The following is a 491,394-nucleotide window of genomic DNA, read 5'->3' on the forward strand; positions in this document are numbered from 1 at the left end:
ATTTTTATTTTTTTCAGAGCTTTTATTTTAAAGGAAGGATGAGAGATTCCTCAGAATGCAAAGCCTATAAGGGGGGAGGTGGTACCCAGGAGTCAGAGTCCAGTCATCCTCTTCTGACCTGGAGATGCTGGATTTTTAAAAAAAATTCTTTAAAGAAGATGAGGTAAATTAAAGAAGATGAGGTTCTTTTTTAAAGATATTCAGAATCTGACCTTCAAACACTGAACAGGACAGGGACCATGTCATTTATGACTTTGTATTCCAGTATCTCGTATGATATCTGACCCATAGCAGGGCCTTGGTGAGTACCCACTGAATGAATGAAATGCACCTCTCTGGCCCAGAGAGTATATCCACATAGTCCATAAACATGTATTTGGAATGTCTTCTCTGTGCCAGCACTGGAGCCATATCAACAAGTAAGACAGAACACAAAGTTAAGTAAAAAGCAAAATAATGACAGAGAGGAAGAAATGCTATGAAAACAAAGTGAGTGGTAGAGAATGATGGGGGCAGTATAGTCAGTGAAGATCATCTTAGGAGGCATCAGCCACAAGGTCTGGGGGAAATAGTGTTCTAGCCTGAGACAGTGCCAGGTCTCTGAGGCAGGGATTAGTTCGGCATATTCGGAATAGAAAGGAAGTCAGTGTGGCTAGAGTATGGTGAAGGAGACAAAAGTGGTGGGAAATAAAGTTGGAGAGGTAGTGTGAGGCCTACCGGATCACATTGAATGAATATAACACCTCAAAAGCTATGGTTTCAACTATGGATTTTGTTTTTATGCCATGAGAGGCAACAAGGTCTGGCTTATGTTTCAAAATGATTACTCTGGTCATTATGTCAGCAGACTGTATGGGGATGGCAATGGAAGTTGGCAATGGAGACAGAGAAAGTGTGTGGATTTGGAATTATATTCTAGAAGTAGATCTGATACGCAATTTCTTCGATTGGATATAGGGGAGTGAGGGGAAGGAGTCAAGGATACTCCTAGGTTTTGAGCTTGAGCAACTGAACAGATGAGATGAAAACTGGAGGACGATAAGCTTGGAGGAGAACTTAAGACTTTTCTTTGGCTATTAAACATGAGTGGTCTATCAGATATATGGGTAGAGATATCAATAGTCAAATGGAGATTCAAGTCTGAAGCTCAAGGGAGAGGTCAGAGCTGGAGATTATAAATTGAGAATCATCAGTATATCAATCATACTTTAGGCTACGGACTAAAAGAAAATGCCTAGTGTAGACGGAAAAGGAAAGAGGTCCTGGGACTGAGTCTTGGAGCCCTCTGCCCTGAGACAGAACTGTCCAGCAAAGCCCTTCCTAAATTCCTGACCCATACAAACCATGAGAAGTTTACAAGGTTGGAGGAAGCTAAGATCCACATTGGGAAAAAGAACTTACATAAATTATCAGAATTCGGGGATACCTGGGTGGCTCAGCAGTTAAAGTGCCTGCCTTCGGCCCAGGGCATGATTCTGGAGTCCTGGGATTGAATCCCACATCAGGCTCCCTGTATGGAGCCTGCTTCTCCCTCTGCCTGTGTCTCTCATGAATAAGTAAATAAAATCTTAAAAAAAAAAAGAGAGAATTCTGAGAAGGTGGCCTAAATGTACATCTCTGTTGCCCTGATATCCATATACAACTTTAATCCAATTACTAACCATCTCCCCAGAATGGGATAGGTTTGATATAAGAAATTAGATGCTTAGAAAACCATTGGAGAGGCTGGAGGTACTTGGTTGGGCCTCCACAAATGTCTCTAGGAACTATATATGACAGAAGAGCTATAGTTTGAGGCTTTCATTGTAACCTTGCTGAAAGTAAGAAGCTTCCATTGTCAATGAACCTACATCTCAGCCTGTGAAGCTGGATAATGGATGCTGGAACACTGATGTAGGACGATCTCATAGTTCCATGACTTTTCTTTTTTTTTTTTTAAATTTTTATTTATTTATGATAGTCACAGAGAGAGAGAGAGAGAGAGAGAGGCAGAGACATAGGCAGAGGGAGAAACAGGCTCCATGCACCGGGAGCCCGACGTGGGATTCGATCCCGGGTCTCCAGGATCGCGCCCTGGGCCAAAGGCAGGCGCCAAACCGCTGCGCCACCCAGGGATCCCCTCCATGACTTTTCTTGATAGTAACAATAGTCAAAAGCCATAGGGATATGGTCTTCGCTGCATTTGTCTTCCAAATCTTATGACATGATTGGCAGATTGGATTTGTATCCATATTGTAGCCAACCAGAAAATGTGTAGGGCAGAAACTAGCACAGGGCTGATTTTCACAGGGTCAGTGAAGTATGGACACAGGTAGCGTAGGGAAGCAAGATAATTCATAAACTTAAGGAATGTAGAAGTAGTATTTGGGAGACAAAATGATCATGACACCTCAATTCAAGTTACAACTGTCTTTGGGTGACTTAATGTGCCTTAAGTTGCCTTAGGATACTTAGGGTCAGAACAGCTGGTCACTGCAGGACTTAACTACCTCCTATATTCCAATTAATGGTGAACACTGCTAATCTATAATGACTTGCTATTCCTTGGGCCCATATGTGGCCTTAGAGTCTTCAACTCAGCTCCACAGAAATTCATCGGTTGTTTGAAGTTGGTCCTCAGAGAGAGATATAACCTATTTAGTAGCGTGCTTATTATGACTTGTTGGGAGATAGTGGATTTCTAGCTACAGCTATAGTTAGTAACCACGAAAAACAAAAGATCCTAGTAAAAGCAGGTTGGATATAATCCACCAGTGGGTCAGATTTGTTAATCAGTATAGTCTAACTGGCAGGGTGGTCTACAAGAATGAATTGGCCAGTTAGCTCCATTAAGATTACTTAGCCTCGGTGCTTCTATCTATTTTGTGAATCCATATTGTTGATGGTCTGAAAAAGCTCAGATTTTAACATACAAAAAAGGCATAAAGAAAGCAAATATAATGGTATTGATGAAGTGGTGTTAAAAACTTTTTCACTTAGACTACGTATAATATAGAGTTGAGGGGCGCCTAGGTGGCTCAGTTAGTTAAGCATCTGACTCTTGATTTCGGCTCAGGTTGTGATCTCAGGGTAATGGGATTGAGTCTTGAGTTGGGTTCCATTCTGGGCATGCAATCTGATTGAGATTCTCTCTCTCCTCCTCCCCCTTTGCCCACTGCTTTCTCTCTCTCTCTTAAAAACAAAAACCAAAATACAAACAAAACAAAAAAGCAGAGTTGAGCTGAAAGTACAATAAATTAAATGAAAAATTCATGAGAAAATCAACATCAGTTTCAAAGTGGTAGAACGAATCAATGAACTTGCAGATAGATCAACAGAAATATCCAATCTGAAGGAAAGAGAAAAAAATGGAAGAATAATGAATAGAGCCTCAGAGACCTGTGGATACATCAAGCATACTAAACAAATATACATGGGGAATCTCAGGAGAGAAAGGAGTAGAAAAAAAAATACTTGAAGAAACAATGTCTGAAAACTCTCTATATTTGATTAAAGAAAAAAACATTAATCCATATAGCCAAAAGTCTCAAATACCAAGAGACCTACACCCAGATACATCATAGTCAAATTGTTGAAAGATAAAAAGATAGGAGCACCTCGGTGGCTCAGTTGGTTAAGTGTTCAACCCTTGGTTTCAGCTCAGGTTGTCATCTCATGGGTTAGACTGAGCCCCATGTCGGGATCCACATTCAGTGGGGAGTCTGCTTGAGGATTCTTTCTCTCTGCCCTTCCACCTGCTTGTGCTGTCTCTCTAAAATAAATAAATAAATAACTTTTTTTAAAAAAGGAAAGATAAAGACAGGAACCCTTTAAAGTAACAAGAGAGTGGGACGCCTGGGTGGCTCAGCGGTTGAGCATCTGCCTTTGGCTCAGGGCGTGATCCTGGAGTCCTGGGATCAAGTCCCATATCCAGCTCCCGGCATGGAGCCTGCTTCTCCCTTTGCCTGTGTCTCTGCCTCTCTCTCTGTGTCTCTCATGAATAAATAAAAAAATTTTAAAAATAACATATTTATTGATACATAATTCCTATACCATAAAATTCACCCTTGTGAAATATACAATTGTAGTTTTTAGTATATTCACAGAATTGTGCAATCACCACCACTGTCTAATTGTAGAACATTTTCATCACCCCAGAAAGAAACCATATACCCACTACTAGTTACCTCTTGCAACTACTTATCCCCTTTCTGTTTCTATAGATGTGCCTATTCTGGATGTTTTGTATAAATTGAATTGTATAATATGTGGCCTTTTGTGACTAGCTTCTGTCATTTAGCATAATATTTGAAGGATAGTTTTGCTGGACATGGAGCGGTTGGTTGACAGTTTTGATCTTCTCACTATTTTGGATATGTTATTCCACTGCCCTCTGGTCTTCATTGTTACAGATGAAAAGTTAAGTCATTAATCAAATTATTTCTCTATACATGATGAGTCATTTTTCTCTTGCTACTTTATTTTTTTTTTAAGATTTTATTTATTTATTCATGAGAGACACAGGGAGAGAGAGGCAGAGACACAGGCAAAGGGAGAAGCAGGCTCCATGCAGGGAGCTGGATATGGGACTTGATCCCAGGACTCCAGGATCATGCCCTGAGCCAAAGGCAGATGCTCAACTGCTGAGCCACCCAGGCATCCCACTCTCTTGTTACTTTAAAGAGTTCCTGTCTTCATCTTTCTTAAAAAAAAAAAAAAAAAAAAAAAAGCAATTGATTGATTGATTGATTGATTGATTTTAGAGAGACAGCACAAGCAGGTGGAGGGGCAGAGAGAGAGAATCCTCAAGCAGACTCCCTACTGAATGTGGATCCCGACACGGGGCTCAATCTCACAACCCATGAGATGACAAAAAGATATTATTTTAAAAAATTATTAAGACTAAAAGCAAAATAAAGACATTCCCAGATAAAGACTGAGAGAATTCACTGCTAGCAGGTTTGGTTTGCAAGAAATAGTAAAGGAAGCCCTTTTGTGTTTTTTTTTTTTTTTTTTAAGTTTTATTTATTTATGATAGTCACAGAGAGAGAGAGAGGCAGAGACACAGGCAGAGGGAGAAGCAGGCTCCATGCACCAGGAGCCCGATGTGGGATTCGATCCCGGGTCTCCAGGATCGCGCCCTGAGCCAAAGGCAGGTGCCAAACCGCTGCGCCACCCAGGGATCCCAAGGAAGCCCTTTTGGCCAAAAGGAAGTGGTAGTAAGTATAACTTGAATCCAGAGGAAGAAAAAAAGAACATCAGAAATGGTAAATATGTGGGTTAATATAAAAGATATTATAAATATTGTTTTCCTAATTACTTCTGTTAACTTCTTTAAAAGACATATTGTATAGGGGTGCCTGGGTAGCACAGTCAGTTGGGCACCTGATCTCGGTTTTGGCTTAGGTTGTGAGCTCAGGGTTGTGACAGTGAGACTTGCATATAACTCCATACTCAGCAGTGGAGTCTGCTTGAGATTCTCTCCTCATCTCCCTCTGCCCCTCCCCATTGCCTGCCCCTCCAAATAAATAAATAAATAAATAAATAAATCTTTTTAAAAAGGACATACTGGGTGGCCCAGGTGGCTCAGCAGTTTAGCGCCGCCTTCAGCCCAGGGTGTGATCCTGGAGACCTGGGATCGAGTCCCATGTCAGGCTTCCTGCATGGAGCCTGCTTCTGCTTCTCCCTCTGCCTGTGTCTCTGCCTCTCTCTCTCTGTTTCTCTCTCTCTTTTTTTTTTTAATTATTTTTTTTGTTCATTTTATGATAGTCACACAGAGAGAGAAAGAGAGGCAGAGACACAGGCAGAGGGAGAAGCAGGCTCCATGCACCGGGAGCCCGATGTGGGATTCGATCCCGGGTCTCCAGGATCGCGCCCTGGGCCAAAGGCAGGCGCCAAACCACTGCGCCACCCAGGGATCCCTCTCTCTGTTTCTCTTACGAATAAATAAGTAAAATCTTAAAAAAAAAGAAAAAAGGACATATTGTATAAATCAATAATTATGACACTGAATAATTAGGCTTATAACATATCAATGTAATATATATGACAATAATAGTACAAAGGAGGGGGAGGAATGGACCACTATTAGAAGAATGTTTTTATATTTTATCAGAATTAAGTTAGTATTAATTTGAAGTAGACTGTGATGAGTTAAGATGCATCCTGTAGTCCCTTGGGTACTAAGAAAATAAAATTAAAAAGTAAAATAAAAAAAAAGTATAAAAAATATTAACAGAAATTAAAATGGTCCACTAAAAAATACTTAAAAGAAGTCAGTAAAGGAGAAAGGGAAGAACAAAATGTAAAGGAGAGAAAAAAAAAAAATGTAAAGGAGATAAACAGCAAAGTAGAAAATGTAAATCTAGCCATATCAATAATGAAATTAAATGTGAATAGTCTAAAGAGCCCACTCAAAAGGCAGAGACTGTCAAAGGATAAAAAAGCAAGATCTAGGGCAGCCCAGGTGGCTCAGCGGTTTAGCGCCGCCTTCAGTCCAGGGCCTGATCCTGGGGTCCCAGGATCGAGTCCCACGTCAGGCTCCCTGCATGGAGCCTGCTTCTCCCTCTGCCTATGTCTCTGCCTTTCTCTCTCTGTGTCTTTCATGAATAAATAAATAAAATCTTAAAAAAAAAATTTAAAAACGTAAGATCAGGATCCCTGGGTGGCGCAGCGGTTTGGCGCCTGCCTTTGGCCCAGGGCGTGATCCTGGAGACCCAGGATCGAATCCTACGTCGGGCTCCCGGTGCATGGAGCCTGCTTCTCTCTCTGCCTATATCTCTGCCTCTCTCTCTCTCTCTGTGTGACTATCATAAATAAATAAAAATTAAAAAAAAAATAAAAATAAGAAAAAATAAAAAAGCAAGATCTATACAATGGGGATTCTATTTAGCAACAAAAAGTAATTAAGTACTAATACACAGTACGACTTGGCTGAACCTCAAAAACATGTTGAGAAGCCAAATGCAAAAGGCTACATATTGTATGATTTTGTTTATATGAAATGTTCAGAATAGGTAAATTTATAGAGTACAGTGGTTGCCTAGGGCAGAAGGTAAGAGTGGAGGTTTAATGTAAAGAAGCACAAAGGGGGATCCCTGGGTGGCGCAGCGGTTTGGCGCCTGCCTTTGGCCCAGGGCGCGATCCTGGAGACCTGGGATCGAATCCCATGTCAGGCTCCCGGTGCATGGAGCCTGCTTCTCCCTCTGCCTGTGTCTCTGCCTCTCTCTCTCTCTCTCTGTGTGTGACTATCATAAATAAATAAAAATTAAAAAAAAAAAAAAAGAAGCACAAAGGAATTAACTGGAGTGATGGAAATATTCTAAAACGCAATTCTGTACTTTTACTTAAAAAATCATTGCATTGTGCAGTTACAATGGGTGAATTTTATGGTATATAAATTATCAATAAAAGTTGCTAAGAGAGGGGATCCCTGGGTGGCTCAGTGGTTTGGCGCCTGCCTTTGGCCCAGGGCGCGATCCTGGAGTCCCGGGATCGAGTCCCACATCGAGCTCCCGGCATGGAGCCTGCTTCTCCCTCTCTGTCTCTCTCTCTCATAAATAAATAAATGTTAAAAAAAAAAAAAGTTGCTAAGAGAAAAACAAAACAAAGAGGAGTAGAACTTGGGGTTACAGGTATCTACTTAGGCCTCATATAATTATTGGAAAGTGAGGAGAGTAGGAAAAATGAGCTGGGTCCTAAGTGACACTGTACATTCATAGACACATAAGCAATTCACTTTTTAGAGCACAGCTGCTGTGTTCTCTGCTTCAAGATCAAGCGATCCCTTCTTATCCCTCAAGGACAAAGGTCACTCCCTCTTTGTGCACAACCAATTCTTATACATTCTTCTTCACTGCACCCATTACATTAAGCTGAAACTGTTTTGGTGTCTGCTTCCTGGACTAGAACTATAAAATCCCTTCAGGACAAGGACAGTATCTTCCTCATCTCTGTAGCTCTGATGCCCAGCCATCCTGGGTACTGAGCAGGTATCAATGAATGTTTGTCAAATTAGTGAAAGGAAAATTGGGGTGTGTTTGGGGGAGGATTTGTATCAAACAAGTTTGAAATTATGAGGCAGAAAGAGGGCCCATATTAATTTAGGAGTCAGACTAGACTAGTTTTTAAATTGGAGAAGCATACAAAAGGGCATAGGTCTGTGTACCACCCCAAATGTAAACATACCTTCCTTGGATGTGGCCAAAATTCCATTTTATTCCAGGGTAATCAGTTCACAAGCAATACATTAAACTTTCCAAGATTAGTCTGCTCACCAAGTAAACAAATTATCTGATTTCCCTATAGATTACTTGACAGGATTAGCACAGGCCAAACAGTTCTTGTACTTCTGGCTAAGAGTTAAGCAGCTAACTGCTAAGGACTATGAAAGAGGTCACACAACCAAGTCAGGCCAGCTTTTACCATCCTCCTCTATCTCCACTTTACCCAGTGCCAGGTCAAATGCAGAGCAAGCTGGGAAGCTTTCAGCCCAGAAGTGGCCTCTCCTGTATCCTGTTCTCCACAACTTTGGCACAAGCATGGGATACAAAGAAGCTGGAGCCAAAGTATACTCTGGCCAGTTTCTCAGTCTCCCGGCCCTCACCTCATAAAAAGGACCCAGGCAGTAGAGACCAGACACCTAGAAACAGGGGTAAATCAGGTTCAAGACACCAAGGCCAGGAGGAACATAGGGTTAAGAAGACCTTCTGGACGGGCAGCCCGGGTGGCTCAGCGGTTTAGCGCCGCCTGCAGCCCAAGGTGTGATCCTGGAGACCTGGGATCGAGTCCCACGTCGGGGTCCCTGCGTGGAGCCTGCTTCTCTCTCTACCCCTCTCTCTCTGTGTCTCTCATGAATAAATAAATCTTAAAAAAAAAAATCTTAAATGTTTAAAAAAAAAAAAAGAAAACCTTCTGGAGTCCTTGGCAGTGTGGGGTATGAGAGAAAGGATGCAAAGGAGGCAAGGGACATAGGGGTGGGGGAACCTGTGGACTGGGACGATGGAGTCTGTGAGAAATGGTGGGGGGCTAGTAGTCTGGCGGGGAAGGCTCCGTGGGTCTCCGAGAAGGGATGGATAGGAATGAAAGTCGTTTAAGAAGAGTTGAAGAAGAGCTGCGCTCTGGTGGGTGAGAATGGAGGGACCGGAGTACGAGAGGGGCCTTGACCATTTAAGCCCGCAGACCTCATTCCTGTGGTGCTGCGGCCTCAATTTTCGGGGTGCCTGGCCCATGGTACCCAGGCCCTGCTGGGGTGCACGAGTCCAGGAGTCCCGGGGCGCGTCACGCAAGGGGGCGGGCCGGGCGCCAGGGGGTGTGACCGGAGACCCGGGGGCTGTCCGTGCTCCCGCCCCGCGCTCCCGCCCCTCCCCGTGAAATGAGCGGGCGGTTGGACTCGCTGCCTCTGAGGTCCCCGGACTCACCTTCCTCCCTCCCCACTGGTTGGGCCCCGGACACTGCTTCCCAGAGGCGGCGCGCCCTCTCGCGGTCGAAGCGCAGCCCGTCCGGTTCCCGTCCTTCTCGTTCCTCGGAGCTGTTGTATGGCCGGGCCCCTCCACTGTCCGCGGCCTCTACGGTGCCCAACCCGCGATACTCCATCTTTCCAGCAAGCCCTAACCGGCCGATAGTCACTCATAAACCTTGGTCTCGCGAGATGTGGGACGTTGCCCGGCCAACAAATCTCGCGAGGTTTGGGCTCTGCGGACCGCCTTGCGGTAGGGGGCCCACACGCTTCTCTTTGGTCGCTGCTGGGGGTTCTCGGAGTGTGTGCTGTGGAATTGAAAGTCAGTCTCTGGTTTAACAGCAGCCCCCTCCCTCTGGTACAGGTTCGTGCAGTCTTTTTTTTTTTTTTTTAATTTATGATAGGCACACAGTGAGAGAGAGAGGCAGAGACATAGGCAGAGGGAGAAGCAGGCTCCATGCAGTGGGAGCCTGACATGGGATTCGATCCCGCGTCCCCAGGATCGCGCCCTGGGCCAAAGGCAGGCGCCAAACCGCTGCGCCACCCAGGGATCCCAGGTTCGTGCAGTCTTAAGCCAAAGGTTTTCACCTTGCTCACTGTCAGCCTTCAACACTTCTCATTTCATTCTCTTGAAGACCCTTGTTATGTGGGAACATTTTCTCCGTTTTACTTAGGGAAACTGGGGCCCAGAACCTAGAAATAGTCGACTCAACAGTTTGCTACCAGGATGTGGTAGAGCCAGGACTCCATCTGCATGATTGGTTTACTGCTGATAATAAATAATACCATTTGAGTTTCAAGTTCTAACTCCCAGAGCAGACCTCCCCCTTAAACTCTCCCAATGTGACTGTCAGATCCAAAATTTCATCTTCCATCCCCACAACTCCTCCTCCCCGAGTCTTGGGGAGCCATCATCTCTTGCCAAGGTTATTGTAGCGTCTTCACTGGTCCTTTCCCTTGCCCTTCAGGTATTCGAAGCACAGCAGCCCCAGCAATCCTCTTAAAACAAGCCGCATCATGATACCCTGATGCTCCTATTCTTCAACAGTTTACCATCTCGCTCTTGGTAAAAGCCAAAGTCTTAGTCTAGCCAAAGGGCTCTATACAGTCCAACTCCCCTAACCTCCCTGTCTCATCCTTTATTGTGTTACTCTCCAACACCTTCATTATTGTGCCAGTTACCATGACCTGGAATGCATTTCCCCCGTATATCCTCAGGGCTCAGCCTCTCATTTCATTCTCTGATTACCCTATCTAAAATTTAACACCTCCACACATATTTCATGTCCTTCTTTCCTGCTTTATTATTTTTTCCTTCTTAACACTTAACATTATCAGATATAGTATGTTTTTACTTTTTAACCTTGTTTTTTCTTTGTTTCCCCACTAGTAGTCATACCCCAAGAAAGAGATTTTTGTCTATTTTGTTCTCAGTTGAATCCCCAGCATCTTGAAATAGAACCTGGGCTCTCATAGGTACATACAAAATATTTGTTGAATGAATGAAAATGAAACTTTTAATATAATTATCATATTTCAACTTCATTTATTCAAATGCTTATTGAGAGTTTACTATGAGTTAGATGTTATCTTGGGCATTGGAATACAGTTGTGGACAGGGAAGCTCTAGTATAGTGTTTTTTTTTTTTTTTTTCTAGTGGAGGAGAGTGTAATAAGTCAACAGATAGTAATAAGTGCTAAGGAGAAAATAAAACAGGAATATATATTGGGTGAATGATGTGGAAGGAATATTACTCACTGAATAATAAAGCTTCTGAATAAATGACATTTTATCTAAGACTGGATTGATGAGAAGTGGAAAGTCATGCAAAGAGCTGGGGAAGAATGTTTCAGGAAGAGGGAACAGCAGGTCCAAAGGACCTGCGGCAGGGGTGAGCTTGCTCTGCTGGAAGAACAGGAAAAAGGACTGTGTGTCTGGAGCCCAATGAACTAGGGGGAGGTGGTTATCAGAGAAGGCAAAAGAGAGAAACTGAGATGTTTCTTGCCTGAGATCACCCAGCTCACCAGTGGGGTTTACTTATTTATACTATAAATATTGTGCATCAGCTCTGTGTCAGACCTCATGCCTGACTCATCTATTACAATGCAATAGATGGTTGGTTGATAATTGTGTAGTGTTATAGTTTACAAAGCACCTTTAACATTTAATCCCCAGGGTAGTTCTCCTATGAAGGATTCTTTCTTATTCGACAATAAAGAAACAGACTGGGAGAGGTAAGGGTTTTATCAGGGTCACACAGCTAGTTAATATTAGAGCTTATGCTTGAACACCAGTCCTCAGGCTGCAAATCTGTGTCCTTTTGCCAATACCAGATGACTAGCCTAAAAAACAATGACTATACATTACTTATTTATCTCATAGAAAGTTTCTAGTTGCCCACATTTCCATAGCAGAGTTATTCAGCTAGAAATCCAAAGGTATGAAGGACATTTTTGTAAAATTCCCAGAATTCAAGCATGTATATTTGACAAAATGGAGCAAAAAATAGTCCCTTTCCCCTCATTCTCAATCTGATTAGATGCTCAAAACAATTTAGATTTATTCTCTAGTGAACACTACCATGAGGCTTTCTACTTCTCAGCTCTGTGAACACATCTCTAGTTGTTAGAAGTGACCATAAATTAAGTTTTACTAACAGGATGTGTACAAACATTATTTGACTCAGAATCTGAAATTGGTCTGAACAGCAGGGTTTGTTCTTGAGGAAAACAGTGACAAAGCTATGCTGACGTTGGCTGGGGGAAGGAGGGTGATGATGACATCCACCCCCCCATCTTTGCTGCAATCCTAGTCCATGGCTCAGGATGGGTCATTTTATAGTATCTTCAAGGCTGCAGGGAAGCATTGTCTTCAGGACTTGCCAAATTTTAAATCAGTGACTTTCCAAGAACAGATTGAAGATGTAGGGATGTTTGTTGATTACTGGTTTGGGATTTCCAGATGGTTTTTAGAAGGGAAAGGAGGAGAATTAGATTCAAGTAGAGCTTTCCAACTTTTTCCATGTCACAGCCCACTTAGAAAATGAGCATATCTGTATGGCAAATTAGACTAAACAGATAAGGCAGCTTTTCTCATTACCCCACTGGTGGTCCTGGGACTCCCAACTATTCCAGGCCCTGCTGAGCTCCCCCTTGGGACAGGAGGGGTGGATGTTCAGAGCCATGTGAGGTACAATGGATGGCCATGATGTCTTGTACTCTGACAATGTCTGAGCCAGCAGGATTGGGATTAATTCCAATAATCTCTGAGATATAAACAGGCCATCAGTTAAAGCCATGAGATACTCAGCTTGATATCAACAGCTCCATTCTGCAGTCTTGACCTATGCAATATTAGGTAAATCATTTAATATTTGTAAATTAGCTTTTTCATCTGTAAAATGAGGAAATGACATCTGCTTTAAAGGTGGTTGTAAAGATAAACCAAAATAATTTCCATAAACTACTTACCACATTGCCTAGCACAAAATAAATGGTAGCTGTTATCAGTCTATTCTGAAAACTATATTTTTCTGATAATTTTACAAACTAATATTAGGTTCTAGTCTCCATCTCCATGAACCTAAACCCTACTTTTCTAGATCTAGAGTTTTAGATCCCATAATTTTTAGAACCTATTTCAATTAATTGTGCATTTGACTATGGATCAGAGTGAATTAGTTTATTTTTTAATTTTAATTTTTAAAAAAGATTTTATTTAGTTGACAGAGAGAGAGAGAGAGAGAGAGAGAGAGAGTACAAGCAGGGGGAGTGGCAGGGAGAGGGATCAGCAGGCTCCCCGCTGAGCTGAGATCCTGAGGTGGGGCTGGATCTCAGACCCTGGGATCATGACCTGAGCCAAAGGCTTAACTGACTGAGCCAGCCAGGCGCCCCTAGGGTGGCTTTAAATGATACAGTGAAGCTCTGTCATCTCTACTGACAGATTGCTAAGAAATTGATATAGATCTTCAACTGGCATAGTAATATCAAATCAACAGACTTTATTTTGGGCCTACTATATACTATGTCAGTATTTGTGTCCATTTGAACTACTGTAACAAAATACCATAGCCCAAATGGCTTAAATATCAGTTTATTTCTCGCAGTTCTGGAGGCTTGAAGGTCCAAGATCAATGTCCTGGCAGATCTGGTGTCTGGTGGGAGCTGTCTTCCTGATTTATAGATAGCCATCTTCTCCCTCTATCCTAACGTGGCAGAAGGGGTGAGAGAGTTCCCTAGGGTCTCTTTCATAAAGGCACCCAATCAGTTCCCAAAGCCCTACCTCCTAATAGCATCACATTGGGGGTTAGGACTTCAACATCTTAATTTTTGGAGAACATAAGGTGCCTATTACATCCAGGCACTGTACTATACTCCCTTACCAACAATACTTAATGTTTTCCTATTGCTCATAGGAGAAAGTTAAAATGTCCTACTGTGGAATAAGAGGCCCATTGTAAAGTCTGACTCCTTCCTTCTCCACTCCCTCCTCCTCCTCCTTTTTCTTCTTCTTCTTCATTTTATTTATTTATTTGAGAGAGAGAAAGAGCACAAGCAGGGGGAGGGGAGGGTCAGAGGAGGAGTGGAAGGAACAGAAGGAGAGGGGCAGGGGAGAGGGAAAAGCAGACTCCCTACTGATCAGGGAGCTGGACATAGGGCTTGATCCCAGGACCCTGAGATCATGACCGGAGTTAAGGGGAGATACTTAACTGACAGAGCCACCTAGTGCCCTATCCATTCCCTTCTTCTGATACTCTCGCAAGCACCTTGTGTTCCAGCCATACTGAGAGCTTTTCAGCCTTGTGGGTTGTTTCCTGGCTGGGGCATCCTTTCATAGCTCTGCTCTTTGCCTGTGCATGTACTGTTCATACTGCATTTTTTAAAAAAAGATTTATTTATTTATTCATGATAGACATAGAGAGAGAGAGAGAGAGGCAGAGACACAGGCAGAGGGAGAAGCAGGCTCCATGCGGGGAGCCCGTCGCAGGACTCCAGGATCACGCCCCGGGCCAAAGGCAGGCGCCAAACCGCTGAGCCACCCAGGGATCCCTCTTCATACTGCATTTAATGCCCTTACACTATCTTGTCTTGTACACTTGATATACTTTGTTGATTTTGCTTTGTATTTTTTGGCTGTAATGTATCATAACCATAAGTGCAGCTGTATACTGAATCCTATGAGTCCTTGAGTCAGTCATCAAACCTGGGTGATCATGGGGATCCCTGACACACCTACTAAATGAAATTCTCCTTAACTTTTCCTCTTCTTCTAGGAAGAAGTAACCAACTCCTTTCTCTGTGCTTCTATAACACTTTCTACTGCTTTTTCCTTATTTAAAAAAATTTAAATCATCATATTTAATGCATATACATTAGATATAACTTATAAAGAGTAATAGTATAATGAAACTCATGAATTCATCATCCAGTCTGACTAGAACATTATCACTGCTCCTATTCTTTTTTTTTTTTTTTTTTTAGGATTTATTTATTTATTTATTTATTTGAGAGAGAGGGTAAGAGCACATGCATGTGAGCAGGGGTGGATTGGGAGTGGGAAGGGGCAGAGAGTCTTAAGCAAATGCCAGCTGAGCATGGGGCTTAATATGTGACTTGATCTCATGACCCTTAGATGATGACTTGAGCCAAAACCAAGAATTGGACCTTTAATAGACAGTGCCACTCAGGCACCCCATATCACCCCATGCATTCTTTTTTTTTTTTTTTTTTAAGGTTTATTTGTTTTAGAGAGAAGGAGAGAGTGGGGGGTGGGGCAGAGGGAGAGAATCTTCAAGCAGACTCTGTTGAGTGTGGATCTGGACGTGGAGCCTGATCTCATGACCCATGAGATCATGACCCAAGCTGAAACTGAGTCAGACACCTAACTGAGAGTCACCCAGGCACCTTGCCTAACCCTGACTCTGATTTTTGTTTTTTTTTTAAGATTTGTTTATCTTAGAGACAGAGCATGTATGAGTTAGGGGAAGGGTAGAGGCAGAGGGAGAGAACCCTCAAGCATACTCAAGATCCTGAGATCATGACCTGAGCTGAAATCAAGAGTCAGATGCTCAACCAAGTGAGCCACCCAGGTTCCCCTCACCCTACCTATTTTTTTTTAAGATTAGATTGATTTATTTATTTGAGAGAGAGAGAGAGCATGAGAGAGTGCATGAGAAGGGGGAGAGGTAGAGAGAGAAGCAGATCCCGTGAGATCATGACCTGAGCCTAAGGCAGATGCTTAATTGACCAAGCCACCCAGTTGCCCCATCACCCCACCTATTCTTTTTTTTTTTTTTTTTAATTTTTTATTTATTTATGATAGTCACACAGAGAGAAAGAGGGAGGCAGAGACACAGGCAGAGGGAGAAGCAGGCTCCATGCACCAGGAGCCTGACGTGGGATTCGATCCCGGGTCTCCAGGATCGCGCCCTGGGCCAAAGGCAGGCGCCAAACCGCTGCGCCACCCAGGGATCCCTCCCCCACCTATTCTTAACCACTATTCTGAATTTTCTGTTTTTAATTGCTCTGCTTTAAAAAGTTATGTATATGCTTAAACAACATATTAATTTTGCTTACATTTGATCTTCACAACATGGTATCATACTACTTGTATTTTTTCTGTGACTTCCCTTTTTCCCTCGACATTGTTTCTTTAAAATTTTTTAATTAATTAATTAATTAATTAATTAATTAATTTGACAGAGAGAAAGAGCATGATAGAGTGGGGGGAGAGGCAGAGGGAAGGGAGAAGCAGGCTCCCCGCTGAGCAGGGAACCCAATGCAGGGCTTGATCCCAGGATCCCGGCATCATGACCTGAGGTGAAGGTAGACACTTAACTGACTAACCCTAGGTGCCCCTCAACATTAAGTTTCTAATATCCATGTTGTTGCAAGTAAGTATAGTTTATTAATTTTTAAAAAGGATTGTATTTATTTATTCATGAGAGACACGGAGAGAGAGAGGCAGAGACACAGGCAGAGGGAGAAGCAGGCCCCATGCAGGGAGCCCGATGCAGGACCTGATCCCGGGACCCCAGGATCACACCCTGAGCTGAAAGCAGATGTTCAACCACTGAGCCACTCAGGCGTCCTATAATTTTTTTTTTTTTAAGTAGGCTCTACACTCAACCTAGGGCTTGAACTCACAACCCTGAGATTAAGAATCACTTGCTCCACTGACTGAGCTGGCCTGGCACCCCTAGTTCATTCATTTTTCATTGTGGGATAATATTCTGTTATGTGAGTATACCATAATTGATTTATCTGTTCTGTTGATGGACATTTGAAATGTTTCAATTTTTGCTATTATGAACAAGGTTACTATTAACATTTTTAAAAAGATTTTTAATTTTTCTAAGTAACCTCTACACCCAGTGTAGGGCTCAAACTCACAACCCCAAGAGTTGCATGCTCTACCAACCAAGATACCAGGTACCCCAACATTTTTATATTTAACTCCTGGTGCATTTGGACAGCAGTTTCTTAGAATATATACCTAAGAATTGAATTGCTAGTTGATAGGGTTTATGAATGTTGTACTTTACAAGCTAATGCCAAATTGTTTTCTCAAGTGGTTGTATCAATTTATATTCTCATCAGCAAAGTATAAGAGTTCCTATTGATTTTCATTCTCTCCACTTCGTACTGTCAGACTTCTTTATCTTTTGCCAATCTAGTGGGTGTAAATGCTATTAGCTGTGTGGTAGGTCTTTTTATTCTATTTTTTTATCTCTTTCCTTTTTTTAACTCATCAAACATTTTTTTTTAATTTTTATTTTTTCAAACATTTTTTAAAAGATCTTATTTAGGGATCCCTGGGTGGCGCAGCGGTTTGGCGCCTGCCTTTGGCCCAGGGCGCGATCCTGGAGACCCGGGATCGAATCCCACGTCAGGCTCCTGGTGCATGGAGCCTGCTTCTCCCTCTGCCTAGTCTCTGCCTCTCTCTCTCTCTCTCTCTCTCTGTGACTATCATAAATAAAAAATAAAAAAAAAAGATCTTATTTATTCATGAGAGACAGAGAGGGAGAGAGGCAGAGACATAGGCAGAGGGAGAAGCAGGCTCCATGTAGGGAACCTGATGTGGGACTCGATCTCGGAACCCCAAGATCACGCCCTTAGCAGAAGGCAGATGCCCAACTGCTGAGCCAGCCAGGTGTCTCTGATTTACTTTTTTTTACTGAGGTATAACTTACATGGAATAAAGGATACAAGTACAAATATTGAATAAATTTTTATATATAAATACACCTGTGTAATCACTACCCATATTAAGATGTAGACCATTTCAAGTCCCAGAATGCTCACTATACTTCTTTTCAGCCAAAGGGAATCATCCTGAATACTATTGTTACAGATTCATTTTGTCCAATCTTGAACCTTGTATAAATGAGTTGCTCATTTCCAAATATTTGGGGTTTTCTAGATTTCTTATTGTTAATTTCTGATTTAATCCATTGTGATCACAGAACATATTCTGTAAGACTTCAGGCTTTTGAAAACATTTTTTAGAAGAACTTATTTGGGATCCCTGGGTGGCGCAGTGGTTTAGCGCCTGCCTTTGGCCCAGGGCGTGATTCTGGAAATTGGGGATCGAATCCCACGTTGGGCTCCCGGTGCATGGAGCCTGCTTCTCCCTCTGCCTGTGTCTCTGCCTCTCTTTCTGTGTGTGTGACTATCATAAATAAATAAAAATTAAAAAAAATAAAAGATTTTATTTATGTATTCATGGCAGAGAGAGAGAGAAGTAGGCTCCATGCAGGGAACCGAACATGGGACTCAATCCCAGGTCTCCAGGATCACACCCCAAGCTGAAGGTGGCGCTAAACCGCTGAGCCACCGGGGCTGCGCAGTCTTTCAAGATCTTAAGATTTGTTTTATAGCTCAGTGTATGGTCTTTTTGGTGACTATTCCATTTGTATTTGAAAAGAATGTGTAGGGACACCTGGATGGCCCAGCGGTTGAGTGTATCTGCCTTTGGCTTGGGGCGTGATCCCTGGGTGCCAGGATCTAGTCCCACATCGGGCTCCCTGCAGGAAGCCTGTTTCTCCCTCTGCCTATGTCTCTGTCTCTCTCTCTCTGTCTTTCATAAATAAATACATAAAATCTTTAAAAAAGAAAAGAATGTGTATTTTGCAGTTGTGTGTAGCATTATATAAATATTCAATTATGTCGGGCAGCCCTGGTGGCTCAGCGGTTTGGTGCCCTCTTCAGCCCAGGGCCTGATCCTGAAGACCTGGGATTGAGTCCCGCGTCGGGCTCCCTGCATGGAGCCTGCTTCTCCCTCTGCCTGTGTCTCTACCTCTCTCTCTCTGCCTCTCTCTCTCTCTGTGTCTCTCATGAATAAATAAATAAATAAATCTTAAAAAAAAAAAAAGATATAGACTATCTGAATACAGCATCAACCACGTTGACAATTTAATTTTTTAAAAAGATTTTATTTATTTATTCATGAGAGACAGAGAGAGAGAGACTTAGGCAGGGGGAGAAGCAGGCTCCCTGCAAGGAGCCTGAGCAAGGAGCCTGATGTGGGACCAGATCCCAGGATCACGCCCTCAGGCGAAAGCAGAGGCTCAACCGCTGAGCCACTCATCCCTGAGGATCCCCAGATAGTCTATATCTTTACTGAAATTTTTTTAGTTCTATCGATTATTGAGGTGGGGTGCATGTGTTCAAATCTCCAACTGTGACTGAATTCCTCTACTTCACTTTTTGGTCTGTTGGGGTTTTTTTGCTTCATTTATTTTATTTCTGCTTTTTTTACTTTTTTTTTTACTTTTTTTTTTTTTTAAAGATTTTTATTTATTTATTCATGATAGTCACAGAGAGAGAGAGAGAGGCAGAGACACAGGCAGAGGGAGAAGCAGGCTCCATGCACCGGGGGCCCGATGTGGGATTCGATCCCGAGTCTCCAGGATCGCGCCCTGGGCCAAAGGCAGGCGCCAAACCGCTGCGCCACCCAGGGATCCCATTTATTTTATTTCTGAATATATAATAGGAACGTCATAAAAAAGTAAAAAACATAAAAAAGAGTCTAACTATAAAAGTTAGACTCTTATCAGTGTGGAATGCTCTTCCTTATCTCTAGTAATACTTAAAGTCTACTTTTTTTTTTTTTAATTACAGGCTTATTTATTTATTCGGGGGGCGGGGGGCAGAGACACAGGCAGAAGGAGAAGCAGGCGCCATGCAGGGAGCCTGACGTGGGACTCGATCCCAGGTCCCCAGGATCACACCCCGGGCTGCAGGCGGCGCTAAACCGCTGCACCACCGGGGCTGCCCTCTAAAGTCTACTTTATCTGATATTAATTTAGCTTAGCTAGCTCTTTTCTGTTTGTATTTACATAGTACATATTTTTCTATCCTGTTGCTATGTGTTCTTTTAACCTTGATGACATTATATTTATTTATTTATTTTTATTTTTATTTTTATTTTTTTTTATTTTTATTTTTTTTATTTATGACAGTCACAGAGAGAGAGAGAGAGAGAGGCAGAGACACAGGCAGAGGGAGAAGCAGGCTCCATGCACCGGGAGCCCGATGTGGGATTCGATCCCGGGCCTCCAGGATCGCGCCCTGGGCCAAAGGCAGGCGCCAAACCGCTGCGCCACCCAGGGATCCCGATGACATTATATTTAAAATGCATCTCTGTGAATAGCATATAGTTGAATTTTTAAAGCCCAGTATGACAAAATAAAATAAAATAAAATAAACAACAAAAAATCCAGTATGACAGTCCTTTCCTTTTATTTATGAGTGTCTAGTCTATTTCTGTTTACTGATATAGTGAGTTTATTTTTTACCATTTTGCTGTTTTCTGTTCACTCCATCTATTCTTTGTTCCTTTATTCTCTTCTTTTTTTGCCTTCTCTTGGATTGGATAATACATTTTATCATTCTATTTTTTTATCCTTTATTTTTTATTATTTAACTATTCAGATATTTGATCATTATTTGATTATTCTTTCAGTGGTTGTTCTAGAGGTTATAATATAACCTTAACTCATCATGGTCTTCATGATGAGTTAACTCATCATGACTTAACTCATCATCCTTAACTCATCATGGTCTACCCTAAAATTAGTTTTTTTCCACACTTTCTGAAAAATGCTAGCACTTTAAAATTGTTTAACACTTTCTGCATACTGTGTTTTGTTGTCCTATATTTTATTTCAATGTATTGTTTTAAATCCCACAAGACATTATTTTTGTTTTAAATTGTCAGTGTGTTTACCAATTTAGTCACCCTTTTAGATATTCTTCATTCTGTTTTGTAGTCCCATGTCTCCATCTGGCTCATTTTCCTTCACCTAAGATTCCATTAGTATTTCTTGTAGTGTTGGTCTGCTCATGATGAATTCTCTCAGTTTTTGATTGTCAAAACATGCCCTGTTTTGCCTTCATTTAAATTTTTTTTAATAGTAATCTTACATTTTTAACACTTTACAATTGAGAACATTTTAAAAAAGATTTTATTTATTTATTCATGAGAGCCAGAGAAAGAGAGAGAGGCAGAGACATAGGCAGAGGGAGAAGTTGGTTCCCTGCAGGGAGCCCGATGCAGGACTTGATCCCCAGACCTGGGATCACACCCTGAGCCAAAGGCAGACACTCAACCACTGAGCCACCCAGGCATCCCTTATTAAAAATTTTTAATAATGCTGGTGGGGCACTGGGGGTAGCTTAATTGGTTAAGCATCTGTCTTCAGCTCAGGTCATGATCCCAGCCAGGGTCCTGGGATCCAGCCCCAAGTCAGGCTCCCTGCTCAGTGGGGAGTCTGCTTCTCCCTCTCCCTCTGCCCCTACCCCTGCTTGTGTGCTCTCTCTCTTTCTCATAAATAAATAAATAAATAAATAAATAAATAAATAAATAAAATATTAAAACAAAATAAAATGCTGGCAAGATATACATAGCATAGGGAACCCTGGGTGGCGCAGTGGTTTGGCGCCTGCCTTTGGCCTAGGGCGGGATCCTGGAGACCCGGGATCGAATCCCACGTCAGGCTCCCGGTGCATGGAGCCTGCTTATGTCTCTGCCTCTCTCTCTCTCTCTCTCTCTCTCTCTCTCTCTGTGTGTGTGACTATCATAAAAAAAAAAAAAGATATACATAGCATAAAATTTATCAATTTAACCATTATTAAGTGTTCAGTGGCATTCAGTAATTTATATTATTGTACAAAATTACCATCACTATCACCATCATCCACTGTCTCTAGAACTTTTTCATCATCTTAAACTGAAACTCTACCCATTAAAAAAAATTTTTTTTTTAAAGATTTTATTTATTTATTCATGAGAGACACACAGAGAGAGAGAGAGAGACAGAGACACAGGCAGAGGGAGAAGCAGGCTCCATTCAGGGAGCCTGACATGGGACTCGATCCCGGGAACCCAGGATCACGCCCTGGGCCGAAGGCAGGCGCCAAACCGCCGAGTCACCCAGGGATCCCCTCTGTACCCATTTAATGGTAACTCTCCATTACCCACTCCCTTAGCCCTTGATAACTACTATTCTATTTTCTGTCTATATGACTTTAATTATTCTAGGTATTTCATGTAAGTCGAATCATATATTTGTCCTTCTGTGTTTGGCTTATTGAACTTAACATAATGTTTTTAAGGTTCATCCATGGTACATCAGAATTTCCTTCTTAATGCTGAATAAAATTCCATTCGTGTGTGTATATATATATGTGTATATGTGTATATATAATGTATATGTATACCACATTTTGTTTACCATTCATTCATCATTCAATGGATACTTTTGGCTTTTGTGAATAATGCTATTATGAACATTGGTGTTCATATCTGTTTGAATCTCTGCTTTCACTCCTTTTGGATATGTACCTAGAAGTAGAATTGCTGAACCATATGTAAATTTGATGTTTAACTCTTTGAGGAACTGTCATACTTTTTTATATTTTATAGCAGCTCTACCATTTTACATTCCCACCAGCGATGCATGAGGGTTACAGTTTTCCCACATTTTTGCCAACGCCTGTTTATTTTCCATTTTCTTTTTTTCAGGTTCTTCACCATTCTTTTTTTTTAAGATTTATTTATTTAAGATTTTATTTATTTATTCATGAGAGATACACAGAGAGAGGCAGAGACACAGGCAGAGGGAGAAGCAGGCTCCCCATGGGGAGCCTGATCCCAGGACCCTGGGATTATACCCTGAGCCAAAGGCAGATGCTCAACCACTGAGGCACCCAGGTGCCCCAAGATTTATTTATTTATTTGAGAGAGAGAGAGCACATGTGCATGTGTGCCTGGATGTGAGTTGGGCGAGAGACAAAGGGCAAAGGAGAGATGGGGAGACAGGGAGAGCGAGAGCGAGAGAGTTAGGCAGACTCCCCACTGAGCATGGAGCCTGATGTGGGCTCCATTCATAACTTTAAGATCATGATCTGAGCTGAAATCAAGAGTTAGACACTTGACCAACTGAACCATTCAGGTGCTCCTCTCACCATCCTTTATATACTTCTTTGCTTTCTGGAAGAACAAGATACTCCAGGCTCATTTCACACTTTACCTGCCTCAGCCATATGATGGAATGGAATCAGTCATTTTTCCAAAGTCATTTTTCCTGGAGCATTTTAGTGCTATTTAGTGCTATTCCAACGGTATTTAGAAACCATAGATTAGGCACTAGGTATGCTTATCATCACTGGGGTGGTGCTGCTCTTTGCCCTTCTCAGTAGACATACTATGGCATCCCATTGTGGATCACCTTTTCTTACCCTGTTCAGGCTCTTGACATGCCCAAATAGGTTATACCTCCATGGATGAAGCTTTCTTACCTCATTTAGTCTCTGACTCCCTAAACTGTGCTGACCTCCAATATGGACAACCTCCTTACACCGCACAGGCTATAATACTCCATGTTAGGTGGCTGCTCTGCAGGATGTTCTTTTTATCCCACTTGGATTCTACTCCCCACCCTGGCAACTCTCCTCCATAAATGTTCTCCTTACCCTTGGGGCTCCATTATTATGCTCTGAGCCACTGGCTCTTCCCATCCCAGGTACAAACGCCTATATTTTTTGTACCACCTTATTGCTTTAGAACTTAATTTTCTTTTTTCTTTCTTTTTTTTTTTTTTAGAACTTAATTTTCAAGAAAGGAGGGGAAAAGAAGTGGAGGGAATAGAAGAAGGCAAAGGGAAAAGGAATTACTATTCTTTTTGAACCTAGGATTTTTATGACTCTGGCTATTTTTTTTTTAATTTATTACTTATAGTCACACACAGAGAGAGAGAGAGAGAGAGAGAGAGGCAGAGACACAGGCAGAGGGAGAAACAGGTTCCATGTACCGGAAGCCCAACGTGGAATTCGATCCCGGGTCTCCAGGATCGCGCCCTGGGCCAAAGGCAGGCACCAAACCGCTGCGCCACCCAGGGATCCCTGACTCTGGCTATTGATTGATCTTTCATTCCAATAGTTTTTCTTTAAAGTTTGGCCCTTTTGATATTCTATAAATCTTTATTGATATTCTATGAATCTTTGATATTTGATATTCATAAATCTTTGATATTTGATATTCTATAAATCTTTATTGATATATAAATCTTTGATATTTGATATTCTGTAAATCTTTGATATTTGATATTCTATAAATCTTTTTGATATTCTATAAATCTTTGCTTTCTGGCACAAATAAGATAGCCTAGGCTCACCTTACACTTTCCATATACCAGACTTTGATTCAGCCATTCCTCTAAAGAACCTTGTGTTGTTTGTTCATTTTTAGTGGGGAATGATAATTAGACATTACAATCTGGATGATAGAAAACCCTTGTTAATGGAGAGACATTGCTTCTAGTCCATTTTGGTGGATAGCATTTAAAGATACATATTAAAATAATTAGTTAAAAAAAATAAAATAAAATAATTAGTTCATGTTTGTATTTTTCCATTCAGGTTTAACATTAGGGTGTTTTCATTTCATTTCCTTGATTTCAAAATTATACATATAAATGTCTTTCACTGAAAATCTTGATTCCTGGGTGGCTCAGTGGTTGAGTGTCTGCCTTTGGCTCGGGTTGTGATCCTAGGGTCCTGGGACTGAGTCCCACATCAGGCTCCCCATGGGGAGCCTGCTTCACCCTCTGCCTTTGTCTCTGCTTTTCTCTGTGTCTCTTATGAATGAATGAATGAATGAATGAATAAATAAATATTAAAAAAAGAAAAAGAAAATCTTGATTCCTAATTTCATTAACATAATTATTTCTTTGCTTTAAACTAAAATATAAAAAAAGTCAAAATGTTAAATCTGAAATTACTACAAATAATAAAAGAGCAGAGGGAAGTTTAAAATTTCTTTATAGATCTTTTTGTTCTTTCATTGTGTCCCACTTAGGATGTGCAGTCAAAAATACTGTTTTCTAAAGTCCTTGAAGTATATCTGGGACTTCTTTATGTGGCAACCAATTTGATACTCAGTTTAGTTAACTTATTTCTATTTATTTTCAACTTAGGGAATTTTTTAAAAAAGATTTTATTTATATTTTATTTTATTTTATTTTATTTTATTTTTTTATTTATCATTTAAAAAAAAAAAAAGATTTCATTTATCCCGACAGGGAGCCTGATGAGGTACTTGATTCCAGGATCCTGGGATCATGACCTGAGCCAAAGGTAGGTGTTCAACCACTGAGCCACCCAGGTGCCCCTCAACTTAAGGGATTTTTAAAAATTTTTGTTTTTGTTTTTTTTTTAGCTAGGTGAAGCTTATACACAATCCAGAGGTTATTTTAAAATAGGATTATTTGCTCTTTTTTAAGAGAGGGAGAGAGGGGGAAGGGTCAGCAAGAGAAGGGTGAGAGAGAATCTTAAGCAGGCTCCATGCCCAATGTGGAGCCTGATGTGGGGCTCCATCTCACAACCCTGATGTTGTGACCTGAGCTGAAATCAAGAGTAGGATGCTTAACTACTGAGCCACCCAGGCACCCCCTTTTTTATTGAATTCTTTATATATTTTGGATATTATGAGACCCTGGTTTCAATTCTTTTGGACCTATACCAAGGAATGGACTTGCTGGATTATCTGCTAATTTTGTTTCTTTCAGAGGGACTACCAACCTGTTTTTCACAGTGCTACACCATTTTACATTCCCACTAGCAATGTAATAGAGTTCCAATTTCTCTACATCCTGGACAATACTTGTTATTTTCCATTTTTTAAATAACAATCATCCTAATGTATGTGAAGTGGTATCTCATTGTGATTTTGGTGTGACTAATAATGTTGGACATCTTTTAATATCCATATTAGACCTTTGTATATCATCTTTGGAGAAATGTCTATTCAAGACCTTTGCTTTTGTTTTTTTTTTAATTTTTTTTATTTATTTATGATAATCACACAGGGGAGAGAGAGAGAGGGGGGGGGGCAGAGACACAGGCAGAGGGAGAAGCAGGCTCCATGCACCAGGAGCCTGACGTGGGATTCGATCCTGGGTCTCCAGGATCGTGCCCTGGGCCAAAGGAGGCGCCAAACCGCTGCGCCACCCAGGGATCCCCAAGACCTTTGCTTTTGAATTGGGTTGTGTTTTGTTGTTGTTGAGATTCAAAGTTTTAAAAAATATTCTAGACATTAATCCCTTATTGGATATATGGCTTGCAAGAATTGTCTCCCATTCTGTGGGGTGTCTTTTCATTCTCTTGATAGTGTCCTTTGATGCACAAAAGTTTTAAATTTTGGAGTCAGTTTATTTTTTGTTTCCTATGCTTTTGGTGTCATATTCAAGATATCATTGACAAATCTAAGGTCATGAAGATTTACTTTCATGTTTTCTTCTAAGAATTTTTATAGTTTTAGCTCTTCAATTGTTTTTGAGGTAAGTTTTGTATGCTGTGTGAAGTAAGGTCCAACTTCATTCTCTTTCTTGTGGTTATCCAGTTGTCCTACCACCATTTATTGAAAATACTATTCTTCCCTATTGGATGGTCTTGGGATGATCCAATTTTGGTTGCAAGATTGTTGGATTGAAATCATTAGATCAAAAAAAAAAAAAAAGAAATCATTAGATCATAGTAGTTGATTTTATTTCTAGACTCTCAATTCTATTCCATTGATCTGTATGTCTATCCTTTGCCCAGTACCACACTGTGTTGGTTATCATTGCTTTATAATAAGTTTTAAAATAGGGAAGTGTATTGTTTTGGCTGTTCTGCTTCTCTTGCAATTATATACGAATTTTAGCAGTAGTTTGTCAATTTCTATGAAGAAGTCCACTGGGGTTCTGATAGAGATAGTGTTGAATTGGTAGATCAGTTTGGGGGTATTTTCATATTAACAGTGTTAAGTCTTCTGATTGTGCCCATTGGGCACAATCCCACAATAATTGGGATGTTTTCCCAATTATTTAGATCCTCTTCAATTTCTTTCAACAATGTTTTGTAGTTTTCAGAATACGTTCCATATGTCTTTTTATTAAAGTCACACTAAGTATTTTATTCCTTTATGATGCCATTGTAAGTGGAACTGTTTTCTGTTTCTTTTTTTTTTCAAGTTTTATTTATTTAAGTAATCTCCACACCCAACATGGGGCTCAAACTCATGGTTCCCAGATCTGGAGTCACACATTCTACTGACCGAGCCATCCATCCATCCTGGAATTTGTCTTAATTTTCAGATTGCTCATTACAAGTTTATAGAAATATAATTTAGTTTTGTTTATTGATCTTGTGTTCTGTAGCCTTACTGAACTCAATTACTAGTTCTAATAGTCTTTTTTTTTAAAGATTTTATTTATTTATTCATGAGAGACATAGAGAGAGGCAGAGACAAAAGCAGAGGGAGAAGCAGGCTTCATGCAGGGAGCCTGATTCAGGACTCGATCCTGAGATTCCAGGATCACGCCTTGGACTGAAGGCGGCGCTAAACCGCTGAGCCATCCGGGCTGCCCTCTGCTATCCTTTGCATGAGAACTACACCATTGGCTCTCTTGATGCTTTTGGTCTTGAAATGGAACTAGGGCCATTAGCTTTCCTAGGTTTCTAGGTTGCTGACTTACCCCTTAAGAACTTGGGAGTTGTCTGCCTTTTTAATTTTGTGGACCAATTCCTTAAAATGACTTGACTAATACAGCAACTCTGAGTACTGGTCCCTTCAACCCTCCAGGACTTATTGTTATTCGCTTGTTTATTTGTTTAGTGATTGGCTGGATTACTTTAAAGTCTATTTCCCAGCCCCCCATATCAGTGTTAAGCCTCTGATGTTGTACCTCAGGGAGACATAGCTTTTGATTTTTTATTTTTAGGATGACAGTGACTTTGGTAGGACTCTATTATTCATCTCTTTTCTTGATCCTACCCAGTTAAAGTTTCCTAATTGCCAGCGGATTGCTGTGTTTTCAACAATGCACTGGGGCATAAATTACTCTGTGAATTTATCCAATCAAATCTGGGTCCTTTGAAATAATAGTTCCTGAGGTCAGCATTTATTTATTCTGACTCCAGTCAGAATGCTCCTCCCAGCTGTATTATTCCTTGGCTCTTTCCTGTGGACTAGCTGGCCTGTAATTTATCTTGCATCTTGATTCTTCTCCCAAATAACTTTTACTACAGCCACTGTGTTTCTTATGGGCACTGTTAGGCTTGAATTTGTCCAAGCTTTGTTTTAAATGACTTTAAACTCCCAAGTTCAGTTACTTTGGGAAGAGAGTAGGAGCTACCTGTTCTCTCCTCCTCCCTGCTTTTTCCTGGAAGCAAAATCTAAGCTAGGGCTCTGGAGCTGCAGAAAATGGGACCAGTGACAAGCTTCTCTCTGAGTGATACTCCTACTCTAGGGCCTGAGGACTTGGTTTTCAGACCTGAGGATCTCTTAGCCTGTCTATCCTTTTTTTTTTTTTTAATTTTTATTTATTTATGATAGTCACACAGAAAGAGAGAGAGAGAGGCAGAGACACAAGCAGGCTCCATGCACCGGGAGCCCGACGTGGGACTCGATCCCGGGTCTCCAGGATCGTGCCCTGGGCCAAAGGCAGGCACCAAACCGCTGCACCACCCAGGGATCCCTAGCTTGTCTATCCTGATATGGAACCATTACTGAAAAACCCAAGTTCTGCTGCCTGTAGTTCAAAAAGCCAATACTCAAGAAATGAGTTTTTTGTTTCCCTTTTCAAGTTTTTATTTAGATTCTAGTTAATTAACATATAGTTTCAGGAGTAGAATTTAGTGATTCATCATTTACATAAAACACTGGTTATATTTATCACATACATATAGCACTGGTGCTTTTTTTTTTTTTTGTATTTTTTTATTGGAGTTTGATTTGTCAACATATAGCATAACACCCAAGCACTGGTGCTTGTCATAATAAGTGCTCTTCTTAATACCCATCACCCATTTAGCCCATCCCCCACTCACTTCCCTCCTTGATCCCTCAGATTGTTCTCTCTCATTAAGAGTCTCTTATGGTGGGGCAACTCAGGCAGCTCAGGTGGCTCAGCGGTTTAGCGCTGCCTTCAGCCCAGGGCTTGATTTTGGAGACCCAGGATCAAGTCCCACATCAGGCTCCCTGCATGGAGCCTGCTCCTCTCTCTTTGTCTCTCTTGAATAAGTAAATAAAATCTTAAAAAAAAAACAAAGTCTCTTATGGTTTGCTTCCCTCTCTCTTTTTTACCCCCTTCCCCTATGTTCATCTGTTTTGTTTCTTAAATTCCATGTATGAGTGAAAGCATATGGTATTTGTCTGACTTATTTTGCTTAGCATAATATACTCTAGCTCCACCCATGTCATTGCAAATGGCAAGATTTCATTCTTTTTGTTGGTTGAGTAATAGTCATTGTATGTATATCCCACATCTTCTTTATCCATTCATCAGTTAATGGACATTTGTGCTCTCTCCATAGTTTGGCTACTATTGATAATGCTGCTGTAAACATCAGGGTGCATGTACCCCTTCAAATCTGTATTTTTGTGTCCTTTGGGTAAATACCTAGTACTGTAGTTGCTGGATCATAGGGTATCAATGAAATTATTTTGAAAAAGGGAGAGAACCTGTTACATTGTGTATGAGGATTGAGGGGTTCTAGTCCCTGGCTTCTGGCCACGGTCACCCCTCCCATGTACATGGATACATGGATTTCATTAAATAATAAAAATATTTTTTTAAAAAAGATTTCAACTCCAGATTATCTACTTGTTACAAATTGTCTCTTTGACATCTACATACACATTGTCTGTTAGTTGTCAGCATTGTGTATGAATCTCTTGGGATTCTACTGTTTTTAGCTTATCCTTATTTGGTACGGTTCTTGCCATATTCCTATGAGGTCCTCTTGTTGATATTCCCTGTGGGAATGTAATAACTGTTATTATATTGCTCTAATATGGCCTGTTTCAATTTAGCCTCTCTCCCATGGGTGAGCATTTGGATTGTTTCTAGTTTTTAGCAAGTATACTGTTTGGCTATAATCATCCTTGTTCAAGTGTGTGCTTCTCTCTTTTGAGTCTTCTCCATAAGATGTATTCCCCAATGTGGTATTACTCAGGTTGGGAGTATGATCATTTTTATGATTCTTGACAGCTATTGCCAAATTTCTCTCTGGAAAGATTACACCTGTTTCCAGTGCATTCACAATGAAGAAATATACTTATTTTCTCACAGTCTTTTTTTTTTTTTTTTCTCACAGTCTTGATACCATTGAGTTTTGTCTGCTTTGTTTTTGCTAATTTAACAAATATGCTGTGGAACTTTTATTTTGTACTTCTTTAATTGTTCATGATGCTCTACATTTATTTATTTATTTATTTATTTTAAGATTTGTTTACTAAAAAAAGAGATTTATTTGTTTACTTTAGAGAGAGAGTGAGAGAGAGGGCATGAGCAGGGGGAGGGGCAGAGGGAGAGAGAAAACTTTAGGCAAACTCCCGGTCAAGCCCGGACCTGATGGACCTCCACCTGACAGATGAGGAGCTCTATCTCACAATGCTGAGATCATGACCTGAGCCAAAGGCAGATGGTTAACTGACTGAGCCACCCAGGCGCCCCTTTGTACATTTCTTAAAAACAAAGACATTTTAATATAGAATCACAGTATAGTTATCATTGTAAAAAAATCACATTGACACAATAGTATTATTTAATCTATAGACTGTATTTATTTATTTATTTAAAAAAATTTTTTTAAAAAATTTATTTATTCATGATGATAGAGAGAGGCAGAGACACAGGAAGGAGAAGTAGACTCAATGCCGGGAGCCCGACGCGGGATTCAATCCCGAACTCCAGGATCACACCCTGGGCCAAAGGCAGGCACTAAACCGCTGAGCCACTCAGGGATCCCTATAGACTGTATTTAAATGTCACTAATGATCCCAATAATTTCCTTTATAAAAGCAGAGGAGAATTCTAGATCATATGTTTCATTCAATTTTTATGTCTCTTTAGTTTCCTTTAATCTGGATGAATTCCTCATTTGTTGTCTTTCATGCCATTGTCCCTCAGTTTGGGTTTGTTTCAGTTTCTCTATGTATGTATTTTGGCAGCAATAGCACAGGCATATCAGATTGTACATGATATTGATGTGTCTCATTACTAGTGATGATAACTCTGATTACTTGATTAGGTGGTGCCTGCCAGTTTTCTCCACTGTAAAGTTACTATTTTTCCCTTTGTAATTAATTATGATTTTGTGAGGACATTCTTTGAGATTACATAAACATATTGTTGGTTATCAACCTTGTATCCACTAGCTTTAGTATTCACATGTGACAGTGCCTTAATTGTTACTCTGTTGGTTGTCAAATGGTGGTTTTCTAATTCCTTCATTCCTTCTACATTTATTAATTGACATTCTACCTAATGGAAGAGCTGTCCCTTTTCCCTTATTTATGTATTTATATCAATATAGACTCAAGAATTATTTTATTTAATGAGCTACAGTCCATGACTATCATTATTTATTTTGATTTTTTATATTGTTCCATATTGACCCTAGAAACTGCTTCAAGTTGGTCCTATATGTTTGACATGTTTTCATCTTTCTTTGAGCATTTCTTTACTTTCTTGCACAGATGATCAGACTCCTCTTGTTCTTTCTCTGGAGTTAGCCAATTTTTTGAGGAGTCCTAGTTCTGTATAGTAGAGAATGGTTTTAAAAACCGAGATCTGCGATCTAGGTGTTCTCATTCCTATCGGGGTGTCATTGCTTCTAGATATTCCTAGTATATAGACTTGGGATATATAATACACATATATACGTGTGTGTGTGTGTGTGTGTGTGTGGTTGTGTATTATGCATCTGTATGCATTTGTTTTTTTCTTTTTCAGTGTAAATTTCCCCTCTCTCTTCAGTGTGGTTATGTTATTCAATTGCAATAGTTTGATATTTCTATTTGTATTCCATTTAGAGTTTTCTCCCCATCCTTGTTGATTTTATTTTTTAGGAAATGTTAAGAAGGTTCTAAAACTAGAAATACAATAAAGGTTTTAACTTATTTTGACCTTAAAAAACAAAAGAGCCAGGGCACCTGAGTGACTCAGTCAGTTAAACATCTGCCTTCAGCTCAGATCATGATCTCTGGGTCCTGGGATGGAGCCCTGCATTGAACTCCCTGCTCAGTAGGGAGTCTGCTCCTCCCACTGCCCCTCCTCCTGCTTGTGCTCTCCCTCTCAAATAAATAAGTAAAATCTTTAAACAAAACAAAAAACAGCTATTTTACCAGAAACGTGAGTTTATTTGGGAATAGCAGTGGAATTATAATTCAGGATAAGCAAACTATGGTGAGTGGTAGGCAAGCCCTGAGAACAGAGGAGAAGGGCTTGCTTTTTTGGGGGAAAAGAAGCTGTTTTGCTGAGTTCTCATTGGCTAGGCTATTGCTGGGCAAGGAGAAATTCTTCCTGCTTCCTGCTGGCATATGCAAAGTAAACTTCTTCCAGTTGAGGAATACAAGGTATGCTTCTTATTGTGAGTGTTAACCTGGGTGAGAGCTCTCCCCTCAAGACCTCTCAACTTCATTTTATTTTTATTTTTAAAAAGATTTTATTTATTTATTCATGAGAGACACACAGAGAGAGGCAGAGACTTAGGCAGAGGGAGAAGCAGGCTAACTGCAGGGAGCCTGGTATGGGGCTCAATCCCAGGACCCCGGGATCATGACCTGAGCTGAAGGTAGATGCTCAACCACCACCAAACCACCCAGGTGCCCCTCAATTTCATTTTAGATTATTTTTCCTTTATTTATTTTCACACATGGATGTCTCCCTTCCTTACATTTCTACCCCATTCCAATGGCTACCCCCCATTATTCTTTCCACTTTGTGTCTGTCCACTCCCAGTATGTAATTAGTACATAGTTTCTAAGTTGCCCCTTGTGTGTATATGTGTGGTTTTGTTTGTTTTGCTGCTGCATATTACCTCTGCATAATATTCCATTAATTGGATGTTCCATTCTCCTATGAATGGACATTGGGTTATTTCCAGTATTTTTTATTTTATTATTATTATTATTATTTTTAAAAGAGTTTATTTATTTACTCATGAGAGACACAGAGAGAGGCAGAGACACAGGCAGGGGGAGAAGCAGGCTCCACACAGGAAGCCCGACGTGGGACTTGATCCCCAGTCTCTGGGATCCTGCCCTGGGCTGAAGGCAGCACTTAACCGTTGAGCCACCAGGGCTGCCCTTTTTATTTTATTATTAAAAATGTTTTCTTATTTTTCACTTAAGTAGGCTTCTTGCCCAATGTAGGGCTTGAATTCATGACCCTGAGATCAAGAGTTGTACACTCTACCAACTGAACCAGCCAGGTGTCCTTATTTCCAGTATTTTTATTTTTATATTTTTAAATATTTTATTTATTTATTCATTAGAGACACAGAGAGGCAGAGACATAGGCAGAGGGGGAAGTAGGCTCCCTGTGGGGAGCCCAAAGCGGGACTTGATCCCGGGAGCTGGGATCAATCTGAACCAAAGGCAGATGCTCAACCACTGAGCCACCCAGGTATCCCTATTTCCAATATTTTAAAATCACCAATGAATAATCTTTTTTTAAAAAAGGTTTATTTATTTGAGAGAACATGCATGCAAGAGAGAATGAGGCAGAGCAAGAGAGCAGAAGCAGGGGAAACTGCAGAGAGAAAGGGAGAAGTAGGTTCATTAGGGAACCTGACACAGGGCTTGGTCCCAGGACCCTGGGATCATGACCTAAGGGCAGATACTTACTGACTAAGCCACTTAGGTGGCTCACCAATGAATAATCTTATGTATGTATATTTTTGTATTATTGAAGGCATATGTCTCTCTTAGTTTGATTCATAATATCTAGAAAAATCCAGATTCACAGAGATGAGTATTTGTTAATTAACAGTTTTAAAAATGATTTATTTATTTATTTTTTAGAGCATGCATGAATGAGGGCAGGAGCAGAGGGAGAGGGAGAGTAGTAGACTCCCTGCTGAGTGGCAAGCCTGATGTGGATCTGGATCCCAGGACCCCAATACCAAGACCTGAAATCAAGGGTTGGCTGTTTGGCTGAGCCACCCAGGTGCCCCAATTATCACAGTGTCAAAATAGGTTGCTTGCAATCTGAAGTTCTTCAATTAAATTGATTTGGAAACTTTTTAAAAAGAGAAGTAAATTTTTATTTCAAAATGGAATCAAGAACACTATTCTAATGGTGTATATTCCTTACAAATATAGATTAAAAAGCACCCAAATCCTATAATAAATGCAAAGACCAAAAAAAGAAAAAAGAATAGAAAAAAAGAAAAATCTCACTCCATGACTAACATCAATAATGTAGATTTATAGGGATGCCTGAGTGGCTCAGTGGTTGAGCATCTGCCTTTGGCCCAGGGCATGATCTTGGAGTCCCGGGATCGAGTCCCACATTGGGGTCCCTGCATGGAGCCTGCTTCTCTCTCTGCCTGTGTCTCTGCCTCTCTTTCTCTGTGTTTCTCATGAATAAATAAAAAACTAAAATCTTAAAAAAAAAATGTAGATTTATACCTGAAACTCACCTAGCACTTTCTTGGTTGCTGTGCACATGGGCTGTGTTACTGTTCTTTTGTTGCAGTTTTACATTAGTAGACATATATAGCTCTATATTTAAAAAAATGTGAAAAAAGGCTTCCTAGTTATTGTGGTTTGAGGATGTTTATAAATAATACTTCTGTCTCCTGCCCAAGACTGGAACAAGTTAGGGACGCCTGGGTGGCTCAGCAGTTGAGCATCTTCCTTCAGCTCAGGGCATGATCCTGAGATCTAGGATCAAGTTCCACATTGGGCTCCTGCAGGGAGCCTGCTTCTCCCTCTGCCTATGTCTCTGCCTTTCTCTCTGTCTCTCATAAATAAATAAAATCTTAAAAAAAAAAACAAAAACAAACCAAGATTGGAACCAGTTAAAAGATTAGTGTGTTAACCAAGTAAGCTTTCTTATACTTCAACCCTGAATTGAACGGGCTTCTCTTAAAGTAGGCACATCTAAACAGTCTTGGCTTTTTTTTTTTTTTTAATTTTTATTTATTTATGATAGTCACACAGAGAGAGAGAGAGAGAGAGAGAGAGAGGCAGAGACACAGGCAGAGGGAGAAGCAGGCTCCATGCACTGGGAGCCCGACGTGGGATTCGATCCCTGGTCTCCAGGATCGCGCCCTGGGCCAAAGGCAGGCGCTAAACCACTGCGCCACCCAGGGATCCCGTCTTGGCTTTTTATAGAGGGGGGAGGGGTGGAGGGCGAGGGGGAGAGAGAGAGAGACTCTTAAGCAGGATCCCCACCAAGCAAGGAGCCCTATGCAGGTCTCAATCTCACAAACCTGAGATCATGACTTGAGCCAAAATCAAGAGTCAGACACTGGGGATCCCTGAGTGGCTCAGTGGTTTGGCGCCTGCCTTTGGCCCAGGGCGCGATCCTGGAGTCCTGGAATCGAGTCCCATGTCAGGCTCCCGGCATGGAGCCTGCTTCTCCCTCCTCCTGTGTCTCTGCCTTTCTCTCTCTCTCTCTCTCACACATAAATAAATATTAAAAAAAAAAAAAAAAAGAGACACTTAACTGAGCCACCCAGGGACCCAGTCTTGGCTTTTCTTTGAGTAGATGGGTAAGGTTAGGGGTGGTATAAATACTATAAAAGTTACAGTAGAGAAGAGCAGAGAATGTGTGCTTTGTGCTTCATGCAGGTAGGCATATCTGGGAGATACTGAGGGAAGGGTTGAAAAAGTTCCTTCTCTGAAGCCTACCAGATATATAAGTTAGCCCTACTCTGGGAGGAATGAGTGAGGAGGTAGAGAAGAATCAGGATTATTACATTAGTGCTCCCACGTGGAACATAAGGAGTTTTAAACAAATGATTTTCCCAATATTAACAAATGACTCACTTTAAAAATGACAAGAGGGATCCCTGGGTGGCGCAGCGGTTTGGCGCCTGCCTTTGGCCCAGGGGGTGATCCTGGAGACCTGGGATCGAATCCCACATCGGGCTCCCAGTGCATCGAGCCTGCTTCTCCCTCTGCCTGTGTCTCTGCGCCTCTCTCTTTGTGTGACTATCATAAATAAATAAAAATGAAAAAAAAATTTTTTTTTAAATGACAAGAAATGGGGCAGCCTGTTTAGCGCCACCTGCAGCCTGGGGTGTGATCCTGGAAACCTGGGATCGAGTTCCATGTTGGGCTCCCTGCATGGAGCCTGCTTCTCCCTCTGCCCATGTCTCTGCCTCTCTCTCTCTCTCTCTCTGTGTCTCTATTAATAAATAAATAAAATCTTCAAAAAAAAAAAAGACAAGAAATTCCATGCAGAAATGGCAAGAGAAGCTTCAGAAAGAGAAATCAGCACAGAAACATTAAGTAACTTGGATGTAGCAATTACTAAAAGTTCTCTAGTGATTACTTTGTTTGCTTTAAAATACATAGTTTATTCATTTTTTAAAAAAAGATTTTATTTGTTTATTCATGAGAGACAGACAGAGAGAGGCAGAGACTTAGGCAGAGGGAGAAGCAGGCTCCATGCAGGGAGCCTGATGTGGGACTCTATCCCGGGTCTCCAGGACCCACGCCCTGGGCTGAAGGCGGTGCTAAACTGCTGAGCCACCCAGGCTGCCCAAGTTTATTCATTTTTAATTACACAGTAGTTCTAAAAATAAAATCAGGACAGTAAGCTTCTCTTTGTCTGATTCTAATTTTAGACCACTCTCTTTTCAGAAGTATCCTATATTTCCTTTATTGTGTATCCATGTATCCTCCTAGGCCTCTGAAAATACTTCTACATGTATCTGTTACTTAAAAAAATGTGATATTATTTCTATAAGAGTTTGTGTTCACATAAGTGGAATCATGCTGAGCATATCATTCGTGCTTCTCTACTATGTGCTAGGCATACTTCTAAGTACTGGGGATATAGCAGTGCACAGAATAAAGTCCCTATTCTCATTGAGCTCGCATCATCCTGCAACTTGCTTTTTACAGTTAATATCATGTTTTTTTTTAATCTTTTTTATTATTTTTTAATATCATGTTTTAACATGTATCCATGGTGGCAAATGTAGATTTAATTCATTTCTTTCTTTTGCTGTTATTCTATTGTATGAATATACTATATATCATTTCCTTACTGATCAGACTTTCAGATTTATACCAATTAGAATGTAGTTTACTGCAAGTAACAAGTAACAAAGCATGACTCATATTGATATAAATATTAAGGACATTTATTACTTCACATTACAGAAAATTGAGAAGTTGTTTTTTTAATATTTTAATTTTTAAATATTTGAGAGAGAATGAGGGAAAGCATGAGCAGGGGGAGGGATGGAGTGCAAGCAAATTCCCCATTGATCACAGAGCCTAATGTGGGACTTAATTCCAGGACTTGATGACCTGAGCTGAAGTCAGACAAATAACTGACTGAGCCACGCAGGTACCCTAGAAAGTCCAGAAGTTGAATGGTTTCCAGGTCTGTATGGTCAGGGCTCTCACCCTATTATTTTCTATTTTTTCCTCTTCTAAGCTGTGTATTACTTATCTGTTGTTATGTGACAAATTACCCCAAAACTTAAATAAACATAAGTTTTGTGGGTTAGCTGTTCAGGTACGGCTTAGCCAGGTGGTGCCTTTGACTTAAGGTCTCTTATGAGATTGTAGTTAAACTGTCACCTTGTCGGGGTGGGGGTGGGGGTGGAATTCTATCCCATACATGGGTCTCTCCACATGACTGCCTCCTGAGATGGCATTTGGAGTTTCCCAAAGTGAACAAATACAGAGGGTGAGAATGCCCAGGAAGGAAACCACAGTCATTTTATAACCTAGTTCTGAAAATGCATCACATCACTTCTGCCTCATTATATCTTTTAAAAAGTAAGTATTGCCTACCCTCAAGAGTTTGAATCCCAGGAGATGAGATGGTTGAAGGCCATTTTAGAAGCTGCTTATCAATGGCTGGTTACAAGATGGCTGCCAACAACAATTGAATCAGCATTCTTCTCTGATGTAAGCTTCAAAAGGACCTTTCTGGCCCTGCATTGAAACCTTTTATCTCTTTCCCAATTCAATTCATGTATTGAATGTTTGCTTTTGGCGCATCTCTTTGTTACTTGCTGGATCATGTCTTCAGAAAGTTCACAAGTCTTATAACAGCAATAGATACATACAGAAATAACTCCAGTATACTATGGGTGATCAAATGTCCCACCAGCTGAGGAAGCAAGCAAGAGAAATATACTGTGGTTGAGACATCAGGGACTGGAATTGGGTCTTCTCAACCGGTATGTTCACTCTCATTCGAGAGATTAGCAAGAAGCAGCAGTTGGCCAGGGCTGCCCTTGGGTGTCCCATAGTGGGGCACTCAGGGCATTCCTTTTCCAATGTCCCCTTTTCTGGCAATAACTACCTTGGTTTCATCCCAGATTGCCAATTCCCTATCAATTTTCTGGTCTTCTGGGGCTCCTAGGGTCATCTGGAGCTGGTGGATGAATTAAGGTAGCCAAAAGCTTTGTCTTTTGGTCAATTTCTTATCTCTATTAGCTTCCTCTGCCTTGTCCCTATTATAGACCTCAAAGGCCTCTTCCACCAAGGTGGACTGTGGAGCCTGAGGGCTGGCCTCTAACTTTTGTAATTTTCTCCTAACGTCTGGAGCAGATTGGGTAATAAAATGCATGACAAGCAATGCGTTTCCCTCTGCAGACTCCAGGTCTGTGTTAGAATAGTGGGCAGTCTTCACAGAAGACAACAAGATCTAACCGGGTGACAAATTCGACTGGCACAGTGATAATCCCACACACCTCCTCTCTCCACAGACAGGGACAGAGGGAAGAAGAACCAAGAAGTTTTTGTTTTTGTTTTTATTTATTTTTTTTTACCAAGAAATTTTAAAGAGGGTAACAAAATAGAGAGTCTTCCAGTTGAAAGTGGGCAGTGGGCAGAGAGGAGGGAGCTGGAAGAGGAGAGGGCAAAGAGAGAGATGGGGAGAAAGAAACCAAGCAAGGGCCAGTGAAGGGAGGCACTCTGTCCACTGCCCATTGGGTGATCAGGCCAAAGGAGTAAGTTTTTTTTTTTTTTTTTAATTTTATTTATTCACGATAGACACACCCACAGAGAGAGAGAGAGAGAGAGAGAGAGGCAGAGACACAGGCAGAGAGAGAAGCAGGCTCCATGCAGGGAGTCCAATGTGGGACCCAGGATCATGTCCTGGGCCAAAGGCAGCACCAAACTGCTGGGCCACCGGGACTGCCCAGGAGTCAGCTTTTTTTTTTTTTTTTTTAATTTATTTATTCATGATAGAGGCGGGGGGGGGGGGGGGATGGGCAGAGACACAGGAGGAGGGAGAAGCAGGCTCCAAGTCGGGAGCCCGACTCCAGGATTGCGCCCTGGGACAAAGGCAGGTGCCAAACCGCTGAGCCACCCAGGGATCCCCGGGGAGTCAGCTTTTTTAACCCATTCCTTATGAGTCTCTATTCAGACAACTTGGAACTAGGGAATGAGAGGAGAAAGAAAAAAGAAAGTTTTCTGTTGGCTATCAGATTTCCAGCTATTAGATTATACTCTGTGAGGGTTATACCTCCACCACTCTTATTAGTCCCTGGTTAGTGAGTGCCTGTTTGACCAAGATCTGTGTGGTGTGAAATGAGCCTTTCCTACCTCTGCTGATTAGTCACTGACCAGAGGGAGCATGTTCTCACAGGATGAAAGCTCTAACTTTCTTTAGCCATTCCATTAGTAGAGTATAAGAAAGAGAGTGAAGAACATGGAAAAGAAGAGGGAGGCTAATGAAGGAGGTAAGGAAATTGGGAAGTAAGGGCAAAGGGAAAAACATTACCTGAATGAGAGTACTGGGAACCCCCCTGGGGTGCTGGAGGCTGACTTACCTAGCACAGTGACACTGAAGCAAAGGATTAATGGCTGATGTCAGCTATGAAGAGGTTTGCATCCAGTTGTCCATATGGGTCCCAGACACCCTTCTGGAGTCCTGGGGGAGTTGCCAAAAAAGTGTGATACTAACCAGTAAGGAGACTTAGGTGGGAAAAGGGTGACAACATATAAGCATGTAGTGGTGTGGAATTTTTTAAAAAGATTTTATTTATTTATTAGAGAGCACAAATGGGGGAGATTTACCCTCCTTATTCCTCATCTTCTGAAACTGCTTCCTGCTGAGTGGGGGCTGTTGTCCTTATCCCAACCTGGGGGTGTAAAAATCTCTTGTTGACTATTGATTTTTTTTAAAAAAGATTTTATTTATTTATTCATGAGAAACAGAGAGAGACAGAAACACAGACAGAGGGGGAAGCAGGTGCTTCACAGCGAGGCTGATGTGGGACTCAATCCCCAGATCTGGGATTACGCCATGAGCCGAAGGCAGATGCTCAACCATTGTGCCACCCAGGCATCCGACTATTCTGACTTATAGGGATTCAGGTCTGCCACCAATGGGTTAAGCTGGCCTCCCTGGGCCACCATGAACTTGACCTGAAACTCCTGGAGTCTGGAAGACATAAACTTTACTAATAAGTTAGACAGGAGCTAAAAGTAAGTAGAAGTAGGATGGCCATTAATGGTCCTAGAAAAGGTAAGAACCAAGAAAGACTGGGGAGGGCACTTTAGATCATTGACCATATATTATTAACCATTAGATCTGTTCCTTGGTTGTAGTGATGTAGCCAGGATGCTTGCTTATAAATATTTCTTATATTTGATTCAATATTTCCCGAGTTCTTTACATAGGTATAATAGGTTATGTTAATATGGCACAGCCTCCTCCTTGTTTGGCCAGGATGTAATCTAAGGCTAACCTGTTGTTAAGAACAACATTTGCTGGAGAAACCAGGGATTCTTTTTTTTTTTTTTTTTTTTTAAAGATTTTATTTATTTATTCATGATAGTCACAGAGAGAGAGAGGCAGAGACACAGGCAGAGGGAGAAGCAGGCTCCATGCACCGGGAGCCCGACGTGGGATTCGATCCCGGGTCTCCAGGATCGCGCCCTGGGCCACAGGCAGGCGCCAAACCGCTGCGCCACCCAGGGATCCCGAAACCAGGGATTCTTAAAAGCCCTGAAATGCTTCTCTATTTGTAGACAATTAATCCAAGGCCAAAATGAGATTTCTTTTTTTTTTTTTTTTAAAGATTTTATTTATTTATTCATGAGAATACACAGAGAGGAGAGAGAGAGAGAGGCAGAGACACAGGCAGAGGGAGAAGCAGGCTCCATGCAGGGAGCCTGATGTGGGACTTGATCCTGGGTCTCTAGGATCACGCCCTGGGCTGTAGGCGGCGCTAAACCGCTGAGCCACTGGGGCTGCCCCAAAATGAGATTTCTTAAAGTCACTTCATGGTACGCGAAGCCTTCCCAAGAGTATACCAGCTCTATAGTGGCTCCAATTCCCACAAGGATTAGACCTATAGCATGCCCTGGGCAGTTATGTTGTAGTGGGTGTATAGTTATTATTCTGCCTGGGGTTATACCATCTATGGCACATTCTCCCTGGTGGTGGATGTTAGTAACACATGGGTAGTAGGCTGCCACCAGTTGTGGCTTATATATACCATTTGAGGGAGTTTTGGAAGTTCAGTGTGGCTGACTTCCACATTAAAAAAAAAGAAAACCTGGGGGTGCCAGGGTGGCACAGTAGGTTTAGCGTCCAACTCTTGCTTTCAGCTCAGGTCATGACTGCATGAAATTGAGCCCTGCATCAGGCTCTGCGCTCAGTGTGGAGTCTGCTTAAGACTCTCTCCCCCGCTTTCTTTACCCCTCCCCCCAAAATAAATAAATATTTTTAAAAAAGGTAACCTCCTGGTATACATGCTTTGGTAGGAATGCTGGAATTAAACCACTTCTAGAGTTCATTTTTGGGGAGTTCATTTGAATGAGTACAGTTGGGGGATAAGAGTCCACCTGATAGAAGGGTGAAATCTTTTAATTTTGCTTTATTAGGCCTAGGTCATTGGTAAAGGGACAGAGGCCACTGGTTGTTTGGTATAGTGACATTATAGACAATAGTTTGATATTCCTGGGCCATGCATGATGTAGACTGAACTGGCAAACAGTTAAGTTTACCATAGGAGTTATATAGATACACAGGTAAATTCCATTTTCTTTCTTTTCTTTCTTTTTCTTTCTTTCTTTCTTTCTTTCTTCTTCTTTCTTTCTTTCTTTCTTTCTTTCTTTCTTTCTTTCTTTCTTTCTTTTTCTTTCTTTCTTTCTTCCTTCCTTCCTTCCTTTCTGATTTTATTTATTCATGAGAGGCACAAAGAGAGAGAGAGAGGCAGAGACACAGGCAGACGGAGAAGCAGGCTCCATGCAGGGAGTCCGATTTGGGACTTGATCCTGGGACCCTGGGATCATGCCTTGAGCCAAAGGCAGATGCTCATCCGCTGAGCCACCCAGGCATCCCTCTTTGTTTTTAAAGCTCTTATTTATTTGAGAGACCGAGAGAAAGCACGTGTGTGCAAGTGTGTGCATGATGGGGGAGGGGCATAGGGAGAGGAAGAAGAAAGTTCCCTGCTAGCAGGGAACCCATCTTCGTACCCTGGGATCATGACCTGAGCTTAAGGCAGATGCTTAACTGACTGAGCCACCCAGGTACCCCTAAGTTCCATTTTCTATTATGCAAACGTTGAGGAGTCAAATAACTTAAACTGATGAGAGAGAGAAAAAGGAGAGGTTAAAAGACTGCCCACTAGGAAAAATGATTGGGAACTGTGGACTAGATGGTAGATGCCTATAGCAGATCCAGCAGTTACAAAGATTATTACCTGAAGTTATGAGTCTAGAGTCCTTACCATTGACTCCTGGTCAGGTTGGCTGGAAAGATGAATAGAATCAACAGGAGGAATATTTTGGTAATAGAGGCTTTCCTTTTTGATTCAACAGGGGCAGAGAAGGTGCTTCTCTGGTGGGGTGGGAGTGGGGTTGAGCAAAGTGGTAGAGGGTGAGCAGAATTATGTCCACAAAGATTGTAGGAGTCCAGGTCACCACATTATTTATCTGTCATTAATTCATCTTCTAGAATTGATATTTAAAGATTTTTATTTATTTGAGAGAAAGAGCGAGAAAGCAGAAGAGGAGCAGAAGAAAAGGGACAAGCAGACTTGGTACTGAGCTCAGAGCCAGGACCCTGAGGTCATGACCTGAGCCAAAACTAAGAGTCAGAGGCTTAACTGACTGAGCCACCCAAGTGGCCCTTGAATATATATTTAAAGTCTTCTATAGTCTCATAGGAGTAGGATGACTTCAGGTCTTCTGGATGGTCCTGTGGATATTTAGGAGAGAGGACTTTCAATCTGGAAAGATGTGCTCAGTTAGGGACTCCTTTGTAGTTGACGCTTTTGAAATGGCTAGGATCGCTTGGTAAGGAACCTTCCATTTAGGCAACCATTGGTGCTCTGGGGAATTTCCCTTACAAGTTCTAGGAAGGACCTGAACTCCAGGGTTAACCTGTGGAGGAGTCTCCTCCTCTCTGCCTCATCCTTGGCTGGTAGTATTTTGTCTGCGAAGTCTTTGATTGCTTTATGTACCTGACCTAGGTGAGTAATATACATTGTAAGTGTGGAGGCTGAGAAAATTAAGGCCATTCCACCTCAAGTTTATCATTAGCACAAGTATAGCCATCTCAGGCCCCTGTGAATAAGAGCTTAACTTTACAGGAAAAACAGCAGAACACTCCTGACAGAGAGTCCCATATCAGAATGAGAACAGAGCTTAATGCCCTTGACAGAAAGTCCCATATCAGAATGGAAACAGAGCCCAGAACGCCCTTGACAGAGACAGAAAGTCCTGTATTGGAATGAAAATAGAGCTTAAGAAATTCCTCCACCCCTTCTGAAAATCCCCTAGACCAGCCCATAAAAACCCAGCTGTAACCCCCTTCGGGGTCCAAGTCCCTGCTCCGCTGTGTCAGGTATACTTGGACCCAAGCTCGAGCTTGTTAATAAACCCTCATGTACTTGCATCGGTGTCGGCTCCTTGGTGGTTTTCTCGGATTCACAATCTTGGGCACAACAGTAAGCTCTGGTTCACTTCTCCATCTAACAGTAGGAGTAGGCTAATCTGAGGTTCATGAGTCTCATGAAATGAGACAGCAGGGACTGTACTCATATCCCCTCAACCCTCACTGCAAAATCCAGCATTCCCTGGCTCTCCATAAAAAGAAAAGCTAAATCTCTATACCTCCTGAGTACTATCTTGCAGGAATGTGGAAACAAGATATTTATGGAAAGGAGGGACTCAAGACTGGTGAAGACTGGATCAAACCAATTTGTGCCAAGATAGTCACCAATGCTAACCTTTCACTGCCTTTTTCCCTCATTATAACACTAAGGGTGGAGATATCACGTGCTAATTAGACAGGTGAGACATGAAGAAGCATGACCCTTAAGTACTCAGGTGTCAAGAATTCTCCACCTCTACATGCTTAAATGTCACCCTTTTCCCACCTAAACCTCTTTAAAGCTCTCCCAGACCTCTCTTCAGGGAGCTAGCCTGAAAACTCTTTCCTTTGTGCTGTCTTCCTTGTGCTGAGCATAAGCCTCAATAAAGCCTTGCTTGGAACTCCTGTTTGACCTCTTGTCAATTTCTGTCATTTAGCCAGCCCAACAGCCCTTTTCAGCATCAGTGTTACAGCAGGCAAAGGAAAAAATGGATCAGTTGGAGGTGACTTGGGAGGATTAGAAAAGGTCATCCCAGAATTAAATGTCACAGAAAATGTTAAGAATACTGTAATTAGTGCTTGCTTCTGCAGCACATCCACTAAGAACTAATGTAACTAGTTCCACGACCAAATTGTTAATGTTTTGTATGTTATATTTAGGTTTATTTTTTATTTTATTTAAAAAATATTTATATTTTAAAATATTTAAATATAATTACTTTATATTTAATAAATATTTAAAAAAGTATTTTAAAAAAATTATTTACTTGAGAGGGAGAGAGAAAGCAAGCAAGAGTAGAGCAGGGGGGAGGGGCAGAGGGAAAGGATGAAGTAGACTCTGCACTGAGCAGGGAGCCCAAGGTTGGGCTTAGTCCCAGGACCAGGGGACTACGACTTGAGCAGAAGGTAGACTCTTAACCCTTCACTGACTGAGCCACCCAAGCACCCCAGGTTTCTTCTTTTTAAAAAAAAGAAATCATGACAAATCTATCTGAAGTCCTGTTTATCCATTCTGACTTTTACCCCTCCCCCCTTTCCTGCCTTTATCATGGTGCATATCCATATATCCATCTACTTCATTTTCTATACTTAACATTTTCCATTATCTGTATATACTGCGATTGTGTTAAATTTACACGTCACTTCACACTGCACATATTTACTGGCATATTGCTCTTTATAACTCTTAAGAGCTATCAAATGTTGATATGTATAGGACTCATTCATTAGTTTAATTTGTTGTAACATCACAGGAACGTATCACGTTGTCTACTATGCTTAGTGCACATTTCCGTTGTTTACATTTTTGACAAGGAAGCAGGCTCAAACATGAATTTTTCTTCTTGTGAATACCTGTAGGAATTTCTTTTTCTATTCTTCTAGACATAAAGTTGCCGGGTTATAAAACGCACATTTAAAATTTCACCAAAAGTGGTTGTTCTAATTTTATACTGCCAACTGACATCTCCAAGAGTTTACCTTCCTCAGATTCCCTCCCTTCCCGAAAATGGCCAGTTCGTAACATTTTCGATCAGGACATAGTTTTCAAGTGGTCACACGAACAGACCATTTCAGTATAACTCTACAGGCCAGGGGAGGCTTCATATGGCAGAGGAGACTCTGAAAGGGCTCACCGCAGCCTTCCGCCGCCCTACCGTTACTCCTCGGTTCTCCACAGCTCGCTAACGTACACCGAAGGAGCACGCTGCGCTGCGCGTGCGCGGGGAGGGCCCCACACGGCGCTGGAGGAGCAAGTCCGACCCCCAGCGACCGCGCGCCAGCCCTCGCTCAGTGGTACGGCCAGGCCGCGGCCTCCCCCCGCAGCGCGGGTTGGTTGCGTCTCGGGACGCCGGCGCACGCTCGCACACCCGCCCCGCCAGCGCGACTCCTCCCGGCGGCGCCTCAGCTTCGCGCCAGCCCGCCCCCCGCTCCTGACGTGCTCCGGACGCTCGCGACCCGCAGGGCCCGGGAGGAGGGGCTCGGCAGTGGGGAGCCGGCCGGTCGGTGAGTACCTGCCGCCTCCGCTCACCCCCAGCCCGTCCTCTTCCCGCCTGCATTCTTTTCTCAGGGGGCCTCCTCACCCGCAGGGGCTCTGACGCGGGGTAGAGCCCTATCGGCGGCGGAAGCCAGCGTCTCCGGACGCCGGGGTGGGCCTCCGGGCCGTCGGGGTGGCTCTTCAGGATGTTGGGTGGGCGTCCCCGGACGCCGGGGTGGCCCTTCGGGACGCCTCAGGAAGCTGGCAGGGGCCTCCCGACGCGGGAGAGGGGCCCTTTGGGACACAGGGGTGGCCCCGGGGAACCTCGCTGGGCGCCTTCTGACGTCGTAGTGGGCGTCAGCCCCCAGTGCCAGGCCTGCCCCCTTCTCTCGGGGGTGGGGCCTCTATCTTCCCAGGAGCTCCTTCGTTTTTCCGCGTCCGCGGGTGGGTTCGGTCCCCGCCCGCGCCTCGTGCGTTCCTTCCTCACGCTGGACACCTCGGGAGGGGCTGCGTCCTCCCCGTTTCCCCCCACGGGCTCCGCAGCCCGGGCCTTTCCCGGAGGAGGGGCCCGTGGTCCTCACGCCCCCTCCTCCACGGCCAGTCTACTGTTTTGCTGGAGAGTGATGCTTTCTTCTGTTATTTGCCCAGAAAAAAGTATTTTCCTTCGAAATCCATATTATATGCTGCTTTCCCCTCCAACAGAACTGATGGGTCCTTCTGAACGATGACAGTGTTTCAAGCCTGTTACACGTACGCGTTTATTTAATCTTAAGGACACTTTCATGAGGTACTCAGTTCAGAGGTGAGGTAACTGAGGATGGAAGACCTAGCTCGTAAGTGGTAGTAGAGCTATTTTGAATCCAGGCGGCCTGACTCTAATGTTCTTGTATTTAGTCAGCTATGTTATACTGAGATATAAGTAATATCCAGGGAAAAGTGAAAGTTTTATGCTTCTGTCTTAATTTTTTCCTATCGGGAGGCAGTGCCTTGTAGATGAATCAAAGAATGTGTTTTTGGTATCAGGTATATTGAGCTGCAATTCACCACATGGCCATTTACTAACCTAGTAGGAACTTACCAGTTGTTTGATTTTTTTTCAATTGTTTGATTTTGAATAAATTTACAAACGTAAAATAGTGATAAAATTGTAAAGATCATGATCAATGATTAAAAATAGTAAAAAATTGCGATAACACATGGAGTGATTGGGAGGATAACCTTTAGAATGCATGTGAGGTACCTAGAATATTGTCCGAGGACCCAATAAATGACTAATTTAATTACTCAAAATGTGTGTGTGTGTGTGTGTGTGTGTTTAAAGATTTATTTATTTATTCTTGAGGGCCACACAGAGAGAGGCAGAAACATAGGAAGAGGGAGGAGAAGCAGGCTCCATGCAGGGAGCCTGTCCCGGTATTCCAGGATGACGCCCTGAGCCAAAGGCAGATGCTCAACCGCTGAGCCTGAGCCACCCAGGCGTCCCTCAAAATGTGTTGTTACACACTTGTCCTGAGGCTGAGTATAAAGTGGGAAATAAAGAATCATGAGTGTGCTTGTGTATGTGAATGCATTTGCCTTTTTAATTTTATGTACTGACGTATTATTGGTGCAAGAAGGTCGTTTTATTAAAATATGAGGGCAGGAAGAGCTGTCTCATTTACCTATTGTTAAATCAAGGAAACAAGCTCTTGAAATCAGGTGATAAAGCTTGGTACCATTTCTTGAGTAGTGACTTAATCAATAACTTATGGTGAGTCATTAATAAAGACTTTTTGTTAAGGTCCCTATGTCTCCAAGCTTTCAAAGTGATTTTGACATGTTTGGTAGGTAGAATGTCAAGATTTTAAGTTGAGTGATTTTAAGTGATCTTCAGATCAAGATAAAGATGATAGATATTGCTGAAAGAAAATGACAAGTAGGGATCCCTGGGTGGCTCAGCGGTTTAGCGCCTGCCTTTGGCCCAGGGCGCGATCCTGGAGACTCGGGATCGAATCCCACGTCGGGCTCCCTGCATGGAGCCTGCTTCTCCCTCTGCCTGTGTCTCTGCCTCTCTCTCTCCCTCTGCGTGACTATCATAAATAAAAAATAAATAAAAAATTAAAAAAAAAAAGAAAATGACAAGTAATATCCCAAGTTGGGTATTTTCAAGGACTACCAAAAATTCTACCTGTGAAATAAATCTCATCATTCTGTCACCTTTCCTGCTTGTGCATTCTTTTAGAGACATTTTGTTCCTGTCACTGTTAAGATGAGGCTGTTGCCCTCTAGACTCTATTTTTCCTTCATAGTTGTAATTCATTCTTTAGCGTTGGTTCAAGTAATTGAAGATAAGCCGTTATTTTAGTGAGTTCTTCAGTTTTAAGGGTAGCAACTTAAATAGTAGCTAAACTGTATGCTGGTTTGCTTGTTTAAATTGGCCAAGCAGTGCCTTGTTTTTACTTTTATTAGAGTTACTGTGGAACTGTGTGGCTAAATTTCAGGAAGCACTGAATTTTGGAGTCTGTAATCTGTGGAGGGGCCTCTACTTAATGCTTCTTGTCAATCCCTTATCTGCTTAATTCTTTCAAAACCCCTTTTAAGACTGCTGGGGGTTTTGTGCTACAGAGAAGAGTAGGGTTTTTACTTATTTATGTATCTTTAAGAAGTTACATATATTTGGTAGTATAGCTACTCTTGCTATCAGATTTGAGCATTTTGGTTTAAATAACTCTAGCGTACAGAAAACATTTAATGAGATGAAAACTTCCATACAAAATTTTTTTCTAGGGCACTGTGATTCCTTCAGAATTCCCTCAAACTAATTCCGACATCTGTCTTACCTATGCTATTCAACCTATAATAATTTTATCCATCTGTGCCTTTACGTAGTATTGTATATTTGAGAGCATGAATTGGGGGTGGAGGGAGGCCGACTTCCCACTGAGCAGGGAGCCCAATGCAGGGCTCAGTCTCAAGGACTGAAATCATGACTTGAGCTGAAGGCAGTCACTTAACTGACTGAACCCTCCATGTACCCTCATTCAACAAATATAATTTATGTGTGCATACCATGCATCAGGCAGCAGTTTTAGTTAGAAGAGGTGTAAAGATTAAGTCACGAAGTATTGTAGTCAGGAGACAGAATTGTAAGTGGCTCCTTTGTGACTTTGGATAAGTTACTTTTCTGAACTTATGCTTCCTAGTAACAATTACATATACTTCTTAGGTTTTTGTGAAGATTAATTAGAAATGTTTTGGGATCCTTGAATTGTCATGTGAATTTTAGGATCAGCTTGTTAATTTACATACACAGCCAACTAGAATTTTATTAGGTATTGAATTGAATCCATATATCAATTTAAGGAGTAGTAGTACCATCTGAAGTCTTTTGATACTTGGGTTGTTTTTCTTTTATTTAGATCCCTCTAATTTCTTTAAAAAATGTTTTGTAGTTTTTAGGGTATAAGTTTTGCATGTCTGGGGATCCCTGGGTGGCTCAGCGGTTTGGCACCTGCCTTTGGCCCAGGGCGTGATCCTGAAGTCCCGGGATCGAGTCCCGCGTCGGGCTCCCGGCATGGAGCCTGCTTCTCCCTCCTCCTGTGTCTCTGCCTCTCTCTCTATGTCTATCATAAATAAATAAATCTTAAAAAAAAAAAAAAGTTTTGCATGTCTTCTGTTAAAGTTATGCCTATTTTAGTCTTTATGATGCTCTTGTAAATGGAATTGTTTTCTTAATTTTATTTTCAAATTGCTCATTGCAAATGTATAGAAATACAGTTTTGTTTTGATTTTGTATCCTGCAGCCTTGCTGAACTTGTGTATTCTGATAGTTTTTTTTAAGTGGAGTCCTTCAAATTTTTTATGTACAAGATCATTGCATCTAAATGATGATAAAACTAAATATGGTTTTACTTCTCCCCGTTTCCAATCTAGATGCCTTTTTTTTTTTTTTTTTTCCTCTCTCTCTTTTTGCCTCATTGCTCTGGCTAGAGCCTCCACTATAATGTTGAATAGAGGTGCTAAGAGTGGACATACTTGTTTTGTACCTGATTTAAGGGGAAAGCTTTCAGTCTTACATTATTAAGTATGATATTAACCATGTTTTTTTTTTATTTTTTTAATTTTTTTAAATTTATTTATGATAGAGAGAGAGGCACAGAGACACAGGCAGAGGGAGAAGCAGGCTCCATGCACTGGAAGCCCGATGTGGGATTCGATCCCGGGTCTCCAGGATCGCGCCCTGGGCCAAAGGCAGGCGCCAAACCGCTGTGCCACCCAGGGATCCCAACCATGGGTTTTTGATAGATACTTTATCAGGTTGAGGAAGTTCTCTCCTATTTCTAGTTTGTTTAGTATGTTTAGTATTTTTATCATTAAGGGTGTTGAGTTTTGTTAGATGCTCTTTCTGTGTATATTAAGATAATCATGTAGTTTTTGTCCTTTATTATATTGATATGGTATAATACATTGAGTTTCAGCTCTTTTTTTTTTTTTAATTTTTTTTTTTTTATTTATTTATGATAGTCACAGAGAGAGAGAGAGAGAGGCAGAGACATAGGCAGAGGGAGAAACAGGCTCCATGCACCGGGAGCCCGATGTGGGATTCGATCCTGGGTCTCCAGGATCGCGCCCTGGGCCAAAGGCAGGCGCTAAACCGCTGCGCCACCCAGGGATCCCCTGAGTTTCAGATCTTAAACCAACCTTGCCTTCTCTTGATACTTCTTAGTCATGGTATATAATTCTTTTTATATAATATTGGATTTGGTGTGTTAGTATTTTATTGATTTTTGCATCTATATTTATTATTTATTTATTTATTTATTTATGAATGATAGTCACAGAGAGAGAGAGAGAGAGAGAGAGACACAGGCAGAGGGAGAAGCAGGCTCCATGCACCGGGAGCCCGACGTGGGATTCGATCCCAGGTCTCCGGGATCGCGCCCTGGGCCAAAGGCAGGCGCCAAACCGCTGCGCCACCCAGGGATCCCTGCATCTATATTTATAACAGATATATTTGTTTCTGGTTTCTTTTTCTTTTTTCTTAAAGATTTTATTTTATTTATTTTTTATTTTTTTTTAAATTTTTATTTACTTATGATAGTCACACACACAGAGAGAGAGAGGCAGAGACACAGGCAGAGGGAGAAGCAGGCTCCATGCACCGGGAGCCCGATGTGGGACTGGATCCCGGGTCTCCAGGATCGCTCCCTGGGCCAAAGGCAGGCGCCAAACTGCTCCGCCACCCAGGGATCCCCAAGATTTTATTTTTAATACTCTCTAAACCCAACATAGGGCTCAAACTCATAACTCTGAGACTAAGTGTAACATTGCTCCATCGACTAAGCCAGTCAGGCACTCCTGGTTTCTTGTTTTCTCTTATTGTCTTTGGTCAGATAGAATGAGTTGGGAAGTGTTCCACCACTTTTTTGGGGAAGAGTTTGTGAAAGATTGTTACTTCTTTAAAAATTCAGTACAGTTTCACAGCAAATCAGAAATGATAGGACTAGATTTGAGCTGAAAGGCCTAGGTGCATTTGTATATCTTTTAAACTTTTGCTAATTGAGTTTGAAAGCCCAAGAGAGGTGTCAAATTGTGACCTGAGTGTCAGTCAGCTGTCCTCACATCCCCCTGGCACTCAGCTGTGCACACCTGCACATGCCACACACATGACCTACAGACCAGCTGTGCTCCAGAGTAGATATCTACCTGGTGAAGGAGGGGAGCACCCCCCCAAGGAAAAAAAAACTTCGCAATGGCATTGCGAAGTTACAAAGTAGGGAGAGGAGATTGAGTATAGCATAGTGGTAAATACTTTTATTAAGTGAGAGGAATAGAAGGAAGATGAAGGAAATGAGTGATCAGATCTAGGAGAAAACTAAATTGAGCAGTGTCACAGACATTAAGTTAGATTATCGTAAAGAAAGGATTTGCCAAGATGTTTAGTAGAACGGAAGCTGAAGAGAGGCATATGGATTTGTGGCAAGGAGATCTTTGATGATCTTAAAGGGAGAGCAGATTCTGATTACATAACAAATGAGAGAAGAGGCCAATAAATGGACATGGACGGTGGATATGGAATGTGTTCTTTTTTTTTTTTTTTTTTTAATTTAAAGATTTTATTTATTCATTCATGAGAGACACAGGCAGAGGGAAAAGCAGACTTCCTGCAGGGAGCCTGATGCGAGACTCCATCCCAGTATCCCGGCATCATGCCCTGAGCCAAAGGCAGGTGCTCAACCCCTGAGCCACCCAGCTGCCCCTGGAATGTGTTCTTTATTTTATTATTATTATTTTTTTGTTCTTTAAAGCTAATGTCAAAACTTCAAATTATCTCCAGAGTTTTCAAGATTAAAGAAAAACAAAAGTAGTGTTTACACATGGTTCAAAATTCAAATAGAGAAAATGTTTTTCCTCATCTATCTCTCATTCTCTTTCATACTTTTGGCAATTTCTTGTGTATCATTCCAGATGAATTTTAAAACAGGGCTGGGTGTGTTTTTTAATTTACACAAGTAAAATAACACTAAACATGCTGTTCTGCCTTTTTAAAAAATTATTTATTTATTTATTAGAGGGCAAAAGCAGGGGGAGCAGCAGAGGAGAGGGAGAAGCAGACTTCCTGTTGAGCAGGGAGCCGGATGCAGGACCCTGGGATCCTGACCTTCATGAGCTGAAGGCAGATGCTTTAAAGGACTGAGCTTTAATGGACTAAGCCACCCAGGTGACCTTGCCTTTTGTTTTAAATTAATGATTGCTTTGGAAATTTATAGTGTGTGTCAATGTATAGAAATCTGAGTAAAAAATTTGATGATAATGCAGAGGAGAGAACTTTTATTGGTGATAGGGTTAAGGGAAGTTATTTTTAGGCTCAAGATGTTGTGTTAATGTTTGTAGCAAGGGAATAGAGTGGATCTAGAAGGAATTTAAATACATGAAGGCTTGGGAGACGCTTACTGGGGGAAAGGCTTGAAGACAGAAGTCCCTTAGAAGGATCAGTGAAAAATCAGGTGGTTTTGTTTTGTGAATCTCTCCAGGAATCTTACTTGGTAGCTGGGGCAAGAAGTACACAGCAAGTATTTTCCCAGGGTTAGGGGCTTTAGGGATTCCACCGTAATGACTGACTTATGGGAATGGGACCTACGGTAAGGAGCAAATTATGAGAGGTAAAATTGTGATTCCTGTTTCCAGTGTTGAGTACAATTCTGACTGATAATAGGTATCCTTAATGTAAATCCCACTTTTTTACATTTTAAAGTAGGTAATACTTAGAAAAATTATTTAACTTTTTAAAGTTACTTGAGTGAACTACCTACCAAAGGTTTTCAAGTGTTTTTTAGTTCACAAAAAATTTTTCCTAAAAATTATTTTTGAACTGGAGATGAGAGTTGAAAATGGATTAATTTCTGTTTTTGATGGCCTGAAAAATTTATCCATGCTGATTTTTAAAAATCTGCACAAAAGGTATTATACTATTTTTCTTTTATTTTACACTTACTAGTGCAAAAATCTTGGAGATTCTTCCATGAGATTCTGTGCAATTGACTCTTGAACAACACAGAAATTAGGCATATTGACATCCTGCACGGTTGAAAATCTGCACAACTCTTGACTTCCCAAAAATGTAATTACTAAGAGCCTGCTGTTGATTGGAAGCCTTACTGATAACATAAACAGCCAATTAAACATAACATATTTTGTATGCTATGTGTATTATATACTGTATTCCCTCAATAAGATAAGGTGGCCATAAGAAAATGTATGAAGAGGCGCCTGAGTGGGTCAGTCTGTTAAGCGTTTGCCGTGGGCTCAGGTCATGATCCATGCTGTATCCATGATTGAGACCCAGGATAGGCTCCTTGCTTAGTGGAGAGTTTGCCTCTCCCTCTGCCTCTCCCCCTGCTCAAGTTCTCTCTCTAGCTCTCTCAAATAAATAAGGAAAAATTCTAAAAGAATGTATTAAGAAAATAATTAAAAATACATTTACAGAGTACCTGGATGACTCAGTTAAGTGTCCTACTCTTGATTTCAGCTCAGGTCAGGATCTCAGGGTTCTGGGATTGAGCTCCAAGTTGGGCTCCCTGCCCAGTGGGGAGTCTGGTTGTCTCCCTCTCCCTCTCCCTCTGCCTCTGCGTGCATGTGTGTGCATGCTGTCTTTCTTAAATAAATCTTTAAAAAGATTTATGGTACTGTACTGTAATAGACTCATATAAGTGGACCTGCACATTTCAAACCCATGTTCAAAGGTCAACTATATATGTCTTTGTTCTTTTTTTTAAATTGTAGCAAAATATACATAATTTACCAAATACATGAAATTTTACAAAAATATATACAAAATTTACCATTTTAACCATTTTAAGTATACAATTCATTGGTATAGGCACATTCACATTGTTGTTCAGCCATCAGCACCATCCATTTCCACAACTTTTTTCATCTTCCTAAACTGAAACTCTGTACCCTTTATTTTTTATTTTTATTTTTAAAAGAGTTTATTTATTTATTCATGACAGACAGACACACACACACACACACAAACACACACACACAGAGAGAGAAAGAGAGAGGGGCAGAGATACAGGCAGAGGGAGAAGCAGGCCCCATGCAGGGAGCCTGATGTGGGACTTGATCCCCCGTCTCCAGGATCACGCCCTGGGCTGAATGCAGGCGCTAAACCGCTGAGCCACCCGGGGATCCCAACTCTGTACCCTTTAAACGGGAACTACACGTTGCTCCTTTCCCTCAGCCTGTGGTAGCCACCATTCTGCTTTCTGTTCTATGAATTTGACTACTTTAGGTATCTCATGTGAGGGGAATCATACAGTATTTGTCCATTTGTGTCTGGCCTATTTCACTTAGCATAATATCTTCAAAGTTTATCCATTGGATATACAGCTACATCATTTACCATTCCTCCTAAGCAGTGTACAAGGGTTCCAGTTTCTCCACATCCTCTCCAATACTTGCTATTTTCTGTATTCTGGATAGTAGCCATCCTAAGGAGTGTGAGGTGGTATCTTGTGGTTTTGGTTTGCAGTTCTTTAGTGATTAGTGATGTTGAGCATCTTTTCATGTGCTTATTGACCATTTGAATAGTGATGTTGAGCATCTTTTCATATGCTTATTTATCATTTGAATATCTTTGGAGAAATGTCTATTCAAATCCTTTGCCCATATTTTAATTGGGTTGTTTTTTTTTGTTCTTTTTATAGTCTTGATATTAACCACTTACCAGATGAACAGTTTGCAGATTTTTCCCCCCATTTTGTGGGTTTTTTCACTTTGTTGATAGTATCCTCTCATGCATAAGATTTAAAAATTTTGACATAGTCACTTCTTTTGGTTGTTGCCTGTTCTTTCAGTGTCATATCCAAGAAATCATTGCAAAATCCAATGCTAATTTACTTTTTTCTTTGGAAATTTAATGTCCTTAAGTTCATGAGATTAAGTCATTGTTCTCAACTATATTTACTACTAATGTTGGAGAATCAGTAACTCTTTTCAAATATAATAAAGAATTAAGATGGCTACATGGTAAAGGCTGCAGAAAGAGCAGATGTGTTTGCAATAGAATTAAAAGGGATAGACTTAGAATTTTGGAGTTAATGCAGTTAGATATTTCTTCAGAAATATTCAGTCAACAGAGTTCTGATATTATCAAGCTTTTATTGTCACAGGTGATAAAATAAAAATGGTTTGTATTTATAATTTTAATCATGAAGATGATGGAAGTCTGCTTTCACTTTGCTATTTTTGTTTAAAGATTTTTTTTAGCTTTTTCGCAACGGGTTTGCCGCCAGAACACAGGTGTCGTGAAAACCACCGCTAAACCTAAACCAAAATGGGAAAGGAGAAGACTCACATCAACATCGTCGTCATTGGACACGTAGATTCGGGCAAGTCTACCACTACTGGCCATCTGATCTACAAATGTGGTGGGATCGACAAAAGAACTATCGAAAAATTTGAGAAGGAGGCTGCTGAGATGGGAAAAGGCTCCTTCAAGTATGCCTGGGTCTTGGATAAACTGAAAGCTGAACGTGAACGTGGTATCACCATTGATATCTCCCTGTGGAAATTCGAGACCAGCAAGTATTACGTGACCATCATTGATGCCCCAGGACACAGAGACTTTATCAAAAACATGATTACAGGCACATCTCAGGCTGACTGTGCTGTCCTGATTGTTGCTGCTGGTGTTGGTGAATTTGAAGCAGGTATCTCCAAGAATGGGCAGACCCGTGAGCATGCCCTTCTGGCTTACACACTGGGTGTAAAACAACTAATTGTTGGTGTTAACAAAATGGATTCCACTGAACCACCCTACAGCCAGAAGAGATACGAGGAAATCGTTAAAGAAGTCAGCACCTACATTAAGAAAATTGGCTACAACCCCGACACAGTAGCATTTGTGCCAATTTCTGGTTGGAATGGTGACAACATGCTGGAGCCAAGTGCTAACATGCCTTGGTTCAAGGGATGGAAAGTCACCCGTAAAGATGGGAATGCCAGCGGAACCACACTGCTTGAAGCCCTGGATTGCATTCTGCCACCAACTCGTCCAACTGATAAGCCCTTGCGTCTGCCTCTCCAAGACGTCTACAAAATTGGTGGTATTGGTACTGTCCCAGTGGGTCGAGTGGAGACTGGTGTTCTTAAGCCTGGTATGGTGGTCACCTTTGCTCCAGTCAATGTTACAACTGAAGTAAAGTCTGTTGAAATGCACCATGAAGCTTTGAGTGAGGCTCTTCCTGGGGACAATGTGGGCTTCAATGTCAAGAACGTATCTGTCAAAGATGTTCGTCGTGGCAATGTGGCTGGTGACAGCAAAAATGACCCACCAATGGAAGCAGCTGGCTTCACAGCTCAGGTGATTATCCTGAACCATCCAGGCCAAATCAGTGCTGGATATGCACCTGTGCTGGATTGTCACACAGCTCACATTGCTTGCAAGTTTGCTGAGCTGAAGGAAAAGATAGATCGTCGTTCTGGAAAGAAGCTGGAAGATGGTCCCAAGTTCTTGAAATCTGGGGATGCTGCCATTGTTGATATGGTTCCTGGCAAACCTATGTGTGTTGAGAGCTTCTCTGACTATCCTCCTCTGGGCCGTTTTGCTGTTCGTGACATGAGACAGACGGTTGCTGTGGGTGTCATCAAAGCAGTGGACAAGAAGGCAGCTGGAGCTGGCAAAGTCACCAAGTCTGCCCAGAAAGCTCAGAAGGCTAAATGAATATTATCCCTAATACCTGCCACCCCAGTCTTAATCAGTGGTGGAAGAACGGTCTCAGAACTGTTTGTGTCAATTGGCCATTTAAGTTTAATAGTAAAAGACTGGTTAATGATAACAATGCATCGTAAAACCTTCAGAAGGAAAGGAGAATGTTTTGTGGACCATTTGTTTTTTTTTTTTTTTTTTTTTTTGTGCGTGTGTGGCAGTTTTAAGTTATTAGTTTTTAAAATCAGTACTTTTTAATGGAAACAACTTGACCAAAAATCCGTCACAGAATTTTGAGACCCATTAAAACAAAAGTTTAATGAGAAAAAAAAAAAAAATAAAGATTTTTTTTATTTATTAGAGAGAGAACCCAAGTGGGGGTGGGGGAAGGGCAAAAGGAAAGGGACAAGCAGACTCCCCATCGAGCAGGGAACCCAATGTGGGGTTTGATCCCAGAACCTTGGGATCATGACCTGAACCAAAGGCAGCTTGCTTGACTGACTCAGCCACCCAGGCATTTGTTGTTGTTGTTGTTGTTAGTTCAGGAAATATTTTGACACCTCAATAAAAAAGCTTTTCCAGTTAACTTATGTTAGAAATCTTTTCGAAATTAAAAATGCAGAATCCATTGAGATGAGAAACAAGGGATTCTGTAGAGGTTAATTGTAGCTTTACCACTCTACCAGAGTTGCATCTAAGCCTGTTTTTGTGTCTACTACTTTTTAATTTTAAAATGGACATTTAGCTTTTATCTGTATATATTTTTATCTGAATATATTTCAGATCCCTGAATAACAGGCACACTGTATTTGTCTTTTTCCTATCTTCTGTGCTTTTCCAAATCCAGTTTGTTTCTTCATACACTCATTTGGTCATTAAAGCATTTAATCATTTATTAAGTAACATTTATTGAAAGCTAAGCTCTGAGTTAAGTATTGGAATTCAGACGTGAATAAGAAACAGTTTCTGCCTCTGTAACTTTACAGTTTCCTAAGGAAATAAGATAGTAACCATCATTAAAACACAGTATAATCCTTCGGCATTCAGCTCAAGTTCCACCTGTAGCAAGGCCTTTCTCAACTTAACCCAACCTTGCTGACCTTGGCGCCATCTCTTTGTGGTTTATTGCCTTTGTTGTTTGTGTTATATAATTAGAGATAGCTGTTTCATAACAGTGGAATTAAATATACAAGCTATCATGAAAATAGTCTTATCTTTTTGCCTTCCATTCTCTCTTAGCTGTTTAATGTGTTCTATTTTATTTATATAGCTGATTTGTTTAGGCAGCCAAAAGTCAATCTTTTCATTAGATTTCATTTGTATTGCCTTTGTACAGCACAGTGTCATGTTTCTGTTGAACAAAAGCTTAGTTTCCCTACTAATTCTCAAGTTGCAAGGGGGGCCTAGGTGGCTCATTTGGCTAAGTGTCCAACTCTCGATTTCAGCTCAGGTAATGATTTGGGCTTGTGGGATTGGACCCTGAGTTGGGCTCTGTGTCCAGTAAGGAACCTGCTTGAGATTCTCTTCCTTTCCCTCTGCCCCTACCCCTGCTTGTGCAAGCACAGGGCATGCATACGCTCTTTTTCTCTCAAATCTTTAAAAAAAATAAAGTTGCAGTCTTTGTAAGAGGTTGTAATTTTCATTTAGAGGAGAGGAAAAATAAATGGGTAAGTGAAGGAAGAACAGAATAACAATTTTGAAATAGAAAAGTGAGTATTTCTAAGATGGTATTATAACAAATGGAGTAGATATACTTACGACAATAGGCTTTATATGGTCATGATTAATCATCTTCACATTTTTCTTATTCTAGAATGTTGTAATTTCAGCCAAAAGTTTAGGCTTTAGGGACGCCTGGGTGGCTCAGAGGTTTAGCACCTGCCTTCGGCCCAGGCCATGATCCTGGAGAGCCGGGATAGAGTCCCACATCGGGCTCCCTGCATGGAGCCTGCTTCTCCCTCTGCCTGTGTCTCTGCCTCTCTGTGTCTCTCATGAATAAATAAATAAAATCTTAAAAAAAAATAAAAAGTTTAGGCTTTATTTATTTATTTATTTTTAAAGTTTAGGCTTTAATTTTCGTAGATTTACTATGTAAAACAGGTAAGGACACCTGGAGAGAGTGTTTGATATATTTTGATGGGTCTTGTTTTTTTATCCATTCAGCCACTCTCAGACTTCCAATTAGAGAATTTAGCCTTTTTGCATTTAAAGTAATTATCGGTAGCTATGTACTTCTTGCCTTTTTTTGTGTGTGTGCCATTTTGTTAGTTTTTTTTCTGGCTGCTTTGTAATTCCTCTGTTCCTCCTTTTCTTGCTACCTTCTTTTGTGATTTGATGATTTTCTATTGTAATATACAAAGTTCTGTAGGACTGTCAGCATAAGGCCCAGTGGCCCCCAGAGGCAGGTGATCTGGGAGTATCCCCTGGGAAGCAGCTTTAAAAACTGGAGTGTCAGACAAGGGTACAAACTCCTTTCTGGGAGATATTAGCAAGCTTGACTGAAGTAGAGGGAGGTGCAAAGATGGTGCCTGCTAGCCTCTGTCTTTGGAATACTTCAGTAGTCACTTATGAAGTATGTTAAATTAGATGCCTTGCCTCTCATGCTTGCTTTAAGATAAGCAAATAAGCCTTTTTCACAGAAAGTCTGAGTGCTTTTCACTTGGCTGCTTTTGTACTGAGCCCTGGGGTACGTTAATTTGCATGTGTCAGCTTTTTGAGAGCTGCTTTTCAATTCTTTTTAGTTTTGGGAGGCTTGTTAATGCAAGCTCTGTTGGCTTTCAAAGGTAGATGTTTAGGGGGCTTATCTCTCAGGTGCAAGTCTTTTTTTTTTTTAAGATTTTATTTATTCATGATAGACACAGAGACACACACAGAGAGAGAGTCAGAGACACAGGCAGAGGGAGAAGCAGGCTCCCTGCAGGGAGCCCGATATGAGACTTGATCCCAGGACTCCATGATCACGCCCTGGGCTGAAGGCAGGTGCTTAACCACTGAGCAACCCAGAGATCCCCTCCCCCCCTTTTTTAGATTTTATTTATTCATGAGAGACAGAGAGAGAGGCAGAGACACAGAGGGAGAAGCAGGCTCCTTGCAGGGAGCCCAATGCAGGACTCGATCCCAGAACTCTGGGATCATGCTGCAAGCTAAAGGCAGATACTCACCACTGAGCCACCACTGAGCCAGGCATCTCAGGTGCAAGTCTTAAAAGTTGTGGTGTGAGATATGGGGTTCGGCCCTCTCTCCTCCAGGAAAAGCTCTTGGGTTGAGTTCCCTCCCTATTGTGGGTTGTTGTGCATGGGGTGGGGTTTATAATGAGATTCTCTCTTAACCTTACCTATTTGCTTTGTTGTGGTTTCCCTCTCATTTGTGAATGGGTTTCCCTGCCAGGTTTTAGGTTTATTTCAGAATTTGTTCATATATATTTGTAGATTGGGTGTATCCACAGGAGGAGGTTAATTCAGGATCTTCCAGTGTCACCTTGAACTGAACTGTCTTTTCAGCAATATTTTTAAGTTTCCATTTGCAAGTCTTGCACTTATTTTGTTAAATTTATTCCTAAGAATTTTATTATTTTTGATGCTATTAGAATAAAATTTTATTTTTTTTACTTTTGCAAGATTTTACTTTATTTTTCAGAGAGAGAGAGAGAGAGAGAGAGAGAGAAAGCACGTGCATGAGTGGGGAAGGCAGAGGGAGAGAAAGAATCTTAAGGGCAGCCCAGGTGGCTCAGCGGTTTAATTTTGCCTTCAGCCCCGGGTGTGATCCTGGAGACCTAGGATTGAATCCCACATCGGGCTCCCTGCATGGAGCCTGCTTCTCCCTCTGCCTGTGTCTCTGCCTGTCTCTCTCTCTCTGTGTCTCTCATGAATAAATAAATAAAACCTTTAAGATACATATTTAAAAAATAAAAAGAATCTTAAGCAGGCTCCATGCCCATTGGAGAGCCTGACACAGTGCTTCATCTAACAACCTTGAGATCATCACCTGAACTGAAATCAAGATTCAGATGCTTAACAGACTGAGCTACCCAGGCGGCCCTGAAGGTTTTATTTTTTAAGTAATCTCTACACCCAACATGGGTCTTGAACTCAAGTACTCAGACCATGAGTCACAAGCTCTACCAGCTGAGCCAGCCAGGTGTTCCTAGAAATGGATTTTTTTAAAAAAAGATTTTGTTTATTTATTCATGAGAGACAGAGAGAGAGAGAGAGAGAGAGAGAGAGAGAATGGCAGAGACATAGGCAGAGGGAGGAGCAGGCTAGGCTCCTTGTAGGGAGCCTGACGCGGGACTCGATCCCAGATCCCGGATCCCGGAATCATGCCCTGAGCCAAAGGCAGACACTCTTCTGCTGAGCCACCCAGGTGTCCCTAGAAATGGAATTTTAAAAATTTCCTTTTAGGATTGTTTATTGCTAGTGGATAACAATACAGTTGATTTTTGTATATTCATTGCATGCTGCAGTCTTTCTTAACTTCATTATAGAGTTTTTTCAGTGGAGTTCTTAGTGTTTTTTACTTTTATTTTTAAAGATTTATGTATTTATTTTGGAGAGTGAGAAAGAGCTTGAGCAGGGGGAGGGGAAGGGGCAGGAGAGAAAGAATCCCCAAGTGGACTCCTCGCTAAGTGTGGAGTCTGATGCAGAGCTGGATCCTAGGACACCTGAGACCATGATCCCAGCTGAAATTAGGAGTCAGATGCTTAACCAACTGAGGCACCCAGGTGCCCCAGCTCTTAGTATTTTTTATTTTTTATTTTATTTATTTATTTATTTTTTTTTTCTTAGTATTTTTTACATACAAGTTCAGCTCATCTGCAAGTGGTGATAGTTTAACTTCTTTCTTTCCAATTTGGATGTCTTTTATTTCCTCTTGCATAATTGACTTGCCTGGAACCCCCAAGATTGTGTTCATCCTGTCTTTTCCTGTCTGAAGGAGAAAGCATTCAGTCTTTTAGCTTTAAGTATGCTATTAACTGTGGGATTTTTTTTTTAAGATGTCCTTTATCAAGTTGAGGCATTGTTGAAAAAAATTTTTTTAATGTAAATCCTAATATGTAGTCAAGAGAGCCAATTATATGGGACACCTGGTCCAGTTGGTTGAGCGTCTGACTCTTGGTTTCAGCTCAGGTTATGCTCTCATGGATCATGAGATTGAGCCCCACGTTGGGCTCTGTGCTTAGTGGGGAGTTCGCTTGAAGATTTTCTCCCTTTGCCCCTTCCCCTACTCTCATTTGCAAGTGTGTATGCACTTGCAATACAAAGAGAGAGAGAAAGGTAGATAGATTTTATTTATTTATTTGAGAGAGTGCGCTCATGCACAAGCAGGGGGAGTGACAGAGGGAGAGGGGGAAGCAGGCTCCCTACTGAGCAGGGAGCCCAATGTGGGGCTTATCCCAGGACCCTAGTAACATGACCTGAGCTGAAGGAAGATGCTTAACTGATAGAGCCACCCAGGTGCCCCCCGCCTTTTTAAAGATTTATTGATTTATTTGAGAGAGCAGATACAATTGTTTTAATAGAAAAATTAAAGTTTTAATGAGTAGTAGAAATGATCAGAAGTCATTTTACTTCTTTTAAATGAAAACCATTTTCTGTTACATGACTAAATTTACAAATAGCATTTGGAAAACTTAAACTTTAAGTGTATTACTTACCCTGTGTTTCAGACAAAAGAATGCCACGGAGAAAGAAAAAAGTTAAAGAAGCCTCTGAAGCTCAGAATCTGGAGAAGAAAGATGCAGAAACTGCCAGTTCTGTCAGTCTGAAGAGGAAACGTAGACTTGAAGATGCATTCATTGTGATATCTGATAGTGATGGAGAGGTCAGTATTCTGAAGGGTGGAGCTCTAGGTCTCAAACTAGGCCTTCTCCATGGTTGGTTTAATTTGCAACTTTAATGCCAACTTGCCAGAGCATGCAGTTTTTTACTCAGCTTCATTTTGATATGTAAATGGAATTAAGAATTACTTAATCATATTGTTTGGCTGAGGATGGATCATAGTTCCTCAGTTTTGTAATATTTTAACCCAAGGTGATATTTTTAAACTATTAAAATAATATAAATCAAATGTAAATGTTAATTTTCATGTGTCTAGAAAGTGAGAGGAAGAGAATGTGAATGTTAAGTCTCTAAATATACTCTGTCCAGTGTGGTAGCAATGAGCTACCTGTAGCTATTTAAATTTGAATTGATTAAAGTTAAATAAATACATTCTTCTGTTGGACTGTCACATTTCCAGTAGTCAAAGCCACATGAGGTATTAGACGGCACAGCTGAAGAACATTTCCCTCATTATGGAAAGCTTCGTTGGACAATGCTGCTTTAGCTCTTAACGTCTCTTCTTTGTTCTATTTGTTTATTAGAGATTTCACCCAGGAAAAGATTTTGTATAAATGATTTTTTTTAAATGATTCTTTTTTAAGAAAGATATAAAGGTATGAAGAAGAAAACAAAACAATCCATCAATATCACTCGAATAACCTATCTTAATATTTACAAAAATGAAATAGTTAAACACAGAATCGTTAAATTTTATATACATACATGTTAGAACAAAGTAAAAACAGTTCAAAACTGTTTGAAAACAAAATAGTATATAAGGTATATAGTGTAAGTATGAAGGTATATATGAAGATGTATATCTCAGTCATTGTACATTTATTTTTTATTTTTATTATTTTTAAAAGATTTTATTTATTCATGAGAGACACACAGAGAGAGAGGCAGAGACACAGGCAGAGAGAGAAACAGGCTCCACGCAGGGAGCTCTATGTGGGACTCGATCCCGGGACTCCAGGACCATGCCCTGGGCCAAAGGCAGGCACTAAACTGCTGAGCCATCCAGGGATCCCCCTCATTGTACATTTAATAAAAGGCAATAATTTCTTCTGTATTCTTCCCCCCCCCCCCAATTCTTTTTTTAAAGATTTTATTTATTCATGAGAGACACAGAGGCAGAGAGGCATAGGCAGAGGGAGAAGCAGGCTCTCCGGGGGAGCCTGATTTGGGACTTAATCCCAGGACTCCGGGATCATGCTCTGAGCCAAAGGCAGACGCTCAACCACTGAGCCACCCAGCCGTCTACCCCCCCTCCAAAGTTTTTTATGCATATATCACCAATAGAATCTTTTACAGGAAAGGAATCATGCTACATATGCTGTTTCACTTTTTCACTTATTATTTCCTACAGATCTTTTTATAACACATATAGATCTAGCTCTATTTTATTTTATTATTTTAAAAATTTTATTTATTCATGAGAGACACAGAGAGAGAAAGGCAGAGACACAGGCAGAGAGAGAGAAGCAGGCTCCATGCAGGAAGCCCGATGTGGGACTCGATCCTAGGACTCCAGGATCATGCCCTGAGCCGAAGGGAGGCACTCAACCACTCAGGTGTCCCAGTCTAGCTCAGTTTAAAAAAAATTGTCAATATGTCGTGCAGGAGATTCCTTAAAATATAAATCATAAATTTTTTTTAAGCCCCTATCATCTGTTTCACCCATCCTCCCCACTGCCCACCCACCTCTTCTCTGGTAATCATCAGTTCTCTTTAGTTAAGAGTCTGTTTCTTGGTTTATCTCTCTTTTTTTTCTCCCTTGCTGATTTGTTTTATTTTTGAATTCCACCTATGAGTGAAATCATGTGGTATTTGTCTTTCTCCTAATTTCACTTACCATTATACTCTTTAGCTCTATCCATGTCATTGCAAATGGTAAGATTTCATTCTTTTTTGTGGCTGAATAATATTCCATTGTATCTATCTATATATATATCACATCTCCTTTTCCATTTATCTGTTAGTGAACAATTGGCCTGCTTCCATAATTTGGCTGTTGTAAATAATGCTGCTATAAACATAGAGGTGCATATATTCCTTTGAACTAGTGTGTTTGTATTTTGTGAATACCCAGTAGCATGATTACTGGATTGTAGGGTAGTTCTATTTTTAACTTTCTGAGGAACTTGAATATTGTTTTCCACAGTGTCTGCACCAGTTTGCATTCCTACCAATAATATGAGGGTTCCTTTTTTCCCACATCCTTGCCAACATTTGTTGTTTCTTGTGTTTTTGATACAAGCCATTCTGACAGGTGTTAGGTGATGATATTTTATTGTAGTTTTGATTTGCATTTTCCTGATAAGTGATGTTTGAGCATCTTATTTGTCACTTGGTGCTCTGGATGTCATCTTCGAGAAATGTCTGTTCATGTCTTCTCCACATTTTTTAATTTGATAATTTCGTTTTTGGGTTTTGAGCTATATCATTTCTTTATATATTTTGGAGACCTAACCCTTTATCAGATATGTCATTTGCAAATATCTTCTTTCATTCAGTAGGTTGCCTTTTAGTTTATTGATCGTTATTTTTTAATTTATTTTCTGTGGAGAAGCTTTTTTTTTTTTTTTAAGATTTATTGATTTGTTTGAGAGTGAGAGCAGGAGTGCATTAATGGAGGAAGGGGCAAGAGGGAGAGAATATCCAAACAGACCCCACTGAGTGCAGAGCTGGCCTGGGGCTTGATCCCATGAGCCGTGAGATCAGGACCCCAGCTGAAACCACGAGGCATATGCCTAACTGACTGAGCCACCTAGACACCTCTGTGCAGAAGCTTTTTATTTTGATGTAGTCCCAATAGTTTATTTTTGCTTTTATTTTCCTTGCTTTAGGAGACATATCTAGAAAACTGTTGCTATGGCCAGTGTCAGAGAAATTACTGTCTGTGCTCTCTGCTAGGATTTTATGGTCTCAGGTCTCCCATTTAGGTCTTTAATCTATTTTGAGTTTACTTTTGTCTGTAGTGTAAGAAAGTGGTCCAGTTTCATTCTTTTGCATGTAGCTGACCAGTTTTCTTAACACCATTTGTTTAAAGAGACTTTTCCCACTGTATAGTCTTTTCTTTTTTGTCAAAGATTAATTGATTGTATATTTGTGGATTTATTTCTGGATTTTCTATTCTTTTCCATTGATCTTTGTGTCTATTTTACTGCCAGGACCATACTGTTTTGATCAGTACAGCTGTGTAATATAACTTGAAGTCTAGAATTATGATACCTACGGTTTTGTTTTTCAAGATTGCTTTGGCTACTCAGAATCTTTTGTGGTTCCATACAGATTTTAGGATTGTTTCAGTTCTGTGAAAAATGCTGTTGGTGTTTTGATTGGGATTGCTTTAAATATGTAGATTGCTTTGGGCAGTATTGACATTTTAACAATGTTTGTTTTTCCAATCCATGAGTGTGGAATGTCTTTCCATTTCTTTGTATCATCTTTAATTTTTTTTATCAGTGTTTTATAGTTTTTAGAGTACAGGTCTTCCACCTCAGTGGTTAAGCTTATTCCTTTTTTTTTTTTTTTAATATTTTATTTATTTATTCATGGGAGACACAGAGAGGCAGAGACACAGGCAGAGGGAAAAGCAGGCTCCACACAGGGAGCCTGATGTGGGACTTGATCCCGGGACTCCAGGATCACACCCTGGGCCAAAGGCAGGCGCTAAACTGCTGAGCCACCTAGGGATCCCCGTTAAGTTTATTCCTAGATATTTTATTGTTTTTGGTGCGATTGTGAATGGGACCCTTTTTTTGCTTTTTACGATTTTATTTATGTGAGAGAGAGAGATCACGACCAGGGGAGAAGGACAGAGGGAGAAGCAGACTCCATGCTGAGCAGGGAGCCCAGTGCAGAACAAGATTCCAGGACCTTGGGATAATGACCTGAGCCAAAGGCAGATACTCAGTAGACTGAGCCACCCAGGTGCCAGGGACTGTTCTTTTTTTAATTTTTATTTTATTTTATTTTAATTTTTTTAAATATTTTTTTTCTTTATTTATTTATGATAGTCACAGAGAGAGAGAGAGAGAGAGGCAGAGACACAGGCAGAGGGAGAAGCAGGCTCCATGCACCGGGAGCCCGACGTGGGATTCGATCCCGGGTCTCCAGGATCGCACCCTGGGCCAAAGGCAGGCGCCAAACCGCTGCGCCACCCAGGGATCCCCCTGTTCTTTTTTTTAAAAGATTTATTTATTTATTTATTTATTTATTCATTCATTCATTCATTTTTGTTTGTTTGTTTGTTTGTTTATTTATTTATTTATTTATTTATTTATTTATGATAGACCTAGAGAGAGAGAGGCAGAGACATAGGAGGAGGGAGAAGCAGGCTCCATGTCGGGAGCCCGACGTGGGACTCAATCCCAGGACTCCAGGATCGCGCCCTGGGCCAAAGGCAGGCACTAAACCGCTGAGCCACCCAGGGATCCCCTAGGGACTGTTCTTAATTTCAATTTCTACTGCTTCATTATTAGTGGATAGGAATGCAGCATACTCCTGTACATTATTTGTAACCCTCAACTTTGCTGAATTCATTTATCAGTTTGAGTAGCTTTTTGGTGGAGTCTTTAGGGTTTTCCTTCTTTTTTTTTTTTTTTTTTAAGATTTTATTTATTTATTCATGAGAGACACGGAGAGGTGGAGACAGGCAGAGGGAGAAGCAGGCTCCCTGTGGGGAGCCTGATGTGGGACTCAATCCCAGAACCCTGAGATCACAACCTGAGCCAAAGGCAGATGCTCAACCACTGAGGCACCCAGGTGCGCCTAGGGTTTTCTATATACAGTCTCATGTCTTATATATAGTGAAAATTGTACTTCCTTACTGATTTGGCCTTTTATTTCTTTTCAATGTCTGATTGCTGTAGTGAGTACTTTCAGTACTGTGTTGAATAAAAGTGGTGAGAGTGGACATCTTTATCTTGTTCCTGACCTTAAAAGCTCAGTGTTTTCCCACTGAGTGTGATGTTAGCTGTGGGTTTTTCATGTAAGGACTTTATTACGTTGAGGAATGTTCCCTCTAGACCTCCTTATTGAGAGTTTTTATCATGACTAGATGTTCTTCGTCAAATGCTTTTTCTGTATTTGTTGAAATAATCATATGGTTTTATATTTATATAAAATGTAAATCATAGTTTTAAAAAATAATATGAACACCTGTATTCACTACTTTAGAAGTCCTCTTGGCAGGATGACCCTAATTGCATCCCTTTCCACCCATCAAGAGGTAAACCATTGTATTTTAGTTCTCTGTGCTTTTCTTTACAGTTCTACCACATTTATGTACATATATCAAAACAGTATATGTAGGGGTGTTTGGATGGCTCAGTCTGGTAAGCATCTGCTTTTGGCTCAGGTCATGACCTCGGGGCCCTGGAATGGGGCTCCCAGTTCAGCAGAGAGTCTACTTGTCCGTCTTGCTCTGCCCCTCCCTGCTGCATGTGCATTCTCTCCCTTAAATAAATAAATAAAATCTTTAAAAAACCTCCAGTACATGTATATTAAAAAAGTCTCAGTGGTTACATGCTTTTACCAACATTTTTCAGTAATTATTTCTCCAAAGATTTGAAGTTTTACCTTTATTGTAAACTAAAATCTTGTCTATAAGTGCGTTTGGTTTTGAATTTTCTATTTTGTTCCATTGGCCCATCACAGATTTTTGACATAGTTGTTCCGTTGATTACCTCGGGTTTTTTCGGTAGACATTTATATCAGCTAATAATGATCATTTTCTCCTTTCCTTTCTAGTATTTATACCTTTCTTTGTTGTTGGTTTTATTGCAGTGAATCTGGCTTCCAGAGTGTTGATTGATTTCAGTGATTGAGTACATCTTCATATTGACTTGAAATTAATTGTAAACTATTCAGATATTTTGCTGTTTGTTTCATATTTCTTTTCTTTAATGTTACAAAAACATAAAATTTTTTTTTTAATTTTTATTTATTTATGATAGCCACACACACACACACACACACACACACAGAGAGAGAGAGAGAGAGGCAGAGATACAGGCAGAGGGAGAAGCAGGCTCCATGCACTGGGAGCCCAACGTGGGATTCGATCCCGGGTCTCCAGGATCGCGCCCCGGGCCAAAGGCAGGCGCTAAACCGCTGCGCCACCCAGGGTTCCCACAAAAACATTTTTTAATTGCTTCTTTAATGTTAGTGTTTTTAGGAATTGATATTTAATTAGATGCCATTTCATTATCTAACAAGATATATTTTTTTTCTGTAATCACTTAATATTATATATTAATCTATTTTCTAGTTTTGGCACATCTTTGCAGTCTGGAGTAAATCTCACTTGATCATGATATATTACCATAATATTGTATTTGCTTTTTCAATATATTATTTAGGAGTTTTACATCTGTATTACTAGTGGCATTGATTTTGTATAGTTGCCTTTTTTTTGTATGGTCCTCATTAGATTTTAGTATCATATTTAAGCTATCAAATAAGAAAATTTTTCAAAAAAAAAAAAAGAAAAAAATTTCACTTTTTATTGTCCTACCACAGTCTATATATAGTAAAAGCATTGTCTTTAAGATTCTTAAAGGTTACTAGAAGTTGCCCATAAAACTGGGCTACCAATTAGTTTTTAACAAATACCTTACTGTGTTGGTATTTTTAGAATACATCCCAAAATAATAAAAAGTCTTTTTAAAAAATGCACACAAATAAAGGTTGGAGGTTTTAAACTGTTAGTTTGATTTCTTTATTGGATAGAGGGACAGTTTAGGTCATCTGTTTTTTTCTTGAGTAAACTTTGGTAGTTTGTCTTTCAAGAATTTATATGTTTCTCAGTTGTTGAGTTCATGTGCATGGAGTTTTTATAATGTTCCCTTATTATCCTTTTCATGTTTTAGTGTCTGTATGGTTACCCTCCTTCATTCCTGATATTTTTATTTTTCTTTGTCAATCTGGTTAGAAGTTTGTTTTATTGCTCTTATAAAGAACCAGTTTTTGGTTTTCCTTTAGCATGAAGAACCTTCTTTACCATTTCTTTTAAAGCAAGTCTGTTGATGCCAAATTGTCTTAGTTTCTTGTTTCATCATTATTCCTTTTTTTTTTTTTTAAGATTTATTTATTTATTTATGAGAGAGAGAGAGAGAGAGAGGCAGAGACACAGGCAGAGGGAGAAGCAGGCTCCATGTTGGGAGCCCGATGCGGGACTCGATCCTGGGACTCCAGGATCGCGCCCTGGGCCAAAGGCAGGTGCCAAACTGCTGAGCCACTTAGGGATCCCCCTCATCATTATTCCTAAGGGATGTTTTTGTTGGATATAGAATTCTAGGTTGACATTCTTTATGTTAGATTTAGCCATTATTTCTTCAAGTATGTTTTCCACACCATATCCTTTCTCCTGTTTTTCAGGGGCTCAGAGAACACAAATTTTATAGTTTCTGATATTGGCCTTTAGGTTCCTGAGACTCTGTTTAGTATTATTATAATTTTTAAAAGATTTTATTTACTTAAGAGAGAGAGCACACAAGCAGAGACGAGGGGCAGAGGGAGAAGCAGATTCTCTGCTGACCAGGAAGCCCACTGTGGGGCTCTACCCCAGAACCCTGGGCTTATGACATGAGCCAAAGGCAGATGCTTAACTGACTGAGCCACTCAGGCACTTCTCTGTTTATTATTTATTTTATTATTTTTCTGTCTTTTGTTTAGATTGCATGACATGTAGCTTCAAGTTCTATGATTCTTGTGTCTGTCATCTCCATTCAGCTCTTTTTTTTAAAGATTTTATTTTAGTTTTTTATTTTTATTTTTTAAAGATTTTATTTATTTATTCATAGAGACACAGAGAGAGAGAGAGAGAGGCAGAGGCACAGGCAGAGGGAGAAGCAGGCTCCATGCAGGGAGCCTGACGTGGGACTCGATCCAGGGTCCCCAGGATCAAACCCCAGGCTGCAGGCGGCGCTAAACCGCTGGGCCACCGGGGCTGCCCTAAAGATTTTATTCTTAAGTTTTCTCTACCCCCAACGTGAGGCTCAAACTCACAACCTCGAGATCAAGAGTTGCATACGTCTTTGACTGAGCCAGCCAGGCACTTCTCCACTCACCTCTTGAGCCCATTCAATGGATATTTTATTTTGGTTATTGTATTATAAAATATCTATTTAGTGCCTTTTTTATAGCTTCTTTTTATCTGTTGAGATTTCCCGTCTTTCCATTTGTTTCAAGAGTGTTTGCCCTAACACAGGCAAACATCCTTTTGTTTGAACATCTTTTCACATGCATATTTTCCATGTGTAAGTGTGTTTTTGTGAAATGTTTAGATCTTCTTTTTTTTTTTTTTTTTAATTTTTATTATGATAGTCACACACAGAGAGAGAGAGAGAGAGAGAGAGAGAGGCAGAGACATAGGCAGAGGGAGAAGCAGGCTCCAGGCACCGGGAGCCCGATGTGGGATTCGATCCCGGGTCTCCAGGATCACGCCCTGGGCCAAAGGCAGGCGCCAAACCGCTGCGCCACCCAGGGATCCCTTCTATCTGTTTTTGAATGGGGTTGGTTGTTTTCTTATTATTAAGTTTTGAGACTTCTTTATATATTCTAGCTACAAGTCCTTTATTAGATATATGCTTTTCAAATATTTTCTCAAAATTCATGGCTTGTCTTTTCATTCTAACAATATTTTGAATACCAGATGTTGTTAATTGTAATGATGTCTATTTATCAATTTGTTCTTTTACAGATTATGTTTTTAGTGGTTTATGTAAGAAACTGCTTAACCAAAGTTCACAAAGATTGTTTCTTACAATTTATTTTAGAAGTCTTATCATGTTAGTTGTTATATTTAGGTCTGTAATCTATTTTGAGTTAACTTTTATATAGAATGTAGGCTAGCCCCATGTTCATTTTTTTTCTGCTTCATATTCAATATTTTGAGCACTATAGGTTGGAAAGGCTATTATTTCTTTACCATTGCACCTGTGTTAAAAACCAGTCAGGTTTATATATGTGAATTTACTTCCTGACTTTATTCCACTGATCTTTTGTTTGTCTTAAGTCAGTCTATCATGTTGTTTTGATTACTATAACTCTTTGAAACCAAGTAGTGTCAGTCCTCTTTGATCTTTTTTTGGCTATTCTAGTTCCTTTGCTTTTCTTTTCTTTGCTTGTCTTTTCTTTTCTTTGCTTGTCTTTTCTTTTCTCTTTTCTTTTCTTTTCTTTTCCTTTTCTTTTCTTTTCTTTTTTTTCTTTCTTCTTTTCTTCCTTGCCTTCCCTTGCCTTCCCTTGTCTTCCCTTTCCCTTTCCCTTTCCCTTTCCCTTTCCCTTTCCCTTTCCCTTTCCCTCCTTTCCTTTCCCTTTCCCTCCTTCCCTTTCCCTTTCCCTCCTTCCCTTTTTCTTTCTTTCTCTCTTTCTTTCTTTCTTTCTTTCTTTCTTTCTTTCTTTCTTTCTTTCTTTCTTTCTTTCTTCTTTCTTTCTTTCTTTCTTTCTTTCTTTCTTTCTTTCTTTCTTTCTTTCTTTCTCTTTTCTTTTTTCTTTTCTTTTCTTTTCTTTTTTCTTCTTTTCTTTCTTTTCTTTTCTTTCCTTTCTTTTCTTTCATTGAGACAGAGTGCACACACAAGTTGTGGCATCAGGCAAAGGGAGAGGGAGAACAGGCTCCCCATTGAGCAGAGAGCCCAACAAAGAGCTTGATCCCAGGATTCTGTGATCATGACCCAAGCCAAAGGCAGTCACTTAACTGACTGGGCGACCCAGGCACCCCAGTTCCTTTGCATTTCTATATGTATTTTGAAATCAGTTTGCCAATTGTACAGAAATTTTGTTGGGAATTTGATTGGAATGGTGTTGAATTTATAGATCAATTTGAGGGATAATTGATATCTTAATATGGAGACTTCTTGTCAATGAATAAGGTATATTTTTCCATTTCTTTAGGGTCATCTGTAATTTATCTCAGCAATATTTTGTAGTTTTCAGTATATAGATCTTTCACATCTTTTGTCAGATTTAACCTTACATATTTGATGGTTTTTTTTTATGCTTTTGTAAATGGAATTCTTTCAAAATCTCAGTTATTTTTACTAGAATATATGCATAGAATTGATTTTTTAAGTATTTTTTTTTTTTGTTTATTCATTTTAGACAGAGAGAAAGCCTGAGCATGAGTTGGGGAGGAGGGGCAGAGGGAGAGGGAGAAGCACACTCCCTGCTAATCAAGGGCTGGATCCCAGGACCCTGAGATCATGACTTGAGCCACTCAGGTGCCCCTGCATAGAATTGATTTTTTTATTTTTCTTGTATTCTGCAACCTTGATAAACTTGCTCTATTTTTTTGTTGTTGTTGTTGATTCCATCAAATTTTATACACAAACGGTCATGTTTATTTTTTTATTTTTTATTTTTAAATTTTTATTTATTTATGATAGTCACACAGAGAGAAAGAGAGGCAGAGACACAGGCAGAGGGAGAAGCAGGCTCCATGCACCGGGAGCCCGACGTGGGCTTCGATCCTGGGTCTCCAGGATCGCGCCCTGGGCCAAAGGCAGGAGCCAAACCGCTGCGCCACCCAGGGATCCCCCCGTTTCTGAGAGTTTTGATCAGGAATGAATACTGAGTTCTGTCAAATGCATTTTATTTCTGTATTGAGATGAACTTAAAATTTTCCTTTTTTAATTCATTAGTATTGTCAGTTACATTTATTTTTTTTTAAAAGATTTTATTTATTCATTCATGAGAGACACAGAGAGAGAGGCAGAGGCACAGGCAGAGGGAGGAGAAGCAGGCTCAAGGCAGGGAGCCTGATGCGGGAATTGATCCTGGGACTCCAGGATCACGCCCCGGGCTAAAGGCAGGCGCTAAACCACTGTACCACCCAGGGATCCCTTACATTGATCTTTCAATGTTAAAAGTAATTCGGCATTCTTGGGACAAATTCCACTTGCTCATGATGTATTATCCTTTCATAATTTGTTTTGATTTGCTAAGATTTTACTTAGGATTTCTGCACCTGTGTTTATGAGGATTATTGATTTGTAATTTTCTCATATCTTTGTCTGGTTTTGATGTCAGGGTGATTTTGGCTTTATAGAATGAGTTGAGAAATATATCATCTTTAGTTTTTTGGAAAAGAGATTCAGTAGAATTGGCATTATTTCTAACTTAAATGTTCAATAGAATTTATCAGTAACGTCATCTGGGCTTGAAGTTTTGTTTGTGGGAAGGATTTTAACTACAATTTCAATTTTATTATTACATATAAGGCTATTCAAGTTTCTTGAGTGAGCTTTAATTGTATCTTTCAGGGAATTTGTCCATTTCAGTTGCATTGCTGTTATAAAATTGTTTTTAATATTAGTGTTACTTTTAAAAAATTTGTAGAATGTATAGTGACAAAACCTCTCATTTCTGATGTAATTTCTTATATTTCATCCTGATCAGTCTGGTTTTATTGCTTTTCCCTTCATTGATTTTCTGTTTTTTCATTGATTTCTACTTTGGTCTTTATTATTTCCTTTCTTTGGCTAATTTAAATTTTTTCTGAGTTTATTTTCTTAATGTGGAAGGTAAGGTCATTGATTGGAGACGTTTATTCTTTTCTAATACAGGTGTTTAATGTTATAATTTCCCATTAAGAACTAAAGCACGCTACAGATTCTTACATGTGTTTTCGTTTTCATTGAATTCAAAATTCTTTCTAATTTCCTGTTTGTTTCTTTTTTTGATCTGTGGGTTATTTAGAAGTGTGTTACTTAGTTTCCAAATACTTGGAAATCTTTCTAGAGATTTTTTTTGTTATTGATTTCTAATTTAATTCTTTTGGGCATATATACTTTGTATGATTTGAATCTTTTGACAAATTGATTGAAACTTGTTTTGTGTCCCACAGTATCATTTATCTTGGTAAATATTTTTTGAGTATTTGAGAAGAATGTGTATTTTAGGTGGTTTCTTTCTATAAATGTCAATCTAATCAAGTTGATTGATAGTGTTGTCAATCTACTACATCCTTATTGATTTTCTGCAAGTATTACAACTATTTTGACAGAGGTACTAAATAAAGGCTTTGACTATAGTCGTGGATTTGTCTCTTTCTCAGTACTGTCAGTTTTTGTTTCATGTATTTTGAAGTTTTATTAATAGTTGTGTGCACATTCAAGAATTTTATCTCTTGATAACTAGGCCTTTATCATTATGAAATAATTTATTACTGGTAGTATTTGCTCTGATATATACTTATTAGGACATTTATATAGCTATTCCAGTTTTCTTCTCTTTTTTTATTGCTAGTTAAATTTAATCAAAATAAGCTTATATGTTAATATTTATAAATTCCCTCAAGACATAGGTCCTAGGTCTTAGGAAAACCAAAACATCGAAATATTAAAAAAAAATCAAATTTTCATTTACAGATAAGAATTAGTTAACCATGAGGTTAAAACATAGTACATAGGGGCAGCCCCGGTGGCTCAGCTGTTTAGCGTGGCCTTCACCCTGGGGCCGGATCCTGGAGACCCCGGATCGAGTCCCAGGTCAGGCTCCATGCGGAGCCTTCTTCTCCCTCTGCCTGTGTTTCTGCCTCTCTCTCCCTCTCTATCATGAATAAATAAATAAAATCTTAAAAAAAAAATAATACATGTCACATGCAAATACTTTTTTTGTGGATCTTAACAAATCACAGCCATAAAATTTTAACTATCTTGTATTAAGTCAGTCCCCATATATTTAGTTTCAAAACATGAGAAGTGTCTTTTATTTCATTTATTTACTTATTTATTTAAAAGATTTTTCATTTATTTGTTCATGAGAGACACACACAAAGAGAGAGAGGCAGAGACACAGGGAGAGGGAGAAGCAGGCTCCTTGCAGGGAGCCAGATGTGGGACTTGATCCCAGAACTCTGGGGTCATGCCCTGGGCCTAAGAAGATGCTCAATTGCTGAACCACCCAGGCATCCCCAGAAGTGGCTTTTAGGTATCTAAAATTACCAAGTGAAATCACTGAATTCTACTCCTGAAGCCAGTATTGCATTGTATGTTAACTAAAATTTTTAAAAATGCTCAAAAAATAGAAAATTACCAAATGAACTGATATTTGAAATAATATATATATATTTTTTCTGAAATAATATTTTTAGATGCTGTCCTTTAGTTAGTTTTCCCGCAATTGTTAACATTGGTTCATCCTGATTTAGTTCATGTTTGTTAATATACATTCTACCAAAGTGCTAGCACTTTTTCTGCTGCCTTGAAGAAATGAATGTGTACATTCTTTGTAGTACTGTCACATATGATCTAGAAATGAGAATAAAATTAACTTTTAATGTAACCATGTTTTCAAATAGATTTTTTTAATGTGGTATTTACTTAGATTCACTATGTAAGCATCACAGATTGATTTCTTTTCTCCAATTAAGAAAATGCTTCTTCCGTGATTTCCTTAATGGGTTTGATTTCAGAAAAAAGGAAACTTAGTTGAGAAATTTCTTGGGGTGCCTGGGTAGTGCAGCCGGTTTTGCTCCCAACTCTTGGTTTAAGCTCAAGTCATGATCTCAGTGTAGTGAGATCAAGCCCTACATCAGGCTCCATGCTCAGTGTAGAGTCAGCTTAGGGCTCTTCCCTCTCTCTTTGTTACTCCTGCCTGCACTCTCACATGTGTGCTCTCCCCCTCTCTCAAATAAATACATCTTAAAAAAAAAAAGTTGAGACATTTCTCAAAAACCAACTTTTACCATGTTGTTTTAAATTTTATCTACTAGTGCTTATAGGGATCTCAGATGATTCATTTCAAGAGGGTTTATAACCCTAAACCAGACTGATTCCTATATATAACCATTCTGCAGAAAGGAAAGTCATGTGATTTTACTGAATTCCGAGGTACAAAACTAAATTATTTTCAAATTTTATACCTTTTTTAAAAAAATTTATTTATTCATGAGAGACATATTGAGAGAGGCAGAGACATAGGCAGAGGGAGAAGCAGGCTCTGTGCAGGGAGCCCTATGTGGGACTCTATCCTGGGACTCCAGGATCATGCCCTGAGCCAAAGGCAGACACTCAACCGTTGAGACACCCAGGCATCCCACAAGTTTTATACTTTGTGCACTTGTCACCTCAACTTAGTTGAGTGACTGGTTGTATTACACAGAAACTCAGCCATAAAGACTACATACACATTGTTACAGACAAGCAAGATAATGTAATACAATGTAGAGTAGAAGATTAAAACGAATTTTGATGGGCAGCCCTAGTGGCTCAGCGGTTTAGCGAGAAATTGAGTGAAAGGACATAATGAGTCCTTCATAATGAGTGAAAAGGTCCACTGAGTCCATATGAGTCCACTTATAATGAGTGAAAGGACAGTGTGTAAATACAAGATTTTTAAAAAATGTGCACAAACCCCGCAATACTTGGGGAAAGGTTTATACAAATAGTTTTTATTATTATTTTTTATTTTTATTATTATTTAAAATTTTTTTTAAAGATTATTTATTTATTTATTCATAGAGACAGAGAGAGAGAGAGAGAGAGAGAGAGGCAGAGACACAGGCAGAGGGAGAAGCAGGCACCATGCTGAGAGCCTGACATGGGACTCCATCCAGGGTCTCCAGGATCACGCCCTGGGCTGCAGGTGGCGCTAAACTGCTGCGCCACCGGGGCTGCCCTATTTTTTATTTTTAAAAGATTTTATTTACTTATTCCTGAGAGGCACAGAGAGAGAGAGGCAGAGACACAGGCAGAGGGAGAAGCATGCTCCATGCAGAGAGCCTGATGTGGGACTCGATACTGGGTCTCTAGGATCATGCCCTGAGGCGAAGGCAGAGCTTAACCTCTGAGCCACCCAGGTGTCACTATACAAATAGTTTGTTAAATGAAAGTTTTTTGTGGCAATTACACATTAACATATACAAACTAATTGAAAATATACCACAACCATAATTCTGGAAAGGCAATTTATCATTTTCTAGATGGAGTTTCCCCATATTTACTGTATGATATGGCTTTTAATACTGCACAAGTATAAATAACAATGATTAATTACTTTAAACCAAGTAAAGCCATTTTCTTCCTCAAAATGATTTTCCTTTTAAAGATTTATTTACTTATTTGAGAAAACATGGTGGGTAGGGGCAGGGGGAGAGAAAGAATCTCAAGCTGACTCCTCTGAATGTGGAGCCCGACTCTGTCCTACCACCTGGATATAATGACCTGAGCCAAAACCAGGAGTCAGATGCTTAACCAACTGCACCACCCAGGTGTCCTTCAAAATAAGTTTAAAACCTCAAAACCTAGGTCTATAAAATTTTAAAACTTTTCAGTAGTCTCAGTATTTCAAATGGGAACCATTACAAACATCTCAAGTGATCTTTCCCTATTCTCTTATTTTAAATCTAATTGTATCGTTATTTACATTTAAAGTGCATTTCTTATAGTTAACATATATGGTTAAATCTTGCTTTATTATTCAGTCTGACCATCATTGCCTTTAATTTTGTTGTATAGACCATTCACATTTTATGTGATTATTGATATGGTTAGATTTGATTCTGTCATCTTGCCATTTGTTTTCAATTTGTTTCATCAGTTCTTTGTGTCCTTTTTTTGACTCTTTTGGGGTCGTCTTCTGGATTTATCATTTTATTTCCCTTTTTGACTTGCCAGTTATAACTCTTTGTTATTTTAATGTTTTTTTTGTTATTTTAATGTTCTATTTAGAGGTTTTAATATGCATATTTTGCCTATCATAGTCTAACCTTATGATGTTATACTACTTCATGTATAATGTGAGCTTCTTGTGATAGTTTACTTTTACTACTCTGCCCTGAACTTTATCTTACTGTTGTCATGCATTTTACTTGTGTATGTATTGTAAACTCCATAATACATTGTTATTATTTCCCTTAAGCAATCAGTTGTGTTTTGAAGATCAATGTATTTTCCATTTTTGGTGCTCTTCAATCTTTTATGTAACTTTATATCTGTGGTATTACCATAATCACACAGATAAACCATCATGTTTATCTGTGTGATTGGGCTGCTGTAAGAAAATATGATAGACTAAGTGGCTTAAACAACATAAATTTATTTCCTTACAGTTTTGGAGACTGGAAGTCCAAGATCAAGGTACCAAGGGTCATTGTCTGGTCAGGACCCTCTTCTTGGGTTTTAGATGGCTACCTTCTCACTGTTTACTTATATGGCTTGTGCTCTCTGGATGCACTGGTCGAAAGAGAGTAAGTTCTTTGGGGTCTCTTATAAGAGCACTAAAATCATAACCTCATATAACCATAATTACCTCCCAAAGGAGGCAACTGTAAATACCAATATATTGGGGATTAAGATTTCAATATATGGATTTTGATGGAGGTGGAGGAATACATGTGGCTCATTAAATTCGAATCCTAATTAGAATTAAATAAATGTAAAATTTAGCTACTCAGTCCCATGAGGCATGATGACACAATCCAGTCCATTGCAGTGTTCCTGTTGCCTCAAGGACTTTCAACATTTCTTGTGAGTAGGTCTCTGGTGATGAATTCTTTCAGTGTTAGTATATCTGAAAAGTCAGTTTCATCTTTTAAATTTTTAATAACAGGGATCCCTGAGTGGCTCAGTGGTTTAGCGCCTGCCTTCGGTCCAGGGCATGGTCCTGGAGTCCTGGGATCGAGTCCCACATGGGGCTCCCTGCATAGAGTCGGCTTCTTCTTCTGCCTATGTCTCTGCCTCTCTCTCTCTGTGTGTCTCTCTCATGAAAATAAATTTTTTTAAAGATTTAATTAATTTATATTTTTTAAGATTTAATTTATTTATTCATGAGAGACACACACACACACACAGAGGCAGAGAGAGAAGCAGGCTCCATGCAAGGAGCCCGATGTGGGACTTGATCCCTGGACTCCAGGATCACGCCCTGGGCCGAAGGCAGGTGCTAAACCGCTGAGCCACCCAGGGATGTCCCTAAAAAAATAAAATTTTGATAACATTTTTAGTTTGGAATAATTTAGATTTGTAAAGGTGTCAAAAAAGTAGTATAGAGATTTCTTTGTAACGTTCACTCCCTTTCTCCTAATGTTAACATCTCATGTAACCATGGTATGTTTGTTGGAACTGAAACATTAGCATTGCCACATAAATATATTTTTTTAAAGTAGGCTCCATGCCCAGCACAGAGTCCAATGTGGGCTTGAACCCATGACCTTGAGATCAAGACCTGAACTGAGACCAAGAGTCAGTCACCCAACCGTGAGCCAACCAGGCACCCCTTTGGTACAACTAGTAACTAAGCTCCGTTCTTCATTCAGATTTCACCAGTTTTTCCACTACTACCCTTTTTAATTTTTATATTCTTGGATCTAATCCGAGATACTTTATTATATTTAGTAGCCCTCATTTTTGAAAGATTTCCCTGGATATAGAAATTTAGGTTGATAACCATGTTCTTTCTTTCTTTCTTTTTTTAAAGATTTTATTAATTTATTCATGAGAGACACAGAGAGAGACAGAGACACAGGCAGAGACAGAAGCAGGCTCCTCGCAGGGAGCCCGATGTGAGACTTGATCCTGGGACCCCAGGATCACGCCCTGAGCCAAAGACGCCCAACCGCTGAGCCACCCAGGCATCCTGGTTGATAACCATTTTCTTTCAGAATTTAAGAAAATTCTGCCTGACGGTCTTCTTGCATGTATTGTCGCTAACAAGAAATCTGATTAATTCCTGTTTTTCCCATCTGCACGTAACATGTCTTTTTTCCTCTGGATGGTTTTAAGGTTTTTTTCTCTATCTCTGGTTTTAAGCAATTTGAGTATGATGCGCTTTTTAAAATTTATGATGATGTTTCTTTTTTTTTTTTTTAATTTTTTACTTATTTATGATAGTCACAGAGAGAGAGAGAGGCAGAGACATAGGCAGAGGGAGAAGCAGGCTCCATGCACCGGGAGCCTGATGTGGGATTCGATCCCGGGTCTCCAGGATCGCGCCCTGGGCCAAAGGCAGGCGCCAAACCACTGCGCCACCCAGGGATCCCTATGATGATGTTTCTTGTGCCTGTGCTTCCTAGAACTTCTTGGATCTACAGGTTTATAGGCTTTGTCAAGTTTGGAATTTTTTCAGTCATTAATTCCTCAAAAATTTTTTGTCCCTTGCCCTCTACAGGGACCGTAGCTGCCTGTGTATGAGGCCACTTAAAATAGTCCCATAGTTCACTGATACTTTTTTTTTCATTTTTTTGTGTGTCACATTTCAAGTACTCAATAGCCACTGGCTACCATATCTGACCCCACAGATAAAGAACATTTGTGTCATGTGGACACCTCCTTTGGCTAGCACTGCTCCTTTAAGAGATAACCAGGGACTAATCCTATCATGCCTTAGGTCTGTTTACTTTAGACACCATGAGAATCCCAAGCCTCCCATGACATCTCTCATCACCTAGATTCTCATCCCCACATGACTGTCATGTGGGGGGACTTCTGTAAGCTGACTTGATCTTCCCTCCTACTCTCAAAATGACTTTTCCCCTTGGAACTCGTGTCAGTGATCAATAAAACCCCTGATGTTTTCAGCCTCCTATGTGAAAGCTTCCATCATCCTCTTTACTCCCGTTGAAAGATGGTTGTCCTCGGAAGATCTTGTTCTCTTTGTAGTTTCTTAGTTTGTTTGTTTCTTTCTTTCTTTCTTTCTTTCTTTCTTTCTTTCTTTCTTTCTTTCTTTCTTTCTTTCTTCCTTCCTTCTTTTCTTTCTTTCTTTCTTTCTTTCTTTCTTTCTTTCTTTCTTTCTTTCTTTCTTTCTTTAGAATTATTTATTTATTATTTATGAGAGAGAGAGAGAGAGAGAAAGAGAAAGAAAGAGAGTCAGAGACACGGGAGGAGGGAGAAGCAGGCTCCATGCCGGGAGCCGGACGTGGGACTCGATCCTGGGACTCCAGGATCGTGCCCTGGGCCAAAGGCAGGCGCCAAACTGCTGAACCACCCAGGGATCCCCCTCTTTGTAGCTTCTTAAGGACAGGCGGTTTCTTCTTCCTTATACCACAGTACTGCTGACCTGGAGATGGGGTAAATAGCCTCTCATTTGTTTCCAGACTACTAGAAAAACCTAGTTTGAAACACAAACCATTGTGCTAGCCCTGCTACCCTACCCCTGAAGTAGTCATCTGCTATCCTCCTGGTCACCTGCCCCTCACCAGCCACCCCACTTCCTGGCCATTCGCTAAAAGTTTTAACATACCACTTACTGTCTTATCTCTTCACCACTCCTGCCATCATTCTTGGTGACTTTAATATCTACATATTAGACTGAAGCAGATGAAGTTGCAGTTTTCGTAGGTTCAACCTAGGGTGTGATCTGTCCAGTGCGCTGTCCTCTCAGTTCCTTGACCTTTTGGCCATCAACTCCCATGGATCGTATCATCTCAGCCTTTCTTAAGTGGGATTCTGTGAGAGAAGTAGGCCTAATGCCCAAGACAATCCGTTGTACGTAATGAATTAACCTGCCCCTTGCATCTCAAGTGGTACCAGTTACGTACCATCCTTGGCAGAAGTAAGGAAACAGCCAATTCATTTTCTGTGTTCTCTGGTTCTTCAACCCTGGTTGTGCCTGTCAGTAGTAACTGTGCCGCTTCTGAGATCTCATTTTCAGATGTACCATTCTCTGATCACCACCACCTATCTTTTCCAACTCAGTCCTCTAATGTCCTAACTCCAATAATCCTTCAGCCCCACTGGGACATCTAATTCCAGACTATCCCCTTTCCATTGTCCATTATCCTGTCATGGTCTCACTTCTTAGTGAACTTAGATTTCACGGTTATCATATAACAAGTCCCTTGAATATTTCTAAATTCTATTGTACTCCCTGGCAAAACCCAGTATTGGTTAAATTCAATCTTCTAGCTATTTATTACGGTCCTCACCTAAGCAACACAACAATGCTGACTGGGCTCACAGTATTTAAGGCTGTAGACCTCCAGTGGTCCCTCAGTACTGCCCAGCAGTCATCATATGTTTTCATAGTCAGTTTATTCTTCTACTCTCCCCTCTGGGAGAGTCTATTTTATGTCTCTTCTGCTATCCTCAAACCTCTGGTATTCATCCTGACTCTGGTGTCACCATTTTTTTTTGTTTTCATACAACTTTATTGAGCTGTGATTTACATATTATGTAATTCACTAACCTAAAGTATAATTCAATAGTTTTTAGTATATTCATAGTTGTGCAACTATCACTACTATCAATTTTATAGTATTTTTGATAACTGAAGAAACCTGTTCCCATTAGCAGTCATTCTCCATTTCTCTGCTAACCTCCAGCCCTAGGCAACCACTGATCTACTTCTGTCTCTGAGGGTTTGACCATTCTGGGCCTGTTATATAAATGGAATCATTCCATGTTTGTCTTTTGTGATTGATTCTTTCTCTTAAATGTATTAAAGTTCACCCATGTATAGCTTGTGTCAGTGCTTCATTCCTTTTTTTTTTCTTTCTACATCAGCTACATCATTTTACACTTCCACAATGTACTCGGATTCCAATTTCTCCACACCCTTGACAACACTTGTTATTTTCTTTTTTTTTTTTTTTTTTTTTTTGTGTGTGTGTGTCTGTTTTTTTAAAGATTTTATTCATTTACTTGAGAGAGGGAGAGTGGGAGCACAAGAGAGAGATTGCATGAATGGGGGTAGGAGGGGCTGAAGGACACTGAGAAGCAGGCTCCCAACTAAGCAGGGAGTCTGATGCTGGGCTTGATCCTAGAGCTCTGGGATCACTCCCTGAGGCTAAGGCAAACACTTAACTGCTGAGCCACCCAGGAGCCCCTCATTGTGGTTTTGATTTGCATTTTCCTAATGCCTCACGATCTGGATCATCTCTTTATTTGCTTGTTCACCATTTGTATATCCATCTTGGAGAAATGACTAAGTTCTTTGCCCATTTGTTAATTGCAAGTCTTTTTGTTGTTTGATGGTAAGTGTTCTCTTTCTATTGTGCTTATTAAATCCTTGTCATATTTATGATTTGCAAATAGTTTTTTCCAGTTATTTAGTTGTCTTTTTCATTCTGTTGATGATATTCTTAAGATGACAAAAGTTTAAAGTTTGATAAAGTCCAGTTTATTTCTTTTGATTTGTCTTTGTACTTTTGCTATAATATCTAAGACTCTTGTGAAACGCAGAGTCATGAAGATTGATCTCTTACATTAGGTTTTTGATCCATTTTGAGGTAATTTTTATATATAGTATAGAGATAGATATGTGTGTACCCATGCATGTATGTGTTTATGGTGTTAAAATATACATAACAAAATTTAATATTTTAACCATTTTTAGGTGCATAGTTGCACTAGATATATTCACATTTTTGGTTAATTGTAGGATTTCATAATTCATCTTTTTTTCATTTGTGAGAGCATGAACGAGATTGAGAGTGAGCATACATGAACAGGGTGTGGGGGAGAGGCCAAGGGAGAAGCCGACTCCCCATTGAGCAGGGAGCCCCATGCTGGATCCCAGGACCCTGAGATTATGACCTGAGTCCAGGATCCTAAGATCATGATCTGAGCCGGAGGCAGCTGCTTAACCAACTGAACCACCGAGGCACCCCCTCCCTTAAAAAAAGATTTTATTTTCTTATTTTAGAGAGAGAAAGAGCTGTCGGGTGCATAAGAGCATGGGGAGGGGAAGGGGCTGAGGTACAGGGACAAGCAGACTCCCCACTGAGCAGGGAGCTGGATGTGGGGCTCCAAGACCTTGGGATCCTGATCTAAGAAGAAGGCATACGCTCAACAGACTGAGCCACGTAGGTGCCCATTTGTAGGATTTCTTTATGTATGTGGATATTAACCCCTTATCAGGTACCTGATTTGCACAAATTTTCTCCTATTCTGCACGTTGCTTTTTTACTGTTAATAGTGTCCTTGTTGCACAGGAGTTTTAAATTTTATTATAGTCCAGTTTATCTATTTTGTTGTTGTTGTTGCTTGTGCTTTTAGTGTCATATTCAAGAAATCCTTTCCAAATCCAGTGTCATGAAGTTTCCTCCCTATATTTTCTTCTGAGAGTTTTAAAATTGCAGCTTTTACCTTTCAGTCTTCGATCCACTTTGTGTTAGTTTTTGTATATCATTTAAGATAACGGTCCAGCCTTCTTCATTTGCATGTGGCTGTTTAGTTTTTCTAGCGTCATATGTTGATGTTTTAATTCATGTTTTTAATTTTGATTGAGTTTCATGTATAGCACACAATCTGGTTTATTTTTATGCAAACTGACATCTTTTAAACTAGTGTGGTTAGAACCATTAATATATTTTTTAAGGATTTTATTTATTCATGAGAGACACCCAGAGAGAGGCAGCGACATAGGCAGAGGGAGAAGCAGACTCCCCGCCAGGAGCCAGATGTGGGACTTGATCCCAAGACCCGGGATCAGGCCCCCAGTGAAGGCAGATGCTCAACCACTGAGCCGCCCAGGTGTCCGTAGAACCATTAATATTTAATAAATTTATTGAGGTACTTCAAAATTTACTGTCTTTCAAAAAAATAAAATTTACTATCTTTCAGATTTTTTTGCATTGATTTTTAGTTTTCTCTCTAACCTTGATTTAATTTTTGCATATGTAGAATACTTACTCTATTGAAAAAGTCAATCTGCAGAGAAAGGTATACTTAAATTATATTGCTTCTCTATCCTGTACTGCCTATTCCATATCTATCTTCCTTGTTGGCAGTTTTATTTCTTGTTTTTCTTGTTGATGTTGCTTTAAAGGAAAATTAAGCCAACACGTTTTCTTAATTCTGCTTTTTTATATGTGAAATGTAGTATGCCTATTTGCATTTTGTTCTTTTTTCTGAATAATATATCCTGTAAGTCATTTTTTTCATACTTCTCATTTACTTACTTACATTTCTTCAATGACCATCATTAATTACTTGAATCTGTTTTCCTTTGAAGATGTAGTGATTTATTTTTCTTTTTTGAGATGATTTTGTCTGTCTTTACTTTCCTGAGTTTTACCAACCTTGACTTCATTTGTTCTTTTTTTTTTTGTCTGTTTATGGTTTAAGTTTTTAGTTTTGATTCTAAATTTTTCTTAATCTCTTGATGCTTCTTTGTAGTCTGTTGGCAGGTTGCATTAATTTTCTTTTCTACAGTGGTATTTGGGGGGGTGGGTAATGTTCATAAACCAAAATGTTTTTATTTGCCTTTTTGTTTATAGCTACTTAGTTTGGAATTTATTTTTTACTTCTATCATTTACTGAGTATATGTCCTAGTTTAAAAGTTCTCCTTTTGTCTCTTTAGTATAATTTCTTTTATGGATGATGATGTTCATGTTAATGAGTGTTAGGTGGGAAGGATAGATTGACATGTCTGGTTTGTTTGCTTGCTTTTTCACCTTTAGGAGCCTTTATTTTTGTTTTTCCTCTCCTTTCTTTCCTTTATTTTTTTTTTCTTTCTTTCCTTTAATGAACCTGAAGGATACCACTTCTGTTTATCTTCCTCTCTTCTTTTTTCTTTTTTTTTTTAAGATTTTATTTATTTATTCATGAGAGACAAAGAGAGAGAGAGGCAGAGACACAGGTAGAGGGAGAAGCAGGCTTCCTGCAGGGAGCCTGACTTGGGACTCTATCCCAGGACTGCGGGATCACGCCCTGGGCCGAAGGCAGACACTCAACCGCTGAGCCACCGAGGGATCCCATCTTCCTCTCTTGTAATAACACTGCATCTCTGTGGTTACAACTTTGGGCTACTTTCACTTAAAAATTTTTCTCCCAAGTTTCTGTAAAATGCTGCTTTGTTTTGTTTTACTTGTTTTGCTTTAGTATGTTGCATTTGAGAAGTACGTCTTATTTTCCTTTTTCTGTAAGTGATTATGCCTTTTTGTTGGTCTGAATGCTTTAAGAGTGTTCTTTATCTTTTTTTTTTTTTTTTAAATTTTTATTTATTCATGATAGGCACACAGTGAGAGAGAGAGGCAGAGACACAGGCAGAGGGAGAAGCAGGCTCCATGCACCGGGAGCCTGACGTGGGATTCGATCCCGGATCTCCAGGATCGCGCCCTGGGCCAAAGGCAGGCGCCAAACCGCTGCGCCACCCAGGGATCCCTGAGTGTTCTTTATCTTTAAGGTACAATAGTAGGTTTAATACTATAAGTCTGAAAAATAATTGTTCAGGGTCTATTTTCCCAGATAAATGGTGGGTACTTTTAATATATAGATTCAGGTCTTCTTTTTTCTTTGATTATAGTTTTCTTTAATTATTTTATTTATTTATTTATTTTACAGAGAGCACGCAGACGATGCCTGAGCCAGGGGTGGGGCAAAAGGGAAGAGAGAGGGACAAGCAGACACCTTGTTGAGAGTATGGAGCCCCATGTGGAGCTCTAGATCATGACCCGGAGCCAAAATGAGGAGTTGAATGGTTGACCTTAACCAGTTGAGCCACCCAAATGCCCCTTTGATGATAGTTTTATTATTTTATTTTATTTTATTTTATTTTATTTTATTTTATTTTATTTTATTTTATTTATTTTTTTAAAAGATTTTATTTATTCATGAGAGACACAGAGAGAGAGAGAGAGGTCGAGACACAGGCAGAGGGGGAAGCAGGCTCCATGCAGGGAGCCCGATGTGAGACTCAATCCCAGGTCTCCTGGATCACACCCCGGGACAAAGGTGGTGCTAAACCGCTCAGCCCCCCGGGCTGCCCAGTAGTTTTAATGTTAGTTTGTTTCACTGTTGTTTTCTTCTTCAGAGATCCTAGTTATACATTTATTAGATCAGCTTTGCTTATATCCTATTTCAGCCACTTTCTATTAGATCATTTTTATTCCTTTCTTTTTTTTAATTAATTTTTATTTATTTATGATAGTCACACACACACACACACACACACACACACAGAGAGAGAGAGAGAGAGAGAGAGAGGCAGAGACACAGGCAGAGGGAGAAGCAGGCTCCATGCACCAGGAGCCCGACATGGGAATTGATCCAGGGTCTCCTGGATCAGGCCCTGGGCCAAAGGCAGGCGCCAAACCACTGCGCCACCCAGGGATCCCCATTTTTATTCCTTTCTATATTTCATTTTTTGTTATGTTGAATTTTTTTTTTTTTTTTTTTTTTTTTTACTTTCTTCAGTGCCCTTACTAAACTTTGAGTGAGGTATGGTTGGTGTTTTTTTTAATTCTCTTCAGTCTATAGAACTGTTAATTTACCCAGTTTTTCTTTTCTTTCGCCACCCAGTGGCCACAGGGTGTCTCTTTTATGTTTATTTACTTCTCTTCTATGATTGATGTTTTCTTGGGATTGATATAAGTTTAGTGGATATTCCCTATTCATACTAGGATGGGACTTTTTCTTTCTTGGGGTGAGTTTGCCTGTTCAGAATTGGTGTTTATTTTTTGCTTGCGAGTATTTTGAAATTTGGAGGTATGCTGAAAATACAGGTTACATGCAATTTTATTTATCTCATGGCGGGGGGTTGTGTAGAAAATATGGAAATGGATTAGCCTTACTATTTTGCTATTATTAGCTTCCTATTAATAGTAAATAGCCTTACTATTTTAATTACTTAGAAATATTTTTATATGTGTATTTAAAATTAAAGTCTTTTTTTTTTTTTTTTTAAAGATTTTATTTATTTATTCATGATAGACACAGAGAGAGAGAGGCAGAGACACAGGCAGAGGGAGAAGCAGGCTCCATGCACCGGGAGCCTGACGTGGGATTCAATCCTGGGTCTCCAGGATCGTGCCCTGGGCCAAAGGCAGGCGCCAAACCGCTGCGCCACCCAGGGATCCCAAAATTAAAGTCTTTTTGAGAGAAAGCATAGATCTGAGGGTGGGGAGGGGCAGAGGAAGAGAGAGAATCTTAAGCAGGCTCCACGCTGAACCATTGTGAGTCTTGATCTCAGGACCCTGACATGACCTGAGCCAAATCAAGAGTCAGATGCTTAATTGACTGAGCCACCCAGGTGCCCTGAAAGTTGTTCTTTTAGATGGAAGCATGGTATTCTGAATGGATCATAATGTATTTTAGTGTGTCCTTATTCATGATTAGTTAGGTCTGTGCACTTCACACAATCTGTGATGCAAGACTAGCTGCTGCTTAAAATTTCCAATCTCTTGGGATGCCTTGGTGGCTCAGTTGTTTGGGTGTCTGACTCTTGATTTCAGCTTAGGTCATGATTTCAGGGTGATGAGATTGAGCCCCGCATTGGGCTCTGCACTTACTGTGGAGTCTACTTGAGATTCTCTCCCTCTGCCCCTCTTCCCACTTGTTCTCTCTCTTTCTCTAAATAAATAAATTAATTAATTAAAAAAATATTAAAAAAAAATTTCCAGTCTGTCACAGACTGATACATTTTAAAATACAATAAAAGAGGATTGTTAGAAAATGAAATTTAAAAAAGATAAAATAAGAGCCTGTTTCTTTCGTTGTTATGTATAACAGACAGGTTTCATTTCAATAAATATAATCAGAACAAACATAGGAGAAAAAAAACAAAATTGGTACATGTTCCTTGGAATTGTGTTTATAAGCAATTTAATATAGAGAATGCCTATTTTACTGATAAATTTTTGTCATTCCACAGTTGTAACTAACCAAAGTTATATGTGAAAGTGAACTCTGTATTAAACATCTATATAGGGGATGCCTGGGTGGCTCAGTAGTTGAGCGCCTGTCTTCCGCCCAGGGTGTGATTCTGGAGTCCTGGGATCGAGTCTCACATCAGGCTCCCTGCATGGAGCCTGCTTCCCCCTCTGCCTGTGTCTTTGCCTCCCTCTGTGTCTCTGCCTCTCTCTCTCTCTCTCTCTCTGTGTCTCATGAATAAATAAATAAAAATCTTTTTTTTTTAAATTTTTTAAAAAAATTTTTATTTATTTATGATAGTCACACAGAGAGAGAGAGAGAGGCAGAGACACAGGCAGAGGGAGAAACAGGCTCCATGCACCGGGAGCCCGATGTGTGGGATTCGATCCCGGGTCTCCAGGATCGCGCCCTGGGCCAAAGGCAGGCGCCAAACCGCTGCGCCACCCAGGGATCCCAATAAATAAAAATCTTAAAGAAAGGATATATATAGGCTTTAAAAAAAATTTTTTTTAAAGATTTTATTTATTTTTTCATGAGACACAGGCAGAGGGAGGAGCAGGCTCCATGCAGGGAGCCCGACGTGGGACTCGATCCCAGAACTCCAGGATCACATCCCAGGCTGAAGGCAGGCTCTAAACCCCTGAGCCACCTGGGCTGCCCTATTTATATCCTTTCTTAAAATTTTTTTTTTAAATTTATTTATGATAGGCACACAGTGAGAGAGAGAGAGGCAGAGACACAGGCAGAGGGAGAAGCAGGCTCCATGCACCGGGAGCCCGATGTGGGATTCGATCCCAGGTCTCCAGGATCGCGCCCTGGGCCAAAGGCAGGCGCCAAACCACTGCGCCACCCAGGGATCCCCTATTTATATCCTTTCAATGAACACTGTGTATATCCATATTTAAAGTTCTTATTTTGACAGATGAGCTTTCTTCTTGCTTAACAACTTACTATTCTAGTTTGGGTTGATTATGATGATGCTAATGTCACAGGGGATATTGTATATCTGAAGCCTGTGTTTTTTTGTTTTGTTTTGTTTTAAAGATTTTATTTATTCATGAGAGACAGAGGCAGACACACAGGCAGAGAGAGAAGCAGGTTTCATGCAGGGAGCCTGATGCAGAACCCAGTCCCAGGACTCCAGGATCATGCCCTGGGCTGAAGGCAGATGTTTAACCACTGAGCCACCCGCGTGTCCCTAAAGCCTGTGGTTTTAAAAAGATAAAATTCAGTGTGAAGAAATCAGTTTTATGTTAAGGAACAGGAAGAATTTTTTAGCAGTTGTAGTAAGATCGTAGTATTTTTAATTTTTATTCAAAATGAGCTTGAAAATGCTACATTTCAAAAATCATCTTTGATCCTCTGATTAGCCAGTTCCAGCAGTTTTGTTTACTGAAACATTATAGATACATTTCAGTTATCTTCTTATTACTATTATTATTTTTAAATTCCATTATAGTTAATCTACAGTACTATATTAGTTTCAGGTATATAATATAGTGATTTAGCAATTTGATACATTACTCAGTGCTTATCATGATATCTTAATTTCCTTTACCTGTTTCACCCATCCCTTCATTCACCTCCTCTCTGGTAACCATTAGTTTGTTCTCTATAGGTAAGAGTCTGTTCTTTGGTGTCTCTTTTTTTTTCTTTATTTTGTTTCTTAAATTCCACATATGAGGGAAACTATGGTATTTGCCTTTTCTGACTGACTTATTTCATTTAGCGTTTTACTTTCTAGATCTGTCCATGTTGTTGCAAATGGGAAGATTTCATTCTTTTTTTATGACTCAGTAATATTCCATTGTTTATATATTACCACATCTTCTTTATCCATTCATTGATTGATGGCTACTTGGGCTGTTTCCATAATTATGTTTTAGTTATCTTTTTGATGAAAGAAATGGAATTCAGAACATGAATTAGATCTTTTTTGAAGTAACATAATATTTGAAAAATTCTAACTTTTTAAGGTTTTGGATGATAATGTTATGCAGATGTGAAATATTAAACTTATCAGCCATTTCCCTGATGTTCGTTGTAAAATTGTAGAGCATAATCACAATCTGTAGAATCTCTGTTCTTCCAGTAATGTAATTTTCATTTCTATCCTTTCATCTTACATGTCATAGAAATTCTGTCCTTTGCATGGAATCAAGTTCATTGAAAATACTGAAAATATCAGAAAAATAAGCAAGTCTTTCTACTTATGTTGCTTATGATACATTTACATATCACATAATAAAGGAGAATGTTCTTGAGTTGAATGCATTAGCCTTAGTCTTATGTAACTTAACATTTCTACTATATATAGTATTTTGTTTGACATTTTTTTGGTAATAGAAACTGCATTGAGTAACACTGTGGCACAAGCTTCTTAAATCTAGGTTGTTTTTCCCATAGTTAATTCTGGCTACATGTAACTTAAAGTTTAATCCTTTATGGTTTGGTACAGTTAAAAATTTAGTTCACATTGGTTGACAGTGAAACAGAATTTTGTATCATCCACTTAATCACATATTTCTTAAAATAATTGCTGTGTTGCTAATATCTGTGCATTTAAGAAGCTGCAGTGAAAAGAATGTTGTTGGCTTTGTTTTACTAATTGTTCTTCCATATCATGATCTCTTTACTGAATATGTTGAGCTATGTTGTTGAAATATGGTACTTGGGACGCCTGGATGGCTCAGTAGTTAAGCATCTGCCTTTGGCTCAGGGCCTGATCCTGGAGTCCCAGGATCAAGTCCCACATCGGGCTCCCTGCATGGAGCCTGCTTCTTCCTCTGCCTATATCTCTGCCTCGTGCTCTCTCTCTGTGTCTCTCATGAATAAATAAATAAAACCTTAAAAAAAAAAAAGAAATATGGTACTTGAGCTACCTGTTTGCCTCATATTCCCCTAGCATTTCCAAGCAGGCAGCTTTGAGTCTTCTACTGATTTCTTGACAGTTTTATATACAGACTCTCCCTGAGTTTTGAAAGTTTGACTATGATTTTTTGACTTTATGATGGTGTGAAGTGATACACATTCAGTAGAAACTGAACTTTGAATTTTGATCTTTTTATGGGATAGCAGTACATGATATGATATACTCTTGTGATAGTGAGCACTGGCAGTGAGCCACAGATTCCAGTCAGCCACACAACCATGAGGGTAAATAACTGATCCATTTACACCCTATCTGTACCCATCCACGCCTTCTGTTTTTCACTCTCAGTACAGTATTCAGTAAATTACATGAAGTAGTCAACACTTAATTATAAATATGGTCTTTTTTTAAAATCATTTTTTTAAAGATTTTATTTATTAGAGATACATAGAGAGAGAGGCCAAGACAGGCAGAGGGAGAAGCAGGCTCCATGCAGGGAGCCCAACATGGGATTCGTTCCCGGGTCTCCAGGATTACTACGCCTGCCCTGGGCTGAAGGCGGCGCTAAACCCCTGAGCCACCCGGGCTGCCCTAAAAATGGTCTTGTATTAGGTGATTTTGCCCAACTGAAACCATGTTTAAGGTAGTGTTCTGGCCTTTGTTTAAGGTAGGTTAGGCTTAAACTATGATGTTTGGTACAGTAGGTGTATTAAATGCATCTTTTTTTTTTTTTTTTTTTTTGCATCTTCGATTTATATTATTTTCAGCTTTTAGTGACTGGTCCTTCTGCAAATGACTAGTCTTCAGTTTTCACCCCGGAAGTCCACTTATTGTGTGCTTAGATGTTGTGGCAATGTTAAATTGCTGTAAAAGTTTCTGAATGCTTATTCTCGGTTTCTATGTTTATTTTATTTTAAATATTTTATTTATTTGAGAGAGAGCATGCAGGCAGGGGGAGTGGCAGAGGGAGATGGAGAAGCAGGCTCCCCATGGAGCAGGGAGCCTGATGTGGAGCTGGATCCTAGAACCTGGGGATCATGAACTGAGCTGAATGCAGACACCTAACTGACTGAGGCACTGCTCTGTGTTTTTTTTTTGTTGTTGTTATTGCAGTAACAAGCAGCATGCTGATTTCCACTCATCTGTAGGTCATATTTTCAGTGGCAATGATTCAGGTTTTACAATGACAAAATGTTCTACTTCAGAGCATTATTGTACACACATCTTTGTGCTTGTGTGTGAGTGTATCTGTAGAATAAATTCCTAGAAGTGTATTGCTGGACAAAGATTGTGTACATGAATGATTTCTGAGGTTATTGAAATTTGCCCACTAGACATATTGCATCCGTTTTATCCTGTCAGTGGTATGAGAGTATCTTTTTCCCTACATAAAGTGTTTTGTAAAGCATTTTATTTTTACTATTAATAAAGGTTTTAAAAAGTATATAATTATTTTGATTTACATGTTCAAAGAGAAGTTGAGTCTCTTGCCATGTACTTCGGAGCCCCTTCTGTATTTTTCTCTATGGGCTATCTCATCATGCCCTTTGCTTATTTAAGGAGGTTAAATACTGGTCTTTTCATTGATTTGTAAGAGATCTTTATATATAGTCCTTTTTTCTGATAATTATATTACATAGTTTTCCCTAGTTCTGTTGCTTTTTAAGTACTGATTTAAAATAAATGAGGGGCACCTGGGTGGCTCAGTGATTGAGCATCTGCCTTTTGACTCAGGTCATGATCCCAGGGTCCTGGGATTGAGTCCAATGTCCTGTGTTTCTGCCTCTCTCTGTGTCTCTCATGAATAAATAAATAAAATCTTAAACAAAAATAAATGAATACACACTGACTTTAAACATACCTATTAATTTTTTAAAAAGGATTTCTTTATTAGAGAGAGAGAGAGAGCATGGTGGGCAGGGGCAGGGGTAGAGGGAGAGACAGTCTTAAGTAGAGCATGGAGCCTGATGCAGGAGCCTGATGCTGGGCTCGACCTCATGACCCTGAGATCATGACCTGTGCTGAAACCATGACCTGTTGCTTAACTGACTGTGCCATCCAGGTGTCCCTGTGGTTCCTAATTTTTAAATTCTTGAATCAAGCTTTCTCTGAACTTGAGTGCTTGCTTACTAGTATTGTGCAGATGGCCAATTTTTACATGAATTTCCATGTGACAGATGATAATCTCAATATATTATACATTTGAATTTTTATGATTTTTATTCCAGATCTACATGTTTTCTTTTTTGATGTTTTTCTGATGTTTTTCTGATGTTTTCTGTGAAATTTACAGTACTCACTGATTCTGCAGAAGCTCAGTGATCTCTATTAGTTATGGAAGAGGTAGAAAGATTACTTTTAATAGTAGCTGCCCTAATGGTATTTCTTGTTTTGCAACAGGAACCAAAGGAGGAGAATGGATTGCAGAAAATGAAGACAAAACAGTCGAATAGAACAAAGTGTTTGGCTAAAAGAAAAATTGCACGTATGTTTTTATTTTTGTGTTGAGAGTGCTTTAAAATTGCAGCATAGAATTGACAATAGTTTCTTCATTAGGAAGAGAGATCTCTGAGTAAGGATGTATGTGGTTCCTATTTGTTTTGGATTTCATTAAAGTTTTAGAATTTACCATTACCTACAGCTTATACAGTTGACTTATTATGGGCAGAGAGTTGAAATTAAAAATGTGAACTTCATAGTTAGGGACACTTGGATTTTGAATCCTTGCTTCAGCCCTTATATAGACTTTAGGCAAGTTAGTGCTTTCAGCCTACCTCTGTTTTCTTATCGATGAAATACAAATACAACACTTAGTGGCTCAAATAATGGTACCTACTATAATGGTACAATTTTCATCATGTTAAAAAACAATATTTAGCTGAGTAAATTTGAATCTAATTGGCTTTATTAAATGATTCATGAATCGGGCAATATTCCATCTAGTAAAACCATTTTTAAAAATTATTTATTTATTTATTCATGAGCAACACAGAGACAGAGAGAGAGGCAGAGGGAGAAGCAGGCTCCATGCAGGGAGCCCAACGTGGGACTTGATCCCGGGTCTCCAGGATCATGCCCCGGGCTGCAGGCTGCGCCACCGGGGCTGCCCTATTCCATCTAGTAAATAGAAGGGTGCTCCTGAGGAATTGTCCAAAATGGAAGGTTTTTATAGAAAGGCGGGTTGGGCAAGAAAATTATTAGTAAGAAAAGAGAAAGGATTGTTTTAGGCAAGGTCATCTTCCCTTGCTGGGAAGGATAGGGGTCATATTAGGTGGATTACCTCATCTTCCTTTGGGAAATGGAGAGTTATATGATTATCTCATTGGTGCTTAATCAGAAAATTTCTGGTTCATAGTTAAGACTTACATTTCTAGGAGAAGTTGAAACTCTAGTTAGGGTAGGTAGTAAGCCCCGGTTTGGTGACATGTCCTCATCTAAGTAACACTATTTGGGCCTGTGATTTTCCTTTTCTTTTTTTTTTTTTTTTAAAGATTTTATTTTTTTCATGAGAGACACAGTGAGAGAGAGAGGCAGAGACACAGGCAGAGGGAGAAGCCGGCTCCATGCAGGGAACCTGACATGGGACTCAATCCAGGGTCTCCAGGATCATACCCTAGGCTGAAGGTGGCACTAAACCGCTGAGCCACCCGGACTGCCCTCCTTTTAATGTTTATTACATTTATAAGGGAAAAAACTCCTCTGTGTATCTTCTCTGTTCTTAATACTTAATTCTGGTCATTACATGTGTTGGGTGTTTTTTCCCCACACCAAGCAGTTTTCCAGTTTTCAGTCAGACACTGATATCTCAATTTAAGCAATTCTGATATTGTCTACCTAGAGATAGTATCAGATCCCATAGGACTACCTTTACTTTTGATGACAACTGCAAGTCTGGGTCATTGCTTTGTGCATCTGACTGACTGGCTATAAAGAGGTTTAATGACCCTCTCCTTGGGTTTGATTAATTTGTTAGAATGGCCACAGAATTCAGGGAAATTTACTTACTAGATGACTGGTTTATTATAAAGGATACAACTTAGGAACAAGCAGGTCAAAGAGATGTATACAGGGGGAAGGGCTGCAGAGCTTATATGCCTTCTCTAGCTGTGTCACCTTTCCAGTATTTCCATCAACCTAGAAACTTTCCAAACCTTGTAGTTCACAGATACTTACAGAAGCTTCCTTATGCAGGCGTGCGTGATTAAATCATTGGCCATTAGTGATTGATTCAACCTCCAGCCAGCCCCTCCCTCCATTCACTCAAGGTAGGGGAGATAAGGATGGAAGTTCCAACCATCTAAACCCACGGTTGGTTGGTTCCCGCATCCTTAGGGGTTTTCCAAAAGTAAGTGCATTAATGTGACTCAGGTATGGTTGAAAAGGGATTGTTAAAAATAAGAAAAGTTACCTTTATTGTTCTTTTCACTTAGGAAATTGGAAGGGGTTTAGGAGTTCTGTGTGAGGGAACAAAGATCAAATATTTATTTATTAGTATAAGTCAACAATAGCACAAAAATTTTGTTGTAGGTTTACTTTTTTGATTTTGTACTCAATTGTGAAGTTACTTATTTTTTTTGGCATTTTAATGTGAAGTGTTCAAGCATTTCAGTGAACTTTAAAAAAATATAACTAGCTGAAATTTTTTTTTAAGATTTTATTTATTTATTCATGAGAGACACGGGGCGGGGGGAGAGACACACACACAGACAGACAGAGAGGCAGAGACACAGTCAGAGGGAAAAGCAGGTTCCATGCAGGGAGCCTGATGTGGGACTCTATCCCGGGACTCCAGGATCAGGCCTTGGGCTGAAGGTGGCGCTTTAACCACTGAGCCACCCGGGCTGCCCACTCGCTGAAATTATTACAAAAGTTGGTTGAAGATAAACAAGGCTTTATTTCACTATTAATTTGAATTTCAGTAATTTAAGGTAGAATTCTTGCCTTAAAAAATTAACCACAAACAGTTCTTTGTTGTGAAATCATTGCATTATGTCTAGAGGTACCTGTCAGGTTAGATCTGTCAAATGTATGCAAGTTACTTTCAGTATTGAAAATTGTTAAAATGAAAAAAAAAGAAAATTGTTGATACAGGGCAGCCAGGGTGGCTCAGCGGTTTAGCGCCGCCTTCAGCTCAGGGCCTGATCCTGGAGACCTGGGATCGAGTCCCACGTCGGGCTCCCTGCATGGAGCCTGCTTCTCCCTCTGCCTGTGTCTCTGCCTCTCTCTCTCTCTCTCTGTGTCTCTCATGAATAAATAAATAATATCTTAAAAAAAAAAGAAAGAAAATTGTTGATACAATTTTTTTGAGATGTAATTTTGTCAATTGATAGTTAAGTTTATGTCATCATTGGTGGACTCTTTATCGTTGTATGGTTATTCTGGATCTTTATAATCAGATTGGGTTTTACTTTTTTATTTAGTTGTGTCATGCTTTTTTTACCTGGTCTGACAATCCTTTTTATCTTTTTTATGTATTCTGACAACTTTTGTTTTTTATAATTACATTTAATGTAATTATTAATGATACTGAATTGAAATTTACCATTTTGAAAGTGTTTGTTCCAACTGTTCTTTGTCTTTTTTTCTTCCTTTTTTGTCCTTTTTTGTATTTGTATTATTTTGTATTTGTATTATTTTTGAGTATTATTTTGATTCCATTTTGTTTTTGCTATTGACATATTTACATCTCTTTTAAAACATTTACTAGTTGCCTTAGTCTATAGGACACACAATTAATCACCTTCAAATAATGTTATATTGTTTCGTGTGTAGTGTAGACTGTGTAAAGGTATATTCCCTATTTTGTCTACCCTACTTTGTGTTATTTTTGCCATACATTTTCGTTTTGCATTTGCATATAATTGATACTATTTTCCTTTAGACGGTTAAATATCCATTAGAGCAATGGAAATAAAAAATAAAGAATTCCAAAAATAAATAAATAAATAAATAAATAAATAAATAAATAAATAAATAAATAATTCCATGCTTTATTTGTGTGATCTCAAGGACTGTTCATTTCTTTGTGTAGATCCTGGTTTCCAGGCTCATCTGCTCTCTGTTGGAAAGCTTCCTTTAGGGCATCCCAGGTGGCTCAGTGGTTTAGTGCCCCCAGGGCGTGATCCTGGAGACCTGGGATCAAGTCCCACATCAGGCTCCCTGCATGGAGCCTGCTTCTCCCTCTGCCTGTGTCTGTGCCCCTCTCTCTGTGTGTCTCATGAGTAAATAAATAAAATCTTAAAAAAAAAAAAAGGAAAGCTTCCTTTATCACTTTTGTAATATAGATTGGTTGCCAATTAATCCTCTGTTTTTGTTTGTCTGAGAAAGTCTTTATTGCTCCCATTTTTATGGCAACAATTTTATTGAGATATAACTCATATATAGTACAATTCATTGATCATACATACCTTTATTATTTAAAATATATAATGGGTTTTAGTATTAAGAGTTGTGCAACTGTTGCCACAGCAACCACTAATTTACTTTCTGTCCCTCTAGATTTGCCTATTCTGGACATTCCCTGTAAATAAAATCATATAACATATATCTTTTGTGACTAGCTTCTTTGACCTAGCTTAATGTTTTCACATTCATCCATGTTTTGGCATCATAGTACTTAATTCCTTTATTACTAAGTAATATTCCATTATATTGCTGTGCCATATTTTGTTCAGTCATTTATCACTTGATGGACATTTAGATTGTTTCTACTCTGGCTCATAAGACCAGAATTGCTGTGAACATTTCCGTGCAAGTTTTTGTGTGGACATATGTTTTCATTTCTCTTGGGTTTATGCCTAGGAGTAGAATTCCTAGGTCATATGGAAACTCAGTATTTAATTATTTGAGAAGCTTCCACAGTTTCCTAAAGTGGCTCCCCGTTTTACATATCCACCACCATCGTATAAAGGTTCCAGTTCCTTCACATCCTTGCCAACACTTTTTTCTTTTTCTTTTTTTTTTTTTTTTTACAGTATAGACATTCTAATTCATTCTAATGGGTATGAAATTATATCTCATTGTGGTTTTGATTTACATTTCTCTAATGACTAATGATGTTGGCCATCTTTTTGCATGTATATTGGCCATTTGTATGGTGTTTTTTTTTGTATGTTTTTTTTGGAAAAGTTGATTCATATCCTTTGCTCATTAAATTGTTTTATTATAAAATTCACAAAAAACCTGCTATGTTAGCCATTTAAAATTTTTTTTATCATGAAAGAGGTGTTGAATTTTGGTATTTTTTTTTCTGTGTCTATTGATATGATCATTTGGGTTTCATGTTTTACTTTGTTGATGTGGTATATTAATTGATTTTCTTATGTTAAACTAGCCTTGCATTCCTGGGATAATTCTACTTTGTCATAGTGTAGAATACTTTCTATATGTTGCAGGATTTGTTTTGATAGTGTTATATTGAGGATTTTTGCATCTACATTCATAAGAGATACTGATCTGTAGTTTCCTGGTTATGTCTTTATCTGGATTTGGTATTAGGCTAAAATTGGCCTCAGGGAATGAGTTGCACATTGTTTCCTCCATTAATTTTTGGAAGAGTTGGTATTAATTTTTCTTTAACTGTTTGACAGAATTCACCAGTGAAGCCATCTGGGTCTAGGCCTTTCTTTGTGGTTAGGTTTTGTTTTGTTTTTTTTTTTTAAAGATTTATTTATTTATTCATTCAGAGAGAGCGACGAGAGAGGCAGAGACACAGGCAGAGGGAGAAGCAGGCTCCATGCAGGGAGCCCCATGTGGGACTCGATCCTGGGTCTCCAGGATCACACCCCGGGCTGCAGGCGGCGATAAACCGCTGCGCCACCAGGGCTACCCCTGTGGTTAGGTTTTGATTACTGATTCAATCTCTTACCTGTCGTATTCTATTCAGATTTTCTTTTCTTGAGTCAGTTTTGGTAGTTTGTGTCATTTTAGGAATTTGTGTGTTTCATCTAAGTTAGTGAATCAAGTGGCATATAGTTTTTCATAGATTCCATTATAGTACTTTTTATTTTTGTAATGTCTCCATGGACATTCCTACTTTTAGTTGTCTGAATCTTTTTCCTCCCCCTGCTTAATCTAAGTCATAGTTTGTCAATTAGCAACCTAGTTTTTAAAATAAAATTTCCTGTTTTTCTATTGATTTCTTCTTTCCTTCCTTCCTTCCTCCCTCCCTCCCTCCCTCCCTCCCTCCCTCCCTCCCTTCCTTCCTTCCTTCCTTCCTTCCTTCTGCTTTCTTTAGGTTTAGGTGGCTCTTTTCTTCCTGTGTCTTAAGGTGGAAGTTTAGGTTTGATTCAAGATCTTTCTCTCTCTTTTTTTTTCCATTTGTTTTTATTTAAGTTTGATTTGCCAACATACACTATAAAACCCAGTGCTCACCCCATCAAGTGCCCTCCTTAGTGCCCATCACCCAGTTACCCCAACCCCCTGCCCACCTCTCCTTCTGCCCTTTGTTTCCCAGAGTTAGGAGTCTCTCATGATTTGTCTCCCTCTCCAATTTTTTCCACTCAGTTCTCCTCCTTCCTTTATAATCCCTTTCACTATTTCTTATATTCCCTGTAGGAGTGAAACCAAATTATGATTGTCTTTTCTGATTGACTTATTTCACTGAGCATAATACCCTCAAGTTCCATTCACATCAAAGGAAATGGTGGGTATTTGTCCTTTCTGATGGCTGAGTAATATTCCATTGTATATATATACCACATCTTCTTTACCTATTCATCTGTTGAAGGGCATTGTGGGTTCTTCCTCAGTTTGGTTATTGTGGACATTGCTGCTATGAACATTGGGGTGCAGGTGTCCCGGCCTTTCACTACATCTGTATCTTTGGGGTAGATACCCAGTAGTGTAATTCCTGGGTTGTGGGTTGTAGCGTAGCTCCATTTTTAACTCTTTGAGGAACCTTCACACTGTTTTCTAGAGTGGCTGTACCAGTTCACTTTCCCACCAACAGTGCAAGAGGGTTCCCCTTTCTCCACATTCTTCAACATTTGTTGTTACCTGTCTTGTTAATTTTCACCATTCTTGCTGGTGTGAGGTGGTACCTCATTGTGGTTTTGATTTGTATTTCCCTGATGCCAAGGGATGTGGAGCATTTTCTCATGTGCGTGTTGGCCATGTGTACGTCTTCTTTGGTGAAATCTCTGTTCATGTCTTTTGCCCATTTCATGATTGGATTGTTTGTTTCTTTGCTGTTGAGTTTAATAAGTTCTTTATAGATCTTGGATATTAGCCCTTTATCTGATATGTCATTTGCAAATACCTTCTCCCATTCTATAGGTTGTCTTTTAGTTTTGTTGACTGTTTCTTTGCTATGCAGAAGCTTTTTATTCTGATTAAGTCCCAACAGTTCATTTTTGCTTTTGTTTCCCTTGCCTTCATAGAGGTATCTTGCAAGAAGTTGCTGTGGCCAAGTTCAAAAAGGGTGTTTGCCTGTGTTCTCCTCTAGGATTTTGATGGATTCTTGTCTCACATTTAGATCTTTCATCCATTTTGAATGTATCTTTGTGTATTGTGTAAGAGAATGGTCTAGTTTCATTCTTCTACATGTGGCTGTCCAATTTTCCCAGCACCATTTATTGAAGAGACTGTCCTTTTTCCAGTGGATAGTCTTTCCTGCTTTGTTGAATATTGGTTGATCATAATGTTGAGGGTCCACTTCTGGATTCTCTATTCTGTTCCATTGATCTGTGTGTCTTTTTGTGCTAGTACCATACTGTCTTGAGGATCACAGCTTTGTAATACAGCTTGAAATCCGGCATTGTGATGCCCCCCGCATTGATTTTCTCTTTCAGTATTCCTCTGGCTATTCGGGGTCTTTTCTGATTCCACACAAATCTTAAGATTATTTGTTCCAACTCTGTGAAGAAAGTCCATGGTATTTTGATAGGGATTGCATTGAATGTGTAAATTGCCCTGGATAGCATAGACATTTTCACAATATATATTCCTCCAATCCATGAGCATGGAATGTTTTTCCATCTCTTTGTGTCTTCCTCAATTTCTTTCAGAAGTGTTCTGTAGTTTTTTTAGGTATAGATTCATTACCTCTTTGGTTAGGTTTATTCCTAGGTACCTTATGCTTTTGGGTGCAATGGTAGATGGGATTGATTCTTTAATTTCTCTTTCTTCAGTCTCATTGTGTATAGAAATGCCACTGATTTCTGTGAATTGACTTTGTATCCGGCCACATTGGTGAATTGCTGTATGAGTTCTAGCAGTCTTAGGGTGGAGTCTTTTGGGTTTTCTTTATACGGTATCATGTCATCTGCAAAGAGGGAGAGTTGGACTTCTTTTTTTTTTTTTTTTCTTTGAAATATTTAATTTATTTAATCATGAGAGACACAGAGAGGCAGAGACATAGGCAGAAGGAGAAGGAGGCTCCTTGCAAGGAGCCTGATGTGGGACTCGATCCCAGGACCCTGGGATTTTACCCTAAGCTGAAGGCAGATTCTCAACTACTGAGCCACCCAGGTGTCCTGAATCTTCTTCATTTTTTAAAAATATTCCCCTTATTATAGAGTTCTGGTTTGACAGTTTTTTCTTTTAGCATTTTCAGTCTGTCACTCCATTGTCTTCTGGCTGCAGAATTTTTAATGAGAAGATGATGATAATTCTAACTTTATTCTTCTGTTTGTAACCTGTCTTTATTGGTGACTGTCTTCAATATATATATATATTTTAATTACCAGTTTGAATATAATGTTTAGGTGTGGATTTTTTTGGGTGGGGTAAATGGAATATATATATATATATATACTCACACATATATATATGTATCAAGAATTAATCAAGGGTTGGATGCTTAACTAACTGAGCCACCCAGGCTCTTCATGGTCTTTATTATGTTGAAGTATTTCCTCTCTAAATCTACTTTGTTGTGAGTTTTTATCATGAATGATGTTGAATTTTGTCAGGAGCATTTTCTTTTAAGATGATCATGATTTTTATCCTACATATACACACACACATATATATGTACATATTTTTTTAAAGATTTTATTTATTCATGAGAGATAGAGAGGCAGAGACATAGGTGGAAGGAGAAGTAGGCTCTTCGCAGGGAACCCTATGTGGAGCTTAGTTCCTGGACTGGGATCACTCCCTGAGCAGAAGGCAGATGCTTAACTGCTGAGCCACCCATGCGTCCCAAATACATGTATTTTTAATAATCTTTTTGTATCTGTGATTTGTAGTCTTTTATTAGCTTTTGAAAATTCCCAATTTTGTTTTATTAAGACTTTAGTTTTTTAGTTTTCGGTTCAGAGCAAAATTGAGTGAAGAAACTGATTTTCCGTTTACCCCCTTACCTCATACGTGTAGAGCTGCCTCTGGCAGAGTGGAACATTTGTTATAGTCGATGAACATTCAGTGACATAATCACCCTAAGTCCATAGTTTATATTGAGGTTCACATTTGGTGTTATCATTTGGTGTTACCATTTGGTGTTACCATTCTGTGGGTTTTAACAAATACATAATGACATGTATCCATCATTATGGTATCATACATTTTCACTGTCCTAAAAATTTTTTGTGCCCTCCCTATTCATCCCCTTGCTAATCTCTTACAACCACCGGTATTTCTATTAGATGTATATAATATCTCATTGTTGTTTTAAGTTTCATTTCCCTGATGATATATGATGTGTAATATCTTTTCATAAGCTTATTTGCTATCTGTATATCTTTTTGGTGAAGGTCTTTCTTCTACTTAATACGTCTATTCAGGGCTAGAAAGTTCCCTTTCAGCACTGCTTTTGCTGAATCCCACAAATTTTGATAAGCTGTGTTTTTATTTTTTCCACTTGCAATTTCTTGGATCCATGTGTTATCTAGAAGTGTGTTGTTTAATCTCCATGAGTTTTTGGATTTTCTCGTTACCTTTTTGTTACTGATTTCTAGATTAATTTAATTGTAGTATGAGAGTAGACATTGCCTAATTTTTATTTAAAATTTTTAAGGTGTATTTTATGTGTCTTGACAGACCACATTTGGTGACAGACCACAATGTTTTATGTGAGCTTGGTATTGGTTGGAATAACCTATGGATGTCAGTTACATCCATTTGATTGATGTTGTTAAGTCCAGTTATACCCTTACTGCTTGCTTTTCTGCCTGCTGGATCAGTCTATTTCTGATAGAGATGTTGAAGTTTTAAAATATGATAGTGGATTCATGTATTTCTCCTTGTAGCTCTATAAGTTTTTGCTTTACATAATGGCATTTACATGTTAAGGATTGCTATGTCTTCTTGGAAAAATGACCTCTTGGGCAGCCCAGGTGGCTCAGCAGTTTAGCGCTGCCTTTGGCCCAGGGTCAGATCCTGGAAACTTGGGATCGAGTCCCACATTGGGCTCCCTGCATGGAGCCTGCTTCTCCCTCTGCCTCTCTCTCTCTCTCTCTCTCTCTCTCTCTCTCTGTGTCTCTCATGAATGGATAAATAAAATCTTAAAAAAAAAAGAGGGGCACAAGAAAATTGACCTCTTTATTATCATGTAATGCCCTTCTTTATACCTGTTAACTTTCCTTGCTCTGAAATTGGCTCTTTCTGAAATTAATGTAGTTACTCCTACTCTTTCTTTTTTTTATTTATTTATTATTATTTTAAAAAAGTTTTTATTTATTCATGAAAGAGAGAGAGACGCGGAGACATAGGCAGAGGGAGAAGCAGGCTCCCTGCAGGGAGCCCAATGCGGAACTTGATCCCTGGAACCAGAATCACATCCCCAGCCAAAGGCAGATGTTCAACCACTGAGCCACCCAGGTGTCCCTCTTTTTTTTTTTTTTTTTTCTATTTTTTAAAGATATATTTGTTTTTGAGAGTGTGTGTGTGTTCTGTGCATGATTGCAGAAGGATCAGATGAAGATAGAGAATCTCAAGTGGACTCCCTGCTTAGAACCATCTAAGGGCTCTGTCCCATGACCTCGAGATCATGACCGGAGCCAAAATTAAGAGTAGGATGCTTAACTGTCTGAGTCACCCAGGTGCCCCTCTCCATCTTTCTTTTGATTAGTGTTATTGTGATATATTTGTCCATTTACTTTTTTAAAAAAAAAGATTTTATTTATTTGAGAGAGAGGATGAGAGAGAGCAGGGAGAGGGGCAGGCTGAGAGGGAGGGAGAAGTGGGGCTTCACTGAGTGGGAAGCCAGAAGTGGGGTTTGATCCTAGGACACTGGGTTCATGACCTGAGCTGAAGGCAGATACTTGACCAACTGAGCCATCCAGGCACCCCCATTTACTTTTGTTTTCCATATATGGTCTTCATTATGCTTTTTAAAAGATTTATTTAGAGAGAGCATGCAAGTGGGGGGAGGGTGAGAATCTCAGACATACTCCTTGCTGAATGCAGAACCTGATGTGGGGCTGGATCCCAGGCCCTGATATCATGACCTGAGCCAAAATCAGGAGTTGGATGCTTAACTAACTGAGCCACCCAGGTGCCTCATGGTCTTTATTATGTTGAGGTATTTGCCCTCTAAATCTACTTTGTTGTGAGCTTTTATCATGAATGATGTTCAATTTTGTCAGGTGCATTTTCTTTTAAGATGATGATTTTTATCCTTCATTTTATTGTTTTGTTTATTGAAGTATAATTAACATATAATGTTCTGTTAGTTTTAAGTGTACAGCATATTGATCCAGCAATTCTTTTTTGTTCAACAATTTTTTTTTTGTGAATCTTAAATTATTATTATTTCTTCGTGTCGCTTACACCCAAGGTTGGGGCAGAGGAGAGGGGGGAAGAGGAGAGGGGGGAATCTCCTCTCCTCCTAATTGTTCAACAATTCTTTACATTACTCAGTGCTTACCACAATAAAGGTGGTCACCATCTGTTACTATACAACATTATTATTGACTATATTCCCTATACTGTACCATCTTTTTAAATCTGTATTTGCCTTTATATTTGTTTATTTTTAAAGATTTTATTTATTCATGACACACAGAGAGAGGCAGAGACACAGGCAGAGGGAGAAGCAGGCTCCCCGCAAGGAGCCTGATGTGAGACTTGATCTCAGACCCTGGGATCACGCCCCAAGCCAAAGGCAGATGCCCAATTGCTGAGCCACCCAGGTGCCCCTGCCTTTTATGTTTTTTTTTTTTTTTTTTTAAAGATTTTATTTATTTATTTATTCATGATAGTCACACAGAGAGAGACAGAGAGGCAGAGACACAGGCAGAGGGAGAAGCAGGCTCCATGCAGGGAGCCCGAAGTGGGATTCGATCCCAAGTCTCCAGGATCGCGCCCCGGGCCAAAGGCAGGCTCCAAACCGCTGCGCCACCCAGGGATCCCGCCTTTTATGGTTTTAACTGAGTATCTTATGTGATTACATTCTCTCTTTTTTTAATATTTATTTCAGTTAGAATTCTTTTTTTTTTTTTTTTACAATTTTTAGCGATTGCCCTAGAGTTTGCAATATACATTTACAACTAATCCAAATCCATTCTCAAATAGCACTGTAATTCATAAGTATTATGTGTACTTTATAATAAGAAAATAATGCTAATTCCTCTCATTTCTTATATCGTTGTCATTTCACAAATGCAGACACCTGTATAAAAATAAGATACACAAACATACACAAACAGATACATTGTTAGTATTAGTTTTTTGAACAGTTTTCTGTTAAATTAAGAATAAGAAAAATAGGGATGCCTGGGTGGCTCAGTGGTTGACCATCTGCCTTCAGCTCAGGTTGTGATCCCAGTCGAGTCCCGCATAGGGTTCCCTGCAGGGAGCCTGCTTCTCCCTCTGCCTGTGTCTCTGCCTCTCTCTGTGTGTCTCTCATGAATGAATAAATAAAATCTTCAAAAAATAAGAAAAATAAGTTTTTATTCTACCTTCGTGTATTCCTTTTTTATTTTTAAAAATATTCCATTTATTTATGTATGTATGTATGTATGTATGTGTTCATGAGAGACCCAGAGAGAGAGGCAGAGACACAGGCAGAGGGAGAAGGAGGCTTCCTGAAGCGCAGCCCAATGGGAGACTCAACATATCCCTTAAGTATTCCTTCTTTAATATTCTTCCTTTATTTATGTATATCTGAGTTTCTGACCTGTGTCTAAGGAACTTCTTTCAACATTTCTTGCAAAGCAGGTCTATTGGCAACAAATTGCCTTAGTTTTTGTTTAAGAAAGTCTATTTCTCCTTCAATTTTGAAGAATAATTCACAGGGTAAAGAATTCTGTATTGGTAGATTTTTTTCTTTCAATACTAAGTATTTCACTCTCTTTTTGCTTGCATCATTTTTGAGAAGTCAGATGTAATTCTTATCTTTATTTCTGTATAGTTAAGGTATCCCCACCACCATCACTTCTTTTAGGATTTTTCCTTTATCTTAGATTTTCTGTAGTTTGAAAATGGTATGTCTTTAAGTGTAAGGTGGGTTTTCGTTTTTTTGTTGAGCTTTCTGGACCTGTGTTTTGGTACCTGACATTAATTTGGGAAGATTTTGAGTCCTTTACTGTTTTGCATGTTTCTTTTTCTCCTTTCTTTTTTCTTTATGGTAGGTAGTTGTATTATGTGTTTGTTACTTCTTTTGTGATTGTCGCATAGTTCTTGGATATTCTGTTTTATTCTTTTCAGTCTCTGTTTTCTTTTTAGTTTTGGAGGTTTCTTTGATATATACTCAGTTGTGTCTAGTTTACTAATAAGCCCAACAAAGGCATTCTTCAATTTTGTTTTAGTGTTTTTGATCTCTAGCATTTCTTGGTTCTTTCGGATTCCCATCTCTATTTGTATTGTCCATCTGTCCGTGCATGTTCTCTACTTTATCCATGAGAGCCCTTAGCATATTAATCATAGTTGTTTTATTTATTTATTTAAAATAAATTATTTTAAAAATTTAAATTAGTTTTTTTTTTCTTTTTAGAGAGGGTGGGCAGGAAAGACAGAGGAAAAGGGAGAGAGAGAATCTCAAGCAAACTCCACGCCTAGCACAAAGCCTCTACATAGGGCTTGAGCTCACAACCCTGAGACCATGACCTGAGCTGAAATCAAGAGTTGGACACTTAACTGACTAAGCCACCCAGGCACCTCTAATCATAGTTGTTTTAAATTTCTAGTCTGAGAATTCCAATATCTCTGCCGTGTCTGGTTCTGATGCTTACTTTGTCTCTTCAAAGACAAAACAAAGACAAAACCCCTCTTTTGTGGTTTTTTTTTTTTTCTTTTAGAATGCCTTGTTAATTTTTGCTTGAGAACTGGACATGATGTACATAGAAAGAAACTGTTATACATAGGTTTTTGGTAATTAATATGTTAGTAAGGTATGAGGGTAGGGAATGTATTTTGCAGTTCTGTTGTTAGGTGTCAGTCATTTAGTGTCTGTGTCTATGGGCTGTGAACTTCACAAGTGTTTCTCAGTGCCCCCCCCCCTTTAATGCCCCCTGCTCTTCCTCTATGTGGGACAGGGTGGCTAGAGAAGTTTGGAATTTGGTATTTCCCCTTTTTCAGATCAGTTCAGTACTGATAATACCCTGTCAGTGTAGGCTTCGATGACCTATTTTGACCTAGGGCATACCTTCTTAAAAAGAACCAAGTGTTTTGGCATATTTCAAAATAGTTCCTTTTCCCTCCCTCTGTGGTAGTCAAGTGGAAATTTATTTATTTATTGTGAGAACCTAGTTGTGCTCTTGAAAAGAAAACTTAACAAAAATGTGGGGGTTTGCTGTTACTGAGTTTCTGTGGAGTTTTTAATGCTCAGACTTATATGCACTGAGCCTCCACTAATTTGTCAGTTTATTGTTTTTTTACCCTGACAGTGGCAGCTTCTGCTTTTGAATCTCTGCTCTGATACACCATTACTCCCTGTATTCTCCTGTTGATCTCTTTGTCTTGGTGCAGTAGTTTGCCCTGTATCCTCCCTTTTTTGTGGATTGAAAAAGAGTTGTTGATTTTTTTTAGTCTCTTCAGCTTTTTACTTCTCATTAGGACAGAGTGGCAACTTCCAAGTTGTAGAATCAGAAATTGGTTGTATCGTCCCCATTATGTTTTCATTTGGGCATTATTCAGTTTATCATTTTTATGTTTTTGTGATTAGCATTTTGATAACAACATCTGAGTTTCTTGAGTTAACATGCTATAATTTACTTAACCATTGCCTTTTTTTTTTTTTTTTTTTGAAGGCATTTAAGTCAGTGTTCCTTTAGATGATAGTATAGTGGACATCTTTTTGTGTATAGCATTGCTCTTCAGTGACTGCCTAGGGTTAATTCCCAAAAGTGGTATCACTTTGTCTGAGAATGCACATATATAAGGGTTATGACATGGTGCCTTTCAAATATGTTTTACAAATTTATACTGTAACTGGCAACATACAGATATATTAGCTTTACTGCAGTTGCAGAGCTCTATCTGATTTGGAAAAGCAAGTTCTTAGGAAAAGATTTGGGTGGGAAAATAATTTATCTTGTTTGTTTTTTTGTTTTATGAAATGTTCCCTTTCGGCCATTTCAAATACCCCCAGATTATACGGATTCTCTTGGTGGGTACGATCTAATTTTGTGATCTAATTTGTTAACAGCCTGTTTATACATCTCAGTGGGAGGCTAACCTGAATGCTGGGAGACGTTAATCGTCATAAATTATGATCAGCATAATCAGTCTCACAAATTGTGTGCTACTGTGTGTTTAGCTCAGCAGAATCATTTAATAAGCTGAGCAGGTCAATTCAGTTGAAGATTCTAAGGTTGACACTTGCTGTTATTTTCCTTTAAGGTACATGATCCGGGGAAAAGCTCTTTTTCCTTTTCTACTAATGGTTGGGTTCTTATATAGCAGAGAGATCAAGTAAAATGAATCTTAATCAACAGTGATGTTTTGGACTTTAGTCTCCGATCATGGTTGATATATGAAAATAAGAGACAATAGTAGTGAATGACAGTAACTAATTCTGATTATGGTTTAAATTAAATATGTAATGGTGGCTTTGTCAAGTTATATGATTATATGCTATGAGTAATATATACATAAAAGAATCTGAATTGGATTTCTTTAAATAATACATAATGACAATATGTAATTTAATTATTAATTAATAGTAATTAATAATTTTGGATATTTGTATGTGCCAAGCACTATTCTCTCTTACATGTATTAAATTAATCCTCTTAACAGCTGTAAATATTTTTACATCAAGTTTATATATGTGGGGCAGCCCCGGTGGCGCAGCGGTTTAGCACCACCTGCAGCCCAGGGCGTGATCCTGGAGGCCCTGGATCGAGTTCCACGTCAGGCTCTCTGTATGATGCCTGCTTCTCCCTCTGCCTGTGTCTCTGCCTCTCTCTCTCTGTCTCTATGAATGAATAAATAAAAAAATCTTAAAAAAAAAAAAAGTTTATATATGTGTGACCCAAAACAAGCATTATAGAATCATGGTATTTACATGAGAATCCCTAAAGTGAAGAGTATAATTCATCTACATGTATGTTCATAGCAGATTAAAAGAAGCAAAGTAAAAAGGGAGAGGGAGATTATCAAAGACCACCACTATTATCCAGCTATGCAAGATAATTAACCTGCTGAAGTCTAGACAACTAAAGAAGCAAAAATCAAGATTTAAACCTAGGAAGACTGCTTCTAGAGCTTCCTACTTGTGTGTCAGAAAAACAGAAGCACATTGTGTTACTACATTAATTTTTGTTCTAATGGTGGAGCAAGAGGGAAGAGTCTGGAGAATGTCAGTTAATGTAGCAAAGCTTCATCTCTCCAGAACTTTTAGGCAATAGGGTATTTTGAGAAGCAGAGAATTAAAAAGAACTCAGATTTATGTCTTTTGCATTATATGGTTCTTGGTTCTCTTAAATTGAACATAAAAGATGTAATCAATTTTTTTTATGATTTAGTGACTTCGATAGGAATGTCTATTTCACTTTAGCTATTTTAGTGGTGTGTAGTACTATCTCATTTTATTGTTTGACAAAAATTATTAATTTGAGAGAGAGTGTGACAGAACATGAACAAGGGGAGGGGCAGAGGGAGAGGGAGAAGCAGACCACTTACCAAGCATGGAGTCTGACGCTGGGCTTGATCCTAGAACCCTGAGCTCACAACTGGAGTTGAAGTCAGATGCTTAACTGCTTAACTGACTGAACCACCCAGGTGCCTGTCCTATCTCTCTCTTTTTTTTTTTTTTTAAAGATTTTATTTATTTTTTCATGAGAGACACACAGAGAGGCAGAGACACAGGCAGAGGAAGAAGCAGGCTCCTTACAGGGAGCCTGATGCAGGACTCGATCCCAGGACCCTGGAATCCTGCCTTGAGCCAAAGGCAGACGCTCAGTCACTGAGTCACGCAGGCATCCCCCTACTATCTCATTTTAATTTGCATTTTCCTCTTGACTAATGGTCTTTTCATGTGCTTATTGGTCATTCTGATATTTTCTTCTGTGAAGGATCTGTTTAGATCTCTTGCTCATTATTTTAAAAATTAGATTGCTTGTTTTCTTATTAACTTGTAGGAATTCTTTATCAGTTTTGGATATTAGTCTTTTGTCAGATTACTTATATGTACGTATGTATATTGTAAATATGTGCCATTTTGTGGCTTACCTTTTTCTTAAGATTTAAATTTTGATGACGTCCATTTTTTTTGTTTGTTTTATGTTTTTTTCTTTCTAGGTCTTGTCCAAGAAATCTTGGACTACCTTAAGATTATAAAGATTTTCACTTATGTTTTCTTCTAGAATTTTTATAGTTTTAGCTCTTTTTTTTTTTTAAGATTTTATTTATTTATTCATGAGAGACACAGAGAGAGGCAAAGACATAGGCAGAGGGAGAAGCAGGCTCTATGCAGGGAGCCCAACGTGGAACTTGATCCCGGGTCTCCAGGATCACACCTTGGGCTGAAGGTGGTGCTAAACCGCTGAGCCACCTGGCTGCCCAGTTTTAGCTTTTATATTTAGATGTGTGATTCATTTTGAGTTAGTTTCTATATATAGTATGAGATAAGGGTTGAAGATAAGTTTTTTCATGGATATCTAGTTGTAGCACTATTTGTTGAAAAGCTTGTCCTTGTTGAAAATCCATTATGGATCTATTTCTGATTTTTCTGTTACATTTCATTAAACAAGCTTGTTGAGATTTTGATTGGGATTGTGTTGATTCTATAAATCAATTTGGGTAGAATTGATGTCTTATTTTCTGAATTAGTTTGGTATTAATTTTTTCTTTATTGTTTGATAGAATTCACCAGTGATGAATGTCAGATAGTTTTGGGATTTTCTTTAAGGAAAAGTTTTATAATAACAAATTCAATTTCCTTAATAGAGATAAGACTATTCAGACTTTGTGTTTCTTCTTGTGTCATTTTTCATAATTAGTATAGTTTCAGTAATTTTGTTTCAGCAAAATCAATGTTTCAATCTTTTTGTTGTTCCTCAAAGGATCCTTTTTAGACATTTTTTTCCTAACCACCTGTGCCCATGAAATTTTAATACCACAGATAATGCTGTAGATCCCATTTATGCACTGATTGTGTATCTGTGTGTGTTTTGTTTTGTTGTTGTTTTTTTAAGTAGACTCCATGCTCAGTGTGGAGCCCTGTGCAGGGGGCTTGAGCTTATAACTCTGAGATCGAGACCTGAACTGAAATCCAGACTCAAACACAACCAACTAAGCCACCCAGGCACCCTTGTATATCTTTCTTTTATACATAAAGAGAGTTATGATTTTCTGACCTCCAAGAACCAATTTTTGTCCATTTGGAGATGAGGTCATCCCTTTTGAGAATGCATGATCCAAGTTGTCAGATTTGTTGATACATAATTGTCCACAGTATTCCCTTATTATTCTTTTCATGACTGTAGAATCTGTAGTATATATCCCTTGTGTTATTCATGATATTGTTAATTTGTGTTTTCTCTTTTTTCCTTAATCTAGTTAGATTTTTATAAATTTTAATTTTTTCATAGAACCAATTTTTTTGCTTCTTTAATTTTTTTCTTTTATATGCCATCTTCTTTTTGTTGATTTCTGTTCTTTAATTTTTTTCTTTTATATGGCATCTTCTTTTTGTTAATTTCCGTTCTTCGTATTTATTTCTCTTTGCTTTGGGTTAATTTCACTCTTCATTTTCTAGCTTCTTTAAGTGTGAAGCTTGCATCATTTTAAACTTTTTTTTTTTTTTTTTAAGATTTATTTGTTAGAGCAGGGGAAGAAGAGAGGGAGAGGGAGAGAATCTTAAGCAGACTGCATGCTAAGCTCAAGCTCAATGTAAAGCTCAGTCCCAGGCCCTGAGATCATGACCTGAGCTGAAATCAGGAGTTGGCTGCTCAACTGACTGAGCTACTCAGATGGTCCCTAAACTTTTTTCTTTTCTAATATGATCATGAAAACCTGTGTCAGTTACATCCCACAAATTTTGATGTTTTCATTCTCATTAAGGTCATTTCATATATAGTAGAGTCCTTTTTTTATATTTGGGATTCAGTTTTTTAGGATCCTCCATTCTTAACGATTTTATTTTACTTTAAACAAATATTTCAGCTTTGTGCAGTGGCATTATTGCAGCCAATGGGGTTTATCCGAGGCGTGATTATTGCTAATTAAAAAAATGTTTAGGGCAGCCCGGTGGCTCAGCGGTTTAGCACCGCCTTCAGCCCAGGGCCTGATCCTGGAGTCCCAGGATCGACTCCCACATCAGGCTCCCTGCATGGAGCCTGCTTCTCCCTCTGCCTGTGTCTCTGCCTCTCTCTCTCATTCTGTCTCTTATGAATGAATAAATAAATAAAATCCTAAAAAATACTTAAAAAAAAAAATGTTTAGGGCACCTGGGTGGCTCAGTGGTTGAGTGTCTGCCTTTGGCTTAGGCCATGATCCTGTGTCCTGGGATCAAGTCCCATATCGGGCTCCCCATGGGGAGCCTGCTTTTCCCTGTCTATGTCTCTGCCTGCACCCCCCACCCCGCCCCGCGTGTGTCTCTCATAAATAAATAAATAAAATCTTTTAAAAAATTTAATGTTTACTCAGTTGTGTACGTCAAAGAGATACAAAAAGATATAGTTTAAAAAATGTCACTCTTTCCCTTAGCCCTTCTACCTTGTTCCCAACCCATCTGTATGTAACCACTTTGGATTAGATTCTAATTTATCCTTGTGTCACTCTACAAACATAAACAGGTATATAAAATATTTTCTTCTTTAATACACAAAAAAGTAGCATACTGTTTATAACTCTTGTATGCTTTTTTCTACTTAACATTATTTCTTTGAAGTTGTTCTGTTCCTGGTCCATAGATAGTTTCTGTCTTTTTTTTTTTTAATTATATGTATGCATATCAGAGTTTATTCAGGAAGTGTCCTGTGTTAGTCATTAAGTAGATTCCAGTGTTTTGCAAATTTAAACAGTGTTGCAATGAAAGATGTAATGCATATTTACTTTTTTTTAATTGGAAGTATAACACTAGAATGAATTGATAGAATTGGGAATGCTGGATCACATGTGTAGTTTGTTAGATATCAAAATCTCTCCATAGGTGTTACACAAAATGGTGATATTCTAATTCTGTCATTTGTTTTACATTTATTAGTTGGAATAATTCTTTATTTTTTTTTATAAGTTTTGAACTTTTTTTTTTTTTTAAGATTTTATTTATTTATTCATGAGAGACACAGAGAGAGAGAGAGAGAGAGAGAGAGAGAGGCAGAGACACAGGCAGAGGGAGAAGCAGGCTCCATGCAGGGAGCCCGACGTGGGACTCAGTCCTGGGTCTCCAGGATCAGGTCCTGGGCCGAAGGCGGCACTAAACCACTGAGCCACCCGGGCTGTCCTGGAATAATTCTTTAAAGAGAAACTTCTCTTCACCTATTTGGTTACCCTGTAATGTAAGCTTTTATTGGAAGAGTGGAATACAAGCTTGATTCTTTTTTATTTACCTGTTCATCCACCAAATACCATATGATTTCACTCATATGTGGAATTTAAGAAAGGAAACAAATGAACATGTAGGAACGGGGAAAAGAAAAAAAGGAGAGAAGGGAAAAAAGCCGTAAGAGACTCAACAATGGAGAACAAACTGAAGGTTGATGGAGGAAAGTGGGTAGGGGTTGAGCTGGATGGGTGATGGATATTATGGAGGGTACTTGTTATGATAAGCACTGGGTGTTGTATGTAAATGATCAATTGCTGAATTCTCCAGAAACTAATATTGCACTGTATGTTAATTACCTAAAATTTAAATTAAAAAAAAAACTTGAAAAAACAAAAAACAAAATAATTGATCCACTAGCATTCTTAAACAGTGACCAGTTAGTTGTGTTTTTTTTTTTGTTTTGAAGATTTTATTTTTAAGTAATCTCTACACACAATGTAGGGCTTGAAGTCACAACCCCAAGATTAAGAGTTGCATGTTCCACCAACTGAGCCCAACAGGCACCCCACAACGGTGGTTTATTTTAAGTGCCCTTTTGAATTCATAGATTTAAGCGTATTTGATGTCTTAATACATTGCATTTATTATTATTACTGATATTTCAGTTTGCTCAATTTTTGGTTGGTTAGAACTTTTTAAGGTTGGCTACTAAGTTCTTTTGATACGACTCGTAGTGTCTGATAGATACTTTACTCACAACAAATATTCTGGCTCATCTTCTACATTTATTTCATGCTTCAGACTTGGAATCAGCTGTTGTACTTTTGTATCAGCCATGGTACCTTTCTCCAAGGTACCCCCCTTGCTTTTTTTTTTTTTTTAAGATATTTTTATTCATTTATGACAGACACAGAGAGAGAGGCAGAGACACAGGCAGAGGGAGAAGCAGGCTCCATTCAGGGAGCCCGACGTGGGACTTGATCCCAGGTCTCCAGGATCACACCCTGGGCCAAAGGCGGCGCTAAACCACTGGGCCACCGGGGCTGCCCCCCAGTTGCTTTTAATGAGAAATAGTGTTTGGAAATCACATTCGGGACACTAAGGATGTTCTTTTTTTGCTGGGCAAATCCAAGGATTCTGAAGAGTAAAATTCTTCTGGTTAAGTGTTGAGTACAAAGTGATGTGATATGTAGCAAAAAGCCCTGGAATGGGAGGCATTTCCTTTATTCATTTATCATCAAGTATTTATTGAGTATCTGTCAGGTGCCAGGCACTCTTTTATACACTGGATATACAGCAGTGAACAAAACAGGCAAAAACTATGCCTTTATGGGAGTTTATAATCTAGTTAACCCAGGATACTTACTGAAAGAACGGTTACTTATCTTGGCCAACACCTTACCTTTTGGGTCTTTCCTCATTTATAAGATTATAAAATTGTACTAAATGGTCTGTAGTGTTTTCACTTGAAAAGTTTAATAATTTGTTTCTTGCTTCTACACTTATTCAGTGGTTGTGGTGTTCCTCTCCTCTCTTTTTCTTATCCTCTTACAGAAATGACAGAAGAGGAACAGTTTGCTCTGGCTCTCAAAATGAGTGAGCAGGAAGCTAGGGAGATGAACAGCCAGGAGGAGGAAGAAGAGGAACTCTTGAGGAAGGCCATTGCAGAAAGCCTGAATGTAAATATGCTATGTTGAAAAAGTTTGTGAGGATTGATTAGCTATATATATATTTTTTTACTTCTGCAATATTACAATTGCATTAGGAACTAGCTGTAGTAATTCGTAGGGTTTTCAACTAACAGATATTTCCCATAATAATTTTTAAAGTGCTTGTCAAATTGCTGGTGAACCCAATTTGAAGTGTTTTGTTAATTTCATACGAAAGAGTTTTCTTCCACCTCACAGATTTTCAGTACATGGTTTAAGAGAGCTATAGTAATTGGCAACTTCTGAAAAGAGTTATCAAGTCCCGAGAGCAACCAAAAGGGAGCAAGATAAGGTGCTTATCTCCCCTGTTCTGGTGGGGAGCAAAGGCAATGAGCAACTAGAGGTGGGTTTTGGAAAAAAGAATGAGCAGTTTAAAATTTTTTCAGATAATGTTAAATTGTGATTTGAAAATATGTGTAGTTGAAATTATTTTAAATGTAAAGGATATTTTCCAGTGTCAGGTCCTGAGCCATCCTTTATGTCATTCATGTCTCTGTATTAGAAAAGGATTTAGTATAGTGATCTAGTATAGCATTTTGCACATAGTAGGCATTTGGTACACATTGTGGAACTCATTGAATTGAGCATCTACGTTTTGGAAAGGAGAATCTCGTAGGGGACAGTGGCCTCCCTGTTTTGTCCTTCCTGTGACCCTTCATGTATAGCTATCTTAATAATAAACCTGGTCTGGTGTGGGATCACTTGTTTCAGAGTTGCCGACCTTCTGATGCTTCTGCTACCAGATCTCGACCTCTGGCCACTGGACCATCTTCACAGTCCCACCAAGAGAAAACAACAGACTCTGGGACCACTGAAGGCATGTCTCCCTGTTCTGACTCCTTCCACTCATCAAGTATAACTATATCACAGGGACCTCATGATGAGAGTAGATATACAGAAATGCCCCACATCCCTTTGATGGTTTTAAAGAGGTTAAATCTGAAAGTAGTTGAGATCTAACTAATATCCAGCATGCTTATATCTCCAAGGAAAAGTCAACATTTGGTTAAACACAAAGAAGAGCCTTTTACCCACATTATGTAATTCTTGGTAAGTGATAACTTACCAAGCCCTCTTAATAAAGAACAGTTTGTCCTTAGCCCTACTTTTTCTCAAATACCTACAGGCATATGGCAGCTGGTACCTCCATCACTGTTTAAAGGCTCACATATCAGTCAGGGAAACGAGGCTGAGGAAAGAGAGGAGCCTTGGGACCACACTGAAAACACTGAAGAGGAGCCGGTCTTTGGCAGCTCAGGAAGCTGGGATCAGTCAAGCCAGCCAGTGTTTGAGAATGAGAATGTTAAATGTTTTGACAGATGTACTGGCCACTTGGCTAAGCACACACAGTGTGAGAAGCCACAGGAAAGTACTGGGAGGGGTTGTGCTTTTCACAGAGCTGCCCAGGGTAGGGGGGACATGTCTAGGCACTGTCTGCCTACCCCAGGAGATACCAGAGGTCTCCAGGATGTTGGGGGCACTGTGCACTACTTCTGGGGTATTCCATTCTGCCCTGCTGGAGTAGACCCTAACCAATATACCAAGGTCATTCTCTGCCAGTTGGAGGTTTATCAAAAGAGCCTAAAAATGGCTCAGAGGCAGCTCTTTAAAAAAAAAGGGTTTGGGGAACCAGTGTTACCTAGACCTCCTTCTCTGATCCAGAATGAATGTGGCCAAGGAGATCAGGCTAGTGAAAAAAATGAAGTCATCTCAGAAGATATGGGAGATGAAGACAAAGAGGAGAGGCAGGAGTCTAGGGCATCTGTCTGGCACTCAAAAACCAAGGATTTCCAAGAAAGCCCAATTAAAAGCTTGAAAGAGAAACTTTTGTTGGAGGAAGAACCAACAACCAGTCATGGTCAGGTAAGGGTCAGTGATGCTGTGATTAAGGATGATTTATTCACAGTTTAAACAAGGATTATTATAGCTATTTGTTCTTTTTGTGGTCTTCTTTCTGATTTTTAAAGTAACATGTGCTCGCTATGGAAAATTAGGAAAGTACAGAAGAGTGTAAAGAAGAAAAATTATCCATAATCTCAGCACCAAGAGGCAATCATCATTATTTCTATGCATTTGAAAATATTTTTTCTTTTAAATTTTTCAACAAAATGAAGACTCTTCTGTATAAGCTGTTTCTTTTTCCCACTTAATAGTTTGTTAGATCTTTTTAGATCTTTTCCTATTTATTAAGTATACTTGAAAACATTATTCTCTCACATGGATGTACCATAATTTATTTTTTTGCGTTTTAAAAATTTTATTATTTCTACAAAGTTTTTGAGTAGGCAGGTAGTAATATTCATATGACCAAGAATTCAGAAAGATGTCAATGAAAAATCTGTCTCCTATCCCCTTCCTAAGCCAACCAGGACCTTCCTTGAAGTCAGCTTGTATTATTGGTTTCTAATGTATCCTTCTGAAGTATTTTATGTGGTACAAGCAAATGTGTATACATCCTCTTTTCTTCACCTTTTTTTTTTTTTACACAAATGGTAGCATAGTCTACACGTTACTCTGTACATTGCTTTTTTTCACTGAAATATTTCTGAGTTCATTTCATAACATACATACATAAAGAATTCCTTCCTTTTTTGGATATGTAATACACCATGTACGGATGAGTTTATTTTATCCAGTGCCCCTATTGGTGGACTTTTAGGTTTCTGATATTTTACTATTATAAATAGTATTACTATTTATATTATAAATACTATTACTATAAATAGTAATAAATAAACAGTAATTATAGTAATAGTATTTATAATAATCAAAGTACTCATTACTCTTGTATGAAGATGTTTTATCCACATGGGAGATATTTGTACAATTTCTTGTAGATGTGATTGGTGGCTCAAAGGATATATGCATTTATAATTTTGTTAGCTATTGCTAAATTGCCTTCCATAGAGGTTGTATAAATTTACACTCACAACAGTGTATAAGTACTAGCTTCCCCATACCTATACCAAATCAGTACTATCAGGACTTTCTGATCTTTGCCAAATCTGAGGAATGAAAAACACTCTCAATACAGTCTTAATTTGCACTTCTCTTATTGTGTGTGCAGTTGAAACCCATTATATTTCCTTCTCTCTCTGTTTAGGTCATATGGGCATTTTTCTTTCTTTCTTTTTTTTTTAAATACGTTTTTAAAAGGTTTTATGTATTTATTTGACCAAGGGAAAGGGAGGGAGAGAGTGCACAAGTAGGGGAAGAGGCAGAGGGAGAGGGAGAAGCAAACTCCCCGCTGAGCAGGGAGCCTGATACAGGGCTTGATCCCATGACTCCAGGATCATAACCTGAGCTGACAGCAGACAGTTAACCCCTGAGCCTAACCCAGGCACCCTGCATTTTACTTTTTTGACAATCTTTTTCTTAGTGGTTTGTAGGTACCCTTTATATATTAGGGGAAGCGGCCCTTTTTATATGAAGAGTAGATAGATTTCCAGTTTATTTTTTCCCCCCGCATGATAGTATATTTCTGTATTTTGCTTGTAGTGGTTTTCTGTAACTTACCAAAAACAGTTCTGTTTGGGGAACATTTAGGTTGCCTTTTTAGTTTTTTTTTCCCTGACATATCTAGATGGTATTATATATCAAAGCTTATAATTTATTTTCTCTGGGTATTATAAAAGCTATTCTATAATTACAAACTGTGTAAACTGTAAGTTTAAAGAGTATTCTATTTTATGACTTGCTGTTCTTTGTACTGGGCTCTGAGTTTTTGTGTTTGTTTTGCTGTTATTCTATTTTTTTCTCTTACGATAAGAGTGCAAGAAATGGTAGCTATGAGAAATATTATAGCATAGAGAGCATGGATTTGGAGTTTGAATTTTGACTTTTGTGTATGTCTTTGAGCAAACCATTTAAAAAACCATTTAAAAAACCAAAAGCAAACCATTGAATCTCAGTTTTTACATCTGTAAAATGGGAATTGCAATTCATGTCTTAGAATAGTTTTAATGCTTAAAGTGAACTGTGTAAAATGTCTAGTATGATACTTAGGAGATTACTCAATAAAGGGTAATTCTCTCTAAGGGATCAGAAGGCCATTCATTGAGGATACCTATGGGAATCGTTCCTCAACAGCTTTATTCATCTACATTCTGGAAAAATTGCTTATATAGGAAGAAAAAGCATTTTTCTTAACAAATCTTCTGGTGACTTGCCTCTTTTCCAGAGGAAAGTTAGGTTGTGCTTTTGATAACATGTTTTATTTGTTTGTTCTTTGTAACTCATAGATACTTCCCCTTAAGAGAATAAATTAACTCTAAAGAATGAACAGATATTTCTTATATTTGCTGACTGATTTATTGTCACATTGTTAGTTTAAACATCCCGGGGGCCAGAGTTGTAGAGCATAGACTTGTGTCAAGTTCCAAAGCAGTGCCTTTGGAATAGTCTGCAAGTGTTCAGAAACTAATGGCTGGCTACACTATATTTGGTATTACTGATTGGTACTGTTTGGCCACAACCAATCAAATCAAGCTAGTTCAAATAAAAAGGGGACTTTATCATAGGGAAACAGGGTAATAATTCTAAATAGAAGGGTAACCAAGTACAGGGTCTAGAATATCATCTAATTTTTCTATATCTCATTGCTATATTGTATTTGCTTCATATTTCTCCCTTGCATATTGGCTTCCTTTGCTTCTCTTTCACAATGGTAGGTGGAAGATAACTGATCCTATAGCTCCCAGACTTAAATATAGGTTATAAGAGATTTATTCTCTCTCAATTCCAATTTCAAATTTCTGGGAAAGGACTTAACCTTGAGATTAGTAGCCTTCACCAGCTCAATTGACTTGTGTCCTAAAGTGGGGTCTGTGTCAAATTGTACAAAGGAGACCAGGCAGACAACCTAGTAAGTATCCAGTAGAGTCATTGTCATTAACATTAATTTTAGAAATCAGTTAGAACTATTGAAAAATGTTAAAAAGTTTAAAGTTGGAAGCATTCACAATCCTATTATATAGTGATATATTCTTTCATCTTTCTATATTATATCTTTGTATTTTTAAGTTAATATTATGTAAACATTTTCTTATGATGTTAAAATTATTTATAGATTTCAATTTTAATGACTACACAATATTCTTATGAATTTATCATAATATTTTTTTTAATTTATTTTTTATTGGTGTTCAATTTACTAACATACAGAATAACCCCCAGTCCCCGTCACCCATTCACTCCCACCCCCCGCCCTATCATAATATTTTAACCCTTTTCCTATTGTTAGATATTTTGATTGTGATAAAAACCTTTTTTTTAAAACAGTTTTTTTTTTTAAATTTTTTTTTTTTAATTTATTTATGATAGTCACAGAGAGAGAGAGAGAGAGGCAGAGACATAGGCAGAGGGAGAAGCAGGCTCCATGCACCGGGAGCCTGACGTGTGATTCGATTCTGGGTCTCCAGGATCGCGCCCTGGGCCAAAGGCAGGCGCTAAACCACTGTGCCACCCAGGGATCCCACACATCTTTTTTAAATAAAACTTTGTTTTATTTAAAATTGATGTCCTTAGGGGCACCTGACTGACTCAGTTGGTGGAATGTGCAACTCTTGATCCTCAGGGTTGTGAGTTCAGGCCCCATGTTGGGTATAGAGATTACTTAAAAATGAAATCTTAAAAAAAATAATAAAATTAGTGTTCTTAGAGATAGGGAACAAGAAAAATTCTGGGTTAAAGAGCTTTGAACATAAAAAAAAAAAAGACTTGCTATTTATTGCCAAATTGCATTTTGAAAAGGTTGCTCAGATGTGTACTCCTTCTTTAGCAATGTGTGAGAATGCCTAATTTGTTGCAGTCTTGCCAACACAGAATAATATCTTTAAAAAACAAAACAAACTTACTAATTTTATAGGCAAATATCGAAAGTCTGCAGTTGTAATTTCACCACTTATCTTGGTCTTTTGCTTTCAGGAACTGTGGGTAGAAAGAATTTATGTGTTTATTAAACATTTTCTATTGATTATGACTGCTGGAGCTGCCCTTATGTGAGACTCCTTGGATGATAGAGATAGCAAAAGGTTCCCAGAGCTAGGGACTTAGAAAAACATTTACTTTGGGGCAAATCATTTTTAGTATATACGAAGGTTATAAAAGCTTTAAAATCAGATAACTAGTTTCTTGCATCTTGGAAACAACAGAGAGGTTGTTAATGAAGATGGAGAGGTCATCTTGATGGCCGTATAGCAGGGAAGTGAGTAGAAGTATATTGATGTAGTCATTACTTTTCAGGGTCTGATCCTCAATTTTTCAGTCCAGATACTGGAATTTGTTTTACAGAATGGTCAGAGTGTGTTGGAGGAGGGGCGGGTGGTGAGAACGGTCTTTGACTAGTCAAACTTCAAGCTGATATATACACCAAATAACAGTTGGTTAATTTGTAATGGAAGAGAGACATTTTTGGGGACCAGAACATTCAGGTCCACCATCTACTACTGTACCTCTTTCTAGGATGAAGGTACTTAAAGGCCTGAAAATAGTAACCAGAAAATGATAGTATTAAGGGATGATTTAACTAGTTTATGGAAAGACCAATAAGCTACTAGTACCTGATAATAGAGGATATTTCTCTGGTGACCAGATGATGTGTCTGTTTATTTTTTACTTCCCAGGACTGCTTGATTCTGAATCTATGGATTTTTCTTTTTTAGATTCTGTACAGACTATCATAACCTTTTCATTAACATGTTATTTCTTTAGGCAGAATGAGGTGTCTTGATTAGGCCATAGCTTCCTTAGTTAAAGTTATATTCGTATCATGCTTCCTTGTTCACCTTGATTAGATTTGGGTATTCTAATCAAAATTTGTTTCCTTGTTTTGGCTACGTTATTTTCATATTCTGGAAGAACCTCACTTTACCCCTATGTTCAGATTGCTGTCATTGAGGTGTAAGTTTAGAAATTAAAAATGATTTATTGAGATGAAGACATTATTGAGATTCTATGTTGAAATGGTTGTAAGAAGAATATTTGATTAAACATAACGGTAGTGATTAGATCATGGATTTTGGAGTCAGATCCCAGCTCCACTTTTTTTTTTTTTTTTTTTTTTTTTTCCAGCTCCACTTTTGATCAGCTCTTTAATTTTGGGCAAATTGTTTAACCTGTCAAAGTTTCACTTTCCTCATTTCCAAAAAAACTTAATAGTTACTGCCTCAAGAAGCTTTTGTGAGGATTAGAGGAAATAATGCATTGTAAAGTGATTTGCATAATAGGCTTGGCACTTAATAGGTATACAGTAATTTAAGAAAATAACACTAAGAAAGGTAAAGATATGCTTTAGCCTAAGGTAGAGATGAAGGGATCTTATAATTCACTATTGCCTTGACTGCTTCTGAAGCCAAAGTTTAGTCAAGTATAGTCATTCTAAAATGGTAAAAATCTATTAAATGGACACTAGGTGTCAGTATCTACTTTTTTTTTTAATGTTTCAGGAATGAAATTGTTTTGTCACCACTGAGTTCAAATAGGTGATGTATTTATTGCTGTTGTATTTTAGTCCTTCTGACAGTTTTGTTCATCCCTCATTTTTTATAATGACTACATTCCTGATCATTGTACAGCTTTCTCTTCCCATTGAAGGTGCATCTCAGCTATTTGTTTTTTATAGTATATTTTATCATTTGCCTAAGTGGTAAAGAGGTACTTGTTTAGGTTATTTTTATCCCATTAGGAGACCCTGAAAACTTCAGCCAGTAGCTTTATATTTATTGGAAGAAGCCTCATAGCTCAGGCACTCCTTCAGAAGTTTCTCTAAGGCAACAGTAACTGCTCTTCTGTTCTCTTCTGTGCACCTACATTTAATGAGTTGCCATTTGCACCAACTACTATGAATCATGGAAAATAATCTTTTAAAAATTTTATATTTCTTAAAAGATATCTCATAGCCAGATACTAAAACCATAGTGGTAGATTTGTAGCAAAAGGAATCTTTATAACCTTCCCTTTGGGATGTTCTGTATTATGGCTTGGTTGTGCTAAGAGAGACTTCTTTCACAGACTGCAGTGTATTTCCCAATCAAATATTTCCATTGAAAATTGAGCTTTTCTTTATATTTCTTCCTTCCACAACAAAACTTTATTGCATTTTTGAAATCATAATTCATTTGACTCACTAATTAATATTTATGTGTCTTGCATTTAATAGAGTATATCACATATATTGTCTTTAAAAATTCTCACAATAATAGTCTGTGAGGCAGTCATTAATAACTTTTAAGATGAGGAAACAGATTTGAGATGTGACACCCTAGATTACAGAGTTAATGGATGATCTACCTGTGATATAAATCTCAGTCTCCTGACTCCACAGAAGATGGTCTTTTTTACTGAAACTTACTTAAAATGTTTTATTCTTATTGCAAATTACTGAGTGATGATGTTGAGCAATTAATTTTTTTTTTTAAAGAGGAGAAACCAGTTCATCTGTGCCTGTATATTTAGGATGTTATATTTCCTTGCAGTCTTCCCAAGGGCTGTTTGTTGAAGAAACTTCTGAAGAAGGAAACTCTGTACCTGCTTCACAAAGGTAAGATCATAAGTTGTTATGTCAGAATTCTCTAATGGTGCCAGAGTAAGAGAGATGAACCACATGAGTGACACTGTACAGGGATAGCTTGTTAGGGATCTTTTCGCTCCTATATAAGCACAGACTAAGAAAAACCATTATCTTCCAGTTCTCAAATATGTATCTCATAGAAGCCTGGAATATTAGAGTGGTATAGATTAACCATCTTGGCACATATCCCATTTATACCATTCCTTTTTTTTTTTTTAAGAAAAGATTTTATTTATTTATTTATTTATGATTTTATTTATTCATGAGAGACACAGAGAAGGAGAGAGAGAGAGGCAGAGACACAGGCAGAGGGAGAAGCAGGCTCCATGCAGGGAGCCCAATGTGGGACTCGATCCAGGGTCTCCAGGATTACGCCCTGGGCTGAAGGCGGCGCTAAACCACTGAGCCACTTGAGCTACCCAAGATTTCATTTATTTATTTGACAGAGCACACAAGTGGTGGGTGAGGGACAAAGGCAGAGGGAGAAGCAGGCTTCTTGCTGAGCAGGGAGCCTGTGGTGGGGCTCGATTCCAGGACCCATAGATCATGACCTGAGCTGAAGGCAGACGCTTAAACCAACTGAGCCACCCAGGTGCCCCACGTTTGTACCATTCCTGAAAGTTTATATCTTGCTACTCTTTTTTCTTTTTTAAAAGATTTTATTTATTTATTCATGAGAGAGAGAGAGAGAGGCAGAGACACAGGCAGAGAGCGATACAGGCTCCATGCAGGGAGCCCCACGCGGTACTCGATCCCGGGACTCCAGGATTGTGCCCTAGGCCAAAGGCAGGTGCCAAACCGCTGAGTTACCCAGGGATCCCCTATCTTGCTACTCTTAACCTAGCTATTTTTTTTTTTTTTAAGATTTTATTTATTTATTCATGAGAGATAGAGAGGCAGACACACAGGCAGAGGGAGAAGCAGGCTCCATGCAGGGAGCCTGACGTGGGACTCAATCCCGGGCCTCCAGGATCGTGTGCTGGGCTGAAGGCGGCGCTAAACTGCTGAGCCACCCGGGCTGCCCCTTAACCTAGCTTTCTAGGCCAATCTGAAGGCTCTAGACTAATTTCTTTACAGTTCTTCTAGTTTTCCTGTCCCCTTTCTTTATTCCCTCTGCTTATGCATATTTTATCTTCATGTCCAAATTATATATACCTTTTTCTTTTTCTAAATCTTTATTTATTTATTTTTTTAATCTACGATAGTCACACACAGAGAGAGAGAGAGGCAGAGACACAGGCAGAGGGAGAAGCAGGCTCCATGCACCGGGAGCCTGACGTGGGATTCGATCCCAGGTCTCCAGGATCGCACCCTGGGCCAAAGGCAGGCGCCAAACCGCTGCGCCACCCAGGGATCCCTGTATATACCTTTTAAATCTACTCTTAAGACTTGTGTTTTTTATTATTCATACTATCCAAAAAGGTCACAAAGAACATGGGTCACCCTCACTCCTTGTCCTATGCCACTTTTAATCTGATTGTATCTCATTTTTTCCTTAAATTGTATTTGCATTACCTCTTCAATTATTCTTGCTCATTGATTGATGAGGTTACCTTCTTAAGTCTTCTCACTTAATAATATGTTGTGGTTGATTGATTACAAACTGCACTGTCAGCTGGATCAGGTTTTTAGTTAATTTTCCCTTTTATCTGGTAGTTGACCTTTGGAGATTACTTAAGAGCTTAATTTTGTGTTGAGTGACCTCCACCTCTTCTACGGAAGTTGAGGTCCAATTACCACTTGCAGTAGTTTGGTGGTGCTTCTTAGGCTTGGTTAAGTTAATAGTACTAGATGTTTCTTCCTGTATTGAAGAATATGGTTTTGGTTTGATTCTCCTGCTGTTAAATGATTTTGGAAGTGGTTTTAACTGGAGTAGGCCTTTTGCTTCCTCCAGACCCCTCTGCTTTGTTGTGGTGAGCCTTGTGCAGAGCAGATGTAAGTTTTAATAAATGATTATATGCTTTGTCACCAGGAGAGAGTTGGAATTGCAGGCAATGTGGTTTGACTTCAAATTGATTAGCCCATTTTATAAATGTCAGCAAATTGTTTTGTGATGGACCCTTTGAATAGAGCCCTAATGTTACATGCATTGTAAACTGTGTCTGGCTTGGATTTACAACAAATGTTATGAGATGTTTTATTTAGAGAAATCACTTGTGGTTTCCTATTAGGATTTAGTTATTTATCATGAATCGGTAATGGTTAGTCTCTCTTCTCTGTGGTTCTTGGTTGATGTGAGGTTTTATGTTTTTAAGCATCCTCTTGCATATTTGATCAAACTCTAGTCATAAAGCTCTCTGAAGCATGAGGGTGGGTAGCTTAGATGCTCAGATCTCTCAGCCATGTGTTCCTGTGTCAGGAAGAGATTGTACTCCATGAACAGGCAGGGTAAACTAGAAGATTGGCTGATGGAAGCGATTCATAATTATGTTACTCTCAGAAGAGATATTTAACTTGTATGGGCAAGTTTTGCTCTAGGGCAGTTTGGAATTTTATCTTTTTGTTGTTTGGAAAGCCACATCTTGAGATAAAGAGGAAATTTAACTGCAAGGTAAGAGAAAACCCAGTGCACTGTCAAGAGAATCTCCATATCTTCTGAGTTTACAAATCTCTAACCTTCAGAAGGCTGAGATGGAGGCTATAAAACATTCTTGACTTTTTTTTTCCCCCTAAAGATTTATTTATTTGAGAGAGGGAAAGTAAGCATATGTGAGCAGTTGGGCGGGGAGAGGGGCAGAGGGAAAGAATCTTCAAGCAGAGACTCCTCGCTGAGCAGGGAACCCAATGTGGGGGCTCCGTCCCACAACCCATGAGAATGACTTGAGCAGAAACCAAGAGGCAGAGGCCTAACTTACTGATCCATTTGGCACCCTCCTGTTGACATTCTTATATGGGAGTGGAGTTTTTATCTTCTAGGGTATTCACAGATAGTCCTTACTCTTCAACTTTTCTTTGTAAAGACTCCAAAAGGAGGTCCTTTTGGTTTAGTGATTTTACTGGAACCAAAACTGTAAGCGTATTTATTTTCCCGATTTCTGGCCTGGAGTTTTTCACTACCGATTCCTTGCTTCCCTGTTGTGTTTTTGTGGTATTGGACAGCAGGTATTGCATTACCTATGGCCTTGTAAATGACTCACCATTGCTTTTGGCCTGTGTTCTGATTTATTTTACTGGGATTCACTTGGGGTTTGGTTCTTTTTCAGCATTGCTGCTTTGACCAGTAAGAGAAGCTCAGTCCTTATGCCAGAGAGTTCTGCAGAGGAAATCACTGTGTGTCCTGGTAAGCACCCCACTGATCTTACTGAGTTTCTGATCCCTAGCTATTTGCCTTATTAATTTTTCTGGTTTTTCCAACCTATTCTCAGGAGGTTTATATATGATTGATGTATGTGTGTGTATCTCCTCCACATATATACATGTACACATACATATATATACACAGTTTTTAAATGGACATTGGCTCTGATTCTCAATCTTTTCTCAGAGATATTTTAGTTTGAAATTAATATACTCTTTGTCTCCTTGTTTGCTTATTACCAGCCTCATTAGAGATGGTAGCAAAGCATCAGGAATAGCACGTAACTGTACATTCAGAGGGAAGAGGACTCTATTTTGGCTTATGGGTTCTCCAGATTAGCCTGTCTTCAAATCTTCCTGTCATTAAGCAGATTTTTCTGAGAGCCTTTTACTAGTTTTACATTGCCATTCACTCTTTATAGCAGAGGGAGTCCAGAAATTGAATTTTGTACACAGTTCTGTTGTTGACTTATTTTTAATCTCAGGTAAGACATTTAACCTGATTAAGTATTATACTTTGCTTTTTGTTAATTGTAGAGATGAAAAGACATGTATACCTTAGTATGGGTATCGGAGATGTTCATTTAGAGCTGCACATGAATAGATTTTGACATACAAAATAATTTGTTTTAATTACACCAAACTTTTTTATTAAAAAAATTTTTTTGCTAATGATATTTTATGTATTATTTATTTATGGATTTATTTATTGGAGGGGGAAAGGAGCAGAGGGAAAGAATCTCAAGCAGATTCCCCCACTGAATGTGGAGCCCAATGCAGGGATGTGGGGCTTGCCCTGGTGCTTGACATGGTACTTGACTTTTAGAGTTCAATCCCACAACCCAGGCTGAGATCAGGAGTTGATGCTTAACCTGCTGAGCCACCCTGGTACTTCTCTGAGTTGCTGGTGCTCCTATTTTTAATAGAACTATTGCTGATACTCAATGTTACCTTAGTTTCAGGCATACAGCACAGTGATTTGACATATGTTATGCTATGTTCACCACAAGCATAGCTACCATTTATCATTCTACAAGTCTTTTACAGTACTCTAGACTGTATTTCCTTTGCTCTACCTTTTATCCTTGTGATTTACTCATTCCATAACTGGAAGCCTGTATTTTCCACTCCTCTTCACCCATTTTGCCCATCCCCTCCACCTTGATAACAAAATAATTTTCTTTTTTAAAAAGATTTTATATATATATTTATTTGAGAGAGAGCATGAAGGGGAGGAGCAGAGGGAGAGGGAGAAGCAAATTCCACACTGAGTGGAGAGCCTGATGCGGGGCTCAATCTCACAACCCTGAGATCATGACCTGAGCCAAAATCAGACTCTTAACCAACTGAGCCACCCAAATGCCCCACACAAAATAATTTTATTTTTTTAAAGAGTTTATTTATTTGAGAGAGAGTGCACTAGCAGTGGGGAGGAGGGGCAGAGAAGGGGAAAGGCTGTTCACTGAGCAATGCTCAATGCTGGAGTAGGTCCCAGGACCCTGAGATCATGACCTGAGCTGAAGGCATGCTTAATAGACTGAGCCACCCAGGTGCCCCGCACAAAATAATTTTAAATGAACTAAGATACATTGTCTAAGTCTTGAGTTGAATCATTATGTAAAATGAAGAATTATTTTGTGATTTTTTTAAAAAGATTTTATTTATTTATTCATAAGAGACACAGAGGGAGAGAGACAGAGACATAGGCAGAAGAGGTTCCATGCAGGGAGCCCGATGTGGGACTCGATCCTTGAACTCCAGGATCATGCCCTGAGCCAAAGAAGATGCTCAACCACTGAGCCACCCAGACGTCCCTATTTTGTGATTTAAGCCACTACTTTTTAAGGAATTAGTTTTAGCTTATGTTTTCTTTTTTGCTTTCCTTAAAAGTGGGGTCCATTATATGTATCAGTAACCTCATTCATATGAAATTGGGGGGCTCCTGTCAATGTTTAAACTCTTTAGGCAGTAAGTGTTGAACTCATGCTACCATAAGTCATGCCTAATTTTTCCTTAAGTCTCATATAACCTGTCAGGGTGAGAAAGACACATAGTTTTCTTATTTTGATTTCTTTCAACTTTTTTCTATGGAGACTTAATAAACTTAGTGTACACATTCTAGGAAAGACCTATAAACATTTATAAACATTTGGCAGCATCATAAAGGCCTTTCTTTACTTATTTTTAAGTTTAATTATGTTGCTTTTTATTGAAAGTGATTTCTTAATTTGTATAAAATGTATTTGGATTACTGCCTAATGATACTAAGAGACTCCACTACCAAGTGCTCTGATTTTAGCAGGAGCACTCAAGAATGCTGTGCTATCTTTGTGAAAAGAAAATTTTGTCCCCATCTTGGATTGTGACTTATGCCATCTTGTTAGGAAGTCACTCAGTCTGTTTGGGATGATGGCCTGTGATGTTGCCCAGGGATCTTGCAAGGAGGAACCTGTAAATACAATAATTTTGAAAGTCCTAGTTAATGAGAGGGGGAAAAAGCAGACCCTTCAGGACTAAGGTTAGGTAACTTTTATGATCATAACTTGCTGTCATTAGCTTGCTTATTAAGTCCCAACTGTTTGCTGACAAAAACCACTTCTAAATGAGATTGTAAAAGATCTCTGTAACATTACTATTCCTTTTGCTAAAAAATATAACTACTTTTCCATGGAGCCAGACTCTTGAATCTCTTTGTAAATATATACTATATAATTTAGAAAATCTAAATTTTCCAGAAAATTTGAATTCTCTGTGTGTTCTAAATGGGTGAAATGCAGATTGAATGTAGTAGTCCATCTATTTTGTCTTACATTTCTGAAAGTTCCAGGGATCTGATACTCAAAATTATAACATCTTTTTAGAGTTACTTTGTTGAAGAAGGAGGATTATAGCCTTATGCCCACATGGTGTGTGCTCCTAGCACTGTTTTGTGTTTTTTTTTTTTTTTAAGATTTTATTTATGTGTGTGAGAGCATGAGCAGAGGGAGCTCAGCGTGGAGCTCTATCCCAGGACACCAAGATCATGACCTGAGCCAAAGGCACACTTAACCGACTGAGCCACCCAGGTGCCCGCATTGTTTATTTCTAAGGAGCTAACGCTCTCTTTTCTTCATAGTTAACTATTTCAACTATTCACAGAAAACTTAAAGACTTATTATTGTAGTAGTGCAAACAACAAGTGGCTCTTATTTTCTAACAGACCAAATAAATGTCTTTTTTGGTAGTATCTCTCAGGGATACTTGACAAAGAAGGTTTTTTTTTTTTTAATTGGTTTTATTAAATGATTCATGAATTGAGGAGCATCTTATGTAGCAAGTAGAGCGGATTCCTGAGAAAGAAGACTCTGAAGTTTATGCACTGTTAGCCTTTTTCCACCAAGGTGGTAGAATCTGTGTGTGTGCATGTGTGTATTCATTTTTCAAAAAAAATTATAAAATATTAAAATAGAATTAACAGTAGAAATGTATTTAATCTCTCTTTGATGTTGAGAAGATACCTCAGTATCTTATAGGTACTTTATTTGCCCAACATAGGCCATTCATTGTATTTGTGAAGCGCAGAAGTATCAGATGTATGGTGTGTACAGTGTAGATAAGAGAGAACTTACTGGATTTATATTCCTAGTTTCTTTTCCAGATTTGTTGTCCTTTTTTGACATAGTTTTTGTCCTTTTTTTTTTTTTTTTTAGATTTATTTATTTTAGAGAGAAAGTGAGCATGAGTGGGAGAGGCAGAGGGAGAAGGAGAGAGAATCACAGCAGACTGCCTGTGGGACTTGATCCCATGACCCTGAGGTCATAATCTGAGCTGAAACAAAGAGTTGGTGTCTTAACTGACTACACCATCCAGACATCCCTGTTCGTTTGTTATATTAAGTGATAGGTATTTAGACCAGAAGTTGGCAGACTTTTTCTATAAAAGACTATGTAGATATATTAGGTTTTGTGAACTAAACCACTCAACTCTGCCGTTGAAACTATTCAGCACTGCCTTTTAGCACAAAGCAACCATAGAATAAAGAGAAAAACAAGTTTGACTATGTTCTAATAAAACTTTATTTACAAAAATAAATGAGCTATAGTTTGCTGACTCCTAACTAGACTATGAGGGACACCATCTTACATCTCCATATTGCTTGTAGCCTGTATGGTGCCTGGAATTTGTTCATAAATATTTGTTGAGTTCATGTTGAATGAATAGATGCAGCCTAAAGAATATATTAAAGAAAGGTATATCTTTGTCTAGGATGTATTTTCTATTTATTCTGGTTTTTTGTCTTCTCTAATCATCCCTTTAACTTTGGAACTCACATTAGCATGTTTTTGTTTTCTGTCAAAATAAATATACTTTAAAACCAGAACTATGCGGAAAAGAAGCCTAATGGATTAACTGATGAATGGATAAACAAATTGTGGTATGTCCATACAGTGGAATGCTACTTCTCAGCAGTGAAAAGGAATGAACTACTGACATGTAACAACATGGTTGCTTTTCAAACACATTATACTAAGTGAAAGAAGTCAGACATAAAAGATGGCACACTATATATATGATTTCATTTATGTGACATTTTAGAAAAGAGAACATAATATAGATTGGTTATTGCAAGGAGCCAGACATTGGGGAACTGCAGAGGGGTACGTAAGAATTTTTTGGGGTGCTTAGAAATGTTTTATATCTTCTTTTTTTTTTTTTTTTTTTTTTTAAGAGTGGAAGAGGGGATTGGGAGTAGGGACAGAGGGAGATGGAGAGAGAGAATCTTAAAAGCAGGCTCCACGCCCAGCATTAAGCTGATGCAGTGCTTGATCTCAGGACCCTGGGATCACGACCTGAGCTGAAATCAGGAGTCAGTCGGTTAAGTGACTGAGCCACCCAGACACCCTATACATGCTATCATTTATACCATACAATCACCACAGTCAAGATGAAACATTTTTGGGGCGCTGAGGTGGTGTAGTTGGTTAAACATTGAGTTTTGATTTCAACTCAGATCCTTATCTCTGGGTTATGAGATCGAGCCCTGGGTTGGGCTCACTCGTCACTAGGGAGTCTGCTTGAGATTATTTCTCTCCCTCTCTGTGTGCCCCTATATCCCACTCTCTCTATCTTCTTTCTCTCTGAAATAAATCTTTAAAAAAAATACCATATATAAATTATATACATTTGCCCAAACTCATCAAACTATGTACTGAAAATTGGGTGAATTCTGTAGTATATAAATTATGCCTCACTAAAGCTTTAAGAAGAAACAAACTAGATCTGTATTTTTTTTTTTTTTAGATCTGTATTACCACTGTAGTATTAACATTAAACACTAAGCTTTAGGAGAAACAAGTGTTTTGTTTTGTTTTTTTTTAAACTATGAAAATACAAAATGAAACTTAATGACTTTTTAACCTTTTAAATTACAGAGACACAGCTAAGTTCTGAAACATTTGACCTTGAAAGAGAAGTCTCTCCAAGTAGCAGAGAGATCCTGGATGAAGTAAGAATAATAATGGCAGATAAGGAGGTAAATATTCTCTATAGTTTTTCTTAGTGTTTTCTTTCTGCTGATAATCCTCTCTCTGATGCAACATTGACCTTGGCTGAAAAGATTTAGGTGACAGAAGGTTGTAGTTTTGGGGACACTTATGTCAGAGAGGGATTCTTACAGTTAAGTTCAGTTCAGCACTGTTTCTAAAAATAGGAGTAGTTACCATTTCTTGATTCTTACTGTGCTTTATTATTTCTGTTATAGATTAGGGAAACAGAGGCTTAGGTTGTTTGAGTCATTCATTCATATTCAAAATGCTAATAATGGTAGTACTAGAATTTGAACATGGATTGATCTCTGAAGTCTGGGATATTTTCTGTTATATTACTGATAAGTAACAGAAATGAACAATTTTGGAGAAAGTCACTATATTTATATTATACAAACTTTCAGCCCTAATTTCTACATATGATCAGAAATGCGAAGTTAAGATAGTAGCATGAAAAAATAAGCAGATTTTTATTTGCTGTATTACCTTTCCTAACAACATATAGAGGTGGTTGATACAAGTTCATACTTCTGATTACGATTTTCAATGTATATCTATCATATTGAGTCTGAAAAAACAGTTTACTAAGAATTTTATAAAAGAATTCAGAATCTTTAAAATTAGTTGTTCTGAAAAGCAGCTTGAGAATTTAACACATTTTTCTATGGAAATAAATATTGGTATGCCATCTTACCCAGAGCATTAAAAATAAAGTCTTAATTCTCTTATTTTTATACTCTAGGTTTTTTTAAAACAGTTTTTAAAATAGAAGGTAGATCCCTTTCCTAGTCTCTGCATTGCAGGTAACTGGGTAGAAATTCTGGTTTCATGAATCATGCATGCTGCATAGTTCCCTGGAACCTGATCTGTCACCACTGACAGACCAAGAGTCCCTGATGCCAGTGGTGGTAAGGAAGATGGTGACACTCTCTGCAACAGTGATTGAGGACAGATTCTGCTAGATAATGTCAAAATGATTTCCCAAGGTGGGACCAAAGCCTTCTAAGTGGGGATGGGGAACAGAGTGTTATTAACATAGTCATCTTAACTACAGAAGAAGCCCCACAAGCTTTGCGTAGTGGCAGTACTATAGCCAATGAGGTTTATCCGAGGTGCGATTATTGCTAATAGAAGAAGCCCTACAATCCTTTTGTTAATCAAGGCTGATTTCTTACCCATCCATGATTGCAAAGGAGACGGTTCTTTGGGGCAAAGAGCATGAACCCTATTTAGAATTTATAGTGTATATGTCTGCACCACTACACATCACATGGATGGAATTGTATGGCCCTTTTCACATTGAATGTCCTCTTTTCAGTGTTACTGTTTGCTTGTATCTGTGGATATCTGTAAATAGTCTTAGAATTGTTTCCATTAAAAGATGATAGAGATACTGAAGTTTTTAAGTCATTAAATAATCACTTTCTAGCTACAAGTCACTTATTAGAAAGGTAGAATCTGAACATTTTACAACACAAAGATTGTATCATAATGGGTGTTGACTCTTGATCTTGAAATCTATGTATAAGCTCATTTGTCCTAAAATTTCTTATTTATTGGAAGGTGATATAGTGTAGTGCAAGGACCTTGAGCATTGGAATTAGAAGAATCCCAACCCCCTCACTTAATTTTATGACCTTGGGCAAATTAATTGTTTTATTCACTTCATATATTTGACACATATTATAGTTTGTATACTGTGTACCAGTTGTTCATTTTAGACTCTTGAGGCACGAAGATCAACAACAAAAAAGTTCCTGCCCTCAAAAGTTCTTGGTACGGGAGGAGACAGACACGTAGAAAATTATAATGTGGTCTGACAAGTAAAATGATAGAAAGATCCCTAGGGCATTAAGGGAGTATAGAAGAGGAATGCTTTTCTGAATTTCAGTTTTTCATATGTAAAATGGAGATAAAAAATAACTTATTTAATGGATTGCTTTGAAGATTAAATTAGATAAAGAATATGAAACACATAGAGATTTGGCACAAGTATGCATGTGGTTATTATTTTACTGCTTTGTAATGTATTGTGGCTGCTCAATGATATTAGCTTACTAATGACAGAGAATGTTCAACAGTATTTGAGTTATTTAGAATAGCATGGCAGAACTATAATCCTTCTTGATTTGATATCCTGCAGTGGTCCGATTCCTTTGGAAATAATATTTTCTGAATATCTTGCCTGAGATAATCCCTTAGTTAGAGATCTTCTTTTCCAGAAAAGTTAATAGAAGTTATTCAGAATCAAACAGTTGGCTTAGTCAGTTGGTTAAATAAACTGTTTGAGCCCTAAGGAAAGAGAGGAAAGATCTAAAGAGCTTTCTAATCTACACATAAACTGACTGGGGGAGGAACTGAGGGCTGGTGATTGGTAGGGCATACTTTTATTTTCAGCTGGTTCATTTCTTGAGGTGAGGTTTCTTTTGAGGCCAGAAGGTAAGGACTAACTGTTAAGAGATCAGGATTCAGTGTCCAAGTACCTCTTTTGAGAAATGACTATATAGTATTTTAAAAGAAGTAGAATCAGCTCTTCAGAGACTGAATCCGTGACTTCACGGTTCTAATAAAAGCTGCTTCGCTTATATTTTTTCCTCTTGAAGGTCCTCTATTGTAGTTAATATTTAAATAGAACTTTTAAATGGTGCTGAAAAAGATCTTAACTTTATATAAAAATTTTCAGAAACCTCTGGGTTTTCTGTGAATGTAATTGGAAATGGTCTTGTATTCACAATAAGACAATAATAGACTACTCCCTCTTTAATACGTTAAAAGTGAAGGCACGTTCTGTGCATTTTGTAGAGCTGGTGATAAATACAAAGGAATATAGTGCTGGGTGTGAGCATCAGTGACATTCATGTCCTATAACGTTTCTGTGCTTAGTGAACTCTAGAATACTAAGTAACTGCTCAATTGCCATTAACTTTCAGTAACTCAAGACTACTTGCAAATTTTAGGATATATTAATTTTTCTCCCCTCTGTTCAAATGGCTTTGTATGCACAAGACAACTTTTCTTTGTAAGATTTATGAACAGAAGAACCTGGGTTTGTGGGAAGCTGAGTGACTAAACTTGGAATAAGTAACACCTAGAACTTCCAGACACACTTGGCTTTCTCCACCTTCTAGAGAAGAAGAATAGAACCAGATAATATCCCATTATCTGTCAGGGTCAGCAACAAAGTAGAGGGATGCTTTTTTGCTTTTGCTGCAGTGTGGTAGAATAGAAATACTGAAGTTTTGATGCCACAAAAGCCTGAGTTCAAGACTGGATTGTCTACTTACTAACTTTGTGATCAGCAGGTTACTTTACCTTTCAAATAAACGTCAGTTTCCTCTTCTGTAATACTAGAGCTAGTGATCCCTCTGACAGTTTTTTGTTGTGAGCAATGGATATGAAAAATGCTTTGGCCAAGCGTGGTATGGAAAATGAACTCAATCACTGTTAGTTCCTATTTCAACTTTCTTTTTCTTACCCCCCTTTCAGAGTATGTCTTTTTAAATAAAAGGCAGGTGAGTTGAAAACATTTTCTGGCAGTTGTAGAAACTGTTCTACTTGGTATTTAAATAGCCTGTTTCCCTTTGTTGGATCACATTCACAAGCAGTAGATTTTAGGGATGGCCTAAATCAAAGAAACTCCAGTTGCCTCAGAGCTCAGATTATCTACCCATTCCAGTTTTGGTCTTGTTTTGATCTTGTACCAGAACCGAATTTATTTTTTCCCCATAGTAAGGCATAACAACAGATCAGGTGTTCCTTGCTCTTAAATGGAAGCAGGGCTATGCAGGACAGTTTCACATTGATTGGTTAGGACATGCTGTCCTTTGAAGCAAGTGTTAGGCAGTAGTAAGTGCTGCAGTGCTCATACATACTGTTGAATTAATCATTGCAGAGTTCTTGGCTCTGACCTGTAAAGGTAAAATAAAACTGCCTCTTAGACATTGGAAACTATAGGAAAAATGGTGATTATAAAACAGAGGAGTAAGAGAGAAGATGTTAAGAATGGCTTCAGCAGAATTGTCTTAAGGACTTTTAAATATTTGGGCCTTAAATATTTGGGCCTTAAAAAAAAAAAAAAAAATTTGGGCCTTAGTTTTGTTCTATTTCCTCTCTTAATCCAAAAGTCACAAATAAAACAGAAGATACAGTATGTCTTACTGGTCTAAGCTGAGGCCCTAGGTCTTAAATTTTAATTGTGCTACTTTTGCTTAGAACTCTTGTGTTTCCTAACTCCTTGTGTTTGAAATCACTTGTAGTGCTCACAGTTCTTTTATATGATTTATACGAAAAAGTTTCTTTGACATGCTGTTGAAATGTAGATTGTTTGAAACACAGCAGACACAGCATACTGACCTAAGAGCTTGGTAGAGAAGAATGCCCTCAGATTTTGAAGCCAAATAGTCCTTGATTTGAATTTCAGCTGTGCCTCTTATTTGTTTGCTAACTTTGGGCAAGTTGCTTTACTGTTTTGAACAGTGCTTTCTTCTTGTGTAAGTAAGGTTATGTTAATATTTTGTCATATTACTATGAGGATTAAATGAGTATTACATGCAGAGTGTTTAGCGTATACTACATAGGTTCTAAATAAGTATAAACTATATTAGTGTATCTCCTTATCTTCAGACATGAATTTGGCAAACTGATACTGTCTTTTTGTTTTGTTTTGTTTTGTTTTGTTTTGTTTTATTTATTTATTTATTTATTTATTTATTTATTTATTTATTTATTAAATAGAGTATGAGCATACATTGAGGGTGAAGCAGGGCCAGGCTGGGCAGAGGGAGAGAGAGCATCTTAAGCAGGCTCCATGCCCAGCGCAGAGCCTGATGTGGGGCTCAGTGTCACAACCATGAGATCATGACCTGAGCCAAAGATCAAGAGTTGGAGGTTTAACCTATTGAGCTACTCAGACACCTCAGTTTTGTCTCTGAAAGTAAATGAAATATGGGATGGAATTTCTTGCAGTTCTTTGAGGGAAAAGGTATTTTATAAAGTAAAGGTATTACAGTTACCATTTATTATTTTCTTCAGGTTGATAACAGGGGAAATGCTGAGAAGGAAATACCCATTTCTACAGTCTCATCCAGTACCCAGGTGTCCTGCCCACTATGTGACCAAGGCTTCCCACCCACAAAGATTGAGCGACATGCCATGTACTGCAATGGGCTGATAGGGCAAGACACAGGTAAAACTTACCTGGATTTATCAAACTCTTTTCTTTGCATGGTTGTTTTGTAATCCTGTACAATGGATGCAGTACAGGAAAAAGAGACCACTCTCCCTCAAAGTTAAAGTTGTTGGGTTTATTTGTTTTTTGTTTTTGTTTTTTTTTTCTTTCTCCTATCTACTTAATTCTCCAGTACTTTTCGTGTTCTTTATTACTTTGGCAGGTATGCTATTTTGTTGCACATACTCAGGAGAAAGGGAGAGGGAAAAATCTTTCATCTTTTAATGTTTCAACTTATTCTTTGGTGTATTGTAAACCAAAACTGTACCTTGCATTTCATCTTATATAGTCAGATATTGAGACTCCTATGGAGTTTGAGGAACTAAGTTCTAGCGTTGCCTGTTTTTTCGAAATTAAAGTATAGTTAACACAGTGTTGTAAGAGTTGCCCATTTTTTATTCAAATTAAGTCGTTGGTGGGGTTTTGTGTGTAGGAATTCTACCTAAAAACTGCAGCTAAAATATATCCCTAATTTCATTTCATATTCTATATGTCTCTGTTGCATCACCCAGGAACTACTGGTTACCTCTTGAAAAGAACATCAAAAACCTTGGTTTTGGTGCAATATGAGTTATTGATCAAGAGAATCTGCTTGTTCATCACAGCCCTTGAATTACCACCTCCAATCTTGCCTTTCTGTATGTGGCTTTACCCTCCAAGAATACTAGTAATCAGCTCAGCTCTCTGTGGTCCAATATGCTGATTATAACCATACCTTAGATGATTGGAAGTGTTGCATTTCTCAGTCCTATTTGATTCTCATAACTTAGAAGTATTTATTCTGAAATTGTATAATTGTGAAAATTTTATAAGTTAATATTTCTAGGAGAGAAAGGCATATGTTATTTAATTTTTCTGAAGTAATATACTTTTTATTTATTATATAACTTAGTACCTAAGCTTATAATTTAAATAAACATTGATTTTTCTGATTATAAAGTAGTACATGTTCATTATAATAATAATTGCTTATATTTATTGAGTACTTAAAATGAGTCAGAGACTACTTACATAAATGGGACCATGCTATAGTATATATATGATCTACAACTTGCCTTTTTTTTATAGCGGTAAATTTAAATCTTTCCATGTGCAGATATATTTTTTACATAGTTGAGATCTTACTATCTGCAAAATTTTTTACTTTGCTTTTTCTACTAATAGCATAAAATTTCTCCCATGTCACTAAAGTTAATGTGTAAAAATATTTTTAATGCTTACATACTATTCTGTAATCTGAATTGCTTCCACTGAGCTGTTATGTATTTAGTATGTTTCAGGTTACCATATTATACTTATATGTCATTGGGCCTTTTTTTTTTAAAGATTTTATTTATATATTTCTAAGAGACACATAGAGGCAAAGACATAGGCAGAGAGCCCAATGCAGGACTCAATCCCAGGACTCCAGGATCACCACCTGAGCTGAAGGCAGACGCTCAACCACTGAGCCACCCAGGTGCCGCTGTCATTGAGTCTTTTATTCCTAAAGTTGTTGTATTTTGGGGTTATTTCCCAAGGATACATATATGACTAGTTTGGGTGATAGTAAAAAAAAGTTGGGCTTTGGAGTCTAGTCAGTTTAAGGTTGAATCCCATCTTTGTCACTTACCAATGTGTGGTTTCATGCTAGTTTCCTAGCTTCCCTTTATGCACCTTGCCAATTAATAGTAATGACCTTATTTGATTTTCGTGAGGTCAAATAAGATATTTTAAGGAAAGTGCATAGCACCATGCCTTAGCACACAGTAAACACTTAAGGACTTTTAGCGGCTGTTACTATTCCCAGTAGTAGAATTACTGGGTCATAGATTTTGTCATCATTTTTAAGCATCATTTTAATAACATGGTTACCTTTTAAATACAATGAAAGTTGAAGACCTAAATCTGGTCTTCATCTCCTTTTAGTAGAAGAACACTGAAGGACTAGAGTTCTAGATGCAATTTTAATTTAACATAGTTCTTTTTTTTTTTTTTTTTAACATAGTTCTTTAGTCTTATTTTTTAGCAGAGAATTCCAGTGACTGAAAGAATTCTGGGGCTGGCCATTTGATGACCAGAGAAGGAAGAAACTATCTTGTCTATCTCACCAAACATCCTTTACCCAGCTGGAATTAGTTATCAGAGTCAATAACTTACTTAGCATTAAGGTCCCAAAATAAATGAATTTGAGAAGCTGAATGTACCTTGAGCTCTAGGAAAGATAACCTTCTTCTGGTCAGAGTTATTAGGTAAGGGGTAGTATAAAGTAGCTCCTACTGATACCTCTGAGACCAAACTCTCATAGTTTGTGGTTAAATAGCAGGTTTTGGTATTCATTACTGTCCAAAGACATCTTTCAGTTATATAATACTTGTCCTGTTCTTCCTTACTAGAGTATGGTGGGGGCAACTCACAGCCCCAAATACCTGCTATTGAAATTGATTCAGGCTTGTTTCTGAGTATTCTGACACCAAATGCAGACTTCTACCACCAGAACCAGGTGTTCTCATTGAGCTTGTTAAGAAGCTAACACCATCAGGTCGGCAAAGGAGACTGAAACTTGCACTGTCATTCAGGGAAAGCCTTTCAGGTTCTCTATTCCACTGGCTCAAGGGTCAGTGACCCTGTCTAATGCTGCTCAATGGGATTTACACTCTGGTCTTCAGGACTCTTTCAGACATAGATATATGTATGTTTTCTGATAGAATTGGGAGCCTGGGGCAGCCTGGGTGGCTCAGTAGTTTAGCATTGCCTTCGGCCCAGGGTGTAATCCTGGAGACCCGGGATTGAGTCCCGCATCAGGCTCCCTACATGGAACCTGCTTCTCCCTCTGCCTGTGTCTCTGCCTCTCTCCTTGCGTCTCTCATGAAGAAATAAAAAAAATTTTTTTTTAAAAAGAAAAAAAAGAATTGGGAGCCTGTATATTCTTGGTGCTATATATCTTGGTGCTCTGATCCAGATGTCTCCGACCTCCATGCAAAGATGTCTGATATATCCTGAATGACAGTAGCACTTTCTTATTCTTTTTTTTAAAGATTTATTTTAGAGAGTGGGTGCTCACCTGAGGTGGAGGGAGGGGTGGCGGGAGAGAATCCTCAAGCAGACTCTGCAATGAGCATGAAGCCTGATTCAGGGCTTGACCTCATGCCCCATGAGATCACAATCTAAGCCAAAACCAAGTCTGATGCCCAACTGACTGAGTCTCCTAGGCGCCCCAACACTTTCTTTTTCATAGGGAAATTTGTTTTAAAAATTAGTTCAGGAGTGTAATAAAGACAAATCTAGAATACTATGAATTTCAACACCCACTTGTCTACCTAGAGTGAGAAATTTGATTCCCTTCTATCACCTCTTGCCTTCCTCCTTAACTTTAATTCATCCAGATACTTACTGAACATTTTTTTTTCTCAATGGTGCTAGATCTTATTTGTGTTACTAAAGAAGTTTAAGACAGAATTTCTGCCATTAAGAAGCTTGTTGTCTCACGGAGGAGATAAACATTAACCTAAGAAATTAATTACAAGATGACACAAAGTCAATGATAATGTACCAAATGAATGGTTCTGACAGTAAGTACAATAGAAAAAAGAAGAGCTGCAGTGAAGAGGGGTGATGCCTAAGAGAGAGTGGGTTTAGCCTGAGCTGGGAAGGCTGGATAGGTTTGGATAAACCCATGGGAAAATTGGGGGTCCCTTATCCTTCTATAGGTTAGATAAAATAGGAAGCAAGGGAAACAGACACTAAACAACAGCTTCCACTTAATCTTCCTTAGTAGTGTTAACTTGCTAACCTAAATTGCACTATGACCCTATAAAAGAATTTGGATTAGAGAATCCCTGTTGGAACTTTGTCCCAATCTTTACTTTATTCCTGTATCCTTTGAACAGAGTATGGGGCTATACGTGGGGTGAGAAAGTAGTTAGAGGATTTATGCAAAGTACCTACTAGCCTAGTAGTGTGTATGATGTGTCTGGCATATCACAGGTCCTTAATAAGTTTGCTGTCTTTATTTTTCACCAGCTTCCCAGCCCCTGTCTTTCTTGCAGATATAGTAGTGATTGTTCTGGTTCCTCTCACATTTTATGACTGGAATCAGAGGCCAAGCCCTCAGCCCAGTTTTTGGTAAAAGGAAGGTTCTTCTGCTATGGAGGAGAGAGAGTTACTTTTGAAAATACATGACCTAGACTAGGAGACTTAGCCCAATGCCTAAGGAGGTGGAATAAGAGGGAGGACTTGTCTCTCTCAAGTATCCAGCTCTCCCCTCCTTCCTATTTCCCCCAAATCTGATCTTAGGCATGCTTGGCTTGGCTGTGTAAAAGAAATAGTAATTAGAGTCATTTACATGAAGTGTCTACCACTTATGCCTAGTTACGGTGCAGCACAATAACAATTATACATATCATTAAATATGTGTTTGATTAACTTTGCTCTACGTTTTATTTGATTATAATACTACATTCTGGGTAAGTTGGCTCAGTCTGCTCAGTTTGTTGCTCAATGATATGGCTATCTACAATATGGAAAATTAGAGGGAGTGTTCTTTAAAGGCATTGTTTGAGGGGAGATTTGTATTGGCTTTCTGGAAAATGTGTTTGAGACCACTTTTATTTAAACAGGAAGAATGAAGATCTCCATTTACTCATTCAGTAAATGTTTAATAAATAACTGCTACATACCAAATACAGTAAACAGAATATACAAAGTTCCTTTTCTCATGGAGTTTATATTCTAGCAGTGGGATAAATAAACATACAATATGTTAAGTGGTGATAAGTATTTTGGAGAAGAAAAGAAAGCAGAGGAAGAGGAGAATAGGGAGGTCAGTAGGTAGCAGTTTAGAATAATAGGTGGTCAGGGAAGGTCCCATTGAGAAGGTGACATCTGAGCAGAGACCTAAAGGAAGTAAGAGATTTCAAGGTGGAGAGAAGAGAATGTTACAGGCACAGGGAACACTAAGTGCAAAGATATTTGGTTATGAACAGGCTTGGTGTATATGAGGAATGATAAGCCTGTGTGTCTGGAATGAAGTAAGTAAAGGAAAGATAATGAGATTAGAGAGAGAAAAGGGAAGGGGACAAGTGGGCAGATCACATAGGGTTCTTAGGCCATAGTAAGGATTTTAGCTTTTACTCTGAGCAAACCATTGGAGGGATTTGATCAAAGAATGAATTAATATTTGAGCAAAGGATCATTCTGGCATATGGATAGGTTGTTGCGGTGGGGGACAAGAGTAGAAACTGGGACAACAGCCAACATTTTATGTTTGGCAGTATGATAGAGTGGGAGCAACATGGGCTTTGGAACTATATAGATCTGAATTTAAATTTCAGCTGTAATAATTGTCAGCTGGATAATTGACAAATGACCTTACCTTTTTGAGGATCAGATGCCTTGTTTGTAAAATTAGTCTGAGATCATTAGGATTATCATGAGAATCAGAGACACTTTATGAAGTACCTAGCATATAATAAATGTTCAATAAATGGTAGCTGTTGTTATTATTGAATATTATTCCTGCTGGTGTAGTCTCTCTGAAGTCTGTTGGTGTGCTGGTACATAAAGGATAAGCCGTCAGTCAGATAGAGCTAAGGGAAAGATGATAGGCAAGGTAATGGTAAGGTGGTAAGAATAAGCTAGTGAAAAATAGATTGTAGGAGAATTAGGGAAGCTGAAGGTATTAACTATGTATGCTTGGGTCTAGATGCAGGGATGTGGCTTAGAGTCAGGATACTGTCAAGAGTGGATATCATCTGGAAAAAAAAATAGTGGATAAGTGGGCGAAAGGAGGTGAGAATCCTTGGTATAGACTTGCCTGAGAGCTAACAGAGAAGGACTGAGGCCTAGAATAGGCTTAGACGGGTGACTCAGCAAAAATCGTAAGACCTGAACATCTCTAATGAAAACAATTTTTTAATTAGATCGTTTGACTTTTTCTGTTCCATATAACTGAATTTACCTACCTGAATGCAGTTTGTGCCCCACTTAGACTTACTAGTGTTTATATGGCTTTTGTGGTACATAGGAAGATTAGATTAACTGTATCGCTATTGGGATGCCTGGGTGGCTCAGTGATTGGGCATCTGCTTTCGGCTCTCAGGGTGTAATCCCGGAGTCCTGGGATCGAGTCCCATATCAGGCTCCTTACATGGAGCCTGCTTCCCCTGTCTCTGCCTGTGTCTCTGCCTCTCTCTGTCTCTCATGAATAAATAAATAAAATCTTTAAAGAAAAAAACTGTGTCGCTATTGACACATAACTACTAAGGTGTTAACAATTGGGAAAAAGCATAGGTTTAGTAAAAATAACATGGATTTTAGAGGCAGACTGGCCTGGGAAGATACACAAATCTAAATAAACTGAGATTATAATGCAGTCAGGCAGAAAAGGCATGCACATAAATAATGCAAGGTTAGAATTACTAGTGGACATACAGTCTGTTGTGTTTCAGAGGAAATGTGACTAGAGATTGAGATGGAAGGGCATTAATGTAAAGGAACAGTAAGCAAAATCACATAAATAGAAAAATATGAGCAGTATACAGGAAAGAAGTTTCAATGTGGTTATAGTATGGGCAGTATGAAAGGAAATACATGGTAGGCAACTGTAGAATGACAAATTAACTTGAAATATGTCGGTTAATAAGGGGCAGAGATTTTTTTCAACTGTAAAAGAATTTTTTGTGTGTTTACTTCACTATAGTATATAGGACTGTTTGGGATGCAAGTGTTGGAAATCTAATTTAAGTAACCTTAAGCAAAAAACAAGTTAGTTTGCATGGAAATTGGGAAATCTAGTGTAGGTTTCAGACACAGCTGGATCTAGGAGTTCAGATGGTGTCTCTCCTTCATCTTTTGACTCCACTTATCTGTATTCAATAAACAAGTCTTTTCAAGGGCAAACAAGATGTCTCTCTGCAGCTATAGATTTTTAGCCTTTAGTGGAAGGAAGGAGTTCTTTCTCCTGAAACTATAAGTCATTCTAGAGAAAGACTTTTGATTAGGCTTTATTTGATTTAAGTGTCCATCCGTGGTTTAGTCACTATAACCAAGTAGATGACTGTGCATTGTTTAAAAGTCAGAATAAGTAACAGAAAACCCTATTAATATCTGTTAGAAAATTCTGTAAGTCATAGTAACAGGAAACTCCATTAACAATGGGTTTAATATGTAGGGTTTCTTTTTCTCGCATAACAAGGTATCTAGAGTGAGGCAGTGGCTCAGTGATGTAATGAGAACTTGGGCTTTTCTCTTTTGGCTTTGCAATCCTTGTAGCTTCTTGGCTCATGGTTTTAAGGTGGCTTTTTTTTTTTTTTAATTTCTAGACTTCATATCTGTGTTCCAGGCAGGATGCAGGGGCTAGAGGGGCAGGGCTATAGATTTTGACTCTTGCAGTCCAATATCCCTATATTAGAATCTAATATTCCTATAATCTTGTGGAATTGAGTTTATTCCAAATTGTGGTGGAATTAGGTCAGTTTTAAATTTACTGACCTTGTTCATGTCTTTTATATGTGTTTGTATGTCTTTATGTGAATAAAATTATACTGTCTTTGAAGTCCTTGATTAATTTGCTTTGTACAGTGATTCAACTTAACAAAAATCATTGTGTTCTACTAAATTATTGAAGCATTGCACTAGGTACTGGGGGTACTCAAGAGTTTGCAAAGGGATATGAGAGAGCTGACTGGGATCTCAGATTTATACTCAGGGAATTTACAGTCCAGTGTGGCAGGCAGACCTGGGCATAATTAAGTATGATACAAATCAGTTGAAGTAGTAAAATAGAGGCACTAACCACTCATAAAGGTAGAAGGGATTATTTCTGGTTGGCAAGAAAAAGTAGATTCTTACTTAAGTGTTCCCCTAATATTAGGCATGGGATTTTTACCCTTTTTTTTTTTTTTTCCTGATAAAGATAAGCATTTAAAATAGCATGAGCCTTGGGGTGCCTGGCTGGCTTAGTCAGTGGACTATATGGCTCTTGATCTTGGAGTTATGAGTTGAAGCCCCATGTTGGATAGAGAGATTACTTTAAAAATTTAAGTTTTGGGTAGCCCCAGTGGCCCAGCGGTTTAGCTCTGCCTTCAGCCCAGGGCGTGATCCTGGAGACCCGGGATCGAGTCCCACATCGGGCTCCCTGCATGGAGCCTGCTTCTCCCTCTGCATGTGTCTCTGCCTCTCTCTCTCTCTCTCTGTCTCTCATGAATAAATAAATAAAAATCTTAAAAAAAAATAAGTTTTTCTTTTTTTAAAAAAGATTTTATTTATTTATTTGAGAGAGAGAGATGGCAAGAGAAACACAAGCAGGGGGTGGGAGAGAGAGAAGGCTGAGCAGGCAGCCTGCTTCGGGTCTGGATCCCTGGACCCCAAGATCATGACCTGAGCTGAAGGCAGATGCTTAAATGACTGAGCCACCAAGGTGCCCCTGAAATAAAATCTTGATAAAGAAAACAAGCAGCCAGTGGCATAAGCCTTATAATATATAAATTGTGAATTTCTGTTTAGAGTTATTTCTTTAAGTTAGGATTACTAAAGTGGAATTACTGGATTATATCTATAACATTTTAAGATTGCTTTTTAGAAAGGTTTTAGTGATTAAAATTCTCACCACTAGCATATGAGACTGTTCTTTTCATAACTCTATTCCAAAAAGTAAGGAATTTTTTTCTTTCTTACAGATCTTGGCATATTTGATAGGTAAACAATGGCATTTCACTGTACTTTATATTTCTTTGATTAATAGTAAATTGAAATTTTTTCTTTTTTTAAAAAGCCAACTTGTCTTTTTTCTTTGAAGAATTGTTCTCTCAACTTTGCCCAAGTATTTTTGGGGTTCTTTTTCTTATCAGTTTCTATAAGTTCTTTATAAATTATCTGCCTTCTGCTTCCAAGGTGCTTTCCAGGTTTTTTTTCTACCTATCCATCAGTTTTTACCAAGTTTCCAGATTTATTCAGCCTGAGACAGCAACCTCTTTGTGTGAATACTGTCAAAGCTTTTATTTCCTGAAGAAGAATGCTGATTTTGTAGAAAGATCTAATTGGCATGAATAGAAGTGGCGCTGATAAGGAGAAAAGAGATTGGAATTCATGCAGAATTAAGGGAGGTGGGCATCAAAAGAGAAAGGATAAAGAATTTATTGTTATAGATGATGGTAGGAGGAAGCTAAGAGGTAGGAGAAGGTGGTGATGGCCTGGTACAGGAATCAGTAGGGGCCAGATGCTGAAAGTGGTATACTATTTAGTAGATTCCTCTTTAATAACTTGTTTCCAAGTTTGGAACTGTTTGGCATTTTCTGGAATGGCCACCATCTTATTTGAATGCCTACTGACATAAACTGGATGAACTCAGGCCAGTATTTTTACCCCAGACTTCTTAAGTTGCACTGCATGTAACCCTTCTCATGTATTAATAATGTAGCAGCAGTGTGCCTCTTCCCTCCCCTTCCCTCCCTTTCCCTCCCCTCATATCCCTTCCCATTCCCTCCCCTTGCATTTTAGTTGTCTTCTGACAACTTTCGTTCAACATTTCTATGGAACATTTCCTTATATCAGCTCTACTGTGATATAGTAAAAAAGTTGCTATATGATTTGGCATATGAAATAGCAGTCTGACTGCAGTCTGTGTCTGCTTGAGTTCTCAGTGCCTTCATTCTTCTCATCTTATCCCTTTTAACATGGACTTTGTCTTTGCGTCAGTTACACCTACTCATTTTTGCCTCCCTGCTGAAAAGCCAGACCTCAGGATCTAGCAGTTTTCTTCTGCCAAATGTGCTTATTTTTTCCTTCAAAAATAAAATAGCTTCTGAAAGAAATTGAGGAAGACACAAAGAGATGGAAAAATATTCCATGCTCATGGATTGGCAGAATTAATATTGTGAAAATGTCAATGTTACCCAGGGCAATATACACGTTTAATGCAATCCCTATCAAAATACCATGGACTTTCTTCAGAGAGTTAGAACAAATTATTTTAAGATTTGTGTGGAATCAGAAAAGACCCCGAATAGCCAGGGGAATTTTAAAAAAGAAAACCATATCTGGGGGCATCACAATGCCAGATTTCAGGTTGTACTACAAAGCTGTGGTCATCAAGACAGTGTGGTACTGGCACAAAAACAGACGCATAGATCAGTGGAACAGAATAGAGAATCCAGAAGTGGACCCTCAACTTTATGGTCAACTAATATTCGATAAAGGAGGAAAGACTATCCATTGGAAGAAAGACAGTCTCTTCAATAAATGGTGCTGGGAAAATTGGACATCCACATGCAGAAGAATGAAACTAGACCACTCTCTTTCACCATACACAAAGATAAACTCAAAATGGATGAAAGATCTAAATGTGAGACAAGATTCCATCAAAATCCTAGAGAAGAACACAGGCAACACCCTTTTTGAACTCGGCCATAGTAACTTCTTGCAAGATACATCCACGAAGGCAAAAGAAACAAAAGCAAAAATGAACTATTGGGACTTCATCAAGATAAGAAGCTTTTGCACAGCAAAGGATACAGTCAACAAAACTAAAAGACAACCTACAGAATGGGAGAAGATATTTGCAAATGACATATCAGATAAAGGGCTAGTTTCCAAGATCTATAAAGAACTTATTAAACTCAACACCAAAGAAACAAACAATCCAATCATGAAATGGGCAAAAGACATGAACAGAAATCTCACAGAGGAAGACATAGACATGGCCAACATGCATATGAGAAAATGCTCTGCATCACTTGCCATCAGGGAAATACAAATCAAAACCACAATGAGATACCACCTCACACCAGTGAGAATGGGGCAAATTAACAAGGCAGGAAACAACAAATGTTGGAGAGGATGCGGAGAAAAGGGAACCCTGTTACACTGCTGGTGGGAATGTGAACTGGTGCAGCCACTCTGGAAAACTGTGTGGAGGTTCCTCAAAGAGTTAAAAATAGACCTGCCCTACGACCCAGCAATTGCACTGTTGGGGATTTACCCCAAAGATACAAATGCAATGAAATGCCGGGACACCTGCACCCCGATGTTTATAGCAGCAATGGCCACGATAGCCAAACTGTGGAAGGAGCCTCGGTGTCCAACGAAAGATGAAAGGATAAAGAAGATGTGGTTTATGTATACAATGGAATATTACTCAGCTATTAGAAATGACAAATACCCACCATTTGCTTCAACGTGGATGGAACTGGAGGGTATTATGCTGAGTGAAGTCAGTCGGTGAAGGACAAACATTATATGTTCTCATTCATTTGGGGAATATAAATAATAGTGAAAGGGAATATAAGGGAAGGGAGAAGAAACGTGTGGGAAATATCAGAAAGGGAGACAGAACGTAAAGACTGCTAACTCTGGGAAACTAACTAGGGGTGGTGGAAGGGGAGAAGGGCGGGGGGTGGGAGTGAATGGGTGACGGGCACTGGGGGTTATTCTGTATGTTAGTAAATTGAACACCAATAAAAAATAAATTAAAAACAAAAACAAAAACAAAAATAAAATAGCTCTTATTATCACTTGAGTTAATACCCAAAGTATTATGTGTTGAAGGAGTACTATCAGCTAAAAACCAGTTCTCTCACTTCATGATCTGGTCACACGTTTTAATTCAGGCATCTAGAGCATTTTAAGAAAGAAGAAAGTTCAAGGGATTAATATTAGATTAGTCTTCTCCCTTAGAACTGTCTTAGAGCCACAGGCAGAACTTTAGTTACCTTAGAAGATAAGTATTACTGTTATCTTCATTTTACTCACAAAGACACTGGCATCAGAGAGGTTTAGTACTTGTCCAGCATCAGATAGTTTATAAGCAGTAGAGCCAGGGCCCAAGCCCAGGTCAGCCTGATTCCAGGCCTAGCATTCTTCAATGCTACAGGTTCTTTTTTTTTTTTTTTTAAGATAGATTGATTGATTGATTGATTGATTGATTTATGATAGACATAGAGAGAGAGAGAGAGGCAGAGACACAGGAGGAGGAAGAAGCAGGCTCCATGCCGGGAGCCTGATGCGGAACTCGATCGTGGGACCCAAGGATCGCACTTTGGGCCAAAGACAGGCGCCAAACCGCTGAGCCACCCAGGGATCCGCAATGCTACAGGTTCTTATCTGCCTTCCCATGTATGGAAATGGGAATACACACAGGAAAGTTTGAGGAGACTATGGAAGCCTCAGTCAGTTTTAGGAAGGCAGAGTATTAGAATCCTCAGTCCCTGAATGCCAACGTGAAGTCTAATCTCATCAGAATTGACCTTGTCAGCTTTTCAATTACCTGGAAAAAAGTTTGATGGATTCAGACTGTTTCCTAGTGTACAGAGTTGATATCACCTAAGTCACCTCTGTAAAAGCGTGTGTGTAAAGTGAAAGGATCAGATGAACTGTCAAAATTACTTCTGGTAGTGGCCTTGGAAATCATTCATTCACAGACTGACTTGTTACTAAGGAGTCTAAGGGCATAATAAAAAGGAAACACTTGATAGCAAGATACTATTTTTCCATTAAGTAAATTAAAAAGATTTAATTTACCAAGTCTTTACAGATCATACCTAATATCAACCAATAAGGGCTACCATTTGTGACTACCTGCTATATATCAGGAACTGTGCTTTTAGGGTATAGTTTAATTCTTACAACAATCTTTTGAAACATATTATTCTACTTTTATAGAAGAGGAAACTGAGGCTTGACAGGAAAATAATTTCCCCAGTATCACATACCTAGAAAGTGGCAGGAGCCAGGCTGCACAGTCAGCTTTATTATTATTATTTTTTTTTCACAATCAGCCTTAATTTAAAAACTACTCGAGGGATCCCTGGGTGGCGCAGCGGTTTAGTGCCTGCCTTTGACCCAGGGCGCGATCCTGGAGACCCGGGATTGAATCCCACGTCGGGCTCCCGGTGCATGGAGCCTGCTTCTCCCTCTGCCTATGTCTCTGCCTCTCTCTCTCTCTCTCTGTGTGACTATCATAAATAAATTAAAAAAAAAAAAAAAAAAAAAACTACTCGAAAGAATTATCCAGAAATGTTCAGATTTTAAAAAACAAAAACAAGTTTCAGAATACTAAATTTAATATGATAGTCAATATATTGTTCTAAGAATTTGTTAAAACTGTTTATTTCTATAAGAACTAATGATAATATAATTTTGAGAATAAATCGTTCTTAAAGGAGATACTTGGAGGCCGAGGATGGGATTGGGAAGACGCACACAGTTAGATGATCAGTTTTGAGAATAGTGTAGTTTTTGAGTTGGATGATTGGTTTGGATATATATTCTTTTGTATATATTATAAAGATTTTAAAGAGCTTATATGCTTCTATTACACTTCTTGTCATTTATTTCACTTCTACAGGAACCTTGATAAAGCAGCCACTGTTAAAATTCAGAAAAGTTTAGAGTTTTTTCTCCATATGAAACACACTTAGTATTACTTTGATTTAATCTCTGATGACAGTGTGTGATAACGATATAATTGCCATTAATGATTGTTTAGGGAGAAGCCTCTTGGATTTTTTTCTAGGTTCTTTGTATCTGTGCTACCTTTCATATCAGTTTTTTCAAAAGGTAATGACCAGTTTAGTTTTGACTATTGCCTTGTAAAAAGACTTTGTGTATGTGTTTGTTTTAAATACAAACAAAATTCAAACATAACATTGAGAGGATAATAGTAACTTTGAACCCCAGTGTGCCACCTGTTCATTAACGCATGGTCACTGCTGTTTTATCTATAATCCATCCATAACCTCTTCTCCTCAGATTATTTCAAATCAGATCCCAGATACCATTTCATTATATTACTAAGTATCCCTGAAAGAAAATCTGTTTATTTTTTAAATTTTATTTTTAAAAAGAATTTGTTTATTTGAGAGAGAGAGAGAGAGAGCACTAGAGAGGAGTAGAGTGAGAGAATTTTCAAGCAGACTCCCTGCTGAGCTCGGTCGGAGCCCAGTGCAGGGCTGGATCTCACAACTCATGAGATTTGTGATCTGAACTAAAACCAAGAGTCAGATGCTCAATCAACTGAGCCACCCAGCATCCCAAGATCTCTTTAAAAGAAAAAGTGATCTATTATACTGTTCTACTTAAAAAATTAATATCAAATAACTGGTAATTATTTGAAATCAGGATCCAACAAAGTTTACACATTGTAGAGTTTTTGATACTAATATACTAGGCTCTTTTATTTACAGGAGAGTCACACCTGCAAAGTGTTCCTTTTTAAGACTTAAACACTTGTGATTTATACTTACATAAGTTTAGTATTGTAATTAACAGTAATTGTGTTATAGTTGTTTTTATTCCCTCCCTAGAATCTTAACAGTGCAATGCAGGTAGACCCTCTGAAAATGTATTCTTTTAAAGCCAAAGTTGACAAACTTTTCTTAAAGGGACAGATAGCAAATATTTTAGGCTTTGCAGGCCATATGATCTCTGTCATAACTACTCATATCTCTGCCACAGCTACACAACTGTGCTATTAGAGCACAAAAGCAGCCAGAGACAGTATGTAAATGAATTAGGGCTATGTTCCAGTAAAAGTTTAGTTCTAAAAACAGGTGGTCAGTCCATAATTTGCCTATCCCTGTTCTATAGCACTGGTTTTTCAGAATGTGTTCAGTCTGGTTCTGTGGAGGTATGGAAAGGGCATGGCAGCCAGGACTAGTATTGGTGTAACAGTCTACGACTTCATTACCCACCTCATCTAGAACTTTGCTTTTACGGATTTTTATATATTGGGTTTCAAATGAGATTTTGAAATCCTAAAAACAGGATTCTCTCGTTTAGGGAAAAAAAAAAAGTTTTGGGCAGCGGGTGGCTCAGCGGTTTAGCGCCACTTCAGCCCAGGGCATGATCCTAGAGACCCGGGATCGAGTCCCACGTCAGGCTCCCTGCATGGAGCCTGCTTCTCCCTCTGCCTGTGTCTCTGCCTCTCTCTCTGTCTCTGTGTCTCTCATGAATAAATAAATAAAATCTTTTAAAAAAAAGTTTTAGGGCAGTCCTGGTGGCGCAGTGGTTTAATGCTGCCTGCAGCCTGGGGTGTGATCCTGGAGACTCAGGATCGAGTCCCATGTCGGGCTCCCTGCGTGGAGCCCGCTTCTCCCTCTGCCTGTGTCTCTGCCTCTCTCTCTCTCTGTGTTTCTCATGAATAAATAAATAAATAAAATCTTTTTTAAAAATTTAAAAAAATAAAATAAAAAGTTTTAAGTTCATGGGTGTATAACACATTCCTAGTCTTTATAACAGTGACTCCTATTACTATTGTTTTGTGTTAGGTACTATGTATGCACTTACATATTTATACTTATCCTTATCTCATCTGATCTTTGTAGCAACTTTAAAATTAAATCCGGGATCCCTGGGTGGCGCAGCGGTTTGGCGCCTGCCTTTGGCCCAGGGCGCGATCCTGGAGACCCGGGATCGAATCCCACATCGGGCTCCCGGTGCATGGAGCCTGCTTCTCCCTCTGCCTGTGTCTCTGCCTCTCTCTCTCTCACTGTGTGCCTATCATAAAAAAAAAAAAAAAAAAAAAAAAATTAAAAAAAAAATAAAAAATAAAATTAAATCCTTGGGATCCCTGGGTGGCGCAGCGGTTTGGCGCCTGCCTTTGGCCCAGGGCGCGATCCTGGAGACCCAGGATCGAATCCCACGTCGGGCTCCCGGTGCATGGAGTCTGCTTCTCCCTCTGCCTATGTCTCTGCCTCTCTCTCTCTCTCTCTCTTTCTCTCTCAGATGTCTCTCTCTATGTCTCAGTCTCTCTATCATAAATAAAAAATTAAATTAAATTAAATTCTTCATCCCCAAGGAGAAGTTAAGTAACTTTGTTAAAATCACTAAGCTAGTAAATTGGATTGTTTGACCACCCCTTTTTTAAGATCTATTTATTTACTTGAGTGGGGTGGGGCAGAGGAAGGGAGAAAATGCGAAGCAGACTCCCTGCTGAGCACAGAACCTGACTCAGGGCTTGATCCCATGACCCTGAGCCAACTGAGCCACCTAGGCACTTTGTCTCTTAATAGATAAACAGTTTTTTTAAGTTATAAAGTGGTATACGTGCTCACTGAAAAAAAAAAAAAAAAAGGCAACAGAGAAATAATTACATTAGGTTGTTTAAATTTTTCGTCGTTAAAAATAGTGCTTTGGTAAGATATCTTTGTCTTGTGATCTCATTTAAATTCAGATGATTTCCTCAGAATAGATTCCCAAAGTATAATTCATGGATCAGTAGTGTGAATTATTTTAAAATTCTAGATATACATTGTCAAGTTGTTTAAATAAAAATTCCAATGTTAAAGAAAAAATTAGCTATAAATATTATACATAAGTGCTAGTGAGAACTAGACAGTGACTTTTTCTAAGACCTCTAAATTATTCAATACCTCATAGATTGAGGAATTTTGTTCATGAAAATATAATGGTGGTAGACCCTTTATATTTCTATATATCAAGTAGGAATTGTGTGGTTTAAAGATTTTTCCCAGTGTTTACTCTGCCTTTAGCCTCAGGATGTGGGGGCACTACTAAGAATATTTTTATATGAGTACTTTTGTCTTTTTATGGATAGATAATTGAGCAAACTATGCTGACACTTCAGATGCAGGGCCTAACTATAGCAGTGCTGAAGGTTAGGGTCAGGAGCTCAACATTCAAGTGTACCTCTTGAGAAAGCAAGCTTATCTCTAAACTTGAAAGGAAATTACTACAACTTGAATAGGACAAAGAGCCTCTGGTTTCTCTGAAAGAAAGAGGACAAATTGGTATTGTGGTACTGGCTTTGGAGTCTAACAGACTTTAAGACCTACCTATTCAGGACCAAGTATTTACAGAATTGAAGCCTTTGAGTCTTTATTTTGATCATCTATAAATTGGACCCAGTGATGCCTGCCTGTTTAGAGTTGTTTATACTTAGGAAGTGTCAACATAATCATTAGGGTTTCTGAATTAGAAACTATCTTTAGTAGAATAAGATTATCAAGTCTAGTACCTGAGAGAACAACAAGAATTTATTTATTGAATGGAATGAGGTAGATAGGGCTTTTCTGTTTCAAGAGTTATTTTAGATCAGGCTGAAGAGACATTTTTATCTAAGTTATAAAAGTATTCAATTGTTCTTAAAGCAAAGAAAACACTCCAGCAAACTAGTGAATAAGAAACTACTTTGCCAAATTGTATATATGTTTATAATGAATATCAATTTTATGTCAGGAATGTAGAATACTGAAGTGAATAAGAGACAGTCTGATAGGGGAGATAAGTAGTTAAAGCAGTTATTTAGAGTGTTGTATGAGAAGTGTTAGATGCACATAGGGCCCTGTTTAAGTGTAGAGATTGAGGCCTTCTTGGATCAGGGAAGGCTTCCTGAGTACTGCCACTGGTAATGCTGGACCTGAGTTATTAGAGCAGAATGGAAAATTGGAGAGATTGAGGCTAGAAAGAGGAAGACAAATAACAAAGGAGTGTCAGTGGAAGTGGACAGATTTGAGAATCTTAAAGAATCAATCATACTTTGTGCCTGGGGATCAGGATGAGAGAAAGTACCTTTGATTTAGGTTTCTGGGTAAGTCCACTGTAGGATGCTCAACTTAGAGAGTCCCCTTGAGTAATTTAGAAGACGACTGTATTATTTATACTATATTATTTGTCTTCCTTTACTGACAACCCCAATCAACAATTTCATATAGCACCTGTTATAACTGAGGTACTGTTATACAAGCTGAGAATACAATACTGAACCAAAAAGAAATGTGTGCTCTCATGAAGCTTACATTCTCATGGAGAGAACAAATAAATAAAAACATAAGGAAAAATAAGGCAAGAAATAGAGAATAGAGAATGACCAGGGCAGAGAAGGCAGTGAAGGGGCAGGGAGGAGCTCTTAAATGAATAGAACAAGAAGACCTTCTTGAAGTTATATTTGAATAGTGTCATTCCAGGTAAAGGAAATAACTATAAAGGCCCTAAAGCAAGAGTGTGTGTGACATGTTTCTTAGAGCAGCAGGGAAGCCACAGTGAGTACAGTGGCATGAGTAACACGGGAAAAGAGAGATCAGATCAGTGGTAAGATCATCTGGGTTTTTGTACTTTATTCTAAATATGGTGAAATGCTGTAGAACAGTTGAGAGCAAGAGAGTGATGTAATCCACTGCTGTGTGAAGTATAGTCTGTAAAGGGCCAGGAGCAAAAGTCAAAGTGAACAGACTAAGCAGGAGGCACTTGCAGTATTCCAGGCAGGATCTGATGTTTCCTTGGATCATAGTGATAGCTGTGAGGTAGAGAAGTTGCCAAATTTGGGTCGTATGTTGAAGACTAAATCTACAGGACTTTTTGGAGTATAACAGAAAGAGAAAACTCAGGTGATTCCATGGTTTTTACCTTAGGCAACTGGTTTAATAATGACTCCATTTTTTGAGATTGGGAAGTTCAAGGGATCCAAAATAGCCAAAATAGTCCTGAAAAAGAACAAAGTTGAAGGTTCACACTTCCTAATTATATAATTACCAATCAAGATAGTATGGCATTGCCATAAGGATAGTTATATATAGATCAATGGAATAGAATTGAAAGTCCAGAATTAAAACTGTACATTTATAGCTAACCAGGTTTGGACAGGCTATCAGGATAATTCAGTAGGGGGAAAATAGTCTATTCAGCAAATGGTGCTAAAAGAACTAAATGTCTAAAAGAAAAAAAAAATCGACTCCTACTTAACACTATATACAAAAAATAGATCAAAGACCTAAATTTAAGTACTAAAACTCTTAGGAGTAAATCTTCACGACCTTAGATTTAGCAATGGATTCGTAGATATGAACACCAAAGTATAAGCAATATAAGACAAATAGAGGGATCCCTGAGTGGCGCAGCGGTTTGGCGCCTGCCTTTGGCCCGGGGCGCGATCCTGGAGACCCAGGATTGAATCCCACGTTGGGCTCCCAGTGCATGGAGCCTGCTTCTCCCTCTGCCTGTGTCTCTGCCATTCTCTCTCTCTCTATCTGTGTGACTATCGTAGATTTAAAAAAAAAAAAAAAAAAAAAAAAGACAAATAGATAAATTAGACTCTCAAAATTTAAAACTGCTGTGCATCAAAGAACGCTTTCAAGAAAGTTAAAATATACAGAATGGGAGAAAATATTTGCAGATTGTATGTCTGTTAAGGGTCTGGATTCTAGAATATATAAGGAACTCTTAGCAATCAACAACAAAAAGACAACCCAATTAAAACAAAGGATTTGAGTAGACATTTCTCCAAAGAAGATACACAAATGACCAAAAGCTCATGAAGAAAATGATCAACATCATTAGTTATTAGAGAAATCCAAGTCAAAAGAACGAAATGCTTCATACCCACTAGAATGGCTATTTAAAACAAAAATAACAAATGTTGGCAAGAATGTGGAAAAATGGGGATGCCTGGGTGGCTTGGTGTGGCCTTCGTCTCAGGGTGTGATACCAGAGTCCTGGGATAAAGTCCCACATTGGGCTCCCCCAAGAAGCAGGCCCCCATGGGGAGCCTGATACTGGACTCAGTCTCAGGACTCCAGGACCATGCCCTGAGCAGAAGACAGACGCTTAACCACTGAGCCACCAGGTCCCCCAACAAATAAAATCTTAAACAAAAAAATGTGGAAAAATGGAAACCCCTCCAGTACATTTTCTGTGGGAATATAAAACGTTGCAGCCATGGTCAGGGTAAAAAGGAATGAATTACTGATAATATGCTACAAAATAGATGAACCTTGGACATATGTTAAGTGAAAGAAGCCAGTCACAAAAGACCAAACATGGTATGATTCCATTTATATAACAGGCCCAGAATGGTCAAACCCTCAGAGACAGAAGTAGATCAGTGGTTGCCTAGGGCTGGAGGTTAGCAGAGAAATGGAGAATGACTGCTAATGGGAACAGGTTTCTTCAGTTATCAAAAATACTATAAAATTGATAGTAGTGATAGTTGCACAACTATGAATATACTAAAAACTATTGAATTATACTTTAGGTTAGTGAATTACATAATATGTAAATCACAGCTCAATAAAGTTGTATGAAAACAAAAAAAAATGGTGACACCAGAGTCAGGATGAATACCAGAGGTTTGAGGATAGCAGAAGAGACATAAAATAGACTCTCCCAGAGGGGAGAGTAGAAGAATAAACTGACTATGAAAACATATGATGACTGCTGGGCAGTACTGAGGGACCACTGGAGGTCTACAGCCTTAAATACTGTGAGCCCAGTCAGCATTGTTGTGTTGCTTAGGTGAGGACCGTAATAAATAGCTAGAAGATTGAATTTAACCAATACTGGGTTTTGCCAGGGAGTACAATAGAATTTAGAAATATTCAAGGGACTTGTTATATGATAACCGTGAAATCTAAGTTCACTAAGAAGTGAGACCATGACAGGATAATGGACAATGGAAAGGGGATAGTCTGGAATTAGATGTCCCAGTGGGGCTGAAGGATTATTGGAGTTAGGACATTAGAGGACTGAGTTGGAAAAGATAGGTGGTGGTGATCAGAGAATGGTACATCTGAAAATGAGATCTCAGAAGCGGCACAGTTACTACTGACAGGCACAACCAGGGTTGAAGAACCAGAGAACACAGAAAATGAATTGGCTGTTTCCTTACTTCTGCCAAGGATGGTACGTAACTGGTACCACTTGAGATGCAAGGGGCAGGTTAATTCATTACGTACAACGGATTGTCTTGGGCATTAGGCCTACTTCTCTCACAGAATCCCACTTAAGAAAGGCTGAGATGATACGATCCATGGGAGTTGATGGCCAAAAGGTCAAGGAACTGAGAGGACAGCGCACTGGACAGATCACACCCTAGGTTGAACCTACGAAAACTGCAACTTCATCTGCTTCAGTCTAATATGTAGATATTAAAGTCACCAAGAATGATGGCAGGAGTGGTGAAGAGATAAGACAGTAAGTGGTATGTTAAAACTTTTAGCGAATGGCCAGGAAGTGGAGTGGCTGGTGAGGGGCAGGTGACCAGGAGGATAGCAGATGACTACTTCAGGGGTAGGGTAGCAGGGCTAGCACAATGGTTTGCTTTTCAAACTAGGTTTTTCTAGTAGTCTGGAAACAAATGAGAGGCTATTTACCCTATCTCCAGGTCAGCAGTACTGTGGTATAAGGAAGAAGAAACCGCCTGTCCTTAAGAAGCTACAAAGAGGGGGATCCCTGGGTGGTTCGGCAGTTTGGCGCCTGCCTTTGGCCCAGGGCACGATCCTGGAGTCCCGGGATCGAGTCCCACGTCCGGCTCCTGGCATGGAGCCTGCTTCTCCCTCCTCCTGTGTCTCTGCCTCTCTTTCTCTCTCTCTCAGCTCTCTCTCTCTCTCTCTCTCTCTCATAAATAATAAATAAATAATTCTGAAAGAAGAAAGAAAGAAAGAAAGAAAGAAAGAAAGAAAGAAAGAAAGAAAGAAAGAAAGAAAGAAAGAAAGAAAGAAACTACAAAGAGAACAAGATCTTCCGAGGACAACCATCTTTCAACGGGAGTAAAGAGGATGATGGAAGCTTTCACATAGGAGGCTGAAAACATCAGGGGTTTTATTGATCACTGACACGAGTTCCAAGGGGAAAAGTCATTTTGAGAGTAGGAGGGAAGATCAAGTCAGCTTACAGAAGTCCCCCCACATGACAGTCATGTGGGGATGAGAATCTAGGTGATGAGAGATGTCATGGGAGGCTTGGGATTCTCATGGTGTCTAAAGTAAACAGACCTAAGGCATGATAGGATTAGTCCCTGGTTATCTCTTAAAGGAGCAGTGCTAGCCAAAGGAGGTGTCCACATGACACAAATGTTCTTTATCTGTGGGGTCAGGTATGGTAGCCAGTGGCTATTGAGTACTTGAAATGTGACACACAAAAAAATGAAAAAAAAAGTATCAGTGAACTATGGGACTATTTTAAGTGGCCTCATACACAGGCAGCTACGGTCCCTGTAGAGGGCAAGGGACAAAAAATTTTTGAGGAATTAATGACTGAAAAAATTCCAAACTTGACAAAGCCTATAAACCTGTAGATCCAAGAAGTTCTAGGAAGCACAGGCACAAGAAACATCATCATAAATTTTAAAAAGCGCATCATACTCAAATTGCTTAAAACCAGAGATAGAGAAAAAAACCTTAAAACCATCCAGAGGAAAAAAGACATGTTATGTGCAGATGGGAAAAACAGGAATTAATCAGATTTCTTGGTAGCGACAATACACGCAAGAAGACCATCAGGCAGAATTTTCTTAAATTCTGAAAGAAAATGGTTATCAACCGGGATGCCTGGGTGGCTCAGTGGTTGGGCGTCTGCCTTTGGCTCAGGGCGTGATCCTGTGGTCCCAGGATCAAGTCCCACATCGGGCTCCCTGCAAGGAGCCTGCTTCTGTCTCTGCCTGTGTCTCTGTCTCTCTCTGTGTCTCTCATGAATAAATTAATAAAATCTTTTAAAAAAAAAAAAAAGAAAGAAAGAAAGAACATGGTTATCAACCTAAATTTCTATACCCAGGGAGATCTTTCAAAAATGAGGGCTACTAAATATAATAAAGTATCTCGGATTAGATCCAAGAATATAAAATTTAAAGGGGGTAGTAGTGGAAAAACTGGTGAAATCTGAATGAAGAACGGAGCTTAGTTACTAGTTGTACCAAAGGGGTGCCTGGTTGGCTCACGGTTGGGTGACTGACTCTTGGTCTCAGTTCAGGTCTTGATCTCAAGGTCATGGGTTCAAGCCCACATTGGACTCTGTGCTGGGCATGGAGCCTACTTTAAAAAAATATATTTATGTGGCAATGCTAATGTTTCAGTTCCAACAAACATACCATGGTTACATGAGATGTTAACATTAGGAGAAAGGGAGTGAACGTTACAAAGAAATCTCTATACTACTATTCTGACACCTTTACAAATCTAAATTATTCCAAACTAAAAATGTTATTAAAATTTTATTTTTTTAGGGACATCCCTGGGTGGCTCAGTGGTTTAGTGCCTGCCTTTGGCCCAGGGCATGATCCTGGAGTCCAGGGATGAAGTCCCGCATCGGGCTCCTTGCATGGAGCCTGCTTCTCTCTCTGCCTCTCTCTCTCTCTCTGTGTCTCTCATGAATAAATAAATTAAATCTTAAAAAAAAATAAATTAATTAAATCTTTAAAAAATTTATTTTCATGAGAGAGACACACAGAGAGAGAGGTAGAGACACAGGCAGAGGGAGAAGCCGACTCTATGCAGGGAGCCCCATGTGGGACTCGATCCTGGGACTCCAGGACCACGCCCTGGACCGAAGGCAGGCGCTAAACCACTGAGCCACTCAGGGATCCCTGTTATTAAAAATTTAAAAGATGAAACAGACTTTTCAGATATACTAACACTGAAAGAATTCATCACCAGAGACCTACTCACAAGAAATGTTGAAAGTCCTTGAGGCAACAGGAACACTGCAATGGGCTGGATTGTGTCATCATGCCTCATGGGACTGAGTAGCTAAATTTTACATTTATTTAATTCTGATTAGGATTCGAATTTAAATAACTACATGTCTCAAAAAATGGTAGATAGGGACGCCTGAGTGGCTCAGTGTTTGGGTGCCTGCCTTTAGCTCAGGAGGTGATCCCAGAGACCCAGAATTGAGTCCCACATCGGGCTCCCTGCATGGAGCCTGCTTCTCCCTCTTCCTGTGTCTCTCTTTCTCTCTCTGTGTCTCATGAATAAATAAATCAAATCTTTTAAAAAGGAAAAGGAAATGGTAGACAATTCTAATGATGGCCTTTATGTTGGGACTAGTGTTTTGGGGGAGGCTGATAACAATGAGACAGGCACCACGCAGGTGGAACAAGCCTTCGGTTCTACCTCTAACTTCCCACTTATGAAATGGTAGGCGGAGGATGGTTGGTCTTAGCAGGACCATACGCAATTCTGTGGCTTCCTATTTTTTCTACTGAGGTGGTTTTGAGTTTGTGGGTGACCGAGTCGACTGTCATTCTATCAAATCTCTTCTTTGTGTGTATAATTTCTACTCTCCTCAAGGAGCCATCATCTCTAATGTTTACAATTCTAGGCTGCATGTTTTTATTTTTTAAAGAGTTTGTTTATTTGGAGGAGAGAGAGAGTGGGCATGCACATGGGGACCTGGGAAGGACAGAAGGAGAGGGACAGGATAGGCAGAGTCCCTGCTGAGCAGGGAGCCAGACTTGGGGCTCGATCTCATCAGGCCCCTGAGATTATGACATGAGCCCAAGGCAGATACTTAAAGGACTGAGCCACCCAGACACCCCACATATCTTTAGTTTTGATTGCTTATCGTCTTTGATTTGGAAACAGTATAGAAACAAAAGTTTACTCAGTATTGATAATTGTTCTGTAAGGCTTTGTTTGTTTACTTGACCATTCTGTTTGTACAAATTAGTATGAGAACTAAAGATTAAGACCTAACATAGGGATCCCTGGGTGGCGCAGCGGTTTGGCGCCTGCCTTTGGCCCAGGGCGCGATCCTGGAGACCCGGGATCGAATCCCACATCGGGCTCCCGGTGCATGGAGCCTGCTTCTCCCTCTGCCTGTGTCTCTGCCTCTCTCTCTCTCTGTGACTATCATGAATAAATAAATAAAATCTTTAAAAAAAAAAAAAAAAAAATAAGACCTAACATAAATTATAGATAAGGTGGTAGGCACTGGTTCTAAGAGTAGTCCTAAAGCTTTGGATAAAACTAAGAAATCTGGAATATAATGGGAATTATATAATAACAACAGATGTTTGCTGAGGGCTTTTTGTGGGCTAGAGACTATTACAATTTATTTGGGTTATTTGTTCTTTACAAAAACCAATGAGGGTAGATGCTCTTCTCTCATTTTGTAGATAAGTCAGCTGATACTCAGGTTAAGTAACTTGCCCAAGGCAAACACAGCTAGTGTTTGCTAGTAGAACCCCAACTAGTAGAATCCCAACTTGGACAACTCTAAAGTCAGTGCACTTTATTCTGCTAGGTGTTGCTGCTGCTTTTTTATATTAATAGTGCTAAGCCCAGTCACAAGCACAGCTCCTTAGGATGTTTTCCATCCAGTGTTACATAAAGGCCTAAGTTAATGGTTTTAGGTTTATATGTGGCCCTCTCAGCTTTCAGTGATATCTCTCCTTTCTATTCTATCCCTCCTACCTGGTAGTTGTCCTCAGACTCCCTTGTTCCTTTTGAAATCTTTGGCAGTTGTTACCAGTAGTTAGGTTTTGGACTTAAGTTTCATATTGAAATTTCTTCTGCAGCTATTTGAAACAGCGGTTTTCAGCCCTCAAAAACTCTAGTGTGTAGCAGGCTCCTTTAAAGCAACATATACCTTCATGCTCCTTGGTAGGGACGATAGGTTTCAAAGGGAAAATGTAGCTGTAGGGTCCAGTCCAGTTCACTCTCTGATCATAACACTTTTTTTTTATCATAACACTTAATAAAAGAATTAGCATATAGTTTTTAGCCATCTGCCAAATCTCTACCCTCAGATTCTTTTCCACTTGCCCACTCATTTACCATTTTCTTTTCTCATTCTTTATCCTCTTATTTTCCAGGAAAGGCAGCCTGCTCTTGTAAAACAACATATGCTGCTTTATTTTATTTTTTATGATTTTATTTTTAAGTAATCTCTGTATACAACCCTGAGATTAAGAGTTGCATGCTCTATCGACTAAGGTAGCCAGGTTTCTCAACATATGCTTTTGTAAAATTAGATTTGTGTTGTGTTCCTGGTGCCACGTTTCTTTGTTGTTGCTGTTGTTTTAGCTTTCTGATCTTAATCAGGTTATTTATTATTTCATCAGCTATAAAATACAGATAATCATATGCCTTGTGGTAAAAGATTAGAAATTATGTTTATAAAGTCACTGGCACAGAAAATGCCCTCATAAAACAAGAACTTTTTTGAATCCATTGCTGTGATTTAATTTGGCAAATATTTATTAGCATCTTATCAATTCTGTACTCTGCTGAGGATGCTGAAGAAACAAAACCCAGAATCTCTGAATTCAGAAAGTTACATGGTATAGAAGGAAGACTGACATATAAATAAGTAACAACAGAAATCTGCTATGTGCAATAGAGGCATATATATATATAAGTGCTAGAAGCAATTAATTCTTTTTCTAGCCTTGCTTTTGTGGAGTGCTTTCCAAGTATTTCTTTTTGGAAAAATACTTGGTAGTCAAGATGGACAAATGGAAAGAGAGGGAGAAAAACAACCCTTAAAGGTTTCTGTAATCTGTGAGGTGCTATTCTTTTGAGAATTGATTTCAGTGAGACACTTGATAAGATCTCTCATAAAGTCCTTCTACATAAGATGGAGAAATGTGGACTGGCTGTTAGAATAGGAGGTGGATTTGAAGGTGGTTATACAACTATGTCCAGGATGTTTTTCTCCTACAATACTTTCTTTTTATTTATAAATCTCTGGGTTGGAAAGAACCTTGGAAATAGATAATGTACTTTAATTTGTACCTAAGACCGCTCTATAATCTGGTCTCTTTTTTTCTTTTTTAATTTTTAATTTGACAGTATAGAAAAGTATATAGTGCAAAAAGTATGCCTCCGTCCTGTTGGATTCCCCAAGAGTCCCTGTCATCTTCCCCAGAGACAAACACTATTTATATATTGTTGCTTGTGAGGGGTAAGGGGGGGAGGAGTTGTGTGTGTATATGATCTTGTTTTATCATGCATATCTTTTAAAACCTTGTGTTAATAGTTACTTGAGTGTATATACTTTCTCCCTTAGTAACTTGTAAGCTCCTTGAGAGCAAGGACCCTATCACATGATTTCTTGTATATCCTCCAAATCACTTGCACATTGAAGATTCTCAATAAATATTTGCTTGATTAAGTAGTTAAAGGAAATTTGGACGACAGCGAAGAAGATGGTCATATCTAGTAAAATGCCACAGGTTTCTGTCCTTGGCTTTATCATTTATTATAATGATAATAATTTTCCTCAGTGACTTGGATGAAGATGTAGAAAGCATTCATGTCATAAATGCAAATGACACAAAGCTGGAAAAGAGAGCTGATAACATCAGATGACAGAATCAAGACTGCAGATGATCTCAACAAATTAGAATGTTCAGCTGAAAAGAACAGGGATAAATATAAAGTCTTGAGTTTAAGGGGGGAAAATTAACCAACAACTTAGTTACCCAAGTATAGAATTAGGAGACTTGTCTTGATAATATTTTATTTGAAGATAATTTGGGAGGGTAGGGGATAGATCTTTTTTTTTAAATATTTGTTTGTTTGTTTGTTTGTTTATTTATTTATGATAGAGAGAGAGAGAGAGAGAGAGAGAGGAAGAGGGAGAAGCAGGCTACACGCCAGGAGCCTGACACAGGATTCGATCCTGGGACTCCAGGATCGTGCCTCGGGCCAAAGCAGGCACCAAACCACTGAGCCATCCAGGGATCCCTAGGGGATGGATCTTAATTGCCTTTAAGATCAATTTAAGATTGTCAGTAAAGCAAATACAGCGTTGGCTGAATTAGAATATGAGTCTTGGGGTTAGTTTGTGGTTCTTGTGTTCTCTTTAATGGTCAGACTGCTTGTTAAGTGGTCCATTTTGGGGTTCCACACATGTAGAGAGAGACTGACAAATTGGGGTGTATGTAAAGGAGATCAACTAGGAATATAAAACTTGGGTATAGGAAATCAGGCTGATCTATCCTGGGTTCTACCACTTAACCAATTGTGATAGCTTAGCAAAGTCAATTTCCCTGAGTTTGTTTCTATACTTTAAAGTAGGGTAAATAAATAAATAAATAAATAAATAAATAAATAAAATAGGGCAGAATATAATACCAATTTTGAGGATGGTTATGAGGATTAGAATTAACCTAGGCAATCAAAAGTTTCTTCAGTTTGAACACCAATAAAAAATAAATTTATTATTAAAAAAAAAAAGTTTCTTCAGTCATTAGAGATTAGATTAATGTCTAGATATAGTCCCTGCTTTGAAGGAGGTTCATTTCAGTGGGGCAGACAACTAAGTAAATCCAAGATTGTAATCTAGCTTGTTCAGCATTCAGAGAGCTGATTTATGGAAAAGCAGGTAAACTTACTCATATAGCTCCCAGTAAATAAAGATTGAGTTGGATTGTTATGTAGCAATAGAATGAGTTTTTCCCTAGGAGAAAGTGAATTCCCCTCAGTGAATGGATATAATCAAGTTGTGGATATATGATTACTTACTGAAGATGCTATAGAAGGCATTTTTTTATGAGTAGGTTGGACTAGAAAGGTAGGCAAACTATGGACGGCTGACCAAATCTAGCCAGATATCTGTTTTTGTCAAGTTTATTGGAACATACCACACCCAGTTATTTGTGTGTTGTCTGTGGCTGCCTTCCTACTACAGTGTAGAGTTAAGTAGTGTGACAGATCATATGGCCTGCCAAGTCTGAAGTATTTACTGTTTGGCCCTTTACAGAAAAAGTTGACTCCTGGACTAGATCAATGCTTCACAACCCAAATTATTTTGTGAACTGATAACCTTCCTAAATTCTCTGGCATGGGGATTTCAAGTCGAGAGGGAAGAAGGCAAGATTTGAAGTGAGATGGTTATAGTTTTTCTTGTTACTGCAAGGAATGAAGAATAGAAAACAGTTGATTAACCTCCATGATCTCTTAAGAGACCATGACTTTATAAACAGATGCCTTTTGATGTGAGACAAAGTGTTGGTATGCCACCTGGGCTAAAGTTGTTTATGCCACTGGAACTGGGAGGTGGTCCTAGTGTAGTGTGAAAAACTGCTTGCGTTAACCATTGTGTACTCGTTTCCTCTCATAATTGGAACACTTTCTAGAGTAAAGATTGGAGCTATTATGGGTACTCAGATAGATGTAGCTATCGTTACTGTATATCATAGGACACCTCATTGGAATGTGTCACACCAGACAGAATTTTGATTGGAAAAGTGTAAAGGGATTGGGTGCTGCTAGTTGGGGTGCTATGCAAAACCTTATGTGGACTAGAATTTTTTTTATTAAAAAATATTTTTAAAAGAGTCTATTTATTTTAGAGAGAGAGAGCACGTAAGCATGAGCAGAGGAGCGGGCCGGGCAAAGAGGGAGGGACAAGCAGACTCTGCGCTGAGCACGGAGCCCTTTTGGCTCCATGTCACAACCCTGAGATCATGACCTGAGCTGAAACCAAGAGTCAGACACTTGACTGGGCCACCCAGGCGCCCCTAGACTAGATCTTTAAATCTCTTGGCAAATAGGAGATAAAAAGATCTCATTAGGGGATAAAAAGATCCCACAGCCCATCTTGTGGCTGGCAGTTTTAGTGCATACATTACAGGTGTTATTCTCTTTGCTAGAAAGGCAGAGGTTTCCCACACACTCCACTTTTTCCAGTGGAATAGGATTTTAAACTTTGCTTCTTCCCATACATTTTGTCTTTTATATTCAGAGTCTACTACCAACTAATAGTTTTATTTCTTTCCCTTCCTTAATTCCTTCCTCCCTCCCTCCCCCTCCTCTCTCTTCCTTCCTCCCCCTCCCTCCCTCCCTTCTTTCCTCTCTCCCTCCTTCCCTTTGTCTTCCCCCCCATCCTCCCTCTCTCCCTCCCTCCCTCCCTTCCTTCCTTTCTTCCTCCTTTTCTTCCTGGCTCTCTCTCTCTCTCTCTTCCCCCTCACCTTCCCTTTCTTTCCCTCCTCCTTTTGTTGAAAGTGTTGACTCGGAGACAAAAAGAGGCCAAGAGCAAGAGTGACAGTGGGACAGCTGCCCAGACTTCCCTAGACATTGACAAGTAAGTAAGTATGCTGTGTTGTCAGAGCACTTTTAACATAGTATTGTTTGGACTAAATAAAAAGATCTATTCCTCTCTTACCCTGGGTTTCTTTGGCCTTCCAATCACTTCATTACTTTGGTGTCTGAAGTTATTTTTCTTATTCCCAGTTTATGTCAGTGCAGGTAGCCTCTGTATTTTTTTTAATTACCCTAAAAAAGTCTTGCCACTAATTCCATTTGCTCTTAGCTTTCTGTTTTCTTTGAATTTGTGTATTTATGTTTGGTACTTTTGGGAAGCGGTGAGCTATTTTGCAATGTAATGGTACAGAAGTTTAGTTGCAAAAGGTTCGACAGTATAGTGACTTCCTTGGGTTGTGAGTTGCAGCTTGACTAAGAAAGTACATTCTAAGGAGTAGTTCAGTATAAGTGATACCTCCTGAAAGTAAAGACATTACCAGCAATACATTAAAGCAGTTAGTCATTAGGCAGAAATGTCTATCTTTGAAATATAGATTTTAGACCTGAAATTGCAAGTCTGCTTTCCCTAATCCAGTTGAGCAGAGCTGATCATTTGTTCCCTTTGGATTCTTGTCATATCGACATTCCTCTAGGATTGTATTCATCCCACCATATTGCAGTAATTTTTTTTTTCCTTTTTGATATTTCTGTCTCGCTGGGTAGGCTGTGAATTATTTGAAGGCAGATATTTGCCTTCATTCATGTTTATATCCTCAGCGTCTAATAAAATGCCTTTGAGACAGCAGTAACAGTAATAGCTGTTTGTCGAACACCTAATGTTATGTGCTACTGTGCTAAGTGTTTGATTTACTTAGTAACTCTCACAATAGCTGATAAGATACTTTTTTAAAAATAGATAACCAGTTATTTATAATTTCCCTTCAAATTCTTTAAGATCGTGGCCAGAATTGGCAAAGACTACCTGACTCAAAAACCTAGGCTCCTTCCATAGTGCTGCTGTCTCTCAGCAGAGAGGATTAATATATGGTTTTTGTATTAATTCATAAATCTTGTTTTTTATTGTTTTTTTTTAATTCATAAATTTTGAAAAGTACACTCGTCTAGCTTTTCTCATTAGGCAGTTTTGTTCTGTTTTCAAAGACCCCCAGAGAAAGTTTTCCTTAGAGCTAATTCAGCTCTCTCTTGCTGTGTAGTAACTGAATAGTTATGGCCAGAAGGAGAAGTCTAAAGTAGCAAGCTTTGGAAAGTTGTCTTTAGCTTCTTAAAACTAAGATGATCTTAAGAGTCAAGCAGATCTGACTTCTGATAATTATTAGCTATAGGACTTTAGGAGAATAGTACCTTCTCAATAGGGCCATTAATTGAGAAAATGTGTTTAAAAGGGCTTTGTACCAGTTCTTTTTTTTTTTTTTGTACCAGTTCTTTTTACAGAGAAAATACTTAATGAATGTTCATTTTCTTCCTTTGTCCCCAGTGTTTCCATTTTCACTGATGCTCAATAAACCTTACTTCAAGGACACAGTTTCCTCTCTTTATACAGATTCTGCTGTTATAAAAAAGATAAAAATAACTATGTATATGAAGTTATGCAAAAGTCTCTGGCAAAACCACATGGTTTTGGTAACTTCCTAGTTGATGTTGCAGGTTGTAGAATTAAGGAAGTCAGCATACAGACTTGATTTACTAATCAGACAAGTTCATCCACCCTGGCAAAAATGTCATCTTGATTTAATGCTCTTGGTGTTCCTTTTTCTGTCTAAATTTTAACTTCCCTTTGAAAAAACTATTACACTTAATTTCAAAAGAGTTTGACAGAATATTTTATGTCTGAAGAGCAATCACCATTGTTTGAGATAGTTAGAAGAGCTGAGTTCATTACCATCTCACTGCTGCAACAGCAGGGTACAGAGAAACAGTCAGGGAAAACCGCTAATCACTCAGTCCTTTTGATTAGCATCGGGTTAGTTTTATTGGTGATCCTGCTGAGTGAATCTGCATTGGTTGACATGTCTTTTCCACAGAATAACGTAGAAACACAGTTGACAGGATAACATAAAAACACAATTTGAGACATATACAGGAGCCCAGGGGCAAAAGCAAATCTTAAAACTGCTCTTTTTTCTTTTGATTGGCTAGGAATGAGAAGTGTTATCTCTGTAAATCCCTGGTCCCATTCAGAGAGTACCAGAGTCATGTAGAGTCCTGTCTCCAGCTTGCAAGGGGTGACCAAGGAGCTGGACCTGAAGAGAGTGGGAAGTTATGCTCAGCTATAGAGGAAAAGCAACAGCATCAGCTGAGGAACCCAAAGGTATGTATGGAATGTTTTAGGAAATTCTCCAAAGTTCTTTCATATGCTTTTTTTTCTTCCTCCTTCCTTTTTTGCCTATCTAGAAATAAGATTTCATTTTAAAATTATATTTTCTTTTAATTAAAAGAAAATAAATGCTCACTGTAGGAAACATAGAAGTTAAAAAAAAAGTATAAAAAAAGTATAAAGAATTGGGAAGTTATCACCCATAATTCAGCTACTCAGAGATAACAACTTTTAGTATTTTGGCCTATTTTCTTTTTTCCCTATGCATTTTTAATGTAGTTGAGAACGTGTGTGTGTGTGTGTGTGTGTGTGTGTGTGTGTGTGTGTGTGTGTTGGTATAAACTTAACATTGTAGCATAAACACATTCCTAGGTTTATTTTCAAACTATTTTTAAAACTTACTCTTAATGTTTGTATTGCACAGAAGTCACTAAACCATTCTTATATTATTGGACATTCACATTCTTTCCAATTCTCTTTATTATAAGATTGTATTTGAACATTAATCTGTGTACCACTATTTCTTAGAATAGATTTCCTGAAGTGCAACTCATAGGGGAATACATATAAACATTTTGAAATCTGTTGAAACATACCACCAAATTCCTTTCTAGAAAGGATATCCAATCATATCCTCACTGCCAGGAACATATTTGAGATCAACTCTGTTTAGTACCTGTGTGTTTGGTCTTAGGAAGCTGTGAGATTTGGCCCCTGGGCACTGGGAAGATGAATGTGCTTTCTGGGCTTTGCAATTAGAGATCAGAAAGAGCAAGTGTTGGTTTAGAGATGAAAAATAAAGCAGCAGCTCCATATTGCTTACTGACAGCAATCACTGCACACGAAGGTAGAAAAGCCATTATCTGTCATGACAGAAGAAAGGGACCCCTGTACGAATGGGGTGATTTCGAGGTAGTGATTTGGAGTTGGGGCTTATAGATAAGTGCCTGTATCATAGAGCCAGTTTATTCTTCTGGCATCACTACCTCTAGAAGCTACCTTGAAACTGTTATTTTCTATTTTAAATCTCTCCAAATCCATCATAAGTCAAAGGCTACTGTTCTTTAATATAATCTTAGTGGGATAATTTGCCTTGACTCTGGTTACCCATTCTTGGTATGAAGATAAATTCTGTTCATCATCACAGTTTGTGTTTTTACATGTATACCCTCATTTGTTAGAAAGCATAAGACTTTCCCAGATCTATGTCCTACATTTCTTCTCTCCTGGAGACAGATGTGATCTGGGCTAAGGAAGTTATATTTTAGATTCTCTGTCGTGAGATAATCCTTTCATCTGTTTTTCTCTGTCATAGGAAAAAAACCACAGTGAAGGCCGACTCCTCAGTCTCTTGGAGCAGTCTGAACACAAGACTGCAGGTGAAGACCCCAGGACCAGTTTCGTGAGCTTATGTCGAAGGCCTTCTAATGAAAATAATGACTGCCAACTCACTGTTTGTTGGAGTTATGTGGGTGTACATTTGACCCATTGGCCAGACTTTGAGACTCAGTCTAGGTTATATCTCCCTAAAGATGATGAGGACATACCCTGTCTTACTCATCATGTGTTTCATTTCAGGCTTTATAGAGCCTGAACTTTCAGAACTTCCTGTAAAGGGGGAATTTTTTTTCCAAATCACAGGGGAATGACATAAACCCTGAGTATCTTATAAGGGAACAGGCTTAAAAACCAGACATGCAGACATTTCTTCCTCCTCCTAATGCTTTGTGCATCATTGGTTACTTTTAGTTTAGTGTCCCAACCTACACTCCTGGGAGATTGTAAAAAGTAACTCTGTTTCTCTGTGCCTAGTATTTAGGAAGCAGTAGAGTGGATTGGTTAGCAGCATTGCATAAAGTTAAAATAATACTGACTTCATAGATTTTAAGAATTATATATAGTAAAGTTCCAAATATATTCCCTGGCATAAATAGGCTCTTGATAAATGTTAGGTGCTATTATTACTGTTGTTATTAGTTGCTGTTGTTAAAATTCACTAGATACAGATGGAAGAGGAGCTTTTACTTACGCCTGGTGAGATTTGCTTACCTTCTAGTTCTGATAGTTCATTGCCACTAAGCAAATCTGTTTTGCCTTCTGATGACTATAAAAAGGCAGCCTCTCCCTGCTGCCTCTAGATCAGCATGTTGCAAATCTCTGCAGGTGGCAGATTTCCCTTGGCAGCTCCTTGTTCCGCAAGTCCAGATTTGAAGTAGATTATTCAGAGGTTGTTCATTCAGAAGTGTTCACCTTATACTTTTGACACAACTGAGCCTGTTAGATGCTAATGCTCACATTTTATGGGGATGGGGATCTGAGCTACCTGTATAAGACTGATGAAAAAACAGCACCCAGAACACAGGAAGCATATGAGCAGAGAGAAGTGGTATGATTACAACACTGTTAACAACATTATTTTTTTTTCTCTCTCTTCTTACAGATGCAGAAATAAAGACCAAGTCTTCAGAAACAGGCTTCAGGTGAATTAGGGCATACGTTGAAGTATGGCTGTCAGCAGTTCTAGAAAAGTACAGACCAGGTCCTGGGTTCTGTGTATAGTGGATATTAAGCTAGAAATCACCACGGAACTGTGTGACTTCTCTTATGATACCCCACCCCCCAATATATCTGGGCTAAGAATTGGATGGCTAGTTCAGTTTCATGGTGTTAAAACAGGCAGAATCAGAGTTGTGACTTATTCTTGCCTCCTAACCCTGGTTTTCCAACCTAGATTTCAAGATGTTTGGGAATTTGGCAAAAAAATAATTTTAAAAAAGTTTGGGAATTTGGGTATGAATTCTCATTCTCTCACTATCTGTTGTGTGGCTTTGGGTATATAATTTACCCAATGTCCTTATCTTTGAAAGGGGAATGATAGTGCTCATCTGGTTGGATTATTACAAAGATTATATAAAATAATGATGTGTAAAAGCCCTTGTACAATGCATGACACAAAACTTAGTGCTTTTTAGTAGGTGTATCCTGAATTCTGGATTTTTCCCCCTTCTCTCTAGGATGCCCTCACCAGGGATGGAAGAGGCAGGCTGCAGCAAAGAGATGCAGAGTTCCCTTGCACATCTCGACTTAAATGAGTCTCCCATCAAGTCTTTTGTTTCCATTTCAGAAGCCACAGATTGCTTAGTGGACTTTAAAAAGCAACTTAACGTTCGGCAAGGTAGTCGGACACGGACCAAAGCAGGCAGAGGAAGAAGGAGAAAACCCTGAATTTCTAGGGTCCAGACACCGACAAAACCATTAGCAATAGGGGTGGGCCGTGTCATTAAGTCTTAGTGGCTTCTGTTTCATTGTTGAACAAGTTTTTTGGCCCTGCAGTTTTCACCACCAGCACCAACTCAGCATTCTTGTTTTGATGTTTTCTATAAGCTATACAGACAATTGTGTATAGTATTCTGTTTTATAACAGCCTGGATTCACTTATAGTTAAAAGAAAATTTAAATATATTTATGTTTGTATGAAATCTTATTTCAATAAGATGGAGATCTTCCCTTTTTTCCTCTGTGTTGCAGGGCTTGGGATGGGAATATTTAAATTGTGGAGCCAGTTCTGAGACTCCTAAATTACATGTTTCCTAATTAATTCCATTACTGTTTTTTGACATACTGCCTATATTCATTGAGTGTATAGTGCACAATTCTGAGCACTGCATGGTTACTCCCTTGACCTTTTCTGATATCATTGTGGAAGGTGCCAAGACATCAAATCCTGCTTCTTATTTTACTATCCCTACCATTCAGCGACCTGTCACTTCATCTTGCTGCCTCACATAGTTAAGAGTTCTCAGCTGGAGCATAGGACCTTTGAGGGATATCTCTGGCCATTCTTACAAGGAGTTTGTAAGTGAATGCTCTTATTATTTCCTATGCAATTATTTTTCCTCCTAGATTAACCAGTGGCAATACCAAGCATATTCATCTATTAAAACCAAGATTAGTTCTTTGCTGTCAAAGGTCATAGGAGCAATAGGAAATAACTTCTATTTCAGTATATTTGTAGAGGAGTGCACATTCTTGACCACATTGCCCAGGAGCTTTCAGTGTAGAACAGAGATGTGGTCTGTCTGCAGCATACTTACAGACTCCAAAGATGAGAGGATGTCAAATGGCAGAAGCAACTACCTGAGGGAGATGACCAAACAGGATTCTAAGAAAGCTAGCGTTGGCTCAAGATGATTTGAAGATATAATAAGAGACTGTGGGAGGTGGCTACTGAGCACGAAAGGATCCTGGGACAGGATAAATAGGGGCACCACTCAGACTAACTTCTGATTCATCAAGTTCAAAGTTACCTTTTTCTTGATTATAAGATGAAAATGAGGTGTGTGTTAGACTTGGGGGTTCAGAGATAGCTAGGGTGGAAGGTACAGCATAAGCTTTTAAGGTACTGTTTCTTACCTATGCCATTGCACACAAGCTCTTTGAGTTAAAAGAAGGCAGAATGGCAGGCACACTATTTCTTCCATGTTTTGGTGCTGGATGGCACTGACCTTTTGACCAGCATCACGTAAATAACAGGTATTATTTTTTGAGGAACTACTGTGGTTTAGATAATGTATGTACCTTCATTTAATCCTCACAGCAACTCTGTGAGGTAGGTAGTATCCTCCCTAATTTTCAGGTGAGGAAACAAAGGCTCAGAGGAATAAATAAAGCCACTTTTTTGTCCATGGCAGTGAGATCACAGTGCTCCTCATATTCAGTCCTAAAGAAAATGCTTTGACTCTAGTGTTTTCCTTCTAACAAAAAGTAGTTTATTAGTTCTGTCCCATCAACTTAATTCTCACTAATCTCTCTCATTAAATGGCAATTTATTGGAGGTAGAACATTATAAATGGGATAGTATGTTTATCTCTGCCTGAAGAGGAAAAAAAGGGGAAAGGCTGATTCTAGAAAGCTAATTTTTTAGCTTAAAATTGCACAGTCTCCCTAGAACATGTGTCAGTGGCAAATTGTTGGAGGAGAGTATGGGTCAACAGCACCAGGACCAATAGGCTTTCTTGTTAGCTAGTGGGGAGTCAGGGGGAAACAGCTTTCTCCAGTGCCCTCTGCTGCCATACCCCTTTGCCCCCTCCTCCCACTCCAGTGTCCCTATCTTTGGTAAAGGCTGCTTGTTGGCTTTTTGTTTTATTCTCCATGTGTCAGTGGTCCTGTAGGAGAGGCATTAGTGAGACAAGTCAGTGGAAAGAGTATCACATCAGACTGAATCTGACCCCTGCTTCTGATACAGGTTAACCCCTCTGAGACTTAGTTTCCTTGTCCATAAAATGGGAAAATCATACTTAACGGGGTTCTAAGATAATGGGTATAAATTCACAGTATCTGTCTCATGAAGAAGATGAATAAGTGGCAGCAGTTATTAATGTGATGCCAGTTTTGTATGTCATAAGTTGTGTTAGGGTGAGAGATGATAAAGCCAGAGAGGGATGGGATGCAGATGCAAGAGGAGACGGTTCATGTAGTGAGCGCTTAACTTCGTTAGCTTCATCAACTACTAGCCTTCCACAACAAGCTTGAGTCCTTGGGAATTTAGAGCTCACCTACAACCTCTAGGTTTTGGGTTGTTTTGTTTTTGTTTCTTCTGAAAGATGGCGAGCAGATGATCTGCTGGTATTACCAACTCTTGTTGGAGAGCTGGAAGTCTCCATGAACTTCATAAGCTATTACCATAAATTGGGAAAGAGGAGTTATTTGTGTTAGGCATTGTGGTTGTGTAATTTCCTTTCATCCTTACAACAGCCCTCTAGCAGAGGCTGTGCCTTGCCCATTTCCCCTGGGCACTCACCATTCTATTACATACTCACAATGTCCTATTGCAAGAACTTTCCACTCGCTGCCTTAGCATGTCTCTAGACTTGTGTGTGGCACAGGCTGGGAAAGCTAGGACTTAAGCCCCTGAGGCAGTCCTCAGCTAGTGAAAAATGGAAGTTGGAGGATAAATACTTGAGCCTCACCTTAGTTGGGTACATTCCCCACTAGAGTTCCCAGAGTTCCTCTGTGGGATTGAGCCTCTGTAGCTCCCAGCAGCAACTTAATTATGGTATATGTTCTGTTGGTTTCCTTTTATTCCTACCTAATTTCCATCTCTGTTGTCAGTGGTTTCTGGATCAGGGCTGGGACTAGGGTGAGGGACCCTCACCACATAAGGGCAGAGTTGGCACTTATGTGATGGTATGAGGGCCTTTTTACATTTTGTAGATAGGCACTCATAAGCATCACCCTAATTCTAGCCTGGCTGGGATTGCTTCCCAGTTAAGGTATTTGCACTCAAATTAGGTCTGCCTCTGGGGAAACCCAAACTAAGGCAAATCCTATGGAGAAATTAGTCTCCGTGTTTTATCCTTGGAAAACTGAGGCCCAGAGAATTGAAGAGATTTGCCTAATGTCATACAGCTGGTAAATGGGATGGGATTTGAACCCAGGTCTGCCTGACACTAGAGCTGATGCTCTCTGTACTTCACTACACTACCTCCTGCATCTCACTTGAGTGCCAAAACTCAACGGAAATTTTAAGTTTGGATGGACTCATTCTCACCTGTGAGGCAGAATAGCTTTAGCCTTAAGTTGATTTAGTAGATAGAAATTGGGCTGAGGGGAAGGCAGTAAGTGGGTGGTAGTACCATTGGGAAGATAGAAGAATATATAAACCCAGAGTGGAAAGGCTGCTAAAGCCATATGCACCAGGAAGGAAGAGGTTACTTATTTCCTCTCAGTTTCTAAAGCCCTGGACTGGGGCACCTGGGTGGCTCAGTGGCTGAGCATCTGCCTTCAGCTCAGGTCGTGATCCCGGGGTCCTGGGATCGAGTCCCATATCAAGCTCCTTGCAGGGAGCCTGCTTCTCCCTCTACCTATGTCTCTGTGCCTCTCTCTCTCTCTCTCTCTCTTTCTCTCGTTCTCTCTCTTTCACCAATAAATAAAATCTTAAAAAAAAAAAAAAAAAAAAAAGCCCTGGACTATTGAAGTTATAGCTCTTTGATTTAACAAAAATTAACTGATATCTATTACATGTTAGGTCTAAATCCTGGGCCCTGGGGCTCAAAGGATGAGAAAAAGAAACATTCTCTGGAAGCACAGTACAGCGGGAAAAGACAAACATAAACAGAGGATTTTTTTTCTTTCTTTTTTTAAGTAGGCTCCATACCCAGCATGAAGTCTAACTTGGGGCTTGAACTCACAGCCCTGAGATCAAGACCTGAACTGAGATCAAGAGTTGGATGCTCAACTGAGCTATCCACGTGCCTCTAAACAGATGATTTTAATATACTTGTCAATGAAATGATATAAGCCCATCTGAGACACTGGGATCAATAGACCACACTCAGCTGGGGTCAGGGCTAAGAGGAGCTCATCAGGAAAGGCTCCACAGCATTGGTAGGGACTGAAATATACTTTAGAGGATAAGGAAAAATTAGGTGAAAAGGCTAGACAGGGCAAAGGGGGAGGTTATTCCAGATAGATCAGCATGAATAAAGACTAAACAAGAAGCAGCTTGATGGGTGTAGGAGATCTGCAAGGCACACCTGGCATAAAAGGATGTGGGGGGGGACAGTGGGGAACTTATAAGCCTGTGTGCTTGGCTCCTGGGCACTATCTGCTGTGAGAAGCAAGCCTGTGAACAGCTGAGTAGGGAGAGCCTGGCACCTAGCCCAACACTGGCTGCAACCCACCTTACTCTGACCTGACCACCAATTCTCATTCCTTAGTTCCTTCTGGACAGCTGGAGATTGGTACTAAGGGGCTATGAGGGAGGCTTGTTAGGAGGTGTCCTTCTTGTTGGTCAGTGGCCAGTGTCCCTATCTTTGGTAAGGGACAAGGGTAAGTTCTCTGAAGAGAACTGTTGGCCACTGCTATGCCTCTGCTACAGCCAGGGCTGTCACAGGTGCTTACAGATCTCAGGCCCAAGGCATTTCTACCCTCCACAGGCCCAGACACAGACCTTCCCTGACACTCTGCCTAGGGTGCTGGGACCCCTGCTCCTGGAGAAATAGATACAGGACTTCAAGAAACATGGATGAAGAATCCTGGCGTTACTTGTCAGGGACATATCCTTACCCTGGCCCGGACGACTGTGGACTCTGGCTGTCAGCATGAATCACATTCAGTTCCATATTCTCTCCCAACTAGACAAAGCTGAGAGAGACAAGCCCCAGGCTAGGCAGGATGTTATGTTATGGGTGATGGCCACTCTGTCCTCCTTATTCCCACCCCAGTTTTCCTGTCTTTCAGAGCCTATATGTCTGATTGATACCCAGTGAAATGTGCAGCAGGGCTGATAATCTGGTGTGTTTTCAGGCCCAGTCATGCCAAAACTAATACAAGAGCCACCAACCCTGGTCTCCATCCTGGTATATGGAACCATGTTCTGCCTATAGATAATGGTAGGGTTAACTGCTAATGAGATAGCCCAAAGTTTAAAAATATCTGCTCACCAATTTCCTGGAAATTAAAATTGGTGTAGTATGTCTTGTCTCCTATCATGGTGAGTGTCTTAGGCTGTTCAGATTTCTATAACAAAGTACCACAGATTGAGTGGTTTATAAAAAACAAATTTCTCACAGTCTGCATGCTGGAAGACTTTGATCAAAGTGCCAGCATGGTTGGGTGAGAGCTCTTTTCCAGGTTTCAGACTCCCAACTTCTTGTATCCTCTCATGGCAGAAGGGGCAAGGTTGATCTATGGGGCCTTTTTTATGAGGGCACTGATCCCATTTATTAGGGCTCTCCCCTTATGACCTAATCACTTTTCAAAGGCCCCATCTAAAGTCTTCACCTTGGGCATTAGGTTTTCAACATAAGAATTTGGGGAGGGGGTATAGATATTCAGACCATAGAAGTGGTCATAGTGACACCCCAAGGTTCTAGGCATTCAAGAAGACTAGTTTGGGGAAAACCAGCATATGGCCAACAACTCTACTGTAACCTGAGATTCCCCTTCCCCTTCTTGTAGAGAAGACCTAAAGTATGAACCTACTCCCCATTCACCCCCACTGGGCCTACCATCTCAAGGCTAGACTCCACAGTCTGGCTGTCACCTCCCCCATCATATATCCCCACCTACATGTATCTTCTTTAGGTCTTCAGAGCTGAACTCCTTACCGTGAAGACTGGACTCTTGGAGCCCTTGTGCTCCATGATTTTGTACATGCTCTTCTCTTTGTTAAGGATCACTTCTGCCAGCATACTGCTATTCTTCCTTCAAAGCTCAGCTCTTCAGATTGCCCTGCCCACTCTAGGGCAGAGTTAATCTCTTCTTCTTGTGCACCACATTGCTTCTTGCGCATTAGTACTTCAACATTTTGGGGAAATTGTCTATTGTACTGTATATCTCTCATGCTAGGCTTCTCCATCTTTCCAGAGGTGAGCCACCACCTCAAAACTCAGACTCTGAGTATTTGTAAAGTGGATGGAGCTCTAAGCATTACAGAGAGGATGTCCTAGGGTCCTTGACCTGGTTCAGGGCTCCAGCTTCCTGCAGTCATCTTGCTTAAGTTTGCACCATAGCCTGCCTGCCCTGTGCTTCTCTTAGGGCAGACTCAGAAGGAAGTGCACCTTCCTGAATTAACTGTTGTCTAGTTAGTAGTGTCCAAGAAAGAGGGTGGGACATTACAACTCGGGTGACCCATTTTATTTTTGGATGCAAACCAGGTCAGTGGAATGCCTCACACTGAGAGAGAAGAGCTCACGCCTAAGGAAAGTAACCAACTACTTCTCCCAGGTAAGACCCTCCTCTAATTCCTGCTTACTTTGGCCCCAGCCCCTCACCTCCATCTCTTCAGCTTGGCCCACGCTAGTGGAGTAGAGGCTGGAATGACTATGCCAGCTGTTCCTTGATGATAACTCCCATCCTTGGCAGGGGGCCCTGGGATCTTTTTCAGAAGGATGGCTCACCTCATGTATCTGATGCAGCTGAGTTAAGCTAAGAGCCCAACTGTTACTCAAACCTGTGCAGACCCTGGCTGGATTCTGGGAATCTAGTGATGTGGGAGACATGTTTCTCCCCACCAGGCTCAGCTCAAAGAGGCAGACATGAGAACATTTACTGTGAGCATAAATACTGAGGTTTCTTGGGGGAAGCTTCATAGTCTCTGGCATGTAGAAGTAGTGAATAGATGATAGAAGAGTGAATGAATAAGAGTAAATGAATAAAGAATGATTGAGTTAGCTGGGCCTCAAAAGGAGAGTGAAAGCTTACTCTGTGTGTAGTCATTGGCCCTTCCTACAATTTTAATTGCTTCAGTTACTCTATTTTTCCCTTGAAACAGACCCATAACATATGTGAAGTTAACATTCCTGTTTGATAGATTTGGAAATTAGGCGTGTGTGACTTCGAGAAAATTTGTTGGAAACTGATTTCTTAATTCTCTGATTAAGGACCTTCCCCCCAAATTTTTCAAAGCTCTATTAGCACCTACTTATGTGAAACCCTGTGCTGGGGTGAAGATGCAGATGACTCAGACCCAGTGGTTCCAAACTTGAGGAACACCATAAACAAAGGCTGGACAGCAAGAGACAGGGCAAAACTTGTAGTCAGTGTGGCTAGAGTATGAGGGGGAGTAGCAAGAGAGGAAGCTTAGGGTCTACAGTGCTGTGAAAAAAGAGTTTCAGACCTTTTTTTTTTTTTTTTTTCTGCAATGGGAGATATCACAATGTGAAGGTTTACCTCCTTTCTTAGGGGAGATAGGGCTGGGGAATGGCATGATAAAATCTATTTTTGCACATTCTGGTGATGTGTTGGAGTTGGTAGGGCAGGGAGGTGGACAGTATCAGATAGGAGGTTGTTGGAATAATCAGATGGGAAGAAGTTTTAGGGCAGTGGTAGTGGGAACCAGAGGGGTGATATATAGGAGAGCTCTTTCTGTTCTTAGCTTTTTCAGCCTGAGACCTGATTGCATAGAGGAAGTGAGGGTCAGAGAAGTAGACAGGTAGACAGGCACCTGAATAGCTGTGTGAGTGAGCAACTTCTATGCCTCCAGCCAGGGTGGAGGACAGGAAAAGTTTCGTGGGGGAAGAGTGAAGGAGAAAATAAATGTGGCTTTGACTGTGGAGTTTGAGGAACCTCTCCAGCATATAGAGAGTGATGTCTAAGAGACCATTAGAGTTTGGGATTTGGCTCAGGACGGGATTTGGGAGCCCTGACACAGAGGTTTTAATCAAACCTTGAAGATGATAGATAAGGCAACATGGAGAAGTGTGCTATGGCCAGAAGCAGGGGTGGAGTGGGGCATGTTTAAGAGGAGAGGAGAAAGTTATGAAGATTATGAGAAACTCAGGAAGGAGGCCCAAGAAAGACTGGCTGTCAAAGCCAAGAGATGAGAATTTTGCAATGAAGAGAATGCTCATGGCTTTGCCTGCTTGATAGAGGGTGGGGTTAGGGTGGGGACTAAGGAAAAGGCTGGGGTGGGGCAGTCAGAAGCTCATAGATGACCATAAGGAGGATAAATTCATGGGCATGAAGGTGGGGAGGGGTTGCAGGGGTGAGAAAGTATCTTTCCTGAAGTCTTGCTGTTATAGGAAGAGAAGTAGACTGGTTCAGTGGACAGATGCCTTCTGCCTATCTTGAGGCCTTCCCTGAAAGGTACCTGAATCAGTGAAGGCCCCCTTGGGAACTTCTTGGAACAGCAATATCACCTCTAGTTTGAATTAGCAAAATAACCAAACATTTCTATAGTCCTTTACAGTATGCAAAGGATTGCCAGAACTATAAACTCCTTTAATCCTCATAGGAACTGAATTTTTGTTCTGTTATAGAGGAGGAAATTGAGGCTTATAGAGTTTTGATTTGGATTCAACTAAATAAATCTGAAGGCATACTCTGTGCAAGGTTCTTTTGCTCTCATTATTTCATTCGCCCCACACAGCTCTTCAAAATATGTTGGTCCCCATTTGGCAGATGAAGAAAATTAGGCCTCCACATTGGAGACCTGGTACTAAGTGCTTTTTGGAGAGCTGGGTCCTTGACTCTGAGCACAGAGGTCTTTATATTCTGTATCACTATACCTTCCAAAACCCACATTGTGTTGCACCTTACATTTCCCAAAGCATTCTTCGAGTCTTAATTCATTTAATTCTCACAACAACCTTGTAAAGATAGATATTTCCTCCCAGATGAAGAGACTGAAATTAAAAGAAGTCATAAATGACCTGTCTGAAGTTATGGCACTAGTGGAACCCTCTCTGAAGTGCAGATCCATCCCTGTCCACTTCTCTCTTCAGGATGAAACTTGTACACCTTAGCTTGGTATAAAGGCTATCCGTAGTCCAGCCTGCCTGCTTTTCTAACAGTTCTTTGGCCCCTTCTTACCTCACACCCTTTGTTCCAAACCTCTAGAACATCCCTGAACTCCCAAGCACAGTCGCAGGTCCATCTCTATTATTGTCCATGTCAACTGTACTGTGATTGTTGGTAAGGCTGTGAGATCCCTCAGGGCAAGGCCTACATTGCTTTGTACTCCAACATTTGTCATAGTAGGCATCAGGAACTGGTGAAGGAATGACAGAACGAATAAATGACATTGGGATTAGAAATCAGCCTTCCCAGTGCTCTGTTAATACATGTGCTTCTGGAAAATGGGGGTCTTCTGATTGATTACTAAAGGATCATTGATGGTTAGAGGTTCTGAGTTCTGCCTACAGCTTTCTTCCTGGTTCCCTTCTGAAGGAAGAAAGTTAAGGGCCACAGCCTCTGCAGGCCTGTAGACTATGTGGTTCACTTGGGCTGTCCCTTTCTTCCTACAGGTGGCCACCCTCCAATGTGGAACCACATGGACTCCATTGGGCCAATAGGGTTGCCGCACAGGGAAGGAGTCCCTGGCTGCTCCCAGGAGGGCTTGCCCTACCCCTCAAACAGCTCTGAGCTGGTAAGTTTGGCCTATTCAAGGCTGTCAAGAGCAGGATCAGTTGAAGATGCCATGGGCTTTCAGCCATGCAACCCTTTCTAGTTCACCAAGCCTTTCATTTTTTAAAAAAAAAATTATTAATTTATCCATGAGAGATGCAGAGAGAGAGAAGCAGGCTCTATGCAAGGAGCCCAACGTGGGACTCGATCCTGGGACTCCAGGATCATGCCCTGAGCTGAAGACAAAGACGCTCAACTGCTGAGCCACCCAGGTGTCCCTCACTAAGCCTTTCAGATCTGATCTAGTAGCTCTCTCCTTTGTGGCCCCACACAACAGCAAGGTGAAGATTATCTTCTCATTTTATAGCTGAGGAAAAGGAGGCATAGAGAGGTGAACCGATTTGAGTTTTAACTCATGACAGGAGACTGAGCTGAGGTATTTCAGTTCCAAAGGTATTACTTTTGCGACCTTGCTACACAGGTGCTGTCCCTACCCTGAATGGGTTGACATAGTCTAGAAAGGACCCTCTTGGGGTTTTCTGGTAGAAAGCTGTATTCTTTTTTTTCTAAATTTTTATTTATTTATGATAGTCACAGAAAGAGAGAGAGAGAGAGGCAGAGACATAGGCAGAGGGAGAAGCAGTCTCCATGCACCCGATCAGCCCGACGTGGGACTCGATCCCGGGTCTCCAGGATCGCGCCCTGGGCCAAAGGCAGGCGCCAAACCACTGCGCCACCCAGGGATCCCGAAAGCTGTATTCTTAAGGCTTCCACTATTTCCACTATTTCTCTAGTCACTCCTGCACATCTCCCTCCCTTCAATATAGCCACTGCAATCAGGCACACAGAGATGATTTCAATGCTGAACTCAACTTGGAGGTTATTCTGCATCATAGTTCATATGCCTCAGGTTAGCTCAGACTGTTTCTCTTTTCTGTCATCTTGACTAAGATTTAGAAACTCTTGCATATCACACCATCAAGCAGGAAACACTTGTGTAAGTCTGTTTCCTCATCAGTAAAATGGAGGAAAATAAAGTCTAATCCTTCCACCCCCTGGAGGATTAAGTGAGCTAATGGAGATAAAGGACCTACACAGAGGAGGCATCTATGAAAGAGTTCTTGAATTGTTCCCTGCTGTTTCTTTAGTTTTCCAGCTTGTTCTGACATCTTCTGGACTTGGCTTGCTGCCCAAACTGTGGGGGAATCACCCCTCACTGCATTTCATTCTCCCACTTCACTCTTGTCCAGTTTCTGCCCCAGATCCTGCTGTAAACATTTCTTTTGCATGTAACTCACGGCTGGGCCACAGAAGTGAGAAATGACATGGCCCCTGACACTGGGGACTCAGAGGGCTTCTGAGTATTATTATTTTCTCAGTCCTATTCCAGGACTACACAACCAGGAAAAGTGGCAGGGCAAGGACTCAGATGTAAGTTTTCTCATCCTATGGGGTTTCTTTACTGCAACCTTCATCAGCTTTGGGTTCATTTCAGGTGAAATTCCATTCATGTGGAAACACCTCTTCAGCCAGATCTGGGTTCAAATCCCATTCTATCCCTTAATAGCTGCTTGATTATGCAGATGACTGTCTCTCTCTGAGCCTCAGTTTCCTTATTTATAGCATAACATAGGAATAACCCTTCCTGGTGTGCATGGCTGCTAGAAGCATCTCCTATAATGTAAACATGGAACTGAACATTTGACACTCCAGTTAGGATCATTTGCTTCCTTAGGGATCTATTTTCCACTCTATTTCTAAAGCAGAGGTGAAACTGAGTCATCCCCATGTCCCTCACTGAATAGCCTCTTCTCCCTGGCTCCCCCTGCTTCTCTATTCAGATGTCTGAGTGGTTACTTTACAGATATGGGTCCAGTATGGGGCAGTGGATCATAGGAATGGAATTCCTGTGGGACAGGCAATGAGGACCTAGGAAAGGCTAAGCCCAGGAGAATAGAGTCTCAGGTTGGGACTCCAGCAAACCCAGGGAGGTTGCTGGCATCTCTTTGAAGGTCAGGCCAGAGGGTCCTCTGGGAGCGTTTCCACATAGAAGTAGAGTGCTGGGACTCCTTTTAGCTCCCCTACAATGGGCTACTGGTGGAGAAGAACCTGGGATGTCCCATCCTCTGCTTTCTGCCTGCCTACCTCTCCTATCATTCTGATTCACCCCTGGCTCAGCCTTCTCTCAAATCCATCCCCTTACTCTGAAGAAAATCCCTTTATTCTCTTCCCCAGATCTTCAAATGGCTTGTTCCCTTCCTCAGGGAGAACTTTTTGGACCAATATCCAAAAATACCTCTTCCTCCCCTTGGTCAGTCTCAAACTTCTATTCCTGCCTTAAAAAAAAAAGTTAACATTATGACCAGAATCATATTATATGTTTATTTGCTTCCTTTCTGCCTCTATGCTGAAATCTGAGCTCCACAAGAACAGAACTCAGCTTGTTATGCAACATATAGTGCTTAGAATAGTGTTGGGCCCCTAGTCGGGGCTCAATATCTGCAGGAAGGATGGTTGACTAATGGGAGGACTGTCCTCCATGGTGTGGCCTCCAAGTTCTCCGATGCTGAATTTACTTAGGCTCCAGAGTCAAGTGGATTGGGAAAGGGAAGTGCCTAAACTTGAAATTTATTCACACATTTGTTCACTCTTTTGCTCATTCGATGAGTGACAACTCACTGAGCAGCTCACCTCTGGGAAATGGGCAGCTAGAGTAAATCAGTGGTATGACAGGAGAGAAGTCTCCCTAAACCCTGAATACCAAGAAGTGGAAGGGGCAGGGGACATAGGGATCTGATAAGGAGCTGCCAGAAAATGAAGTAGGAGGAGGGAGGTGGGTGAGTCTCCCCTTCAGGAAGGCGCCTTCTGAGAATGTGGGAACTAAGTATGGGCTGTATGCAGCAAGAGAGCCGAGGTGTGTAAAGAGGTGAAGAGTGGGGTTGGGTAGGTGCTGGGGAGACCAGTAAGGCTCAGAGAAGGCTCAGGCAAGGCTCTAGTCAGCCCCTGGGAAAGCCAAGGGAGGTGCTGGTCTGGACTGGTAAAGGGAGGAGCAGGCTGGGTAAGGCAATCCTGGTTGGAGTCAGAAAATTTGGTTGGCAATGGGACTCTTGCCCGGATATTAGCCTGTTTCTCCCCAGGTGTTGGAGTGTCTACAGCAGTTCAAGGTGACGGGGACACAGCTGCAGCAGATCCAAGCCAGCCTCCTGGACTCTATGGAGCAGGCACTGGGGGGTCAGGCCAGCCCTGCCTCTGCTGTCCGGATGCTGCCCACATACGTGGGGTCCATCCCACATGGCACTGGTGGGTGACATAGACTAAGATGGATGGCCAGGCCCAGGGAGAGAGTTCTGATCTCGGGGAGGGAACAGTTTCTTATCCCTCTTTCCATTAAGGTTCCCAATTCTAATGAGATGTTGCAGTCCTTGGGGGTGTCTCTGGGAGGCAGAGGGCTTGGTCTCACCAGCTGCATGTCCTTCTGTGCCCTGTTTGCCCCAGAGCAAGGAGATTTTGTGGTGCTGGAGCTGGGGGCCACAGGGGCCTCACTGCGTGTTCTGTGGGTGACCCTGATGGGCACTGGGGGGCATAGGATGGAGCCCCGGAGCCAGGAGTTTGTGATCCCCCCAGAGGTGATGCTGGGTCCTGGTCAGCAGGTGAGAGCTCACTGTCTAGTCTCTGGGAACTGGCTGGGTGGCTGGGGCTCTGGTGGGCAGAGCTGAGCCCCTAATCTCTCCCACAGCTCTTTGACTTTGCTGCCCACTGCCTGTCTGAATTCCTGGATGCACTCCCCGTGGGAAAACAAGGTCTACAACTTGGGTTCAGCTTCTCCTTCCCTTGTCACCAGACAGGCCTGGACAGGGTGAGACAGAGTGGGCATGGGGACAGTGGGTGGAGCTGCAGCTCCATGAAGTCTATTGAAGGAGTGACCCAGCTTTTCTGCCCCCAGAGCACCCTTATTTCCTGGACCAAAGGTTTTAGGTGCAGTGGTGTGGAAGGCCACGATGTGGTCCAGTTGCTGCGAGATGCCATCAAGAGGCATGGGGTGAGTGGAGGCAGGGGTAATGGGAGGGTGGCTTGTGTGGCCTGGGCCTGGGCCCAGCACACATAGGCTGTGCCTGGGCCTGCTTTCCTTTTCTATTTATATCCTTTATCCAGTTTAACCCTGGGGCAAATGTTGCTACCACTCCCATTTCGTAGGTAAGGAGACTGAGGCTAAGAAAAGTCAAATAAATTTTTGGGACCATAAGGCAAAATAAAGATGAAAAGGCTTGACCCTGTCTTCAAGGACCTCACAGTCTAGTAGGAAAGCATTCTGACAGAGGATTGTCCCTGTCAGGAAGGTGGTTTCAATGACTCCGGTAGCACTGGGAAGGGCACATCAGGACTTGGGCAGGGGTTTTAAGGAGGAGTTTGCCAAGTATATAAGTTGGGACTGGGGTGGAAGGTCTATTTTCTGAGAAGGATATATGCAAAAACTTGGATGGCTGAGAAAAGTGAATCTGGATCCATCTGGACTAACTAGTGATGCTAGTGGAGGTAAGTCAGGGTCAAGAGGGGATGGCTTGGGAAGCTAGGTACCTACAGTGTAGTCTTCAAGGTACCATGCTTGCTCACAATCATCTTGGTCCTGTGGGGACCACTGGTGTTCTGGAGGTGATAACTGACTTTGGGAGCCTCTGAGAGCCCCAGGGCCTAAGTAGAGGGTGGAAGAGACAAGAGGGAGTGTGGGATGGAAGGAAAATCCTCTACAGGGTGGGAGGACCTAGAGTATATGTGTGGGCATGAGCACACATGTGTTTCATGGACTCTGAGCACCTCCATCAAAGCCAAGGCCTTAGTCTTGCCCATCTCCCAGGTTCCCCGCTCTGCCCACCTAGGTCAGCCATGACCTCTGCCCTCTCCATTGTCCAGGCCTACAACATCGATGTGGTTGCTGTGGTGAATGACACAGTGGGCACCATGATGGGCTGCGAGCCAGGGGTTGGGCCGTGTGAGGTCGGGCTTGTTGTAGGTGAGCCATGGGCTATTTGTGATGATGGGGGGGAGGGGGCACAGCTACCTGATGGTCAGATCCTGATGAATTCATCCCTGCCAGACACTGGCACCAATGCATGTTACATGGAGGAGGCAAGGCATGTGGCAGTGCTGGACGAGGACCGGGGCCGTGTCTGCGTCAGCGTTGAGTGGGGCTCCTTCGGTGATGATGGGGTCCTGGGACCAATGCTGACCATCTTTGATCATGCTTTGGATCGAGAGTCCCTGAATCCTGGTGCCCAGAGGTGGCCTGACCTTCTTCTCTAGGCCCTATCACTCTTCTCCCTTCCTTGCTGTTGTCCCTGAACTCAGGCCCCTCCCTCTTGCTTGTTCATAGCGTTTCCAGGTTGCATCCTTGGGGGGTGCTGGCCAGGCTCAGAGAAGGAAGGGCTCAAGATCCTAGAACCCAGAGTTTTCAGCCCTTAGCCCTCTCTTATTCCTGATAGATACTTAAGCCAGAAGGGGCAGCAGGGTCTGGATAAATACCCACCTATCTCCAGGGAGGCCATTGGCTTCTGGAACCTATAGTCTGGGGGATCCTAAAGAAAATGACTCTTCTTTTGGGGCCTTTGGAGTTGGGGCCAGGTGGCCTAAGGGCTTAATTAAAGAAAGCTCTGTCCAGCCATTCTTCCCTACCTGTAGGTTTGAGAAGATGATTGGGGGCTTGTACCTGGGTGAGCTGGTGAGGCTTGTGTTGGTTCACCTGGCCCAGCGAGGGGTCCTCTTTGGTGGCTGCACCTCCCCTGCCCTGCTGAGCCGAGGTAGCATCCTCCTGGAGCACGTGGCTGAGATGGAGGAGTAAGTAAGGAAAGCCAGTGAGCTTAGACAAGGGGCTTCTTGGCTTGGGAGAGGGGAGGATGCTCTGTCGCCCAGGTAGCCATGGGGCTGGGGGAGGGCAGGGAGCTTTGGGGCTACTTGAGTCCCACAGCAGTACTCTGTGTCCCTCCAGCCCCTGGGCTGGGGCAGCCCGTGTGCATGCTCTCCTGCAGGACTTGGGCCTGAACGTGGGGGCCTCAGATGTTGAGCTTGTGCAGTATGTATGTGCAGCTGTGTTTACTCGGGCTGCCCGGCTCTGTGCTGCCGCCCTGGCTGCTGTTCTCTCTCGCCTCCAGCACAGCCGGGAGCAGCAGATACTTCAGATTGCTGTGGCCACCGGAGGCCGAGTATTTGAGCAACACCCCAGGTACTGGAAATACACACAATCCTGTGTGAGCAGGTAGCAAGAATGTGTGTGTGTTTTCCATACAGACCCAGAGGGCACTCTGGTTCCATGGTTGCAAGGCAGTGGGTACCAGTGGCATCCTAGCAGAGTAAGGTCAGGTGGGGACTAAGGGAGGCCAGAAAAAGAAGAGAGAAAAGATGCTTCTCTTTGGATGTGCAAGGGAAGGGGACTCTGGGGGCCCCAGGAACACTGGAGACACTGGGCATACGGTTGGTGTACAGATGGATTAGAACTGAAGGGATTTGAAACAATGAGGCCCAGGGTTTCAGCTAGCCCTGGGGTTCAGGGTCAGGTGCCAAGCCAGGTAATGTCAGCTTTGTGTCTGTTTGCATAGTTTTCTCAGCATCCTGCAGGAGACTGTAATGCTCCTAACCCCCGAATGTGATGTCTCCTTCATTCCCTCTGTGGATGGGGGTGGCCGGGGCGTGGCAATGGTGACTGCTGTGGCTGCCCGCCTGGCTGCTCACCGGCACCTGCTGGAAGAGACCCTGGCACCTTTCCAATTGAACCATGAACAGCTGGCAGCAGTGCAGGCACAGATGCGGGAGGCCATGGTCAAGGGGCTCCGAGGGGAGGCATCATCCCTCCGCATGTTGCCCACTTATGTCCGGGCCACGCCTGATGGCAGTGGTAAGGAGCTGGGCTGAGTGTGGGGCTGGGATATGGGAGGTCACAGTGTGTGCTTTGTCCTGGCACTGAGGATCTCTGTCACACAGAGCGTGGGGACTTCCTGGCCCTGGACCTGGGGGGCACCAACTTCCGGGTTCTCCTGGTGCGTGTGACTGCAGAAGGTGTGAAGATCACCAACCAGATCTATTCCATCCCAGAGAATGTGGCCCAGGGCTCTGGACAGCAGGTACCCGCAGCTTGGACCTGGTGTCAGGGGCAGGGAAGGGCCAGGATTGGACCACCCCCTGACTTGCCCTACACTTCAGCTCTTTGATCACATCGTGGACTGCATTGTGGACTTCCAGCAGAAGCAGGGCCTGAGTGGGCAGAGCCTTCCGCTGGGTTTCACCTTCTCCTTCCCATGCAGGCAGCTTGGCCTTGATCAGGTGAGGGAGGGAAGGCCAGGAAAAACCATCCATAAGGGCTTTTCACTCTCATACCCTTCATGGAATGGGCAGGAGGCTGGGAAGAGGGCTTCAAGTATCCTGGGCTGGGGATGCAGGTGGGTAGAAGCACGACTGGGCTGAGCCAGCCTAGCCTCAGTTTCACAGACATGTGTGCAGAAGGGAGTGTGGTAAAGTGGCCTGGAATCCAGGGCTGTAAAGAAGCCTGAGATGGAAAAGATTATAGATACCTATGGGGGCTGCCAATGGGCAGAAAATGGAGCCAGGTTAGGTCTAGGCACTTGAGAGCAATGTAGGCCCAGAGTAGTGCTGATGAGGGAACACACTGACTGTCTACCCCACAGCCCTGGTATACTGAGCTAGGGAACCTATGGGGATCAGAATTAGTTCCTGTCTCTCGAAGGGGCTTAGTTGCTTGGTTTCTTTGCCCTATTTCCCCTTCCAGACCTTGCTGTGTCTCTCTCATGCCTGGCTTGGTCTTGGGTGCCTGACTGGAATAGCAGAGCAGCAGGCACAGATCTAGACACAACACCCTCTAAGCATAAACCTCTATGTCCTTCAACAAGAATGCTAGACTTCTCAGTGCACACATCTGATGCTTATCATGGAGACGGCTCCTCCCATACTCTGGTCCAAGCTCCCAGGAGTTTCCTCCTCAACACCCCCAACTTCTGCCAAAAAGCCTCCTGTGAGGAGCTTGCTGCTCCTAAAGTTGCTCACTATGTTCTTCCTGAAAAACTGTCTTCTCTTCTCCACCCAGCCTTTGTGTAGTTTTCAGCTCTGCTCCAGCTCTGACCTCTCTCAGACACATGCCTCTGTACTTGGCTTTCTTTTACACAGTGGCCCTTGGGAATCGGACATGTGGCAGTGTCTCTCTACTGGTCTGCTCCACTCTAGGCTAAGCATGCTGACCCCATTTGATTATTCCTTGTAAGATTGTGAGAAGCAGGAGGGACTCACTGCAAAATCAGGTGTGCAAAAAGAAACACGGTTCTGTTCATTTTCTAGAACTGAACTTAATTTCTGTATTGAGCCCACATTCTTTTTTTTTGGTGGGGGGATGATTAACTTCATGATAATCAGTTTAGGGACTTCTTTCCCCAGGCAGGGGCCCTTCTCAGTTGCACGGCATCCTTTGCTGTGTACATGCAGACACTCAAGGAAGTCAGGAGATGCCTAGGCCTCAACTGTGTGGACTCAGCCACTTCCTCACTTGGTTCTTGACACCTCCTTGACAACTCACCATCCCTTCCATGGGCAAGGAGGACAGAGACCTCCTCTGCCCTCAGATCGCTCAAATCTCTTGTGTCTCCTCCCTTCCCACACAGGGGCATAGCCCAAGCAGAGGCATAGGATACCTTTCTCAGGAAACTAAAATCTAAAACCTGGTTCTGAGGTACCCCCAGCTCCCCTTCCCCAGACCAGGGGTCTTTCTTTGTTCTGGGAGCAGGGAAGTGTTGCTGCTACTTATGATCTGGACTCCCCCACATTAACCCTCTTTCTTATTTGTCATCTCACTCTTTGGTTTCTGTTTTTGAGACAATGCGCACAGAGCACTCTGGCTGTGGTTATATAGGGAAAGGGATAAAAGGCAATATTGTTGGGGGAAGTGTCAGTTAATACCTTTAGAATCTTCTGCCCCAAAGATTTTCCTTTTATTAAAAAAAAAAAAAGATTTATTTCTTTTAGAGAGTACAGGGGGGAAGGGGAGAGGGAGAGGGGGAGAGAGAGAGAGAGAGAATCCTAAGCAGACTCCTTACTGAGCGTGGAGCCTGACACAGGGCTAGATCCTATGACCCCAAGATTATGACCTCAGTCGAAATCAAGAGTTGGACCCTCAACTGACTGAACCACCCAGGTGCCCGCTAAAGATTCTCATACCTGCTCTGCATGCTCCTACTTTGGGCAGAGCTGTCATTTTCTAACAGCAGGAAAATAATTCCCCCTGCCCACTCCCTCAGAGGAAGCACACTTAGAATAGTCCTAGACTAGAGAGCCCATTGCTAAATTCACAATTTAAGACCCATTTCTCACAATAAAGGCCTATCTGTCTTGTCTCCTCCCATCCTGTCTAGGTGTCTGGGTTCTGGCTTTTTTCCATTTGTCCTTCACTCATATTTGGAACACACAAATGAATCTCCTATGGACAAGGGTCTGTCCCTAATTCCTCAATTTCCTTGCTCTCAAGTGACTCTTGCTAGTTCTTTCTAAAGGAGCAGAGTTTTTTGTCATTTGGACTTTAGAGCCTTCTCTTTCCTCCCCCTTCTCATACACAACACTCATTTTACCAGCTCTGTTCATTTCTAACCCAATTATGAAGGACCATTCCTTCTGGGCAGCCGTCTTAAAACGTCCAGACTCTCAGACCATCTGAGCATTCTGGCACTAATAATAGAAGACACAGGTCATATGGTTATTAATAGGTTTCTTTACACTGGAAGGCTCCTGGAGAGTTAGGAGGGGGCAGAATGAGCATGGAATCCTGCTTGGCAAGCAGGGATATCGTATGCTTTGATGGGTTACGAAAGGGTGAGTGAGATTCCAAGGGACCTTCACCTTCCTGCCCCACCTTTGTCCTACCCCAGGGCATCCTCCTAAATTGGACAAAGGGTTTCAGTGCGTCAGATTGTGAGGGTCAAGACATTGTGTGTCTGCTTCGGGAAGCCATTGGGCGAAGACAGGTGAGGAGTCTGTCTCCAGGGGTGCTTTGGGGATGTGGCAAGACTTGAAGGGAGCAAAGGGTCTCCTTCCTGACCTGGGGGGTGGAGTGGGTGGCTCTCTGCAGTAGAGACCTTTGGGTCCAGTGCTTGTTGCCATGACAACCACGTTACCCAGCAACTAGCAGCATCCTTTTGTGTGCAGGCAGTGGAGCTGAATGTGGTTGCCATTGTGAATGACACGGTGGGGACCATGATGTCCTGTGGCTATGAGGATCCCCGTTGTGAGGTCGGCCTCATCGTTGGTGAGGAGGGCCCTGTTCTTTTGTGCTCCTACTGCCTCATGTTAATTCATTGCCCCCTATTGATTCCTCAGGTTGGAAGTTCCTCTGGCCTTGGGAATGTGGCATCATTCCTGCCTGACTCAACTAGGCCCTGCAATACTCATTTGGGCTGGGTGTCTGAACTTTGGTTGTTTAGCCCAGCTCAGCTACTGATTCAGTCACTTAAGCTTTCTGAGCCTTAGTTTGCCCTTCTATTAAATGAATGTGAGTTTTGTAGTCATACAGATTTGGGTGGAAATACTAGCTTTGCCACTTCCATCTGTATGATCTCGATCAAGTCACCAGAGCCTCAGTTTCCTTCTAAGACAGAGATAATAGTAATGCTTGTCTCCAGAATCATGAGGGTGAGAGGTGAGGAAAAAAAGTGTGGCACAGTGCCTGGCTCATGGTACATACTCAGTGCTTGGAACTAGGTAGAGGCTGAGAAGGGGTAGAGGACAAAGAGTGAGCTGTGAGGGTCCTTCAGGTAGTCCTTGAACTTTATTAAGCATTTCTCCTCTGGCTAGAAGGGACAGGAAGACTATACATAAAGACAGGATACATACCCATTTTCTCAAAACTGACCATTTAGTGGGGATTAAGCCCAGAACGGCATGTGACAGTCAGGGAGAGCTGAATCTGACTCTATACAACAGGGTGACAAGGCCAAGATCAAAGGAAGTGGTCCTAACATGAATGGAACTGGAAAACAGAATTTGTCTAGGCAGGGGAGGAGGGTTCTCACAGCTCTTTGGGCATCAGTCTCCTAGGACAGGAGATATGTGGGAGCCTCCTTTTGAAACTGGGAGCTTCTTGAACATAGAGCCTAGAATGGGGAGATGCTCAGGAGAGGTGTGTCTAGATTGCTGTGTGAATAAACTAGTCAGAGGAAGTCCAGGTGGGGCTGATTAGGAGACCACCTGCCTAGAGCTGACAGTATGTTGGGAAGAGGAAGGGGATGTCTTTACCCAGGTATGCCTTCTGCCTAGAACACCTTTCCTTCCTGTGCTTCCTGGCTTCAAGGTCAAATCCAAACATCATTTTCCCTCTGTAGCTTTTCCTGACCCTCTAGGCAAGAAGTCTCAGCTGTGCTCAAGTTTCCCATGATGCTCTTCTTTGCAACTTCTATTGGGTACATACAGGCATTATCAGAGTTAGCTCCTTATTGCCCAACGTCTGGCCACTGTGGGGCTCCTTATGGCTGATTCCTATGTCCCCAGCTTCCGGCCCAGAACCTGCTAATTTGACTAAGAATCTGGAAAGGTAGCCCACGGAGCTTGGGTCTCTCAACTGCAGACAGTGGGGGAGCTCTCACATATCTCCCAGGGGTGTTCTGGGGTAACATGGAAGATACCATGATGGTGGTCCTGGTAGGGAAAGTAGCAGAGGCCTAAAGGGTTTGATGCTGCCAGGGTCTGCAGAAGGAATGTCAGGAAGGCAGGCAGACCAGGACATAGGACAGGTTGTGACTAAGGGGAAATGGAGAGGTAAGAAATGAGCCCAGATTTTGCCATCTCAGTCTGGGGAGGGCATTGGGGGAGGGGGGTTCTTATCTATGTCAGTAAATGGCTTCCACCCTGTCTGTCTTCTCTCTAGGGACTGGCACCAATGCCTGTTACATGGAAGAGCTTCGGAATGTGGCAGCTGTAGCTGGGGACTCAGGGCAGATGTGCATCAATATGGAGTGGGGTGCCTTTGGGGATGATGGGTCTCTGGGCTTACTTAGAACCTGCTTTGATGCAAGTGTGGACCAGGCATCCATCAACCCTGGCAAGCAGAGGTATGGGCAGGACTGGGTAGGGGCAGCTGGTGGTGGCTGATAGTCACTATTATGGTAGCAGGTAGATTCTCCTGACCTTTGTGCTTTCATCCAGTTTTGAGAAGATGATCAGTGGCATGTACCTGGGAGAGATTGTCCGCCACATTCTTTTGCATTTGACCAGCCTTGGAGTTCTTTTCCGGGGCCAGCAGACCCAGCGCCTTCAGACCAGGGACATCTTCAAGACCAAGTTTCTCTCTGAGATTGAAAGGTGCCTAAGGCCTTATTGCCTCCTTCTACCTCCCAAAGAAATCTATCACTTTGGGTAAAATGCTAGTTGGTGGGAGGTCCATTCTGGAGGATGGAGAAGTCATAAGGTGGGAAAGCTAATGCTGGACCCTGGCTCTCTGTGCTCTATTCCTTCCTGTCCCCAGTGACAGTCTAGCTCTGAGGCAGGTCCGAGCCATCCTGGAAGATCTGGGGCTGTCCCTGACTTCAGATGATGCCCTGATGGTCCTGGAGGTGTGCCAAGCTGTGTCCCAGCGGGCTGCCCAGCTCTGTGGGGCAGGTGTGGCTGCTGTGGTGGAGAAGATCCGTGAGAACCGGGGCCTAGAAGAGCTGACTGTGTCCATAGGGGTGGATGGGACCCTCTATAAGCTACACCCCCAGTAAGTCTGGGTGCTGGGATGGGCAGGGGGGAATGGTCCAGTGGGGTCTGGCTGGCAGGAGCTCACCTCAGCCCCTCCCCCTCACAGCTTCTCCAGCCTGGTGGCAGCCACCGTGAGGGAGCTGGCCCCTCGCTGTGTGGTCACCTTCCTGCAGTCAGAAGATGGGTCCGGCAAAGGTGCAGCCCTGGTCACTGCTGTTGCCTGCCGCCTTGCCCAGATGGCCCGTGTTTGAAGAAGTCTCCAGGAACTACTCTTATTGGACCAGGGCCCAGGTTCCACCTATCCTCAGCCACCCAGGACTCCCAGAATAGCTCAAGTGTGGCCCTTCTGCGGCCGCTAGCCTTGACCTCTGGCTTTCCCAGAGAGAAGGAGCACTCGGGTTAGCAATATATATATATAATTTATTTACATTCACGTCCGCTAAAATCCCTACGCGCCCCGGCGGCCGGGCAAGGCTGTGTACATAAGGCCATGTGTAAGTGCACGAATGCACTTAAGACAGAGTCAGGGCACGAGCTTCACACAACAGGTCCCGCATGGGGGAACTGGCCAGCCCCAGAAACGGGCATATCACGGCACGCACACTTGCCATTGTCCAGCCCGGGACTCCCATTGCATATTCACATGCCCTGTTGGGCAGGGCTCCTCCAGGCTAGGGGCAGGGGGAGGATCAGGGAGGAGCCATTGGGTGTCCCTGGGTGGATGGGAGAAGGGCAGCATGTGAGAGGCAGATGTGGATTGACACTGGGTGTGAGAGACGTGAGTGGCCTCCAGGTGTACAGCATGAGATGTGTGTATGTGTGTGTGTGAGCTGGGAGTATGTGAGATGAGCACACGAGACATGCATAGGCACATGCCTGTGTGGTGGTTGTGTGCCTGAATCCAGGGGCCACCCCTTGTCCAGCTGTGGCCCTTGGTCTCACAGGCTTGGAGCCAGGCCCCTCAGATGCACCCCTACCTGGCAGGCACAGAAATGTTTGCATAAGGTCCAGCTCAGGCAGGAGCTCTGGCGGCCATGTCCCAAGCCCAGCGTGTGCGTGCATGCCCGTGTGTATGCGGCCTCCTGGCCAGGGGCAGGAGGAGAGGTAGCATCACAAGCACATACACACACACAGATGGGCTGGGCCTGGCTTGGGCTCTAGGCACTGCCCACCTCTGGGGCAGGGTCAGAGCAGGTGGCAGTCCCAGCAGGCCTTGGAGGGGTGGAAGTGTGGGCAAGGTCTGAAGGGCCAGTGTTAAGGGACAGTGTCTGCCAGGAGGGGGCCTGTCCACACAGTTCCCCCTGAGTGTGGGGGAAGGGCCCCATCTGGCCTCTACCCGTCCCTGGCGGGTGCCAAAGCTGGTGAGAGTGTAGGCATTGTAGGCCTGGCTGGCCTTAGCACTCTGCCTCTGACACCGTGAAGAGGCCAGCGTCTGGCTGGCCCAGTCCGGCTACTGCTGCAGCCAGCTGGCTGAGGTTGCCATTGGGGAAGTGCCGCGCCTCCCACAGGTTGAGAATCATGGCTGTGGGGCTGGGCTTGGAGGCAAAGAAGCTGAGATGGCTGTGGAAGGGAGGGGACAGGAGCCAGTCAGCAGCCCTGCCTCACCCCAGGTTGCACCCTTCTGCCTCTCAGCCCACCCAAGGACAGGACCTCCCCTCAGCTAAGCGTACTGGACGCATTGGCTGCTGGTAGATGAGGTGCAAGCCCCAGAGAGCTTCCTATCCACCCTACCCGACCCACTGCACCAGGATGGACTGCAGGGGGGGGGCCTTCACAGCCCCTCCCTGCTCATCTCCTACCCACCTGTCCAGGTGGAGTTTCTGGGCCAGAGTCCGCCAGTCGGCACCCCGGCTACAGGGCGGGTCGAGGCTGGTAATGATCTTTTGCCGAATGAGGAAGGGGATCTTGAAGGCACTGGGGCCCACTAGGGCTGGGACCCCCCCTTCACTCTCCAGAGCCAGCAGCTCAGCAAATCTTGTGTCCTGGAGGTGGGGAGGTGTGGAGGCGCCTGTTAGAACTTTCATGGCCCAGGCCCACTGCCACCTCCTGCTGGGGGAGCACCCAAACCATCTCAGGGCATGGGGGTAGCACAGCCACTGTTTCCCAGGCACCCCTGGTATGCCAGTGCCCTGCTCACTAGAGCTTAGAGGGTCTCAAGGCTCAGAGGTATGGTGACCTGCCCAAAGGCACATGGCCAGTGAGCAGAGGAGCTGTCTAGCCTCATTCTCCTCTCTTCCCATCATCCCTCCCCAAGTCACCCCTACTGACCATTCAGAGAACTCACTGTATTCCACTCACTGCCTTTGTCCTCCCCACTCAGTTCCCACTGCCAGAAGCCCCCTTTCCCTCACTGCTGTCTCTTACTCATTCTTCTAGGTACTGTACAAAGTTCCTCCTCCTTAGCCCCAGGGCCCCCAGGCGGCTTTCTCTCTCCCTGCTGCTGCTCCTACATCCTCTTCAATCTCCAACCCAAGTCAGATTGTGATTGCATCTGTCTGTCTGCATCTGCATCTCTCTCCCTGAAGACTTGGAGGAAGCAGCTAAGCAGTTTCTAGGAGGAGGTGGGGTTGGGCTTGGGGGCCAGATAAGCCAGGATAGGCCAGGTATGGGGCGGGGGGTGGGGATGGGGGGGTGGGGGGAGGGGTTGGCACATTTCTGCAGTGCCGATGCCCCCTTCTGCCCACCTTGGTGATGTTGAAGTTGATATTGAAACTCTGCCCATCGCCTTCTACTTGCCACACCCACACCTTGCAGGCCAGGTCACTGGTGCTGGGGCTGACTCGCTCCAAGGTGAAGGCGCAGTGCAGGTACTGCTGCGTGCCATTCCAGATATGATAAAAGGGGATCTCCTGAGGGGATGGGCGGAGAGGCTGCATCAGGTGTGCTCAGCGTTAGGGGTGCCCCCTCCAGGCACCCTGAGCGCCCTCACCTGGTAGCTGACGAGGAGCTTGCTCTTCCATAGGGAGCTGGGCACATCATGGATGGACAAACGCAGGTTGTGGTAACTGTCCTTGAAGTGCAGGACTCGAGGCTCCTGGATCAGCTGTCCCCCCAGCTGCTTCTCCAGCTGTACCACCTCCTGCAGTGCAATCCAGGCAGTCAGCTAATCCCTGGGGCCGGAGCACCCTTCCCCATGTCACCCTCTTCCAGAAGGGGGTGGTGAGCCCTCAATGCTGAGGGGAGGGGGACGGTGGCATGTGGCCTCCCTGTGGCAGGATGGGGGCGAGTGATACCTTGAGTGCGTCATGGGTGTCGTGTAGGCAGTAGACTCTGATGTTGTACTCAAGGGAGGTGCAGGCCATGGGGGCAAACAGAAGCAGCTTGAGGCGCTTGGTTGCGGCTACGCTGAGGGCCTCTCCCACCAGGGCAAAGCGACCCAGTTGTTCAGTGAAGACATAGCAGGCGCCAGCCTCCAGCTGGCAGTAGTAGAGGTGGGAGGGCGCTTCCTCACCCAGGTGCAGCACATCCTGTGGGCAGGGCCCGATGGGTCAGCTCCTGGCCAACAACTCTGAGGAGTGGCCAGGCTGGGGAGAGGGTGGCTCTCAAAGGCCAGGTGGGAACCCCAGGCTCCACTCTGAATCCCCCAGTGCTCAGGTGGGTGGCCTGGGGCTGTTCCTCCTCACCTCCCAGCTGCCCTCACAGGACTGCTTTTTGAGGCGCAGGCTCCAGCTCTCTGGGCAGGGCTCCCCACAGTGGTCCATGGCGAGGATGACTGGCCTGGTGAGCAGGACTCCAGGGGGCCCGCAGCTAACGATGGGACTCAGCAGGGTCTGACAGCCAGCTAGGGGCAACCTCAAGTGGGGAAATATAGGTGGGGAGGGAAAGGCATCAGTGGGCTGTCCTGGGAGCTGGCTGGGGCAGGGTAGTGGCATCCCATGGTCAGGGCCCCAGAGCTGGGTGGAGCTTTATGGGTAGTTTTCCCTACCCTCCCAAGTTGGACCGTAGATGGGCTGGGGTGTCATGGTGACCTGCCCAGCCCCAGCAACAGGGCCCACGCCCACACCTCACGTCCTCTGGCTTGTGCAGCGTGAGGTAGATCTCGTAGATCTTTCCTCGGGGTATGGCATCTGGGGGGATGAGGAGGCTGATCCCTGTGACAGAGTAGGAGGGTTGAGGTTTATCAGTGCTGCAAAGATACAAAACACTCCCTTCTGCCAGCCCCTGCAGGAGCCTTCCTTTGAAGACTGTGCCAGCCTGGACAAGGGGACAGAGGTGCCACAGGGACTGCCAGGCTGTCCATCTACCTACACAGGCATGAAGCTGAGTTCTGGTGGTCCCAAGAGAGGCTGAGGGAGCTCAGGTGAAAAAGCATGCCTCGTTGGCCTGGGCACAGAAAACTATGGAACAAAAAGGTGCCAGGTATGCTATACCTACCTGACCTGTCACCCAAAAGGCACTGGGTAAGACCAGGGCACTCCCTGCTTAAAACTTTCCCTGACTCCAGCATAAGGCCCAGCTTCCTGGCCTGGCATTTAAGGCCCTCACCTCTGGCCCCCACTGCCTTTCCAGCAGCTTTTTCAGCCCAGAGTGTACTGTACACTTGACCATTCTGAAGCTACTCTCCTGAGCATACCTCTGCCTGGGTGCCCTACCCTCCTGCTCTGCTCAAGTTTTCCTTCTCTCCATTGGCCCTGCTCATCTTTGGGGATTGCCATTCTCAGCCACCATGACTCTGCTCCTGGTTGTTGCTCTGGTTGTTAGTTGTGGTTGTTACCTTGCTGGGTTGGGTAGACCTCCCTGGTTTGGGAGCCATTGCACACATGTCCTCTTGTCTGGTGGGTTCACCTCTGTCCCAATGTCTTGCAGGCAGCATCAGAAATGACTGCTTAGTGAGGAGTGGTTCAAGGGGGGAGGACGAGGGACAAGGGCTGCAGAGTTCCTCTGGGAATGGCAAGGAGTGATCCTGTTCCACCTTCCTGCTCTTTTAGGACAGGGGTGCCTACATTAGGAGGGACTTCAGGGGGCACGTGACTGGGGAGAGGAAGGAATTCTATGACCAAGTCCAAAAGCTTATGTTTATGCTCTGGCATGAACCCTGAGGTGGGTTGGTTGGAATATCACTACTTCCCAGAAACTGACGCCCAGGAGAGGGAAGCCATTGATGGCATATTTACAGCTACTGCTCCCTTCACCAGCTCTATGCTGCCTCCTGGTACTGGCTGCCAGTGTTGGTGACAGTCCCAGAGATCCATGTGTGTGAATGCTCTCTGTGGCAGAGGTATACATACTTACACATTCAGTGGAAGCTAATGTCTGGTACTCAGGGCAGTGAGGAAAAACTAGGGGACCTGCTCTCCTAAGGCACTCAGCTTGGTGGGTAGAAAGACAAGTGGATGGTAGTAAAGGGTGCTGGCGGAGAGCAGGGAGGAGTGGCAGCCCCCCTGCTCCAGAGGGAATGAAAGGCTGATGGTCCCTGAGTGCCCACTGTGCGCCTGTCCTTTCTGAGCTTAACTTGGACCATCTCACCTCATCATCCTAGCAACCCTGTGAGGAGGACCTGAGGCCCAGAGAGGGAGAGCTGCCAGGCCAAGACCTGAATGAGAAGTAGTAGATAAGTCAGTGAATGGGGGCAGAGAGACCCATGTATGCAAAGGGAAGTCATAGTGTGCTTGAAGTGCTGAGAGCCCACCGAGACTGCCATGTGCAGGGAAAGAGTGCATAGAAGGGTATGGCACCTGGATGGGAGGGAACAGACAGGTCACTGTGGCCCTGTCCCACGGGCTTTGGGGCATGGGGAGCCCCGAAAAGGGTTCAAGAAGGGGAAGGACATGATTAAGTCTGGCTTCACTGGGTGAATGCTTGTTGCCTTGAACCAGATGAGAGGTAGGTATGATTGCCTGAGCCAAAAAGGTGGTGGGAAAGAGAACTAGGAGGATGCAGGAACATTTGAGGAGGAAGAATGATGGGATTGGTGTGTGACTGACTAAAGCTGTTGTAGAGAGCAAGTGATAAAGAGTTAGGAGGTCAAGGTGACCTCCAGTTTCTGGCTTGAACAACTTGACTCCGCTGTCCCTGAGGTGAGGAAAGCCAGGAAACAGGAGGTTCTGGGGGAGGGTGGGAGACAGTGCTGTTTTAGGCACCACAGGAATCTGAGGTGCTGTGAGACATCCAGATGGAGCTGCCCAGGAGGCAGCTGGGTGTATGATTCTGTCGCCCAGGAGAAATGTGGCTGGGGATGGAGGAGTGGGAGTTATCTGCACAGACATGGCGATTAAAGCCATGGAGTAGGCGAGAGTGCTCTGCAAGAGGGTGCCAGGCAGGAGCTCTGAGGAACACCTACATTAAGGGAAGAAGCACCAGGAGCAGCTGGAGAGGGGCAAGAAAATCAAGGGCATGTGGGGTCACCTGATCTGAGGGAATAGAGAATTTCAGAGTGAGAACGTCTTCCTCAGAAGATGACTATGGAAGGGGTCTATGGATTCCCTGTCATGGACCCTGTCAGTAGGGTTTCCATGAGGTGGTAGGTGGATGGCCTCCTGTCTAGGCATTTGTCCTTTGCCACGTCTCCACTAGTTGGCCAGCTCCTTGGGGCTGGCACCTGTCCTACCTCTGGGCTCAGGGCCCAACAGAGTCTGGCACACACAGGCTGGCTGACCGCATAAATGAATGGACAGTAGTCCTGTGCCGAAAGGTAACAGAAGGGAGACACTCTGACCTCTGTGCTGGCCCCACTGCCAGCCATGACTGGATTCTCTCCAAAACCCTATCCCCTTTCCTTGCTGGCCTGGCTCAGCACTCGGGGTGAGGCTGAGCAGCACAGGACAAACATCAGAGCTGTCTTGTCCTCCCCTAGGAGGGACACAAAAGCTAATTTTGCCTCTTAGAGCTCCCCAGGGCACTCTGGGGTCCTTCCCACCTGTATTAGGGATCATCAGCCGGCCCCCGAGGAAGTTGAAGGTCCCATAGGTCATGTTGCTGGTGCCGCGGGGAAGGGAGCGGAAGTAGTTCTGAGTAGAGAGGCGGGAAACGAAGTCCTCGGCCTCAGAGGTGGGCGAGCTGTGGTGCAGTGTGTGGCGCCCACCACTCAGTGGGCTGAGCAGGTGCCCATTGGCGAGCTGGAACTTGGGGCTTGTCCCGTCCTGCCGGGGACACAGACTGCCCTGGCAGGTGGTGGTGGTGGTGCTGAGGTCTGGCTGGATGGTGAGCAGATGGGGATTGTCTGCAAGGGTAAAGATAGACTCAGGGGGTGGCACTGAGGTGACCTGTTGGGTAATTCTTGGTGTGGGGGCCTGGCAGGGATGCTAGGAGTGAGGGGACACCTCACCTGCTTTGCTGGGCTTGATGCTGACGGGTTGGAAGCCTGAGGTGAGGATGGACGAATCAGCCACATCTGAGTCTAGCCCTTCCTTCTTTCGGCAATAAACAAGGATGAGGACAAGCAGCAGCAGGAGGAGGCATACAGCCACAGCAATGAGGCCCACATAGAGGGCCACATCCTCAGGCCTGGAAGCAGCTGCGGGAAAGAGCGCGGCCTTGGGAGGGGCAGGGTGCAGGAGGCCAGGAAGGAGAGGTCAGCAGTCTACACCCCAGGAGGATGAGGCGCTCACTCCTTGGGCATCAGCACTAGCGGGGCTTCGGATGCTGGTGGCAGGGAGCATGGAGTCAGCATGTGCGCATCTCAGCCCTGCATCTGCCACCACCTTGCTGTGTCACTCTGGGCAAATCACATCTCTCACTGCTCGTTCAGTCTGAGAGGTTGCTGCTACTGGAGGATGGAAGAGGGGAAGATACACTTCCCCAGACAGCCCTATTGAGCTGCTAGGCTGCATCTATTCTTCTGGGGCCCAGGGCAGCTGGGACTGGGAGGCAGCTCCTGGGATCTCCAAAGTAGGGGTTCTGCTTCCTGGGGGTGGAGGGGCCTGCTAATCTGGTTCCTAGCCATGTCCCTGGGCCAGAATCACTATGGGGGTGATTGCTCGGAGGAAGCTATATTGATTTTAGAAGGGCTTTATGTAATGGGAGAAATGTCCATCAGAAAGGAATTGACACAGATAATTAGGTTTTTAATTGAAAGAATGGGGGAGGGTGTGTTCTAGAGAAAAAAATCCAACAGAGATCTTTAATTGTTAGTTATGGCCTTGTAATTAACAGGCCTCACAAGACTGGCATCCCCACAGGACTTTTGTGTGCACTTCGGGGACTCCGTGGAGGTGAAGCTGCAGAGAGGAGGGGGATCCAGGCATCTGGAGTACATGGGAAAGGTTCACATGTATGCATGTTTCAGCAGAGGTGAGAGAGATATTAGGGTATACATGGGCACAAGTGTGGGTATGTTAGGGATGCGGAGTTCCTGAAGGTCCTAAATTTTGGAGACAGGGTACAGCCTGTGGCAGGGGACTGACTCCCTTAGCCATCACCTCCTGGGGCTGGTCAGGGCCAAAACTGGCAAAATCCAGAGGACTCCTGGGGCAGAGAGGACTCACTGTGCACACAGAGATCGCTGGTGCAATTTCGGGTATCCAGGTCAGTGCCCCGGCACTCCTCGCCTCCATTGCGGGGTGCTGGGTCAGAACACTCACGACTCCGCCAGTGGGTGCAGTCGAGCCCACAGGCCGACCACTTGCTCCATGGGCTCCAGCTGCCATCCACTAGACGAGAGACAGACAGGAACAGAGAGGAGATGGTGCAGTCAGCCCGAGCAGCAGCCTAGGTAGTTTGCCAGTGCGGCCCTGCTGGGCATCCAGACCTAGGTGCAATGCTGTGTGGTAAGGAGCACACCCTCTGGTGTCCAGCTGGCCTAAATGATGCATGCTAATGACGGGATGCTGGGCCTGCTTTGTTCTATCCACACTATGGGGCCGTCCGGGCCCTGGGGCAACAAGGGTGCTTGGTCACACATGACGCTGTGATTCCAGACATAGGTGGTTCTGTAGCCTCAGGCAGTGCCCTGCCCCTGACCCACTCTGTCTATACCTGTCCTAATTGTGCCTCAGACTCTCTGACTCAACCCCTCTACCAAAGCCTCGCCTGGACATAGACCAAACCCTGCCCCCAATCACATTAAACCCCATCCCAGCTTTGGACTGAGCCTAGCCCTGTGTGTGGGCGGGTGGGATGGAGCCATGGGGGGCAGGCTGGTGGGCACAATGGAGCCAGGGCACGGAGATGGCGTGGTGAGGAGCGATGTGGGAGGCAGCGGCCGCTGGTACCTGGGCACAGGGTGGCGCAGGCTGTTTTCTGGACATTCTGCCCCTCACAGAAGGCACCCCCGTTGAGAGGCGCCGGGTTGGTGCAGCTCCGGCTCCGTTTCTGCCAGCCGCGCCCACAGCTGGCGCTGCAGACGGACCACTCGGTCCACGTCGACCACCCACCGTTCACTGGCCGGACAGAGAAGGACTGGGGTCAGGGAGCGGGGGCTTCCTCAGATACGCTGGCCCAGGGGCCAGGGGGCAGGAGGGCAGAGGGGCCGTAAGCTGGAAATGGGCAGGCTGTGGCTGTGCTGGTAAAGAAGCCCTGGAGGGGAGCCTATGCTGGCCCCCAGGGCCTGACAGTACCTGTGCCACAGCCCCTTCTCCCAGCAGGCTCGGCAAGCGCTGGGGGCAGCCAGCCCTCGTGGCAGCTCCCATGCTCCTTCAGCCCAGACCCCAGTTTTTCATGAAGGCAACTCCTGCACCCGCCCCCTCTGTCTGCTCCTAGGGTGCCTGGAACACTCTACTTTCCACACCTGGGACTCAGGAGCATGGGCCGTGGCCTGTCACCTTTCCTAGACTCCCATCCTGTGCCCTCATCTCCGTCTGCACAATGTCCCTTGCCCACAGGTAACCCGACGGATGGTTTAGGCGCAGAGGACCACCAACCTGTCCCACCTCTCTGTCCAGATACACCCCTCAGCTCCCGGACAGCCACAGCAAGCCCTCTCCCTGTCCTTCCCAGTGAGGCCACAACCTGGTCCACTGGGTCCTGGCTCCATGGGGAGCCACCCACACATCGTCGACCCATCTCCCTATGCCTGGGAGCCCTTCTGCCCCACCAGCACTGGGGCCCACCGTAGACGATGACAGCAGCTGAGGCGCTGCGGCGACGCGCTACGATGTTCTTGGCCACGCAGGTGTAGTTGGCCGTGTCGGCCAGGCGGGCCTGTCGCACCACCAGGCTGTGCTCCCTTGTGATGTACACATTGGGGTCCAGGGACGGGTCCACCAGGTCCTCGTTCCGGAGCCACTCCACCTGGGGGAGGGAGCCATGCCACTGCACTGCCCACCCAGCTGGCCCTACCTGGGGGTGTCAGGGCAGGCAAGACCCAAGACCTGGGAGCCCTACCCACCTGTGGAGCAGGTACCAGAGCCCCTCTCACCTCAGCCGGGGGGATGCCCTCCGGTGGACGGCAGGGCAGCACGATGCCCTGCTCCAGGGATACCTCCTTGGCCAGCGGCTCCTGCTCGAAGTTCTTGCGCAAATCTGGGAGAAGAGCAAGAGTGTCCTCTGGCCTGAGTGGTTCATGCTGGCTCAGCCCAGCTGGCCCTGTCCCCTGGTCCCACAGGGGCCACAGCACATGGCAAGAGAAAGTGCCAAGTGACTAGGAGGACATGGGAGTGCCTTGGCAGTGTGCAGAGGTATTTTTCTCCACCCATCAGGCAGGACGTGAAGTTTTCTTGACCAGACCCTTATCCCTGGTGATACCCTCCGGCCACCCCTGACCAAGTGCCAGGTCCTAGACTCACAGGCAATGCGGATGTAGGCCTTCTGACTCTTGGTGGTGCCTGAGGAGCTCCACGCCACACACTGACACCAGTACTCCTCCAGCCCAAACACCTTCTCCACCTGCTGCCTCGAGACATTGATACGGACCTCCATGGCGGGCAGCCCTGTGGGGCAGGAGGGGTGGGTAGCCAGGGTTCTGGTTGCGCCAAGCCTCACACGGTTCCTGCCACCCAGATGTGTGTGTGTATGTATATATGTGTGTGTGGGGGGGGTGTCCCTGGATCCTGAGGGCAATCCTTAGCCTGGAAGGAACTATGGGGGAGCCCCAGGGAGCACTCCATTTATAGCTCCTGAAGGCTAGGAGCCAGTCCTTAGCACTTCCATTCATTATACTTTGTTACCCAAGGCCTATTTCACCAGAGTCACAGAAATGTCTCTAAATGGGCTTCCCATCGTTTCAGAGACAACAGGCACAGAGGAGCTTTGGGCTTACAGGATCTGGCCTTTAAGGACCCAAAGCAGAAAGGATGAGGCAGATAGGATAGCCCTATGGCCTTTGTGGATTAGAAAAAGGTGAGGAAGGAGCTGGGTCACCTACCTGGGGGTTAGCAGGTAGATCCTGATGGGATATTATAATAACAGCTATTAACAATATAATTACAGCCATTATGTAGTATGATAATAGACCCCTGGGGTTTAGCCCCGTTTCCCACATGCTGGCTCTTTTTCTTCAATCTAGGCTTGCTATTGCCCCCACTCTATGGATAAGGAAACAGAGGCTTAAGAGAGGCGGTGATTTGCTGTAGCCCCCCCAGGGGCTGTCTGAATTTGTGTGTGTTCAGGGTTCACCCTGCCCATTTCACAGGAGAAACACTGGTCGGGGTGAGGGGGGCAGTCTGCAGAGGTGAAGCTGGCCAGTGATGGGTCTCTGAAGCTCTCTCTACGCTGACTGGACTGGGCTGCGGGGTTCCCTCTCAAGGACAGACTCAGCTCCCCTAACCCTCTGCCACACCTGGACCCAGGTAATGGTGCATCAGGGAGTCCAGATCCTTCAAGGACCCAGAGGGCAAGATATCGGCCTTCTTCCAGGCCCCTGGCCCTTGGCCAAAACCAGTGTCCCCAGGAGTGAGAAAAGACGGTTTCCAATTTCTCCTTCTCCTGACCCCAATTTCCCTCGGGTCATTGGTTTATCAGAAAGAGGGAGAGAGGCCGGGCAACCAATGTGTTTCCATTGTTAACAGAGAAATTCAATTAGGGCTGCATTGCAAGAGGAGCAGCAGCTCAGCTGAGTAGGCAGGCCAGGAGGCTGTTTTTCCTCTTAACTTCTTTAACATGTTTTTCCTGGACTCCTGCCCAGACCCCTCCTCACAAGTTTCTCCGGTTCCCACACTGGGTCCCCAGATTTTTCTCACTTGCCCCTGCCCCTGGCAAGTTCTCACAGGAGATTTGGAGGTGGGAGGCAGTGTCTACCTCTGGCTGAGGTCATCGTGGCTGAGATCCTTCTGTTCTGGGCACTGCCTGTCGCCACTTTTCTCGAAGGTGAAGAAATGCGCATTCTCTGGGTGAGGGCTGAGAACTGAGGGTCCCTCATAGGGTCTCTGTACAGGAGAAGGTCCCAAGTACACAGAGTCTAGGCGCATGATGTGGGGTGGTGACAGGGTCCTCCAGCTCTAAGCCTGGGGTTAGTGATGAGAGGCTTTCAGAACATTCTGAACTCAGTACTTTTCCTGAGTGGACAGGTCTACGGATGGATGGACTGCTTCATCCCCTGTGGTTGTGGTGGGAGCTCAGGCAACTCAGTTTGGGGAGAACAGCACTAAATTTAAGTATTCCTATTTCTTTCTCCCCATCTCCTCCCCTCTCTGTCCTGCCACTGCCACCCCCTCATCTCCTTCCTGCTGCCATGAATAAGGGCCAAGTTTGTCCACGATGTCCCAGATCCAGGCAGTGCCCTGGAGGCCCACATGCTCTAGGAGGGTGGTGGACCCAGGGGGAGACCCAGATTCTGCCCTGATGATCCTTGATGTGAAGACTGCCTTCCTCCCTGCAGGTCAGTGAGCAGATGACAGGGGAGAAAGGAGGCAGGATCCCAGCTGGCCCTGGGGTGTGTGTGAGTGTGAGTGGGTGTGTAAATGCTGTGGGCACTTGGGAAGGCCCCAGTGAGGGCACTCTGAATACTGCGGGGAGATGGAGGGTTAGCGGGGTGGAGGGTGGGGGTCTGAGGCCAAGCTGGGGCTTAGGTTCTCACTTTCTCACCAATCTGCTTCTAATAACCAGTTTGTTTAACACACAGTAAATTACACTCCCAGGCGGGACTCCAAGGCTTGGTTTCATAGATTTTGGGCTTTTATAGCATCAGCAGGTTTGGGTTTGAATGGGTTTTCAGGCTTTGGTTCCTCTTCCTGGCCTTCTGAATGGGGAATGGGGACAAGTGAGGGGAAGACAGAGGTAATGTCTTCTGGGGTGTCCACCCACCTACCCACACAGAAATGAGTGGGGCTGCAGATCTGTGCTGACCTAGGACTCCACCATACCTGATTGACAACAATTTCTGGGTCAAGGTCTTTGGTCCAAGTATCCGCATGGTGCCAGCGCCCACTGCGGTGCCATCTGTTGGTGAGCAAGGGAAGCCTATTTCTTCTCAAAGCACCCAATGGCTTTGGGTTGAAAAATCAACAAGATCAATACAAATTCAGATATGGGCGCCATAGGAGGCTTGAATTGGTATGCTCAGGGTAGGAGAGGGCCCCAGTGATTATGGATATGGCTATGTCCCCATGAGCTCTGCTCTGGCCTGGTTTGAAGAGAGCAAGGCCAGAAGAGTCCGCTGGGGAGTGGGAAGTGTTGGTTCTTGGCGTGTGTGGCTCAACCTATGACTGCTATGCAGGTACTGACCTGGGCCTCAGCCAATCCATGGATTCTAGACCTCCCAATGGCAGGGGACAAGGAGAGACATGTGGGGAAGCCTGGAAGATGAGGCTGCGAGCAGCAGGAGGCTGGCCTAAAGACTCTTAAGAGGTTCTAGACAGGCCCTCAATGTTGTGGAAGGGCAGGGCTCTTCTCACCTGTCCTCTCCCTGGGGGCTCTGCCACAGCAGTGGAAGGCCTCATCATGCCTGGAAGTGGTGCTGGGCCCTGGGTATGGGGTGGGAAGAGAGGGCAGGCCTGGAGCTGGGCTCATACAGGGTGCATGAGGTCTCATGGCTTCCCCCACCAACCTGCAAGGTGACCCTCCTCTCCCCCATTTTGCAGATGAGGAAACTGAGGCCTGGGGCAGGGGAGGCCAACACTCCCAACAGGCCCTAAAGCTGCAGGGGCAGGGAGGCTTCTAGTAACTCTGCTGGGGTCCTAAGGTGGGAGATCATCTTGGGGGCCACCGTAGGCCTGGCACATAGCAGGTCCTCAGTTAAGCTCTGAGGACTGCAAGAAAGAAGCCACAAGCAGCAGCTTTGTGTAGGCCAGGGCCCTGCAGGGCTCAGGGGCCTGGGCAGGAATCCCGAACTGGGGGATTGACACCTGGCGGGAAGGAGACCAGCCCCTGCTGACTCTGGTAGGGGAGAGTCAGGTGTGACTTCTAGGGACCCGAATGTTTGGTTGGAACCCTTTTGGGGCCCTAGATGAGTCAGAGCCATCTGTAACATGACATCCTGGCTCTGGGCACTTAAGTTCCCCGCTGCCTAAACGCATGGCTCCTTTGCTCACATCCTGGTTATTGTGAGAGCTTCCAAGTTCCCCCAGGCAGGGCCCCTTCCTCAATTTCCTTCTGCCCAGCACCAACCTCCCACAGTTCTGGTGTGGTCAATCACCCTATATCCTGCTGCCTGCTGCCTCCCCGGGCCACTTCTGCCCATACCCAGTCTTGGCAGGCTGGCTTGCCATTTCTGCATTTACATCTTCTGGTCCTTTGGCCTAGGAAATGCTCAATTCAGGAGGTTTTAAGACTCGTCCTTGGAAATGACTCCCCCTCTGGAATCTTTCCTGGGCTACCCAGACCCTCCTACTTGGCAGCTTCAGCCACCCCTCTGGGTCTGGGGTCTCCTGCCTGCCTTGACATGAGCTTGTCCTGGGCATGGCCTGCCTGTCCTCGTCTGTACCACTGCTCTGGCCTCACCCTGGTGACTGTGCCCCTATAAGGTGTGTGCTGTGTGTCTCGGGACTCACCCTGAGGGCTCCTTGTGCATGGAGGTTTCACAACGCCAAGGTGAAGGAAGAGGAAATAAAATTAATTGGGGTTCTTGAGGAGGAAGAGAGGCTGTAGTTAGCACCACCAGGCCTACTCTTGGGGAGTACTGGGACCCAAACGAGGGCTCTTTGCGTACATCTCCACGAGGGCTCTTTGCGTACATCCCCATTGCCTACCTGCAGCCTAAGGCCAGGGTTGGGGCAGAGAATGGGGCATGCCATGGAAAGGGCACTTCTGAATCCACCTGCTGTCCCTGGAGCCTCTCCTTCCACGTCTCAGTTCAGTCTCATTGGTTTCCTCTCCTCAGTGTCTCTGGTTCTGCCTCTTTCATCAGTCCCCTCACCTCCCTCCCCATGGGTCCTGAGTGTCACCCATTGCTCCCACCATGTTACTCGGCAATTTGAAATCCCATGGGACTGTGACCTCACTCCAGAACCTGATGGGTGAGTCTTCCAGATGGCACCACCATTCCCTGGGCACATCTCCTATCTTCCCTGCTGACCCTGACCAGAATGCCTACCTTTCTTTCTCCAAACCTTTGCTCATGCTGAGCCCCTTCCCTGGAATGCTGTTCCTCTCCTGTCTATTTCTCATAACCCCTTCATTTCCATTTCACCTCCCCTGAGGGACCTCAGTCCTACTTTCCTCTTGCTGCTACCGGGCCCAGGACTCACTGAGAGGTCACTGTGCCGCCCACCTCTCTGTAAGGACTGGGGCTCTCTGAGGGTGGGGGCTGTGTCGCCAGAATGAAACTGCTTAGGGAACGTGTGAGTGAATGAACGGGGGCACACAGATCAAACAATCACAGAGTATGAGGTCTGTGAGCTCTTCCATCATCTGGGACCGACTCTTTCCAAACTCCCTTTCTTGGCTGGCACCTCTCACCAGGCTGCCCATGGCCCAGCCCAGGCTCAGATGCAGTGGTGGGAATCTGCCCTTCCAACCATAGCATCCTAGGGCATTTGTAGGGGGCTTCCCTTTTACTCCCACTGACACCAAATGTTGAGGTCTGATGAGGGTGGGGGCCCCTGGGGGAAGACCTCGGTGTACATACAAGGGGTCCTAGGTGTGGGAGTCCTGCCTCTTCTGGGGAGCTGGGGTGGTGGGCATAGCAGCCAGAGGCAACTGCAAGCCCCTCTCTGGGTTTCCGTTTTCTTTGAGGCTGAGACTCTTTTCCCCTTCACCTGGCCCTATTGGGCCACCCAGCCTGGCCTCACCGCTGCTGTCGTCCGTGCTGCGCTCTATCACGTGGTCCACCTGGCGTACCCACTCCCCGTTGCACTTGAAGAAGATCTGTGTGGCAGGCAAGGCCTTGCATACCAGCAGCACCGGCTTGTTCTTGACGATGTACACATCCTCCGGTTCCACCAGGAAGTGGGGAAGCAGGTCTGGGTTGGCGCCGGGTACTGGGTTGGCCACCGTGGCACTCTGCTGGGCACCTGCAGCAGGGACAGAGAGGGAGGGTGAGCCGGGGTCTCTGCCAGGCTTTCAGGGCCCTTGGGAATTATGTGCCCATTCAGGGGCTGGGCCTGGGCCACAGGAAGGCAGCTGGTAGGGCCGATGGGAGGCACATGAGCCCAGGCTGCCACTTCTAGCCCAGCAATCTAGGCTACTGAATGCTCCCCTGAGCCTCACTGTCCCCTCTGTGAAATGGGGGAAGCCCACTCACTTCTGAAGACTATGGAGAGGTGAAATGAGACAAGGTGGGAGTCCTAGCACTTAGGGAGCCCTCCACAACAGCAGCAATTAGGGCTCATCGTCACTCAGAAGTTCAGAGGCCTGGAGAGGCAGCCAGCCCACTGTCCTTAGGTCCAGAGAATGCTGCAGAGAGGGAGAGGACCCCAGCAGGGCAGGTGGACAGGGTCCCTTCCTTCTGTGCCTGTTTCTGGGACCACTTCTGGGTTCCTCTCCATTCCTGGGCCCTGGAAGTAGGAGGTGCTCAGAAAGTAGCAAGTGAATGAAAGAGGGAAAGGGGCTGCTGTGAGGGAGAACATGGGGGCCGGGTGCTGGTGGCAGTGCTCCAGGAGAGGCCCAGGGGAGGGCGGGGTGGGGGTGGAGCCTGGGCCATGGGGGGTTGGGCAGCAGGGTGGGAGCCAGGAGTGTGTCTGGGAGCCCCAGGCACCTAAGCCAGGTCCCACCTCTTTAAGAAGACTTGACTATGAGCTTCTTTCTAATTTTAACTGAAAACCACAACCATCCCACAAATCATTTGTTGCTAATGACACAGGTAATTGGCTCTGAGGCTTTGGTGGAGGTAACCACCACTCCCCCCACCGCCCCCAAGCAGTGTGACAGCCTGTTGGACCAGCAGGCCCCTGGGACGGTGGAGGAGGATGAGTTGGGAGGGAGTGGCAGGATGGAGGGGGTACCCTCAGCCTCCAGCTGCCCATCAAACAGGCCCCCAACTGCCTGGCTTCCCTCCGGGCCATGTGATTTCCCTACAACCCACTCTTACAATCAGCAGTGGCCTCTGGGCCTAACGAGGGAAGAACTAAGGCCTCAGAGATCAACTCTGCTCCTTGCTAGTGGTGACCTTGGGTGAATTAGCCATTTTGTCATCTGTGACACCGGGGTTCTGTCTGCCCCTCGGGAAGGTCTGGAGGAGCCTCACACGGTCGGCCTCTTGGGTTCTCTACCATCTACTCTTCTGAGGGGTAGTCCAGAACCCACAGAGGGCTTCTAACTGAAGAAGGCCTGGCTCCCTCCCTGCCCAGAGGGATCCACACTGCCCTTTCCTTGCACAGGGCCTCTTTCCAAGGTGGGAGTCTCCCTCTCCACCCCAAGACTGTGATTTTGGGGAGGGGATCTGTGCCTGGTCCTCTAGGTGTCCTGGGCAGGCTTAGGTGGACCGGGAATGCTGGCCGAGGGGCTGTAACCTGGGGTGACTTCAGGCACGCCACTCCCATCCTGAGCCTGTCTCCCTGCCTGCTAGAGGCAGCACCCATCTTCAGGCTGCTGTGAGGATGAGATGGGAAAAGGCACTGTGCGTGGGGCTCGGCACATGCTGGCTGCTGCCAGGGCCTAGTGGTTTTGCATTTCCAATGGTAAAGGGGTTCCTCTCCCTCAGCTCAGCAGCCCTCATGGCACTGTCTCTGTGGTTGAGGGCTGATGAGGAAACTGAGGCATAGAGCCACAGATGCCTTGCCCTCAGAATGGGGGTGGGGAGTGATGCCTTGTGTGGGAGGGACATGGGGAGGTGGAGGGCGTTTGTGACTCAGCACGACAGCATCTGCAGCAAGGCCATCCTGCCTACACGCTGCCCCCCATGGCCTCTCTCTCCCCAGTTTGTGTCTCCCTCTTGTGAAGCACTTTCCTGCGGCTCCAAGATGAAAGTCAGCCTACCTAGGAACCACACTCCTAGTTGGGAAGAAAAAGCTCACCTTTCTCCATCCTGCCAATCAGATACACCTCTGGGGCTCTGCCGGTGCCCTCCAGGGTCTGTCTGAGGCTGGGGCAGGGGAGGAGCCACCTGGACGCCTCACAGATGGGAAGTGAGGTTCCAGGGCAACGTCACTTACCTCAGACCCCCTGGCTTGGACCCTGGACTCACAAAGTGCCTGGGGTCCACCTCATGACTTCTGTTATACTGGCTCTTCACTGTCACCTGGCAGCTACTCGCCACTCGGGCAGGGCAGGGCAGAGCAGGGCACGGCAGAGCAGGGCAGGGCTGGGTCAGGCTCAGGCCTCCTAAGATTTAGACTGTGACTGGGAGTGTGGCCTGGAGTGGGGAGCTGGCAGGCCCAGTGGCCTCTCTGACACAGTATCTCCACAGACGCGGCGGGGGATGCCCAGGAGGCCAGAGCTTGATCCCTGAGCCAGGAGGGGGCTGGGAAGCAGGGGTCACATGCTCCAGCAGGGGATGGGGTCCCCTAGTGGCAGGATCCGGGCTTCCCTGTGCCTCACCTTGTGGAGGCTCCATGCTCGCTGGTGCCTGATTGGGGCTCAGGGCTGTGTGGGCAGGGGTCCTGGCCAGGGAGGCGGACAGTGAGTGGCCCTGTAGCCTCCCCGTCGACCGTGGCACTGAGCACTGCTCACGTCAGCTGCCCGCTGAACCTAGCACAATCCCTCATGTCTGCATTTAACTGCTAATGAAAAATAAATGTACTGTGACCAATAAGGGACATGGCTCACTTCTCCAGGGCCTCCGTCACGCCACACTGGTGAGGCCTCCCTCTTCACCCTGAGGGGAGGCATTTACTGGGTGGACCCAGGGGGCACCCTCAAGGTTTCAGCTACACCCTCTATCAAGGACACTCTAAGGCCACAAGTAGAGGTAAATTCAGGCCCCACTGGATGTCCTCTTGGAGCTACTAGAAGCTTCCCAGTGGCCAGAGCTGGCTTCTCCTCCTCTGGCCCTGGAGCCCACCATGTGATCTCCATCCTGTGGTCAGCATCTGTGATTTGCCTGACCCTGCACTGCCCCACTTAGGCCTCCTGCCTGAACTAAGCCAGAGCATGAGCCTCGGGGCTTTCGCCCTCCATATCACAGGCCACTAGAGTGAGCATTGTTCTCTTTGACATGACCTATACTTGTCTAAAAAAAGAGGACACCAAACAGTGCATGCTCAGGGCCAAAGGATCTATGACCCTTTCCACAGGGCACAAGCTCTCTAGTTTGCCACAGCCCCTACCACTCCCTATTGCCCCACCCAGGCCTGCCTCCTCTAGTTTCTCTTGTGTGCCTGGCTCCTGTGGGTGTTTCAGGAGGGGGCCAACTGCTTTTGGCTGGCATCTCTGAGTCTTCTGTTCTGGCATGGACAACTCTCCAGCCTTCCTGTGCAGAAATACCTATTGATCCCTCCTAGGCACCACACCTACCACCTCTAGGTCTCTGCCCACAGTCTTTGTCTCAAACACCCTTCCTCCCTCCTCTGTCAGCACTTTTCTACCTTCTCCTCAGGGCCCAGCTCTACTGGCACTTCCTCTGGAAAGAGGGGTCCCCCAACTCACTCTCCCAGTGTTTTGCCCTCTCTGCATCCTGTTCTCACTGGTGCTGTAGCTCTTACCAAGGAGAAACAAGTGGGCAGCTAAGGCCTTTGTCTTCAGCCAGCCTATCCATCCCTGGTCCCTGCCACTCAGCTCAAGGCTGCTTAGTGCAGGCATTAGCAACTGGGGACTCAGAGTGGAGTGCCTACTGCTGCTTCCCTTGGGGCTGCTGAGGCAATGAACGTGGAAGGATTGCTCTGCCAGGACGGACACCCAGGGTCTCTTCCAGGACAGACATCTAGGGGCTGCAGGAAAGCTGGCAGGTACAGGTCCCATTGACTATTTAGCCCTGGCATGCTCTGAGCCCCAGCCTTCAGTTCCCCAGAGGCTCTGTTCACCATGCGCCAGCCAAGGCTCTCCCACTTGCAAAGGACGTGGCCCAGCTGCCCCATTGGAAATCAGTTAGAAAGCTTTTTTCACTTACTGGCAGATTCCCAATGGGCTCTTGGTCACCTGCATACAGCTCAGGCCCTGAAGCACAAACCCCACTTCTACTGAACCCTGGGGCTGGCAGGCTGGCTCCCACTTGTCTCGGGAGGGCACTGGCTGCCCAAGTCAGCCCCAGCTGACACCCCTGCTCTGGCTGCCCCATTAAAGGTGGGAGCAATATCCCAAGCAGTCCCCATCACCAGGATCTCCTGGACAATGAATGATGAGGGAGAAGGGCCTGGGAGGCCTGGGAGACCACACGGGTTCATCTTTGTGTATGTGGAGGGGTGTGGGGGCTTGGCAAGAGCTGAGCCTGGGACAGACTCCCTCCCCTCCCACAGTGCTCCTATGACCTAAAATGTATTCATTCATTCATTCATTCATTCATTCATTCATTCATTCATTCAACAAATACTTCTGGATGGCCACAACTGTTCTGGGATACAGTGAGCAACATAAACAGCCCCTGCTCTCCAAGTTCGAGAAACAAAACAAAATAGAGGATTCCAGATGTTGCTGAGGGTTATGAAGTAGGTATAAGGGGTGCTATTTCAGAAAGGGTGTGGGTGCAAGGGCTCTAGAGAGGAGGAGGGCTCAGGGCAGATCTCTCTGCAGAGGTGACATCTCAGTGGAGCCCTGAATGCCAAAGCCAGACGGAAAAGTGTTTTAGGAAAAGAGAAGAGCAGAGGTGTCAGGCAGAGAAGACCCAAGCTTGTGTGAGGCCTGTGAGGAGGTCGGCATGGCCAGAGAGAGAGGGGGGGGGGCCTAACCTGGGGCCTTTAGGGTCTAGTAAGCAGTTGGGATTTTACTGTAATGGCAATGGGGGCCTCTGGAGAGCTGTGTGCCAGGGAATGATGAAATCTTCCTGCATGAACAGGTGGAGGAAGGCAGGAGTGGGCAGTTGGGAGGTGGACGAGGGAGCATCCAGTGGAGTGGACCTCATGGTAATACTGTCCCATGAGGTCCATGTGGGAAATCCCACCCAGCCTTCAAGTTTCAGCAAACATGCCACTTTGTCTGGGATGCCTTCCTGGATCCACACTCTTTGCCACTTGCCCAAATGCTCACCCTGTCCCCTGAGCCTCCCTTCAGGGTACATTCAAAATAGTCTGCACATTTGTACTTGCTTTGGGCAGGAGCCCAGGATACTGATGGTGTATTTGTTGAGTGATTGAATGACTACCCCTTCTTTTTCCTTGAATTTCAGCAGATCTGCCAAGAGTAGCTACTTCACTCTTGTCCTGTAGGGAGACCCAGAGGTTGTATAGAGTGGCCCGTAGGTGGAGCTGTGGGCAGGGAGAGGGCTCCTGATGGCCACATGCCACTCAGGCTGAGCCCCTCTGTCTCACTTGCAGCCTGGAATGACAAGAACATGCCCCTGTAACTCCGAGGCCCAGGGTGGGTGTGAAAGTGCTTTCAAATGTTTTATTTTTAAAAGCACCACGAAAATATGAGGTGTGATTAATCAGGCTATTAATGAACTCGTATTTTCTGAGCAAAGACTCAGTCTCAGGAGTGGGATAGGAGGGTTGGGGGCAGGGTGTCATCTGACCTCATTCAGCTGGAAGATATGAATGCTGCTTCCCAAATGCAGCCTTTCCCCTGCTGCCACCTGCTCCTTTCAGCCTTCCAACAGTCCTGGTGATCAGAGCCACAAGTGCCTGCTTTGTCCACTCTGAGAAATATTCTGGATTGGAAATGGGGTAGAGGAGGGAGCTGGGGCTTGGCAGCTTTCTCTTTCTGCAGCCTGAACTTTCTCTGGCAGTTCACCCAGCTTTGAGCCCTCTGACCCCTGGGCACTTATGTTTCCAGACTGCCTTACCTGGAGATTTGCATTTGGTAGGTCCCCCTGGGGCCTGGATATCCCAGTTTCATAGGCCCCAGGGGGAGAGAAGAGAGCACCCCAGGCTAATGCACCATGCCTTTCACCTGGCAGTGGAGGTCCTGTTGGTCCAGGGTTTGAGCTGCCACCTGGCCTTGCCTCTAGGGCCTCCCTCCAAGTGTGCCATGTGGGGTGGCACCTTGACTATTTGTAGTTTCCCAGGCTCTGCCTCCCTGACCTTCTGGCTAAGGGTATCTGGATTTCTACAGAAGATGCTCCCCCTTGCGACCCCATTCAGGCCATATGCTCATTCAGTCCAGGTGGGCTGGGCCCCTATGTGGCCCCAGAAGTGGGCATCTGACACTGACCGATTTCTGGATGGACAGGTCACCCCATGTGAACAGATGGAACTCTGGGTTTGGGTTGGGCTGGTGGGAAGAGAACCTCTCTGTCTTCTGGGCCAGTTCGGAAGGCCTTGTAGGTCCATCCGCCCTGGGTGATTTCTATTTATCCTTCGAGGCCTGCTCAAGTACCACCTCCCCTGGGAAGTTTCCCTGACCCTAGCCAGAGCAGGCCACACCTCCTCTGAGCTCCCAACTGAATCTGCCCAATGCCTCAAACCTCATATTGTCACCATTCATGAGTCTGTCTCCCCACTGTCAGCATCCTGAAGGCCAGGACCGAATCCCTTTGCACATTCCAACCCAGAGCCTGACCAGGATGTGACACATAGCAAGTGCCCAACAGGTGTTTGCTGAATGCAGGGTGAACATCATTCCCTTGAATGGGACCAGAGCCCAGAAAGGAGGGCTGGAAGTAGGGACACACACTCAAATCTGATGGGAAGCCAGCTCTGCTTGCCCTCCAATCAATCAATCAATCAATCAAGCGATCAAAGCAATCAATGGGAAAGGAACTTGATTTCTGAAGCACCTGTGCTGGACCCCAGGGAGGCAGAGCACCTGTTCAGGGTCCAGGTAAGCCAGATGAGTCAGAAAGCCAGGGCTACAATGGCTGGGGGCTTGGGGTGCAGACATACAAGGGAACAGTGAGTTCTGCTCTCCTGCCCATTTGCACCTTCAAGGCCTGAGACTGCTTCATGATTACTCTTTTTTAAACACAAGCAATTCTATGATAAGGGAGCTTCACCGAGAGGCTCTGATAAGCAGGAATGAAACTGCATTGGCTGTCAGAAATGCAGAGACAGCTGCAGGTGGTGGTGAGAATGGGGGAATGTGGCCCAGAAGCCCTGAGATCACAGACCTAGGAGCTGAACCAAGAACCCCGAGGTTCTAGGCAGCAGCTTGGACACATGGACCTGGCTGAAGGTAACAACAGGGGCGCCAGGGAACCAGAGCAAGTTGGGGTATGTGCTTCAGACTTCCTCCGAATCCAACATGCAAAAAAATCCCTGTGCTGCCTATCGGCTGCTTCTGGAGCTAGTCTGGCTGTTGCAGACCCCCCTCCCCCGCCGCTGCTGTTTCATAAGCCTCGGTTTTCCCCTCTGGGGCACATGCTGACCGTGCACTGGGCTGCGGTGGGTGAGTACTGCCACCCTGCCTGGGGTCTGGAGGTGCCTACCAAAGCCTCTCTTCTCTCCCTTCTCTGCCCTTTGGCCCATCCCTCAGTCATTAGTCTCCCTGGCTGCTGCTTGTCGCTCCCAATAGCAAGGACTTCCTGGAGGGCAGGGGCAGGTCTGAGGCCAGGCTCTTCTGCCCCAGTGTTCCCCGGGTCAGTGAACGAGGGAGGACACAGCTGCAGTGTCTCCTGCTCAAGAGTGCACGAGGTGGAAATAACTGGGTGGGGGTCTGGTACCCTAAGCCCCTCCCTCTCTCTTTCTCTCTCTCTCTCTCTCACACACACACACACACACACACACACACACTCACATGTGCCCAGCACTCTAGTTTCCATGACAATGCATGTGTGAAATGCAGCAGCCACCTTCCCAAGATCGGAGGAAAGTCACCCTCTTCCCCAGTGGGCTCCAGGGGCCTGGTCACAAGGACAGACACAGACGCCATGAGGAGGACATGCAAACAGGCTGAACTGCAGAGAACAAAGCAGGTAGGGGTGGGGGATGGGGCCACTTCACTGGCTCAGAGGACACTCTCACCTAATGCAGCCAGGCCATACTGCCCATGGCTGCTGCAGACTAGGCTTATCATTTGGGAACTGTACTCAGGTGCTTTCTGCTGGCCCCTCATTTTACAGACAGGGAGTGGAAGCTCAGGACTTGCATAAGGTAATCCAGCCAAAAAGGGCTGAATGGGTTCTTGACACCTCCCAGCCCAGACCAGGCACAGGGCAAGGGTTCTGGGCATTTACTGGACTAGAGTCTAGCCCTACACAGTTTACTGTCCTCTGCTCACTCTGTGTTCATGCTGACCCTCTCTGTTTCTCAAACCCTCCAAAGCTTATCTCACGACAGGGCCTTTGCACTTGCTCTTTCTTCTGCCTGCACCATGTTGCCCCTTGCTCTTGCACGGGAGATCTCAGCTACACTCCAAGCTCCTCCTAGCTTCCCATCTTTTTCCAGGCTGTTTTTGTCATAGCACTCACCACTACCTGAAGTCATCTTGTTTGGAAACTTGTTTGCTTGCTACTAACCACATCCCCTTCTCTGAAATGTTTCATGACAGTGGGGACCACACTTGTCAGTGGACCACACTTGTCAGTGGGGAAACTTGTTTGCTTGCTACTAACCACATCCCCTTCTCTGAAATGTTTCATGACAGTGGGGACCACACTTGTCAGTGGACCACACTTGTCAGTGGGGACCACACTTGACAGTGGGGACCACACTTGTCAGGTTCACTGCTGTGGTCCCAGAACCCAGCCCTGGGCCTGGCACATAGTAGGTGCTTGATAAACATGTGCTGAGTTCAGGAACACACAAACTTGGGTCTTCCAACTCTACTTGGTGCCCACAGTGTCACACCGCTGTCATCACTAAAGGTCCCCAAACCCACCAGGGAAGGAGACTTAGACACTAGTGGTATGCCAAGGGGGGGGTTGTGCGGTGATGGGGGGACAGGTCCCAGGGGCCTCTTCCTAGTGTCCCATCCTGCCACAGGGCCTTACTCTGGGCCAGAGAAATAGTTAATAAAGCTGAGGCCTAAATAAGCATTTGATTAACAAACGATAAAATAGCTATTGTGTCCCTGAATTAAGCTGTAATTGTGGCTGATAATTGGCTGGTTAGAATTTAATAAGCTGCAATTAAATAGAATGGAATCCAGGGTAATTATGTGGTCACACAGCCCAGAGAGAACTAGGGAAGGAAGGCTTTCTCCTACTATGGCATCTTCTGCTGGGGTAGAATGTGTGTGAGTGTGCATGTGTGCGTGTGTGTGTGTGTGTGTGTGTGTGCACGTGTATGGTGGGCCTCCTCCACCTTTCACCTGGCAGAGGTGGGCAGTGGACGCTAGCTCAGCCTCCTCACTGTTACTCAGCAGGAGGTCAACCTGCAAGCTCTGAGCCCTGCCAGGGCCAATGGCAGTCCTGACTGAAAGAGACCTATCAGGCACTGTCCCGGGCAAGCAGGAGGCTGCTGGAGGGAGACCAGGAGGACCCTGGGAAGGTGGGCCAAGTGTGGGGGTACCTGTCTTCCTAAGGAGGAAGCTGGGGCTCAGAGAGGGGAAGGACTTGCTCAAGGTCACTCAGCCATCTGTGGCCAGGCTGGGTCAGATTCTCACATTGTCCATGGATCAAGGGCCACTCCAACTGGCCAGCAGGCTGATGGATGTGCCTGCCCTTCCCCTCCCAAACTGCCCCTTGCCAAGTATCCCCCCCCGCCGCCGGGCTAAGCTATGACTGGTGCAATTATTGCACACATGCACCCTTAAAACAAGGTGCCCCCACCCCCCTCCCCTCTCCTTGGCCTGCCTGCCCACCCACCAACACCCCCTGCCAGAGGCCTTGGTGACTGCAGAGCTCCCGTGCATCAGCCCCCCATGCCCAGTCCCAGTCCTAGGCCAGGTGATGCCCCCAGCAAGTCCAAAGGATGATGAACAGCATCGCTGACGCGCCATTTACGACCCCATCAGCATTTTTACAATGTTGCTGGCAATTAATTTAATTAAAGACCCTGGTCCCAGATAGGGTGGCATTTCATATCTCACTGGTTTAATGCCAGCCTGGCCAGAGTGGAAGCCAGGGGTGCTGCGGGAGCAGCTGCATCACTCCCTCGCCTGGCTTGGCTCAGTGTGTTTGGGACAGGGCAGAGTGGCCTCAGCCCCGGGACAGAGCTCAGGGACCAGAGGGCGCTGCATGGTGAAGGGCCCCAGCCAGTGGGAGATACTGCCCATGACCACAGCCAGCAAACACCCACCCACGTACACGGGCACATGCACACACACGCACTCACTCACACATGCACACATACACAGCTTTAGCATAACATGGACTTTCTTATTTAACCCTCACAGTAATTCTAGGAGGCAAAGAGCTATTTTAAATCTCCAACTTCCAGGCAATGAAACCAAGGCAAGAGAGGTGAAATAAGTAGTGAGTGATGGATTCCTACCCAGGCCAGATGGCTACAGTGCCCTAAGCTTTTAACTAAATACGTGCTAGATGCAATGCACCAGCCACTGTACTAGGCACAGGCCACACAGCAGTGCCCAAGACACTCAAGTTCTTGCCCCATGGAGTGTCCAGTGGTAATAGTCCCGCCAAGGAAGTCTGGGCACACAGCGTTCCAGAATCATACTCTCTGTGCCTAGTGCTCTGGCATTCATGGGCGCATCCACACCAAGCCGTACACACACACCACCACCACCACCAACAACAACACTGCCTACTGTCCTTTGGGCTAAATCTGGCTGGGGTGGCCAACACCCTCACCAGGAGGGTCACCCTGCGGCTGCAGGTCATCAGCCATCCTGTGACCCCATTCTCAGCAGATGAGCCCACCTGGACTTCTCTTCATACAGGGACCCACAGGAAAATCCAGTCCAGATCCAGCTCCTACCAGCAGCAGCAGTCCCGAGGTCTGAACCCTAGCTCCTCCTCTGTTCCCCACCCATGTGGCTTGCCCAGCTGTGCCCTGCCCTCTCCTGAGGTGTCTGCTCCCATGGCCTCCCATCTAGGGTCCCCAGCCCCCCTTACTGCTGAGCTCTACTTTCCCTGCCTCTGGATGTCTCCCAGAACCTCATACCAGGCACGTCCCAAGTTGGGCTCATGTTCCCCAAACCTCCCGCTCCCAGGGACTTTTCTGTCAGCAGGGCTCCCCCAAAAAGCCTCAGGGGAAGTCTCAGAGTCACCAGGCCCTCTTGCTCCCTGACCACTATTCTGGCCCCCTGAGTGCCACCCCAACCTCTCTCCCACTCACTTCCTTCTCCTTCCTCTCTTATTTTATGGCTACCCAGCTCCTCAGCCCTCCAAACCTAAAGCCCAAAACATGCCTTCCCATGACCATCTCCTGGCTTTGGTGCCATCCTCAACTATATCACCACAGTGCTATTTCTAGAAAGAAAATCTCATCCCACACTTCAAACCACTGAAATGGTTCCCACTGACCACAGGTCAGTTCTCCATAACCCCACCCTACCCAATGCAGCAGCCTCATCCTGGGTGCCAGCCCACACCCTGCAGCCAGTGTATCCACTAATCCCCTCACTGCACCCCTCAACCCTTCCCCTCTAACTTTCCCCTGCACCTGCAGGGCACCCCACTCACTCCCAATGTCCATCAGCCCTGTCAATTCACAATTCAAGGCATCTCTTGATGCCTCCCCAACTCCTCTCTATTCAGGAGATGCATGGCTTGCTCCTCTGGCTTCCTGGCTGAGAGACCATTACTGACGTAGGCTGGTTGTGCAATGGCTGCCTCTTCCATCAGACCGTGTACCCTGAACTGCACGAAGCAGGTGTGAGCCACCTCTTGTCAGTGGCGCCCGCCTCAAGGACTGGCCAGCTGGAGGGCAGTAATTGTGGCTAAGTAAAAGCATTCCCCTGACTTATGGAAAGCTCTTGGCTGGGTACTGTGTCACTTCTATCCCTGCCAGCTATTGGCCCAGGGCACATACTTGCTGAAGGCAGGGGACAGAGACCCTAGTTGGGCGTCAGAAGATTGGGTCTCCAATCCTCACTCTGCCTCTATAAGGCTCTGTGGCCTTGGGCAAGTCACTGCCCTCTCTGAGCCTCAGGAGGGTCATGAGTGGCAGACTCAGGTATCTTCAGGGGCTGGGCGGGGGCCAGAAATGGAGAGTAGAGATGCCTGTCCAAGAGGTCAGCCCAGCCTGGCCAACTGCTGCTGCACAGGCAGGCTGGCCAAGGGGCACTGGATTTTTTTCATTGAAGAGAAGTTGGAAACCCATTTCTATGTGAAATGTCCTGTTTTAAAATGTTGATAACTAATTTAAACATTGAAACACCTTGTGGGCCAAGCAAGTTGGAAGGCCAAAGCCAGACTGGACAATGCCCAAGGCCTCCTCCTACTTTTCAGAGCTAAGAAACTGAGGTCTGGGCAAGGTGAGGGCCCCCCGGTCACTGCTCTACCCTACTGGTCCCCTCCTCCTCTCTGACTCTTCCAGCTGAAGAGTTGCCAGCACCCTGTCATCCCGTCTTTTCCCCAGGACCTCTCCTTATCAAGGCCTCTTGAAGGAAGTCCTCTGGGGTCTGGGCAGAGGCTGCACGAGTCATCTGTTCACCACCCCGGATGGCTGGGACTTGTCAGCACGAGCATCCACCCTCCACTGAGGCAGAGCAGGCGCTACCTCTCTGGAAGAGGCTGAGGGCTGGAAAAAGGGCTGAGAGCCACTCCCTGCTCAGGAAAGCAGTGGAGTCAGGAGAAGGAGCTGATGGAGGGTTAGGGGCTGTCCTGCCCCATTTGTCTTGGGTCTGGTCCTCAGATTCTGACCCCCAGAGAGCCAGAGAAGGCTGCCGAAGACAGAGGCACAGATAGGACAGGGGTGGGCACCCACAGAGAAAATGCCCTGCAATGACCCCACTCAAATTCTGGGTGGGAGTCGGGGAGAGGGAGGGTGGTAGGAGCCCAGGCCTGGCTGTGAACTTCCAGCAGGGAAGGCGATGTCTGGCTACACCCATCATACCCCTGACGAGGCAGTAATGAGCCCTCACCCCATTTTAATTACATGCTGTCCAAATAATTACCAGTTTGTTTATTTTACTTAATGGCAGCCATACTTTTTTCTCCTAATATTGATTTCATGTTTTCCTGGTTTGTTCATTATCTTTCCTACCCCTTTAATGGGCTCCGAGGTCTGGGGGTGGCGGGGGAGGTGGGGACTAGAGGAAGGTAGGGGAGAGGGTGTGAGGGAACATGGAGGAAGGATAGGCAGGTGGCCTGAGCCTTGCTGTGCAGCCTGAGGCAAGGCACTGTCCTCTCTGAGCCTTGAGTCCCAGAACCCCAGATCCCTGCACACTCTCTCATCCTTGATGCAATCCGGGTAGAGCATTTAAAAATGAAAGACAGGAAGGAAAGAGCAGCCAGGGAGAGAGAAGCTGGCCTCCTCTCTCCCCTAAAGGGATGGGCAACCTCAGACAAGCGGGGGAGGGTTGGGGTTGGGTGGAGCTATGCTAATGTCAGAATGAGGTGGGGAGGAGGTGCTCCTGGAAACCAGCCTGAAGGAGGCTGCAGTGTGGAGGTTGCTGGTCAGTGGGGTCATGGAGGGGCTGGTGGACACCTTCCTCAACCTTGAGTCTTCCGGGTCTGGCTGGGAAGGGAGCAAGAGTCTCCACCCTCATGAAGCCCAGCTCCTCCTGGGCCTGACCTTGGTCCTTGGCCTCCACCTCACCTCTCTGCTATAGCCATGGAAACATGGGTTATGCTATGATGTCATCTGGGCTGTGGAAGAGCGGTTCATTTCTCTGATTTGGGGGGAGGGGGTAATAAGGAGAAATAGGGGCAAAGGGGGAGGAGAGGGCCAGGGCCTCTGTAGATGAAGATTTAGAGCCTCTTGAAGGGGTCATTAGCTCTTAATAAATCACTAATAATTGCATGAATATTTAAATCTTAATAAAAAAAACACAGTGGGCCCAGTGAGTCTCCCTGTGTGGGTATTTATTGCTCTTGGGCTGAAATATATAAAAGTTGATATCGGTCTGATTGAACTGCTGTTATCGCCACAGCTAAATGGGTAATTGGGAGTGAGAGACGCTATCTGCGGATATAAATTACATACAGTAAACCGAGGGCATTAACTGAGGGTTTATTATCAATTATCTCTGTGCTTGTTCCCCTTAAAACGAACTTTAAGTATATTAATGAGAAATTTACAGATCTTAATGAATTAAGGGAAGCTAAAGGCTGCTGAGGGCCTCCCACCTCGGCTCCTGTTCCCTGGTGGAGGCCCCCCACCCAAGGGAGGCCCCGGAAGAGGACCCATGGGTCAGCATGCTGAGCTGCACACAGCAGCTCTCCTGCTTGGACCAGCTGGGACAGTGAGCCCCTGAGGTGTGCAGTGCCCCTCTACCAACCCCCATCCCAGAGAAAGGGGCTGGGAGGGAATGGGGGGGTTTCATGGAAGCATCCTTTCAGCCAGCAAAGACCCAGCAGGGCCTGGTCCTGCTGTCACGTGCATACAGTCGACTACAGCCCAACCTCAGATAGGTGTGGACAAGGCAGACGTCCATGTGCCCCCCCCCCCCACCGAACGGAATGGGAGTGCTGCCATTTGAGCTGCACAAATGGGGCATGATGGAGTGGGGGGCCGGGAGGGGATGCGAGACTGCTGGAGATGCAGCGGAGGTAGGAGTGGGGTGCTCCAATGGAAGCTCCAGGTGGGCAGAGTGCTTGTGTAGCGTCTGTATCCACCCTGCTTCCCAGCATGTCCACCCCTGCTGAGATGCTCCCAGCCCACAGGCCCGCTGGCTTCCAGGTCAGCACGACCCCCTTCTGGGCCAACTCACCACCAGCAGCCTTGGCTCCCTCTGGGGCCTCCACACCAGGACTGTGCCTACTCTCCCTGGCATCCTCAGCCTCTCCTGCCAGGCTCTGGGTGATGGCCTGAATTTACCATGGAGGGCAAAACTGAGGCCCCCCTCTCAGGAGCTCACGCACTTATGGAAGACGGACATCGGCCAGGTGTCACAGCAGTATGTCTGTCCAAGATTATAACCTATAGTCAAAGTTCTGTCAGAGAAGCACTGGCTTGAGAACACACAACTGGAGGCCTGATCTGAGGCATCCAAGAAGGCTTCCTGGAGGCAGAGTCACTGAGCTGTGTAAAATGTCTTGAAGGCCCGTGTCTCCAAGGATGTTCAAATCTCCATCAAGGACAAGGAAAACACTTGTTTAACTCTTTCCCCCTCTCCAGCCTAGGTCCCTCTCTCTCTTACCCTCTAGGGCCTACTTCTGTCCTCCGCCCTGTTGCTGACTCAGCGGGTTCGGCTTTCACCTCCACCTCTCCACTGAAACTTTCTCTCACTTGCCAGGGACTCCTCTGTCTGATTCAGGAGCTCCTCCTGGCCACCTTCAGGGCTCCGCTGAGGCTCCTCCCTTCCTCCTGTCCCTCTGATCTGCTTTCTCCTTGTTCCTGGAGCATGCTGGGCTTCAACAAGGGCCTTAGCCAGATGACTCCAAAATCCCCATGGCAGGACCTCCTCTCAGCCATCCTGTGTGGCCACTCCCATGAGGCCAGCTTCCCACACACACAGCACTGTCACTACCCCAGCCAAAAAGTTGCTGGCTCTGCCTCTCCCACCCCTTTCTCTCCTGTCCCTTCAGATGTCCCAGGCCATTGCCCTGCTCCCCATAACCATCTAACACCCAGCCCCTCACCCATCCTAGCATTCTAAGATCAGTCCTGCTTCAGAGCCACTGTATCTGCTCTTCCCTCTGCCCTCACTGCCCACAGATGTGGTAGCTCGCCCTCACTGTCCAGATCTTGGCTCAGGGTACCTCAGAGAGGCTCTCCCCGAGTGCCGCATCTCAAACAGGACCCCCGGCACTCTCTGATGGGTTCCCTGTTTGTTTTTTGTTTTGTTTTTTTTTTTTAATTAATTTATTTATTTATGATAAGCACACAGTGAGAGAGAGAGAGAGAGAGAGGCAGAGACATAGGCAGAGGGAGAAGCAGGCTCCATGCACCGGGAGCCGGACATGGGAATCGATCCCGGGTCTCCAGGATCGCGCCCTGGGCCAAAGGCAGGCGCCAAACCACTGCGCCACCCAGGGATCCCATGGGTTCCCTGTTTGAATTGTCTGTCTGCCTGGAACCAGAAGGGCGGCTCACGGAGGAATAGTCTGGCTGTCTCATTCACCCAGGACAGGCCCTGAACACTGCTGCTCTCACTACATGTTTCTGAGTGAAGCGGGAAGTAGTTTGTGCCAGGCTGTGCTGCGGAGGGCTCCTGGGGGGCTCACCCTCCGGCAGGGGCGGGGGAGGGTCAGTAGGCACAGAATGCAGTGCATGCGCCCCGCTGCAGGGATGAGGGCAGGGGATGCACTTGCCTTGGAGAAAAAAAAGCAGGGGCTCGGAAGTAGCAGTGGGGAAGGGAGTTCTAGGCTGGGGGAATAGCAGAAGTAGAGTCTGAGGCAGGATGTATGTGGCGGCAGCACAGGTTTGATTAGAAAAGGTTTGAATCTGTGCCAGGACAGTCAACGTGGGGAAGCAGGGCGATGGGATCAGAGTGCCCTCGAGACGGCTCTGTTGTGCAAGTACACGGGGAGTGGAGGCTGTCTGCGCACAGCAGAGGGAGCAGCCTGACCTGGCACAGGCCACCAGAGTCCAGGAACCGATGTGAAATGCATGTGAGGGGGCGGGGGTTGGCGGGGTTGGCGGGCAGGGTGAGGAGATGACCCCGTCTGGGCCTGGAGGGAGGGAGCAGGGCACAGATGACTGTCATTTCCTGCCTAGTTGAGTGGATAGATGGTCATGCAGCCAGGCATAAACAACTGGAAAAGCCCACTGCTCCTGCTCGGGGGAGGGCAAGACCAGCGCTCTCTGGCAAGCTGAGACAACCATCGACCCACCCCGTGGTATACCCATGTACCCATGTGTGTAGCAACTGCCACCTGTTAAGCACTGGCTGGGCAGTCCGTGGCCTGATGAGCCCTGAGGGCCCCTGAGTACAGCCAGGCAGTCGTGGAGACTCGCTGAGCCTCAGCTCTGTACCACCTCTACCTTCCAAATGGAACAACAGGAGGTCAGGTGGCCTTTCAGAAGCTGCAACTGTGGCCCAGTCTGGGGCCATACCAGGCCCCTACTCCCTGAGCCACGATTGGCTACATTTTTTAGGGGTAACACAGTTCACCCAAGTCCCTCTGGCCCCTCTCTCACTGGCCTGCTAGAACCGGCAGGCACCCACATTTGGCTCCATCTGGCCTCTGCTCCCACCTCTGTGGGTGGAAATAACCCTCCACTAGACAGGAACAAGAAAAGCCCAGGAGAACAGAGTGGGGCTGGGCAGTGGTGCAGACAGTGGCCCACAACCCCCTGGGACACTGTGTTTGCCCCATACCCTACCCAGAGAACCCTAGTGCCCTGTGGGATCCATCCTGGTCCGTCTCAAGGACCTGACAAAGCCTGGGACCTCCAAGATGTCTGCTGAGACACTTTCATCAGCGTGGACCTGAGTTTGGTTATAGCTTTTATTTAAAAAGTGCCTTTACTCCCCCAAACACAGCCCCACTTGCTTAAGCCTCTCCAGCCTTCCACCGCATCTCCACGCCTCGCCTGAGCCCCTTTCCCTCCCTGCTGCCTCCTGCCTCTGTAAATAATCCTCTGTGCCTATAATTAGCCCCAAGAAGAATAATTCATAACAAACTTTATTTCTCATGGCATCTTTCTTGCTAACGTGTCGCTGAGTGCCTCACAGGATCAGCAGGAGGGAAACCAGACTCCGGAAACAGCCAAGCGCCTTCCCCAGGCGTGCTCCCCATAAGCACAGAGTGGGTGGGGTGGGCCAAGACTCCCCGTGGTGTCCTCCCCTGCCAGCCTAAGCAGGAGGGTGGGTGCTGATGCGAGGCCATGTGGGTCTGGGACGTGAACCACTAATCCAGAGACTCTTCCATGGGTAATCACGATCAGAAAAGGAATAATAATGATAATAATGGCAGCTAGCACTCACATAGTGTTTACTGTGGCCCAGGCTCTGCTTTTTAAAAATCAGGGTTGTCTGGGGCCCCCAGGGGGCTCAGTCGGTTAAGCCTCTAACTGGTTTCAGCTCAGGGTCAGGGGATTGAGCCTCTGGCTCAGCACTCAGTGCTGAGTCTGCTTGAGAGTTCTGCCTCTCCCTTAGTCCCTCCCCCTGCTCTTTCTCTCTCAAATAAATAAAATCTTAAAAAATAAAATAAAATCAGATTTTTTTTTACATGTATAAAACTCACCCCCTTTAAATCTACATTCTGATTTGGTTTGACAAGGGTATCCAACCACCACAATCAAGACCGAAAGAACTTCTGTGCCCCCTGACAGCGTTCCCTGCAGCCCCTCTACTAATAATCCCTTCTCCCAACCCCAGCAACCACTGAGCTGCCTTCTGTCACTATAGGTTTGCCTTTTCTAGTATGTCACAGAAATGGAATTATACAGTCTGCAGCCTTTTGTGCCCAGCTTCTTTCACTTAGCACAATGCTTGAGGTTCTTCGATGCTGCTTCAATCAGTAGTTGGTTCCTTTTTATTGCTGAGCAGTATTCCATTATATAAATGTACCACAGCTTGTTTACCGGTTCTCCAATGCTATTTCTAGATATTGGTGATTACATTGCTGCTGTGAACGTTCACACATAGGCCTTTAGTGGACAGGTCTTCGTTTCTCTTCGGAGTAGGATTGCAAGAGCATATGGTAAACTTGTGTTTAACTTGACTGGAAATTCTTTATGTACCATATAGAGTCACACAGAACATGTCACTTAATTCTCTCAACAACTTCATGAGGTAGGTACTACCATTATTCACATAATAATGAGGTTCAGAGAGGTGAAGTAACTTGCCCAAGGTCCCATCTCTACGAGTGGCAGAGCTAGCAGCCTGGCCCAGGATGTGTGTCCTAAGGCCCTGGATGTGCTGCTTCTCACAGCATTCCTGGGTTTAGCCGTGGGTGAGGCTTGGGTTAGGGGGCAGAACTCTGACCTAGCAGTGTGCCCCATACAAGTCCCTTAGACTCTGGCACATCCCTGTCTGCAAAGAGCACCCACAATTGTATCACTAAGAAGCTCTGTGTCTTGAAGAAAATAAATTGGAGCAGACATTTGGTGTCCCCTACAACTTTAGCTTTGTGATCATTACCATGCTGTCTGACCTCAGGACCAAGTTTGGTGGAAGAGGAAAGAATACTCCCACTACCTGTTGAGGCTTTCACCACACAACCAAGTCACACTGCATGCATTCAATGCCTAGTCATTCATCCCCCTCTGCTATAGACTATTTGTGGCCCTCCCTCATTCATATGTTGAAATCCTAATCCCCAATGGTATTAGGAGATGGGCCTTTGGAAGGTGACTAGGTCATTAGTGTGAAGCCCTCATGGATGGGATTGATTAGTGCCTTCATAAAAGAGACCCAGAGAGCCAGCTACTCCTTCTGCCATGTGAGGACACAGGGAGAAGACGGCCATCTATGAACCAGGTAGTAGGCCCTCACGGAACACTGACTCTGCCAGTGCCTTCGTCTTGGACTTTTCAGCCTCCAGAACTGTGAGATATATTTCTGTTTATAAACCATGCCATCTGTGGTATTTGTTGTTATAGCATCCTGAATGGACTGAGACACCTTCTGTCTTGTGGATGGACTTTTCCAGTGAGGAAACCCATGCCCAAATATCCAGAATGCAGGAATCAGAGACCAGCAGCCTTCACCACCTTGGCCACTTAAGGACTGGGGACATCGATGAGGAGGGTGAGATTGGGGGAAGAAGGAAGCTCTTACTAACCCCACCACCACCTGTCTTTTGGCAAGGCTGTCAATGTGGGGGCACCTGGACAGGTCTTCCTGTCATCTGATCCCATTTGTCCCACTGCAGAACAAGATTTCTCTGCAGTTGGCCTGGATGTAATATATCCCCTTGTTTAGTGATTTAGAAGATGGTTATCAGGAAGGTCTGGGGCCAGGTTGGGGAGAAGCCTCCCTCTTGTCCTGCCCACCAGCTCCTTCACAGGGAATCCCTACTTGTCTCTCACTTGAGCCCTTGGCCCTCAGAGGTCTGCTCCAGATCAGTGGCTCCTGGACAGGGTGAGGGTCCCTATCAAACAGAAAGAGATGAAGAGATGCGGTCTGCCCCTGGCAGGGCATAACTGGTTATTAAAACAAGAGCTTGAAAGGGAAAAGTGCTGATGTGAGTGTTACCTCACTGAGGAAAGCTGTAAGGCATGGTGGTGGGAATGAATAATGGCTCTGGTCCCTCCCCAGACTCACAGCCCAACTCCTGTCACCGCCCCACCTCATATCTGCCTGTGTTCCTTCCCCTCTCCCTCTGCACTCAACTCCAGTCTTCTCTCCCTTGGCCGGCAGGTTCCTCACTTTCCCCACCAACTCCACGCTCCCCACACTGGCCAATGCGGAGAGGAGAGGCCTGAAGGAAGTGAACATTCTGAGGACAAAGAGGAGGTAGTGAAACCACAATAGGAAAAAGAACCCAGGGTGCTGCCTGGATCCTAGTGTCTGATCCTAGTCTGATCCTTCCTCAAGTGCCTCCACTTTCAGGCTAGGCAACCTTCTCACTCACATGGGCCTTCCTGTCACATTTAGACTGGCACTGCCAGGACAGCTTCAGAGGCAAGACTACCCAGACTGAGTAAGCCCAAGCTTTTATTGGGCGTGATAGCAAGGGACAGCCCATGCCATGTGGACATGGCCATCAGGGACAGCCCTGGGCCTGCACAGCCAGCCAGTCCTCCTGGCCTGTCTGTGGAGCAGCGATGCTGTTATTCCATCCCACCGAGCCAATGTGACAGCGGCCATCCATCACCCAGTCCCATCTAGCACATGTGCGCTGGGATGCATGTCCACTCCGCTCACTGCCTGCAGATCAGGGAATGGTGAGAAGACAGAAGGGAGAAGCGAGCTAAGCGCAGTGAGGGATCCGAGGAGGAAGACATGACTTCCTGACAGGAGTTATGGGAGTGGTGTTAGGAAGGCAGTAGCATTTGAGAAAGGCCTTGAAGGTGGCACAGGGTATCAGCAGGTGAGATGATGGGAGCAGCAGGTACAAAATCAGGGAAGCAGCAAAGAAAATAAAGTGCTCAGTGACTGGACACTTGCTGACTCCTCCCCAGCTTCCATCTCTCCTATTGTTCCAAACCACTTCTTTGGGGATCCGCTTACTATTCTACATTCAGCTGTGTGTGTTGGGTAGAAATGACTCCCCCATGAGCTCCAGAAGTGGGCCCCGATTGGCTTAAACCAACTGTGTTTCCTGTCCTGGATTTGGTGATTGGTTTGGGAGAGGCATGGGAGCCAGTCAATGAATGATGTGGGGGTTGGGCTGCTACACTCATTTGGTTACCAAGACAAGGAAAGTATGGAGTTGCTGGGGGGCTGCCCTGAGGAAGCCAACGATGTAGCCAATGCCACAGAAGGCAGAGCAGAGAAACGGAGAGAGTAGTTGCAGAGTGACGCTTTAAGCCAGTGAATCAAGCTGTGCCCAAAGTCAGCCATACCTTTGGGCTTTTCAGTTACAAGAGTCAATAACATCCATTTGCTGTTTAAATCTGTTTGAGTTGAATTTTCTGTCATACTGCAACCAAAAGATGCTTAGCTGAGAATCCAGTTTGGCTGGAGTGTAGGAGACATGAGAAGAGAGGCACGAAGATAGGACTGGCAAGATGGAGCAGCAACATTTTACCAGGGGCTTGAATGACAGGTTGGGGAACTATTTATTTCCTCAGGCACTGGGGAACCATGGAAGGTTTTTTAGCAGAGGCATGACTGGATGGCACTGGCTTCCTAGAATCCTAAAATACCATCTGAATTGGGCCTCACCAGTCCTTACTCCCTACCTCCCCAGCTCCCTCCAGAAGTTAAGCAGCAGAATCAGGTTAGTAAGAAGGCATAATCTGTTGACCTTCCATGGGCATGCAGGGCCACCTCACCTGAAGCAAGCTCTGGGAACATCAGTGGAAGTCTATGGGGCAGGAGCCCATGGCGACGGGGACCACCTGAGAGAGCTAGCAGAGGTAGGCAGCGCAGCAGCCCCAAGAGGGGGCCTCCGACCATGTGAGCTGGCCGCGGTGCGGAAAGCTCACGCCACCTGAGGAGCAACTATCAGTGGTGCTAGAAGAGTGCCCACAACCAGCTACACAGCCCATCCATGGTGACTTGGAGGGCTCAGAGCATCAAAGAACCAGGGTGGGGGAGCAGACTCCATAACCCTGCCTCCCCATGCTAATCCCCGTCCCCTAATACCTTCTGCATGAGACAGATAACCTGGCCCAGACCCAAGCAGGCCTGTTTCCTGATGGTAACCTTGTCCCCACCATAGGTATCAGCCCATCCTCTGGTGCCCAAGCTCTCCAGGGTTGTGGGTTCCTGAAGGGCTTGCACGACAGCCTTCATTCAGTCAGCCTCTGCTGGGGACCCTGCAAGAGGCAGCCAAGCAGAGATGGGCCCTGGGCAGGCAGCCGGAGAGAGAGGCTGCATGCCAACAGCATTAACTGGAGGGCCTGGCAGGAGCTTCCAGTCCTCACTGGCTCATGGGCACTGCCAAGCAAGGTACCTATGCTAGAAGACAGTACACAGAGAGAGGGGGTGTGGCTACTCTATGATGACAGGTGAGATGGAAGGGGCAAGATAGAGCACAGGTCAACACTGCGAAGGTGGAAATTGGAGAGCGGGGATAGGGAACAGCAATGGGGGATGAGGGGCTGGGGAGAAAGTAAAGTTTCTGAACAGATGGGGATTGGAGAGTGAGGAGTTACTGTCATCAGGGACAAATATAGCACCCCCACACACATACACACACCTACAGAGACAGGACTACTAGGTTGTTAGGTCTGGCCCAGGCATTTGGCTCTGGCAGGACTTCCTCTCTGACATCATCCTCACAGGGTGGAGGCCTCCCAACATTCTAATTTTGCCTAAGAACCACTCTGACTCTGCCATCCATGAACGTATCTAAACCTTTCTGGAAGCAATTTATATTTTCAGCCTGTATCACCTCTAGGGGAAATGATTTTCAAAGTTTATTCCCTGCTGAGCGCAGCAGGATTTCCTGTTATTGGTTTTAAACGTACCTCTCTTGAGCTTTGGTGGGGTCCAGGAGTGGGGAGGGATTCGTTCTTCCAGGCTAGGATTTAGTGAAGGAGCCTGTGTTCCTCCTCTATACCCTCCCTTCCTGATGTTATAGATTTCTACCATGTGCCCATGTAGCTTCTCTCTATACCCTGAAGTTGTCCCAGGTGGGCTAGTCTGATTTTATCTGACAGTTCCCTTCTCATGACAACTCTCTTGATAACAATCACTCATGGCTGCACTGAACTTTAGAATTACCCATACATTGTCATCTGTGGGAGATCTCAGTCTCTCTCACACTCCTGTGAGGCAGGCCCCAGGGATCATTACTTCCATTTCACAGATATACAAACTGAGGGTAAAGGAAGGGAAATGAATTAATCAGATCACCTAAGTCTGTAATAAAACCCACGTTCCCCCAATCTTGGGTGGGTGGTTCTCCTGAGGAGGCATGACCACTAGTACGTCAGAATGTTGGATGCAGGTACCCTTTATTCATGTGTGAAGAGAAGGGAACATTTATGGTTTGTTTCAAACTCCCTTCCCAACCATGTCCAGCCTTCTATTGCCTTTCTGGGTCCCTCTTTATGAAAGAAACTTCAAATACCCTCCCCCAGACACCATGCACATTATTTTCTCCAAACTAAAACTTGCTGGCCATTCTCTGCCCAGCCCACTGCCTTTCAAGATAAGATTTTCCTAGAGCTTATCCCTCACCAGCTTGGCATTTTATTACCACCCAGGAGAGTTTAGATTTAACTGCAAACTTGGTGATTTCACTGTACACATTCTTTTCCAGATCTTTTATTTAAATGTTAAAAAAAAAAAAAAAGATTAGCTCCAATTCTTGGCTGAGCTCACATCTTACACTTCTCTATCCAGAACACTGTTTATTAATTCAGATCTTTTGTTTCCTTTCTTTGTCAGCTCCTTATCAATGATAAAACAGTTGCTTCAAATTACAGATGAATCCATTTTTAAGATATATTTTCACATGGGATCCACACCCCAGAACACTTAGGATAGAGTCAGAGGGCACAAACACACACACACACACACACACGCACACACATCTGTTATCAAAGCATCCATTTATACTCCTGCTGGTGCCTTTATACCAATGTTCAGGTATACAAGTGTTTACTCACACACCCACTGCTTCCCTCCACACTCACTCATATACCTACATGTTGAGAAGGAACTTGGCATTGCCCTTTGAGAAGCCCAGTGGTTTCATATGTTTGACAGGAGGGAAGGGGATGGAGCCAGGCAGGAAAATGCCAGCACACGAGAGAAATGGATCAGAGACTCTGGAGCATCTGGAACTGTTGGGAGGGGATCAGGGAATTTCCTGAAATTTGGACTAGGGTAGTTAGAGAATCCTGGATGAGGACCTCTCTCAGCCGTGGGTAAGAGGCCTAGCTAGCTGCCCAGTTGCCACACAGCAGACTGGGCAGGCAGCCTCTGTTCACACTTAGAAAACAGGCAAGCCTAGCAAGTGACCCTGAGCCCCCAGGGTCCAGGCATCCCTGCTTTCCAAGCATATAGTGAGGTCACCTTCACCTATAGGCACATATTTCCTCGGGCATATCAATACTAGGTATACAAAGCCAGCCCCTGGCCAGAGGCCCCATTTCCAGCCTCATCAAATGTTACCCCACCAAGACACCCTAAGACCACCTCTCTTCCTGGCCGTGCTGCTTGCAGCAAGTAGGGGTTGTCCACAGAGCCACGCAGGGACCCAGAGTTTCCAAATGCTTTCATGAAAGTAGCTGCCGCCTGAAATCCCAAGGGGATGATGACTCCCAGCCCAGAGAGTCATATGAAAACCAGCCATGGCCCAGAGCATGCTTATCACCTTCCTGCATTCCATGCTGCCTTGGGGCTGCCACACTGGTATGTTTTCTCCAGGCACCTGGCATGGGGTGGGTTCAGCTTACTAGCTACTCTGGCCCAGCCACAGGGGACAGACTACATGGAGGCTGTCTCCACAGGAGCCCTCGCAGTACACAGGAGGCCCCTCAGAGAACTGGGAGGGAGGTGGGAAAAACACTCACAGACTGAATTATAATCTGGGACACTGTTCTCCAGCACCTGGGGATGGCTTCCCCCTTGGGGGGCAACATGGGGGCTCAGACTCCCAAAGAGATGCAAGCAGAAGGTGAAAGGGAAGGGGGGAAGGCACATACACCACTGGATAGATATGTCTCTGAGCAAGCTGGGCCCTGATCCTTAGTGCATCTGTCCTGCTGCTTGGGAGTTCTGAAATCAGATTCCTCTTGCTCTTTTTCGCCCTCTCCTCAAATTTTTCTTTCCCTCAGAGTCCTCAGAGAAGAAGGCTCCATAGAAAGATCTTTAAATGAATGGCCCCTCCCGGGCCCTGGGGAATATATTAGAGTTCTGAAGCGATAGCCAAAATGGTGAAAGTAAGCCAGAGAAGACAGGGAGATGTATTGGGCAGGCTGGGCCGCTAATGCCAACCATGCATCTCGGCAGGGCCGGGGAGCTGCAAGCCACTTTTCACAGGCAGACAGGCCAGGGACTGAGAGGAGGAGAGAGGACGGGGGGCCCCCATCGCAGCTCCTTCTTTGTTCTCTGCACTCTTGACAGCGTGCAATTATTTCATTTCTTCATTTGCTCACTGGCTCGTTGCCCATCTCCTCCACTAGAACATCAGCTCCAGGAAGGTGCCACCATACTTCCCAGCATCTCCAAGGTCCAGCTCAGAGCCTGGTACAGAAATGGCGCTCGACAAACATTTGTTGAGGACATGAGTTAAGGAATGTATGAATGAGTGGGTGGGTGAGTGAATGAAGTAATGAGCGAAGCCATCCATGCAGACTCCCAGCCTGCATCCAATCCTGTTGGGGAGACATGGCCAGGCTCCTAGGTTGCTCAGAGAAAGCCTCACCCCAGTCCCTGGCAATGGCCTAAAGATTCTCTTCCCTACTTGGACTTGGCCTCAGCCCCAGATATTTCTGCTATGCCCTGGGACTTAGCCAATTACCTGCACGCTCTAGGCGAGAGTGGCCACCACACATACCAGACCCACACTTGGCACTGGCTCTTCATGGCTTTAGGACTATCCTGGCCACAGCCAGGGCGCAGGCCTTGTCAGCCCTCATCTGGATCATTCTGATTCTGAACTTTGCTCTCTCAGCCATTGATCCTTCTAAAACCCACGTGTGTCCTGATTTGAAATCTTCAGCAGCTGCCCACTATCTCTGGAATGACTTGTAACTCCTTGGTGTGGCATCAGGGGCCTTGCATAATGTGGACTCAACTTCTCTTCATAGCCTCAACTTCAGCCACTGTTACCATGGCAACAGCAAGGCCAGCAGCTAACAGGTCCTCAGTTCTCACCATACATCTTGCCCTAAACCACTTGCTGTGGCACGGGCTTATTTGATGCCCTCATCCTATAGGACAGGTAAGCAATGTCCCCAGTTTATAGATAAGTGAGGTGTAACTAGAGCAGCTAAGTGATTTCCTCCAGGTTGAACAGCAATAACAGCAACAAGAATTATTATTAGAGCTAAAATGTATTGGCCGGGAACTCTACTCCTGGCACTGTCCCAAGCACTTCACAACTGTTACTCCATCTCTTCTTCAGACTAGCCCTCCCTCTGAAGTCAGATGGACAGCCGCTTGACTTCTCCATGCCTCAGTTTCCAGATCTGTAAAATGGGGAGCATAATGACAGCATTTCCTCAAAATCTCTGTTGTGAGGCTTCAATGAGCAAATGTGTGAAAGTGCTTAAAACAGGGGATGGTGGGGGATCCCTGGGTGGCTCAGCGGTTTAGCGCCTGCCTTTGGCCCAGGGCGCGATCCTGGAGTCCCGGGATCGAGTCCCACATCGGGCTCCCTGCCTGGAGCCTGCTTCTCCCTCCTCCTATGTCTCTGCCTCTCTCTCTCTCTATGTCTATCATAAATAAATAAATAAATAAATAAATAAATAAATAAATCTTTAAAAAAAAAAAAAACGGGATGGGGGAGGTGGGGTTCCCCAAGCAGGGGCTTTGGGAAATGCAGGCACAGCAGTAAGGTTGAATTGGTTGAGGGCAGGAGGACAGAGGAGGCTCTCTGTCAGAAGGCAGTGGCCTGCAGTCAGGCTCTAAGAAGTGGAGGGAGGCAGAGGAGCAGGAGACAGGTTCGAGGTGGCATGGCTGATGGGGAAGACCAGCTCCGGGCAATGCTGGAATCCAAGATGGTGCCCAGGGCAATGGCCCTGTGTAGCTGGAGGATGAGGGTGGTGGCCACAGCAGTGTTGTGGGGAGAGGGCCTACTTAGGGAGACAGGCCTCAATTCCAGCTCTAGCCCAACATTGGCATGTCTTTCACAAAGCATAAGGAGGGGTCAATCCAAAGTTCACCCTGCAGGGAATGGAGCCTCCAGGATGCTCCTGTGTAGGTGCTGGCATGTCACCCCTGGCATGGGGGACCTGGCCTTAGGAGCAAGAGAGAGGGGTCCTGGGGGGCTCTACACCAGCTGACTGGAGTTGCCAGCTGCAGTCCCATAAATCGTGCCCTGGCCCAGGCTGGCAGTCCATTAACATGAAAGATTTTATCGCGCTTTACAACCTCCCTGTCTTGTACGGCGACAGCAGGTAATTAAAACAATAATTGTTTTCTGATGTTGCTTCTGCTGAACGATAAAAGCTTCCAGTTATTTTCCTTTCACTGGGGTAAGGTTGGGGGAGGAGTCTTATCTGAGGGTATGGGGGGAGGGTGCAGGGCCACACAAGTTTAGGAGGTATGGAAGGGTGAGGAAGGGCTGCCTGTGTAGCCATTGTGGGGAGAGGCCAGCAGGAGCCTGATTCTCACTTGGCAAATCTCTGAGCACCTCATATCACATACACGCTAGTACAGAAGCAGATTCTTGCCACACAAGTGCCCCCTGCAGGCACATTCTTCATGCCCAGACCTTGGCTGCCCTGTGGGCTGCTCTGGGAAGGCCATCCTGTTTGAGAGCCCCTGGGAGTGGAAAAGAGGGCTGGCAGCAGCTGGGACCTCGAGGACCCCATCTGTCCAAAGCCCTTGAGAACCCCTTACAGCAGCTTCCATCCATCCAGAGAGGGAGGCACAGAGAGGTTCTAGAGTGGGAGTTATGACAAAGAGTTGGGGGGCGGGTTGGAGGCCTATAAGTACAGCTCCAATGCTAATGAACTTGTACTTCCCAGGTGCCCAGAGTCTGGCACACCAAAGGTGGCGTGCCCGGGAAGGGCTGGGTTTCCTCAAGTCACAGAGAGCTTGATTCAAGGATGATAGGATGTGCAGTATGGTGAGGTGTCTTCTGCCCCATTCTGTAGCCATCTGTCTATCCATCCAACCATCCATCCATCCCTCCATCCATCCATCCATCCATCCAACAAATACTGAGCTTTTATTTAGTGCCAGGCTTGTTCTAGGCATAGGGGAGATATAGCAGGGAGCAGGCCAAAGTGCCTCAAGAAGCTTGCGCACCATTGTTGGGGGTGTGGAGAGGGTAGCAAATAAACAAGTAAACAAGTCAATAAAGAAGGTCATCTCTGATGTTGCAAAGTGCTATGAAGAAGCTAAGACAGAAGAAGCTAAGCAGCCACTTGGGGCCAGGGGGCCAAAGGGAGCCTTTCTGACGAGGGGACTTTCAGTGAGGCTTGAATAACACGGAGAAGAGTGAGAAGATAGTAGGGGCTGAGGCTTCTGGGTCCCCGTACCTTCAAGGGACCCTCGGACCTCACGGTCCCCACGCCCTGTCCTGCAACACGCCCACTCCCTGCCACCTCCAGCCCCGCACCCGGGAAGCCTGTGGCGGGCACCGATAGGCGCAGGGGGATGACTGGCGTGAGCTCTGCCTGTGCTGGTGCCCGGAGCGACGGTGCCGCACCTGAGGGCTCCCCCGCCCCCGCCCCCGCCGGCCCCCAGGCCTGCAGGAGATCATCCTGATGCTTTAAAACAAATACTTCTTAATCACTAAAAATTGAAATGATTTCACGTGAAAATGTTAATGTATTCGGAATCACAGCCGAGCACCGCGTCTGACAAATTAGCACCCCGCCCGCCGCATTGTTTGTAGCTACATTTATCCTGGTGATGAGACACACGAAACAGAGCAGAGGGGTGGCGAGGGCAGCTCCCAGCTGGGGGTGCGCACGGAGAAAGAGGGAGGGGCAGCCCCAACCTCAACAGCCTCCCTGACCCACTGCCTGTGGCAGGATCGCGTGTCCCCCAGCTGCCCCGGTCCCCTCGGCCTGCCCTGTGATGCCGGTTTGGACCCTGAGACCGGGCGCGGGGCAGGGCTGGTTGGCCTGGTGGCAGGCTCCACACAGACTCAGGCATTAGCAAAGCAGGAGCACCAGGAGAGGAGAAAAAACAATTTCTGCAAGGATTTAATGAATCAGAAATAAGCATTAGGATATGGAGAGACTGGAACCCTCGTGAATTGCTGGTGGGAACATAAATGGTGCAGTTGCTGAGGAAAACGATTTGGTGTTGCCTCAAAAAAATTAAACCTGGAATTACCATACAACCCAGCAATTCCACTCCTAGGTATCTACCGAAGAGAACTGAAAGGTAAACAAATACACGGGAGTGTTCAAAGCAGCATTATTCACCATAGCCAAGAGGTGGAAACAACCCAAATGGATGATAACAGAGAAACAAAATGTGGTCTACCCATACAATGGAGTATTATTCGGCCAAAAAAAGGAATGATGTACCTTATACATGTGACAGCACAGATGAACCTGGAAAACATTATGCTAAGTGAAAGAAGCCAGACACAAAAGGCCACATGCCGTACAGTTCCATTTACATGAAAAGTACCCGGAACAGGCAAAGGCACAGGGACTGGCAGCAGGCTGGTGTTTGCCAAGGGCTGGAGGCTGGGGGATGGGAAGTGACTGCTAATGGGGTATCCTTTGGGGTGAAGAAAATCTTTTGGAACTATGCGGAGCTGATGGTTGTAAAACATTGTTAATGTACTAAACGCCACTAAGTTGCGTACTTCAAAATGGTTAATTCTATGTTACGTGAGTTTCACTCCAAGTAAAAAATATGTGTATATATGTACTTATCTTAAGTACTTGAAAAGAGAATGAATCTCAACCTCACTGGACTTCCTTCGGCACATATTACAGGTTGGCTATTTGGTCTGGGAAGGTGGTAGGAGCAAGCAGGCGATGAGACTGGAGAATAGCGCTGAAGTGGCCTGTCCTACCTTCCCTTCCCACCCTCCTAGCTCCCTGCCCTCTCTCCACCCCTGCCTAACGATCAACTGCAGGACAGTCCAGGCCTGGGTCATTCTGGATCACAGGCTCCATTTCATGACAAGGCAGCGGAGCACATCTGTCCCAGGGCCCACACTGGGACCCAGGCCTCCTGACCCCTAGACTATGGCAGCATCTAGCCACCCCAGACCTGGGCTCTCTTGTGCCACACCCCTAGCCATCTTCCTGACCCCTGTTGGCCTCATCAGATCTGCTTCAGCAATTTTGTGCCTTTCTGGTAGACAAGGGGGCACACAGCATGAATGAACACAGAACTGTCATTATGCTTTCTCTTCATCTAATTCCACACGTCCCTGTGCCCAGACCACAGCAGACCCCTTAGTAACCAGGTTCATTCCCACCCAAGGCCACTGCACCCACGGCTGGCCCTGGCTGTCATTCAGGTCTCAGCTCACATGTCACCTCCTCCGAGACATCTGACTATCCAGTCTAACCAGCACCTGACATGCCTGTGTGAGCTCCCCCATGGTCAATGTGGCCTCTCTGCCTGCCTTCCAACTCCTGAAGAACATTCCTCATTATCTGAATTTGCTCATTTATGGTCATCTCCTCCCACTAGAATGTGAGGCAGAGACAGTTCCTGCCTTCCTCACTGCGTGTTTATGGTGCAGAACACCTGGCCTGGCACACAGGAGGTGCTCCATCCATGTTCACCTAGTGACTGTTGCGCCCCCACCTTCACCTTGCCCTGTCCCCCAGTCCAGCCTCTCCATTTCCCTCCAAAGCTCACTGGGGCCCTGGGCCTTCTGCCCCACTCCTTTCCACAGATGGCACGCAGAGGGCCCGGGGCTGCCACCTGGCTCTGCAATATGACTCTGGGCGGTCACTTCACCTGAGTCCACCTGCAGGGAGCTTCTGTGAAAGTGCTTTGCAAACACCTCTCTGCAACCAAGCTGGCCCTGCCCGGCTCCCTTTGCTCAGGTGTCTCCTCTGAAGAGCCCACCAGAACCTGAGCCTTTTCTGATTCTAATTCCAGGCACCCCAACGCTACAATTTCTGAGTGTCCTCTGAGTCCTGGCATCCTGCCTTCCCCCAGACACCAGAGAAGTAACGCTGGTTCTATGCTTTCAGGCAGAGGTCCCAGGAAGCTCCAGGCCTCACCTGCACGCACCTTCCCCACCCACAGCCTTCCTTGCAGCTGCCTCCCAGCCCTGCTCCAAAGTTGAAACTCTCCTGGCTTCCTCAGAAACTCCTCCCAAATTTTCCTTTCCTATGCCAATGGCAGCGGTCCCCAATCCCTCCTTAGGATGGGATCTGAGCTCAGGGTGCCCATGGCTGGCTCCTTATGAACAGGCCTTTCATCTCCACTTCTCCCCTCTCAGTGCATCTCAAAGTGCCAGTCCTGCCTTGCCAGGGGTCTGTGAGACATCCCCACCTGATCTGCTGTGGCCTTAAAGGAAACAGGTGAAATGCAAGGCCCCAGCCACAGGCTCTCGAGCTGGAAGGGAGGGAAGGGGAAGGAACGTGCCCACGAAGGCCCTCAATCCTGCCAAATGCCAAGATTGTGTATGGGGTGGAGAATGCAGCCTTGCGTGCCAAGGGGGCAGCGTGGTCCCCGCTGCTCCCACCCAGGAAAATGGGTTTGGTCCCATCCATCGGATTTTTCCTGGGAAGCCAGAAATATGGATTTGTGTGTGTGTGAATTCTCTATATTTTAGAATGTCGTATCTGCCGCCTGGTGGTTGAGCGCCCTGCACATTGCCACCTTTGGGTGGGTGCCTTGCCAACAGCATCATGTTTTTCTCCTGTGCCAGGCCCTTTTCAGGTACCAATATCCAACCTCCACTGGCATAAGCCTAAAACAGGAAGTTCTTGGCTCACGGGCCAGAAAGGCTGTTGGACAGCTTATGGGACTGATATAAAGGTACAGAGACCCGAGCCTCCAGGGCTTTGGGGCCACCAGGACAACCTTCCCTTTCACCCTCTGATTTCCCTATATATTAGCTTCACTCCCCTCGAGGGGCAGACTCTCTCTGCACAATGGGGAAGCAGCTGTCACTGGCCTAGCACGCCCACCTGCATCCTCACAGCTGCCAATCCCAGAGGTAGAGAAGGCAACCTCTCCACCTTCAAGTGGGACAAGCCATGAGAAGAATCCTGACCAGTCATGCCGCCCCTCGGAACCAATCACAGCACCCAGGACTTTGCCCGGGACTGGCAGTCCCAATAGGACGGCATGGCGATGGGGAGGAGGTCAGCTAAGGAAGGGCAGAGGTGCCGTGCCTGTGAGAAATGTGTTTAATACTCAAAAGTACAGGCACCAGGGAGGCTACAACATCTCATGAGATGGGGTCAACCTGCCAGAAAGCCCAGTTCCCAAAGGGCAAGAAACTTCTCAAGGACAATGAGTAAGGGTGGGGCTGAGAGTAGAGTCCAAGTCAGCTCTGGAGCTCCAGTCTTTGCCCTTCACCACAGAGCCTTACTGAGGCCACCTGCCTCCCATCCCTGGTCTCCTTGGGAGGCCTCAATAGGGCCGGTTTCAACACCAACCCCCACCCCCACCCCCCGCAACCCCATAGGGAGCTCACTGCCTGCTAAGACTACCTGTGTCACCACCTGTTAGGAAGGTCTTTCTCAGCCTCTTGCATCTTCCCTCTGCTGGTCCCAACCCTACCTTCTGGGGCTACACAGAATCCATTACACGGAGGGGAAAATCCATTTTCCCCTCCTGCCTTCAGTGCCTTAAATTAACTAGCACAACCCCATCAGCACCCACACCTCTGAGGACTTCTCCCTTAGGACATGACTTTAAGTCTGTTGCTTGGGACACCCGGATGGCTCGACGGTTGAGCATCTGCCTTCGGCTCAGGGCGTGATCCCGGGTCGGGGATCAAGTCCCACATCAGACTCCTCACATGGAGCCTGCTTCTCCCTCTGCCTGTGTCTCTGCCTCTCTCTCTGTCATGAATAAATAAGTAAAATCTTAAAAAAAAAAAAAAAGTCTGTTGCTCACTCACTGGCCAGAGGCAGTTTCTGTTGCTTATGGCCAGAGTGCCCAGACTGATGGCCATGCTCTGGATAGGGCCTGGCACGTAGAGTTCCCACTTGGAGGCCACAGTACTGTGGAGCCTTCTTGCTCTTTTGGCTTCTCTCCCATCCATTACACAGCTCCCAGTCCATTTTCTCTTTCTGACATCACTTCCCCTGGCTCAAAAGCTCCTGAATCACGTTTGCCTCTTTCCTGGCCCTTGCACCCCACATGTAACAGCCAGAGGCTCCTCCTTTCAAATGGCTCCCACATCTGTCTCTTTTACTCCATCCCTGCTGCTTGCTCCCTGGGAAGGGGGACCTCATCATTTCTTGCCTGGATGACCACCACAGCCTCCTGACTGGTCTCCTTGCCTCCAGCCTCTCCCTGCTCCCATCTATCCTCCATGCGCTGCCAGATTAATCTTCCTTAAACACCACTCACCTCCTGTCACCCCCGAGCTCAACAATGTAGCCAGCCTATTGCTTGCTGGTCTCCCACAGGCACTGTCTGCTCCAGCTGGGCTCCCGTGTACACATACTGGCACAGGGGAATGCCTGTGTCCTCCCCCATTCCTTTACTGTCTGGCCCAATCCCACCACATGCCAAGGTCCCAAGTGAAGTCCCTTCCTTCTGGCCTCAGGGCCCCTGGAACTCAGGGGCAGAAGATGGGGGGAGCCAGGAACAAGCCCTGCAGCCACAGTCCATCCAGTCTGCAGGCCAGCAGTAGGTTACCCCTGTCAGGCCCATCTAGGCTCTCAAATGTCACTGTGGCCCGTCACCTCTCTGCTCTGCTCATCCTTAGGCCTCCAGGCCATCATCAGGCCTACCTGTCCAAGTCACTGGGGGATGAGTCATCCTTCACTGCGGCAACCTTCCTTCTCAAACCCTTCCCCGAAAGCGTGTACCCCAGAATAAGCACCTTCCCACCATTCTAGACCTGTGGGGTCTTGCGCCTGAGGCTCTCTGCCAGCACTGGCAACCAGGGACCTGGTGCTCCCCTCCCCCCACATTCAGGGGTGTGGTCATAGAGGGATGCCCAAAGTGGGCCTGCGTACTGCCCTCCACATAGGACAGGCTGCAACCCCCACCTACGGAGCACTCACTGAGGGCCTGGCTTGGGGCTACATTGTTCCACGAATACCTCATTTACTCTTTGCAGCCTTATGAGGCAGGAACCTTTCATTATGTATATTTTCTGGATGAGGAAACTCAGGCACAGAGAGCCGAAGAAGTCACCTACCTAAGGTCACCTAGTTTAAGATTCAAGGCCACACCGTCACTTGCAGAACCCTAGCTCTTTTAGCACTAGAGCCTCAGTAACCCTCACGCTCAGCCACCAAAGAGCCAGCCTGGTGTCCAGTAGGAGCAGCAGCCCCTTGAAGCCTGGGGAGATCAATGGGTCCTACAGGCAGAGGCCCAAAGAGCCTATGTCACTCCCTTCCTTGGGGTGATCAGGGAATAGCAGTGGACTAGAGCCAGTTCACCTTTGCTAAAGAGAGCACATCACTGGGGCGCATGGATGGCTCAATCAGTGAAGCGTTCAACTCTTGATTTTGGCTCAAGTCATGATCTCAGGTTCTTGGGATCCAGCCCCAAGTCAGGCTCCCCACTCAGTGGGGAGTCTGCTTCTCTCCTTCTCCCTGTCTGCTCCTCCCCTGCTCACGAGCACACACATGCTCTCTCTCTAAAATAAATAAATCTAAAAAAAGAGAGAGAGAGAGAGAGAGAGAGCCATCATTAAAATTTCTAGAATTTTGCAAGCCAGTTGACATCACATTGATATCTTAAAATAGGCCATAGTGGGAGTATTTACACCCTGGAAATTGGCAAATCAGCCCCCACCCCCACCCCGCCAGCTATCCCAGAGTGCCAAGTGTTAAACATTTAGCAGCATATAACTGCTGGGGAGGGAATGCTGACCATCCTCAGAATGGCATCCTGGCTTTTGGGTGGTGGGCTTCAGGAGATTCACACCAAGACAGGCCCCCCAGTCGAGCCCAGGGATCTCAAAGGAAAGGGGTCTTGAGAGGAATGGGTCTCAAAAATGGACCTCTGGCTGTGTGATCCCAAAGGATCTGGAGAAAGAAGGTCTCTAGAACAGTGTCAGAGAAGCTCTGAGACACCTGGTAGGCTCAGATTCTGATCACACATGACCAACATGGAAAGATGGCCTTGATCCAAGTATAAAACCACTACCAAGAGCCATGGAGTAGAGAGGCATGCAGGGAAGGCTGAGATCAGATCCAGCTGAGGCTTGTGGGAAATGCCAAAGTCACCTGGTACAGGAAGAAGAGCATGAAAGGGCAGGCCTGCTGACTGGGGTGTTCAGTGAAGCCGGCCTTCCCACCAACCCCCCATCCCACCCATTTTGCAGCTGAGGACACTGAAGTGGAGGAACAAACTCTAGTAAGAAGGCACTGAAGATCAGGGCACTTGGGTGGTTCAGTGGTTGAATGTCTGCCTTTGGCTCAGGATTGAGTCCCACATCAGGCTCCCTGCGGGGAAGCCTCTTCTCCCTCTGCCTGTGTGTCTGCCTCTCTGTTTCTCTCATGAATAAAGTCTTCAAAAAAAAAAAAGAAAGAAAGAAAGGCAAGCAAGCAAGCACTGAAATCAAGAGAAGGCACAATCAGAGAGGCCGAGTGGTTGTTGTGAATGAGTGTGGGTCTTTTGGGCCAGACAGAACCCACCCCAGGTGCTGGCAGGGGGACCTCATGCTGACTTCTGAGGAAGTGGGAGTGGGAGCGGTTATGGGGAAGGAGATGCATGAGCTCCAGTTTAGTTTTCAGAAGAGGAGGCAAGTTGGTTTTGGTGAATGAATCAGGGTTAAGTGCAAGCAATAAAATTGATTCTCACAAATTTAAGCGAAAAAGGGAAAGTACTGGCGAGAAATTGGGTTGTTGAGAGAAGGGACAAGAGGCTTAAAAAGCAGGCCACGAAGTGAGAAAGGAAACAGGCTAGGGAAATGACTCACATTCTCATTGGGCCCTGCTGTTGAGATTAGCCTCCCCTCCCAAATCCCCATTAAGGCTGTATACAAAAAGGGAGAGATCATAGGGTCCTAATGGGACCAGGAATGGAAGCCGGACAAATCAAAAGCCAACAAATGTCCACTGAAGGGGCCACAGCCTGGTGACCCAATGCAAACCAGGCATGATTCCAGTGGAGCTTTTCTGTCAGCTACAGATGACCCTGGAAAGTAGGGACACACAGAGACATTCTGCGACTCCCACAGACCCTTCCCTCCAGATCAGCTTCTCTCATTATAGAGTTACTGTTCTGGTAGATCAGGGCCAGACTGGAAACAGTGTGTCTGGATTTCAGCCTGATAAAATATCTCAGGATCTGCAAATGGAGATACATGAACTAGATAACAGCACATTTAAGGAAATGCAAAACCTGTTGAATGGCCCACATTGTTTTCTAACACCCCTGATTAAATAGCTAAGGTGGATCCAAACTCAGGTCTTTAGCTTTGAGCCTTAAGCTGTGTCCTTGGTGCTCTTCAGCATTTTTATTAAATACTTGGGTAACCTGTATTGATGGCACACTGGCTAAATCTGAGACCAATGTGCCCCTCTCCTCAGTGGACAAGCTGGACAGTGGCATAGGTGGCTTGGGCCCAAGCTAAACTGCATAACTACAACCATTGGTAGCGGGGACTGGCTCACATGGCATAGCACCTGAGTAGGCCGAGTGAGGAAGGAGCAGGACATTTGTTGGATGGCTGAGGGAAGCCATGCTCTCTCCTTCCCCCTGGACTGGGCCTGCAAGAATGTAGCCCTGGCAAGTTGTGGCAGCCACCTTGGGACTGTGAAGAGAGAGGCTGTCGGAGAATGGTGCCAACACCCAAAGAGCAGAGGTGAGGCATGGATCCAGGTCACATGGGTCTTCCTAGATCCAACCATGCCTGAAGCTAGCCTACTCCCAGTCTGTGGGACCCAGGAAATCTAACAAAAATCCCCTACCCCTGGACAAGCAGAGCAGGACTAACTCCATTTTGTGCTACACCTGCCATCTCATGTAAAATCCCCCACATGACCTGCCTATTGTTTAAGGCACTCCCTCACCCTAGTTTAGCTATTAAGCACATCCTTACCAGAAACCAGCACACATAGGAATGCGGGACCTCTGACCTTTAACCGCCAAGGAATGAAAACCCCTCTTTTGCCCGCCAAACCTGCGCACCAATTCTAACTAGAATAATAGGCTAGTTCAAATGGTCACTATAGGGTGAATCGTAATTCAATTGGCCACCTGCGTGTGGACCGACATAACTGTGCACCTTTCTACGTATGTTACAATCTCATTGGCCACGGACCCCTAACACTACTATGCTTCTTAGTCTCGGGGTCCAAGTCTCTGCTCGGCTGCATCGTATACTTGGGCCCAGGCTCGAGCTTGTGATTAAACCCTCATGTGATTACATCGGTGTCGGCTCCTCGGCGGTTTCTCGGATTTGCAATCTTGGGCACAACAAGTGTTTCAGTTACATGTGCCAATAAATCCCCTTTTTTCGTTTAAGTCACTTTGGATGAGGTTTCCCAATATTTGCAACAGATACATTTAGTATCCTGTGCTAGTTCATGCCAGGGCATTGTATTACAGTGGGAGGAGCTGAGGCTGACATCCAGAGGCAGGTAACAAGAGAAGGGGCTTGGAACCATGCTACATGAGGAACAGCTGAGAGGACTGGAAGTGCCTGGCCTGGAAAGAGCAGATGGGGCCAGGTAGGGGCCATCTTAACTGAAAAAGGGTGAAGCCATCCAGTGTGACCCCAGAAGGATGAGCCAGGAGCCATTTGGGGGAGCTTACTGGGAAGGATTCCTCCTCATTCTCAGAAAGTGGCTTTGAGTGGTTCCAGCCACCTGAAGATGTAAGGTCTGGGGCAAGTTTGAAAGCCAACACCCAGGGGTTTTTATATTCAAAATTCTGTGGTCTGGGCAGCCTTGCCTAGGTGGGGTCAGGAGGCAGGATACAGAGGGGACAATGAGCTTGGAGAGATGATGGGATTAGCCCAAGAGAACACAGAGAATCAAGGTCCTCTGACTTTCTTCCATAGTCTTTCATGTCCATGAGGGCACCTGACAGTAAATGCCAGTGTTCTGCTACCCATGGTGTTGGGGGCGGGGGGGTGGGGGGGGTGTCGGTAAGGGGGTCAGGCTAAGCAGTAACAAGGTGGTTCCAGCCTTGCTACATCTCCGAGCCTCAGCGTCCTCATCTAATAAATGGGACTAACTTCACCTATCTTGTGGGTTGTCCTGAGGTTCTGATCAGATGATGCAGGCAGAGCCCAGCATGGGCCATGATTACTACCATCACTAAGTTAATTAAGAATAAACAGTGTAGCAGTCTATAGCCGCTGAAGGCTCCTCCTCGCCCGCGCCAGGCTTCTCTCCTCCCAGAAGCAGGATGTTCTGGAATGAAAGACCGGCCTCGGAACTCCCGGCTGCAGGAAAACGTACCCTCCCGCATCCGTAAAATGGGACCGCGGGCAGCGGCGCCCTCGAAGCCCCAGCCCCCGGCCTCCGGGCGGTGCTCCGCCGCGGCGCTCTCCTCCCCGGCAGCGGGCAGCCGGGCGCTCAGCCTCCGCCGGGGACTTGTCAACAGGCTCCGAACAAAGAGCCGCTAATCCTGCGGGCGGCGGCGGGCGGGGGATCCCGGCCCTGCCCGGCCCTGCCCCGCGCCGCGCCGCCTTCACGGGCCCCGGCGGGCGAGCCGGCTCACCGCCAACCCCTGGGCCGGGCTCCCACTGGCTCGGCGCTAGGGCCCCGCGGGGCTAACGTGCCCAGGGCCGGGGCCCGCCTCTAGCTGGGGCCCCCGCCGCGGCAAGCTGCCCGCAGGCTCCCCGAACCACCGGCCGCGGAGCGAGGAGGCGTTTTGGAAGCAGGGCAGGCTCTCCTCCCGCGGGGACGCTAAGGAGCACTCCTACCTGCCCCTGCCCGCTCCTGGCTCCTGGCATCCTTTATTGGGGAGCAGAGAGAGGGTTGGAAAGATGCGGAGGAGGGGCACAGCAGCCCCTCAACTCCATCTGTTCTCGGCCTCAGGAGGGGGAGGGTCTCCCTCCAGGTGTCCTCCCTGCGGGCTCTCTGCAGGATGTTCTGGGGTGGGGCAGTGGGCGGGTGGGGTCCCACGTGCCCTCCAGGCTGGGCGGCGGAATACAGGTCAGAGATGGGATCCAGGGTCAGAGATCCCTACCCAAGGGCCCTGCACTTGTAGCTCGGCTTGTAGCCTGGCTGTGACTGACTCCCCTCCCCAAATCTCAGCCACATATTTGCCTGGAGCTCAAGGTGACCCTGAGCCTTCCAGATGGACAGAGCTCTGACACCCAGGTGTGGGGAGGGTCCTAGCTCTGGGGGACTCACCCATGGGGCAATGGCCCTTGGTGCTCTCTTCAGGAGCCCCTCCCCCATCTAAGTGGGACCTAAAACCTGCTCCTTTGTGGCCTGCCCTGAGGATAAGCAGCTGCCACTCAGGCCTCTCCAGATTTCCGAGTCTCTCCCTCTTCCCCATCTCAAACAGGGCTGGGATGGGCTTGTCTACAACTACACCTGGAGACGGGAAGGAGGGGGTGGGGGTGGGGCAAAAGAGACAGAAAACACACCCGCCAAAAGGCAAGCTTCCCCTCAGGCTCTGCCCTCCCACCTGGGCCCCCAGCTGCACCCTCTTCTGCATAGATGGTACCAAGGACTCCGCCCAAGTGAGGACAAAACAGTGCCCTCTGCCATATCCATCATGGTCAATTGCTCACATTTATTGAGTCCTACTGTGTGCCAGGACTGTGACACACAATGACATACATTTGTCCACCTAATCCACACAACAACCCTGTGCACCAGGTCCTTTCATCACTCTATTTTACAGACAAGAAAACTGAAGTACAGGGAAAAGCTTGACGGCCAGCTTGATGGCCAGATACCCAAGGGTGGGGTACAGGGAGTGCCAAGGGCACAAAGTTTAAGGAGGCTGATTCTGCACTTGCACAACTTAATTTCTGCACCCTGAGCACCTCCCTGGCCTCACCCTAGTCCAAGTCCTGGTCCGAACCCAGACTCTGGAACTTGCTGGCTCAACCATTCCATCACCTCCTCAACGTGCCTAGGGTTCTGGCTCCGAAGGGCCAAACACTGCTGTGCCATCTGACATCAGTGCCTAGGAAGAGGGTGGGCCTCAGGCACTGGCACACTGATCTTCTGGGGGTCCTAAGAAGAACCTGGTTTTGCCATTGTGAGTGTTTACCAGCTAAAGCAGGGCCTTATTTCCTGACTCAGGTGCTGGAACTCACAATTCCCTCTGCTTCACAGCCACCTTCAGCCCTGCCACAGCTGCCACCTGGCTCCAAGCAATGCAAGCAGCTACCGCTGGGGTGGTTGGGGGCTTCGGTGGGTGCTGGTCAGGTGTAAGTGGTTTCTGGGGGAACCTGCTGCTGAGTGCACAGTTCACTCCAGGCTCCCAAGGCACCTCCCTGAGCACTAGCCTCTGCTCCAATAGAGTCATCAAGTCCAATGCTTAGTCTACAAAGAGGCAGATAGCCCAGAGAGGTTAAGTGTCTTGTCCAAGATCACAAAGCAATCAAATGACAGAGCTGGGACTAGAATTTAGTCCCATCCAGGGCCCCCACTGCTTTTGCTGCCATGTTCTGACATCAGAGCTGATCATCAGCACATGGTTCCAGGACAAGCTGAACCCAAATCATCATCTTCGTAGAACCCCAAACAGAGTTCTTCACACACTAGAGGATTTGGTGTCTGAGTCAGCCCCAAGTCTCTGCAGGGGTGATATGTGTACAGATTGGAAGGGCAAAGAAAGGGGGCTCTTATTTCTGGGCTTGGGCCCCGATCACCTCAAGACTAGCTCTGTCCTAACTCATGCCTACAATGCCAGCAAAAATGCAGAAAGAGATAAACAGCCACAGCTGTCTGCTCCATGTTGAGCTCCATCCTGAGGCACTCTATTTTACCCATCATCTCATTACTATGACCTCAGGAAACAGAAACAACCCCATTAAAGATGTGGGAATGGGCTGGGGAATAAAAGTTACCTAAGGTCAGGTGGCTTAGACTGAAACCCAGGCACATTTGTCTTCAAAGCCCCTGCCCTTTCTACACTACCTGACAGGAAGAGGAGGTTAAGGCTCTCCAGAAGGTAGGAGGACCTGTCAATGCCATTCCTGTGGGAGCAGACAAGAGGAGTGAAGGGAAATTGGTCACAAGAAGCTGAGTTGCCATTTGGGTGATGATGGTTGGGGCTCAGGCACTAGACTTTCCTGGTGCTTGGCCTCAGGAACCAAAAGTCCCAATAGGTTCTGCACAGAGCAGCCCGAGTCTTGGTGTCAAATCCATTCCTGAGGATAGGGATGGGGCCCAAGAAAGAGGCTACTGGGACAGACTGTCAGGGACAGGATGGGCAATCATGGCTCCATGCCGCTCAACCCCACCTTCCAAGGGCTTGAGTCTACAGGGCTGGGGCCCAGAATAACATTATTTGCATGAGAAGACCCTCATCTGGGAACATCTATGCCTGGGACAGGTGGGGATGAGCAGGGAGGTTCCTGCTCAGTAGACCTGGGCACACAACCTGTATGAAGAACCCACAGACATGTATGATCACGTGAGTTGGTTTGCCATCTGTGTGAGGGCCCAAGGCACAGCCAGCCCATGGTGGGGCTTTAACTTGCTCATTCCTACCTTGGACAAGAGCCATTTCCAGCCTCCCCAGAGTGAAGCAGTCTGTGTTCAGGGACAGGGATGGGGACGGCTGCCAAGGGGAGCAGAGTCAACTTCTCTGCCCTCCCTAGCCGTAGCAGCTCTCCCTACCACGCCATAGAGCCCAAACACAAGTGGAGGGAAAAAAGAGGAAAAAAATGAGCACTTGACTGATCATGACCTGGAGCACATTAGGGACCAAGAACAGGGTCACAGTGCTGCAGACAGAGGCAATACTCATAGGAAGCACCGGCACGAGCGAATAGGTAGACATCTCAGGCCAGAAGCCTCTGGCAGTTGCCCAGGCCCCATATGCCTCTCCAGGGCTGAGGAATCTGTCCTGTAGGCCACTCAAAGCTCATGTGCCATGGTCCCTACATGGGCCCTGGGAGGAGTTGGGGAGGCCTCTTGGAGGGAGCAGGATTGAAGCTGGGAGCTGAGATAAGCACAACAGTTGAGACTGGCAGCAGCGGGGGGCTTGGCCTAGGTCTGGACACAGCAGAAGGTGTTGGCTACAGGGTGGGGAGTGTGGCTGGCAGGGCCGGGGGCACCAGTGTCTGCAAGGCAAGGGAGCTATGGTGCAGAAGCCAGAGCTCGTCTGGGGGTGTGGATGCCCAGCCCACCAGCAGTTAAAGCCAAGTCCCAGTGGAACAGCCTACTCATGCGTGGTTATGCAGGTGTTTCCCTAAGTGTCCCCAGGCTCAGGGTTGGACTCTACCTTTAGGCACTGGGGAGCCACAGGCTTTCTAGGGAGGTTCCAGCCAGGATACCAGGGACATTAATCAAAGCAGAGGAACCCCAGAGAGAGGATAAGTGGGGGTGGCCACTGCACTGGTCCAGGTGGGAAAGGTGAGGGAGAAAGGAGCTGGGGGACAGGAGTGGTGACAAAGGAAGACAGGGACATGAGCAATGTCACAAGTAGCACAGAGCTGGAGGACTCGGTGACAGATTAGACATGAAGCGTGAAGGAGAAGAGAGAGGCTGGGAGAGACTGCAGGTTTCCAGCCCCAGGCTGGAGGACTAGGGGGAGGGGGCAGGCGAGGAAGGGTGGCAGGAGAGGGCTGGCTTGGATAGAGCAGACTCAGGTGTACATGCATGTGAACAAATGTGCTCCCCGGCAGCAGCCAAACCCAACACTGTGGCCTCTATGTGGAGAAGGGTTCCCCCCACCCCCACCCCAGGCTGGAGGCTGTTCCTGCCTTTGAGACTATGTGGCTTGACCCTGCATGTCTGGAGACCAGGGAGCACCAGGCAGGACGAAGGTATGTAACACAGGAGAGACTCCTGGCCCCTGGCTGAGGCCAAAGTTGACTGCTTGAAGGAACCTGCCAGTGGCTCGTAGTTGGGGGTTTGCTACCTGGATCAATGCCCGTCCTCAGCTCCCCCCCAACACGGAGAAAGGGAAACAGGCGGGCCAGAGGAGCAGCCCTCTCCTGGGGATACCTGGGGGGCCCTGAAGTAGAGCCCACCCCATCCCCAAGTCAAAATGAGAGCGGGCTATCTCTTAGCCCTAGAGAATTAAGACACCCTCCTCCTAACCAGCTGCCCTAGTCTGGGGGTGAGGGGTGGACAGGGGAGTCCAGGCCCAGCTCTGAGGATGGGGGAGGGCCCCGAGGAAGAGACCACCAGGGCAGATTGCTAGGGTCAGGATGGATAATACCAAAGCTCAGTGCCCATTAGCACCACCTTCCAGAAAAGCCAGCTCCTCATGGGCCCCTCCCCCCAGGAGTGCAGATATCTGTGTGACAGGGCAACCAACAGGTGTGAGGGGCTCACCAGGGTGGGGAGACAGGGGTGTGACAGGTGAGAGTGGGGTCCCTGTGTGCAGGGACCCATAGGGGGTGAGTGTGCTAAAGGGACGGGCTTTTGTGTGAGGCGCTGACAGAGGGTGGGCTCTTGGCCTGGGGAGCAGGACACGGCAATCCCACTGCCCCTGGCGCCCCTTGTCACCCAACTGGCCGTCCCTCCTTCAGCCACTCACACACATATTTTTCACTGGCTGCTGTTGCTGAGGAGATGATGGGTGGTGTGGGAGGAGGTGTGGGAGAAGCTGGGGTCATCTCAGGGCCAGGCTGCCTGGGCATGTGTGCCCAGAGCCTCTGGCAGACAGCAGTAAGGGGCCCCAGATAAGAAGAATGGCCCCTGCCTGTCCTTCAAAGGCTCCTCCCACAGGCCTGGGAGCTGATGCCCAGAGGCAGCCTCTGCTCCAGGGTAGCTCTGCGGCACTGGTGCCCACCTGCCAGCTCCCTGGGCAACCTTGGACCAGACCCCAACAGGTGCCCCACCAGCCAGGGAGGCAGTTCCCCTACTTTATGACCTTCCAAGGAATCCATGTAACACCCCCCAGGTTGTGGCACCCAGACTCATCAGTACCCATCACTCCCTTATCCACACATGCTCACCTGTGCAACTGCTCACAACCAACACACACGTGCAGCAGGCCGGCTGTCACACAAGCTCATCTGGCCACACACATACCGATGCTGCACACACTGCCAGCCCCCATCGCAGCCAGGGCACACATGCCAACCCACAGCCCTCACACGTGCTCAATGTGGGCAACATGCAGATATGACCACACAGCCGATTCAGTAAACATTGCCTGGGTACCTACTTGGTATCTGGCAACACCTCTCCTGTGTGAGGAGCATGAACACCCCCAGCTCACCATGATCGGCTGTCCAACCCTACACCCCCTGAAGGTTGCACACAGAACCCTAACATGGCTATGTGTGCATTGTGAACACACACCCAGCAGCAGTGCAGCCTCCCAGCTCAGTCAGGATTAAAAAGGGAGGTTATGGGGCAGAAGGGCTTGTTAAAGTGAGGGTTTGGGGGGGACGATGGGATGTTGGAAAACAGGGTAGAGTAGAGGGAGGACTGAGCGGGCAGAGTGAGGAGGGCAGCTAAGCAGAATGGGTGCAGGATGCGCTACGCAGAGACCCTTTAAAGAAACAGCCATCAGCCTCAATCATCAGGCTGGTCTCAGCTCTCACTCATAGATCTCCAATCAGTCTGGCTTTGCATCTCAGGAACCCCAACGCTCCCTTCTGACCTCTAGGATTAACAATGGCCTGGCCATGCTGGGAGGCATCCCCCAGGTTCTCTGGGTAGCAAGAATCAAGAATTGTTGAGGTGAACCCCATGCCCCCTTAATCACACAAATGACCCCCCATCCCAATACACACATAAGCTCAGCTCTGTTAAGTGAATGGATGCAGCCAGGAGAGATCAGGACGCCCTAACAACTCAGCCTAGGTGTAAGCTCAGGGAGAGCAGACAAAGGATGCAGGGGAACTCCCCCCACCCCAAGGGAGGTGGGCTGAGAGCCTAGTTACCAAGCAGGTTAGGGTGGCCAACGGGACATGAAGGGAGGAGGAAGGGCGGTGCAATGAAAGGGAGAAGGGAAAGCAGCGGCGGTGCCACCTTACACAACTCTGGCCCCCCCACGCACTAAGGAAGCTGGGAGCCACGGCCCTGGCCAGGGGCCACGGGCCCTTGATTGTGCGGCTTGCAGGGGCCGGGGTCGGCTGTATGCGTCTCCACGCCTGTGTGTGCCTGTGCGAGCGTGTGGCGGGGACAGGGGAGGACACTGTGTTCTGGACGTGGGCAGAGGCCAGGTGCCCAGTGGGAATCGTGAGTAGCTGTTTGGGTCCGCTGCTACCGGTAAGAGGTATCTTAAACCCCCTCCTCATTTTCCTGGGCACTGGAATGTGGTCAAAATCCGCTAATCTGTGACCCTCAAAGTCAGGCTCCCCGGGCGTCGATCCAAACCCTCGATTCTGCTCTGGGGCCGGGCAACCTGCAAACTTCCCCCGCCCGGAGGCGTGGAGCGTTTACACTCCCCAGCCCCGCGCGCTGACAGCTGCTCCAGCGCTTGGCAGAACCCAGGCTTCCGGGGAAGCGCGCGGGGAAGCTAAGCAGCAGCGAGGGGCCGCCCCCGCGTCCCGCCTCGCAAAGTTTGGCCTCGGGGGGCTCCAGCCGGGTCCGGCAGAGCGGGTCAGGGACCCCCGGGGCGGCGAGCGTTCGCGCGCACAGTCCCCCGCAAACCTCCCCAGAGCGCGCGCGTGACTCACCCGAGCGGTGGAGCCAGGAGGCGAGGGCTATGCCCAGGAGCGCTGGCCACAGGCCGGGCCGGACGGCCATGGCCGCGGGCGGGCGGGGGCCCCACAGGCGGGAGGGCGGCTTTCAGCGCCTCAGCCCAGAGCCCGGCCCGGGGCGCCGCCGGGGCCCATGCCAGCGGACTGCGCTGCCTCGGGGCGGCCGGCTGCGGGGCGCGCGCGGCGCGTGGCTCCCCTGGGCACCGGAGCACGGCAATGCAGCCGGGGCGGAGCGCAGCGCCAGCCGCGCCGCGCACCGAGCCAGCCGCCGCGCGGAGCCCGCAGCCGGGGAGCGGGCCGGCGGGAGCCTCAAAACCCGGACTGGAGCACTGGAGCGGGGCGGCGGCAGGGCGGGGCGGGAGAGGGGAAGGAGGGGCCGGGCCGCCCCACGCCGCGCGCGCGGGCCACCCCCAGCGCAGGGGATCCCTCCCGGCGTGGCCCGAGGCTCCCCCGGGGAGGGGGTTGGGGCGGTGGGCGGGGAGGCCTCCCACCGCCCCGCGCGGTCTCCAGGGACAGGGTCTGGAGTCCGAAACCCGGAGCGGATCGGTGCTCCGGATCCGGGCTCTCCCAGGCCTGCCAGCCTGCGCACAGGTGGCCCGGGAGGGGCCCAGGGCTGCGGCGACCCCGGCGCGGCGCCAGCCTGCAGAGAACGGCCTGGGGCAGGGGGGCCTGGGCAGGTTCGGCTGCAGTCCTGTCCTCTCCCCCACCCCGCCCCACTCCCCGCCTCCCGGCAGTGCTCAGAGGCAGTCGGCGTGCTGCGGTACGCCACGGCCCGCGGCGTGGACGGGGAGCTGCGGGAGAGCGCCCGGACCCAGGTCCTCAGGCACCGGCGCTCGGCAGGCCAGACTCGGGGCCACCCGCAGTCCCAACCGTGTAGCCTGGTGGACCCCGGTGTGACCCAAGGTTTCTCTAACCCCGTGGCGCCGTTCGCACAAGGAAAACAACCCCAGGGCACAGCGCCTCAGACTGGGCGGGCGGTGTTTGCGCGCTGAGCGCGCAGGGCCAGAGCCGTGGGCGTGAAGGACTGAGCCGGGCTCTGCAAGCTGTGGAGACCAGGGGTAGGGGCTAGGCGCCTCCACCTCCCCGCTCTGTGACCTTGGGCGCATCACGTTGTCTCCGGGAGCCTCCAGCAATGACCGCTGCTGGAGTCTCCAGCTCCCCACCCCCATTCCCCTAATCTGGTTAAAGTAAACACAGAGTTGCCTTGAAGGAGAAAGGAAATGGCAAACGCATAACGTATACACAGGGCGAATGGTCAGAAAAAGAGGGGGTCCTACTCTGGGTCTGAAGAAGGATGAGAAGGGTGAGGGCAGGGTCACAAACTAAACCACCTACAGGGACCAGTTGATAATATAAATTGGTGCTGCACGCTGGGTGATATAATAATGGTCTACGCTTCCACAAAGAGATAAGAGCTCTCTTATATTTCTTGAAACCACGAGGCCCTCTCTTGGTCTGTCGTTTGTTTCTCACTTTTGATAGAGAAGGGTTATGAAAAAATGTTTTGCTTTTCTCTTACTTTTCTCTTTCTTGTATAAGAAACATCAGCCAATGTCCAGATACAAATTAATGGACCCTGGGTGTCAGTGCCAAGGAGGCAATGGCAGCATTGGAGACTAGGCATAGGATCCCATTGCAAGGCATAGCTGGCTCTTCTCCTCCAGGTGCCAACTGGTGTCGAATTGGAGCCCAGTGTGTCCAGAGCTTCCAAATTTTCGAAAGAAGCCACTGTATGTGAAATCTTGGGGTTTAAAGATATTAACTAAAATTAATTAATTAATTAATTTGTTTGTTTGTTTGTTTGTTTTTACACCTCACGTGAGCCCAGATGAAAATGTCCACAAATGTCCAACAGCCTCCAGGTTTTGAACTCTGCTTTGGTGATTGTGTGTATGTATGTATGTTGTGTCTATCTGGTCTACCCAACTGGAGTGTGTGTGTGTGTGTGTGTGTGTGTGTGTGTGTGCATGCCCAGGCTACTCCCTCTGACAGTATGCCTCACTGTGCTCCCACGGAAGAGGTGGGTAGGAGAGGTGAAACCTTAGCAGGTCCATTATTTACGGTACCTGGTATAAGAGAGATGGCTAGAAGCTGGGGTTTCTAGCCATGGGCACTGAAGAGGACAAGGAAGTACTGGGATTGGGTCTGGGATGTAAGATGATATCATAATGGTCTGTGCTGGACTCCGCTATGTCCTTGCCTACATTTATAATTTGATCCTCGCGTGCCATCTTGTTAAATAAACATCATCATAACCATTATACAGATAAGGTAACTAAGATTTAGAGAGAAGAAGTGCCTTATGCCCAGGCCAACCATACTCAATGGTTGCAGGGCTAGCTAGGGATGGTTCTAGGGGGCTTTGACTTCAATGCCCATGCTCCTTATATTTCCTCTTTCTGCAGTTTCTGCTCTGGGACTAAAATTTGGGAATATAGTTTGGGGAACAAGAAAGGAAAGGGTCTCTTCACTTCATTTGGTTCCTGCGTTTACTTTGCTGACCTTCTTTCTTCAACCAGAGTAGAATGGTCTGTGTAGTAGTCAGGATAGACTAGGTTATATCATAGTAATGAACAGTTCCCAAATCTCAGTGGCTTCAATCAACAAAGGTTTATTTCGCATTTGTTCATCAAGGACACAGGCTGACAAAACAGCCACTCTCTGAAATATCATTTGTCAGTAAAGCAGAGGAAAAGAGAGCACTAGAGGTACATCCACCAGCTGTCAATGGCTGAGCCCTGAAATGACACATCCCTTCCACTGACAATTCGTTGGCCATAGCTGACCTTATGGCGCCATCCAAAAGGGCCAAGAAGTGTAATTCTCCTCCATACCAGCAGCTGAAATATGAAGAAAGCAGCATTAAGGATGACCACTGCCTTCAAACCAGCATGATTTGGCCCCTGCCTACCTCTGTGACTCTGCTTAGGCCCTAGCCATGGTGGCTTCCTTTCTGTTTCTCCAGCAGCCAAGCTCATCCCCACCTCTGGACTTTCCCATTTGCTTTTCTTCCTGGGATACTCTGTCTGCAGATCTTCACATGGCTGGTTCCTTTTGGTCACTCAGGCCTCAGCTCAGCTGTCCCCTTCCACTCGGTACTCAGGGCATGTCAGGAAAAGGAGCAGGGATGCCCTTGCAAAGATAAAGAGTAAATGTCTCACCTGAATTCTGCTTAAGAATCCAGACTGGAGGGCTGCCAGGAAGTGCTTGTCTCAGGCTCAAAGGTAGATGGTCAGATAGGAGGGCTTCTAACATCTTTAATCTTCCTTGCTTTTGAGTCCCAGACTCAGAGGGAGGGAGAGGCCAGACCCTGGACCTTCCAACAAGTGTCTGTGGCCCCCTTGCTATATCCCAGTGACCATGCTTGAATTTCACCTCCAACTGCTCGGCCAGCTAGGAATTTCACCTTGGAATCTGCCCCTCAATAGATTCACCTTCTGGAGCCTAATCAAACCTATCCCCTCCATGTTTATTTCTGTTATTCAGAAGACTCTTACTCCTTTTTTTTTTTTTTTAACTTCAGAAGACAAAGTCTGGGTCTGTCCTGAATTTTCTCTATTCATTCATTCATTCATTCATTCATTCATTCATTCATGAGAGACACACACAGAGAGAGGCAGAGACACAGGCAGAGGGAGAAGCAGGCTCCATGCAGGGAGCCTGATGTGGGATTTGATCCCGGGTCCCCAGGATCACATTCTGGGCTGAAGGCAGGTGTTAAACTGCTGAGCCACCCAGGCATCCCTGAATTTTCTCTCTTTAGATCAAATCATTCTGCTTCTGCTACTGACATAGCAATAGAGTGCTGGGGCCCTGTCCTTGCCACCCTGGCCCCCTACTCCAAGTGCTCTCTCTGAAGGCTGCTCCTCTGATGGCATCCCTTGAAAGGAATTGGCACATCTCCTGCCCACATGGTCTGATGCATTAGCAAGGTCCCAATCAGCTGCTGATGCCCACTGGATGGGGGGATCTCTGAGCCCACGGTGAGGCCATCCCTGACTTGGAGATGTGCCAGAACCTCTTGTGATGCTGGTTAATATGCACATCTTCAGGCTCTGCCCCATCCTGATTCTGATTCAATATGTCTGGCGAAGTGTCTAGGAATCTGTGCTTTTACCCCCATTCCACCCCCTACCAGCTATTTCTACTGGTGCCAGTGGTCTAAAGACTGCGATTTGAGAAACATTGCCCTATGTCTTTGCCACAGGTGCTGCCAACAGCTGGATGTTCCCTATCTACCCTTGGGACACTGGCTTTCTGAATTTAAGGACAGAGACTTCAATTCATCCCAATTCTATCCCATTGTATTACATCTAATCCCTCTTTCCTATATGGAGCCCTCTCAGGATGTGGAAGCTGTTGGCCAGGGTACTATTTTCTTCAGCTTCTTTTTATTCCTAGATGAGATTGGGAAGCCATATATACTTTCAACCAAGTCTTAATAAACAGGTGGCTGAGGGCAGGACCAAGGAGAGCGCCTGACGGCTTTCCCCACTCCAGACTACGTGGTAAGTTGCACTAGGGCAATAAGTCAATATCTCTTTCATCTCTCAGGACACCTCTAACCACACCGTCCTTCAGCTCACACCTCACTGCTCCACCCACAAAATAAACAGAAAGACCCTGCAGAGTCCCGGATTACTGAGCCTCCAGCTTTGTCCTAATCTACCAGCTCAATAACTAAAACAAGAAATTAGTTCAGCAGGCTGGACTTGCTCTTGGTGACCACACATTGGCTTTGATAGGCCCTGCCTTGATCCAAGGATCCATATTTACTCACTGCTCAGCATCCAGCTTCCATCTTCTGGAAGCAGAGGCATCACCCTTCCCCACCATCAATGTATGAGATGCATGTGGGGCTACCCTACCCCAGTTCCAGAGGATAGCACATACTTCAGACCTAACCATTCAGTATCCACTGTTCTTTGAACCACAGGGATTCACTGAGGGATTGGTATATGAACCCAGGCTGCCTCTTTTCTGGGATTTTTGTTAGAACTAAGGAAATAATTTCTTTTCTTGCTGAACTTGGAGCAGAAAAGAGGAGATCCTGGAACTGCCACTGTGTGAGGAGCACATGCCTTGAGACTGAAGCCTGGGCAGGAAAAGCAGAGCCTGGAGAAGAGAGAGACACTGTATATTGGTTCATCATTCAAGCGCCCTGGGTCCAGATGCTCCTGAAGCTGCCAGATATACCCCGGACTTTTCAGTTACATGAACCAATAGATTCCCCCTTTTGTTGTTTAAGCCTATTTGGGTTTCTGCTATTTGTACTTTAAAAACTGATATGGATCATCTTTTGTAAAAACAACAACAACAACAACAACAAATATTTACTTGAGAGAGAGTGAGAGAGAGCATGAGCAGGGGGAGAGGGAGAAGCAGGCTCCTTGCTGAGCAGAGAGCCCAATGCAGGGCTTGATCCCAGGACCCTGGAACCATGACCTGAGCCGAAGACAGATGCTCAACCAACTGAGCCACCCAGGCATCCCCAGAATCACCTTTTACAAAAATCTGTTCTAGAGCCCTGCCCAAGATGGAACAAGCATTTTTTATTGCCCACTGTTTGCAAGATTTAATGTCACTCCACTGGGGAAATTGAGTCTGTGGGTGAAGACATAGATTTAAGTTAGGGTGAAAGCCAGGTCATAAGACAAGTGAAGAATGTGTGGGGGTTAAAAGGGCAAGAGAACTAGAAACAAGCTTCTTCAGAGGACCCTCAGCAATATCCGGACCAGTCCCTTCCTCACACAGAACCCCAACACTGAATCCAACATACACACACATACACACACACACACACACAGTATGCCAGCACCCACTCAGTCTGCTTCTAACTCAGATGCACTTCCCTTACCCAAATCACACACATGTGCAACTGAAAACAATCAATAAAAACATTTCCCCCCAAAATACTTACATACATGTAAAAACACTTCCACATATCCCCCACTTCCTTCATACACAGCCTATTGCATTCCCCGTGCTGCCCTGTGCTACTGAAAACTTTGTGCCTGGACTTCCCCAGTGCTGAGCATAGGAATGGAGATCGCCTTGCCATGGCACCTCCAGCGCCCAACATTTCTTGTGATCTCACCTTGTGCCCAGCATAGGACTAAGATCCTTAACTGCTTTATCTTTTTCAATTCTCACAACTCTTTATGAAGCAGATGTTATTATCATCCACATTATATAGATAAAAAAACTAAGGCACAGAGAGGGAATGTAAAGTGCCTAAAGCCACTCAGCTTGTAAGAGATGGGACAGGATTTAAACCTAGACGATGCCCCAGAAAAGTTTGCTGAGTGAAAGAATGTTCAGTTTAACAAATGGCTTTATTAGAGACACATGTACATATGATGTATGTGCTATCACAGACACATAGCACACAAACTCAGAAACACATGTAGAGAAACATACACACCCAGGGACAACCTTTCCAGCTTCATGAGCTCCATGGCATCCTAGATTCTGAGGGGCTACATAGCCCCCATTTCTGGTTTCCCTACTGGGCACTCTTAGACAGGCTTGGTGGTGAGACATTCCCTGCTAAGGGGCCCGTTGAAAAGGAGGGGGTGGGGAATCAACAGGAAGGGGCAGGAGGAGCTGAGGAGGAGGAAGAGGAGGAGGAGGAGGAGGGGATTGGACCAAGCGGAAGCCTGGCACTGTGCCCTCTGCAGATGACCTGATGAGCATTTTGCAGAGTTAATTTCATTAGCGTCTCTGGGAGATGAACAATTAGCAAGATGCTCTGATGCCTTTAAAAGCTTAAGAGAGGGAGAAGGATGCCTTCTTGGCTTCCCCATCAAACCACAGTGCCCCTCCTCCTCACTCTTTCTCCATGCTCCCTCCATCATGCTCCCTCCACCTCTTACCCACTGTCATCCCATCTTCCCCTCTCCTGCCATCATACCTTCACAGTGTCATTTGTACTACTACCCCCCCCCCACTCCTCAGCCACCATGACTGCCCCTCCCTTCCTTTTCCAGGCTCCCATCTGCCCCTTGCCAGCCCTTTGCTGGACCACCGCCCACAGTGCATCAATTGGTCCCCTGTGCTCTGATCACTCAGACATCCAGGGCTGGGGCTGGGCACTGGTCCAGGCCTCCAAAGTGGCACAGCTATTCTTTGGCACCCACAAAGGGCAGGGCCACGTAGGTGGTCTCTGGTTTTGATTGATTTTGCTACCAGGTCCTTGGCAACTCCCAGACAGGTTTCCAACCCTTGATAGCTTGGAACTCCCATCCCAGTTACAGGGCTGGTCTGGTGGGCAGGGCTGAAGTAACTGCCTCCTCTCCCGGGGCTTGGCATATTGAATACCCAGGACTAGGGGAAGTTGGGGCTCCCAGAAGGGGGGCCCAGATTAGTGTGGGGGGCATCTGTAGCTCTATTGAACAGATGGAAAATGGGACTCCAGACACCTTGGATCGGTGTTTGTTCCAGACTCCAGCTGCATGATCCTCATCTTGGGGACACATTCCTCATTTTGCCTTACTTAAGTCTTAAGTCTGTGGGCTGAGTTCTGGCCCAGCTGCCAGCCCCCTCCAGCCTCTTTTGGGGAACCCTGGGACAGTCTGATATTGGAAGGTATTGCTGGCTGGATCTCTTCCTTTGTGGGTTGAGATTCCAAGTTCTCTAGGGTTAGGAAGGGTCTCCAAACAGACCTCCTCTCAGACTAGATGGTCCCTGATGGTTCTAAACTCCCTTCCATTCCATTCTTAGTCCTCAGTCAGGGCATCAGAATCCCTGGGAGCTTACCAAAACCTGGATTCCCAGACTCTTTCCCCAGCCTACTACAGGATCTCTAGCCCTTGAGACTGGGAACCATGGCACACAGCATCAGGGGGTCACAGACCTCTAGAGCCAGAAACTCTTGCTCTATATCATGCTTAGGTGGCAGTATGACCCCCATGGGGTGGAAATTTTCCTTTGGGAGTGGTGGTAGGTGAAAAAAATGGGCTCATTCTCTATATAAAGCACAGATCTATATGTGATACATAAAGAGATATATGGTGTATCTGTAGTATACAATTCAGAGAGGGTGCGAGTCAGAATAGTGTCTACAAAGGCTCTTTATGGGGGTTATAGTGAAAAATAAGTTGAGAGACAGCTCACCACTGAAGGATCCTAAGAAACATAAGAGCATGACACACGCCTCACACTCCACACCTGGACATATACACACACACCCCGGGGTGTATATACACACACATACATGCGCACACATAAATGCATCAAAAATCTTCTCTCACACATATGCAAATACACATGCTCCTGTCTTCACCCTCCCACACAGACATCAGGAGACTCCAATAACACTGCATTAGTGAAGAGAAGACTAGGTTAGGATTTTAATAAGCTTGCAAATAAGTATATAAAAACCCTCTTACCAGAACTTCTATGCTTCTTATTAATGTGATATCTCTGGCCTCACACTTCTTGAGAACAGAGAAGCCATGTGGTCCTCTTCATGAATGTAGGTGTGTTTCTGAGATGGTGCATGTTCTGTTCATGGCTGTGAAGGAGAATGTGTGTGGTGTGCTAAATGTGGGGTGCTGTGGATGACAGGTCAGTAAGGAGAGTGTGTGTGCGTGTGTGTGCACATGCATGTGAAAATACTTTGGAATTATTAGCCAGACACAGTCAACTTACAGAGAATTCAGTCTCTAAATTCTCTCTGTTCATCATTGTATTACTTACCTTTGCTAATACAGTGCATAATCCATAAATATCCTCTGAATAAGTGAATGAATACATGAATGCAATTTTACAAGGCATCTTGACCTCTATCCTCTTCATGAAGCCTCATGTCTTAGTTATCACTTTGCTCATTTTACAGATGACAAAACCCCGGCTTGGAAAATTGAAGGTAGCACCTGTGCCATCACCATCCAGTAAGTGATAGATGAACACAAATCTTGTCTCCAGGCTATCCTGCAGATGCTTGGGAGACCCAAGTGGGGTGGCCCAGTCTGACTTCTCTGTCTTATCTCACCTAGGGTCACTTGCAGGAAGGCTGTGGAAGACGGACCGTGTTGGAATCCCACATCCACAGCAAGGCCATCCTAACAATCCCCATCCCCTTTTCCCACCCCTCCTCTCTGGTGCCACCAGACCCCAGGCCCTCAGAGCCCACTGCCCCAGTCCCTTGAGGGCCAGCTAAAGCTAGTGCTGAGCAGATGGGCAATGTTCGCCCAGTGTGGGAGTTGTGACTCAGTCCCTTGGGGGTTGGTACATACTGTGTGCCAAGGTTAATTAAACTTGTAATTAGAAGGAGAGATGCTTAATCTATCTGGTTAATAAAATAACCCCCCTTGCATGAGTGTGTGGACACTGTCACTTGGCCACTGGAAGCAGAGATGCTGCAGCTCTGGTATTTTGGGATCAGTCCAGCAGAATTGTTCCGCACTCCCTCTGGGCATTGGCTTCCCACCCTCTCTGCTCCTCAAGTCCCGGAACAGATTCCTGGGTCTGCTGCAGCTACCTCAGAGTACGATCTTGAAGTCTCAGGTCTAGGAAGGCAGCCAGGGGTGCCCAGCCCCAGGAAGCCTCAAAGGTGAGCAGCAACATCTGCAGAGAGCACCACTAAGACAGGGTGCCTAGGATGGTGGCCCGGCTCATCTCCTAGGTCAGCCAGGACCCTCTTGTGTTCTTTTGTGTCCTTTGTGCCACTTCCTTTAAGAGTTAGGTCTGATCCTCACAGTCCAAATTACATCCTTGGTGAAGATCTTTAAAAATTAATTTTTAATTTTGCATATAAAACACAAATACCTTATTATTGTAAATTTTTTTTTAAAAAGACTACAAATCACCTTGGCCCAAATCTCAGAGATTTTTTTTTCTAAGTTGGAAACCACTGGTGAACATTTGGTGTGTGGCCTTCTGGGCCTTTCTCTGCATGTATACAGGTATGTCTGTTTATGCAACTAAACATAGTTTCGTTTGATTTTTTTAAAAAATATTTTATTTATTTATTCATGAGAGACACAGAGAGAGAGATAGGCAGAGACATAGGCAGAGGGAGAAGCAGCCTCCATGTAGGGAACCTAACATGGGACTTGATCCCAGGTCTCCAGGATCACATCCTGGGCCAAAGGCAGCGCTAAATCACTGAACCACCCGGGCTGCCCCTGATTTTTGACTTTTTACAATATGGTATCTTGCTGTATGCTTCCTTCTGCAGTGTGCTCCCTCCCCCTAAAACAGTGATGTGGAGACTTGATGTTTTCTTCAAGCAGATTTCATGGAGATGGAATTTTCCAGATAGAGAGAGGAACCTCCCTTGTTCTCAGGACCTTATGTTAAGAATGGCCTAGGATTTACATCAAGGCATCCCTTGAATGTGGGCTCTCAGCCCAGTGGGTCTACCTTGCTTCCCCACAGGTCCATTGCCCTGTCTGCCCACTATTCTCCTGGAGCCTTTTCTCCTCAGTGATTGGAATGAGCCAGTCACAGCAGTGCACCTACCCTCCCTCAGTCTCTGCTGCTGAGACACCAGGGCAGCTCCCAGAAGGTTGTCTGTGTGTAAGGCCACTGTAGACTCACATGCCAACCCACAGACCCCCCAGCTCAGGAGCAGAGTATTCAAATAAATAGAGCACCTCCCATTTCTCATATCCCAGAATAGCTCTGGAGGGGCAGGACCTTGGTGACACCTCTCCCTGGCTGCTGATGTGAGGACAAAGGTGCCCACTCACCTGCATGGCTTGCCAGGCAAAAAGGGGTAGCCAATCTCTCTCCTAGTTCCTGGTAACAGTGACAGGCAGCCCCAGCTGATGGGCACAGCAGGCAGCCAGCAAGAGTGGAGGTGTGCTCATGCAGGGGAAAAGGTTTTATTAACCTCTTAATACTCAGTTTAATGGACTTCGAAGTCAAATGAATTCAGTGACTAGAGCAGGTGGCATTGAGGCTACAGTGCATGATTTGGTGTGAAGTGAGGAGTCTGGAGGGTCTTTAGCTACCAGATCTCCAAGTCAGTTCCTAGTCTAAAAGGGGCAACTGTACATACTTTTTTTTAAGAGCAAGAAACAAGTTAGAGGGTGAGGACAAGACCAGGCAGGGCATGGGCTCGGCCCACTCTCCATCCACCCATCCACTCATCTACCCACCAACCCACCCATCCATCCATCCGTCCATCCATCCATCCATCTATCCATCCATCCATCCACCCACTCACACATCTATCTACCCACAGACTTACCCATCATCCCAACACCATCCACCATCCATTGACCATACATCCATCCACATATTCATTTTCAACAAGTATTTATTGACCTCTAATCTATGCCAGGCCCTGTACTGTGTGTAGGTACTGTTTCCTTGGATCTGATTATGCCAGTGGGGGTGTCAGGCAGGAGAGCAACTGGCAGTAAATAACCAAACCAACCAACAAGATAATTCCAGCTGAAGAATATAAAATAGGTGAGAAAGAGTGAAGGAGAGATGTGGTGGACATCAATACAAAAGTGTGGCCAGGAGATGTCTCTGAGAGGTGATGTTTCAGCTGAGACCTGAAGGATGAGAAGTGGCAGCCATTTGGAGATCTGGGGGAAAAGTGTTTTAGGCAGAGGGAATAGCAAAGTATCTAAAAGGAAATAAGCTTGGTGTGTTTGCATAAGCAAAGGGAAGACAGTGTGGCTGGGCATGTGGAAGTGGTGGGAAAGTATAAGGGGGGATGGCACCTGAGAGGTAGGCAGGGACCAGATCATAAGGGCCCTTGACACAGAGGAAGAGAATCTAAGAAAGCCAGTGGAGGGTTTAGGCAGGGGAGTGACATAATGTGATCTGCATTTTAAATTCATTCTGCTGGCTCCTTTGTATTGATGACTTGAAGGTGGGGGAGGAGGTGGTGGCCAATGGTTTCTAGGCCTCTTTCAGTTTAAAAATCCTGTCATTTCCCTGCACCTCTTCTATTCTAAACTGTTAAGGATAATCTCTCACATCTGAAAGGTATTTCACCATTTACAAATCATCGCCACAGAACAGTTCTGTGTAACCCTCACAGCAGCCCTATTCAGCATTTCGCAGGGGAGCTAGCTCCTGTGAACCCCTGCAAGGCAGCCCCAGAATGGAGCCTCCTGGAACCTGAGGCCCTAGAATGCTGCCCTGCCATAGCAGCTGCAAGGGGAAGGAGACCACTGTTGGTCTTGCTGTGAACTTTCATTATGTGCTAGCCAGGGTCCCAGACCCTCTTCTGGTAGTTGCACCGCCATTTTCCTTTGGAGAACCTCTACTGCCACCACTCACAGTCTTCATGGTTCTGATGAAGCCAATCCCACCTGTGGCTCCAGGAGTTTCCTAGTCTCCTGACTTCCATCAAGGTTGGTTCAGGTTGGGCTTCCAATTTATATGAGAATCAATCTTCAGACTTAAGCTGGGGTTTATATAGAAGTTCCCTTTCAGGTGGGGTTGGTCATCTGTGAGTGTGAGGGCCTGGAATGACTGATGGCCACCCATTGATGACAGCCTATGTAAGAAGTAAGGAAGAAGCCCTACAGAAAAGAGCTAACAAGGAGACAAGGAGAGGGACTCATTTTGTTGGAGCATCCTGATCCAGCTAAGCCTGAAGCCAAATCCCCCATCTAGAAGACTTTTTAATTATAAGAACCCTTTTGAGTTTGATTAAGTTTGAGGTGGATTTCTGACCCTTGAAGCCAAATGAGTCCTCATTATGCACATTTTAACAACGCTTGAAGGTTTATAAAAATACTCTTACATATGGGGCTTGGCTCACTCTTAGAGCAACTCTTGGAGGTGAGTGTTATATTTATCCCATAGAGGAGGACAGTGAGGCTTAAAGCTAAGGTGTGTTGCCAGATATAGGGCTAGTACAGATCCAAGTCTTTAGTCATTTCTAGTCCTGGAGGGTGAGTAGAAGGCTACCATGCATAGGCCTCTACCAAGAGCTTCATTTCAGTCATGAGCCAGATCTCTGTTCACTCTTCCTTTGTCTGCCACAGAGCAGGACCCACTTTTTCTGGCTTTTCTTTCCTGACCACTGCCCTCTTTGGCCTGCAGTCCTTGTAAGCTTGCTGGCCATGACCCCTGTCTTCTGCCATTTCAAGTAGGCAACGTGCTTTGAGGAATGTTACAGGGAGAAGCTACGGTATGACCCACCAATTGCACTATTAGGTATTTATCCAAAGGATGCAAATATGTGACCTGAAAGGGCACCTGCACCCCAATGTTAATAGCAGCAATGTCTACAATAGCCAAACTATGGAAAGAGGACAAATGTCCATTGACAGAGGAATGGATAAAGAAGATGTGATCTATATATACACAATGGAATATTACTCAGCCATCAAAAAGATAAAGTCTTAACATTTGTAATGATGTGGATGGATACATGATCAACACTTGAGCCACAACTACTTCATCTATAAATGGGGTTAGTAATACACCAGCTCCAGGTGATGAACATTCAATGAGGTAAACTGAGCAAAACCCATGGTAAAATAAGCACTGGCATCATGCGCTCCTTGGAGGTCTCTGTGGTCCTCACCCCTTGAAATTGTGCCTGTCTTCCAACTGCATTCCCCTCTGTTCAGTTTCTTGGATGTGAGCTCCCCATTCTGGGGACACTTGGCCTTTTCCTCTGTGATTCACTCATTTCACTGAGGGAATATTTATTAAATGCCTACTGTGTTTCAGGTTCTGCTCCAGATAATGGGAAACAGCAGTGAATAAGACAAGAGTACGATGTCTTTTATACATTCTATAGGGCAGACATAATCTAAAAATATACAGAGGAAATATTTTCACATAGGGCTCTATGCTACATAGTAAGCAAATGAGCAAAACCCAGGGAGATGTGATAATACTCAGAGGAAGGAGAAGGACACTAACTGGGATACTGTAAGGCCATCTGAGACCTAAATTACAAGAATGCAACTAAGGCAAGAACTGGCGGCTAGAGTGTCCCACGAAGAGAGCACAGCAAGCGCAAAGGCCCTGAGGTGGGGCCAGGTTGAAGGAACAATAAGGCTGGTGTGGATGGAGAGCAGTAAGTGAGGAACAAGTAGGACATGAGATTGGAGTGGTAGGCAGGGCTGCCCCTGACCCTGGTGCCCTTGTAAGCCATGGGTAGTATTTGAACTTTATTACATGTGCAATGGGAAGCCATAGGATGGGGGAGAGAATCAGGGGAGGGACAGATTTGATACTCATTCTGGAAGGAGTAGTCTGGCAGCTGTGAGGGGATATATGGCAGGGGCAAAGAAGAAGCAAGACTGCCAGCTCAAGCCCCTGCCTAGTCCACACCCTGCTGGAGCTAGTGCCCCCAGCCCAGCTGACCTCCAGCAATCAGATGGTGTCAGAAGCCCCTGAGCTCTCTGCTCATCTGCAGGTACTGGTGAACAGCTTTGAGCACCCAGGGAAAGATGTACTTGACAAACTTGAGCAGGTACTAGGGTTTCTCCATCAATGTCCTCAGTTCTCCTTGATGCCTCATCCCCAGTGATCATCCCCCACCATACCTGCTCCTGCAATTGAAATGGTCTGTCTGTAGTTTCCTATTACCATCACTAACAAAGGCGAACCTCCTCAGACCCCAAGTAATTTGCATAAGAGAAGACTCCTTCCCTTTATTGCCAGAGACTATTTGGCTCCTTAGTAGCATCTTAGAATTTGGAGGGTCCAGGGGCACCTGGGTGGCTCAGTCAGTTGGGTGTCCAACTCATGGTCTCAGCTAGGGTCTTGATCTCAGGGCTGTGAATTTAGGCCCTGCATTGGGTTCCATGCCCAATTTAAAAAAATTTTTTTTGGAGGGTCCTGCACCCCCCTCCTCTCACTCTGGTGAGGATTAGAATGTGTGCATGCACAAGCACTATGCCAGTGAGCCTTGTGTGAGAGCTGATGACCAAGGGCAGCAGGCAGGGAGAGGTTCTCGTGGAGCAGAGAGGCCTCAGGCTATGGGAATCCAGCCACTACTACCTGTCCATTCCCATCAGGAGAGCCATTGGCCACACAGGCTATTTCATCTGTGTTTATTTGTCTATCTGCCTGTGTCTTGCTCTATCTTCTGATGTGTCTGTCTCAGCCATCAGATGCCCCCTCAGCCGGAGCTGGTATTTCTGAAGTCAAACAACCCAAATCTTTCTCCTGGAGGCTGGATGTGCATGCTCTCAGGCCATGGGGCCTCACTGCCTCTCTGGGAGTACGTCCACATCCCGTGAGAAAGAGCAACACAACTTCTCGGGCTGCACAGTACTTTACAGTTTGCATTTCTCTGTCCCACGCATATGTTTAATTATATCCTTGTCTTGTTCCCGAAGGATTCAAGGCACTAGTCCTATGTTTGCTCTTTGCAGTGACACTGCAGGGTGGGCAGGCACCAACCTAGTCTATTGGCAGCCAAGGAAACTGAGGTTTAGAGGGGCTTTGTCAAGGTCATGGAGCTAGTGAGCATTAGGGGCAGGGCTGGGACTCAAGCTTCTGGCGTGGGTTGGATTGCTATTGCAGGAAGTTTCCGGAGCTCTCCCACTCCCACTCCCGGAGGTTTGGAGCTTGCTCTGACTGGGGGTGTCCTGGGCCACATGCTCTGTTATGGGCTCAGTGGGTAGAGCTGGACACTTCTTGGCTCTTTCAGGCCACTGGTCCAAGCCTCAGTTCTTCTGTCTGGAGTTGGGGGGAAGGCTCTGGGGAGCAGTGAGTTGGGGAATCCCACGAGAAGTGGGGGAGGGGAAGGAGATTGAGAGTCTGGGTTGTGGGTAGGGGGCAGGCCCAGTGGCAAGGGCTGCTATGGATGCCCCGGCCTATGCCCCTCTCTGCAGCCTGGCCACCGGGGGCTGAGGGCTGGGGAGGCCTGGAGGGGACTGAAGGGGGCTGGTGGGGGCGTGGTGGGGAGAGATGGGGGTGCCCAGCTGACAGCAGGTGACAGGATGACTCGGAGCCCAAGGCTGCTGCTGCAACAAAGGAAGGGAGCGAGGGGGATAGCAAGGCTTGGCAACAGCTCTCGCAGCTGCTCTGGGTTTGAAGCTGAGCCACTTTGCTGGCTCCAGCACAGCACGAACAGGTGGCAGCAAGATTGGCACAGCCAGGAAAATCCATCTTGCGGAGGCCAGCGTGCAGCAGAGCGGGAGAGGAGCAGCCAGACGGAGGGGGAGGATGGAGAAGTGGAGGGGGTGGGGCTGCAGGGAAGGGACCCTCCACTACCCTCCATCGGCCTGGCCACCTCTGGGAACCGCCATGAGTGTCTACATGTGTCCACACAGGCACCTCTGCACACCCAAGCCAAGGTGCTCAAGACCCCTCAAGGACCCTCAGGGCCCATAGGCTGGCCAGGTCTCCTACCCCAAGGGCTCATGGGACACCTGCCTGTCCTTTTTGTCCTGCTGCCCATACCTTCCAGCCAGCCCACCTCTTTATCTAGTGCCAGCTGGCATAGGGGACACCTGCGTGCCTGGGGTAGATGGAGGCACCTGAGCCTCCCAGGTGGCCTCCCAATTCTAGGAGTGGCGAGTCAAGTTTTCCTGCCTACTTTCTTGCTCTGTCAGGATGGGGAGCCCCCAGCACATACTGTCTGACGATTTGGCTGGGAACAGGCTCACTCCACAGTGCCCTGACTCATGACTACGGGCTCCACCAGAATCTCATGAATTCTGCTTGAGTGACGTTTGCCACTCAGCAATTGCAAGGTGCTACATGGTGCTACCTAAACACCTGGTTGATGCCCAGATAAACCAGGCGGCTTTGGTGTTCACTCAGTCTCCATTCAGTAGATGACTGTGAGGGTCTGCTCTGGGCTGTGCACCACTCCAGATATGGAGGACACAGCAGGAAAGAGGACAGACAGGTCTGGGGTTCACAGCACTCACACGGTAGAGCGACAAGTCAAACAAACAAATGAGGTGATTTTAGATAATGATAGATTATGTAGAAATAAATAGAGTGAAGTCGAAAAGAATTGGAAAGGTGGTTTTTAAGCTGAAGGGGACAGGGAGGGCTTCTCTGATGAGGTGGTATTTGGGCTAAGACCTGAATGAGGAACTGGTCATTAAAAGGGTGAAGAGTGTTCTCAGCAGAGGGAGTTGCATGTACAAAGGCCCTTGGGAAGAACGACATTGGCTTGTTTGAGGGACAGAAGGAAGACCAGTGATACTGGGGGCAGATAGGGCCTGGAGCATGCAAGACCTGAAGGGCAGAGAGGGCAGTTAAGCTTCTTAAACCCACATGGGATGGAAAGTGTTTGGAGGAGAGATCCATCTGCTGGCTGTGGGTAGGACAGGATGGAGAGGCGGAGTGGGGAGGGAGGCATTGGGAGACCAGGCAAGGGTGGCTGCTGTTGGCTGAGTGAGAGGAGGGTGCTGGACTGGAGTAGAGGCAGGGAGGGGGTGAGAAGCAGCTGCATTTGGGTGTGTTTTAGAGATCGAGCCTACGAGACCACTCTAGAGTTAGATAAAGAAGAGGAAGAATTAAAGATATGTTTGAGGTTGAGCTGGGTGGAGGGGGCATTCCCTAGGCGGGGGAGGACTGGGGACTCCCTGGTAGTAAGGGAGGAGACACAGAGAACATTCCTTCTCCTCTTTTAAAAGTACAACCCAAAGGGGATCCCTACACTTTGCGTGCCTGGAGCCGTGTGTGCCCCTGGCCCTCGTCCCCACCTGAGAGCTGAGTATCTGTCTTTACTCCATGGACACATCCCCTCAGACCCCAGCTCTGCCATGCATTCTGAGCTAGTCCGATCCCTTCTCGAAGATGGACGGCACTTTACAAACTCCATATGCTCAGTTTTCTTTTATTATTTTAATTTCTAAATACTTGGGAAGGGTTCCAGCATTGGCTTCTGCTGTGATTCTGGTGCCAGCAAACACACTTTGCTCTCTCCCCCTCCTCCTCATCCCTTCCTTCATCCAAACCACAGAGCTTTCTTCCAACCTGGAGGAGAACTGGCATTCAGAGAGGGAAGTTCAGCCAGCACGTGGGTGCCCTGTGGGTCTGGTCAACATTAAATTGACCCCAGAGGCACTGGGGGATGACAGGCCGGGCCCAGCCTTGGGGGCAGGAGCCCAGGTTATAGGTCAAGTCACAGGTTTCTAAAGATGCTTTCAAAGAGGCCAGGGGACCAAATGGGAATGGCGGGCTTGCCCACACTGCCCAGTCCATGCGGCCACCCCTCAGGATCTCTCCCTTGCCCAAGTCCCATGGGGGCTGACTACCCTCCTCCTCCTGTACTAAACTCTTCAGCACCCACTTCCTCCAGCAGCTGGCTTGCTTTCTGTCTCTCAGACAACTGTCAGGGACTTTGCTTTGCTCTTCCTTCTGCCTGGAGTGCTCTCCCCTCAAATCTTTACAAAGCACACCCCTTCTCATCCCAGTGTTGTCTCTTCTGCAAAACCCTCCCCGGATACCCAGTTTGAGTTGGCTCCCCTGGACACACTTCGTGGTCCTTGTCAGGCTGAAATCTCGTGTGTTGCTTTGATGACACTTTCCCATAGGATCAGGACCTTATCTGTCTTTGTTTCATTTGCTGCTGCACCTCCAGTAACTGGAACAGTGCCTGGTGTGGAGTAATAAATTCTTGTTGAATGAGTGCATGGTTTTCCTGCCCATGTCCTCCTGCCAGAGCCCATTTGTGGAAGGAGATGGGGTGGGTATTCTGGGTAATGCAGAGTTAGGTATACAGAGGAGCAGGACAATTATTGACCTGCTACACTTGCCAAGAGCAAAACAAGGGACCATTCAATATGGTACCCCCATTTTGTTCACAAGAAAAGGAAAGCTCAAAAAAATAAAGGAACCTGCCCAGAAGCAGGCAGCTTGTAAATTGGGGAGCACGGTTCAGATTCCCGGCTTTCCTAACCACCAGGCTGCAGATGGACCACAGATAAATGGCCAATTTTCAACAAAGTGGAATAATAAAGTGCACTTAGCACCCCGCACTATTATTGACCATAAATCAATTTGGCACTTTGATGACTCAGGAGGGGATGATTTCAGAGCCCCTCGGAGCTCTGTCGCATTGGGTCCTGATCTCCTGTGTGAGGCCACTCCTGTGCATGGTGTGCGGCCAGGGTAAACCTGCAGTGACCCTGTGCTGTGCCCTGGGGGTTGCTTTCCAGGCTACACCTTCTATCCCTGCAGACTTTCCTTCACTTTTTCTTACTGAAGAAAGGAGGACAAGGCATCGATGTGGGGGTTCCTGGGGCATGTCATTGTGACCAATAGGAGTCTCCAAAACCAGCCTCATCCAGGAGGGGATGGCAGCACAGTTGGGTCCTTATGGTTCTTTTACCTGCAGTGCTCCTTCCCTGGGTGCCTGCAAAGCCATGGCCCCACCTTCTCCAAGCCTGCACTCACTGCCAGGTTTGTGATGAAGCTTGACCAGGCTGGTCTGCCAGGCAGACCACACACGGCGATGCCTGGCATCCTGTCCTTGCTCTGCATTCATGTGGGTCACCCACGACCATCTAATATGCCATGTATTTTGTTTATCTTGTTCATGTCTTACCTCCCACCTGCCCCATTAAACTGTAAGCTCTGTGAGGCCAGGGTTTTGCCCACTCGGTAACCTACTGTATCCCAGCATGTGCCACCTGGTAGGCCGTCCGTGTTTGTGCAACGTATATTCTCCCAACTTTGGTCATTTTCATCCCACCTTCACAATTATAGTCATAGCCGTGTCCCACTTGTTCTATCTAATATTTTCCTCCCAACCATCCCCCTTTAAAAAACTTACAGAAATGAAATGTAAAAGAAAGCTTTTTATCACTGCCATAAATGGAAAGCCAATATCACTTGCCATAAATAGAAGACAACTGTTAAAATAAATGCCACGAAAACAAAACAGTGAGAGGGAATTTGAGCAAGAGCCTGTTGCCTGCAGAATGCAATAGGCTGAGGCCTACTCTCTCCCCCTCTCTCTCTATCACTGAGAGGACAGGTCAACAGGTGCTAGAGAGGCATTAAAGACAGGCCAGCACCAAACCGAGACTCTGTCCCTATGGGAAGTTTTAGAGAGAATTGCATGGGGAGCAACTTTTTCACCATCCGAGTGAGACAGCTGGCTTGGTGCCATGCTCAGAAACCCCTAAAAATCCCTACCTGCCATGGTCCTTGTCCCAAATTTTGGGGGACAGAAAATCAGGACTCAATAGGGCCACGTAGGATTGCTCCCTGAATGTACCTGGTGCCAGGGGCTATGCTAGCCCCTAGGGAGTCTTTGTGTAAATTTGGAAAAGCTGGGGATGCCTGGGGGACTCAGTGGTTGAGTGTCTGTCTTCGGCTCAGGTTGTGATCCCGGGGTCCTGGGATCAAGTCCCATAGTGGGCTTCCCACATGGAGCTTGCTTCTCCCTCTGCCTGTGTCTCTGCTTCTCTCTGTTTCTCATGAATAAATAAATAAATAAATAAATAAATAAATAAATAAATAAATAAATAAAATCTTAAAATTTTTTTTTAGAAAAGCTTGTCCCCAGTGAAGGTGGTACCATGCCTTTGTGGACAGAGAAAATGACCCTGTCTCCTGGGCCCTGCCTTCCTGCATTGTCTCCCCCAGGCTTCCAGGGCTCGTTGGTCTGGATCTCTACCTTGGCACTGCTTGTGCCCCAGTGAGCTCTGTTTGAGCCTGTCTTCCTTGCCTGACTGGCAGCTCCCTGCTGCAGGGACTGTTCTGTTTGGACATGTATCTCCCATAGCTGGGCAGTGCCCTGCATATGACTGGCTTTCAAGAAACATTTGTGGACTTAAATGGAATTGGTGGGATCCCTGGGTGGCGCAGCAGTTTAGCGCCTGCCTTTGGCCCAGGGCGCGATCCTGGAGACCTGGGATCAAATCCCACGTCGGGCTCCCGGTGCATGGAGCCTGCTTCTCCCTCTTCCTGTGTCTCTGCCTCTCTCTCTCTCTCTCTCTCTCGCTCTCTCTCTCTGTGACTATCATAAATAAATAAAAATTTTTAAAAAAAAGGAATTGGTGATTAATCAAACACAAAATAGCCAACATTTTCTCCTGTCCAGACAAATAATACCAAAAAATTCATCTACTCTCTCAGCTGTGGCTTTTTTTCTGAAGTTTTCCCAGCACCAGGTGGGTGGGTGGATATTCCGATTTCCCACATCCTTTGGAAGAATTTCGTCTTCCTGACTCCCAAGCTCTCCTTCCTGATCTTTTCTTAGTCTAGTCCAGCTGGTAGAGAGTTGAGTTGCAGTTAGAACGTTTTATGTTTGCAAGTGACAGGAAAACTCAGGTCTGGTTGGTTACGTCATAGGGGAGTTTATTGAGCTATATGGTTTTAAAGTCTGGAGGTAGTGTTAGCATCAGGTGAGGCTTGGTCCAGCAATTCCAAAGATGTCATCAGAGAACTTGCTTCTCTCCATCTCTCTTGTCTGACTTCTTGAGAGTGTCACCCTCCCCACAGAGTCTCCTCCACCCCCACCTTGTGCAGCTCCAGATTATCCCTTCCTGGTAGCAACATAGTTGCAGTCTTTCTCATCTTATATCATGTCCTTCAGGGGAAGAGTGAAGATTTCTTCAGGCTTGCTTTCCCAGAAACACTAGAAATATCCTTGAGTCTCATTGACTCTATTTCCTTACCTGACCATTTCTGGACCAATAGCTACAATTAGGAGGAGGGGATGTGCTGGGTGGCCAATCAGGTGGCCTGCTCCTAAAGGTGGGTGTGAATCAGCTCACCAATCCTAGGCTGAGATATGGGAGGGGTGGTCCTAAGGGGTTTGGAGGATGATTTCCAGAAGGAAGAAGGGATGGATTCTGGGGACAAACCACAGATGTCCTCAGCATAGGGGAGGTAAGCCAAGCAAGCCAGCCACTATGGGGCTTGTTGGACATTTATAACAGCTTCTCTTCCTTCCCAGAATACAGTTAGGTGGGACTACAGGTTGGGGCCAATCTCAGAATCCAGATACTGCCGGTTTCAGAAAGGACAAGAGTAACCGCGTGAAACACACTCCAGACCCCACATGAAGTCATAGCAGGTTAGGGCTGGAAAAACCATCAGCTCAGGGCTCTGAACTTGAATCCACAGACAGGAACCTCTGAAATCACTTACCAAATCTGTGAGGTCCCGTGTGTGCAGTTTTCTCGGCAGAGGATCCACAACTTAATGAAGTCTCTTAGGGGTCTGCAGCCTGAAGGACGTTTGCTGAGGTGGGCAGCTGCATGCTCAAGTTAGAGCAAGAGCCAGAGCAAGGCTTCAAAAGGGAACCTGGATCTCCCAGTTCCCCACCCCTCTGGGTGGTGCATGGCTAGGCCTGACGGGGGTGACAGGCTACTCCTGGTCTTGGGAGGACCTGTGGCATCTTAGAGGTCGTCTCATGGCTCAACAGGACCTGGGCTTCCCCACAACTCACAGAGGAAGCGGGAAGATCATCCCGAGTGACAGTGTGGCTCAGGAAGAAAGCCTGGGGGGAAGTCACTCAGCCAGATGATACAGCTATGGTGGGCTGGGATTTGAACCCAGGTCGGTCTGAAGCCAAAGGTGGAACATTTTCCCACCCTCCCCTCCTTTATTCTCTATGAGCCACAGGGCAAAATCTTGCACTGTTTAACTGAGGGGCCTGGGACCTCTACAAGGCTGGCTGACCACCATTCGATTTAGATTGTTCCTTGCAAGCCTGTCAAGGAGGTGCCAGACGGCATGGCTTGGCTGGGCTGGCTTGGCCCAGCCTCACTGCTCCTCTTGCCCTCCCAGCCTGCTGCCCCCAAGTCACCTCCAGCACAGGGGTCACCGGCCCCGCAGCCCGTGGCAGGGCCAGGCTGCCCTCAGGTCTGGCTCGGGCAGGGGGGTTCGGGGGCCTTCCCGCTCCAGTGTGTGAAGCCACTGCCACCACACACTGCTCCAAGCGCCTTCCAAAGCCATAAAGCAGCAGAGAAAAATGAGGGCCGGTGAGGAAACGAGCCACGGAGGAAATTAACTCTCACCCAGGGAGCTGCGCGGCTTTCTGCTGACAGAGAGGGCCGGCTAGCTCATAAAACTGAACACTTAAACTCTCCTCTTTACAATAATTACAGCATCTCGAACGCCTCTTCCCCCTGCCCTGGCTGGCCTAGGCCTGCTCTGCTAGGGGCGCCAAGAAGGCCTGAGGGCAGCTGGGCCTCCAGAGGCGAAGGATGGATGGAGCCAGTGTGGCCGCCAGAGCCTGGGTCCCCTATGGGCCACCGAAGAGCTGAAGTGGGTGAGAGCTGGATGGGACCCCCGTCACTTGACCCATGAGGAACCTCCGGGCCCAGAGAGGGTTTGTGACTAAGTGAGGGTCACCCAGCCAGATATAGGTGGGAAGGACTAATGCAGTGAGACCCGTTTCCAATAAATTGCTTCCTTAATTCCACAGACATTTCCTGAAGCCCATCTGTGGGCCAGACTCCATGCCAGAGCTCAGCGAGAACACCAAGGGTTGGGATCCCTGGGGGGCTCGCAGTTTAGTGCCTGCCTTCGGCCCAGGGCATGATCCTGGAGTCTCAGGATCGAATCCCACATGGGGCTCCCTGCATGGAGCCTGCTTCTCCCTCTGCCTGTGTCTCTGCCTCTCTCTCTCTCTGTCTCTCATGAATAAATAAAATCTTTAAAAGGAAAGAAAAAAAAAAAAAAACCCACACCAAGGGCCCGCCCGTAGCCTCAGTTAGAACAGGAGCCCCTGTTCTGCCCCCGCCCCGTCCACTCCCACACCACATCCAGCTCTCAGAACGACACCCTCCTCTAACTCTAGGAAGCCATTCAGGTGGACTTGAGAGCAGTAGCTCTGATGCCCTCTGCTAGAAGCAGCCTCCTTACCCCCTGGCCATCTGGAGCAACCCGAGAAAGACACTGACTAGAAGCTACCTGGCAGCAGAGATCCTCAGGAGCGAAGGGCATGCCCGCCAGCTAGGGCAGTGTCAGACCCCAAGCTGGGGAGGACAGGGCTGCTCCCCAGCTGCAAACTGCTCTCTGGGCCCTTGACCCCAGCTCTGTGTAGCTCTACCCCGCCTTCAGGGCTGCCTGGCTGCTCTGCTACAGAGGACCCCTGCCATCTGTGACTCTACACCTGCTTCCCAGCCGGCTCTACACTGCCCCCTACTCCTGCCCTGTTCCTCACTCAGACTCCTCGCTCTGCAACAGCCTTCCTCTCCTGCTTGGCACACAGCCCTCTGCTGTACTTCCAATGCTCCCCCACCTTCCCCCTCCTTGAGTGAAGGACAGCTGTTGTTTTTTCCTGCAGGCTACGTCCCCCTCTGCGTGACTGCCTCTCCCCCTTGCTCAATCCTTGAGGTCCGGAAGGAGCTGATCACGGGGAGGGGGCAGAGTGGGGCCTGTCCCAGGCCGGGCCAGCAGCACACCTCCAGGGTAGTGGAGAGATAAACAGGGAGACCAAAGTCTAATCAAGGCCAATCCTGGGACTGTGGGGAGCGGTCCTCTTTCTGCTGAGACTGCTGAGCTGAGAGTGTAAACCTCCTGCTGCCCAAGTAATTGACGGTGAAGCCAATGCAGTGGAAGTGTTGAAAGATGGGGACTTACAGCTTCCTGAGGACCTGTTGAGTACCTGGATACAGCTGTGCCTGAAATGATAGGAGTCAGGAAATAATCTTATTTATAAATATTAATAATAATTAGATTACATAATGATATAATTATATTTAAAATTATATATTATATAGTAATTACTATTGCTGTTATTGTTGTGGTGTGTATATTGTGAGTAATACCTTTATTATTGCTATTTTGCTTCAGCTGGTCTGAATTGCGTTTCTGTCACTTGTAACTGAAAAACTCTGAGTAAGAAGGCAAGACCCCCTGTTTAAGGACCCAGCTAACACTGTAATGGCCTCTCCCCAGTTCCTTGCGAGAGAGAGCGAGCCGTCTCAGAACCTGCCTGGGCCTCAATCCTTGGCTCTGTTACTCTTTCTGCAAGAGAAAGGCTGGGTCTTCTTGGTTTGTTCAACCACTGCCGCCTTACTCTGGAGACAACTGCATTAAGCAGAAGGGCCCAGCTGCTCCTGCCCAGGCTCCTGAAGGTCCATATCATGACTTTTCCCCAGACCCTGGCGTCCAAAAAGGTGAGCAAGAACACAGCCAATTTAGCTAGCCAATTTATGCTTGCTACCAGTGGTGAATCATCGTATCTGTAGATTTGTCAGCACATACGTTCTTGTGTTAGAAAGCACATTGTGCTATTGAAAATGAAAAAAGAAATTAGGAATGAACATATGGTGGCCTCTGTTCTGCCGACCAGCTCAATACCCACCCTCCTTTACAGTCACTCTGCCTGGATACTTTTTTCCTCTGGAACCACCCCTCTCAGGAGATGGCCAAGTCTTGTCCACCCAAAGCCTGCCATCCCTGACATAATGATGTCAGGGTGGACACATGATGCTGAACAAGACAAGAGGACTCCATTCTGGGTCATTTATTACATCCATGAAAAATGAAGTCCTGGGCAGCCTGGGTGGCTCAGCGGTTTAGTGCCGCCTTCAGCCCAGGTCGTGATCCTGGAGATCCAGAATCGAGTCCCACGTCGGGCTCCCTGCATGGAGCCTGCTTCTCCCTCTGCCTGTATCTCTGCCCCTCTCTCTCTCTCTCTCTCTCTCTCTCTGTCTCATGAATTAATAAATAAAATCTTAAAAAAAAAAAAAGAAAAAGAAAAATGAAGTCCCCTCTTTCCTCTTGGGTAGTCAGTCTATAGAAAACAAATCTGGAGCTGCTGGGGACCATTTTAGAGAAAGAGGCGAAAAAAAAGAAAGCCAATGCAGGGGAGACAAACCTGGGCTGGGGGAGAGGAGCAGAATCCTAATGACAGTGTTTTTATGCCTGGATCCAGCCATGCCTGATGCTGCAGCTTATACCCTTAGACTTCCCTGTTGCCTCATTTTTTTGAGCTGGTTTGAGATGGGTTTCTGACTCTTGCAAACAAAAAACTGCAGGTGAATATAGAAAGTTTTCCAAAGAAATCATTTTAAGGAAATAACAATGACAACATTTTATAAGATGCCAAAGTCATGTATGATCAGTATAGATGAGGCCAATAACAGGATAAATGGACTATGAGGGGAGACTGGCCTCTCTGTGCAAGCCAGGCTCTGAGTAGCTCTGTAAATAGAATGGTGCTTTTCTCTTGCACCTTTGGTGTATATGGTGACTCTCAAGTGATGGGATAGCTTCCAGCAGCTTCAGTTGCCAGGTGGCTCTTTGTAACCTTTTGGACTAGCTCAGGTTTTCCCTCCTTTTCCTGTCAAAGAGAAAAACAGGAGACTCCGTTAATTAGCAGGGTCCTGAAGGCTGGCTGCATGCCCCACCTCCAGGCCCAGAGAGAAGGGGGGTGGGGGCTCCAGGCAGAGCAGAGACATCAATCCGTTCCCACATGAGTACTGCTCCTGGAGGGGTCTCCTAGTACAGCTATACAGGGTCCTGTAGACCGTGATGGGAGTGCCCTCTGGCCAGAGCGCTCAACATGGAGACCCTGCCCACTCCCAAATACTAGGCTGGCAAGAATTCTAACTGGAAAACACATTACCCAAGAAAACAATTGCTCTCAGGCTCCAAGTTGTCAATACATTGCTTCTGGAATCCTATTTAGTTCCACTTCTCCTCTTTGCACAAAGAAAAGAAGACATAGATGACTTTGAAAAATTCTCCGGGATCCCTGGGTGGCTCAGTGGTTTAGTGCCTGCCTTCGGGCCCAGGGCATGATCCTGGAGTCCCGGGATCAAGTCCCACATCGGGCTCCCTGTGTGGAGCCTGCTTCTCCCTCTGCCTGTGTCTCTGCCTCTCTCTTCCTGTGTGTCTCATGAATAAATAAATAAAATCTTAAAAAAAAATTCTCCATAGAAGTTGCCAGAGGTCCTTACCTTCTAAATCCTCTCTGTCTGTGTCTATTTCCTCCCTTCACCACTGAGAGCAGGTGCCAATCTCTGCACACAGTAGCTCACTGCCAACAGAAGTGCTGGCCTTGATTCTTAATGCTTCCTGGGCCATGATCCCCATCTACCTTTCTGGAGCTAGGTCCTCCTATTCTAGGCACTCGGGCTCCTTGCTGTTGCTGAAGCACATCCTGTTTTGCTAGTGCTGCTCTGTCCTGGGAATGCCCCCGTGGGCCTAATAACCACCATTTATTGTGCTTCTAACACATGCCAACCGCCTCGCTCCTCATTCAGCCTTGGAGCTGTTCATATCACCGCCCTTTCTAGGGACAGGCAAACAAGCTCTTGGAAAGGTCAGGTGAGTCATCTCTGCTTGCATATTATGGGGAGAGGGTCAAGAATCCAAACTTCCCGTGTCTGGCTGAAAACCCTCTCCTGGGTTTTGAGCATTGCCATTTCCCATTCCTACCTGTGCAGACTCTGCAAATGCCACATCAAACACCCTCCTTCCTGAAGTGTTCCCTCAACCTCCCCATAGAAATCAACTGACACCTTCTTTGATGATCATGCCCTCTGTTATCAGGCAGGTTTCTGGCAGGAAACAGAGGGCACTCTGCTAGGACTCTGAGACAAATTTAATGAGGGCTTCATTTACAGAGGTGCAGACAACATTAGAATAAAAGCCACCATGGGTGTGAAAGCATGAGGGACAAGTCACATGGGAAACGACTGCCACCCCAGCAGAGGGGGGCGGGAGAGGAAAGGAGCATTTTGACCAGAGCTGGGGAGAGCTGCTGCAGGGAGAAGGGCCATCTGTAGTCACTTGGGATACAGACTCCATCAGAAGCAGGGAGAGAGGAAGGGAAGAGATACAACTCTTTCTCTTTCCACCATCCAGTGTCTCTTGGATGTACTCAACTGTGAGCCCAAGGTCCAGGGAGCCTGGGTGTGCAGCCATGAGAGCATCAGCCTCCCACACACGCAGCTGAGAGAAGGGGGCAGAGTGAGTGGGAGTCAGATGAGACTCACTGGGCTAAAATCAGGATGTCAGATGGCTGTATCCTTTCTGGAGCCTCTAGGGGAGACTCTGTTTCCTTGCCTTTACCAGCTTCTAGAGTCTGCCTGCATTCCTTAGCTCATGGTCCCTTCTTCGACCTCAAAGCCAGCAGTGGTGCCAGCCTCCTGTTGCCATCCCTCTGGTTCTCATCCTCTGTCCCCTCGCTCTCCCATTTAAGGCCCCTGTGATTACTCTGGGCCCACCCAGAGAATTCAGGATACTCTTTTTTTAAGGTCAGTTGATTAACAACCTTAATTCCATCTACAACCTTAATTGTCTCTGCCATGTAACCTAAGATATTCCGGGGTTCTGGGGATTAGGCTGTGGACATATTTGGGGAGCCATTATTCTGCCTACCAGAGGTGCCAAACAGAAAACAGTTGGCCTGCCTGCTGTATATGCTGATTACCTCCGGGAAGTTGGTTTATTTCCTCTACTGGTGGAGATATCTGGAGGATAGGACAGTTTGGGTTACCTATTGCATGTAACAACCCACTCCAAGACTCAGTGGCTGAAAGCAACACTTATTTATCATCGTTCATGCATCTGGGGGTCAGCTTGGGTTCAGTTGAGCAATTGGCTGCTGGTCACCTCTGTGTCTCACTGGGCATCCATGTAGGCTGGGGTGGGCTCTGCTTCATATGTTTCTCATACCTTTGGACCAGCAAGCCAACAGAGTAGGTCTTTCCCAGGCAGTGACAAAGATGCACAGCAAAACAGGGAAGAAACACAGGGCACCTTCTGAGCTGTCACTTCTACCCACCTGCCATTGGCCAAGGCAAGTCTCATGCTGAGGGGTGAGGAGATGAATTCAGCTCTCAGGGAGCCTATTGCTGGAGGCAGAGAGAAGAAAGAAATGAGGGTACAATCCAACCCATTCCAGGACCACGTCTTTATCATATTTGCTCTCACACCATCCAGAACATTTTTTTTTATCAGCTTGGATCCGCATGCAAATATATAAAGTGAATGAATGAATGAATGAGCTCCCATAGGTAGGACACATTTGTCCAGGCTTAGTGTCACTCACGGTGGTGGAGGTAGGCTGAAGAGCACAGCTGGCAGAGCCCTTGTCTGGTGAGGATTTTGCAGTGTGGGAGGGGGAGAGGGCACCAGGAGCTGAATCCCTCGTGGGCCAGGGGGCAGGTAGTATGGCTCCTGAAGGGCTGTGGAATGCCCAGGAGGGTGTGATTCCTGCAGGTGAGCCGTCTCTGGCACCTCTGTTCCTTTGCTGGTTTTCTCCCTTCCCCTGAACCCCTATCTATGGGACAGGCTGGGGCTGAGCTCACAGTACTCAAGGTCACAACCAGGGTGGGCCCTGCCCCCAAGATGCTTATGGTCTCCTGAGGACCCAGAATGCAACAAGTGAGAGCAAGAGGGTTGCAGAGTTTGCATGATGGAGCATGGAAAGAGTGCCCCAGGAGCACTGAGTACCTCCAGGTGGCCTCCAGGCTGAGCCTGGAAGACCAGTCCCAGCTCCGTGGACAGACAAGTAGAGAGGAGGCTTCAGGGATGGGCACCGATGGCGTGGACAAGCACATGGTTCCTGCGGGGGCTAATCTGGCAACTACACAAGTTCAGGACTGCCGGACAATGTGTATGAGCTGTGGGGAGGCATTGAGAGTGAGTGACAGATGAGGAAGGGGCTGGTTTTACACCAGACAAACGATATGGAGTTATCCCGGAAGACTTCTTCTGTAAGGGACCAGAGAGCAATATTTCAGGCTTTGCAGACCACAGTCCTATTGCAACTTCTCAACACTGCCACTGTAGCAGGAAAGCAGCCACAGTCAATATGTAAATAAACGGGCATGTTTGTGTTCCAATACACTTATTTATAAAGACAGGCATAGACCAGACCTGGCCAGTGTCTGTACTTCGTCAATCCCTGCTCTACACAAGAAGTCACAAACTGGAAACCTCCAGGACAATCCCGCAGATTGTCATTTTGTTTTGTATCGTTCAGCCAACATTAAAGGAGGAAGTGATTTCACATAAAAATCTAAATCAAGATGCCCAGGTTCCTTAAAAGTCTGAAGCTCCAGACGCCAAACACCCAGGCTTTCAACCCTGCATGGTAGTAACCGACTGGAGTCTCCTTCCACCAGCTCGTGGTCTCTCCAGCTTGTGAGTCTCCACCACTCCCTATGGCCCCCTACTTGCCTTTCCCCCTGCTGCGCTAATGTTTTGTTTGTTCCCTGGATCCCCTTCCCCTTTGCATTAGTTCCCTAGGGCTGCCCAGTAACAAAGTACAATAAACTAGGTGGCCTAAGTGACAGAGATGTATCGTCTCACAGCTCTAGAGGCCAGAAGGCCAAGATCAAGGCATTGGCAAGTGGGTTCCTTCTGAGGGCTGTGAGGTCTGTTCCATGCTACTCTCCTTGCATCTGGTAGCCTCAGGCATTCTTGTACATGTCATTCTCCCCTTGTCTTCCCATTGGCTGCCCTCTATGCGTGTCTGTGTCCAAACTTCCCCTTTTTATAAGGACCCCAGTTATATTGGATTAGGGCCCACCCTAAGGGACTCACTGTAACTTGATTACCTCTGTAAAGACTTTACTGCCAAATAAGTCACACTATGAGGGTTCCAAACATATTTTTATGGGAGAGACACAATCTACCCACCCATTCCTTCACGGCCTTAATATTTCCTGGCTGCCCCTGCCATTAGCTGTGAAAACCCAGAAAAGTGTTCTTGGAACATTTGGTACTGCCTTTACAAAGATTTTACAGGTTAATGGCATGGCCAATGCCTTTAGAGGGGGCAAGGCTTAGACTAAAAGATCAGGTGATGTGGTTGGATATGCAGGTCCCCGGGCCAGATGGGACCAGAGGAGGTGGTGAAGGTCAGGAGGGAGCTGGGAGATGAAACCCATGCGGCTTGGTGAGAGCCTGGAGAAGGAGAGAGGACGGCTAATGTCCAGGTTTTAGATTTGAGAGAACAAGTGGGCAGTTGCGCTTTTGCTGAAGGAGGGAGTGGATTTGGTTTTTTTTAGATTTTATTTATTTATTTATTCATGAGAGATACACAGAGAGAGGCAGAGACACAGGCAGAGGGAGAAGCAGGCTCCCTGCAGGGAGCCCGATGAGGAACTCGATCCCAGGACCCCGGGATCACACCCGAGGGAGCAGATTTCAGTGGAGGTTTTGTCCGGGTGAAAACCGTAGGCTGAGAGGGGGAGAAGACAGAACTGTGCTCATAGACTTCCCAGTGGAAGAGAACGAGGCCAGGCCAACAGAAAGAGGCAGAGGAAGTTCAGGAGGCAGGCGGGGACACATGGCAGGGAGAATGGATTGGAGCACCTCAGAGGATTGCAGTCTGCCAGGTCTCAAGGGTCTTCAGGGACCACAGAGCCCAGGGCAGACTGATTCCTTGGTCCCGATTTTTTTTCTTTAAGATTTTATTTATTTATTCATGAGAGAAACAGAGAGAGAGAGAGAGAGAGGCAGAGACACAGGCAGAGGGAGAAGCAGGCTCCAAGCAGGAGCCTGACGTGGGACTCAACCCCAGGTCTCCAGGATCATGCCCTGGGCCGAAGGCAGGCATTAAACCACTGAGCCACCCAGGGATCCCCCCTTGGTCCCGATTTTTAAACCTTTCTCATGGGACTTTGCGGTCTTTCTGTATAGAAGCTGACTGTCCTCCTGCTCTTTAAATTTGGGTTCAGCCATCAGGACGAGCTTTGGGACGTAAGCAAAGGTGCCCCGTTCTGGCCTTCAGGGGCCTTGCCATGTTTCTCCTTTTCTTCTTGGGTCTCTGCCATCACCACTTGAAGGTATGACCTGTGCCTATCTCACTGGTCCAAAGGAGTTGAGAAATCGGTGGAGCAGAGGTAGACCCAGCCAGCCACCTGGTGGAGCCTAGGCTGGATCAGCCGACGTCCAGACAACCACAAACACAGGAATCAAATAATGCTTATCACTCCAAAGTTATGGTTGTTTGTTACTTAGCAATAGCTGACTGAGATACAGTCAAATTGCTCCATTTTGCAGATAAGGAAACTGAGCTTTCAGGAAGGTGAGAGATTTGCCCAGTGGTATATAAATAATAAACTAATTCTTGGCCTGGAATTCTTTTTTTCTACTCCATTGCAGTGACTGTCACCTGGTTTCTGGTTTGTTCATTCATCCATTCAATAAGTGTGTTACTAGAAATACCTAGATAACTTTTTTCTTAGCCCTAAAAGAGCTCTATGTGGGCTTTTTGAGCTAGATTCCAAACAAGTCACAATAAATGTTGTAAGTGAGGCCCTAGACATGTGCTCAGGCACCCAGAAAGGCACCTAACCCAGCTAGAGAAAATCACGACAAGCTTCCTGGAGGAGGAGGTATCTGAGTCGTAAAAATGAGGCAAGCAGAGGAAGGAAAGGGTTGACATAAGCCTAGTAAGAGCTAAGGCACAGCCTGGAGCTGTGTGTATGGTGATGGCCCAGGTAATGGAGGGCAATAGCAGGAGAACTTCAAATTCCCTAGAGCTATTCAAGTCATTTCAGGTGAGGCAGGGACTGGCAGGAGCTGGAGCTGGAGATGAATAGTGAGGCCCACATCTGGGCCTTTATCCCAAGGGCTCAAACCCTTTCACCAGCAGGTGTTTGGAGGCCATTGCGAGTGTGGTTTCCGACCAGGCAACTCATTCCCTGGGCTTTGGTGTGTACCGCCCTAACATGAGGAAGCCAACCAGATGGCCTTTAGGGGCCTCTCCTGCTCTAAAACCATTGTGGGGGACTGCCTGGAGGTGGGCATACCATGGAGGAGACTATTGGTCCTGGCAGCCGATCCAGGCCAAGAGCTGAGGAGTGAGGGCCCCCTCTGCCTGTGGGATGGAGTTTGGGTAGCATGTCCAGGAACCAGGCAATCCTTCTCTCCACTTTGGTAAGGAGCAGGGAACTCTGCCCTGAGCCAAAGGCTGGTCTGGTAACAGGAAGAACAAGGACAAATTGAACATTCAACATCCGGTATAGGAAAATCCCGATGGAGGCGGTGACTTTTCTGTTTCACCTCCTCTTCTCTTCATAGAGGGAACATGGGAGTTGGGATTAATCACTGGCAGGAGGGGAGAGGGCCTTCAGGTGACCATCCAAGCTCAAAGAGCCACATCCTCCTGCTCTGCCTCGAGCCCCCAGCAGAGGCCACCTGGAGGAAAGACAGACACCTAATACAAGAACCCACTATTTAACAGAAGAGGGCCAATTCAGCCAGGCTGGCAAGAAAATTTCAGGTAATTGATGTTATTTTCCCATTGACTATGTTCTGCTAGAAAAGATTTTGGTTACAGGGTGTAATCAAATCACACTTAAGAATTCTACTAAAAGATTACTTTTATAATGAGAAAAAGGAATCTGTGGCATACCCTCCTCAGAGGGCAATTTGGCAATACCTATGAAAATGGGAAGTGTGCACATTCTCACATGTAGCAATTCCACTTGTGGGAATGGTTCCAACAGGTATTCGCACACGCGTACACACATGTGTGGGAAAAGATGCTCTTCTTGGCATTGCTTATGGTGGTGGAAGATTGGGAGCAACCTCAGTGTCATCAGTAAGGGATGGGGGAGACCAATCAACAGTACATCCATACAAAGGAATACTAGGTGAACTTAGATACGACCATGGAAGTTGTCTATGAGAAAGATATTGGAACAAACTTTAAGTGAAAAAAAGCAAGAGGAATGACACTGAGCAGGATATGCTTATGTGTGTGGAAATGAGGAGGAGACATAGAAATAGGAGGAAGAACTCCCATGGCTGCTATAACAAATGTCACAGACTTGCAGGCGTTAAATGTTAAGATTTTTTTCTCTCACCATCCTGGAAGCCGGAAGTCTGAAATCCAGGTATCAGCAGGACCATGCTCCCTCCTGAATCTTTAGGGGAGAATCCATTCATTGCCTCTCACAGCTTCCGGTGACTACTAGCATTTCTCGGCTCATGGCTCCATCACTCCAGTCTCTGTCTCCAGGGTCACATTGACATGTTGCCTCCTCCTCTTCCCTACATCTATTTTCTAAAGATGCTCACACTGGTTTTAGGGCCCACCTGGCTAATCCAGGATAATTTCCTCGTCTCCAGATCCTTACTTAATTATATCTGTAAATACCTTTATTTATTTATTTTTCCAAATAAGGTCACATTCACAGGTACCAGGGATTAGGGCATGGGCATATTTTTGGGGGGAGGGGGTCCACCACTCAACCTACTTCAGATTTCAGTTCACTGGGAGAGTGGACGGCTCTTGGAAGGGAGACTAAGAGACAAGTCCGGGTGAGTGGAGACTTGCTTTTCACGGCAATGCTTTCTATAGGCTGCAGACTTCTTTCCCATGAGCATGTGTTACCTATTTTTACAAACCTCAAACAAGAAATCATCCAACTCTTTGAGGACCTCAAAAAGGTCTTTGGCACACATCATCTCATCAGAACACCTACTGCCCTTACTCAAGGCCCTGACCAGAGTGTCCAGCTCACCAGGGCACGGGTTGGCCTTAAACATCTTTAGAGGGTTCCACAGCTGAACCCATTCCAGCTGTCAGGAAGGCCCTGCTTATGCGGTTTGAAATCCATATTCAAATGAAAAATTGGTACCTTTCAGTTTCGCTAAGAATGTGACCCAAGATGCTCATAAACAAGTTCACACTTAGGTTCCTAGTAGTGAAAACTTAGTTTCTAGTGTTGCCTATACCACAGAAATAGTCCCCACTGTCAAAAGGACAATTCTTCAAGCAAGGGCCAGAAGATCCTTCAATGCCATGAGGGTCCAGGCTATGATATGTGGTGGGGTGGGGTGGAACTTGTTTTCCAGAGCATCTTAGTGGATTGCTTGTAGGCAGATGCACTTTGCTTGCACATTAAACATGTTGGAATTATCTCCATGGTTCAAGAAATAGTGTCTCCCCCATCTTTTCTCCCTCTTTTTTTTTTTTAAAGATTTTTATTTATTATTTATTCATGATAGAGAGAGAGAGAGAGAGAGAGGCAGAAGGAGAAGCAGGCTCCATGCAGGGAGCCCGACGTGGGACTCGATCCCGGGACTCCAGGATTGCGCCCTGGGCCAAAGGCAGGCACCAAACCGCTGAGCCACCCAGGGACCCCCTCTCCCTCTTGATCTATGTTTTGTTTGCCTACTTTCAGTGAAGAGGAGCATTGAGAAGTATATTCCTTTCTTCTTTAATCTCCAAATAGAAAAATCAACTGGGCAAACTTGATGACAATGGCAATTGACACTTGGCCTCAGAGTGAAGAGATCTTGGGGGATGGTGGAGACTGTGACAAAAAGGTCAGAGCTCTAAGGGATGGCTTATACCCAGCCCCAGTCTAGCACTGCTGGCCCAGGTATGCCAGGGCTTTAGGCTTTTCAGGAGAAACTGAATATCCAAATTTTTATGTAAACTCTCCCAATACTTTAATGTAGGAAACTGACAAATTTTTGTAACTGCTGTGTAGGCCAAATAAAACATACTTACGTCAGATTTAGCCCGGAGCTCTCGCTTTAGAACCTCTGCCCTAATCCATTAGCACTTTAAGTTCTGACCAGCCTCAAGCTATGTCTTTACTTCTCTTACATTCAGGCAAATCCTTATACCTTTTTTTTTTTTTTTTTTTTTCATTTTTCTCGGTTCTTAGCTTCATGTGGTAGAAACAAAACAGTCCATGACAGTGCACTGGGATAGGGCATGACATCCCAGGGAAATACAGGCAGAAAAATGGGCTCCCTGCTTATTTGGGAAAAGGGGTGGCCTGTCCAGCCCAGGCTGGAAGGGGGCAGTGTCTGCTCCCTGGCTAATCGCCTGGTTGTTTTGGACATTTGCTTGTGTAGACTGTTCTGTTCTCAACCTAATGATGCCATTTTTAGTGACTCATTAGGATCCTCATTAAGAGTTGTTAGCACATCAAAACAGTGTTGGTGAGGGCTGGCAGAGGGCGGCTTCCTGGACATTAGCAGTTGTCTGAATTTCCCTGGCAGCAGGGAAGGGACAAAATGGCAGTAAATGGATTCCGAAATGCTATCAGTTCAGAGGGTGCTGTTTCTGCAGCAAGCACTTAGTGAGCACCTACTGTGTATATGGCATGGGCATACAGTGGCTTTCCCTGGTCCAAGAATGAGATGGGAAGTGGCAACTCCTACCCTTCCCCCAGCACAGCCCATCTCATTATACCGACCCTTCTACTCCATGGACATGTTGACCTGTGCCTGCCTCAGGGCCTTTTCACTTGCTGTGCCCTCTGCTTGGCATGCTATTCCCAAGTCTCAGCCCCAAATATCCCCTTTCTGGAGAGAGTTTCTTTGACTTCCTGTCTGCTGTTGCAAATCCTTGCCAATCACTCTCCAACCCTTTGACCTATTTTATTCAAAATATGGTCCTTATCACCAGTAGAAATGATGGTATTTATTTGCTTACTGGCTTATTGTCTGTGTCCCCTCCCTGTAGAGGGTCAGCTCCATGAAGACAGGGACCTGTTTTACTGGGTTCCTGGCTCCCACAAGAAGCCTGGCACATAGTAGGTAATCAATTAATATTTGATTAACAATTGGAAATGATGAGGAAGACACAACCTCTCAGCCCAGGGTCGCAAATGACCTGGCATACCCTGTAGATTCCCCTACCCTGCCCAATGTGCATCTCCGAGGTCTAAATCTTGTGGCTTTATTAAAGAAATCTGAGATCAGGCTGAAGGAAAGATAACGCATGAATTCCTTCAGTTCATAACTCTCCTCAGCAAAGGATACCTGTGCGGGAGCACCAGCCCAGCCCTGCCTCTCCCCGTCTCCGGTCAGCTTCCGGGGTGGGCCTCAGGTGCCTGCAGCAGCAGGCAAAGATCAGGCTGCGCCAATAGATTATTTCTCTGAGTAATTAAGACGGAATTAAAAATTAATTCTTTCCTTCAGCCTGATTGCATTTCAAGGGATAAACTGAGTGTTATGGCTTTTGTGCACTTTTTTCTCCCTAAATTAAATTGGATCTTGTTTTTAGAGGTGGGGGAAGTGAGAATGCTGGGATTGATCCAGCAGCTCAAAAATCTCTGGAGAAGAAACCAGGTGATTCTGCCTTGAGAATGGATGAACTTGAAGGCATGGCTGCTCTGAGCACCTTGGTGGACTTGGCTCCCTGGGGAGCAACTTGAGTTCATGCTGGGGACCCAGCAATTCTGATCTGCTCTTGTCACTGTAATGCGGGAAGTCAAGCTGCCTCGTCTACTCCCCACAGGGGAATGAGCTGAATCAGACCCAGACTTCAAGCTGGCTCTGCCACTTACTGGTGGCAGCTATCTCAGCCACATTCCTCTTCTCTCTCAGCCCAACTCTCATGTCTGTGAAATGGGTGTAAAGAGCCTATTTCTCAGGGGCATTGGGAGCATTATATGGTAAGTAGATTAGCCCAGTGGTATGGGTACTTGATAAATGTATATAGGCTACAGGAGGAGTTTCCCTTGTTCCTTTTTATTTTTATTTTAAAGATTTATTTATTTATTTGGGAGAGAGAGAGAGAGAGCAAGAGTGAGCACGGGGGGAGGGGCAGAAGGTGAGAGAGAGAGAGACTACCAAGCAGATTCCCCATTGAGCACAGAGCCCACCACAGAGCTCATTCTCACTACCCCAAGATCATGACCTGAGCTAAAATCAAGAGCTAGATGCTCAACTGACTGAGCCACCCGAGTGCCCCTCCCTTATTTCTTTTACGCTGCATTCATTCATTCACCAGGGTAATACATTCCCATGATTCAAAAGTCAAAATGTAGAAAAGGGTGTACTGTGAGAATCTCCCGCACACCACTGTTCCCAGGGCAGCAGCTCCTTTCTACAAAGGCAACCAGTGTTATCTGTGTCTTGTCTAACCTTTTAGACATATTTTATGCACCCATGAGAAAATATGCTCACATTGCCCCTCCCCTTCTTGTTACACAAATGGCAGTATAATACATATATCCTTTGGCCCTTTGTTTTGTTTTACTTTGTGTTTTTCTCCCCAGCTTAACAATATATTTTGGAGAGTATTCAACACTGGTGCATAACATGGTTCCTTTTATTTATATATTTATTTATTTATTTATTATTATTTTTTATTTATTTTTTCTTTTTTTCATAACATGGTTCCTTAGTCATTTCTTTTTTTTTTTAAACATTTTTAAAAATTATTATTTATTTATGATAGTCATACAGAGAGAGAGAGGCAGAGACACAGGCAGAGGGAGAAGCAGGCTCCATGCACCGGGAGCCCGATGTGGGATTCGATCCCGGGTCTCCAGGATCGCGCCCTGGGCCAAAGGCAGGCGCCAAACCGCTGCGCCACCCAGGGATCCCTCCTTAGTCATTTCTACATCTGGATTGTTCTCCATTGCATAGATGTTCCATGGTGTATTGAACCAGTCCCCTGCTGATGGACATTCATATTGCTTCCAGTCTCTTGCTATTCCAAACAATTTTTTATTAAATAATTTTGAACAGAAGTCATTTTTTTCATACACATATATATCTCTAAAATAAATTAGTGGAAGTGAAATTGCTGGTCAGAGGGAACAGATTCACAATTGTTAAAAATTAAAAAAAGATCTGTGTATGGGAGAGGGAATACATAAAATAAGAACTGCAGAATATTTGTAAAAGTTGAAGCTGATCAGCACATGGGAATTCATTATATGATTCTTTCTACTTTTATGCATACTTAAAAATGTCCATAATAAGAAACTGTAAAGATATGGGGCTGAAGTTCTGACAAAGAGCTTGGAAGTTCTCTCTCCCATCCACACAAAGGAAAGGCTGAGCAAACTGAAAATCAACAACTTTTCTTACACCCAGAAGAGAACTGAGGTGATGGAGCAAATTGCCATTCCCAAAATTGTGACTTATAATTAAATAAGTTGTGACACAACTTATCAGATCAGAAACCTACCAACAGACATCTTTGGGAGAGCCAGTCTTGGTAGGGAAATGTAGATTATAATCGATGAATTGCTGGAGGCTCAGTGTAGACAATGTTCAGAGTTAAAAACTCATGGGGGAACGAACCACTTTTGGGGAGTTCCCCATGGTTTTGTGAGTATTTCCTCCAGGAATGCTACCAAGTTCTCAGAGTGAAGATTAGAACATCCTCTCTATCTTCTGGTAGGGGAAAGAGGGAAAGTAGCCATTTTGAAATATACCAGAACATTCTGTTCCTCTTAATGTCCACATGCCCTTAAGAGGAACTATTTTGCCAGAACTTGAATGACCTGGTGGGAGAGAAATACCCAACTCTAGCCCCGTCTGACTTTCAGTGTCAAGGGAAGAAAATACTCAACTGCAACCCAATGTAGCCTTCTTGTTCCACCTGAGATGGAATTGAGGAAGGGGTGGTGGTGGTGGAGAAGTGAGAAATACTTGGCAAAGGTCACAAGCTCACTAAAAGTCAGAACTAATCATAGAGCTACAGAATGCTTCCCCTCATCCCGCACCTTATCACCACATCACTAAAGGCCTATTTACCACAGTTCCTTTTATTCAGTACATCATGTACAGCTTTCTATAAAGGCAAAAAAATTACAAGGCATCCTTAAAGGCAAAAGAACACAGTTTGAAGAGACAGAACTGTATCAGACCAGATTTAGATATGGCAGAGATGTTGGAATGATCAGATTGGGAATTTTTAAAAAAGATTTTATTTATTTATTTGAGAGAGCAAGAGAGCGTGCATGAGTAGGGGGAGGGGCAAAGGGAGAGGGACAGAGAATCTCAAGCAGACTCCATGCTGAGCACGGAGCCCAATGAGGGGCAGGATCTCATGACTCTAACATCATGACCTGAATCAAAATCAAAAGTCAGATACTCAGCTGACTGAGCCACCCAGGTATCCCAGATTGAGAATTTAAAATAACCATGATTAACATGTTAAGGGCTCTAGGGGCATCTGGCTGGCTCTGTTGGTAGAGTGTGCAACTCTTGGGATCATAATTTCAAGACCCACGTTGGGTGTAGACATCACTTTAAAAAATAAAAATAGGGGATCCCTGGGTGGCACAGCGGTTTGGTGCCTGCCTTTTGGCCCAGGGCGCGATCCTGGAGACCCGGGATCGAATCCCACATCGGGCTCCCGGTGCATGGAGCCTGCTTCTCCCTCTGCCTATGTCTCTGCCTCTCTCTCTCTCTCTCTCTCTCTCTCTCTGTGACTATCATAAATAAATTTTTAAAAAATGTAAAAAATAAAAATAAAAAATAAAACTATTTAAAAAATATTTAAACATGCTAAGGGCTTTAATAGAAAAAGTAGACAATGTTCAAGGACAGAGTATCTTTCTGTATCCTAAAGAGGTGACTCTTGGTGGGCCCCTAGATTGTTTCAGGTTGGGCACTTGTGGCCAGAGGAATGAAACCATGTGATTAGAGGGTTGGAACTTTCAGGCCCATCCCTAGATCTCCAGGGAGAGGAGAGGGACTAGGGATCGAGTTAGTCACCAATGGCCAGTGATTTAATTAATTGTGCCTACCTGATGGAACCTCCATAAAAACTCTAAACAACAGGGTTCAGAGAGTTTCCAAGCTGGTGAATACATCTGTGTGCTAGACAGTGACACATCTCAACTCCATGGGGACAGAAACTCCTGCATTCAGGACCCTTCTAGACCCACCCTATGTGCCTCTTCATCTGGTTGTTCATTTATATCTTTTTATAATAACTTCATAATGAAGTGGTAAATGTAAGTTATTGTTTTCAAGGGAGCCATTTCAGAAAATTATTGAACCTTATGCTGTGCCATGGGAAAAACTAACTTTGCAGCCAAGTCAGACAGAAGTGTAGATACTGTGAGGACCCATTACTTTGAACTGGCATGGGAAATGGGCAGCCTTCTAGAACTGAGACTTTAACCTGTGGAGTCTGATGCTAACTCCAGAGTGTTAGTGTCAGAATTGAATTAAATTGTAAGACAACCAGTTGGTATCCAGACAGTTAGAAAATTGGTTGGTATGGGCAAAAAACTCCCATACATTTGGTATCAGAAGTATTGTGACTAGAGAAACAGCTGAGGCATGAATAAAGGTTTCTCCAAAGAAGATACACAAATAGCCAATAAATACATAAACAAAGCTCAACATCATTAGTCATTATGGAAATGCAAGTCAAAACCACAGTGATATATTACCTGATACCCAACAGGATACCTACTAGCAAAAACAAAAACCAAAAACCAAAACAAACCAGAAAACCCACCCACAAAACAGAAAATAATAATTGTTGGTAGGGACGTGGAGAAATTGAAACCCTTGCACACTGTTGGAGGGAGGATAAAATGGTGCAACTGCTACGAAAAACAGGATGGCAGTTGCTAATTTTTGTAGTAGTTATTTTAATGTGGTTTTAATTAACATTTCTGAGACGACTAAAGAAGGTAAACACTCCTTCATGTGTTTATAGACCAATTCCATATTTCCTGTTGTGAAATGCCTGTTCAAGTATTTTGCCTATTTTTCTACTGTCTTTTTTCTTTTACTTGATGTGTTGGAATTGCTCCCATGAGCTAGGTAGAAGTTCTTTACCAGTAATATATCAGAAAATATGTTCTTCCCCTCTGTGACTGGACTTCCCACTGTCCTAATAGTGTCTTTTGATGAACAGACATCTTTTGATTTTATTTTTTAAAAATTGTTTTAAATATTTATTTATTTATTTGAGAGAGAGAGAGAGTGAGCACAAGCAGGAGGAGCAGAGGAAGACGGAGAGAATCTCAAGCAGAGTCCGTGCTGAGTGCCAAGCCCGGCATGGGGCTCAATCTTACCACCCAGAGGTCATGATCTGAGCTGAAACCAAAAGTTGGATGCTTAACCAACTGCAACCCCTAGGCACCTCCCAAAAGTACTTGATTTTAATGTAGTCTAATTTATCAATATTTTCCTTGATGCTAATGCCATTATGCCCCATTCAACAAATATTTGCCTTCCTCAAAGTCACAAAGATCTTCTCCAATGTTCTTTGAGCAGCTTTATTATTTCACTTTTCATATGGTGTGGGATAAGAGATAACATTGATTTTTTTTCCATATGGCTATCCAATTGACACTGCACCATTTACTTCACAAAAGACTATCTTTTTCTTACTACGCCATGATGTCAACTTCATAAGAAATCAAATTTCCATATATTTGTGTGTATCTGTTTCTGAATTTTATTCTGTCTCGTTGGTGTATTTGTCTACTTATGTACTGATACTACACTTTCTTAATGATTGTAGCCTTATATTAAATTTTAAAGATCTTGTTTATTTATTTATTTATTTATTTATTTATTTATTTATTTATTTATTTAAGAGAGCAGAGCCAGGGAAAGAGAGCATGAGGTGCAGAGGGAAAGGGAGAAGCAGGCTCCCCACTGAGCAGGGAGCCCGATGTGGGGTTGGATCCTAGGACCCTGAGACCATGACCTGAGCCAAAGGCAGACATTTAACCAACTGAGCCACCCAGGTGCCCCTTAAATTTTAATATCTGATAGTGCAAGTCCTCCACCTTACTTTTCTTCTGCAAGATTGTCTTGGCTACTATTCACCTTTTGCATTTCTATGTAAAATTTAGAACTAGCCTGTCAATTTCCACACACAAAAAAGTGTTTTATCTCTGATTGCCTTTAAGATTTTCTCTGTCTTTGATTTTCAGTAGTTTTACACCTATATAGTGTGGTTTTCCTAACTTCTTGAATCTATGGCATGTTCTCTTTCATGTTTTCCCAGAAAATTCCTAGTCATTATCTTTTCAAATACCTACTCTTTTTTTCAATCTTCGCTTTCCTCTTCTTCCTAGATTCTAAATAGTTATTACATGACTCATATGTCCTTCATGTTATTTTCTGTATTATTTTTTTCACACTTCAGTCTGGGATACTTCATCTTACAGTTCCACAATCTTCCCTTCAGCAGTGTCTAAGTCCAATTATTTAGTTCTTGCTTTTAGTTGTTCCATTTTAAAATTATTTTTTCCATTTTATGTAGCTATATTGGATCATAATTGATGAATAAAGGTCTGTACATATTTAGAATATGCACTTTGATCAGTGAAGTGCATACACCTGTGAAGCCATTACCATAATGAATATAATGAGAGTATCCATCACCCCAAAAGTTTCTTCATGCCCTTAACTTATCCCTCCCTTTGCCCTTTCCTTTGGGCAATAACTGATCTGCTTTTTATCAATATAGATTAATTTGCATTTTCTAGACTTTTGTATAAATGGAATCATATAATATGAGTTTATTTTTGGTAGGGCTTGTTTTTAACTCCGCATAATTATTTTGAGATTCATCCACGTTATTGCATCAATATGCATCAATTATGTTATATTAATAGTTCATTCTTTTAATGCTGATAAGTATTCTATTATATGGATATCCTACAGTATACTTATCTATTGCTTGATGATTTTGGATTTTGGACCTTTGGATTTTTACAGTTGTTGGCTATTGCAAATAAAATTATTACAAACATTAATGTACAAGTCTTTATGTGTACACACGCTTTCCTTTCTTTGGACAAATGCCTTGTAGTAGAATGGCTGGATTTTATGGTAGCTGTGTGTTTAAATTCTTGAGAAGGTGACAAATTATTACCCAAAATAAGTATACCAATTTATATACCCACCAACAGTGTATGAAAGCTCCAGTTGCTCCAGACCCTTATCAGTGTTTTTTATTTTAATCATTGTAGTGGCTGTATAGTAGAATCTCATTGTGATTTTAATTTGTACTTCCTTAATGACTAGTGTTTTTGAGTATCTTTTCATGTGCTTATTTGACAACCAAATATCTTCAGTGGCAAAGTGTCTGAATAAATACTTGCCCATTTTAAAAATTGAGTTTGTCTTCTTGTTGTCTTGTTACTGAGTGGTAATAGTTTTTAATGTATTCTAGATATAATTCCTTTTTAGATATATGTTTTGCAAATATTTTTTCCTTTTAATGTTCTTACACTATCTTTTCCTCCCACATTTAACAGTTTTATTAAAGTATAATTCACATATCATACAATTCGCCCATTATAAGTGTACAGATTAATGATTTTTGGTAAATAGTACAACTGTTGAACTATCACCACAATCCTGTTTTAGAACAATTCTACTAACCACATAAGTTCCCTTGTGCCTATTTACAGTCACTCCTTACTCCCAACATGGGCCTCAGACAATTACTGATATGTTTACTTTATCTATAGTTCTGCCTTTTCTAGAAATTTCAAGTAAATAAAAACATACAAATCATATTCTTTTCAGTCTGGCTTCTCTCACTTGGTAAAATATTTTTGAGGTTCATCTATCTTGTTTCATTTATCAGTAACTCATTTCTTTTTGTTGCTAAGTAGTATTTATTGTATGATTCATAATTCGATGGACATTTGGATTGTTTCCAATTTTTGGCTATTATGAATAATGTTGCTATGATTATCACAAGCAAGTGTTTGTATAGACCTATTTTTTCTTTTAGGATTAGAATTGCTGGGTCATACAGCACTGTCAAACAGAATAGTGTCTTTTGAAGAGTAAATATTTTTAACTTAGATGAAATTCAATTTATTGATTTTTCTTTTATAGTTCATTTTTGTGAAATATTTAAGAGATTCTTACCAAACCTAAGATCACTAATATTTTCTTTTAGAGCTTCATAGGTTTAGTTTTTATATTTAGATCTGTGATCTATTTCAAGTTAATTTCTGTATGTGATGTGAGGTAAGGGTCAAGGTTCTCATTTTTCTTTTTGCATATGGTTATCCAAGTGTTCCCATAACATTTCTTTTTTCTTTTCTTTTTTTTTTTTTAGTTAGGCTCCACACCCAGCATGGAGCCCAATGCAGGGCTTGAACTCATAACCCTGAGCTCAAGATCCCAGTTGAGATCAAGAGTCAGACACTTACCAAATTAAACCATCCAGGCACCCCACCAGCAAAATTTCTTAAAAATAATATCCCTTCCTCATTAGTTGCCTTGGTATCTTTGTCAAATATCAATTGGTGTGGTCTACTACTGGACTCACTTTTCTTCACTATTGATCTACATTAATACTACACTATCTTGACTACTATAGCTTTATAGTAAGTCTTGAAATAGGTAGTGTAAGTTTCCCCAACTTACTCTTCTTTCTCAAAATGTTTGACTGTTCCAGATCATTTGTATTTCCATATAAATTTCATCATCAACTTGTCAAGTTCTACAAAAAAAAAAAAAAAAAAAAATCCTGCATTGGACTTATAGATTAGTTTGGGGAGAATTGACATCTTAGCCACATTATTATGTGATCCATGAACACATATATTTCTCTATTTATATCTCCTTTAATCTCTCAGCAATGTCTTGAGTTTTACATGTGCAGACCTTGCACATCTTTTGTCAAATTTATCGTCTCCTTTTATCATTTTTAGAATTTCCATTTGATTATTTTTTGATAGTTTCCTGTTCTCTGCTAAAATTCTTCTTGTCATCTGATTTGTTGACTATAGTAACTATAGTTTTTTTTTCTTTATCCTACCCCCACCCCAGTAACTATAGTTATTTTATAGTCTAGCCCTTATGCCTAAAATACCTGGATCCCTGTCATATGTTTCTAATGTGTTGTTTTTTTCTTGATTTTTGTCTCATTCTTGTACTTCTACATTTTGGTTTTTCATTGAATATCAGACATAGTAGATGAACATGGAAAAGATAATCCGAGGTTCTGAATGTTACTTTTTTCAGGAGAATTTACTTTTACTTTTGCCTAAGTTAGGAGCACCAATCATCTCATGTTGCATTTACCCAGTTAGGAATTAAGATGATTTGACATGGGTCTGCCATCACTGAAAGAGAGCTGGTTTAGTTCTGGGACACTTACTCCTGGTGTATAGTCCTTCGGGTCTCAAATGAAAGCCTGGGCTGTTTACTAGGGTCTTAATTTTATTTATTTATTTATTTATTTATTTATTTATTTATTTATTTATGATAGTCACAGAGAGGGTGAGAGAGAGGCAGAGACACAGGCAGAGGGAGAAGCAGGCTCCATGCACCGGGAGCCCAACGTGGGATTCGATTCCGGGTCTCCAGGATCGCGCCCTGGGCCAAAGGCAGGCGCCAAACCGCTGCGCCACCCAGGGACCCCTACTAGGGTCTTTACATCTTTTTTTTTCTTTTTTTTAAACCATGTATAACATAAAATTTACCATCTTAACCATTTTTTATGTACACTTCAGTGGCATTGAATACACTTATATTGTTCTATGCAACCATAACCACGATCTATCTCCAGAACTCTTTCCATCTTACAAAATTGAAGCTCTATACCCATTAAACAATGACTACCTGTTCCCACACCACCCCCCACTCAACCCCAGCCCCTGGGAATCACCATTCTACTTTCTATCTTTAGGAATTTGTCTGCCCTAGGTATCTCATACAAATGGAATCATACAATATCAATCTTTTTGTAACTGGCTTATTTCACTTAACATAATGTCTTCAAGGTTCATCAATGTTGTAGCATGTGTTAGAATTATATATACACCACATTTTGTGTATCCATTCTGTCAGTGGACACTTAGGTTGATTCCTCTTTTGGGCTATTGTGAATAAGCTGCTGTGGACATGCGTGTGCAAATACGATCCTTGCTTAAGAGAACTGCACTCCAATTTTTGTCTCTCCAACCCTGTGAAGTTGCCAGAAGCTCTTTTCAGCCTCTCAGTTCCTGCTTTAGAATACAGAAAATGCCGCAAGAGGTAAAGCACTGCCAGATATCAGGCTCCCCTCTCTGAGTTTTCCTTCTCTCTGGGAACTTGGAGCCTTAATAGCTCTCCAGTATCTTCAAACAGTGATTTTTGTACAATTTCATCTAGTTTTCCTAACTATTCTCAGTAGAATGATTGGTCTAATACAAGCTAGTCTATCATAGCTTGAAGCAGATGTGTCAATATAATTTTAATTTGCATCTCTCTTATTATGCATGAGGTTGAGCATCTTTTCTGATATTTAAATATTGTTTGTATTTTCTTTGAAATCCTTTCCCATTTTTTTTTTCTTTCCCATTTTTCTACTGGGTCTTTCTTTCTTTCTTTTTATTGATTTGTGGGCATTTGTTTCCATGTCTGGAAATTTAAGCTTTGATTTAGAAAAAACTTTTTTTAAAGATTTTACTTGCTTATTCATGAGAGACACAGAGATAGAGAGAGAGAGAGAGAGGCAGAGACACAGTCAGAGAGAGAAGCAGGCTCCATGCAGGGAGCCCGACGGGCAACTCAATCCCAGGTCTCCAGGATCAGGCCCTGGACTGAAGGCGGCGCTAAACCACTGAGCCACCCAGGCTGCCCAAGAAAAAACTTTTTTTTTTTTTAATTTTTATTTATTTATGATAGTCACAGAGAGAGAGAGAGAGAGAGAGAGGCAGAGACATAGGCAGAGGGAGAAGCAGGCTCCATGCACCGGGAGCCCGACGTGGGATTCGATCCCGGGTCTCCAGGATCGCACCCTGGGCCAAAGGCAGGCGCTAAACCGCTGCACCACCTAGGGATCCCTCAAGAAAAAACTTTTGAAGCCAGTTCTAACTTACTATATAATCAAGTCACTTTCACCTCTGGGACTTGGTTTATTCCTCTTTGAAATGGGTGAAAGAGCTGGACTTCACCATATGATCTGTTTCTTTTTGATCTATCATTCATGGCTTGATCATCTCCTGTAAAGATGAGACAAAAAATCTGGAGAGGAGGTTATTGAGACCAAAAAAAAAAAAAAAAAAAAAAAAAACCCCACAAGAAACAAAAAACCAACAACAAAGAAAAATCCTTTTCACATCTTACCTCACATTCCACTGTGAATTTGTACCCACTGCATTTCTGGCTTCAGAAATGTTGATTACTGTTAACGGGAGGTAGATGCAGGGACCCCACCTGTGTGGGGATGCAGGGAAGCCTCCCTGTGTGCTTCCCAGGGCCGCAGCAATGTAGCACAAAGCCACTATTCCCACACCTCCATTTGCGTGAGTTTTGTGACATCTGTGTACCACATGCACTATTATTTACTTACATGTTTCCTTAAATTGACTCACTTGTTTTAATCTAAATACCTTTTCCCTCCTCTTGAAAATAATGTGTGAAATCACAGGTTTGCTGCTTGAGGATATTTTTTCTGATATAGATTAACACAAACAAATAACAATTATCATTGAAAGCATTTTTTGTGTGCCCTCTAGACTCTTGGTGAGCAGCCCTAGGTGAGGATCCCTGGTCTGGTGGCCAAGCATGCCATGTGGAGCCAGAACACCCAGAGCCTCCACCTACTAGCCTGGAAACTTTGCCCAAGAATTATTCAAACGTTACTCATTATTATCAGTATATTGCCAACTGATTCCGGCACACAGAAGCAGAACTTTTCTTACTCTGTGGCTGTGGGTTGTTTTTGTGCTGAAATATTTGCAGCCTTTGATGAAAGGTGGTCTCAGCCGGCCTTTTAGACAGAAGGCAGCTTGCTGCAGCTACCACCTGAGGTCTCCAGAAAATGTTCTTCTTTCAGAGGCTGTGCTCTTGCAATGTGGAGCCTTTCTCCTTCTTCTTCTAAGGTCGGTTATTGCTTTTAGCCTAGAGCAATGGCAAGACTCAGAGAGCAGAAATACAGCAGGAGCCCTAAAATAAATTATAAAGTTCAAAACGGAACGCACCTCAAGTGAGCTCTGAGTGAAAAATAGGTAACGCTTTAGTGCTGTTTTCATAAAAGAAACCATCAGACCAATATATCACTGGGTCTTTTTAACTGTGGCATCTGAATAGATTTAATTCTGATTTTCGATGTGACCAGTGCAGCTCCAATATTTGAGCAGTTGTATCATGTCCAGGCCAGATGGTAACTAACTAACCACTTCTTGTCTATTTGGGAATAGATAATTCATTTCTTCAGCAAATAGCAATGCAGACCTACAGAGTACCAGCTTTCTGCTAGAAATTGGGATTCTGGTGTTGAGCCACACCATCCACAGGGAGCTTGGGGTTTGATGGACAAGTTGAAATCATCCTGGGAAACTTCTGGCACAGACCTGGAGATATCTGGGGGGCAGATTTGAAGGCCCCTGGCCAGGGAGTTTCCAGGAAAGGTTTGCTGGACCACAGGTTCTGTGCCAGAAAAAAGCTTTTTAGAAGCTTTTCCTCCCTTGGTGAGCACCCTAGCCTCCAGCTCATAGAGTGGCGCTCATGCCCCACCAGGTGATTGACAGGCACAACCTCACCAACAGGACCAGGACCAGGAACTTCTAAACAACCTGAATATGAATTAGCTGAGTTCCATGGGTAACTGCACCATCCCTCTTTTTCTGGAAGTGTAACTCTGGTATAGACGCCAAAGTTCAGAATTGAGTGTTGCCCCAGAGGGAGCTCATCTGTTTTCCTAGAGGCACAGGGCAGACTCTTAGCCCATGACCAGGGTGCAGTGTCCTACAGGCATCCTGATTTCACTAGTAGTTGCAAAGTCATGCACATGTGACCTGGGGCAGGAATACCACTGTTCCCTCTCAATGCACTCCGCACTCCCCACTCCATTCTGGAGGATGACCAGAGTGGGAAAGTGGACTCTCATTCCTGGGGCTCAGACCCGGGTCACTACTATCCAGAGCACTCATGGGAAACCAGTTGACCATTTGTGGCCACAGGCGCCTACAAAACTTCTCAGGGCAATGCAGCTTCCATGTAGCAATGGGGCAGTCCTTCCGGAGAAGCAAAAATGGCAAGAAGTAACAGAGAGCCACGTGAAACTAATCTGGTACAGGGTCCCCGTCCCACCTCCCTTCTCCCTTCTCCCTCAGCCCCAGCCAACATGAAACCCATCAGCATCTTCTTGCCTTGTGCCTGGGCAAGGGGCTTTTGAGCCTTTGCAGCCTGGATGTCTGGTTCTGCAGCAAGTGACTCATGCTTAGCTGTGGAGGCTGGGAGAGGAAAGACACCCTAAGGGCAAGGAGAAGAAATTCAGTTACTGCAGAGGTGGGTGAGTGGGAGATAAACACACTGATCAAAACTTCAATGTGCATGAGCTCATTCACCGAGCAACTTGCCAGAGTCCCACCAATGAGTCAGGGACAAGCCTATTGCTCAGACCAGAAACAAGGAGTGCTAGAAAGTTCCAGGGAGGGGAAGCCTCTTGGAAGGGGCTCTTCTGACCTTGATCGTGAGGGCAGCTTCCACAAGGGTCTGGCTGGTAGCTGGGAGCAAGCAATCAGGCCAGGGGCTTGTGAAGATCTCTCTCCCCTGGGGCAAGAGGCAGTTTCCTCTTAGACCAGGTCTGCAGTGGACAGGCTAGAGCCCTGGTCTGACAGAAATTTGAACTTTGGGAGTGTGTCAGGACGGTGCTCTGGCCAGTTCAAGGAAAAGGGAATTTTTGGATGGCTTCTGGGGCCCTCCTCAAATCAGGACGCTGGGGGACCAGGCTGGGGAGGAACAGGAAGTAAGTTGAAGAAGCAGGAAGCCAAGCAGATGACTTGAAGTCTTGTCAGGGTGGTGCTGTGGCCACTAAAGTCCCAGAGGAACAGGGAGACAGGACAGGCCCTCCTGCTGCCCCCAAGGTCCCCGAAACACTTGATCAAGAGCCAGGGTTCCAGGAGCAGACATCTGATGGGAAACCTCAGGCCCTAGGCCGGCACTGGGGTGCATTGAGGATTGGGGATGGGGAGTCTAGCACCTTTGCTTCTGCTCTGGGAGATGAGTGCCTGAGTCACTCAAATACAGAAGAGGAATTTGGGGTAATATCTGTGAAGAAGGTGGATCCCAAGTAGCCAGAAAATTACAAACAGCCACCACAGTCACTGGGACTGCTTTCCTGTCTTTTGCATTTTCTTTGCTCTGTTCTGGTTTTCCCTGAAGTGCATGTGAGCTGTAGCACGCAAGCTGGATCCCCAATCAAAGGCCCCCACGGCCTCATCAGCTGCATTGGAGAGGAGAGAAAAGTGTGAGGAGAGAGGCTGTGCGCCCTGAGCTGTGGGACAGTGGCCCCACCCACGTCTGGCATGGTGGCAGGGTGGGGGGCTCTGTAGTTGTAGTGGACATGTGATGTTTGGCTGAGCAGCATCTATTCAGCCCACTCTCATATTCTTCTGTGGGCTCTGAGGGTTTGGCAGTGACCAAGACCCCAGCTGATCATCTCATCTGTGGTTGAGGCGCAGTGGTTGGCCTGCAAACGTCCAATTCAAGCCAGTGCCTTCAGGATCAGCCTCATCTTCCTTCCAAAACGGGCTTCCTGTTGGAGCCCAACAGGAAGAGAACTCGAGGGGCAGCAGGTGCATCTTGCCACCACAGAGGGAAGTTTCAGGCTCCTGAGAGCCCCCACAGAGATTGAGCTGAGCTCAGGCTGAGCTCAAGATTGAAGTCAATGCAGCAGAAGACAGGCCCCCAAGAGAAAGAGAGAAACTGAGTCCTAAGGATCCCATGTGAATCCTGGATCCATCTGTGGCTGAAGACCACCCTCTGACTTTCCAATACATATCCTTTTCTGCCTAAGCCAGTTTGGGTTGGGTTTTCTGTCACTAGCAAGCAAAAAATGACCTGGCCAATAAATACAGTGGAGTGGAATAAATCAGGGAAAGATACCCTTAGTGCTCCCAAAGGTTCAAGTGAGGGACGGGGGTGGGTGGGGTGGGGTGTGGGAGGGTGTGTGTACGCAATTTTTTAAAAAAAATTTCAGCCCTACTCAATTGTACTGACGGAACCTAGGGAAGGTTTTTATTCTGCTTGAGCCAGAGGTTTGTTTTTTTTTTTTAATATTTAATTTATTTATTTGAGAAAGAGAGAATGAGCCAGGCGAAGAGCAGAGGGAGAGGGAGAAGCAGACTCTCTACTGAACAGAGAGCTGGATGCGAGCTCAAACCAGGATCTTCTGATAATGATCTGAGCCGAAGGCGGTCACTTAACTGAATGAGCCACCCAGGCACCCAAGCCAGAGTTTTACAGCAAGAATCCACATCTTTGGAGATTCCGAGTAGTAGGGACAGAACTGAGAATTCTTCCTAAGGGGGATGTGAAGTTTGGGAGGTGAGGGTCCCAGCCAGAGCCTCTCATCCCCTCTGTTCATTCCTACCTGGAGACCCTCCTTCTAGAGCTTTTCTGTTTTCTTTTAATAAGAGACCTGATTCTTGCTTCCAGTATGTAATCTCATATTTTAAATGCAGCTTGACTCAGCATTCAAAATCAACAGATAATACTATAAATACCTGGTATTTGTGCAGCTCTGTCACTGCAGATCCTTACCCTCCCTCCACCCCTCCCCTTCCTGAGCCCCACTGCTTCCTCAGCACTGGAGCAGAGCCATCATCTTGTGTCTGGCTTGGTGCTCACCCTCCCTCTGTAGCTTCCATCCACTGTCCAGTGTACAGTGACAGTTCGGAACTATGGTGACAGCAGGCCCAGATGCTACTCACAGAATTGCTCTGAGCTGAGCCTTCTCCCCTGATGTCCAGGTGGTTCTCTGCTCCCACCTTCTACCTCTGCCACCTCCGAAGCAAGTTCACATCCCCATTATCAGCTTCTTCTCCCTGTCTCCCCATTACGTGGGCTTCTATCCTCCCAGAGCACACTGACACAGCCTGGTGGCCCAACCTCCCACCCTTCCCCTACAAGGCCCTCAGTCCTGTGAGTTCTCACTCTAGAGCCCACCATAGAGAGCATTAGCCTGTCCACATGAGCTCACTTCCACCCAAAGTGCTCGGGAACGCTTAGGCAGGAGGGCTCTTGACCCGTAGTGGACGTTGGAAAAACTGGTTTTATTGACCATCACACTCTCTCTAGGTCGCTGCCCCCTCTACTCCCCCATCCCTGTGTACACACAGGTTCATTCATTTACAAATCCCCACTCTCACACCCACAGGTGTCTCCCTGCACACACACCACCTGCTTTCTCCCTGCCTCAACACACACACACCTACTGTTTCCCTTCCTGCAGACGTGCGCCCACACACCCCTAACATGGGAAGGGAGGAAATTTTGTCTTCTGCAAAAAGTTCTTCCCCCTCAGGTGGGCGAGGTGGGGCATCAAATATAGGCTTCCTATAGGTCTGAAGGAACTTACTCTGGTGTATCCTACAGACATCAATTCAAAGAGAAGCAGGAAGTTGAGAAAGGGAAGAGGGGACAGAGTAATGAGAAAGACATCCTTACCAAGGGGAAATCAGAGATGCACCTTGCCATTCACCCTGCACCTGGCACCAGGGCCTGGAGACCCACTGACAGGTTAATCCGCTTCCCATGTGCTTTACAGACATGCTTTCAATGTCAGAAAAACAGTTGATCAATGTTTATTTCTCTGCCTTCAAATTTTATTTCATTGAGTCACTTATTATACATAACAGTGTTTACTCTCAAGGTGTTAGGAGTATGCCCTTGTCAGATCCTGCACTAAAAGCACCACATGTAGCATTAATTTATATCTGCACAGCCTTATGGGTAGGTATCGTTATAATCCCCATTTTACAAGTGAGGATACTGAGACTCTGACTTGCCCAAGGTCACACAGTGACTGTGGCAGAATTGCCGCTAGAGCTCAGGTCTGCTGACAATTCAGTCATAATCTCAGCCACAAAAGCATAATGCTTTACGCTTGAGAAATTTCCATTAGATCTGAAAACCTCCACTTACTTTGCCAGAGCAGGTGGCTACAAAATAACTTAGCTGTTCTTTGAGAGAATAAAATTATCTAGTATGTATGTGTTAATACTTTGTTGTTCTGAGACTTTCTTTTAAAATCCACTAATTGTGAGCTTCCTGTAGCTAGAAATATATTTGATTCATCCTTCCATCTCACTGTTCTGCATAACTTCACTTGGCACATAGGAGGTGCCCAGTCTATGTCCAAAAGAAATGAAATGAAATAAAATTTCAGGTTTTTGCTATAGATGTCCCAAATAAGCTCTTGAACAAAGGGATGGGGCTCCAAGAATGATAAAAATAACACAAAATGAGTAATTCCTTCAGGGGTCAGATGGCCTCACCCCTCTTCACAGCTCTTTAAGGACTCTCATCAAGGGGCACCTGGGTGGCTGAGTCGGCTATGCGTCTGCCTTTGGCTCGGGTCCTGATCCCAGGGTCCTGGAATCTGCTCTAGAGCCCTGGTCAGGCTCCCTGTTCAATGGAGAGTCTGCTTCTCCCTCTGCCTCTGCCCCTCCGCCCTGCCCTCACACTCTACTCACTCTCTCTCAAATAAATAAATAAAATCTTTATTTAAAAAAAAAAAAAAGGACTCTCATCAAACTTTCAGTCTCTAACCTGGTTAGGAAGATGATGCGATGCTCCTAATTGCAACCTGGTGAGCCATTTTCCAGATTCTGAAAACCCATCTCTCTCTTGAATCTGTGAGAAACACCAACACACCTGTGCATCTTATGCACTCAAATGGATAAACCATACCTCGCACATTTGACAATATCATGCAAAGGAGAAGGGCGTGCAGTCTGGACACGAACATGGGTTTGGATCTGACACATTAATCTTATCTGTAAGCAACTGGCTCCCGCTCCCCCGTCAGAGTTGACATGAGCACCGAGGGTGATGTGTACCAGACACTCAGCACAGAGACTGGCACCTAGCAGGAAACCGGGGAGTAGCAGTTGCTCCCGACCCTTTTTTCTGCCATGGCCGTTGGCTCTCCCTGGTACAAGAGATGAGCCCCAAGAGCCCATCACCTGTCAAGACGTTCTCATCTTCTTAACCTGGTTCTGCTCAAGCCTCGGCTTTTCATCACTTTCCAGAGATGTTTCCCCACCCAGGAGAGTGCAGCCTCCTGATCCTTGAAGTGAATTTCTAAACCCACCTCTTCCATCCCTGCCATGTCCCTGTTTCGAATTTGCGACTAACCTGGCCCTTGCCCTCTGGGACCTGTGAGATAGAGCCAGACAATCAAAAATAGAATTCAGTCATCCACATGGAAAAAAAAAAGATTATGAAAATGAAAAGTAAATAAATATGGATGTTGAGGACCTAATTCTGATAAGCGGATTTTCAAAATTAGCCATTTGCAAGAGTAGATTAAATGCACTGAATGTGGTGGGTGGAAGGAAGTCGATTGAGATGCACAACAAACCCCAGTTCAGCAGATTCCAGGGAGAAAGCATTGCAGGCCCCCTTCGTGGTGAGCTTGTTTGCTGGGATAAACGCTGAATGCCTTTTAAGAGCACTAATTTGCTGTTGTCGTGCTGGTAAACAGGCCTCCTGGAAAGGGGCCACTCACTGCCTTCTGTGAACGAGGCAGACCGGCAGGACAGGGAGGGGACTGCCAGGGGACCACTGCGGAGGGGCCAGCTCCAGGGGTGTGGGGGGAACATTCGCTGTCTGCAGGGATCAGGAAAGCGCCAAGGACAAAAGAGACGCTGGCTTCCCCATCACCTTCCCCACCACCCGCGCCCCCACCCAGTTCTCTGCAGTGAAAATTTTGATCCCAGAATACCTTGCAGCTCCTTCCATGGCAACAGTCGCCCTCCCTCCCCACATTGTCTCTGCTTCCTTCCTTCCTGTTCCTTCTCCCTGCAGCCCACTCCTGTCCCCAGAGCCAGGCCTCCAGAGGGTTAGTGCACCCCTCATTCAAGTGGCCAACCCAGCCATTCAAGGAGGAGGGGCAAACACAGATACCAAGCCCCATCAGGACCCAAACCTGAAAGTGACCAGCTCTTTCTTTACCTGTAGCACTACATTCAAAGACTTCTGAAAAGAGCTGTGAGACACTCTGGCTGGATTTTAGGTTTTTGGAAACAAAGGAGAGAAGAAATATGCTTTGCTGTCACCCCATGGCAGAGAGGCAGAGAGAAGGCAGTGATGTGAATAAGATACATCCTGATGTCTTCGAGTGCACTTCGATCCCAGCGCCCAGACTTAGGAACAATCTTTAGGACCTGAGGCCCCACGTCACCATGTCGCCTTAATGCCAGGGCCCTAAAGATCTGTTGGCTGCTGACCTCTGACCTCTCTCCCCTCACAGCTCCTCCCTCATGATGCTCTGCTAGCCACTCCAGCTGCCCTTCTGTTCCCTCTGTACTCTACACCCATTCTTGCCCCATGGCCTGTGCTTGAAGTCCTCTCTGCCTGGGACGCTCTGCCACAATTCACACTAGGCGACAACTTGCTATTTAGCTCTTAACTCCAAAGCCAGCTAGCTCCGGGGTGTGTGTGTGTGTGTGTGTGTGTGTGTGTGTGTGTGTGTGTGGCATCCCCACCCTCCCATCCCCCACCATCCCCCCCACCCCCACCCCTGTCCCCAGCAGTCCTCACCATCAGGGCCCCCTTTATCTTGCCTTAGCAACAATGAGTACTGTCTTCAGTCACTTTGTTTTACTGATCTGTTTGTGAGTTGATCATCTGAAAGCAGGGGCCCTGCCCTGCAGGAGAGCTGTGCTCCAGCTCTGAGAATGGACTTGCCCAAGGTCACATGGATGATGAGAGGTGGTGAAGCAAGGATTGGAAGCCTTGTGGTTCTGGCTGCAGAGCCTTCTCCATTCCTGATAAATATCACCCCTGGTTCCTGATGAGGATGGGGACAGGTCTAGGGGCTGGCTCCCATCTGTGACAACTTTCTGAGGCAAGATCCTCTCTACCGACAAGGGAGCAGGGCTTGGAAGAGGCTGAACAGAGGTGGTGGGTTCTGCTTCTTTCCCATCTCACAGATGAGGCAGCTGAGGCAGGGATGTGAAGGACCCCGCCAAACTCTTCCAGCTCATCATGATAGAGATGGGGCTCAAACTCAGGAAGTCTGGGGTAGGAGAGGAGAAAGTGGGAGGGGGATTCTGTCCCCAGAAGCATGAGATCTAGTCCAGGGTAAAAGGTCACAAACGGTTCTCTGGAGTCATCCAATTGAAAGGTAAGTGTCAAGGTCCTGTTTCAGAGATTCTCAGCAGGACCGAGGTGGGGCTTTAGAATCTGCATGTTTAATAAGCACCCCAGGTGACTCTTACACAGGAGCTATAGGGACCCTCATGTTTTGATAGCAAGGTACCCTGGCCAGAAAGCAGGGGAGCTACCTCGTGATGTTCTCTCTAAAGCCATTATCCCTTTCCACCTCTTCCATCTCCAACCTGGTTCCTCTCCAGAGTGAGGTCATGAGGCCTGATGGGCACTGCAGTGGTTTTGCTGCTTTTGACTGGAACCTGAAAATCCTCTGTGTAGCTTCCTGCAAGGTGTGCCAGCTGGGCAGACAGGAGGAAGGAAAGGCATCTGAGCAAGTGCCGGACAACGGCCGTCTTCTCTACCCAAGGATCTAGAGCAGCAAACGCTAGGGTTGCTCTGAACTGACATATCAGAAAACTGAGGCCAGAGAGGGTGGCCAGATGAATAACCCTAGAGCTCAGCCTCCCACCTTCTTCCTCATCCTTCCCAAGTCTGTGTAAGTGAGGACAGGAAGCTGCACAGCAGGGCAGATTTGGCTTCTGTGGAAGACGTGTGCTGGGTCCATGTCCAGGTAGCAGATGGAGCAGTGCTGAGGATCACCCGGGGACACATGGTGGCATGAATCAGTTGTTAAAATTTTGAAAGTCTTCCATCCCAGATAGAAAGTAGTTGCTGCCCCTGGCTCCTCTGTCCTGGCCACTCTGCCCCCCACCCTCCACCTCAAGCCCCCAGGGTCCCCTGGGCCTGCCCCATCTCTTGGCTGCCCACAGCTCTGATGGGTCAGCGCCTGGGTCTCGGGTTGTTAATCATTTTGACGGTCACCCAGGGTTTCAAGAGAGGATTTGTCACAGATTTCACCTGAAATCTTCCCTAAGTTATGGCCTTCAGAGGCCACCCACTTGGCTCAGCAGAATAACCCAGGTGGGCGCCTCAAACCATCACAGATGTAAACCTTAGAAACAATCCTCTTTCTAAAGCCTCGGTTTCCTTCTCTGTCAAGACCAAAGACAAGGCATAACACTTCCTGCCTGTCTCCCAGAAGATCCTCAAAGTAATTTGGGAGGGGAAAGCAGAGGCTTGCCCTCAGGAGTGCAGAGAACATTCCAGGCCATAGAGCTCTTGTGCTCCTGTAGAAGCCGCACCCACCCCCCCCAACCCCTTTCTTTTCTGATGAGCAGTATTTCAGAATTAGTCTTCGGTTCTGAACAAAAGCAAAAATCATTAGAATGTTTCATCAGGGACTCGCCTCATCTGTAGTTGCCAAACCCCATTGCAGGGTCTCTGCAGTTCATTATTTGTGTTTTTCCTTTGTCACCAATGAGCCCATGTTGGAGGGAAGCTGGGGCCTCCCACACAGTGCTCAAACTGGCCTTCTCTAGCTCACATGTGGGGGAAGGGGGAATTGAGACCCGATTCCAGATGGCTTAGGGAGCCACGGTGGGATGGAGGAGATAGAGGGACGAGAGGGAGAGGGAGCCTTGAGCACTGAGGTAAACAAATTTGAGGCCAATTACCCGTGGCAACCTTGCCCCCTAAGGAGGGGAGATGGCTGGAAATATATGAAAATAATATCTCACCAGCCACATGATGGTGGAAGTTGGTACCCAGCTGGGAATTTGCTGCTACCCCTCCCCCAACTCTGGGAGGTGGGGGAGGAGGAGAAAATTCTAGAATCTAACAGAACAGGGAAGTTGGCGGAAGAGTCTATAAAGCTAACAGGTACCAAAAAAAAAAAAGGTTTGGAGGAAGGGAGGGGTCTGGTTAGGAAAGAGGAGAAAGAGAATAAGAGCAGGCGCCTCGAGCCACGCTGTTGTCCACCCCTTGCCAGCCACCCGGTGCCCCCACCTGCAGTGCCTGCTGGGTAATGAGGGCCCAGGTCTGTTCCAGATACAGGGCTCTCTCTCCTCATGAGAACATCTTTTTGTCCTTGAGCGGGTGGTGATAGATAGAGAAACTAACTCAGAGTAGTGAGGTAAGTAGCCCAGGGTCACCTGGAGAATTAATATCATAATTGAGAATAACAAGTAGGCCTCCTATTTACTAGATAAAATAGCGCCAGGGGATGTGCTGAGAGAGACAGAAAAATAGAATTTGAAATCATTTTTTATTTCTCTGCAAATGTAGTTGGTGTTGCATTTCCCACCCCCCTCCCCTGGAGAAGCTGTAGCTACCACTTTTTCTGGTCCATGCATGGATGCTGAGACCTTGTTCCCCTGGAAATCCCCCTGGAGTTCATATCCTCCCACCTGCCAGGACAGTTACTCAGAGTGGAATCCAGGGACAGGCAGAGATTCACCAGGGGCAGAGCTGGCATGGCCACCAAGTTCCCTCCAGGGTCACTCCAGAAGGTCAGATGTGCCCCCAAGACCTGGCACTGACCACTAACCAGCTCTCCCTGTACCAGGAGCTCAGGACAGAAGAGGGGGTGAGGGTTCGAATCCTAGCTCTGCCCACACTAGGGCTCTAAAGCCTCCATTTCCCCTCTCTGTAAAATGAGGCTGCGCTTGAAAGGCTATTATGAACATCAAATGCAACGAATGTGAATGTATCCTAGTGCTTCGGATGCGGTAGGCGTGACAAGATCACTGTGCTACCAGAGACCCAGAGACGTGGTCTCACCCACAGTGGTTAAACTGGAGGGGATTTTAGGGCAACTTATGTGAGAACTTTCAAGAGCTATGAAATTAATTGGAGGTGTTAACTGTAGAAATAAAGTAACAGAAGAAAATTACCTCGGAAGAATCAGAACAAAGCAATTTGCAAGAAAGAAAATGTTCTAGAGAAGGAGTAAGACACATGTGGATAGCTGTAGCTTTGAGACCCAGGAGAGCACAGCCCCTTGGGAGCCACAGGGACCTCAGGAATTGAGTGAATCTATGGGGAAGGAGGGGAGAAACTGAGGCCAGCAAACAAATGAAAATCAGGCCCATGCAGTTAAGACCAGGGTCTATGGGATCCCTGGGTGGCGCAGCGGTTTGGCGCCTGCCTTTGGCCCAGGGCGCGATCCTGGAGACCCGGGATCGAATCCCACGTCGGGCTCCAGGTGCATGGAGCCTGCCTCTCTCTCTGCCTGTGTCTCTGCCTCTCTCTCTCTCTCACTGCGTGCCTATCATAAATAAGTAAAAAAAACAAAAAAACAAAAAAAAAAAGACCAGGGTCTACTCTCCCCATCATATCTTTCACTGCTGGGGGGTAGATGGGACAATTAGATATTGATTCTAGTTTCTGTTATGCATTCACTGGCTGTGCGACCTTGAGCATGCCACTGAAGGAAATTAGATAGAAGTGAGCTCTAAGATCCTTTCTGGATCCCAAATCTAGGTGTCTAAATGCTCTGCAATATCAGAGGCAAGGGTAGGGGGATGGGTTACCATGAGGGGCTGGAAAGGACTTGGAATGACAGAATAGAATAAGGCTGGAATCCCTGTCTAAGGATGTAGACTTCGCCAAATTCCTCTACCTCAGCGTTCTCATCTGTCAAATGGGAAAAAGAATCTCTGCAGAGGCTGTTGAGAAGGGTAACTCAGATAAAACATGTGAATGCAGCTAGTTCTGCTTTCTTCCTAGCCAGCTCAGCCCTGCTCTGGGCTCCCTGCCCTCCCGCAGGTTTGACTAAAATTGATACCCTCCCTATCTCTGCTGGCCCCTTAGAGTGGGCCAAAACAATCAGCATATCCCCTCCACAGTGATTGGTTTGAGGGATGGGCATGTGACCTAAGCCAGACCAATCAGAAAGAATCTCAGGACTTGCAGGGAATGCTCCCCACCCCCCAACCCCCCCCCTGCCATCTTAAATAGGACATGTGGTCTCAGGAACCTACTAAATGTTCTCACAGGAAGTCCTGGATCCAGCCGTTCCTGAAGATGGTTTGCTCCATGAACCAACACATTCCCTTGTTTGCTGAAGGCAGCAGGGGTCCTGGCTTTTTCTCAGCTACTACTTAATAAAGCCTCTTTCCTCCCACCCAATCACCAGCTCTTTTGAAACAGAGTCTCTTCTCACAAGTGCCTCTGCCTGGCTCCAGGGTGGAGCCTCCAGCATGCTCCAACCTCCCAGCAGGGGAAAGCACAGGTTGTCAAATGTGGCGCCTGCTGCCTGGCACAGCGGCTCCTCCCACTCAAGGAGCTCCACGTGCTCACCTCGCCGGTAAGCATTGCCAGGAACCATCCTCCACTTAGCTCTGGGCCCCTGTGCAGCCATGCTCAGAGCTGCATTAAATAAAGGCTGCAGCCCTGAAACTGTTCAGAGGGATCTAGATCAACAAGGACAGCGAGGGGAGGCCTTTAAATAGATTATCACCAAGAACCAGCCAGGGCAGGCAAAGTTTGCCTTCAGCATTATTCTCCCCTTGTTCCTATGCCCCTCTTCTGTCTACTTAAGAGGCCTCACCCCAAACCCTGTCATAAATTCATTAACACTGTAGGGGCTTCCGGAGTTACTCCTCTAGATATAAGAGAGGAACAGAACATAGGCGTGGGCAATGTTTAACCTGAGGGATAGGTATGGGGATGAGGGACTTTTAGGCAGCTTAAAGCCACAAGAGAACCATGAAATACATGCCTGGGGTCAGAGAAACTTCAACCCCCATCAAGCCACACCACCCAGAGTCCACTCTCCCCATCATATCTTTCACTGCTGGGGAACCCTACATGGTTTACTTTCTCCCCAGAGGCTATACCTCCTAGTCCATTCTGTGCAAAGTCCAGTCCAGGTTTGTGCACACCCTCCTTGGGGTGGGTGGGAGTGGAAAGGGGGAGCCTGAGTTTGGGGGGTAGGAGTGCCTTGGTGCCTGAGATCAGATTTTCTGCTCGTCCAGGGGTGGGATTCATCACTGGCTGCAGGACCTTGAAGGAAAACCTCCAGGGGAATTGGTACCCCAGGAGGTCAGAGCTTCCCTGGTTGCTGCAAAGCCCACTGCATAGCCAGGGCTCCCCCCACCTCCACCCAAGGGGCCAGGCTCCCCACCCAGCCAGCACTCTCAGCTTTGTTTACTGTCCTTGTCAAATGCTCAGCACTCCCTAATGGTCTTGGGTGCATTGTCTCTTTTGATCCTCAAAACTAGCCTATGAAGTAGATTATATTTTATGGTAGGTCTCCATTTTACAGATGGGGAGAGTAAGGGCCAGGGAGGTCAAGTAGGCTAGCCAAGGTCACCAAGCCAGGGAATGATAGAGCCGGGATCCAAGCCCCAGGGAGGCTGGCTCCAGAGCCCAAAATCTTGACCCTGACACTATACATCCTCCCTGTTGAGCCTCGTATTTCTTTCTTTCTTTCTTTCTTTCTTTCTTTCTTTCTTTCTTTCTTTCTTTCTTTTTTTAAGATTTTTATTTATTTATGAGAGACAGAGAGAGACAGACAGAGGCAGAGGGAGAAAAGTGGGCTCCATGCAGGGACCTCGATGTGGGACTCGATCTTGGGATCATGCCCTGAGCTGAAGGCAGATGCTCAACCGCTGAGCCACGCAGGCATCCCCCAAGGTTTTATTTAAGTTCAAGTTAGCTTTTATTTATTTATTCTTGAGAGACACAGAGAGGGAGAGAGAGCAGCAGAGACACAGGCAGAGGGAGAAGCAGGCTCCATGCAGGGAGCCTGACATGGGACTTGATCCCGGAACCCCCACTGGTGAATGGCAGTGCTGGGATTCCAGTTTGGGTCCATCTGATTCCAACATCCACACTCTCTGCCATTTAGGGTCCAAGAACTTCCGGGCTGTGACAGCCCACAAAAAGTTTCACCTTTTTTGGAATTATTATAGATGCCCAGTAAGTTGCGTAATTAGCACAGAGAGTCCCCCTGTGGCCTTCCCTCGGTTTACCCCCACCGATTACCTTCTGCATGATTCCACTATCATCCCAAGACCAGGAACCTGGCACTGGTAAAATGTGTGCATCTCATTCTGTCATTTTATTACCTGTGGAAATCAGAGAACTCACTACGGTAATCAAGATAAAGAACTGTTTCATCACCACAAAGATGCCCCTCGTGCAACTTTATTGTCTACATCCACGTCCCTCCCTCCCACCGTCCTTAACCCCTGGCAACCACTAATCTGTGTGCCATCTCTGTAACTACCGTGTTGAGAATGTTATGTAAATGGAATCATATGATATGTTAGCTCTTGACAGGGGCTTTTTTTTTTTTTTAATTTATTATTATTATTTTTTTATTGGTGTTCAATTTACTAACATACAGAATAACACCCAGTGCCCGTCACCCATTCACTCCCACCCCCCGCCCTCCTCCCCTTCTACCACCCCTAGTTCGTTTCCCAGAGTTAGCAGTCTTTACGTTCTGTCTCCCTTTCTGATATTTCCCACACATTTCTTCTCCCTTCCACTATTATTTATATTCCCCAAATGAATGAGAACATATAATGTTTGTCCTTCTCCGACTGACTTACTTCACTCAGCATAATACCCTCCAGTTCCATCCACGTTGAAGCAAATGGTGGGTATTTGTCATTTCTAATAGCTGAGTAATATTCCATTGTATACATAAACCACATCTTCTTTATCCATTCATCTTTCGTTGGACACCGAGGCTCCTTCCACAGTTTGGCTATCGTGGCCATTGCTGCTAGAAACATCGGGGTGCAGGTGTCCCGGCGTTTCATTGCATTTGTATCTTTGGGGTAAATCCCCAACAGTGCAATTGCTGGGTCGTAGGGCAGGTCTATTTTTAACTGTTTGAGGAACCTCCACACAGTTTTCCAGAGTGGCTGCACCAGTTCACAGTCCCACCAACAGTGTAAGAGGGTTCTTGACAGGGGCTTTTATTTCTGTCGCAAAGGACTTATTTTAAAATAAATACTTATCGAGTACCTACTGAATACCAGGCAGGTGTTAGCCCCTTTTAGGAATGTATCAAGGACTCTTTGGGTTGCAAGTGGCAGAACCCCACTCAAAGTACATTGTAAAAGGGAATGCATTGGCTCGGATAATGGAAAAGTCCAGAGGTGGGCTGGCTTCAGGCCCAGCTGGATCTAGGGGCTTGTTAAAACTGCTCTCATTCTCCATGTTTTGGCTCTGCTCTCTTAGGTTCTGGTTTCCTTCGCAGGCTGCGGGTAACTCTAGTTCTGCAACCTGCTCACTCACAGACCCAGGAGAAAGGAGGAGGGCTCTGCTTAGAAAAATTCAGCAAAGATTCTGGCCCTGATAGGCCTGGCTTGGTGCCCCTGAACCAATCACTGATGGGGGGGGGGGGGGGATTGCAGTGCTCTCATTGGCTAATTCTTGGTCATGTGCCCCCTCCTGGAGTCAACCCAATGTCAGCCCTGCTCAAATCCCAGGGTTAAAGGGGCTGTGGGAAATTCGGGGTGCTATTGCTAGCAGTAGGGGAAGTAGGGGCTTGGCCTGTGGGATATATATTGTTTTTTTCTGTTTTTGTTTTTTAAGATTTTATTTATTCATTCATGAGAGACACAGAGAGAGAGAGAGAGGCAGAGACACAGGCAAAGGTAGAAGCAGGCTCCATGCAGGGAGCCCGACGCGGGACTTGATCCCGGTCTCCCGGATCAGGCCCTGGGCCGAAGGTGTGCTAAACCGCTGAGCCACCCGGGCTGCACTATATTGATATTTTGCTACCTTACTGCTGTCCTTCCAACCCAGAAAAACCATTTGTTTTTCAAAAAATATGAAAAAAAGTCAGACCCAGACTTGTCCAAATTCAGAGCTCTAGGTCCTGGAAACTGCTCTGCTGGGACTTGGATCCTGGTTTGAGAAGCCCACCCTCCCCTCGCTTCTGTGTACAGGTGCAAATTGAAAGGCCCTGCCTCATACCCAGCATTGCCGTTTGCAGGGGGCCTGGTTGTGGCCTCGGGCAGGGCCCAACCTCTCTGAGAGGCAATGAGTGGCCCACGTGCCCCCCGGGGTCACCCAAGCGGAGGCTGCTGCTCCTGAAGGGCACCTCCCCCTCCACATGCGCCCGCCGCGGCGGATCGGCTCCCAGCCCCAGCCCCACGCGTGTGCTGGCACCTGCTGCGCGCGTGGGCTGCCACGTGGCTCCGGGAGAGCCAGGAAGAGACGGCCGCTGTCCCGCAGCGAGGACAGGCAGATGGAGCCAGTGACTCAGCACGGGGGACAGATGTGGCCAGATGAGAAGAATAAACAGGAAGGCCGGAGGCCAAACCTGCCAGGGCCCCCTCAGAGCCGGGCAGAGATGGGGCGGGGGGGCCAAGTGGTGACAGACAGACGGGGATGGGGACGGGGGAGATGGATGGCCCCCTCAGGCGCAGCGGAGTGAGGAAAGCCAGACAGATGGTCTCGTTAGAGAAACCAGCCCGCATGAGGGAGCGGGGCTCCGCGACAGAGTGGCCAGCGCCTCCGTGACAGGGGCTGCTCCGGGCTGGGTCCTGGGTCGTCCTGGCTGCGGCTTGCGCCCTGCCCTCATTGCGCCTGCAGTGGCCGACCGGGGCTGCCAGCCTTCCCCTCCCCCGCCTGTGTCTTAGGTGTGGCCACTGCTGCGGCCACTGACCAGCTGGGAAGCCCTGGCCACAGCGGGTGGGCCACGAAGCCCTGGAGCTTCACAGACATCAGTCCAAGGCCGAGAAGGCCCCGCCGCACCCCCCCCCCCCCCCCCCCCCGATTCCTCCTTGCTGTCAATGCTGGTGAGGCTACCGTGCAGACGCTGTCCTGGGCGTTCTCCGGGGCGTTGCCTCCACGGTGCCTTTGCTGTCCTTCCAACCCAGAAGTCTCTTTCCTTGGAGGCCCTTGCTGTCCCCCCATGTGAAGTGGCCCCCTCCCTCTCTCGCCCAGGACACCATTTGAGTTTTGTCATAGCCTTATTGCTATCTGAGCTCATCCCATCCATTCTTTCCCCGGCTTGCCCTCTGTTAAAACAGGAAGTCCTTCAGGATGGGGACTAGGTCCTTCTTGGTCTGTCCTTGGCTGTGCCCCAGGTCCCAGAACAGTGCCTGGCACATAATAAATGCTTAGAAATGTGTGTGGACTGAATCTTCACAGCTCAGAGAGGGGCCTGCACAATCCTCCTCTCCCATCCCTGCTTCCTTTTTCTCCTTAGCACTTCCCACTGCCTCTCCATGTATTTTTCTTCTTCATTCTCCATCTCCCCCACTACAACAGAAGTGCCATGAGAGAAGCAATTTTTGTCTGCATCCCTAGTGCTTTGTTGGTTTACCAAATGGTCCTGTGAGAGCTGAGTGGGAGGAAGAAACTGCCCCCACAGCACAGAGGGTGAAGCTAGAGCAGGGCCAGAGCCAGGCTGTCTGGCCCTACACCCTTCTCCTCTGCTGTGCCAGGACCCCCCCATCCCAGGCACTTTCCCCCTCCCTGACCCTGATCCTCCTGGCTGCCAGGAGAGGCACCAAGGCCCTGAGTGAACCGCCATGGCCAGTGCAGCAGCTGAATAGTGACCCCTGAAGATCTCCAGGTCTTAATCCCTGGGACTATGTGACCTATGAGACAATGTGACCTTACATGGCAAGAGGGCCCTTGCACATGTGATTAAGTTATGGATCTGGAGATAGAGAAGCTGTCCTGGATTATACAGGTGGACCCTAAATGCAAACACAAGGGTCTTTATAAGAGGAGGCAGAAGTGGATTTGACACAGAAGTACATGTGACAACAGAAGGAAGAGGCCGGAGTGGTATGAGGTAAAGGTCACAAGCCACAGAGTGTAGGTGGCCCCCAGAAGCCAGAAAAGGCATAGACATGGATTCACCCCAAGAGCCTCCAGAAGGAGCCAGCCCTGCCCACTCTTTGACCTTAGCCCAGTAAGACTGATTTCAGTCCTCTGGCCTCCAGAACTGTGAGATAATAAATTTGTGTTGTTTTAAAAGTCACCAAGATAGAGAGTTCCAGTGTTGCAAGACGGAAAAACTTCTGGAGCTCGGTTTCACAGCAGTGTGAATATACCCTTTACGACTGAACTGGACACTTAAAAATGGTTAAGATGCTACATTTTAGGGTATGTATTTTTTACCACAATGAGAAGAAGAATCATCAGGCTTGTCATTTGTGACAGCAACCAAAGGAAATGAATACAGCCAGCTTGCTGCTGACCAGATGCAGGGGCACCGAGCCTGTGTGTCTCAGGAGGGCCAATCCCAGCCCCTTTCCTGGGGAGCCTCCCCAGGGAGCAGGCGCAGGGAAGGAGTGAGCTGGGATCCAGCTCTGTGCCGCTGACTGGTTTGATGGAAAGAGAAGAGAAACCATCCTGGCATTTATCCAGCCCTTCCTAGGAGCCTTTCTCTCAGTATTCTTGAGAAGCGGTTTCTACTATGATCCCCAACTTCCTCACAAGAAAATGGAGGCTCAGAGAGGTGAGAGACTTGCCCAAGGTCACACAGCCAGTAGCGGAGCTGGGTTCTTAATCACCATTTCTTGCATCACTCAAGGTGTATGCACCCAGTCTCATCGTTGTCACAGGCCTTCAATGCCCCACTGCAGCTTTTCAGCAGCTTTTAAAAGAGCCATAGTATTGCCTTCTTTCTCTCTGTAACCAGGCATTCTCTTCCAGTTAATCATAGACCAGAGAGTCTCATTCTGTCCCGATACGCCCACAAGTGTATGAAATTGCCTAGAAAAGTGCAAAAAACTGAGTTAGCTCCTGTTCTATGTACAGTCCTCCAAGGTCCTACGGTGTAGCCCAGGATGGTGGGTGGCAAACCTATGCCAGTGGGCCATGCCAAGCCTACGGCAGGGTTCTGCTTGGCCCGCACTATATTGGGCATTATTTAAATTGGTGCCCAGCATATAACATCGGATTTCTCTTCAGAATCAGAAGTCAAGATAGCATTTAGCTCTACCCAAGACAGGCTGGGCTCTGGGTTAGTAACAAGCCCCTCCAAGTCTCAGAGGCTTACCACACAGATATTTCTTTCTTTCTCACACTGTATGTCCAATGCAGGTGGGCCAGGGCTCTGCTCCACAGTCACTGAGGGACCCACACTGATGGAGACACATGGCCTTGTCAGCTGCTGCTTCAGGGAAAGGAGAGACAGGAGAAGAGCACGTGGATATTGCAAAGCCTCAGCATGCTACACATATCTGATTTCTCTTCACTTGTCGTTGACTGGATGTAGTCATATGGCCCATCTGGACCTCAAGGCAGCTGAGAAGTAGCTCCTGTGAATGCTAATTTCACTAGTTCCAGTATTGGTGAACACTAGTCTACTATACCTTCCCATTTGGCCACAATTCACTGGAGCTGAGTGAGCATGCCCCAGTCCAAACTGCCATGGACTGGTGTTCATAATGTGCACTGCACAGCACTTGGATGCACCTTTCAGGTTGTAGATTCTGGGATTGGTGCCCCTGCAGGTGTGCAGAGCATGACCTACAGGGCTGTCAGTAGCAGCCCTTCCCTCCCTAGATGGGCACACGTGCTCCAGTTTGCCCCAGTACCAGGCCAACCTCTTTACTGAAGTTCTGGCAGCATTCTGATTGCTCCTCTTCCATCACAGCTATGCTTAGTCTTTCTCCTTCCTCAAGGTGGACAGGACGCCAAGACTCAGCCACCCACATCCATGCTAAACCTCAGAGGCTCTCAGAGGACAGGAGATTCTCAAGTAAGCTATTGTATTTTTTTCTTTTATGTTAAAAATGCAAGATATGCCCCCAAAGTGTCACAGAAACTGTGGGATAATTTACATACATACATTTAACCATTCATTCATTCAGCATGTATTCACAGGGCTCCTACTATGTGTCAAGCACATAGTAAGAGCCCTCGTGTTCTAAGAGTAGGAGTGTCCTAGGCACTGTGGGGGTGTCAGGGGACAAAGCAAAGAGTTCTGCTTTCATAGTCACCTACATTTAAGGTGAGTAGAGAAATAACAAATATGTAAAGGGTAAGCTATGAAGAAAAACAGAGCAGAGCCGAACAGGGAGGGAGTATAGGAGCAAGAAGGAAGGCCTCCCTTTTCTACTGGGTAGTTCAGGAATGCCTCTTTAATAGGTTGACATTGGAGCAGAGGTCCAAGGAGAGAGGGAGTGAGGCACATGGAGATCTGTGGGGAGAACCTTCCAGATACACAGCAAGGGCAGAAGTCCTAAAGTGAAAGCATGCCTGCAAGGGGACAAGCTGCCAGGGCAGCGCCCAGAGCAGGAGGGAGAAGCTGAGGCTTGCTGCTCCCCTGGCAGGATCACAACAGAGGGGACAAGCGGGTGCCAGGCAGACCCTGAGCACAGACTTAACAGAGATTGCAGAGAGGACACTCAGGGAGCACAGGAGGGAGCAGGACTCAACTATGACAACAGGTACCGCTCAATGATGAATGCGGCCTTTTCTCCATCTTGACAGACCCTCCCTTGGACCCTACCATCACCTCATCTCGGGTCTGAATCTGAGGCTTGTTAATGCGAGGCTCAGGTTAGCTGGCCTGCCCAGACCCCCCTTCTTCCCTGTCAGAGAAGATGCCAGTTCCTGTAGCACTTTCTTGGCTTCCTGGGGCAACCTGCAATGTATGGATTGTCAGCCCATATTAAAGGCTAGGAAACTGGGCCTTACATGAGGGATGGGGCCCATCAGGAGTCAGCAAGGCCCCTGCACCCTGAGAGTAAGTGTGTCCTCCTTCTGGAATCTTGCCAAGATGCCTGCTGGGGGGTGTTCTGTGGAGAGAGAAAAGAGGACAAAACAGTCCAGTGTCCAGGGTACAGCAGGAGAGACAAAAAACCCTTTGGGCCAGGAAGCCCTGCCTAGACCAAAATCTGAAGCCGGTTCACTGAAGAGGGTGGGCTTCAGTGGGCTGGCCATGTCTGGCATTCATAGCCCTTCATTCCTTTCCCCCCTCCTGAGCAGAGAAGAAGATTGAGGAGGCTGGGCGGGGGGGTGGGGGGAGAGTGACTGCCTCAGTGGTTCCAGAGTCCCCTGTGGAGAAGGGTCCGGGAGTCTCAGCCTGGGTCTGTGTGCCAGTGGAAGCAGAGGACTGAATGTCCAGCATGGCAAAGGTGGAGGAGAAGTGGAAGGAAGCCCTGTGCTGGGGTCTCCTCCCACTGACCAGCGCCTCCCTGACCCAGCCTGTACCTGCTGCCCACCCCCCACTCCGGAGCCTGGGAAGAAATGAAAAGATGGACAGTTCCATAGCCAATCTGGAGGCCCACATTCCTATCTGGGGTCACCCCGTGTCTGTGGAGTCAGGACCCCACTTCGCAGTGGTGAGAAAGAGGGCATGGGCCTCAACAGTCTCTAGGGACCCTTTTGACACAAAGTGTCTGTCTCAAATAGGAAGCTTTATACTCACAAGGGCTATGTCAACAGCCCCGCATGCCGGTGTCACATACCCTGACCTGTGCAAGCCTGGCAGGAGGAAATGACATCCTCAGCACAGGGTGCTGGGGCACGGCTGGCCTGCTGAACACGAGTGAGAGACACTCCCTGCTGCTGTTCCCAAGGTGCTGTTCCCACTGTGCCTGTGAGGAAGCTAACACCATAGAGGTTTCCAGACTGAGCCCAGGGCTCCTGTGAGGCCTTTTCACTTGGCCGGTGGATGCCCTGGTCACTCTGTGAGCAAGTGGCAGTGCCAGCGCCCCATGCACTTCCATGTCGCGCGCCCCAGAATCAGCTCCCATCCCTTCTTCCCCAGGCTCCATCCTGCCCACCAGGAGAGTGCAGCTCTGGTTCTGTTAGCTACATTTGGGACTGCCCAGTGGTCTCTGTCCTGTACCCTCCCCAAGAGCTGGGCTGGTCACCCAGGCATTGATCCATGACACAGCATTGCCTACTACCCCAGCCTCCTGTCCTCGACCCCTTGCTTCGATTCAGGGAGAGGACTGGGTCTAGGCACTGGAGGGTTGCCACAACAGGAATGCAGGTGGGTGCCAGTGGGGCTGAGTAGGTCATGGGTTCTAAGCCTTCAATCCACTTGGAGGAGGCTCCTACTTCTCCTCCAGGCCACTGCCCCAAGTGGGGTGGAGGAGGGAATGACTATGTTATGGACCCTGGTGTCCCTGCAGCGCTCAGGTCTCTTGCATTGCCTCAAAGCAGATTCCAGGCTAGTGGGGACCCTGAGAAAGACCACAGTGCATCATTTGGGGCTTGTCTTTCTTACCAGCTCTGAATGTATCCTGTTCATTATACTTGAGGGCAGTTTTGGGAAAAGGTTTTACAGCTGCTAAGGAAAGAGTAAGTAATGCAAGATGGTGGGGGGTGGGCGGGGGGCGGTGAAGCAAATTCGCCAAGTCAATCTGCAAACACTTGCCAAGCAGACACTCTGACAGAGGCAGATAGATGACCCACAATTACCCGCCCAGATCCCCCCAGCCTTGCCCAGGCTCCCTCCTGCCTGGTCTCCAAGCAATTTCAGACTTTTTGTACAGCTAACACAGAGATTGTATACGATTGCTTTCTCTGGCAGAAGCGGCTTTCAGGTGGCGGGGAGGCAGCCCTGGCGTGTTTATTTGAGAACAAAGGCAGTTGGAGACAAACCAGGCACACGGCCCTCCCCCAGCCTCCGCTCCGGCACTCTGGCGTTCTCCTCAAAGCCCAGGGCCCTCATTCCAGATGCAGAGAGGAGATTTTAAGGTATGTGCCCAGCTCAGCCCCTACAAATGCTGGGATCTGGGGACAAAGGTGTGGGCTGCTCTGCTGGAGTCCCATGTGGGGGGCAGTCGTGGCTGCACTGCTGGGCACAGGTGGCCTCTGTGAGTGTGGGAACCCGGCCAACATGGCCAGTCATTGGACAGGCCCCTCTGAAGTCTTCTTTCTTGGGAGGGAAGCAGGATTGAAGGTGTCCAGTCTCAGCAAAAGGTCCTCTAATCAACGCCCCTAGGCAAAGTGGAAGACTGGACAATGAGAAACAGGATGCTGCGGGCGGGTATGCAAAAAGCAGGCAGTCACGGCCACTCAGCTGGGCAGGGGTCTTCTTGTGTAAGTGCCACCCCTGTTCTCCCCCCAGCACCCTATTGGTTTTGTGAGCCAAGGAACAGTCTGAGCATAAGAGACCGCCCAGGGCAGCCCGGGTGGCTCAGCGGTTTAGCGCTGCCTTCAGTCCAGGGCCTGATCCTGGAGTCCCAGAATCGAGTCCCACGTCGGGCTCTCTGCGTGGAGCCTGCTTCTCTCTTTGCCTGTGTCTCTGACTCTCACTCTCTCTCTCTGTCTATCATGAATAAATAAATAAAATCTTAAAAAAAAAAAAGATGTTGCTCTGACCTCTGAAACTAATAATACACCACATGCTAATGAATTGAATTTACATAATATAAAATTAAAAAAAAAAAAAAGAGAGAGAGAGACAGCCCAAAGACATAATATGGAGTAGTTCCCAAATTCAGCTGTCATCTTCAGGATTTTGGTCACATCTTTGCACCACCCTACACTCATCTATGTTTGTTGCTTTTGAAACACAGGTAATACAGTCTAGTGGTTCCAAAAGCAAAACAAGGCTAAAAGGTGAATGAGCATGTCTCTCTCCCACCTCTACCCCTGTTACCCGGTCCCCCATCCCCTCCACTGACCACAAAAGGCAAATATGTAAGTTTATTATTAAGTTTTGTCTATCCTTCCAGACTTGTCTTTATGGACATATAATAAATATGAAGACATATTTTTATTTTCCTTCTTCCAGTGCAAAATGCAACATAACCTGTAGACTGTTGTATATCTTATTTTGTTATCTGATATATTGCATGATGTTCTACTTTGTCCATATGAGAGGGCATATGTGCAAGGCTATCCACTGCACTATAATAGGATAAGGTCGAAAGCAACTCAGGTATCCCCCAAGGGGGGGCTTGCTCAGTGAGGTGTGGCCTGTCTTCACCACTAAAATACTCCACTGTGGAAAAAAAAGAGAGAGAAAAAGCCTAGTGCAGACTGGTTGGAGATGAAAACGGTTTCTATCTTCTGATCAAGAAAGATTTTTAATCTCCAGGCTGTAATAATTGAATAGATTAAGAGTGATGTAAATTCCCAAAAGCGAGAGTACTGGGTCAAAGGAGATAGCATTCACAATATTGATAGATACTGTCAAATCTTTTGTCACTTCTGGATTTCTGAGTCATAATTTGAAAGACTTTTTAATTTACTTAATATTTTGCTTTACATCCATTTATTTTTTTATTTAATAAATGTATTTTTAAAAGGATACTAGAATAAGGAAAAAAACAGAAATTGAAAAAAGTGATGGACAAGCCAGAGCCTCTTAATACAATACATACTGAATATAATCCAAAGCAATAGCAATGCATTCTGGCCGATGTAAACAGAAAGGTACTCATGGAAGGATACATGGACCCCAAAGCCCCGTGGGAAAGCCTGAGCATCATGTTTACAGGCTGAACATGCAGGAAGAAACCATAAAGACAGCACTGCCCTTGCTTTTGGCTTTGACAGCCCAACCTGCCCAGCTGGGCCATGATCCTGTCCCTGTTGCCTCTGGAAGCCAGAGGAGACTGCTTTTGTAGCCGGAGCAACTACCACCCATTGACAAACAGATTCTCAGATTGTGGGTAGTCCCTGTTTTCTTCGTGACCCTGGCTGGTTGGGGCAGCTGTGACTGATGGGGGATCCTAGTGCTCAGGAAGGCCTAGAGAGCAAATGTCCAACACTCAGCTTTTACAGAGGGAAGCTGTCTCTTCCTTGTCAGGAAGCAGGTTCTGGTACTGGGACCTGGAAAAAAGAATGAGACTCCACTCCCAGAAGGATGGGCCGCATCTCCAGAGATAGTGCTACACTGGACAGGGTGGGGAAGATCAAATGTCTCAGAGCTTTGCAGAGAGAGTATGTGGAGCTGTGATCCCAGCAAGGACCCAGTAGGCAGGCAGATTGTGGAAACACAAAGGGCAGCCAACCTAGAGGTCTGGGAGCTCCAGGAAAGAGGAAGGAAAACTAGGCAGAGGGGAAGGAAGAGGGCCTAGGGTAGGAATGTTAGGAAGGGAAGGCTGGAGGGAGCTTGAGGAGGGTGGAGGCTCAGAACTAAAGCCTGAAAGTGGGGCAGAGGTGTGTAGGGAAACGTTGAGCCTGGAGGGTGGCCCTGGGGACCTGGGAGGGGTGCTAGGTCTTAAGGGAAGGCAGGCTGGGAGGACTGAATGGGGGGTGGGGTGATGGGGGTACAGAGTAGGTCAGGGGATGGGAAGATACTCAGGAGAAGGGACACAGAGCATGCACCTCTGAACTAGGCTGCGGACTCCTTCCTGAACCTGGCAGAGAAGGTGTACATGCCAGCAGGGTCCAGGAGGAGAGTTCCTGTGTCCTCTGCATTTCGCCTAAATCCCCGGGATAACCACTCTGGGAACCTGGGATTGTATTTTACCTAACCTGAGCTTCCCTCACACCCATGGAGCCTCAGCAAGACACAGAACGCCGGCAGCTGCAGGCCCTCCAGCCACCTAACCCCATCCTCTTTCCCTTCACTGCTCTTTCCACTTGTGGTGACCCTGCCTGGAGGGGTCATGCCCAGCCCTATTTCCTCATGGCAAGGCCACATCTTCATCGAGGTTGGGGGGACCCCATCTCCTCTCACACCTCCAGTAGCCACACACCCTGTGCTGTGTGTATATCCTTCATTATTAATGGCTCTCAGATCTCAGCAAAACACACAGATCTGGGCTGGAATCAGCACAGTTTTCATCTGTAACTCCCAGCCCTCTCCTTCTCTCATGATGCCTTTGCATTTGATCTTCTGCAAATTTGTCTCTTTGTTCTTCAGACAGAATCATATTGCCAGGGGCTCCCGATGGCCCTTGGTGACACACACTGCCATTGAAATTCTCTTTAAATAAAAAAATAAAAATGTCCCCAGAGCAATAAGCCAGACACCTCCAAGTAGAAATGTCACAACCTATCATAAGACAACAGCTCAGAGCAGAGAACAAAGCAGGCCCCAACCCAGTTGTCCTGGAATGAGTGCCGAGAACTTGCGGGAAGGGAGAAGAGGCTGGGTCTCGTTTCTCTCTCCCTGAATCCCTTGTTTCCTCCCCATATTTCAAATTCTAGGCTTGAAAGTTGGTTGATGATAATACCCAGCACTGACTAGGCTGCAGAGACCCACGCTACTGATTCATTGCTGGGGGTGGCATATGTTTCTAGAGACTTCCAGTTCCTGCTTATTCACTTAATCTATTTGCTCACCCAACAACATTGTATCAGGCCTTGGGGAACCAGTGGCAGAGAGTCCAGCTCAAATTTGATCTGGGTGGGGCAAATATTGGCTCCCAGGATTGAAAAGCCATGGAGTAGTAGTGTTTCAGTTACTGCTAAATCCAGGGATTCCAAATGTCTTCAAAACCCATGCAGCCCTTCAACTGTACACATCCAAATGGCTATGATGGTAAACTTTATGTCATGTGTATTTTACCCCAAGTTTAAAAAAAATTTAAAAACAACAAAAAAACCTGTGTACCATATGCCATCCCACCAGGGCAGGGACTTTACTTGGTTGCTTCCACCTGGAAGGCGGTCTCCTTGCATCAGAAGCTCCCAATCCAACGTCAATCCTTGCAGAGGCCTCCCTGAGGACCAGTCTAAAGCAGCCACCCATCTTTGTCCATTCACTCTCACCCTTCAAAGCCTTTGCCACTTGTGGAAAGTATCTCATTTATTCATTTGTTTACATATAGGCTTACGTGTCGAGACTGCTTTTCCCTGCTAAAGTGTCCACTGAACTCCGTGAGGATGGGGCCTTTGTCTTGTTCACAGCTATTTCCCCAGGGCAGAAAACAGGTCTGGCACAGAGTGGGATTTAACAAATAGATACAGAAAGAATAAATGCCCTACTCTCCTCACACTTGGCACCATTCACAGATGGGGCCTCCTTGGATGGTGGCAAAATGGCTGCAGGCAGCTCCAATGTCCCACCACCAATATTACTTCATGGTCAATATTACATCAACAGCTTTACTTCACCCACACATCATCCTCACAGCCCCGAGTTCAACTGGAGGAAAAGGCCTCTCTGCCAAATATCCCAAGGTCACAACTCATTGGCTCTGACTGGATCACGTGACCTCCCCAGAGCCAATCCCTGCCAGCAGGGATGTAGTGCTCTGATTGGCCAGCCTGAAGCCCAGATCCACCTGTGGAGCAGCATCACCAAAACTGTGCTGGGTCGGAATGGTCCCCTCTGAGAAGATGCTGGAGAAGATGCCCAGATGTGGGGTGGGCAGATATATGTGAGCACCAGATGTGGGGTGGGCAGATATATGTGAGCACCAGATGTGGGGTGGGCAGATATATGTGAGCACCAATGCTGTGAGCACCTCAGAAACACCAGATTTTGTACTAGGCTCGAGAGGGTCCAAGACAAATAGCACTTTAACAAACACTCGCTGAATGAGAACAACTCAATCCCTAATCTCTCAGCAGAGTGAGGGAGATAGATCTGTGTAGTCATTGGGCGTGTTTATGCCGAAGGGACACAGGCTTGGGGATTGGGGGAAACTGTGTCCTGTCTGTGAGGCTGAAAAGGGTGTAAACCTCACCAAGTTGCCAGGTTAAAACAGGCTTTAGAGCCAGGAACCTGCTTGACCCAGGGATTCTATGAATTTACTCAAAAGGAGAAATAAACAATATCACAGCAAGGGATGTTGCAGGGTTATTTGTGGTGGAAAGAAAAAAAACTGGAAACAACCCAAATGTCCCCCAATAGGGGACTGGTTAACTAAATTATGAAACATCCACTTGATGAAATATTCTGGAGCCATTAAAAATGATTGTTATGAAAACTACGGAGCAACCAGGGGAAAGGCATCTGTTCTAATGTGCAGTGACGGCACAGAATACAAAACTGTGACCATGAGAAGCACCACCGTGTACCCTGCCCTGGGCTTGGGACACAGAGACACAGGTAATACAATTCCTGTCCCTAGGAAGTTCCTGGTCGCAGAAGAGGTGGAAGCAAGTAACAAGACTGGGAGGACGGGGGTGAGAAAGGCAGCGACAGAGGGGCAAGGAGTGCTTGGGGTCCCAGATAACTGCCCTGGGAACTAGTCTTTGAGCTGGATCTTAGGGGCATGTGTACCAAGCCTGGAGCTTGTAAACATGTGGGCACTTGTAGAAAAAGGCTTGCAGGCAACACAAACACAGGAAAATAGCTGCACTAGTAGAATTATGAGTGATTTTGCCCCTCTTTTTTCCAAAATTCCTTTTATGTTACATTGTTTTTACAATAAAAGCTAGTAGAAAATTAAGCTTAGATAAGAAAGAATAATTTTTGCTGCCAACATTCGTGTCTGTAAATCATACATGAGTCCATAAGCACTTTATTTCCTCAACAGAACAGGGATGTGGGGAAATATTTATTGAACATTTTGCATGTTGCCTGGCCCTTGTGCTCGGCCATGAAGAGATGAGACGCTTACATTTCTAATGGGAGGAACAAGATGTAAACATAGGAAATAGTAAGTTTTAAAATATTGAATCATGGTTTGAGATGACTTTGGTGGCCAAGGGCTGCGGCAGCACTCTCTGGGTGTCCAAGCACGCGACCTGAGTGAAACAGAGGAGGCACAGACATGGTCAGAGCAGATGGAGCTATGCGACCCATCTGGTTTCAGCAGAGGAGATGGCCCCAGCTACAGAGTAGGGCTTGCCTTTGGATAAAGGATAGGAGGTCAAAGGTCAATAATTGTGAAGGGCAGGAAAGGGTCAGTCCAGAGAAGCAGAGAAAAACTTTGCATCTTTGCTCACTGCTTCTGACCCACATCTGGGGTGAGGAGCATCTTATGGGCTGGGCTTGGGTACAGACTCACAGGCTGACCACTAGGGACCACAGGCTAGTGTGTGTCTGCATTTTCAGTTTCCACACCGGGAGTTGAGCCTCATAAAGTGAGGATCTTTGTAAACAAACGATGGGCTTCAGATGCATGGCTACTGTTCATCTCCCTAGGAAGCCCCAGGCTCTCACCCATATCCCCTCATTTGTAAGAGAAGGAGACAGGATGGCAGACTGAAAACCCATTTGTAGCCGCATTCCCTTCTAGCCCCCATGAAAACTACAGCAAATGATTTTGCAAAAGACATCAACTCAATATGAAGGAAGAGATGGTGGCAATACAAGGTTGGAAGCTGGAAACAGGGAGAAAGGACACCTGACCAAGAGGTCCTGAATAGACAGAGCAGTAGGCTGTTTGATCCCCAGAAGACACTCAAGTCAGTTCTCACCCCAGGCCTCAAAGCCTCAGGATTGCACAGCCATAGGGACAACTGAAAATGGGGATGAATGAGAGTTAAAACAAGGAGAACAGAGCAAAGGCTTTTGTAATCTGTGAGAATCCAGACTCCCAACCCACTCCAAGCCATTGGGTAACTGCCTCTCATCTCCCCAGCAAAAGTCCGGAGCTTATTCTCTCAGGAGGAGGCTGAAATGGGATACAGCATGCTCTGACCACTACCCAGCTCCCTTCCCCTACTCAGCTCGAGAAGCCACCAAGCCAGACCTCTTCCCCAGGAGGAGACTGAAAGAGTTTCCCTGAGGAGTTTGACCAGTCCCAAATGAAAGACCTCAAGGCACTGACACTGGTGGATTCCCCCTCTGGTAGCCCACCAAAATCTCAGAGTCTCTAATCAGCATTTTGTTACTTAATCGTGATCTGGTGAGCCACAAATCACCAGACATCTGAGGGACAGTTCTGTCATGGAATAAAGGGAACAAAGCAGACCAATTGAAGATATAACATACAGAAATAAGCCTGTGCAAGGTGCAAAGCTTTTAAAGAAAGCTTTTATTAATAATCTCAGGGAACTAAGAGGAGATATTACACACATGAAGCTCTAATCAAAGGAACATTCAGAGAATAGAGCATGAAAAGAGATTTCTTGGAAATTAAAAGCAGAAAGAAATGATTTTTTAAAAAGGAATAGGTGGATTAGAAGGCCAATGTGAGGAAATCTCCCAGAAAAATAGAGTGAAGAGACAAGGAAATGGAATACAGGAGAGGAAAGGTAAGAACATTGAAAATTCTAGAGATTCAAGAGCTGAGTAATAGGAGTTGAAGAGAGAAAATAGAAAGAAATTGTAAATGAAATACTTCAAGAAAATTTCCCAGGAATGAAGGACATGCATTTTTTTAATTGAAAGGATCCAAATTTCACACCACAATACATGAAAACAGCCCCACACCAAAGCATGTTGCTGCAAAATTTCAGTAGCTTGGGGACAAAAAGAGAAGCCTACAAGATTCCAGAGACTAGAAGATATGGCATAATGCTCTCAAAATTCTGAAAGAAAGTTATTTCTGAACCAGAGTCTATACCTAGGCAAAATGAGAGGGAAAAAAAAAAAGGCATCTGTACATATTCAAGAACTCAAACAATTACAATCTCTCCACTCTTTCTCAGGAAGCCTCTGGGGCCTGTGCTCCACAACACGAGGGGAGGCGGGGGGGGGGGGGGGGCGGGCAGACTAGGAGGCATGGGGACCAAGAGAGCCAGCCCAGAAGAGAGGGCAGAGGGAATCCCTAGGGTGATGGTAACTAGAGATCCCAAGATGTCTGTTGAGTCCCAGGCAGAGAGACTGGAGAAAGCTTGAACATTTGCGGCCAAGCACAGGTGGATAATCGCCCTTCCTCTGAGATGAGCAGACAGGCACAGTGCAAGCCGAGGAGCTGCCCCTTCCACAAGGTGATACCAAGTGAGGCGGTGACCAAGTAGTCCTAACCCGAATGGCCGTGCTAAAGTGGGGCCTCTTGGCAAGAGCCTTCTTACGGCCAACCCCATCGCATGAAGGAAGCACAAAAGACGAACACACCACACCCGTGTATGAGCAGGTAGTGCCGAGAGCAGCGAGCAAAAGTGAGTTTCCCTCCTTGTGTGGAGCATAAACATAAAACATATAAGTTTGGACTGTACCAAGTGCTTCGGAGAAATAAAACAGGTTAATGGAGTTGAAAGCAGCTACGAGGGAAAGGGCAGGCCGCTCTAAAGAGGTGACATTTGAGCTGAGACCTGCACGAGGAGGTGAGCTGACTGTGCATGCATCCTGGGGGAAAGACTTCAGGGCAGGGGAAACAGTAAGTGCAAAGTCCCTGAGGCAGGAAGGAATTTGACAGCAGTAAAGAGGGAGGAGGAGAGCAGTGGGGGATGGGTAAGGAAGGGGCAGGTCGGGGCAGAGTCAGCAGGGCCATGGCAGCTGGGATGAAAGGAGCAGAGGTCACTGGAGGCTCAGGGAGTTTCAAACAGAGGAATGCCTTGACGTTATTTACTTGGAGTCACTATTAATCTTCAGGGATGGATGGAGATGACTAACTGCCCTCCAACATCCATTCCTCCTTCTCTCATTACAGAATCCTGGGGAAAGGGCTCAGGGGAAAAAAAAGCCCCTACATTTGTCAGCCTCCCTTTCAGCTACGTATGGTCAATGCACAAAATTCTGGCCAATGAAATGTAAGCTCTTTGCTCCTCCATTTTCCTCCTTCCAGCCTGATGTGATGACCAGAAGCCCAGCAGCCACTTTGAATTATGAGGTGACCCAGGATAGGAGCCACATGCTAGGAAAGGCCATGGACAAGCAGAAAGAACCCAGATCCCAGATGACAACAGATGGTCTTAGCAGCCTTACACTGCCAAACTCCAGATTTGTTTTATGTGAGAAAACAAACCTTGGGAGGGTAGGCTGCCATCTTGATTCCTGAGAATCACCTCCTGGTAGGACCGAGATCTTGCATGGGACCCTTGAAATCATTGATAGTTTGGAGGTGTCAGCCTCTTATCTGCCCATTTCCTCCATTCGCACTCGGGCAGCAGGCATCTCAAAGATTCCCTCTACCTTCCAAATCTCAGAGTGTCAGAAGAGAAGGGGCCTTTGGGGAGGGAAGGGAGCCCAGGAAAGTCACCTCCATTCTTGCTAAAGGAGGAGACTATGGGGTCTTCCCTTTCTTGGCTTCATGGGGAGACAATAGTAACAAGTGGAATGACAGGCGGGTTTCTATGTTTAAATTTTTGTATCCCGGGATCCCTGGGTGGCGCAGCGGTTTGGCGCCTGCCTTTGGCCCAGGGTGCGATCCTGGAGACCCGGGATCGAATCCCACGTCGGGCTCCCGGTGCATGGAGCCTGCTTCTCCCTCTGCCTGTGTCTCTGCCTCTCTCTCTCTCTCTCTCTCTCTCTATCATAAATAAATTTAAAAAATAAATAAATAAATAAATTTTTGTATCCTGATCCCTTACTCGGCAACCAGAAAACCTCCAGGCTATGTTTTTTATACATACAGAATTCAGCCTTTAGAGTTGGAATTTGAGAGCTCAGAGCTTCACCAGGATCACCTGGGTCTCAGAGCATTAAAAATACAGATTCCCGGGCCCCCTCTCCTGAGTTAGGTGTCCAGTTAGGTTCCAACCTGCCCCCGACCCCCCCACTTTCCTCCCACATGTGCCCTTGCCTCGGGACTGGTTCAGGCTCCAGCTCTGCACATTTGTCGCCTCAGTCCCCTCCCACATGCAATCCATCAGCAGGTGCTGCTGGCCCCACACCCCCCCCACCAACCTACCCTAGCCACCCTTGGTTATTTACCTCCACCCTGGCCTCTTCCCTGCCTGGAGCCCCCTCCTGTCTCACTATAGCCTCCTGGGTTTTCCTACCCATTTTCTCCATTCTGAAAGAGCGTCAGTGGTTTTTTAATAATGTCAACCAGAAGCTGGAATTCTGCATTTGAAGCTCTCCGATGACTTCCTGCTACACTTAGAGTGAAGTATAAACTTTCATGGCTGAATCCTTCTCATACTCTCACTCCGTCTGCTTCCATCATCTCCGTCCTTCCATTCCTCACCCCCACCTGGAACATTCTATAGTGGTTCCCACCTCAGGGCCCTTGCTGGGCTGGCATACTCTCTCCCCAAATTCTCTTCATCTCTTAGGTCACAGCTTACGTGTCACCTCCCTCTGCTGCCCTCCCCCTCCCCAGCATTCTCCAGCCCATCTCTCTGTTTTATATTCTACACTGCAGTTATCTGATGCTATCTTATTCATGTATTTGCTTACCTGTGTATTGTCCTCTTCTTTCCCCACTGGAGCGTGGAGCATGAGCAGAGACCTCAGTGGATGTGTCCACCAGGCCACCAGGGCCCAAGTGATACCTGGCACATATAGGTGTTGCATAAATATTTGTTGAATGGATGAACAAATGTGTGCAGCACTTGCCCACCCAGTGCTGCATTTAGTCCCTGCAGCAGAGGAAGCCACACACAGGTGTGTCCCACTGGCTAGGTGGCTGGGCCATGACCTATGCACACTTTCCTTGCCCTGGCTTGGCGGTTCACCTGTCCACCACAAGCCCATTGTTGTGGGGTGGGAAGAACCTGTATTTTGCAGGTTCCTCCCCTTCTTTAGCTCCAGGGCTGGTGCCTGCATTCTGCCCTCCTTCCAAAAGAGGCCATGCCCGTGTTCTCATTCCCTCCCTGTGTAGTCAGAACCAAATGCCCAAGAGGAGAAGGGTGCTCGGAGCTGCTGCCTGGTGGGGGATCTGCCCGCTGTCTCTATTCAGGAGCTGTTTCCTCAAGCTCCTCCTGGTGCTAAATCATTTCTCCAAATTAGCAGCAATGCTCATTACCATCCCAACTGCTACCTCCCGTTAGGCAGTAAATGTGTGTCTGCCGTGGAAGCTCCCCCAGGCCCCAGGCCACCCCCCAATCACTCCTGGATAGGGGCAGGGAGCAGGGGCTGTCTAGGAGGTGAGGGCAGGTGGCCACCACTAACCAGTGGGAGGGCATGTCACAGTGGCTGTAAATTCCTGTCTGTGCCTTCAGCCCTCAGCCCTCAGTCCCCTGCTCTACCACCCCCTGCATGGAAGGGCACACATAGATGCCCTAGCTTTCTAAGATGGTTTGTGGTCCTGCCTCTGTCACTGATCTGTGTGTGGGACTTGCTGCTGGATGTTAAAGAAGACATTAGGGCAGGGGCATCGGTAAAGCAGTGAGAGACCAGAAACCATTTACTTATGTAAATGTTCCTAAAGTTCGATCGCTCTGCATTCTACAATTTGATGAGAGCTTTTAAAACAGCCTGTGGGTGCTCTCAGCCTCCTGTCCATTCCCAGACCTCCAGGGCTCTCTGCTGATGGACAGGGCTTGGAAGCCACCTTGAATCTCAGGCTCCCAACAGATGTGCTGGGAGTCTCCAGTATACTGTGAGTTTTACAGGCTGCTCACAAGACTGTCTTCAGGGAATGAGACACTGATTAGAACTTGGGAGGGAAATGTCTCATCCTACACAATGTGTATAATAAATATTGGACAACAACAACAATAATAATAATTCTGCCTGCATCTTCCATGTTGCCTGAGGAAGTGTCAGAAGCACAATTACGGACTGGTGAAAAAGCAACATTTGGCTGCTTGAAAATAGCCTCTTTCGGCTCATTAGCCGGGCGTGTGCCTGAGGGCAGGGAACGTTCATTCAGCTCCAGAATTTTTATCACCGCAGTGGCTCCACACATCATGCTGAATTCGGGCAGATTTCCTGAGACCTTTTCCCTAAGTGCGAAGGGAGGCCTGGAGCTCCCAGTGGGGAGAGCTCATCATTTACTTATCCAACACATATTAATTGAGCTTCTACTATGTGCCAGGCACTGTTCTAATGCTGTGGTACTCAGGAGATGGAAAACAACATGTCCCTGCCTTATGGATGTTTGTCTATCGTGGTGGAGGCGGAGGGGCAAACAAACAAAACCCAAAAGATACTTACAGAGAAGTATAATGGAAAACCAAGAAAGCTAAGCAGAGGGTTGTCATGGAGAAAGACATAGTGGAGGCAGCAGGCAACTTTAAACAGAGGGATCAAAACAAGCCTCACTAAGTCAGAGGCTATCTGGACCATTAGCTTCAGCATCCTTGAGAAATTAGGAATGCAAATTCCCAGGCCCCTGTGATCTGGGTTCAATAAGCTCTCCCATTATTCTGATGCACGCTTGGGTGGTACAAGAGCTAACAGCTGAGTGACTGAAGCAATGAGCCTAGGGAAGAGAGCAGAACAATGAGACCAGTGAGCTAGAGCTCAGGGGACAGGAAGGGATGTGGAGCAGTCAACAAGGGCTTCTCGGGCCTTCTTGAGACATTTGGATTCTATTCCAGATATACCGCTGTCCTCTCACCTTCCCCTGGCTTCACCTGGTGTGCTATCAATGCTCTGGATTTCACCTTCCACCTCTTTCCTGGGGAAGAGGCAGGGGTTAACTCATGCCCAACCTCTCAGTTTTCAGGTTTGGTCTTGTGCCCAGGTAAGTTGACTAGTCATTTGGCCCCTCCAATCCAGCATGGCAGAGAGACCTCGCTCTTTATAAAAACAGAGAAATAAGTGTGGGGGCAGCAAAGGTGGAGATGCGAAGAGAAGCTGGGGAGGGTCCAAGTAAAACAAACCATGATGGTGGGAGTGGGGACATGGCCACGGGCCTCATAGTGACTAAGGAGAGACTCAGAAGCCCTCATTTTCTCCCAGAGCCACAGATCAGCAAACACAGCAGCTCTCAACTGGCCGCCCCACCCTATCCTGCTATAGGGACCACGGGAAGAGCAGTGTGGTGTGGGACCACCATCAAACCCATCACAAGCTCCTTCGTGGGCAATGTGCAACCAGGGGGGACAGACTGATGAGCTTCTGGGGACCCACTGGAGCATTTCTCCTGCAAATCAGTACATAGCCCTTCCCTTGGACACTGCCTCAGCATGCAGGTTAGCACTGCTTGCAAAAAAGCCTCCTGCCCTGGTTGGTACTCCAGAAACTCAGTCTGAAGACTGGTGGGTAGCAGATAAGCCAGAATGCCAAATGAAGTCCCAGCCCAAAATGTAGGACATATATGAGAAAGACTTGATGAATTCAGAAATCAGAATGGCACATGGTGAACTCTGTGAGGCCATTCATTCACCCTTCCTATTGTCAAAGTATTTCCTGAGCACCTACTATGTGCTGGGGACTATTCTAGGTTCCAAGGATCCCACATCCTTGAACAAGATAGACAAGGTTCCTGCTCCCTGGAACTTACCATTCTAAGGACATGAGATAATAATAATAAGCAAGTTTACAGATAGGAACATTTCAGATTGTGAGTAGTGCTATAACACACAGGGATGTTTATGGTGGGAGCTACTTAAGAAAGGCCTCCCAGGGGAGCTGATAGAGGAGCTGAGACTTGCAGAAAGTGTGTTCCAGGCAGAGGGAACAGCAAGTGCAAAGACTCTGTCACAGGAGGTGGCAACATTGTCCTTTTCCCCCAGAACAAGTCCAGGTGCTTGCCTAAGTGGAGTTTTCCCATACTCCAAGGGCTGGTGAGAAAGACCATATTAAGGACAATCAACCTGATATTTGCCGGTCCCTGGAGCTCACACTGGGGCAAGGGGGATGGTTGAGGCAGGAGTAGGAGATAAAGCCAGGGGCTTTAGAGTCAGCCAGATATAGGTGAGGGTCCCAGCTCTGTCCGTCAGTAGCTGTGTTACCTAGGAAAATTGCTTCATCTCTCTGGGCTTCCACATCCTCATCCCTCTCTTGTTTAGATGTAATTCCTAAAAATGAGATTTGTGAATTGCTCCAGTAGGTAGCTCCTCCAATCTTCAGTAGCTGTGATTTCAGCGTTGAATTTCAAGCTGCGTTCTGTGTTTGTTATGCAAGATTTATTAAGCACCTACTAACCACAGAGGAGAAGATGACGTGATTCCCATCCTCCACCCCCCATTTCTATGGAGTCCCATGTCAGACTTCTTGCATGGAGCCTACTTCTCCCTCTCTCTCTCTCTCTCTCTCTCTCTCTCTCTCTGTGTGTGTGTGTGTCTTTCATGAATAAATAAATAAAATCTTTAAAAAAAAACCCAAACTATTTGTGGAAGCTCCAGCTCTATCCCTCCATATGTATCAATCAGGACTCTGGTTGCAAGGGAACGAAACCCACTTAAAATCTAAAGGAAATTGTCTCACATAATTGTAAAATCCAGAGGTAGTGCTGGTGGCATTATGTCTGGGTGGTTCCAGGGACTCTGTCATTGGTATTTGGTTTCTCTCCATCTCTCAGCTCTGCTCTCCTCCATATGACTTTACCCTTAGGAAGCTTTCTCCAACTAGGGGAGGGATGGCCCCCACAGTCCAGATCCTCATCTGGCTGGTTTCCCACTGATCAGCAGAAGTCCCAAGGTGATTTTCATTGGTTCATCCCTGACCGATACTGAAGTAGGGCAGGGCTGGCAGGAGTTTCCTGGCCAGGCCTGGATCCTGTGCCTCTGCACATGGGAGGAGGGAGGTATCCCATCTGACCCGCAGGGACTGATGGAACCAACAAATCCTCTTTCCAGAAAAGAAGGCCTAGAAGACAGCAGACAAGACAACAGCATACAGTGCCCCTGCAGTGACTGTGTTGCTCTGTGCTGTTCTCCAGGAACACTACCACCTAAACCTCTCAGGCGCTAAACCTCTGAGCCACCCAGGCTACCCGAGGAATGGTTTTGGATCAGTGATTAGGGAGACATGAGGGTATAGTTTGAGGAATGGTAAGAAATTCAATTGAGTTGTGGTGTGGCATGTGTTTGTTGCTTCTCCACCATCCGTTTCCCCCTCTCCCCCTTTCTCAGAGAACCCCAAACTTCCTAGCCATGCATTCGGGTAGAAATGACCCCACAGGCAGCTCTGGGATGAATTCAGGTTAGCTTAGGCAATCAGCATTTCCCATTGCACAGTGACAGGTAAATTAATAAAGGAGCACATGACCAATGTCAACCTGATTAGAACCAATAAGACTCAGTTCTCACTGTATATGAGTAAGGAGGCTGGTGACCTTGGAAGCTTCTGGCAGCCATCTTGGAACAATGAGGAGAGAGCCTGCTAAGAATGGAGTCTATTCCAAGACAGATCCAAAATAAAGGAAGGTTGGTCACATTGTGGAAGTCCTGAATTGAGCCTTGCCTGAAGAAGGAACAACCCCTGACCTCTTTAGCTGTGTGAACCAATGCAGTCCCTTTGGGCTTGAGCTAGTTTGGTTCAGTTTTCTGTCATGCATAAAAAAGAATTCTTTCTACCTCCACTGGGATTCAAGGTGGGGCTCTCAATTCCTATCTTCCCACCTCCCAGAGGCCCATGAAGCATCTAATGCATCCTCCCATTTCACACCTTGTAGCCTCCAGGAAAGCATTTTGTTTTTCTCAAATTCTCAAATCACCAGAACGTAGAGACCTCTCTCTGGCCTTGGAACCAAGATTTCTGAAGAGGCCAGGGATCAATGGAAGCCTGTTTGCCATGCAGGCTGAAGTCAGCCTGCACCCTAGATGCCCTGGGAAAGGTAATAACTCACCCTGGGTCCTCTTTGGCCCTTCTTCCAGCCCAGTCTAAGCAAGGACAGACATCAATCCCACTTATCAGGCTCCTTATTTCATCCTTTATCCGGTTGTCTCAGCTGCCACTCCACATCCTTAACACAGAGTTATGAGAGATTGAGCGCTCAGGCCTGGGCTGGCTGAAGGATTCATTGGTCCAGGGCTACCCATTCATCATGGATAAACCTCAATGGCTTGGGATGGGGTGGAGTGGGGTGGAATTTGATTGACTAAGCCTGGGGGTGAGGGCTTTGCTGTCACTGATATTTGCTGTCACAAATATCAAAGTCAGGTAGAGGAGGGTGGTGCTAACAGTGGTGACATTGGGTGAGGAGAAGACCGCTATGTTCTTGGAAAGACAGTTCTGAGTCTACCAGAGTACAAGGAAGACTAGTTCCAGGAAGCTGTATTTGTCAGACAAACACACTTTACTCAGTAATTATGAGGATTCCCAGGCAGGGGAACCTTGAAGGGTAAGAAGCCCAGCTTGCCCCAAAGTAATCCTAAAAAAATCTTCTGAACACTTGTATTAGGCCATGTTTCTACCTTGCTTAAATAACCCCCAAAAGACTGCCCATTGCAGTTAAAATAGAATGCTGACCTCTGACCTCAGTTCACAGAGACATCCTTAATGGAGTCCCCAGCTCACCTTACCTGCCAACACTCCAGACCCTCCAGACTCTGCCTATTCTTCAGACACTCAGGCTCACTGCTGCCTCAGGACCTTTGTATTGCTGTCCTTTCCCCATATGCTCACTCTCTTCCTTGGGTTATTGTGTGGCTGCATTCAGGCTTGGTGTAGATGAAAACAGGCATCTCCAGAGAGGCCTCCGGACCCCCATCTCAGTCTCCCTCTGCTGCACTCTCTTCATAGTGCTTAGGAGTGGCTGAAATTTTCTTGTTCCTTTTCCCTTTCCTTGAACGGAAGCCAGCTAGAATTCTAGTCCCTAAAGGCAGATTCTGTCTGTCTTCTACATTGTTGGGTCCCCAGCCAGCATTTGGTGCATTGCTGGACATCGTAGACCCTCAATAAATGCACATTAAAATAAAATTTAAAAAATATTTTTTTAAACAAACTACCGGCCAGCTGCATCTTGCAGAGTAAAGCCCTGGGGCGAAGTTGAGTTAGAAAAGGTGCAGCAGGCCCGACTATGGTCTTCTGTCCAAGGTGCTGAAGGCTCCCGGGTGGCCACCACAGCTATGCTTCTCTAGGAGACAGGGGGAGAAGGCGGTCCATTCTGGGAAGAATGGCTGTTTTGTGTCACCATGAGGTTGCCATAGGAACGCCTTGCTGTGCAGCAAAGACCCCCACTTAAAGTTAGAGATGTAGAGATTATGAAGCGATTGTGGAAGTCAATGAAGTATTGACCAGTAGCTGTGGAGCCCTTGGGGAAGGACTTTCAGGTCACACCCTACCCCCCCACACCCCTGTCCTCAGCTTCATCTTGCAACTCCTTTCTGTTCCTTCACTTCCAGCTTCACACCTCCCCACCAGGGTGAGAAGAGCACTAGTTCAGGGTGGGGGTGGGGGCCATGGGAGAGAAGTGAAAGGCTGAAGGCAGGCCAAGGGTCATGCCAAGGTCATCTCAGGCATCTGTGCCTGACTGGATAGCAATCATAGAAGTCATAGACAAGGTATGACAGTCCACATGTATGTAGCACTTACTTTATGTGTATCAGACTCAGGGCTTAAACTTACTCATGAATTAGTAGAATGAAGCCAATACAACATAGAGTGAGTTGTTAATATGATCTCCATTTTACAGTGGAAGAAACTAAGGCTCATAGACATTATATGAAATTTTTGAAAATTCCCACCTAGTAAGAGGTTGTTCCAGCTTCTCAACCCAGGGAATCTGAATCTAGAATTCAAGCACTCTCTCTCTCTCTCTCTCTCTCTTTTTTAAAGTAATCTCTACACCCAACGTAGGGCTCACACTCACAACCCTGAAATCAAGAGTTACTTGCTCCACCAACTGTGCCATCAGAATTCAAGCTCTTAACCAAACCATCAGCTTAGCAATTCTAAACACAACATATGTAGTTACTCCCATGAGTTGAATGGGCACTGTGGGCCCACATTCTGGGAAACTAAGGATTGCAGGGGCAAAGCACTTGCCCAAGTGGTAGATCCTGGATTGGCATACCTATCCAGAGCCCACGTTCATTCTCCAGCATCAACAGAGGCCTGGACCTACAGAGCCAGAGTAGACCCACCAGTCTGGCCACTCTGGACTCCAGGAGGGACTGCTGATACCAGCATTATCCTAGCCAATGCCAAGGTTTAAGGCAATGACCCATTTCTCCAAACCCACCACACCTCAAAACCAGGGAAGGCACTGAAAATACCTAACAACCTGACCTCAACAAAGTCGTGGTGGGCTGCAGGGTAGCTTGGGACCATAGCCCAGAGGAGGACAGAACTCATCATTGCTCACATAGGCAAGGCCCTTACTTTTTCTGAGCCCAGCTCTCCTCCCTCCACTCAAATTCACAGATGTTTTGAGACTAGTGTGACAGTGCTTCCGAATCTGTCACTCAGTGAATGTGGCTGCTATAGTGTAGGTGAGCCTATCGTTAGGATATCAGATAGAGAGTCAATACTTGTTATTGCAAGCTGTCCTCAATTCTTCCCCCTCCAACTAGATTCTGCTATAGGCATTTCAAATTATAAAACTTTAATTTAAATGCTGTTTTCTAGGAGCAGCTGGGTGGCTCAATTGGCTAAGCATCTGCCTTCAGCACATGTCATGATCCCCAGGTCTCGGGATCTAGCCCCATACTGGGCTCTCTGCTCAGCAAGGAGTCTGCTTCACTCTCTTTCTCTGCCTCACCCCTAGCTCATGCTCATTCTTTCTCGCTCTATCTCAAATAAATACATAAAATATTTTTTAATATTGTTTTCTAGGAATGTGCCAACTGTGCACAGTGGCTAAGAGTTAAGAGGCTATGTTGGAGCCAAAATTAGCCCAGACCAGAGGTTGCCCTGGGCTTGCTGTGAGACCATGCTCCCCAGGCCCTGTCCTTGTTTTTTCTGCCTTCTGTCTCCTGGTTCTGCCTTCATTCATCATCAGGGAACAGGTAGCAGAACTCGGGGCTAGGGTGGGCTGGGATGGGGTCTCAGCTCTCTTTTAGGCCATATTCTGGCATCTTCCCCCCAAAAGAAGCCTCTTTCTCCCAGGCCCCTTGACAAGAATAGGCATGAGACATTCTGCCAGAAGTAAGACCAGACATCTGTCTAGATTCCAGAGAGCAAAGGGGGATTTTCTGAGGGAATCCTCTAATTTCCTTTCTGATACTCCCCCTAACCCCTACACGTCCAGAACGCCAAAGATTTAACTAACCTAGCAACCTCTATTGACATTAGTCTGCTATTGCTATGATAATACCATGCAACAAAAGACCCTAAAATCTCAGTGACCTATAACCATAATTATTTTTCTTATCTGTAGTCTGAAGGTTGGCTGGCTCTGCTTTGGGCCACAGGGTAGGTTCAGGTCTGCTGCACATGTCTTACATTCTAGGACCAGTGGCTATACAGGGCATGCCCTTCTCATGGCAGCTGGAAGAAGTACAAGAGGCCAATCTAAACCATATAGACTTAAAGCCTCTGTTCACATCATATTCCCTAACATTACATTGGCCAAGGTGAGTCATGTGACAAGTTCAATATCAATGAGGTGGGGAAGTGTACTTAGCCCATTAGAGTGGGAGCTGCTGCAAAGACACATGCACTGCAAAATCTAAGCTTCCATGTTAACTGAACAGAGAAAGAACAACAATAGCAAGAGCGACATGGTAGAGTGTGTGACTATATAATTCCATTACAGAAAGAGGGTGGTTCCAAATAGGATGGAGTGGGTTTAGGTTGATCATTGTCTTCAAGTCCATTTCCCTTTGGGAGGATTCATCCTCCCTGTTTGGAGCAGACTTGTTTTCAGTTTGGATGGGACCGAGTCTACTACCAGCTCTCGAGATGGGCCTGGACTAGCTCAAAACAAGTGGACAGCCCATCCCATGGCCACAGTTGTTTCGAGGAAAGGCATATGACCTAATTCAGGCCAATGAGAGACACTGAATCCCAAAAGAATCCAGAAACTTTCTCCTTTTCTCACTGGAAAGAACAAAGAAACGTGGTGTCCAAAGAGCTTCTAGCAACCGTGTTATGATTCTGAGGGGACTCAACCTTGGAATGAAGCAATGGAAAAGAGTACAAAAGTGGGGGGAAAATCAAGTTCTGGGGGGATGTAATTCAGCTGGATCAAGCATTGCCTGAAACTAGACCTACTACTTGACTTTTCACTTACAGAAGCAACTGCATTCCTGTTTTTGTTTAAACCAGTTTGAGTTTTATTCTCCATCATTTGCAATCCAAATACTCCTAAGTGAAAGATATCAGAGACAGAACAAGGTTCTCTAAGTTACTGTCATGTCTATATCACACAAGCCAGAAACACTGGGCCTAAGAGACTCATAGGATTTGATCATCTCTGCTTAGAGCATTCAGCGCCGGTTATCCCACCTAGCACCTCACTCCATCACCATGGGCTTCCAGGACCCCAAAAACGTCATCCTCCACATCCAGGCCTGCACACCTTCCTGATGCAGCCTCAAGTCTCTGGCTGGACCCAAAGCCCTGGGAGTCTGGAGTGGCTGCCTCATACATCAAAGATGCTTTCGCACAAAGGGAAAAATGTAGGTCATTTTTCAAAGTGTGTGGCTATCTTGGAGCAACCCTGAATGCGAGAAGTGGGGCTGGGAGGGAATAGTAGATAAACGGGATGGTCCCCAGAAGGAGCCGCCTACATCTGCCTACTCCCCCCCCCCCAAAGTAGGTGGAGGTGAGGGGATCTGGGAAAGGGGCTGTGGGGAGTGTTCCCACCCCCTACACACTCACAGTAAACTCAGATGAGCTTGGATGTCTCAGGATCCCAAAGCATTGTCTCCAACTCTTAGTCACTGAGAAAAGAGAAAACTTTCCGTGTGATGGTTGCTTTAAAAATCGTGTTTTATGAACGAGAGGAGGAAAAAAGACAAGTCCATTAAATCATTTATTTCTAACACTCCAGCCATCACAGGCTGCTGGGGGCTCGGAAAAAAAAAAAAGTCAAGAAAATTAGTGCTTGTGAAAGGCAAAGCGCGACAGCGCCGGCCGGGGACAGGCGGGGCGGGGGGCCCACGCAGCCCTCTCCGCGGGCTCAGCCGCTCCCCACGCTGGCCCTGGGCCCTCCGCAGTGGCGCGGGGCTCCCGGGCCTCCCGGGCCTCCCGGGCCTCCTCCCCTCCCCTCCTCCCCTCCTCCCCTCCCCTCCTCCCGCCCGCCCGCCGCAGCCTGCACGCGCAGTGCCTCCCTCAGGCCACACTGGGCCCTGGGCTGTGGCGACCTGTGTGACCAAGACGAACACCCATGGGGGCTTAAGGGGACAACACGGGTGAACCTCCGCCGGTGACCCCAATTTCACATTCGAACCCAAGTCTCCAGAGGTGAGAGTGAAGAAAATGCCTAAATTAAAATGCTAATTACCGTCTTCAGCCATTCGTTACCAGACAGTCCCTTCTATCTATTATTAACAGCTTCGCGCCACAGCCAGCGCTCACCAAGAGACACTGGATGATTTAAAGGATTCAGGTGCAAGAGAAAATAACAGAAAGCCGTGTCTGCACGGTGAAGCTCAGCCTGCTGGGGTGTCCCCCATCCTGCCCACCCTGTGGAGAGATGGTAAGAGGAGGCCAAGGGCAACAAAAAGTGCTGCCCTGAAGATCCCTGGGGGCTCCCCAGGTAGACACTTGGGAAGTGGATGGATCAGCCAGGTGCACAGAATAACGTAAACCCTTGTGTTTAAAAATATTTGCAGAGCCCTTTATGGCTCAGGGAGTACTCTGTGAATTCTTAATTTAACATCAGCGTTTGCTAAGGGCAAGAGTTTGAACTCCCATGCCCAGGTAGGAAGAGGCCCGGGTAATATGCTACCCTGGGCATTAAGGCTCTCCCCAACACTGCCTGCTCCTGGAATCTGGAAGGTTTGCTGCTGGGGAAAAGATGGCCGGAGAGCTGAGCCCAGGGGAACGACCGCTGGCACTTGGGATAGCCATAGTATCTATGCCTCAACTCCGTTGTCACACTGACCTGGGGAAATAAGACTTAGCTGGTCAAGAGATACCTTGGGGCCTTGACAATGCCCATTGAGGGTCTGCCCAGGCCAAGGGCTTCAGCGGCTGGGAGAGAGGAGGCAAGGAATAGAAGAAGAGGAGCATGTGATACAGAGTACAAGCAAATTGCAGATAACAGCAGAAAAAGGGACGAGCGTCTACGCTCCTCTTTGTTCATGGTAGGCAGAGAGGGACTGAGCTGCCAAAGGTCATTAGGAACTGCCCAGTCAGGACAGACGCAACTCAAAGTCTAGACCCCAAAGGCACAACACACAGCGGCCTGGAGACCACCCAGTTAAGTTGCTATAACAGTCTTTCCATCCCACTCTGAGATGATCTTGTCCCACATCTGTGTGCTCATGGAAGTAGGCATTGGGACTGCCTGGTGTCCCTGGACAGAGCTCTGGATACCTAGAGGGTGCTTTGTAATTTCTTGGGAACCAATGAATAAAGAAATTTGGTGCTATACGTGAAAAGCCTCATACACAGGGTGTTCTGGGGCCAGCTCCTCCCGGCTCTTAGAAACCACTTGTTAAATATTCAAGATTTGTGAGCTAGTTGTTAAACAATTGGTAGCTGGAAATCAGGCACGGTGAGAGTATTTACACCACAGCAATCAGCAAATGCTACTAAGTAGGGCTTTTTTTCCTACGCCACCGCTACTTCCAGTCAAACAGTAGAGCCAATCTTCTTAACCTGGGTTAATCTTCTTAGTCTCCAAATCTTCCAAATACAGAAAAAGTTGCAATGTCTCCTGCATGTCATTCTCTCCTTTGGTTTCCTTCGATGCAGGATTCCCCTACATTTTCGGCCACCCCCTCAGGCCACAAGGAGCCAGTGCCGGGAGAGGTAATTCCCCATCAGCTCCCCTCCCTCCCAACGTAACACCTGTTCCACTGGGTTCTGGCCCCAGGTCGGGTATAAACACCCCCAGTGATGAATGGCCCCGAAAGCAGGGATGCTGGGGCCCTCTGCTCTCTCCACCACCTGTTCTATCCCAGCTGGAGGAAGGAGGGAGGAGGAGGGGGCTTCCATCTGAATCTGAATCATCCATCCTAAGTAATTAGCTGCGGAAGAAAATGCAAACCTGCCAAAAGGGAGCAGAGGTCTCCCCACCAGCTTCTCCAAACTCCTCCTGCCCCGGGCTTGCCTCAGAGGCTGCTGGGAGAGCCAAAAACCTGAGGAGGCCAGGATGCCATCTGCCAAGGCACGGGGTCTCTTTGCAGAACAAATACTAGGACGCTCCTTTCTAAACTGCTGCTGCAGGCCCAGCCAGTGACTGGCCTACATCTTTGCTCTCCCAAAGGCTGGTGCTCTGGTCTCTCAGTCACTGTCTTCTCAGCCAGAGAATGCAAAGTATGTCTACCAGACACCACTGGCCACCTGCCCAGTGTCCATTTCCTTCTTACCTGATGTTTTTCAGGTAGACTCTTGGTGTGCCCATGACCCATGTGCCAGATTTTTTTTTAAAGATTTTATTTATGTATTCATGAGAGACACAGAGAGAGGCAGAGACATAGGCAGAGGGAGAAGCAGGCTCCCTGTGGGGAGCCCGATATGGGACTTGAGCCCAGGATCCCGGGGTCACAACCAGAACCGAATGCAGATGCTCAACCCCTGAACCACCCAGGCATCCGCCAGATTTATTTAGAGGGAAGAGGAGTGCAGTCCAGTTACAGTCAATGACACATGAAGGGAGATCTGAGGTGTATTATCCTAGGAGAGAATGGTCATAGGGAGAAATGCTCTCTTCTATCTCTGGCATTATGGCATCTGGACATGAATCCTGGAGCTTTGGCAGCCATATTGTGACCCTAAGGGCTGCCAGAGTGAGGTTGGGGCTGAGCAGAGGCAGAGAAAGAGCTGAGCGAGGTCCCTAGTGATGTCACTGTATCTCTGATTCCCATGCCTGGAAGCATTCCTCCTCTAGGACTCTTGCAATGTGGGATAAGGAAGGTCCTTATTCAATTTGACTTGGGTTGGTTGCCTGTAGCTAAAGACATCCTACCTCAGGAAAAGCAAAGCCTGGGCAAGATCGCCCAGCTAATCAGGCCCTGATCTTGGATCCCGCTATGGGTGACTAGGTTTGGGTTGTGCCTGATGCCCAGGGCTCCTCCTCTGCCCATACTGGTTCTCTCCTGAGGCCTTTCTCTGGCATCTAGAGGGCCTCTCTTTCCTGTGTTCCAGGCAAAAAGTTCAGGAATTAAGACTTCCTATGAATAGCCCTCAACTAATAACTGATAGGAGGCACTGTATAAATACCCCATATCCTTCTCCCACTGTGTGGGAGAGCTCCAGGGCATGCTGTCTGTACTGGCTACTAGGCAGGGTTCCAGGATTGTGCTTTAGTTGCTGCCTACAGTGGTAACCTGCTGGAGAACACTACCCTTATTGGCTGTCTCCCCATTCACCATCATTTTCCAAATGTGCTACTTGCACTCAAAAATTTGTCTCAGGGTTCACTACTAGGGGAGGCCCACACTCAGGCTACCTCCCTCCAATGCACTAAGACCTGCTGTGTGTCAGGCACTGTGGAGGCCAGGAAATAAGATGTTTGTCTCCCCGCCCTGGGGCTCTGTTTCATGTGCAGAGACAGGTAATGGACAAGTCAACTGGTCACATCATTTTAGGTGGCCTTGCATACAGGGGTCAAAATGAAGCTGGATGGTAGCAGTGGTGGGAAAGGATGCAAAGAGGGCAGGGGCTAAGAGTTCTCTCCAAGGCTCATCTGTACCAAGAGCTGCGGGAGGAAGATTCCAGGCAGAGGAAACAGCAAGTGCAAAGGCAGAGGCAGCTCACGTGGTAGGTTTGAGGAACAGAGAGAAGGCAGTGTGGCAGGAGGGGGGGTGAGCCAGGAGAAAGAGGAGGAGCTAAAGTAGAGAGGGACACAGAGGCCCAGATGGGCTCCCAAAGGGCATGAGAAGGAGTTTGTGAGGTCAAGGTCAATGGGAATCTATTGCAGGTTTGTAAAGTGGAGGGGAATTAGCTGACCCAAGGCGGTAGCCTTCTGCCTACTATATGGAGACTGAATGGGGGGAAGCAGCAACAGTGAATTAGAGAGGCCAGCTGGGGCCATCTGAGCAGCACACGTTGGGGATGCTGGCACCTGGAGCTCCCCTGTATTTTCTATAGGTGAATCTTCCACTTGCAAATCTGCCTCTTTTCTCTCTCTGCCTAGGACCAGTCCCTGGCCCATATGTGCCCTTCTCCCCAGTACTTCTTTGGGCTGGAGATGGCTTCAAAATCTGCGGTCAACGTGTGCATCTTTGTTCCCCTTGAACACTTCCACAATGCCATCTGTCACTGACCACCCACCTGCTGGGACACATTCTTGCTCTCTGAGTTTGGGCATTACTGAGGCCTCCTGACCCTGCCCTCCCTCCCCCTTCGTCCTGCCCCTGAGTGAGCAGGTATCATCCCAGACTACAACACCACCCCTACTCCCACCCCAGACTGGACGTGAGTGTGAACAGCTTCCTTGCTGGGCCCAGAACCCCCTCCCAGGGCCCAGAACGTTTATCATTTAGTGGCACCTAGGGCTCTTGCAGCGGTTTCTCAAGTTTCTCAGAACACATTATTCACATTATTGTTCACTCAAAAGCGTCGAGAAACTCTTGAGAGAGCTGAAGGACATGGCTTAGTCCTCGTTTACAGATGGGCTGTGCAAACAGAAAGGTTTTCAGATTTTTCAGGAACCTAGAGTAACAGAGCTCAGGTTTGCTGGAACTAACCCCGGCATCAATAACAAATGGGTACAGCTAGGGGAAAACTTGTAAACCTCATATGGAGACAAGCCTGCAGGTTTGGGCCATGCTGCCTGCCTCTGCTGGAGGACAGGCACTGCAACCCCATGTATGACCCGAGTTGCTGGGGACCCAAACCCATGGACAGGATAGAAAAGACCCCGTTCCTTGACATTAAGAGCTATGTACAAGGCCAGGGCAGGAGCAAGGAAAGGTTAGCAAAGAAGGAGAGGAGGTCAGAGGGCATGCTATGCAAATCTTTCAGTCTCTGCCTTGACTTCCTCATCTGTAACATGGGAAATTACAAAGTCCCTCTCCTGGAGTGATTGGTGAAGTCATGGATATGAACACCATCCAACCTATAAATTAGGAGGATTTAGGAGGACTAGGAGGACTCCTTGGAGCTTAGGGAATCTGAGCTGTAGATTGCTACCTACCCTCCAATATCCATTCTTCCCACCCTCTGATCTTTAGCGGGGCCCATGGCTGCCTAGACTCAAGGCTCTCCAGCCTCCCTTGTGGCCATTTTGGCCACGTGATTAAATTCTGATCATAACACTGTAAACACAAGTATAGTGTGCAGTTTTAGGGAGAGTCTTAAAGGGAGGACATGCCGTTTTGTCCCTTGTTCCTCCTGAGAACTGGAACCAAACAGCATCTTGGATCATGCTGTGGAAGATACTTGAAGAAGGCAGCTGAGCAGCAAGAAAGAATGATTGATTTTGACTTTGAGAAACCTCTCTTCCAGCATCTAGACTCTTCATTGAAAGAAAAAATAAGCCTCTGTCTTGTTTTCAGTGCTGGTTTTCTTTTTGGGTGGTGTCTGCCACTCACAGCTGAACCTAATCCTTATCCCTACAGACTAGAGCCTAAATCTCTGTCCCCAAAGGCCAGGCCTGTCCACCACAGCCCACTGCTTTAACATAAGTCCTAAGGGAAGACTGCAGTGCTCAGACTGGATTGGTACTGTCCAAGATCTGCCTAGGAGCAGCCCAAGAAAGCAGGCGAGCCCTGGCTCAGCAGACCCTCCAACACTGAGTTCCAGCTAGAAGGTGCCAGTGGCCAGCCCTCTGGGGTTTCTGGAACTGGCTGAACGTTTGGTTTTGAGAAGGGCAAGAAAGAGCATGAAGAATAAGAAGGCTGAGGGCAGGAGAACTGGCTTGAAATTTCTTGCTTCCTGGCTTAAATCCAACATCTGGAAAAGCAGAAAGTGGGCATATCTTGCTTTATCGTGCTTTGTTTTATTGCGCTTTGGTGATATTACGTTTTTTATAAATTGAAGGTTTGTGGCAATTCTGTGTTGAACGAGTCTATCAGTGCCATTTTTCCAAAAGCATTTGCTTACTTTGTGTCTCTGTGCCACATTTTGGTAATTCTTGCAATATTTCAAACTTTGTCATTATTGTATTTGTTATGGTGATCTGTGATCAGTGATTATGACTCACTGGAAGCTCAGATGATGGTTTGCATTTTTTAGCAATAAAGTATTTTTAAATTAAGGTTTGTACATTTTTTAGACATAATGGCATTGCACACTTAATAGACTACAGTATAGCGTAAACATAAATTTTATAGACACTGGGAAACAAAAAAATTTCATATGACTCATTTTATTTCTATATTCTCTTTATTGCAGTATCTGGAACCAAACCCCCCATACCTCCAAGACATGCCTATACATGTTGAACTGGCCAGTAAACAGAACATGGTAGCAGGAGGCCTCAGGTGCCCTACCTCATCTCAGAGGTGGTGAGAACTTCCCTTTACCCACCAGACAGAGAGGACCCACATGAGCCCCCTTCTGCCACCTGAGGAGACAGAATGCCACAGCCCACTTGTGGCCACATAGTAGCCATCTGTGTTCCCACAGCCCAGCACCCATTCAGACATTTTGGTGCTAATGGAACTCAGCGTTGCTCTGGAATCCCTACTCGCCTTCCAGCCCCAATGGAGTGAGACTCCACCCCAGATAGACTTGTTCAACCCACAGATAGACTTGCTCAACACTCCAGGGCCACAGCTACCATGTGACTCAGGGCTGGCCAATGAGAGTGCCTGTATTCCCTCCGCCACCCTGATTGATCAGGGAAGAGCATGTGCCCCAATAAGGACAATGACACCCCAGGAGATTTGCTCTTTTGTTGAGAGAAGAGTGGATTTCTTTTGCCTGGGTTTGAACCTGATGGTAGCCATTTGCCACACATGGAACATCAGGATGAAGCAGAAATGGGCAGATCCAAGAGGGAGGCTGGATCTCAGCCTGAAGCTCGTTACCCCTCGCATTTATAGATATCAATTCATTTCCTTCCCCATCACCACCCAGAACAAGCTGCCTATACACACTCTGGTCTACCAGCAACACCATTTCTTCTCAAGTTGGCAAATTTCCTTCCAGCACCCCAAGATCACCTTAAACTGCCCTTCCCCTGATGGGCCAGCTCTCTGTCCCCTGCCTGAGTTGAGCAGGATCACACTGAATGGGTCCTTCAAGGACAGGACCAGTATCTCCTTTAACTCTTTATCCAGTGCCCAGCATCCAGTAGGTGCTCACTAAATGTTGGCTGGATAAATAAATGAATGACTGCAGAGGAGCAAGCTACTCGTTCATCAAGTTTATGGATGACATGAAATTGGGAGCAGTTTCTAGCCAGAGGTTAGAATCATAAAGCAGATTGGCTTGCGCAAATGAGAGTATGGCAAGGCTGAATCAGAATTGGATGACGTTCATTAAGTAACTAGTCTGAAGAAGTCATCGCCAGCAGTCTGTGAGAGCTGGGGATGTAATGGTTTCTGTGCATGTTCCACGACGAGCTGTGGCAGGCTGGACAGAGCAAAAGAAGCTGGACATTGAGGGTCCGTCTCGCCATCAAGGTCATTTCATGGGCTTGTGACAATCAAGACCCTGGCAAGTCCTTCTGCCTCCGGGAAGGCACTCTTAGCTCTGTATTTTGAAGACCTAGAAGATTCAGGGAAGCAAGGGGAAAAAAGCATTAAAAACAGGGAAAGGGAAGACAGATTGGATTTCTGAAGTCAGATTAAAGAGACTAGGGTTGCTACATCTGGAAGAAAAAGAGAGAGAAACCATTTCTCCAAAGGGCTTTCATGAGGGGCATCAGCCCCCAGTCCCACCCCCCACTGCCCAGCAGAGAAGGTGCCCAAGAAGGAGAATGATGGGCAGGGAGGCAGTGGCAGCCTGCCCAGCCCCCACTGCAGCCTCCAGAGCTGCCGCCACCCCTGCTGTTTACGCTTTTATCGTTTGCAATGAAAGACGATGATGTGTGTGTGCTCTGTATTGATTGTGCCTGTTAGATTTTTATGTCATTGTGGAAAGCGGCAATTATGCTCACCCGCTCTGGAGGGAGCAAATGGCCCCGGGGGAGGACGACACTGGGCCAGGAAAACTCTGAAAGCAGCTGGGAGGGCTCCATGAGGCATGAGGCAGGCAGAACCGGGGAGGGGGCTAGTTAAACCTGAGAAGGGAAGGAATACCACCAAGTGGATGCACCATCTACCCTACAGCCATTCATTAAACACTATGGTGTGCTAGATAATCAAGTCATAGTCCCACAATCCTGTGAGAGCCCTCCAGTGGCTTCCCTTTTGCATTCAGGATAAATCCACTCTGCTTATCAAGACATATGTCATCTGACCCCCACCTACCTCTTTGGTCCCACCTCCATCTTCTCCGCCTCGCTGCCTGGTAGCCATCTGGCCTTCTTCCTGGTCTGTCGGCTCACCAAGGTTGGCCCTGTCTCAAGGCCGTTGCCCTTGCTATTCTCTCCGGCTGGAATGATGTTCCCCACACTTTATCCTGTCCTTATCTTCACATTCAGATCTCAGCTTAAGTATCACTGCCTCACAGAGTCCCATCATGAGGACCCCAGTCTCTCTTTGTCACATCATCTTCTTTTCTACATAGCACTTTTCATTCTCAGATGTATTCTTGTCTGTTTATGGGTTCATTATCTGTCTCTCCCACCAAAAAGTAAATGCAAAAAGAATAGTGATCTTATTTACCTCTTGTTCACTGCTTTGCCACTAGCATCTAGAGGAGTTCCTGGCACACAACATGAGTGTAATGAATATTGATAAATATTATTAGCTAGTTAACAGTAGAGGAAACTGAGGTTTATGGAGTGCATTAATTAGGACAGTATTTAACTGGAAGTAACAAAATATCCAACTAGTACCCAGAGGTGATTGCTGACACTGGTCCAATATTTCAATGATGACCTCATAGGCTGAGGAATTTTTCATCTTTCTGCTCACTTTTTCTTAGGCCATTATTCTCAGCTTGCTCCTCACAGTCACAAAGTGGTTGCTGCTGCTCCTGAAATAATTTGGCATTCAAGGCAGAAAGGAATAGAGAAGGCAAAATTCTGGTCTAGTTGAGTATGTCTTCCTCTTTACTAAGCCTTTTCCATTTCCAGAACACCCCTCAACAGCATTCTACTTCCAGCTCATTGGTTGAATCTATGTCACTTGCAAGAGATATTGGGGAACAGAGCTTTCTGAGCTCTGAGATAGAGGAAGGCAGAGGGACAATGGGGGGGACTTGAGTATTGAATGAGCCAACTTCAGGGGCTACAGAGAAGTGAGCAGACTTGCTCACAACTGTGACTATACATGGCAGAGCTGAGATCTGACCCCTCATCTGTCTGATGCCAAGGTCCATGTCCTATTTGTCACACCCTGACAATTCCCTCTTGGCATCTGGATGAGAGGGCACAGGCACTAAGCAGACACCCAAAGTGCCATCAGGCAGGTCATCACTACCCCCACCCCCTTCATACAGTCCTGCCTACGCTGGCCTGTGTTCATCCCAGCATCTCCCCTCCCTCCCACAGCACATAGTGCTCCAGCCACAACGATCCACTCAGGGCTCCCAAACATGCCCTGTCTTCCCTCCTCTGTCCCTTTGTACACATTGTTCAGAGCCCCTGCCAACTTTCACCACTCTGCTCATCCTTCAAAGACCAGCTCGAGTATTGTCTCCTGTAACTCTTCCCCTTTCTTGCTTAGTCACATGCTAGGGACCTGTCCTTGTAGCAGAGGGGAGACAGGCAGTAAACAAAATAAATAAGACCATTTTATAGACAGATGGATGTGGTGAGAAAACAAAACAGGGTAACATGTTAGGGAACAACTGGGAAGCTGTGAGAGATGGAATAATGCTCCCCAAAGATTTCACGTCCTAGGCTCAGAATATGTTAGGTTACATGGCAAAGGGAAGTTAAAGTTGCAGGTGAAATTAAGATTGTGTATAATAAAAATTTGGCTGGCTTCTGTCCCTGTTTCCTGGGAGGTGACCTCTAACTCCTGGGAATTTCTGGAGTGATAGGATTGTCTTTGTTATTCATGGTGGCCCCTCAGACCACACCTGAACGTTTACAATAATAGGGCCATTCAGATGAGGGCTGGTCATGCCAGAAAGACCAACCATGTGATTAGAGAGTTGGAACTTTGAGCCACCTGATACTAGCCCACCCTCCTTGGAAGAGGGAAGCTGGACATTGAGTTCAACCACATGGTCAATGATTCAACCTATTCAATCAGTCATGCCTACACAATGAAACCCTGATAAAAACTCTGACACCAAGCTCCAGTGAGCTTCCTGGTTGATAATTCTCGGTATCGTCACAAGTTGATGAGCTGGGTTAGTAACATGTCCTGATGACATAGAGCTAAGACTCTGAAGCTTCGTCTTTGCCCCCCACCCTCCACCTTGTCACCTGGGTTTCTCCCTTCTGCTGGTTCTGATTTGTAGTCTTTTATCATCATAAGTATAGTGCTTTCCTGAGTTTTCTGAGTCCTTCTAGCAAATTATAGAACCTAAGGCAGAAGTGGGAACCTCTGAATTGGTAGCCAGCTGATCAGAAGTGAAAATGGCCTGGGGACCCCTGAACTTGTGCCTGGTATCTGAAATGGGGGTAGTCCTATGGAGGATTGTGGCCTTGACTTGGGAAGTTTGGCCTCATTCCAGGTACTCAGCGTCATTGCAAATTGCTAATCGGCTGACCCTGAGTTAGGAGATTATCCTGGATTATCCAGTGAGTTCAATAATATGGGTCCTTCGAAGTGGAAGACAGAGACAGAAGAGAGAGAACCAGAAAGATAGCGATATGAAAGCAGTTCAGCCCAATGTTGCTAGCTTTGAGGACGGAGGAGGGAGGAAGGCAGACGCTAGCTTCTAGAATTAGGCAAAGGCAAGGAAACATTCTCCCTTAGAGCCTCCAGAAGGAATGCAGCCCTACCAACGCCTTGGTTTTAGCCCAGTGAGGCTCAATTTGGACTTCTGACCCCCAGAACTGCAGGATAACAAAAGTGTGTTTTAAACCCCTAGTTGGGGGCACCCAGGTAGCTCAGTGGTTGAATGTCTGTCTTCAGCTCAGGGCGTGATCCTGGGTCCAGGGATGGAGACCTGCATTGGGCTCCCTATGAGGAGCCTGCTTCTCCTTCTATGTCTCTGCTTCTCTTTGTGTCTCTCATGAATAAATAAATAAAATCTTAAAAAAAAACCAACAACCCTAATTTGTGGTCATTTATTCCAACAACAGTGGGAAACTAACACATAAGTATTTTTTTGTGGGGTGGGGGTGGGGGTCAGGAAGGCCTCTCTGAGAAGGTGACAGTTTAAGGCACATTCTTCTGTCACATTGTTACTGGCTTTGATTGTAAGACCCTCAGAAATGTAAACCTTACCTGATTCAATTTGTTGTTGTTTTTTTAATTTAAATTCAATTTGCCAACATATAGTATAACAACCTGATTCAATTTGTACACCCATTACTTACTGGAGGCCCAGCAGAGACAACCTCCTTGGGAGCTTCTTTTCTCAGCATTTTCATTTTGTTTTGTTTATTTAAAAAAAACTGTATGTGTGTGTAGTCTATGAATTTTAACATGTGTATAGATTCATGCAACTGCCATAACCAGGACACAGAAGAGGTGTGGCACCCCCATGAGACTCCTGCATACTATCCTTTCTAGTCACACATTCCCACACCCCTAAGCCCTGGCAACCACTGACGTGTTCTCCATTGCTACAGCTCTGTGATTTTGAGAATGTCTCCTGTTGCATAAACGGAAAAACACATTACATAACCTTTTGAGACTGGCTTCTTTCCTTCAGCATGGTGCCTTTGACATTCATTCAAACTGTTGCATAAATCAAGAGTTTGTTCCTTTTTATTACAGAGTTATATTCCATTGAATGGATGAACTACAGTTTATCCACTCACCCACTGGAACACATTTGGATTGTTTCCCGTTCTTGGCAGTGATCAGAGCTGTTGTGAATGTTTGCGTAATGTGAGCATAAGTTTTCATTTCCTTACCTTTTTGTGGTAAATACCCAGGAATGTAATTATTAGATATGGTAAGTACATATTTAACTTTATAAGAAACTGCCAAACTTTTCCAGAGCACCATTTTGCATTTCCACTGGGAATGTGTGAGAGTTCTAGTTGCTCGGCATCCTAGTCAGCACTTGGTTTTGTCTGTAGTTTTTATTTTTTTCCATTCTGCTAAATGTGCAGTTGTAACTTTTTGGCCTAATGGCTAATGATGTTGAACATCTTCTTCTGTGTGCGTATTAGCCATCCTTATCCTCCCTTGGGTCAAGTGTCTATTCAATCTTTTGCTCAGCTTTTAAATAGGTTGTTTATTTTCTTACTATTGGGTTTTGAGAGTTTTTCATTTAATTTGGATACAAATCTTTTGCTGGACACATGGCTTGCAAATATTCTTTCCAAGTTTAGAGCTTGTCTTTTCATTCTCTTGATGGTGTCTTTCTCAGAACAGAAGTCTTGATTTTTGATGAAGCTCAATTTATTCTCTTATGGATTGATTGTATTTTTAATGTCTTAACCATGCCTGCTCCCAGGTCACAAAGATGTTCCCCTATGTTTCCTTACAAAAGTTTTATCTATAATCTATTTTAAATTGATTTTTGTATAAACTATAAGGTTTAAACTAAAACTTTTTTTATTTGTGACTGTATTCTATCTCTCTTTTTGAAACTATATCTCTGAACAGTATTTTTTAGTAGTTGTTCTAGGAATGATGATAGACATATCTTTCCAGTCTACTTAGAATTAGAATTCTACCATTCCATGCAGAATATAGAAACCTGACCACTTCATAGGTCCCTTTATCCTCCTCCTTTTATATTATATTTGTCTTCTATATCACGTTTACCCATTGAAAATCGCATCGATGAGGTTGATTGATTGATTGATTTTCAATCATCAGAAGTATTTTAAAGGGCTCAATGGGAGAATCACAGGAGAAAAATAGCCTATTTATGCAAATATCTGCTGCTTTTCCTTTGTTCCTGTTATTTCAAGCTTCTTTCTGCTTGAGAAAGAACTTCTTTTGTCTGAAGAACTTTCTTTACAGATCTTTTAGTGAAAGTTTCCTGGCAACAATTTCTCTTAGCTTTCCTTTATCTAAGAATGTCTTTTTTTAACCTTCATTCCTAAAGGATATTTCTTCTAAAGAATTCTGAGTTGATAGTTCTTTCTCAGCATTTAAAAAACGTTGTTCTACTTTCTTCTAGCCTTTATGGTTTCTGATAAGAAATGTACAGTCATTTGAATCATTGCTCCCATATAGGTCATATCTTATTTTCTCTGGTTGCTTTCAAGGTGTGTGTCTTTGGTTTTGTTTTGTTTGTTTTGTCTTTAGCTTTCAGAATTTTGATTACCATGTGTCTAGGTGCAGATTTCTTTGTGTTTTTCCTGTTTGGGATTCACCAAGCTTATTAAATTGGTATGTTTTTGTTTTTCACCAAATTTGGAAATTTTCCACCATGATTTCTTCAAGTATTTTTTTTTCTAGACCTCACTCTTCCTCTTCTTTATTTTAATTTAAATTCAATTAACCAACATATGGGTACATCATCAGTTTCAGATGTAGAGTTCAGTAATTTATCAGTTGTATATAACACACAGTGCTCATGATATCATGTGTCTTCCTTAATGCACATCACCCAGTTCACCTTTCTTCCCACGCACCTCCCCTCCAGCAACCCTTAGTTTGTTTCCTATATTTAAGAGTCTCTCATGGTTTGTCTCCCTCTCTGATTTCTTCCCATTCAGTTTTCCCTCCTTTCCCCTATGATCCTCTGTGCTATTTCTTATATGACACATATGTCCATAGACATATGGAGGTATGTTTACTTCATCTTACCTAGACCTGGAACCTCCTAGAAATTTTTGAAGTACATGGTGCATGCATTCACAGACAGTGCTAAAGCTGCCATATACTAAGCATCTCTTATGTCAAGCACAGGAACAGATTTTGTGTTCACAGAGTTATGCTTAGGCAGCTCAGAATTTGAACTCAGCTATCCCTCTTTCTAGCTGTGTGATGCTGGGCAAGAATCCAAACATATATGATCTCAGTTTTCTTGCCATAGAAATGTGGCAAAGATCAGACACAGTAATATGTATAAAGCCCTTTACCTCAGAAACCAGAACATAGTAAGTGCCCAGGAAATGATAGCTACTCTTTATGTTATTATTACCACTTATTTTGTTGCAGGCAGAGTCCAGGGTTTACAAGCTACAGAGAGGAACTCTGCCTGTGTTATGCACAAAGGGAAGGTATATTTGGAGCTCCCAGAATCCAGGAGCTGAGGAACAACGGGGACTGCAGGCTGGGTTGAGCTTCACAGTTGAGTTTGCTCCTGGTGCCACAGTGTGTCAGACAAGCTGCTCTTGGGACTCCCACTGTGGGAGGCAGGTGTCATCACTGCCTTCCCATGAAAACCACACCCATGGGGAACTTTCCACAAGGAGATGAGGACTAATGATCAAGGGGGATGTGGATTCTGGGAAACCCTCCCCTTCAAAAAGACCCCTTTCCTCTTGCTAGTTAAAAGACCACAGGCAATGAACCTCCCTGCACCTCAATTTTCTCACCTGTGAAATAAGGTTCATAACCCTACAAACTGAAGACTTCAACCAATCATGTCAGAAAAGGACTACAACTCAGGATTATACCCTGAGCTAGTGCTCAGTTCTAAGTATTATTATTATTATTATTATTATTATTATTATTATTATATGTGGCTGCTCTTTTAATCCTCACAACAACCTCTGGGTATTACTGATCTCACCTTCCCAGTGGAGAAACTCACAAGGGTGCTGAGATTTGGCCAAAAACACTGACTTTATTTTTTTTTTTAAGATTTTATTTATTTATTCATGAGAGATACAGAGACACAGGCAGAGGGAGAGCAGGCTCCATGCAGGGAGCCCAATATGGGACTCGATCCCAGGTCTCCAGGATCACACCTCAGGCTGCAGGCGGCGCTAAGCCACTGCGCCACCGGGGCCACCCGAGAACACTGACTTTAAAGCTGCTCTTTTTTTTCCTTTCCTTTTTTTTTTTTTTTTTTTAAGTAGGCTCCATGCCCAGCATGGAGCCCATTGTGGTGCTTGAACTCACAACCCTGAGATCAAGACCTGAACTGAGATCAAGAGTTGGATGCTTAACCCACTGAGCCACCAGGAGCCCCAAAGCTGCTTTGATTCCCAACAAACCTTACCTGTCCTCAAGTTGGGGGTGGTCAAAGTGTTGCCACCGACAATGGGGCAGGTCCCAGTGTGTGCAGCTGATGGTAGCCCAACAGGGGCAGCATTCAGGGAAGGGGATCTTGTAACCAGGGGGGTTGTGGGAACCTCTTGCATTTGAGGTCCTGCATGTGTTGGAAGCAAAGCACTGTCTACAAACCGAGTTCACCTGCGTGTACAAAGCATGTTTACCCTCAGTGTTCCTGTGTTTTTCTCCCTGCTTTTCTCATGAAAGACATCAGTTATTTGGATGAAGCTGTCGGGATGAGAAATTGTGGGCTCAGAGACAGGGCAGTGTCCCCACCGGGTTTGTAGGTCATGGGGTTTGGCAGAAGCCTTGAGCTGACCAGGTTCAGGTTGGGGTGGGGTGGAGGTCAGGGCTGGATGGCCAGCAGGACAGGAAAGCTGGGGCAGGGGAAGCAGAGGGATCTAGTTGGATCCATCACCGGGCAGGAGGTGACAATGCTACAGATGCCACCTTATTTTCTTTCTATTTGTTTCCTTTATTTCCCCTCCACTTAAGAAAAAGCTGTAATGAGACAGCGTATGGAATGGCAAGATCGATTGTGTCGTTCTGGCCTTTGAGGGAAGAAGGGGGAAAAAATCAAATTATCGGACAGGGTCCTTTTAAGGAACTGCTGCTTTAATTTATTTTCTTATATTTTGTCAATAGCCGTTGTTTTTTCTTTTTCTTAAGCAAGTGCTGTACTTTATAAATGGATTTTGCTTGGGCAAAACAAACTCAGCCATTTCATATTTTTCCTTCCTTCTAAAACTTACTTAAAATGTGGTGAGTGGCTAAGATTTACACACAGGGTCAGAACATCCCTCAGGAGGGGAACAGGTGGCTTTAGAGAAGCACCCAGTCTCAGGTAGGGGGAGTGGGCAGTCAGGGCTGGACATGGCAGCAGATCTGTGGCATGGATGATCATCCCCCAGTCACCCAGTCGGGACCCCAGGCCTGTTGAGGCTCCATGTCCCCCACCGGAGGAGACATTTTAAGAAAACAGATTGCCCCACCTACTCTTGAAGAGTCTGACTCAATGAGTCTAGAACAGATTCCCAGCCTCTGTGGGGTTTTTAAATCTCAGGTGATCGGATAATAAATCCTAGCTCCTTGGCTTGGCCTTCAGGCCACACCTGTGTGACCTCCCTGCCTCACCCCATTTCCCCCCAAGTGCCCTGGACTCCCTGGTGCCCCCGGTTTCTGTCCCTCTGCCTCTTTGGCCTGCAAGTCAGCCTCACCTTCTCAAATGGCAGAATCTGTTCAGCCTCATAACCCTGGGCAAGTGCCACCACTCACTCACTGGGTTATGCAGCTGCTCATTGAAAATGTATTTATTCAGCACCTTTATATGCCAGGCACTGGGCTTGGCATTACAATGAGTAATGTACAAAGATACAGAAAAAGGAAGAGAGAATCCTTGCCCTCTGGAAACCCACAGAACAGATGAGGGGAAAGGAGGGAGCTCTTTATGTCCCCTGCTGTGCCACACTCCAAGCAAGGGTCTCAGATCCAGACATCCCTAGGGGTCCAGCAGGCCCCCACATGAATGAAGAAGCAAGCCAGGCCTGGCTGATGCCAGGGGCAGACCCCGTCCAAATGGGGCTGCAGCCCAAGTGTGCCTTATGTTGACAACTGGTTTTTCAGGAGAAGCTAGAAATCCAAGTATTTATATAAAATTTCCTGGTTTTCTAAATGCAATTCTGGTTTCCTTTAGGTCCAGCCTCCCTGGGAGCCACACAAACCTGTCTGCCTGCCTGGTGCTGGGGCTCTCTGGGGTTGGGTATTAAACCTCCCAGGGACGCCTGGGTGGCTCAGCGGTTAACCGTCTGCCTTCAACTCAGGGTGTGATCCCGGAGTCCCGGGATCAAGTCCCACACTGAGTCCCTCTGCCTGTGTCTCTGCCTCTCTCTCTGTGTCTCTCATGAATAAATAAAGTCTTTTAAAAAATAAAATAAAATAAACCTTCCAGAGCCCATCTCCTGCAGGAGGAAGGAAGGGGCAATGTCTGGGTGGGTGATGCTTGACCAGAGAGCCTGAGCTGCAACGGGGCTTGGATGCCTCCCCAGGGTACCGCCATCTGGGTCCCCAGGTCCTGGAGCCAGCCCCCTCCACCACACAGGGAAGCCCGGCCAAGCCAAACAGTCCCCTTTCTCCACTGCAGCGTCTTCCAGGAAGGCCGCTTCAGCCTGGTCGCTCTGCAGACTTAAATAATAAATTGCAGGTAAGAGAGGGAAATTAAGCAATGCAGGGTAGGGAGGTGAGGGCTGGGGGCTGGAGGCTGTGAAGGAAATCTGATGAGGAGTCAGCGAAGTGAAGAGAAGCAGGCGGGTGGGCGGGTGGGAGGGTGGCGAGGGGTGGGTCTCTCCACCACCCCATCCCCTGAGCTTAGGCCTGGAGCAGAGCCGCATTGCAGCCTCCATCTGTTGACACCAGGAATCTAGCTTGGTCCTGCCATCGCTCAAAACAAGATGAAGCCCCCTGTCAGGCCCTCACCTGCTCAGCACACCCCTTCAGTACAAGCCTTGCTCACACACACTTGGCACCCAGGACCCGTCAGTTTTATCCCCAGCCTGGTCCATTCTGATGAGTGGGAGAGAGGTGCCTCAGCAACTGTCTTCACACACCGTTTACTCTCCCTTCCTCCCTGCATCCCTCCTACGCTGAGAACCCCAGAGTGCCCAGTGTCTAAGACTAACATGGCACAAGCAACAGGTCAGAATGTTCTGGTCAAGCACTCTAGAAGACTCCCCACCAGGCTGGAAGAGCCCTGGAGTGAGGAGATGGGAAGGGGTCTCTGCCACTGCTGGCTGGGAGGAGTGGGGAGAGCCAGCCTGGCCCTGTGTGCCTCCCTTTTGAAGCAAGGGCTGGGGAGCAGTGAGGCCCCCTGCCTGGCTTCCACCTCCATTTACACATAAGAAATTTCTTTAGGAGGGATCAGGACAGACAGGTTTGGGGTAGCGCAGAAGATCCCCCTGTGCCCCAGGAAGGCAGAATGCTTGTCTTGGAGTGAGTTGGGCACCAGAATGGCCCTGGAATGTGACTGGGGGACCCCAGTGGCCAGAAGGGAACATATGGCAGAGGATAGACCCTAGACCAGGGAGAACTGGCGGAGAGCTCTGGGAATAAGGACGCAGCGAGGACACTGGCATAGATGCATGGTGGGCTTGGCCCTTAGTCAAGGCCTTGACCCTTCATGGGCACCTCCCCTACCTTACTGAGAAGGTGGGGACTCGAAACTGACAAAGGAGACCCAGGATTAACCCAGAACACCCAAACTGACTACATTTACACCAAGTTTACCAAAATAGGGGCTAAGGTAGAAATTAAGTTCAGTATTAGAGAACCATTTTTGCCCACCTGAGTTTGTAACCCTAGAGACTCTGCCCCTGCTTGGCACAGAGGTCTCAGGAGGCATCTGGTGTGCAGGCAGGGGCCCTCGTGAGTGTTTGTTCTGTTCCAGCCTCTGTCCCAGGACCGGGGATACAGCAGAGAGCAGCTGAGGTCCCAACCCTGGACGCTGATATTGGAGGTAGAGGAGACCGTCAGGATGAAGGAGAGTAACTAACTGCATGAGCTCATACCAGATGGTGGGAACTGTGGTTTTGAACAATCAGCACAAGATCCCGTGATCAGGACTGCCCTGGAGGGAGCCCAGGAGGGGCCTCTCTGAAGAGGAGACACTGGGTTGAGTCTCCAATGAGAAGGAGGTAAAGGGGAAGGTCAGAGGAGAAAGATCATTTCAGGCGGAGGAGGTGGCAGGTGCAACAGGCCGGAGATAGGCCCGGGCTTACAGAAGAGTAAAGGGGAGCCCCACGGACTGCAGCCCCATGTGAGCAGAAGCAGTGAGCCCCACAAGGCCCTTCATTCTGTGTGAGAGAAAGTCAGGGGCTGGAGCAGATGAAGCAAGAAAGACTGGTTTGATTTACTTCTTTTAAAGAATAGATCTAAAAAAATAATAATAAAAAAATAAAGAATAGATCTTGATGACAGGGGACAATCTGCAGTGAAGCACAGGGACCTCAGCCCCCTTGGATGGTGCTGGGTGCAGTGTCCACAGCAGGCTCGTGGCCTCACTGGCCAGCCTGCAGCCCCTAGCCCACTCCATGGGCTCTGCCTCCACAAAGATGCTCTTCCTCCACACCACACAGCAAACAGTACAGGAACTTAATTTTCGGAGAACCAAATGTTTCCAACAATATGTCCTGGCTTCTTTTTTCTCTTCTTACTTTCCCTCCAAATAACACTGCCTGTGTCCCTTTACCATTTCTGTGTCCTTCAATACCTCCCTGATTTGCCTCTCCTTGTTTTCTCTCCATTTTCTCCTGTTGCCGCCTCACCACGATAAACATTTGTGCTTTCAGGGCACCTGGTTGGCTTAGTCAATGGAGCATGCGATTCTTGATCTCAAGGTTGTGAGTTCAAGCCACACATTGGTTGTAGAGATTATTTTTTAAAAATTCATTCAAAAATAATAAAGAATAAAAAATTCTTTCATTCAGTCTCTCTCCAGGGACCAAATGAACACTTCTTCTGCATATGCTGTGTGCTAAGCACACACTCGTGTAACCTGTGACAATTATCACAGGACTTTTGTTTATGATTAGCAGAAACCCAAACCACATTGGCCTGCAATGGAATGGCTTACATAAGTAGCAAGTCCACGGGTAGCTCTGGCTTCAGGTACAGCTGGCTGGCCCCAGGGGAACAAACCATGTTTCTAAGATTCTGTTAACGAACTGAATGTTTCTGTCTCCCTGTAAATTCATATATTGAAGCCCCAACCCCTAATGTGACTCTATTTGAAGATAGGGTAGTAATGGTAGTAATCAAGGTTAAATGAGATCATAAAGATGGGGTCCTGATCCCATAGGATTGCTGTCCCTTATAAAATGAGACCTGAGAGTACTGGCACTTATGCTGTCTCTCTCTTTTTCTCTCCTTGCCTTGGAAGAATACACTGAGAAGGTGGCCCTCTATAACCCAAGAGGAGAGGCCTCAGGATGAAATCTACCTTGACTTTGGACTTCCCAGCCTCCAGAACTGTGAGATATAGATGTCTTTTGTTGAAACCATTGAACATTGAAATCCATGGTGCTTTGTTACGGCGGCCTGAACTGGCTGGGACAGACTCCATTCCTTTCATCTCTCTGCTCTGCTGCCCTCAGAGCTGGAGTCATTCTCAGAAAAACCCACCTCTTCATGGAGGCCTCCCAGCAACTCGGAGCAACATACTCACTGCTCACCACACCGGGGAGAGCCAGCTTCTCTTTGTCAATAGTTTCAACAAATATATAGAATACAGTTTGAGCAGTTAGTCCTGGATCACATCCCCACACCTGAAGCCAAGGACAGGGGTTGAACTACTGGGAAATGAAGTTTTCCAGATGAGGGCTGCACAGGTGGCAAGAGGAGCCTCAGGCAGGAACAACAGAGTCCCCCTTCCCACTGTTTAGGGTAAGGACTTGAAGGCTCAGGGAACTTAGGGTCTTGTCTGGGATCCCCACAGCTCATTCTTGCCCAAAGCCTGATGATTCCTCACCCTGTACCCACACAAGGACGTGTCCCTCTGTCTCACAGCCTCCTCCTAGCTTCTCCTAAGACCACTAGGTCACCCAGTTTTCCTGCCTGCCTCCTTTCTCCCTCCTCACTGCTGGTTCCTGTCAGTGTCATTCACCACAAAGGGGTTCCCTGGGCACAGGGTGATGTGTGGTTCTGCTCACACTCACTCAACCCTCTTTATTCCCCTAGAATCTGTGTGCAGCCAGATGGATGGGTCCCAAGGAGAACGAGGGGGGAGGATGCAACTAGATGCATGCCAGCATCCATCTGCATGGTCCAGGGAGAGGAGAAGAGCCTTCCATGCTGTCTCCATGACCCTTGTGGGAGTCCCCACTCACTATCCCCAGTGAAGCTGCGGATTTGTATGACTGTTCAGGCCACTAATCCAAGTGTGCCAAAAACACAACAACGTGTTCCCACTTTCTGTATTCTTTATTTCAACCCCATTTTCTGCCCCGCAGCAAAATGTAAGACTTGGTCAGCTCAGTAATTGGGGTTTAAACTCTGTTGATTCAGATTTCCCTCTCCCCCATTGTGTCCCTAGATATCAGTGAATTTGGGTGCTGTCACAACATATGGGGGGGTGGCAGATGGGTCATAGGTCAATGTCTTCCCTGCTGGCAGCCCGCCAAGACATGTTTTGGCTGTCATCTCCCTTAAGTGTTGGCAGCAATGAAGTGTCTATGTTCCCCATCTGGTTCCTGCTTATATGTTTGGGTGGTGGCCCCCTTTGTCACAACTGGGAGGCCCAGTCACTCCCCTAGTGCTCTGAGGCTGGGAAGCTTCCTAGGCTGCCTCAGGCCCTTGCTGCAAGCTGCCTCTCATCTCCTGTCTGTTGTCATCACATCCTGTCAGGGCATAGGATACTGGAGGACCTCACCCAACCAGGTAACAAAGCTCATTTGCTCCCTGCAGCCAAATCCTCAGCTGCCTTGGGGGCTAGTTCTCCCCAGCCCTGCCAATGATACGATAAAGAGGGCATCGCAAGCATCACCAGCCCACACTGGGGAAGACTTCACAGTGTCACCCACCCCAGGCTGGGTGAGATGAAACCACAACTCTAGGGGAGATGAGGACATCTCTGGTGACACCTTGTGCTGAGAGCTACACATGAGAGTGGGGGCTGGCTGCAGAGGAGCAAATGAGCTCCCTCCATCAGGTCCCTCCATGGGTCCCTCCATCAGGGGCAGGTCCATCAAGGCATTAAGATGCCCAGTGGGGCAGCCCAGTGGCTCAGCGGTTTAGTGCCGCCTTCGGCCCAGGGCCAGATCCTGGAGACCCGGGATCAAGTCCCACGTCAGGCTCCCTGTGTGGAGCCTGCTTCTCCCTCTGCCTGTGCCTCTCTCCCTCTCTCTCTGTGGCTCTCTCACTAATAAATAAATAAAACCTTAAAAAAAAAAAAAAAAGATGCCCAGTGAAGAACTGCTGGCAGAGACTGGAAAAACTACTCTGCCCACCATGCAGAGGCCAAGTGGACCTGGGAATTGAAAACACCAGCTTGCAGTTGGTGGGCAAAGCTCAGGAGCTGAAATCAGGACTGGGGTAGCCTGTCAGGCTAGGCTGGACCTGCACATCTTTGGTTCTCTGTGTTGCTACTTTGTGAGATCCCAGCAGTAACAAAGCCGTACTCAAGGAACCTAAGAAGATGGTTATTCATCTGGGACATAAAAAGGAATGGGTTGCAGAAACTAGAGGGAGAGACTCCCCAGGGCGAGGGTGAGACTGATTCAAGAAGCAGGGGCCCTGGTTTAATTAGTAGAAGCAAGAGTCCCTTGCAGGGGCCATCAACTCAGATGAAGAGTTGCACTCAGGACAAGTGGCTCATTTGCCTGGTCATGTCAGGGAGTGCTACTTGGCCTCAGCATTTTCCTGGCCTCTTGAAAGTATTGATGGCATCAGCCAAGTATCTTTCAGTTACAAGTGACCACTTGGAAGGGACCACAGCCCCACTGTGACCATCAATCAAAAGATGAAATATGCTGACTTATAACTAAAAGTCAAGAGTTGGCTGAGCTGGCCACTGGAAGTCTCTGTAAAGGTTAATTTTATGTGTCAACTTAACTGGGCCACAGTGCCCAGACATGTGAGCAAACATTATTCTGGGTGTTTCTGCAAGAGTATGAGAGTATTTCTGAATGAAATTAACCTTTGAATCGGTAGACTGTATAAAGTAGACTACCCTCCCCAATATGGGTGGGCCGTGTCCAATCAGTTGAGGGTCTAAATAGACAAAGTGACTGATCTCCCCCAAGTAAAAGAGAAATCTTCCTGCCTGACTGCTTTTGAATTGTAACATTGGCCTCTTCTTACCTGCAGACTTGAGCTGAAAAATTGCCTCCTCCTGGATCTTGAGCCTGCTGGCTTTTGGACCAGAATTACATCATTGGCTCCTCTGGGGCTCCAGCTTGCTCACTTCCCTGCAGATTTGGGGACTTGTCATCTTCCATAATCACATGAGCCAATTCCTTATAATAAATCTCTTTTAATATATGCATCCCCTTGGTTCTATTTCTCTGGAGAACCTTGATTAATACAGCCTCCCCGGGGTTTTTTAAGGGAAGGAAGCTCCAAGCTGAAATCAGGAAGTGGCCTGAGGCTGCCTCACGTGGCCAAGATCTGACTGAGATGAAACCAACCCAGCAAAGAACTGAGCTAGGAATGGGAGAGCTAGATAAGCTCTCGAGGGTCTTGGAGCCCATGGGTGCACCAAGCTCATGCCACCAACTTCTGAAGTTGCCTCAAAAAGCAACTCCTCTTACTAGCATGGTTAAGATTTTAAAAAGTCAGACAATAACAAGTGTTGGTGAGAAATATGGAGAAATCAGAACCCTCATACATTGCTGGCGGGAATGTAAAGTGGTGCACCTGCTGTAGAAAACAATTTGCAAGTTTCTCATACACAGTTACCCTATGACCAGCAATTCCGCTTTTAGGTATGTACTCAAGAGAAATGGTGTCCTCACTGAAAGGCATACACAAATGTTAACAGCATTCATTTTTCATAATAGTAAAAAAAAATGTGGAAACAACCCAACTGTCCATCAACTGCTGAATAGATATACAAAATGTGTTCTATCCATACAATGGAATATTATTCAGCCATAAAAGAAGTGAAGCTCTGACCTATGCTACAACACAGATGAACCTTGAAAATGCTATGCAAGGTGAATTAAGCCACACACAAAAAGCCATGTAGTGTATGATTGCCCGCATATGAAATGTCCAGAATGAGGAGATCTATAGACAGATAGTAGAATGGTGGTTGCCTAGGTTTGATGGGACATGGGGATGATAGCTAATAGGTTTCTTTGAAGGTGATGAAAATGTTCTGGATTGATTAGGATGGTGGTTGCACATATCTGTGAATATACTAAAAACCAATGAATGGTACAGTTCAAATGAGTGTAGTGTGTGGTATGTGAATTATATCTCAATAAAATTGTTTGAGTTTTTTTTATAAAACAACTCTTCCGGGCAGCCCCGGTGGCGCAACGGTTTAACACCGCCTGCAGCCTGGGGTGTGATCCTGGATACCCGGGATCGAGTCCCATGTCAGGTTTCCTGCAAGGAGCCTGCTTCTTCCTCTGCCTGTGTCTCTGCCTCTCTCTTTCTCTCCGAATAAATAAATAAATAAATCTTAAAAAAAAAAAAAAAAAAAAAAACTCTTCCTTATAATCTTTGCAATTTGATTCCCCAGAAAGCTCTGGGAACTGAGATCTTCTCCCAGGGTAGAGAGCCTAAACCCTACCAGGCTGCTGTCCCCAGCCCCCTAAACACCCCTCCCACATCCCTGAGGCCCACGCCCCAGATGCTGTCACAGGGATGGGACCTGAGTAGGAATCCTCAGCCCCTACCCGTGGGCCTATGTTAAATCTCCTTTGTTGGGATGCCTGGAGTGGTGCAGTGGTTGAGCGTCTGCCTTCGGCTCAGGGCATGATCCTGGAGTCCCGAGATCGAGTCCCACGTCAGGCTTCCCGCATGGAGCCTGCTTCTCCCTCTGCCTATGTCTCTGCCTCTCTCTCTGTCTCTCATGAATAAATAAATAAAATATTTTTTAAAATTTAAATCTCTTATGCTCAGCTGGGTTCTCAGGTCTGTGTGCTGGCATCAGGGAGCCAGAGTAGACCTCTCCATGTCAGTGCTCTCCATCCACTGCTCTGTTTTGATACCATCCACAGACTCAGACTTTGCATTAGACCCTCTCCTTGGCCCTGCTGGCCAGCCACCCTGCCAGCACCCTCCAGCCTTTGCCTATGGCCTCATCATCCTGTTAAGCATTGAGCCTGTTGGTCCTTTGCTTCCCTCACTTTGTTGGAGAGGAGCCACAAACCCTGGAGTGCAGACCCTGGAGCTCTGGGGTCAGGTCTCCTCCCTTCCACTCTGATCCCCTGTCCATCAGGTCTTTGTTGCTCCCTTCTCTACCATCTACTTCCTCCTGCCCAAGGCCTGGGTAGGAACCAGAGCCCAAAGCTCTGTGTGCTTTCACTCCCTGCCACCTGGGGAGTGACTGCCTCAGTGGGGCTGCTGGGGACGGGTGGCTGGCACCCCACAGCACAGCAGAGATACTTTGGGCTGAATCAGGCAGCCTCCTCTCCACCTGTAGATGCACGCCCCTCCCCACCAGGATGTTCAATGCTCACCTGCCTTCCAGAAGCTGGCCCAGCTGCCTGGGACAGGGGCAGGGATCCTAGCAGCATGGTTTGTAATCTTAAGAAGCTGGAAGCCACCTGGCTATTTGTCAAGGGGGCACTGGGTGGCTAAAACACAGGCTAGTTGTAGAAGGGAGAACCACATGCAATTCCAGGATTGGGAGCCACGCAGATCTGTGTACACAGAGCTAGAACACATATTGAGTGCAAAAACAAAAGCTGATGATACAGTATGATACCATTTTAAAAAGGGGGGAAATACCCACAAAAAAGTACTACCTCTTTTAAGGTACCTTTTTGTATTTGTAAAATCAAGAGAGGAAAAAAACCATAGTCCTTCCCCAGAGGAGAAGTAGGGAGAGGCAGTGGGGTTGGTGCTAGTGGTCACAGGGGGCTTTGTCTGGAATGTTCTCATTTTTTCAAAAAGAGAACGGATCCTTGTATGGCATGTGTAATTTATCATAACTGGAGAAGGACAAAGAATTCCAACAGCTGGGCCACATGCCCCTTGTGCCAGCCCTGCTCCTGGCTCCCCGCCCGCCCCTCCCCCACTCTCCCCATCTTGTCCCCCCACTCCTCAGGCCTTCCTCCAGTCCCACCCCTCTCTCTGGACCAGAAGCTGGAGGCCATTAGATCTTCCATTTAAAACTCCTCATCCGCGCCCCGCACTGGGGAGTTTCTTATTCCCTTTCAGATATAACTGTCTGTCACCAATAATAGTCTTTTTCGATTTCATTTCCTTCAGTTCCTGCCAGCCACTCTGAGAGCCTCCTTCCCATCCCTGTTGCCCCCCCAGCCCCAAGTCAGGGGGAAAAAAGTACATTTTTGCCTTTACTATGATGTATGCGATCCCATAAAATAGTGAAACAGATATGAAAGGTTGAGAGAAGGTAGATAAATGGCTCCTATTATTCTACCAATCAAATGAAATACCTCTCCACGTCCTCATTTGAATGATAATAAAACTCGGAGAGGCTGCTGGTCTGCTGTTGTCATCACTGGCAGCCGCCGGAGCCGAGGAGCCACAGGCCAAGGTAACCTTGGGGTGTCCTCCGCAGCCTGCTGGGCCGCAGCCCTGTCTCCTCACCTCTCCCTCAACCCGGGGCTCTCCCTACTCCCCGCCCCATCTTCCTTTTTCTGCCCCACTGGCAGCTCACCCAACGGACAGCTGTGCACCTGTCTGCTCAGCCCCCAGCTCTCTCAGAGCTCCACAAGGCAAAGCCAGGGCCCCAGAATAAGAAACCAGGGTACCCCCAAGGAATGCCCTCCCTCTCAGTCTTCTCAGTCCAGACCTCCCCTGAAAGCTCCTGACGGCCTGTCTAGTCTGACCACCCATCCCAGGCATTCTCAAGCCACTCACCACACACCTCAGTGATGGGGCAGTAACCTGTGTCTGTTCGGTCTCTAGTCGAGGGCATATCTGTCTCTACTACTTGGCCCTGAATTCCAGAAGGCAGGGACCACACGGGACTGGCTTGGCCGTGGCCTCACAGCCTAAGCATGTGTGTGGAGTACTCATTCACTCCACCAGCATTTACCAAACGCGCGCATGGAGCCCCTCCCAGGTTCAGATGCCTCACCAGCGAAGCAACTGGTGAGAAACCGTTCCTGAGGAGGCCCACTCCATAGGTGTGGGGTGCAGGTGAGGCCACCTCCCCTTCTGTGCCCTGCAGTACCAAAGCCTTTACGTGCCCACAATTCAGTTTCCAGTGAATTTACGGGGCCTCCCAAGAATCTTGGCCTGACAACCAGGGTACACCTGTGGCTTTTGCCTTCTGTGCATTTCCCCCAATTTGCCAGGAGCAGCAGCAGAGGATCACCCCTTCCCTGCCACCAGCAGTCTTGTCTGGCTATCAATCATGAGACTGTGTACCTGGTGTGTACTAACGCGGGCTGGTGAGGTCAGGCAGACACCTTTCTGTGAATGGGACTCTTCAGCAGAATGTATCATCCTGACTGCTAGACCCTAAAGAGACTGTAAATTCTCAGTTGCTGGCCCAAGGACTGCCAGGGTCTGGACAATGCCCCAAACTGACTTGCAGAGCATCAGGACTTGCTCTGGCATCTCGCCCAACTGTGACATCTCACTGTCTGCGGCCCCCCTCTGCCCACTCCCCCCCCACTCCATTAGAGCAGAGGCCTGGCTCAGTAGTCTCCTCTTTCAGTCTCCCCAGCACTAGTGACAGTGCCTGCCCACAGGGTGGGGGGTGGGGGTGGGCATTGATGACAATGACTGAAACAGCAGTAAAGGTACCCATTTTATTTATATCTTATTTTTATTTATTATTATTTTTTTTTACTTTTTAAAGATTTTAAAATCTGTTTTTATTTAAGTTCGATTTACCAACATATAGTATAACACCCAGTGCTCATCCCATCAAGTGCCCTCCTGAGTGCCCATCACCTAGTCACCCCCCCCCCCTTCCACAACCCTTTGTTTGTTTCCCGGAGTTAGAAGTCTCTCATGGTTTGTCTTCCTCTCTAATTTTTCCTACTCAGTTCTCCTCCTTTCCCTTATAATCCCTTTCACTATTTTAAAAAGATTTTAAATTTATTTATCTGAGAGTGTGAGCAAAAGAGAAAGCACAAGCAGGGGGAGCAGCAGAGGGAGAGGGAGAAGCAGACACCCTGCTGAACAGAGAGCCTGCTGTGGGCTTAATCTTGAGACCCCAGGATCACGACCTGAGCCAGAGGCAGACACTCAACTGAACCACCCAGGTGCCCCAAGGGTACCCATTTTAGAGATGGGGAAGAGGAGCCCTAGAGGGCCAGAGACAAGTCAGGACCCAAATACAAGCCTTTTCTCCCCTTGCCTGGGACTCCTTTCTCTGTACCAGTAGCTCGCATTTACTAGACTCTCCCTCTTCTGGGTTTCCTCAAGCCAAGGAACATCCAGAAGAAGAGCCTTCCAAGAGATAGGCTTGAGCTGAAGCCTGAGGTCCATGAAGAGGGAGACTAGCAAGTATGATACTCAGGGTTAACTGACTGCAAGCAACAGGAAGTTCCTGGAACGCACTGGAAGGTTGTCTAGCAGCTTACCAAATTAACAGCAGGCAGAAAAAGGAGGCCTAGGAGGGGTCAGGAGCAAGGGCTGCTCAGAGCCTGCTCTAGCTCCTTCTCAGTCCTTATGTCAGGCCTCCAAATCCTAGGACAGAGGTATGCACGTGACCGACCCTCTTCTGGTTGGCTGCACATAAGGAGTCAACAGATGGAAATTAGTACTATCACCTCCTGCAAGGGAAGTGGACTTGGAGCAGCTGAAGCTACACAAGCTGACAAGTGAGGCCAAGCAGACTGTCCCTTGAGGTTCCAGCCTGGTTCCAGGGCTGCTTTGGGCCTGGCCCCATTGCTCAGGCTTTCAGCAGGGTTAAGAGCATGGGCTCAGAAAGCCAAGGGCTCAGAAAGCCAAGAGGGGACTGAAACGGAACATTTTACAGCTGGGGAACTGAAGACTGTGAAAAGGCAGTAACAGACAAAGTCTTTCCCACAGTGGCATGGAGCTGACCCTGACTAGGGACCTTCAGGCCTCCACCAGGGAAAAGGCAGCGTGGCTGGGGCAGGAGCTGCCAACCATGTGACACTTAGCAGGCCACTGTGGCTCTGAGTCCCCACTTCCTCGTGTATAAGATGAGGCTGCTCCTCAGGACCATTAAACAAACAGGAAATGGATTTACTTATATGAAAATACTTGGGATGGAAGTGAAAACCTATATCCACACAAAGACTTGTACAGGAAAGTTCATAGCAGCCTTATTCACAATTGCCAGATGCTGGACACCATCCAAATGTTCCATCAGTTGGCAAATGAAGAAAGAAACTGTGTATCCACAAGATGAAATACTACTCAGCTCTCAAAGGAACAAACCACTGACACACCCAAAAATATGGATGACTCTCAAAAGCATGACACCAAGTGGCAGAGCCAAACTCAAAAGGCTGCAGCTGTAGGACTCCATACACAACTGATTCTCATTATTTCCAGTAGTTCTGTTCTGTAAAGTGGCTGCAGACACTGAATTTGTGAAAACGAACCACCGCTCTTGGGTGGTTCTGACCGGGCAGTCCGGGTCAGGTTCCTGCAAGCCTCTATCAACCAATCAATGCGTAAGTGTGTTGGGTATGTGTTTCTGTAAACAGAAAAACACTTTCTTTAATATATATTGTTGATTCAGTCACACTGAACTCACGGCCACCAACACTAAAGCTCAGGTATGAATGAAGCTCATCGAACACGTATTTTCTCTACCAGGTACGTCACAGCCTTCTCGGCGCCTCGGACCACTGTGCGGAACTTGAGCACTACACTCGCTCTCTGCTCGGGGCCATTTTAAACAGCAAAACCACCAAGAAAGAGCACAAAAATGGGAAAAACTTGGTACTAAATAAACATCTCAAAGGACACTTGTTTACAGTATGAGAGCTGAAAGAAGAAAACAGAGCCTCACCTCAGTGGGGAACATGTGTATCAAGCGAATTAAACTTTTCACCACTCTGCACATGTCCATGAATCACCATGAAAGCACCACAAAGTATTGATTTGGGGGTTACAAATAAATTTTAGCGAGTAAACAAGTTAACAAATATGGAATCTGTGAATACTGAGGATCGTATATAAAACTCTAAAGAAAAAAAATCTAACCCGGGGTGACAGAAAGCAGATCAGTGGTTGTCTAGTGTGGGGAGGCGCAGAGACTGACAAGGAAGGACCACAAGGCATCTCCTGGGTGATGGAAATGTTCTCTATCTTGATTGTGGTGGGGGTTACACAGGGGAATAAATCCATAAAACTCATTGAAATATACATTTAAAATGGGTACATTTTATTGTTTGTAAATTATACCTCAATAAGTTGACTTTACCTTGGCATGACATCTGATCATTCTGCCATTTCTTTTGGGATCTGGCAGGGAATGCATGGGAAGTGGGAATTAAACTTGTTATTCTGGAATCTCATGGAAAAAAAGGCAGGATATTTTGAAACTAATTGAGCCAGAGAGAAAGAGGAGAAAGATTTCCTGGGCTCCACACCTCTTATCCCTGCAGCTCCCACAGACTAGAAGTAATTGCCTGGCTTTGCTGCCCCAGCTCCCCACTCCTGATGCATAATCCAGGTACCATTTACTTCTTTGCCACAGAGATTCCAGTGACCTAAACATCTTGTCCCTGTTTTGAGACCAACACCAATTATTTTGATAACTAAGTCCTTTCCTGGTATGCCAAGAGCTCTGTCATTCAGTTCTGGCCTTAGGGAAATACTGTGTTTCTATCTTTTTAACAGGACATGATCATGGAACCTCCTGAGCATCAGTGAATTTTCTTAGACTCTTGCTAATGGAGGATCGGCTCTGTCCCTAACTTTTTCAAGAAACATCTTTGAGAACACACTGAATTTTTCTTCAATTTAACAAACTTTTATTAAATATTCACTTAATTGGAAACAAATGAAAGAGATGGTACCTGCCCTTGTCTCTTCCTTTCTAATGTTTATACTTATTTATTTTCTTGTGTTAGTACATTGGTTAGGATTCCACTATAATGCTGAATGGTAGTACTGATAGTATCGTTGCCCTATTCCTGTTACTAATGTTTTAAGTATGAAGTATGTCATAAGTATGAAGTTTGTTCTACATGTCTGGTAGATGCCCTTTATTGGGATATAGAAGGTTGCTGTTTTTTTTTAATTTCTAGTTGCTAAAAAAATCATGATTTTTAAATGTAATGTAATTTAATTTTTTTAAAGTAGGCTCCATGTGGGGCTTGAACTCATGGCCCTGAGATCAAAACCTGAGCTGAGATCAAGAGTTTGACACTTCACCAACTGAGCCACCCAGGCTCAACATCATCATTTTAAAAAAATCACAAATTGATGTTGAAATTTATCAAGTACTCTCTCTAGATCACATTTTACTAGGATGTATAATCCAAAAGTTTTATTATACTGAGCTCTAATAGACAGTAGACAGCAACCTACCGGAGGGAGTGAGGAGGACCAGTGACAGCCAGGGAAATAAAGGAACATTTGAGTTTTTTCATTCAGAGATATGAAGAAACTGACCAGCATCAATGCAGGAAATGGCATTGTGAGTTGAGGGGGAAAATCTAAGCAAGAATATGGTCTTCTGAACATGCCTCCAGAGAATGGGGACTAGTCTGGAGTGTTCCTTTCATATGAGACACCTCTTCTGGTTAGCAAATGCCTGTCCACTGTGGGTTTGGGACACACAGGAATGGCAGCCGGGGTACTTACTTGACAGTGAAGTCAACACAGATGGCAAAAATCAAGAGAATAGTCAAGATTATCCTTGGAAATTACTTAAATTGTCCATAAAACACATACGTGGGTTTTATGTCTAAAACCCTGTAGGAATTCTAGAGTGCTCCTGCTTGCCTGCCAGGCTAACTCCAACTTGCTTCCGGGTTAGGTTTTCTCCTGTAATGTTAATGTTCATTAATAGATTTGTTCAGTCCTGGGAGGATTACTTGAGTTTCATCTCAAGTCAGCCAGAAATCAGACAATACAGGATGCCACTGTGATGTGCAGGTAGCAGGCACTGGACATCTTCTCCCAAATGGCCAAGAAGATCTCTGTGTCTCCTCTAAATCAGGCTAAATTTGGTCCAGACACCCTTGGGAGTCCCCTTTGTCCCCCTGAAGTCTGTAGGCACAGTGACCTGGGAGTAGCAAGCCTGGCTTCCCCAGGCCCTCCAGCCCAGCCGACCCAGGCAGGACTAGTGTGTAGTCAACACCACCTCAGGAAAGGGGTCCCATCCACCATGACCCCACAGACCTGGCAAAGGGGCTTCTGGCCTTGATCCTGACCCTCCTTGCTTTATCGTCACCAATTTCTCAGCTCATCTCCTTTTTATAGGCGCATTGGCCTCTTCTTCCTTTAAGATTTTATTTTTAAAATTTTTTAATGTAATCTATACTCCCAGTGTGGGGCTTAAACTCATGACCCCAAGATCAAGAGTCACATGCTCTATTGACTGAACCAGCCAAGTGCCACATAGGCCCCTTCTTGTTCCTCAAACACCCCACTTTCATCCCCAACTTAGGACCTTTGCACTGCCTGTTACTTTTCCTGGAATGTTTTTCCTTCTCATTGTTCAGGTGTCAGCTTACATGTCACCTTCTCAGATAGGCCTCCTTGGGTTCCTTCCTAAAGTGCCAGCTCCATTCCATCACCCTAACACATAATCCTGTTTATTTCCTTCTGAGAACTTATCATTTGTTACCATCTTTAGTGTTTATTTTCCTAGTTACTCTCTTATCACCCCCACCCATGAAGGTCTTGATTGTTTGGGTCACCTTGCAGCTACCCAGTGCCTTGCACACAGTAAGCACTTAATAAGTATTTGTTGACTGACCATGCAATGGAATTCTTGTTTCTAGTGAGCCCCATGACTGCCTGATCTTGCTTTGAAATGTCTCTCTCTCTCCGCAGCGCATGACTAATTGAGGACATTGCCTGCCCTACCTTAGGGCCCCAATACTTCCTGGGATGCCATTCCAGAACTCCAGTCCTGTCTCCCCTAGATTGGCCCCTGCCCTTACCCCAGCAGGCAGCTGAATTCCAGAGCCTTTCTATCCACCTGTGTGCTCATCTTGCCCCAGGATCTGTGTTGAGGGCCGGATGGCAGCCTTGGCGGTGGGCAGAGGCAACTGCAGACTCCCCGTCTCTGTTACGGATCTGCTCAAGGCATCTCCACCTTCTGCCCTCATCTCTACCCCCGTGCAGGCCTCCAGTGAGCATCTCTTGGCGGCACCTCCCGCCCCATTCATCCCCATTAGCTGCCGTCCACACTGGGCCAGAGGGAGATCAATTACCAGTGCTGGCCACTGAACCGTGCTAATGAGGATGTACGCTTGCCCAGCTGGAGGCAGGGATGGGTGGGAGGGGTCCAGGAGGCAGTCAATGTGAGTTAAAGTTGTCAGGGAGGAAAGCTCTCTCTGGGGACCCTGGAAGAAGCCCCCTGTGGGGCAGGGACCTCAGGAATCAAAATTTAGCTCAAGCTGATTGAGGGAGAAAAAGGAAACGCCTGGTTGAGGAGTAGGGGCTCAGGGAGCAGGGGTACCACTGCTGAGAAGAGGGCCATCCTCAGGCCTGGACTGATCAGGTGCCCCCTGAGCTCTTGCTCAGGCCTTTCCCTGCCAAAGATGCCCTCCCAGTGTGCCCCACACCCCAAGGGCCAGCTCAGAGATCTCCACCTCCACCCTCACCCCTAACAGAAAAACCACCCCAGCTTCCTGGCTCCCAGGCCTCCTAGACCTTGCCCTGCTGGATTCCGACGATGCCAGATGGCGCTGTTCTGTATGAAAAGACACTTGACCTCTCTTGTAAGAGCAATGCAGGGGAAAACCAAGAGGAGAGATCATTCCTTCTATCAGATTGGCAAAGATAGAAATGGTGGATAAAGGCTGGGCCGGCCCTGCTGCTGAGAGCAGAAGGGGCAGGTGCTGCTTTATGTAAATGGGTGTGATCACTTCAGATAGCAATTTGGCAGTAGCTATTTAAATTAAAAATGTGCATGCCCTTTAACCCAGCCATTGGCTTCTGTGCATCTATCTTCTGAGATACAAGGGCTCAGAGATAAAAGTACAAGAATATTCACTGCCTGGAAATACCCCCCAAGTCCATCAGGAGCGGCCATGAAAGTCCACACAATGGGGCATTTCCCCACACACACACCCCCACACCCCCACGCCTGCGGGGCGAGATAAGCAGACTGCTTATCTCCAAGCTGTTGGGGGAAGTAGATCCGTTAGTGTAAGTAAAGTGCTTAGAGGAGCGTCCAGCATAGAGTAAGTACAAGTTCCTGCTATTATTATTGGTTTGCTATTGTTGAAAAGAATTGGGTAGATCTATACATACGGATATGTAATTATCTCCCAGAAATGCTGGTCAGTGAAAAATGCAGACAGAAGATTCTGTCAGAGGCCCCAGTCATGCAGTGTGTGGATTGGGTCCTGGCTTGCTTTGTTCCTTTTTTTTTCCTTTAAGATTTATTTATTTATGATAGACACACACAGAGAGAGAGAGAGAGAGAGAGAGGCAGAGACACAGGCAGAGGGAGAAGCAGGCTCCATGCCGGGAGCCCAACGTGGGATTCGATCCCGGGTCTCCAGGATCGCGCCCTGGGCCAAAGGCAGGCACCAAACCACTGAGCCACCCAGGGATCCCCACTTGCTTTGTTTCTTGAGGAGATCTGCTTTGGAATGCATGGACCGTCTCCGGGAGGACAGGGCCAAGACTAGCAGTAGTGGCTGCCTCCGGGGAGAAGAAGGTGACCGGGAGACAGGGGTGAGAAGGGATTTGCACATATTCTTTCATGCAGTTTGTGGTTTTTAACCACACGCCTGCACCACCTACTCAAACAAACAAATAAATCACTTGTCAAGACTGGTGACTCACCTGCCTGAATCTCCCACCAGACCCTGAGCCCCCTGAGGACAGAAACAGCTGCTGCCAAGTTCTGGGCACCCAGCATAGCCTGGCACACACAGGTACTTGACAAATGTTGGCTGGCAGGCAAGCCACCTGGAATTCCATGTGGCCCCTCTGCCTGGAACCCCCTCTCCCCAGGCATGTTTCCCAGGAGACTCCCACAGATGGAGGCGGATGCATGCTGGAGCAGCCTGGGGATGGCCTGGCCTGATCAGGAGGCAAGCCTGAGAGCTAATTTCCAGAGGATCATTCCTGGAAGCAGAACCCAGGTGTCCAGGTGTGTCCAGGCCTCTAGGTGTCTAAGCCTCTGCCAAGGACTAGACTTGGGGCCACAGCAGAGTTACCGATGTCCCCATCTGTCTGCATAGCTGCACAGGGGACCAGGTAGGCATTACCACAGCAACAGCCTTGGCAATGCCAAGGGACTAATTGTGCGGCTTTCACACCTCTGATTGGCTAGCTTCCAGGCCCCCAGATGCAGTAATGCTGTCTATCAGGCCAATGCTCAGGCTGAGGAGCAGAAATGAGGCCCCAGGCCCAGGAAGGGACCTGCTGGGGCCAAGTCTGCCCTCAGCCCCGACTTGGGGCCACCCTTCTCTGTAGCCCTTCTCTTGTTGCCCAGTGAAGCAGTGGTCACTGGCTTATAAAGTCTAAACCCCAGGAGAGAGAGTTTGGTTCTGCCTCTAATTAGATGCTTGGAGTGAAGCCCAAGAGGGAACAGCTTGACTATCCACCATTCATCAGGTAAAGGACAGAGAGGCAAAACATGGCTTGTCCCTGCAGGGAAACACCCCAGCAGTCACTCAGGGAAACACCCCTATGGTCACACAAAACAAAACAGCTTCACAAGACACGTTATGGGGTTTGGGAAGCAAGAGAGGGACAGTATCCTGCCACTTCAAACACACACACACAGTGATACCCAACATTTTCTATGTGTATGTAATACGATTACAAAATTTTTAAAATGTAAAATGTCTGGAAGGATCTATGGCTCAGAGCCGTGATGACACGGGAGGAAGGCAGGGGAGGGGAATAGAATGAGGCGCTTAAAGGGATTTTAGTTGCATCCATTTTTTAAAAAAAGATTTTATATATTTATTTGAGAGAGAGAGAGAGCATGAGTAGGGGGAGAGGGAAAGTGAGAAGCAGACTCCTCGCTGAGCAAGGAGCCCCACACAGGGCTCAATCATGACCTGAGCGAAAGGCAGACACCCAACTGACTGAGCCACCCAGGTGCCCCAGCTTCATCTATTTTTTTAAGGAGATTGGGTTCCTATTTTACCTGTGCTATCAAAATAATTTAAAATTAAAATTAGGGGTGCCTGGGGGCACCTAGGTGGCTCAGTGGTTGAGCGTCTGCCTTTGGTTCAGGTTGTGACCCTGGAGTCTCAGGATCGAGTCCTGTATCAGGTTCCCCACAGGGAGCCTGCTTCTCCCTCTGCCTATGTCTCCGCCTTGCTGTGTGTGTCTCTCATGAATAAATAAATAAAATCTTAAAAAAAAAAAATTAGGGGCACCTGGGTGGCTCAGATGGTTGAGCATCCAACTCTTGATTTCAGTTCAGGTCATGATCTCAGGGTCCTGGAACTGAAGCTGCATTAGGCTCCATACTCAGAGGGGAATCTGCTTGAGATTCTTTCTCTCCTCCCTCCCTCTGCCCTCCACCCCCACTCTTTATCTCTCTCCTCTACCTCTAAAATAAATAAATCTTTTTAAAAACAAAATAAAGATTTTGGTCTATGTCGCTTTTTCATAGAAAGTGAGACCAGGGGATCCCTGGGTGGCTCAGCGGTTTAGCGCCTGCCTTTGGCCTAGGGCGCGATCCTGGAGTCCCGAGATCGAGTCCCACGTTGGGCTCCGGCATGGAGCCTGCTTCTCCCTCCTCCTGTGTCTCTGCCTCTCTCTCTCTCTCTCTCTCTGTGCCTATCATAAATAAATAAATAAATAAATAAATAAATAAATAAATAAATAAATCTTTAAAAAAAAAAAAAGTGAGACCACTTGCTGACCACCCCATTTAGTACCAATGCCTACCCCAACCCCACACACTCCCAAGGACCCCACCTCTCTCTAATATTCCCATAGTACTCATCCTTCCCACTAAGTGATTCATTATGAACACTCACCGGGTGGCATTTTCTTGCTTCCTAGGTTGGTCAGCAGCTCTTAGTCCAGGAGAGTCCTCCCCACTGCCTGTTTCCATGTTGCTCCAAAGCTGGGAATGGTTTTATGTTTTTTGATAGTTGATAATCAAAAGAGGGATAATATTTTGTGACACAAGGAAATTATATGAAATTCAAATTTCAGTGTCCAGGAAGTTTTATGAGAACACTGCCGTGCTCATTTGTTTGTCTTGTCAAGAGCTCCATTCTGCCATAAAGCAGAGTTGAGTGGTTGTATGGCCCAAAAGCCTAAAATGTTCACTATTTGGCCCTGTGCCAAAGACTGGTTCTGGTATGTGAGCACCACAAGGGTGGGGGACTTCATTTTGTTCCTTATGTATCTTGATACTGCAGTGTCTGACACATAGTAGGTGCTCAGTAAATCTGGTTGAATTAGTAAAGGTGTATGCATTGGAGCATGTCCCCGGGACCTCCTAGGGAAAGTGAGCCCCCTGCTCACCATCTGCAGGGGCCTGAGGGTGGGCTCAGGCAGTTTTGTTGGCTCTGAGTCCTTGGAAGAGAGACCAGAGGGCGGCAAGGCCTGGATTTGGCACCAACAGGTTGGGCCCCCAGGTCTTTGGAAGCATGGCATGGACTTGCTCAGACCCAAGGGCCTCCCCCACAATGATGCCCACACCTGCAGCCTCCCCCGGTCCACAACCAACTCAGCTACCCTGCATGGGCTATGCTTTGGTGCCCTCTGGTGATCACTGGGAATGGTTCCCTCCAAAGAATGCACCACCTTAACCTCACTGGCCATCTTTTGAGAGGAAACCCTACCCCAGCCTCTGGAGTCCATTTGACCTCCTCACCCGGAGATCCAGGGGCTCACCAGCCCAGGATCTCACATTCCTTTCCAGTTCCCCATCTGGAGTAGCCTGATGATGATGGGACGCCCTCCCTCCAAGGTGATGCCAGAGCCTGCCAGCAGCTCTCCTCTGATTAGACAATGCAGGTCCAGGGCTATGCGAGGCTCCCAGGCTGCCAGACAATGACCACCTCCGTCATCACCAGTGTGCACTAGTGCACCACTCCTCCCAAACAGAGGGTGGGAGGATGACCTCAGTCCCCAAGGTCCAGAGATCCAGCTAGAAGGATGGGCAAGGGGTGGCCTTATAAGCTTCCCTGTGTTTTCTACATATCTGGAGAGATCTCCTTCTGGGTAAGGACTCCTCAGCACAAAGGAAAGAACTGCTCTGGGTTCCACTTTGGGGAGAGGAAATGCCTCTAATGAGCATGAAATGCCACGTACTTGTCACATGTACATATTATACACCACTAGCAACTGTTCCAACTGCCTCTACCAAGAGACTATGGGATCCAGGACAAGGGCAAGTTTGAGCTGCCTCAGTAACCTCAGCCTCTAGCCAGGGCCTACCTGAATGGATGATAGTCGATGGATGGACAGACAGATGGACAGATAGGTAGGTAGATAGATGGATGGGTGGCTGGCTGGCTGAGTACATGGGTGGATGGGTAAGTGGGTAAATGGAAGATGGACAGATAGATATACTATAGAAATGGGGATCCCTGGGTGGCGCAGCGGTTTGGCGCCTGCCTTTGGCCCAGGGCACGATCCTGGAGACCCGGGATCGAATCCCACATCGGGCTCCCGGTGCATGGAGCCTGCTTCTCCCTCTGCCTGTCTCTGCGCCTCTCTCTCTCTCTCTCTCTGTGACTATCATAAATAAATAAATAAAAAAAAAAAAAAAAAAAAGGAAATGAGCTTTGGAGAATTCTGGGTCCTCAGCCAGGGTCACAACCACTCCTACTAGTCATATCTACCCCCATCTCATCAATCCCATTTTCAAATATATTCTGGTTCTACCTCTTCTCTCTGCCTCTCACCTACTCCCACCTCTTCAGCACCCTAGGTTCCTTCATGCCAAACCCATCCCAGCTGAGGGCCTCTAGGGCAACTGGAACCCAAATCTAGAGAACACTGTTCCCCTGGAGCTTCCCAGAGATGGCAGCCCCTCCCACCACCCCATCAAGGAGTCCCTCCTGCTAGGCACCCCAACTGTCACAGTCCAGCCATCACTCTTATTTTCTTCATAGCATATATTGCTAGCACAAATGTTGATGTGCCTACCTGTTTTTATCTCCTGCACAGGAGTACAGCACTGGAGCCAGGACCATTTCTCTACATCCTCACACCTAAGCAGGTACTCAACTCAACTCACACTTGGGCTGTGACAGCTTACTGCCCCTCGTAAGTTGGCACTTCAAGTGTGCAGGTTTCACCTTGATGCAGCAGAAGGGCAGGGTTGGTGCAGTGCAAGATGCCAAGAGGGGTCAGATCTGGGGGCCTCCTCTCAGCTGTGGGCTGTGGGCAACTCCCCCCGAACTCATTTCCTCATTGGGAAAATACTCTCCACCTCACAAGGTGTTGTGAGGTTTGGGAGGGAAAATGAAAGGTGAAAGCATTTAAAATCAGAAACCACAGGACACATGCACAATATTGTGAGCTGCATTTATTGTAGCATGGAGAAACCAGCCATAGCCTATCTTTCAGAGACCCGAGGACACCACCCAGCCTGTGTCTGGGAGCCATGATGCTGGGCACCTGCCCCACACCCTGCCCAGCTGCAGGAGCTCCTAGCATTCCTGAATGGCAGAGTCGCCAGGGCCCCCATGGGTGACTGTCCCATAGAGATAATGATGGCACAGGGGCCCCTACCTCTTTTGTTTGGCTAGCAGGGTTTTAAATGTTTTTTTATTAGTTGCCAACAACTTAAAAATCAGAATACTTCACATAAAAATCTAGCTTTTTTGTCCTCTCCACATTTCTTGCATTAGACCTACCTATGTTCTATGTTCCCGCTTTACAGCGATTAGCTACAGCTGAATGACAGCTGCCAGTTTCAGGTGGAAATCTGTGCTTTGCCACCATCCCCACCACACCTTATTGTCACTCAAGGCCAGTTGCCATTAGCGACTCAGACTCAATCATGCAAGTATTTCTTATCACAAAGCAATGACTCTGTGTCCCATCTCCAGTAATAGTGGGAAAAATCAAAGTTGCACTGCAGAGGCCTCACAACTCAAAGGCCTACTTTATTTTTATAACCCACCCAGCACTGAGGGCATCTAAGTTAGAGATCTGCTGTGCACTTAGCCCAAACCTCTCCTTTCATCCACAAATGCTCACTCCACATATACCTCTTTGTGCAGATCTGAGAACAGCAGCCAGACTTCCCAAATCTGAGCCAGTCTTCCCCTTTAGAAGTTTGTAAATTCCCTGAAACCCAAAGAACTAGCAAGCAGGGTGGACTCACCCAGCACAGGGCTGTACCCCGTGGAGTTGCCCTAGGAAAAAAACCAGACCCAGGTAATGCTGTGCTGGTGCGCCCTCTGGTGTCCAGGAGACAACTCTACAGGCCATCCTGAAGATTTTGAACTGGATTCCAAGTGAGCCTTGGAGTCAACCATCAACAGCCCCCAAATCTGGGTCCCCCTATCCTTGAGGGTGCCAAGCTCAGGCTTCCAGCTACCTCCTTCCCAAATCCTTCCTGACCTCCATCCCACCCCTCAACCATTCTCCTGAGTATGCTGGCACCCATCTCAGCCCCCAGGAGGACCAGACTCTTCCCAGGCTATGGCCTCTTCCAGGCAGGCTCCAGCCTCTCCCCCTTCTTCACATTCCCATGCTTGGATCTTGGCCTGGCCCACATTAGGCTTGCAGCATTTGCAGGAAGAACTTTGCAGAGGTGGAGGAAGCCGACTCCCAGCCTACAGGATCAGGCAGGGCACTTAGGTGAGCAGAACGGGCCAGGTTCTCAGAGAACGGGAAGCACATGTCCCAGGAGATGATGACACTGAACAGCCCCTGTGGCCACATGGCCATTCTTCACAAGATGCTGGGGATCTGGATCTGGACTTCTACGTGAAATATACCAAGTTTTAAAGGTTGGCTCAAATGTATACACTATCCAGGCCAAGAAAACATGTTGGCAGGGTGGGTCCAGGCTGGGGCCTCAGATGGACAGCAATGCTGAGGCCCCGCAGCTGATAGAACCTCTGAGATGGTGGGCGTAAGCCAGTGGTTTTCAAGGTTTTGTTTATTTGAGTAGTTTGTAGCCATCATCATGTTTGATCCTGGGAGGCAAGCGAGGGAGAGAAAATTCTTGGACCCATTTTCAAGTCTGAGACACTGAGGCCACAGGGGGCTTCTGGCAGGGTCAAGGTCATAGCTAGTAGAGAAGACAGCTCTGAAGCTGCATGAGGCTGTGTCCCAGGCAACAGCAAGCCCCAAGCCTGCCCTAACAGCCACATGCACAGAGAGGTGTGTCCCAGCTTGAGCAGGGACACAGCAGCCCCCTACCACCCCACCTGGTCCACACATACCCTCTTAGCTGTGCCATTCCTAGGCCCCTGGAGAGCCCACCACCCACAACAGCCAAGACAGTGGTTCCCTGTGCACACTCACAGAAACACACCCGCTCCCTGCATATAGCTCCAGGACAGGCAGCAGCACACAGATTTCTCCATGGGCACACAGCACACCCACACTCAAGCCCCATAGGGAGCTCAGGTCTAAGCAGAAACACCCACAGCCTTGCCCATCACGGGTACAGTGGCACGGGAGAGGGGGTCCCTGGGTAGGCCAGGCAGGTGGCCATGGCCAATGTGGCAGCCTCACCAGTTGGCCTTCACTGCCTTGATGTCACTCACAAGATTCTGGGCCAGGCAGATACCAAAGATCTGTAAGACACAGAAGCAAAGTGAGGGAAGATGTGCTGGCAGGGCAGGGGTGTAGGGGGCATGCTGTGCTAAGGCAGTACCTGGAGGAGAGCGATGCCCACAAAGACCCCAGCCACGATGATCAGGTTTTCCTGCAGCCACTTCTCAAACTGGCCCACACAGCCTTTCGTGTGGATGGAGCCCTGTTGCTCCAGCTCCTGGGGACACACAGGCAAAGGGCTTGGCCCCACCCACCCCCACAGGCCTCTTCTCAGTCCAGTTTGCTAAGCTCATCCCCACCCCAGGGTCTGCCATCTTAGCACGTGCTGCCTAAATAGAGCTCTATCACAGAGCCTACAGAGCTCTATCATGACCAGCTCCTGGTCATCAGTCTCAGAACAGATACCCCCTCCTTCAGAAGGCCTTGCCTGACCACCCAGTCCCAATCTCATCACTTCCCTTACTTTATTTTCTTTCAAGCTCTTGGTTCAAACTGTCACATTACTGTTCATATGTATTTATCCATGAGCTTCGTGTCTTTCTTCCTTTACGGGAGTAGGAGCTCCTTGAGAGCAAGGGCTTTGTCTGCCTATCTCAGAAGCATGAATCCCTAGCGCCTAGGGCAATGCCAGGTGTGAGCGCCAGTGGGTGCTTGACAAAGAACTGGAATGAACAAGCACACACATGTCCGTGCCCACAGGTCCATTGGCCCCATGAATGGCAGTACCAAGCCCTAGGTGCCTGGATGGTTTCTAGGACTCAGCACCACCTCCCCACAGAATCTCTGAGGCCTTTCAGAGGAGCTTATGGAAGGCTGCTCTTCCCATCCCAGTGCCCCCAACTCTGTCCCAAACCCTCTCACCAGTCTGAGCCGGACATCATAGCCACACTGGGTGTTGAGGACATCTTCCTGAGGAAAAATAGGCCAATGAGCAACTTGGTGATGGGGTATCCTAAGGGGCCCAAGGCACCCAGCACTGCAATAGTTCTGGTTCTCAGGGGAAGCAGATGGAACCATGGACTCTGACAGGCCACCACTCCTACATGAGGCTCACTGAGTCCCATCTACCTCTTTCCCTGGCACCAGGACAGACGGCTGCGAACACCAGCCCGAGCTGCCTCGTGTTTACAAATCCTGCCTGCTCATGTGTTACACAAATGGGAAGAATCCTGGCCCTCAAATGTCCCAGATAAACTGTGATGGATGGAATATCACAGGGAGAAGTTTCTGCTCTGAAGAAAGCCATAAAGGGGTTAGAATCCCCAGGCCCTACCACTGCAGAATAGTGGCCCCCAAATCACACCCCAGGGGTGTGGCGGCTGGCTCACTACAGAGACGGGTTTTGTTAAAGGGGTATGGCCCCTACCCCAGCAGGCCTCACTGCTGCCCAGGGACACAAACTCCTTAGCCTCGTAGGAGGACTCCTGTGTAAAATGACCTCCCCACTGCCTTGAAGGCCCCCAGAGCAGGGCCAAGCCCAGCAAGTCCTGTGCTAGATTTTCCCCCACACTTGGCCTGTGCACTGCAATGGCCTTGCTCCCCCCTCACCAGGCCCCACTCACCGCAGGGTCCCTGACGCAGCAGGAGAAGGGCACCCCGCAGCGCTCCCGGCTTGGGTTCAAGTCAGTGCAGTTGAAATAGATATTGAGGTTCCAGTCATTAGGCCCTCGGGCTCCGCAGCAAGACCACTGAGGGGCAAGAGGAGAGCCCCTGGTGAGCCAGGCCTGCCCCAGAAGCCCCCATCCAGTTTAGAGACAGGCCTGGGCTGCAGGAGACAGGGCAGGGCTGGGTTAGGCGGGGGTCTGGAGGCAGACAGGCAGGTGGTCACCTCCTCACCACCCTCTCCCAACAGGAAGGCCGGACCTAAGCCCAGAGCCATCAGGGCAGCACTACACTCCCACCCAGGTTGTGGGGAGCAGAGGAGTACTGGGAAGGGGTGCCCAGAGAAGTGGATGTCAGGCCAAGCCCCGTGAGGAGAGGCACCACTAAGTCCACGTCTGTGCCAGGTTTCCCCACACTTGCCCCAAAGATTTTATGAAGACTTTCTCTTTTCCTCTCTGCAGGAACAGGAGGGCAACCCAGTCACCCTCACCACAATCCCATCACACTCCAAAAATGCTGTTGGCAGCACCCAGATCCCTGTCACCCCTACCCAGAGCATCATGCGCTGCCTCCCTAGGCTCAGAAATAGCTAGTGTGAAGCAAGCTCATGAACTGGGGGAGACGGGAGCACAGGCCTTAACCCATGTGGCAGGAAAGCCAGCCCTCCAGGGACCAGCTGGGTGCAGACACAAGGTGGGCACTCATGGCTGAGCCGGGGGAGGGAGGCATGGCCATACAGCTCTGTGTGCATAGGTCTCAGTGATGGCCTGGCCTCTGCTGCCTCCTCTCGCTCTGCTCAGCACCTGCTACGCCTGCGGGGAACATCCACCCCTCTTTCCACAACCCTGCTTCTTCTACAAGGTCTTCCTCTTCTCCACCCTTCCCCATTTCAGCTTTTACCACAATTTCTAATTTTTTACACACACGCGCGCACACACACACACACACACACACACACACTTGTCCATCTTCCTCATCATCCCTCTCTACCTCCAGATTGCCGTCCCGTGAGGACTGGTCCCAGCTTTTTTCACCATTGAACTCCCAGCAACTGGCCCAGGGCCTGGCACACAATAATAAGTCTGTACCAGTCTGCGTTGAATGACAAACAGATCATGTCCTAACTGCTGGCAATACATCTGCTTCTGCCCTGAGTTGAGAACTCCTCAAAGCAGGGACCAGATCTGGCTCATCTCTGGATCCAGTGGGAACAGAGTCAGAGTGGGTGGCATAGAAGTGGGTGTGAGCGGAGGAGGAGGTGCAGGCAGGAGGTGCCTGGGATCTCTTGCATTGTTCACGGACTACTTCTTCACACAAGTCAGGTAGAGGAGTTTCAGAGCAGAGCTTCTGGGGAGGGGAGAGGTCTCAAACTCTAATATGTTCGGAGGCCAAACAACATAATGAGAGAAAAGGGCTGACAGGTATAATAAAATAGAGTGGCAGAGACGATGGCAAACAGAGAGCTCCTATACTAGCAAAGGGAATGGCAGCAATGTAACCCAGCTAATACTATGGGTCCAGGGTTTATTAGGAGAAATCTGTATTTTTATATCAAATGTCCTCCTGTAGGTGTGTTGCAAACCCTGGTTGAGTTGCTGCCAGGTTTGGAGGCTTTGGCCTCTGCTCCCCAACGCTGTGTCCCTGCAGAACTAGGCACAATGGGGACCTACGGGGATCACAGAAGCTGGCTTCCCCTAAGACAGGGGGCCTTCTGGCTCTTTTCCCTGGGGTGTGGGTGGGGGAATGATTCCAGAACACAGGGAACTTGCTCTCGCACACATCTGCCCAGCAGGCACCTCACGTATAGGTAGCCCGGGCTGGCGCGGGACTCACATATTCCTGAGCAAAGTCAATGAGGTTCTGGAGGTCAATGTCATCCCGATAGGCCTTGACGTTGTTGTTGATGAAGAAATTGAGCTGGTCTCGAATCCAGTCCTTGAATACAAAGGCCAGGATCCCTGTTGCCAGCTCCAGGAAGAAGATGAGGCCAAGGAACACTGAGAACTGGGGTGAGGGCATAAAGACGGTAGGTGTCAGAGACGCAGGGCCTGGGGGTGCCACTGGGCAAAGCTTCCCCCCAAGAGAGCCAAGAGTCCCCACTTCTCTCCCATTAGTACTGTTTTATGATGGCGAAGGACAGCCCGGTTCTTACCTCCCCATCCATTCCGCTTCCTGTGGTAATCACCCTGTTTTCTTTGAGAAACCACCCTCCTTCACCTCCTGTAGCTCACGCAGAGAGCCATCTCCACCTCTTTTCCCATTCCCAGATAGAGACTGGGCCTACGCCAGTGACAGGAGCCCACCCGTCAGAGCGCTACCTCTCCCAGGACCACAGAAATTGTTCCAGAGACAGTCACTCTGAACCAGAGAGGTGCAATTCAAGGACTGGTCCTCCACTGCTTAGGAAGAAAGAGCCTCGGCCTCCAGTATGAATTCCTGGAGGGGCAGCATGAAGGTAGTCTCCACCCATTTGTGGGCATCTTTCCACCCCATGGGGAATAGAGCCAACTGGAGGGACAGACCAGAGAAACAGAGAAACCAGGCAAAGTGACACTGTGGTGGCCCCTAGATCCAAATGGACTGGCACCCAGCATATCCTTGGGCTTTCCCTAGCGAGCCCACAAATACCCTTTTATGCTTGGCCCCCTAGGTTTCAGTCACAACAGAAAGGATCCTATAAATACAGATAACAGAATTCTGATGATTATTGCTATAATAACATAATAATAAAACTACCCATTATTAAGTACTAACTATATTCAAGAAGTCAGTGGGAGGAGGTTGGGGTCCCCAATGGATCTAAGTGGGGGTGTACTCACAAACTTGAGCAGGAAGGTGTTCTCCCGGAGGGCGCCGATGCACCCAGCAAAGCCCAGCACTGACATGACACCTCCAACCACTATAAACAGCCATACGGGGTCCAGGCCTCCCAGATCAGTCAGCGCTGAGATGTTGGAGAGAACGCCCTGTGCCAAGGGAGCAAAGTCAAGTGGCCAGGCCGATCCTCCCACCACCTCCACCCACGGCAGCCCCATCCCTGACTCCACCACCTTACCTTCTCACCCCAGGCCCAGAGGCCAATGGCCAGGAACAGGGCTCCCAGCACCTGCAGAGGCACCAACAAAGAGCTAAGGGTTGGAGTGTCAGCATCCTTCCCCACCCCCAGTAGAGCGCCTCCGCCTCTAGTAGTCAGGGTCTTCAGGAAGCCAGCGGGGAGATGGGCTGTAAATGGGGTCCAGGGTCCTTCCTAACTTCCCCAGAACACATTTCAGTGCTCCTCCCCTGCAAAACACAGCCTGGAGGATGGAACCCATCCTCGCCCTTCAGGGAAGTCAGAACTGCAGCAGAGGGTGGCTGGGACACTCCTGCCAAGCAGCAGCCACGACAATGTGCTCCTGAGCCTCTCCTCCCACCAAGCCTGTTCTGGGTTCCAGGCTCCTGGCCTCCTTTCTGCCCCTTCCCAATCTGGCCATCCCATTTACTCTGGCACTCTGTGATGGCTGCCCCACTCTGTTCTCTACTTTCAAAGCTCACAAGCAAAGACCCCCGCATGGCAAGGGATCCTGAAGTGAGCCAGATCCAGTTGAGACACTCCAGTCTGAGCCGGTGGCTATGCCCTTGAAAACATCTGGCACACAGTTATGCCTGGACCTTCTAAGCACCACCCACCATCCTGCTTCAGTTACTTACTGGGAAGAGCCCTGGCTGTCCAGGCCATATGCCTGAGCCTGGGCAGGTCCCCGGATATCCATCTCACAGGGAGAGTGCCCCTCCTGCCCCAGCACAAGGCCATGACCCCAGTTCTTCATACCATCCCCACCCACCTGCTTTCACAAGGTCCTCCTCTTCCCCCTCACTCCCATTCCAGTCCATTCCACCATGACCACCCACTTTGAACGCCTTCCTCTCTCTGGCCCCAGGCTCCTCCTACTGCAGTACTCTTCTCTAAAAATGTCTTTCCTTCCCTCCTCCCACACTGGACCTGGGATATGAAACCAAACATCACTTTTCCTGCCTCATCCTACTTGATCCACCCAAGGCTTTTAGACAGGCGACTGACCACGACTTTCTCCTTTCTGAACCTCTCCATGGTTTACTGAACACCATTCCTCCCATCGCCCCTTCTCACCCTCCCTCCCACAGCTGTCCTGTGTACATGGCCACCGACACAACCAGGTTCCACCTTCTGCCTTCTGCCCTTCTTCCTCTACACTTATTTCCACACCATCATATGCTGGCATCTCCCGGACCTCCACCCACACCTCTCCCTGGCACCAGACTGCTAGGTCCACCTGCCTGCTACAAACGCCTCCATGTCCTAGGTTAGGTTCCGTGCACTGGGAATATATCAGCAAATAGGACAAATGGGCTCTCTGCCCTCAAGGGGTTTACATGTCAGTGGGGGAAATCCACAGTGAGCAAACAAGGTCATTTCAGATACCAACAGATCCTTTAAAGAAAACCAAAGAAAGCGACGCAGTAGGGAGTGACTGGGGGTGGTGGAGGCATGCTTTCCTCAGGGAAAATGGGGACATTTTAGCTAGGCTCTGAATGATGAGAGAGTATAGTGAGGAGAAGAAAATTGCAGGTGGAGGGGCTGGCAGAAGCCCAGAGGTAAGATCCAGTTTGGTGGTATAAGGGACAGACTGACAGGCAGCAGGGCCAGACCCTAGAGGGTGCTGGGCACCACTGGAGGAGTCTAGACTGTATTAGTTGATGGTAGCTTCTCAGTAGGGTAACACCAGCGTCCACTTTCCATTAAAACAAACAGAAGTCTCTGGGCCTGTTTGATAGGCACCTCTTCCTGGCCACATAAACCCAAGCCTGAAACCCTCCTGTGGCCCACTAAGTGGCCTGGTCCTGCCAGTTCAGCCTCCTAACTTCCCCTGGAGCCTTCCTCACTTCCCATCCCCTCCCTCAGTTTTGCCCCAATCCTCCTCCTTGGTCTCCCTACTTCCAAGCCTTCTGCCCCTCCTCACTCACACTTCCCACGCAGGCAGACAGATCTGCCTCCATACAAAAGCCAGAACAGACCCATCATCCAGGACTGAAGCCCTCACTACTTTATACTGCTCTCAACATAAAACTCACTGCCCCAGCCCTGGGGCCTTTCCCACTCTGGTTCCCTACCCCCACTCCCCTGCAACAGAGGGTGTGCCTGGAACAATCCTGAGTTTCTCTTGCCTGTCCCCCTTGGCATCCAGGGACTTGCTCAAATGCCCTGCCTCACCTCCACCCACTGCCCACTGGTAGGTACCTCTGCACTTACTGGCCACGTGACTCTAGGTTAAATGACTGAACCTCTCTGTGCCTCTTCCTTCATCTATAAAATGTTGATAATAAATAACAAAGTAGCTGTGTGACTACAAATCAGAATTCATTTAATCTGCCTAACAACCCTGAGGGGCGGGCTTCATGATCACCCCTCCCAGGAAGGGAAGCTGAGGCCCAAAGAGAAGTGACTTGCCCAGAGAGAAGTAGGCTTGCTGCACCCAGACCTCCAAACATCCCCATCAGTACTCTCAGCACATTGCCCACACCCTTGGGAGCTGAGCATTACTGGAGCCAAAAGGCTCACCACACACGGATGACTGCATGGGCAGTACATAGGTAGAGAGCAGCGCCACAGTCCTGTTGAACAAAACTGAACGGGCCTAGTACTTCGACGAAGACAGCAGGAACAGAGACTGCAGAGGCAGCAAGCAGTCTTGGAGAGATGGGACCGGCGAGGAAGAAGAGAAAGATGACTTGGCAGAGCCCAGTGGCACAGATGCCACCCTAGGAGAGGCACTAGCAGCTCCCTTCTCTGGCAGGGGCAGCACCTCCCGGAGGCCTCGGTTCTGTGAGCTGTGGAATGTTGAATTCTGTTTCCCAGGGCCAGCTCAGGACGCCTCAATAGGGGGAGATACCCTGCCCCTAGCAGAGGACTAGAGCTATTGGCGCTCCCAGCCTGCAAGCTGCATGGGGCAGGTTGACCTACCCGCCCCCCTCCCACCCGCCTTGCTGGAGCTTAAGGCTGGACGAGGGGATCCAGCCCTTCCCCTCACGGAGACACTCATCCCTGTGGACTCACAGGGTGGAGCTCAGCGAACACCCCACACCCCGCATTCCAGAGTAGCAAAGGAGCTGGACAGGAGGCAGGTCCCCGGGACCTTCAGGGAAACACCTCCCCTTTTTCTGCCGGGGCCTGGGAAGCTACCGGGAGACTCCACCTCCATACCCTACCCCGCGGCGCCTGGGACCCGCCTCCAGCAATCCGGGCCTCCCGGGTAGTTCCCCGGAGTGGTCCTGGGAGTGGGCGTGGGAAGAAGGGAGGTTGTGTGACGGTCCCAGCCCTTAAGGCAGGAAGCGGTCCGCCCCCCCCGCCCCCCAAGTAGGGGACTGAACCTCCTTTCCCACCACCCCAGCACGGGGCCCGGAACCCACCCCGCGCTCACCCAGAAGACAATGTTGAAGCCAAACAGGAAGTATTTCCCGCAGCAGCCGACCTCCGGTTCCTGGAAGTGCTGGTGCTTGCCCGGCATGGTGAGCAGCCGCCCGCCGGCCCGGGAACCGGAGCCGGGGCCGGGCCCGGCCCTCCACGGGCCGCCCTGGGCTAGAGCCGCCCGGAGCCTAGCCCGGCGGCTGCGGCTTCATGGCCGCGGCCACACAGAGCGCCGCTCGGGCCCCGCCGGCCCCGCAGGGACCGCCCAGCTCCCCGCCAGCGCAGTCCCGTCGGAGCCCCGCCGCCTCTAGGCCTGACTCCGCCCCTGCCCGTCTCAGTCCCGTCGGAGCCCCGCCCCCAGGCCTAAGTCTGCGTCTCCGGGCCCCGCCCCCAGCTCGGAGCCCCGCCCCCAGGCCTAAGTCTGCGTCTCCGGGCCCCGCCCCCAGGCCTAAGTCTGGGTCTCCGGGCCCCGCCCCCAGCTCGGAGCCCCGCCCCCAGGCCTAAGTCTGCGTCTCCGGGCCCCGCCCCCAGGCGTAAGTCTGGGTCTCCGGGCCCCGCCCCCAGGCCTAAGTCTGCGTCTCCGGGCCCCGCCCCCAGGCCTAAGTCTGCATCTCCGGGCCCCGCCCCCAGACCGGCCCCGCCCCCGGCCCGGAGCCCCGCCCCCAGGCCTGACTCCGCCCCGCACGCCCGCCGCCGCTGGGACCTCCCCAGCGCCCTGCGGACCTGCCTGAGAAGGATGATGGTGGCACCACCGCAAGTCTTTGGCACGAAGCGGCCCCAGTTACTCCTACCCTACAAGGCCCAGTACCGGCGCCACCCCAGTCCCCAGCCTTGCTGTCGGAGCCGAGTCCTGGAGAAGAGTAACTGCTGTTCTGATGAGCAGATGGGGACAGCCATATAGATCCTGTTTTTAACACACGTGCAGGCCGTTTTATTACAGTGTCGTCGAGTCAAATGCGCTTTTCACTCAATGGAAATTCCTCTCTACCTACACTGGCTCAAACTCAGACCAGGTGGCATCTGGGTCTTGTGAGCGCGGCGCCTGCTGCTCCCTGATACTTCAGTTTCGCTAAGGGCATATACCGGATCCCTGAGCTCCAACCCTTCTGACATTGAAATCTGTCCCTGGCTCTTCCTCCCCCTTTCCCCATACTAGCTTGGGCCTGATTGGGCCCTGTGGGGTCTCACACGAGCACCCCCTCAAGGGGGGACAGGAGATTAAGGTTTTGGGGGGCCAAATATTAACTTTAGAACTCTCAAAAATAATTCTAATTTTGTTCAAAAGTGTTTATTTAGAACAGGAACAGAAAAAAAAAAGAAAAAGAAAAAAAAAAGGAACAGGAACAGAAAGGAGCTTAAACTAACCTTTTTTTTTTTTTTTAAGATTTTATTTATTCACAAGAGACACAGAGAGAGAGGCAGAGACATAGGCAGAGGGAGGAGAAGCAGGCTCCATGCAGGAAGCCTGATATGGGACTCCATCCTGGGGCTCCCAGATCAGGCCCTGAGCCGAAGGCAGATGCTTAACTGCTGAGCCACTCAGGCTTCCCTTCATCACCTTTTTAGTTAATCCACCTCAAGCAGAACTATGAGAACTAACCACTACTGTCCTGCACTCCTGGACCAGGACCTCATCTACCTACCCACCTCCACATCACCATGATCATGAGGCAGGCGAGGCCCGGACATCCCTGGGCACAGCTGAGGAAAGGGCAAGAGGACGCACGTCTCTCTGTGAGATAATGGGGTTCTGCCTCTAAGACTGCAACCTTTATGATGTACAGCCTGCTCCAGGGACCCACATCCAGTTGAGGGAAGGTATAAGGTACAGGGTAGGCTCCAAGGCTACAAAGCTGATGAGAAGGCAATTCATAAAGGCTTGAAGTAGAGTAATCCAAAGAGGAGCACCCACCTCCCACACCTCCACCCCTACCCCCACACTCTGTCCTCAAGCTCCAGCTTTCAGAGTGTCAACAGCCTTGGGCCCCCTCCCCCTATAAGAATATGGCCTTCAGACCACCCAGCCCCTTTCCTAGGGGTATGCACAGAGTAAGTGCTGGACTGTAGGATGCTCTTGTCATCTTTCCACCTTTGGTTGAGCTTTGCTTCCCCCCAGTGACTCACCCCAACCCACCCTCAGATGAAACAAAGATACTCAGGGCTTTCCTCAACCTTTCCTGGGCCCTCAGGCTGGCTCCCTGACCACAGAGCTGTCCCTAGGCCTGAGCCCCAACTCACATTAAAGAATGTTCATATTCACTCCAAGACATGGGAGAACCCCATTCTCTAACCCCTCCTCCTGCCCTACATCACCATTGTAGTCTAGTACCCCCCCACCCCCCACCCCCCACATACACAGGGCAGGGAAAGGCTCAGGGGCAGCTGAATGGATAATGGTGCCAAGGTCTCATCACACCACAAACTTATTCTTGGCTAGGGAGTTGCTCTTGGTGGCCGTGTCTGCATGAGCCTGGTACCCAATGACAATCTTCGTGGAGAGGCCCAGGCGCTCCTTGTAGACCCGCCTGGAGTTGGGGGAGGAGGAGAGGAAATGAGATCGTCATCAGCAGGTCCTGGAGATAACCTGGGATCCTGGGTCCTCCTTTGACCAGAATTCCTATCTTGGTTCCAGCCACCATCACTCTTTGTGCATCCTTACTAGGTGGAAACCCAAAACAGGACTCTTTAATGCAGAAGAAGAGTCTTGCTAGAAAAAGCTTGAAATCTGGATTCCAGACCCTCATACAAGTGGGTAAGGAAGTAGGGGGAGAGGACACAGAAAGTTCCAGAGGTCTCCCTCACAAGCCAAGCCTCTACCCGCACACACATTCACCTTCTCCCCTAGAAGAGACTCTGTGCTAGGGATCCCCCTCACCCAATGTGCAGCACGCCCTCCTGGTTCTCTGCCTCCCTCGTCCACACGGCAATCTTGTCCCCCTTGGTTCGAATGTTGATAACAGCCCCACACACCTCCCGGCTGTGCTCCTCAAAGCTCTCCCCGATCAGACACAGCAGCTAGGGCCAAAAAGAGAGGATAGTGAGAGCTCTACCTGAGTCACAGGGAGTGCTCCCACTATCTGGGAGACCACTGACTCTACATCAGCTCAGTCTCTTCTAGTGGGGACCCTCCCCACCCCTCCCCACCCCACCCCGCCCCGCCCCTCCCCTTCCCACCCCTCACCTCCTTTCCTCTCCCCATCCGCACTCACTGTCTCTAGCCACAGGCGGTCCAGCTCACTGTGGCGCTGCTGCTTGGCGAGACTGACCAGCCAGCGGCCACCCCTCTTATTCCTGCTATCTTCCCACATGGGCTCAATGCCATCCTAAGATGTGGAATGACAAATCAATGGCCTCCCTCTGTTCAAAGGGAAGTGAGGGCCCAGCCACCTTCCCAGGCCGTGCTCTGGCCCCTAAATAAGCCTCCACAGGCCAGGTTCCCTCTTGCCTCCATCCCCTCTGAACAAGCAAGTTCTACCACCAGCCACTCGGCCTGCAACCCCTCCTATGAGCTCCCCGCAAGCCTCTGATCCTCCACACTTGTCACCTTTTGTAGCCATATATATATATATATATATATATATATATATATATATATATATATATATATTTATACATACACACACACACACACACACACACACACACACATAGGTTTGTCTCCTTTGCGGAATAGAGCTCCTTGAATCAAGAGTTCAAATGTGGGTGATTAAGGAAGCCTCTGGGGCAACCTTAGTGTGTATAAGGGCAGACATCCCAGGCCGGACAGAAGTCACCTGGGGAGATGTTTAAACCCTGGTAGTAGCACACACATTCCCCCCACACACACACACCTGCTGCATCAGTACCTCCAGATGTGAACATCAATGAGGGCCTAGACATTGAAGCCGAGTGTTCTCAGGCCATTCTGATGCAGGTCCCTTGTTAAGGAGCCGGGCCAGAAACCTGGGCTCCTTCCTAGTTCCCTCTGCTCCTCCCTCCCCGTTCGAGACTCTTAAATATCCTAGGGCTCCAGCCTGATGCTCTGTCCAAGCTTCTGTGTAGCATGTCCTCAGATTGGAAAGGCTGTCTGCGGCACCCCACCCCCAAACTCCATGAGGGAGGAACACAGCAGCCGCTGAGGAGGGTTAGCCCTCTTGGGGCCTGAGGGGTGGGGAGGCTGAGCTTACCTTGAACAGGGCGTAGTCACAGCCGGAAGAGAGCTTACTGGCCAGCTGGATGTGACTGTACATCCTGGAGAGAACACCCCCACCCCCACCGCAGGCTGAAAAAATAGACTTTTTAAGGCCTGGGTCCTACTTACCCCATCCCCCCCAAACTCCTTACCAGATGCCACTGTGTTCCGCCCACATTCAGACCTCTGAGGCTTTGCTCACACTCACCCCCTCACCCCCAGCCTGGAATTCCATCCCTATTTACCCAAACCCTCAAATCCCACCTTGTCCTGGGAGTCTTCCTTGACCATCCAAACCCCTGGGGAGGCTTTTAGAGCCCCATTGCTGGTGGCAGGGGGTGGGTGTCAGGCACCCCTCCAGCTGAGACCCAGACTCTCAGCCACCCCTAGGGTTTGTAGGGCACCTGTCAGATCTCTTCCCTTGATTACCCATGGATACTGTCAGGCAGCCTAATCCTCATTTTGTGGCTGTGACCAGATCAGAGAGGAAAAAGAACTTTCCCAAGACCACAAAGCCATGGAGCAGCAGTCAGAGTCAACTTCTGGCTTCTCCAACCTCCCAGGCTCTCTCCCTAGGCCCGGAGAAGGTTTCAGAGGGGCCCATGTTCCAACCCCAGTGACCCCCACCCACAAGCAGAACCTACCAAACTCCAGCCCTCAGCAAATGCTGAGAGGTCCCGGGGGTGGGGATGGGGGCTGGGAGGCTGGAAAAGCTGTGTAAGAAACAGCTTCTTGGAGGGGTGTGGTCTGGGAAGGATCCCCAGCTCAGAGGCCCCTGGCTCAAGCCTCCCCTGGGAGCAACAGATACTCACGCCCAAAAGTCTTCCACGGTGTCAAACTTGGTGACCAGACGCAAGTTGTCCTGCCAGGTTCGGCTGCGGTCATTCTTAAAGAACCATAGAGCCCACCTGGGGTGGGGGTGGGGGGTTGGGGGGAGACCAGGAGGAAGCAGAGAGCCCTCCCAGGCTCACCACCAGCAGCACCTGCGCTGGCAGGGAAGTCCTGCCCCTTCAAGGACAATTGAGGAGATGGGGTTTGGGCGTAACTCCCCCGGCCAGGGTGACTGGAGTCAGTGATCCTGAAAGTTTGAGGCAGGATGGGGAAATTTAACCCAGTATCTCAGCTAGGTTAAGGCCAGAAGCACCAGTGGGGCCCAAGCCTTAGGCCAGCTCTGACCTTTCTTGGAGAAGGAACTAACTGGGTCCAAGAGGTGCAAGGCCACACCACTAGCCTTACCTGTTCAGCAGCGGATGTAACTCCAACTTGACCCCTGGGGGGCCCCCATCCTGGGCCTTCCCCCTCTGGGACAGCAGGGCCCCAGGGGTATTCAGAGCCCCCTCTGCCCCTTCTTTCTCATCTTTTTTTTCCTCCTTCTCCTCCCACTTTCGGATTCCACTCTCAGCCTCCCTGGCCTAACCAAAGAAAGAAAGCCAGGTGAGCAGCAAACCCCAGGCCGGCCACTCCAGCCTGGTCCCCAGCTGCACAAGGGGCAGGAGGGCAGACTTACAGGGCTGGCAGTAGCCATGTAGCAGCTTGGGCTTCGCCCCAGCTGGCCCCCAGCTGCTAGCTTTTAACCCAGTTGTGCTGTCTCTCCCGCCTCCCCACCGCCCCAGAGCACGGGATAGGGAGGAGCCAGCATGGAAAAGGAGAGGAGAGGAGAGGAGAGGAGAGGAGGGGAGGGGAGGGGAGGGGAGGGAAAAGAAAGAAAAGAAAGAAAAGAAAGAAAGAAAAGAAAAGAAAGAAAGAAAGAAAGAAAGAAAGAAAGAAAGAAAGAAAGAAAGAAAGAAAGAAAGAAAGAAAGAAAGAAAGAACTTGCACTGTGCATTCCATAGCAAACATTTAGTGAGCACCTTCTGCAGGCAGGCAGGTAGGAGGGGACAGCTGAGATCAGACAAACCCTGCCGCCACCCCCGTGGTGCTGGCCATGTGGTGGCTGGGCCCCCAAAAGGTAAAGGCCGATATTAGAGATCTGCCCTGAGTGCAATCACATCTTATGGGGGATGGGCCTAGAATTTAAAGCGGATCATCCCAGCATTGGCAGAAGCAAGGACTCTGACGTAGCCAGCGTCCATAGCCAGGTCAGAGACCTCATATGTGCATTCGAGTGTCCATTCACACACCCATTTGGCTACCACTGTAGTGACACCGGCCCTTATCTAGTCTCTGGAAGCATCTGAGTTTCTTTTTTTAGGTACATAATCATTTAGAAACAGGGAGATTATATGTTAGATATCTACATGTTTGGTGCTCTTGAAAATTTGGGAAGGCCCACAACCCTAGGGCCTCTACCTCATAGGTCCACAATCCACTGTGGCTGAGGCTGACCTTTGGAAGGGCAAATGAGGTGCCATGTGTCCCTGCTGGCCCACTGCATTCCTGCTTCTTACTGCCTGGCTTATCTTTTCTCTACCCAGCATTGATGGGAGTGAAGTGTTGGGGAGAAAGTGCCACAGTTTTAGAGCCTGGGTTCAAATCCTCCCTGCCCTGGCCTCGGCCAAGTACCTGAACCTCAGAGTCTCAGTTTCCTTATCTGTAAAATAGGAATGTTAATGATACAACTCAGACATTTATTGTATTAAATGATATAAAATACATAAAGTCCACAAAACAGGGCCTGGTGTGGTAGTCAATACGAATCAGCTGAGAGCTACCCCAGGGTGCAGGAGGGATGGGAAAAGATGAGAGAGGGAAGGAGGAAGGAAAAGCTCTGGCTCTGGCTACCCTTTCCCCTGCCTTCTCAGCAGCATCCTTTCCTGCAAGAGTTGAGGCCTCTTCTCAACCTCCCCTTGACCACATTTACGATCTGAGATCTATAGAGGGACCAATCTCTTCCCTCCACACCTAGGGAAGCCCTTGACCACCTGGAGGCTGAGAGTCGGTATCTGTCCAAACCCACATTCCCTAAGCTCCAGGTACATACCAGGCGTGGGGGTAGGTGTTGTGAGTGGCCCCCGAGCTCTGCTCTACCAGGGGAGCCAGACAGCAGGTACTCTTACAAAGACCTGTGTAACACAAATGCAGACTTCTGAAGGAAAGGAATTCACAGGTGGGGAAAGATAACTGCTATGACCTGAGCTAGGGCTTTAGAGTGGCAATTCTCAAGTGCATGGATCAGAATCATCTGCAGCGCTTGTTAAACAGGCTGCTGGGTCCTGCCCCCCCCCCCCCCCCCAGAATTTGATTCCTTAGCCCTGGGCTTGGGCCTGAGAATTGGCATTTCTAAAAAGCTCCCTGAGGCTGCTGGTCAAGAACCCCATTTTGAGAACAACCAGGGAGTTCCTGGATGAGGTGATGTTTGAGCTGACCCCTAAAGCATGAATAAGAGTTAACTAGGTGGTAGAGAAAGGCATCTCAGGGACTGGGAGCAGCATGTGTAAAGGCCCAGGGGCAGAGGGGACATGGGACACTAGAGGGAAAAAAGGAAGACTAGAGTAGCTGATGCCCTAAGGAGGAAAGGATAGTAAGTCCTGATCTTAGGAAAAATGGAGAGCCACTGAGTGCTTCAAGTGAATACAGATGGACTGGGGAGGTAATCAGTTGGGTTTTCCAGCAAGTTCTTTGGGCTGCTGTGTAGGAAACAGACTCTGTGGTAGCAAGAGTGAGTGGGAGGAGTTCTAGTAGGTTGCTAATGTAGTTGTCCAGGTGACAGATCTGGAGATGGAAGATGGAGAGAACATAATGGATTTCAGAGGTGTTTAGAAGGAAGATTCCCTCATGTTTGGTGATGGATAGGCTCTGGAGAAATGGGGCACAATGTTCCAGCTACCTGTTGCTCCATAAAAAACCACCCCAAACTTAGTGGCTTAAAACAGCAGCGATCATCCATTTTGCTCACAGATCTACAATTCAGGTCATGCTCAATAGGAACAGGTCGCCTCTGCTCCAAAGTGCTGTCAGTTGGAGTAGCTTACAGGCTGGGGCTAGAGTCATCTGCTCACTCAGTGGGGCAGTGGATGCCAGCTGTCAGCTGGAACCTCAGCTGGGAGTGTTGGCTGGGACAGCTCTATGTACCTCTCCATGTGGCCACTTGGCTTCCTCACAGCATGGTGGCGAGGTTCCCAGAAGCGGCATCCCAAGAGACGGGAAGCAGAAGCTGCCAGTTTCTTAAGGCCTAGGCTCCAAACCTGGCACAGCATCATGTCCGTTGTATTCAATTAGTGTCCCAAGGCCCACATTCAAAGACGGGGACATAATCCCACGTCCTGATTGGAAGAATATCAAAGAATTTTGGACAGAGGAAGCACTGGAGGAGGGCCAGGCTTGGGGAGAGATCATGAATCTATATTTGATGGAGAAAAAGGGAGAAAGGACCCTCCTCAAGTGACAGGCATGGTCTCAGCTGCCTTAGAGTCCTGGCCCAGCGCCTGGCATGGAGCAACCCTGCCAGCCACAGTACCCTCGCCTACCTTCTTCCACATCTTCCAGCATGCAGCAGCCTGTGGAGTCTGGGGTTAGGTCACTAAGGAAAGACCTTAGGGAAAAAAATCCCTGGCCCTAGGAGGTCCTGGTCCCTAATCAAAGTCCTCTCAAGTCTATCTGTGGAGGACTTCTCCATTGTGGGCTCCAGAGCCCTAATCCTACTGTATTGTTCCTAAAAAATCTTGAATCTGCCCATTCCTTTTACTCCCCAGTGCCTCCACTCCAGGCAAGCCCTGCCGTCTCTGGCCTGGGCCACTGCCCAAGTCTCTCCTAGCATTCTCCTTGCTTCTTTCTGCCTCCTTACAGAACATTCTCCATGTGCCTCAGAGGACTCATTTAAAACATTAATCTGATCACTTAACTCCTCTGTTTAAAACCCTCCAGGACATCCAGAATGTGACCCAAATTCCAGGCCTGTAGGTTTCTGCATGATCCAGCCTTACAGTGCCCCAAGTACACTGATCCTCCAACAGGCCAGATTGGCTCCTGCCTCAAGGCCTTTGTCCTTGCCGTTTCCCCTCCAACTGTCTGCATGACTGACTTCTTCTCGTCCTTCAGGGCTGGGCTTAAATGTTGCCTTCTCAAAGAGGGCCTCCCTGACCATCTTATCTAAAGTAGACCATGCTCCAGCACCTGGGTGGCTCAGTGGTTAAGCATCTGCCTTCAGCTCAGGTCATGATCCCGGGGTCCTGGGATAGAGTCCTGAATCGGGATCCCCACAGGGAGCCTGCTTCTCTCTCTGCCTATGTCTCTGCCTTCTCTGTGTGTGTCTCTCATGAATAAATAAATAAAATCTTTAAAAAATAAAGTAGACCACTCTCCATAACATAACTTATAGAGTTGTCAAATCACTATGTTGTACATCTGAAATGAGTTAACATTTTGTGGCAGCTATATTGTAGTAAAAAATAGACCACACTTGCCTGCTTCAGGACCTTACACAGGTTCTGCCTTTGATTCCTAACTCAAGTGAGACCTTCCCTGCCCACTGTATGTAAACTGTTCAAGCCCTCGGCTCTACTCCAGCACTTTCTATACCCTTTCTCTTCTTCACTTCCCCTCCCAGCATAGCACCTCCGGACACACCATATATTTTACTTATTTATTTTACTTCTCTTCCTTTCTCTACCAGAACACAAGAACGGAGGCCTCTTTCGTTCACAGCTGTGTACATAAAGCAGGGCCTGGCTCTTCGCAAGGTCTCAGACAGCAGAGTGAGGAGGGAGAGCTGACCTTTAGATTTAGCAAAATGGACATCACTGATTCGGACAGAAGCAACACAATCTAAGACATCCTACTCAGTCACTAGTTCTTTGGCTGTCTGTGGCTTCCTACTAGAATTTAAGTTTTAGAAGAGCAAGGACTTCATTGATCTTGTTCTCTGCTGAATCTCTGGTACCAGAATAGTCTCTGGCATGCAGTGGGCACTCAGGAGATACTGATTGAGAAGAATAGATGCCAGCGGCCTGATATGATTTCCCCTCTTTGGGGCTGGCTCCCTCATCTGTATGAGGAAGATTGAAAATGCCTGTTTTAGGGATGCCCGGTTGAGCATCTGCCTTCGGCCCAGGGCGTGATCCTGGGGTCCCGGGATCGAGTCCCATATCCGGTTCCCTGCATGGAGCCTGCCTCTCCCTCTGCCTATGTCTCTGCCTCTCTCTCTCTCTCTCTCTCTCTCACTCACTATCTGTCTCTCTGTGTCTCTCATGAATAAGTAAATAAAATCTTTAAAAAAAAAAAAAAAAGAAGGGCAGCCCCTGTGGCGCAGCGGTTTAGTGCCGTCTGCAGCCCAGGGCATGATCCTGGACACCCGGGATCAAGTCCCACGTCAGGCTCCCTGCATGGAGCCTGCTTCTCCCTCTGCCTGTGTCTCTGCCTCTCTCTCCGTGTGTGTCTCTATGAATAAATAAAATAAAAAATCTTAAAAAAAGAAAGAAAAGAAAATGCCTGTTTTAAAGGATTGATTTCAGGGATTAATGATATAATGGATGCCATGCCTGGGACATAGTAAGTGTGCAATAAATAGCATTCATTCCTCCCTCTTTTCAGGTCCCACCCTGCCTGCCCATCTTCCTCACTACCCTGAGGCCTCTGGACAGCAGGAATATTGATAAATGTTTCATCACAATGTCAGGCACCACACACAGAGTTAAAAAGACCCATCTGGATTTTTGCAAAACCCAGGCAGGGCTAGGATCACCAGGATCCTCATGATCCTCTTAAAAGAATGCCTTCTGCTCCAACTGCTCCAGCTGCTCCAGCTGCTCCAGTGGGGATTGGCCCCTCCCCACATTCTCCCATCCTTCCCTCCCCTCAGCTACAATAACCGTTCTCCTTAGTATATTCTTAGGAAGAGGAAAGGAAGGAGTTGAATGGAGAGGCCCATTTTCCTGGGGAAGAGAAAATAGAAATGAGGAGAGGTCCCTGAGCACTCACAGGATTAGGGTCTGGCCAGAAAGAGGCCCAGGGGCCTGGGCTCTGCCATCCTACACCCTAAAGGGGAGACAGGGAAGAGGTGGACAGCAGTGTGACACAGGGTAAAAATCCATTGCGCTGGTGAGTGGTGTCCCAGTAACCATGTTGCCTTCTTCTGGAAACAGTATGTAAAGAGGGAAACAAAGAAAAATGTAGCAGATGTTAACACCTGGTGAATATAGATGAAGAATACTGGGGTATTCGTTATATTAATATTGCAACTTTTCTGAATATTTTATTCCCTGTAGTATGCTTGCAACTTTTCTCTGGGTTTGAAGTTTTTCAAAATAAGAAAGTTGGGTGTAAAAAGAAACAGCAACAGAGGGATCCCTGGATGGCTCAGTGGTTTAGCACCTGCCTTTGGCCCAGGGCGCAATCCTACAGTCCCGGAATCGAGTCCCATGTCGGGCTCCCGGCATGGAGCCTGCTTCTCCCTCCTCCTGTGTCTCTGCCTCTCTCTCTCTCTCTCTCTCTCTGTCTATCATAAATAAATAAATCTTTAAAAATTAAAAAAAAAAGAAACAGCAACAGAGATGCTAGTGGCCCACTCAGTAACCATTGTCGCCCTCTCATACTTTGATTCTGGGAAGTCATATGCCCAGCTAGATATCCACACTGTTCCAGCCTCCCTACAGCTAGGCATAGCCAAGAGACATGCAGAAGTCATTAGCTTCTGAAAACTCCTTGTGAAAGAGACAGACAACCAGCAAGTACTCTTTTACTCCACTTCCTCTCCTCTTGCTTTCTGCATAGATATGATGGCTGGAGCTGCAGCAGCCATCTTGGACCATGAGATCACCTTCAAGGTAGAATTCATATACTAAGCATGGTAGAGCAAGAAGGTAGGAGTCTAGGTTCTTGATGATGAATGTGGAGTCATCAAACCAACTATGGCCTGCCCACCACTGGTCTTCTTTAAGTGAAAGAATAAAAACCTGCTTTGCTTAAGCTTCTGTATTTAGCAACCAAATGAACTTTCTGCCTGGTCCAGAATGTAACCTGTTTTCTGCTCCTTTTGTACTCTAAATTTTTCCAGCTGCTGAATCCTCTGCCGAGAACACTCACCATCTCTTGTTAAGGTCCTTCTCATTAACCAGCCCGCATGTCACTTTCTCCTGGAGGCTTTCTATAGGTGCCCCTTCCCTCCTGGGCTCCCATAGCCCCTGTGCTACTGTTAATGTCCCTGATGGCCCACTTGCTGTGAATCCAAGGACTCATCCTCATCACTTTGGCTCCTCTGTACATTTAGCCAGCTGTCCTCAAATCCTCTTGGCTTCCCTGCTACCACTGTTTCCAGCTTCTCCTCTTCCCTGTGCTGCTCCTTTTCAGTCTTTTAGCCAGGTTCTCTGCCCCGGCTACACATGAAGGTTGCAGTGCCTCAGGATTCTGTTCTGGACACTCTCCTTGTCACTCTCCATGTTCTCCTGGGCAATAGCACCCTCCCCATGACTCCAGCCACCACCTCCAAGCTAATAACTCCAATCCAGTGGTGTACCAGGCTGCCTTAGACCAGCTCATGAGAGCTATTATTAAAGTTTCAGGAGTTTGCGAGCCAGGTGTTAAAGTCATTATTAAAAATTAAGTTATATCAGGACACCTGAGTGGCTCAGCAGTTGAGCACCTGCCTTTGGCTCAGGGCGTGATCCCAGATTCCCGGGGTTCGAGTCCCACATCAGGCTCCCTGCAAGGAACTTGCTTCTCCCTCTGCCTGTGTCTCTGCCTCTCATGAATAAATAAATAAAATCTTTTTAAAAATTAAGTTATATAAACTTATGGTTATATAAATTATGTTTTTAAAAACTGTATTTATTTGACACAGAGAGAGAGAATGAGAGAGCACAAGCAGGAAGAGCAGCAGGCAGAGGGAGAGGGAGAAGCAGGAGCCCGAAGCAGGGTCAATCCTAGGACCCTGAGATCATGACCTGAGCTGAAGGCAGATGTTTAACTGACTGAGCCACCCAGAAGCCCCATGCAGATTATGTTTTTTTTTAAAGATATTATTTATTTATCCATGAGACACACACACACACACACACAAAGAGAGAGAGAGAGAGAGAGAGAGAAAGGCAGACAGAGAGGCAGGCTCCAGGCAGAGAGCCCAATGCGGGACTCGATCCCGGGACTCCAGGATCACACCCTGGGCTGAAGGCAGGCGCTAAACCACTGAGCCACCCAGGGATCCCCGTAAATTATGTTTAAAACTGGTAATAAATACTCAAAATATAACTTTCTAATTATTTTACTATTATCCAGACTCTTAAGATTGTTCTTACCTATTTCATCTGTATGGTGGAAATACTGTAAAAGGCCCATATCTTTCCAGTTTTCTGTTCTGTGACATCTCATTGACAATGAAATCAACCACGGAGAGAGAATTCACACCACGGATGTGGGCAACCTCTACAAAGCAAGGTATTTGCCTGCTTAGAAAGCCACATATTAAAGATTTCCAAGTACACCATGGCCCAAATCTATACCTGAAGCCAGCCCCAGGTGACCTCCTGAGCTCCAGGCTCAGATGTCCTATCTGTTGGACCCTCCTGTAGTTTGTCTATCAGGCATCACACAATCAGCCCCAATCAAGTCCCAAATAAGCTCTCCTTCCCCCCCGCCCCCATCTCAGAAGCTGCCCCATCTCCTCAATGCCTGTTTAATTTTGCAACAGCATCTCTCACTTGCTGTCCAAGCCAGAAACCTGGGATTCCCCAACTCATCCCCGCCTCTTTTCCCCAACACCTATTAAGTTACCTCCTAAACAACATCCAACTGTCCCTCCAGCCCTGTTCCAGCCTCACTGCAGCTTCCTGGCTCGGGCTCCATCATCCCTCCTATGAATTCTGCCCCAGCTTTCTCATCATCTGGCTGTGTCCCATTCCCCCAACCCACCTCCATGTGGCCCCACAAAGTGCCAATCTCATTTAGGTCTCTGCTGCTTAAAATCCAGTGACTTCCTAGTTCCTACAGTAGAAAGTACAGACATCCTTTGTGTGGTCTTTCTCTCTTCCTCCTCTCCCTCCCACTTGATTCTTCATCACCTGTTTTGACATTCTGGAGCTCTTTGTCAAAAGTCACAAAAATTGCTTCTGGCTAATTTAAGCAGATAAGGATCTTGTTATCTAATACTGGCAGCTCAGAAACTTTCCAGGAAAGACAGAGAGTCCCCCTTGAAGACAATGCATCCTGGAATAATGCTTCAAGTCACACCACCAAGCAGACCCTAGAAAACTCCCACAGTGTTATAGAGCTGGATATGGATGATGCACCCCTCCCTGTTGGTGCTGGGTGCTCCCAGAAGTAGGGTCTCTGCTACCTATGATCTCTGGTAGGAGCTGCTACCACCAACACCGCCTGTCCTCACAAGAGCTGACTGCCCTCCTTATCTGCTTCTTCGGGTTCCAAGTCTGGGACTGGGGTGTCTGGGACTGAGGCCACATGTCTGAGCTAGGAAGGCTAGGAAAACAGTGGGAGGTGGGCCCTGCCTCAGAATGTGGAAGATCCCTTAAACATAAGAAGGGGATAGTTCCAGGCAGCCCAAGTGGCTCAGTGGTTTAGCACCACCTTCAGCCTAGGGCCTGATCCTGGAGACCTGGGATCAAGTCCCATGTCAGGCTCCCTGCATGGAGCCTGCTTCTCCCTCTGCCTGTGTCTCTGCTGTGCTCTCTGTCTCTCATTAATAAATAAATTTTTTTTTAAAAAAAAGAAGGGGATAGTTCCCAGGGGCAACTACTGTGAACAGTGCTTTGGAGGTCCTTGCTGGTGTGATCTTTGTACATCTAAGTGTAAGTATGTATTTATTTGTGTATAAGGGGTCTGTATATGACTATGTCTATGTATCAAAACTAATTCCACACATTACAGTTCAGCACTTCCCCCCTTACTTCACACCATTTCTTGATTTACCTCCATGTCAGTACACACAGGTCCTGCTCATCCTTTCTAACAGCAGCATAGCATTTCACTGGGTGGATGCACCACGACTAACTAGCCAGTCCCCTACAGATGGACATTTACATTATTGTCAATTTGTGTGAGTAGATCCAAGGAATGAATTCCTGGAAGGGGAACTGTTGGCTCAAAAGGTGCATGCATTTATGTTTTTGGTAAACACTGGCAGACTGCTTTCCAAAACGCATGCACCAATTTGCAGCTCTACCAGTGGCCTATGAACACTTTTTCCCCAGGCCCTCAAAACAGTCTGGCTGCCTCCTTCCCTCATCACCTGTCACTTACACATCCTGCATTTCCAGCCACAGTGCCTTTGCCCATGCTATACCCACAGCCTAAAGTACCCTTTCTGACTATGTGCCAGGTAAAAGCTTACTTCTTCCATGAGACGCAGTGCAGATGTCACTTCCTCTGTGTAGACTTCCCTGACTCCCCTAAGCTGCCAAAGTCACCTTCCTCTGGAATCCCATAGCTTTTGGGACATAATTCTGTCATCGCTTCAACTGAGGGCTTATGTGTTCCTGGCATTCTATGGCAATTTGACAATCCCCACCATAACCACACACACAAAAGCAGTCTTGTCCACATTCTTCTCACTCACCCCTGGCTCTCCAGCTGCACTTCCTTTCATCTGTGCCTAAGCGCAATCCTGTTTCAGGGCCTTTGCACTTGCAGGTCCCTCTCTATGGATCTTGCCCCTATTGGCCTGGGTGCCTCTCTGGGGTCTCTGCTCCCACTGGCCTCCTCACACAAGCCTTCTTTGGGGACTCTCAAGTACCCTCCTCTAGTCGTTCTGTTACATCACCATTCCATTATGTTCATAACACTCCGCACAAGCTGAAACAACCTCGTTAGGTTTTAGTGTTGATACTTTTGTTTTCGGTCCTATGTCACATTTCTGCGCACACACAAACATCATTGTAAACTCCCCAAGGGCAGGGACTTTTTTTTCCTTTTCCACTGTCTCCAGAATCAAACCTGCCTGGCACCTGTCTATATGCTCAATCAACACTCGTTGAGCGAATCATCCATTATTTTACAGAAAAAGAAACTAGCATTCAGAAAGGAAGGCCCCGCAGTTAATAAAAAGCATAGCTGAGATTCAAACCCATTTGAACCCCAAAGCCAACTGCCGGCAATATTTCCTCCCTACTCTTGGCACTACGCGTTGCCCCCCCTCCCCCGATTAGGCTTTTGGGAGCAGGACGCGAGTCTGATGCCCAGGGGTCCCCCAGTGGCGCGTCGGGGGCGGGCCTGGGAGGCTAGCGGGTTCCGCGGAGATGTCATCCTCCCCGCCCCCTGTCAGTCAGGCTGAGGGGGCGGCGCGGCCGCCAGAGGGGGCGCTGAGCTCAGAGCTGCCGCAGCGCCCGAGCGGGAACCGGAGCCCGAGCGTGCGAGCGAGCAGGGCGCAAGGCGCGATCCGTGGCTGGCGACGCACCGAAGGCCCGGGCACCTCCGCTGCGCCCCGGCTCAGGGCCCGCGCCCCGCCTGCTGCCGACCGACCTGCACGCCTGCGAGGCGGCGCTTCCCCATCCATCCCGAGCCGAGCCCACCGCAGCCCGGCCTAGCCGAGCTCCTGCGTCCGCCCGCCGCAGCCGCAGCCGCTGCCCCAGCCCCAGCCCCAGCCCCAGCCCCAGCCCGGGCCCAGCTCCCAGGTGAGGCGCCGCGCCCCGGACGCCGGGGTTGGAGAAGGGGCTGCGGAGGGAGAGGGGACTGGGCGGGATGGGGGAGAGGCTGGGAGCGGAGACGGAGAGAGGGCTCCGGCAGGTGCGCGTCAGCGTGTGCCCTGGGGTGTTCGGGCGACTGCCGCTCTGTGTCTGCAACTGCCCGGGTGGCCGCGTGGACGTGCGCCCGCGCCCCTGTGTTCGTGTGTGTCCGGGTGTCCGTGCGCGTTTGAACGTCTGCGTGTCCTGTATGTGCACGTGAGCGTGTCGGTGGGGAATGTTTGTGTGTAGTCTTGTGACCCTGCCGTGTGTGTACGGGCAGGTCCCAGGGCTTCGCGCCGAGCCCAGCACCCGGGTTCCGCGGGGCTGCAGGTTGCAGGGCCGGGGGTGACCGAGGCAGTGGCTCCTCCCGCGTCCCCGGGTTTCAAGGACGCTGGGACTCGCTGCGGCCCTGTGGCCTCCCGCTGGGGAGGGGGTAAGACCGGAGGGATCTCCCAGCCCTGAAGGGCGCTCGGGCCTCAGGAGGGAGGCGAGGGGGCACCGGCGTCCCCGGGGGAAGGACTGGGGTCAGGGTGCGGGGCCAGCGCAGCGGTGCCCGTGTGTTCGCCCTCCGCAGGCCGCCGGGATGGACGTGTTCATGAAGGGCCTGTCCATGGCCAAGGAGGGCGTCGTGGCCGCCGCGGAGAAAACCAAACAGGGGGTCACCGAGGCCGCGGAGAAGACCAAGGAGGGCGTCCTCTATGTCGGTGGGCAAGGGGCAAGGCTCAGCAGGGTTCGGGTGTCCTTCGAGGGAGTGGGGCCAGGGTCTTTGGAGGGAGGGAGTTGGCGGGGGAGGCATCCGGGCCGGAGAATATGAGTCAGCAGATGGGGCGAGGTCAGCAGGGGTCACTGGGGACACAGCCAGCTGAAGGAAGCCTGGGTCAGTGGAGGGGGGGGGGGGGAGTTGGTGAGAGTGGGGTTCAGATGAAAAGCCAGGACCCATGCATTGGTCAAAGCAGATAGCCTTCTTCTTCCTATTCTTCATGTGATTACTAGTTACCTGGTGTTGAGCCCTTACTCTTTACCAAGTACCCTGGGAAATGCCCTAACGTCCGTTACCTCACTTCATATGCCCTGCCCATTCCACAGACCAAGAAAAGTGGGGCTCCCAGAGGTTTAACTACAGTGCTCAAGGTCACACAGCTGCTGAGATCTGAAGCTGGAACTGGAGCCAAGCTTTATGGACTCCAGAACCCCTGTCCTGGGAGGTCCTTCCTCCTGTGTTATCGGGGCTGCCCCTTTGCCCCTTTCCTGCTACGGCTATGGCTATGGCCACGGCCACGTCAGACAGAGCTGCTTTTAGGGTCTTCCTGCCTCTGGATGCCTATTTTTGTCCCTCCTCTGGGTCCCTCCTCCTTGCAGCTTCCAGCTGTGTGAAGAGAAAGGCCCAGTGATTAAAATCTCTCACCCTAAGTGTGAAAGGAGAGGGATCCTGCAGGGCCATTCACATCAGGGGATGCAAAGCCCCAAACTGACAATTACTGAATTTATATGGTGGTGATTCAGGGTTTACTGGTGTGGAGTAGGCAGGATTATCCTTTCTGTGGGTGGAAGAGGGCTGATTAACTTGCCCCAGAGTTGTGGCAGATTTAGGATTGTGGTAACTTGAAAAATATTTATTGACTTCTTACTATGTGCTAGTAGGTGCTGACTCTCCTGATTGTGATACAGATCATTCCAATAGTGGAATCTGACATCCGGTGGCTGGGATGGGGACCACTGCAGTAGGGTAATCAAAGAAGGTGGCATTGGAACCGAACCCCAAAGAATAAGGAACTGGGTGGAGGAAAGGAGTTGGAGGAAGCAGAAAAAGGCTGAAGGAGATAGAGCTGGAGAGCAGAGGGCAGGAAGCTGTGGTGATGGATGAGATCAGAAAACTGGGCAAGGGCCAGCTCTTGAAGGGGGGGGGTGGTGCTTGCTGGCCAGGGCAAAGGATCGTTACAATTGCCATGAGAGATCGTAGGCTAGGGACTGATATGATCTGACCTCAGTATAGGAAGGTTCCACAGGCCTCTGGAGAAAGGCCATATGCAGGGAGGCCGTTGAATAGCCAGCAGACGAGGGTGGCTGGAACTAGGGCCTAGGTGATGGGGACAAGGCAGAGGCTTGAGCCCACACCTGCCACACCCCAACTCTGGCCTCCCTCCTGCCTCCCCCGACCCAGCCCTTTCACTCCTGTGTATTCCTGGCACCCTGACACAGTCTCCCTGCTGACGGACTCAAAGCAACCCCTTCCCTTTAGCCTGGTACCTCCTGCTCCTCTTCCTACCCAGAAACCACCAACGGGCCCCAGTTCCTAAGCATTAAAGCCTCAGCTTTCTGTAGCCTGTAACTCAGTGCCATTCATGGTTCTCCTCGGTCCATGTTTCCATCTCTCCAGGCACAGGCAGCTCTGATGTGCTCTGTGCAGGCCCAGAAAGGTGCCCTGTCTGCATGGCTTCCTGTGCCCTCCCCAGTCTCCTTTCTGCATATCCACCTACCCCTCATCTGTCAAGGCCCAGGAGTGCCCCTCCCCCATCATGTCCCCTTGGAGGCTGGAAGTCCTCTCCCCACTACTTGAGGTCCAGGGCACCAAATATGCTCTTCTCTTACCCCCATCTGACAGTGAGCCGTTGGCCCAAGACCCAGCACAGAGCAGGTGCCAACAAATGTTAGTGGGAGGAATGGTGGAGTGCCATGCAGCCTACCCCACCATCTCAATTTGGCTGGCCATAGCCTGGAGAGTCCTGCCTTCCCATGCTGTCCTCTTCTTCCACCAGCCTCAGCCCGTGCAGACACCCATTTACCCATTTTGGGGTCTACAACTGTTGTGCATTGCCACATCCTCAAGATAGGAGACTCCCCACTACCCTGAGGGCTCCTGCCCCTCCCCTCAGATCAGGCCATCTTGCCTCCCCAGCAGCTACCCTTCTGAGAAGACCTAGCCAGTGCCATGAGTGTCTGCCACCCTCAGACCCCGTCATAAACCTGAGACACTCCTCACTTTGGCCACAAGGGGGAATTCACACCCCAGTTAGAAGAGTCTTTAGAAGAAATGGAGTGGGGGTGCTGCTGGGTGTGAGTGTCCATAGGTGGGATGTGGGCAGTCAGGGCACCAGAGGAACCTTTCCAAATATATACCCCTCGACCCAGCTCCACCCTCACTGCCACCCTCACCTGCTCACCCTGGGCTGAGAGTTCAAGGAAATGTGCTTTGCATTTGCTGGCTCCCAGGCAACATCCCAGAGGGTGTGGGTATCATTTCAGGTGGAGGAGGGGCAGACAGTGGGGAAGAACTCAAAGTCCTTAGGAAGCAGGTGTGGAGGGCTCCGTGCAGTGATGAGAGGGGCACCTGTGGGATTTGGGGACCCAAGGAGGCAGTGATGGGGCCAGGATGCCCACTGCCAGCTGAGTCCCTCTGGAGGCTCTGTAGCCACAGTGCTCCCAGAGTCTGTTCCCTCAACTCAGAGTCCTTATGTGTGCTCCTTTTTGTCCCTGCAGGAAGCAAGACTCGAGAGGGGGTGGTACAAGGAGTGGCCTCAGGTACCAGCCCAGCTGGGCACAGCCCCCTTCCCTCACCCCGGGCTGGAGATCTGTCTGGGATCTGGAGCGTGGGCGGTGGGGGTGGATTCCTGAGAGTATGCTCTGTGAGAGAGGCAAGCCCTGGGACACCACGAGGGAGAGAAGATGCATCTGTCTGCTTCACCTTAGCCCCCCACCCCCTTCCCCAATCCTCTCCCTGCTCCAGTGGCTGAAAAAACCAAGGAGCAGGCGTCCCATCTGGGAGGAGCTGTGTTCTCTGGGGCTGGGAACATTGCGGCAGCCACAGGCTTGGTGAAGAAGGAGGAATTCCCTGCTGATCTGAAGGTGAGCTATCCTCTTGACATACACACATGCACATATGCACATACACACGTGCCAGGCACACCCATAAATGCACTACCCATAAAGGCTCTCTCCCCCTCCCCGCCCCAACCAGCCTGAGGCACACTTTGCCTCATGTTCTGCAATGCTCTGTTAGACTCAGCTCAGAATGAATTTGCACGGTATGTATGAGTGTGGTGCTCCCTGTCACTGTGACCCAGGTCTGGCTGTATACATGTATCCCGCTTGTGAGTGTGACCTGCACCACTTGGGGCCACATCTGCTTGTCACTGATTTCTTGTCATTCAGTAAGTATCCATACTAGAGAGGAATTATTCTAGGAGTTGCCACAGTGAATAAGTTCCTAGGTTCATGGAGCTGACACTGTAGTGGGAGAAGATAGTAAAAAGTCAGCCAATACATGAGATGGTTTCAGACAGGGGATAAATGCTATGAAGAAAAGATAAAGGTGATATGATAGAGAGTGAGTGAGTAAGGGGACTACTATAGTTGGGAGGGCTTCTCTGATGAGGTGACATTTGAACTGACACCCAAGGGATGAGACAAGTCATGTGAGAATTGTATTTCAAGCAGTAGGATGGCATAGGTAAAAGCCCTGAGGCAGGCATGAGCAAGTGTGGGCCATGGGGGAAGGGTGAGTTGTGCATCACATATTTGTACAGGCACGTTCCCCCAGGGGAGTGGTGGTAGCTACCCACATGTGCATGAAGGCAGACACCTTCATTAGGACACACTACAGCATAAGAGCTGTGAACTCTGAAGTGCCACATAGTTGGATTTGAATGCCAACTCCACTAGATCCTGACTATGTGATCTTGGGCAGATTCTCTCACATCTCTGAGCCTGCTTCTTTGCCTATATGACTGAAAATGAACACAATAGGGCTCTTAAGCAGATTAGATATAATATATAGATCAGAGGTTCTCAAAATTTACACGTGCATCAGAATCATCAGGAGGTCAGATTAAAATACAGATGGTTGGCTGCATCCCTAGAATTTCTAAGTAGGTTTGAGATGGGACCTGAGAGTCTGCTTTTCACACAGGTACCCAAGTGATGCTGATGCTACAGGTCCAAGGACCACACTTTGAGAACCACTGATGCAAAGGGCCTGGCTTGCATACTCTGAGTGCTTAGTGAGCGATGATGGCCCTGTGATCCTATGAGTGATCCATGTCTGCCCCCAGGGGCTCATGTGACCACAGGTGTGCATGGAAGTGTAGCACCATGATGGTGCACTCTGTGGGCCTCTAGTCTGCCAGACATTCCTCCTGTGAGGTGCTGGGTGTCTGTCCACATACAAGTACAGACTGCCTCTGTGGGGCAGACACAGATTTGTCCTGGCTCCTTTAACTTTTGGTTTGGGAGATTATGTACATTCTGCATGAATGTATCCACTGGGCTGTGGAGGAGACCCCACACCATCCTTCACTGCAGGCATTTTACACAACTGATCCTTTCCCCTGTGAGAAGTCCGAGACTCGGCTCAGAAGTTCTGGCTCAAGGCCTGGATATGCATTTTACCAGCTGTGTGACTTCCCATTTATTATCACTGTTCCAGGGATTGCTCTCATTCATTGAGCTCTTGTATGGGCAGGCAGTGTTCTAGACACGTTACATGGAGTAACTCACTGAATATTTACAATGTCTCTGGGAAGAAGGTACTACAACCTGTCCATTTTATAGATGAAGGAACTGAGGCCCAGAGAGGTAAAGTGACTTGCCTGCCTCTCTAAGAAGGTGCCTGGGAGGATAAGCTCAGGTATATGTCAGCAGAGTTGCTGGGAACCACCACAGGGCCAGGCCCCGAGCTGGGATCTGAGGTGCAGTGAAAGGCAGATCTGAGCCTCTGAGCCTCAGCTGTCAGCCTCAAGGGGCCTTTGCACAGAACCATTTCTCTCAGGCCTCCTTCTTCCTACCAGCTCTCCTGACACCTCTCAAGGGAGTTCAAGATCATGGATTTACTATTTGAACAGCAGCCCTTTGGAGCTACCAGCCATGGGGAACCCACGCAAGGGCAGGGTGCACATTTCTGAGTGTCCTCACCCTCAGCCTGCTCACGTGCATGATTATGGGGCCCTCTCTACCTACAGAGCAGACTGCACCATCACGTTTCCCATCTGAGGCAGCTGAGTTCAGAGATGAAGTGACTGACCTGGTGGCAAGCAGCTAGTGGCAGACTGTGATGTTTTTTAAGTAAACTTTTTATTAAAGTACAACATACGTCCAGAAAGCACACATCTGGATGAAATTTTCAGAGCGAACCCCCCACATAACCAGCACTCATGTCAAGACACAGAACACAAGCACCTTAGTCTGCTATAGACCTCTGTCCAGTCCCTAACCCCCGGGGCCAAGACTAGGGTAAGATGAGTGAGGTGTCTGGGGCACAAAATGAGGGGGACTCTCACTCTGGCGTCTCGTTTGATTGGCCCTGAGAGTGGACGCCTTCTTTACCTCACCTTTGTCCTGGCTCTGCCTCCCCAACCAAGGGTCATGGCTTCTTGACTTCTGTCTCCATGGATGAGCTAGGTATTATTTAACTCCATAGATATTGTTATTACCACGTACACACTCTTCTGTCCCCAGATGCTTTCACTCAACCGTGTAGCATTCAAGTGCTTGGGAGGCGCCACCATTCTCCTCTCTCGCTGTGGGGCATCCATCCTGTGATGAGCCATAGTGCACACCTCTGTTCTACTGTTGTTGGACATTCGGGTCATTTCCAAACAATGTGCTCAAGCTGGAATTTTGAATCCTGGGTGGCTTTGGGCAAACTAACATTTCCCCACCTCCTAGGCCTTGGTGTGCCCATCTGTGCACCAGGGGAAATGAGCCAGGTCAGGGGCTGTACACTCCTGTGCCCACCATGCCCACCTACACTGCTAATGTGCAGGAACTGAAGCTGCCTGGATGGGGGTAAGGCAACGAGACCACAGAGGTGGTCAGGCAGGCAGGCCTTCTTGGGGCTAGCCCCCCAGGCTCCCAAGATTCTTATCTCTGCCCAGCAGAGAGGAACAGTGGTTATATGTGGAAAATGGGAAGGTGGTATGCCCCTCTACCTACAGATCCCCCTCAAGGGTCCAGGAGTGTGCCAGCCCACACATGGCCATGTGCAGCCATGCATGGTTATTGTGCATGCCCTATGCAGCTAGCTCAGTCTCGTGTTTGGGCACATACGTGTGCTTACCTGCAGGTGTCTGGCCATGTGTCTGACAGCCTCCCTACTTGTGTGCCTGCTGGCCTGCACCCGTCTGGGCAGCAGATGCAGTGGGGAGGGGAGAGTCTTAGCTCACACATCCAAGCAACACCATGAGCTGTTGCTTCCAGCTTATCTTAAAATAGCAACAGCTGAAGAAACCAGGCCACATAGGACCCTGGGGGAGGGATGGGTGGAAGGTGGCAGGGGAATAGCTCAGAGCTCCTGCCCAGCCTTGTCTCAGAGCTTCCGTCTCCCTGCAGCCCAGAGGAGCCTCCAGGGTTATCTCTGGGGTCCTGATGCCCAGCAGAGCCTGACACAAGGCAGGGAGGGATAAATCAGGGATTTAGTGTACTATTTCCCTATCCCATCCAGTCCACATGATGGAAGTACAGGAGGCTACCAGGTGCTGAGGAGAGGGATGTGGAGAGTTCAGCTTCCCCTCGCCACCCCCAGCTTCATGGTGATCTAGGGGGATTTCACCCCTCATACCTTCATTCCACTTCCAAGGCACTCCAAATAAACAATTTAATTAAACATTCTGGTTGTACTGCCAACAAAGCCTAGCCTTCCTCCAATCAACTTAAAGCTTCCCAGGGTAGGAATTTGGGGAGCATCCTCAGCTGCCCTCATGGCCCTGTCCCTTCTCTGCCGGCAGCCAGAGGAAGTGGCCCAGGAAGCTGCTGAGGAGCCGCTGATCGAGCCCCTGATGGAGCCAGAAGGGGAAAGTTATGAGGAACCACCCCAGGTGAGGGGTGGCAGGGCTGGGTCGGGCTTTGGGCATCCAGAAGATTGCCACCATCCCCAGCTGGGGTGGGAGGTCCCCCGTAAGATAGGGTTGGGCCAGGGAACTTGGCACCCCCATTTTCTAGAACCCCAGGCCCTAGGAGGTGGCAGCAGAGAGGGAGGACAGGTGGGGCCTAGCACTGGGCCCCAGGCAACCCTGCCCAGGAAAGTCCCAGCTGTCCCCACCTTCCAGGTTCCTCCCCTGCCCAGGGAGAGGGGCATGCACTGTTCCTCCTTGAGGGGGAGGAGTCTCAGGGCCAGAATCTGGCCACTTGGGTCTCCAACCCCTTCCTCTTTTGCTCTTCCCCACTCCACCCCATCCCTCTGATGCAGGAGGAGTATCAGGAGTATGAGCCAGAGGCGTAAGGGTCCACGACGGCCCCCCACCAGCAGCACAATCCCCTCCCTGTCCCCTGCCCAGGCCCCCAGAGCCAGGGTTGTCCTTCTACCCCTTCCCCCTCAAACGCGAGATCTTCCTTTGCTCCGAGGCGCCCCCTTGGAGCCTGTGTTGGTGTCTGTCCATCTGTCTGTCCTACCCTCCCGCGTCCAACCCTGGGGCGTGGACAGGGCCGGGGCTACGGCCGTGGCTGGTGGCCTCGCCCCACCTATGTTGCCCCCTCCCCACCCCATCCCGTCCAACGTCTGCGCGGATGTAGCATGTTCTATGTATTTTTAAACGAAGACAGAAAGCGACGGCTCCCCACCCAACACAATCCCAAAAGAGGCTCAGAGGGCCCCCCGGATAGCCCCAGAGCCTCCCACCCCACTCTCACAACGACCCCAAGAATCTTTTTTTTTTTAGCCAAAGCCAGGAGCCAGGCTGTGCCATGTCCCCTCCCTCAGCCTGCCCAGTCCGAACGCGGGCGTCGTGTGTCGTGATTGTGGCATGGAGAGTCCCCCACCCCCCGTGTGAGCGTGTCCTGGGTGGGAGGGCCCGGGCGCCTCCCCGCTCCGCGTGTCCACGAATAAAGCCAATCTGTCTGTACCTGCCGCCGCCAGGCAAGGCAGGGTTGGGAGGGGGAGGGGCGGGGGAGGGGGGAGGGGGGCTGACGACGGGCTTCCGGGTCCCAGACTGCTCGGCTTTTTGGGGCCTGGCACCCTCAGCCCAGGTACAAGACTGACCACCTCCGGCCTCAGTTTCCCCAGCTCCTATCCCCATCGCCACCACCCCGGAATGACTTGGGGGGAGAGGGTCTACCCCCGGGCTGGGAATTGCTGTTGGCTAGGAGGCGTGACGGTGGCCTCCGGCGCCACCTGCTGGACCACAAGGCGTCCGCTGGGGGTGCGAGGGCAACGGAAGCCCGGCGCCGCATTGCAGGGTGGACGGGCTCCCACCTCCCGCAGACCAGGGGCTCGGATGACAACGCACGCGCAGCCACGTGTGCGCGTACACCGGTCCTTATGCGCCAGCCCAGTGTACGCCCCCTGGCAGGCGCGCACATGCAGACACGCATGCACGCAGGCCGACCGGCACGTGCAGACACGCGCGCTCTCAGTTCCACGCGCGCCGCGGAGGAGCCCTCGGAAACCGGCAGCGGGGGCCCTGAAAGACCCTGCGACGCGCAGGCAGAACGTTTACAGGCGCACACCGCTGCGCACACCTGACCATCGGAAAGACCAATCCGGGGGGCAGGGAATGGGCAGTGGCCTCAGAAGGAGGCAGAGCTCGGGCAACCCGGGCTCCACCCCTCCCGGAAAGGCGTCAGAAGGTTTGCGGGGCTGAGGTGGGCGAGGGTCCGCGGAAACCCGGCCAGCCGGCCAGGAGCCCCGAGCACATAAGGTTCGGCACTAGAGGGCCCCCGACACCGCCTAGGTGTGGGGAAGGAGGGGGCGGGGACGCCGCAGGGCCCCGCCTCCGGCACGGGGACGAAGCCGTCCTGCTCCGCGTCGAGGCGCCCCACGCGCCGAAGCTCCGCCCCCGCCGGTGACAGGCCCCGCCCCCGCCCTGCCGCGCTAGGGCCGCCCCTGCCGCCCCGGCTCTCTAACCCGGCTCCCATAGAGGCCCGCCCCCGCCCCCGCCCTCGCGGGAACCTCGCTTTGTTTTGCCGCAGAGGCCCCCGTCTAGTCTGCGCAAGACGTCATCCGCTGTTCTCCGGGTGCGACCTCCTTTCCGACTTTAGCGCTGCCTCGGCCTTGAGCCCCAAGGCTGGAAAGAGCTGGCTCTATTTAATCAACCCCCAGGTGTTAGCGCTTCGTCCTTCCCCGAGTCGGAGTCGCCGGGGGCGAGAGATGGTGCCAGGCCCCGTAGGCCTTGAACGCTGCGGGAGACCGGGCACTCGGGTCACCTTGGCTTGCAGTGTGCGACCAGTTTCTGGAAGTAGGAGGCAGCTGGCAGACGTGTGTGTAGGGAGAACAAACCGGTGGGCCCAGATTCTCTGAATTAACGTGCAGATGCCAGAATCTCAGAACCCTTTTGACTGAATTAAGACACTATTTACAATCTCGAGGTTTGCAAAGTCGTGGCCCTCCTGTTAAATTTGGCCTATGGAGATGTTTAATGTGCTAACACAAGGTTTAATTTTCTCTCATTTGATTCCGGTTAGCGACAGTCGCTTTCCCTCCCTATCATGTTCGTCTCATCCACTTCACTCATTTTTATGAACTACCTGACTGGTAAAGAATTTGAGTTTGCCACTTCCCCTCCCACTACCAGCACCCGATCTCCATTTTTAGACGCCAAAACCAGGTTCACCATCTGGCTTGTGGGGAGGTTTGTTCCTCCTTCCTGGGTGCCAAGCGACACACCTGGTTTTTGGCTCAGAGACCAACGTTCTCATCTGCCAGGGTCACTTTGAATGCATTCCAGGCCCAGACGCCTTAGTGGAAGATGCCAGCCCTGTGTCCCATAGCAGTCCTGATTGGGCACACGTGTGAGAAGATACAGCTCATAGGTTCCTCCCTTATGAAGGGACAGAGCCATTCTCAAGTGCCCAGTATGTCCCCAGCATCCAACACTTGACTCAATTAATTTTACTTGAAACCATCCTCAAGGATTCCTTGTGATTCTAAAGCCCCAATTCGTGGATGAGAGAATGGAGGCCAGAGGGGCAAAATTACCTGCCCTAGGTCACATTCAGCCCCAAGTCTGAGTCTGAAGCTCACCTCCTTTAGAATTTTCCAATATGAACTTGCTCTGAGAGAGAAACGTGGAAGGCAGCCACAGAGCAGAAATCACAGACATTCGTGCAATTTGGTGGGGACTGCAAGCAAGGAGGGGAGTGTTGAGCAAGGATGTCTCCAGAGTGTGTTGTGTGCAATCATTTAGCCCTCCAACAATGCCTGCACTGTTCTCACAAGTGAGGGGCTGCGGGGAACCACCCTGCAGGTTGCTGGCCTGACAGAGCTCACCTCTCATACATAGGTCAACAAATACTTGGAACAAGAGAACCTGGAGTTTTATGGCAAACATAAAATGGAGTGATGTGATGGAATTATGACAAGGAGAGGGTGGTGGAGGGTATTAAATTGCGGTGGTCAGGTCAGGCATCTGAGGAGGTAAGGTTGGAGCTGAAACCTGAATGAAAAGGAGGTTGTTAGCACAGGAAGCTCTGGGGAGACCAGCACTGTGGCAGAGGAAGGGCCCACCTGTCCGTGTCTGTGCCACATGGCAGGTGTGGGGCCAGCCCCACCTCACCTGACCCACCCATACCTTCCCTTCCTCTGTCTGTGCTCTTCCAACTGGACAGCTGCCCCTGCTCTGCCTGTTGAAATCCTTTCCTCCTCTGATCTTTCCCTAGTTCTCCAACCAGACATGATTTCTCATCACCCCCTCCTGCTCAGCTGTGCACCAGAGACCCCACCCCAGCCCTGCTCCACACCCATGTCCACACTCGGAGGGCCTTTGCTGGCTGGCTTGTCTGAAAATTGCCCTCTTCCCCCAATGAAGGGCTGGTGTTCCTCCCGTTTGCCTGTCTCCCTCCCGGTCTCCCCACCCCCACCCCTAGTAATGTGGCTCCACAGCTTTCTCTGGAACTTTATTTTTGTTTTCTCCCTTCCCTATTTATAGCTCTCTCCCCTCCGAACCATCCCTGCATCCATCCTGTTGCCTAGAAACTGGCTCTGGGCTGAGGGTGGGGGAAGGCCAGGCCAAGCCCAGGCAGGGGGAAGGAGGAGCTGTCACCCACTCCCCTTCTCAGCACTGCCTCCAGGCTCCCAGAAGCCCACCCCGCCCTCTGCCCAGCATCCATGGGTGGTTTTTAAGAGGTAAAACAAAATGTAAAAAAACAGCTGCTTCTGTGAAGTCCTTCACAGCCTCTAAAGGGCATGATGAAGTGTGATTTCATTTGTGCCTCTCAATACCCTACTCTGCCAGAGGCCTGGGCCCATTTTTTTCAGATGAGGAAACTGAGGCTCCAGGAGGCTAAGGCCCCATAGCGAAGTCTTCTCAGTAGCAACTCCACAACCCTGAATCTGGTAGCCTAGGGGTATTGGCCTAAAACACTGAATAGAAGATTTAAAAGTGTCAATATTCCATAACCCATGAAGTGAGAGGGTAAAGAAAAAAATTCTGTCATGATCCTGCTGCACACTAAGCAACTGATAATGCCTCTGCCATACTGTCCACAGTGCCCCTCCCTGCCGCTCCACCAGCACCCCCTTTTCTTTTGAAGGGGGAGGGGCAGAGAGAGAATCTTAGGCAGGTTCCACACCCAGTAAGGCACCTGACACAGGGCTCAATCTCACAGCCCTGAGATCATGACCTGAGCCGAAATCAAGAATCAGAGGCTTAACTGTTGAGCCACCCAGGCGCCCCCACCATTTTCCTTTTGATGCCCCAACCATGCCTTCACCATGCCCTCCACCATGGCCCCACCATGCCATCTCACAGTCCCCCTACCATGTTCCCACCATACCCCACCATGTTCAGCTGTAGCTTCTCTCTCTCCCTAATGCCTATCTTCCACAAATTGGACCATGAATCCTGAGCTTGTTTCCTGCCTCTGTCATTTCACCAACTGAGTGACCTTGGATAGTCCATGTTACCTCTCTGAGCTTCAGTTTGCCCAGTTCAAAAGTGAGGATACTAATTTTCACCCCATAGCACTAATAAGAGAATTAAATGAGATACGAAAAACTGTTTTTGCAAACTGTAGAGTGCTGTAACATGTGAGCGAACAATTAGAATAGTAAATATTGGTTTGTTATTATTATCAGGGCCAAGAGGTGGGGCAGGACAACCAAAGCGGGCCCTGGGATCAGAAAGGGAGCCCATGGCCTATGTCCAGGAAGAAGGACCTCCTTCCCTGGAAGAATGAAGGACAAGGGTGGAGGCTGCCTGAGAGCGTCTGCAGACCACTGGGGAGCAGAGGACAGCTCAGAGGCCCTCTTGTGCCTGATTCCTCTTTCTCAAGTGCCCCTGTTCACTGTTCCCATCCCCCACTTCCCTCTCTTCCTATCCCCACCCCAAGGCCCACCTCTGCCTTCAAAATAGGCTCTCTGGGCAGAATGGAAGAGAGGGCTGCCAAGGAGCAGCTGGGCCATGATTCAGCCTGAGTCACCCATCCAAATCCCAGGGCCTGCAGCTGCCAGAGGGAGGGGGAGGGGAGAGGGAAGGAGGGAGGGGGCCTATGTGGGCTGCAGACTGTGCTCATAGGTGCCTAGTCTAGGGACTCTCATGAATATCAGGGCAGTGCTGTGAGGGCATGGGAGTGACGCGTACGAGGATCGGGATGGGGAAGATGACCCCATGGACATCAGTTATCTGGGCTGTCGGAGGAGGCAGGGTTTTCATGTGTGTGCGCCTGCACATGCATGGGGTGTCACAATTGTAACTGACTAAAGAAGGGCTCATAGTGTGGGCAGGAGTTTTGCTCCCAGCTTTGTCACTTTCTAGCTGTGTGACCCTCGCAAGTGACTTACCCTCTCTGAGCTTCTGTTTCCTCACTTACAAAATGGGAACAATAATGTCAATCTCAGATGGTTTTCCTTAAGCATTCAATGTGATAAGATGATGACTGTAAGACAATCAGTGAATGGTACACCACTACCACCATCACCATCATTTAGGGTATAGTGGATTATACATTGGTTATATGAGGATAGATACATATCTGAGAGTTTGTGTTCAGGTGTGTCCATGCAAGCCTTGGTGCGGAGGGGGTCTGGATGAGTGTTTCTTTTTTTTTTTTTTTTTAAGATTTTTATCTATTTATTCACGAGAGAGAGAGACAGAGACACAGGCAGAGGAAGGAGCAGGCCCCACACAGGGAGCCCAACACGGACTCGATCCCAGGTTTCCAGGATCACACCCTAGGCTGAAGGTAGTGCTAAACTGCTGAGCCACCGGGGCTGCCCTGGATGAGTGTTTCTTGAAGAACTGGGTGAATGTGTATTGTGTGTGTCTCTGAAACAAAGATAAGAACTCTACAGAAAGTAGGTTTATATGGCACTGTCTGCCATATGATCCCACCCTCTTCCTCTCTCTCTCTCTCTCTCTCAAACACACACACACACACACACACACACACACACACACACACACACACACCTTCCCTAGAGGCTGTGATTTGCTGAAATTCAGCCTAGACCAGGACCAGAGCTCAGGCAAAGGAGCTAAGAAACTGTGGATGCTGTTGTATTGGGAATCTCAGACTTTCTCAAAAGCCTTTAACCTCAAACAAAACAGGAATGAGTGTGACAGGGGGAATGTTTTTGATGGAATGGATATGAACATATGAACATGAGAGAGCACGAGGTGTGTGTGTGCGTGCATGGGTGCACACAGGGGTGTAGCTGGGGGGTGGCTGCGTCTCTGCTCTGGTACAGTCTGCTTGTCTCCATGGCGCCTGTTGCCACACACGCTTGCTTTTCAGAAAGTCACTGGGTTTGTTTATTCCACCCCCAGCCTGGGTGCCAGCCAAGGAGCTGCAGGCACTTGTTTATCTTCTGGTGCGTAAGAGTGTGTATGGCTTCCCAGTAGCAGACCAACCCGAGATACGTGTGCACACACACTCACATGGATGTGGTGACCATGTTAGTTATCACAGGATGAGCCCAAACCCCAGGATGAGCCAAAACCCCAAGCCCAGACAGATTTGCTCCATATGGAGACAGAGATGACCACCCCCCAGCAGCTTCAGGTAGACACACCACCAATTGAGCAACCCCCAGAGCTCCAAGAAAGTGTGACAGCCAGTTGCCCTGTCTGTGGTCTTGTGCTCTAGCCCCAACCCCAGAACTAATCTCTGCAGAGTGGTTGGCCAGGCCTAGGTCACTCCCCATCCCAAAAGCTGATAGGCCCATCCTACCCTACCACATGGACTGGAGTGGGAAGGTGATTCCCCAGGAAAAATAAAGGTGCTGTGATCAAAAAAAAGGTTCACAGGGCTGGTCTTTGCCATAATCCTGGCGTCTACCATGAGTGCTACACTATGCTTGGTGCTTGGTGGTTTTATTTCTCCTATATCCTCTTCAGAGCTCCGAGAGCTGAGTTACATATGATGAAGTTGAGGCTATCAGATATACCTTAATCAAGGCCACACAGCTAGTTGCTGGCAAAGTCAGGATCTGAACCCACACTGCCAGCTTCCATGCCCTTTTTGAGCTCCCACTCTGCTTTAGCAAATGTTTTGTTTTGCTGTCTAGAAATTTTCATCTTTAAATATGTTTATATAAATAACTCCCCGTAGAACAAAAGTGTTGGAGAGTGTGACAAAGGGCACAGATGGAAAGAGGTCCTGAGTATGCCCATGTAACAGACACAGCTGGAGCTCTGATCCCTTCAGATGCCCTCACAATTTCTGTGTCCACCAGCAAGACTCCCAACAGGTGGTACCTGCATCTTTGTCAAAAATCTGCCCCTGGGCTTTAGAACCAACTTTACCCCTGTGAATTGTGGGCCAGAAGTGCCTGGGAATTAACACATACATAGCTCCACGGGTTAGCTCTTCATCAATATTTGCCAGGTGCTGGGATATAAACACACCAGTTCCAGTACCCTCAGCCAGGGGAATTCTGAGATGTGCATTTACCCCATTTTCTTAATCTTCCTGCAGGATTCCACTTCACCCACCCACTGGGATAGCTGACTTAATAACCACCTCATATTGGATGCCTTCCCCTCCTGGGTCACCTCCCCACTCCCCTGCTGGTGTCTTTGCACCTCCCAAATAAACCACATTCCTTCAATCTTCATCTCAGGATCTGTGAGCTGCCCCAAGGGTCTGGATCCCATCCTCTTATTCCATCCTGAGCATCTGGGCCCAGCCATTGTGTTCTCCCTTCCTGGCATCTTCCCTTTCCCTCACTACTGGCCCCTCTTATGGGAATTTAAATGCCTCCAAATCTCCTCAGTGTAGCCTCCTATCCCTCTGTAGAGATTATGATATTGCCTGTCTCCCTCCAACCCCAAATTTGCTGAGAGGGTCATCTGCTTGCTTTCTTTACTTCTTTTTCTTTCTAAAGATTTTATTTATTTATTTGAGAGAGAGAGAAAGCGAGCACAAGCAGGGGGGAGGGGCAGAGGGAAAAGAAGAAGCAGACTCCCCACTGAGCAAGGAGCCCAAGATCATGACCTGAATTGAAGGCAAATGCTTAACCACTGAGCTACCCAGGTGTCCTTTTCTTTACTCCTTACTCTGATTTACTCATCAATTCCCCCACCCAAGTTTGCCTTCCACCCCCACCACTCCACTCACTGTGCTTTCATCAAATTTCCATTACCTTCTTTGCAAGTCCAGAGATAATCTCTCAGGCCATATCTTGTCCTCCTGATGCAACTGCTTTCCTTCTGAACCATTCTCCCCTTGGCTTCTGAGGCATCATTCTCCTGGTTTATCTGATTACTGTTTCTCATTCTTCTTTGTAGTCTTCTTCTCCCAGCTGGTACCTTAATGTTGGTGTTCCTCAGGGTGGACATAGGGCCCTTGTCTCATCTTATTTGGTCTATACTCTCCCTTCACGTACTGACACCCCTCTCATGACTTCCATCATCAGAAACCTTGTCTGTCTCCAGCCTGACCACTCCAGAGCTCAGTTTTAGATGTCTCAGCATGGCAGCCCCACAAGCTCCTTCTTTTCCCAGGGCTCATAGGGTATCTGTCTTCCATCCACTCAGCTCCCCAAGACAGGACTTCAGACAGGAAACAATCCTTTCTCCCTTCACAGCCACAACCACCCATAACCAAGAAGATCTGTTGACTTTACTGCTAAATAGATGTCAAACCCAGCCCCCCCCCCCATCCCAATAAAAACTGCCATGGTTCAATCATCATCATCTCTCACCTGGACAACTTCACAGCTTCCTCACTCATGCCCTGGTTCCACTCCTATCCACCCTCACTCTGTCCCAGGGGGAGCGTGTTAGATCATAGGTTTGTTCTTGCCACTTTTCATGTCTTGTGAACTTCCCCCAAGATTCAATGTCTTCATCTGTATCATGGGGCCAACAATGTTTACCTAGAAGAGTTGTAGGGGGAATGAAATGAAACACTGAATGTCGAATAGGGTTTGTAAACTGTGAAGTGAAGTGCTCTTGTGGGCAGCGAATTACCAATTTTCAGGGCCTGAAACCTTAGGAAGCATCCCTTGTGTGGGCGTTGTCCGTGGTGCTGAAAATTGGTCCTGCACCCCGAGGTTTTCTACTTTTCTGGGATGCTGGTTGAAGACGTTGATCTGATAGATTTTATTAATTTACTACCCGGATTTTTATAAGATCACGGAGATTTATGGTTCACCAGGTAAGTGGGAGGAATAGAAGCTAAGGGTTTAATGTGAGTTAGCTCGACTATTAACTAGCTGTGTGAACACAAGTAACCCATCAGAATCTGTTTTCTTATCTGAAAAACGAGGATATACATATTAACTTGCTCCTAAGTAATTGGAAATTGAAATTATATGACACACAACAAAAACTTAGGATGGTGTCTGCCCTTAAATAAACGTTACGTTAATGTTAGTTGTTACTATTTTTAATGGGTAGCTTCACGGTGCAGGTGAGAAGGTTTTATCACCTCTCGGCAATTACAGATTTGTTCTCCTCTGGGAGATCAAAGGGGAAGGGACGATTTCTCTGCGAAGAAATGTTGAGGACGGGGGTAGGCAAAAAGGCCTCAGTGATGTCCTTTGCAGTTCAGATTCAACTGGAAGCCCCTGAAAACCTATTTTGGGCTCCTTCATCCTTCCAAGACCACTGTGAGATGATTAATGCTAGTCCCATTTAATAGATTGGGAAACGGAGTCTCAAAAATGGTGAAATGATTTGCTCAAGGATACCCAGAGAGAAGAGAACCGAGCTTGCCTAGGCCGAAGATTGGGCGGGCACCCTGGCTGGGGAGGCCGGGAGCGAGGGAATCGAAGGCGCCTCGCTCCCACCCCCTTCGTGTCCCCTCAACTTGCGGGAGCGTGGGCGGTGGCGAGACAAAGGGGCGGGGGCGGGGAGAGAAAGCCGGAAGTGCGGCCAAGGCGGGGGCGGGAAATTTCCTCGCGGGGGGAGCTCGGAGATCGCGCCGACCTGGGCCCCTATCCAGGCGCTGCGTGTCCTTCGAGAAGTGCCTCTCCCTCTCCGAGTCCCAGTTTCCTCCCCGGTAAAACAAGTAGACAGTGTTCGCGGGGCTGGATTGAGTGAGAGACCTGACAAGCAGCGCGCCCCGCCCGCAGCCGCGCGCAGCAAATGGGCAGCCGCTCCGCCCCTCAGTCTCCCTGTCTGTGAAATGGGAACCAGGTCGCGGAGGGCGGGGAACCCAGGAGCCCCGGGACCTCGGTGAGGACGCGGGGCGACGGCACCCCTCCCTCTCTCGCTCTGGCCTCCGCTTCCTCGCCGGCACCGCCCTCTCCCGGCTTCGGAGGCCGCCAGTCGGCCAGCGCGCATGCCCGGGGCGGGGCGCGAGGCGGGAGCGCGGAGCGGGCGCGGGGGACGGCGGCGCGGAGTCCGCGGGTGCGCCCGCCAGCCCCGCCGGAGGCAGCCGAGGCCGCTCGGGCGGCGGCGGCGGCGGCAGCGGCGGGAGCCCGAGCGCAGCGCGCCAAGGAGACGGAACGGCAGCACGGCCGGGTAAGCGCCCAGCCCGCACCCGCTACCGCCTATGGGCGGGCGGCACCGACCCCATTCCTCCGCTCCGGGCCGCCCCGGAGCTGCTGTCCAGGGTCCTCGAACCACCTGGGCGGCGGGGCTCGCGCACCCTGCGCGGCGTGTGCCCAGCGTGAGCCCGGGCTGTGTGTGCGCGCGCGGCCGGGGGCGGCCGATGTCCATTTCCAGGCTCCTCGGCGGGGCGGGGCGGGGCGGGGGCGGGTCCGGCAGCCGGGGCCGGGCTCCCCAGGGCCCCTGAGGGCCCGCCAGCCCTGTGTGTAGGACGGGGACCCCGCGCCGGCCGCGCCGCGTGCGGCCGCATTGTTCCACGGGGCTGTGCGAGAGGGGGCGCTTCCCGCCACCGCGGGGAAGGGGTCCGCCCGCGTTGGTTCATCTTACCCCCCTGGAGCGAGCTCTGTGCTCGAGTGGCTCCACTGGAACCACCGGCACCACTGACACTCGCTGTCGCACACACTCAGTGTGGTACCCACTCTGGGGCACCATCACACACCCCATCACACACTTACCGCGTTCACGCACCGGCATCTCGCTCCCAGAGGAGGCTACGATCTTCTCTCTCTCTCTTTCTCTCTTTCTCTTTCTCTCTCTCTCTCTCTCTCACGCGCGCGCGCACACACACACACATACACACACATACACAAACACTATGGCCCTTGGTCATTCCATCACACTCATACACACAGCCACCTGTGCACCCACCCAGTACACCAAGTGGGAGCCTTGCTATACACCCAGGCATAGCTACGCATTCACACCAGACATCGCCTATCACAGCACACTCAACTCAACAATACTCCCTTATCACAAAACCCTTGCAGCTACCCTGCTGTGGCCTGCTTGTCCCTGTTCACACTTGTTCATGGTGTCCCTCGTGTGCCCCTAGACCGTGGAGCAGGCTGGGCACACACTTCCTCTCCCACACTCTCCATCTCTTAGCTTACTGCCCATCCTCTGCACTCACTCAGCCCAAGTGTGCACAGCCCTGCATGTCTACTCTTGCCCTCCTATGGATGGTCTGGGGGCCATTTCTGGAAAAAGGTAGGCTATCACCCTTTGTTAGACTCTCCCCTGAAGCCCTAGGCAGGAGGTTTGGCCGCTCCAAGGATAGTAGGAGACAAGGGGCCGAGAGGGTGAGGGGCAGCAGACTTGAGTTGTCAGTCACACACTCACACCTGCTGAAGCAAGCACTGCAAGCCTTTGTTGGTCTTGTCGCATGGGGGGAGGTGTTTGCAGGTGCCTGCCAGCCCTGGTTTCATATTGGGAAATCTTAGAGGAACAGGTAAGGGCTGGCCAGGTCTCTGGGCCAGAATAAGCATTCACAGAGGCTGCTCTGCTGAGGAGTGGGGCACAGACACCTTGCATACAGCCAGGCCAGCTCTATGAGTGAGACCCTGAGGCCATGTGATGCATATGTGCATACCCACAGGGTCCAGGTAACCCCCACAAGACATAAATACATAGGCCATTCTGCACATACAAGTTGCATTGTATACACACCAAGTTCTTCTTAAGCAGAATGTAGGAGCCAGGTCCTGGCTCCCCAGGCTGGCCTAAGCTGGCACAGACATCCAGAGCAGTTCTACATGCTCCTCTGCATGCCAGGTGAGCTGGCCCACACACCTAGGGGATCGTTTCAGTATTTTACCTCAATCAGGCCACATAAGGGTGCAGGCTCATCTGTTCATCTTGGTGGGTATGTGCATGTAGGGACAATCACGTTTCCTCAAGGCCAGGGGATTGGGAGGACCCTTGGCCCGGCCCCAAAGAGCAGAAAGGGACTTTAAGAGCCAAGCGTGACTGTCCCAAAATCTTAGCTGATACAAGCAGGAAGAACCCAGTCTTTGGGTTCAGACACAACAGGCTTTGAACTACAACCTCCTGTACCAGCTGTGTGCCCTTGACAAGTCTTTTCTCCTTCTGACCCCAGTGTCTTCATTTGTGAAATGGAATGATAATACCCACCTCATGAAATCATTGTGGAGTCCAGATGACAAAATGAGCCTGAGAGCGCTAGGCCCAAGGCTGAGCACACAGTGGGAGAGCAATGATCTGGGTTCCAGTGGGAGGGCTGGCCACACAGAGGGAGCACCCCAGGTCTGGGCTGCCTCTTGGAGAAGTGGCTTAAGGATATGGAGGATCCCTCAGGAGCCAGGAAACACCCAGTAGAACTGTGAGCAGCAGAGCCTCTGAGAATAGTGTTTTGGCAGATCTTTTCTTTTCCTTTTTCTTTTCTTTTCTTTTTTCTTTTCTTTTTTCTTTTCCTTTCTTTTTTAAGATTTTATTTATCTATTCATTAGAGACACAGAGAGAAGGCAGAGACACAGGGGAAGGGAGAAGCAGGCTCCCCGCAGGGAGCCCAATGTGGGACTGAATTCTGGGACTCCAGGATCACGCCCTGAGCTGAAGACAAAGGCTCAACCGCTGAGCCACCCAGGCATCCCGTTTTGGCAGATCTTAAACCCAGGGCTGGGCCAGCAATTCTATACGTAACTACATCCCTTCCCCCATTTCACAAACTGAGGCCCAGAGTGTGGAAATACTTAACTCAAAAAAAAAAAAGAAAAAGAAAAAAAGAAATACTTAACTCAAATTCATGGAGCAAGTCAGTGACAAAGCTGGCAGCTGACCTCACATTTTTCTAATGCCCCGGTCAGGCTCTTTGTCCCTACCCCACACCTTCTTCTATGTCAGAGAACTGCCAGCTAGGAACCAAGAGGCCAATGTCTTCCAGGAGGGGTTTCAAGAGAGGCATGTCACCAGCTGGGCCATGCCTGCCTTTCTGTTTCGTCTTTTGGAAAATAAGAACACAGCACCTGCGCGGCAGGTGTATGGGGTCTGCACATAGTAAACGTTCTAAAGGCTTGATGTGTGTGAGGTCACCTCTCAACCCCTCTTGGTATCTAGGTCAGGGGTCAAAACTCAGGTAGCTATAGGCCAGGGGGATAGCCTGCCTAAGGGACTGGCTATAAGAAAAACGATCCAGTGATCGATTGCAGTGGGCTGTCAGCCCCAGTGTCCAGAACACCATAGGGAGGGGTGAAGAATATGGCTAATTGAAGAGCGCATCCCCATCCAAGAAGGCAGCCACTGCTTGGCTCTGGCTGACTGTTGCCATGCAGGAAGCATGCTCAGATTGCCAAATTTTAGTTTTTCCAAGAGAATCTGGAAATCTGATTTTCACATGAAATCTTCTAACTTTTAAATGTTGATCAGTTAATGCCTTTAAATTTTTCTTTTTCTTTTTTTTAAAGACTTTATTTATTTATTCATGAAAGACACACAGAGAGAGGAATCCCTGGGTGGCGCAGTGGTTTGGCGCCTGCCTTTGGCCCAGGGTGCGATCCTGGAGACCCGGGATCGAATCCCACGTTGGGCTCCTGATGCATGGAGCCTGCTTCTCCCTCTGCCTGTGTCTCTGCCCCTCTCTCTCTCTCTCTCTCTGTGTGTGTGTGTGTGTGTGACTGTCATAAATAAATAAAAAAATTTAAAAAAAAAAAAAAAAAGAAAGACACAGAGAAAGAGGCAGGCTCCATGCAGGGAGCCCAATGTGGGACTCAACCCTGGGTCTCCAGGATCACGCCCTGGGCTAAAGGCAGTGCTAAATCGCTGAGCCACCCAGGCTGCCCTAAAAATTTCTTTTTTAGCACTCTGGGTCAAACAAGCAGGTCTGAGGGCTAGATTTTGCCAATTTATACCTCTGCTATGGGCCGTCCGTCCCCTGCCCCCTCCTGGGAGCACAGCTGGGCTCTGACAGGCTGAGTAGATAAAAACAGGCCTTCCTTATAACTCAGTCCAGCCCTAAAGTGAGCAGAACTCTGCACACCCCTCATCTCTAATCCTCACAACAGCCTCGTGGGAGCATGGGCGTCTTTGTCAAGGTCCCCAGTGAAGAGAAGGGACTTGCCTGAGCTCATAGAGCTGCTAAGTGGGGAGCTGCCTCTTCTTTCTTCCCTTCCAACTCCAGCCACTCTGGCCTTTTCATTGCTGCCTCAGATACTACCTCCTCAGAGGGGCCTTCCTCGACCAGGTGTGTAAGCCAGCTGCCCCCCACCCCACCATAGTTCCACAAGCACCCCAGTTCAATTCCCAAAACCAAGTGCCCCATTGTCCTCTGTAAGATGGTGATGACCCCATCTACCCAAGTCCCATAAGCCCAAAGCCTGGTTTGGTGAATTGTATCAGCTCAACCCCCATCCCATGACTCAAGGTCTAGGCAGGGGTCCAGAGGCAGAAAGGGCAGAGTGACATGTGTCTGGTTAGGGGAAGAACAAGAAGCCGTAGGAACTCCTATGAAGCTGGTGGGCAGAGAAAGTTCACTGGGACCTGAACATTTAATGAGAGCCAGGCAAGAGGGTATGTAGAGGCTAAGGTGAAAGATACTGTGAAGCCATGGATGAGCCCAGAGAGGTTATAGCGCATGCATGCATGCGTGCACGTGTGTGTGTTTGTACGGACTTTGGGGGAATGCGCACTGAAAGGTAAAGCTTAGTGGGTAAGTAAGTACACAGGGGCTTGGAAGCACATTATAGAATTGGACTTGACCCCAAAGATAATGGGGATCATTAAGGTTTCCTTTTTCTCCCATTAAAAAAAAAGTAATATATGCACACATAATCAAAATTTCATCCATCACAAAGGGGGATACCAAAAAAAAGGTCTCTTCCACCTCCAGATCCCTGGTCTCACTTCTCAGAGTCAGTTGCTACAAGTTTCATGTGTTTCCCTCCAGAAATTTTCTTTTTATAAATAAACCCATATATGTGTATATGTCCTTTTTCTCATCTGCATGCATGGAATTCCACAAGCTCTGGCTTTTTTCACTTAATTTATCTTGGGCATCTTTCCTCATCACTCCACACATTCTGACAGCTGTTGGGGCTTCCATGTGGCTGTCCCATATTTTATGAACTGGCTTCCTGGTTTTCTTCTCATCACCAACCATATTCTCGTGTACCCAGTGTACCATGGCTCCATCTTCAAGACCATTCCTGGAGATGGGCTTACTGACCTAAATGCCACGTGCATTGTAAACGTTTATAGGAATTGACAAATGTCTTTCCAAAAAGATTATGACCAATTTACTTCCCCAGCAAGAGCAAGGAGAGGTTGGAGCCAAAGAATGGCATGTTAGACCAATGTCTTAGAAAGATCATTCAGTCATTCATTTAACAAATAGGCATAGGGAGCTACTTGCTTACTAGATGCCAGTTATTGCTCTCAACCCTGAGGGTATATCAGTGAACACGACAAAGTCCCCATCCGCCTAGAGCTGATGTTGTAATGGGAGAGACAAACCACAAGTAGTGAACAAGCTCTGTGTAATGTATCAGCTGGTGATGGGTCCTATGAAGAAAAGCTGAGCAAGGCAAGGGGGATGGAGAGTGCCAATCAGTGCTGGGGAGGATGGGTCAGGGAAAGCCCTGGGGAGCAGACCATGCAGATATTAGAAGACAACGCATTCCAGGCAGAGGAAACAGCCAGTGCAAAAGCCCTAAGGCAGCACATGTCCAAGGATCAGAAAGGCAGCCAGTGTGACTGAAGTAGCATAATCAAGAGAAAGTAGTAGGAGACAAGGCCAAGATCAGTGATGGGGTCAGAAGATGCAGGGATATGTAAGCAGTTTGCTTTTACTTGGCATGGGTTGGGGGATGGGGAGACACTGCATGGTTCTGAGCAGAAGAGGGATGAGCTACCTTGAGTCTTACTAAGATCCTTCTAGCTGCTGTGTTGAAAATGAACCGTATTGGTTGAAGGGAAAAGGCAGGATGATCCAGGTGGGAGATGTAGTACAAGTTCAGCTCAGGAGAGTGGCCAGATTCTGGATGTATTTTGAAGGGAGAGCCATTATGTTTTACTGATGGATGGGAGGTGAGATGTATGAGAAAAGTCAAGGGTGTCGCTAGGGCTTTCAGCCTGAGCACTAGTGAGATGGCTTTGGGAAAGATGGTGATGGAGCAGGTTTAGGGAGAATCCAGTACACTGCTCACTCTGGCTGCTGGTATGTAGTGGAATGAAGTTGCTCGCAGAGCCAGCTGCTGCCAGAACCTCTCCCTGGATGTCCCCTAGACACCGCACAGTCAGCTTGTCTAAAACACAACTCCTCTTTTCCCCAGATCTCCTACCTCGCACGCCTCAAGCCTGGCCAGAACCCTGAGGGCCACCCCAATCGCCACCCCCTACAGCCAGCTGGCTTCTGTCATTTTCCCCAAAGATCTCTCAATTCTGCCAACTGTCTATCCCTTGGACCTTTACTGTACCAGCTCTCTAGATTATTGCAGAGGATGGCTGGGTGAATGAATGAAGAACTGGAAGAGCGAGAGATTAAAGACTGGTTGGCTAGCCCCTCTCCGCCAGCCCCCATACCATCCCGGAGCCGTCCCTGAAAACATGCATTTCAGACCATGTCCCTTCCTCAACTGTAAACCATTCCTATCTCCCCAGGGCCTCCCACAGACCAAAACTTGGCCTACAGACATACTTTGTTTGACCCACATAGTGTTCTTTTTTCTTTTTAAATCTTGAATTAGGATTTAACTTTACGTTAAAGTTCTGGATTTCCTGCTACTCACTGATACTACCAGGATGCATTTCTCCAAAGCACTACTTGGCGAGCGGAGTATTGGCTCCACCTTCAGACAGGGCATGCACACTCTGCTTTGCTGCTTTCCCTACCATCCCCTATTGTTTTATACCTAGCCTGCTTCCCTCACTTAAATTATCTACCTGGCCCCTGTAGCATCAGAGTTTATGACCTGGGGCCTAGAGGATAAAAACATAACCTCAGGGTAGCATGCTGCATGGGGTGGTGGTAGATGAAGGTGAAAAGACTGTGAGGACACCTGGGTGGCATGGTTGGTTAAGTGTCTAACCCTTAGTTTCAGCTCAGGTTGTGATCTCAGGGTCATGAGATTGAGCCTTGTGTTGGGCTCCTAGCTCAGTGTGGAGTCTGCTTGAGACTGTCTCTCTCTCTCTCTCCTTCTGTCCCTCCCACCATGTTCTCTCTCTCTCTCTCTTAAATTTTTTTTTTTTTTTTTTTTTTTTAAAGAAAGACTGTGGGGAAGAAAATGTTCCACTGTGGTCAAGTTGTGAAAAGGGCCTTGAATGCCATTTTAGGAAGTCTGACCTTTAGAAGCATGGGAGTGATATGGTGGGACAGGAGAGGACCAGATGAGGGCAGAGAACCCAGTGAGGAGACCCAGCTTCTAGAAAAAGGGTGAGAGGTAGAAGATAGAGGCTCTTCCGCACTGGATTCTTCCCTGAGTCTGAGTCTGTTTTCTTTGTGTTTCAGAACCAGATAGCACTTGGGGCACAAGTATGGTCATGAGGGCAGTTGGGCAGTGCTGAAGACCCAGCCTGGCTCCAGCTTCTTTGAAAGAACTCCAGCCGCCCAGCACCTCAGCCCACAGCCCTCTGCTGCCCACAGGATGGGAGCCTGGGGGCTGGGAACCCAGCCATGAGGGACTGCTGCCCCTCCCAGCAGAAAACCAGCCCTGTACCCCTTAGGCACAACCTTGTACAAAGCCCAGGCATGGATTCTAGACACAGCAGCCCCAGTGGGGCTGGGGAAGGGACCTCCTGTTCTGAGGGCCCTGGAGGGAGCTCAGCCTGCCCCTCCCTGACCTGTATCCCTCCCCAAGAGGCAGCCACCAAGGAAACACTGGGGACACATAGAGCCTTGATCTCAGGGACAACAGAAACCACTTTCTCTGGGAAGCCAGAGCCTGTGTCCTCAGTGAAAACTGAGCCCACATCCTTGGAGAACAGAAATCCTGTGTTCTTGGAGAAGATGGATCCCAAGTCGTCAAAGCAGGCAGATTCCACTTCTATAGGAAAGGAAGATGCTGGGTCCTTGAGGAAGGCAGATCCCACGTTTATAGTAAAGACAGAGCCTGTGGTCTTGGGAAAAGGGGATCCTATGGCATCTGGAAGGATGGATCCTGTGACCCCAAGAAAGGAGGATCCAGGATCCTTGGGAAAGGTAGATCCGGTGTGCTCTGACAAGGTGGACACAGTGTCCCCAGGGAAGGAGGATCCTGTATCCTCTGCCAAAGTGGGTCCTGAGTTCCCAAGAAAGGAGGGGCCCAGGTATTCAGGAAAAGAGCTTCCTGTGGCCTCAGAAGAGATGGCTTCTGCATCTATAGGAAAGGCAGAGCTTGTGTCTTTGGGAAAGAGAGATCCTAGGCCCTCAGGAAAGATGGATCCTGGGTCCTTAGAAAACACAGATTCTGCATCTGCGGGAAAGCCAGATCCTGGGTCCTTGGGGACACTGACTCTAGGGTCACCTGGCAAAATTGAGCCTATATCTCCAGGAACAGTGGCTCTGGGGTCCTCAGTAAGGATGGAGCCTACTCACTTGGGGATGACAGATCCTACATTTGTAGGAAGTACAGAAACTGTGTCCTCCACAGAAGAGGACCGTCAGATCCTGGGGCAGATAGATAATGCCTCCTCAGGAAAGGGAGACCCCATGTCTATGAGAGTGATAAAAACCATGTCTGCTGGGCAGGTGGATCCTGTATTTTCAGGAAAGATGGAACCCACATCGTTGACAAATGTGGATCCTGTGTCTTCAGGCAGGGTGGGTCCAGTTTCTTTGGGAAAGGTGGATCTTGTGCCCTCAGGAAAACCAGAGCCCTTGTCTCCTGGGCAGGCAGAACCAATGCCTGTGAGGAAGGCAGAAACCGTCTCACTACGAAAGGAGGACCCAGTGCCCTCCACAAAGGTGGATCTCATTTCTATGGGAAATACAAAAACATCATCTGGAAAAGTGAATCCTGAATCAAAAGGGAGGATAGACCCTGTGCCCTCCGGTCCAGGGCATCCCAAATTCTTGGGGATAGCGGGACCCTCATCCTCTGTAAAAGCTGAGGCAGTGACTGGGGGGAAAGCAGATCCACTGTCCTCAGAGAAGGCAGGTCCTATGGCCTCTGGAATGGTGGGTCCCACAGCCTCAGGGAAGGCTGATCCCCTGGCCTTCCGCAGGGGGGACACTGTGTGCAGTGGGAAGGTGGAAGGTGGTCCCTCTGGAGAAGTGGACTCTGTGTCTTCAGGAATATTGGCCCTCGTGACTCTAGAAAAAACAGTTCCAGCATCCATGGCAAAAGCAGAAGCTGTCCCGGAGGGAAAGGTGGATCCCCTGCCTCCGGAAACAGAGAATCTTATGAACTCCGCGAAGGTGGATCCCAGGGCCCCAGGAAAGGCAGAACCCAACTCTGGAGGCAAAACAGACACAAAGCCCCTAGGGCAGGGGGGCCCGGCTTCCCCGGGAAAAGCAGACGCCGCGTCTCCGCAGAAGGAGAAGCCGCTGGCCCGGGAGAAAGGGGAGCCGGCGTCCTCCGGAAGGGCAGACCCTATTGTCTCTGGGAAGGCGGAGCCTGTGGTCCCCGCGCAGGCCGAGGACGCTGCGCCTCCGAGAAGAGCAGAGCCCTCGTCCTCGGGGAAGTTGGCCCCGCTGCCCCTGAAGAAGGCAGGGGCCGCCTCCTCCAGGCAGTCGGACGGCAAGCCGTGCGGGCCGGGCCCTTCTCCCGCGGGGGCCGCCAGTGGCGGAGGCCTCGCGGGCCCGGCGCCCGCGCCCAGCGCGGAGGCCTCCAGCCTAGGCCCGGCAGACCTGGGGGCCCCTGGGGCTGACGGAAGCCCCGGCCCCGAGCCCGCGGGACCCCCGCCCGCGCCGCGGACTCGCGACAACTTCACGAAGGCGCCGTCCTGGGAGGCGAGCGCCCCGCCGCGGGAGGACGCGGGCACGCAGGCGGGCGCTCAGGCCTGCGTGTCGGTGGCCGTGAGCCCCATGTCTCCGCAGGACGGCGCGGGCCCGGCCTTCAGCTTCCAGGCGGCGCCGCGCGCGCCCAGCCCCGCGCCCGGGCCTCCCTCGCGCCGGGACGCGGGCCTGCAGGTGTCGCTGGGCGCCGCCGAGACGCGCTCCGTGGCCACCGGGCCCATGACGCCGCAGGCGGCCGCCCCGCCCGCCGCGCCGCCCGCCTTCCCCGAAGTCCGGGTGCGGCCCGGCTCCGCGCTGGCAGCCGCCGTGGCGCCCCAGGAGGCGGCCGAGCCCGTGCGCGACGTGAGCTGGGACGAAAAGGGCATGACGTGGGAGGTGTACGGCGCCGCCATGGAGGTGGAGGTGCTGGGCATGGCCATCCAGAAGCACCTGGAGCGACAGATCGAGGAGCACGGCCGCCAAGGGGCGCCCGCGCCGCCGCCCGCCGCCCGCCCGGGCCCCGGCCGTGCCGGCTCCACGCGCGCCGCGCCCCCCGAGGGCCCCGCCAAGCGCCCGCCTGGCCTCTTCCGCGCGCTGCTGCAGAGTGTGCGCCGGCCGCGGTGCTGCTCCCGAGCCGGACCCACGGCCGAGTGATCTGCCCCCCTTTTGTACGCCCGGGTCTCCAGCCTTTTCAGGCTCCCTTCTTGACCACAAGCTCCTAGGAGGGATCCCCTCGACGGTGGGAGGTTCCCCCCCCCCCCCGCCCGCCCCGAGGGGTGGGCAGCCTCCAGCCTTCTCCTCTTCTTTCCGGCCTCCGCGCCCCCCCCGCGCCCCCCCCCCCCCCGCCTCGACCCCCCGCCAAACACACGAATGAACCCTCTATGCCCAGCCCCCTCCCGGTCATGAGACCAGGAACCCAGCCCTGACACCCACCCTGTCCCCCTTCCAGATCTCAGCTCCACTCCCTCCCGGCCACACTGGGTGATCTCAGGGCTCTGCTCAGCAGGCCCACACCTGAGAGCTGAGGCAGGTTCCTGAGAAGTCCAGGCTGGTAGGCTGAAGTCCTCAGTGGCCGCCTGGTCCCCTGAACGGGAGACACCGTGTACAAAAGCCCCAAGTGTGCAAGGATTGGTATGTGAGACTCCTGAGTGCACAAGGCTCCAAATAGGAGGTGCCCGGGAGAGAGTGTGTGTCCATGCAGTGGGCTGGCCCCCATGGCCCCAGACTGTCTTGCATGCTGGTAGACGTCCCCAGTTCCTGTCTCCCCTTCCTCTGGCCCAGCCCCCAGCCCTATCCATCCTCACTGGACACCTACTCACAAATCCTGACAGGGGAAGGCAGCTGCAGGAATGCCCTGGGGGCGCAGTTGAAAGGAGAGTCTCAGACAGGTCTGGGAATCACAGTCAGAAAGAAGCTCATGGAAGGTCTTGGGTCCCAGGCAGCCTGACAGCTGGTCTTGGGTATTAGGGGCAGGACAGAGAGCTCACTCTACAACCACAGTTGTCCTTTAAAGACTGCCATCTCCCACCCCTTGTCCCTGTGTGCTGTGAGCCCCCACGAGTTCCCCGCTGACCACTCAATACCCCTGTCCCCAGCCCTCCAGCCACAGTTTTTGGCTATAAACTGTCACAATATACATTGGTAATAAAATTCCCCCCCAACTCTTGTCAGCTGTGATTGACTACAAGCAGAAGGGGACCGAGCTGCATAATTTATCCTTGTGTTCAGAAAAGGGTCGGTGTAGTTTGGGGTGACAAGACATCCTCCAAGGTGGACCAGAAGAGTGGGGGCCCATGTGGCGCTCTGCAGCAAAGGTCCTGTGGCAGGGACATCAGAGGTCTGTGGTGTCCAGGCCAGCATTGGTGAAGGACAGCTTCTCCTGCTGTCCACCTGTGCCCGTCTTCCTTCCTGACAGCACCACACTCAGAGGTTCCCCATCTTGCTCTGTCGGACTGTGTGTGGGCTCCGTCTGTGGGGAAGACGGAAGATGTGAAGATGTGAAGGGCGGGGATGGGGTGATTTCCCCAGTCCATAGGGGCATGGGGGTGGGCCTTCAAGCCCATGGCATATGGTTCCTTAACTGGGGTCCCACCTGCTCTTCCTGGGGCCTCAGTTTCCTAGCTGTGTCCCAGAGGTGGCCATGGCCACTAATAGTGCAGATGGGCTCAGCTGAGGGGGTGGGCTTGAGGGGGGGTCCACTCTGGCCTTTGCCTTGATCCACGGACACAGCAGGACTTTGGTGCTCTTCCCAGTCCTGAATAATACCAGACTGTCCTGTGCCATGGAGTCAGTCCAATCCAATTCCTGCCGCCTGCACCTGAGGCAGGCACTGTGCTGGGTGCAGTCTATCCGTTACCTAAAGTACCCACAGGAACCCGCTGAGGGAGGGATCATATACCCCACATTACAGATGTGGAAACTGAGGCTCAGAGGGCTCTCATGGCTAGGAAGAGGCAGAGCAAGTTTTGGATCACTGGTCCTGTTGGCTCTAAAGACTGTTGATTGCTGCCCTGGTTGAATTTGGCATCTCCCTCTGCCACCCTCAGAGGGACGCATCACTCCCAGGGGCCCACTTGCAGTTTATCATGGCACACACTCATCTTCCTGCCTTTCCTCTTCCCTTCCCCATGCAACTGGCCACATGCTCACACCTCCTCACAAGTACACCCTCCTGGGCAGCCCCAGTGGCACAGCGGTTTAGTGCCGCCTGCAGCCCAGGGTGTGATCCTGGAGACCCGGGATCGAGTCCCATGTCGGGCTCCCTGCATGGAGCCTGCTTCTCCCTCTGCCTGTCTCTGCCTCTCTCTCTCTCTCTCTCTCTGAATAAATAAATACAAAATCTTAAAAAAAAAAAAAAAAAAAAGTACACCCTCCTGTGGACCATCCCCCAGGCTCAGCTACACCAACACAGAAACACCTAGGGGACAGAGCCCCAGCCACCATCCTCTCCAGGGCATTCCACGGGCTTTTTCCAGACTAGGGCTCTTCTGGTCCCTGGTAAACTGGAACATCTGAGGGGCCCCAGGAAGGACGAATCAGGGCTCCCCAGGGTCCGCACCATAGGCTCCCCAGTGGTAGCTGTTGGTGCAGCATAGCCTAGGAAAATTCAACCTGCCCTTGGAGACAGGAGACCTGAGTTCTGATCTGCCCTTGCCTTGTAAGCTTTCTGACCTCAGGCAGGTCAGAACCCAGAGCCTTCTGGCCTTTGTTGCTTGTGAAGATTGGATTAGATCACCGGTCAGTTGTCTCAGACCTTCCACACATTTATGGAGGTCTTGGGTGAGTCAGGGCACCAAGAGATCCTTGAAAAAAGGCCCCACCTGTGTTCCTCACCCAGAGACCCCAAGGCCCACCTACTGTTAGAGGAGAGGCAGCAGAGCCTTGGGCAGGTTCTCTGAAATATAGCAACCCCTCTATCATCCTAGGACAGGCTCTTTTCTGGTTTTTGAAGGCTCTCAGTGGCCCAGCCTCTCTTCCTCTCCAGACTCTTCTCTCAGGCTCTCTACCCCTCCCAACTTACAAGTCCAGCCCCACCTGAGGCCCCCAACTCCACTCCCCAAGAGTCAGCCTTGGCCTCCACTGGGGGCTACCTGCCTGGCCACAAGTTCTAACTCTTCTTCCTCAGTTCCCCCAGACATTCATTGGAGTTTTTCCCCAAAGCATCTTCAACCAGAGATAAGCCATCCACTCAAAGGCCTTCAGCACTGCTTGGTGTCCTGGATTGCCATCCATGACCCTAACCTTTGGGGGCCCATTTGGAGGCCTCAATGTCACTGCCAGATCCCTGTGCACCATTCCCACATACCCCCCACCCCCTGCTGATCTACTCCCTGGTTCTCTATCCTCGCATTAGAACCCCAAGAGTTTTAACAACATGCTCGAGCCCAGGCCCATCCTACCCATTGGGTCAGAATTTCTAGGCTGGGATGCTTCATGGGCATGTGAGGCTGTGGCTGTGTGAACTGTTGATTTACTCAAACCATCTAACCTACTGAGCAAATTATGGCACTGCTGTTTTTTTTGAGCCTAATTTCTTTCCTTTACTAGAGTATGTCTACCTCCGGATTTCTTCCCCACACCCCACCAGCTTTCATACAAAGGGTATAAACAGAGGGAACCAGATTTTTTAGCTCTTACTTCATGCCAGGTGGTTTTATAACTGCTCTAACTTCATCCTCAAAAAGCTCTGCGTGGTTAGAATTCTGATCCCCATTTTCAGATGAGAAAACTGAGAACCAGAAGGAAGTCACCCACCCGGAGTCACAGTGAATGAGTAGAAGAGCAAGAATTAGACCCCATTCCAAAGCCATGGGCTTCCCATGGCCTGGTGTGGAGACATGCCAGTGTCAGAAGCAGGTCCTTCAGCTCTGTCCTGAACCCCACTCCTTTGAAGAAGGACCCCAAGTCAAGAAGCCCCAGGCACCAACTCATCCCCCATCTTGCCTTGATTTTCTCCTCGTTCTTTTCCACATCGACAGAGTTGTCATCCAGGGAATTGAGACTGTGGGAGAGATGATGGAGCTCGATGGTTAGTAGCCCGAGTCTTCCCTGTCTATGGCCTTGAACCACCATTGCCTCCACCACCATCACCACGATGACCATCTCCACCTCTGTCACCATCACCTCCACCATCACCACCACCACCTCTACCACCATCACCACCACCACTGACCAGAGTGGCTGTGAGAATCACTGCTCACCTCATGTGGTCTAGGTCACTGGAAGAGGATTGGGACTCGAAGCTCAGGTCCTTCGTGGGGAGGTTCAGCACAGGGTTGGCCCTGGAGAGAAGGCCTAATTCAAGTACTTATGAACCTGAGACACTCCATGGAGACTCTCACCCACCCTTTGACCCCTGCTCACCGCTCAGTGGTGTACATGTTAGTCCCAGGGATGGCAGAGACTGAGGGCATCACCCCTGGTGCTGTCCTCCGGGCCTCCTTGGCAGCCTTCGTAGCCCGAAGCTCCCGGCGGTAGCTGCAGAGAACCAGGGGGTGGGGGAGTCATTACTTTCTCTGGACACCCACTGTGCGCCCAGTGCAGGCACTGAGAGTGTGACTTCACAACACCCTGGCAGGTGTGAGTGTTAGTACCATTTTACAGAGGGTACAAGTAATAGCCAGAGAAAGAAAATGGTTTGCCAAAAGCCACAGCTGGCCGGTGGCAAGGCCTGGAGTCAAATCCAGATGTGGCTGCTGACTCCAAACATATTGGAAAGGGGAAAAGACAGTATTTATGAAATGCACAGTATGTGCCAGATATCTTTCTGGTGGCAGGATGCACACTGCTTCCTTGTGTGCCTTGAGGAATCTAGTGTTACATTCATTCTGCAAAGGAACTTGAGGCTCAGGGAGGGGAGATGACCTATTCAAGTGGTCACCACAGGTCTCTGGGGATTAAATTCAGATATACCAGGTGCCTAAACCCAAGCTTTCTCTACCTGCCAGACGTCTTAGATGGTGGGAAAGGCGGAGTTGGAGATACAGGGGGAGATGGGAGCAGTACCTCTTCCGGGTACACATGAGCGCCGTGGTCATAATCACGATGATCAGCAGCAAAGCCACTCCCAATCCTATGATAACGTTGGTGAGCAGCTTTGGCAGGTCCGACTCCTGGCTCTCCTGGGAGCCCTGGAGAAGTATGAAGGAGGTTGGGTGTGAGCATTCCCCACCCCCCACTCCCGCATTAGCTCCGCCATGCTGACACTCACCAGCACCACCAGCCCCAGCTGCAGCAGCTGCGTCAGTGAGTCCTGGTCATTCCGGATCATCCTGGCCATAGAACCTCACTCAGACCCGAGGGACATTGGCATTCCCTAAGCTTCCTGCCCACCCCAAGGGGAGCCCCACTCACACACTCAGCTCATCAAGTGTCAGGGCTGACCCATTTGAGAAGACAAAATAGGCATCAAGGTAAGAGCGTCCCCGGGCTCTGGAATGGGGCAGGGGTAAAGGGTAAACAGTCCAGAACCACCCAGGAGGCCCCTCATGTTTCTGCTTCTTGTCCTCACTCCAACCACTGGGCCTGTGGACACTCACCGAACTGTGGATTCTATGTCCTGAATGCTCACAACGTAGACAGTAGTCCTGGTGGCCTGAACAAGAGCCCTGCAAAGGGGGAAGATGTCACAGAAGCATGGGGTAGGGGCCTTAGTCTAGACCTATGGCCAGGACTCTACCAGTGGAATTAGGAATTGTGTGAATTAAAAAGGGGCACCTCCTCTGGACAGCTTCATTGGCTATTCAGGTAGCACCTCTGTGCAAATTAGACAAGGCAGCCCCTTCCTCTGGGGTTGGGTTTATGACTTAGCAAGCAGAGTGCCCTTGTGCAGTGACAGCCTTCACAACTATACATCGCAGCCCTATTTAGGCCTCTCTCTGCCCAGCCAACCCTAGGCTCCTAGGAAATTGAGAGAGGAAATGCAGGTATAGGTACAGATCAAAGACAGGGACAAAATCAAATGTAGGTCAAGGACAGTTTTCACATACATCCCGTCCATACTCCCAGGCCCTGTTCTTCCCCACAGCCCCCTCTGGGCGCCCCAAACCTACGCAGTAATCTCCTCCATGTTGGCGCCCACCTCCTCCTTGTTCATGGAAAACTGCAACCTCACACGGTAACTTTGGTCCACAGTGAAGAGCTACAGGAGGAAGACATGGGGAAGATGAGGCACAGAGGATGCAGGAGCTGGCAGAGAGTATTGGGGTCTAGAGGCAGGGCCCAACACTCACATTCAGGGTGATTTTGGCTTCCTGAGCAGGACCCACTGAAGGTCTGTCCTGGGCCTGGACTGTCACTTGGTAGGTGCCTTGGAGAGTGGAATCAAGGTTGGTCACCAGCCTATTGAAGGTAGAAGAGCACAACTGAGTCTTGGAACTCAAGCTGGAGTCCTCTGGAACCTACTTATATACCTCCCAGGGTGGGGAACTGTCTTGAGGCCCCCTTACTGCCCCCCATCCAGGGGCTCCCCACAGTTACTCAATGTTGCCAATGAACAAGTTGGCCTCTGAGGAGGTAGAGACCCGGAAGAAGCCCTGGAAAGGGATCATGGCCCCATCCTTAGCGATGAAATCCACTTGGAGGATGGAGAACAGAATGGCCCCGTTGTTCCCTGAGTCATTGTCTCTGGCCTGGGGGAAAGAATAGACAATACCTAGGGGTCAGGCCAGGCCCCCTTTCTTCCCCAGCAGGAATCAGCAGCTGAGATGGCCCAGGAGTCTGGTCCCAGTATCTCTATCAGCCTCTTCTAGGCCACCTCAACTTAGCAAACACCTTAAACGGCGTGCTTGCTCTGCAAACCCAGATTTGAACAAGTCCCTGCCTTTGGGCCCCTAACTCAACGGGTCACGGTCCAAAGTCCATCTGATGTGGAAATCCTGCCTTGCTTCCCCCCACCCACTGCCAACACACACACACACACACACACACACACAGGCACACACATGTACACACTTAGGGACATTCAAATTTCCTGAGCACCTACTGTGTGCCTGGCCTTCCCCTAAATCCCTCATTTCAGTGTTTACTGACAATGAGTACAAATTCCCCTAGGGGACCATGAAATGATTAGAGGAGAGGGCACAAACATTCTTACACATTCTAGTGCCTTTTAGGGAAAAATATAGCCAAGATACAGACCCGTGAGTCTACTGTTCAGAATGAGGCCAAAGCTGTTGTTTAAGTTTCAAGAATGAGTCCATGTAAAGAAAATGGCTCCAAGCTATGGCCAGACTCATGACATTAAAATGTAATTCGCTGAAGATTGGAAGACTCTTCAAGGCTTGAAAGAACCTGGAGAGAGAATTACTCTACCCATGTGATGAGAGGAAACTGGGGCTCGGAGGGAGACCCCATCCTGCTGAAGACTTAGCTAGAAGTGGAGGAAGGCCAGTCCATCCATCTTCAGTACCTGTGCTCTTCCCACAGCACAGGGAGGGGCACACACATGCCACCCGACCTCTTCACCTTCCAATATCACTGCCCCCTGGCTCACTGACAGCTTCTTCCCGGAGGCAAACTGAGCCCCAGAAAGGCAGGCAGCTCCCAGGTCAGTAAGAGGCCCCACCAGGCCCGGGCACCTGGGCTGTGTGGGAGGCCTTGCCTGCCCCTGTGGTGCGGCCAGGGCCCTCTAACAAACACACCCACATCTGACACCATAGAACACTAAAAGTATTTTTATAGTTTTACTCTGGAAATTATTTATCAGCAAGGAACTCATTTAATTTACAATTGTTATGATTTGTCTGTATGACTTGGAATTGTGGTGTAGCGAAAAAAAAATCTAGCCTGCAAATAGTATTTATAGTCATGAAATTTTTATGACAACCAAGTAACAATTAATGAAGTTTAACCCTATCAATTAGGCAAGTGTTTGTCTCCATTCTGGGGCTTTCTTTTCATAGGTTGGAGCCAATAAATTTCCTTTGTAGTGTTAAAACATTTGGAGGGACAGTGAAAGGCCTGAAAGCCTTGGTCCTGTGTCTCCTGGGACTAATATGATGGGCTTACCTGGACAGAAGCCACCTGCTGGTTGGGCACCACAAGTTCTGGGATGATAACTACAAGTGTGGACAAGAAGGGGTCAGTGGGATCAGTGGAGTCAGTGGGGTTAGTGCCAGTGCCCACCTGGCTGAGAACTGATCACAAGCCCAGCTCAGGACGCAGTCTCCCCATATCTTCCCGCAGCCCCTCTACCATCAAAATCCCCCATTATAACAGCCTCTGAGCCATCAGTTAGCAGCTCAGCCACTCCTACTGTGCAGACGGGGAAACTGAGGCCCAGAGAGGGAGGAGCTGGCTCAGAGTTGGGGCCGAACTGTGGTGAAAAATCAGGTCTCGGGGATCCCTGGGTGGCGCAGCAGTTTGGCGCCTGCCTTTGGCTCAGGGCATGATCCTGGAGTCCCGGGATCGAGTCCCACATCGGGCTCCCTGCACAGAGCCTGCTTCTCCCTCTGCTTCTCCCTCTGCCTGTGTCTCTGCCTCCCTTTCTCTCTCTCTGTGTTTCTCATGAATAAATAAATAAAATCTTAAAAAAAAAAAAAATCAGGTCTCTCCTGTTGAAACCCTGGGGGAGAGGCGAGATTAGAGGTCTTCCTTTCTACACTTGATCTTAGCCAAAAGGCTGAGAAGCGAAAAAGAGGCCTTCCTTTCTAATAGTCCACTTGGGGCCTGAGGAGGGTCTATGGGAGCTGCCCAAGGAAATCCTGGCAGAGTATGGAGGGAAAGCCTGGCCCACTTACCGAAAGTCTTATTGTCAGGCAGAAAATAGGGGGCATTGTCATTCGTGTCCTCAATGGTGATAGCGAGGCTTCCTAGAAAACAAGTTTGGCTGGTTCTAGCCTCTAGGCCCAACCAAAAAGCCTGGGCACTTGCCATGCTCCCCCCTGCCTCCCTCCCAACATCTCCCATGCACTGTCCCCAGCCCTGCTCCTGGCCTGGGGTGCCCGCTCAGTTTCCACTGGACTTTGTGGCAGGGAATATCCTCCCCATACCTCAGAGAGGGTAAGCACCTATTCCAAGATCATCCAGTAAGAGCATCAGGCCAGGCAGAGCCTGGCCGGGGCGTGTCTCACCTGACCACAGCATGATACTGACATTGCTAGCGTGTAAGCTAGGTTATTGAGCTGGCCACTGTGTGCCTCAGTTTCCTCATTTATAATATTGGATAGGGATCATCTACCCCACCGATTGCGTGGGAGTAACATAAAGAATGCTTTGAAGGTGTCTGGCATAGCTCTCGGCTATAGGAAATTCTCAAAATAGGCTCGCTGTTAATGTGGTTATTCTAGCCATCACAATCCGAGGTGGGATGTGAGCACTGTGAAGTGTACTTTCCTCTTTACCCTACCTCACAAGACAGTAGCATCAGTGAAGCACTGACTCTGTGCCAGGCACCTCACTAAACACTTCACATGTGTGTTTTTGTTTTGCCTTTGCTGCCAGCCTACTGCCCAACGCCACCGGAAAAATGGGGACAGAAGCTTAAGGAGATGTCACAACTTTCCCAGTGACACAGCTGGTAAGGACTGGGGCCCCAGCCCACGGCCCCTATCCTGCAGCCCACCCAATCCCACAGGCCAGGCCGCCTCACCGTTGTCACTGTAGGCCTGGAAGCGGGGGTCCGTTGTGAGGTCATTGGCCCGAACAACCAGCGTGACCAGGTCACAGGTCTCGTAGTCAATGGCCTCACTCTGATTGATGACCACAGAGCCATTGGCCAGCACAGAGAACCAGCCGTAGCACAGGCTGCCCACGTTGACCCCGGCCTTGGTACAGATGGTATTCACAAGCTGTACCTCCAGCTGAGCCATGGTATCCACATCCTGGGGAACCAGCTCAGCCACCAGGCCGTGCTGTGAGCCATTCTCGGCTACACGGATGCCCTGGAGCGAGGCTGAGTCCAGAGTGGGTGGTTCGTCATTCACGTCCTCCACAGCCACAAGGACTTGTGCCCTGGCCTCTTTCCCATGGGGATCTGGGTTCTCGGCACTCAGTGTCAGATAGAAGGAGGCCTGTGTCTCGTAGTCCAGGCTCACATCTGCAGGCAGCCGAAGGAACCCCCCAGCGCCCCCAGACTCTAGCACCAAGCCCTGGAGCAGGAAGTTGTTGGCACCACTCCCTGTCAGGCTGAAGCTGATACGGTTGTTGGCTTCTGTCTGATCCGCATCCCAGGCCTTCACCACGCCTACCAGCTTTCCTGTGGACGAGGGCAGACTTCACAGAGACCCCTGGCCCAGCCGCTGGAGGCTTCCTCTCCCCTTACCACCCCCAAGAGCCGCAGGGAGGGCTCAGATGCCTCACTGGGCCCCAGCCCCAGTGCCCGGCCTGGCCCAGGAAGGACTTACCTGGGTCCCTCTCCTTCACCGAGAAGGAGTAGATAGACTGGTTGAAGATGGGCAGGTTATCATTGATGTCCTGTGGGCAGAGGAAGGTCTGAGCCCAGGGACACCAGGAGCCCCACAGTTCAGCCTCCCTAGAGCCAATCTGAGAGCTAGTGTTTCCTCTGACTCAAGGCACAGACTCTGCCAGCAGCTCCTCACTTCACAGACGAGACAAGGGCCTTGGCAAGGCTGGAACTAGCCCAGGGCACACACCTGAGACTCACAGACCTGCAGCGGGACCTCTGAAGTTAGTGATACACTTTCAGGGAGCCCCACCTCCTCCCTGCTTCTCTGACTACAACTCAGAGCCATCTCAGACTCTGCTTTCCAGAAGGGTGGCTGAGTCCCTATCAGTGTCCCTGTCTGGCCTAGCTTGACTCCTCATCTCTTGGATTTATCCTATTGGCACCAATACCACTGTTTCTACAAGGCCCTGTGGCCCAAGTTTTCCCTTGTCCCCTCTTTTCTCCTATCCCTCCTGAGTTCAGCTGACCCCAGGACATTTGCTCTGTGCTCAGACGATGCTGAGCTCCAGGCAACTGCCAGGGCTTAGGCCTGGTCCTGCCCTCAGACGCTCACTGTTTTCTGTTCTTGCCTTCCCTCTCTAGCCCTGGCCACCCACACCTACAGAGACTGCCACTGTTGTCACAGCACAGAACCACCTCTACCTGCTGCTTCCTCCCCAATCAGTGATGTTTGCTGGGGGTGCCCTTGGCTTTTCCAGACCTTCCCAGGGCAGCCCACAGATGTCTGCTTTTGGCTTCCACTTTTCTAAATAATGGTTCAACGGACATCTTCAAGAACAAAGCCATCTCCCCCTTAACTAGATGCATTTTCCGATGGTGATTTCCCAGCACAGCATTTCTGTCTCAATGCATGTGGCCAGCTGCTCCCTAAGTCACTGGGGTGGCTAAGAGCACAGCTCTGAGTCAAATCCAGCTTCCCTTCTGCCTCACATGTGACTTGACTTCTCTGAGCCTCAATGTCTTCACCTGCAAGAGGGCTCATAGTCACCCCTCTAGGGACCGTTGTAGGTGTTTGTTTAGTTTGTTGGCGTAAAAGGACCCACTAGCTCAGTAAATGCAATTTTGCTTTCTTCCTTCTTCCTGGCCTACTTCACCCCGAGGACAGCTGAACAAACTGACAAGTTCTAATTCTGCTTCTGTTTCTCCATTTTCCCTGAGGTCTCACTCTGATCCTTGTAGGAAAGCTGCACATCCCAACCCAGTGGGACAACAGGGCTGCTGTGTGGGATGATGAAGGCTGTGCACTGCACAGGCCTAGGGGGCGCCATCCACATCATGGACATTGTAGGGGTGTACTTTTGTTACAATGCTTTTTTAGAGGGTGGTGCCCTGTGGACTGGTGGCCACCGAAGAAGCAGACGCACTGGGTTCAAAACCCCCTTCTGCAGCCCTAGGCAAGCTGCTCACCCTCTGCGCCTCCACCCTTTTCACCCCTTCTCTTTACCTTTGAATGGTAGTGAGGAATAGGAGCGTTTCAGACAGAACTTCATGAATGATATTTAGAGCCAATACAGTGAGTCGTTCCTGCCCTTATCTGTGGGAGAAACGTTCCAAGACCCCCCACGGAGGTTTGAAATCACAGATGGTACTGAACCCTGTGTATACTGTTTTTTTCCTATACATACCTACTCATGATAAAGTTTACTTTATAAATTAGGCACAGGGCAGACCTGGTGGCTCAGCGGTTTAGCACCACCTTCAGCCCAGGGTGTGATCCTGGAGTCCCGGGATCCAGTCCCATGTCGGGCTCCCTGCAGGGAGCCTGCTTCTCCCTCTGCCTGTGTCTCTGCCTCTCTCTTTCTGTGTCTCTTGTGAAAAAATAAATAAAATCCTAAAAAAATTAAATTAGGCACAGAAAAAGATGAACAATAACAATAAAATAGAACAATTATAACCATATACTGTGATCACAGTCGACGTGAATGCAGTCTCTCTCTCTCTCTGAAAATATGCAATTGTCCTGTACTCATCCTACTTCTTGTGATGATGTGAGATGATAAAATGTCTATGTGATGAGACAAAGTGAAGTAGGTGACATGGCCATTAGATGTAGCTAGGCTGCTCCCAACCTTCTGACGATCTGATGTGTCAGAAGGAAGATCATCTGCTCCAAAAATGCTATTGGCTGTAGGTTTCCCAAACTGAGGAAAGAAAAAAAAAAAGGAAAAAAAAAAAAGGAAAAAAAATGCAAGGGGACACTGCAGGCGGACTGGACACACTGAGTACCTTCCTCAGGTCAGGCACTCTGCAAAGCACTTTCCATTTGTTAGCTCACTTTCTGGTATTTTTGTCACCATTTTACAGATTAGGAATTTGAGGGCATAGGGAGGTTGAGTGACTACCCTAGGCCGCACAACTGAGCCAGAATCCTAACCCAGGCAGCCTGATTCTAGAACTCTCTTGCCCACCATACCGCCAAGGGTGGAAATGTGACTCAACGTGACAAGGATAGAAATGTGACTCGGGAGGGGTAGGGCGCTGGCTATCTGCTGGGAGCTCCCCAGCACGGGGCCCCTCATGGCACCTGGCCCGCGGCTGAGCCAGGTCTTACCTCCACATTGATGGTGACATTGACTCCAGTGCTGAGGACAGGCATGCCACAGTCAGCCACAAGTACTGTCAGCACAATTCGGCCCCCCAGGGTAGGTTCGATGGCCTCTCGGTCCAGGGGCCCCAGGTTTCTTAGGATGCCTGTATCAGGGCCCACTGAGAAGTTGTGGCTGTAGGGGTCTGGAAGCAGGCTGAAATGCAGACGGCTGTTGTTGGTGTTGGGCTGATCGTTGTCCTGAGCCTGCGTGGATAACCAGCATCGCAGCATCAGCTGTCAGGTGCTCCCCGGCTCCCCTGCGCCTCCCCTGAAGCCGGGCCTCCCCCTCCAGCACTGGACCTCAAGGGCAGTGACTGGGCCAAAAGCCAGTGGGACGCTGGACCAGTCTCTCAGCCTCAGTCTCCCTCAAGGAGGGTCAGATCGACAGCTTGCAAGAGCTTCTGAGGTCTTAAGCACTGAGGTCAGCCATCGACCCTACAAATATTGACTGCATATCAACCATGTGCCCACCCTGGTGTAGGCGCTGACACAGAGCCATGACCAAGACAGTGCCCTTAGGGAGCTGAGATTCTAGTGGAGAGGAGGCACGGGGCAGTGGATTACAGATATCCAAAATTCAGAAACAAACAAGTATAACATAAGCGTGAAGTCCAACAAGATTCTGATCTTCCCACAGTGACGGCTTCAGTGCTGTTTTGTTTTTTTTTAAACAGCACATTCTTCACCCAATTCGTGTATGTGTGTGTGCGTGCATGTGTGTGTGTTCCTGTCCCGCCAGGGTCCTGTACGTGTACGTGGCCTGTCTTTGGGGTCGATCCAGCATGAAGAATACAACCACTTTGGTCATGCTACCAGGCCTTTGCGTATGCCTTCCCCTCACCCTGAATGCCCTCTACACCTCTCTGCCTGACTCCAGGCCACACTAGTGATACACCCGGGGCCTCCACATCCCCTGTGCTATCTTGAACACAGCACAAGTGACACCCTTGGGTGACTCTCTGGCATCCTTCCCCTGAAAGTCACACATGGGCAGCAATGATGGTGGAGTCATCTGAGAGGACTGGGGCCCAGGAAAGGACCTAGTGCACAACAGGTGTTCAGGACATGTGGCTTTGAATCCAGAGCTGGGCTACCCTGGCTTGGAATCTAGCTTTTCCCCTTCCTCCTTGCCCATCCCTCACCTTCAGTTCTTTCATCTCAGTTCCATTGGGATCTTGTTTATTAAATGCCTCCTGTACAGGCAGCCAGAGATGGCTTTTCCAGAAGCCTGACCCCGTCTGTTCACCTCTCAGCACTCTGAATTCAGTCCATTTAATTCACCAAGCGCTTCTCAGGGCTCATGCCGGGCGCCATGGTTACAACAGCAGATCTAAAATGCTCCTGCCCCAAGGAACCCACAGACCAGGGAGGAAGTATCAAAGAGCAAGAAGAAAAGGCCCAGGCTTCAGGGTAGAGAGGTCCAAGCTCTGGCTTCAGGGCGCTGCTTATTGGCTATGCAAGCCCAAAGAAGTCACTTAACTTTCCTGAGCCTCAGTTTTCTCCTTCTGTGAAATGGGGACGATTGGAGCAACTATTTCACAAGTAGGTCAAGATACTAGGGATGGGAATGTGCTCTGGAAACCTCATAGCCCCAGGAATATAAGAGTGCTCAGTAGCCACATGATTGTGATTCTGAGGACTTGGTTTCTTTCCCACTTCCTCTGAGGCTCCCTTTCAAATGACTCCGGAAGATGCTTGTCTTTGGTGTTTCTCTGGAACCAACCGTGGATTTTTATCTCATAGACTCTGTCAGCCTGGCCACTGATATTTCCTTTTTTGCACTGGTCATCAGGAAGCTCAGAACTGAATTTTCAGCCCCCTCCTAGCAATTGTGTCATTCTGGGTTCTAACTTTGCCTCTGTGCCTATTGGCAATACAATTCTTGTTTTCTCTTTCTCCTTATTTCTCCCATTTTTTACCTTTTTAGTCAGTCACTCAAATCCTGTTTGGAATGAGACAGGGGCTGGATTTCAAAAGAGCAATATGTTTTTGAGGGCTTGCTCTGTGCTAGGCTTGGTGCTGAGCACTTTATATGCATTACCTCATTATTCCCTAGTGATCCTGGGACTAAGTACCACAATTGTCCTCATTTTCCAAAGCGGGGACAGAGGTCCTAAGAGATGGATTGGTTTCCTCAGGACCACAGAGGAGAACCCAGACTCCAATCCAGGGCCAGCACAACTACAGAGCCAGACTTGGTCCCCTGCCCCTGTCCCACCCCCCAAGTTCAGGTTGGCTCGCACCTGGAGGGATATGAGGACATCGCCATCCTCCTCCTGGACAAAGATGTTGTAGGAGCCGCTGACCACAGGCCAGTTGTCATTGATGTCCAGCAGGATGATGTGCAGCGTGGTGGAGGCCGACAAGTTCCCGCCATCTGTGGCCTGCAGTGTGAGGTAGTACTCGGCCTGCTTCTCTCGATCCAGCAGCACGCTGTTCCTCACTGTCACCATTCCTGAGTCTGGATCCACCTTAAAGATCTCTGCCCTGTGCAGGGTGGCCGGAGTGAGCAAGCAACAATACAGGATGCCCACTTATATTAGAATTTCAGATAAACAATAAAAAATATTTTAGGATGTCCCATGCGATATTTGCCATCTGCTTATACCAAATAAAGGATTCGTTGTTTATCTGAAATTGGAATGTCACGAGTGTCCTACGTTTGCCTGCTCTGGTTTCACTGCAAGGCAGAGAGGTGGGCCCAGGCCCCACTCATCCGCCTGCCCTCTGCCCACCCTGAGACCTTACCCGTTCCCTGGAAGCAGGCTGTAGGTGATGCGGCCACCCTCACCCGTGTCAGGGTCAAAGGCCTGTGAGGCAGAGAGAGAGACAATGGGACATGATTTGGAAATGTCCCTCACTGCCAGCCATGCAGTTAAGGAGACAGGGCTGTCCCCTGTCACACACGCCCACACATGTGTGCACACTTGCTCAGACCTGACGACATCAGATGATACAGAAACTTGGGCAGGGTCCTCTTCCGTGTCCCTCCCCACCCAGTCCCAGAGGGTTCCTGTCACTCACGTGGATGCTGTTGGTGACCACAGTGCCGTTTGCACTGTGCTCCCAAACTCTGATGTTGTACAAACTGTGGGGGAATGTGGGCCTATGGTCGTTAATGTCTCTGAGGTGGATGGTCACCAGGGCGACAGAGGAGTTCCCACTGACTGAGTCAGTCGCCATGACCTGAGGATGGAGGAGGAAGCAGCAGCATTGGGGTCAGAGTGCCCATGGACTGTGCTCCCTGGCGTCCCAGAGCACGCACCCCTCACCTGCACCAGCATCACTGTTTTCCTCTCGTAGTCCACCATTGCAGGAGCTCTCACCAGCACCTGCACGTCCGATGAGCCTGCCGCCCGCTCAGGGGAGACGCTGAAGGCTTCGGCATCAGGGCCCCCCAAGGACAGCAGGAAGGTGCCATTGTTGCCCTGTGGAGATGGGTATGTGGTATAGCAGAGACCCCAACCCCTCCAACATACCAACCTGCGTCTTGCCCCAATCCCTGACTGTAGGCTCCTGCATCAGAGGCCCGGCCCTCTGAAGTCCCTTGAGAGAGGGGCTCTCATAACACTGTGACAAGAGGGCCCTGGGGAAACTAGGCTGCTCACTGTCCCTTGCAAATGTGGGCTCATCAGAAAAAGATATCCCCATGTGCCTAGGCTCTTGGGTTGGGCTGGAAAGACAGAGCCTGGACACACTCCCCTCACTCCCATAAGACATTACTGAGTCTTCCTTACCAACTCCCACTCAACACAGTCCACCACCATACCAGCACCAAATACCAGCAACACCCAACATCACCCCATTACCCACACCACCCTCCATTCCACACCCCTTCTGCTTCACTCAATGCCAACCACCAACTCAATATACCCACCCACCTACCACCACCCAATACCATCCTCCACTCCACATTTGGTACCAACCCAATATCACCACATACTACCAAACACCATCCATAGGTATTCATTATTCAATGCCACCCAGCTCACCCACCTCTCAATATCAATTTCCACTTAAGAATACTCTCCAATTTTGCACTCACTCAAGCCACTTCTATGCTCAATACTGCCACATTCCCCAATATCCAATACCCCAACATCCTGCAACTTCACCAAGTACCCATCACCACCATCTCCTCAACACCACTGAAAACTATATACTCCACTCAACATTACCTAGCATCCACTATTAACCTTCACTCAGTGCTGCCTTTCTGTTCACCACCGCCTAGCACTGCCCTGAGCACAAAACTACACACCAGTATAACATCACCCAACATTTGCAAATATCACCTAACAACTCTGATTTTCCAACACTGTTTATGATCAGCACCACCAATCACCCACCATAGCACCTTGTTCTATGGGTCACTCCCCACCATCTTCCCTAGCCATCTCCCACCATCACTCTTGCCCAGCCACCCCTTTTCTGGGTGCACCTACCTTGTCTGGGTCGTAGACCACCATGGTGAGGTTATCAATGGGGATGCGGGTGGAGGCATGCTCATTCACATAGCCAGTGAAGTTGACTTGGGCCTCTTGGGGTGTGAAGGTACAGGCCAGAAGGCTGCAGTTGTAAAACTCAGGTTGGTGGTCATTGACATCCGTCACTGTCAGTGTGACCCATATGCTCACCTTGGCCTCCTGCCCATAGATGTTGGGTTTCGTCTCAGTGGCCTTAGGGCAGAGCAGAAACCAGAGGCCAGAGGTCAGAGAACCAAGGATCAGAGAGAACGGAGATTAAAAGTCAGAAGTTGAGGGTAGGGGTGCAAAAGGGGCAATGGACCCCTCACTCACCATGACCTGGACCTTCACCTCCTCATCCTCTTCCAGCAGCTGCTCACGGTCCAGGGAACCATTGACCATGATCACCCCATCTGACTTGATGGCAAACCAGCCGGGTCTTGTGGAGTCTGATGAGAGGCAGTAGAAGCTACTGCTTCCAGTGGCTGCAGCAGAGCCCCCACCCCTTCCTCCACCTGGGAACACCCCAATTCTCACTGGAAATGCTGTAGATCACTGGGTCATTGATGCCTTTGTCACTATCCACAGCCTCTACCTTCAGCACTGACGTTCCCTGTGCAGAGAACCACGTGGTTCAATGTGCCGGACCCTTTCCCTGCCTCTTGTGTCCACCCAGACCCGTCCAGGTCCTCTAGCACACCTGGGGTGTATCTTCGGCCACAGTGGCTGAGTAAAACTCCCTGATAAACTGAGGGTCCAGGTCTGGCTGGTCGACTACAGAGATGGACAGGAAGACAGGCGAGGAGCACTGGATGGTGAAGACGTTGTTGTATAGGCCGCCTGAGTCCTGTGGGAGATAGGTCTCCGTAAGGCTGAGCCTCATGGTCCTGGCCCCCCTCTGTCTGCACCCCTACTCACACAGGCCCTCAGCTCCAGCTGATAGAAGGCACTCTTGTTGTTGTAGCTGAGGCTGCCATTGAGGACGATGGAGCCATTGGGGAAGATCCTGAAGAGGTGCTGGCTCTCCCCATTGCTAGGGATGACCTGAGGCAGAGCAGTCAGGGCAGGCTCCCCTCTGAGAGACCAGGGCTCAAGTCCTAGCTCTGCTCTTAACCAGCCCTGCCACCCTTACCAGGTCACCTAACCTTTCTGAGCCTCAGTTTCCACCTCTGGGAAATGAGCTCAGACATATCAGCAGTGGGTTGAGAGGAGGGTCCAATGAGGTAAGGTATATGCTAGGCACATCGTGGGCACTCAGTAGACGGGAGCTATAGCTAGCTAACATGCCTTCGGAAGAACTGGGTCACATACTCTGTTGTGTGTGTGACCTTGGACAAGACACTGTACCTCTCGATTTCCTATTCTGTGTACCAGCCACCCCATGAAGCCACATGAACTCAGGAAAAGCCCAGTCGGTGCCCCAAGGCAAGAAGGTGGGAAGAAGGGTTCTGTCCATGGCAGTCACCCTCCTTAGGTGGCTTTATCAAATGAGGTCCAGAGGGGGCCAGCAAAAGGTTTGGTAGCCAGGGCTCACCCCAACACTCAAGGTTCCTGCAGGCTGTGTGGGAGATGCTGCCCCCTGGTGGCTATGAGGAGCAGTGGGGCCCGTATTCCCACAGGACTTGCCTGTGCTCACCTGCTCTATGGAGTACACCACTGCTCCTGCAGACCCCGTGTCTTGGTCCTTGGCCAGCACAGAGAACACCAGGGAGCCAACTGGCAGGGTCTGTAATGAGGAACTCCAATCCATCCCTTCCACGACTGAGCACTCATTTCCCCTCCCTGAGTTTATGTCCCCGATTATACTGCAGGAATAACACCTAGAGCCTGACACTCAATGCTCCCTTTTCCTTCTCACTTGGGCTGGGCCTCTGGAGACCACTGGGGGGAGGGAGGGCAGGGAGCAGATTACCCCCCTTTCCTCTCCCTACCACTTCGGCTGGCTTATGATTTGCAGAGCACCTCAGGAGAAAGAAGCACAATCATTCCAGAATCCAGGATGTGCCACTCCCCTGCTCAAACATCCTGTGGGCTCTCTGTAGCCTACAGCAGTACATCCCAGACAGCACCCTGCAGAGCTGGAAGGTTCTTTGGGGAGGCCTTTGCCCTGTCTGTGACCTGTGCACACCTTCATTATTTCCACAAAGTGGCCAAAGTGATCTTTGAAAATCATAAATCAGACCACATCACTTTTGTGCTAAAAGCCCTCCAATGGTTTCCCTATTTTGTCTAGAATACAATCTTCACTCCCTCTATGGCCCTCTGATGTCAGGCCACTGTCCACCTCTCTCACCTCACCTCCTCCTCACCTTCCACCCTCCATTCACAGCACCTTCCTGGCTATATGCCTAGAACACTCCAAATTCATTCCCAGCTTGGAGCCATTGAATCTGCTGTTCCCCTACCTGGAACATCCTTCTCCTGGAGCATCCCATGGTTGGTTCCTTCTTGCCATGTAGGTCTCTGTTCAAATGTCACCTACTCAGAAAGGCCTTTCCTGGTTGCTCAACCTAAACCAGCCCCCTTCCTGGTCACTTTCTTTCACTTTGCCCTGTTTTACACTCTTCATAGAGCTTAATAGCATCTGAAATAATCCTGCTTATTGAATGTTTCATTGATTATTATCTATATTCTTCATTAAAATGTGACCAGATCTGCCTTATTTACCAGATAGTCTCAGCACCAAAGCCAGTGCCTGGTACACAGCATGAGCTCCATCAGAGTCTGTCAGATGGCTGACTGGACCTCATCAGTCTTATGTCTGGCCTAGTGTGTATTTAGTGTATTTGGGGCCCCACACCAAATACATTTTCAAAGCCGCATGGTAATGAAGATCAAGGAGTGGTGTTGTGTTTGCTGCTCAGGGACCATTAGGGAACCTCCTCCCCATGCAGTCCGTTCAAGTGGAGCTGCCCTCCCTTGCTAAAGGGGAAGGATCATGATGTAGACCTACCCAATCAAAGTATTCCGTATCCCTAGGTTGATAGGTATATGACCCAAAATGGGTCAATGAGAGTCAACTCTGGGGTTTGGGCCAGAACCACAGAGAAAGAGACAGTCTGCGTTCAAGTTGCAAAGCCTGGAGCTGCACGGGACACTTTTATCACCACAATAGAGAATGGCCCCTTACCTAAGGATAGGGGCAACAAGATAAGGAGAGCTGAGAGGTGAGAGAAATATCTGTCTCTCTCTCTCTCTCTCTCTCTTTTTAAGAAATCTCTTCTTGATGACACAGTTGTTTCTTGTTTTTGTTTTTTAAGATTTATGTATTTATTCATGAGAGACACAGAGAGAGAGAGAGGCAGAGACATAGGCAGAGGGAAAAGCAGGCTCCTCACAGGGAGCCTGATGCAAGACTTGATCCCAGGTCCCAGGATCATGCCGGAAGCCAAAGGCAGACACTCAACCACCAAGCCACCCAGGCGTCCCTTGATGACATGTTTTGTTGTTGTTGTTGTTGTTTTTTGATGACATGGTTTAAATGCATGTATCCAACTTGCCTGAAGTTAGTATACCTCTAAATTTTTCAGATACATGAGAAAATAAATTCCTTTTCTTAAAAAAATTTTTGCTTTTATAACTGGAATCATTCTAATCCAGTTTGACTGATTGCAATATGTTGCTATAACTCTTGTTCATATGGTTACATTCCCCCCAATTTGGTTCCTGCAGTGGGCCCTTCTAAGGGGTGCTTCTCCTTGATCCTAGACCCCCTGCTGACCATCTCTGGTCCTTTGCACACTGACAAGAACTTCTGGGATGCCTGTATCATACACACACACACCATTAGAGCAGATGTTACCTCATTGATGCTGGTGGAGAAACCACTATTCTGGAAAACGGGAGCATTGTCATTTCTGTCCTCCACGATCACCTGCATTTCCTTCCGTACCTGCAGGTAAGAAAGCCCAGGTGAGCCTGGAAAATGTGAGAGCTTGAGAAGACAAAAGGGAAGAGTGTCTGAGTGGGACAACTCCTGGTGTTCCAACTCCTGGTGGGACAACTTGCAGTTGGCTTTGCTTCTCGGGCAATCAGGCAATATTCAGGGTAATCTCATTTTTTATACAATTTCAAACACCAGAAAAGTTGCAAGTATAGTACAAAAACTCCCAATACCCTTCATCCAGATTTAGTCATTGTTTGATCTCTCTCTCTTTCTCTCCACATGTTTACAGAACCATTTCAGAGCAAGATGCAGACATAATTAGGTCATTTTTTAAAAATTGAAGATATGTCTGTCCTGCTATAGGAATGTTCATTTTAGCTTTGTCTGCCATAGTTTTTAGCATGCGGACAACCTAAGTGTCTGTCAGAGGAGACCAGCAATAGCATCATGATATGCTCCTACATGGAAAATAGTACAAGAAACAGGGGACTCAGGAGGAAACATAGGCAGAGCTCCAAAGCTGATTGTTGAATGGACAGGGAAGTTCAAGATAATATGGAAGATGGGATCCCATTTGGGTTTCAGGAAATGCACCAAAACTACAATCTTTCTTCCATGGATGCATAAATATGTAAACACACAGTGAGAGATGTGGAAGAAGGGTGACTGTGGACGCTTTGGCTGGGAGTGGGCTGGGAAGGATCACCCAGGGGACTTGAGCTTGAGCTGCAACTCTTGAGATGTTTATGAAGAGAATGCATTCATGAATATCCAAGTCATTAAAATGATTTTTTTTAATGGATGGGGCTTGGAGAAGCTATTATAAAGACAAAATCCTCAACTTTCAGAGACATAGGGCACAGCAGTATAAGCTTGTTATTTCAAAAATGAGCACTGACGTTCAGCAGAGGGAGTTGAAAGCAATAGCTCAGGGTAGGGAAATATTTAGCACTTGTTTTTTATTAACATTTGTATTAACATAAATTAATATAAGTAATGTTATATTTGTAATATAAATGATGTATTTGCATAATTAAAGTAAATTAATATTATTGTGTGACCCAAAAAGGACAAGAATAATTTGGATGAAAATAAATATTAAAATTCAGTTTTTGTGGCATGCCTGGGTGGCTCAGTGGTTGAGCATCTGCCTTTGGCTCAGGTGGTGATCCCAGGGTCCTGGGATCGAGTCTCGCATCGGGCTCCCTGCAGGGAGCCTGCTTCTCCCTCTGCCTGTGTCTCTCTCTCTGTGCCTCTCATGAATAAATAAATAAAATCTTAAAAATAAATAAATAAATTCAGTTTTTGTTAACTAGGGCTCTCTCTGCTTGCCTGAGATAGGGGACACACTCAGGAGTGGCTCTAGTCCCTTGCTCCCTGATCCCAGGACCGGTCTCCTCTTCCTCCCCCTTCCAACTCACCGGGTTGTTGTGACTGTCGCTTACAGAGATGGTGACTGCGAACAAGTAGAGCGTCTGCGGTGGCAGGCAGAGAGAAGAGGCCGAAAGTGAGCCCCTGTTCAGAGTGGGAGCACAGGCAGGGCCCCCATCCCCCTGCCCCCCTCACAGGGTCTTCCCAGGCTGCCACCCTTTACCTCATAGTCTAGAGGGCTGGCCAGCTTCACTTCACCAGTGGCCGGGGTGACAGTGAAGAAATAGGCATATTGGCCACTAATCCCATAGGTCAGAGAGTCCTGGTCCTGGTCCTGAGCCACCAGCCAGAAGGCCTCGGAACCTGGAGGTGGGACACGGAATGCCTATGGTCCACGGCCCCATGTTTTGGCACCAGCCTGGCTCCACTGGGGTAGGGAGCCTGTCTTCTCTGTGTGCAGAAGTCTGGGACCCCCTCAATCCCCAGGTCTCTGGCCTTGGTGGCCATTAACATGGTTCTGAGGTTGTAGGATTGAGCCCTGGGTTGGGCTCCGTGCTGGGCATGGAGTCTGCTTAAGATTCTCTCTGTCCCTCTCCCTCGACCCCTCCACCTGCTCACACACTTTCGCTCTCTCTAAATAAACGAACAAATAAATAAGTCTTTTTTTTAAGTTGGCCTAGAAAAAGAAATTAAATGTAACAAATCAATAAAAGCTACAAAAATAAAAGACATATATTAGGTCCCTATATGTGAAGAATTATATGTTTGTCACTAAACTAAAACTGGTATTTAAAACACCATAATTATAGGGCTCCTGGGTGGCTCCGTCAGTTAAGTGTCCACCTTCCACCCAGGTCATGATCTCAGGGTCCTGGGATGGAGCCCAGCATGGGAGTCTGCTTCTCCCTCTCTCTCTGCCCCTCCCTCCCCTCATGCTCTTTCTCTCAAATAAATACATAAAATCTTAAAATAAAAAATTTAAAAGCCAAAAATAAATAAATAAATAAATAAATAAATAAATAAATAAATAAATAAAGATGGCACCAGGGACTATATATATATATATATATAAAGCCTGCCTAACATAGCAAAACTATTGTACAGTGTTAGTGTCAGGAAAAGAGGTCTTCTGTCAGGGAGAAAGGACAGGGAGTGACCAAAGGGACGAGAGAGGGGACCTGGGGGTGTTTGCAGCACCCTATCTCCTGATCAGTGATAGTTATTTGTGAGTCAATGCACTTTTCTGCACATATATTATACCTCAAAATAGAAAGTCTAAATGACAAAGTTTTAAAAAATCTGACTGAAAATGCTTTCCCATTGTAAAAGAGCTGTAGAATTTATCTCAGGTAGAAGAAAATCACCCTTTGGTTTATGAAAGGACCCCCCACCAAAAGAGAGCCCAGAGAGGAGTCTGTGGTTATAAAAGATCCTTTGGTCTGGACCAGGGAGGGAGGGGGCGCTGTTCTAAACAATGAAGTGGGGATGCCTGGGTGGCTCAATGGTTGAGCACCTGCCTTTGGCTCAGGGTGTGGTCCTGGAGTCTCCGGATCGAGTCCCGCATGGGGCTCCCTGCATGGAGCCTGCTTCTCCCTCTGCCTATCTCTCTGCCTCTCTCTTTCTGTGTCTGTCATGAATAAGTAAATAAATCTTTAAAAAAATAATAAATAAAATAAACAATGAAGTAATCAGTTTTCTGTTTCCTGGGGGTTGCAGAGGGCAGCATGCGTCAGAGCCCCAGGGCTGGGGAGGCAAGGAGACATGCAGGGTTTGGGTGACCTGACCAGGCCCAGAGTGGACACTCTCCAGTGACAACAGTGAGTATGGCTTCCTGACTCATGCTACCATCTCCTCCCTTCTCCTCAGATCTTCAGTAAAGCCTGGAGCTGGCTGGATGGCACCAGGGACTGGCCAGGGAGAGGGAGGAAAGAACAAAGGGTGAACCTCAACCTTGAAAAAAACATCCACAGGAGGAGCCTCTGAAACTAGTATGAGAACTCAAGCTGTTTTATTTAGATATCAAAGGCTTACTCTGGAGAATGAGATCTTGAGGGCCTTTGAGTTATAGTATTTGTGACATTCGTTTGACCTTTGTGTGTGTGTTTTATCTATGACCAAACAGCTATGAAAATATATGTAAATATCATTAACATATATACATTACTTCTCTTTTGGACAAAGAACATTTATAGATACCAAATAGTTTGACTTCAGCCCAGTCTTCCAGGGTGCTCATCTCAGTGTAATGAGACCATCACCTCCCTCATCCTGGGCATTAAATCTTTATTAATATAACCCTAAACAGATTTTGCTGTCCTGGCAACCACACCCAAATGTATGTGGTCTTTGTGCCTACAAAGTCTATCCCCCATCCTTTCCTCACATACTCCAGTCTGGGATTCTGAATCCCAGGGCCAACTCTGGGTTTCACCGTCTTTGATTCAGTCTCTTGTGTCTTCTGGTAGCTTTAGCTATCTGAGATCCTAATTCCAATGCTACGACAAAGACTGTGGATTGTCCCCTAATATTCACACCCTTTCTTTCTCTCAGAGCCAGAGAACTTCAGATTTTGAGCTGGGCACATGGCCAACCAAAATAAAGACCTCATTTTCCAGGTCTCCTTGCAGCTAGGTGTGGATAGGTGGCTAAGTTCTGGCCAATGAGAAGTGAGTGAAAAGAGCAGTGTGTAAAATCTGGAGCCTATCATTATGAGAAAGGGCCGAGCCTGAGGGGCCCCTTCCTCCTCTAGCTGACTGGAATAGGGTGTGACATGAGCCTTCTCGGACCACGTGGATGAGGGCCACAGCCTAGGGAAGGGCAGAGCCTGGAGATGGAAGGAGAATGCCAGACACCAAAAGTGTAGAGCAGGGAACAGTCTAATGGAACAGAGCCCCAGAGAGCCCTGGACTTGTTGATACAGATGGCTATATGAGAGAATGATCAGCCTTGACCTTGTTTACACCTTTGTTTTTTGGGGTCCGTAATGCTCAGCCAAGCCTGTATCCCAATGAATAGAATCTTTTTTTTTAACCCATATCCTGCCTGCTAGGAATTAGGAATTCAGTCCCTGTGGCTTCCAACAAAACGATGTTTCCCAAATCTCATTCCCTTTTGTACACTGCCACAATCTTTACCATATCCAGTGTCTCATTATTTATGATCCTTCTTTTAATTGACTTATCGTTTCATGTAAATCTATTTATTTTAAAAGCAAGTTTTAGGAGTACCTGGGTGGTTCAGTCACTTAAACATCTGACTCTTGGTTTCAGCTCAGGTCATGATCTCAGGTTAGCGGATCAAGCACCACTTTGGGCTCTGCATTCGGTGGAGTCTGCTTGAGGTTCTTTCTCTCCCTCTCCCCACTTGCATTCTCCCTCTCTCTCTCTCCTTCTCTCTCTCTCTCTCTCTCAAATAAATAAATAAATAAATAAATAAATAAATAAATCTTTCTGGGGATCCCTGGGTGGCTCGGCGGTTTGGCGCCTGCCTTTGGCCCAGGGCCCGATCCCGGAGTCCTGGGATCGAGTCCCACGTCGGGCTCCTGGCATGGAGCCTGCTTCTCCCTCTGCCCGTGTCTCTGCCTCTCTCTCCTCTCTCTATGACTATCATGAATAAATAATAAAAAACAAATTAAAAAAATAAATAAATCTTTCTTTAAAAATAAAATAAAATAAAAGCAAGCTTTAGATTGTGGCTGTAAATAGAAATCCATTTCACTTGCCATAGATAGAAAGTAGCTCTATAAACAAAGGCAATTAAAGTAAAGCACTGGGGGGCAGCCCCGGTGGCTCAGCGGTTTAGTGCTACCTGCAGCCCAGGGTGTGATCCTGGAGACCCAGGATCAAGTCCCACGTTGGGCTCCCTGCATGGAGCCTGCTTCTCCCTCTGCCTGTGTCTCTGCCTCTCTTTCTCTGTGTGTCTCTCATAAATAAATAAATAAATAAATAAATAAATAAATAAATAAATAAATAAAGTGAAGCACTGTTATTAACTTCTGGCAAGAAGTGTGTAAAAGTCTTTTAGCCAGAAATCTGCTCCCTGTTTAGAGGGGAGAAAAGCAGGGGGTGGAGGAAATTTAGCAAGTGTGAGAGGTGGAAGAGAAAAAATGGTCTCAGGTGGATCCTCTCTCCTCGGGGTATCAGAAACACCAGCAAGAGATGGGATGGGTAACAGAAGGAATGTTCTCATGGGGTATCTTGGTTACTTGACACTGTGTGAGGGCCTTGACACAAAAGCTGAAGAGGAGAAAACAAACTTCTAGAAAAAACTCCCTTCAGGCCACCTTTGCCCCATGATGAGCCATGGAAATACTCCCTTATGGGAAGCCAGCCCATAAGGGAGTCCCTGGGGCCCTCTTTGGGTAGGGGCTTGGCACAGTCTGTGCACAGGGATGGTTACTCACCCACTGGTAGGTCCTCAGGCAAATTCACTCTTGTCATGTTTCCAGAGAATGTCGGGGCCACATTGGCTTCCACTGTAGGAACATAGACCACTGGAACACCTAGATGCCCCTGTAAAGCTTACTCCCCACCTACCCTAATGGGAGCCCACACCAGTCCCAACCTTCAGCCTAGCTCACCCGCCTGGGGTCCTCCCTAGACCTCCCCAGGGCAGCCAAGCATGGAGCTGGGTCATGGGAACTGGGGGTTTGCTAATGAAGCAGTGCCCCTCTCTTCTGGAGGGCCTGCCAAGGATCTCCACATTAGTACTACTCTGGTAGGGGAGGGGAGGCACCCACCAGATACCATGAGGGTAAGAAGCAGGAGGCAGGATAGCCACGGCCACGCCATTATGTCTGAAAAGACCAAGGGAAGACGCATCAGGAAAGGGGCAACTGTACTTAGGCCTCCCTCTCTTTGGTGGGAGGGTCTGAGCCAGGCTTGCCCACCACTACCCTTTCAGGGCCCCTATCACCCGCTGCCACTCTCCAGATGTTCCAGGGTGGAGGAATCAAGTTAGAGGGGGAACCCAGAGGGGTGGGCAGGGTAGCGAGCCTGGTCTAGAATTCCAGCTTGAGAATGACCCAAACTTGGCTCTAGAATTCAGGGGCCTTGTGTAGCAGGTACTGCTCTAAGCATGTTATATGCATAATCTTGATATCCCTGCAACTATGAGGTGGCTGAGAGAATAAAGGGCTTTCCTGAGGCACACAGGGAATCTATGACAAGACCGTGCTCTGAACATGAGTTTTGGATTCCAGAATTCATTTCCCCAACCATGACTCTACCCTGCCTATGTGAAGTGTCTAAGCTAATAGCATCCTTCACAATCAGGTGCCCAAAGAGGGACAGTGACTTAACCAGGACAATCCAGAGGCTCTATGGGTAGACAGGGTCCTTTGTCCTACTTGCTGACACATCTAATAGCTGCCTTTGCCACCTTTCCCAAAGTGTGCTCCATGGAACACTGGCCCTGTGAGATGTTCCACAGCAGGAGGGTTACCTGGTTAGGTCAGTTTGGGAAGGACTCCAAAGCTATGGGAGAACCAAGAGAAAATGACCCCAATCTCTGGCTGATTCAAAAAAATGGGGTCCTCCAAGGGGGAGAGAAAGAGATAGCAGAGTAAGAATGACTTCCAGAGCTGAACCTTGACAATCAAAACCCAGAAGTCTTCTCCCTCATGCCACCTTCCCCTCCTCCCAAGTTCCTGCCTCAAGGATGTACCCATTTGCTTAGGTCACCCTTGGCTCTCCTTTTTTGGAGTGCCCTACATTTAATCTATGGTGAACCTGGCATTTCCCTCCATCCCACAGTAGCCACACTCACAGCCACCTTCCCCCATCCCCTGGCTCAGCCCCTCTCCAGGCCTCCCTCCCTTGGGTCTTTAAACCAGTTCACTTAGCCCAAGTAATCCTTCCTCAACCCCTCTGATGACCTCTCTCCTCTGTTTAAAGCCCTTTGATGGCTCCCCATTGCCCGAGCCCAAACTCCATAAAAGAGCTTCCATAGACCATCCACACCTGACAGCCACCTCCCTCCCCAGCTTCATTATTTTTAAGATTTTATTTATTTATCCATGAGAGACACAGAGATAGAGAGACAGAGACATAGAGGGATAAGCAGGCTCCTTGCAGGGAGCCCAATTCAGGACTTGATCCTGGACCCCGGGGATCATGACCTGAGCCGAAGACAGATGCTCAATCATTAAGCCACCCAGGCATCCCCCCAGCTTCATTTCTAACTATGTCCCGCTTCACCTCTCATGCCTCTCATGGCCATAAGAGGGTTGATAATTTTAAATATCCACTGACATTTCCTGGGCACCTGCTATGGGAAGGTGGGTACCTGGGTACCTGGATTCATTCATTCATTCTTTTAATAGGTATTTATGCACGTCTCCTAAAGGCTAGATCTTTTTCCCAGCATTGGGCGAATAATTGCAAGCAAAAGAGCCAAGGTGCTGCCTTCACTGAGCTCAAGGCTTAGTGAATAAGACAGACCCTAGGGTGCCTGGGTGGCTCAGTTGGTTAAGTGTCTGCCTTTGGCTCTGGTCATGATCCTGGAATCCTGGGATTGAGCCCCGCATTGGGCTCAGCGGGGAATTTGCTTCCCTCTGCCCCTCACCCCACTCTTGCTCTCTCTCTCAAACAAATAAAATATTTTTTGGGGAAAAAGACTCTAAACAAGTAAATGAAGTGCTGACTGCTTGCTGCATTCATGCTATGAAGGAAGGGAATGTGGCCATTGTAGGAGCATAAAAGAGGTGCTACTTCAGGCAGTATGGCAGATAAAAAGGGCTACAAACCTTTTGACTCTACTCCCAACAAGAGATGAAGACTATGTCTGCCCCCCTTGAATCTGGTACATTCATTACGTTTTCATTCTATTTATGAGGTTTTTAACATCTCAGGGCACCTTGCCAACCTTCCCCAGGCAAGCTGGTTCCCAGAGATGGCAGATGACTTGCCTGCAAACACTCCTTTCCTGTACAAACCAACCAATCCAGAGCCCACACTCCAACTTCCTCCTTCATCTAACTCATACACCAAGTCAATATTCTCCCTGCCCTGAGTCACCCCAGATCCAAGCACTGGACGACTAAGGACGACGCCTATAGACTGCCAAAATTATTCCAACTATTCAATCCTAAGCTTGCTCCACTGCCTGACCTGCAGCCTCCTTCCCACCTTCCTTCCCATGGAAAATGCTTTAAGGCTCTGGGTCACGCTTTCTCCTCTCTCCTTCCACGTCCTGACCGAATGCTTCCCCGTGTGGCCCTACATGGCATGGCAGGCCCTCTCCTCTAATAAAAATCTTTCAATGGCCTTAGCTTTTCAATGTCATTACACAGTCATCTCCATAAATTAAAAATCCCACTGGTTTTATGATTAAGACATCTGGGCAGGCCCCATGACTGACTGATAGAATATGGCTCCAGTGATGCCATGCCAGTTTCCAGGCTCTGGCCCCAAGATACTGGCAGTTTCCCCTTCTAGTCTCTTGGAACACTCTCTCTTGGAACTCAGCAGCCATGCTACAAGAAAGCCCCAGCAGTCTCTTGAAAAGACTCATGACCAACAGAGCCCCTGGCCAACAGCCCAACTGAGCTTCCAGTGAACTGCCAACATCCACCCACCCATGTGAGGGAGCTGTGTGCATAAACCATCCCAAAAAGGACGCTCTACCTCCCAACGAGCCATCTGGTCTAAGCCCTGCCCGAATGGTAGATTTCTAATATAATAAATGACTGTTGCTGTTTGCCAGTAAGTCTTGGGGTGGTTTGTTACACAGCAGTGAATAATGGAAATGCATAGGGCAGAGTCTCTGAGGAAGTGACATGTCTGAAGGACAAGAAAAGGACAATCTGTGAGGAGTGGAAGAGAAAGCTCCCTATTCAGTATGGAGGAATCAGCATTCATCTCCACTCGAAACACCACTAAAACGATGGTAGATTATAGAAGTTTGAAAGAAAAAAAGAAAGAATTGAAAGATGAACAACTTATCAAGCTAATGATAGTTAAAACCAGAGTAGGTGGTACCTGGGTGGTTCAGTTGGGTAAGTGTCCAACTCTTGTTTTAGGTTTGGGTCATGATCTCAGGGTTCTGGATAGAGCCCTACATCGGGCTCCCTGCCCAGTGTAGCATATGCTTGTCTCCCTCTCCCTCTGCCCCACCTGTGCTCGCTTGCTCACTTTCTCTCTCTCTCTAAAATAAATTTTAAAAATAAAGTAAATTAAATAAATTTTAATAAATAAATAAATAAATAAACAAACAAACAACCAGAGTAGGGATGGCACCCACAGGTTCCAGCTCAAAAGCCCAGCAAGGCCAAGGATTGAAGGTTCTAGAAGTTCCTGGAAACAGAGGTGCAGGGTGGCCTAAAAGCGGGAAAATTGGTTGAAAGTTTGCATATGAAGCCATTAGACTCCCAGATACTTCTCCCCCCATCCATGCAGTGAGGGAGCTGACACCCCACCCCCCACACACACTAGAAAATATACTTAGAGCCTACTTCCTGGAGAGGCTGAATCGGAAAGATCTGTCCCCAGGGCACTAGGCCTGGTAGAGGTGGGGCACCACAGCAAAACAGGTGGCTAAGTGAAAGACTGAACACCAAATGGTGACCCTCTCAGCCCTTACCCCCATCTCTGTCCCAAAAGCACTGGCAGATGATGATAGAGCATCTCCTCCAACCACCAGAAATGAAAAACAGAGAAAATGGACCCACTCAAGAGAAAAAGACCTACAGATTCTGAAATGTGGGGCATCCATTGGGTCACATTATGACATGGCCTCCAAAAGAAAAGTTCCCCCACAACCCAGGGACCCCACTGGACTTAGAGCCTTGTTCTTAGTCATGAACAAGGACCATCAGACATTGAAGGGAAGACAGATGCCATAGCATGCTGGAGCTGCTAATGAAAACTGCCATAGCTATAAGAATTTTACAAGCTGGTTGGCATTATATTTGTGGCTTGAAATCAGCCAGGGTGGAAGTATTTACACCATGGAAATTGGCAAATACAAAAACAAATTGTAGAAACCTGTACACCAGTGATGGACACTGAAAAATCCAAGCCAAATCAAACAAAAATAATGGGAAGAGGAAACTCAGAAGCTGATTGTTATTATAAATCTTGTAGTCTTATTTAAATTTTTAAAATTCAGTACACAGGGGGTACTTCCACTGGCTCAGTTGGTGGAGCATGAGATTCTTGATATGGGGGTTGTGAGTTGGAGCCACACGTTGGGTGTAGAGAGTACTTAAAAATAAAATCTTTGAAAAAAAATTCAGTCCCATACTACACTGCTAAAGCAAGCACTGTTTTAAGGTTGCTCCGGGTTGCCCGGTCAACATGAGAGAATGGCACCTGGTCAACTAAGATCTGGGTGTGTTCTAGGAATTGGAAAGAGGAGCCCTGTGGCTGGAGCAAAGGGAGAGAAGGGCAGGGAGGGAAACTGGGATAGGGAAGCAGGCAGAGGCAGCCGGTACCTGACCCTGTAAGACTTGGTGTGGATGGTCTGCTGTATTCTAAGGAAAATAGAGGGTCATTTCGAGGTTTTAACCAGGGGAGTGACAGAGACTAAGAGGCAAGAATAGTGAGATATTTTGGAGGCAGGACATTTGAAATTCATGTAATTTAATCTCTGCAGCAACCCATTTTGCGGACAGAGAAACAGACTCAAAGGAGCTCACAGCTACAAGTGAGGGGGTCTCTCCCATGCACAGAGGGAAGAGTGCAACCTTCACCTTCTGCCAGGGCCCCAGCAGGAGGGGAAAAACCCAGTTCAGCTGTGAACCCCAAACCTTCAAAATATTTGTCCTTTCTGACCTGGTAACCCAACAAACCTAAAATAAGGAAGCTCTTTCAGCAGCAAATTGCTCATCACGAGTGGTTATTTATGATCATGGAGAATGGAAGTAACTAAGCGTGGAAACACCAAGGAATGGTCAAGAAAGATGTCACCAACATCTCAATGGAATACCTCAATGGACTGCCTAAGTGGTGGCTGTTAAGCCTTATGGCAGTGAGCACCAATGCTACCACATAAGGAAGATCTACTCCGCGCCAGACACTGAGTTGGGCACTACTCGACACGAGAACACTCACGATAGGCACCGCTATATCCACTTTACAGATGGGGAAACTAAAGGCCCGAGATGCAAATTGCTTATAGACCCTCAAGAGAAGCAACAGAGGCTCTCTGGGCAATTCGCGCCCTCCTCTGAGCCCATTTCCTCATTTGTAAGATGGGACTGACAACCCTAAAGAGTCATAAGGGGTTGGAGGAATGAATGAGAATAGACTGTGCCCGCTCAGCACTCAGCACACAGAAGGTGCTCAGCAAATGCAAATCCCTTCCTTCTGCCTATTGTGGGGTCATCTTCACCTTATGACTGCTACTCCCAGTCCTCGTGAGAAACAGGTGGCCGTGCTGTGGAGGGTGCTGGCTTGATGTGGCCGAGGTCAAATGTAGTGACTGAGGCACTCCTGGAGCTGGTCATGGAGGTGGGGTTGGAACCAGGACATCAGTTTGCCTGGGGGTAGGGATGACAGTGGGGATGGAAGCCATGATGGTGGTGGTGGTGATGAGGTGGGGACGGATGCACTTGTAACATTTGTGATGATGAGGGTGGAGAGGCAGATGGAGCTGGTGGCAGCCCATGGGGGGAGGGGTGGCAGCGGCAAGCGCGCAGCAGCCCCACAGGTGGAGTTGGACACTGGTGATGGTGGTAGGCTGCTGGCATCCACCATGTGGCAAAATCCCAGGCACCTTTACACTGGCTGGATGCAGCTAGCCCTGACTTCTCCTTGCTGTGCAATCTGGGACCTCACCCCTCACTTCTTCTGTTCTCCTGCCTCCTCTCCTTCAGAGGTGACTCAGCAGCCATAGGACAATTAGTGAGTAAGTAATGAGTAGCCACAGGCATGCAACATGTGCTTTTCACCATAGCAAAGTACAATTGGGAAAAGAGGAAACTCCTGCCCTGGGGACCCACTCCTCCTAGGGAAGGAAGCTGGCAAGGATGGGCCATATGCTATGCCTGGCACTTTGTACCCTGTGCCATTCACCTCAGCACATCACAATCCAGGAGCTGAAGGGACGTCATCCAGTCAGTAATGAGATCAGAACCCAAAGCAGGAAGTCTGTGCTCTCTCTTTCCCAGCTTCTTGTTTTCTCTTCCTCATCAGCCAGACTTCCCCCCAGACACTGCAGGGCTCCCAAGGGCAAGGGAGAGGGAGAGCACCCTTCACTGTTAGCTTCATCCTCCAGGGTCACTGAGGTCCCCGTCCTATAACCAGCTACACTTATCGCTCGTGGAAGCTTCTTTCAACTTCCCCTCCCATTCTCAAGGGGCCTCAAGAAGCCTTCCGATCCTTACTCAGAGCAACAGTGATGACCCTCTACACCAGAGTAAGGCATACCCAAAGTCTCGCCCCTGCATCTGGTCCAGACCATCCCTCCAGAAGGGAGAGGTGGCTATCAACCTCCTTTACATCAGAGTTTCAAGGAGGATGAGGCTCCTGCCAATGTCTCCAAGCCAGCTGGGGGCAAAGTTGGATGCCGCCCCTCTGACTCCCATCCCACCCAGTCCAGTGCTCTTTCTGGCCTCCACCCTGAGTTTCAAACAATCTTGGCCCCTTGTTAGAGACTTTTTACACACACGCACTCATTTGATCGTAATGAGGCCAAAGTTCTTTGGTCCAGAGTGTCATTTCTGGATTTGGTCATTTGAGAAAAATGCAAACAGGGCCCGTGTGAGCTGGAGAAGGAACAAGAATAAACCTCCCTCACTGGGCATGGCTACTCCCAAGCACAAACCTCTGCCATGGCTCTGGCTGGCTGCAGGGATACACTTCCTGCCCCTGGGCCCCGCAGGCTAAGTCCTCATGGGTCCTGGGTTTCTCTTCCCAACAAGCTGCTCCCCTTCCCTGTCCTGTGGCCCAGTGGCACTAAATGCTCCTGTTCTCAGTCCACACCCTCTATTTTCCTCCCCCCAGGCATTTGCATATGCTGCCCCCTGCACCCAGAGTGCTTTCCCTTGCCTTCTGCATATATGCAAATTATCTCCATCCTCTAAGGCCTGGTCAGGTGCCCTGCCACTCTTTATGCTTTGGTGGGCCCCGTCTTCTGGCCTCTAAGTTCCTGGTCTCCCAGCAGGGGCAGGGGACAGAGCAATTGCAAATGAACAAGACTTGAATGGAGTTGCCTACGGTCTGGGACTGGGGAAAGGCCTTCACGGTGCCCTGACCAATCCACCCCCAGCTTCTGCTACACCATCTGCCCAGTTCCTCTGCTACACCAGGTAGCCTGGGCTCAAAGGAGGCAGTCTCTCCTCAGCCCCAATATCATGCAGCCACATGCAGAGGCTCTTTCCTCTTTTCCATCTCTCAGGTTGTCTTCTAAAAAATAGGACTCTATACATTCTAGAAATTCTAGCTTCCTTCCTCCCACACTTTCCTTACTCTCAAAAAGTTGCTTAGAAAAGGGGCAAAAAGGGGCACAGAGGTGAATGAGGGTGCTTCTCAACCTTTGCTGGCTGCATGATACATGCAGGGCCCCTGGGAGGCCCCTCTGGCTGGAAGGAGGCTCCCTCGCCCTGGCCCTGGAAGCACTGGATCCTTGGCCCCAGTGGGAGGAGGCACCAGCCACAGGTCCCAAAAGTCCAGGGCTCTCAGACTATCTTCCAGACTGGGAGTGAGGGCCTCCAGATGTGCCCAGGGCCTCCAGAAGGACCAGAGAGGAAAGTGGCCCTCATCACCCACAAGCCACCCAAGAGCTAACTTGCCCACCACGGCCACTACCACCTCCAGCTCACCACATACTTTCACTTCCGCTCTTTACTTCTCACAGCTGTGCTCTAGCTGTAGGAATTATTGTCCCAGGGTCCAGGTGAGAAAACTGAGGCTCAGAGAAGCTTAAAGAGTGATATCCAAGAGCAAGGGACACAATGTTAGATCCAGACTAGCTTTAAATCCAGGAGTCCCTAGGGATGCCTGGGTGGCTTAGCAGTTGAGCATCTGCCTTTGGCTCAGGGCATGATCCTGAATCCTGGGATCGAGTCCCACATAGGGCTTCCTGCATGGAGCCTGCTTCTTCCTCTGCCTGTGTCTCTGCTTCTTTGTGTATCTCTCATGAATAAATAATTAAATCTTTAAAAATAAAAAAAAATCCAGGAATCCCTGGAGTCCCTGGGCGAGCCTTCATCTGGGCTCCAATCGACTCCATGGGCAAATGCTGGCCCATCCAGGGAGCACTGGTGCAAGGCTGTGGACCCCAAGGGCACCGGGCTCCCTGCCATGGGGCGCCTCCAGTGTTCATCACCCTGACTGCTTCAACAGCAGACAGATAATGGAGTCAAAGGGTCCTGGTTTGCATTCCAGAATCACACTTACTCACTGTGCTCTATGGCCCCAGCACCCCACTCCCCAGGCAAGCCCTTCAGTGTCCTTGCTAAGAAATGGGGTGAGGTTAAGAACCACAGAGTCCAAAAAAAAAAAAAAAAAAAGAACCATAGAGTTCACACACAGGTTTCCATCAGTTGGACCCCACTGTTCCCTGAGCCCGAGCTGGGCATCTGGTGCCCCAGCCCCGCAGTGCCTGCCTAGGCCTACCCTGCCCACGGCTCTCCGCTGAGTCTCCACCTGGCACCCAAGTCTGGAATGAGCCAGAGCTGAGGGCCAGCCCCCAGTCCAGACACTTCCTAGCGCTGGCTGAGGTGGCACTCAAATCCATGGTGGACCAGAGGTTCGGCTCTGCTTCAGCCCCAGCTCCCTTCCCACGCTGTGACCGCCCTGATTCTACAGATATGGAAACCAAGGTCCAAAAGAGCTACAGAGCCCCACAAAGCCAGGATGGAGCTAAGATCTGAACCCAAGCAGTTGAGGTCAGGGCCCCATTCTTTGTCCTTGCTCTGGGAGAAAGCCCAGTCACTCTGTCTTTACCCCCTTGAGCTTCTTGTGAGAGAGGCCCAGGCAGGCTACCGTGCTTGCCTGAGGGAACTGCCTCCCTTCTGTCCTATGAAGAAAACTCCCTGTGCCCAAATGACCCCAGGACTCGGAAGGGAGGGGAGCCATCAGAATCTGGGAGTCGTACCAGCCTCGCACTGAGAGGAAACAGGCCTCACTGTCAGACTAGGAAGCTGCTCCAGATCCACCCAACCCAGTACCGGCACTCCCACCCAGCTGGGTGGGACCCCCAGAGCCCACCTCAGCCCCTACAACCCCACTCGGTCCCTACCCCTGGCCAGAAGTCTCCTGAGCCCCTGCTGCAGCCAGGCTGGGCGGTCCCTACCTGTGCCCCAGAGGGGCTGTGGAAGCGGTGGATGGGCGCCGGCGGGCACCTTCTGGGGCCTGTGACAGCGCAGCAGCCGGCAGACTTTGGCACCATCTCCTCCTCCCCTGAGCAATCATTAACCCTGCCAGAGACCACACCTCCCAGGATGGTAAGGATGGGACTGACTCCTCGACAGGCTCGGACCATGGCTAGCGAGGGGGCAAGAGGGCAGGACTGAGGTGACACGGAATGGGAGGCTCCGGCCATGGGAGAAAAGGCCTGGCAGAGCCTGAGCCCAGAGGACCTGCAGGAGGTGGGCAGGGTAACAGTCAGAAAGTGACACCTAGGAGCCCCATCCCCTCCCAGCTAGAAGAGGCCTCAGTGACAGGAAGCCTGTGGAGAAGGCGAGAGAGTGGTTAGGTGAGGAGAGGGATCAAACGTGGAGGCTTCAGAGGCATCTGTGAGGTTTTCAGAGAAGAGGGAGGGCAACCATGAGCTTGAATAATGCACTCTCCTGCCTATTGTTGCTAATATTCCCGTTCACTGAGCCCCTCAGGAGGTATCTCCCCTCCCCCAGAGGCTCATCCACCCCCGGGCTGGCTTTGGGTTTTTTTTTTTTTAAGATTTTATTTATTTATTTAACAGAGAGAGAGAGAGAGCAAGCACAAGGAGGCAGTGGCAGGCAGAGGCAGAGGGAGAAGCAGGCTCCCTGCTCAGCAGGGAGCCTAATGTGGGGCTTGAACCCAGGACGTTGGGATCATGACCTGAGCCAAAGGCACATGCTTAACTCCCTGAGCCACCCTGGCTTTAAATACCATCCAGGTGCTGGGGGCTCCTAGTAGGGTCTGAGCCCCCAGATCCCTCTCTGGCCGCTGGCCCAACCATTCCTGTGTTGATCTGGGAGAAAGAAGACCCCCAGTACAAGGTCACCAGCCTCTTCTTTGGTGGCCCTCTCCTCATGGGCAAGGACAGTGCCCAACTCAATAGATATAGATTAGATGCTACTATATGTCAAGCACTTTATTAGGTATGTTTGTTCCCTACCCCCACCTACAACCCCCTAAATTTAAAACAGATGATCAAAGTACACATGCTTTGCGTACACCCATGTTCATAACATCCTTATTCACATTAGCTAAAACGTGGAAACAACCCAGTGTCCATTGACAGATGAATAGATGGACAAAATGTGGTGTGTACACACAATGGAGTGTTATTCAGCCTTAAAAAGGAAGGAATTTATCACACATGCCACAAGGTGGATGAGCCTTGAGGTCATTATGCTGAGTGAAATAAGCCAGTCACAGAAGGACACATACTGTATGATTCCACTTACACAAGGTGTCTAAAGTAGTTGGACTCATAGGAACAGAAAGTAGAATGGTGGTTACCAGAGGGGCTGGGGGAGAGGGAGTAAGTTGTTTAATGGGGACAGAGTTGTAGTTTTGCAAAATGAAATTAGTTCTGGAAAAAAAAATTAGTTCTGGAGATGGATGGTGGGGATGGTTTCACCACATTATAAATGTCCTTAATACTTCTGAATTGTACATTTGAAAATAGTAAAATTGTGAGTTTTATGTGTATTTTAGCACAGTTTTAAAAATGGAAAGGAAATATATGTTTCAACAAGCTTTAAAAGATGAAGAAAACAGGATGAAGGGAAAAGGTATGAGGAAAACAAAAATATAGGCCTAAAGAGAATCCACAAAATATTTGAGTTCTGGTTACTGGTCAGAAGGTCATGAATTGCACTCTTAGCTTCTCAGCAGGGATCCCTGGGTGGCGCAGCGGTTTAGCACCTGCCTTTGGCCCAGGGCGCGATCCTGGAGACCCGGGATCAAGTCCCACGTCGGGCTCCTGGTGCATGGAACCTGCTTCTCCCTCTGCCTATGTCTCTGCCTCTCTCTCTGTGTGTGTGACTATCATAAATAAATTTTTAAAAAGATAAGCTTCAAAGCAGACAAAGCAAAGAAAAAAAACAGGATCCATTAGGTCTAGTATCCACCCACTGAATACACACACACACACACACACACACACAGGGGCAGGGATATGGAGGGGAGGGAGACAGAGAGCATGCCAACTGTCAGGATCTGGGAGCCAAGGTGATTTGAGTTCTGATACCCAAGGGGCATGTCCTCTTGTGTGTCTCCAAGGAACAGACACTGCAGGAGGTGGATGGCACTTGCGATGATTATTATAAGGTGATTGTTAAGGGGTGCTTGGCTGGCTTAGTTGGTGGGGCATGTGACTCTTTATCTCAGGGTTGTGAGTTCAAGTCCCATGTTGGGTATGGAGATTACTTAAAAATAGTAAAATCTTGGGTCACCTGGGTGGGTCAGCGGTTGAGTGTCCACTTTCAGCTCGAGACGTGATCTCTGATCCAGGATCCTGTGAGGAACCTGCTTCTCCCTCTGCCTGTGTCTCTGCCTCTCTGTCTGTGTCTCTCATGAATAAATAAATAAAATTTAAAAAAAATAATAAAATCTTTTAAAAGGGGTGCCTAGGTGGCTCAGTCGGTTGGGTGTCTGACTCTTGATTTCGGATCAGGTCATCAGGATCTTGGGATGGAGCTCTGCATGGGGCTCGGAGCTCAGTGTGGAGTCTGCCTGAGGTTTTCTCCCTCTGACCCTCTCCTGCTTCATGCTCTCTCTCTCTCTCTCTCTCTCCCTCTCTCTGTGGAAAATAAATAAAATCGTTTTTAAAAAGTGGTTGTTATGAGATTGGGCTCAGGGGCCAGATGGCCAGGTTCATTGTGATGGGGTAAGTTACATCACCTCTCTAAGCCTCAGTCCCTTGTCTATAATTGTGGATAACGTATGAAATCTATCTCAAAGGTGGTTGTGAGGCTGAAGGGAAGTCGTGCATTTTAAGTCCTGAGCACAGTCGTGGGATTGAGCCCTATGTTGGGCTCTGTGCTCAGCACAGAGTCCGCTGGAGATTCTTTCTCTCCTTCCCCTACTGCCTCTCCCCACACTCATGCTATAAATAAGTAAGTAAATAAATAAAAGTCGTTTAAAAAATAAAGTCCCAAGCACAATGTCCAACACAGCATAGAGTTCCAATGGATATTAGTTTTGTCATGATGTGGTGGGATCGCTGGTGATCTAACTACCGAGAAGGGCAGGCAGCTCCCCAAAAGGCTCCAGCTCCAGGCCTCCCCAGACCAAGGGAGTCAGCCTGGTCTCTCTGCCCAGCTCCAGGTAGGGCAAACCCCAAACCGAAGCCCCTTCCCTCCCTTCCTGCTCTGACACCTGGGGCCAGCAGCTCTGAATCACTGCTCCAGTCACTACTCCAGTCGTTGCTCTAGCCTGCCAGACCTTTGGACAGCATCTGGATGATCCAGGTGTGGCCCAACGGTGCTCTGCCCGTCGCAAGTAGCACCTGTCTGCCTGCCACAATACAGCCTGAGAAGCTCACTGAGCTCAGGGCTGTGAAAATCCAGATCTGAGTAAGCCTCAGGCCCAGGGTCAGCTTCAGGCAAAGGTAGGCAGTCAGTTATAAAGTAGGCTAAGAGGCAAGATGTGGATTCAGATGACGTGGGTCCTAATCCCCTTCCTACCATTTACCAGCTGGGGGCCTTGGCCATCTGCCTGAACCTCAATGTCCTCATCTATAAAATGGGTATAACAGAAGAATCCAACTCAAGGTTTGTTATAAAGATTAGTCAGGTAGGCGCAGCTCTCTCTCTCTCTTGAGCTCACCCACTCTCATATCTGGAGAATGTACTTTTTGCTTTCATAAACTTTCCTGCTTTTGTTACTCATCCCCTATAAAAAAAAATCAGGTGATACAGTAAAGCACTTAGCACAAGAGCAAGTAACAGATGTACACATGATATAGAAATTCAGATACACACCCAGGGCTCCTTCCTAGCCACTGTTCTAAGTGTGTGGTTTTTTAAAATTTTGTCAGAAAAACTTCTCACTGCCTATCTTTGCTGGCAACCTACTGTGTGTACCCACTATGTACTCAGAAATTGATCAAGTTGAAATCAAATCCTCACTTGCCTCTGACTGGCTGGATGACATTGGGCAAGTCACTCCTCTCTGAGCTGCCCCTAGTTCATCTGCAACATGGAGGTACCATACACCTCCCTTGCCCGCCCCGCAATGTACAACTTCAGAGGTTGACCTGGAGAGCCTGAGCTGAGAGTGGCTCTTTTTTTAAAGATTTTATTTATTAAAAAAAATATATTTTATTTCTTTATTTGACAGAGAGAATGAGAGAGAGCATAAGTAGAGAGAGTATCAGGCAGAGGGAGAGGCAGAAGCAAGCTCTCCGCAGAGCAGGGAGCTGATGCAGGGCTCAAACCCAGGACCCTGGGATCATGACCTAAGCTGAAGGCAGATAGATGCTTAACCGGCTGAGTCACCTAGGCGTCCCTGAGAGTAGCTCTTTGCTGTGAATGTGTCCAATCCCTCCTCAACTTCCCAATCACCCCCTCCATGTTGCACACAGCTTAGTAGCATGCAAAATTTCTTCCTTACTCTGTTCTACAGCAAAGGGACCAGCCCAAGAACAGTCCCTTATGTCAGACACTCACCAGCCTTCAACCCTAGAAAGAATTTGGGACCCAAGAAACCAACTCCTCTCTAACCCCAGACCCCTGAGCTCCCTTCCAGGGCACACATTCCCCCTAAAGCACTCTTTCCAAGCAGCTGTTCCGTCATGGCTTGCAAGCCTCTGGTGATGGGAGTTCACCTTCTCACATGGCCTCCACTCCATGACCCCAACTATACATGTTTCATTGAGTTGAGAGCTGCCCTGACCACTTCCATCAGGTCTACCTTCTGAGAGTACTAGATCCTGCTTCCTGTCTCTGCTGTGAGACAGCTCCTCCAGAGCTTTCCCTTAGGCCCCTCCAACCATTCCCCACTACCACCCAGAGGTAGGCATAGCGGCCATGCAGACCCAGGTGCACATTCCAGCTCTGTCCCTTTCCTGGCTGTGTGACCTAAGGAAAGCCACTCTCTCTCTCTCTGAGCTTTAGGTTCCACATCAGGAAAATAAGGGAAAATAATCATGCGGCTGTTTCCTTTCAGTGAAGTTAGTGGAGTTCTGAGATGGAAAATAATGTCTCCGAACCCTCTAGGAATGTGACTTGATGCCGCATGGCCTTCCTGGGCCGCCTCCCCGCCACTTCGGTGTTCATTCAACAGACAGAGATTGACACTTACTTTATGCCAGGCACTGTGCTTGGTGCTGGGCACTGGCAGGATTGGAGGGGACCAGGCCTTCCTGCCCCACAGAGGGATAATCTGTATGAGAGCAGAGTAGACTAGGTAGAGAAGGAAAAAGGGAAGCCCAGGCACAGGGAATAGTGTGTACAAAACCCCCTTCCAGAAAGAGCCTGACCCTTGGGGGAACTGAAAGACCAAGGCTGGAGCTCAGAGGCCATTTGTTCAGAAGATTGAGTTTCAAAATGATTGTACATTTATACAGTGGAATACTATTCCATGATTTAGAGACATCTCTGTGTTCATGGCAGTATCATTCACAGTAGCGGAGAGACATGGAAACAACCTAACTGTCCAGATGAATGGATAAAAAAGATGTGGGATACATACACAGTGGGATATTAATTCAACCACTAAAAAAAAAAGGAACTCCTACCATTTGCGACAACATGGATGGACCTGGATGGCATCATGCTAATAAGCCAGACACACAAATACTGTATGGTGTCATTATATGTGGAATTTTTTAAATTTTTAATTCTATGTTTTTTAAGTAAATAATTCATTTATTTGTGTGAGAGAGAGCATAAGTGAGAGGGGCAGGGGAAGAGGGAGAGAGAAAATCTCAAGCTGGCTCCATACCAAACACAGAACCTGACACAGGACTTGATCCTAGGAGCCTGAGATCACATCTTGAGCTGAAACCAAGAGTTGGACGCTTAACCAACTGAGCCACCCAGGTGCCCCTATATGCGGAATAAGCCCCTATATGTGGACTCTTAAAAAAAAAAAAAAGCAATGAATATGTAGAAACAGATTGTAACATGGTGGTTGCCAGGGTGCCAGGGGCTGGGGCAGGAGGGAAATTGATGTTGGTCAATGGTACAAACTTTCACTTATTAGATGAATATGTTCAGGGGGGATTTAATGTACAGCATGTGACTACAGTTAACAATACTGTATCTTATTCTTGAAAGCTGCTATGAGAGTAGAGCTTTATTTAGGTTCTCTGTTAACAATAAAGTGGTAGGGGCAGCCCTGGTGGCTCAGCGGTTTAAGCGCCACCGACAGTCAAGTATATGAGCCTGCAGACCCAGGATCAAGTCCCACATCGGGCTCCCTGCATGGAGCCTGCTTCTCCCTCTGCCTGTGTCTCTGCCTCTCTGTGTCTCTCATGAATAAATAAATAAGGTCTTTAAAAAACAACAACAACAACAAAATGGTAATTATTGAGGGGAAGGATGCCACAACCAAGGTTATTGTGGTAACATTTTGCAACATATACATGTATCAAATCATCATATTGTACATGTTGAACTTATAATGTCATATATCAGATATATTTCAATAAAGCTGGGGCTGATGGTGGGAAGGATTGGACTTTAGATAGGATCTCAAAAATATGATGACCACTGAAATTAGGCTGTAAATACAGAGCCAGCCATTCCATCAATCTAAAGTTCTAAACACATATAACTAATCAATAGTGATGGGGTGATGGGAATAGGGACACCTGGGTGGCTCAGTGGTTGAGCATCTGCCTTCAGCTCAGGGTGTGATCCTGGAGTCCGGGGATTGAGTCCCACATCGGGCTCCCTGCATGGACCCTGCTTCTCCCTTTGCCTGTCTCTGCCTTCTCTCTCTCTCTGTCATGAATAGATAAATATTAAAAAAAAAAAAAATAGTGACAGAAATAGATGAATAGTTATGTCTGGAGGGAAATGACTTGGAGGGGGCAAGAGAACTTTCTGGGTTGATGAAAATGTTCCAGATCTTGATCAGAGTTTTAGTTATGTGGAGATACACATTTATGAAAAATTCACTAAACTATACACATAAGACTCGTGTATTTTACTGTATATCTGCAAACTATATCCTAAAATAGGCCTTAATGTAGATGCAGTTCTGATGAAGGGAAGGGGAAAGAAGAAACATGTTTGTTGAGAGATGAACCACATTAAGGCAGAAAGCAGGCTTCAGGTATCAGGAGTGAGTAGAAATCCCCAACTCTGCCACTTCTAGCAAAATCTCTTCACTAATGCCTCAGTTTTCAAATCTATAGAACAGGGATAATAATGATTTTCCCTTACTGAATTGTTAGACTTTAAAGAATAACAAGGTAATTTACATTAACCATTTAGAACATTGCTTCGCACATGGTAAAAGCTCAACAAACAGAAGCTTATTTTTATTTTTCAAGATTTTACTTATTTATTCATGAGAGACACAGAGGCAGAGACACAGGCAGAGGGAAGAGAAGCTGGCGCCATGCAAGGAGCCCAGCGCGGGACTCGATCC

The 491,394-nt window shown here is 46.6% G+C and overlaps 9 protein-coding genes, 6 long non-coding RNA genes, 1 other non-coding gene and 1 pseudogene across 41 annotated transcripts in view; 8 read left to right on the forward strand and 9 right to left on the reverse strand.

Moving 5' to 3' along the window:
- ZNF346 (zinc finger protein 346) overlaps positions 1-9,624 on the reverse strand; it is a 36,042-nt gene extending 26,418 nt beyond the window's left edge. For 2 of the 5 annotated variants that reach the window (XM_077895424.1, XM_077895423.1), the window contains exon 1: positions 9,399-9,621. In XM_077895424.1, coding sequence (XP_077751550.1) covers positions 9,399-9,573 — 175 coding nt within the window. In that variant the 5' untranslated portion in view covers positions 9,574-9,621. Of the gene's footprint in view, positions 1-3,596; positions 3,737-9,398 lie in introns of those variants that run through there. The other 3 variants (XR_013378053.1, XM_077895426.1, XM_077895425.1) reach the window with 3 other exon arrangements.
- A 27,467-nt stretch (positions 9,625-37,091) lies between these two features.
- LOC144312560 (uncharacterized) lies at positions 37,092-45,852 on the reverse strand. Its single transcript, XR_013378061.1, has 4 exons — positions 45,654-45,852; positions 39,990-40,054; positions 39,743-39,843; positions 37,092-38,073 (listed from the first exon to the last, which is right to left on the reverse strand). It is a non-coding gene; the product is annotated as an uncharacterized LOC144312560 (long non-coding RNA).
- Positions 45,853-45,866: 14 nt separating this feature from the next.
- Positions 45,867-175,032, forward strand: UIMC1 (ubiquitin interaction motif containing 1). Of its 6 annotated transcripts, none has more exons than XM_077895437.1 (15): positions 45,867-46,023; positions 62,854-63,008; positions 94,818-94,902; positions 116,788-116,912; positions 117,654-117,759; positions 118,069-118,805; positions 125,417-125,481; positions 128,715-128,791; positions 134,220-134,320; positions 139,365-139,518; positions 169,218-169,296; positions 171,393-171,564; positions 172,886-172,949; positions 174,011-174,050; positions 174,585-175,032. In XM_077895437.1, the coding sequence occupies exons 2-15, from the start codon at positions 62,862-62,864 to the stop codon at positions 174,793-174,795; spliced, it is 2,163 nt and encodes a 720-aa protein (XP_077751563.1). In that variant the 5' UTR covers positions 45,867-46,023; positions 62,854-62,861; the 3' UTR covers positions 174,796-175,032. The 6 variants fall into 6 exon arrangements, with proteins under 6 accessions (XP_077751563.1, XP_077751566.1, XP_077751564.1 ...); XM_077895440.1 differs by lacking the exon at positions 45,867-46,023 and adding an exon at positions 46,605-46,744; XM_077895438.1 differs by lacking the exon at positions 45,867-46,023 and adding an exon at positions 52,550-52,694.
- Positions 113,908-113,983, forward strand: LOC144313120 (U4 spliceosomal RNA; annotated as a pseudogene).
- Positions 130,384-181,317, reverse strand: LOC144312562 (uncharacterized). Of its 2 annotated transcripts, none has more exons than XR_013378064.1 (3): positions 180,681-181,317; positions 157,900-157,976; positions 130,384-131,257 (listed from the first exon to the last, which is right to left on the reverse strand). It is a non-coding gene; the product is annotated as an uncharacterized LOC144312562 (long non-coding RNA). The 2 variants fall into 2 exon arrangements; XR_013378063.1 differs by lacking the exon at positions 180,681-181,317 and adding an exon at positions 173,620-177,854 and having other exon boundaries at positions 130,385-131,257.
- Positions 135,401-135,544, forward strand: LOC144313127 (U4 spliceosomal RNA). Its single transcript, XR_013378849.1, has one exon. It is a non-coding gene; the product is annotated as a U4 spliceosomal RNA (small nuclear RNA).
- LOC144312559 (uncharacterized) lies at positions 138,010-142,698 on the reverse strand. Its single transcript, XR_013378060.1, has 3 exons — positions 142,604-142,698; positions 140,276-140,341; positions 138,010-138,241 (listed from the first exon to the last, which is right to left on the reverse strand). It is a non-coding gene; the product is annotated as an uncharacterized LOC144312559 (long non-coding RNA).
- HK3 (hexokinase 3) lies at positions 180,686-233,415 on the forward strand. Of its 4 annotated transcripts, XM_077895433.1 has the most exons (22): positions 180,688-181,299; positions 184,320-184,441; positions 187,542-187,719; positions 187,915-188,069; positions 188,156-188,275; positions 188,363-188,458; positions 189,328-189,427; positions 189,512-189,695; positions 190,093-190,248; positions 190,400-190,633; positions 191,007-191,302; positions 191,389-191,528; positions 191,608-191,727; positions 194,331-194,426; positions 194,608-194,707; positions 196,322-196,505; positions 196,600-196,755; positions 196,919-197,152; positions 197,240-197,531; positions 199,510-199,694; positions 201,292-201,492; positions 232,854-233,415. In XM_077895433.1, exons 1-19 carry the CDS (start codon positions 181,239-181,241, stop codon positions 197,382-197,384), a joined length of 2,877 nt encoding a protein of 958 aa, XP_077751559.1. In that variant the 5' UTR covers positions 180,688-181,238; the 3' UTR covers positions 197,385-197,531; positions 199,510-199,694; positions 201,292-201,492; positions 232,854-233,415. The 4 variants fall into 4 exon arrangements, with proteins under 4 accessions (XP_077751561.1, XP_077751559.1, XP_077751558.1 ...); XM_077895434.1 differs by lacking the exon at positions 232,854-233,415 and having other exon boundaries at positions 180,690-181,299; positions 187,557-187,719; positions 201,292-206,160; XM_077895435.1 differs by lacking the exons at positions 191,608-191,727; positions 232,854-233,415 and having other exon boundaries at positions 180,686-181,299; positions 201,292-206,160.
- UNC5A (unc-5 netrin receptor A) lies at positions 197,533-259,511 on the reverse strand. 5 transcript variants are annotated; one of them, XM_077895427.1, is made up of 18 exons: positions 259,349-259,511; positions 213,174-213,395; positions 210,309-210,384; positions 209,245-209,372; positions 207,795-207,938; positions 207,428-207,531; positions 207,120-207,300; positions 206,283-206,450; positions 205,557-205,721; positions 204,398-204,586; positions 203,990-204,292; positions 201,137-201,224; positions 200,757-200,925; positions 200,367-200,600; positions 200,063-200,212; positions 199,818-199,982; positions 198,937-199,115; positions 197,533-198,693 (listed from the first exon to the last, which is right to left on the reverse strand). In XM_077895427.1, exons 1-18 carry the CDS (start codon positions 259,416-259,418, stop codon positions 198,528-198,530), a joined length of 2,901 nt encoding a protein of 966 aa, XP_077751553.1. In that variant the 5' UTR covers positions 259,419-259,511; the 3' UTR covers positions 197,533-198,527. The 5 variants fall into 5 exon arrangements, with proteins under 5 accessions (XP_077751553.1, XP_077751555.1, XP_077751554.1 ...); XM_077895429.1 differs by lacking the exon at positions 206,283-206,450 and having other exon boundaries at positions 259,349-259,508; XM_077895428.1 differs by lacking the exons at positions 213,174-213,395; positions 259,349-259,511 and adding an exon at positions 210,840-210,990.
- On the forward strand, positions 221,987-226,697 carry LOC144311851 (uncharacterized). The gene is made up of 3 exons (XR_013377349.1): positions 221,987-222,776; positions 224,131-224,187; positions 224,951-226,697. It is a non-coding gene; the product is annotated as an uncharacterized LOC144311851 (long non-coding RNA).
- Positions 258,628-268,679, forward strand: LOC144312561 (uncharacterized). The gene is made up of 3 exons (XR_013378062.1): positions 258,628-258,945; positions 268,212-268,266; positions 268,372-268,679. It is a non-coding gene; the product is annotated as an uncharacterized LOC144312561 (long non-coding RNA).
- Positions 268,680-357,680: 89,001 nt separating this feature from the next.
- On the reverse strand, positions 357,681-374,646 carry LOC144312564 (uncharacterized). Of its 2 annotated transcripts, none has more exons than XR_013378066.1 (2): positions 374,543-374,646; positions 357,681-359,042 (listed from the first exon to the last, which is right to left on the reverse strand). It is a non-coding gene; the product is annotated as an uncharacterized LOC144312564 (long non-coding RNA). The 2 variants fall into 2 exon arrangements; XR_013378065.1 differs by lacking the exon at positions 374,543-374,646 and adding an exon at positions 359,434-360,853.
- Positions 374,647-390,947: 16,301 nt separating this feature from the next.
- Positions 390,948-401,437, reverse strand: TSPAN17 (tetraspanin 17). 5 transcript variants are annotated; one of them, XM_077895448.1, is made up of 9 exons: positions 401,215-401,434; positions 397,833-397,883; positions 397,597-397,743; positions 396,611-396,781; positions 394,738-394,863; positions 394,037-394,084; positions 393,276-393,392; positions 393,133-393,195; positions 390,948-392,557 (listed from the first exon to the last, which is right to left on the reverse strand). In XM_077895448.1, exons 1-9 carry the CDS (start codon positions 401,299-401,301, stop codon positions 392,420-392,422), a joined length of 948 nt encoding a protein of 315 aa, XP_077751574.1. In that variant the 5' UTR covers positions 401,302-401,434; the 3' UTR covers positions 390,948-392,419. The 5 variants fall into 5 exon arrangements, with proteins under 5 accessions (XP_077751574.1, XP_077751569.1, XP_077751570.1 ...); XM_077895443.1 differs by having other exon boundaries at positions 390,948-392,589; positions 393,134-393,195; positions 401,215-401,432; XM_077895444.1 differs by lacking the exon at positions 401,215-401,434 and adding an exon at positions 400,356-400,400 and having other exon boundaries at positions 390,948-392,589; positions 393,134-393,195.
- Positions 401,438-403,566: 2,129 nt separating this feature from the next.
- Positions 403,567-406,897, reverse strand: EIF4E1B (eukaryotic translation initiation factor 4E family member 1B). The gene is made up of 7 exons (XM_077894286.1): positions 406,880-406,897; positions 406,609-406,784; positions 406,185-406,280; positions 405,368-405,431; positions 404,411-404,524; positions 404,077-404,216; positions 403,567-403,726 (listed from the first exon to the last, which is right to left on the reverse strand). Exons 1-7 carry the CDS (start codon positions 406,895-406,897, stop codon positions 403,612-403,614), a joined length of 723 nt encoding a protein of 240 aa, XP_077750412.1. The 3' UTR covers positions 403,567-403,611.
- Positions 406,898-417,556: 10,659 nt separating this feature from the next.
- SNCB (synuclein beta) lies at positions 417,557-426,748 on the forward strand. The gene is made up of 6 exons (XM_077895449.1): positions 417,557-417,866; positions 418,492-418,621; positions 421,395-421,436; positions 421,642-421,760; positions 425,636-425,725; positions 426,097-426,748. The coding sequence occupies exons 2-6, from the start codon at positions 418,501-418,503 to the stop codon at positions 426,127-426,129; spliced, it is 405 nt and encodes a 134-aa protein (XP_077751575.1). The 5' UTR covers positions 417,557-417,866; positions 418,492-418,500; the 3' UTR covers positions 426,130-426,748.
- A 9,876-nt stretch (positions 426,749-436,624) lies between these two features.
- On the forward strand, positions 436,625-448,141 carry GPRIN1 (G protein regulated inducer of neurite outgrowth 1). The gene is made up of 2 exons (XM_077895455.1): positions 436,625-436,750; positions 444,075-448,141. The coding sequence occupies exon 2, from the start codon at positions 444,240-444,242 to the stop codon at positions 447,132-447,134; it is 2,895 nt and encodes a 964-aa protein (XP_077751581.1). The 5' UTR covers positions 436,625-436,750; positions 444,075-444,239; the 3' UTR covers positions 447,135-448,141.
- A 35-nt stretch (positions 448,142-448,176) lies between these two features.
- On the reverse strand, positions 448,177-484,038 carry CDHR2 (cadherin related family member 2). 4 transcript variants are annotated; one of them, XM_077895453.1, is made up of 32 exons: positions 483,935-484,038; positions 474,435-474,491; positions 474,099-474,170; positions 469,920-470,059; positions 469,747-469,800; positions 468,242-468,331; positions 466,076-466,165; positions 465,358-465,483; positions 465,140-465,286; positions 464,977-465,052; positions 464,773-464,888; positions 464,419-464,652; positions 463,246-463,401; positions 462,998-463,159; positions 462,722-462,783; positions 462,217-462,460; positions 459,938-460,177; positions 457,325-457,394; positions 456,571-457,176; positions 455,720-455,791; positions 454,989-455,038; positions 453,459-453,610; positions 453,212-453,320; positions 453,032-453,120; positions 452,519-452,587; positions 452,334-452,411; positions 452,191-452,251; positions 451,986-452,110; positions 451,344-451,457; positions 451,181-451,261; positions 450,919-450,981; positions 448,177-448,447 (listed from the first exon to the last, which is right to left on the reverse strand). In XM_077895453.1, the coding sequence occupies exons 2-32, from the start codon at positions 474,484-474,486 to the stop codon at positions 448,312-448,314; spliced, it is 3,936 nt and encodes a 1,311-aa protein (XP_077751579.1). In that variant the 5' UTR covers positions 474,487-474,491; positions 483,935-484,038; the 3' UTR covers positions 448,177-448,311. The 4 variants fall into 4 exon arrangements, with proteins under 4 accessions (XP_077751579.1, XP_077751577.1, XP_077751576.1 ...); XM_077895451.1 differs by lacking the exon at positions 448,177-448,447 and adding an exon at positions 482,467-482,558 and having other exon boundaries at positions 450,726-450,981; positions 483,935-483,993; XM_077895450.1 differs by lacking the exon at positions 448,177-448,447 and having other exon boundaries at positions 450,726-450,981.
- Positions 484,039-491,394: the final 7,356 nt, after the last annotated feature.

Source organism: Canis aureus, chromosome 4 (assembly GCF_053574225.1).
Source record: "Canis aureus isolate CA01 chromosome 4, VMU_Caureus_v.1.0, whole genome shotgun sequence".
Taxonomy (NCBI): Eukaryota; Metazoa; Chordata; class Mammalia; order Carnivora; family Canidae; genus Canis; species Canis aureus.

Coding starts and splice junctions, on each gene's coding strand:
- GPRIN1 (XM_077895455.1), top strand. CDS start 444,240: ATGAGGGACTGCTGCCCCTCCCAGCAGAAAACCAGCCCTGTACCCCTT.
- EIF4E1B (XM_077894286.1), bottom strand. Junction 404,525..405,367: donor GTGACTACGCCCTGTTCAAG/GTAAGCTCAGCC, acceptor TCCACATCTTAG/GATGGCATTGAGCCCATGTG. Junction 404,217..404,410: donor ACCGCCTGTGGCTAGAGACA/GTGAGTGCGGAT, acceptor TTTTGGCCCTAG/CTGCTGTGTCTGATCGGGGA.
- CDHR2 (XM_077895450.1), bottom strand. CDS start 474,486: ATGGCGTGGCCGTGGCTATCCTGCCTCCTGCTTCTTACCCTCATGGTA. Junction 455,039..455,719: donor GCCTGACAATAAGACTTTCG/GTAAGTGGGCCA, acceptor CCACACTTGTAG/TTATCATCCCAGAACTTGTG. Junction 452,252..452,333: donor ACACTTGATGAGCTGAGTGT/GTGAGTGGGGCT, acceptor TTCTATGGCCAG/GATGATCCGGAATGACCAGG.
- TSPAN17 (XM_077895448.1), bottom strand. CDS start 401,301: ATGCCGGGCAAGCACCAGCACTTCCAGGAACCGGAGGTCGGCTGCTGC. Junction 394,864..396,610: donor TTGACTTTGCTCAGGAATAT/GTGAGTCCCGCG, acceptor CTTGCCCCTCAG/TGGTCTTGCTGCGGAGCCCG. Junction 392,558..393,132: donor AGGCAGTGAAGGCCAACTGG/TGAGGCTGCCAC, acceptor ACAAACTACTCA/AATAAACAAAACCTTGAAAA.
- SNCB (XM_077895449.1), top strand. CDS start 418,501: ATGGACGTGTTCATGAAGGGCCTGTCCATGGCCAAGGAGGGCGTCGTG. Junction 421,437..421,641: donor GGTACAAGGAGTGGCCTCAG/GTACCAGCCCAG, acceptor TCCCTGCTCCAG/TGGCTGAAAAAACCAAGGAG. Junction 421,761..425,635: donor AATTCCCTGCTGATCTGAAG/GTGAGCTATCCT, acceptor CTCTGCCGGCAG/CCAGAGGAAGTGGCCCAGGA.
- UIMC1 (XM_077895437.1), top strand. CDS start 62,862: ATGCCACGGAGAAAGAAAAAAGTTAAAGAAGCCTCTGAAGCTCAGAAT. Junction 117,760..118,068: donor AGACTCTGGGACCACTGAAG/GCATGTCTCCCT, acceptor AAATACCTACAG/GCATATGGCAGCTGGTACCT. Junction 171,565..172,885: donor ATCAGCTGAGGAACCCAAAG/GTATGTATGGAA, acceptor TCTCTGTCATAG/GAAAAAAACCACAGTGAAGG.
- HK3 (XM_077895433.1), top strand. CDS start 181,239: ATGCCTCACACTGAGAGAGAAGAGCTCACGCCTAAGGAAAGTAACCAA. Junction 187,720..187,914: donor GTCCATCCCACATGGCACTG/GTGGGTGACATA, acceptor TGTTTGCCCCAG/AGCAAGGAGATTTTGTGGTG. Junction 190,249..190,399: donor CACGTGGCTGAGATGGAGGA/GTAAGTAAGGAA, acceptor GTGTCCCTCCAG/CCCCTGGGCTGGGGCAGCCC.
- UNC5A (XM_077895427.1), bottom strand. CDS start 259,418: ATGGCCGTCCGGCCCGGCCTGTGGCCAGCGCTCCTGGGCATAGCCCTC. Junction 207,301..207,427: donor AGGGCATCCCCCCGGCTGAG/GTGAGAGGGGCT, acceptor TCCCTCCCCCAG/GTGGAGTGGCTCCGGAACGA. Junction 206,451..207,119: donor AGCTGCTGTCATCGTCTACG/GTGGGCCCCAGT, acceptor CTGTCCGGCCAG/TGAACGGTGGGTGGTCGACG.